The sequence below is a fragment of the Abramis brama genome (assembly GCF_963993115.1).
Source record: "Abramis brama genome assembly, chromosome: 22".
In the NCBI taxonomy this organism is placed as follows: Eukaryota; Metazoa; Chordata; class Actinopteri; order Cypriniformes; family Leuciscidae; genus Abramis; species Abramis brama.
This window is the reverse complement of record NC_139984.1, coordinates 17,750,098-18,227,685: the sequence shown is the minus strand read 5'-3', so window position 1 is coordinate 18,227,685 and position 477,588 is coordinate 17,750,098. Positions and strand designations below refer to the sequence as shown.

Below are 477,588 nucleotides of genomic sequence, written 5' to 3'. Positions count from 1 at the left end.
GGACATCTGGATACGTTTCTGTAAAAGAAGAACTTTGGTTTTTTTTACCACCGTCTGCACTGTTTTCTCGCCCTCCTTCTCCCACGGTTGTGTCACTTTGTCTATAGTACAGCAGTCATTTCATTCCTCGGACTTAATCATCTTAAAGGGAAAGTACTGCTAAATGTCACTGGCAAAACGTCTCATGTTTTTTCCTTTATTCAGCTAATTAAACTATTACTGTGCCAGCAAGTTCCCCTCTGTGATTTTATTTAAGTAGTTGGTATTTTACATTGTTAGAAATAATAATATAATTGAATTAAACATTATTATATTTCTTTTTTAACATTAAACAGGGTGAGTGTGAGTGGACTCACTGGAAACCACAGAATGAGTAGAGCTCACAATCAATCAATAAATTAATACAAATAAATAAATTTGCTATTACGGTCAGAAATTAATTTTTCCACTACAGGGAAATACTTTTATATTTTATGTTTATTAAGAGGTCATATTCTTCAAACCATATAAAATACACTCTATGTCATTATTTTATGTCTAATACTTAAATAAATAAAAAAATGGACACTGAATAAATTAGGCTGTTAGCTATACATTTAAATTCATATCAAACCCTTTTATTTATATTTTGTGATAATGTATCTTATCTATTAATATTCTATTAATATTCTATGTATCTATTAATATTCTTAATATGTAGAATATTAAGAAATATACCAGACATTAAAAAACAAACAAACATTAATAACAGGGACATTTTTGTCACATTTAATTGCATTTTTATTTTGCCCTGAGGCCTCATTACGTTCTGACCCTTGTAGTTATAGATAATATTTCAGAAGAACCAAACATTTTTAAGAACAACTGCTTTTTACTGTTCAGTACTGAAAATAAAAATATCTTAAAATAAAAGAAGATACACAAAAGGAAGGGAAACTGTCATAGGGGACTGACAGGTTTGTTTAACCAAAAAAAGCTAGAACCTCAAGTCTTTGCAAGGCTATATGGGGAGACAAAGTGCAAACATTGCATTCCTAAACAATATCAGTTTACTCAAGAGACTGTTGATCAATGCAAGCTCTATTTGTAGAGCTAGAATACATTAATAATTCACACAGCCCACCTTTCAGCCAGTAAAATACATTACTATCAGCACACTGATGCTTCTGGCAACAGCAGAGGTGCTTACGAGTTAACCGCTGGTTCAGGGGAGAAACCAACACTTTGGTAGCCACCAAATAAATGTACAGTTACATCATCATAAAACAGGACAGGAAAAACATCTCACCTTTTGTCTCAGGAGTCGTGTCATCAGAAGAATCAGCCGTGGTGAGGTCAGGGATCTTCCAGAGAGGGAACAGCCAGTGCAGAGACTGTAAAAATATCCCTTTATACGGTCAGTCAAGTTCATATATGTGTTTGTTCAGACAACACAAAAGACTGAGTCACAAAGGGATCCATTATTCTTCCATTGCTTCAGATTGATTTTCTCTATTTTTAAGGTCAGCGGTATTTGTTCATGAAGCACAAAAGGTGATGAGGGCACAGTCATTAAACAATTTTATCAATAATCTCTGTGAAAATCCACTTTCATTTAGACACATAGGCGGAAATAATATGACTCTTAAATAAATAAATTACTGGCAGAGTTTGCTAAGAGAGACACCAATGATTTTTATAGCCATTACATTTCAGTTTAAACGGCAGCTCATAAATCAAAATGAATCTATTTTGTAGCCAATTACACTGCATCTTTGTATTTTTATTTGAAATATTTTATTATATTTGTAATATTATATAATATTTATTTATTTGTATTTATTGATTGATTGATTGTGAGCTCTACTCATTCTGTGGTTTCCAGTGAGTCCACTCACACTCACCCTGTTTAATGTTAAATAATATATATATATACAAACACATACAGTACTATATATATATATATATATATATATATATATATATATATATTCTCTAAAAACAAGTCTTGTTATCTCACACAGTTGTGTTTCTTTAAGATGCTTAGATGGTTTTTAATGAAAAAAAAGATGCATTTACTGATTACGAAAATGTTATGCAGTGTACTGATGTACTTTTAAGTACACTGTAATTATAAAGCAAAAAAACATTTTGAATAAAAGCACTTCTATTCTTCCATAAGCTACAGCTGAGAAGTGACACTTACCTGGGTGTTGGATGTTTGTCAGTTCAGTCTGTCCCAATATCCATAGAGTCGATAGTATGCTGTTTTCGTCTTCACCGGTCAGTTGGATGAGAAACAGTTACTGGTGCTGACCACAAGCCTCAACTCCCTCCTGACATGCCAGTACAAGTCAAGGCATGTTCTTGTTGCTCTGCACAGCGCCCTCTGCTCTACCGCTTCAACTGGGAGAACTGGAGGAGGAGCAAAGAGAGTAGAGAAGACTTAGCATTAGAGGTGACAGGAAAAATCAGAGACATCTCTCTCTCAGAGGTCACTGTACTGTCTTTACAAGCATGTTCAGATAGTCACTGCGCAATACAACAACACATGAATAAGTGACTCAGGCAGGATGTGTGAGTAAAGTTACGTACAGAGACACATGCAAGAAAACGTCAGTTTAGTAACATGATGGGAATTATTCAAAGTGTTAAAACACCCCTACATTTCATTCACATTTACACTTGTTTGTCTGCACAGGCATTTTAACCGATTCACGTAGTCTAAGTGGGATTAAAGATAAAATTATAGTATAAGCGTATAACAGAATTGCCACAGTAGGATTTCCTTTACTATTTTATAGATTATTTTGTTAAATATTTCAACTGAAAATGTTTATTTTGAAAGATAAAATACGATTAAGAGAGGAGTGCATAGCATAAGCGCAGTACAATTAATAAATCTATTAAAACTTTCTAGGATTTAATTTAAAACAGCATTAGAACAGTGAAGGTCTTAAAAACTCAATAGAGTTAACTTTTAATCATGTACAATAGAGCAGATCTGTTTTGAAGCAGACGCAGTTTGTTCCCTGAGGGATTTCTTCATGGGACCCTGCACTGCTCCCCCTGGTGGTGAAGTTCTTACTGCACCAAAGTTCCAAATTGATGTATGTACTGTTCTGCTTTTAGGATACAAGCTCATTTTGAAAATACAAATACAAATATTTAACAATGATATCTGTGTCTAAAATATTTTATATGTAATAATATAATAAGAATTTAGATAAATATATATTTTTTTTAAATAAAATAATAACGTATAAAGTAATGTATGCAATTGAAACATTTGTATATAAAAATAATAATATTGATAATAACATAATTAATAATGCATTTTTCAACTTTTTTGCAAAAATAAAAAAAAGAGCATAGCATATGGTAAATACATGCGAAATGTGCAATTTTTAGGTTGATCTACTGAAAGAAACCAATAAGCATCGCTTAATTAAATGATTGAATCAGATTTTCACAGAGAATTTTTACACAAATATTCACACTTACCCAAATCCTCAGTGGAATACGCATCCACCAAATGATTTCTCGGATATAAGCCAGCACTGATTTATGTAGTAATGAAACACAAACCCTAATTAAAGTGAGGCACCAGAGCAGTAACGCAGAGCCCAGCGCTCTAGAGAAACTTCATCACCAGGCAGAGTTGCAGTGCAGCGGCACAGCTCAGCACCACAGTAGATGTAACTCTGTGGCCTCTCTCTCTCTCTCTCTCTCTCTCTCTGCAGTCTGGTCCACTGTATGTTACAGTACTAGGACTGCACTTCACTGGATTGCAGCAGTCCAAGACTGATGACCTTACCAATAAAAAGAGCAGAGTCACAAATGCCAGCGTTTCCACGCCGTCCTGTAGCTCACCTTCATCCTTCTCACTTACCCCTCTTCTAATTGTTTCGCCCCACTCTGAGGTGGCTGAAGTAACATTTTGTTCTGACATGTACATTTCCTATTGGTTTTACAAGACCACGTGGAGTGTCAGTAAGAGCTGACTGATGGCTTTTGGACACAGATGCTGCAGTGGACGTTAAGAGGGTGCCAAATATATCGCCGAGCGCGCTCACTGGCCTACTCTCTGCTGCATTGGAGCCTTGTACCATTTGAGTAATCAAAAAAAAAAAAAAAGTCTCTATACGAACCTGAAGTTTTGTATCATGACGCTTTAATTGGTCGGCAGATTATGAGAAGTAGCTTTGCGGATGGCTTTAAATTCAGAAGAGTTGAAATAAAGGAAATCCCTAAACATCTGCCTTGTGCAAATATGCTTGCAACACTATGAGAGGTTGGAGGGCAAGTGTGGAATCCTTACTCCAGCAAGATCAAAGCTTGCTGCATTGATTACATCATCTGAACTAAAGCACTAGTATGGGACAATGCACCATTGGGTTGGGGGGTAGGGGGGGTAGAAGATTCGGTGGGGGAGGTGGGGGAGTAAAAGGGCTAATCTAGCGGTTCTATCTTTTTTTTCTGTCAGGAGGGCATATCCACAATCTGGGCTGCCAAACTCCAGACAAGAGCAATAGACTTCCGTAACATCCTTCTATTAACTTGCTTTCTCTGTTTCTCTCTCTCTTGTCGTCCACGTGACCGCGTAGCTGCCTGTCTTTCTCGCTGCTGCCACATCTTGGCAGTACTGCAGGAACTGTGCTGCAGGACACTGCAGGGTATCCGCTCTCCCTCTCGTTCTTACTCTCAATCTGTAACTTTTCACGAGGAAACACTGAAAAAGTAGCCGTGTTGGAGGGGGGAATGGTAAGGTTTGTGCGTTCAAGTCAGTCTGTATCTCAAAGCAGATCTCTGGAGAGATGGGGGAGGAAGAGTAAGAGGAGATGGGAGGATGGGTGTTAAAGAACATCAGGTGAGTGCGGCAATACGCTTTTTGGCTGAGCAGCAGCAACCTCCTCCCCCCACCCCCCTTTGGTGAGCGCCATGAGAAACTGCAGTTTCTGCAAATGATGTCAGGCAGCGGATCTGACAGTGATATATCACTCCTCACATTGCTGCTGTACACAGATCTAATCCTCCCCTATAGCATGCATTATACACAACCGCGGCCGTTCTTCAACGTTCAGCTGGGATGGATGGGTTATGTGCGTAACCTGAGTTGAACTCATCACCGCAGAGTTTGTGTACTCGTAATGAGCGCTATGTTCAAACTGAAACCTACACAGCCCGCTAAAGTGTCATGACAAATCCCTTTACATTTCAAAGCGCTACATTGAATAAACATAAACGTCACGCTCATTAACAGTTCAATCTAGGTAGTCAAACTGCAACAAACAAAAATCGCAACAGTGTCACAAGATAACCCCATCAGATTTCATTACACTACACAGAATAAACTAAATATGATGCATTTCCCATGTTTAAGCATGCAAGTAGTATCTATAGTTGAGTAGAGAGTGAGCTGAAGCAGAAAAATACCTGCAGTGAAAGAGTTATGAGTCCCCCCACTCACTCTTGTTCTCGAATGGGACGGTTAGTAAGAGTGCAGCACCGTCCAACAGAGAGTGTGAAACACACACGTTAATAAACACCCTTGAAGCTGAGACTCTAATGTACCTGGCTAAACCGTTCTGTCAAAATCTTCTGTCCGCGTGCCCTAAGAGTCTATGGTGGTGACAGTTGCTAGCTGACACGCTCGCACACTGCGTTCTGTCCTCCCTAGGCCGTCCTAAAACGTTACTTCCATTTTCCCATCTGCTGCAAGTTCTTTAACTCTTTCCCTTCCTGACATTCTGGATGCAAGGCAAACTGCAGCATCAGTACTTCAAGCTACACAACACAACAAAGTGCAGAAAAGTATGGCACCCTGAAGCAGAATATCTCTGGCCTACATCTTTTATTTATGCCTGTAGGCGTCATTTCTATACCGGCACTGATCCTAAATCAAGCTGGTGCGTCTTTTCGTCCTGTGCTCTTGCTGGTATCCTGCATGCAACTGCGTGTGCAAAGATTATCAGTAAGACCGGCCGGCATCGGTTAGGGAGATGATACCGAAGTGCCATAGCCTGACTGCAGAAGATCACTCATCATGTAGGTCAATGCAAACGGGTCCTTTAAGACCTAAGAGCAGGTGTATAATTTTGCAATCAGACAGAAACATCCCACAAAGCTGAACCCCCCCGTGATTGGGTGAAAAGTTCAACATGCGTCCTCTAGCCCTGTACAGAAAGACAAACTTCCACATACTCACTCAGCCTCCGCTCCTCTCCGAGTCTTGCAGGGATGATGCACAAGCAGTCGTGTCTTCTCCTCCGGTGCTGTAAAGTTGACTGCAGCATTGCCTGCTGAATGGAATGACATTGTTCGCTCTCTCTCCCTGCTTCATTCTCCTGCTCTCTCTCTCTTTTTCTATCTCTTGCTCCCCCTCCTCCTCTCTGCGCGCTCACTGGCAGTACAAACTGCACAGCTCAGCAGTGTTCTCCCACTGCCGCAGCAGCTCCTGCATGAGCCTTGCGTATCCAAGTGTGCCGTGACTTTTAAAGGGGAATGCAACCTCCAGGGTCAGTGTGCGCCTCATCGCCACCCCCCTGCACTCCCACTATCACGACCCCCCCACCACCTCCCCCCACAGCAGCTGGTCAAGACATTCCTTAAAAAAAAAAAAAAAGGCGGGGGGGGGGGGGGGGGGGGGGAAATGCACCTCAATTCCTACCTCAATTCCTTCGGATTAAACGGGTGACCCTTTTTAAAACTAAAATATGCTATGCTCGTAGTGCGGACACCATACATCTTAGCGGCTGACACTGGCCCAAATCCGCCTAATGAGGCTATGTGGCCGATTTCGTCAGGTGGGTTTAAAAATGTTGGATGGTGAATGAACTGAACATGGCTGTGAGAAAATGTTTGTAGCGATGGTGACGAAAAAAAACCTGAAATACAAAACCAGGATCTTGAGAAACCAGATCTGGGGGTGTTTGAGGTGTATCGTTGCTTCCATTGCAACCAGGAGGTCAACTGTCTGGGAGTTAGAGAGATACATTACCAGCGGTGTGCAACATTATATTGGACGGACCACGAAGCGTTTTGACAATCAAGATGATTGAGGCTTCATGTTCCATTCGCCATACGTTCTAAATCCTGACTGGTGATCTGACATTACCATAACTTCTAACAGAGGGGGGTTTGAGAGGGCTGACCCGCTCTGTGTACAGTAAATCAATCGGAACTCTTTGCATCAGCAAAGCTGGAGCTGCAACTCTGCAGCGGATTTTTCCCCCATACCCGCTCTTATTCTGTAAAGCACAACGCTTTGAGTCCGAAAGCTTTTACTACAGTACTACTGCAGAAAGCTCACTGAGCTACAATTACTTCTGTTCAATGAAATCCCGGAAATACACGATCAGGAGTGCACTGGTCAGGGCCGAGCTCACAAGACCATGACCTCTGGATAATATATGAATGGCTGCAGCACGTTGGGAGCCGATGAGGGGGCTTTGTAGAAAAGGCAGATGTCATCATAACTGTATTGATTGGTGCCTTGCGAGTTTGCCCAGCGGAACAGAAAGCGATCGAGCACAAACTCTGTGCTGATCTTGCACATCTGCGTGGCTGTTAGCGCACATTTCAGTTTGTTCTCCAAATCGGTTAGGCCCTAAAAACTCAAAAATCATACTTTGGGGGGTAGCGGGAAGTATTAATGAAACATCCTAAACCTTTCACATCCTCACTGAGCCATTCAAATGATTTATGGTGTTTACTTTCCTCTGTCTCATCTGTGACATCAAAGAAAGATCCTCATCATGGACAGAAAACCAGGATGATTGCACCTACTGATGCCACTGTAGACAAGTGATATACAATCATATTTTATATTTACATTTTTTCTATTAGCAGATGCTATTATCCAAAGCGACTACCAATAAGGAATACAACACCAGCAATTCATCCTAAGGAGGCAGTAACATGAGAGGTGCGCAATACAAACAAGAATGTGTAGAGATGAAAGCGAGAAATATTTGAAGAGTAATTATTTATTTTTTATTTATTTTTATCAGCTGATATTTGCCCATTTTGACATTTGCAGTTTAAACATTTCTTGATAAAGTCTTAAATATTGTGTAAAATATATGTTTGAATTAATATTTTTTTAAAAGATGACATTAATCGTGTTAAATTATATTATAATGCAATACTACACTGTAAAAAATTATATGATCAATAAGTTATGACAACATATGGTTGCTTTACATTGCTGTAATTCATCAAAATGAGCAATTAAGTTAAGCAATTTAAAGTTATACAAGATTCAACTCATTTTTTAAGTCAGTTTAATTTAAGTTTAATTGACTTAAACATTCAAGTTGATTATACTTAAAAATTTAAGGCAGCAACTTTTTTAGGTGTATAGCAAATAATATGTAAATAATTGTTCTCCTTTTAATTCAATTTAATTTAATTCTTATGAGTCATTAACTAGCAAATATCAGCTGATATTTGTTCATTTTAACATTTATATTTAAAATATTTCTTGATAAATGTTGTGTAAATCAGTGTTTAAATAAATAAGGTTTACATATTAATTTGTTTAACTATTAGATTATTTTATATTTAATGTAATACCATTTGTTCATTTAAATGCTTGCATTTACTACATAATATTTGCTAAACATTTCACAAGAAATATTTGAAATATGTATATAATAGTATATCATCAGCCACCAATGCTCTCTAGAGATCAGCGTCGCCCATTATTAAAAAAAAAACACACAAAAAAACTCATATTGAGCAACCACTAGTTTGTCCACATGCACCTCAGCACTGCTGGTGCGCTGCGTCTCTCCGCTGAGCATCCTGTGCTGACTTTGACACATAGAAATGCCTTCACCAGCATCTCCTTCATGAGCAGTGCATTTTGGTAATGGCATCTCCATTGATAAATAAAACATGAGTGAAGGGCCCTTTTACATGGCTGATCACATTACCCCTCGCCTCACCTGACGCTCTGAGTCAGCTGTCAGAGTGTCCCCTTCCGCCTCCGCACGGCTCTGGGATTATAGCTGGCCGTGAATACCCACGGGAGCAGCTTCATCACCAGCCAGCATGCGAAAACACTGCATGCACTGATACTTCAGGATGATTTAAACAAAGACTGAAATACACACAGGTCACTTTGTTGTGACTCATTTGACTAATTAAGATTTTAGTCAAAATCTAAATTTAGTGTACTTTTCTTCCAAGGAGGAGACAGTGCCAGTAAGCTTATGCATGAGATGAAGATGTGTGAAGAAATCAATCATGTATTTCATTGTGCATTCATTTTCAATCAAGCTGTAATTAATAATTCAAAAAAGTATGAAAACATACATACACTACAGATCAAGGGAAATCTCTTATGTTCACCAAGGCTGCATTTATATGTCCAAAAAATATACTGTGAAATATTACTCTTTTCTATTTTAGTATATTTTGAAATGTAATTTATTCCTGTGATGGCAAAGCTACATTTTCAGCATCATTACTCAAAGTTGAAAACACTTGTGCTGCTAAATATTTTTGTTGAAACTGTGATTTTTTGAGGAATAGAAAGTACAAAAGAACTGCATTTATTTGAAAGAGAAATCTTTTGTAACAATGAATAAGTCATGTTTGATCAATTAACTGCATCCTTAATTGCTAAATAAAAGTATTAGGGCCAGATTTACTACCAGCGCAAACCCTCTTTTGGCGTTAAAAAACTACTGTCAGGATTTACTAAAGACACGCAGTGAAAAAATTAGCGCTGAAAAGGTGTGGGCACAGTTATTTTTGCGGCTGACCATATTACATATGCATCTGTAGCAGTTAAATAAATAAATCATGCAATGTGAATTACTAAGGTTTGCGCATGTCAATTTACTGGTTGTGCCATTATTTACCGCCCAAAAAAGCACCTCTTAAACCAGACGCTAACTGGTAGTTTTGCGAATCATGTCAAACACGCTGAAAATTACACTGTGATATGACTTTTCCAATAAATGAAAAAGAAATGTCAGAATTTTCAAGTGATGAATGTATGCACAGTTGCACACTGTTTGTTTGTAGAAAAGTATTGTGAAAAGCTTTTTTTTAATTTAATTTCCTGACTGTGTACAGAGACAGAAGTTTGTTGAAGAAACACACATATAATTAGTTTTCTTTAGTTCTTGGCTGTCATATGTCTGTATTACTACAATAAAGGCACATTTGGTCTGGATTACAGTAATACAAACAGACATAACAGGTCTATCTCTAACAGATAACAGAGGTGATTCTTCAGATCTCAAACTCAGATTGGAAGTTGTAACCGAAAAACCATCTGTCTACAATCGCAGCTCCCACTTTGGTCTGACAGAGCCAGCTGTCCTCCAGAAGAGTATAGCTGCAGCCCCTCTGCCTCTCTCATTCATCCCATCCCTACCTCTCACAACCAGCTGAATGGATTAACTAACTGACAGAGAGCAGGAATTCAACGAGCCTGTACCTCTCAGCTGACCTCATTTTTTGAAGCAGGCCAGATCTCTCTCTAGGCCTATAGGACTGCAACAGAACTAGGCTAACCTCTAACCTTAGACACACAGATGAGCAAGTTTGAGAAATACAGCAGGCAAATCAGAGCTACAAATATTTAAAAAATATGTAAAACTGAATGATCTTATGATATTAGAATTCTGACTGATACGATAAATATCTTCATGCTATGACTGATAACTGATACATTTGGTTGGTAACACTTTAAAAAGCTTAATTTGATAATATTAGTTTCTACATAACAAAATGAACTAACAATGAACAATACTTCTACACTGTAAATAATTATATGATCAATAAGTTATGTTTTACATTGCTTTAACTCATCAAAATAAGGTAAGCAATTTTCAACTTTTTTTATAAGTTATACAAGATTCAACTTATTTTTTAAAGTCAGTTTCATGTAATTTAAGTTGACATGACTTAAACATTTAAATTGATTATACTTAAAAATCAGCAAATGTTAAAATCAACATTTACTATACATTTTTAAGATCAAAAATTGTATCTGTTAACATTAGTAAATCAGTATAAACTAACATGAATATTAACATTATTATGTAGATGAAATACTCCAAGGCACTCACTCACGTGGTATATGAATATTAACATTTTTATGAACTAACATTAACAAAGGTTAATAAATGTTGTAAAAATATATTGCTCACTGTTAGGTAATGCAGTGATGTTAACAAATGAGACATTTGTTTTACAGCGATGCCATAGAAAAACCATTTTGGGTTCCCCAAAAAGCCTTCAGTGATCAGTTCTTTAAAAAAAAGTTTTTTTTTAGTGTGAGGAACATTTTACTAATCTAAAGAATATTTTTCCACAATAAACAACTGCAATAGAAAGGTTCCATGGATGTTAAAGGTTCTGCATTTAAATCAATTTTTAAATCAAAAAGTGCATTAACTCCATAAAGGCCAGCCAGGGATCGCCTGACGTTCTGCGACAAAGATGTCTGAAACACGTGCCCCATCTCAATGTCCAGAGAGACGCTGACCAAGAGAAAACATAACGGCAGCATGTTAATTTGCTGTGGTTGAGGAGTGGATTGTTGTGGTGTCAGAGTCATGTGTGCGGTGAAGAATGGCCGCCTGCAGTCGTCGGCACATTTGATTAACGGCCTAATGACGGATCGGCCTCCCCCGCACCGGCTGAAGTGAAGTATACGTCTGCTTTATACCACAAAATTACATTTGACCCCATGAGCTGTCAAAAGCTTGAGTCATTTACATCCCTGATTTACAAATCACGATTTTGGAATGTTCGGAGCAAATAACTTTCGAGGTGCTGGGTCAAGAGGGCTTTTAATTTTGACAGCAAAAAATTCTGCATTCCATTTGTTTCTTGTGTTTTATTGAGTATTAAACAGAACGGTCTCGATGAAACAAGCAGTCATGGGTCATTTAAAACCTCTCATAATATCTGGCAGTACATTGATTTCTAAAGTTGATATTACATGCCTGAATTAGCCTGACACATGAGCTATATTAAATACAGGGGAGTTAAATGAAGACAAACAGATTGCTGTATTCATGGAGTCTTGCAGAGAGTCATTAGCTAATTCAGCCTCAGCAGCATCTTTTCTCGGTTAATTGCATTTCAGCACTTTCTGTACAGTCAGTATATATAATACATATATGGGGAGGGAGTGTAACACACGTCTACAATGCAGCTTATTGATGTATGCATTGATGCAATATATATGCATGTATGCCAGTTATTCAGTGAAATGCATGAATGACTGATTATTAAATACTTGCTGAGCTAAGGAGAACAGCATCACAACCATCCTGTGCAATCACTCACATGATCAGAGTCATACAACATTATCACTCCCTCTACAGGACAGAAGTGGAGAAGCAGAGGGATTCATTCAATAGGCCAGATTACGTCAAGTACGATTATCAAACGGATACAGGCAAGAACAGTACTGACCTGCTGTTAGGTATGAAATAATTGAAAAAATAAACATAAAAAATATTAAATTAACATTACGTTAAAAAAGCCCTTCCTATGAAATTAGACTGGAAAAAAAAGAAAATAAATTAAAACATAAATTAAATTAAAAAGTTAAATTAAAAATCGAAAAATAAATTAAAAACAACCAAACTGAAGGATACGAATCTGTCCCCTAAAAATAAAACCCTTCTTCTTTTTTTCTTATAACAGAAATTTAACAAAATTGGAATTATCTCATCATATAGGCCTATTCTTTATTTGTCATTGCTTGAATGTATATTTTCTGTACTTATATTAATGTATGTGCCAACACAAAGTCAACCACACTTTTGGATTCACTAATATAGGGGAGCAAAATCATCTTGCAAGTAACATTCTTTTTGTGCGAGTAAAAAACAAACATCCTGAGTGATTGGCGTCATTAATCTCTGAGAGCTGCGTGAGAGAGCATTTGGAAGGGCCCTTTCAACCTTTATTAAAGGGGCCGATGCTCTAGGGGTCTGAGCTGATGCAGCATTGCACAGATGAACCTTGTCACAATCACAGAGCAGGTCATATGCAATCATAATGCCATTATAATAATGCATAATCCACATTAAAGGTGCTTATGTCATGAGTATAATATAATGTTCATAAAATGAGAGATTGAAAAGATTTCAAGGGCACGCAGCAAAGAATAGCTCCTTTAGATATTCCATCTTTCTCCAGCAAGGAAGCTCAGGACAGTTCTGCTGCTTTGCGGAACATATCAAGGGAGAGCATTTTGCAGTACAATGCTTAAAGGGACAGTACGGTATTGCCCGAAATGACCTGCAGAGAATGTATTTGCATAAATGTGCCACAGTAAGTAGGCTACATTTGAATTTCAAAATTAAATGTGCAAGTCACAATCCAAGGGGCATTTGAAGTATTCCCCAAAGTATTCTAGTACTGACAGTGTTAACATTAATTTAGATGTATATTTTGAAAAACACATTTTACTTTTAATGAAAACGATTATATTTACTAATTCTATCTTGTAATTTTTTTTTACATAATAATAATCAGATTAGGGCTGAGGAAAGTCATGCAAATCTTTCATTAATGAACATTTGATAGACTTTATTTGATATATATAGCGATATAATTATATTCATAATCACAGTTATGTGATTACGCCTTTCCAATTATTTGTACACACTACATCCATGCATTTGAATGGTTATCTGGAATCAACAAGCTAATCTGTATGCAAGAATGGTCGTGTACACTAAGTGGTCGATGGACCTGTACACACAAGGCATGTCAGTGACTTAAAGCTGCAGTTCTGTTACCAGTGTTACAATTTTGACTTTATATCTTCAAAGCTGGCTGAGAATATAACAAAGAAGCAATTTAATGCAATGATGGCAAATACTGATACAATGATTATCCTGAGAACAATTAAGAAGTTCATTAAAGGAGTACAGGGAACTGCTAATGCCAATATGAATATGAATATGAATAACAATGAGAACATTTGAAGAGTTCAGATGCAAAAGCCTCTAAGTGCCATCTGAAATTTCCTTCTAGAATGATCATTTTTATCAAGCTTGTATATTTAAGTTCAATAATTTCACTTAAATGGTAATGCAAATTACCTATTAATTGTCATTTAAGTGAAATTACTTAACTTAAATATACAAGCTTTATAAAAATGATAATTCTAGAAGAAAATTTCAGATGGCACTTTTTGCATCTGAACTCTTCATTTTAACTTTACTTTGATTATTATATCTTCACATCCACATTTTTTTTTTTTTTTGTGCCATCACAGACCTATTTAGTTTTTAATCTGAAATGTACTTTACTATTCAGGTTCATTGTTCATTTAATTGTGCACTTTGTTTTTTTAACCTTCTATCAAGGTAATATTTACCAGTATTATTTCAACAGTGAAGGTCCCAAATGTGTTATGTACTGTATATATATATACAGTACACATTTTAAAATTTTGAAAAAAATTATGTTATTAAGTAAACTTGCAAATACCTATGAAGTCAATTTTCCCAACAAAACATTGCTTTTTTTTAGATTTAAACAGAGGTAGAAAACCGAATTATTGCTCATCGTCATACGTTGCAGAGATTTCTTTTAACAGGACCGTGTATGTACTGCACACTTGGCACCTGCTCCAGCTGCTGTAGAGAGAAAACACCAAAGCTGAGCTGATCAGCACACTTGCACCTGGGACTGTCTCCACAGATCTGCTCTTAAACTAATCCTTACTGGCAGCCGCACTAAAGACACACTTAAAATGAGCCTTCTACTGACATGAGCACAAAGAGATGAAAAGAGATAAGAAAGGGACATTTAAAAAAAAAAAAAAAAATTCATCGTGTGAAAGAAAGAAGGGAAAAATAAAAGAAGGACTGGAATGAAGAAACAAAAAGAAAGAGAAAGAACAAGAGACATGTATAAGACGAGCAAGTCTACAGGAGGAATTATAGATGCAATTTAATACTTTGTACTCGGCAGTGACCTTCACACGACTGCCACCATTTCTGTGTCCACTGCACATTTTACAAGCAAGGAGACTGCTGAAAGCATGCTGCCCCGGGCCTTCCTGCTCCTCCACCCCCAACCATGGAGAAAAGCTGATTGCCTCTCTCTCTCAGCAGCAATGCAGCATTCAAGTCCTGCAGGCAATTTGACAAATGAGCTACGTCCTGAGCTGAGGGGGATGCCTCCACTGCAGCACACATCCCAGAGCGCACGTGCCCGCAACCAGGACCGCTATGATTTACACCCAACATACCATTAGCCCAATGCATGAACGCTCAAGCACGCGCACACTCTCTCTCAGCTGCAGTGCTGTCATGATGTTCTGGCTTTAGCCTAAAGCTGAGGTATATCTGCTCTGGGCGAGTCGTAATTACCTCCACAATGCAGCACTGAGCAGCGGCTCAGAATATCACAGAGGAACTTTGTCCTTGTTGAAAGATATACGCGTCTTTTAACAGATTTCAAGCGTAACATTTTTTTTTTTTCTTAATCAGTATTTTACATCTGGGTTTCCAAACATTAATTTAGGTAAAATTGTACAAGGTGATATCTTTAATTAAACGTAATTTTAAATTTGATAAAAAGAGAATGCTATATTCAGAATAAATTTTACTTTTTTTAAAATACTATTCAGGTTGTGCATAATGTGATTTGAACCCTTTGAAGTCATTTTTTACCAGTATTATTATTTCAACAGTGAAGGTCATATGTTTTATGAATATGCATTTTAAAATTTAGGAACCATTTCATGCCTTCAGGGGAAAACAAAAATGCTTTTGAATTGCAAATATATCTAATAAAGTCCATTTTCCCTAACACATCTTAAAAACATAGCTATTTTTAGATTTAAACAGAGGAAAAAACCTATTCATCTTCTACATTGTATAGTGTCCTTATAATATAAATGAGATAAATTAAACGTATAATCATCATCCTTGAAACAACTTACAATTTCTTTTAAATTGAGCAAAATTGTAGGTGATATCTTCAATTAAATTAAAATTTTAATTTATAAATCTAAAACTGAGCTAAAAATATACTTTTTTAATCCTAGATATTCTCAGAAAATTAATTATCAAGATTAATGTACTTTTATTTTAGATTAGGCAAATTTAGGCATTTAAATTGAGCAAAATTATATAAGGTGATTGTTTTCTGACAATACATCTTTAATTAAAATTCTAAATTATTAATCATATTACATTTAATTTTGTACTTTTGATTTGAACCTTTTAAGGTCATTTTTACCAGTAGTATTATTTCAAAAGTTTACATCAAAGGTTTAATTTTTTTAGTTTACTGTGGGCTGTCAAACCCACCGTCAGCCACACACGCTCCTCTATAGGGGGAGTGATTTGCAGGTTGCCTGGTGGGACTGTGTATTGACTACCTTGAAATTACAGCATTTAAAAGGTTGGCGAAAAAGAGAAGATGTAAGCTGCTCTCTCGCAGCAGTGTCTGCATGCTCACCGGCAGCAATCAGCATCTTCAGCATATTGTGCTAACACTGCACAGGAAAATGTGAATTTCACTGAGAGACAGCTGAGTGCTGGGTAATTTAATTCAGGACTCTCTCTCTCTCTCAGCCAGAAGTGTAAAATGAGCCGTATAACCTTCAAAACCACGCAACCTTTCATCGGATCATAAAGGATGACTGACAAATAAGAGCAGTTAGCATTTAAGGAAATTACATATGTCAAATGATGAAACTGTTCCTATGCAGACTACTAAAGCCTTGCGGAAATCTGATCAGCAAATGACTGCGTATAAAAAAGCGAGAGCAACAAAATCAGGTTCAAATGTTTACAAAAGTGATTTAAAATCTAATTCAAACTTGGAAATGAACATAAAGATTTATGACTTAGAACAATTTAAAACAAAGAAATGTTACGACATAAAATAAAATTATTTAACATTGTGCTTTATATCTAGGTCACTAATAACAAGAAGTTCTTAAAGCACAAGATGCGTTTTGGATCACTCTCAAATCAAGATCACCAAAGAAAATGTCTTTCTTTAAGAATTTAAAAAAATATATATTTCATAAATGATTTGTTAAACTAAAATTATATAAACTATAACTATAATTAAATTATTAAATGAAAATAAAATTATTTTCATGTTTTATGAATTTTAGCATGACAAATCTTTTACCTAAAAACACATTTATTCTTTGCGCTTTAGGTTTGTCCTTCATATTTTTTCAGGTTTCCTGCAGTTGTGCCATACAAATCTAAACACTAGGTGGCAGAAAAGGGCTGCCTTTCTATCGTAAGCCGTCACAGTGCATTATTGTTCTGTAGCTCAATGATTTTTGACTAATCCCAACTAAATTAAATACAACAACTTTTCTTTTTTTCCACATCACCTTTCAAAGCTGCTCTAAATGTCAAAACCTCTTGTAGTGACATTAAGCAAATAATCAGCCTGGAAAAATGAGGCCTAGAGTCCACTAGCTTATCAAGAGGATAAAAGGGAAACAATGAAGTCCATATATAAATGCAAAAATGTGCATATTTTGACTGCCAATTTTCAGTTTAAGCAAAGCTATCTCACATAAAAACATTCTTAAAGATAATAAATGCCAACATATGCAATAATCAAACAACTGTACATAAGCAAATACTTAGTCCAAACTAAGCAATCCAAGAAAACCCCCTCGAGTCTGGGAATAAAATAGCAGCCTCTGAAAACTTCCTGTTTTATAGTATATTTCTGCTGTGCCAACAAAGCAAAAATATCCGTTCAACAGTATGCCAGTCCTTCATTTCACAGCATGGCCTCGCTTATGGCTACCATATGAAATAAACCGCATCTGTGCTGGAGAAAGTTAATGCAGCCTGCTGGAAGAATGACTCAGAGAATGTGTCAGAGTGTTGTGTGATGGTGGGATTAGCTCACAGTAAATTTCCTTTTCCTTATGACACGCTACTCATGCTCACATTCCTGCAGCTCGATTCCAGTTCCTGAAAAGAATGAGGTGCTTGTGCAGAGATGTTTGGAGCTCTGCTGAGGAAACATAGCAGGTGAGTCACTCAGAATCAAACACTTGTTTGTTGCGTGCTGGTGGAAAAGGGAACCAGACCACAATGTCACAAATACTATATAGCTGGTGTTAAAACTTTAAAATTAGCTTTTCTGGATATAAGAGAAACTGCTATGAAACAATATGGCTTCAGTGTATGATGTCTAATCATATTAACTCTTGTTTGGCTCGTCTAAAAGGCACAATCTCCTAAACATCTGAAAGGAAACTGTAAATTCCCTTTAGTCAGTCTGAGTCTGAGCGGGAGGGAAAGAGAAAGCAGTGGCTCTTAGTGGTTGTCTGGCTAAATTAAAAACAGTCAGTGAAATTGTGCGACTTTTGTATGCTTGCCATTATTCAGCCTTATTGAAACACACTTAGTTTGGCATAAAGGACTGAGGCTAATCATGGAAATGTAAAACAACTACAAGCTGTCCTTCAGGGGTCCCTGAATGCACTATACAGAGTCCGTTTAAAGAAGATATATAAAATAAAAACACTTTAGACATACTGTACCTAACCCCTGGTTTCACAGTTTAAGTCTAGTCCTAGACTAAAATATATGTTTGAGCTGTTTTAACTGAAAGCAACTTGCACTGACATATATTAAAATTGTTTTGTCTCAAGATGGACATCAGTAATGTTTTTTTCTAGGCCAAGTTTAATGCCCTAATTGAACTAAGGCCTAATCCTGGCTTAATCTAATTCATTTAAATGAAACCAGCCCTATTTCTATTATCTAATGTAGTAATAGAGTGGTGCACGGATGATGTCTTTTTGCAGGCCAAACCGGAAGTTAGCATCACCCTGGTTCCTTTGACAAAAAAACATTTTTTCTATTGTTTTTTGTATTACTACAGTCTTCGACTAATGAAAGCTTATGATTCTTACACGTTTTGTTCATTGTGATAATCTCCACTTTTATGAAATATGAAGCGTAAATACAATTCAAAAGAAGTCAAAAGCTAAAGGTAGGCTATAAATGAACTACCATGGTTGTATGTCCTCAACGTCAGTACGTCACCATCACTAAGCTTCCAACAACTCTTTCAGTCATTGTTTAAAAATATTTTCCCTGAAAGTTCGAGTTATAATAGCTTGCAAGGGCGCGATTATAAACACAACGAGGCTATGAAAGTGAGCTAGCGTGTAGATGAGTTTAGATGACGTTTAATGTCCCCGACAGCCTCTGTGTATCCCATTTAGCCACTTATTAGCAACCGCCTTTTACAAGAAAAGTAAGAGACCCTGGTACTGAAAAGGTTGAAAACCTTTAACGTAACTATTGAGAAGAAAAGCCAACGTAATCCAGTCCCAGAATGGCCAATCAAACTATTAGAAAACAAAAGGTTTTGTAAGATCTGGGATCTGCCTTTGTGTTGTACGATTACTCTTGGCATATCAAAGAAGCTTTGGAGTTGTGAGTAACCAGGGTGAACACAAGGGGACAGTAAAAGTCTTTAACATTTCACATGTCCCTTAATGGTAGTACTATGGTTAAGCGAGAATGTGATTCTTAGCCGGATGCTAGATCAATATAACTTTCTGCTGGTTTCTACCATCACTGCTCACCTCTTCACTGAGGTCTACATCAGAGGGAAAACATCCACTCCACCCCAAAACAGAGCAGTTTTAGAGACACTAGCAACCACAGAGATGGGCTCAGGAGGAGTGATCCATTGTGTAAGGTCTATAGAGGAGTTATTAGTGTGTCTCCAGACAGTTTGGGTTGCCAAGATGCCTCGTTGTCTGTTGAGTCATATAGAGAGGAGCCACATGAATCAGTGTCTTCAAGCATGGAAATGCAGTCATCACACAAAAGGGTGCAACAATGCCGGAGTGCAGTCAGTCTGAAAGTGAATATGAAAGTGCAAATATTACTGTGATGGAAAACCATTACAAGTCTGTAACCAACCATTCAAGATTGGAAATAGAAAACCAATATTAATGGATCACTACTCTGAATTTTAGAGGATATGCCCCCTATCACAGTATATGAATAAATAAATGCCAGAAATATTAATGAAATAAACTCTCAGAAAATAACTATTTATTAAAAGGCAATATTTACCTATGGAAAAACAAAACAAAACTTTTTTTTAACCTTCATAAAGCACATTTTCTGTAACTACATAAAGAAAACAGTATCAATGGTGTTGTAATGATTCAGTTTAATTATTATTAATTATAGTTTAATTATAATATTACTTGTATTATTAAAATAGCTAAATATAAATCCCTAAAAAGAATATTATGAAATATATCAAATTTGACATGACAAATAAACAAAACAGAATATTTTCTCTTAACTATATAGAGCAACCAGAGTACCATCCATTTTTCAAATTGTTAAATTGAATTAATGTTTTACATATAAATAATAAATCAAACTGTTACCTTAAATATCTTTATTTATGCACAAGATATTAGTAGTTGGGGTGAAGGCCTACACTGAGCATGATAAGCGTCAGGTGATACTTTATATCAGAAAATAAAATTAAGAAAAAACTTACTAATAAAACCCTTAATTAAGAACATCACGAAATACATTAAATGTGAGAAAATAAACAAAACAGAGGAAGTTGCTACAATGCATCAACATTTTTAATATATGGGCATTTTTATAACTTTTAGTGGAAATTTTGGTAATTTTCCCTCAAATAAAGCTATTTGGTTTGCTTTTGCTAAAAAAGAAAGGGAGTACTAGCGCATAAATCTATATCTGGCATGCACACACAGAGTGATTATGCCATTATTATGTATTCCACAATTAGCAGGGTTTATCAGGGGAAATGAGCTAAATAACAACAGCTCAGCTCAATTGGGAGGGACGTTCGTTCAGCAACAGCTGAGAGCTATTTGACCACGTGACTGGAGAGATGTTTCTGTCGCTGTAGCAGCCATCATTTCACCCAATACAAGCCTATGCTAAAAAGACAGAGAGGAGGTATAGTCATGGATTTGCACGGGAATACCGACTGAAAGGAACATACTCGCTCCACTCCTTCGCCTATGGTTTATTTGCCGGCGTGTATCCGTTGCAGGTAGGGTCTGAAATTGTTACGATTTAACACATTTGCCTGTCTTTTGTCTTTGCTGTGTGTTCACATGCAAACACTCGCGTTTTCCAAGCTTTTCGAAATCAAACACCAGTCGATGTGCTCATTCAACAAGCCGAAGATATGTGAAATGCGATATAAACGTGCTAGCTTGTGGAACCTTTCCTAATGCGTCTGTGTAAATAATAAATGAGTAACGTTAACGTTAGCTGTGCACTAAACAACAACTGCTTCCTGCGTTTGTAATGGGTATAAAATTATGTTTTAAACCAACAAAGATGCCTCGTGGACCTACGCTTAATAGTTTCCTACCCAAGATAAGTTTGGCAGCATTAATAGATTTGTGTGTCTGATTATTTTGTTCAGTGGGGACACTTAACCTTTCTGCGAAAGGCCAGGTAGTCGCATTACTATTGAATAGTGTGAAGCTCATTTAATTAGTTTGTATTTACATGAAAATTCTGCTTAAACTGCAGCCATTTATAGTTTTACTCCACGACCTCAAAGATGTTTGGCCTAGACAATGCTGGAGATGCTTCACTTTCGGTTTATAAGGTCCTTAAAGACCTAGAGCATTGGTGTGGAGCCATTTGTGTTAAGCTATCTGTACATTACTTATTTAACGTTACTACTAAATGAAGAACAACGCTATCGTCTAGTTACAATTCTTATACTAACTATATTAACAATCAAGCCCGTTTTTCTAATTATTTGTTTGGTGTTCCAAGAGTGCTATTTGGTAATAGCTAGTTTGTGTAATATTCTATCGACTTTTTTTCCTGCCTGGGGGAAAGAGCGTTTTTGAAGTCATGTTGGTTTTTTTTTGTGTGTGTGTTTTTCTTTTAAGTCAGTGTGTTCTTTCGTGAATAGACGTGGAATCGCGTGTATTTACCTGCAGCAGGGAGTGTGGGCCTTTGAAAGTGAGCGTTGTTTTCACACTCGCGCCAACTCCGCCAAGATCTCGCCAAGGAGCGGGAGACTTAAAAACCCGGAGTGGAACTAGGGTGATTAGAGAGCGCTTTGAGGGGGAAGGGGAAATCTCTTGCGCTCCGCTCCAGTCATATTTATTCCAAACTGGTGAGAAGCAAAGCTTAAAGGTGATGTAAGTTTTTGACTGTACAAAAGCATGAAAATACCATTATGTTTGCAGATATTTAGGAAACATGCTGAATTCACATACTCGTTTCTTTGGAAAACTTTGCTACAGCCAGTTATTTTACTTTGAAATGTGCATTCCGTGTCGGAATGTCTATTTTTGCACTTTGCCTATTTACCCAATTATATTTCAACACCCCGGGTTGCCAGTCAGCGAACAAACTTGGTCAGAGATTCACAACCTAAAAAGCCTCTGTATCCATCTAAAAATCTCTGAGCGGTAGCATATTAAAACGCAATATCAACTCACCAACTAAGTATGTAGGCTAAGTCTCCTCACTGTCGAGGAGAAGGGAGCGTGGGAAACAAGTCTCTCCAATATTTTGAATTTGGAATGCAGTACCCATTTCAACCGCTAGCTGTCAATATTACATACTGCACCTTTAATGCTTTGGCTTCTTTTGAAACTATTTTCATTGACTGAAGAAATTAACTAACTGGTTATATATATGTAAACTGCTAAATTTAACTTATTGCTTTTTTAACATTACAGCAGTAAACAATCACACTCATGTTGTAGGCTATATTTAAAGATATAGCAGAACTAACAACGATGTACTAAAAACAGAAACGTTTATCCTTTCGAGTTTTTCGCATGCAGATGACAAACGTTGTCAAAACAATCCCCGTTCCCGCGGATCAGTGAAAATTACTAAAAATGCTAGATTATGCATGCCAGGCCAGTAGTTGGCGACGTCACTTTGTAAAGAAACACTTCCTACCTATAGTATGCATGATGTCACTGTTTTCACAAATTCGTGTTTTGTGGGGTGTTTACACGACAATGTCCTGAAAACAGAAATGTTGATCCTTTGAGTTTTTCCGCATACAGGTGAAGTCAAAACGAACCCTATTAACATGGATCTGCGAAAACTATTAATAACGCATTATGCATGTCAGGCCAGTAGGTGGTGATGACATTTTGTAATGGGCCTATCCACCTTATGTTTCAATGCACAAGTAAGGTGTTTTCTGTGAATGTGTGAGACTTTCGATTTATTAGCTGCTGAAGGGAAATGCAAGAAGAATATATCAAAGTGCAGTAAACTGTCAAACTTTTTGCATTGCACTTTTCACAATGAGATGTTTTGTACAGCTAAAAATAACGACGCAAATGAAAAGAAGCTAGACAGGTTAAAATTACAAATGGCCATACCTGCTCTTACCTGAAAAATAAGGTGGATAGACTGAAGGCATAATATGCATGTGCATGACATCACCATTTTCACAAATTCATGTTTTTTGTAGTTTACACAGAGACGATAATGGTATAATTTTTGGTATCAAAACTTGCACTTTGAACCCATTTTCAAAAGTTTGTGTTTTCAGGCCCCCAAAATGCATAAAATATTTTCAGTTTTTAGTTGAAAGTGGTGTCATGTAAACTGCCCCTAAATCTTATTTTCAGACAGTGTCTTTGTCGCTTTATATTTGACATCACTGTTATTAGAAATATGACGTTACCACAGTTTTATTGTTGTAACTTGAACTTTAGGTTAGTAACTATTTAGTCGGAAACTGTGGTTCAAAAGGGTTTCTCATCAATGAGTTCTGAGATGACGCGCAGAGACATCAGCTCAGTGTTTGATGTCCTATTTAATGTCAGATTACTGTGTGGTTGATGTATTAAAGACAGATTAATCTTTCCTTTGTGTTTGCAAGAACAGTAGGTAGGACTGATTTACTGTTAACTGTCTTTACTAAATGCCCCTGACTGAACACAGATGTTATGGGCCTGTGTGACGGGTATCTCCTGACCCTCTGGTGTAGAGGACGTCCTGCTGAACTGACCTGGATTACAGCAATGCGAACTTTGTAATGTTAAACTGTGATTTGCTCATGTTCACCTCCCCCTTCACTAATGGTGCTTGTCTGGTTTGGGCTAACATGGAATGGCCTAGATTTTTTATTTGTTAAAAGAAAGTTCTTCTGATTGCATTTTATAGGTTTCATGAAGAACCTTTCTAACTTGGGATAGTTAAGTTAGTTACTATTACCTTAACTTCTGTTAGGGTACCTTACAATATAAAAACGTTCTTATTTTAAAATATAATTAATTTCAGCATCATTACTCCAGTCTTCAGTGTCACATGATCCTTCAGAAATCATTCTGATATGCCGATTTGAAGGAACAAGAAACATTTGACTATCAAAGTTGAAAACAGTTTCCCCCATTTTTTTCAGGATTCTTTTAATTTAAATTTCAGAAGAACAACATTTATTGAAATAGAAATCTTGTAAACATAAATGTCTTATACTGCACTTTATCAATTTAAAGTGGTCTTTCTGAATGGAAGTATTAGGCTATATAGGCCTAATATAATAGAATCACACTTTGCAATAGTTCCACTTTTGTTTAATCTATTGCTTATAGCGCAGTCATTTTGCCCTGTGCTTTATATATTTAGCAATATAGCATGTCAGTCATGAAGTAACAGGAAATGATCACTTTCATTCAGGCATCAGTCAATGCTGTTGGTGCAGACATAGACACCGATGTAGGGTCTTAGACATTCTGTTTGACCTGATACCCTCAGAGGTGAATTGATTTGTGTCTGCTGAGATTAAACCTTAAGTTACACAAGTCTGTACGTGTCACTGCAACTGCCCTGATCTTTGTTGCATAAACTTCACTAATGAATGTCTCTTAGTAGCCCATGTTCCCTGTAAAATCTCTCTTGGCACTTTTCCATGCGGTGAGGATCACAGGTTTGGTTCAGCTGAATAAATTATTGTCTTGGTGTGGACTTACAAGTCCTTCAGTTTGTGATGTTTTGAGTTAGCATATTTATCTGTTTAACATGCTTCTGAATGAATGTTTTGTTCAGAATTTATTGTTGGCAGATTTATTTTCGCTTCATTCAAGGGTGACTGATGGCATTTGAAATAGCTTTTGCTATTTTGTTGTTGCAAACTAAAGCTCCCACTACTCTTTGTTGTTCTATTGGCTTTGATACACCGAGCATTTAATTTGCTAGCGTAACTGCACTCATTTGGTGAATAACTCATTATGCTAACAATATAGCATGTCTTGACATGTAGCCCTTACTGTAAACTAGGAAATGCTGAGCTGTTGTAAATCTATTTTTAGTTTCATGTCTCCATTCAGAATCAGATCTAGGTCAGTCAGTGGTGAGCATGCATGGGGAAGTCATATTTGGCAGATAATGTAAATCATGAATGATTTAACATTTAATTTTTAGTGTGATGGTGCTACCACAATTGGGATGCTCTTATCAATGTCGTATGTGGTGTCTCAGATTATTTTTCACTTCCTTGCTCAGTTTCATATACAGTATTTCCCTGTTTTTACAGTCAAGTTGCAGGACAGGTTGTTGTGAAGAGCATCACCTCTTACCTGTAATGCGAGTTTATCCAGTTGGATGGACACCTTTAATTTGTATCCAAACTTTGACTGGCGTTATTCTGTGGAATACAAAATGCTATATTTTATGGTTCAGCATTTCCTGTCCCTACAATGAAAGTCAGCAGGGTCCAAAAAAACATTGGATTATTTTAATTTTATGGACAACAAAAATGCAAAGAGACTTTTTTTTTTTTTTTTACTTCTAAAAATATTGGATCATATTTATGTAGTTGTTTCATATTCAGTCTTTAAGTTTCAGTTAATGTTACTCATCAAAAGACTTAGGTAGGGAACACAGGGTAGGGACCATTAAAAACAAGAGGCTTCCTCTACCACCATCATGGCAGAGACTGCACCACCCAAATTTGGTCTCCACATGGGGCCTACATGAGTGTTTTAGCAACGTTCAGAAGATTTCTATCAGATTGCAGTATATATTTGTGAAGGGTGTTGTCATTTTCTGAAACGGTTCACAGCAGCACCTGCTGTGGCTCTGCCTAGAGCTGTTGGGCTTGTCTAGTGGGTGAGCGCTGGTTAAGCGTGCTCCTGTTCTCTCATAACGGCTGTCAGCCCCAAAGAGCCCTGTTAAACAATTGAAAAATATGATTGCTTTAATCCAGGGTGAGTCTACGTTCATGAAGGGAGTGTCAATATAAAGACACCCTGATCTCTTTCAATACAAATTAGACCTTCATATTTCTCAAACTTATTCTCACTGTTGATCATGTTATGTCTTGCTGGTTTAATGACATTTTATGTCATTCAACTTTTTTTTAAAGTTAAGTACTTAATGTCAAAAGTGTCAGCAATTTAAAAACCCCAAATGCGTTTTTAGCAATTCATGTTTTAAGTTAAAACTAACTCCTTTAGCTTATATGCAATTTAGCACATAAGTTATAAAAGGTAACCAACAAGACAAAACATGATCAACAGTGAGAATAAGTTTGAGAAATATGAAGGTCTGATTTGTATTGAAAGAGATCAGGGTGTCTTTATATTGACACTCCCTTCATGAACGTAGACTCACCCTGGATTAAAGCAATCATATTTTTCAATTGTTTTACACAGCTGAGTTCAGGCTGCTTGCCTGTTGCCTCCAAATGGTGTAATATAAACGTGTTTAAATAATATAAAAAGTTTTTTAAAAACCAAATCAATGTTGGTTTGTTGGCTTTTATATTTATTTTTATGAATATATATTTTATTGTCTTTTTAAATAGGAAAGTGGAAGGAGAGAGAGGGTTACTGGGTTCGGGACATGACCCAAATCGCACCCTAACCCAGGTCCTGTGAGCACAACAGCTTCTTGTGTGTCGTGAACAATGTGCTACCCACTGTGTCTCTGCTCCAACATTGCTTGATATTTAAAAGCAATTCTGTAACATTATTTCTGCAGTTGTAACCAGTGTTTATGCTGCCTTCCTGGCATGGTATATGTACCACTTTGCAGTGCAATATCTGCGATATCTGGATGATTTTCATTTGAATGTCTTCTAGGATTAATTTTGTCTCTCAGTTTAGAAGTCTTCACACTTCTTTAATCAAGCAGTGTTAAAGTGCCATTTGTCTGCCATTTTTCACCCCGTCTGCCCACTGTCTGAATAGAGCATCTGTGTGACATTTGGGTTGACACCATGATTTGTCATCTACTTTCTCGTTCCTGCTTTGCCCCTCACTCACAGCTGCCTGCCAGATGCCTCAGTATCATGATTAAAACCTGTCGAAGATAATGTCCCCATTTCAGAGTAGCGTCCGTCATCTTGCAAATACATGCTGCAACTTTTGAGAAGAGAAATTACCCTGATGATCGTGAGCATGTCAACCAGTGGAGGTTTTGTATATAGAAGCAAAATCTCTACTGGTTGACTTGCTCACAATGCCATCATCAGGGTTACTGAGCAATGAACTGACAGAATAATACAGTTGCTGTGCTATTAAAACAACTGTTGTCTATTAGTTTGTAGAGCAGGGTAGATTTATTTTGTGTAAAGCGTAAGCTGAATCAAGAAAATCAAGGGGGTGTTTTCTCATTAAAATCTTACAAAATGTTCAAAATTGAATCAAAGGTGCATGTAGGGAAATTCAAGTTGGAGGTACATATTTGCATCCAAGTAGGTGCAAGGTTGGGAGGTAGAAGTCTAGGGAAGCCCAGTTTTGCATAAGTATTAAATGTGGACAAGACAAAAGCCACCACTGTTCCCCAGGCCCAACAAATCCACCAGAACCCCATCACGCATTTCAATCAGCTCTACACAGAAGGGGTCGGCAAACCACCTGCAAAGTCCCTGCTCATAAACCACCAAAAAATTTAAACCAATCAAAAACAGTCAGGTTGTCACCTGACATGCCAAGCAGTCTCTTTTAAAACACCATGCAAAGAGTGAAGACGATCCTGCAGGGTCACCAACATCACCTTGCCCCAGTGTATCATGCAATAATGCGATATCTCACTTAAAATGGTCACCGGGTTCTAACAGATCTGTAAAAGGCTGTTGTCTGTGTGTGTTGGTGCTTTGCCACAGAGCTTAATTGCTCCCTGCATAGAGAGTGTGCAAATTAACATGTTTCCTACTTTCTAAAGGTTGGACAGCCATTGAAGACTGTATTGTTTGGCATTCACAAACTTGCCACCCACTTCTTGGTGTTCCTCTGCCTTGGGTAGGCCAGTGGCGGAGAGGCGTGACCCATTTAAAAGGTTGTTTACTTGTATCAGAGAAAGGGCTAAGATGCACCTCAATGAACTCTTGTCTACAATTCAATTACCCTTGGGGCCCTTCAGCAGCTTATTATGAAATGCTGTTTTCAATAAGCAGTTTCGCTCATTTATGCACTGTACGGAAAGAACAAATGACTTGACTTTATGTTTTGGGAGATAACAGCCATAAAGCTTTTTTGCTGTTTTTTTTCTAGTAGACTGCCCTAATTGTTGAATATCAGATTTAACAATGATGTAATTTAGGAGGGCAGGAATTGCGTTAGAAACCAGGACATCGGGTGGGGATTTCACACACGGCACTGGTATGTCTAGTCTCTAAGCATGTCTAATGAAATTATTTTTTTTTTCTCCTCCTTGCCTCTTTTGCCACTGACCTTGTCTGGTGGAATATTTGCTGGCCTGAATTTGCGGTTTTCACTGAAAACATTTCGGCTCTGTATTTTTATATATATGTATATATATGTCAGACTTTTTATTGCTCTTCCTGTTATCTTCAGACTAGACAAGCTTAAGAGGAAACAGCCTGTCTTTTTCTCTCCTTTATATCCCTTATTTTTAAAGGGCATTGTGTGAATCAGTCAAGAGCGGGTTAGTTGTGGTAAAGCTAGAGATTTGTTTCTCCTATGAGCATGTCATGTGATATAATGGGACTCTGAAAAGTGCCTTGGACCAATAAACCATATTGTAACACACACAAGTGAGGCATTGAGCATGCAACTGACAGAATGATACAGTTACTGTGCTATTAACAGTCCACTCTTGTCCGAGTTTGTATAGGAGAGTAGATTTATTTTGCTTGTCAAACATGTGCCTAATCAAGGGTGTCTCATTAAAATCTTACTAGATATGTAACTTAAGTTCAATATTGTTTTGTTACAAAACCAAAGATCTGCTTGTATAACATACATGATGCATATACACATTTCATGATCCGTTTTGTGTAATAGTAGTAGTTTAATAAACCTAGTAATTCAATTCACATTTGTATAGCGCTTTTTACAATACACATCATTTTAAAGCAGCTTTACAGAAAATGCCTGTTTCTACATTACATTACAACTTAGAGTAATTTACAGTATCAGAAGTGACTGTCCATGTAATGCCCATATTTCCAGAAATGTGTAGTTCTAAGATAATACAAATTATGCTGTATAGCCAACATGTATTCATTTAGGCAGAAACTATTATCTCATTAAAGCATTTATTTCAAGTTGTGATCACAAAATATAAAAAAATTGGCAGTTGTGTATGTTGATTCAGAGTTGGCGTCACCTGAAGTCCTGGCTTGGATTGGCGTAAACTCTTTTCAAGTGTTGGGTCATCCAAAATCTTTGTAAGAGGATGGATCCAAACTGGAGCTGGCGTGATCTCTAGTAGAAACAGAAAAGAAAATGGAAAATAATTGTAGTTACTGTTCATAACATACAAGGCAAAAGACAAACATGTGCATTTAATATGATATAACTGCTGTACAAGTTACTGGAGTAAAAGGTTATGAGATGTATTATGTAAATGCATGACTAAAGAGATGTCTTATCTAGATTAAAACCGGGAGAGTGACTCTGTGCCCCGAAAATGATCAGGAAGGCGATTCCAAAGTCTAGGAGACAAATGTGAGAACCGAGTGCTCTCTCCCTCCTTTAGTGGACTTGGACATCCTAGATCCTACCAAAAGTCCAGAGTTTTATGACTTTAAAGAGCATGATGGATTGTAGGGCGATAGAAGATCGGTTAAATACACAGGAGCAGAACCATTTAGGGCCTTAAAGGTCAGTAGTAATACTTTGTAATCGATACAGAACTTAATAGGTAACCAGTGTAGAAATTATAAAATTGGGGTTACGTGTCCATGTTTTCTTGACCAGGTAAGAACTCTTCGGACAAGCTGTAGCTTGTTTAAGGATACAGGACAACCACCTAGTAATGCATTAATCCAGTATGGATTTCAGAGGTCATGAATGCATGAACTAGCTTTTCTGCATCAGAAACAGATAGCATGTTCTGTAGCTTATCGACGTTTCTAAGGTGGAAAGCTGTTTTGTAACCTATGAAAGACAAGTTGCTATAACTATTACTAATATAACTATGACTTCAACTATAGAGGATGAAGTAACTGTACAGCCTTCTAGATGCAAATTGTATTCTCAAAGAGATTCTGTGTACAGGTTTTTTGTTCCAATAACGAATGCCTCAGTCTTTAATAGAAGAAAATGACTTGTCATCCAATACTTTATATCTTTAACACACTCTGTCAGTTTGGATAATTGTACTTTTGTGTTATAGTAATATCTATTATTAGTTAATAAACAGTAATTTATAACTGTAATGGTAAAAATAACATGATGATTATACTGTTGTTATTGTTGGTGGTTGTAGTTCTATTGTGATATGGGAAAACAGGCAACCGTAAAAAAGTTGCTTTGTTTCAGTCATTTAACTGTGTGCCTTTTTTCTCCCTTTAATCTCCCCAGGTGAGCGTTACTAGCAGCTGCTTTGACCTGGTTTCCCAGCAACCACTGGCATAAAAACAGCGGCCTTGGCCTCCTTATTGGTGGAGGGGCATAGGTGAAGGAGTGGACCCTGACTGCCCTCTTTCTCTGTTATTTGCTTCATTTTGTGATAAGAGGGGGAGTAAAGTGCTACTAAGACTACCCAGAGCATGGGGCAGAAGGTTCCGGGAGGCATAAAGACTGTGGACATGCGGGACCCGGCGTTTCGGCCTCTCAAGCTAGAGCTGCAGGCCCTCGACTACACCAAGCCTTCCCGTCTGGATATGTTGTTAGACATGCCATCAGCCTTGCAGGATGTCCAAGTGCAGCACTCGTGGAACAATGATGACCGGTCGCTTAACATCTTTGTTAAAGAGGACAATAAACTGATATTTCACCGGCACCCTGTAGCGCAGAGTACAGATGCTATCCGGGGCCGCGTGGGATACACACGGGGACTGCATGTGTGGGAGATCAGCTGGGCTATGCGCCAGCGGGGAACCCACGCCGTTGTTGGTGTGGCGACGGGTGAAGCCCCGCTGCATTCTGTAGGATACACTGCACTTGTAGGAAACAATAGCGAGTCCTGGGGCTGGGACCTGGGACGTAACAAACTCTATCATGATGGCAAGAATCAGCCCAGTAGGACGTATCCAGCTTTTCTTGAGCCTGATGAGACCTTTATCGTTCCAGACTCGTTTTTGGTGGTCCTGGACATGGACGAGGGGACTTTAAGTTTTATTGTCGACGGACAATATTTAGGGGTTGCTTTCAGAGGACTCAAAGGAAGGAAGCTATACCCTGTAGTGAGTGCTGTGTGGGGACACTGTGAAATCAGAATCCGGTACATCAATGGACTTGATCGTAAGTATCACCCTTTCTGCTTGTTTGAATTTGCCTGTTTATCTATGTCTGTTTTTTCATGGCTCCTCCACTCGTCTCTTGAATAACAAGGTTGACTCTGTGGGTTGTTAAACATTGAAAGTGGCTGTAGCCAGTGTGTCTATGGAAGGGTTTGTTTCTCATTCATTAATTGTATGAAGCCAGCTCAATTTACCTGATAAAAGCTATGATTTTCCGAAATCACCCCTATACCCTTAAATAGGGCACTATTTGAGGGGACAGCCATTTTTAGTGGTCTCCGAAACTATTAGGGGTGTAACAATACATCGATATGGATCGATGCCACGTAAAATATCGATATGAGGTACCTTTATTTTGACACTCTCCACATCCTTGCGTAACGTCCAAGCATTTATGCCAAAGCGCACATTTTCATTTACTCACCATACTGTCTGCTGGTGTGTCTTTGTAACGTTAATCTCCTCATCTGAAATAGACGCCTGACAAGATTGACTGAACCCTAAACGCGTTTTGTCACAAAAGCCGGTATTGTCCACTGTCAAGGCATCGCGAGTTCATGTTTTACAGCAGAAACCGACAAGCACCATTGTTTGTGAACACAACCCGTAAGTCCGTTTTAGCGAATCTGCATGCAGTATTCAGGTCAGGTGACAAGGCTGCTAGTCACTTCGAAAAGACGCGCTAGCTGAGAGGACTTTCGTCAAAGCTGACTAAAAGTGATCGAGGATGGATCATTTCACTGAATTTGATGAACCCATGATATCATCTTCGGGGCGTAAAAGGAAAATAAAAGCTGAAACTTTTTCACGGAATCTTGCTAAAGCAGCACGTTACAGTGGTGAGGGAAAAGCTCCCTGTATTGCATGTAATCACACTCAGGCGTCTGTCAGCTGAGGAGATTAACATAGAAACCTAGATTAACCGAGTGTTTTATAATGTATTTATTTGGGTTTTGTTTAACTCTGAAACATGAAACGTGGAGTTATCTGCTTTTGCCAAAAAACGACTGTTGTAGTTATGTGCTTTTGCTAAAAACAAACTTTTAATATATAAAAAAAAAAATACTTTGAATGAACTTTTAATTTTGTAAGTAACCTGTATTGGTATTACTTAATCAAAACAACCCAGCTGCAGTTTGATTGATAGTTATGTTGTAAATGTCCCAAATGGGAGAGGGTGTGCAATTTTCAAGGAGTTTAATTAAATGTTCATGTCATATTTTGGTTGCATTTGTGAGTTAATAAAAATGTAACTGGTTGTGTAAACTTGGCACATAATATCTAAATATCGATAAATCAATTGATTAAGTCCTGAATCGAATCGTAATTGTATTGCAGAATTTTGAGGTTTCTGCAAATATCGCATCGCTGGCTGAGAGATTCGATATCATATCGTGATGAACTGTCCAATTTACACCCCTAGAAACTATAGTGGACGTTATCGAGTGCACTCAATCCCACAATCATCCATCCGTTGATCACCAATCAAATCTTTTTATTTGATTATTAAATTATTTAATTGTGGTTTATACATGCTTTCCATAGCAGAGTTCAAGATAAATCTTTTCATTACTACTGGAGATGCCAGTTTGCTAAGTTTCATTTGATTATTAAATGGCAAGCACAAACTATGCAAAAGTGGCAGCCCTTCAGGCGCACTCAGTTTCTGAATTCACTCACTTGTTTTCATTCACTCCTTCAAGTGGACTATATTAGTGGAGTAATGTAGGGAATAGTGAATGAGGGTAAAGGGGGCGATTTCGAACACAGCATATGACATCATTATCTCACACACTTCCTGGAAGGTAATCATTAAACTGGCCGCTTTGCTCTGCTCTTTCATTATTACGTACGTCTTGAGCAGATTCCACTGCTGCCTGATCAGGAATATTTAAACAGACATTCTCCATTATAGAGAATCAAAACTGAGCTTTTCCTTAATGAAAACTATTATTAGCCTGATTATGTGAGACACCTATACCTGTTTGATAGAAGTCTTCTCAGGCTCCTCAATGGCTAAAACAATGGCTCAGTGGTTATATTTTGTTTTTATAGTGCGAGTAAATGTTGTATATTGTTCTTTTAAATGTAGAAATTTCACATTTTTGACCATTAAAATGTTCTTCATATCAGCCAACATGTTCTCTAGATCAGGGTTTTTTTTATCTAATTTTATTTTGTCATCCATAGTTTTAACAATAAGAAATGATAAACTTATTGTAAAAATTTAAGAGTTGTTGTAGCTATTTATGGCAATATTGCTCTGAATCCGCTTTAGAGAGAATATTTGCGCAATGTGTATTTGATGCAAATAAATTCACATGGCCTTTGGGAACAAGTTGTCTGCACTTAATATTTTACTTGCAGAGTAGAATTAGTCTTTATACACGAACAGCTGAGTTTTAGGAACGGGTTCCCTTGCAATGGCAGTCAATCTTTGATTCTTTGAGCCATTTAATTTTTTTTTATTTTTATATTTCCTTTTTTTTTTTAGCTTGTTTTCTTCTAAGAGTGGAAAAGGTCAAGGGTTTTGAAAATTAGTCATTCATTCAAATGAGAGCTAGCTAACATGCAATGTCTTCCATCAAATTGTACATTCTTGATTACATAATTTTGTCTGTTTTTGCATGTAGTTTCTGTGAATCTGACTCATTTCCTCAACCCAGTATGCTGTAATGAGTCAGTTTTGGAGGGCATTCTTATAATGTTATCATTCTGTGGTCATATAATGAAAGGATGCAGGTGAGGGCCAGACTTACTCATGTCTGGGCTTCTCGGGAGTCGGGACAGCTGTAACCCGCCTTACTCTCAGTGGAAGCAGTCTCCGGACCACTAATTATGGCCTTTCCATAGGAATACCTTTTATCACCTTGATGTTTTGCATGCCATTAGATGATGAAATGACTCTTAAGCCTCTTTCCTGAGTGAGCCATGTGTAGCAACATTTAATGAAGGTCTGACTTTGGGAAGTATTGGTGCTGCCTTACTGCATCAGTTCAGGACACAGGTGTTCCCATTTTTGGAGAATTCTCCTCCCGTCTGCGTGTGAGAGAAGAGTAGCCAGAGTATTACTCAGCCTCTGACTCCAAGGCCTTGGCTTCCTTTTGTATCTGTCTTGTGTCAGTGCCTTTAATGCATTCTTCGTCATGCTTGTGGTCAACAGAGGTATAAATGTGCTGTTATTCATCCCTTACATCACTCTGTTTGGTTTCCCCAGTGTCTCGTTTGCAAAAGTGTGCGTTTTATGAAGTAATCTCAACATCCGCGCAGGTGGTGCTGTGTGGAAACCATTCAGAAATTCAAAGTACTTGCTGGTGTGTATATGGCTGGGCTAAATGGGACCTGTGGGGAAACTTGTTATACTTTAAGCCAGGTGCACACTGTATGAATTTTTTCTTTGTTGGCCACAGTTTCTTCTCTCTGTAATTGTAAAAGAGTTAAACCCAAGTCTTTATTATATCAGCATCAGCTGATGAATTGCTTTTGTCAGTTTTGTAAGCTAATGAATCCATACACTAATATTTCTTCAACTTTGGGCATTTTGGCCATGTAGACTTTTAGAAAACAAAATTGAACACATCCATTAGGTTTTTTTTTTTTTTTATGATTACTTTACATGCATGCATCTCTTCTTTTATATTGTTTTTAAAATTATTTTATTTTAGAAAGCCATGAAAATTCCCACTACAACTTAATTTCCACCACATCTCAAACTACGTGTTAAAGCACTTTCAAAAATATACAGTGAGGAAAATAAGTATTTGAACACCCTGCTATTTTGCAAGTTCTCCCACTTGGAAATCATGGAGGGGTCTGAAATTGTCATCGTAGGTGCATGTCCACTGTGAGAGACATAATCAAAAAAAAAAAAATCCAGAAATCACAATATATGATTTAACTATTTATTTATATGATACAGCTGCAAATAAGTATTTGAACACCTGTCTATCAGCTAGAATTCTGACCCTCAAAGACCTGTTAGTCTGCCTTTAAAATGTCCACCTCCACTCCATTTATTATCCTAAATTAGATGCACCTGTTTGAGGTCGTTAGCTGCATAAAGACACCTGTCCACCCCATACAATCAGTAAGAATCCAACTACTAACATGGCCAAGACCAAAGAGCTGTCCAAAGACACTAGAGACAAAATTGTACACCTCCACAAGGCTGGAAAGGGCTACGGGGAAATTGCCAAGCAGCTTGGTGAAAAAAGGTCCACTGTTGGAGCAATCATTAGAAAATGGAAGAAGCTAAACATGACTGTCAATCTCCCTCGGACTGGGGCTCCATGCAAGATCTCACCTCGTGGGGTCTCAATGATCCTAAGAAAGGTGAGAAATCAGCCCAGAACTACACGGGAGGAGCTGGTCAATGACCTGAAAAGAGCTGGGACCACCGTTTCCAAGGTTACTGTTGGTAATACACTAAGACGTCATGGTTTGAAATCATGCATGGCACGGAAGGTTCCCCTGCTTAAACCAGCACATGTCAAGGCCCGTCTTAAGTTTGCCAATGACCATTTGGATGATCCAGAGGAGTCATGGGAGAAAGTCATGTGGTCAGATGAGACCAAAATAGAACTTTTTGGTCATAATTCCACTAAAGGTGTTTGGAGGAAGAAGAATGATGAGTACCATCCCAAGAACACCATCCCTACTGTGAAGCATGGGGGTGGTAGCATCATGCTTTGGGGGTGTTTTTCTGCACATGAGGCTGGGTCTTCCAACATGACAATGACCCGAAGCACACAGCCAGGATAACCAAGGAGTGGCTCTGTAAGAAGCATATCAAGGTTCTGGCGTGGCCTAGCCAGTCTCCAGACCTAAACCCAATAGAGAATCTTTGGAGGGAGCTCAAACTCCGTGTTTCTCAGCGACAGCCCAGAAACCTGACTGATCTAGAGAAGATCTGTGTGGAGGAGTGGGCCAAAATCCCTCCTGCAGTGTGTGCAAACCTGGTGAAAAACTACAGGAAACGTTTGACCTCTGTAATTGCAAACAAAGGCTACTGTACCAAATATTAACATTGATTTTCTCAGGTGTTCAAATACTTATTTGCAGCTGTATCATACAAATAAATAGTTAAAAAATCATATATTGTGATTTCTGGATTTTTTTTTTTTTTTTTTAGATTACGTCTCTCACAGTGGACATGCACCTACGATGACAATTTCAGACCCCTCCATGATTTCTAATTGGGAGAACTTGCAAAATAGCAGGGTGTTCAAATACTTATTTTCCTCACTGTAAATGCTTAATGTTACTTTTAGTTAATAAAAATCAACCCCTGAGACAAAGTGCACAAGGTTGAAGAAACCCAAATATGCAACAAAGATCTTTGCGTTCTTCTTTATTTGTTATCATATTACCACACACTCTCTACGAAGAATAAGCTTGTTCGCTCCTCATACGCCCAGCCACGACAGACTCCCGGCACTCCTAACATTTACGCAAGGTTTTGGGCTTGTGCTGTACCATGTTTATGTGTGTAAATGAGGATATCTGAACATGAGTGATATAAAACACCCAGTCTGACACACAACCCCATCATAGTCTTACTGGGAAGGACAGCCTACGTCAGGATTTACAAGTTTACAAAGTATTTGAGTGATTGTTTCTAATGAATTTCTATCTGTCTCTCTCTCTGCCTGTAGCTGAACCTCTGCCATTAATGGACCTCTGTAGGCGCTCGGTACGGGTCGCGTTGGGGAGAGAACGACTGAGTGAAATCCATGGACTGCCCTTACCTGCCTCCCTTAAGAACTACTTGCTCTACCAATGATTATAATAGTGCCTTTACAACCATTCAAGGCATAGCATCCACCTCTGTTTCTCTCTGGGATTAATCTTCACTCTGGCAAGCCTGTTTCATTACATCTTTGTTTTGGTTTCGGTGCCGTTCTCGGTCACTGGGTATAATACCAACACATTTTTTATTTTATTTTTACAAATCAGAACAAGGGTGTCTCATGCTTGATGCTTTCAGGATCAAGTGTGGCAACGTCTCTTGCTTCGCTCATTTACTGGATATCCACCCGAATGCTTTCGCTGGAATCCTGTGGCAGATATGAAAACAAGAACCCTTCTTCTCTCTAATCATGGCTTAGTGAAACTTCAGCTGTTTGTCAAGGCCTTTTCCTTTTATAATTTTTTACTCAATCCTTCCTTTTTTTTTTTCTTTTTTAAATGAGATTTTGGCACCTTTCTTGTATCATGTCATTCATTTGAGGGTCCATATAGTGACTCTTTACAGGCAATGCAAAATACATTACCTTCTCAACACCTTTAGGCTTAACAACCAGCAATTTTTTATGTTGATATTGACATTTTTATATGTTTTTCAACTGTCCTTCCCCTTGCGGTCAGTATAATAATGTAGCTGAGTCAACTTCCGATCCGTGGCCACGGTTAACAGGTCAGCAAGTTGATGACACACTCAAGGGAAGGTGATGTCTTTCCCTGCTCACTCTTGGCAGGTTAAAAATAGCCTGGTTTTAGCTGTAAGTCTGACCGTCTGGCCTGGAAAAAGTCTTTGACGTCTATGAAGGGGGAGTTGAGAGGCTAACATTCATGGAAAACAAACACGGCTAGTGCGTTATGCTAGCTTTTTTAATCTCTCGACAAGTCCCTCACCTCTGTTAACACTGCAATATCTGAAGTGCCTGGCTCATGATACTGGTATATTAAGAGAAAGCCATGATTTAAAGTCATTTTTATATTAAATTAAAGATAGCATCACTGTGAAACTATGTAGCATACATTAATCAATAAGCGGTTGTATAGCTTGCTTTCTGTAATGGCCCCTAAAACCTGTGAACACCCTTCCCACAATTACTTTTTGCCGGTTTTATTCGAGTGTTTGTTTTTAACCTGTTGATGATTTGAGAAAAGCAGGGATTGAATAGTGACACTGCTGTGTGGTGCCTTGTCTATGACTTAATGTTAAAAGTGGCACGCAGGCAAATGTTGATGTTTCTTGCTCTGTTATTTTAAAGTCTTGATGCAGAGAAAGTAAGATTGCCAATTATTGTCTTTTTCTTTCCAGATGTTTTTTCCCCCCCATTCTAGTCTTTTAGATGTGTAAATGTAGTTCCTGTTTGGCAGCCATTTTGCTAAGCATTAGGGGGATAGTTTGGTTCCCTGTTTTTAAACCCTTTCTGCCTGCAGACCACCATTCTCTTTGTATTCAGTGATGTAGATAATATTGGTAACTATCTAATAAAGTTTATTATAATTGACATCTGTTCTCTTTGTGGTTTTTATGCTCTTAAACCCCATGAAAATGGTCTGTTCATTAGTTAATCTTTTTCATTTGCTTATTTACTTAATTGTTTTCTTGTTTACTTATTTTTTGTTTACTTATATCTGTAACTTTTTCTGTTTAATATTAATATAAATTCACATTTTGATTGTACAGCCATTAATCATGATTTGCTAGTTATGAATGGTGTTAGGACGGGACGCTCTCATTCTAGAGAGCATTTGATTGGATGGAAATCTGTGCAGTGCAGGATGACTCTTAAAACATTTAAATATACAGTCTGTCACTTCTGAAAATATTCAAGGATAAACCTTGATTTGTCTGTCTTGCTTTTAACGCAGCATAAAGTTTACAAATTGATAACATTTCACACAGAATCAGGTTTGTCTTGATTTAAGCTGCAGTCTGTTCAAAATTTACAAAGATGATATAATGAACAAGTACATCATGAATCAATTTTCCAAACTGTGTTTTTGTCTTATCCTGAATCACTATGGTACACTATGGTGTTTATAATCTGACTATTTTAGACTGGTTCGGGTCGTATCACTTCAGAGTAGCCCAGTACCTGTGTGACTTGTCATAGACATAAACAGAGAAGTAGCTCTGGCTACAATGTTCTTCCGCAAGACTCATGCAGTTCTGTTTATTAACCACTAGAGCGCCAAAAGTTACGGAATTTACTATTTACAAAAAAATGCTCATTCAAACACCAGAGTCTAGACTGAAATTGAATTTGATGATAGTCACAATACAAACAAGCTACGTCTTTTGTTCCCCTGCTTGAAAGAGTTTCTCTTCAGTAACTAAATTTTGTTGATGTCCGTAAGCGTTTTATTAATTTCTTCCTATATAAATACTGGAAACTTTATCTGTAGACATAACAACTCTGAAGCGAGACGAGAACAAGGCAAATCTGTTCCAAGCAAGCGGCATCTCCTCTGATAGTAGTTTTAGGTTAGAGATCTTCAGCTAGAGTCGAGCCCAACGTAAATGAGTTGCTGTGTGTAATGGAGTGGATTTTCATATCAATGTTCCCAGTGTCATCCCGACTTCTCGGTTGCCATGGCAATGTGTTTGCATACACAGAGCGCTGGCGCTTCAGTGTGAGGTCACTCATCTCAAGTATGCAGCTTGGCTGGAACAGTGTGTTGTTTGGGTGTCTGGAACAGCACATTCCTGCCTGTAATATTTTCAAAATGGTGAAGGCTGGGAGTTTCTGTATATACTTTTTACGAGAGAAATGGGTCCAATTTGGCTTATAACAGTAGAAATGTGTTATTGATGAAGGAACTGTTGCAGGTTCAGGAGGTTCAACAGACTTTGCTGTGATGGATTGAAGTCATGTTTCAAGGAACTTCAAGGCAAATCCATGTTTGTTTCTTCAGCATGTACTAGCAGAGTACATGATGTGTATCCGCTTTTTGTCTCTGTAAACATATGACTTTTTAAACCCAGACAGAATCTGTGGAAAATTTGAATGCTAATATTATGCCCATTTTTCTTTTTATTAGTAATATTGTTGGCGATGTTGACTGTTGGAAACCTCTGGAAGCGGTAGTGATGCCAGCAATGTTGTAGCAGTGTAGGTTGCAGCATGTCATATCAGATAGTTAAATCAGTGATCTTTTCATCCAGAAGGCGACCAGTGGGACACCAATGAGACCGAATGGCTCATTCCAACTGGGTGATGCTGTTGTTGGGTATGTCCTATGTGGGATGTCTTCATTGTAGACTGCTAAATAAATGTCTCGCATGGGGACAAATACAATAGTCTTTTGTAAACAGTCCCTTGTTTGGTGTGAAACTGTTATTGTGAAGACATTCAAATGCACAACTTCTACAAATCCCTGTTACAAATTTAAATGAATGCATTTGGAAGACGCTTTTATTCAAAGCGACTTATTGCATTGAAGTTATACTTTGTTTTATCAGTTTATGCATTCCCTGGGTATTGAACCTATATGTCCTTGGCATTGCTAGCGACGTGCTCTACTGTTTGAGCCATGCAAATTTTCTTTGACAAACCTTAGGAACATTTTCATGTTTTGCTTGGGCTTCATTGCCTTTGGGTGCAGATCACAGGAAGCATAGTTTAAAAGTGTAAGAGTTTTTCCTGTTTTAACTCATGATTCTCTAAATACAGGATCTCCTGTTACATAACTACCAAATAAGAGGATGCGGGAGACAGCAAAACTCACACTCTGTTCTTTCTGTTAAAGAGTAATGTCTAATTGCATATAATGGTGTCATTTCTGCTCTGAGTAGCTTCAGTGTCTGCATATTTGACACTGACTTCTTTGTTAGTTTAGTCTAAGAAGACGAAACAAAAACTGTTTAAAGGTCTCTTGTCTTAAATAGCAGTTGAACTAACTGTTACCCATTTGTACTGTATAACAAGAGCTTCATTAACATGTAAATGTTTCCACAAAGAGAGTGTTCTCAGTAGCAGGATCTCACATCTTCATGCTCTGTTTCTGTGTTTTAGACTGTATGCTGTTTACTTGTAGTTAATCTCATGAGATCACAAAAAGCATCTTAGAAAATGACTTATTGTAGACTAGACTACACTTTATTGTAGAAGTGTACTTCATACACTAATCTGATATGTCATGTGTGTAAATATTTGTTGTCCCCCTGCATGAGTGAAGTGGCATCAAACCCTTTCATCGCAGATTTTTCACTCCCAACAACACTCAATAAGAAAATTCACGTTACATTCTGTGTACAGGGAATTCCGGTCCTGCAGTTTCAAATAAAACAATGTAGACATATAAATGAGCAAAACCCATGCATAGTTCTCTGAGGATTGAATCAAAGGGAAAACTCTCAGTTTAGACTAGACTGTTCCAGATGGGCCGGAGAGGTACCAGATCAAACCAGACACTGAAAATCATTACCATGTGAAGGTTTTAAGAGGTAAAGTGAGAGACAGCAAAAAAAAAAAAAGAAAACAGCCATTAACCACTTGCAGTGCTGAGAATGAGCCATATCAGGGAGGGAGATTTCATCATGGGGGCTGGCAGTAGATCTTTTTTAGGTTGTTTCCAAACGATGATATATCCTGATGGAATTTTAAAAGAAATACTGAGGGGGAAAAGTGGCAGAGAGTGATAGAATACATGTGGAAAGGCTCTTGTGTGTCTCAAAGTCTGCATGAACAAGCCACTCCAGCTGCAGAAACAATGCCATAGCTGACCTGTAAATATCGGTGGGGAATTTCACTCATGAAGAATGGTAATAAGTTGCCTGGGAATCAGCTCTCTTGCTGGCCTGCTCGAAGGAGAACGTTGAGAGGCCATCCTCTTCCAGGGATTGAACAGTCCGACTCTATTAAATTCACATACTGAAATTTTTACTGAAATTGTCATTTAGGTAAGAAGTGAGATAAGTAAAAGGAATGCATCTAAAAATCATAATTCTGCTATGAAATGATATGAGATAACAAATATGATTTCTCAAAAAATGTGGTCCACTGGTATATATATGGGTGTTTCAATTATACAACAACAAAATTAACACAAACAATAAAATGATTTATCAAAAATGATAAAATGGCAAAAATGACTAATTTAATTAAATCACCTTCCCATGTTTTGTTGCTTCTTATTCACATTGTTTAAACCATCTAGGGACCAGTTTAAAATTCTGAATGTAGTAAAATAATTGTATAGTTACTGTATACAGAGATGGGCATAAATACATGAAAATGTATTTAAAATAAAAATACAAAAAAACCTGAATTGTATCAAAATAAAATTATTTGCAAATATATACAAAATACTGTCAGATTTTTTTTGTAGCTCTTCTCAATGATAAGCGATGGGTTAGCTGGTAGTCCTCTATTAAGACTCTTATGAGTTCAAAGAGATTACTCACTCGGCCAACGCATATTTTTTTCTTTTTGCCACCTTATTGATTCTTTTCAAAAAATGACTGATTCAGTGTCATATCAGTGTCACAGCCAGCCTACAGTTAAGTCAAGTCACCTAATAAAGCGCTTTATACAATACAGGTTGTTTCAAAGCAACTTTATAGTGATTACAGGAAAATGTCAGTTCAGTGTTAATTCACTTCCTTGGTAAAGATCATCAATTATTAAAGTAGTTCAATTCGGTTATAAAGCAGTTCTGCAAAAAATTATGTCATCGTCCAGCTCAGTTCAGTTCTCATACAACAGGGTCAGTACAGTCAGGTCAATAATACTGTTGAATATTAAGTGTCCCCAACTAAGCAAGCCAGAGGCGACAGTGGCTAGAAACCCAAACTCCATCAGGTGACAGAATGGAGAAAAAAACAGTCAGAATTGCCTTGTGTTTCAGATTGACAGTATGGACAGGACAGAGATTCACTCTGTTTGTCTGTGCCAAAGAATGTTTCTTTTCTCTCTCCTTTTCTCTCTCTCTTGTCTTTCAGGCACGCCATCCATGTCCCCAACAGCTGCCAAGTCCGTCATGGCTGCTGCCAGTGCCTGATGCTTCATAGTGGAATGAGTAGTCATGGAGGCTGGGAAGGGTTTTAGATTCAAGCTGCTTTCTTGGCACACTTGAATTCAGCTCCATGCCAATGCATCTCGCAGGGCCTTTGCCTCCTAAATAGGGATACCCCCCTAAGAGCCTGGGCCTCCAAAACAACTCCATCTACTCTCCCTGTGCCAGGCAAACGATTTATCCAACATCTTTATATGTTGCTCATATAAATGCAACCAGTCCCCAGCGTTGAACTAAGTGTTATTTCATAATATTATTCCTAAAGTAACCAATTCCGGATGATGTGAGATTTAAGATGTTATTTGCTCTGAAAGATTCAGTCCAAATGTAATTAAAGCTTTACATAGATACAGGATACTGTAGAAATGTACACTGTAAGGATTTATGATCAGCAGTGTGAAGTCAGACAAGAAGAGACATATACTAGTAAAGTTAAGAAACTATTTAATAATTCCTAACAGTTTTCTTGTGATTAAATGCAATATAAGAATTTGTATTTTTTTTTATAACAAAATATAAATGGGTTTTTACATATGAATATATATATTTTCCTCAATAGTGGTCTGTCACAAGGCAATCATCATATTTGGAATCCTTGAAAACCCTTGATATACTAAGAAGGATATGTTGTGCAACAAATTTCATTGCTTCTGAATTAGTCAAATCTTTTTTTTCTTCCTGCTTGCTTATAAGGGCTGAAAGCAATATTTTTGGATTGCCTCAAACGTACTTAATACCGCAATGATTTCTCATGAAATAGCTTCAGCACTCCCCATGACTCATTTCAAACTTGCATCTGATTCCTATCAGCCTTTTGATGTCAGCAGGAGGACACAAGACGCGGCATGTCCGATCCCAAAACTGCATTTCAAAAGATGAAACGTCTGATCGTTCTACTGTTCCGTTATGCTCTCTTCCATATGTGCACACACTGAGCCATCAAGAGAAGATTTAAAGCTTGAAAAGGCAATCATTTTTACATTTGTTGTTCTAGGATGGCGGAACTGTCAGTTCCACTGCCGAAAATGTCAAACATCAGTAACCAGCGTTTTCATTTAATCAGGGTCTATGTAGGTTAACCGTGGGAATGACGTGTATGGGAATAAAATGCTGTGACTTCAGATACGGGCCAAACTGTGTCCTGGTAGTCGGAATGGTGTCTGGAGCCAAACATGAAATGTGATTGAGCGTCTGTGTCACTGCAGCCTCACCATCTGCTACCGTTCTCTCTCTCTCTCTGCCAGGTATTAATGAACCTGGGATAAGTACAGTCTGACCCTTTTTAGTCTGGGTTGATTTGATGAGAAAAATGGGTCAGTAGCATAATTCTTTCTGTCCTGTATTGTGTTTTACCTCTATTGTCTTAGTATCTTGCATTGCACAACGTGTAGTTTCATACTGGATTAAGAGCTGTGTTACTTACTAAACCCTGCAGCAATAGTTGTCATTTCAGTAAAATGCAAAATATTATTAGCACACATCAGTGTTTCCCATCCTTTTCATCTTATTTACACCCACAGACACATCCGTAAGGGTCAAGGGTCAACCCCTTCATCGAAAAACCAAACCAGAAATGTTTCCTTTTACCTCATATTATAGTGGATTATTTAGCATTATAATTAATATTATTAATTATATATTATTAGTTTTTCAATGAAATGGTTTTATTCCTTCATATCTTGGATGTGAGCCTCAGCTATGTCATTTATATTAGTGTGTGCACTGTGCACAACAAAGCAGAATTCAAATTTTTTTTTTTATTAATATCCAAAACAAACATGCAGGAGTAATCACAGTGAAACACAACAACATTAACATAAATGAGACCAAACACTGAATGGAGCAAAAATTTACACAGTAAATTTACACAGTTATTGAACTAAAGTGAACCAACACTGAGCTGAATTGAGCTTAATGATGACCTTTTTTTTTTTTTTGATAATTTGAATTTGTCTCATATTTAAAGTTTGCATCATTACATATCAATTATTGCAATATTTGACTCTGGAGGCTCTAAGGCAGTACAGGTATCCTACTGGAAAAAAAGCTTTGGATATCCATATTCGAATATTGCAGTAGTTCAGCTTCACACAACACAGTTCACCTCAACTCAAATAATTCACTGATTGTAATTACTGTGTGGTTGAAATGCAAACAGTTTATTTTCCTCTTTTAGAGGTTTATGCATGACGAGAATGTGCTCTTTGCACAATTTAGCTCCTTAACGCTATGCTAAAATAGGAGGGATAATGTTGTCCATATGTACCGCCCAGCTCAAGGGCACTGCTAGAGCACAACCACCCAGAAGAGAAGGAGGCCGGGTGAACTCACGCCTGGTGCACCCCTCAGCGTTAAGTGGCAAATCCCAGTCATGGAAAAGAGTTTAATTACCTCAAATGGCTGCCAGAGCCCACTTGAAAGTGGAAAACCGTGAACATGACTGATTAATGAAGAGGCTGTTTGTTTATGTGTCCCGTTTAATCAGGCAGTCAATTTATCATAGTTAGCTGCAGTAATTACTCCCTCCTTCAGTATGGTGATGCTGTGACGGAGAAGGTCAGGCCTTTGAATGACAGCTGAAGTGTGTAGGGAGGTTGTGGTTCAGACAGCCACAGTTTCTCTACCATATTCCCCTGATTCATCAAGACTGACTTACTGCAGTTATATAATGTCTGACTGGGTCGAAACCAACTGTAAGTCATGCAAAAGTTTTGTGTTAATCATTCGGGCGTGTGCTAAGTGCTTGTGTGGTAAAATGGAAGATGATGCAGCATTTTGACAACACGCTTTTGACTGTAAGGTTTTGCAAGGGCATTTTTGGGAGTTGTTGGCTCTGTATAAGCCCTGAAGCTGCTGTGTTGAAGTTTCATTTCATACCAGAAAAAAAGAAACTGTATATGGGAAAAAAATTCCAGATGACGAGATAACGAGACTTTAATTAAACACATCTTGTCTATTAAACACATATTATGCATGTGTATCTTATACTCATCATGAACTACCAAGTTTCACAGCTAGTTGTGAACTGGGTCATTAGATTCATTCTCACATGAATTGGACTACTTGATTGTGCTGAATGTGTTTGATTCACTATATATATAAAAAAAACAGCATATAAGAGTTATTATTTGGGGAATCGGACTACATGGTTGCGTTGTTTGTATTTTGAGTTAAAAAGATATGTATCATAAGAGACGTTTTTTGAAGGAGTTGGACATGGAGTGTGCTTTATGTGTTTTATTCACTAAAAAGAGTCAAATCGTAAGAGTCATTCAGGAGTCGGACTACACTGGACATGCTGTTTTTTTCGTGCTGTAGATTCAGTAGTGTTGTTGTGTAGATTCACTGTGGTGTTCCGCTCACATTGGAACACAATATGGTTCCGGTATTTACTTGGTTCCCTAGTCATTCCAAACCCAGTTGCTGTTATTTTTTCATGTTGAACACAAAATGAGAGTTTTAAAATAAAATGTAAAAAAAAAAAAAAAAAAAAACAGTTCATAGGTTACGCGACCAATATTATATATATTTTTTAGAAGATTTTAGAAGTTGATAGCACACGTACATCTAGGAGACGTTTATTTATTGCACGCATTTCATCTGAAAGATGTATTTCTTTCCCTGTCAGAAGTAGACAGACATTTAGAAAATGTACTTAAGATGTTTATGATGTGGAGTGTATGTCATTGAATGGAAAATATTTCTGTGATTCTTATGCATTTATCTTTTTTTGTTTAACGGAAAAAATAACAGCATGCAGGTTTAATAATACATGAGTAAATAATGACATAATTTTCATTTTTGAGTGACCTGTCCCTTTAAGAGCATAAAGCAGCCACGCTACTGTGAAAAGTCCCTTTTCTGAATCATGCCTCTATAAAACATTTCAGTTTTTACAGCTTGAAGGAGTGTAGTCTGATGACTGTGCTACTGTGCAAAGTTCCACTTCTGAATCATACTGAAAAAAATATATCACTGTACATGGTCATAAAATTATAAAACTCTGACGTCATTATAAACAAATATTTCCAAGTGGAGCTCATATCAGCCCACCTTATCATTATTTACATTGTTAGGGTAAGGGGAAGTTTTTATAAATAAACCTTCAATACATAGACACAAGCAATGTCCATGCACCTCACATCTGCTTGTGATCCAACATTTGTTTCAATTCTCTTCTCTGAAATGGCTAGAAAATACCCCATTAGATTTTCATAGCAGGCCGATCTTAAAGGTCCCGTTCTTCGTGATCCCATGTTTCAAACTTTAGTTAGTGTGTAATGTTGCTGTTAGAGCATAAATAATATCTGTAAAATTATAAAGCTCAAAGTTCAATGCCAAGCGAGATATTTTATTTAACAGAAGTCGCCTACAGCGAACGGCCCGTTTGGACTACATCCCTCTACTTCCTTCTTTAATGACGTCACTAGAACCGTTTTTTTACTAACCTCCGCCCACAGGAATGCTCCCTCAACTCTACCGAAATACGTTTATGTACTTGCGCACTTCTTATAACTTACTGTGTTTACTCAGCTCTTACGGTGATTTTCTGAAGTAAAACTGACGCTTCATCTTTTGTGTGATGTACAATAAACTTTATTAAACTCATCAGTATATGTTTGATCATCATTCAGACAGCAGACTTGTCAGCTATTAATAAATAATGGATACATACAAGCAGATGACAAATACGTTATAATAACCGTAATTAAACTACTACTAACTATACCTTTTCCATCTCTATACAGCACTCTGACTCTGTAGGCACCCTGGGTCGTCCAGCAGCAGCTTATTTGCATTTAAAGGGCACACACTAAAACAGTGCGTTTTTCTGTGCCCCAAAAAATGACAATTTAAACATGCTGTAAAAAATGATCTGTTGGGTATTTTGAGCTGAAACTTCACATACACACTCTGGGGACATCAGAGACTTATTTTACATCTTGTGAAAAGGGGCATAATACGGGACCTTTAATTCTTTCTCTTCTCTTTGTTTTGCGAGTGCTGATTGAGAACCTGCTTGAGAGCGGGAGGTAGAGGAAAGAGTTGGGAGCTGATGTGAACAGGCCTGCTTCCTGTTACAGAATTATTTACAGCCTTCTGCGGTTCACAGCTCTTCCCATCGGCTAGACATCACAACGCCAAGCCAGACACCACAACATGCTGTTTTTCTGCTATTTTCACTGTGTTGACCACAAGCTGTAATTTAGCTGCATTAATCCATGCGAAAGAGTGTAGTGGAGGGGATGGCGTGGCCAGGACGTGCTGCGTGTCCCTCACCCTTGCTCGGCGGGAAGATGTCTGGTCTCCCCTGCTCGGTTTGGAGCTGCTGGATATGAGCAGGCTCTTGTGAAATGAACTACTGCATGCTGAGCCACTTAGCTCTCTCTGTATGCGTAGTTTACTGAGGTCTGAAGAATCATAAGATATTTTTTTTTGACAAAGTCTGATAACAGTCTGCACTCTCAAGACTGTTTTGATGTATCAAAACAGGCCCGAACTGAAAAGTGCATGGTTTTACTGATGAACTCAGTCCCATTAGTCCCCGCTGGAAGATGCTGTAACTGCACCATATAGCTGCAAAAAAAGTGTCTTTCTCCATTGAACGTCATTCAAAAGACATGCAGTGTTGGGTAAAGTTACTTATAAAAGTAAGGCAGTACAGTATTGTGTTATTCTCTAAAAAGCAACTATGTTACTTGGTTACTTTTTATGGAAAGTAATGTGTTACGTTACTTTTTCTCACCTGGGCTGGGCTTGCTTGTTTTTTTGCAAATGTACATGCCCTTGAAAAGGCAAATGTAAAGGCACCAAAAGTGAAATGAATAAGCTTCAGGCTGAAGGAAATGCACATTCATGCATGTACAGTAGAGGGCGCAGCTCAAACAAACCAGCTGTGCTGCCATTTTGGATCGCAGAATAGGACGCAGGAGAAGAAAGGCTGCAACCGAAATCGATCCCTACTAGGTGAAAAACAGTATGTGACTAAAGTATAAAATTCACAGTACTTATAAAGAAGTAGGCAAAAAGTACCCGAATTACCTACTTCTTCCGACAAGATTATTGCATATTATCATTACGATGGACACTTTACAATCCCATGAGGCCACGGAGAAGATTTATGAATGACAGTGAAGCAGCGTAACTGAAGCTGGTAGGTCACATGATAATGACAGCATGGCGGATGTAGTACGTCCAGATTACATTCATACTACATACTCGTTCTATATAGAACATACTTTTTCAGTGGTCGTGAAGTAATTACTTATTCAAAATACATACAACCGGCACATCCGGGAACTTAACTGTAAATTACGTAACCGCCCCTTTTTAGGGGAAAACAAACCAGACTTCCCATAGACTTCAATACAAAATAGCGGCACAAAACAACGTCCGTACACAGCTGGCAGACGTGTATAACTTAAGAAATCACTTAGATGAAATATGTAGAGTAATTATATGTCCACCCTGCCTTCCATAGAGCGTGAACGATACATTTATAAACTTAATTTGGGCAACTTAAAAACATGTCCCTACCAGCGTCAAATTGGTCTAACAACCCCACCCAGTGGCCAGAAGTGTCTTACCCGGACATTTACTCGTACCTCATCGAGTCACCAGGTAGCCAGTGAATGATTTTACTTCGGTTTTAAGAAGTAAACAGCTTTAAATGTATAATATTATGTCTTTATATTTAGAGTAGCTACTGAGTGCACTTTTCTGTCCAGCCATACAACTAGCTTGATTTAGCTTTCGATAGCATCATCCCCGTAATTCATGATATTTCCATAACAGCAAGATATTGATGATGATGGCAGGCAGAGATGGGCATAAATACATGGAAATGTATTTAAAATAAAATAAAAATACAAAATACTGTGTGGAAAAATTAAATTAAATACAAATACATAATAGAGGTAGCCTACTGTGTGAAAAAAAAAAATGTTTAAATACAAATTACATGTTTGTAAGGGTTAGTACACGTCCTCAATCCGATACTGTGTATGGCGCTCGCCGGTTTGTTTTCCCCTAAAAGTGGGCGTGAACCTTTTCAGAGACGTTCTATGACGCTACACCGGTTGTATGTACAAGAGAGTCTGCGATTTCAGACACAGCCACTCTAAAAGACAAATGTACCCAATTCACCTTTGGTTCCAACGTGATCTCATGAGAATACGTTTGCACACACTGCAGCAGGGATTTTGGCCCACTCCTCCATACATAGCTTCTCCAGATCCTTCAGGTTTCGGGGCTGTCGCTGGGCAATACGGACTTTCAGCTCCCTCCAAAGATTTTCTATTGTGTTCAGGTCTGGAGACTGGCTAGGCCACTCTAGGACCTTGAGATGCTTCTTACTGACCCACTCCTTAGTTGCCCTGGCTGTGTGTTTCAGGTCATTGTCATGCTGGAAGACCCAGCCACGACCCATCTTCAATGCTCTTACTGAGGGAAGGAGGTTGTTGGCCAAGATCTCGCGATACATGGCCATGTATCCCCTCAATACGGTGCAGTCGTCCTGTCCCCTTTGCAGAAAAGCATCCAAAGAATGATGTTTCCACCTCCATGCTTCACGGTTGGGATGGTGTTCTTGGGGTTGTACTCATCCTTCTTCTTCCTCCAAACACGGCGAGTGGAGTTTAGACCAAAAAGCTCTATATTTGTCTCAACAGACCACATTACCTTCTCCCATTCCTCCTCTGGATCATCCAGATGGTCATTGGCAAACTTCAGACGGGCCTGGACATGCGCTGGCTTGAGCAGGGGGACCTTGCGTGCGCTGCAGGATTTTAATCCATGACGGCGTAGTGTGTTACTAATGGTTTTCTTTGAGACTGTGGTCCCAGCTCTCTTCAGGTCACTGACCAGGTCCTGCCATGTAGTTCTGGGCTGATCCCTCACCTTCCTCATGATCATTGATGCCCCACGAGGTGAGATCTTGCATGGTGCCCCAGACCGAGGAAGATTGACCGTCATCTTGAACTTCTTCCATTTTCTAATAATTGCGCCAACAGTTGTTGCCTTCTCACCAGGCTGCTTGCCTATTGTCCTGTAGCCCATCCCAGCCTTGTGCAGGTCTACAATTTTATCCCAGATGTCCTTACACAGCTCTCTGGTCTTGGCCATTGTGGAGAGGTTAGAGTCTGTTTGATTGAGTGTGTGGACAGGTGTCTTTTATACAGGTAACGAGTTCAAACAGGTGCAGTTAATACAGGTAATAAATGGAGAACAGGAGGGCTTCTTAAAGACAAACTAACAGGTCTGTGAGAGCCGGAATTCTTACTGGTTGGTAGGTGATCAAATACTTATTATATTATATATATGTCATACAATAAAATGCAAATTAATTATTTAAAAATCATACAATGTGATTTTCTGGATTTTTTTCTGGAGTTGAAGTGTACCTATGATAAAAATTACAGACCTCTACATGCTTTGTAAGTAGGAAAACCTGCAAAATCGGCAGTGTATCAAATACTTGTTCTCCCCACTGTATAATGGTGCAATGCTCAATATTTATTAGTGTGTCATTTACACTACAACTTGGCTGCGTTTTAACGCACAGATGCTGCATAAATGGGAAGACTAAGGGCTAGCTTTCTTGATGTATTATAGTCCTCCTTTGCTCAGATCGGAAGCAAAGATGTAATTTATCAGAGTTCTGATCAATGCCTAGGGATTGTTCAGTTTAATCTTCTGTAATACAGACCTTCCTATGAAATGTAATCTGAGCGCAATTTTGCCTCAGTCTACTCACAAGCGCTTGATTTTCAAAAATCCTTATCTGGTGTACCTCACGTTTTACTGAAGGCCAATGATAGTAATCCTAGACAGAATGACTGTGTTTTTCAAAGGTGTGGACAGATATGGGTGTAACATGATATGTATGCAGGTGGGTGCCTGTAAAGCCTCTTAATGGGTTTGGCAGCAATAGTTAAAGCTTGGTCGTATATAAGATGGTTATGATTAGCTTTCCTAAACTGTGCTTTTAATTTTTAAGGTTCACTTGAACTAGTAACTCTCTAACTGCTGTCATTTTAAGGGCTTGTTTTGCAATTTTGTTATAAAACTGGAGAAAATGTACTAAATACTGCATAACAAAAGGCAAAATTATGACAAAAATAAAATATAAAATAAAATATATTAGATCTGTGAAGAAAAGTTCAGCTTGTTGTGGGATTTAGTGATTGTGTTGACATGATCAGTCTTAAACTCACCCCAGTCACGCCATGAAGTTCAGTCCTGAACCTTGACAGTAATTTCATCAATTAAAATGTAATATCTTAAGTCTGATGACAGACATATTCCTAGCATACATTAGGCTATAACTGATTTAGAGAAGGCACTTTTAGGTTTATCACATATCTGTCATTGTCATTATGAACTGCCAAGGTTTATTCATAACTTCTTTTGATTAATGGATATAATTATTTGGTTTCATTAAAAACAAACAGGTTTAATACAAGACTCTTATGTAAAATGGCAGATAAGTACATTTTACTATGGGGCAAAGATCAGTTTTCTCATAGCTTCGGTGTACTGCGTCATTCATTATGATGTGGACTGCGTCATTCATTATGAGTGGTCCAGACATTATCTAACAGTCATTACAGTTACAGTCATTTATCCTTCAGTCCATGGTAATTCAATCATATGACCAGGCTAAATCTAGACATCTTTGAAAATCACATGATTCTAATGAAACTCTCTAGAACTTGCAGAATAAATAGTCAGCATGAGGAAACAAATGTAGTCATAGTATTATGCAATATATATTGCATAAACCAAAAAGCATTTTTGTATGTGTCTTAAGTATGTACATATATCATGTTTAATGTTATGTATTATGTGTATGTATAGTGTTTTGTATTCACATTACCACACCAGGGATTTTGAGTTGTTAGAAAGGGAAAATTCAAACCTTATACTTAAAACATTTTGTCACCAATAGATTACAGGAACACAATGCACTTCTGGGTTTCTGAAGGGAACGCACTGAAATGATGTATACTAAAGGTATACAGATTATTATCCATAAACAACAGCTGAAGGTGGAACATTCCCACCTTAAATGTTTATGACTTTATTGTTTTTAATGTTATGTATAAAAACTTGTGTCTATGTCGTGTCTCTTATGTACAGTTAATTTTGATATGACTGCCTATAAAATTCAGTCACAATGTCAGCCTGTATTCATGGCTGTAAAACTCTTAAATGTAATATGACTCTGGCTGTTCAAGGTTTCTTTGGTTCATTGAACTCAATCCTTTGCCACAGTTATTTGATTGGGTGGATTAATTGCAAACACAGGATATGATATGACACAATACAATGCCTCAGAGTAGCATAGCCTCCAAAATATTTATACCTTTTACACATGTATAACACACAGTAAAATAAGGACCTATCAGGTATCAAAAGTGTGAAAAAATCTCTGCTTCCATAATGTGAAAGAGCTGGCATCAAAATGAAAAAAAAAGAGAAGTTTAAAGTCAACTCTTTTGACTGGCAAACATTGGTCATGTTTTATATTCTGATTCAGTCTTTTGCTGAAACTGTTGGAAAATAGTGTAAATGAACTTTGCTCAAATAACAAACAGTAAACAAAGTCTGAAAAAAAGAAGGTCTAATTTAATCAATGTAATATGCATTGCTGTGGCCTATAAGCTTGTGTAACAAAAACAAGGCAGGCTGTACAGGATTCTTGGAAACGGTAGCTTTTCCAGATAACAGCTGCGTCTGCAGGTTTATGTACTCTAAGGGGCAGTTTACACAACACCGTTTTCAACTAAAAACGCAAACTTTTGAAAATGAGTTTCAAAGTGCAAGTTTTTGAAACCGATACTGTTATCTTCTCCGTGTAAACTACAAAAACATCTCGGGTTACGACTGTAACCCTCGTTCCCTGAGAAGGGAACGAGACGCTGCGTCGAGAATCGACACATTGGGGAACACCTTCAGCGTGACGCGTCTGAAGCCTGTATGGAACTAGTCCAATCTTGATTGGTGTTGCGTGATGACGTCACTCGTGACGTCGCATGTGACGGTGAAGCGGAAGCTATAAAAAGGACACCGGAACATAACAGCGCTAGCTTTCAATTGGTCGAAGCAAGTCGTTCTCAGGAGCGCGAAAAGTGTGGCCGAGGGACGCAGCGTCTCGTTCCCTTCTCAGGGAACGAGGGTTACAGTCGTAACCCGAGACGTTCCCTTTCGAGGGAACTCGCGCTGCGTCGAGAATCGACACATTGGGGAACGAAATGCCCACTGCGCCACACTGAGAGAATACGCCCTGGTATGAAGCAATCTGGCATACTCAAAACGAGAGAACCCGTGAACCCGGTGTAGAGGGCAGATCCAAACTGTAGTGTTTTATAAAAGTGTGAGGGGAAGCCCAGCCTGCAGCATCACAGACCTCTTGGAGGGAAACTCCTGCTAGCAGAGCTTTAGAGGAAGCCACCCCTCTAGTGGAGTGGGCTTTTAATGCTAGAAGTGAAGGCAAACCACGCACCTCGTAGGCTGAAGAAATTGTTTCCACTTTCCATCTGCTAATAGTTTGTTTTGAAGCAGGTGACCCCTTCCTTGGGGACCCAAAGCACACAAGTAGTTGATCCGATTTCCTCCAGCCTGAAGTTCTTTGCACATAGATTTCCAGGGCCCGGATCGGGCATAGTAGATGCAATTTAGCTTGCTCATCCGACACATGCGGTGGAGGATGAAAGGCCTGGAGAATTATGGACCGTGCCACATTAGATGGCACCTTAGGCACATAGCCAGGTCTAGGGTGGAGAATAGCCTTTACTTTGCCGGGAGCGAACTCGAGGCAGGAAGGAGCGACAGATAGAGCCTGCAGGTCCCCTACTCTCTTTAGGGACGTGATGGCGAGCAGGAACGCTACTTTAGCAGACATAAATTTCTCAGTCACCTCATCCAAAGGTTCAAAGGGTGCCACAGATAACCCCTCAAGAACCACTGTCAGGTCCCACGTGGGGACCCTAGACTGGATGACAGGCCTCATCCTCCTAACTCCACGAAGGAAACATACTATAAGTGGGTGTCTCCCCAAAGTGCCCACCCCTAAAGGCGTGTGGAAGGCAGCTAAGGCCGCCACATAGACCTTAAGCGTGGACGGGGAGAGCCCGTCCGAGAAACGACTCTGAAGGAACTCCAGCACTGAAGCCACCGGGCAGTTAACTGGGTCCACTTGATGTTCTCTGAACCATAAAGTGAATATATTCCATTTTAACGCATACAGTTTCCTCGTGGAGGGGGCTCTAGAGTTTAAAATGGTCTCGACAACCTCGGTTGAGAGACCGACATTTAAGAGTTGGTCCCCCTCAGGGGCCAAACCCACAGCTTCCATAGTTCTGGTCGAGGGTGGAAAATTGTGCCCTCGGCCTGAGACAGAAGGTCTCTCCTGATCGGAATTTGCCACGGAGGACCTGCTAGGAGAACCATAATGTCCGAAAACCACACTCGGGCCGGCCAGTACGGGGCTACTAGGAGCAGGCTGATCCCGTACCGCCGGACCCTCTCTAGAACCCCTGGGAGCAGAGCAACCGGGGGAAATGCGTACAGACGAAGCCTCGGCCACGTCTGCACCATGGCATCCAGTCCGAGAGGAGCTGGAAGCGTGAGGGAGTACCAGAGCGGACAATGGGTGTTCTCTTGAGAGGCGAACAGGTCCACTTCCGCCTGACCAAATTCCCTCCATATCAACTCCACCACCTCGGGGTGGAGTCTCCATTCCCCGGGCCTCAGCCCCTGCCTCGACAGGATGTCTGCTCCCACATTGCTGTCCCCAGGGATAAACATTGCCCTGAGTGAAAGAAGTTTCCCCTGGGCCCATAGAAGAACCTGATGCGCCAGTCTGCACAGAGGGCGCGATCTCAGGCCCCCCTGTCGATTTATATATGACACCACCGACATATTGTCTGTTCGCACTAGAACATGATGGCCTCTGAGAACCGGAAGGAAATGTCTGAGGGCCAGACACACTGCCATCATCTCCAAGCAATTGATGTGCCAAGAAAGATGATGGTCCTTCCAAGTACCCCTGGTGTAGCGGCCTTCCATAACCGCACCCCAGCCTGTGAGGGAGGCATCCGTGGTTAGAATCTTTCTCTGACACGGTGCCCCCAACACCGGACCTAGGGACAGGAACCCTGGTTTCTTCCACATGACCAAAGAACGAAGGCATCTGCGCGTTACTTTGATCGTGCGAAAAGGGTTGCCCCTCGGGGAAAACCCTCTGGTCCTGAGCCACCACTGCAGGGCCCTCATGTACAGCAGGCCAAAAGGAATCACGTTGGATGCTGCTGCCATAAGGCCCAACACCCTCTGAAAGTGTTTGACAGTGATGGCCTGGCCTAGCTTGAGACTCGTTACTGTGTTCAAGATAGTATCTACCCGAGCAGGAGACAACTGTGCCCGCATCGTGATAGAATCCCATACTACCCCCAGGAAAGTGGTTCTCTGTAGAGGAATTAAGGAACTTTTCTTGGCATTGAGTCTTAAACCTAAGCACCTTAGATGGTTCAGAACAACATCTCGATGTTGAACCGCCATCTCTACCGACTGTGCCAAAATGAGCCAGTCGTCGATATAATTGAGGATGCGAATGCCTTGAAGTCTCAGAGGAGCAAGGGCCGCATCCATGCATTTCGTGAAGGTGCGAGGAGACAGTGCTAGGCCGAATGGAAGAACTCTGTACTGATACGCTTTTCCCCCGAAAGCGAATCTCAGGAACTTCCTGTGTTGGGGAAGGATGGAAATATGGAAGTAAGCATCTTTCAGATCTATCGTGACAAACCAGTCCTCGGACCTGATCTGACTCACGATAAGAGGTATAGTCAACATTTTGAACCTGTATCTCCTCAGAGACCGGTTCAATACCCTTAGATCTATTATAGGTCGTAACCCCCCATCCTTCTTGGGAACTATAAAATACCGACTGTAGAACCCGGCTTCCCTTTCCTGAAGAGGAACTTGCTCTATGGCCTCCTTCGCTAAGAGGGACTGAACCTCTTGCTCCATAACCTGACCCTGCTCTGGACTGACCAGTGTGTGAACCACCCCACTGAATCTTGGTGGACGATACTCGAACTGAATTCTGTACCCCTTTTCCACTGTGCGCAGGACCCACTGAGATATATTTCGAAGACCCTTCCAGGTGTCTAGATAATCTACTAGGGGGATCAGTCTCTCGGGACTGACCTCGGGTGTTGTAATTGAAATATCGGTGGCCTGAAGCATTCGTTTGGCAGGAACTAACCGACATAATTTTATTGCAGGCCTCGTGAGAGGGAACGCAATCGACAGAGCCGCATCGTTTTCGGGCGGACACTGCGATTTGCGTTCGCTGAAAACCGATGTGTCCCGAAGCGCACGTAGCGGCGGGGAGCACAAATCGATTTCCTGAGGGCTCCGTGAAGGAGCTTGATGTTGTTGCTCTATCACGGGGGGGACCACCCTCAGAGGCCTGCGCAACGCATCAGGACCTCTTCGCCGAAGCCTTCCTCGCCTGAATGACAGTCCTCAGATCTGTCCTAGGCCCAGAAGACTTCGGCTGAGAGTGTTGCCCTCGGACCCAGATCTTCCTCGGGGGGGCACGAGAAGCAACACTCTCCTTCTGCTGCTGCAGGTGTGAGGAGCTGGCGGCTGCCTCTTGGGACTGCCCCCTGGCAGCAGACCCATGAGACTTGGAACGACGGCGGGGAATGAGATGTTTTAGAGCGGCCGATTGTCGTTTCGTCTCCTGAAACCGATCGACGACAGTGTTGACTGCGTCGCCGAAAAGGCCAGAAGACGAAATCGGGGCATCGAGGAGGAAAGCCCTGTCCTTCTCCCCGATGCCCGATAGATTTAGCCATAGGTGTCTCTCCGTGGCTACCAGTGCTGCCATAGAGCAATGGCGCGGGCCGTCTCTTTGGTAGCACGGAGAGACAAATTGGCCGCTCGACGCATTTCTCGAATATCATCGAACGACACCTCCCCGCTCTCGTCCACCTCTTTTAGGAGGTCGGCCTGGTACGCTTGTAAAAGCCCCATAGTGTGCAGGCATGCACCAACCCGACCTGCTGCCATATATGCCTTCCCAACAAGCGCCGAAGTGGTACGGCAGGGCTTGGAGGGAAGCGCCGGAGCTCTCAGGGACGATGCAGCATCGGGCGAGAGATGAGATGCAAAATTCTCTTCAACCCGGGGCATCGTCCCATAGCCCTTCTCTTTCGACCCCACAATACTAGAATATATATGTACATTGGGGCTGGAGAGACGAGAAGAGAAGGGCTTATTCCACGATCTCGACACCTCGGTGTGGAGATCGGGAAAAAACGGGAGAGACCGGCGCGAAGGTTGTGGCCGGGCTTGCAGGAAGCGCTCATCAAGCATACTTTTTTTCGTCGCTTCCTGCTTATCTGGGGGCCATTCTATATTTAATTTACCCACAGCCCGGGTTACAACCTCCAGCAACTCCTCAAAGGCAGGAGAATGTGATGATGGAGCTTCACTTTCTCCTGCCTCGATGTTCAAACTATCTGACCCCTCAGAGCCAGATAATTCGAACATCGGGTCCTCCTCGCGGGCGGAAGAAGCCGCTGGGCGGGCTTCCACCTCGCGAGCAGGACCGTGGGAACTGGCCGATGAATGTTGGGAAAGGGCCGCGGCCGTCTCAACATTATCAGCCAGATCCTTTTGCGATCCCCATGAATGCAAGCGCCGCGCTGCCTCGACAGACGCGGGACCTGATCCATGGGGAGCGCGTGCCTGGCCTGATTCATCGAACAGACCGAGGCGGGAGCGGAGCGTTCTCAGGGGCATTAGATCACAGTTTGCACAGACAGCGCCCTCGAGCGCTGCCCGTGCATGCTCCACTCCGAGACAAACAACACAGAGCACGTGTGTGTCACCCTCGCTTAAATAACGCGGGCAAGGGGGCGCACACTGTCTGAAATGCTTCTCTTTCTCCATCAATACCTTTACCGAACAAACAACACCAAATAAGACACACAGTTTCACATATAACGCTTGCTGAAGAACAGAAAGCTAGCGCTGTTATGTTCCGGTGTCCTTTTTATAGCTTCCGCTTCACCGTCACATGCGACGTCACGAGTGACGTCATCACGCAACACCAATCAAGATTGGACTAGTTCCATACAGGCTTCAGACGCGTCACGCTGAAGGCGTTCCCCAATGTGTCGATTCTCGACGCAGCGCGAGTTCCCTCGAAAGGGAACATGAATTTGTGAAACGGTGACGTCATGCGCATGCGTATTGCGTGTTCAGTGTATAGGCGCCTAATGGTTCTTTACAAGTGACATCGCCAACTACTGGCATGCATAATAGCCTACAGTGTGCGTCTTTAGTTATTTTCGCGGATCCGTGTGAATGGGCATCGCTTTGACAATAATGTTGTCTGTATGCGAAAAAAGCAAAGGAACAACTTTTCAGTTTTTAGTAAATTGCTGTTGTGTAAATGTACCGTTAGTGGAACCCCTGCTACAAGTCAACAAGACTTCATGAATCAAGTCTCTTGACAGTGAGTCAAAAGGGCTTTATTGAAATTAGTTAATTTAGGATTTACGTTCAAACTTCCCCAATGCTCCTGGTCATGACTTCTGGACCTTTGAGCAATTCAGAGTTGACTAATATTCTAAAAATTAAGAATACCTGATGTAAAATTAAGAATACCTGATGTATTATATATATATATATATTTCTTAGTATTTAATTGTAGAATTTATTTTAAAATGAATAAAAAATATATCAAATACAATTCATGTTTTTATTTCCATGCAAAAGTAATGTTAACCTCAGTACCCACAAGCCCATATACTTAAAGTGCTGCATTTTAAGTTAGAACAGTGGTGTCTTTTGTTTGTTTTGAGTTTGGAGATACATGATACAAAAAAGGGATTGAGTGGAATTCTAGCTCATTGTTCCAGTGATAAGTTTAAAAATGACCTATGACCTTTTTGTATTCATAAACAAGTGACAGAACATCATATGGTCAGGGGAAATTTTTAGAGCTGATATGCTGTGCGGCAAGAGATGGTAAACAAATAATGACCTCAGGAAAACAAGGAACTGAGAAGAAGAAGTTCTTTATGTTGTGTTTAATAGGCATTAGAGTAAACAGCCTAATTTAATTTAATTTAATTTAATTTAATGAGCAATTATTGGCTAAGAAAAAAAAAACCCACATTTGTACACTCAGACAAACACGCAATTGAACTGCTGAAAATGGGGTCGGGGGTTCACAAACTTCAAGGACATTCTCTGTGAATGATTTTAAAAAGATGACTCCACATTCAGGAGACAGTTGTTTTCTTTTACGGGATGAAATGAATAGACCCGGCCTCACACAATAGTGTTTTTTTTTTTTGTTGGGAATGTGGCCACATGGAACCATGTACAGAGCCATGGGTTCACACACAAGTTGGACAAAAGCTATTTTATTCAAGTGGAGGGGAAAATAAAGATCAGCACATTATTTACAGGATGACAGTAAATGTTTGTGAATAGAGGCTATTGTGATGGTAATTCTTTCAAGGGTATATGTGGCCAAGGTGATATCATGTTTCTGAGAGAGAATAGAAGGCGTCACTGCAAATAAGATCAGGGTTCACTGAAGAGGGGAACACAGTCTACTTTGAATGTGCAGAATAAGGCTCAAACAACATTAAAGGACTAGTAAGAAATGAAAGCTCTGTCATCACATTAATGTTGGTCCAAACCTGTATGACTTTCTATTGTGGAACACAAAAGATGAATCTTTGAAGAACATCCTCACTAGACCTTCATAATGAAAGTCAATGAGGAATGGAGCCATTTAGTCCCAAAATAACAAAAAAGTACCATAAAACTATCGTTAAAGTAGTCCATATGACACGTGAGCTGCATTTCAAAGTCTTTTGTCAGGAGCAAACCAAAATATAAGTCAAAATTACCATCTTCAGGTGTTACGATACTTAAGCTGTTCATATGAACACTTTGGATTTATGGACAAAAACATAGTCAGGTTAATTCCCACCATTATGACCGCATTGCCTTGACACTGTCTTTAATGAAGCTTGCAGACAAGATTTAGTAAAATGATAGACTAATTCATTATGTTAACGAGTAGAATGTTATGGACATTTTTATGAGAAACAAGAGGTTTCTTTTAGGAGCATTGTTTCCCCGAAGGCCTGCTGTGGTTTGGCTGCTAGCTACGAATGAAATGGGCTTTCCCTTCTCTGAGCTCCCGCTGAACTGCACTCTGAAGAACCCTCCTGCTGGGACTATGTCAGTATGATCTTTTTGAGAACAGTTTATGCTGTTACTATAAAACTAATGCATTTTGAACTTTTTGGGATCATTTAGCGATAAAGATATAGAACCTTCACAATGCTAACTGGTGTTTTGAGAGCTACTTTAGTTACTAAACTGTAGCTTCCTAAGCTACTAGGTGCTTATGATTTAAAGGTGAACTAAGTAACTTTTTTACCTTAACCTAGGGTTCACCAATCTCAGTCCTGGAGGGCCGCTGTCCTGCAGAGTTTAGCTCCAACCCCAATTAAACACACCTGAACCAGCTAATCAAGGTCTCACTAGGCATACTAGAAACTTTCAAACAGGTGTGTTGGAGCTGGTTGGAGCTAAACTCTGCAGGACAGCGGCCCTCCAGGACCGAGATTGGTGACCCCTGCCTTAACCGAACAGCTTCGGAGTCATTGGAATAGTTATATGACTTTTTTCGGGTTGAATGGTGGTCGTCTCTCAACCCCCTATCGCCTGTGAGCGGAAAAACCACCCTTGCAACTTTGAGTTGGCGGGCCGCCGGCCGCAGCGTCAGGAAGTATTGCGTGATATCAGGTCGCGCGATGTAACGAATTGCGGCAAAAAAATCTGCTAAAATTCTGTCATTATTGCGCTCCCTCACTCTGTTCGAACCCGAATGAAGAAGACGTTTTAAAGAATGTCCCATCTGCTTTGATGTCGTTGATCTACTAGCCTCTGGCATCTGAGAGTCGCCAACGTGTTTTTCGACAGTGTTGTCAAATATCTATTCCTAAGCTGTAGGGGGGGGCTCTATAGAGAAACCTGCGAGCAAAAAGCGAGAATACAGCGAAGAAATTCCCGAAACTGCATAGCCCTGCTTTAAAGTAGTTAAATTACAGAACAGTCCCTTTAAGGCAGCCATTTTGGTTACAAGCCGCCCAGTGAGATGAGTTCACTAATTCATGAGTTAATAATATTTTAATTAAATAAAAATCTAATAACATGAAAACTATTCTAGACACATTCAACTTTTGTTTCACAGAAAAAAATTACACAGTCCAAAGGGGGCGTTCATATTTAGTAAAGAGGGCAGCATTTATATTTCAGTATAAAAAAGACAAGCAATACCATTATACTGCATACTGTATACACTATATTAAATACTGAAATATAGCTATTGTTTATGCTATTGTCCTTAAATTTAGTTAGTTAGTTACCCCTCAACACTGATGCTGACATAGTCATTCCTGTGACATTCACTGCACCAAAGCACAATGACCTACTGAAAAATTGTTCGCAGTACTTTGCTTACGCAGCAGCAAACTTATCATCCTATTTATTATGACAGCATCACATCATAACAGTCATCTGACAGTAAGTGTCAGCACAGGGTCAACGGTATTATCCCTGGCCCAACTGAATAAACAGGGCACTCGGTTCCATGCTGGTGCAGCTAGCTCTCATGCTAGAGCCGCTATTATCATGGCATGCTCCATTGCTAACTGGAAACATTATTCTGCTATAACAGCAAACTCCTGAGGCTTGTCAAACTGGTTGTTTAACAAGCAGGTGGTGAGGTCCTTCTCTCCTAAACCTCATTCTGTTTGAGTCTCAGCCCCACTTACGTCTCCCAGCAACCCAGAACCACAGCCACCAAACATGTCCTGCATACTTGAAAAAATAAATAAAAAGAAAGCAGCCTCAATTTATGTGGAGGGATTACGACGGTCGGAAAACTGTCTGCGACACTCCGTAAGTGGACTGAAGAGCTCATAGCGACATGTTCAGCAATTCCATGCCCATTTTTGCCCAGAAAATGACAGAGTGACATGCCGGTCCCACTAAAAAATATGTGATCATTAATGTTTTAAACTCCTCCTACTTCTGGGCTAATCTGAGGAGTCACAGGAAAGAGTGTCTGTGAGAATTTTTGATGATACACGACTTGCAGAGTTGGAAGCGATGTTGGAAGGCTTGTGTTGATTTGAAACTTTGTGGAAACACTGATCTGTTAGACAGACAATGTCATATAATATACCCGTTTTATATAGAGAGAAAGCAGAAAGCAAAGCTGCAGTAAATTATAGTGAATAATTTTGTTTTGGCTTCTTCCATGTTGTTTCCAACTTGAATGCATGATATCTCATAACAAATCTCTGAGGTAATCAGGAGGACTTAAAGACAGCATAATTTACTGGAGGTCACATGAGCGGATATCTGTCTGCACTCCCATTGGTAGTTGCTGTATTGCTGTTCATTAAAGCTTAAACCCACAATGCTTGCTGGTATCATGAACATGTGATGAGTGATTCCATTAGCTGAAGGTACTTTTATTGAGTACTCTATTCAGTGCCTGATATCACTTTGGCTGCATCCAAAATCACGTAAGTAATTACTTCACGACTGTGTGGATCCGGATGTACTACATCTTATCTATCACGTGACCTACCAGCATACCAGTTGCATCACTTCACTACCATTCACAACTCCTCTCCTGTGGCCTCATTTGATATTAAAGTGTCCATCAGATGTACACTTCAGTATCTCGACGGAAGTAGCTCTACATTTGGACATACTCTTTTCACATACTGTTTTTCGCCCTCTGCTATATAATAGGGAAACAAGTGAACCGAATAGTTCATGATTTTTCTTTATTAATGCAAGTTGCTTTTATTCCTTGTTGTTTTAAGACCACAGTAAATCCACAGTTTAGTGAATGTAATGTCAGTGTTCGAGTTTGAATGTTTTTAATATTCAGAGTCAGTATGATGTTGCTACTCACCTTGAAAAATCCCTACACAGAAAGGATAAAGGGTTTGAAATGGTTGTAGTTCATAATACGGCCCACGTGTTACTGCGGTGAACTAAGCCCTTGTGTTTTTTCATCACCGTTCTCACAGATCGTAAGTCCAATCATAACTTTTCCAATGTGCCAAAAAACACTGGCTTTCAGATGGGCTCCTGTCTGGTAGGAGAGGCAAAGAGAGTGTGAGTCTATATAGTGTACAATCTATCTATCATAGGGTCATGACCCTGGCTGAGAAGGCAATTGGAGGAAAAATGCAATACCTTTCTGTTTCTTTGGTTCTCTCTCTCTCACTCATTCCCTCTCTGTCTCAGTGTCAGGACTGTTGCAGGCTGCAGCTGTTCCCCTTGTTTTCTTTGGGTATAATGAGGCAGTGCCGGTGCTGCAGGTTCTCATGATCTAATAGTTGAAGCGTTCAGACAGAGTTCACTCACTCACTGCTGTTTTTTGAGGGGAGACCACAGACGTTTCCTTTGAATGTCTGTTCTCATATCCTCTGTTGCTTTCTCTATATGAACTCTGATGACTGTTGAGGGTCGTGAGAATTTAAACAAGCGTAAAAAAGTGTAAGAGACGAGCAATACTCTATACTAACTGAAGTATAAAGGTGATAAACAAAAAAAACTATTTTAAGTAACTATACAACAAGTTAAAAGTTTGGCCACACCTACTTATTCTTTGTAATTATATATGTATATATATATATATATATATATATATATATATATATATATATATATATATATATATATATATATTAATTATTGTTTTCACTATTGGATTAACATTTTGATAAATGAAAGTAGAGCCCGACCGATATGGATTTTTGGGCGCCGATGCCGATACCGATAAAAAAAAGCCAGATACCGATATATCGGCCGATATTATTTATGTGTATATTATAATACAGTAGCAATATTATTTATGTGTATTATAGTACAGTAAGTTTGGACACACTTTCCAATTGGTGTGTACAAACTTTTGATGGGTACTGTATATAGAATACACAGTATAAACAGAATAAATATATAAACGTTTTGCAATGATCACTCAAATGTGGTGATCAAACACTTGTGTGACAAAGATATGTAATGGAGGCAGGGTGAATGATAGAATGAGAATTTGAGCTGTAACCAAGCTAGTTTGCATTGCATTTTATATTATATTATATTCTAAATACTGTTGCATAATCTTCACTAAGGAATTTGTCTTTTAATTTAGTCACGTTATTTAAAACATAACTTGTATCAATAAATATATCAAAAGTGTCACTGACAAAACATTATCTTCTATTTTTAATCTTAATTTCTCTAATATCTACCAGTGGAGGAAGAACTCAGATCTTTTTAGTAAAGTAAAATTAATAACATCATAATGAAAACGTTTATAATTACATATGTACAGTAGTTTTATACTATTTTAAATAAGTAGTAAGCAAAATGTACTAAACGTGAAACTAGGCTATAGGGCTGGACCCGAATATTCGAATATTCGTTCGGTGGGTTGGTATTCGATTTGAAAATTTGACATTAGTTTTTTTTTTTTTCACATCTGGGATCCCCCGCGAAACGGTTCTCATTCGCGCTTGAATAAGGCCGGCGACACACTGACTGCGTGGCATGGCCGTTTTTATTTCGGCTCCCATGTTAACAGGTTGGAGTTTGCACACTGCCTGCGTGAGACGCGTCTCTCAGGCGCGGCTCGAGCCACGCGGAAAACGCATGCAAGCTAGAAATAGAACCGATGCGCAAGTGTTCCAGCAACGGGAGTGTTCTCTGGCTAGAGCGCAGAACAGCGGAGTTTGTATGGACGAAGTGCATGTCTGAGCTTGTGTTTTGGGTTAAGCTGTGTTGCTTTGACATTGTGGAAAATGGAATAATAGAAACAAAATGTATTAGCCTTTTTACCCGTTATTATCAATCTAAGTTAATCTCGTTTTTTAATTTAACTTAATTTCGTTTTTCTTTATTTAAATTTCGTTTTTCTTTATTTAAATTTCGTTTTTCTTTATTTAAATTTCGTTTAATTTCTTTATTTAAATTTCGTTTAATTTCTTTATTTAAATTTCGTTTTTCTTTATTTAAATTTCGTTTTTCTTTATTTAAATTTCGTTTTCTTTATTTAAATTTCGTTTTTCTTTATTTAAATCTACCCTTTACTGTGTCAGTAATTTTGTTAGTCAGAAAAATATTAGACTACCTTAAAAGTATTGCTTAATTTAACAGACCTGTGTGTGTGCGTTTTATATCACTAATGCAGTGTCCATTCTCGGACGCGTTCTCTGCCTGTGAGCTGCGCCGCTTCCCGCTCGCGCTGTTCTGTAGTTTACTAAAAGTGTATTAATTCTGAATGTGTGGCGTCTCGCGTGTCCATCTGGCTACTCTTAATGCAAAATGGCCCTATATAAAGTGTTATAATTACATAAATTATTGGAATATTGCTTGATGTTGTAACGTAGCAGCTTTAACACTGTCTCTACATGGACGCGGCTGTTATTTTTTTGCCACTTTTGCCTGTTCTTTGTGACAGCTTTTAGGTGCTTTATTGGCAGCGCCATCCTTACATAAATCACTGCACGCTGCATTTTTTTAAATATTAATTTATCGGCCATTATAAATGCCGATACCGATAGTTAGGAAAATGCCTAATATCGGCCGATAATATCGGCCCGCCGATATATCGGTCGGGCTCTAAATGAAAGTATAGAAATTATAGTGAACATAAGATGTAACATAAAGCAAAAGTACCTTGTTTTAAATATATTAAATATTATTAGCGTTTAAAAGTTAATAATAAAAATAATACATCCATCCCTCCATCCATTTACCAAACCGCTTGTCCTAAAAGTAATAATCCATCTGTACATCCATCCATCCATATATACGTCCATCCATCCTTCCATCTTTACATCCATACATCTGTGCATCCATCCATCCATCCATCCATCCTGTAAATACATGCTGCACATACTGTACACATACATACTGTGCATACATACTGTACATACATACATACATACATACTGTACATACATACATACTGTACATACGTAGAATTAAAATGAATTATGTATGGAACTGTTTTAGTCCTGTTTTAAATGTTAAATAGTATTAGCATTCAAAAGTTAAAATGAATGACCAAACAAACAAACAAACAAACAAATTTAGAAAGCCATATAGCTGGGCCTGAAATAAATCAAGTTAAAGCTGCTCTACTGGCAAAAGCAAATGAGATGAGTTAAGCAGAACTGCTGCAACTCATTGACAAAACGTATAGTATATGCAGTGAATCACCTCTGATCTGAACGCACAGCACTCTGATGGCAATATATTCCTCTCTTAACTCAGACAAATGGATTGGATGTTAGACCGAGACTCAGTGAGCTGTGTTCATTCATTCATTCAGTCTAATTCCAAAGTTACAAAGACACAATGCTTAGACAGCAAAAAGCTGTAATAAGCACATATTATTTTTTAAACATATGTTTAAAATATTATAAATAAGCAAGTCAGTGTTAAATGTATTGTACTATTGTTCATTAATTCATGCTCATTCAACAATAACGTTAATTTATTCTAGAAATATAAATTATGTACATATAGAAATGAATATTAAACTAGATTAATAATATATATTTTAAATATCGACTCCAAATCGCTCCAAATCGACAGTACCACATCATTGTTTGAGGTTTTATAACACATACTGTGTGGAGGTTTAGCAAGACGTGCGTTTAACCCCTCTTCCCTTCCTCTAATAGAGGGGTCATTTACTTCAAAGTGACCTCAGACGCTGTAAAAATATGATGTATTTTCCTGTCGGAGGTTGAGACTTTGGCAGTGAGTTTAGTCTGTAATGTTCAAGGGAATGGTTTTCAAATTTCACAGGGGCCAACATGATATTAATGCAGAGAGACACTTACAAGATGGGTGAAGATTCTGGGACAGAGGAAGTCTTGACCCACAAGAGGGGGGCAGGGAAGCAGTACTAAACCTCCAGACACTCCCTCTGCCTTTACTGGCACATAAACCACAACAGATCTTCCTGACGGCATCATGCACTCTCCCTCCCGTAAATAGCGAGCTTTTCCTGCCTGTCATGCAAACAGCATGGATGCAGTCTAGACGTTCTCTAGTTAGAGCTGGTGTTAAATAAGGAAGCCTGGGCCTGAGCTAATGTGAGGTAGACATTGCTGAATGCTGTCCAAATGGAAGAAATAAGGAGAAAATCTCAGCCAGATGTTATGAAAAGTGTTTTGTGAGAGAGGTGAGCATTAAGGTTAACAACACACCGATTTGAAGTCAAAGTCAGTGGGGGCCGCGTAATCTGCTCTGACAAGACAGTGTGTGTGGGCTCTTCATTACTTAAAGGGGTCTTTAGAGTCTTCATGTAAAGTTTGTAACATACTTTGGTTAAAATTCCTCAATGGTTGTGTAAAACAACACCCTTTTTACCTCCTCAAAAACAGCTCTGTTCACAGCGACCCGTTTTGGTGCATGTCTCTTTAAATGATAATGAGCAACTGCTCACCCCACCCCTCTCTTCCGTGGGGCATGTCGCCACAAGACACGTAAAGTGCTGCTTTGGCAGACAGTATACAAATGGCTGAGGGCAGAAATATGCTAATATGGGACAGTCCGTCAGTGGTCGTGGGCGGAGCATGAGCAATATGACATCATATTGCTCAGAAAATCCAAACGGCTTGATTATTGAGACTGTTTAGGCTTTTTGAGAGAAAAAAAAAAGGAGTGAGTGGATTTTTTCATTGTATGGTGGTTGCAATGCAAACACCATATAAAAGTGAATTTTGCATCCGATGACCTCTTTAAAGCTGTTCTATAATAGCTGCGGTCTATAATACCTGGGAAGATCAATATGTTAGCAACGGCAGGCATGCAGCACATACTCATTCCTGGGTACAATCACCTATAATAAAATATTTGTTTGCAAAATAGTTGCTTGCAATTTTGGAGTATGCATCAGAGTGTTACTTTTAAATGACCATCAATAGTGAAACATGCTTTTTCCCCTGCAAAAAAAGATAACAATAAATACATTTAAAAAATAATAATAATTAACAATAATTATAAAATAAAACAATTTAAATATATCAAACATTTTTGTAAATAATGGTACACAACTGTTCAAAATGTAAGATAAAAAAAATTATATTCAGCAAGGCTGCATTAAATTAGTCAAAAGTGAGTGACAGTATAGAGACATTTAGGTTACACTTTATATTCGATGGTCCACTTTAGACACTCTACTAACTATAAGTAACTTTGTAACTACATGTCAACTAACTTATAGTTAGTAGAATGTCTAAAGTGGACCGTTGAAATAAAGGGTTACTGACATTTATAACGTTGTTCCTTTGAGCTTAAAGGGGGGGTACAGTGGTGTTTCATGTATTCAGAGTTGTTTACAGTGTTAAAGAGATGGATTCTCATGCTAAACATGGCCAAAGTTTAAAAAAATATATATTTTGGACGAATAACGTAGAATTTCTGTGCCGAAAATCTTACTTCTGTTTTTGGCTGGGTTTTTTTCGATCGTGGATCTAATGACGTAGACGAGAGTGGAACTCCCATAGACATAATAAACCCAATCCGCATATTAGAATGATTTCTGAAGGATCATGTGACACCGAAGACTCGAGTAATGATGCTGAAAATTCAGCTTTGCATCACAGAAATTAATAACATTTTAAAATATATTAGAATTGAAAACAGTTATTTTAAATTGTAATATTATTTCACAATATTACTATTTTACTGTATTTTTGATCAAATAAATGCAGACTTGGTGAGCGTAAGAGACTTCTTTCAAAAACATTAAAATCTCAAACTTTTGAACAGAATGTTACAGCATCTACTAACAGGGTAATGCTAACCAGCCAAGCCTTGAGCACCTGGCACTTACAATGTTGTCCACTTACGTCATTTTCTCCGAAGACCATCCTATCCATCACACTGACTTTCAGGAAATGTCTGTGCGAAGACCTTGGCATTTCAAGCACGTCATTTTATCAGACTGGTCTATTTCTAACTGCAAACCATGCCCACATCATCAGATTCTGTCTCTCACAGTTGTCTCGAAGAGATATTTATGTATATTTTGACTGCTAGAATATACCCTTCCATCAGTGAGGCACTCTGCTGTGTAATGTTGCCTGCTATTTTGTCCATGTGGTTCAAGGAATGCCTTTCCATGTCCACTCGTTCAGTCCAGCTCAAGCTTTACTGCACAGGCCACATGGAAACATTCTTCTTCACGTAAGAAAATGTCAGGAATGACACAAGACTTCTCAAGTCTGACTTGATCACATGATCAATGCAGTACTGATGTCTCCCACTAGAGCAGAGTAATCTCTGCACCAATTCAAACATGAATTTTTCATCAAGTCACCATGAAATCAAAATGGAATGAATTTGGAATATTGCCTTATTATATTATAAATGATTTGTTTGTGCACATCATTATTTTTAAATTAATGTGCTCTCACAATGTTTAATCAAAATAACTTTCCCTCCCTCAGTGACTTCTCTACTCTGATGATGTGTTTACTGGCATGAGGGTGGGACAACCTGTCACTCACGACATCTCAGCAATAGCAAACCACAACGACCCAGTCAATTCCCAATAGACGAAATCAAGTCCCGCCCCTTTTTTTGTCTTGTTCCAGAAGCCGTTTCACTTGGATGTACGTCCTGAAGAAAAGACTTCCATTTATATGTATATATTGGAAAAATGCACAATAGAAGAATTTTAACTAGCAATCTCAGACTTGCAGCATATGAGCTTAGGTAAAGCTGTGAGAGGATTAGTTGGTATAAATAGATGACCTCTGTGTCAGCTTAAACACTTCAATGGTAAAGTGAGAAGCAAAAATGATATTGTGATGAAAACTAAACATCTTAAAAGATGTTAAAAGCCACCTAATTAGACTCTGCGAGGCATTGAGGAGTGTGTGAGCGAGGGCTTTGAGTGTGACGGGACAAACGAGCCACTAAATGGAGGCTGATGAAAGCAGTGTGAATTATTCATATTATGGGACTAAGTGTGAAATGATTCTCTCCATCCAGTAGAGTCCCTTCAGTTCACACTCACGCCCAGCTGCTTGCGCTTCACATCTACACGCCAAACACGCGGGCTCAAAAACCTTCAGATTTTGAGCTTCACATTTCTGATTCGGAATGAATTTTTTTTTGTGTGGTAATCAACATTATGCCACAAATGTTGTCAACTGAGCGCAACTCTTACTGAACCTGGAATATTCCTTGAAGTCTGGAGAAAAACCTGGAGAAAAACAGCCGTGGTTATTAGTTTCACATGTAGACTACCAGAAGACCGTAGCAGCTCATAAGAAGGTCAACAAGTTTGGAACGTGTAATGTAGATGGGCAGTCTGGCCTTTCTGTGACGGCAATGAGAATTATGTAATTGAGGAATGTACAGAACTCAAATGTGATATGTGATCATGTGATTTGCGCTAGCATGTGCTGATCACTGGTGCATGTATTATTAACAGAAAACCCCCCACTAAGTTTACCTTTACAGAGCTTAAATTATCAGCATAATGTATAGCCAATGCAAAAAGGGTAAATACTTGCACAATCCTGTTCATTTTATTCCGCTCTTCTCTTTCTCACCTGTCGTCGGCTCCAGTCATCAGAGCCGTGTTGACAGGCTCTGCTCGTAAGTCTATGTTTCGACCCTGGGAACTGTTTTCACAGTGGAGGTTGAAAGAACACTGGTTTACAAGAGCTGGAAGAGAACCTGGGACTCCTCCAAACTCTGATTCATGGCCACCCTCACACCTTACCAGCTGTGTCTGACATCAGTCCACATCAACATCCCACCTTTGACTCAGTGGACATGGGAACAAGTATTTAATCAATGTTTCACAAGTTCACACTTATAAATAAGATAGAGTAAAGAGTATGCGTATTTGGCGTGGGCTACTGTCCGAGTAGAGCGCTCCGAGCTTGGAATGTGGCCTGAACCCAGAGTACTCCTCCCTATAGGCCTCCTCTCATGCTGATTGGATAGACATGTTAATTGCTGATTGGAATGACGTGTTGATTGGATAGATTATTTGAACGTGTTCCTCCCGAACTTTAAATCAAATCAAATCAAATCAAATCAAGTATATTTGTATAGCGCTTTTCACAATACAGATTGTATCAAAGCAGCTTCACAGTATTAAATTAAAATAAAATAATACAACAAGGTTTGTTTCTAGTGGAATTTATTGATTGATATAATAAAATTAAATATCCCCAACTGAGCAAACCAACTTGAACTTTAACGACACATCATATCATTATAGTGAAAGTATCCTGTAGGCCTATGATGCAATTATTTTTGTATGACTTGTCTTCTGTTGTAGTATCATTATTTTGAACGATTCGCTTTTATTTTTATATTTTCAGTGTTCATTTTCAAGTTTTAGTCATTTTAGTACTTTAACATTTCAGTTTAGTTGTCAAGACAACATTTGTAAAAAAAATTCTTTGAAAGCTTTTTTAACATTTGTATTTTTGTATATTTCAGCTTTATATCAATTACCCAAAATTATTTTATTTTAAATTAGTTTTAGTTAACAGTAACAACAATGGCATAATGCTCAATAAAATATTGCTATCAGACTCAGTAACACTTTTATCCAATTTCAACCTTGGTTCACATTTTTTAGCAGATGAAAGGGTGCCTTTGATTTTGTTATTGTATCATGTTTAAACTTGATGCACAAATGAATTGGACATAGTGTTGTGATTTGTCTGTCATCAGAAGAATCGGGGACCCTTATGTGCAACAAACTTCCATATTCTGTAAAACAATTTATTTGCATTGTTTCCGGTTCAGGTCTTTTGTATGTGCTTTGTTAAATATAAAGCCGTTTTACTCAAGATAACTTCAAAGGAACGAGCAAAGATGAGCATAACCGATGTCCATCGCATTTGCAGATTGGTATCGACATTTTTTCTTCTTCTTTTCACTAACATTTTGATATGCAAACTGAATAAAACACCAACAAATAAAAGAAATAGATAGGTTAGCCGATTACCTTAAAAATCCATAGATATCGCCATCAGTTCGCACTGTCATTAACACTTTGTCTGACAAGCGGATGCAATGAGACCTGTTTTCCTGTTTGTTCATGTGACGTCCGGTGTGGTGAACAAATGAGTCCTATTGAAGAGATGAGTCCGAGCTTAGGACCCCATTAGTATGCCAGTAGTATGCCTGATCTAAATCTGTTCTCGCGACAACTTGTAGCTAACGTGAGCTGTTTTAGTGTTATTATCATAGACAGTAAAAGAAATGGACACAGTGACCCCATTGGATTCAACGGAGAAAAGTGAAGTCAATTAGAATCAGACTCAAACTGAGCTTGATGACGTAGATGTGACATGAGCAACCTGTCTGTCTTCTAGTAGCTGTGCCAAGAGAAATCTGAATCATTCCCTTCCGAGGCGGAGAGTGTGAGTAGGAGGTGTCCATGAGCTAGGAGCAGGAGCAACTTTTGCTAAGTATTCTGATTAATTATTTTGTCATTTTGCCTCCACGTCCCCCCGATTGCCCACAAGCTTCTCCTCATGTCCATACGGTAATTTCTCTACTGTGCGACAGAGAGTCGCGTGGTTATGATGCAATCGTTAGCCTATTTTTACAAAAACTGCTTCTACGGGGCCATAACGTAAGATACAAGGTAATGGAGCCTTTTATACATTTTTTGTTTATTTAGAAATAAATAATGGACAAATGGAGTCTTTAAACGCCTCAGATGTAAAGTTATTCGCTGTCAAAGTGACGCCAAAATGAATGTGAGTCAATGGAATGCTAACAGCAGGTGATGGTCTGCTAATCAATGGCGGCCCCTGGGGAAGCTTCAGTTTCCGGCTGATGGATTACCCCCTTGGTTATTATGTGGTAGCTTTATGTAGAATGCTACCCTGGTAATCCAGAGTTCTTTGAACCAATCGGACTGCTGGGGTCCTAAGCTCGGACTCATCTCTTCAGTAGGACTCATTTGTTCACCACACCGGCATAAAGCCTTTTCCATCATGGAATTTAGTTTTTATCTTTTAGAAATGACCACGTTTTGCATCATGTGAATGTTGCCCTCTGCTGGTGTGGAGAATGTATTTACATTTAACATTTTTTTTGTCATTTACAGACAGTGACTAGGTAATTTAACATATTTATAGCATTATAAATGTGTATTAAATAAAAAAAGAAAGAAAATATGGAACACTTTACTAGATTTGCGATGTTGAAAACTGTGGAAACGCGTCATCACAGTCTGTGAAAAGGGTCCATTGACAAAACACATCCATTACATTTCAAGCTTAGTAAGAATCACTTAAAGTACTTCACACATATGGTTACATGCATAAATTAATTCCTCATACTTGTGCTTTAATACTATAATCCATTTGGGTATGCTTTTAAAAGAAAACAGACAAGCATTGATGTATATCTCAAGTCATTCAGCTATGCCAAATTGAAAAGCGGAAATCAGACAAGCATGTTCAATGAAATATCACACTCAAGTTTATTTGATTCAGATTTTCTGGGCAGTATGTACAAAAAAAGCAGTATTTACAATGATGATTGCACAGGAAAAGGTCACAGAAGCAGCAGCTCAAAGGAAAGCATAACAATGTCTAAAAATTCATACCCTGTCATCAGCATGGATTTTGTGCTGCATCTTTTTTATTTCCCCAGACAAATTTGACTTCTGCACAGGAACAGCAAATTACAGTCATATACATGGACACTGCAAATAAATGGTAGAATCATGTCTCACCACAAGGGGGCACAGAAACCCTGCGCAGAGCAAACAAAAGCAGACTAAAACATATTTCAAAAATATTTGTTTTTTATTGATACACAACTGTTCCAAAAGGGGTTTTAGTTATAGTGTTAGCAATTCTTTGTAGTTGTTGTGATGATGTCCAGCCTTTTAGCCCAATATTGGCTGTGTCTGAAACCTCAGCTGCCTAGTCAGTCAAAGACTCGACAGGCATAATTAATCTGCTTTCAGATAGGCTTCCAAGGCACCTTAATGTCATTTAATGATATATATAGGTTTGTGGAGTATTGTTGGCAAAAAGTACACATCTGTACTGCCTTCAAAATCAACAAACTGATGCAGCTTAGACAAAATATTGCACAAATATTGGATTTGGATGTACCTTTTTGCCTTTCTTACCTTAGTATATTGCCTGCAACTCAGTTATCAGGTTTCAGACAGAGCCAATGTCTGAAGGTGATGATACACACGGCAACTTTTTGAGCAATGTTGCTGGGCAATCTTGCCTAGCGATTGTTGCTTGGGCACTTTCCCATTGAAAATGGGCAATAAATATATATCTGGATAATTTAGATGGGCCCTGTGTCTCATCTGGTTGCCCGTTGATGGCAACATTGCCCAGCAACATTGCCCAAAAAGTTGCCCTGTGTATCATCACCTTGAGTATGCCATCAGGACGGATCAATTATGGGAAATGTATAAAACAAACATGGATCAGTAATGACGACTACATTACATCTTAATGGTGTAGGACGAGGGGCGGTATAAAGGCAGTTCAATGGAAGCCAGTAAGGCCAATCATTTATCAGAAATAGATTACAAAATATTCTGCTAAGCTTTCCCCTTCATATATTTTGACACTTAGAGTAAGGCAACTCCAAACCACTCTGTCATATTTAGGCTCCATTCAATGCTTTTTGCCTTCAACAGAAAGAGCAAACATCACATTGACTGATTTTTGGCATTAATGATTGGTTTATAGATTAGCAACAGCACATTTGTTTAACTCACAAGCCTGTTTAGACTTTTTAAAAGAGGACTGGCACCTTGGCACACAGCTCAAACATTAAACCATCTGTATGTTCAAGCGCAAAGCAAAGAATAGCCAGTTTGAATCGAGTCAACATAAAGTAAAAATCTCCACTAGGGATTTTTATACAGTTCGGAAAAAATTGAGAGAAGAGTCACCGTAAGGAATGCCGCACTGAAGATGAAACTCAAGACATCGCAGCTTTTTATTTATCACAAGCTGCTTATGTGGCAAACAGATAAACAATCAACATGTCGAACTGGTGCATCAAAACTGAGCATAAACAATGACTGGTCAGCTGGTCAGAAAACTGAGCTGAATTAGTGTGTTAGCTCACTGTTGTTGTAACACTGACATGGCTGAATTTCTTATCTGTTTGAGGGTAAGGTAAGGCATCTGCAATGTATCATGTAATATATTCAGAGGGTGTCTCTCACACTTCACCAAACTGTCATGTTTTGATAATAATCAAATGTGAATATGACTCACACTCATTAAATGCCCCATTTCTCCATGCACAAGTGATAATGGCAGATAGACACATTATTTAAGAGTAACAGCACTTTTCAGTTTCTGACATATGAGAAAATCTCACCAATAATTATGTGCTATATAAATAAAAGAGCTATGGATGCAGATTACTGAGAATCAGTACCATATTAGTTTTTGGCTGATATTAGAATTTTTAAATATCAGTACTGGCCAATATTGGATGTATAATTGTTTTATTGGATGTATACTGTAATTTGTATAATTGCTTTTTTCCCTTTATTTGTACATTTAGATTACCTTTGTCATGTAATGCTCACTTAAAGTACCCCTATTATGGATTTTTTAAAATTACCTTTCATGTAGTGTGTAACATAGCTGAGTAAAATAAGTGAATGAAAACTCACATTCTTACTGTCTTACTGAAATACTTCTGCTAAGCAGCTGTGGGCCACTATTACCTAAAACTGTGTCTATTAATGCAGATTGTCTATCATTCTCACTACTTTGAGTAAAGATTAAGCATGAAGCAAGATTTGTCAGTCATTGACACTAGAGCTCGGCTAATGTATGCACTGTTATTGATACAGTTCCCACATGTTTACCGCAATAAATTAGAAAAATGCTCTGTAAATAAATAAGTTTAAGTAAAATAATTGGTTTGTTGATGGACATGCACTTGTTAATGCTGCTGGTGAGGAATTGCAGTTGCAACATCTCATAATGTACCTCAAACTGAGTAGTGTATCACTGAGAAACGTCCTGCTCGAGTCGTCCTTGCGTTGGAGGTTCGGGTTGAATTACTAGTTCTTCCAATGTTTCATCATCGGACTCGCGCTCGGATTGCTATGGTAAAACCGACGTCATTGTTCGTTACTGTCTTTAGTTTACGGTGTAGAATCGCTGGGCATTTTTGTTTTCGATACACGCGCTGTACGCGGTAAACCAATCACAACAGACTGAGCCATCTGGCCAGTCAGAGCAGAGTAGCTTGCGGAAAGGAGAGAAATTGATTCATCTGACAAGTCGCTTGAGAATCATTGAAAAATGTGGTGATGTGTAAATGACCTTTGATGCATGTAAACCTGTTGTAGGAGACTCCAAAACAACATTAGGAAACTTTAAAATAGCATAATAGGGGCACTTTAAAATTAATCTTTAAAATATCCAATTTTATACTGTCCATTATAATGCTGTGATACCTTACTTAGTATCATTTAAAAAGTTACATTTTATTTTTATTTGTTGTTTCTTTACAAATAAGTATAGAATTTTAATACCTGTCATAACATGAAAATAATTAGCAGCTAATCAGATATATTTCTGATATCGGTGCACCCCTACTCAAAATACTGTGCAATGACTGAACTGAAATTCACAACACAGCTTTTTTTATTAGTTCAAAAACTTTTTGAGTGGAGTTACTCTTAAATAATGTCAAAAGATGTATTGCACAGCTGTTATAAACATTAGATCAAGGGGTTTTACACCTGAAATCTGACTGAAAGAACATCAATAATATCAGAATATGAGAAATGACCCTGTCCCAAATAATGCATTTGATGTGTACTGTACTTGCAGATGTGCGATGACCGTAGCAAGTCCCATTTGTCATTTTAGGTTTCAGAGGAATGCTCTATGCGCCCTGTTGCACAGCCCATTTGGGACAGGGCTGAAAATGCTTTCATCGTGCAAGCAGGTGAAATGTCCTTGAGGAGGAAAAACTTCACAAAACTGAATTTTAGCACAGTGTTAGGACTTCAAACAACCTGCTAGTTTAGCCACTCATCAGCACAATGACATGTCATTAGACACTGCTACAGAGGAGGTTCTCATTAATTTACTGATGTACTCACAAGGGGGTTAAGGACAAGCCTGAAGGAGGGCTAGTGCACAGTTTCTGGCTGCCTATCCAACTCCTTCCTGTTTCTAGTCAAGTCTGCGAGGGTAGTGAGTGTCCTGATGGAGGCATGGTCACATGATCATGGTTCCGGGCCATGCATGTTGTCACTCATGCAGCCGACTGGTGTCATCGTCCTCTTCTTCATCAAGTAACCCGAGCTCTCCTTGTCTCTCTAAGGTCTTTCTAATGGAAATGCTGTTCAAACAATATGGTGTGAGACAATAATCAGGCCACTGACACCGCTTTTCCACCGCTGGGCCGAACTGTTCTAAGAACAGTAAGGAACGGTTCTAGTTATATTTCCACTTGAGCTTGGTTCGGCACGGCACGATTACAAACCATTCTCAACCTGGAATTCTCAGCCAACCATGCTGGTAGAATGCGTGTAGTGACGTCGCCACTCAAGATTGGTCACTTGTCTGTTACATGACTACCAATGTAGCTGGCTAAGTGCGCTATTTAAGCAACATAAACACAATTAATAATACAATTAAAATAAATATTTGATCATCCTCCACAACGGTCACTATTTACATCTCATTTCTATAAACTCTTGATTTATCAAGGCAAACAACGGGCACATTTGTATTACATCAGGCCGGGCTGGATCGGCACGGAATGGGATGGTCACGCGAAGAGAACACTTTAGCCCAATGGTGGAAAAGCGGCTTATGTTTTTTAAAGTAATCTCACCAAAATCTCACCTCAAGTAAAAAAAGGCTACATTTATTTGGTCAAAAATGCAGTAAAACAATAATATTGTGAAATATTATTATAATTTAAAATAACAAGTTTTCTATTTTAATATATTAAAAATCGAATGTATTCCTGTAATGGCCAAGCAGATTTTTAAAGCAGAAACTGTGATACATTTTTATTTGATGGATTTTAATTTGGATTTGATTTGATAGCATTTATTTAAAACAGAAATGCACTGTTTACTATAATTGTACTGTATACTATTAATTATAAATGCATTGCAATGAGATAAATGAGTTTCCTTCTTCTGCTGAACACAAAAGAAGATATTTTGAAGAATGTCTGTAATCAAACAGTTCCATGAGTCAATGGCTACCGTCAGCTGTCTGGTTACCAACATTCTTCAAAATATCTTCTTTTTAGTTCAACAGAAGAAAGAAACTCATACAGGTTTGGAACAACTTGAGGGTAAGTTTTCATTTCATGACAAAATTTTCATTTTTGGGTGAACTATCCCTTTAACCTAATCTCATTTAGTAAATTATTGATTACCTAATAATGAATCTCAGTCATAAATCCATATTAGTTAATAGTAGCAGATGAAGTGTTAATGTAGTACTACTCATTTATCATGCATAGTTACCAATTAATGATGGACGATTATCTAAAGTGTTACCAAAAAAAGTTATGTGGTCTATCTGTAAGTGTCCTGAAATTTGTTCTTTCATTTAGCCTTATAAAAAACATAATCCATATGTAAATGACCCAACATATGCATCAATATTCATATTATGCAATAGTCATAAACTTACATAACTTTAGTCTTAATAATATAATATAGGCAATACAATAGACCAGCCTGTGATATTCAGTTGATGAAACAAAATGATTCAGTCAAGATAACAGTTTATCTAACCTGTTGATGGATGTCCATGAGGCAGTCAAGCAGGAGAGGCTAGCAGTTCTGCACAGACAGTCACAGAGTTACAACAGACAGACAGAAATAAAGAATGGCAAAGTACATTCACTTGCCCAATACTTTACTAAAGAAGCTGTCATTCTTTATGTGCAAACTGCATGCATTCACACTTAAATCTGCATGCAGATACAACACTTAAATTCAGCATCTTTAGACTAGGCTAGCAAGACTCACCGATGTGGATTTGGGGTCATGCGGTCGCTCAAGTTTGATGCGAATGTCTGTACGGTTCTGCTCCTGGTTCTTTCCACCATCCTGCTGTTGAGTTTTGCCAGGGGCTGGAAAAATAATACATTTATTATATAGAAAGATACACAAACACTACACTGCTACACAAATATATTGTGTGAATGAAACTCTTTTGTACAGCTTGTTTCTCTCACCAGGAGAGCTCCCCCTACTGGTTGTACTGGTAGTGCTCATGTTGTCCTCAAGCCATGTGCTGTATGTCAATGAGTCTCGTTTATGAGGAGTATCTGCTGATGACAGACTCTCCTGAATGGAACAAATTCAACAAATTGCTCGAGACATACTTACAATACATATGAAGTTTGTTTAAGTGTTTCTAGAGATGTTTATTACTTGTAATGCATTAACGATTAATGTGCTGTTCTCACCATGCCGGTGTCATAGTCCTCTGTAGCCTCTGTTTCGTTCTCCTCTACCACACTAGCAAAGCTGCTGGCATTAGAGGAGGAGCGGGACAGGTCATGAGCCTCAGGAATGGACGGAGCCCGGCAGTAAATGCTTGAACTGCACACACACACATGCATACAAACAAATAAAAACATGCTCTTAATGCATTCCCTCATAACAAGCATGAAACTTCCATAGTTCTTGCTGTCAGATCACTTACATCCCCCAAAATGCACAACCTACCAAGCACCAAATGTGAGTAAAAGCTGACTTTGTTAAGTAAAGAAAACAAAGTTACTGGTAAATGCAATGGAAAGTGTAATAATATGTAATAATAGAGTGTAATAATAGAGTGTTCCTTCCACTGTGGGCCATTTTGGCCTTGTGGAAATTTTCACACTCTCACTAGTTTAGTTTGATGTCCAACAGTGGACAATTTTAACAGTGTTCATTAACATTTCCACAACATCTCAAATTACAGAAGTGATGAAGTTAGCTAGCATTTTGAATACCCAAATACACACAATTAAATACTATTTTTCACGTTTGCATAATTTGAAAAAAAAATTCAAGCTTGTTTGGACACAACATTTTTTTTTTTAAGTGTAAACATTATGCTTATTTACAAGTTCATAATTTTTATTTTTGGGGTCTATTTACATCAAAAACATTATTTTTTGCATACTGTACATTGCTGCAGAGCCTCTTCTCACCCTCTACCTGAAATGCTCTGTTTTAGTCCCTGCCTCTTTAAAGCTTGCTTTTCTGAAAAAAAGCCCAGTCTGCTCTTATTGGTCAGCAGGCCTAGTCTGTTGTGATTAGTCAACCACTTAAGGGGCGGTCAAACTGCACTTTTCGTTCAACTGACTTCCATTCAAACGCATGCAAATGCGTCAGACCGGAAATGCAAGCTAATGCAAAAATCGTCGCATTTCGCTGCGTTCCAAAGTTCAAGTTTGGTGAGCTCTGACCTGCGAATTCGCATCACGTGAAGACGTGTGACCAGTAGAAGATCGATACGTCACGTGGCTGAATAAAAAAAAAAATTTTTTTTCAGTAAAGTCAAATAAATATTTTTTACATTTTGAGTGTATTACTATTGGTTATATGTTGAATTCATGTTAATTAAAAAGACGCTGCAGAGTGTGACGTCATATGACGACCGTTGCAGTGTCCGAAGAAATTTTGCAGGCTCAAAATCTAGTGTGGCCACGGCTTTATAGCATGTGTCGGAAATGTAATGCCCCATTACCATAATCGAATTTCTGCTTCCGAGGCTTCATGAGCAGCTGTGAAGAGCATTATATCTATATTATCTATGACGTCTATATTCGAAGTCCTCGCAGCAAAAAAAAAAGAAAAAAAGAAAAAGTCACACTGTTCTTTGAAGGTGGGCTAAAGCAACCTGTAGCAAATTTAAACCAGTAGCATTATGCAAATATATAACGTAGCCGAGTCATGGAAATAATGGCAAGACTACAACAAAACATTTCAGGCAAGTATTTTTTTATCTCCCGTGGTCTGCTTTGCAACTTTACAGATCGTTAACATGCACAGACAGCTATATTTCACACTAATGGAAAGGTAAAAAAGGTAAAAGTTGTACTCTTCATATAACAAAAAGCTGAAATCAACCACTGAGACGTAAAAATATGATTTAAGGCAAATTCATAGTTAGATCCTCACTGATAAATGTGAGCAAATCATATAATCACTTTTCACTTTACCTGTTCTTAGTGATGAGGACCTCAGGAGAGCTCTGATTGGAGGAGTTTTCAGACTTGGGTTCCTGGGAGGCGTGGCCACTGTCAGGAGTCTTCTGTGTGCTGGGGGAGCTCTCCCTACTAACGCACACACACACACTGACCGTTAGAGGGCAGCATAAGCATTATGTTTGCAAATCTACAAGTCAACCATGAGGTGAAGGAGCCCAAGCTCAACTGCAGTCAACTAAAAATTAGGTTTGGTTAGATACAACAATACATGCTGTTTCACATCACTACACTGAAACACATGAGTTCAGAGCAACATCATTCAAGGGGCCTGTAAGTATTAAAGCACATTTGACAAAGGCCAGCTCATGCAAAATCCGTACAACAGACATTTGATTGGCTGAAAAATGAGCAGACCACCAATCAGCTAGCATAGATTTTGCATGTGCGACCAGTTGAACGTGCTTAAGGCCATAATTCATAGCATTTCAGATGCATTTCTATGGCCAGGTAAGGTAAGCAGCTAGTCTATGGTTAAAGAGGTGGTATTCTATGGTAGCATTTATACTTGGAGGGATCCACGATGAGCCTCCCATTCTTGAGAGTGACGCTGGGTAGAGAGAGACAGAGCACTGTCCTGTCCTCTGACAACAGAGCGGCAATTCTTCACCAAACACATAAACACACATAAAAGGAAGGAGTTCAGTGTAATATTATGCTTTATGTTCTGCCTCTATTTGTATCAAATGTCATTTTCTCAAAAAGAGGTAAATATAGATCTTAAAAGTATTGTTTATAATTTGCATGTACACGTGCATGATCAATAAATGATGAAGATTGTTGGAACATTTCGATTCTGTCAGTACTGACAATTTCATCAACCAGCTAAATAACTCTCTTTAACTGGCCCAAGCCATCAAGTCGTTCTTTTTGTTGAGTCCTGCTCTCGCCAAAACACACACAAACTCTCTCATTCAAAAGTTTGGGGTCGGTAAGATTTAAAAAAATATATATTTGAGTCTTAAGTCTTCATTTATTTGATTTTAAAAAATACAATAAAAACAGTAATATTGTAAATATAAATTGTAATGAAATGTAATTTATTCCTGTGATGGCAAAACTGAATTTTCAGCAGCCATTGCTGCAGTCTTCAGTCACATGATGCATCAGAAATCAATCTAATATGCTGTTTTGATGCTCAGGAAACATTTCTTATTATTATCAATGTTGAAACAGTTGTGCCTTAATACTGTATTTCTGTGGAAACCATAATACTTTTTTTCAGGATTCTTAACAGCATTTTTTATTTTATTTTTTTAACATTACAAATGTCTTTGCTGTCACTTTTGACCAATTTAATGCATCCTTGCTGAATAAAAGTATTAATTTCTTTGAAAACCAAACTTTCAAATGGTAGTGTGTGCACGAATTTCACAGAAGACCTTTCTTCTGCAAGCAGGTGTATGCACAAGGGTCACTAGGTCTTGAAACCAGTACTGTCTGAATCTGTGATACTGTAATGCTCCACAGTTGCAGCTCCAGAAGTTCAGAAGTGTTCTCATCCTCTTACCTTTTCTCCTGGACCTCCTGGATGTTCTCAATGCCGATAGCGCTGCTACGTCGAGAGTTGAAGGGTCCTGACTTTTTCCTAGTTGGGCTTTTTCCAGGAATGATCAAAGACTGTGGGAGGGAACAAGAAGTTCAGTGAGCCGAGGATTCAAACATAGATATCACCTTCACACTGATGGCCACCATGTGGTCTCAAAGGAAACTTTAAAGATATTACATTCTGTATAGGACAGGTCTATTTTATACCACTTGCAATTGTGGTCTGTAATTTCTTATATCTGTGGCGTGGTCCAGTCTTTATGAGAACAAAATACACTGTTTCGTAGTTTGACCGGCAGGGTGGATTGTGAAGTGTGTGCTTGAGGGTTTGGAGATGAAAGATGGGAGCAGGATCTCCTGAGCTTCACTGGACGGCTGTGTTCTCGCTGGGGACACTTTGTTCTCTTCAAGCCTGAGCGCTGGGATTTTACAGCTACTGCTTTATGACTTCAAATGAAAGGCCTTCAAAAAAGGCTTTTATCTAAAATGGCTTCAAAGGCTTCGGAAAGACTCTGTTGCCTTTTTCTTTTGTGTTTCTACACTATTAGCTCGCAAAGAGTGTACAATTATCAGAAGAGGGGATAGAAATACACCAAATAGTACACAACACCACATGACAAGAAGTGACATTGGACATTCGAACATAGCAGAGCAATGCATGACACACAGGAAGTGATGCTGAAAGGGGAGCTTGAAGAAACACTGAAATAATGCTGCTAAATGTAGATGAATCTAGATGTACATGGGTCATTATAAAGAACAGTGCTAATGGATATAAAAAAATTGTACAATGCTTACAGTAGGATATGATGTGTTTAGAAAGACTGGATTATGTGGCATGAAGATCTGCATGGAACAACTGTTAAAATGATGGATGCACGATATAGCAGATCCATATCAGTTATTGGCCGATATTAAAGATATTTTTATTTATTGTTATTGGCTGATATTGGGTATTTATTTGTGCATGCTCATTTTACAATTAGATGAACTTTTTCATCATGTAAAGCTCACCTAAACCTCTAAATAATAATTAATTTAACAATGTAAATGTAATACTTAGCAAATCTCAAAATTAATATACATTTTTCATAATTTTATGATGCTTCACTTGTAGCTTTTAAAATTATAGATTTTTTGCTATTTTTATTTATTCAGACAAAATAGTATAGAATTTTAATATTGACATTTATCGGTAATCTGCCATAAAAAAATTATTATATAGAATATTATCAGCTTATTGGTATCTGCCATAATTTATTGTTGCAACAAATTAAAAATGAAATAAAATGGAATAAATATGACAAAACATTGAAAATATGTATTTCTAGACAATTTCCAGTGGACAAACAAAAACACTTATAACAGTTAGTACTAAAAAATTTAAACAGTGCAAACAATTAATCTGAATGCGCATCTATCCCACAAATCCTCGTCTTTATTTGAGTAAAATTAAATATGGCATCAGCCCTGACTATGAAGTTCCATAATCCTATTTTTATATAGGATGAGTGCATTGAGAACAGAGAGTTAAAGGGGCTCTCGCTGACTGTATCAGCAGCTGTATGGTGTAAAAGTGATGTTTAGGTCATGCAGTGAGAACGAATGATGCAGATGAGAGAGGAGTGAGAGTTATACATGAACCTCTTCTATGGTTCCTATTCCTATGGCACTGCCACGCCGTCCATATTTACTGGGACTTTTGCCTGGGACAAGCAATGACTGCACAGAGCCCACAGAGAAAGAGAGAAAGAGAACGAGAGAAATTATGAGTCCATGCAGCAGGTTATGTGTTATACAAACAAAGTAGGCTACAGACATCTGTTAGAGGGAGCATGAACAGGAAGAAAAAAAGCTGTCATAAGCACAACAGAGGTAGCCACATGAGGAGAAAAGGACCGGAGGAACTTCAGCAGGTCCCGGGACCTGTGAAGTACAAGAAAGCAAAAGTAGTAGCACACAGCACACCATTGGAGACAACGGGACAGTTGACATTTCAACACGGTTTAACAGTTAGTCAGGTTAACATTATCGGAACAGGTTAAGTCAGACGAGAAAACTCATATACATCATGCTGTTAAATAAACATTAATGCAATGTTATTTGTAACTGAGCTCTATTTAATTTGACCTGTTGATATGCTAAAACACGCAATAATTCACAAAAAATGTTTCCTTCAAATTGTATCATAGATCATTGGTTCTCAACTGGTGGGTCATGATCCGAAATTGGATTGTTTAAATTAAGTAAAGTAAACAGAATTTACAAACTGTCGCTATACAGTTTGTTACATTGTTATTCATTTTGCATATTGTTGGATTAATGGACGCTGCAGCTCCATTGGGATTTTGAGGATGTTTCTATTTACACTAAAATAAATTTGTACGAAAAATACAAATACAATTTTAAAAATTTACAACACTGTCAATTTTACTATCCATAATTCTTTTTTATGTTATTAATTTTGCCTTAATTTTGATATTGGTGAATTTTTGCACTTTTCAGTATCGGTGTGATTGTAAGCATGTTTTTATTTACTTGATTATGATAGATCATTTTGGTATGTGTTAGGGTGTCACTTGATGTCCAATATACTTGGACATATACTTTAATATATTGTCCTGAAGCAAAACCAGTTGAGAACGGTCACAGGAACCTTAATGGGGTCCCCTCATCGACGGCTCTGGCTGTTATAATCACCATAGGGGGATGAATCACTTTACGCAATTTCTAATTTTCACCTCTAAGCTTTGGGATTGAAGTCCCAATAGTCAAAATATGGTCTATATTCTCCATTGCGTAACCTGCTGTGAAGGTCAAAAAAGTTCATTTGACTGACGTGGCATATGATAGTGCTATAAATAACAGAAACATTAACTGTGACAAAGGCATGGCTCAGTAACTCTGAAGTCTGTTCCAGCGTGAGTCCCTCTGGGGAAAGATTTCACTAGGCTCATATGAGTTTTGCTTACGAGGGGCACTGGCATGACTTAGCATGGCCTTCAGTGTGTGACAGTCCCCAGGGCAAGGAGCAGCACCATAAGAGCCACTGCACTTGATGGAGCAAAAGCTGGCTGGTCGAAGAACGCTGTCTCTGCACTTATCTTGTGCGATAACCATACTTACCGACAGCACACCTGCATATTAAAAAATTAGCACAGCAGAATCCATTCAACATACACACACACATATATAATTCTCTTTGCAGGTCCTTATGTGGTGCTGATGTGCGGCTGATCCTGTGGGGGATGTAATAGGTCAAAACATTCACAACTGTCTTTATACTAACACTGCTGGCAGGCCGCCTTATCCTACATCTAGATCAGATAATATTCATTCCTGAGAGACACTGGAAGGAAAATAGGAAAATAACAAAATAAAATCTCACATGACCCCTTGTAGACTATCTGACAGTATTTCATTCCCTCATGAGCAACATGCAACACATTCATAACTTTATATCATGCACCTCTCAAAGGACCCCATCTCCACCATAACACACACACACACACCTCCTGCAATGACAGAGCGGTTAAATGAGTTACAGTCTTCTCTGGGGAAAACTCAAATTCAGGTAACATGCTTTTGGGTCAATGACATATTTATACTTAAAAAAAAATAAAAATAGAAATCTATTTTAAAACATCTGTGCCAAGCTCTCAGAAATGTATTTATGATGGATTTGAAAAATGTGATCCAATCATTATTATTTTCAAGAAGGTTTTTAAATATTTTCAAGGTAATACTAATATTAAATTTTTTATGAATCTCACAAATTGTTTATTCATAAATATAATACATTTTTAATGGGAGTCACCATTTTTCACCATTGAATTTTGTCACATTATTACATCATCGTGCGACGAAACTCCACCTCTGCAGAAGATCAAAGGCTACTTCTACATCATTGCCTCTTTAGCCCCGCCCACCAATTCACACGATTGGCCTTCTTTGTGATCCTAAGCAAGGATGAACTTTATTTTGTAACACAGTAAAAGTTATCCTGTCAACTATAACTGTGGTAACTCCAAGAACTCACAGTAAACTTAATTTGCCACAACCAAGACCTATAAGCATATGTAATATGCATAAATGTTTCACAGTTGGCTTATGCTTCAACTATGTAGAGATAAACACCTTTCTGTAGTGTTTTCCTTTCGACACAAATATATAATGTAATAAAATATGATACTATCTCACAAATACATAAGGAATAAATATAAATAAAGGTGACTAATTACAAAGCTGTAGCAGACAAGTGTCCTTGGTATTTGAGGTGTAGGTCTATCTTTTAGTGTTTTGGTTAAAAACAGGATAGAAAATAGCTTATTAATTCTAAATTAGGATGGGTTTTTTTCATGTAAAAATCTGGATAAAAATTCTAACATTATAAGTGGACCTCAAGTTCATGCCCCCTTTAAGTTTTCTTTTCAAGAATTTTATTAAGGCTTTTTTTTTTCATCATGAAAAAATTATCAAGACATTGTATCACCCTGACATTTTTGACTAAAAATAGATTTTAATAGAGATTAAAAAACATGCTCATCATAAAATAGGTGTATTGAATATGAATGGCTTTTTAAATGTACTTTTGAATAAGTTAATGTCATTGACCCTTTTAACTCAGGAAATATTGACTGTTGCTAGAGCAGCGCACACGAGCAAGGCCAGTGAATTAAGTGATCCTTTCAAGAAACATTCCTGAGGTAAACTCAACGGTAATAAATGAAAGATTCCAGTGAAATACAGAGTGAGAATATCAGTGGCTGTAGAGATGACAAAAAAAAAAGAATGATGGGAATGAGGAAAAAAGGGACTCGTGCATGAGGGCAATTATTAAGTTGAGGTCGTTTGATTTATCATGAAATATTTCGCCTTTGTTGTGTTGTTTGTCTTTAGTTAGTTTAGCAACTCAAGCTTAAGTTTCAGTGTAGTCAGGAATTAGTGAAGTATGTGTAACCAGGACTGGGTTTTTACCTCATAGTGGAGGGTAGTGAGGGGACTAGCATAGTTTTGCCCATTGGGAAGCCTGTAGGGGGGGGTTACTTACTATCCCAGGGGGTTTGGGGGTCTCTGGTGAGAGGTGGTTGATGTTGTTGTGGGTGAAACTGCCGCTGTGACTATTGGAGACTGTGTACTTCCTGATATTGAGGCCCATGGTGTCCAGAGACTGGCTCCTGCTGCGGATCACCCGCTACAGCACAGGGAGAGATGAGGAGGAGACACGGTGAGCAGCGGCAGGTCAGGGTGGGCCAATGGAGTGGGTCTGAAGCCAATCAATCAAGTTGCTAAAACAACTCAAGTAACACCTGAGTGAACCACAGGTGAGGAGAGAGTGCAGTTTTGTCCGTAAAAGAAAAAGCATGTGGCCAGAGAGAAGAAGAATGATATGAAGCCCGAGCACAGGAAGTCATTGAAAGGATGGCTAAGAGCTCCCGAAGCTAGCTGTGTAAGAGTGTAAATGGATATTGATTAAACATCACCCGCTAAAGTGCTGCCCGATTTTTAAGGGAAAACTCCCAGAATGCCACAACCACAGAAGAGCTGGAGAACATCCTTTATGCTAATGTGTTTGTCTACAGACAGCTGCTGAAGAAAACTGTGTGAATGAGTGGTTGCGGAAGCAAATAAAATAGGTTAAAAGAGATAATGAAAATGATTTTTGAGAAATCTGATAGATTTTTATGTCTGGATGACCACAATCAATGCGTGAACACCACTGGACACATTCAATTATAAACCCGGCTGTCGAGCACATACAAACAGTCTGTCTATAATGAATTATAGGCCGTTTGAATTTTGGGCATAGAAAATTCTGTCTTCTTGAATAATAACCTCGGTAACACTTTAGTTTAGGGTCCAATTCTCACTTTTAATTAGCATGCACATTACTAGGATATTGGCTGTTTATTAGTACTTATAAAGCACATATTAATGCCTTATTTTGCATGACCATATTCTACATCCCTTTATGCTACCCAGTACCTAAACTTAACAACTACCTTACTAACTAATAATAAGCAGTAATTAGGAGTTTGTTGAGACAAAAGTAATATAGTTAGTTAATAGTGAGAATTGAACCCTAATCTAAAGTGTGACCATAACCTCTATATACCAGGGTTATTATAGTTAACTAAAACAATAAAAAACATTTCCGTTACTTGAAATAAAATAAATGTTAACTGAAATTAAATAAAATACAAAAAAACATTTTATTTCAGCTAGTTGCCAAAGCAACATTTCTCATTTTCACTTAGTTTAACTTGATGTACTAAAACTAAAATAAATAAAAAATTATACAAAACTATCCAGACATACGACACAATTTAAAAACTTTAACTAAAATTAAAATGACAACAGAAAATACAAAAATAAAATCTTATTTAAAATATATTTAAAAAATCTCAATGACACTAAAATAACACTACTATATACTCATCACGCATAATTCTACATATTACAGGAAAATATCTGTGTACGATATGATTAATCATGTACTACTGATTAATTTGCAAAGTATTTTAGGAAGCAAAATAGTGTAGAGCCCAAGTTAATTCTCATGAGTGTATCTATGTTCAACAATGTGCTAATTGGACTAATTAGTGTAAATTATGGTAATGAGTGATTTAATTTTGGTAGCATTGGATACATCACTTGGCAGCTGGAGTCATAAAGGCGGCACCATCTAAATCCCAAGAGAGAAAAGAAATGCTACCGTTCATTTAGAACAACAGCAGCAAGATCAAAAAAGACAATTTGAACGAACGACTCATCTCACGTCCTTTAAAGATTCATGAGTGCTAACATGACTGTAAAACAACCAGAATACACCACATCCACCATTCACACACAAGCCACAGTAATGCTTCACAAACATCCTCATCCTCCTCTATTCTGGATGTACAGTAAGTGCCCTCACAGAGACCCCCAGAGCCCGGTGTCCTCGTGGATTACCTTGAATGATTCAAAGAAGCCCCCTCCCCCTCCTCCTCCATTCTCCAGTTTATCCTCCTCTCCTCCCAACCCCATCATGGCCTGACTGTTGATGTGCAGCTCCTCATACAGCGTCTCCAGCAGGGCAGACCGGGTGCGCTCCTAGGAACAAAAAGAGTTATTGTATTTGAATATAAATAGTAAATGAATGTTAGATGATTTGTTTTATGCTGCATATATCATTTGTTGCATAAATCTTAAAATACATTCAAGGTATACACTTTATCAACATCACATTTTCCTGGGAATTTAACCCATTAGCTTGGTGTTGCATGTGTCTTGCTCTATGAGTGAATGTGAAGTAAAACGTTCCTGGATCAACATCCTTTTTGATCCTGGAACAACATTCCAATCAACCAATCAGATTTAAGGGATAGGTTTAAAGTTAACGTACCCCAATTATGGTTTTTCGAATATTCCCTTTCATGCAGTGTGTAATATAGCTGTTTGTGAATGTAAAAGTTCTGCAAAGTTGTAAAGTCGAAAGTGCACGATATACAAAGTTATTGTCTCCCAAAAGAAAGAATTGACTCTGAACCGCCTGTACGAGTCGTCTGTAATTTGAATCCCACTGCTTTACGATTATACGTCACTAGATAAGACATTTGCATAATGCCAGCCTATGTTTTATGTTGTCCGCCCACGAACAACTTGACCCGCCCTAAAACGGAACGCTTGCTCTTGAAAGATGAGTCAGTACTTCGTTTTTTTTTACCAGCTTGCTCCTCAGAATCACAAGTTCTGTAAGTATGAATAATTAATTATTGATGTATATAATTTCTACCGGGTGTTCAAAATACTCCGTTTTGTGTTTTATATTGTGTAACTCACGTTATTACTGTCTTACTGAAATACTTCTGCTAAGCAGCAGTGGGCCACTATTACCTAAAACTGTCTATTAATGCAGATTGTCTCTCGTTCTTACTACTTTGAGTAAAGATAGAGGATGGAGCAAGATTTGTTTTGCAAACTTTAATGTTACATCAATCATTCACGTTAGAGCTCGGCTAACGTGTGCACTGTTATTGATACTGTTAATAATACAGTTCCCGCTGGTTGAGCAGAGCTTTGGGTGTAGAGTAGTACATATGAAAGCGCTATATAAATGCCTCATTCATTCATTCAGTCATTCATGTGCACCGCAATAAATTTGAAATATACACATCAGTTTGTTGATGGATCACACTTGTTAATGCTGATGGTGAGGAATTGCAGTTGCAACATCTCATAATGTACCTCAAACTGAGTAGTGTATCACTGAGAAACGTCCTGCTCAAGTTGTACTTGCGTTGGAGTTTCGGGTTGAATAACTAGTTCTTCCAATGTTTCATCATCGGACTCGCGCTTGAATTTATATGGTAAAATTGACGCTATCGTTACTGTCTTAGGACTGTAGGACTTGAGGACTGAGGAAGCCTTCTGAGCTGAAATTGAGTTAATCTGCCGAGTTGAATGTGGTGATGTGCAAAGTATATTATGAGAAAATGGAAGTGTTTTTTGACCTTTGATGCATGTAAAACTGTTGTAGGAGACCTCCGAAACAAAATTAGGAGCCTTTAAAATTGCACAATAGGGGCACTTTAATGTCAAGTTTCTTTACCATTTTTCTTCACCAATCATTTCCCGCTGATTTTAGGACTATGTTTTTGGACAGGATTATTGTTCTAGGAACAACAAAAGATTTTGATCCAGGAACATGTCTTTCTTGTGATGACTATATGAGCACTGATTTCTGACATCTTACAGTCACTCACCTCTAATTTGGCAAATTTTTCAGCTTTGTAACAAGCGTATTCAGCATTGATCAGCTTGGAAAGCAAGAATTCATGAAACTCTGGACCCTGTAAGAGGCAGAATGATGTAGGAGGAGAACAAATGAGAGAAAGACAATTGGATGGAAATTAGTGGGGTTTTTTTTGTTTTCATTACATACTGTACAATACTGTTCAAAAGTTTGGGGTCAGTTTTGGGGTCAGTTATATATATATATATATATATATATATATATATATATATATATATATATATATATAATTATTTCAGTCATGACAACTCTCTGAGTGTTTGGCATGGTAATGGCTATGACAATGTTGATATGTTTGCTGCTGCTCTACATTATAGCATACATGAATTACCCGTAGCAGATCTATACAGGTGGAGCTGGGGAAGATGGAGGGTTTCTGAAAGCGCGCTGCAACTGCTACAGCAAATGCATCTAAAGTTTCATGACAGAACTTTGCATTTCAAACAAATTTTTTAAATCTTCTATTAATCAAAGAATCCTGAAAAAATATTAGTTTCAACTATTTTCAACATTGATAATAATAAGAAATGTTTCTTATTTGCAGCAAATCAGCATATTAGAATGATTTCTGAAGGATCATGTGACAGTGAAGACTGGAGTAATGATGCAAAAAAAAAATCAGCTTTGCCAACACAGGAATAAATTACATTTCAAAATATATTAAAACAGACAACAGTTACTTTAAATTATATTTCACAATATTATTGTTTTACAGTATTTTGACCAAATAAATGCAGCCTTGGAGAGCATAAGAGATTTATTTCAAAAACATTTAAAACAATCTAATAGACCCCAAACTTTTGAAAGGCAGTGTAGTATTTGGCAGATACTTTTTCCTTCCAAATGCCTCTTAAGCCTGGAACACACCAAGCCGACGGTCAGCCGTCGGGCAGTTTTTGTGTGTCGGCCGACTAAGTTTTCTCAGTGTGTTCCGCACCGTCAGCTGAAATTGGTCCTCGTCAGCTTTTTTTCGGCCGATTTGACATGTTGAATCGGCATTGGGCCGTCGGTGAGAGAGAGAACTCTGATTGGCTGTTCAGCTTAATGAACGAGTCAGTGCACGAGAATAATAGCAAAACAGCGAGCAAAGAAATCAAAACGGTACAGAAAGAAGGCTGTTCTAATGTTACGTCATCTTACCTGAGTGTTCCTTGGCGAATATTCCAATATTAACATGAGCGGAGTGGAATAAAGAAAGTGTTTTGCAAGATTGATATTCAAAACGATAAGCACGCACTGCTTTGTTTATGGTTTGTGTATCTGCAGCCTGCAGCGTCGGTTTCCCTTTTTGAATGACGAATATAGATGAATATATCTACAGAAATAGACAGTTGTCTCATTTACACGCAGGCACAGAACACACATTTTAGCTGACAGTCGGCTGTAGTTCTCTCGGTGTGTTCAAGTGCAGCTTTTTACCCCAACGCGAGGCGACAACACAGTCGGCTTTCATCAGCGCTAGTTCGTCGGCGTCGGCTTGGTGTGTTCCAGGCTTTAAAGAGCATTTTAAGTACTGTATATATTTAATCAATGCATTCCTTAAGAACTGAACCCATGACTTGATGTTGCTAGTGCAATGCATCTAAATTAGATTAATCAACTCACTTTCTTAAAAATGGCTGGGTTGGGGAGGGGTGGTCCGAAGAATGGGACGTCATCTCGCGCAGTTACCGAAACCTGGAGAATGACAAATATGTGTATCATTTAATGACTCACAGGGAAGTGTTATAGAAGCTCTAGATTGCAGTAATACTGTGATGATGTACAGTACTTTGTAGAGAACGTTGTCAGAACAGGCATTTTCCACTTGCACCACTACATAGGCATGCAGGAAGTTGGAAGCAATCATGTCTGGCACAAATGGAGTGCTCTCCTCTTGAAACACGATGGCCACGATGTCATTTCCTATATGCCTCTTCCTCTGCAGCTATAACAGGACACAAGAGAGTTTATTTTCATATTCATTTAAAATCTCCTCATGTAACTGCACTTTTAACATGTATGCAAACTCAAATACTAAACAGTTGTTAGAGTGGGAATTCATTTGGAAAATTTTTAATGGATTAGCAGCTTTCAAGTCAAAGAATAATTCAAAAAATGGGTCCTGGATGCTGATTGGTCAATACAGTGTTGCAGCTAAAATACACAATATAGTAATGTATGATGCATAACACCTATTCATCATAGTTTCATAAAGGCCAACAATTAACCTTTAACAAACCTACACTACAGTTAAAAAGTAGTATTGTGAAATATGACTACATTATTACATTTTAAAATAGCTGTTTTCTATTTGAATATATTTTAAAATGTTATTTATCCCTGTGAATTTTCAGTTGTCATTACTCCAATCTTCAGTGTCACATGATCCTTCAGAAATCAATATGCAAATTTTATGTAAAAAAAAACATTATAATCAACCTTGAAAACAGCTGTGCTGCTTAAGACAACTGTGATACATTTGTTCAAGGATTCTTTGGTCAATATAAATTTATTTGAAATAGAATATAAATGTCTTCAACTTTTGACCAATTTAATGTGTATTTGCTGAAAAAAAAGTATTAACATATTTGGAAAAAAGAAGTCATGCTGAGCCCCCAAATTTTTGAACAGTAGTGTTCTAAAGAACACAAATTTTAAAGAATAGTAGCACATAATAAATTAGCTTAAATACAGTTTTAATGAAAACATGTGTTTTTAATACTTTTATTATGCAAAATCTATTATCAATAAGGCACTCAAATACGTGCTACATTGTGCATAGCCTGTACCAGTGGTGTAGTCTAGTTTTTTGTAGTGAGTATACTGTAATATCCCCCCCCCCCCCCCCCCAACCCCCGCCGCCGCCTCCTCATACTCACCCATCCCAGACCGTCAGCCCATAAGCACCACCACACTCACTAATGCATAAAGTATGCATCGACATGTAATTGAGAGCATTATGAAATATTAGGTGTTATCAACATGTCAATTTATTATAAGCAACACAAGACTTTAACAGCCATTTACAGCTGGGGAGACTGGACTGATTTTCTACTGTTTAGTGTTAATCACCATCTAACTCAGCCAGTTAAGAGCTACATTTAGCCTTAGATGTTATATGAATATGGTCCCTGAAGCACAGGTTTTATCAGTTTACAATAAAATAATAAAAAAATGAAACATTATAAGCACAAATACAAATTTACTTTTAGAAATGGTGTTTTTGAAAAAAAAAATGGTGTTATTGTTTTGGCAAGTTTAGGCTACTCTTTAAATTAAAACATGTATGAAAACTTGTGTGATATTCCCTTAAAATAACGTTTTAATAGATTTTATTATTATTATTATTATTATTTTAAAATTCATTTTTACTTCTTTTTAATTTCTTTGAGTTAGACCGAACTTTTATTTTGGTGGGTTGTAGACATTTGAGTTTCTGTGTGTTTTAATAAACTATTATTATTATTATTATTAGGCCTACTTGAAGTAAACTCTACTGTGCAATAGTAATATATTTCTGTTATAATTTCTTCAAGTTATACCGAACTTTCATTTTGACAGGTTGTCGTAAAGACAATACAGTTTCTATGTGTTTGTATATGAAACGAATGAATGACTTTTATCAAATGAAATGGTGAAATTCTCGTGAAGTGACTCTCATAGCAGCTCTGCGATGAAGTGCACATGTAGTAGCTCATGTCTCAATACAGTGAAACGCTGAAAACACCACGAGCGTGATCACGCGTGCTTCAGTGTGTGTGTTTGTGTGTGTGTGTGTGGTGGAGCACACATTGAGCGCTCATTCATTCCCAGAGACGCGTAGAACAATTGCAGTCTCTTTTAACTTTAATATTCACAGACACTAGTCCATATCGAGATTTGATTCATTGTACAGCCCTACTTTTGATTTATTCATTCAAAAATAGCCAAATTCGGTGACGTTCTGCTTAGCAAGCTCCATTTGTGACTGGATTCCGCGATTCGGTGTCGCTTCGCAAACACAGACGGGGTGAATTTATGAATGAAAGTGAAAGTTCTGACACAAAACGAAGTTGTTACGCATCCTCACGATTTTTTAAGTGGGTATACGGAAATCCTTGGCCTTTTCTAGTGGGTATACGGCGTATACCTGCGTATCACGTAGACTACACCACTGGCCTGTACATATTTTATACATGAATATATTGACAATGTAGCTCAACATTTCATACTTTAATGCGTAGGAATGAAATGAGCCAGTCCAAACATAGGTATTTGATGTGGTAAACAAAACCACAGTTGCGATGAGTGCCGTTAAATGCTCTTCGGACTGACATCTCATGATAAATCCGATTCATTTTGAAGGTTGAATTTATGTGTCAATGATGCCATGTGCTGAAGTTGTTTTTCACAACATGTCACAACAGATGGCTGGCAAGGACAAACACAGAGGTTGTTGCCGCTCATTTAAACATGGACATCAGTTCACCAACTTGATCTGCTGTCAACCTCCAATCACTGCAGAGTGTGTGCACACATGACAGCAAGAGAGTGAGAGAGAGAGAGGAGCTCGGTTCATGTGTTCTAAATGCAGAAGATTCCCTGAGGAGTAAGCTCTAAAAACACTCTTCCTCTGAGGGAGCAGCACTGCCAGTGAAGGTGCAGAATAAAGGTCACTTTATGAGTCAACAATCATCTGCCAGCACATCAGCAGAGTGTGGCTGCAGGAAACAGCATATTGGAATGGATTTCAACCCTCCTGTCGATCCAGATGTCTTATACCTATGTGGCCTGTTTTTTTTTTTTTTTTTTTTTTAATATCAGAATAGTATCTACAGAGATGGATCATTACAGAGATGGATCATCATTATATTTTGTCATACTAACGCTTACAACATTTGTACTGATTGAAGGTTCTCAGAAAGGGATAATGTACATCCAGCCGGTTGTTAACTCTGAATAAACACCGACAGGGAGATCAGATCTTGAGATATTCTGAGATAACAACCCGCTTATTACACGGCTACTTGCCACATAAGTAAATAATTAGACACGAAATATTGATCTGAGTCTAAATAATTTATTAGGTCTTTAAACGCAACACTTCCACGGAGAGAGCAGTTGCTAGCACGGCAAGTTCAAACTAGACAGACATTTAAGGGATCCGGTACAGTCATACCACTTATTCCACGGCATTTTGCCACATAAATAATTATGGGGATAAGAGATATTGATTTGAGATGAAACTGTTTTAAAATCGTACCTGTTTGTATCTTATAATTCAACAGTGTACAAAACAATCATCACAAAATGGCAGCAGCTGCGTTTGTGTGAAACAAGAGAGAGCGAGTCCATGATACTGGATGACGTAATTAAATAATTGTACACAAAATATTGATTTGACTTAGTTTTAATATTTTATTAGCTCACAAAATGCTAAAACTCCCATGAAAAAAAAACTGTTCCTAGCAAGCGTATAGCGATGCTGACTTCAGTAACCCGGATGAGCCTGTGTTATCTGTTTTCAGCGGTTCGAGGAATAACATACTGCTGGATGGCGCGATTGACCAATCAGAATCAAGTATTCCACAGAGCCATGTAATAATAACAAGGAAAGCACATGTGATATGAGTTAACCCACAGCTTGGTGCGATGGTGAGTACCTGCTGTGTATCGCCCTCTGTGTAAGGCAGCTTAGTTGACACATGGAACATGATCTCCTTGTTGTGGAAATTGTGGTACACAGACTCAGAGCCTGTCTGTCCATGTGTCACGTCCAACCCTCCACGAAACCTAGAAGGAAACATATACAGAGGTTTTGCAGACAAGACATGAATTTTAGCATTAGCATTAGCATTAAAAATCACATCCAAGACTTTGTATCCTTTATAATAGGGATATACTGTATTCATAAAGGTTACAAAAAGAACACTCATGGACGAACTCACTAAATGGTATTTTATGGCAATATATGGAGGAGCCAAATAAAATTAAATTAAGGAATAAATTATTTGAAGGATAAACGAAAGAGAAAAGCGACTGGTTTTTGATATGTCTATTTATTTTGTCAATTTTGAAAGATTTATATTATTGTATTATTTGTTGTTAAATTTCAGTATATTTAAATTTTTTTAATTAAATCAGACAATTTTTACCATTTAAAAGTGATTAATTTGCATTTTAATTTTAATTAATAAATAAAAATATTCCTATATAAATATATTAATATTCCTTTATTATTATTGTAAATTAATTATTTTATTTAGTTCTTTAGTTTTAGTATTATTTATATACTATTGTATACTATTAGTATATACTATTATTTATTTTTTGAATTCGTTTTTATTTTCTGTTATGTGCTTTTGTCATTTTTATTAGTTTTTGTTTTTCTTTAAACATTTCTATTTAGCTTTAATTTATTATTCGTTTTCAGATCTTAAAGTTTTTTTAAGTTTAAGTTTTTCATTTAATATTTATACAGCATTTTATTTTAGCTTTATTTCAATTATTTGCAGCAATCCAGTTTAATCAGGCACTAAATATGCAGACATACTGTAGCACCATAAGAATTTAAAGTCACTTTCTTTTTCAGGTAAAATTGTAGGTAGATATTTTGTGTGATTTGGGGGTCAAGCAAGTGCAAATAAACAACTCTAAAAGCAAGTGTAATTTATTCTTTGTGAAATCTCTCCTCAGATGCGCACTTTTAACTCCAACATTCAAAGCTTCTATTTTAATTAATGCACGCAGTTATTTCATCTAGTGCATCTACATTTCGCTCGTGCCGTACTGAGAGAGAGTAAGAGCGTTCTGTTTATAAGTGTTACCCTTTGAAGTCATGGAGCTCGATTTTCTGTCCCAGAAACTCTAAAAACTCCACCAAAGCAGGACCCTCCTCGTTATTCCCAAACAACTCCTCCTCTGAGGTCTACACAGATAAAAACACATGATGCTGATAAGATTCAAGCAAACATTTGTACTTAAGTATCCTTGGCAGTAGACACCCACCAGGCACAATGGTTCTGTTGAGGCCTATGCAACAAAGAAGCTTCATGCATTATCATAACTTCAATTACAGAACAAAATAAAGTAATTCAGCCTTTCAGATATCCCAAATCACAATAGCAAGACCACATAATGTTACAGCACAAAGCCTGACATTCAACAAAACCCAAATGAAATGAACCCACAAACAAAAAAGCAAGAACATCTTGATGAGGACAAAAGGAAACTCTAAAATTAGCAAACCTAAATGGCTCATCATGGGTCAATTAGCTTGATGCAAATGCTAATTGTTCCTCTGAATAAACATAGTCTCCCATTTAATGTCAAATAAGGGCAAGCGGAAGATTTGAGGGCTGATCCATAAGGTGCATTTCGAACATGAGCACATCCCATCAAAGGCCTTGGTGTTCTTGCAGCACACACTGGAAAGGTTGAGTATGTAAACACATCGATCTGTGAGATGAAGAGGTTAGTCAGTCCTCCGTTCTGATGCTAATACGCTAAGGGTGTTGCTGGCAAACCTCCTCGAAGAACCTCTTAAGTACCTCTAGCTCTCTCTCGGCTCCTCTCTGCGGCCTTAAAGGTCAATGACTGTCCTAATGTAATCAAAGCTCTTCTCTGGGAACAATAGCCTTATGATTTTAATACAAGACAAATGAAGACAATGGTTTGATTGTTGTCTAAGCAGAGGAGCCATTGTGAGGTCGAGGGCAGGAAGGACTACTTTGTTAGATGTTTAATTCAAAACATCAATTTTCAAAGGTGGTGTTCTAAATAAAGATGAATTATGAAGGTGAGTTACAGCAACAATTCATCTCTGTGCATCTGCTAAATGACAGGAGCAAACGGAGATGAGGCTTCCCATGCGACTCACCTGTCCAAACTTCTGATAAATGACTCCAAACTTGAAGTTGTTGCTTATGACGTGTTCGTCGAATGTGACAATGAGTCTGGAGGCCTGCGGGAGGGGTAGATGATTTAAATAGCATGATAAGTGTCCTTTAGGTACCGCTCTGTCAACACTGCAAACCCTTGAGAGACGCAGAGCAACACTTCTGCTGAAACTAGTGTATTTCCCAGTGCCACACTTAAATTAACCAGGACAAATGATTCAGGATCATGCATTGGTGTATAAAGCTTATCACTATGCTGCACATGGGTCATACAAAGATGTAGAGTTGCGTACCTTTGGGTAAAGCACTGGGAAAAAGCGGTCCACGTTCACCTCTTCACAGACGAGCTGATAATAACGAAAAGACAAAGCACATATTGATTCTCATTCTCATTTGATCTTGCAAAAGTGAACACTATGGTCATCTGTCCAGGCAGGACAGAACAGACTCATGGGGGAGTGAGACAATCGGTCATGTCACTCAGAGAGAAGTGTGATGAATTGGAGGGCATGAAAACAATAGTGCTGACCCCTTCACCCCCTCCTCGCATGATTCACTCTCACCTTGGCCATCTGGACAATGTTAGGGAATTCGGTTAGACAAGATATTGGAATCACATCGTGATACGTTTTCATTTTTGTTCTGTAAAAAAAAGAAAGACAACATAAGATTCAAGTTAAACACTGCAATATACACACACATTTCATATATATACAGTTTTCAATTGTAGTCTTTAAAAAAGGCATCTGAAATAATAAAGTGCATTGTAGTGTTGTCAAAAATATCGATTTTTTGATACTGAAATAGCCTATCTAAAACGCTTCCAATACTCATTTTCCACAGAATAGATAACAGATACCAGCTGCGCTTTCTCGCTCTCTCATGAATCTCTCCGACAGCGAGTTGACACACAAACCCGCCTCCCCTCACTCAAATTTTTCATTTGCTCCGGATGAATATGAATTGCCGTGTGGTTGCGCATACTGTACATAATTTTACTCATTACCGCAAAGGGCGCGCACGTAAAGCAGCCTCTCAGTAGTAAATTGAGTTCTTTTTTGCTGCTTATTGCGCTTAAACAGTCAGATACACACAAAATAATGTCAAAATGCCGATCTTGGCAAGCATTCTCGTAAACACAGTCAGTTATGTTTTAAGTGAATGTAAACAGTTGAGAAAGAAAATGTGTGTGTAACATTATAATGGATCTGTCCGTCAGGTCTTAAAGTGACAGCAGCCTAATATACTTGCTGTCAAATTATGAGATAATATTAAAAATATCTATATGGCAGTTTTTCCCCATGGTATTAATGCCAAAATCTTACCACACTGACAACAAATAGTTTTATGGCATAAATAGCAAAACTTAAATGTAAAAAGACAAATTTATTTGAAAATCTAATTTAATTGGAGGATGAAAATCTAATGTTTTCATGTATAAATACTTCATTAATTAAATTAATTAAATATATATATTTTTTACCCCATTAACAAATTGTTTGTTCTTGTATTAGGCAAAAATAAAGCATCATTTTGTGAGGTTTACAAAGCAACAAAAAAACTATTTCTTGTTTTCCCTGGCAGTTCAAAAACATACACTGTAAAAAAGTAATTTTAATGGTAAAAGACTGTAAAAATGCTACAGTGAAAAACTGTTAATTGGTTAACAGAAAGTTTCCGTACTATATACGGTAAATAACTGTGATAGATCTAATGGTAATTTTACTGTAAAATACCGTTAAATTTACAGTTTTTGAAAGTGAAAAAGAACAACTCATTGTATAATTTACAGTGAAAAACCGTAAATTGACATTCCCACAATTCCCTGTGTGACACTTCACATTTGATGTATTTTTGTTGAAATAACTGTTTCTTCATAGTTTTCTTCGTTTTTTCTAATCAGTTATGTACATTAGGGTTTTATGTTACATTTAATGTTGTTAAATTAATGTTTATTGCATTTTTAAAATTTCATGTGTGTTGACGTGATGGTGTTTAATGTTTGTGTGAATGACACTGTGCAGCTTCTATAGTATTAACTTTCTTGTGGAAGAGCTGCTTGTGATGAGCTTTGATTGATCATGTGACTATCATCACTGCTGTGATTGGTGGTTATCAGTGTATTACAATGGTACAAAACAGATATTATACTTCATTAGGACGGTAAATTCACATTATATCAGATAATAAAATACGGTTTATTACTGTAAATTTTAAGTTAAGTCTGTAAAACCAATAAAGGGTTGCTACCATATTTTTGACGGTAAAGTTCTGGCAACCACAGCTGCCGTTTTTTTACCGTAAAAATCACGGTAAAATTTTTTACAGTGTAGCTTCTAATGATATTAAAGCACAACACAGCCCAGACCTACAACAGTAACACTTATTAACCGCTCCAAACTCAGTGTCATTGTGGCATCATTAAATGTGTCACATGGATTTGATAACAAGAACATCCTGCTGCCATCCCTCAACCCACACACATTGGCCTATATTGTCCATCTGGTGCCTAATGCGGAAATGAGGGTGGCGTGTACATTTGGCCTGTTTAATCTGCGAGAAAAGAGGTTTTATTGTGAGTCCCAGGAAACATTCACAGTTGTTGTCAAGGAATAGATATCAGTGTGTTCTTTTTAATGTCCACAGTAAAAGCCAAAGTTCAAAACAAAGTAGTGGAGCTGTGCCAGAAACTAAGCCCTTCATTAGCCCCCCTCATTCACACGATAAAGACATTTGGCAGGACATGAGGCCAGGAAAAAAAAAAGTGATTGATTTGGGGGAAGGGAGAAGCAATCTAGAATGGATGGAGAACAAAAAAGAGGAAAGGAAAAGGTCATACCTGAGCATGAGACGGAGATGCTCTTGGTCCCCGATAACATCATATTTCATGGAGAACACCAGGTGGCCCAGGGCACTGTCCACTGTATAATAATTAAAGTGTTCCTAATGAAGGAGCAGAAGGCGAAGCTGTGAGCGTTCATTCATCTTCACACTTGCAAACTCATCTCATTTTTTAGTCTCAACACTCCACCACAAACCTAAGGGCTAACCGACCACTTCTTTATGCACATTAGTCTAATTTATAATGGATATTAGATGTGAATACATTACGCCCATTGAAGCTAAACCTAATAAATCTTCATTATGTCTGGCTGCTGCAGTGTCACATTGCTGTAATTAGGTTACATTTGCTAACAATTATATCATTGAAACTTATTCAAATGATAGATGAGTGGTTCCATTCTGAATGTTTAGCTTTTTCTATGCATTTTCGACACTAATTTTGTGAGCTATATTGTGTGATAAAAAAAATGAAATATAAGTTGTTCTCTTGATTTATTTTGGCCTGGACCAAAAAAAAGAAAATGATAGTCCTGGTTCGCTTAGCATTCACACTCATTTTCAACACTGACCCTAAAAATATAAAACAAAAAACAGCTTTGATGACGTATATTTTGCAAAGGAACATCTAAACTTATGCTGTTTGCTGGGCTAAATGCAGTCGTTGTATGTGCGTACATATGATGGTATTTTTACCAGTTGAGAACTCATGAAGAACTTATAAAACTTGTAAATGTCTGTGGTCCATTTTGCATTCATATTACAGCCGAACCGCACCAAAGTTCGCTTGGAAGCAGACAAATACCCCCTGAAAAGGTGGGTCTCGTTCCGCTCGTTTGGTGCGCACCAGGGTTCGGATGGCAGTGTTCACATTTATTCAAATGAGCTGCACTAACAGAGCAATCACACTAGAGTTTCTTTTAATCACACTAAAACTAAAGTGTAAACACCCTCAAAAACATGCCGAGTAGAGCTAGGGCAGATTTGCAGTTAATAATGACTTATTAATAATTATTGCGCTGTTCCTCTCACAAAGCTATCAAATGTCTTTAGTGCAAACTTATAGTGCGTTAATATAGTGCCTGAAACATATAGTGCATATGGAAATATAATACATGAATGGACTATTTTATGACAGTTTTACGGTGATAGTTTTTGCATTTTTATTTTCATTAGAAAATTCACTTCTTGTGTTCCATGCAAGAAAGAAAGTCATACAGTTTTCTAATGACATGAAGGTTAGTAAATGATGACATGATTAACCACTTTTGGCTGAACTATTACTTTGTTTAAATAAATCCTTACTTTTCCCAGAAAATGTTTCCTGTAGATCTTAGCTGTGGTGTTGCTCTCCAGTTTGAAACGTGAGGTGGGAGACAGGAGCTGCTCCGGGTCAATTCCATTGCTCAGCTCGTGATTGGTCCCTTCGATCCAATAACCCCCAAACTGGGGCAGCAGAATCAAGGGAAATGGACTCTGTCTGCCGAGAACCTGACAGAGACAGCAAAGAAAAACAATTACACTGACAGTCAATCGTGCAAGCCCACAATAAATTCCACTGAGAATTCGACTGCAATAACAATTTCTGTCAGCTCTTTATTTTGATCTGGTTTACCTCATGGACGCTGGGGTAAGGAATGTAGTCTTCCTCAGTCTGTAACAAAATGATGTTCAAAACATTAATTATGCAGTGGATTCATTTAGTTGCAACAGACCGTTTTTAAACTCCAATGACCCAAGGAGCAAAAAATACACTGCTTGCTCGTCTGCTGGTTTATTTAAGAGAACTAACTGTACATGGTACAATCGGTTTGATTCTTTACAGGCACTGAGGCCTCAGGCCAGAGAATATTGCTCAGCACCAGCTAATCTTATTTGATTGCAGTTCCATTAGTGCAAGGGAAAGTGGGCTACGGATGTCTTTGAAAACTAGATGCACCAGCTTGACTGATAACCAGCTCTTCTATTTGAAGCCGTCTGCCCGCAGATAAAACAGCAGCCTGTGGCCTTCAGACAATACGTGTTTTGTATTATTGTGAGTGTGCGTGTGTACAGGGACAAAAGGGAGCCGGTGAGGTGAACGTACTTTGAGAGGAGGAGGAAGAGTGCTTCGTTGCTCGTCCATTCTGTTGCTCTGAAAGATAAAAAGAAAGAATCTGTCAGCCCTATAGCAGCCCTGACAGCCCACGTGTGAAAGAAAAAGTAACACCTTGGTTAGATCTACTCAGGAAGAGGAATCTGGTCATACTTTTATGCCTTTTAAAAAAGAAAAGGAAATATCAGTTTATAAATTACAAGAATATACATCTTAAGAAAGACACAATGGGATTATCATTCAGTTCACTTCTATGCATGGTATTTTGGCACGAAACATGGAGTATTTAAATTAATGTAATGGTTGCACTATTTTACAGTACGTGCACCAACGTGTACTTACAGGATATTCACCTAAAAAAGTACTTGTTAATAAAAGGTAACTACATGGGTTAAGGTTAGGTTTAGGGTAAGTACCTAGTTATTACAATTACTATAAGTACATTGTATGTACATGGGGAACAGGACTGTAAAATAAAGTGCTACCAATATAATAATTAATTGTCATTATTTGTCAATGTTTGCAAATGTGGCTTACTGTATATGAGCTGCAATTAGCGGAACAATGCAATCTTAGCAAATTCCCTTTTAGCAAAAATAAATATATTAATTAATGTTATTATTGTAATGTAATTTGTACTTAAAGAGGATATATTCTGAAAAAAATATATATATATTTTGAGAAATTATTTCACATTAAAAGTATGATTTACAAGAAAATATGATGTAATTAATAAAAAAGAGACTAAAACTATCCACGCAAGATTAAACATCAGTGCAAGGATAAAACAGGCAATCACCAGGGGAAAGAATGCATGAAAAAAGTTAAACGACATAATGGGACATTCATAAATAAAGATTATGAAAGACCATAAAATCTTTTTAAAAGAAAGCTCACATGCATTTAAACAATATTTTAAAAGAGCATATTTATATAGATCTATATTAGATCAGTCTTAGACAAAGAACTGTTTTTTATTCTCTTTAATCAGGTTTTATGAATATGGCAGACAGTGGAACACAAGATCAAAACAGGATTGTGAGCGTGCAGGGAGAAGACGTTCAAATATTTACATGGCTATCAGCCCGTTCTCATCCCAAGGCGTCATATACTGACGCTTTTGAATTTTCTTCAATATCCGACGCACAGGGCACCCTTAGGCGTCAATATGAGACGCAGATAAATATGAGTCTAGGAGGCGCCTCCTAGCGGTCTAACCCTAAACCTACCCCAGACCTAAACCTACCCATAACCGGTGTCTCATATTGACGCTAAAGGGTGCCCTTTGCGTCGGATATTGAAGAAATTTCAAAAGCGTCAGTATATGACGCCCTAGGATGAGAATGCGTTGTGGCTATTTACAGCCATTATACGAAATATAACATCCTGAAGTAGCAAATATCAAATCATTTGTTCACTTCTTTAACTAAAATGCTGAAGATCAAAAAAAGACACCCTCTCAGGGCTGAATATGATTCTACTGATAACTGCTGTAGATTTGAAATGCTGCATTGAGATGCAACAGAGATCGAATTTCTGATTTATTTGATGACGAATTCCAGCAGACCAACTGTGATATACATACCAACACATTTTGTCGTTTAAAACATCCTGCACATCTAGCTGAGCTTCTCTTTTACTTTTATAATGTCATCCAGAAGCAACCTAACAGTAAATCAGATCCATTTTCAATGTCATATTGTTCTCTGAAACATTAAGGTGCATATAGTGCACTTATTATCGTTAGACATCTGTCTGTCCTAAGTTAGAGATAACAAAAGTAATATCAAATGACTAAGATCAATATGTCTCTGTGTACTCAACAGCAGGATCTTGTATTTAAACACCGTAGATAGGGACTAATCATGTTCTCATTGTAGATTTGGCAACTGCAAGACTGTGATAATCAGGGCCCAACCATAAATATATTTTTTGTAATATGTATTTATAATAAATAAATAAATAAATATAACTTTAACTTGCCCCATAAAAGAATAAAAAATTACTTGTTTCAAAAAAGTGTTATATTTTTAATTTAACACAACAATCCAAATTGCAAATTAAAAACTACGTAAATTAGGTTTAGTTTGCAATAATTGCAATGCAATCAGATTTATAATTAAAAATCATATATTTTTTATATTAATATAAGCAAAGTTGTTTGCAACAACAAACGTTTTCACATGCACATGAACAACGAGCATAAGATACAGTATAGTGTCAATGCAGTGCTGGTTGGGTAAATGACTGGTTTTTATGGTTATTAACTGGTAATTATGGTTTTTAATGAATAAATGTCCTCATTATTTACTGGGATGACCTTCAACTACAGCAAAAGACATGCAAGTGCAACTATGTAGCCAGTGAAGACAGCTGATTCAGGGGTTAATGGAAAGTATCTACATCAAATATGAAAGGCAGAGGGGAGGAAAAAACAAGAAAAGTAAAAGAAACACATTACCTGCATTTTCTCAATCATTTCAAATAAATCAGTAGTCTGGAAGAAAGGAGAGGAGATGAGATGAAATGAGATGAAATGAGTTCAGAGTTGACCCCTAGATTACATTCTCAGGATGTGAGAGGGGTGTGGCTGGCTGACAACACACAGGACACACTGCAGTGCCGGATACACACACCTAATGAAAATATCTCATATATCTCTCATCATTTAAAGGAACACTCCAACTTTTTGGGACTTTAGCTTATTCACTGTATCCCCTAGAGTTAGATGAGTCCATACATACCCTTTTCATCTCCGTGCGTGCTGTAACTGACGCACCCACCGCTAGCCTAGCTTAGCACAAAGACTTGAGGTAAACGGCTCCAGCTAGCATACTGCTTCCAATAAGTGACAAAATAACGCCAACATTTTCCTATTTACATGTTGTGATTTGTATAGTCACAGTGTGTACAAATAACAAGGTCAAATGAGACACAGCCATCTTCTAACCGTAAACATACTGGGAACTATATTCTCAGAAGGCGAAGCACTGCTACTTCGGCGGAGTGATTTTGGAGTAAATCACTCCGCCGAAGTAGCAGTGCTTCACCTTCTGAGAATATAGTTCCCAGTATGTAAAGCTAGGCTAGGCTAGCGGTGGGTGCGTCAGACAGAGTTACGGCACGCACGGAGATGAGAAGGGTATGTATGGACTTATATAACTCTGTGGGACACGGTGAATAAGCTAAAGTCCCAAAAAGTCGGCGTGTTCCTTTAAAGTACTCAGACTGCAGCCATACTCCTACTTACAACAAACTGCATTTTATTAGCCATTTTATTTTAATGGGATGGAAAGTTTTTTCCACATAATACAGATTTTAAAGTGCCCCTATTATGCTTTTTCAGAAATTACATTTCATGTACTGTGTAATGTACAGTAGCTGTTTGTGAATATAAAAGGGCTGCAAACTTTTAAAATTCAAAGTGAACAATAAATGGAGTTATTGTCTCCCAAAGGAGAGAACTGATTCTGAACTGCCCGAAACGAGTCGTCAGTAATTCCTACATCATTTTCTAACAATTTGCATAATGCTAGCCTATGGTCTTTATTGCATGCCCACAAACTATGACCCGCTACTTTGACCCGCTCTCAAACACTGTAGTTGTAGCTGGGGCCTGGAAGAGTTTGGTTTGTGTTGTTTACATTTTGAGAAGACGCTGTTTTCTGCACTGTGAGAGCAAATCCACTTTGCATGCACTTCCAAAGGATGAGGACTCGGGCTCGAACTGATATGATCAAACCGACAACATTGTTACTGTTCGTATCTCTGTGCATACAAGTGCTGAGGAAGCTCCAGAGCTGAAATTCAGATATGGTAATGGTCATTTTGTTTCGGACATACACTGTAAGCTGTAGACCAGTCACAACAGACTGGGCCATCTGACCAATCAGAGCAGAGTAGGCTCTCAGAAAAGACGGATTTAGAGAGACCGAATCCTTGTTTGAACCATTACACTGCAAGAAAAGAGGTGATAATGCAATGTATAGTATGATAAATTAAAGTGTTTTTTTGATCTTGGATGCCTGTAGACATATTGTAGGAGACCTCCAAAACTAAATTAGGAACCTTTAAAATAGGGGCACTTTAACACTAACACAACCTTCTTTAGGAGTATGAAAGTGTTTTTGGATCCTTCCATGATTTATTACGGCCAAGTACATTCAATATTGGCTGGTGGCAATATTAGTTTTGGCCTAACTCATGCAGAATACAGTGGAACTGGCATTTCCTCTTTAGCCCAATGGCAGCATGATTTTTAGATGGAGAAAATGTATAGAGATATATAACTAATTCAACAGCTCTCATATTTGAAAAAAAAAGCTTATAGCTGATTGTCTTTGTAGCTATGAAGTTTATTATAATTGCATAAAAATATAATTGGTTATAATTGGCTGCTGTAGTAGTTTGTAATCATTTCCCATGTGCATATGCCAATTAGCAATATGACACAGAAGCAGAAATTATTGAAATTCATGGCACATGTGTAATATTTAACTTCTACATCTCAAATGCACTTGTTTTGTTTCCTAAAACTTCTAATTATTCATTTTGACTGATTCTCACAAGCATTACCATGTTCTTATCTACTGACAGCTGATGTGACTCTAGTGAGCTTATTCTAGCCTGGAGAACTTCCAAGACACAGACAGTAGAGTTCTGTCCAGCCTTTGGGACGGACCCAAAGACAACATGAACGTGAGTGGAAACAATTATCTTCGAGATTGTAGACTGGATGAATTTCTCACAGTCTTGAACAAATACTTTGTGTCCTGCAGCACATTGTTGAGTACATTGTGTGAGTCCTCCACCATCGGCAAACAAACCCTACAGCTGTCTTGAAAACAAACTTCAAGAAACTGAACCACGTCAGGTGAAATACCACTGACACGAGGTCAGAAGAGTCCTGCACCACAAACACATTACCAAAGGGCCTCTTTAGCCAAATGACTAACCAAACACCAGATAGTAAAGTCATTTTATAATACTACTAAACTCTGAATCATGTGCACTTTATGGTACACAGTAATTAGTATCCTCCCTAAACAAACATCCACAGATGAACAAACACCTACTGGATTACAGAAATATTATAAATATAATGAAATGATATAATACAATATAATATTGTTATATATATATATATATATTACATATATTAACCTGCACTGCAACATAGGGGGAAAAACATTTAATCTTTTGAATCATATAGCAGATGTATGGATGTGAGGACCGTTTTAAAAAGGCAAAATCCATTTGATCTTGAGATAAAAAGGTAACTGAATATGACGGACAGTGATTAGCCTTGAAAAAATAAATCTGCAGCAAAATTATAGTGCATGCCAGTTTGCACTGATAGCAGCTCTGTCAGTGATGGGAGAAAATCCATTTTCTCTTTTCTTGCTTGCATTAAAAATTGCTGCACAAGGAAAAGGAAAACCTTTGATATTTTTCTGTGAGAACATGCAAATGTGTCAGGTAAGCATGAAATATATCCTGAGATGCCAGAACTTGCACAAATCAAATATATCCTGCTCTCTTCACACTCATAATAAATTATTAAAAGTAAAATTATTTATTTTACAGTTGACTTGCTGTTGGTTTTAGCAATATTTTGCTGCACAGAATTAACTATTAAGAATAATTTTGTTCAAATTCTACTTTTCCCCCAGTGTGTGCTGAACTCAAACACTGTTGAAAAAACAGATCTTAACCTCCCAGCATATATCCAATGTAATATTTTTGTTTAGACTGCAGATTTCGCATACTTACTCCATCAGGTCTTTTCCAGTGAGTAACTGTCACTTGCAGTGGGCTGAGCTGTGCATTCTGACTTTTAGCCATTTTTAAAAAAGTAAAATCCAAAACCTCTATTTGAAATTTTCTACGTCAAAAAGCAAAATATGGTGTGGAGGCTGCAAAGCTACAAAGTCCTCTGTCCTCAGAAGTGACGAGAAACATTCAGCCCAGAGAGCTCCAGCAGGTTCCATGTCAATAAAGTGAGAAAACTCCAGCAGGGCAGCACTAGACTGCAGTGTGTACTCTGGGAGGTGCGTGCATGTCTGTAACCTGAAGTCTAATTGTGTATTTAAGCATTAAGATCCTTTAACTCCAGGTGCTCTGGAGTCTTTCCTCTCTCAGGGTTGAGTTGTGGAAGAGACGTTGCATACCTACAGAATTAGCTTTCTCTCCGTCTTGTACTTTTTCTTTCTGTCACTGGGAGGGGTTCAGGATAAAACTGAGCTGAGCTTGGATCTTTTCTCTTTCAGTCAGACAAGCCTGAGCAGAGTCGAACTGACTCGTCAACTCTGTTCCAAAACCTAGTGCAACATTGTAACCAGGGTTTGAAATGAATACCCGCCAACCTGCCAAATGTATGAAACAATCAGTCGTGGTGTGTAACACGTATTAACTTACTAGCCAATTTGGCGGGTTATGATTAGTAAATTATGTCCTCCAACCAGGAGCATCTTACATTAGCATAACAAAGCGTAAAGGGCGCACATTGGATGAGAAGCATCATGTCTTTAAAGGACACCTATTATGCCCCTTTTTACAAGATGTAAAATAAGTATCTGATGTCCCGAGAGTGTGTGAAGCTTTGGCTCAAAATACCCCACAGATATTTTTTTACAGCATGTTTGCACTTTTTGGGGGTGTACAAAAACGTGTCGTTTTTGTGTGTGTATCCCTTTAAATGCAAATGAGCTGCTGCTCCCGTGAGCTGCTGCTCCTAAAATCAAATGAGCTGCTGCTCCTAAAATCAAATGAGCTGCTGCTCCTAAAATCAGGGGGAAATAATGAAATGGTGAATAATACTTATGTAGGAGCACCTAATCCTGATTGTAAGCCTATATTTCACATAAACTGTAAACCTATCCCTCAAATCTGATGGTTGATTAGAATGTTGTTCCAGGATCAACAAAGATTCTGGAACATGTTGCACTCGGTGAAATCACGTTCACCTGTCAATACAGTTAATTCAGTACACAGACTTTTGTGAGGAAACAGTTGATCAATGTTGACATTTTCTCTTTGTGCACAGGTTTGTGCCACATTATCAAACTAAAAATTGTTCTTCTGATCTCAGAATAGTTTATAAAGGTCAAGACATGATATTGGCTAAAGTGAAGTAATGCCTAGGTGATCAAAATGCAGAGGCCACCCTTATAGCTAATTTGACTGCTGAGTCTTGGGACAAAATCTCAATTAAAGCACGCTGTCTAAGTGTGCAATCAGTATAGGCTTGCCAGAAAAGTATGATGAACGATGTCTCAGAGAGTGTAAAGGAGAGATGCGAGACTGACGGCTTATTATGTCAGCGGCATAATAATTCACTTATTTGAGTGAATTGTCCCGTTTAAACTCTGATCGACACTTTTAACACTTCAACTCTTTAACACTTCAACTCTGTTTGGAGATTTCAGCAGAGCCTGCCCAATGATCATTAATGACTTTCGCCTGAAAAGCAATTCACAACATTTCCAGGAACCACTGATACACTAAAATATTTGATCTATTTAAAATTTAACAACCTTGTTTGATCAGTAACTGATCCAAAGGCAGATGCCGTCTCTGCCGCTAGTACCATTTTTGACGTGGTACAAAAACTACAGTCGATATCACCGGAAGCGCCGAGTTTGTTATTGGGTGATTTTAACCATGTGTCACTGAAAAAAGCACTTCCACATTACTATCAATACGTCACTTGTCCAACCAGACGGAATAAAACACTTGATCTGTGTTATGGAACAGTAAAGGACGCCTTCAAATCACTTCCATTACCTCCTTTGGGCTCGGCTGATCACAACTGTGTGTTTTTACTGCCCACCTATAAGACTGTCTTAAGGAGAGAGAAGGTGCAAACTAAGGATGTAAAGGTGTGGACTGAGGACTCCGTGCTCTGTTTACAAGAGTGTTATGATTGCACGGACTGGAATATGTTTAAAGAAAGCTGTGGTGATGACTTGGATGAACTTACTGATGTGACCTGTTCCTATGTTTCTTTTTGTAGAGATATGATAATCCCTAGTAAGACAGTCAAAATCTACCCAAATAACAAACCATGGGTGACCAAATCTGTTAAATCCAGTATAGAATATAAGAGACGGGTCTTTAAATTAGATGAATTTACTGATTTACAAAAAGTAGAAATCTTAAAGGCAAAAAATAATTATAAAGTGCGATTAGAGAGTCAGATGGCTGATAATAAATTGGGTTTGGCCTGGTCCAGTATGAAAGCTATATTAGGTTATGGTAGTTCAAAGCACAATAATGATGTCATCTTGGATGGATACAATTCGAAATTTGAATTTGCAAATGCCTTGAATATGTTTTATAATCGTTTTGATACATCTGTTTTTAGTGAGGAACTCTAGGATTTGCGTCACAAACTTGAGGATAGCCAGCATTTTTGTATAGACCAAAAGGAGGTCGAAAGGGCCTTTTCTTCAGTTAGAGTAAATAAGAGTTATGGGCCTGATAATATCTGTGGCCGGGTACTCAAGTCTTGTGCAAAAGAGTTGAGTCCTGTATTTCAGTATATTTTTAATGAGTCCTTGAGAGTACAGCATGTTCCAAAGGTGTGGAAGGATGCAATGATTGTCCCAGTTCCGAAAGCTAGTTGTCCAAAGACATTAAATGATTTAAGACCAGTGGCTCTTACATCTATTTGAATGAAAATTTTTGAAAGATTTGTGAGATCTGAAATATTAAAGACGACTGAGTGTTTATTAGACCCAATGCAGTTCGCTTATAGATCAAAAAGAGGTGTAGAGGATGCAACGGTCACCTTGATACATCTGCTTTTGAAACATCTGGAGGGGAAGGGGTCTCATGCAAGGCTTCTATTTGTAGATTTTTCCTCTGCGTTTAATACAATTCAACCTCACATCCTAGTAAGTAGACTTTTAGAACAGTTCAAACTGAGTAATAATTTAGTCGGATGGATTTTAGATTTTTTAACTGAGAGAACACAAAGAGTGAAAATAAATAACACAATTTCTGCACAGGTTACTTCCTCCACTGGTTCACCACAAGGATGTGTACTTTCTCCATTACTGTTTATTCTTTACACAAATATGTGCCAAAGTCAATTGGAAAATCGTGTTGTTTTGAAGTACGCAGACGATACTGTAATTGTCAGTTTGCTTCAAAATAATGAGAATAGTCATGGACCTATTATTAATGACTTTGTTGAGTGGTGTGAGGAGTCTCACCTTCATTTAAATATACTGAAGACCAAGGATATGGTTATTGATTTCAGAAAGAATGTCTATATGCATGAAGTCACATGCATTAAGGGTGAAACAGTGGAGTGTGTGCAGTCTTACAAATATCTTGGGACAATCATTGATTCAAAGTTGAGTTTTGAAGCCAACTGTGAAACGGTGTGTAAAAATGGGCATCAACGTCTGTTCTTTTTAAGGAAACTGTGTAAATTTCAAATTGAGAAAACACTGTTGAGTATGTTTTATCGTGCTTTTATTGAAGCCGTACTTTCTTTTTCACTGGTATCTTGGTACGGGAACTTAACTTTAAAGAGCCGGAACTCTATCAACCAGATCGTGAAATGGTCCAGTAGGTTGATTGGCGAACCACTACTGAACCCAGCATCGCTGTATACCAGGCAGGTACAGCGCATGGGTATTTCAATTCTGAGTGACCAGCTGCATCCGCTGTATTATGAGTTCCAGTGTCTGCCGTCCAATCGACGGTTTAGAGTACTGCGGTGTACAACCAAACGATACAAAAACAGCTTTGTTCCAGTAGTGATTAATTTTATGAATAGTACTAAGATGGAGTGAATTGTTTTAGTGGCTTGTTCTGTTTGTATGGTGTTTATCGTTTATATGTTTGAGAAACTGCCTAAACTTGTTCTCTGGAACTTAATTTACCTACGGGTACAAATAAAGGAACTCTGACTCTGACTCTGACTCTGACTCTAACTGCCTTTTTATAATCAAAAGTAATACTGACTTTGCATTGGAACAACATGTTCTAAAAAGACTAAGATCATGAATATATTAATTAGTATACATTGTAAGCTAATCTTCTCGCATAGCTTGGACTCACTGAAGATGCTGAATAATCATATATTTTACAATAAATTGTCCAATCTTTAATTAATTGTACAAAAGTTATAAATAGCTCAAATATACCCAGAAATAAATCTTTGTTATTGTATGGCTATGCAAACAGATGAATCAGCACATTTGGGTTGAACTATAGTGACTTACTGTTGAGATTAAAGTGAGTAGAAGATTTTTCCAAAATGTTCTGAGGAAAAAAAAATTTTTCATAGTTATTTATGATTCATGCCAACCTGCCAGACAGAACTGGCAGTCTATTCTAATAAAGCTTAAAGTCAGTGAGTGGATTTGGAAAAGGAAATGCCTCCAGGGATCAGCAGAAATGAACAAATCTATTTAACTGGTCTTAAAGAGACATTGTGACTACATTTTAAAAGAAATGATAAAGAGCTGGTATGGTTATCTCTGTTTTAGCCTCAGCCAAATAACAACAAAAATATACCAATGGATTTTTTTTTTTTAATTAAAAGATAGACAAATAATCAGACCAACATTTTTCTTGCACAACAAATCAGCAAAAATTATAATGATTTCTGAAGGATCATGTGTCACACTTTAGATTATGGTCCAATTCTCACTATTAACAAACTATTAACTACAATGTTTGCCTCAATAAACTCCTAATTACTGCTTATTAATAGTTAGAAAGACAGTTGTTAAATTTAGTTATTGGGTATAGGATTAAGGGATATAGAATATGGTCATGCAGAATAAGGCATTAATATGTGTTTTATAAGTACTAGCAAACAGCCAATGTCCTAGTAATATGCATGTTAATAAGCAACTAGTTAATAGTGAGAATTGAACCCTAAACTAAAGTGTTACCGAATCATGTGACACAGAAGACTCGAGTAATGATGCAGAAAATTCAGCTTTGTCATCACAAATTACATTTTAAAATGTATTAAAATAGAAAACAATTACTTTAATATGTAGTAATATTTTGCAATTACTGTTTTTTTCTGTATTTTTGATTAAATAAATAAAACCTGGGTAAGCTCTAAACTTCTTTCCAAACTTTCGCCACTTTATACACAGAATGTCATTGCATTATATAACAAAATATCAAAGCAATGGCATTTCTTTTTTGAACATGATAGTGCAAATACACTTCAATCAAAATAAGCTTTTAGGTTACATTCCAAAAGATAATGATAAAATGTTCAAAATGATAATGAAGATAAAAATTTATCAGAAACTTTCTGGTTACAACTATTGATCACGTGATTTGCTTGTAAAAGCAAATATGGCTCTGAAAATTGAAGTTAGTCTGAATGTAGCTGAAGTGTCCAAATACATTTTGTGGCCACTGTTTCTTGAGGAGAAAGTTCTTTTTCTTTTTTTAAAAGTCATATCTGCACAAGGGGTGATCAAAGTGGACTTCACTGAAACTTTGTTTGACAAACATGAGGAGAAAAATCTCCTGTCTTTCAACAGAGCTCAGAGAGAGAAAGGCATACTGATGGGCTTACTGGACTGATGCACAAGGATGTCAGAGGCATTATCTCCACTGTGAAATCAGGCCAATCCTTAATTAATAATCCCCTTCATGTGATTCTCTAGTCAGTCTCTCTCTCTCTGTCCTGTCCATGACCATCCTCAGCTCAGCACAAATTAAACTAAATTAATCTAACTTTAGAAGATGCTGCTATTAGACTAGCAGAAAAGCAGTGCTTCTCTCCAGAGCAGCTCACTATCTTCTCAAGCGGTGTCACAGGCCTGTATGGATACATAGGATCTTGTTTTTTTTATATATATATTTTTGGGGCTTTTCAACGTTTTTATGAGATTAGATAGCAAAAGGAAATTATTGGGGAAATGTGAGACAGGCACCGTGAGCACTGTAGCTTTTCCACATCATGAGTTTGTGACGTTTATTTTCATTTAGATCTTCGCAGATGCTGCCAATCATCTCAGTTATAAGTTGCTAGTGTCCATTCTCTTTACAGCAGAGGGGTGTCATATGAAAGCAGGCAGCCCCATATGCTCCTTGTTTTACAGCTGGTCTAACACACGCTAACACTGCAGGCCTTTGTTGCTACTGCGTGTTATAATTTTTTGTGCTTTCGAAACAATTAAAAAAGAACGGTGAGACATTCCCATTAGTGTTCAAACAGCAGCGCCTCACAGAAGGGCGTCTCATGCCTGCAGCATGTACGTCAGAGGTGAAAAAAAGACTTGCATCTCACACTGGGTCAGAATTAGATGACACGTAAAACTAAAATCCTCTCTGACTTGGCAGTCTCTTATGTAAATGACATCAAACTGCTCAAAGCACAATCCAGTGGAAAACTGCCCTGGCTTTGCAACTATAAAGTTGCACAAACACGTCTCTTGGTGGATATTTGTAAAATTATTAAAGTCAAATATTATTTATGTGCAGGGTCCAAATTTTACTTTTTGATAAACCTGCCAAATGCAGATGAATTGGGAAAAATTAACCAAGAGAATAAGTACAAATAAGAGACAGATAATCACAAAGTAAACCCATAACCAACAGAATAAGCACAAATTAGATCTATTTATAATCTTGAATGTTCTCACAATGAGATGGAATGGAGAGCAAATTGAGACTTTTGTCTCCTGAGAAAAAGATCCCATAATTTTAGGTCAGGAGTGCCCTATTCAGAGCTTCAGAAGAGATCTCAACGATGCTGGATTTCCTGAAGATACAGTACACATGTCTGCAATCAAATGTCAGAGATTGTCAAATGTCATTCCAAACCTGTATGACTTTCTTTCTTCTGCTAAACACAAAATAAGATATTCTTAAAGGGACACTTTACCTCTGGAAAGATGAATGTGTATTTAAAATAGGTCATTTATGTAGAAGAAATGTGAAATTATTTTTGAATTTGGAGCTTTCTAGACTAAGAAAAGCCAGAAAATGTATTTTTGGCTTATGTGGATGAAAGACAACAACTCCCAGAATGCACTTGCTTCGCTGCCCTAGGAGGCCACTCCCAAGCCACGCCTACCGGTAAGAGAGGGCAGTTGACAACAACAAAGCTAAGCTACTAGCGAGTCTCCGTGATGAGTTTGCCCTGGATTTCGAGATCGCCCAAAATGTCCGGGATTCGGCTTTTGCGTTCTATAGTCGCCATTCATCATGTTTACTGTGGCGAGCAGGACGAGGCTGAGGGGCGCGGGAGAACGGCGCGAGGCCATTACTGAGACGCGCCGGTCTCGCATCTCTCACGGAGCAGCGGGAATTTTCTTAGCAATGTTAAAACGCACAACAACCGATCACTTGTTTAGAATGAATGAATTCAGTTAGATTGAAACAAAAGGTGTGCATGTAAACAATGAATGGCGACCGCAGAAAGCAAAAGCCGAATCCCGGACGTTTTGGACGATCTCGACGGCTGGACATGTCCGGGAAAAAGAGGATGGCATTGGAAATCAAACGCACTGGCACTGATCTGTGATAGGTCTGTTAGCGCATTAGGTCCAACCCCCTATGGGCGGGTTTGAAAGGGTGGGAACTAGTGCTTGTAGTCTCAACAGAAATCCCCCCCCTTACACTTCCTCCGACAATGACGCAAATGACGATTTTTGCGTCATTGTGGGAGGAAGTGTTAAGAGGTAAATACGGATTTCTCCCGTCTCAGGGGAAAATGAGAGAGTGTTGCACGACCATTCAATAGTATGACTGGGTTTCTAACAATGCAAAGCTTAATGCAAATGGGTGGAGTGTTCCTTTAAGAATGTTGGTAACCAAACAGGTTTAGTTATACTGTAAAATAATATTTTCATGATTTGTTATCACAACTTTTTATCTTTTGTCAAATCAACTTTCAGATAACACAATATTTTGAGTTTCTATTTATTAAACCAAATTCCACTGTATTAACTAAATTTTTTGATTTCGATGAACTGTTTCAAACGGGTCATAAGCCGTTTCGTTGTGACGTCAAGAAGAAACATTAGCATATTGTCCGCCCACTTATTGAGCGCGCAGACACCAGGGAAAACTTGAACCTCAAACACTACAGCTGATTCCTGTGGATACTGGATAGCATTATGTCGAGAAGACGCTGTGCTCTACAATGTGAAGGTAAAGCCAGTTTTTTTTCACTGCCCACGGACGGGCATGTGAAGAAACAGTGGTTAAAATTCATCTTTACCACGATACCACAGCAGTATAATCCTAAACTTTTGCTGTGTTCCCTTTATTTTACTGACAACTTCTTCTCAAATCTCGGAGTTCAATGCAGGATTCGCAAAACGCTTGCTCTTAAAAGATGGTGTTCAAAATACGTAGTTTTGAGTTTTATATTGTGTAGGTCTCTGTGTGGGTTTATGTTACATCAGTCATTCACGCTAGAGCTCGGCTAATGTATGCACTGTTCACCGCATGTCCACATGTTCACCGCAATAAATTAGAAAAATGCTTGGTAAATGAGTAAGTACAAGTAAAATAATCAGTTTGTTGATGGACATGCACTTGTTAATGCTGATGGTGAGGAATTACAGTTGCAACATCTCATAATGTACCTCAAACTGAGTAGTGTATCACTGAGAAACGTCCTGCTCGAGTCGTCCTTCAGGTTGAATGACTAGTTCTTCCAATGTTTCATCATCGGACTCGCGCTCGGATTGCTATGGTAAAACCGACGTCATTGTTCGTTCGTTTAGTTTACGGTGTAGGAATCCTCAGGACACACAGAGCTGACGTTGTTATGGCAATGGGTGTTTTTGTTTTCAACACGCGTGCTGTACGCGGTAGACCAATCACAACAGACTGAGCCGTCTGGCCAATCAGAGCAGAGTAGCTCACGGAAAGGAGGGATTTAGAGAGATTGATTCATCTGACGAGTCGTTTGAGAATAAATGAAAATGTGGTGATGTGCAAATGTATTTTATGAGAAAATTTAACTTTTTTTTTACCTTTGGTGCATGTAAACCTGTTGTAGGAGACTGCAAAACAACATTAGGAAACTTAAAATAGCATAATAGGGGCACTTTAAAGCAACCAGGTAGCTTACTTTTTTAAGTTACGATTTTTAAACCAACATTATTTTTTACAGTGTACCATGCATTGACTAAAAAAACCCCACAACAACACACTTTTATTTTTACAGAAAAAAGAAAGTCATACAGGTTTGGAATGATGGGGGTTAGTAATGACAGAATGTTAATTTTTGGCCAAAATTTTTTATATAAACACAACCAAGAAAATATAAACATATAACGAGCAGTAAAATTGCCTCGAAAATATGGAATGATGCTTCTTTTCCACATTCTTTTCCATTTACCATAGGGCAGACTCAAAAATTCATATGATTTTTGTTTTAAATTAATTGACTAACAAAAAAAAATTACTAGACATGATCTCCAAAGACTCTTTTCATTTTCCATTCATTTCTCCCATTTCATTCACGTGAGATTACCCTCTGTTGTGTTATAAGCTATGCTGCAGAATTGTGGATGCAGTTAAAGCACTCTGACATCACCTAAACTTTATCCTCTTAATCACAAGCTGAGCTCACCGAGTTTAAAAGCCCTAAAATCTCCTACACACACACCGAGATCACTCAAACTACTTACACACACTACACACACTACACAAAGGATCTTATTCTTTAGCCCTGCGCTTTGACAACCTGACCCTCATATATAACTTTGTCAGACACAATCGCCAACATCGACAAACAATTCCAAACTAAACATGGCTCAACAGTGAAACTAATAACATCTGACTTAAAGAAGGGTTTAAATGGCCTTTGTATTATTTCTCTCAGGACCCTGTTTCGAGTGATAGGTGATTTTTGGATCAGCAGATATAAAAAAGCAATACATTTGATTTGTGCAGTAGCTCAGTATGAAAATAAAAAAACTCTTTTCTTATTAAAAAATAGATTTTAGCTTTCCATCAGCTTAAGTTCATCCATGCAGTTGAAATTCATGCATGAGTCACAAGTTTGGCTGCGTAAGTCATTAGCACAAGCACTGAAGCTTCAACACTTGAAGGTATATTTTAGAAGCTGCTTACATGCTCTATCTGTGTATGAATTTTTTTTGGTGAACTGATTGTAGTGATGCACCTCAGAAAAGGCATTTGGATATACAAAGTGAAATGGTTAGTTCACTCAAAACTAAAAATTACATCATCATTTACTCGCCCTCATGACATCCAAACCTGAATGAATTTGTTTCTTTCATGGAACAAAGGTGATTTTTTTTACAAATATCCTGCCCATTTTCAGTATGATGAAAGTGAATGAGAAGAACTGTGGCTTTCAACCTCCAAAATGGCAGAAAAAGCATCATTAAAGCATCCCAAATTCATATGATAATTTCTTGCATCCATGTGTTCTGGAGTCATAAGAAAGCGTTGTGAGAGAAACAAAACCAAAGTCGTTTTTCATTGGAAACATAGGTCTCTTTGCTTCATGAAAGTTAATGAGAGAAGTAGTGATTTAAGGAATCAATCTTTTGAGTCAGATCTTTACAATGAATCAATTAATCTTGTTCACAAAACCAACCTGAATGATTCACAGATTTCACACTCACTTATTCGATCCGGTCACTTCGACTTCATTCAGTCAGTTTCACGCACAAAGCTAATGGATGGGTTCAAAATACTTGGAATATTGTTTTGTGTGTGTGTGTGTGTGTGTGTGTGTGTGTGTGAAAGTTTTGAAGCTGGAAAGTTCCCTGATCATTGTAACCACTTAGGAAAGTTAAATTAAATTTCTCCTTTAATGTTTAATACCATTCAGGTTTGGAACAACATGAGGCTGATTAAATGATGATAGAATTTTCATTTTGTTTGAACTATTACTTAAAGGGTCACGTGAGCAGTTTTAGTTCACAAAGCTGACTCCTTGGAGCTATAAGTCACTGACTAGCTGTCAACGGATAAATAACCTTTCCTAATCAATACTATTTTGACAGGCATAAGTTTGTCTCATGAAATAAGGGGTGTGACTGAGAAACTGGCCAGACATTTGTTAATTAATAGCATCTGACATTTAATTACATCACTCTCATTTAACTGCATGGCATGTCAATCAGAAAAGTCCTTAATCATCCCTCTAAACACTGGCCTCATGCAAATCAGTATTAGTTGTACACAGGCTCACAGTAATGTAGCAGATGGGTCAGAGGAGGTGAGACAGACTCAGCAAGCAGAAGTCAAGCATTGGCAGGATGGAAGGACTCTCAGCATGCAGGCTGGCAGGAGCTTTGTGATACCTTGAGGAACGCAGGGCCGGTGTGGGGCAGTGATGGCTGGAACAGTGAAGGATCTAGTGTGTTAGAGATGCAAGGCTCTCCTCCATCCTGTTTCCTGTAATGAGGGAGACAGTTCAATTCAGTTCTGTTCAGCAGTACACATGTGCACATATACACAAATTACACCACAAAATAAAACTACACCAGTGGTTCTCAACCTTCTGAAAGGGTCACAGCAGGGAAAACAATGTGAAATGCAAATAGTTTAGGCCTGTCAGTCAATGATTAATTGCCTTAATTTTCACCTTGTTATTTATTTTATAATTAAAACACATTAAATTACTGTTAACTTGACAGCCCTAAAAAAAGCTTATTGACTTTATAAAGGGAAGAAAATGGTTACCATATACCCAAATGCATCTGTCATTATAGATAATATAATATAATACATATAATTTATTGTTGCTGAAATGAAAGGCTGTCTTGTCCAATCAATCTTTATAGTTATTTAGCACAAATTAATCTGTCAGTAGCAAATCTAGCCAATACAATTTAATAATATAATCGTAACATGAGGATATCGATACACCCCTATATAATATAATATGTTTGTATTGTGATGAGTTACCACTTAATGTCCAGTGTGGCACCTGATGCAAAATCACTTGAGAATAACTGCTCTAAATGGCCAGAGGCCATGGGGTCACAGCAGAGGAAGCTTTAGCATTGTAATAGCCTGAATAATGACAGTTGTATCACAAACCCCCCTCCCCCCACCCCACATGGTCGTACGGTCAGCACCTCTATGCAAGCTTTTGCATTTAGATTAGCAGGTTTCTCTGTCAGTGCAAAGCTCCATGGAGTTGTAGAGGTGATGTGCAATATATGCGGGGGTTGGTATAATCACATTTTTTTCAGACTCCTATTGTTTTGACATGAGGCCATGATTAGATTTCCCATTATACTTTAGTTGAGGAGAAACAGATTGTATTACAATGCAGGCTAAATACGGTTCAGGACGATGTAAGTGAGCTAAAGAATGGCCCTGAATGCTCCATAATAAGACAGCTTGTGAATTTATTCTTTGCTAAATGTTTTCATAAAAAATTACCCTGACAGACAATCCACCAGAAAGTCCAACAAGATAACGCCCATTGCTGCAACACATATCCTCCATGGTAATTCAGGAAATGGAAAACTATAAAATCTTCAGTACAATTAAATGGAATTGTACGCTAACACATACCTGGTACAAGTATAAGGGAATTATGCAAATCATGTAACTGAGCAAATGTCCCCATACAATTAGTATGAATGCAATCTGCATTCAGAATAAAATGTGCCAAGCAAATAGTGCTGTTTTTGGCGAATAAGGTGGAATCTGTGAGTCTGATCTGAAAATGTAAATAATTTCTATTTAAATACATTGCAGCAGTGTTCCTGTGCATTTAACATCTGGTAAAAAGGTGGTGCAGCTCTTGACTGAAATTCATTCTCAGGACCTGTGTGGTGCTTGTACCATATTCAGGCAAAAAGACTTATCTGAAGATCCATATCTGGGAAAATCCTTCTTTTTGACATCAAGGAGGGGTTGTAATAGTGTTAATAAAGTTGAGAACTATTTCAAATGTGTACCTCTGATATCTCTCTAGTTTGTAAGAGAAAGTCAAAAGGAGAGTCTGAGCTCTACGGCAGCAGCCTCCCCATTGCTTGCATATTCTATCCGCCATCCATCAAAACCAGACAGCAACTTGATAGGTAAATTCGATTTTTAAAATATGGCCATTTACCGCAAACCATCATTTGAGGCTTGTTTTAAATTAACCTCCAGATTGCACCATAACTCACTTATGGGAGTTTAAGTGAACTTTTGCCTTTAACTCATCCATAGATGTCTAGGTGGCGTGGATTTTTGCAGTGGATAATGGATGTGATGTAATTTGCAGTGCTGGAACACAGACCTTAAATGAACCACAGGTCAGCGCCAAAACAAATGATAGAACAAAATCTCTCCAAGCAGCCAACATCCTCGCACAGCTCATGCTGTATTTTGTCCACTTGCTGATATGTTCTATTAGACCAATTTCCATTTACTGCCCATCCTTTAAATTAACTTCAATGAATGGATCTTGGAACTGCATATCCCACTTTAGCTTTAAAATTGATTATTAAAGGCTCAATATGTGGTGGTGAATTGATATAATGTAGCGGTAACTTACTGTACTGTTAAACTGACACATAGATCTGGTTGGTTTATTACAGTACAGAGTAATTCGAATTCAAGTGTACTAATTCTCTTCCTGCACAGGCAAGAAATTCCCACCGGACTGCTGAGGGAATGCTCTCGCTCTGCATTCTCAACCGGGATCATTATTTCACTCCCTACAGCTGAGCAGCCCAGAAACCAATACCATGCACCTACAGACAAAATCCTCGCTGAAGTCTGCCTGCATCACAGCCCTGTGAAACTACACTACTGGAGTACAGCCATTAAATTATACATAACATTATATCAATCGTTATTTAATGCTCAAATACAGCCCGTTTTGACATTAAAAACATGATACATCATGGAAAACAATTACTATTATATTAATTCAATTAAATTATTGTATTAATTAAATTATGATTTCTTGAGGCAGTTTAGTGTAATAAAGTTTACTTCATAAAAATACAGCCAGATTTTCCAGTAAAACATCTCAATCTTTTTGTCAAAACATATTAGTCATGATGTTTAAAGAATAGGGATGCACAATATGGGTATATCGGTTATCAGCTAATTGATCAGTATTCATAACTGATACATTTGAATATGATTTTGGATATTCAATTGTGTGAGTCATTTTCCATATTTTCTCATTTACATGACCTTTCCCACCATTAATGCTCACTTAAAGTTAATTTTTAAAAACACAAAAAATTTAACAGTTAAATATAATTTTTAAAATGTAATCGCAAATCTCAAAATGAATATAATTTTTCCTACTGTACATTAAAATGTTAATGCCTTGTACTTGTACCATTAAAAAAAATCACTTTAGAATTGAGTGTTTTTATTGTATTAAGACAAAACAGTATCACATTTTAATATAGACTTATCATGATAATTATTTTTTTGAATTATTTGTAATTAAAAATAATAATTTTATAAAATGATGGTTAATGGCATCATCCCAAATTTTAATAGTGGTGCATTACTATTACAGAAGTGCATCATGAAGTTAACATTAGCAGGCAGACAAACTGACAATACTCACCTCTTAATCTCTAATTTGTGATTAATTCACCAGCATCTATCTGAGCATACTAATTGTCCAATTGATGAAGACATGAAATATTTCTCCTCTCAGCTGCTAATATCTAAAAATTGAAACCAAACCTCTTTCTATCACCCCCACCCTCTCCCCCTGCCTTCCTCTCGGTTTACTGAGCGAAGTTCGATTGAGAGTAAATCAGATATTTAAAGTCTGCCAATAAGAGGAATGCAGTTACATGTGAAATTACATAAACCATTAACTCCTGAGGTTCTGCTACCACGCAGCAATGTTTCATTACCATCTCACCTCTGTCTTCTGCGAGTTTGTGTAACCACAGTAGATGCAGAATAAAACAAGGAGGAAGAACTATAATGAAATATGAACTATGGTCTCAGATGTGACACTGGAGAAAACAAAGCACTAAAAGCTCACAAGTCAATTCTTGGTTTCCACGAGCAGCACTGAAGCTTGGAACATGACAAAAGATGTTGGTAGGTCACCCGTAAACGAGTTAATTGTAAACGATGATCCGTGAACGAACGTCAGTTACTGCTCGCAAATGCACTCAATGCTGTCTCTCTACTGCATAGAAAATCTCCCAACATCTCTCTATATGAGTTAATGAAGGCTCTGGCAATCTGTTCGTCTCTAAAAGCATATTGTACATGACACAGTTTATGAGCTGCACACCTGCCAACTGCTCTGGCCGTCCCGCCAATCTCCTAACCAGCATGGCAAATGCCATAAATACCAAACCCCGTACAACTGTCATGCTTGATATTCCTGTACACAGATACAGTGCGATTACTCACTGCGTGGATGGATGTAGGATCTCCTCTCCCGTCTAGCGGTGAGCTTCTCAAGTCAGCCACACACCTGCTAGAAGCATTGATCCTCCCACTATCACTTCATTTGCTGTCTGTATCGCTCTCTTGCTCTAACTCTACTGCTCTTTTCCTCTCTCTTCTTTCTTTATGTGTCTCTCACCCTCCCCGTTCGCGCTCTTACGCACCCGTCCCCTCCCCCGCTCACTCACACACTGAGGGCTGTCCATCTGAGCTGTCTGATGGGGCTGCAATTTGCATTCATCGTGCTTTGCCTTAATTAAACACACACCTCCCCATCACATACTGTTGCTCAGGCAACGAATCCACTTCCAAATTATGTCCTATATCTCATTTAAAAAAACTGTAATCCTACCGTAACATGCTTTTTTAGACAAATTGCTCTTTGTTTGTTCCTGACATCCTCTCTTGAGCCTCCAGGGAGATTTTATGTATTCAAGAGCTTGTTTCTCTTAAGTTAAGGATCAATTCAAAGCTCTTAATGTCAAGGAAGTTGATTAGATGAATGAGTGGGAATATATGGAGACAATGTGGTCATTTCCTTACAAACACAATATGGGAATTTAATAAAGGAAGTATTATCTTGAAACAGCGTCCCGGCTTGTCACACTAGAGGGGTGACAGCAAACATCGTCCATAGATGGAACAATTAAAGATGAATCCTTTGTGTGCCATTTTAAACCTGTATGATTTTTTTAAGAAATAATAATAATGTACATTTGTGTAAGGTAATTTATGAATCTAAGGCTATACATATGGAATTATATATATAATTCCAGTTTTGAACAAGATGTTTATTATTTTTTGGAAAGAAGTCTCTTGTGCTCATAATAAAAAATACAGTAAAAACAATAATATTGTGACTATTGTAACTAAAGTGGTCTAAATGATTCCTGCACTGTATTTAAATTCTGAGCTAGATCAACCAATTCAATGAAAAGACCCACCTTGAAAGGATGATTTGTCTTTAATAAATCATATTTGACAAAAAAAAAGGATTTATTTAATATCGGACATGAATCCACAAAGATCGATTTGAATATACCATTCAAGATGCTTGAATCCACAGAAGAAAGAAAGTCATACAAATTTATAACAACTTACCAATTTGGAGGCAGAATACCCATTTTGGGTGAACCATTTCTTTCAGATGCTTCTAAAAACACAACCAGTCAAATAAGCCAAGGTAAACATACAGACAGCACCTTACTGCATCAGATGTCTGTAAAGACAACACATATGACAGCAAAATACTGCTGTCCACAGCATAACTCAAAGAGATAACGCAGGATTAGTGAGCATAATCTGCAGGACTTGGAAATCAGAAAAAACACATGGCTCATATGCAACTCATTCAGAGAATAAAGAAGATCATGTTACTGAAAGGGTTGCTATATAGAATTTGAAGATAGAAAATATGAAGATGGCATATTTATTATTAGAATGTTATTAGAATGTTGAAGATGGCAGATAAAAAGACAACACAGCTTATGTCAAAATCAAAGTCCATCAAAAAAAAAAGGAGGGAAAAAAAATATATATAAAATTGTCATCTCACACGGAGCCTTTCAGACTGCCCAGAAGCTGTCATGCAGCTCATATCTGATCTCTTACTCTCCCTGATAACTTAAACCACTTCTAATGGAGGCCGTTGAGCCTTGCAGGTGTTGCAGCATCTCCATCTGTCCTCTGAGAGGTGGAGAGCAGTACAAAAATGATGTTAAAACAGAGATCGGTTAGTGAGTTCAGACAACAGCCTCAGAGAAAAAGCTGTTTTTCTGTCATAAAATAGATTCGGTTCCTGACTCCGTATCTGTCTTTAGGGAGACAAAGACAAAACAACAAAAGCAGAATGACTCAGACTAAAAATATATTTGGCATATAAAAATTGTAAACTGAATCGCACAGACCACAAGATCTCAAACCAATACTTGGATTTGTGTAGGTGAGCTTTTATATGCTTTTGAATGAAGTGGCAATCTCTGACAGCAGCATTACTAATACATTGTGCCGTTCTGACTAAAGGCTTAGACTCTTCCTCCAGGAGTCCATGCCTGCATACTCCAAGAATATTAATCTATTCAAATGATAATCCAAAATGTCTTAGAATATATGAATAATAATGTGACAACCCAAACTTAAGCACAGGAGGGAAAAATCTCAAAGGAGTTCACTATATTCCACTCTTTCTTTCATTCGACATACAAAAACCAAGAGTGAGAAAAAGTCATTTGCGCTGCACTGTTACTTTGCCGTACATTTATTGATTATAGACATACAAAGTTCTGTCATGAAACTCTAGATGGTGCAGGCTGATAGGTCCTCACTCAATCTGTTTACAATCACGTCATTCTCTATAGGGCACAGCTGATTGGTTCCTGCTGTATCAGTAGCCAATGAGCTTGCTGCTCAATCTTCAAATACTTGGTCAGCATTTGCTGTTGCAGTTGCAGCGCGCTTTCAGAAACCCTCCACCTTCCCCAGCTTAACCTGTATAGATCTGCTATGGGTAATTCATGTATGCTATATTGTAGAGCAGCAGCAGGTCTGAGTATTGTGAGTAACAGGAGTGTTGTGTGTGTATTGACAGTAGCAAGTCCTGTACTTACTCTGCGGCATCAGCAATAACCAACAGCAGCAGCAAAGCAGATCTATTCCACCAAGACAAAACATATCAACATTGTATCCATTACCATGCCAAACACTCCGAGAGTTGTCATGTTTTTTATGCCTTGCAAACTTAAAGATTTGGGTTTGGGATTTGGGATTAAACACTGTTGTTGCAAATTTTGTTGTCACCAAGGTAAAATTACTTATCTTTCTGACATAGATTTTGTCACAGTTTTTTCGAAATTACAAGAACAAAACAAAACACAAAAAAGCCCAGAACACAAGCCTCAGCCACAAAACTCATCTGCATGTATTTTAAGAAAAATTCACGCTGCATAACCTCAGAAGAACCCCATTGCTCTCTCTCACTCCCTCCTCCCTCCCCAGTTCCCTTATGCATTTGTGAAGAAAACATTACTCAGATTAGCACTAGCTCCATCGGAGTAAAATTGAGTCATGTTCAAAACATTTACACAACAGGATCACAACTGCTGCCACTGACCTCATCTCATATGTGGGTGGTGTGCTTTAAAAAAACATCTCCACATCTCACCTCTATACAATTTGCATGATCCGGTTGTTGGATAAGTCCGATGATGGGCTTTTATTTTTAGCTGTAATATAATCATACTATCGCATCTCCCACTGTGGTCTAGTAATGTACGGTGATAGAGGGGCTGGATGACAAGTGCACCACATGACGCAGTGACATGTTTTCATCCTCTCAGGGGCAGAATGATGTAACTCGTGAAGGCCTGATGCTGTGTGATCAGGAAACGACCGCTATAAACACACAGGACTTGAAGGTCCCATTGACATGGAAACACCCTTTGGGAAGACGACACATGTTTATATGGACTCCCATCCTCCAAGCGAGCAGGTGCAGTCAGCGCATGCACTTCATTATCGGTAAACATTGATTTCCCTTAAAGCGACTAGTAAGCCTACATATCAACCTCCTGTTTGTTGTTAATCCCTCCCTAAAGCAACATGCATACATCAATCAAATCTATTAAACTCCAATCTACAAGGGAACATCCACAGAAAGACAATTTTGGGATTCACTGCATGACAAATAAATAAATAAAAAGACAGTCTGTCTTTCACCTTTTCCATTTGATCTCATCAATCTCCTGTACTGCTTTATGATAATTCACGCAAATGAGGCAAGATAGGATTTTTCTCAAGTGGTTTTGCTTCAGGTCCAAGAAATTATTTGGACATCAAGTGGAGAACGAAGTAGCAAAATTATATAGGCTATATTACATATAAAAAAAGTATAAAAGTTAATCTGTTCATGTGACAGATTAATTTGCTCCAAAATACCATAGAGTTAAGCATATCCTAACTGTGCATAATTATATTGCATTCTTTGTCTTCCATTATGCATTGTTTTCCCTGATGAACCACCATTTGAGAGGCACTGGGCTAAACCATTCACATAACGACTAAACAGTCCACTGTCACAACTGAACAAAGTTATTAATATCTTTGTTTTTTGCAAAAAGAGGATGTGAAGTCCAGAGCATGCACCATGACTCAGTGCTTCTCTCAGCTAGAGAGAGAGAGAGAGAGAGAGAGAGAGAGAGAGAGAGAGAGAGAGAGAGAGAGAGAGAGAGAGAGAGAGAATGAGATGTCTCATGAAGCATGTATCCAAACCACCATTTACAGCAATTAAAGTCTCTCGTTCTCTCTCTGGCTCAGCGGAAGAGAACCCAAATGACCCACTCCAGGAGGACACAGATGGGGAATGGATGTACATCACCTGCCTCCATCTGGCCCTGCAAAAACTCAAGCAGCAGCATCTGAAATTAACTCCTAATTCATTCACGTTGACAGACAGCAACTGTTTGAAATACATTATGCAACTCATTCAGAGATTTAAATTCTGAATTTAGAATTTTTTTTTTTTTTAATCCAAACTTTCTGGATTAAATCTGCTCTTATGTGGAACTATTGAAAAGAAAACCAGAAAAAGTATAAACCTATCAGGTTACTGCAGACGGTCCTGTAACAGCAGAAAATGTAAGAAAGGCCCCAGAGGATGGCAGTAAGAAAGGCATCTGAATCTTACACTGGTTGCTGTTCTGATATTAAGCCTATTACATTTGCATTCCTCAACCTGCTAAGGCTAGAAGCATCCTGGGGATCTGAGTAGTTTTTCATGCTTGTTCAGTGAACCATAAACAATTATTACACATGCACTTGTGAAACAGTCCTTAAGACACTTACAGTTCACAGGCAGCATAGACAATAAAAGCCATAGTGACAATAACTTTCGACACTAAAGTGACCTTTCTACTGAATCTGAAAAACAGCAGAAAGATCCTCAAGGGCCCTGATCACTTGTGTGAACATGCCATAGATATAATATAATAAAATGATTTTACATTTTATATGCAATTTGACATATTTATATTAATCATGACACCATCTGAATTTCACATTTATTTCTTCATCTTAGTGGTCTAAACATGACCACACAACTGCTGTTTCTGTGGGTACAGATAATTCCCTCCACTAGCTGCCTGCCTGCTGAGTCTGTAATGGGTCAGATGAGTGAACCTCCAGAAGTGAGCTTGGACTGAGCTTTGATGCGTGGCACATCAATCTGACATGCCTCTCATCTTCCCATTTCTCTGCCATCAGAATACCCCATGGTGACTCTGGCCCTGAAGGTATTTTGATGGAATTAACCCAAATGGGCATCTTCAGTTTGAGGAGGAGGAACTTGTACATCACAGCATGCTCGGGTCTGATATTTTTTTATGTGTGCTGGTATCTACACCAATAAACTAGCTGCTTTCCCCCAGGCCCAGGCCATCATCATTTCACATGACTTTATATATTTCTCTATAGAGATCTCAGTGTGAGCTGAAAAAGCAAAAAAGAGTGGATATTGGTTTATATATATCTTCATCTTCTCTAGAAATTAACTGCTTTGCAAATTCTTTTTACAATCTTAAGGGATAATAGGAAACCGTATCTAGTGGAAGTAGAGCAAAAAGCTTATTGGAGTTATTGCCTGTACAAATGTTGAGTTTGGAGAAATGCTGACTGTGGGTCTTCGCTAATGCTCCCCATAAATTGAAATGACATTCCTTTTTTTCCAATGAAATAACTGTGACCCAAAATTGTGAGTCAATGTATCTTCTCAAACTGTGACAATATAGCACATTTTGATGACACGTGTGAGCATTCATGTGTCCCCGTCTTTTACTGCGTAACTCTAAAGCTCCCTTGCTACTTACAAAATCGTCAACTACGCCACAAAAGGAAGAGTGATGACTTATCTTCTCTTTGTTTAAGAACCTCTCTAACATTCTGATAACAGTCATTATACACAGATTCTCATTATGCATAACAGAGATACGGATTAAACATGCAGATATGCATGTTTACAAGAACATTTTAATTGCCTAACCGGAATATGCGATTAATAAAAGATACTGTAGGACTTCAAGGTATTATCAAGGTGTATTCATCACCATAAAAGCTTTTTAATACACCTGAAGAGTGCATATTTCTGCATATCTTGACCTGCCATGGAAGCGTCAGGTTGTTTTTAATACGCATTTTGTGCACCGTGTGATTTCGATGGGTTTCCATTTATAAATATTGTCTCAGCGAATCAAGGACTGGCTTGTCACATTGCTGCTATATTTAGTCAGACAGTTGCATGTAAGAGACACACAGAGACAGTCTGGGCTGATTAAGTTTGACAGCTCTCTCCTCCCTTCTCCTTGAAACTCTAGCCAATAGATTCACATAAATACATACACAGATAATGGAGTGTAAGAGATCATGCAGACTCACCAGTACGCTGTTCTTCTGCATGCAAACTGTGAAAAACTAAACAAATATAGTCCTAAACTTCAACAAAGCCCACTTCTCTAGTCTAAAACATTGAATCGTGGCAGCTCACAGAGTCTGAGTGAGAAAAAGTGTCAAACATCTCAGAAGCATCACTAGGAAAAAAGTATTTAAGAACATTCTGCTTCTCCGAGACTTATTTACATTTACATTTATGCATTTGTCAGACGCTTTTATCCAAAGCGACTTACATTGCATTTCAAGGACTTAATGGATAAAGTGTCTGTATATGACACTTTATATGTGATACATGCTTTGACCAAAGTGATCTGAATGCACCTGACAACATACATAATTTCGACTTATCAACTTGTAAATACGAACTTCCCAGGAGGACTTGAACACACCAAAATTGCCAACACAGTGCTAAATAATTAATACAGACAAAAACATTCCGCACAACCTGTTTCCCAGAGGGCTGTCTGGGACAGGGGGACAATGTGTGCCCTGTATTATTGTACAATAGTCCTCATACATCTCTGTCTCATTTAATAATGCCAGACAGAACTCAGCTCTACATCGGTTAGACAAATGTGCTCAATTATATAACGTGAAATAGAAAAGACTGACTGCGACTTAAAAGCGGAAAGTCTGAGGAAACCATCTCTCTTCACTGTGACACCTACACTTTGTGATGAAAGAAGAGTAAAATGATATACTGACATGATATATTTCTGCACTTTATCAAAGCCATGGATGTATCTTTGATGTTAGGGAAGTAAAAAAAGGGCAACAGGAAAGACACTTGATTGCTTTCAAACATCCCCTCAGAATGTCAGCCGCCTTCTCATAGCCGCAGGTCATTCAGAGATTAATAAAAGAGTTAATTGGAAATATCTACAGCGCATGAATCATTTCCACTACTGGAAGAGAGGTGAGTCTCTGGACCTTGAATGGGTTTAGCTGACCTGAGATGGGGTTAGATATAGTGTGGGACCAGCAGCCTGAAATATGAGAGCCGTATTGTTCGCTAAGTGCTTCCGGATTTAGCGCTGGTCTGGTATTAGGCCGGGATGCTGTTGTGAAGGGGAAGACAATATGGTACAAAGTTGCAAAAAACATGCAGCTGGAGTATTCATTTACATGCGGGAGAAAGAGAAGGTTTGGAGTTTGATCCTAGCAAACCCAGCAGCAAACATAAAGGGATCATTCACCCTAAAATTCTGTCAATTCTGTCATCATTTACTCACCTCATTTCATTCCAAAAACTGTATGACATATAACATGAGTTATCTATCCCTTTATAATAATGTATATAATAATGTTTTAATGAAAATTTAGCCTAAAATTTTTTTACAGTGTTATTTAAGCATTATTTATATACTATTATACTATTTTATAGTATATTACTAGTTATACTAGTATAGTATATTTATATTTTCAGTTTCATCTTAATAACAAGTCATTTTGTTATGTATGGAAGCTTGTTTTCCCAACAGAATAAAACATTTTAAAAGATAATTGAAACTTTTTATATCAGAATCGCAAGTCTAAATCTCGCAATTCTGACTTTATAACGTGCAATTGCGAGTTTATATCTCGCAATTCTGATTTCTTTTCTTGGAATTGTGAGATATAACCTATTCTGGTTAAGACTGGAGATAACTTACTTTTTTTACTTATTTTTTTAAGAAAAAAAATACTTTTTCAGAAGATTTTTCAAAAAGATTTTTCTCAGAATTGTGAGTATACATCACGCAATTCTGACTTTATAGCTTGCAACTGCAACTTTATGTCACGCAATTCTGACTTGATAACTTGCAATTGCGACTTTATATCATGCAATTCAATATCACTCAGAATTGCGAGATGTAAACTCGAAAATGAGAGAAAAAAGTCTGATTTGTGAGATTAAAAAGTCACAATTACCTTATTTATTTTTTATTCTGTGGTGGAAACAAGCTTCCATATGTGCTATTTATATTCACTACTAAAGCTAATTCTAATTAGCTTTAATTTATTTTAATTTATTTCAGTTTTAATCATTTTAATACTACAACTTAAACTTATTTTAGTTAGTTGCAAAGACAATTTCAAATTTTCGTTCAAGTTTTTTAAATGTAATTTCATCTTTATATTTTATTTCATTTACTGAAAATGATTTGCAATAGTTCTAGTTCTAATTGACCAAAACAGTGATTTGTTAAGCGTCTTATAATGACACTTAACACATCACTGTTATTTTCATTCTTTTTCTTCTGGGAAAAACCCCCCCAAAATACTGATGACTCACCCTACACTACTCAGATTTTCATCCAATCAGATGCTCTCTACAACAGCTATGTTTACATGCACCCAAATAATCAGTTTAAAACAAGAATGATGCCTCAATATTTGCTAAAAAGTCTTTTCTGACATTTCCAGAGTAGGTCAGCTTTCTTTTTAGACAGGCCTACTGCCCTAATGTCCCTAATGCTACATACAACAGACTAGCAACTAGCAAGTATCAAAGTTCATGGCTGTGACAAACAAGGCAACTGGCTATTTTTTTAAGAGAGGATGCCTCCAATATGTCTTCAATAATATAAACTTAATTTCAATACAAAATGCATCGACACAGGAACGAAAACTATGCTACTCAGGCAATTTCATGCCGTCTTTAACCCAAGACCTAAAGCTAATGCTGTTATATGCACGTAATGACAGTGACCTAGATTGCTCATATGTTACAAAGAGAGAGAAATAGTCTGAATGTGAGAGTGCAAGTGAAAGAGACAGGGAGATAAAGATGCCTTATCAACAGATAAAAGTCTCTTGATTGACACACAGTAGGCAGCACCATTAGTCTAATGCAGCATCATCGCTGAATATTGAAGCATTCCTGCTGGATCTACGCACAGATTGCTTTGTGACGCAAAGCAAGGTGTCTTCATTAAGCAAACCAATCTAAATCCATTCATGCTAATGTATGCCACGTCCAAAAGCACAATCCACACGTAATGACCATTAAACAAACACTCGCTGCACCGCTGGTGAAAAATTTACATTCTTTTCATATTCAGATCGGCCATTGAAAGACCCTTCCAAATTCAAACTCACCAGAACTTCTTCGGCCTCCTGATTCGAAAGGGAGAGCAAGGCATTGTGGATCTGTCAGGCTAATTGAGATACTGTAGGTCTTCCTTACTGAAGGTCTCAGGCAGTCACTTGCAAAGGGCCTATAGATGGGATTATGACCTATTTCTGGATCACAGAACAGTCAGATCCTGTCTTGCTCTGACAAGCTAATGAGTCTTCTTCCTTTAAGTGTCTTCTTCCTCCCAGACTCATCCATAGACTCAAAATATGTATCATTTGCATATCTTTTTGATGAATTACTACCTATATTAACAGTTAGAATAAAAAAAGATATCACCTAATGATACATTTTCTATACTTGTGAGTTCTCTGCCTTACTTAAGTTCATAGATTAGCTGATGATAGAGAAAGTTTTGCATCCTGTTCGCACAAGCTCCAAAAAGTTAATAAACAAACCGCAGCTCCATCAACAGACTGACTGTCAAATCCCATCACAAAGCCACTGATGCGTGATGTTAAACGCTGTGATTGCCATCAAAGGTCAGTGTCATAAGTCTGAAGATCTATCCTCAAGTTGTCCTCAACTGCTCTGTGCCTTCAGGAGAAAAAGGATGGACGCGTTAGGTCTCTCGTCCTACAAGCTGTTAGATAGAGAGGCGTAGACTGATGCAGGCCGGTCCTGAGGTTACACGTGGAGGGACGGATGCCATCGGAGCCGGGAATCTGGTTTATCCGATGGGTTTGTTAGGACTGACCTTCAGGCTGCTGTCCATCTGCACCTGGCATCCTGAGCAGACCTTTACACACGGCCTGCCAGCACACACTCTCACTCACACAGACAGGGGCGTGAGAGTGCCGCATGTGTGCCTCAGCGACTCTGTCCTGCCAACACTGCAGAGCTGTCTGCTGTCGCTGTGGCAACAAGACTGCAGCATGTCCTCTGCGCTCCGGACCTTTCTCGTCCCAAAACCACTGCATGCATCAAAAACACTTCATCTGTCTGTCCTCCCTCTGTACAGCTTTGTGACATTCCCTGAGCAGAGTCGATCAACCCAACATGTCTTGACATTTAAGAAACCAACAGTACACAGGTTAGAGTTTTAGAACTGACTTTTATCTCATCAGTTGGAATTAGATTCTGTATCTATCTGTCTATCTATCTGTCTATACGTCTGTATCAATTTGTCTGTCTGTCTAGCAATCTATCATCTATCCTTCTTTCTGTCTATCTTATCTATCCTTCTATCCATCTCTCAATCAATCAATCTGTCCATCTATACGTCTGTCTGTCCATCCGTACATCTGTCCATCTGTCTATCCATCCATCAATCTATCCATCTGTTTATATATACATCTATCTGCCTATAGTATCCATCTATCTATCCATCCATCCATCCATCCATCCATCTCTCTGTCTATTTGTTTGTCTATCCATCTATTTATCATCTATCTGTCTGTCCATCCATCCATCCATCAATCTATCCATCTGTTTATGTATACATCTATCTGCCTAGTTAGTATCCATCTATCTATCCGTCCATCCATCCATCCATCTATCTATCTCTCTGTTTGTCTATCCGTCTATTTATCATCTATCTGTCTATCTGTCCGTCCGTCCGTCCGTCCATCCATCCATCCATCCATCCATCCATCCATCCATCCATCCATCCATCCATCCATCCATCCATCTATCCATCTGTTTATGTATACATCTATCTGCCTATATATCCATCTATCTATCTATCCATCCATCCATCCATTCATCCATCTATCTCTCTGTCTATCTGTTTGTCTATCCATCTATTTATCATCTGTCTGTCTGCCTGCCTGTCTGTCCGTCTGTCCGTCCATCCGTCCGTCCGTCCGTCCATCAGGTCTACAATTGTTCAAACTTTTTGAATTTCTTTGAAAAATGTTAAGAACTATAAGAATCCCTTTGAATGATAATTTGTAAAGCAATTCTGTATCATGTTTCACTAAATTAAATTAATTCAAACTCAGGAATTGAATTAAATTTTAAAATGCTTTTTCTAAATTCAATTCTGAATGGTGCACAACCCTGCAACAGTAACCAGAGGGGTTATTTAAACAGACAGCTTTAAATTGGCAATAAAATACATATGAAATCTAAATGGCATTATGAAGGAAGAAGCAGCTACAACAGTAAAGGGCTTTGGATGGTTTCCTTCCAAGTCACTTACAGCAGACAGAAATTGTCTGTCCTCTGTAACTGTTTCCAGGCTGATACCCCTGAGCAAAACAGCATAAAAGCTTGTGGTTTCTGGAACGGCTGAACAGGCTATGGCTATGTTAAATGAAAAAGACAGTAGCCTACTTACCACAAACTTCTGGCTCTGGAAAATGTCTTGTCAACTCTGAAAGGACAAAAGACAATTTTAGTTAAAAACTCAATTTCGTGCACCTGTGCTCTCAACATAGTACAGCTGGTGGTCTGAATACCAACTACTGTCCTGGCATAACAAATGTTTTTTGTTGGATTTAGTTGAAAAACAGGGTGGGAATATAACAGGGCGGGAACTGGTCATATGATTTCAATATGCCAGCCATCATAAGGGGGTGACCATTCCCATGTAGAATAAAACAGCATTCATTGTTGTTGTAGTTTTTTAATTAAATACATTTTTAGTGATTTGTTTCTAAAGTGGACCCATTTCACCACAGTCAACATCTGAAAGCAATCAAGTACCATCAAAAATTACATGAAAAACAGTCAGCAGTGACTAAAACAGATGTTAATATTTTAATAAATTACTTTTTTGCCTTTTACTACATGAAAAATCTGCCAATGCACATTGTGTGGGGAAAATGTTGACTCTCACATGATCCTGGCCACCAGCAGATGGTGTTGTGATGCAACACTCGCTTGACAACTGAATTGCACTGTAAATCTGCACTTCTTACCTGCATTACAGCAACACACATTACATTAAAACCGCTTAACTGTACGACACATGGAAAGCAAACTGAAAACAGCAATATACTAACTCTAGTGAAAAATAAATATACTAAAATATATTTTAAATATATTTATTTTATGCTAAGTATACTACAAATACATTTACATATTTATGTACTTAATATAAATACCCTGCAATTGTACTTTTGGTACACTAAATTGGTATACTTAAAGTCTGCTAAATTGGACTAAACTAAACTAATTTTGTACTTAATGCACTTTAGTTATCCTGAAATAGTGCTCAGGTCAACTAAAGATATACTTGTGTATATTTGACTGTGCTGAAGTGAAACAAATATACTTAAGGTACACTTAAATATCTTGCATTTAAAGACTGATATTATACAGTGATCCTACTATCCTTACTAATAGTGATATGAAAACACACTAGGCTTAACATTTAGAAATGTGCATTGTGCAATAAAGAAGCATTCCAAGTAAAGTTTAATTATAATATTTATATCAGTAAGTCTAAAGCGATATGTCAGTAAATATGTTAATGGATTTGTACTCAGTATGAAATAAACGTATTTTAAATACAATTTGGTGTAGGTTTTTTCACAAGGGTATATGTGTGTATTCACACACACACACACACACACACATATATATATATATATATATATATATATATTTGTTCTATATGTGTTTCCCCTGCTGATATTTAGATATTCTCATCTCCAGTGTGTTTTACTTTAAGTGTACATCCCCCCGTTCAGTCAGACAGGCGGTACAGCTTCCCAGCTTTATAGCAATCCATCTTTCCAAGAACCTCTCTGTCATGGATTAGGCTGCATACTATCAGGATTCATACTATACCAGCTAACATCTGAGGTATTCCTGACCCGGAGCCAGAAATAGATGCAGGGTTGTTGCTCTTAGACACAAAAGCACTAACATAATGTAAATGGACTGAAAGCATCACTGCTGTGTGTGTGTGTTTTGTTGACAGCAGTGGACTTTGAATTTGCTATCAAATTCAGGCAAGGGGACAATCGATGTCACAGATGTTGATTGTCCTCTGACAGCCTCTCTTTTCAAATAAGACAAGCTGATGTTAAATGCTGACCCCTTTAGCGGCACTCAGAGTCAAGTACATCAAACACATTTCCACAGAGGTACAGTGCTAAAATACAAAACTACATTTCCTGCTTATTTATAGTATATCCTCACCTCAAGTCCATACATGTTTGATGCTATTGACAAAGCGGAGGCAGTGTGTGGTTTCAAAAGGGGAGGTCATTGTTTCCGTTTTTATTTCACAGGCAATACACTCTCTCTGTTAATGTGTCTTTGAACACTGTAAATAATGCATTGACTAGCATTGAAAATACTAACATTTTGCCTTGATAATGCTAGAAATTATAATATGCCACAAATCTTTTTTTCTATTTATAATGAATATAATAGTCAGTCACAAGATCGTAGTTCTCATGATGCAAGGCGGCTTAAAAACAGCACAGCCTTTTGCTAAGAAGAAAGAGCCTCACACCAACAGTGTCACTACTTTATTTCATTTATAGCTTCACTCTGACTCATAGCTTATTTTTTTTGTTTCATATTTTTTGTGTACTACAAAGGGAGACAAAAGATGGCTTCCTTAATCCAAGTCATTTCAAAAGTCTGATAAAAGATCCATCACTCAGTTAAAGAGAGATTTTGTTTCACAGTTTTATTATTGGAACAAAAATGAACCCTGATAACAGTTCAGTAGGTTCATTAACCCTCAGCCAAACTGAAACACATCAGGCTGTCTAAATTTTTCCATTGAATGTAGGTGACCCAACAGTGAAGACCTTGGCTCAAGGCTCTGTTGCCTTCAGGCACCAAGCCTAAAGTATGCGCCTTTGGTTCACACTTCACTAAAGCTAGTTAAAAGATCATTACTCTCATGTCGTTCCAACCTTGTATGGGTCTAAATGGAAAATTTGCAAAATGGAGGATTTTCATGCTGCAATAGGCTATATATAAAAAACAATTGTTTTTTTAGGATTCTTTGATAAATATAAAGTTCAAAAGAACACCATTTATTGGAAATATAATTTTTTTACAACATTATAAATGTCTTTACTGCCAGTTGTGATCAATTTAATATGTCCTCACTGAATAAAAGTATTAATTTCGACCCCAAAGTTTTGGATGTTAGAGTAACTTTCAAATCAAATTTGGCAGCATGCATCAGGTTTGACATGAGTGATGATTGGTCATGAAACGGACCAAATACATCCAAATAGACGTAATTGTCAGGTTTCGTACAGGAAGTAGAGAAGGTAAGTTTTAAGTGCTTTATTGCAGAACGGAACGGATCCAGTGGAGAATGGTGAGTATGCAGATAACAGACAAACTATGGTAACTTAACTCAATGATAATAATGTCTCTATTGCAGGTGATGAAGGCAGATGGCAGATGACAGATGAACCAGGCTGAAGAAGATCAGGAAAGCAGGTAAGTATCCGGATGACAAGAGGTGAGTCTGTGTGTCAATGTAGAGACGTGTATTGACGAGACCAGACCAAGAGTGAGTGACTGAGTGCTGAATATAAAGGTGAGCTGGTGATGGGATCCAGGTGACGGTGATTACTACTTAGAGGAGAGTGAGTGCAGGTGTGCGCCAAGAAGGATTCTGGGGAGTGTAGTGCAGAGACAGATGAGGAAGACAGACGGTGGATGTGACATTACTCCCCCCTCCCGCAAGGCGCGACCCACGCCGAAGGCAGCAGAACACGGGAGGGGGGGGGGGGGGGGTGGGCATCCTGGAGTCCGTGATGGGGAGGTGGACCGGGTGTAGATGGACGGACTCCAGGATGGTCCAGATGGCCATGGCGGAGCAGACTGGTCAGGGGGCCATGGCGGAGTAGGAGACCACCCCTCGGGCGGCCATGGCGGAGACTTCCCTTCAGGCGGCCAAGGTGAAGCAGGCTGAGGAGGTGACCACGGCGGAGAGGACCCTTCGGGTGGCCATGGCGGAGAGGACTTATAGCCCCCCCCCCCCCCAAAATTTCCTTGGGGAAATTATCAGGCTTTGACACTGGGCTGGATGAGGCAGGGGGCGAAAGCGGCTCTGGGCTGGACGGGACCAGCGGCGAAGAGGGCTCTGAGCTGGACGGGACCAGCGGCGAAGAGGGCTCTGAGCTGGGCGGGACCAGCGGCGAAGAGGGCTCTGTGCTGGACGGGACCAGCGGTGAAGGCTCTGTGCTGGACGGGACCAGCGGTGAAGGCTCTGTGCTGGACGGGACCAGCGGTGAAGAGGGCTTTGTGGTGTCGCTGTGAGCAGTCTCAGCGGGGCAGTCGCTGTGAGCAGTCTCAGCTGGGCAGTCGCTGTGAGCAGTCTCGGCTGGGCAGTCGCTGTGAGCAGTATCGACTGGGCAGACCCTTGCTGGCTCTGGCTCGACTGGGCAGACGCTTGCAGGCTCTGGTTCGATTGGGCAGACGCTTGCAGGCTCTGGTTCAGCTGGACAGACACTTGAAGGCTCGATATGGTTCTGGATGAGGATGGGTGAGGAAGTGAAGATGACTGGTGGCTCTGGCGGGCAGGCAACTGGCTCTGGCTCGTCAGGACCGATGAGAGGAAGATCACTGAAGTCATCAACCTCGGACATAGGCTTGGCAGACGGCTGACTCTGGTTCGGCTTGGATGTGGAGATCTGGCTGGGCGATTCCCACGGAGAGGGAGGAACCGCACACTCATAGCGTGCGATCAACGAATTCCATGAATGTCCAGTGGGTATCGTCAAGCAGTAGTATCTGGGCGAGAGGATCCTCTAGTCCACTCCAAAAGTGCAATTTAAGAGCCTCCTCCTCCCAGCTCACATCCTGATAGAGATCCAACTCTGCATATTCCTCAAGAGATCGACCATTCTGGAAAAGGTTAGGAGTTTCCGTAGTGCTCTGCATTATGGTCTGGTCTTCTGTCAGGTTTCGTACAGGAAGCAGACAAGGAGGTAAGTTTTAAGTGCTTTATTGCAGAACGGAACGGATCCAGTGGAGAATGGTGAGTATGCAGATAACAGACAAACTATGGTAACTTAACTCAATGATAATAATGTCTCTATTGCAGGTGATGAAGGCAGATGGCAGATGGCAGATGACAGATGAACCAGGCTGAAGAAGATCGGGAAAGCAGGTAAGTATCCGGATGACAAGAGGGGAGTCTGTGTGTCAATGTAGAGACGCGAGTCTGTGTATCAATGTAGAGACGTGCATTGACAAGACCAGACCAAGAGTGAGTGACTGAGTGCTGAATATAAAGGTGAGCTGGTGATGGGATCCAGGTGACGGTGATTACTACTTAGATGAGAGTGAGTGCAGGTGTGCGCCAAGAAGGATTCTGGGGAGTGTAGTGCAGAGACAGATGAGGATGACAGACGGTGGATGTGACAGTAATGACTCTATACAAATGACCATATTTTATTCAAATTTGTATTGTATGTTTTCATTTTTGGGTATAATACTATAAGGTATAATAAGTTCTTTCAAGTGTACACAAATATTCTCGACCAGGTTTAGAGCAACACTTTTTTTTTTTTTTTTAGCCTGTTGTTTTTACTACAAAAATTAAATAAAAAATACAGTAAAAATGTAAACATATTTACAGAACAACCTGTACATTTTACAGTATAAAACTGTAATTTACAAATAGGAAAATTCCTATTTAAACCAGTAAATCCAAAAACACACACTGCTACTAAAATCAATTTTGTACCTTTAATCAGAGGCGGACAGAGTACACAGCTTCATTACTTGAGTAAAAGTACAGATACCCCTTGCTAAATTTTACTCAAGTACAAGTAAAAGTACTACAGTCAGATGTCTACTTAAGTAAAAGTACTAAAGTACATGTTTTTAAAAGTACTTGAGTATCAAGAGTACAAGAGTACATTTTCTAAATATTGCATTACTACTGCCACAGTGCTTACATTGGTAAACACAGCAAACACAGCAAAGCGAAAACTATCATTAACTTGTTCAGAAAATTGAAATAGTCTGGCCAGGTGGGGGCACGGGCACATTCCCGGGATGTGATATTTTTTTCCCCAGGATGGTAGGGGAAGACTCATGAATATTCATTAGGGAAGTCATCCCTGATTGGTCTGATGACCTACCCCTAACCCCGCCCCTAAACCTACCCGTCACTGGGGTTAAGACCAATCAGGGATGACTTCCCTAATGAATATTCATCAGTCTTCCCCTACCATCCTGGAAAAAAAAATATCGCTCCCGGGATGGACCTGCTGCGTCTTCATCCATTGTTTAGTCCATGGTTTCGTCTCTTATCTAAATCTGACCATGGAGTTGACTTTGGCGGAAAGCTGAAGGTGATTGCTGATAGGCTGTCCCAATCAGTGGCGCCTGCATAATCCAATCACATTTGAGAGGGAAACAACAAATTGAGGGTTTCCAAGATGTTTCTTTTTTCCTTTTTTTTTTTTTTTTTTTAGAAGAAGTAACGGGTACTCACGGTTATGGATAGAAATGTAGTGGAGTAAAGAGTACAATATTTGCCTCTCAAATGTACTTGAGTAAAGTCATGAGTACTCCCCAAAAATGATACTCGAGTAAAGTACAGATCCCTCAAAATTGTACTTAAGTACTGTATTCAAGTAAATGTACTCCGTTATTGTCCGGCTCTGCCTTTAATACTGACAACCACCATAATAATGCAGGTGATAAATGAAGAAGCCACATGAAGAATCATGAAGAAGTTCATCACAAGCTGAGTTATACTAACATACAGAATGCAGTCATTCACGCAAACACAAAACACTATCATAGTAACACACCTGACATTAAAATAATGCAATAACATTCATTAAACAACAGAAGATGTGATAAACTATTAAGAAACATAATTATTTTAAATGAAATACTTTTAAATGTGAAGTGTCACACACAGGATTCTGGGAATATCAGTTTACAGTTTTTCCACAGCAAATTTGATTTGCCTTTTTTTACTCGTACATTTAACAGTATTTTACTGTAAAAAATTACATGAAATGACCAGATAGATCTTTTACAGTTTTTCCTGTATTTAGTACAGGAATTTACTGTTAACCTATTAACCTAAAAACATAGCGTTTTTACAATATTTTAAAATTACACTCATTTTGTCATCTTACAGTGAACTAACAAACTCAACAGCTGTTTTTTTTTTGTTGTTGTGTTTTTTGTTGTTTTTTTCCTGGTAGGTTTTTATTTTATGCTTTTATCCATTTATAAGACCAGTCCACAAACATCAAACAAATCCACATAATCAGTCTGACAAAAGGAGACAGACTTCCTGTGTGTAGATTACAAAGCATAATTACTGTCAGTCTTGACGTTTGTGCTGCAGGGACGCTCACAGTCACTCCGGTTTAATTAGCTTCGCCTCATATCCGCAAATAAACAGTAAAAGCCCCAGTAGCTCAAACACATAAACGGCACATCACTCAATAGACCACGAGAGATTCAAACTATTGAAGCCCGCAGGGAACACTGGTGCCATCAACCTGTGTGTAAATTATGTGACAGATCTAGACATTTTATTGTTTGCTATATTCATGGGATTTACAATGTTTATGCACAAATCAGCAGTGGTGGAAAGAGTACTAAATAATTGTACTTAAGTAAAAGTATTGCTACTTAAGTAATAATTTACTTGAGTACAAGTAGAAGTACTGAAAAATAATATGACTCAAGTAAGAGTAAATAAGTAGTTTGCTTAAAAACTACTCAAGTAACTACGTTACAAAGTACTTTAGTATTATTTTTCTATTTTTACCCAAAATGGGGAGATGATAGCGATATGGAGCACTAAACACTCTCATGTCAATTCTGTTTCATTCATACTGGAAGCCCAGTACACACTGATTCATACCTCGCGCAGAAAGTCCACAAGTGAGATTCATAGAAGTGATTCACTTATGACGTTTCAGGAAATGCCAATATGGATATAATAACATGCAAATAGAGACATTTGACTGAAGAAACATGAAGACAAACACATGATAGCGATATCTTAGGTATTTTCATAAGAATGATGTATGTCTTTAAAGGGATAGTTCACCAAAAAAGGAAAATTGGCCCCTGATTTATTCACCCTCAAGCCATCCTAGGTGTATATGACATTCTTCTTTCAGATGAATACAATCAGAGTTATATTAAAAAATGTCCTGGGTCTTCCAAGCTTTATAATGGCAGTGAATGGCTAGAGAAAATTTGAAGCCCAAAAAAGTGCACCCATCCATGATAAAAGTGCTCCACTTTTACTCCAGGGGGTTAATAAAGGCCTTCTGAAGTGAAGTCATGTGTTTGTCTAAGGAAAATACCCATATTTATAACTTTATAATCTAAAATAACTAGCTTCAGCCAGACGACCGACCATACGCATCGATTTACGGTGGAAGACTAACCCCTGACTCGACGCACAACGTATATATATTATAGAAGAGGAGCTTCAGTTTGTTGCACAGCCCTATTTGTTTAAACCACGAGAGGCGTCTAAGCTTACGATACTCCTACATTCTACATCATACATGTGTCACAGGTTACTCTTGTGGCGCAAGTCAATTTGCTTAGTATGCGTACGATTGTCTGGCGGAAGCTAGTTATTTTAGATTATAAAGTTATAAATATGGGTATTTTTCAAAATCCCATGGCTTCGCTTCCGAAGGCCTTTATTAACCCACTGGAGCAATGTGGAGTATTTTTTTTTTTATCATGAATGGATGCACTGTTTTTTTTGGGGGGGGTTAATTTTTTTTCCAGCCATTCACTGCCATCATAAAACTTGGAGGAGCCAGGACATTTATATTAATTATGTGTGAGTAAATCATGGGCTAATTTTCATTTTTGGGTGAACTAACCCATTAATGCAATGCTAATCAACATAGCCTGTATTATAGGATTTAATAAAAATAATATATTCTCACACATGAAACCACAGAAGTAATTTCAAGTAATTTCGATTTTTGAAGCAAAACATGATATTAAACTCATAAATTGTAGTTTTTGACGGTATGCTAAGCAAACATACTAGCTTTCCCTGTTGTCAAGAGAAAATGTTTTATTACTAATCTTTAAAAGTAAGTCCAGGTAAGATCATTTGAATGTTTTTATTTGAATAATTTCATAATTGAAAGCAAAGAAGGTTAAGTGAAAGGTCCGATAAAAAAGAGAGATGTAGTATGAAAAAAAAAGTGCCAGTAAAAAATAAATAAATAAATAAATAAATAAAAAAAATTAAGTGGGGTATGGTTAACGTTAAATTAAATGCTCTTTTTTTTCGTTCTACCGAAAATGTGCTGGGAGCCTACTATTGCTTTTACATGCATCTGATTTACAGACAAATCATGCGATCTTATTTCACTGTTGTTGAGGGTTTTTCAGCTTTGTACAAAGTTTGCTTCGTACATTTAGTTTAACTGTATTGTTAAAGAGGGCGAGCTTTACCTTTCAGTTGAACTGTGTTAATGTTTTCAAGACACTTACATTGTTCTTGCTCCGTCCAAGCAATGACGGTGTCCATGTTATTAGCCGAGTTTTTTATTTACTTCGACTGCTCAATGCTCTGGTAATATCAATTGGATGACCCATTTCAGGAGTTGCCACAATTACATTTTAAAATCAGAATATGAGCATAGCTCACTTATATTCAATAAAATATTGAAACGTTAGCAATACGGATTCTAAACACGAGCGCCAGTGATTGAATGTCAAAGCGCGTTTTGAACGCCCCGCCCCCCACCTGAACTGGAAGTTTTGATTGGTTTTGCACCCGAGTCAGACCTGTGTTATTGGCTGAAGCGCTTCAGAACTGTCTGTTATTGGCTGAAGCGCAGGGCTGAGGGCTCAGCCTCCACCGACCACCGCACGCAGTCGTTTGAAAAGTGTTTGTGAAATGTAAGCTCGCTCTGTTGCTCCGTCGGCACCTTTGTCAAAGTACTCTGTACTTTTGGTGAAAAATAAATGTAGCGAAGTTGAATACTTTATTTTAATTCTACTCAAGTAAAAGTAAAAGTAGCCTACCACAATTTAATTATACTCAAGAAAGTAGAAAAAATCAAAAAATCTACTCAAGTAGCCTACTGTAACGAAAGTATTTGTAATTAGTTACTTTCCACCACTGCAAATCAGTGATGACAATAAAAAGATGAGGATATATCAGAACTCCCATCATGCAGCCCAGAGGAGAATCATAAAACTTGATATTTTTCATCCTTGGACTCATGTTAACCTCCCCTCCTGTTACAAAGAATCCCCATAAAGGGGAAATGTCTGGGTGTGGTAAAACTATGAAGCAAAGCCTTCGATTGAGCCAAAATAGCCGCAGAGGATTACAGTGTACGTGATAAATTTGAGTCATTAGCAGGCTAAAATTTACAGACGTATTAAGCCAAATAATTGCCTGATTATATGAATGATCTTTTGACACTGAAAATTCTTTCACAAATATTGTAAATTAAATATCTGCGACTATAAATTAATTGAAAATGTGACTCAACAGTTCACACTGAACTTAATCTTATCAACGTCAGGAAGTTTTCTTCCTCCTGAATGTTGCGCTTCGTGAATAAATGAATGTTGCAGGTTAATTGGATGGATTGCTTTTTTAATTGCAAGCACATCATGAACAACATAGATAATACATAATCATACTGGACTTATTAGAATGTGGAAGTCTCTGCGTTCCTTTCTACTGTGGAACAAGAGAAAAGATGTATAATTCATCACTGGGATTCGGAGCATAAACTTGAGGGTTTTCTGAACCTTATGGAGAGCCGGGGGCCTTTCTGTCAGAATAATCTTCTGAATTAATTTAATAATGTACTATTGCTGCCCTCAAACCTCTGAAGGCGCACACAATATGAAACGAGAAGGTTGTGTTAGTTTAAATTTATAACGCTGCAATAAAAGTTTCTGAGTGACTGAGGGGTGCAGTATGAGATACAAAGGAGACTGTCAATATTTGAGACCGTAAAGGATATTTTAGTGGAGCTACACAGGATAAAATGACTTACTGAATCTGATATTAAAGCTGACTTGGCTCTAACACAAGCTCGTTGACCATCACTTCTTATCGTATGATCCCTGTGGTACAGCAACATGGTGCAGGCGCATCATAAATCATGTCTCGAACACTTCAGGGCTACTGGAGTAGTGAGCACAACATGAACCTGCTGGATGTCATTTATAATTTAGAAATCACAATTCGCAAGCCTCATCCAATTATGGTTCGGGTCATCTCTAAAGGAATGAGAAAATAAAAACAAATGGAAACAAAATAAATTATTAAAACAAATAAAGTGTGCGTTAAAGTTTATGTAAAGTTTATGTACTTTATGATTGGATGGATGGAATGGATGGAAAATAAATTTCTGTCATGACAACTCTCGGAGTGTTTGGCATGGTAATGGATACAATGTTGATATGTTTTGTCTTGGTGGAATAGATCTGCTTTGCTGCTGCTGTTGGTTATTGCTGATGCCGCAGAGCAAGTACAGGACTTGCTACTGTCAATACATGCACAACACTCTGCTGTGAGCAAGTAAGACCTGCTGCTGCTAGCATACATGAATTACCCGTAGCAGATATATACAGGTGGAGCTGGGGAAGATGGAGGGTTTCTGAAAGCGCGCTGCAACTGCTACAGCAAATGCTGACCAAGTATTTGAAGATTGAGCAGCAAACTCATTGGCTACTGATACAGCAGGAACCAATCAGCTGTGCCCTATAGAGAATGACGTGATTGCAAACAGACTGAGTTAAGGACCGTTGCGCTTCGTGAATAAACGAATGTTAAGCAGGTTAATTGGATGGATTGCTTTTTAATTGTAAGCACATCATGAACAACATAGATAATACACAATCATACTGGACTTTTCAATATGTGGAAGTCTAAAAAATGTCATACTGACCCTAAACTTTTGAAGGGTAGAGTCAGAGGTTGCGTTAACCGAAAATTTTCCGTCATTTTACTGATTAAGCGATTACATGAGACATGATACGGATTTCAATAAGTTGTACTGTATCTTTCAAAATATCCCGAGATATTTATGCTTGTCTATTTTGTGCTGTAACGCAGTAAAGAGGAAGAGATGATCGGTTCATGTGGGCTTTGCACTGCCACACTTTGGCCACATTAAACGGTATTTATTGTTTGAATTTTGTAATTAAAATGATAGAATTTGAAAGCGGAGATTTCATATGAAAAGTAATAAAGCTTATTGCGATTTATTGCAGTTGCATGATGAAAACTGAAAAGTGACGCAGTCTCTGTTCATAAATAATTAAATGCATACGCTTGTCCTGTAAGTGCGTGAATGTGAACGAAAACATAAGCTATTAAATGTCTCATTTTCATATAATTGAAATATGAAAATTAAAAATGACGTGTAGGCCAATAATAGATTATGACCGAATTTTTTTTCAAAATGACGGACAATGCGAAAGTCTAACGCGAACTCTGGGTAGAGTATAATGCTCTCAATATAGTAAACATAAGACATTCTTGAGATATTACATCAGAAAAAAAAAGTTGTTTCTTCTTTTCAAACTCCACATTCTGGATTGTTTTAAGAAATGATGCAAGTGTCTTGTGGGGAAACAGTTTGTCAGTGTTGACATACACTATATAATGTCTCAGAATGTGAGCATTTAAGGAGGAAGGAGTTACACCTGCTGTCTGGGGAACAGGATCAAGTTGACTGAGAGAACGGCCCTCTAGTCAATGCCAATACACTGTGCACCATAACAAGAATGTTACATAAACGCCCATCAATTTTTCATAACTCTGGAACACAGAGGAAAGATACCCCAGCAAAAAAGACCAAGTGCTTTGAGTGTCAGTGCTCTTGTTAAATAATGAATCTTGTTCGAATGATATACGTAATATGAAAATCAAAGCAGGACTCGATATCCAGTGTAAGCTCAGATGTCGACATACAACATCTGAAAGTAGCCATTGAAAGACAGTAAAGAGTAACAGTACAGTGGATGCACTGTACTGAGACGCTGAAGACACACGCATCGGTACCAGCCGCGAGTCTACAATGTGACAGCCAGATTAATGCATACGGGTGCCTTAACACATGCAGACTGTCTCGCAGTTCTTCAGGTTTCAGCAAAGTGTGTCGCCTAGCTGTGATGTCCACATTTGTGTGTTACACAACAGCACAGGTGCAGAGACTCATCAAGACAGCAGCAGCACCTGTCATGTGACACAGAGGGTTGGAATGCATCAAACGTGTGACAGTCAGAGCCGGGACATTTGAAAATTTCACCTAGGGTCTTAGGGGTGAAATCACAAAATAAATGTAAATTACGCTCAGTACTGATTGAGGGTACGTTTCCTTTGCATTTTAGACAACAGACAACAACGTCAAAAAGATCCCTGTTCACATGGATCTGCGAAAACTACAAAAACTACAGTATTACGCATGCCAGGTCAGTAGTATCCGATGTCACTTTGTAAAGAAAAACTGGGCGCCTATAGACTGAACACGTAATACCCATGACGTCACGTTTTCACAAATTCCCATTGTTAAGTTTACATGGAGACAATAATGGCATTGGTTTAAAATACTTTGAAACTCGTTTTCAAAAGTTTTCAAAAGTTTGTGTAAATGAACGACCAAAACCCATAAAAAACGTATCTGTTTTTAGTTGAAAACCGTGTAAGAAAGCAGCATTATATTTATAATTATTTTATATATTTATATAAAATACAATTATTTTCACATTATGGCAGATAACCAATAAACTGCTGATATCTATACCTTTTTGTCAAACACTACCGTTCAAAAGTTTAGGGTTGGTAAGATTTTTTTACGTCTTTGAAAGAATTCTCTTATGCTCACCAAGGCTTGATTTATAAATATATATATATTAAAATATAAAATAACCGTTTTCTATTTATTTCTGTAATGCAAAGCGGAATTTTCTGCACACAATGGAAGTTTGTGTATATTGTTTATCGACCAATTCTAGTACTAATTCATCAAATGATGACAATATGATGGTAAATTCACTTTAGAAAATTGGGCACTAAAGCAAGACAGTGTATGGTCAAAAAAAAACAATGCTATTAACAGGTGCAATTCATTCTTAACAACTTCCCCTGCTGAAAATGAGTTATGTGTCATTACAGCCATCCATGTGATGTACAGGAAGCGTCTAACAGCTGCCCTTCAGTACTAATCAACAGTCTTTGTCTCCTCAAATAACACTAAAATTAATCCAGCCATCTTCAGTCACGTCTTCGATACAGCCGCTGAATGTGAACGTGACTGTAAATTCAGATGAAGATCAGACGAAGGACAGAGGGGTTAGTGTTGGTTTTAGAGGTGGATGAGTGGCCACAGACCATTGAGAGGTGCACACGTGGTCTTTGTAATGCAAAACAAAAACCTCATGAAAACGGTTCAGCTGCCTCTTCAAAATGCCATTAGAAAAACTAATGCTGATAAGCACCTTTAATCTTTGTCATTTAACTAAAATCTGCATTATATATGTGGTATGGAAAACAATGTACAACCCAACATGGCAGAATCAAAGGAAAATGGCATGAATAAAGGGCCATTTTTCTACTCAAGTCGTTCATCTTTCCTAGCCACTTCTTTTCGGTTCGCTTCCTGCCCCATTCTTTGCCCCACTGGAACACTGAAATTGGGCATAAAGAATCTCCAAGAACCAGCGATCGGCACCACTGGTTGCAAAACAAGTAGCTTTTCCAGATGGCTGTTTCTAAACAAGGTCCACTTCGAGTCTTTTTTCAGAGCTCTGGAGTCAAGTCCTATGACTCAACCCAGGTGCCAAAGTGAGGGAGAGAGAAAGACGAAAACAAAAAGCATTTCATGATCTGGGACAAAGGCTGAGTCTACTGTTTATTTCATTAGACTCCATTAAGAGTCAATGAGGCCAGAGAGATGCTAGCATAGCATCACCAGACTTAATTTAGAAAATGATTCCATCTCTCATTCTGAGGTCACCTAAAGGGACCCTCCACATGCAGATCCGCATCCTGAACCTGCATAATATATCCTCATTCTAACAAAGGCTAGTGGAATCAGTTCTGTAACTCTTTATGTCTTGTGAGGAAGCTACATCACATAACACATCACATCACATGAGTTATTCAGCGTTTGTCTAGGTTCTGTAAAGAGGTCCATGTTCACGAGGCCATGTAAACACCAATCACCTGCAAGCAAATCTGTTAACTTGTTATCTACACCAATTGCAATTTTCAATGATGTCTTTTAGATTTCGCAATCTTCAGAACCAAGAAAATGTCAAAACACAGCCAAAGACAATTTACTGAGCGAAATGAGAAAAATGATCAATACGGATAATTCCCGTCCATCAACAAAGTCAGAGAAGCAAACACTTAAAAGTACAAGCTGCCCTTTAAAGTGCTGTATACACCACCAGTTGAACTTTTGGTTACACTTTATTTTAAGGTGTCATTGTTACAGTGTAATTATATATTTAAGTAAAGAGTAATATTAAGCAGCTACTTACTTACTATAGGGTTAGGGTAGGATTAGGATTTGGTTGAGGGTTAGTTGCATGTAATTATGCATAATTATTATGGTAAGTACAAGTAACATATGTAACAAGGACACTGTAAAATAAAGTGTTACCGAACTTTTTTATTATTGTTTTAAAATGCATACAATAAAAAGTTAATATTATTTCGTTGCAATTAATTTATTTTAAATGTCTACAGTATTTAATTTTCAATGCGAAAAGAGATTAACTTATTATTTTACATTTGACATTGAATGATATTTTATAAATAAATTGTATTACTCTTACATGAATTAAAGTGTTATATATAAGTATATATAAAGATTTGTGTTTTGTAAAGAAATTCATGTGCAGGCACAAATTATAATGGTCTCCAAAACAATTTTCAAGCATTTAAGCATACACCTTTATAGATCAACTGACCATGACAAATAAATTCAGTCAAATGTGTCTAAACCTTTGAATGGAAATGCATGCATCTATTTAAGGACAGTCCTGGTGGGACAGGTCTGATCAGATCAGCTATGCAGGCACAGATAACACTTGTCCTTGACAACACAGAGCTGAAATATGGCAGCCTTGCACCTGTTGAGCAGACAGGATCCTTTAACAGGCAGAGGAATCTCACTGGAGTCTGTGGGTATTCAGTCGAACAGAAACTCAGGTTTGAATTCCTCCCTACTCAATCAACAGATCACTTAATGAGGGCTTAATCGAATTCTCAAGGCCGGATTGATAGGGCAAACAGCTTGTGATTACGTTAACCTCCCTGGTTGCTTCGCAGACACAAGGTTTCTGCATGGATGCATGTCTGCTTCAGTCAACCGCAGTGTCTAATTCAATACAAACTCAATTACACTCTCCGTTATAATGGCCTTTAATAACATGGTTTACTTGCAGGAGAGCAGTTCACCAGAGCCGACATAATGCATTGCACACTGAGAGAGCAGTCCTGTCATTCAAATATATACCAGTGATGAAATCAAGTCTGCTTGTTGCGATTACACTGTGCTACTGCTTTTACAATGTATTAGCATTCAAACATGCCGTTATCATATCTCCCTACTGAGACTGTGGCTGATATCCTGACAGATTCTTTATAATCACCCTTCACATCACAGAGTAAGAAGAGAAAAGTGAATGTGAAATGTTTTGGTAAACAGCTTTTGCTCTTACCCGCCGTACGCTCCAAAAGTGAAACTCCTCTTTCTCTGCGGCATCTTGGCTAATGGATACAGCTGAGTGCAAAACAGAGAGACAGAACTCTACAGAGACACCAGCACTGCCTCTGTCTCCCTGGACTGACTGAGTAGTCTGTGACTGTGTGTGTGTTTTCGTGTGTAACTGTACACATGCAGCACACTGTCCTTCCTTTCCACTCCCCTGGCTCCCTCTCTCTCACGCCTCCTTGGCAAATAAGGGACTGAGAGGCTGGCTCTGTCCACTTTCAGTCGCCCCGGTAACCGGTCCCCACTTCTCATTCATATCTTCCCTTAGTACTATTGTAAACAGGCAGAAATGGAGCAGCAACTAATGTCTTCATAATGTCATGATTGATAGATCATTATATTATATTTATTTAAAATATATGATGATGATGAGATCATATCTCTGTGTGGAGCAGGCCGGCTGATGTCAGACTCCTTGTGCATACAAAAATCTCACTGGATTATTGCAATTAATGGCAAAAGGAATGTTTGGAAATGTAAACTGATATTTCCTACTTACACACAGCAAAATATATAAATAACTGGCTTAGGCCATTTTTTTCTTTGTGGAAATACTAATGTGACTAAGACTTTTGCATAGTACTGTAAAGTAAGTCAATTAAAAATAAAATCCCTAAAAACTTATGATAAATAAAAAAATATGGTGCATATCATGTATCCCAAAAATCATTACTGGTGACGCTTGTGTGGAGAACAAAATACACACTTCAGGGATCGTGTGTCTCCTAAAAACAGCTGCTCAAACAAAAGTGTCAATGTTGACACAGAGTTGTGTTCTTTTTCAAAGTCACTTAACTATTTACCTAACTGCACATACTCCTTGAGCCTTGGACACAGTCAAAGGAGAAGTGTATTTGTAGGTCAGTCATTAAGTGACTTGCTTCGCACAGAAGGTCTTGTGGGACTTAAGTCTGAGTCTGGCAGTATGCCTCTCTGATTATTAAGCAGCACATAGTTGCCCTGTCCCATGGTTGAGTTTCAGGATTTATCTGCCTATAGCAGTTTAGAGTCTTCTTCAGCTTTTGCTGGTACATGTTTTTGTCCTTTATCAGGAGTGGATGGCACACAGGCTTCCAAAAGAACGCAAAAGCTGTGATCTCCTCAGAGATAGTCCTTATCGTCCCCGACGTGCTGTTCTCAAACCCAGACGGTCTGGAACATCTAGCCAGCGGCTGAAACCTCAATGACAAGAGAGTTAAACTGCTGATTCATCTGCAAAATCCAGGTTCATGACAGCATGCTCGACAAAATGGCTACTTGGCATTTTTCAATTGATTCAAAGGAACTAGCAAAACTGCACAAAACACATCCAGTAAACATTTTAACATGACTCTGTTATGAAGCAGGGCGAGATTGCTAATGAGAGACAGATATCAGCGCCACACGCAAGTCCCTTTTTTAGGAATATTAAGGAATGAGGACATTTCATTCTACCGAACTACCCACAAGTGCTGAACTAGTCTGTGTGTGAGACTACTACTCAAACAGTTTATTTGACGAATTTAACTTGTGAGGTAACGCAGCGCTGTTTAAATTAGTCTAACGTTACACTATCATACTAAACAGCATCTGAGTGAGTTGAAAGTTATAATGTTATTCTATGTTAGTTTGTTTGCTATATGAGACTAGCAGTAAGCTAGATCAACATTAGAATAACATACTGATCATACTCTAACATTTCATCATGTTGAGCTATAAGTTTGTCGCGGACACGGAGCTCTTGGCATCTCGAAAACGCCACACCGATATTGATCCTCATTTTATTTCTCATTTTATCCCCAAAGTCTGCTTGCCATGGTCCATAATGTTTGAACGAAACAACAGCATGCCGCTAGACATTACGCAGTTGTCCACGTCTGTCGCCATGGTTACTATGGCAGTACAAGTGTAAACCAGGGATAACGCGGATATTATGTCATTGACAGGCGACAAGTGATAAGGGACAGGCACTATTTAAAATTGTGAATTTCCCTGAATTTACAAATCCTTGGAAACATTTAGGATAATGGAAGTACACAATTGAAAGAAATATATAACATTTTGCAAGTGTTTTTTTGATATTTTGATACAAAATTCTTACATATTGTACCTTTAATATGTGCTTTATAAGTATTAATAATATCCTAGTAATATGCATGCTATTAGCAACTAGTTAATAGTGAGAATTGGACCCTAAACTAAAGTGTTACCATTTAGATTTTTTGGTTGCATGTTTTTGTTTTCTTTTTTGCATGTAGCATGTTAAAATTGGCAGTGTATAGGCTGTCTGTGTGTGTGTGTGTGTGTGTGTGTTTTGGTTTATATTACATTGTGGGAACCAAATGTCCCCACAAGGATAGTAAAACATGAGATCACCTCCATTGTGGGGACCAGCCAGCGGTCCCCACGAGGGAAATGGGTTAATAAACATACTAAATTATATTTTTTTGAAAATGTAAAAATGCAGAAAGTTTTCTGTGATGGGTAGGTTTAGGGGTAGGGTTAGTGTAAGGAGATAGAATATACAGTTTGTACAGTATAAAAACCATTAAGTCTATGGAGAGTCCCCACAAAGATGTGTGTACCTGTTTGTGTGTGTGTGTGTGTGTGTGTGTGTTTAACATACAACAGTTACTTCTGGTCCTTGAATCTGATTGGCTAAGAGGTCTTTCCAGCGATATTCTACCAGTATCACCAGTATGTTTCTTATGCTCAAATGGCATTAAAAAAAGCTAGACCAGCTAATTCGCATGTTCAGTCCAAAGCGTGGGTATCAGGTTTCTATGAGAACCAAAGTTTCTAATGGGAACTGCAGTGTGCAATAATACATGATATTGCGACACAGCGATTGGCTCTTTTAAGGCAAATTCACACCGCACAGACAAACACCAACAGCCAATATCCTAGTAATATGCATGCTATTAGCAACTAGTTAATAGTGAGAATTGGACCCTAAACTAAAGTGTTACCATTTTGATTTTTTGGTTGCATGTTTTTGTTTTCTTTTTTGCATGTAAGCATGTTAAAATTGGGAGTGTATAGGCTGTGTGTGTGTGTGTGTGTGTGTGTGTGTGTGTGTGTGTGCGTGTGTGTGTGTGTGTGTTTAACATACATACAACAGTTAATTCTTGTCCTTGAATCTGATTGGCTAAGAGGTCTTTCCAGCGATATTCTACCAGTATCACCAGTATGTTTCTTATGCTCAAATGGCATTAAAAAAAGCTAGACCAGCTAATTCACATGTGCAGTCCAAAGCGTGGGTATCAGGTTTCTATGAGAACCAAAGTTTCTAATGGGAACTGCAGTGACACAATGATATTGCGACACAGCGATTGGCTCTTTTAAGGCAAATTCACACCGCACAGACAAACACCAACAAACAAGTTGGCCATTGGACTTTTAATTTTTTGAAAAATATCAAATGTCATGTTCACACTGCCCCAACAGACACTGACAAACGCTGATTGAACATGTTCAGTAGGGTGAAATCAAACCCCAACCAACGGTAACAGACGCCGACAGGGGTAACACACTGATCTGACAAAACCCAACAAACATGTTTGTTGCCATTTGTCCGTGCAGTGTGAACTGTCCACCAAATTGCGTGTTGCAGTTTCTCCCATTCATAAATAATAGGAGTGCACCGTCTTTGTACATCTATAGGAGCTAACCCACTATTTTTTAGGCAAGAATGTAGTTGTTTAAACTTAAAATATGCGGTTTATAATTTGTGATACATATATATACATATTTGTAGCCGCAAATTCTGTAGACTCAATTCATTGAGATTTACGTATCTAAAGAAAGTCCAGCTACATGAAAGCCCTGACGTGCCCTATGATATGTTGTCAGTCCGCCCACAGAGTAGACAGGCTGTCCTCACTGACTCAGATGGCTGCTCTCAGCTCAAAGATATTTGCTCTAAGGGAATAAACTGCCAGGTAGACATTGATCAGACGCAAATACTGTTTACGCAGCTCTTATTTTTCTGCTTCGGGCCACCGCTGTTCATCATTTCAGACCCAGATGCTCCAAAGTGAATGCTTATTGTTTGAGGGGCAAACTGAAGCCATATCAGTCACATCTCATACAAATGAACGTGGCAACTCCCGTTCACAAGCCAATAAACTCTCATGTCCTTCACAGCCCCTGAGCAAATGGGATTTGTGAGTGTGAGACCAAGGGACTAATATGAACTGTGAACTTATAACATGTCGGTGAAGACAGAAATCAGAGTCTAGGCGAAAACTCACAGGCTGGAGTCTGAAAACTCCTGAAATAACAGAGAGACTTTAAAAAGCATGAATCTATCAAAGATCTGCTTTCAGCTAAAATGAATAAAGTGCAGACTGCAGACAGTGGTGTAGTTGTTTATGAGCTGTTGATCCTGTGGCGTGAAAAGGTTCAGCTTACTTCCCCTCAGGCGGGAGGGTTAATTACACCATAACATTTACTCTGTCTCATGATAAACACCTTGCTTATGGCCACAGCATATAAAAGAGGTTCAACCATGGCTAAGACTATATTTCAACTGGAGAAGAGATGTTTTCAAGGGAGAGGTATTTAGAGGGTAATTGTGCTGGAAATTATCTACAGCCTGTCTTTGCCTGCATTTCATTTCATATCAGACTTACACACCACATGCCAGCTACATTAAAACAAGATTACTTCCTCCAATACTTTACTCATAAATCTCTATTTTATGTGTCTAGATCTTGTTTCAGAAAGGGGAAAAAACAAACAGAACTACTTTTCACAGGCAGTCAGCTTGTGAAGTTTAAAGTGGCCATAGATGTGGCTGTTTGAATGGAGGATTTTTAGAAGCGTCCACATGACCCCATGTCCAAGCAAGGGAAGCAGCCATGGCCTCCTGCACACTGTGCCCTTTCACTAGAGCTCAGTACACTACTGCAGAAACACTGACAGAAAGAGACAGTTGTTCAAGCATACCATAGGCATACCTAGAAAAACTAAGGGGGGGGGGGGGGGGGGGTATATTAAACAGACAGACAGATGTAAGAATGCTAAGAAGAGGCTAAACATATTCATTAAAAGAAGACCATCAAATTTAGTTTCTCAGCAGACACTAGATCCCTCTCCGGAAACTCTGTGCTGGATCAATGATCTGACTAAGTGACTGTTTGGCATATTCCGTGCCCATCGATCTTAGTGCCATGTAGAGAAGATCTATTATAGTAATAATGGATGCTTGGTACAATGATACTCCTGTGCCAGTTGGACCAGACCTACAGACACACGGTGAAGTACAACCAGAGTTCATCTCTATCTCCTGAGGCTGAGAGCTCAATCTTTCTCTTTCTCGCAAATATATGCCTCATATATCAATGCATTTACGCTTGCAAATAAATCCTTAAGAGATGTCAGTTGCACAACCAGTTCAGAGCAACACTGGCACCTACTGGCAGATCATGCAACTGCAAGAAAAAGTTATATGTGTTTGTGTGTGTGTGAGAGAGAGAGAGAGAGAGAGAGAGAGAGAGAGAGAGAGAGAGAGAGAGAGAGAGAGAGAGAGAGAGAGAGAGAGAGACAGACTCTGAACCGCCCACAATCCATTCCCTGGGTCACCTTGATTTTGCCAAGTAAGACATGTCCTGGAACAACATTCCGCCCAAATGCATAGTCATAACCCTATCCCTACCCATAAACCTAAACCTACCCATAATTTTCCCTAAAAATCAGAGTGAAATAATATGTGAATAACACTGATGTAATAGATGCACCTGGTTGTAAGCCTAAACTTGACATAAACTGTAAACTTGTCCCTCAAATCTGACCATCTGATGTATTTTACACACAAAACTGGAAAGCAGTTTCTCACTCTGGCAAGCTGTGATCTGGCTGGATGGCTTCCAATAAGCACTTTTGAAGATACATATAAAGCACAGCCTCAAAATGTTTTTTTTTTTTTTTTAAACTCTAATTGTCCAACACATAATAAAAATACATTTCAGTCATATGCGTCAGAAGTGTCTCGACTTGCTTGTGCTTGAAAATGGATTCTTTCATTTTCTTTTAAAAAATGTGTCATGAGTCTCTCTAGCCTACACTATCACTAAGAAATCTACACAAACGTGAGAGAGAAAGAAGAGGACAAAATACAGAAATAAAGATGAGAGAAAAAATAGATAGATAGATAGATAGATAGATAGATAGATAGATAGATAGATAGATAGATAGATAGATAGATAGATAGATATATACTAAATTCAATAGACAATTGTTAAAAAACTTGAAAAAAAAATATTTTCTTACATGTAATGAATAAATCACTCACAAAAAAGGTTGTCTAACTTTCCTTGACATTATCATGCTACATACAGCAGGACGATATCAAGTATATCATCTTTCATGTCCAGTGAGGTTCAGAAAGTCATATGTGTAGTATCCCAGAAGGCGTCCAGCAGAGAGTGTGTTGCACTTACGCATCACAGCAGAGCTAAATGACTTTCTTATCTGCGTGATGCAGCAATACACCTGGTGCTTCTAGGTATGTCCTACATAACTCAGCATATTGGTGCACATTCATTCAGAGCACGTTGTACAGACTACCGCTGCCGTGACTGCCCAGCACTGTTTGTGCATGGATTCTCTGAGATACAAACGGAAGGTTTTCTTCGAAGTTCTATTACAGAAGAACACGCAATCAGTCAATAAAATAATATTAATACTGTACAATAGTAATACTGCAATGATGAATAACTGCAAAGATTCGAGCCATACTGTTCGATAGCTCTCCGTGAAGAACTGAACAAGATTTAAGTCACTCTCCATTACACTGTGGAGTCAAATGCTCCAAACAAACATATAATCCTCTGATGTGAAATAAAGCTGAAATGAATAATAAATATTAGGATAAAAAAAAGGAAGTTGAAGTACTAAAATTACAACAACAACAAAAAAAATAGAAATATCGGGTTTTGTGTAAGGGATGAGGCAATCACTCAAGGTGCAGAACAATTGGCTTTTTTTGTTATAAAAAATAAAACAAAAACAAATAAAAACTACCCCATGGGAAAAAACTCTGGATCCAAACACAGGGCAGGGTAGGACAGGTTAAGGTAGGGCAAGGTAGGGCAGGGCAGGGCAGGGCAGGACATAACAACGAACTCACACAGGACTGCAAACACAGTTGTGCTTGCAGTCCTGTGTGAGTTTGTTGTTATGTACAAAGCAGATAAAGCAGGTATTCCAACTCCCAACTTCAGTATTCTCTCAGCTCTACTTCGAAGGATCTGAAACTCCACATAACCTGAACAAAGAGAGACAGGCAATAAGTCTGTGGGGTGCAAGAGAGTCTAAGACAGGATTCAGACAAGGCTAGAGAGCCAGAGAAAGTGAATATGCAGGGAGGACACATCATGATGGACTGTCCATCACTAAAGCTTGCCAGTAGTTTTGGCTCTCATGTAAGTGTCATCTTAATGTATCGTTCAGTAAAAGTACTCTTCAGCTCAGCAAGAGAACAGGGCATTAAGTTGGAGCTATCTGTCAGTCCCGGACAGTGTATTTTCAGTCAAGCCATCACTCTCAAAGGCCATCCGGTTTACCCAGCTTTCTCCTCACCTACTGTGACTTTTCTGCCTGGGAAGCTTTCCAAAGTAAACTGACATTTCTCTCAAAAGACTTGGAGTGTCGTTCTTCTGTTGCATTCTGATAACTTCATGAAGATGAAAGCACACAAACTACCTGTTCATCTTATGAATTTCATACATTTGTCCCTGGTATACAGTCCTTCACTCAAATTATATCAATTATAAAGAAGGAAATGCTGGTAAATGCTAATTAATCTCAAATCTTAATCTTCAAAAAGTGCATAAATTATGTTATGAATATGGTGCATTTTCTTAAAATTGTAACTTTATAGCATATGTTTTGGGTCTTATTGTCAATGGTTCATTGGTGCACAATATTTCAAAGAACATCGAGTTCTTCTGATCCCCTTCAAACACCTGTTTCGGTAAATCAAATAGCTCAAGTAAAATATTGCAATACTATTTTGTGGTGGCTTTAAATATAATAGATGACAGTTAAGCAGTGAAACAAAGCATGCATATTCAATATAAAGCAATCACAACACAACAGAATAACAGATTGTCTCATTTTGCAAAAGAGTGAAGATGACATCAGTGCTGAATAAGTGGCTTCAAGGGTCACTTCAGCAAATAAACAAAATAAGCTTTTCCCACAATTCTTTGCATTGAGCATATGTCAACAGGCATTCTGCAGCCAACAAGTCCATTCAATTAATGAAACATTTGGCATTTTTTACCACACAAAAGCACATCCCAAACAACAAAGTGCTTTGCTGGTAATTATATGGGCAATTTAATTTCTTAGAATGCCAATGCTACATAAAGCAGCCTGTTTGTTTGCCAAGCTGCAGAGTAAATCTGGCAAACTAAATCTTCTACTTAAAGAAATGTGAGCATCTCTCAGGGTGAAGGAAGGGACGACATCTTCGCTCCTGTGGCTTTGCTTCAAACCTTAGCTCTTTATCAAAGACTTCTGGCTCATTTAATATCACAACAGCTAAGGCGAACACGGAGCAGTCAGATCTAAGCAGCTGGATAATATCTGACTTAAAACTGAAAGTAGATCACAAGTGATCTGCAAACAAAATATTGCTTTTAAAAATTAAATACCAATAATAATAGACGCCATTTCCATCTGCTTACTAATGCCGCAGACAGAGATGACATGAATGGCAACTTAATTTTTCTCTGCAAAAAATCGAAAGAAATGAAGTGCAAACGGCATAGCTTACTCTAATGACATTACGGTGTGGTTCCGCAGTGAGCCAAGCTGCTAACTGAGATTGGCAGAACATCACTGCTAGAATCCATGAATACAGATGAAGAAGCTTCATAATCAAGTAATAAACATGCTCTAATAGATTGTGTCGGTATGTAAATCAAAACAAAAAATGACTTAAGCAGATTTTTTAAGGGCTTCTCATCACAAGTTATAGAGCAGGGGTAGTTTTTAGAGTAAGATATAAAAAGGAAAATGTATTACATTTATCTGAGAGAAAAAGGCAACTCCTTACAATATTCACTTTTTATGGTGCTGAAAATACTTTTGCAAACTAGATGACTAAACTATAGAATGAAGTTTTCATATCACTTTTCATTCATATTACCTCAGCTACCATTCAAAAGATTGTGGTCGGTAAGATTTTTATTTTTTAATGTTTTTGAAAGAAGTCTCTAATGCTAACAAAGGCTAATTTTTTAACAAAAATACAGTAAAAACAGCAATATTCTGAAATATCACTACAATTGAAACAGCTGAATTTATATACTGTATATATATATATACACTACCGGTCAAATGTTTTAGATCGGTAAGATTTTTAATGTTTTTAAAAGAAGTCTCTTCTGCTCACCAAGGCTGTGTTTATTTGATTAACAAAAACAGTAATATTGTGAAATATTATTACAATTTAAAACAGCTGTTTTCTATGTGAATATATAGTAAAGTGTAATTTATTCCTGTGATCAAAGCTGAATTTTCAGCATCATTACTCCAGTCTTCAGTGTCACATGATCCTTCAGAAATCATTCTAAAATGATGATTTGATGCTCAAGAAACATTCGTTATTATTATCAGTGTTGAAAACAGTTTTTTACATTTTTATTTCATGATGCTATGATGAATAGAAAGTTCAAAAGAACAGCACTTATCTGAAATCTAAAGCTTTTGTAACATTAAACACTACCCTTCAAAAGTTTGGGGTCAGTAAGAATTTTATTTTTATTTTTGGGGGAAAGAAATAAAATAAATCAATACTTTTATTCATCAAGGATGAGTTAAACTGATCAAAAGTGACAGTAAAGACATTTATAATGTTAGAAAAGATTCTATTTTAAATAAATGCTGTTCTTTTGAACTTTCTATTCATCAAAGAATCCTGGAAAAAAATGTGTACACAACTGTTTTCAACATTGATAATAATAATGAATGTTTCTTGAGCATCAAATCCTCATATTAGAGTGATTTCTGAAGGATCATGTGACACTGAAGACTGAAGTAATGATGCTGAAAACTCAGCTTTGATCACAGGAATAAATTACACTTTAAAATATATTAAAATAGAAAACAGTCATTTTAAATTGTCATAATATTTCACAATAATACTTTTTTTTAATTATTTTTTTTATCAAATAAATGCAGCCTTGGTGAGCAGAAGAGACTTCTTTTAAAAACATAAAAAATCTTACCGATCTAAAACTTTTGACCGGTAGTGTATATATATATATATATATATATATATATATATATATATATTACTTAAGTTATAAACATCGATCAAAATGACAACATGCGTAAAGAAGCTAATGCTGCGGTATTTCATTCTGAGCTTGAGTGACCCAATGTGCTTTGAAAACATATATTACATACACTTCCAAAAAAATCAATTCTCCATCAAAAAAACAAATTAATCTTCCATTTGAGCAACTTCCTGTTCACTCTAGACGCTCACATCTGCTAAAATTAGTGTTTATAAATGAGAGGCATACTTCAAGTTTGATTTTTATATTCATTGTGTTATAACCATAATCAAAATGCTATAGTTCTTGAGATTAATGTAATGCGTTCTTTAGAAAATGTATGTCCTGCCATGACCCGACCTATCATGCCATATAACAATTATGCTAAAATATATAGATTCAATTATTATATTTTTTTTTTAGTATTCAAAAGTTTTTAAAACCATATTAAAACAATTAAGCTAAAATATATAGATTCAATTATTATATTTTTTTTTTAGTATTCAAAAGTTTTTAAAACCATAAATGTGATCAATGTTTTGTTTGTCATATAGTTCTGCTCATATTACCAATTCATGACAAATTACCATATAAGGGAGCTGCTTTTCCCTCAAAAATGGTAACACATTGAGAATAAAAAAATACAAACAAAAAGACTTGTCAATTATGCTTAAAATCAGATAAAAAGTTTAAGAAGTAACCATGGTGATGTTTAAATCTTTAAACATAAACATCTAAAATATTTCAACTAACAACAACTATAGCAGGTTTCTTATCAGAAACTGATTTACGGACCTTATTCCAGATGTTAAGCATCTAGCAGAACCTGGAAAGGTGCCATGAACACAGATACAACATTTATCAAAGGGAGAGGAAGTGTTCTCAGAAAGCACAATAAATCATTGTGATACAGAGAAACAGATATATGGCCTGAAAATAATGATAATCACATTAACCATTAGCCTGCCGGACACTAATGGTGTACATACAACATATAGTACGTCCATTTTTCAAAGTTTATGTGTTCATGGCTCTGATTTATTCACTACATAATCGCAAAATACATAATTTTGAATTAACCTTAGGACACCTTGAATAATAAATAAGAGTCAGGCTACATGTGTGCACTGTTCTCACACTCAAAAGCACTCCTTCCAGGTTCCAGCCTTACCACTTCAAGTCCCTCTGGAGAGATCCAGCAGCCAATTAGCTGAAGCCCTGAGGCAGCTTGACGCATCTCAGGCAGGATCCAGGGTGACAGATCTGTTCTTGCTTAAAGCTCAACTCTGAGGAAGAGCAAGCTACTGCAAACAAATACCTAATCTAAAGCAGCACTATTCATCCAACTGTCCCAACAGAGCCAACAAATCTGAGGAATGAGGTCTTGTCTCTTAGATGAGCATGCAAAACATGGCAGAGTGCTGAGTGCACTGTATGGCCCTTTATCTGACGACATGCTGAGCGGTCAAAAGGGATACTCTTCTCATGGAAATATGCCAACTTCTCGTGCACAGAGTGGACCCAAAAAATAAATAAATAAATAAATATATATATATTTATATATTATATATATATATATATATATATATATATATATATATATACAAAAAAATACAAAGCATTAATGATGAATAAGACAGCATATTTTTTTTTCAGGAAAATCACAATTCACGATTAAAAAAAATAAATAAATCATGTTTGTTTTACTATTTTGCAAGTGACTGAGCATTACAGGCAAACTTATGTCCCTATTTTAAAAACAAAGCCTTACAAGGCAACAAAATATAAATTAAAAAAAGAATGGCAGACATTTAGGCCAAAGTGGCGAAGATACAAATTATTTTCTTTGTTATTAAAAGATAAGAACAAAGATACACATACTGTAACATATACACAACATATAATATACAAATGAAATAAACTGATTTATTTTTTCAGCTACATTAGGTGATTCATGTACAGTCAGATGTTCTTTGTCTCTGTGTCAGTAAATCAAGTCCCTAAACGGTATGGATGTGACGGTGAGGATATTTTCCCACAGGTTAATCAAAGTGTGGCAACACCGGTTATACCGGGATCACCGGCGGGGGCTTTTAAATTGCTAATTTGAAAGCGAAACTAAAATGTGCACGCATAAGCATTCCCAATGCTGCGGAGCAGAGCGAGCGTTTTCAATTAATTCCTACCATAGGAATGAAATAAAAACAGTTGCTCTGTTCTTCTTGCTCCGTGCCCGTGGACACACACCGTTATGAATGGATGCTTGAATGGTGATCATTAGCCTATTATTCTTAATGAAAAAAACAACAACAAAACAGTACAATGACAAATTCGCTTATATAGGCGCTTTTAAATTTCGCTTTGACACCAAATATTCCGCAATCATCTGGTCAGTCAGCTCCTCACTCTTGTGATAAATGAAATCTGACTCCTGTTGCTGATCTGTGCTGCGACTATCGTTCGGCTCACAATTTATTAAGCAGGTACATTCAGTTTTTAATTGTAGTGTCTGTTCTCTTACTGAACTAATGATTTTATTAGGAAAAAAAATCTAAATTGAGTCACATCGATGTCACGTGTCTTTACGGGATTTTTACGGGTCGTGTGAACGCACTCTCTCATTCCGGAAAATCACTCGCAGTGTGAATGAACCAAAATCAAACGAACCCGGGTCAAATCCCGGCTCACTTTATCCGTGTATTTTCCGGAATCTCTGTGTGAAAGGGGCTTTAGTCTCCCCAGGTGTAGCTTGTTTCCTCATTACCTAGTTAGGTTGTTTGCCCCTGTGTATTTATAGCCCTTGTGTTTCACTTGTTACTTTGTCAGTTGTTGTACATGTAATGGTTGCTTCTGTCTCTGTGATCCTTGTGGTTTTGTTACTTGAGTTCTGTGTTATCTGTTTAATGTTTTACTTTATTAAAAACCCTGCGTTTAGATCCTCACCTTCTCCAGTTTTCTCCAGCACGTTACAGGACAACTGACCGCAATTGGATCTAGCAGCAGTAACAATCTGACCTAAGACGGCTTACGGCAGCATGGGCACCACTTTGTTTGATCATGCCAACCTTCTCCTCTCCAGGACACAAGATGGCTGCCTGATTGAGGATTATGTTGAAGAATTTTTAGAACTCTCCTACATGGTACCTTGGAATGAGGGCACCTTAAAAACTGTTTTGGAGCGGGTTGGACTATCATCTTGTCCAACAGGTTACAGCGGCTTCAACAACCACTTGTTCACTGCAGCAGTACCTCGGGGATGTCCTGAGGCTGAAGTGGATCGTCCTACACAGTAGGTGTGGTGGAAGGAGCCCTTTCCCCACCATCCAAACTGGCGCAGTCCTCTTCAGTCCTTCAGTCTCCAGCCTCTGTCCAGAGTCCAGTTAAGGCAGAGCCCTCTGCCAAGATGGAGAGTTCCTCTGCCGTCCCGTCATGGCCGCCCTTCCATTTAGATCCACACCTTCTCCAGTTTTCTCCAGCACATTAACAGTTAGTGTGCAGAAATCAAGTTTCAATGACGAGATCACTGCATTCATGCGCTGAACATGTCTCTGATCGGCTACAGTGCTCATCACTGCAACCTTTCATGCCATTATCTAAATATGATGTTACAGATCTAAATATAATGCTATAATCAGCACTTTTCACTATTAGTTAACCTTGCGAGCTGTAATAGTAAAAACGTGCTAAAAGTTTTTGAGAGAGTTGCACATATAATACTAAAAGCTATTACATTTGCAAAGATGTTAGCCAATCACAGCAGTCTCACACCAGACACGCCCCTTAAAACAGAGAGCTCAAACCAGAGGGCTAAAATCAGGGTAGGAAAAATGCCTTTTATTTCTAAATTATGACAATTTTTGATGTAAAAATCATACTAACATTATAAGTGCACCCCAACAAACATTGTAAAACAAAGCAATCCAGTTCATGATGACCACTTTAATATGGGACAGACAGATAAATATTTTATAGTCAGTCTTAGTGAATTGCTGACTTGTTAATGGTTACAACTATAGACCAGCTATTGATTTAGGTAATGGAAAAAAGGACTCTCTGTTGTCTGAGTTTGACATTATGAACAGATACAAGGACACCTTAAGCCTGTGCATGCATATTTCATGAACACAACTGAGAATCCAAGGACCCCATCTGAACTATGAATATGGACAATGTTCCTGCTTGTTCTGTTTTTACACATCATTCCCACACAATTAGGGAACATTTAAATTTGATCAACAGAATGCAAAACATCTCAATTCCTCAAAGGCAAACACAGCTCTTCACCTTAGAGTTCATGTTTTAACCTTGAAAGGTGATTTTTAAATTAGGCTTTCTGGGATCACAGCTCACTCATAAAAGCCCAACAGAGACATGTGTGCCAACAAGCTTTGGCCTTTCAATAAAAAGGTGTCAAAATCAAAATTTACTTCCTGTTCCCTGTTCAGCATGCGAGTCAAAGGCAGGTGATTTGTAGCAGAAACATTTTTTGTTTTGCTGGTTTAAAGTCTCTTCACATCCTAATAGCAATCACTAAATTAAGTGGTCTAAATGTATTGTGGATCTAGTGAATCTCATGCTTTCAAAGCTTGCTATAGCCTCTCCGAAAATTGCCTACCCCACCTTTTAGTTTTCACATATCAGAGAAAAAAGGACACTGTGTGTATCTTGATCCACAGTACATATTGCATTAACCCCAGCATGAATACAGCACAGTGTGAGGATGGAAGAGAGAAAAGACTACATAAAATTGTTTTCCCAAATTCAATTAAGTCCACCGCCAACATGTCTTTTAAGTACGTAATCCATATCAGAAACCCCACTGCTGGTGAAAAACATAGCACGAACACAATGATAATTACTTTGAGCAGGCTCTGTTGACTGTTGTCAGTCTCAGAAAGCACACTCAGTCTCTTTTCTGGCCATCTGATACGTACAGTGCTTCATCCAGAACAGCAAGTGCTAGCTAAAAATGCTGATTCAAACTGATTAGCTTGCTGCTAAATGGTTTCCACAAGAAATATTAATAACTGTTTTTAACATTGATAATAATAAGAAATGTTTTTTGAGCTTTAAATTGGCATATCAGAATGATTTCTGAAAGATCATGTGACACTGAAGAATAACGGCTGATGAAAATTCAGATTTGCCATCATAGGAATAAATTACATTTTATAATATTTTCAAACAGAATATAGATATTTTAAATTGTCAATATTTCACAATATTACTGTTTGTACAGAATTTTCATCAAATAAATACAGCCTTGGCGAGACTTCTCATTAAAAAACATTGTACCAACCCTAAACCTTTGAACGATAGTGTAGCCTATATTTTACTTTGTTTCCTGAGTAATTCTCCAAAAATTAGAAACAATTAAATATCCAATATTGGACAATAAATATCCAATGTCAAATACCAATAAATTATACAAATTGTGGATGAGAATACTGCATTATTATTTCCATGAGCTTATTTCAAGTCAGTTTGTTATTGTGCTGTGATGATTCAGACTTAATAAATAAAAAATGCCAAGCAAAAAAAAACAAAAAAAAAACTGTGATTGATTCGTCACTTACATGTAATGGTTTCTGCCTGTTTAAGTGGCCATTCTTGGCCAGCAGGGCTAGACTTACTGTTTGCTGCAACTCTGGATATTCTGGATACTCTGTTTCGTAACCAAAGAGAAAAAAGAGGCTGCAAACAGATCAAGCAAGAAATCATGACTAAAATATTATTCTTGTCTGAGTCACTGGAGAACACAAGTTCACATGAGGTAGAACATCAGACTATCTGCTGATGAGCCACACTGTTTAAGATGCTGTGCTGCTGTTGGGGCCGGATCAGAATCACAGCTGAACACTCAACAGGCGGAGAAGCAGATGTGCTACACCATGTGATATCCACTTTCACAGAAATAATACCTGAAGATGCAGCCTCCATTTTTAATCTTATGTACAAAGAGTGTGGACATCTCAGATATGTGCCTGACAGTTTATTCTTTTTAATCAATATCACGTTAAGTTACAGCTTATCCAGATTCAATCATCTTTACAACACAGGGTCTATAGACATTCTGCTGCCTATGAATATATGAGGGGCAAACATTATGCTGAATATGCCAGATATGAATTTGTAAAGGTTAAGCAAACATTTCTGTGCAATGAGAGTTTCTGAAGAGCAGAGGGATCTAATCTACACTGACCCTGAGAGAAATTGAATTCTGTCATTGTGGAACTCATGAATGCTTGGTGTTAAAAAGTGCTAATTAGAGAGCTTCCAAAAGTTCTCTAATTAAATATATGATTATTTCTGAACCATGAGACATATATAGGGAGAAAGGAAAAGAGTGTGGTGAAGTCATGCTTAGTAGATAATGAGCATTAGATAATTGCAGCATGGGCATTATCTTGGCAGTCTTGTTCTTTCAAAAGTCTCATAACATTCATATTTCAGTTGCTTGGCAGACATATTCCAGCACATGCCAAGTGGATTTTGAATGCAATCCTCCTACAAAAAAAACTAAATTATATAATATACTGTATCATATAATAATTATGATCAATAAAAAAATAAAAACATAAATTATATTATATAGAATGTTAATAATTGCATACAAATTTGATAAATATACTATATTCTATATATAACATTTTATATTTTATAAATAACATTTTATCTCTGATAATCAGGTTTTTTTTAAAAGTCTAAAATTATGTGGCAAAATCAGTCTAAATAAGATGTATCTTCTGCAGATCATTTGGTTTAAAAATACATTTCCATCATTATCTTTTTTATGTGGCTTTTGAAAAAACAGCAAACCTCATCAGAGCAATAGAGCAGGACATTGTCTTCAATTCAATAGCTTGGTGCGTGTATCTTTGTCTTGCATATACTGTAGATTCCTAACGTACTGTAGATCCAGAGCAACATCTCTCAAGGGTGTTTGTTTGCCAAAATTCCACATCTTGCAAGAATTAAGTCTTGCAAGTTTTATTTCATTCAAAGAGAAAGTTTCTGTCCTTGCTACACTGCTGCTGGTTTATTTATTTGATTGAATTAAATCCATACTTATATTTTAGGACATCTAACAACTAATTAGAAAAGGAACACTGTGCAACAACAACAAACGCAGAACTACTGACTTCTGATATAAGGGCAAATGGAAAGCAACCCACAGACCCTCTAATTTTCCTTTCATTATTTCAGCTAAGATGGTTTTGGGAATGGAAAAAGACACATATAAGAGGATGCAAGCCTTTTCCCCTTATGAAATACCGCTGACAGAGCAAGCAAGAGGAGCAGAGCAGAAGCTTGACTGAGATGAGAGGAATATTACAGCATCAAACAGAATGGCTCAGAAAGGACCAAACACTCACCAGGAACTCAATCTCTCTATGAATGCCTAGATTTAGGCTAGAAATCTTTAAAAAGGAGCTAACTTTAGTTTAACAGAATGAGTGTTTGTGACTGACTGCTATATAATCTCCTTAGCACTTACACTGTAACAATTGTAAAAAGATATTACGCTGCTTCCTGATCTGAGCTGAAAAATATGTTTACTCAAAAATAAAAAATAAAAAGTCTGTCACAATTTACTCACTCTCATGTCATTCCAAACCCTGGAGTTTTTTATCACTTTTTCTGAAGTCATATATAAGTTTTATGTATTTTATGTATACAATAGTTTTATGTTTTTTTTTTCATTATTCATTGAAATCTGACTGGTCAGGTTCTCAAGATCATCCAGCCACAGCAGTTCTAAAGTAAAAATCTCACTGGAGGTTAAGATTATCAGGTTTATATTTCAGCCTGTTCCTCACACAAAGTAATCTGATAGTCTCTAGGAGATGTGGGATATGAGTCATAAAAACTATGGTGCTTGTTTTGGAGCATGACAGTCCCAGACAGACCTCATTCAGTTTCATTAATATGAAAAAAGCGACCCGGAATATTTTTTTCAGAAAAGAAAAAACCTTTTGTATTACACATAAAAAGTTAGGAGTGTTCCGAAGGACGTGAGTCAGTAAATAAACTATTCTGTAAAGTTGGCATGTAACAGAAATTATATTCTCCTGTGATGTAGGCCTATATCCGAATGAAACTACTGCTCCTTGAACAAGAAAAAATGTAGGACAGGACTTTGTCGGATGGTTGTGGTTTTGTGACAATGGCAGGTTTTCCAGCATCCCTCTACCACCCCATCTACTCACTTCTAACTATTCCTATCCTGGGATGGGGGGAGTGCTCTGGGTTTAGGCCAAATTCCGAGATTGGAGCCCTCGGACAGCACACCAAATACGCATAACCTTTACATGGAACCTAATATGGAAGTGTGTACTAGTGAAACATTATCAGAGAAGAGATGTTGTTGCAAGAGGGATGGAAAGTTAATTTAAAAGATAACGAGGGCACATGAAAAAAATGATGTGCACATAACAATCATGTATAATAAATTGGCTACAGGCTACTGCAAATTCCCCCAAAAAACAAACAAAATCAGATTTTTTTTAAGGCTATATTAATTTTTATATATTTCATAGCTATAATAAAGACAGTCCTTTTGAATAAAGAGTTAATTTAGTCTAAATTAAGATGCCAGTTAATTCTATACCACAGAAAGCATATCGTAGGTTGTCAGAGAAACTAGTACACCACTGAATCAACAAACGGCAGAAGCATCTGAAACTCAGTGTTTGCGCCATGCGTTCAAAGTCAAAATAAGACAATAATCACATTAAACCATCTACTGTGTAGCCTTAGGTGTGTATATACCATCATCACTCAAATTCATATGCTATAGTCAGGCTTTCATCGGTAATAATCCAGTAACATTCTACGCAGTCGAATTTAGGCTGTCTCAAAATCAAGCGAGTTTTTATACGGCATGTTCGGGCGCATGCAGAATTCGCGGGCATCACATGCGCGTGCAGCATGTTTGGTTTCCAAATCAGTTAAAGAACCAATATTAAAAACATTAAAAGAAAATACTGTTAAGAACCAGCTTATTATATTTGTAAATAGGCTACAAAACGGAAGAATATGTTCCTCATGTAGCCTACAAGCTTGTTACAGATAAAGCGTAAAACGAAGAATTGTCTGTATTTCTCTGCATTTATTTTTCCATATATCACAGCAAAGTATAAAAAGTATGTTGGCTTACCTTCTTCTGTCTTCTTTGGTTTACTTCTCTTGTTTTCACCAATGTGAAGTCCAGTGATGCGGGCGCACTCGTTAGGCTACAGTAAACTATACTGTGCACTTAAAATAGACCATCTGTAGGCACACAAGCAACGGAAAGGTCCACTTATACGCTGCCTCACTATAACAGTGTAGCAGGAAGGTTCAGTGATGTAGGCTACTGAATAATACAGAGCTCTCCTTTTCCTCTCACACAACTGTAGGCTACTCCTCAGATCGACGCAGAGGACTCTGAGACATCTACACATGTGACAGCATGGTCCGACCCAGATTGTGCTGCTGTCAGAATATCCTTAAACAGAGCAACACTGGAGAATTAACATATATATATATATATATATATATATATATATATATATATATATATATATATATATATAGCCTATATATATATATATATATATAGGCTAATATATATATTTATTTATTTATTTATTTATATAGGCTCTATAAGCACCGTTTACTTGAATGGGCTAATATTGAGTAACAGAATTTTTTTTATGTTGCTACTTTTTTTAGGTTTTATTGAAACATAAGTATTCCCAGCACGCGCACATCGCAGAGACATCTATTTGATGTGCTTGTTTTCATCTGGAAGTGTACTTTTATTGTTTGCTTAACTGCAATGCGTCTATGAGACATTTCCTGTCACATGTTACCAAGACATTTAGAAAATGTCTTTAAGATGTTTATGATGAATGTATGTAAAACTGACTTTTTAAAGATATTCATCAGATGTTTGTACACAGCAGATGCTTTCCAGACTAAGCGATCTTTATAAGACATCTTGGAGAAGTAAATGTGCTATCTGGGTTTTTAACTGTTACAAGAACAGAAGTTTTACTACAGTGGCCGGGTCTTTGAGGTTTAAGATGTGAAAAACATCACAAAGAATAAAATTACTCCATATAAAAATGGGACACATATTTGCACTACAAAGTGCTTTTGGCTCTGAATTTTATATTTCTGAATCTGTTTTGATTCTTATTCTAGCCTGTCAAATGCAATCCATTTTTATCCATGAGTGTAAAACTGCATCCTCGATTGCTCTTTTCATTTTAAAATCCTAGGTATGTTATTATAAAATCTTCAGACCCATGCTCCAACCATGACATTACCATTCCCGCTGACATTTCAAATGTCAAAGGGTTGCATTTCTTGCGGTTTTGATGTGAGGTCTGACTTACCCACTAAACCCTTAAATAACTCTGACATTTTGTTAAAAGAACAAAGGTAACAACAAAAAAAAAGGTAAAAAGTAATTCTGGTGTAATTTTGCTTATTAAGATTTGAGACATTAACAATTCCTTATGCTTTACTTTTCCAAGAAAATGGCATCATTCTTCAAAACGCAGTAACTGTCTGTTATTCTTTGTCTGTGTAAAAGGAGCAGCTGAATCTGTTTAATTTATAAGTTTCAGGATTTTAAAGTTGAATTTTTTTTCATAAAGATAAAAGTCTATTGACAACCGATTGAGAAAAAGTTAAGTAGTATTTATTTCCAAAAGTTTTGTAATAGTAAAGATACTACATACCAGAGAAAAATCAATGTGTGGTCAAAAGTGGAAAACAGAACATATCATTGGCTCATTGCAGTCACTTCATATTTTTTCCAGAAAGATTTGTTTTCCTTTAAGGCCTCTTGACATAGACAAAAAAAAGTATTCATTCTTCCAAACAGCCATTCCCATTTATTTGATATTTGGCCATCAAAGTTGTGCATGGTTCAGTTTGTCACAGATAATCTTCTCTTGCCACACCAGAGTGTCACCTATAGTCCAAAGATGATGAAGAAGATTCAAATAGAAGTGTCTTTATTAACCCAAAGTAAACTCTTTTTAAACTAACTAATCCACAGTGCGAGACAGCGTGCAAGCACAAACACACGAACAATACCGGACAACGAACTGAATGCAAGGAGGAACTTAAATACACAGAGATAATGTACTGAATAAAGGTGTGCTTGTTAATGACTATGGTAACTAACCAACTAGTGGCGGGAAACAGACAACAAAGGAGACAGGAGTGAAGAGAAATAAACTAAAAGTCCATGAAAATGAAACTAAAGCTAGAATGAACATTATGGTGACACAGAGCTGAATCAGCAGCCATTGAATGATGACAGTTGATTTAAGGCTGTTAGTTGCTACATGTAAACATAATGACTTTAACAAAATTTGCTTAGCAAGAGTCTCTTCAAACTGTTGCTGCACCATGGCAGTATAGACCTGAAAAAGAAAGCTTTATGCTAGGTCCAAAATTGCATACTGTAGCTGTAGCCTACTGTATTTAGTTTGAAACTTACTTCACGACCATTAAAAAAGTAAATTTTATATAGCATGTATATTGGTAGAATTAATGAAATTCAGACATAATGAAATTCGGCCTACTACATCCGCCGCTCCACTGCCATTCACAACAACCTCTCCCGTGGCTTAATCGGAAAGTGTCCACTCCAGAATCTCGGCAGAAATACCAGGTCAGCCAGGCACTTTTTCACCTATACGGTTTTTTTTCGCGTGCATATGATACGCACTTTATGGCGTGTAATATGCACGCACTCCACACCCCTAATCCTACCCAAGGGGTTTACAGTGCGTATCATTTGCACGCAAAAACTATTTTTGGCGTATAAATGATACGATAAATATCATTTGTGCTATAGATACGCACTTTCATGAGATCTTGTTGGACAGACACATTTCGAAAATAAAATCAAGCTTGTTTATGTTTTGGCCCTAATGGTAAAAAAGGACAGTGTTTCTTCTTAGAATATACTGGATGGATGGATGCATGGATGGATGGATGGATGGATGGATGGATGGATATAAGAGCCACAAACAACAGCAACAATCCAATTATTAATGAATGAAAGCAGAAAGGCATCTAACAAAGCTTGAAATTTTCAGCTTTTAGGCAGCATAATTGTTCTTTCTGTATTACTTTATTATGTTTTCATGGTATATGCTTATTGACTCTAATGTCCTTCAGCTATTTTTTTAAGCTGCTCATTCTCATGCTGCCAGACAGATCACATGTACGATATACGACACATGCATTCTTTATCATATATTTTTTCTATTTTTCTTTTCTGTTATTTGAGCTGATAAACAATGCATTCTTTTCCCTGCGGCTCTCTCAACTGTCCATGCACATACGGCATACCACAAATGAAAATAATAGGATGGTTGTCTTTTTGAAATACATGACTTTATATAGACACAGGCTTCTGTCAGATATTGCACAGACTTTGCCCTGAGGCTTGAGATCACGCGGGTTACAGTGTGATGTTGGACCGACTGAGGTGAGTGTGGGAGCTTTTCAGTTTTGATGCTGTATTATGCTAAAATTATGGGTACAACTATGATCATAATGTTATTGGTCAAATTGACCCTAATTGGATTCAATACAATTAATCAAAAATCACACCATGGAAGAAAAAAAGTAAGCATGAGAACATATGATTATTAAAACTGTATTTATATTTTGATACATTTTTATTTTTAATAATAGAAAATATATATAATTTAACATTTAGATTTAAAGACTGAACTGTTGTGTGTGCGTGTAGGGCATGTAAGCAGTACCAAGATTGGTTTGATTTCCAGCAAAATTCATATGCATGAACTGATAAAAATGTAAAACTTAAAGCGCCTTCCAAATGCAAATATTCTCTTTTGTCATACAGGCTTTGAACGATATGAGTGTAAATAAATTAAGTATTTTAATAATTTTGTATAATCATAGGATGTATCACTGAAGTAAAATCCACTTGGCTCTGAAATAGAACCAATATAACAGTTGCACTCCACTCACAGCAGTAGCTGGGCTTTTACAGTGAAAGCCATTGATTCTTTCATGTGTTTATCTCAATGCGAATCCCTTCACATCAGCCCTGGCTGACTCTCTGACGTCCACAACTCACATCAAAGACAGCCCCTCAGGATGACTTTTCAGACCAGAGAACAACACACACTTCTAACACACCGGCCCTCCCCCGGTTCCTTCAGCACGGTCCTACAGCTCGATATTCGGAGAGAGAAAGTTAATCACACTTCTCATGCCCTGAACCGGTCTTATACATAGTCATTATCTTCGCCTTAATGAAATTCAGAGCTCCCTTCCTCGTTGAAGCTGCAGAGAAGCGGAGGAGTACCAGACAATAATGTCAAAGCTCTTTGTTGCATGGCAGGGACTGGAGGATGTGATACAAATTGCTCTCATAATTGTTGCCATCCAGAGAGTTAGAAAGTCACCTTGTTTTTCTTTTTTTAACAGTACCCTGCAATTATCAGGAAATAATAACAGGGCCGTCAGTGTCAAGACTTTCTTCCTGAACAAGTGCAATTGTGCGAGGACAACAAATCTGAATTAATTTGGCTCCTGATGTATGGATAAAGAACTGAGGGGGTTTTGTATTTATTGCAAGCTGTTCTGAACATTCCAACTTTAGATATCATTCATTCTCAACCCAGATCTCCCTGGGAGGAAGCAATCCGAGACAGGCTGACCTATTTTAATGTATATTTGATGGAAAAGGCACTTACACTATGAATTGTTGATGCTAGAAAAGAGAAGAACCGAGTTCATTTGCACCACAACTGTCACTATTAGCATCCATTTTGTGTCTTGTTGACTCCATTTGCCCTTTTTAATTATTTTCATCCATTTTTAAAATATGCCTAGCTATATAGAGCTGAAATATACATTAAGCAATCACAAACATAATCAAAATGAACTCAAGTGAAACTTAATTCAGTGTTTCTCCACTTTTTCTTTGTGTCATTTCAGTTATTTATGCACAGCGCAACATTTGTAATTTTCCCCACCGCAATATTTTTTGAATATGCTGTTTTGCAGAGACTTTGTTATGGGGTGAAACCATAGAGAATAAATTCACACAGTGAATGACATAAACAGTTGGAGAGACAATGATTACATAAACAAAAGCAAATTAGCATGAATTCCTTTAGCTGGAATTCAGAGCGGGAAGCACACACTGTTCTTCCTCTATTTCATAAATATTGAAAACACCATGAAAATTTTAAACATGCGCGCATACATGCACACACAAATATATCTCTGGAATCTGACATTGGTTTCCATATAAAGAACAACTGAAAAGGCATCCGATCAAGAGAATGTGCATCACCCATGTGCCCCACCAGCTCTCTGAAGATTCAACCAACTTCTCTTCATATGCAAATAAAGCTCTTAGAGTAAAATGAGCAAAGACATTTCCAGCAAAGATAGCTGATTATCTAAAAGTCATGGCTGCAGTGGTACTTTTATCCATCAGGCATCCTTTGTGCTCTATCAGAATAAATTACATTCATTTTCTTTCTCGATCTGTTTCAAGTGAGCCATTGTGCCCATAACAAAGCAGTTGTAATCACTGAGAATTTGATATTTGTATTTCAGTTTTGTATTCAAATTCTATCAAAACACTCTAATCTCCAGTCTAAAAACATTTAATATCCCTATTAAATCATTTTTAATGAGTTAAATTTTTACATTTTTAAATCAAGTAATGTATAACCAGTATAATGAAGATGGCATATATGATATCATTCTGGCATTAGATGAAGTGGGATCTTAAGTGGCTCTGGGAATTTCACAGCTGAAGGATGTTTGTAGAAAAGCACTTAAAAAACACCTTTAATGTTCAGACTTTTCTAGTTAGCAAATGTTATTAGTTAATTAGTTAAATTGGTTAATACTGAATTGCTTATTAATTTGTCTCACCTTGTTTTTCCACATTCTGACATGTATATATACAGTGGTATGAAAAAGTTTGGGCACCCCTGTAAATTTTCATGATTTTCTTTTATAAATCATTGGTTGTCTGGATAAGAAATTTCAATTAAATATATCATATAGGAGACAAACACAGTGATATTTGAGAAGTGAAATAAAGTTTATATGATTTATGGAAAGTGTGCAAGAATTATTTAAACTAAATTAGGCATGTGCATAAATTTAGGCACCACAAAATAATAATTAACTCAATATTTTGTGCATCCTCCTTTTGCATAAATAACAGCCTCTAAACGCTTTCTATAGCTTCCAATTAGAGTCTGGATTCTGGCGGAAGGTATTTTGGACCATTCTTCTTTACAAAACATCTCCAGTTCAGTCAGGTTTGATGGTTTACGAGCATGGACAGCCCGCTTTAAATCATACCACACATTTTCAATAATATTCAGGTCTGGGGACTGAGATGGCCATTCCAGAACGTTGTACTTGTTCCTCTGCATGAATGCCTTAGTAGATTTTGAGCAGTGTTTTGGGTCGTTGTCTTGTTGAAAGATCCAGCCCCGGCGCAACTTCAACTTTGTCACTGATTCCTGGACATTGTTCTCCAGAATCTGCTGATATTGAATGGAATCCATGCGACCCTCAACTTTAACCAGATTCCCAGTCCCTGCACTGGCCACACAGCCCCACAGCATGATGGAACCGCCACCAAATTTTACTGTAGGTAGCAAGTGTTTTTCTTGGAATGCTGTGTTCTTTTTCCGCCATGCATAACGCTCCTTGTTTTGCCCAAATAACTCTATTTTAGTTTCATCAGTCCACAGCACCTTATTCCAAAATGAAGCTGGCTTGTCCAAATGTTCTTGAGCATACCTCAAGCGACACCGTTTGTGGCATGTGCTGAGAAAAGGCTTTTTCCGCATTACTCGTCCATACAGCATCTCCTTGTGTAAAGTGCGCTGAATAGTTGAACGATGCACAGTGACACCATCTGCAGCAAGATGATGTTGTAGGTCTTTGGAGCTGGTCTGTGGGTTGACTGTGACTGTTCTCACCATCCTGCGCCTCTGCTTATCTGAGATCTTTCTTGGTCTGCCACTTCTGGCCTTAACTAGAACTGTGCCTCTGGTCTTCCAATTCCTCACAATGTTCCTCACAGTTGAAACTGAGAGCTTAAATCTCTGAGACAGCTTTCTGTAGCCTTCCCCTAAACCATGATGTTAAACAATCTTTGTTTTCAGGTCATTTGAGAGTTGTTTTGAGGCTCCCATGTTGCCACTCTTCAGAGAAGATGCAAAGAGAAGAAATACTTACAATTGGCCTCATTAAATACCCTTTCTCATGATTGGATTCACCTGTGTATGTAGGTCAAGGGTCACTGAGGTTACCAAACCAATTTTGAGTTCTAATAATTAGTGCTAAAGGTATTGAAATCAATAAAATGACAAGGGTGCCTAAATTTATGCACATGCCTAATTTAGTTTAAATAATTCTTGCACACTTTCCATAAATCATATAAACTTTATTTCACTTCTCAAATATCACTGTGTTTGTCTCCTATATGATATATTTAATTGAAATTTCTTATCCAGACAACCAATGATTTATAAAAGAAAATCATGAAAATTTACAGGGGTGCCCAAACTTTTTCATACCACTTTAATACATATAAGCATGGTACAGGACTGCCAATCTACATTAAGAAACTGGCAAAACAAGCAAACAAATAAACAAAATTGAAAGTTCTCCAAATATTTTCAGCTCTAAATAAAATGTCTAAAAATGTGAATGTGAATATTAAATTATAATATTAAAAGATAAGTATTTTAATGTGTACTGGATATTTATGTAAATATTTAGACATAATACACAGTATGTACAGTATCAAAGAACTATGAATAAATAATTCACAAAATCATAAAATAAATTCCATGAATAAATAATACACTAAACTATTAAACAAACCCTACTAAAGGGGACCTATTATGCAAAATTCATTTGAACATAAATGCTTGTTGGCAGTGTGTACACAACCACCCTATAATGGTAAAAATCCATCCACTCCTTTTTTAATCCCCATAAATGTGTCTCAGTGTCTCAGAATAAGCCATGTGCAGAATTCATATGCCATTTGCATAAAGTGCGTACTCTCACTTTCATTTCTGCCATTATCAGTAACGTTAGGCCTATCGCTCCGGAGACCGTAAGCTGGATCACGAACAGTACAGATCCATCCTCGAGTAACAACGAGACAAGAAGACAGAAATGAAGACTGCTATATTCATTCTTACATCCAACAACAAAACACCTCAATTGCTTAGGAGACATTCTTGTCTACAGCTGCTCCGGCGTCGAAACAATGTTGGACTGTGTACAGCTCACTCAGGGCGGGGTCTATGCTAAAACTGCAGTGTCCGCCAGCAGTCGTGGGCGGGAATCTACTGAATTTGAGAACGGCTTCTTCTGAGACAGTGCTTATGATTTATGGGGATTTTTAAAAAAGCAGTGGGTGGATTTTTATCATTATAGGGTGGTTGTGTACACACACTGCCAAAACACATTTATGTTCAAACACCATGTAAAAGTGAATTTTGCATAATAATACCCTTTAATACTCATGCAACGTGCTGTCTTACAGCCAGCTTTCTTTGTGCGTGCTTCGGGTGCTTGTGTTCAGAAAACTATATATCAAAGGTTAGACTGATATGGCTTTAAAAAGCATGCAGATAATAAACTTTCATGATGATGAAGAATGGCAATGTCAGGTGAGAGTGACCACGATCGAGATGATAATCAACACCAAACAGATGTTGTAGTTTTTGACAGAGTATCGAGGCACGCGCAGTAAAGTCTCCGCCCTCTTCTGGAAAACAGGGTGGGAAGCAGCAACTCATTTGCATTTAAAGATACATTTAAAGGCATTTAAGGCATTTAAAACATGGTATAATAAGTGATCTGTGGGGTATTTTGAGCTAAAACTTCACAGACACGTTCTGGGGACACTTATATTAGATCTTGTAAAAAGGGGCATAATAGGTCCCTTTTAAAGTAAGAAAATTGAGAAAATGTTGTAGTGTAAAGCACAATGTGTGCAATTCAGGCTCCATGTTGTCTCTTGGGTTGTATGGTCTGTGAGTCATATAGATCGGAGCATAAAGGGTGAAAAGATCAGGCTCTCATTAAAACTAGCATGGTGTATCTAGCTCTACATCCAACTAAGGAACAAATTTAATTAGCGGACTGTGAAGAGAAGTCATTCTGCAACTCTTTCACTATATTTATTATACACATCACCACGCGTTCTGTGGCCTACACTCTAAAAAAATAAATATGGTTCTTTACACAAAGTAACACTTCTATTTAGTACCGTATTATCCTGAAGAACCCTTTATATGCTGAAATGGTTCTTTGTGTTAGAGTTTAGGGTTCTTTATTCCCGCCTTTTTGTTTTTCAAATCTGTAACTGTCAAAGCCTCCTCATTACTGATTTTCTGGAGCTCAGCTGTACAACTACAGTTACTACACAGACTGTCAACATACTCTCAACAGGTACATACTCTCTTTCTTTCTTAAAATGTCTATAAATTATAACTTTAAAAATTGTACCATTCATTTCCTAAATTCCTAAAAATCATGTCTTTTTCTCTTTTAGTTTAACAGAACATGTTGTGTGAGCAGCTCTGTTCAGTTAAGGACACTCATCTTCTCTTCTCCACAAAGTAAGTAACAGAGATATGGAATTTATGATCCATATTGTTTGATTTTTTTTTTTTTTTTTATGACTTTATGCCTAAACATACCCAGTCACAAAAAAATAAAATAAAGCATACCATGACTTTATATCACTTTTTCCTTTAACATGGTAAAGGGCTCATTCTGTCCATTTTCAACCCATTTTTGCTAATTTTGGCCTTCATGAACATTTTTTACATAATCAAATGGAAGAGACACAATGTAACTCTAAACTCAATTGTGTATTTCAGATGCTGTCACGTATCATAACCTCATCATCTGCTGAGAGTAACTGCCACTGAGAATACATAATGAAGGACATAAAGACATCATAGAGGATTGTGAAGATATTTCACTGGAACTTGGTCTTCATTACATCTATATCGTGTTCAGTGTCACTTGTTATTTATTATTGTATATGTATTCAGCTAACAACTGTTATTAGAGCACTGTCATTTTTGCTACAATCTGCCATGTCAGTAAAAAATAAAAGTACATGAACAAGAACATGCTATTTAAAAAAAAAAAGTAAAACCCAAATAGAGACCAGCGGCCGGTTGCATAAAAATAGCCACAATGTTAAGACAGTGTCTTAAGTTCTAGTATGACCTACTAGCAGTTAGTCAGGGGCAGTCAGTCTTAGTTTTCGTTATCAAAGTAGGCTTATCTACGTTTTTATGTAACTGATTTAAAAAAGCTATGAACCATCTTAAAGAAAATAAATTGATGTCTAACTTGTAAGACTAGTCTTAGAGGTTTATGCAACCGGCCCCAGGCCGATAGATGGCTAAAAAAAACAATATTAATTAATAATTGATAAATTATATTAATAATATTGATATTATGAAGATAATACTAATAGTAATGAAAATAAATATTGTTGAAAAGGTTATTTATAACACCATTAAGGTTCTAGCACTTTCAAAGCATGGTTCTTTATGGAACCTTATAAAAAGGGTTCTATTAGCACCAAAAAGGGTTCTGCTATTGTTACAAGCTGAAGGACCCTAATTTGGTACTGTTTAGAACCATTTTTCTTAAGAGTGCAGTTTTGCCTCAAGGCATACGCTTTACTTAATGTAAATTAGAGGATTTTGTTTGTTTGACACTCTTTAATCTTAAAAAGGGTTGAGAAAATATTTTCCAGTGCTATGAAATTGTAATGTGGTGGGAGTTTGGCTATGACTCTGTGATTTGAAATCAGAGGGGAGCTGATGATGAGAACAGAAGCTGCAGAGAGAAAGCAATTAATAATCTCTTCAGCAGACTGTGTCTGCATGACTGCACATACAAATTAATGGATTTCTTCTTCCCCTTTTTTTAATTTTGAAAAATCAATTCAGGTTATGCCCACGCGGTCAGCATTCCAGCGTCTGCATTTTTATGCTTTGTTTAGTTTTTAACATGACATGGAATGGACTTTTGCTGTCTCTCATTGATTTCATCCCTAAGGAAATTCATTGTACATAGGTAACTGTTGAATTGTATAGTGTTGCTGTTGCCTAAATGTTAAAGCTGGTGTTGAGTTCTACAATATTTTTGTTGCCACTTAAATTGTTGATATCCCATCAACACATGAAAACCCATCATTTATTCTGGCAGGGTGCTGCAATCTGTTGCTTTATGACAAAATCACAAGACACCCGTGGTGCTGTCATAATAATAATCATTATGACCCTGGCTCTATCCATTACGTTAAGAGGATTTTGCAGGCAATCGACAAACTGGACCACTAAACTGTCACTCACTAGTCTAAATGCACATTTCTTTTCCATCACAGTGAACCAATTAAGATGGATGACCTCTATTGAAATGCTTTCCTGTATTACATAAATCCGTAAGACCTTACTTTCATGCTGTGGAAATACAAACCAGAAGACAGAACGAAACGAGCACAGTGGGCAGGGCTACATAAGGTCGTAGCAGCAAACACACTGTGATGATCATGCTAAATTTATGACACTGTCAGAAAATTATTGCAGGGTATCTTTGGTCGCAATACCGTGACAACGGCCGTCTTTGAACCTCTCTCACTGTACGATGTAGGACAACCACTTAGGAGTCGCTAATGGATAATATATATATATATATATGGTGAATGGCAGGTAGTATAGGGGATAGGGAACGATTCAGACTGTGTAAATATGCTTTCCTTTGGGGCGAGTGAAATACGGTTTCACACAAACCGCCGCAGCGCGCACATCTGCTTTGGACCAGACACGATACCACAGAGGGGATCATATGCTCGAGTTGGAGAACGTATCTAACCCATTTGAATTCTACACAAAATGTTAGATTTTAAAGCGAGATAGGATTAGGAGGAGAAAAGGTTAGCGAGACTCAGCAATAGAAACAGCACTGACAAGTAGACGAGATAACATACCAATGCCATGCACCAACATAAATTAGGCACACATACTTTTCTAACTACACAACCTTAGCATGATTATGATCACTATTTTGCTTTAGTAACAGTAACATTAAATCTAAAAGGGAAATCTGTGCCTATCATATGCTGTCAATTGCGGCTTTGCCAAGCACTAGCCAAGACGATCCATGACATTCCTCTTTTTTTCTTTTCTTTTTCTCTGTTGAACATAAAATAAGATATATTGACAAATCTCCTTTTTGTTTTTTTGGGTAACCAAAACTATTTGGACTTGTATACCGCCCAGATTGGATTGTACAATCGCAAAGAGAAATACTGCCATCTTTTGGTGTTGGGAATAATTGTGGATTTATTTATGAATTTTATTCATCTTAAACACCTTTGTGTAAACATTTATACTAAGCAATGATCTAAACAGAGACTAAAAAAAAAAAAACCCTAAAAAACAACAACACATTTTTTCTCTGTTGCAGTTTTGTTTATTTGATTTATTTCAAACTAAAAATTGATTTTTTAGAAAATGTAGTATACCCAGCAAGGACATGTCTTGGCACTTGTGTTGGATTTCTAATGCAATTTCTGTGACATACTGAACAAAACCATATCTCATCTTTTAGGAAGTTTAAAAAAAATTCAAAGTACTAAGCATATCTATTACAAAATGCTTTAGTAAACCTGAACTTATCCTCTGGATGAATGTAGCACATATAACTTTATACATAAAAATACATATTTTTTTACATAAGAAATATTAGAAGCCTGTTTCATTCATAATGCCTAGCATATGTGGAATAAATAAACAGGATGTGAACAATTATTGCACTTTTGCTAAATAAACAATATACTCAATTCTCATTATCACATAAGCATCATAAACATTATGCACAAATCTAAAAATATCATTTTTTATATCATAATCTAACAAATATATTAGTTGAGTTAATTTATTAGATGGTCTGATTTGGAAGGACATTAAACCTCAGAGTATTGGAGACCAAATCCACACTTCTGAAAAGCAGGACTGCAATACAAAATTAAATAATTGTTTTGCGTTTGTATTCCTTGTGTTAGTATCTTGACACTCCTTGGTAAAGCTACAGTTCAAGTATTAATAAACATCATAATCTGACATCATTATGTTGCAATATGCAGTTCTAACATAATTATGATTGATATAACATCAGCAGACATATCAGAACTCATCATGTGTTAACAATAGCAACGAATCGTTAAAACAGTTAAAAGTGCAAGTCTAAGAAAAAAAAATCTTTAAGTTAAATTGTGCGAATTGAATCATTCAAATAATCTAGTAGATCACAAATATGCAATAATCGTTTTCATATGCATGTGAACTTACAGAAATACTGATTATTATTTAGATTTAGATGCTATTCACCATTTCAGAATGAGAAAACAAATATTAAAGTAAAACAATCAGTGAAGGTTAAGATGTGAGAGAGAAAAAAGGACATGCTGCGGTTTAGCTACTGTATATGAAGTGGGAACGATGTGATGAAGTGTACTACTGTATATGAAGTGGAATACTAAAATACTGCATGCTACACCATACTTATACAGCATATTTTTTAAATATAGTATGTGAAAAATAATAGTACAGTATCTAAAAATATGGAAATGTATGGAAAAAATTGTATGCTACAATTTTAGTTTTTTAAACTGTAGAAAGGTACACAGTTGTTACATTGTTGGATGTTTTACATTAGAGAAAGGTGTCTGGTTACGATCTCAGAAATAAATATGGTTATTTTGCAATGTTTAATATAACTTTGTATACAAATATTCACCCTTTTGTCAGTCCAGTGAAATAATGAGTAAATATTTAGAAGTAGTGTGTACTGGTCAAATAATGCACAGTTTGGCAAATGTTTAGCAAGTCATTTGAGTACCCTGCTGAACAATTCAGCATAAACCAGCATGAATTCCAAGCTGGTCCAGGCTGGTTTATGCTGGTTAGAGCTGGTATAGTGCTGGTCATGCCGTTCTCAAGCTTGTCCACCAGCACTCCTGCTTTCCATTATGCTGGTGACCAGCAGTGCTTGATTTTTCAGCAGGGTATTCAATGCAATTGGAAAAATATGTAAAGTAAACACTTCATAACCTAGTAGGAGTAAAAGGGTAGTTTGCCATTGTGAACAGGACAGTCACTTGGTTAGTCTATGGCAGTACTGTATAAACAAGACGCAGAGCTCAGAGCTGTGAGTCTGCTCCCAGTGTATTCAGATCATCTCGGGTATACTTCTCTGCCCCTGAGCGAAAGCTTGCCGAGATCTCGTCAAATGTTCGGCCTTTGGTCTCAGGAACTTTGAAGTAGGTGAAGACGAAGAATATCAGCAGGAGGACAGTGAAGATGATGAAAACATACGGGCCAGTCAGTTCCTATAAAGGGAACAAACAGTGAGTATTTGAACATGTGAGAACGACGAGAAAATAAAGAATATTACTGTGTTCATGTTTACATACCGCAACATACTGGAAGGACATTCCCACCAAGAAGTTGGCAAACCAATTGGAGAAACCAGCAACAGCGATGGCAGAGGGCCTGGGGCCTTGACTGAAGAGTTCTGCCACAATGAACCATGGGATCGGGCCTGGCCCGATCTCGAAAAATGCCACAAAACTGAAGATGGCTACAATGCTGACGTACGACATCCATTTTACTTCTTCCTGAGAAGGATGATTAGTGAATAAACACCATTAAACATTAAAGTTTACACCCAAAACTGTAACAGAAGCTGTAATATCAGTGTAATCATATACATACTAGTAGCGCCATAGCTATGGTCATGAGAACAGAAGACCCAGCCATTCCCATCAGCCCAATGAGATGTAGTGATCTTCGGCCAGCTCGCTCCACAATGAACAGCTAAATCAGAAGGGGATACAAGCATTTTCAACTAAAACTCTGTCACGGGTCTAAACAAAGGACAAATTCACAATAAATATGATCTCACAAACTTACCGACACCACTGTGAATGCTGTGTTCACAACTCCAGCACCAATGGTGGCATAGACTGGCTCAGACACCCCTGCTTTCTCAAATATAGCAGTAGAGTAATAAAAAACCTGAAAAACACAATTACATTCACTGAACATGCAAATCACTGTTTATGAAATGGCAGCTACAGATAGTACTCAACCAGAATAAGTATTTTGCCACCGTATTTTAGATTTTTACACATTTCACACACCTGTTATTTATTATGTAATTGAATCCTATGTTTCTCTGTTCTTATGTCGTAAAACCTATACTATTCTTGCCTTAAAATAAAGAAAAGGTGGTTTACTTTGCACGGGAGCATTAAACCAATCAGTTCATATGGATTCATTTTAAGATGCCCTTTTTGACCTTTTTGAAAGTTGTGGATCACCTGGAATTTCAATGGAGGAACAGAAACCTCTCGGTTTCATTAAAAGCATCTTAATTTGGATCTCGAAGATTAACCGAAGTCTTTTGGGGTTGGAAACACATGGGGGTGAGTAAATGATGACAGAATTTTTTATTTTTTTATTTTTGGGTGAACTAACCCTTTAATAGTTCTAATGTATAATTATGAATAATAATCAGGGCTTGATATTAATGGTCCGTGTAACTTCAAATAATTTGTTTTCGTCTTTAAAAACGGAAAAAACAAAGAAACCGTTTATTTATCACTTATTCGACCCTTCTCATGAAAATAAAAAACTAATCTCATTAATTTTTTTTCACATTTTTATTTTCGTTTTTATCACACTTTTTTTCTAATTCACCAAATGGAAACACAATAAAACCAAAATGGATAAACAGCTTGAATATTAGATCTCTACATGGGCGGGAATTAAACGCCCCTTTCCACTGATTGGTCAACCAAACATCAAACCGTGCCATCATCAGTTGTTCCCCAGTTCTGCGCAACAGAATAATAGTCATCCGCTGCTACGGGTGTACAAATTGTGGCCAGTGAAAATGCTGAGTGGCTAGAAATTAAAAAGTTAATGTCAAGCCCTGATAACAATATTAATAAAAATAAATGTATGTTTTAAATGATGCTTTATTGTTTTATTTACCTCTAAATAATAATTATTTCTAAGATAAAAAGCAATTGACTTTGAAGAAAAGGTGGATGGATAGATGGATGGATTGACATATAAATACTAGATCAGGAAATAAACAGGAAAACGTACAGCATTGATGCCGGATAGCTGCTGGGAGAGCTGCAGCATGATGGCAATGAAGATGGGCTGGCGGTAGAGCGATGAGCGGAACAGCTCAGGGATGGTGACCTTCTTCTCCCTCATCATCTGCCTGCTCTCCTCCCTCATCTCCTGCATGTCTTCTTCCACATCATCAGTGCCACGCAGCTTCTTCAGCACTGTGGAGATGAGTTGGTTAGGCCGACTGCGAAAACCCTAGACAGCATCTTAAGCTGGGCCTAAACAAACTCACCACTCTTGGCTTTGGCCTCCTCTTTCTGGTTGATGAGGAGGAAGCGTGGGCTCTCGGGGCAGAAGGGCAGCACGGCACACTGGAGTAAGGCTGGGATGAAAGTGAAGCCAAGTAGGAAGGGCCACATTGTTGAGGTTCCCATGATTTCTTTAATACCAAAGATCTATAGAAAAAAAGAACAAAAAGATCTACAATCAGAAAGGCTTAATGATGGTGGTCTCAAAATAAAGAAAACACTCTAATTAACCTGTGCCATGAGGATGCCCGTAACAATGCCAAGCTGATGAAGTGTACCAAGCGCCCCACGTAATGAAGTTGGGGCGATTTCTCCTACGTACATTGGTACAAAGCCTGTGGACAGGCCAGAGTAAAGGCCGACAATGAAGCGTCCAATAATAAGCATTTCCCAGGATTCAGCCAGCTTGGAAAAGCCCATTAAAGCAGCAGATATGAAGGCCAAAACATTAACCATGAGCATTGAGTTCCTCCTGTTAAAAGATTAGAAAGAGAAAGTTTAAAAGACACACGAATCCAGAATACAAGTGGAGCGTTTGTAAAGTTCTGATTGGATAGTCAAGTTACCTGCCAAAGCGGTTTACAAAGAGGCCCACTGAGAAGGAGCCGAAAATGCCACCTACAGAGAAAATGGCCACTGATACAGACCAGAGCGTAGTTAAAGTGGTTGGCGGTATGTACTCTGAATATCTACGATGCCACGTCTCATTGTAGAAGGTTTCGATGATCTATGAGAGAGAGAAAAAAAAAAACATTACCCCTTGGGTATGAGAATCATTAGAAAGAGTGTTGATTTGACACCTCAATGCTAAATTTGCTTAAAAAAATGTTCACACAAATTATTTATTTGTATGACTTTGTGTTTGTATCACATTGCAGTCAGCAGAGGGAGCCGTGTTACTTCATACTGACGGCTGAGTCAGAAAGATTGCATAAGAAGCTGCTTCGTTAAGCTTGATCAAGTTAACCATCAAACATAAACAATTTACCTCTTAAATCTTAAGATCCCCGTCACAGTAATGATGAGGTCCTTACCATCTCCTTGACTTTTGACTTTCTCTCTTTATCCCGTTAAAAGACTAATGTAACCTATGGCACTAGTTTTCCCACTCTATATATAGAATTCTCTCAAGTATGTGGGATTTATCCAGAACCCTAAGCTAATGTGACCCATAAAGGGTTCAAGGTCACTTATTCATTCATTATTGATGGTGAAAAAGTGTCAGAATGTCGTTATAAGAATCTCAGCAGTGCTTGTCTATTATTAGAACGCTCTGCACGTGTGAATCGGCACATTTTAATAGGCTATTCTAGAAGGAGGGTTAATACATCATACAGTTTACAGCTAATCTAAAATTAGCTGCATTACATAATGACACTAACATGCAAACATCAACAATACTATAACAATGAATACAGAGAAAAAAACTCTATATCCATTTATCAAATTGCCATATGCAGATATATTAGTGCTTATATGACACTGTCATGTCTGCATAAGTGTTCACCTTCTGAGGGGCATTGATGACTCCTGTGTTGTAGCCAAACTGCAAGGAGCCAATCACAGCAGTCCCAACAGCCATCAACAGATTAAGTGTCAACTGCTGTAAGGGAAGAGGAACAACATTTGAGTTAAAAGCAATATTTTAATTTGGTTCGCAATTATTATAACTGAATCTTTCAACCTTTTATAGAACAATATTGAGAATACTTCTGTTTAAGGCATAATCTAAAAGTCCAATGTGACAATTAATTGCTGATAAATAAATTGAACTGACTTTGTGCAGCTTGATTAGACATTTTATGCAGGGTAGTTAAAACGGAATGTGTGTAGGCCTACTGATTGTGCAGATTCTGGAGTGTTTCACTCAAGTTTGAAGTTTTTTTAACCACCAAATAACAATGGTTCTCTTTATTCCACAGAACTGTGGACTCACTATGCAGTGACATGCTGAATGAGGGAAACCCTGTTGATTATCAAGTATGATCCTATTACAGATCCGGCAGCACCTGAACCAACGCACACACACATACCACGACTGCTCCAGCCTCTTATTCCAATCCACTCAAACAACTGCAGGCTCTTACATAACATGCTCAACAGGCCTTCCAAGACAACCACTTTATCTTGAGCACTAGCACGTAGAGTCAGATTAACTATACAAAAAAACACTGTAACTCCAACATGTGATTTTATACATGCTCCTAAGCATTCTATCATGAAATCCAAGCGTCTACCCATCAACAACCAGTTATTCTTAAGCTTAAGAAGGTTACATCAGTAGCCTTTTAATAGTGTTTTATTCTGGCCGCTGTGTTTTAGCAAACATTCCCTGCAATAGAAGGTATCTGTTGTGGCAGGATCACGGTGGACCAATTGCGCCCCCTGGCGGTCATGCTCTGCACTGCTCGGACTCAGAATGTTTGCATGTAACACTTAGGCTAAACCTAAATAAACTAAATATTATATATCCACAGGTTAATACATGCAATTAATTGCAGTTACCGTAAACAAAATGAATAAAAGCAAATGAACTGATGTGTATTTTGCATGTTCACTGGATAACGTAGGCCTCAAGTCCTTAGGAAAAGCTTAACATTCCAGATTAAATGAACATACAGAAACATAAAGCAATGCAATATCCACTGAGCCACTGAGGCAAAGAGGTTTAAACTTTAAAGGCTATTTTTTTCCTTAAGTCTTGCCCAATAATAAGAGCACTGCTCTCTTATTAACACGCAATTATAAAAATAAACCAAATTTCATGGTTATACGTCAGTTATAATGAACATGTGCACATACATTAATCAAGTGCAAAGCACTGGTTGATTCCGGAAAAAAATAAAAATAATTTGGAATATACACTGAGAAAAAAATAGGAACAAAAGCTGTCAGTCGTATATGGCTACGCCTTTGGACATAAAAAGTGCATATTAGTAGACTAAAGGTACATTTTGGTACCAAAAGTGAACATACCAGTAGCTGAACCTTTTTTAAAGGTATACCGTCCGAGTGACAGCTTTTGCACCATTTATTTCGGAGAGTGTAGAAATAGGGGAATCAATATGCTGTGTAATCAGTTAATGTTATAAATCAATTAATTTCGACATGCCAATCTTCCTAATGGACCTTCTAGATCTAAAAGCAGGTGTTTGATGCACAAGAAACTGACCATTGTCTCGAAATAGCAGATTTTCTCTTATTTTGTAAATTCTGTAAATAGTAGCCTACTTATGCAAAGCAGCATTGTGTCTATTTTTCCTTAGAGACCTAACTAACCCTGCAGCTGTTCTCTTGTTCAGAAGAGGCTGATCATCTTTTTGTTTAGCCTTCTTTCATCACTTTACTTCCCTGGCGAACAAGATATATCAGATTTATGTCAAAGTGAAACCAAGGGTTAAAGTAATTAATCTGCCTCACCCCTAAATATCTTAGCAATGCTGTGTGGTCTGGGAGGTCTTTAGAAGGTTTTTATCACATATTTCCATTACTTATGGATTTAAACCTGGTGACATGAGACCATTGTTGCAGGAGACAAAAATGGGTATTGGGAAAAAACTGAGTAGCCTATATGGCTCAGTGTAACCGTGCAAAATTCAATCAGCTTGGCGCACAGTTTTAATATTTGTCGAGGTACAGATATAAACCTCAATTCAAAAATATAGGTAGCCTAATAAACTAAGAGTTTTATCAGTTCGCTTATTCAAAATAAAGTGTGCTTTCATTTTTTTTCATCTCGAATCTCTCTAAAATTTTGTTTTAGATGAAATCTAATTTGGCTTACTTGGCAGTTCTTTTTAACTATTTACTGAAACAGTTACAATTCTCTCCCAGTTATATCAATCGGGCTTTACTGGCAAACTTTCGAAATGGTAGGCAAGATGACAAAATTAGGTAATGCATCACCTTTATAAATAAAAGTATGGCTATAGTTAAATTATCACTACACTAGAGTTATAAGGCAGGCAAATTTTACCTTACCTTTTTATTAGACTCCATGATGGCAGGTTAAAAAAAGTTTTTAAAAAAAAATTGTAGAATAATTATTTTCTTCTTTTCGTTGTGGTGGGAAAAAAATCCTAAAATCCACTTAAAAAAGCAAATTACATTCTGTGCAAAAATATCATAATTTAATATCCACAATGTATCAGCCCATTTGTCATTCTGAAAGAAGCCTATATTAGTTGATCTTATATTATTGTCATTTAGTCTGTCAGGTGTTTTCAGATAACTGCCATCAGTGGTGTAAAGCGCTTAATATAAATTCTCGAACACAGGTTCTGATTGGCTGTTGCTTGGTTACCCTGACCGTGTGGCTATGTGTACACAGGCATGAATGGAAATGTACGCCCCGATTGGCTGCACGTATTCAACGGAGTGACGTAAATGCTCCGACTTTTCGTTGTAATCTGGACAATCCTGAGAGCGTGTTTCTAGATTTGAACCAGAATGAACACACATGCCTTATCCAGATTTAATATGCACGGTTAAAAAAAACGAGGAACTTTTTTGTTGACAAAAAAGAAATATGCTTCTTTTCATATAGCCTAATACGTTTTTTAAATCTATAATTCTTTTTATAATTTATCATACATGACTATGCTGATCAACTATGCCATAACTAACAGATTAGTGCATCATAACTTAGTTTAAAATAGGCCAATGAAAATATCTGGCACGGCCAAAACATCTGACATTTTATCAGAGAGAAAGATTCAGCTTTCTATAATAAAATAATAATAATAATAATATAATTAAATTCATGGATAGGTTTTATAATCTGGTAGTGCTGGTAGCTTTTTAATTGTTATTTTATCCTGACACCATATCCTTGGCTTTTGTTCATCACAGTAGGAAAGAGTCTGGCACAATGCAAAAGGGACTCTTCTCTTTTATTGGCTTCATTTCATAAGAAAGGATTTTTCCTCAAAAAGAAAGGAATGTTTATGTTGACTTTGGTTCCGCAGGATTAAATAAATGCTCTTTGATAGGCATTAAAAACAATAACAGACAAACGATGGATCAAAGACAGGGTGGGTTTGGAGGGTGTCTGTATAGGTTGGTATTGTTCAGTAAATCAAAGATATGTCTATGCCATGGCTTATTTATTCCCTCAAATGTCATTTTCTTTTGTAAATTGTAAGCAGTTTGTCCAGATTGATTGTTTATAATTAGGGGGAAATATATCAGTAATTCTAAGATGCATTTAATACAGCAGAAAGTCCACACAAGACTGAGCAGATAAGAGTTTGAATCAGCTGTACTGCTTGCAGTCCACTACACACTTATCTCTGGTCTATTTCTGAATAGGAGACTTATCAATGAAAGCATTGTTGTTTGCATGGCTATAATTGCCAACACCTCTCACTTGACAGCAATCTGAGAAGTATAAAATGAAAAGGTCATCCATTCATATGTAGGCTACAAAGTGAATGTACCGCAAACAGTGAACTATTGCAGTTTGTCAAAAACAATTCAAAAGGTTCTAATTTTATAATGCTAAGCAATTAATTATAACTTTATTCATTACAGTTTTTCTCCATTGGTTTGGCTCATTTCTTAAAACAGAAATGACATTCTCAAAACAACATGGACAAACCTCCAAACCACTTGGCAATTGTTCACAACAGAATTGAATTTCTCATTCATTTCATTAAATTGCAAATGTCTAAGTACATGTCTCAATGTCTCAGTACATCTTTGCAAATGATTAAGTACAGGTAGCCTACATTTAGCACAATTTCCAAGTGAATAGATCTTGTTGATCTAAACTGATTGTTGATTCTCAGTCTAATGGTTGTTCGCTCCAAAACGTGTCAGCGTCATTTCATTGTATAAGTCATCACATGCACAATAGTCTGTTCAATTGTCAAAATTAGTCAAGAACATAATACCATGAATATATATATATATTATATATACCTTATAAATTATTGACACGGTGGATGTCCCAGGCCAGCGAGGGGGCAATATAACTATGTGTGCTGCCAAATCTGAGAATGGTGTGGCCACTCACATCCCCAGTCTTGGCCCATACAATACACAGAAGCTCCTCATCTTCTTGGACCGCCTTCATTTTGATGTGATCCCTGAAAATGAGAGATATTGTGTCACCTACCACAATATGCCATTGTATGGGACAATGTGAATTTCCACCGTGGCCCACTCATCAGGGCCTTGTTCACTACTCATCCAAGGATGGTCATGGTGTTTCTACCACCTTACTCTCCTTTCCTCAATCCTATTGAGGAGTATTTCTCTGCTTGGAGGTGGAGAGTGTATGAGCATCGGGCTCAAGATCAGAGGCCCATGCTCCATGTGCGGATATTACAGGAGCTCAGTGTAGGGGATGGTTGCGACATGCGCGCCGTTTCTTCCCTCGTTGCATCACAAGGGAGAATATACGCTGTGATGTGGACGAGAATCTGTGGCCAGACAGACAGCAGTGTGTGGATGGCCAGGAGGGTGAGGACGGTGGCCAGGAGAGGGAGGGTGAGGACAGCGACCAGTGAAGAACTGTTAGTTGTGAAACTCCAGCTTTATTTACAGCACTGTAGGCTCTATATAATTTTCATTGTTTTTTGTTTGTGTGTTTATATTACAGTAGCCTATATTATGCTGTATACATTTTCTTTTTACTCTGATGTATGGAAGTTACTTTATGTGTGTGAATGATTATGGTTACAATTTCCTTGGCAGTATGAGTGCAATGTGTGATGTCAAACCTTGGAGGCTACTCTTACCCTAAAATCCTATTTCTTTTTTTCAGTTTTATACACAATTGTATTCTGTTAGCTAGACAAAAAACAGTACAGTAACCATTGTCAATGAAGGACTGGGCTAAGACTGAAAGGTGGACATGAGGGATATTTCAATGGTCCTCTGCCATAGTGACAAAACATCTAAACATTTTGACTTGCAGTGCTTACACAATGCTAAAGGGACGAAGCATTTTGGGGGCACTGACTGTTTAGATGAGAAGGAAATTTAGTTTTGACACATGAGTGAACTGTTTTGGGAGAGGTATGAGCTTTTGCAGGTGAACCATGGTGTTGTGCCGAACCATCCACGTTATTTTGGCAAAAAGCACCAAGAGTGTTGAGAACGTCCGGTCTGTTTCAAGAAATGAGCCAAAGCAATTGAGAAGGATCTTTGCCATTTTCATGGCACTGACTCTTTATATGGGAAAGGAATTTAGTTTTGAAGCATGAGTGAACAGTTTTTGGGAGAGATATAAGCTTTTGCAAGTGAGCTATAGTGTTGTGCTGAACTGTAAGACTGTTTTGCTTAGAGTTTTGAGAATGTAATTTCTGTTTCAAGAAATGAGCCATGAGAAAAACTGTAATATGAATGTACTGAGTGAATTTCCAGTCAGGCAAAGTTGAGTCAGAGAGAGAAGTGCACCAGCCATGTTTCAGCTTCAAGAGGTCACATGACCGGAGGATTACAGTATCATGTCCTTAAACTCATCCTTCACAGGAAAATGTCATGGCAACTATTAACAGTACTGTAATTGTTATGTTAATTCTACCTGACCTGACCCTCTAAAAATGACTTTTGTTAGTGTGTAATGTAGTCAGGTTGATTATATTATAGCTATATAAATATATATTTAATATGTAAAATATATGAATATATTATTATATTGATGCCACTGTGTGGACTTAAAGCCATTTCATTTAGTTATTTAGCCTATATTTCATATAAAGTCATCAAAGGTAAGAACTGTAGTTGAACGAGTTCCTGGGTTCTGACCGGCCCACCAGGACAAGTGTTCCCTATCCGGCAGTCCATATGGTATGGACGTCACGGTTCGGTGCATGCAGTCGCATGACGAATACATTCAGTCACAGGCGATCCACACTCCAATCCAGAAGGGGGCAGTGCAACTCTGTTTGCTACCAGTAAAAAGCACAGAAGAAGAAGAAGAGATGATGATTTTTGATAGATTTGTTTACATCTCTCAACCAGGGTTTCAACTGCGGATGCAGAAAGATATCAATAAAACAGCTTGAGAATAATATCTCACGTAGCATTACATTTACCTCGGGCATTTAGTGTCAACAGCAGGTTAGTTCACCAGAGAAATTACAGTTTTTCTCCATTGGTTTGGACCATTTCTTGAAACAGAAATTACATTCTCAAAACTCTAAGATCATTTGACAAAACAGTCTTACAGTCTTACAGTTCAGCACAACACTATAGCTCACTTGCAAAAGCTCATATCTCTCCTAAAACTGTTCACTCATGCTTCAAAACTAAATTTGTTTCCCATATAAAGAGTCAGTGCCACGAAAATGGCAAAGATCCTTCTCAATTGCTTTGGCTCATTTCTTGAAACAGACCGGATGTTCTCAACACTCTTGGTGCTTTTGCCAAAATAACGTGGATGGTTCGGCACAACACCATGGTTCACCTGCAAAAGTTCATACCTCTCCCAAAACAGTTCACTCGTGTCAAAACTAAATTTCCTTTTCATTTAAACAGTCAGTGCCCCCAAAATGCTTCGTCCCTTTGGCATTGTGTAAGCACTTCAAGTCAAAATGTTTAGATGTTTTGTCACTATGGCAGAGGACCATTGAAATATCCCTCATGTACACCTTTCAGTCTTAGCCCAGTCCTTCATTGACAATGGTTACTGTACTGGTTTTTGTCTAGCTAACAGAATACAATTGTGTATAAAACTGAAAAAAAGAAATAGGATTTTAGGGTAAGAGTAGCCTCCAAGGTTTGACATCACACATTGCACTCATACTGCCAAGGAAATTGTAACCATTATCATTCACACACATAAAGTAACTTCCATACATCAGAGTAAAAAGAAAATGTATACAGCATAATATACTGTAATATAAACACAAACAAAAAACAATGAAAATGATATGCAGCCTACAGTGCTGTAAATAAAGCTGGAGTTTCACAACTAACAGTTCTTCACTGGTCGCTGTCCTCACCCTCCCTCTCCTGGCCACGGTCCTCACCCTCCTGGCCATCCACACGCTGCTGTCTGTCTGGCCACAGATTCTCGTCCACATCACAGCGTATATTCTCCCTTGCTATGCAACGAGGGAAGAAACGGCGTGCATGTCGCAACCATCCCCTACACTGATCTCCTGTAATATCCTCACACGCAGCGTCCATTGCATGGAGCAGGGACCTCTGATCTTGAGCCCGATGCTCATACACTCTCCACCTCCAAGCAGAGAAATACTCCTCAATAGGATTGAGGAAAGGAGAGTAAGGTGGTAGAAACACCATGACCATCCTTGGATGAGTAGTGAACAAGGCCCTGATGAGTGGGCCACGGTGGAAATTCACATTGTCCCATACAATGGCATATTGTGGTAGGTGACACAATATCTCTCATTTTCAGGGATCAAATCAAAATGAAGGCGGTCCAAGAAGATGAGGAGCTTCTGTGTATTGTATGGGCCAAGACTGGGGATGTGAGTGGCCACACCATTCTCAGATATGGCAGCACACATAGTTATATTGCCCCCTCGCTGGCCTGGGACATCCACCGTGGCCCGGTGGCCAATAATATTATATATTCTCTCTTGGACATGGATTATATACACTCTCTTGGAGGTGGAGAGTGTTTGAGCATAATATTCATGGTATTATGTTCTTGACTAATTTTGACAATTGAACAGACTATTGTGCATGTGATGACTTATACAATGAAATGACGCTGACACGTTTTGGAGCGAACAACCATTAGACTGAGAATCATCAATCAGTTTAGATCAACAAGATCTATTCACTTGGAATTTGTGCTAAATGTAGGCTACCTGTACTTAATCATTTGCAAAGATGTACTGAGACATTGAGACATGTACTTAGACATTTGCAATTTGATGAAATGAATGAGAAATTCAATTCTGTTGTGAACAATTGCCAAGTGGTTTGGAGGTTTGTCCATGTTGTTTTGAGAATGTCATTTCTGTTTCAAGAAATGAGCCAAACCAATGGAGAAAAACTGTAACTCTAGAGAGAAGCATTTTGTATATGCACTATATTAGCCTATTTATTATATTTACTTAACCTGTTAGTAATGTCTTTATTATTTAAGGACTGTTGGATAGGGAACACTTGTCCTGGTGGGCCGGTCAGAACCCAGGAACTCATTCAACTACAGTTCTTGCCTTTGATGACTTTACTGTAGCTTACAAGCATGGAATATGTGTGTGGTTTTTTAGGATGCATGCACAAATATTACTGTATACTTCAACTTCGATCGTCATGCATTTCTTCTTCACACAACGCTTTGCTGCATCATTTTAAAAGGGCAACTGTATCATCTTCTGGGATGCGGGGTAGGGCCACAAGTCGTGCCACCAGTCTAGTATAAACCTTCCCTTGAACTTGGATGTCCACTAATCTCGCTTGTGAGTCATGATTAGGGTGCATTTGGACTACTCTTCTAATAGGCCAATGTGCTCTGGCCTGTTGGGAATCCATTATCATGACTCCTACCTGTGGATATATTAGGGAATTTACGTGCCATTTCTGTCTGACCTCCAGGTTGGGTCACGCCAGATAAACCAATGGTCTATCCTCTGGAAGAAGGCAGACCTGGTGAAACATGCCTTGAATATCAGCACTGATGGTCACTGCATGCTCACGAAATCTGAGTAAGACCCCCAGGAGTGATAAACCCAAAGTGCGGCCAGCAAGGAGTGAATCGTTCACACTGAGGCCTTAAAACTGAAAGGAGCAATCAAACACCACACGATTCTTTTCTTTGTGGCACACCATGTGGTGTGGAATAAACCATGATTCACCATTTATTTCCCTTTCTTCTTGACTGAGCTTTCTGATAGCTCCTGACTTTGCAAATTTGTAGATTTCTGAGGAAGAAGCTTCAGTTTGTTGCGGGTCTGGTAAGTTTTCTCTCAGTACTTCTGAGATGTGGATTATCTTCTTCAATAGTGGCGTGAGGATAGGGCATGTCACACTTATGTAACAAGGGCGTTTCATTGCAGCATATTCCATCCACCTCTACGCAAACTGTCTTGGTTTCCAGTAGCTCAGTGGCCTTTCAGTCCTGCTTGGATCTTGTGCGTTCCTTTTCAGTTATTTGAAAGGGCAGAACATCCACTTACCACAGCCTTTTGACATTCTTGAACAGCTAAGGGGAATGGATATGTTTAGACACTGTTTTGGCTTGATTCTCTGCCCCAACAGGCTGGTCCAACCAAGTGTTTGAATTGCTTCTGCAGCTTGGGAATTTTGTAAGAGTGATCAACGAGATCAAGCTGTGCGGCAGTAAAGGCTCCAGATATGAGATATCACAACGTAGAATGAGATTGAAGCTCCATCGAGGGTTTGTAGAGTACATCATGATAGACTGTTCTCAAAGCTAAGCTTTCTTGAGTCCCTCACAAGCCAAGCTTCTGTGTTACCTCTGGCAGGAGCATAGTACGCTCAGAGCTGTCATCGAGGATTAAAAATCTGTCTGATGTAGGAGTACCCTGACAACCTTGAGTAAGACTTTATTACTGCTGACTGGTTTACCCCATGGAGAATTTGGAGATACTTTCTCTGACAAAGCGGACATGGTTTCTTTAGACAGCAGTGGGCAGCCTGTTGAGCAAGGCCATAACGCCAGCATCTCCTATTGGTGCATATCCATTCAGAGAGCTGGTCTTAAGTGAGGGTTGGAATTTTGGGGCATTGACTGTATGCATGCTACGAGTTCAGTAAGAGCAATATACAGTGGGCCCATTCTTAGCTTTATCATTAACATTGGTGGAAGAATATGTAGTGGTTATTACCTCAGCATTGTTCCCAGACCCAGATTTACAGTGGCAGTGGTTTGACATGACCGCTTGATCAAAACCCTTGCTGTCTGTTCATCGTAGCTTTGGCATCAAGATTCATATTTTAGCCAGTCTGATCTATCAATGAGTATGTCACCTCAGCTTGTTATAAAAGGAGAATCGAGAAAAGTAGCAATCTTTCTTAATGCTACCTGGTGGGGCTGACCAAACTGCTCACTGAGGGCCATCATGGTGTTTTTGTAAGTTGTAGGGGAGTGCAAGAAGGGGTCCACTATTATACAAGCATAGTCTAATTTCAGATGGTCAAACAGGACTTGACATTTGTTATATTTCAGTACTACCAGGTGGCAAGAGGTTGTCTAAGGCCATTTTTAATTGAGCAAACTAACTTGGATCTTTGTTGTAGAAAAAAGGTATAGTGGGACATGACCTTTGGTAATATTTCTCACTCAGATCCATAGATGCCATGGGAGGTGACATACTATAGGTTGCCATTCTGTGATGTCCAGGATAAGGAAGTGTGGATTAATCCCATGGGTGGTCATGTATAAACTGAGGAACTATCTGTCGGGCGGGGTACTGGCCATACCTCAGCTGATCATCACACTGACTTGCATCATACTGGCTAAAATCCATAGTCTTCTCCACTGAAGTGAGTCTAGACTTAAGTGTTGATGTGGCCTTAGTATTGCTGTACAGCCTTTGTGTGTCATTATGCTGATTCATAATTTCTGACAAATGCAATTGGTGGAGGAGGCTCTGGCTAGTCTTCATCACTCGCATGTGCTGTATGGTGGAATGTTAACTGATGGATGATTAGACTGGGTGTTAGGAGTAGATAAAATCTTTTGCAGACTACAAAGAAGGAAGGAAGGAAGGAAGGAAGGAAGGAAGGAAGGAAGGAAGGAAGGAAGGACGGAAGGAAGGACGGAAGGAAGGAAGGAAGGAAGGAAGGAAGGAAGGAAGGAAGGAAGGAAGGAAGGAAGGAAGGAAGGAACGAACGAACGAACGAACGAGGCATTTATATAGCGCTTTTCATATGTACTACTGTACACCCAAAGTGCTTTACAGTCATGTCGGGGTCTCTCCTCAACCACCACCAGTGTGCAGCATCCATGATGCGACGGCAGCCACAGTACAACGGCGCCACTGCGCTCACCACACACCAGCTACAGGTGGAGAGAGGAGAGAGAGTGATAGAGTGAAAGAGCCAATTCAGTGGATGGGGATTATTAGGAGGCCATGCAAGGGCCATTGGAGGGAATGTGGCCAGAGGACCGGGGTTACACCCCTACTCTTTACGAGAAGTGCCATGGGATTTTTAATGACCACAGAGAGTCAGGACCTCGGTTTTATGTCTCATCCGAAGGACAAGCTCTGTCTAAAAGCTGAATCAGCTCATCTTTTGACTGTCTCGATTAATTTAAGTTCAGCTTGAATGGCCAGCTGTGTTTTGTGGAGTCTTGAATTCTTCTCAGAGATCCTTTGCAACTTTAGAGAGCTATCATCTGATCGATCGCTCTGGTATCCATCACCTTTATCATCTATGGGAAAGAACTCTACATTGGGTTCAGACCATAGTTGTCGGTTTGTACATTGTGGCGATGACTGTTGGGAAGAGTTGGAACTGCACTGCTGTAGAGGATCTGGGAGTTCACAACACTCAACCCTGACAGTCAGCCTCAAAGGGGGAGAAAAAACAGGTAAACTTTTTTTGTTTTTGTTTTTGCAGCAGATGCTCCAATGTGTGATGAAGAGTAATCATCATCAGATGACTCCACTGCTTGTTCTCTAGTACTAACTGGTGACGCTGATTTACGAAGACTCAGGAAATCCACCTCATAAACATTCACCTCTAAACTCCCTGTTTTACCTGATGCCTCTGTTATGGCCACGGGTGCCATTTCTGATCTTTCTGTGTCCCCTGACGGCTCTACTATGACCCTGCAGGAGTTCCTGTCAGCCCTGACTCGACCATGGAGGTCGTCCCTGAACTTCCTGCCAGCCCTGACATGACCACAGAGGTCTCCCTAGTATTCTGTCTGTCTGGTTATGACCACTGCAGTCGCCCTTGAACTCCCTGCTTGTCCAGTTACGACCGCAGTGGTCACCCTAGAACTCTCTGTCTGCCTTGTTATGGCCACTGAAACTATTACAAAACCTGCTGCCTGTTTCATCTCAGCCAGAGAGGCCATTTTAAGTTCTCCAGTCTCGTCGGCTCCCCATAAGTGGTCGTCAGCTCCACCTGCTCTGCTGTGGTGGTCTTCTGCTCTGCCGTGGGGACCTTCTGTGGTGGTCATTTGCTCCACCGTGGGGTTCTCCAGTCCCATCTTTTCTGCTGTGGTGGACTTCAGCACCGCCACCCGGTCTCTGTCATATTTGCTCTCGGTTTTGGGACTTTTGTGTTTCTTCCTGTCTTGAGTGCGTTTCCATGTTAAGCCTGTTTGCCCCTGTGTATATATATATATATATTATATATATAGGCTATATCAGTCAAAGTTTGCTGCTCGTGTTGATGGTTCTATTCCCTGTGCTCTCAGTGTTCCTTTTGTTTTTGTCTTTTGTTTATATTTGTTTCTTCAATAAACCCATTGCACGCCTGCCATCTTTTCAGCTCCAGCGTCATTACACACGTGCTTTCCCAGCTAACAAAATTATGTTCCAAGAAGGTTTTGCTAACGTTTCCATTAAGCTATGAAAACATTATACGGCATAGAAAAATTAAGGGATTGTTCTATTTTATCATTTTGCAGACATTATGGGATTGGGGTTGGGGGGTTTCTAATCCAAGGTAATTGTGGAAAAATGTGAAATATAGAAAAGAAAACCTAAACTCAGCGTTAAACTTAAAAATAAACAAATCATTTTAAATGTGGTAAATTTTTAATTATGAGTATTTTTTATTGTAAGGTCTTGCAACTCAAGTTTTTATTTAAATACAGAGGATAATTTAGTTTTAAATAGCTCTTTGAAACATCTAAGAGTGCATCTAATATGGGTAGACACATGCACTGGTTTTGGGTCAGTCAGTTCACAAAGTTCAAACGAAGACGGTCATTGTCTAAGCGAGGCTTGACCAATCTGATCAAGCAAGCGTCCACACCACCATCTCTTTGTGTCCTCATCTCTGTCATTTTCATTATCTGCACTGACACTGTCATTGAGGCTCATGGCACTGAATGAAAGAGCACCTTATTGTGGATTAAATGGAAACTTTAGACTAACAATGATGGAACATTATGACTCAGGCTAATGGAGAGGCCCATTCCAACTATATTGGTGAGGAGCCTTGTGTTCCCTATGAGTAGTGATGTACCCTCTTTTTCAAGTGGTCCAATTAGAGACATGTCCTGTCTGCCCTCAGAAATCTGGAGAAAAAAAGCAGATAATGAGCCCTTTACAAAGCTTTCACTAGGAGCTTGTGGACAACAAAGCACCGAAAGCCCCTGTCCAATAGGCATAAATCCCACTTCTGCTACAACTTTGTATATCTGTCTTGGTGGCCTCGATCAGCTGCGAGGGCCCAATAGTCTAAAATAAAAGTACTTCTTGTATTGGACTTTAAACTGAAGGATTTGGATTAGGGTTAAAGTCATTAATCCTTTTGAATATAGGATTACAGTAAATATCATAGTCTTAAAAATGAACTGCATCATGCACCAAAAGTTGTAATATACAGTGTTGCAGTGTTAATAAAGTAATCTAATGAAGTTAGATGTATATATATAATGGATATATGGAAGATGTAAAATGTTTCTCCCAGCCTTGGGGAGGAGCTGTATTCTATGAGTGTTTCATTGTGCGAGTGAGCCCTTCTTTACTTAGGGTGGAGCTGTTGTTTTTTTGTTTGTTTTTTGGAGCTGTTGTTTAATTCAGTTCTATTTCCTTGTGGAAAGGTAAGGTGGTTATCAATCTATAATTCTATTTCATTTCTTAAATTATTTTGGCCATCCATGCTATTTGAAGAAATATACTGCTGTTAAAGATGTTTTTCGATGGATGGTTTTATATATTTTTGATATTAATTCATGTTGTGGGATATATTTTTCTGTAGCCTATATTGTATATAATACAAATCATCCCACAAAAGACATATTATGAGTTTGAATTTAAGGAGAATAATTGCCTATGATGACACAACTATGAGTTGTCGGTAGTTGAATATACTGTATTAAGACAATTATTTTACATCAGTCTTACACTTGTATAAAATTCAGTGTAGGCTATGCAATATTTCAGATTAAGGAGCAGGTCGCATATGCCTAAAATAAGCACTTAAAGATTACTTAAAGACATATGAGAAGAGGAAGTGCGTTTTCGTTGCATAATTAAAAGATGTTAAGTAAATGATCTTCCTTCTGTTTTTTCTTTCCCCTGGGTGGAACTGATTTGACGGGGAAGTACGCAACAAGGAACAAATTATGTCTCCCTATCTATTGTTACAGATGGAGTCTCTCCGGTCTAGCCACTGAGCTTCAGTCTCTTATTTATCAGGAATAATATTTTGTATAAGAAGAACCCTGCTGAGGGGAGGGAGAACAAAGCGACAAAAAAAAAAAAAAACTAGACTCTGAGATGCCAGGACTCCCCCCATGAGCTTGATAACAAGTGACAACAAGGCAATGTTGTTCTTCCTCTTGGTAAGCTCAAATGCAAATATAAACTCTGTCATTCACATTATAACAGACTAAGCAAGTATTTACGTGGCTAACTTAGTCGCAACAAGACTATTTTTTATTTTTTTTAACAAACTAAGTAATGATTCTTGTTTAGCAATGGAATGAGTGGTGTAATGCTGACCTCTAGTGAACTAGCCTGTGTAACTGCTAAGAAATATTTTCGAGTGAGTACTAGAGATTTGTTAAAGGTCCAAATTGTATTATTTTCACTGCAAAATAAAACTGCAGTCTTTAAATGAAGACTCAATTCTCAGGTTCTAAGTATGTATAGAAATCGGTAATCACATGAATGCTTTGGAATCCTAACTCCCTTATTGTGCAATAATGCAAAAGTAATTTTGTCTTCTGTTTTGTATCTCTGTATGTTTATACAACTGAATTTGTCATTGTTTCTTGTGTAACCAAAGACACTTGAAATTTAGTCACTGACCCAAAACAAAACTATGTGCTTTGTTCAAGAACACTCATTGAACATACCCCAAGCATGTGTATTGTTTACATATATTTTTGCAGATTACAGTGAGATACTGCACATGGCACAGACTTCTATTTAACCTAAGTTGTCTGCTATGCTAAATACAACGATTTTTGGAAAAATATTTTAATGATGGAACAGTATTCTAAAGTGTTACCAGTGTAAATAAGATCAAACAGTTGTTTGTACAAAGCAAATCACTGTAGAACTCAGAGTGGGACAGCAAATTAGGTATGTAATAAAATACAGCTAATTGGTAGTAAGAAAGGTGCAATTTGCAAGAGCTACTGTGTCAGAGTAGAATGAATATATCTACATATTCTTGACATATTTTCTTGAATATTATTACAGTTCTTGTTGGTGTCCTCCTTGATGGCTTTGCAAGCGGAATACTCTGGTGGGTTGCCTAATTTTCCTTTCCTTTCACTAATTGCATCTTATTTGTGAAAAGAGTGTATACAGTACAAGTTACATTTATTGTATCTTTTGATTATATATTAAGGAGTCAATATAGCAATCACAGTGGGAGATAATTATCACCAAAATCACTTGTGGCTCTCACAAAAGTTCATATTAATCCAAATTAGTGTACTCCCAGTCACATGAGCAATACATTTTTTTCTTCCCTATCTTTTTACACAGGGCATCACAGTTTGATCATATATGTGACATTTGCTCCCAGACATGGACATTTGCCGAAATACATGTCATATGGCATGCTTGATGATTACAGAGTATTTTATTATGACAGCACTTCTGATGTTTTTTCACATCCCTTTGGCCAACTGGAATCTCTTTCTACTGTCTGGAGAGATCTTAGGGATTGCACAAACTTCAAAACCGGCTATTTCAACCTGTTTTCTAGAAATGCAAATCTAACCATGGGGCTGAAAGGTATAGGCTTCGATATCTTATTTTGGTTCTACGACTCCACTAGAACTATAAAACAAAATATATGAAATCTTATTATACTAAATAATATTATTACAATATTATACACAGTTTGACTAATGTGATTTTGTGTTCTAAAATGTGTATTGTATGTGTATGTATAGGGAAAAATATGGCACATAAATGTAGACTGAAGAAGGATTTTCACACTACGATTGTACAAACAAAATCAAAATAACTAAACTCCATCACTTGTTTATACATGAATCAAAGAGAAAAAAGTTTTTTTAAGAGACAATATCCAAAATATTTAATAGTCATTAGCTTAAAAACTTTTTAGTTGGGTTTGTTTGCAGAAATTAAATGAAAAAAAAAGAAGTGTTTTCACAGTATATTGAAGAATTATGAAGCTAGAAGCCCAATGGTTTCCAATTTATTGAGTATTAGTAGATAATATATATCAGCTTCTGAACACAGAGCTGTAGATTTAATACTTGGAAATATTAATTAATCTTACCATGTAATGAGCTCTAGAGTCTAGAGAGTTACTGCTTTCAGTGTCACAAAAGCTTTTGTTTACTATTTTAATAGAGAACTGGTGTCAATATTCTACAATACTGGAGCTAGTCAGTTCTCCATGTTATACTGCAGTAGGCAGGAATGAAATCATTTTCTCAAAATGGTTCCAATGATGATTTTGTATTTCCAGGTCCACTCCTACAGTTAATGTATGGCTGTCAGCTGAGAGAAAATGGAACATCAAGTGGACTGTATCATTTTTCAGTCAATGGAGAGTATGGTCTCTCTATGGACATGGACAGCCCTCAATGGCTCTCATATTTGCCACAGGATTTGGACATTAAGAACATCCTAGACAGGTTTGATCTCTGGAATCACAATAATCTCATATACATTCATCGTGATTGTGTTCCTCGACTCAAGAAGTTCTACAAACACAGTAGAACAATACTTGACCAGCAAGGCAAGTGTGTTTGTGCATGTTTAAATGTATCCAGTTTATATGTACTGCATCCAACAAAGTTATATTCATGTTAATAAACAGGTTTTACATTTAACAAGAACATATTTGTATTTTTAGTTTATCTTAATTGAGTGTGTTTGTTTCTGCGCTAATAGTTCGCCCTGAAGCTGTGATCAGGCGCCAGCGTGCTGGTTCTCTCAACTGTGTGGTGACAGGGTTTTACCCTAAAGATATCACTGTGGAGTGGATGGTTGATGGACAGCCAGCTTTAGATGGAATATCAACAGGTCTCCTGCCAAATCATGACCAAACATACCAGATTCAGATGACAATTGTGTTATCTGACGCTACACACAACTACTCCTGTCAAATAAAGCACAGCAGTCTTCAAGAACCGATGGTCCTTACATGGGGTAAGAATAAATCACAAACATTCCTTTATAAAACACTATTTTAAAAAATTATCTTTATTTTACAGTATGTGTACTTGCAGTGTACTTACCTATAGTGGCCAAATACAAGGTAGTGTTTTGGGTTAGCGGTTTTAGTACCTAGTTATTACCCAGTTATTATAATTTCTAAGTATAGTTTATAGATGCGGAACAGGACTGTAAAATAAAGTGCTACTAAATAATCAAGCAGCTGATTATGACATGATTGACATCAATCTGACTTGATCTTTCTGTTGCTTTCCATCATAAACAGATGCTTCCTCAAGTATGACTGGTGAAAACAAACTGCACATTGGATTAATTGCAGGACTTGTTGCAGTGTTTGCACTACTAATAGTGCTGATGTGTCTTACACTGAAGCATGTCATTTGGGGAAAAAAAATCTTTGTAATATAATTGCACATTTTATTTAAATTTCCATATTATTATCTATTATTTTCTAAACTTTATAAGTCACTGTCATCCTTAAAGCAATTTTCTGCTTACTATTATAAATGTACTATAAAAACATTTAAATATGATAAACTTTATACTTTATTTTCTTATTTATTATAGGGTTTTGTTATATTAAATTGGTTGTCATTGTATGTTACATGAGAGTAATGTTGCCGGTCTTTACACTTCCTTTATATTTATTTCACTTTGATTTAAAAAAATAAATTAATAAAACATTATCTAGAACTGTTTTGAACTTTACATGTTAATCACTAATTTTTACATCATTTTCTGATTTGAGACAAATTATCTAATAAATTAAGATTAAGATAGTGTAAGATATAAGATTTATATTACATTTGTACACTGTATGTTTTATTAGAGTATCTTCTGTCCCAGACTTAATTACACAGCAAAGCATGTCAAATTAGTTTATCCCATTAACTGCAGTGTCACTCCTTTTACACATTAGAGAGCAAGGGTTTGGATCATGTGATTTGAGATCATCTGAGATAGAAAAGTGAACATCAACTGATGTGTGACGCTAAACACTGATCATGTTTCAACCAAAGACCACTCAGACTACATCCACAGAACTGAACCAGATTTCACGGAAACATTATGATAACAGACTGGGCTGGGAGTATCATCTGAAAGCAACAAAGCACATGCAGTCCCATCTAATAATCTGATTAAACCATTAAGCACCACTTCCGTCCAGACCACTTTCAGCTCTCTCAACACAGATGAAAAGGGAAACCCTGCCCGAATCAGCTTCTCTGCCGAGTTAAAAACACTACAACTGTCCAATAGTCAGTTTATAAAAATCCAAAAATCAGTTTATACCTTTATGCATCAGTTTTGGTCCAAAAAAAAAGTAGGCTATATGAAAAAAAAAAAAAAAATAAGAAAAATAAAAGTGTGTTAGGTGTAGTATTATTATTCTTTTTTTAAATATACATTCAGTGTTTGGACAATTTCTAGAAAGTGAACTTAGATATTTAACTTTCTAATGCAATCAGATTTTTTTTTGGCCACTGTATAATCCAATACATACAGTAAAACTATAGCCAGAAATCCATTCTGTGTAATCTGCAGAAAATAAATATAATATGTAAGTTTATGTAACTATTAGCACATACATGGTCGAAATATTTTGCGTGCACAGTTTTGAATCAAAACGTTGTATAATTGAATTAGCTTTTAGTGAAAATGTTCGGATGCTGAAAATGAGACTTACCTGTTTGCTGCTGCCGTCACTCGGGCTCACCAGGCTGGTGGTCTCGCTGGGTTTGGCCTTGTCTGAGGTGGTCATGCTGACGAGAGAAAGACAGAATCAGAAGCACAGAATGAAAGGCAGCTGTCTGCTCCTCCTCCACAAAGGAAAAACACAAGCCACTGCCCACATCTCATTCATCACATACATGAAAACACCACAATTACATGCTTCTCATTCAGCAACTGAGCAAATATCCATATCATCAGCCTTTGAACACTATTTTTAACACGTTGCAGTGGAAAGGCTCACTGATTGTTCAGACTCACATGACAGATTATTATACACACACAGTGCTGTCTAATGCAGTCAAGCCACCAGAGGGTTCTACTAGCGGCTTATTCTGGTCACAGGTTGCATGACAAAAATTGGTTCTCAAGAAACATTTCTTATCAATGTTAAAAACAGTTGTGCTGCATAATATTATTTTGTGGAAACCGTGATACAGTTTTTTCTAGGATTAAGCGTTTATTTTATTTAATGCATTCTTGTTTAAGTATTAATTTCTTTTAAAAAAATTAACAAAAAATCTTACTGACCTCAAACTTTTGAACGGTATAGTGTATACTCTCACAGTTCCATTGTGTTTGGACTTTGTTTTGTCTATGCTTTTCTGTTTTCACAGCCTCCCCACCTGAGTTAGTTCATTCATTTGTCACCTATAGTACTCATTTGATTATTCATCTAGGTCAGCTGTGGTCTAATTAGTTGTCCTTGTTTGTCAGTGTATAAGTTCCCTTATTTCAGCATATATAACGCATGTTCTGAGTTATGGTTATGGTTTGCTTTCATTGTAATGAAGTTTATTTTTTTATTCATTTTCATCGTCCGGTCGTCTGCCTACACCAATGCTTGGACTTCATGACAAATACATTCTGAGTTAAACAAAACTAAAAACTATTATTTATATTTCTTTATAGATATACTAAATCTATTAGTAATAATGTAAAAATGATAGTGTAAAATTTACCTAATTACAATAATACTGCAATCTGCTTTCTAAAATCAAAAGATTTAACTTTATTGACAGCCATAATTTTAAGGTTTATTATTTATCAGTGAAATGTGACATGTCAACATACATTTGTCAACTTAACCAAAACTTTTATAATATTTTATGTAAATGTTATATATTACAAATAATATACTTTGATATTTATATAATAGTTTATATATAGGTTAAAATGTAATTTTTTTGTCACAAGACAACCATTACAGTATTTGGGGGTCCGTTTTTTTAATTTTTTTTTTAAGAGCAAACAAACCCAATAAAAACAAAATATAATTGCAGGCCATCCCTACACTGAAATAAACTTGCAATAGCAGTTTAACAGGGGCATACAATATAATTTCTGAAAAAATTCAGGTACAAACTTTCATATAAGCCCCGCAGACATGCTTATGTGTGTACTAGGATGTGAATTTTCAGTGAATCGCCAGTAGATGGAAACAGCGAAACGGGTAAGGTTGAAATGTCTCTTCGTTGTATTTATCTCCGTTCCACATTTACAACAGCTTTCAACAGGTAAATTCTACTCACGACACTTATTACATTCTGCAGTCTACATATCCAGTGTATGCATTAATCCAGTGTTATTCTAAAGAAGTAGAGCAAATACCTCAGGGATATTCCTTTACTTATCATTAATATTTCAGAGACACAAAGTCTTGAATAATGGATCATGGTGACAGTAATTGCGCTTGATGTCATGTAAACATTGATTATGACCTCTGAACCTTTGCGGCAGTGTTGCCAGATGTACGATAATTATCGTATTTGTACGATAATTTTGACCTCTGTACGATGTACGATCAATAATGTAAAAAATCCTATAATGTAGGATCATTTCAGAACTGTGTGACACTTAAAATTATGGTCGTTGTAATCATAGGGCTTCTCATTGATCTAGCTGTGGATTCCACGTCTACCGGGGGAAGAACGTGTAAGTAAGAGAGAGGGAGCGAGAGACCTTGCGTGTGTGCCTCACGAAGCGCATAAGAACCCAACCAATCAATTGTAAGAACCTAAGTATAATTGTAAGAACCTTTAGTATAACATATAGTTAGTACTACACATCAGATATTATTTAAATCAATATATTAAAACAAGTGCATAGGCCTTTTACAAATGATTGTAAAATCAACACAAAAATACACACATTCTGTTTCTACCACTCAAGACATAGCCTATAGCATGACCTTATCATTCAAAATAAAGACTACTCTAGTAACCGGCTATTTTTTAGACATTTAGGCCTATTACTTAATAATATACTTGTAAAAACTTTAAAAACAAAAACAGCACTTACCTGAAACCAAATCTACGCCCTTGCCTGAAGCTAATTAGAGTTTGCTTAGGCAAAGGCTGTTGTTGTAAAGCGAGAACAGAGAGGGAAATAAATTAAATAACAGAAATAACTGCAATTAATAGTTGCCAATAACATGTTTAGTAATCCACCATTAGGAATTCAAGGACTGCCACTAACCTGCCGCATATGACTACAGCAGGTGCAAATCTGTTATCCATAAGTTAACATATTCCATGGTGTGCCATAGCCAAGCCACATATGATCCTCAGTTGTATACAGTCATTTGGGCCATATACCTCAATACAACTAGTGATCCAAAAAAAAATCCCTTCAATTCGAAAGCCATGGCAAACCATGTCATAATAACATAAAAAGTCAAAATTATGACTTTCTATGACATTTCTGTCACTTTTTAAGTCATAATTTCAACTTATTATGTCATAATTTTGACTTAAATATTCATTAATATGACTTACAGCGTGTTTTTTTGTTTCTTATGTGGCGGAAATAGGCTTCGGTGTGCTACATGTGTGTATGAACAGGCAGCAGTCTGCCCCCATTGAGAGGAGGCGAGTGATTTACAGCACAACACAAGGGACATGGATGGGAAAGGGGTGGGTATCTCGTATATGGGGGCAATTACAGTGACACTGGGGCGTTTACGGCTGATAAGAAACAGCGCAGTGGGGGTGAGCTCTTTTTCGCCCCTGACAACAGCTTTATAAAGAGTGATGGATCCTTGGTTGCTAATCCAGTGTCAGTCTTTCCTGTTCTGGAAATTGAAATGGGATGTGCCCATTAACTGGATACACAGAGGTGTAACTCAACCGTTTCTCGATTTTATGCTCCCTTCACGGTTTTGTTTTCCTTTACAACTAAAATAGAACATCATCTGAGGGAATCTTGCAACGTCGTGAAAGTTCACTGTCTTGGATGGTCTGGTGAATACCTATTAAAAATAACTAATCATCTATCAGTGCCTGCGCATGATATATTTGGTCAAAAAAAAAAAAAAGAAGGAATGTACCAGTGTGGTGGCAGCACTGACGTCAGCGCCTTTTGTGTAAGTATACAGTATATCAGCCATATAAAGTGGTTTTAATTCTTACTGGATTTATGTAGCCCCATTTCCTAAGATTGCATCAGTGACATCTAGAATAAAATGTTATGACAAGCTTAATGCTAATCAGTCACACATCAGGTGTTCATCCTGCGGCACTTTAATTTGCATTTTATGCAAGTACTCTGCAGTACTGTTATAAAGAGCTCTTTACATTACACGCTATCAGTATTTCACTTCACATTTGGGGTGTATAAATAGGCCTATCAACAACTGCACCAAACTGCATATATTTTTGCTCAGTTTGGGCTTCTGAATAAAATCAAGGTTTTTTTCTCATGTCAGGTTTTACAATATTACAATAAATAAAACTTACGTTTCAAATATAGAAATCTTTTCAAGATCATATTTCAATAATGTGTTTATTTATCTAAGTTTGAATAGATAAAGCAACACCAAATCATTTAAACTCAAATAACAAATTCAATTTTAACAACAATGACTGAATTTGCTTTTTGTAAACTTGATTTTCACAGTTAAAATGTAGAGATCATTAGTTTCACTAAAAACAGCCCATGATCAAAACAAAAGTTTTAAAACAGATTATTGCATAATATACAAGTAAGACATGCATACATAATACATACAACTGTGATCACACCTGACAGACTCCCATTGGTAATTCAGTTGCCTCGCCATGTTCAAATGATATTTAAATAAAACATTGATATTTAAATGTCAGAAAGCCTCAAATAATGTATTGCCATGTCTAACCACAAAAAAACACTGATTTACATGTAGAGTTAGAGCATATCTAGCTAAAAATAAATCCAGATTGAATTTCTCTTATTCCATGAACTCCAGAATTTCTTGCATTTCCATTTTTCCATTTAGATTCTTTGCAATGTTTTCCCAGCCATGTGGATGCTCATAATACCTGCGATAATTAGCTAGTTGCTAATACAATTCAAGGACTATGACTAGACCTCATATCAAGAATCACACAAGTGGACTAAATCAGGGGTTTTCAAACTGTGGTTCAGGGTAAAGATAAAAACGAAATATTTAAGTATATATGTTTCTATTTTAATTGCGACTGTCACCTTTATAGATTTATCTATTTTCTGTTCTTTTCTCTTATATTATAACTGCTTAATATGTTAGTAAAATTGTAAAAGCAAATAACTTTGAATTGAAAATATTATTCTTTAAAAAACAATTATTGGGTTGAATTTTTGAAATATTTATGTAAGATGATAGCATAAATAAACAAGAATATAAATTTAAAGAAAGCAAATATGTTCCAGATAATATTTCAATCATTTATTTGGGCAATAATGACAAATATGAACTAATAATTCTAATAATAATGCAAACAACATGTTGACTTCAGTTAAAACTACTGATATATTTCCCTGCTTTAATTCTAAAACATAAAACACTGTACAGGCTCATTACGGGATAATGATTTTCTCTTTCTCACACACACATGCAGACATAACAGAAGCATAAGGAACTTATTAGCAGAGCAGAAAACAGCACAATCACCCCCTTCATTCTCCTGGCTGTCCTCTGACCTGTTTAATTATGTCAACGCTGCTCATGCACCTGTGTGTCCCAGGCTATTACACCTCCCATCACTTAACGGCTATTAGTATCTCAGCATCCTGTTCTACATCCAGCCACTTTATTGCCTCACCCCACAGCCCAAAAAAACCCTAATGTTTGAGTCTCCCTCGAGCGAGACCGGCGCAATCGCGTACTTGAGGCGTTCAGCATTCAGCCATGATTGCTGTTTAACGCTCTTTGTTGAGGTGGGCTCGTAAAAACAGGGTCAAGCAACAGAGGTGTGCTGTAGGCTTCCACCCCCCACCGGCTGTAATGAGACGCAGAGACTTTAATAAGATGGAGGATAGTGCACACATGCAGAAAGGACATTAATACGCTGTTGTTAGACTACAATTCTCCCTCCCACCAATCACAGCGGAGGCTGATCTGCTTTCTCACAGCATCTATGATAGGACACATGCATTGCAGCTTGATGCATTTACACTCTCTTTGTGGCACCATTTTGCATTACAGTATTTACAACCCTTTTTATTATACTATCCTTCTATTTATTGTACATATTTACTTTGGATATGTAAACTGAGGGACTGATTTTTAATATCAGAAGTTTGATAGCAAAAATAGGTGCATCAACAGTCCACATGTATCACAACCCTGTCAAAGGGTTTCTGTGAGAGAGCGAAACAAGAGAGAAGGGGAAGGAGGAGCGAGAGGTGGATCATAGCGAATCCGTGGAGGCTTATTGGTGCATCGAAGTCACATGATTGCTTTAGGAATGCTAATTCATGCTGTATTTTTTCTCCTCTGTGCCTGGTGTAGTCTGTGCCTGTCGGATAGAGCAGACTTCAGACATGGTGTAGGATATCAGGAAAGGAACAAGCGATTGAAGTTGAGACAAGGCCTGTGCCGAGGGTAAGTACAGCTTGATTAAGATGTGCAGTTGTTTATTGCTTCATATGTGATTGTAAATGTCATTTCAGCAGGAAGCCTACTTATATTTCTATATGTCTCTTCAGACTAAGAGTCTTATATCAACAGTATGTGTGGTCTGTATGTTAAATAGAGTGCATAAATGTGTGTATGCCTGTGCATGTACGTCTCGTCACAGTGAAAGCAGTTTACTTTGGAGAATTCCACCACATGTCTCCACTGCTTTCTGTGCGGTTACTAACATCAGAGAGAGCGACAGAGATTGACAGATATTATGTGGGCTTGAGGAACTAAAGACCCTCTCTGGTAAAATTATGCTTCACCTAAAAATGAACATTCTTTCATCTTTTACTCATCCTCCTGTCATTACAAACCTTTCATAATTGTGTTGTTTTGTCCATTAAGGTGAAAGTCAATGGGGTCCAGGGTTGTTTTGGAACCCATTGACTTTCATTTAAAACATTCTTCAAAATATCTTGAGTGTGAGTAATTTTTGGGTGAATCATCCCTTTAATGAGTCAACCTGAATATATAATTCAGTATTATCAATGAGATAATAGTAGTTCAAGCCAAAGCTGAAGGTGAGTGATTTATGTGGACATGCGCCACATCATTTGCGATGTTTTAATGATTATCGATGAGTTTGCTCAGTGTACGTGTACACAAGAAGCTTTTAGACCTCTCGCAAGACCAATCAGAGACAATACATTCCCGGACAGGGGAGTGTTGCGCTATAGTGGACTGACTGACTGACAGCTAGCGCTGATACAATTCATTTAACCTATCGCCTCTCAAATAACAAGACCATCTGCACTCTTTCGGTACATGCTAGTTTGACCCAACGCTCTGTAAACAAATCCAAGGCGGCGACGCTTGTGTGTAATCTCGCCAGTGTCATCTTATGAATTTGACACTGAACATCTGGACTCTTTTGATCTGGGTTGCTTTAAATGTGATATGTTTTATAGCGTGTTGTTACATGATATGCCATGGTTTCTTATGCAGTTGTGTTGTAGAGTGAAAATGAACAATAGTTTTTCGTTAACCATTTAAGTTCACGTTGTGTGTCTTGTAGTACTAAGGTACTTACAGTTTGTTGCAAATGAATCATGCAAAGCTTGTCGGTCTAAAACCGCCAATGGGCAGGTCACTTCTGTGCGGTAATTGGGGTAAGACCCTCATGTTTTACACTTGCCTTTCCTGTGTCATGGGCCTCACAATGAGCTTGAGTAGTTCACCCTCACCCTCAGGTCACTCTTATAATCAATCAAACAGGAGGAACACAACTTCGGTTCCCCTTAAAGCTCCAGGAAATGAGGGGCACATTGAGTAGCGCATAAGAGATAGAACTTAGCACACTCATGCAAGGTTTTTCCTTTATCATTCTCTCTCAAGGCCTGAGAGGAAACAAAATGTTGCATTTATATCCTAACAATCTTTGTTTCTAAGTGATTAGATACTTGTTGAGCGCTCACAGGTGGCTTATAAAAACTGCCTTTGATTTCATCATCAAGAAATGAACTAAAAATAAGTGCAACAACACAAAATCACCAACAAATAAATGTAAGGACTATCTTTGACCATAAACTATTTTCAAAGTTGATTAAAGCAAAATAAGAACACATGTTTGAAGACAACACAAGGCCACTTATGGACAAAAAATGTTTGTGCAGAAAACTGGCAGAAGTGAATTAGTGATGCCATATTATATTATTATAAGTTATTTTGGACTTTTATTCCACCTAAAAAGACATCTATAAATATGTGACCCTGGATTACAAAACCAGTCTTATGTTGCACGGGTATATTTGTGGCAATAGCCAACAAAACATTGTATGGGTCAAAATTATAGATTTTTCTTTTATGCCAAAAATCATTAGGATATTAAGTAAAGATCATGTTCCATGAAGATATTTTGTAAATTTCCCACCTTAAATATATAAAACATTTATTTTTGTGAATGGATGCAGCACTATCGCCAATAGAAATGGACAACTTTAAAGGCGATTTTCTCAATATTTAGATTTTTCTGTACCTTCAGATTCCAGATTTTCAAATAGTTGTATCTCGGCCAAATATTGTCCTATCCTAACAACCCATACATCAATGGAAAGATTATGTATTCAGCTTTCAGATGATGTATAAATCTCAAAATTACCCATAATTACCTATTAAAATTACCCATAAGACTGGTTTTGTGGTCCAGGGTCACATATGGACAGTCGCAGCAGTTTGCATTGATTTTTGGAATTATTTACAGAATGCTCCAGAGGAAACATTTAAAGTTGGCATTAAATGAAAATCTAATTTGTTAATGCATGTTAAACAGTAGATGTTACTGTGAACAATTCATGTATATGTTTCTATATATTTTTTAAATGTTGACCTTTTTAATCAATATCTCGATCTTTCGGTAATAATGATGGACTTCTATTTGTTGTTTCACTTAAACCCAGTCTTTAAAATCGGCTGCAAGCTCACATTCATTTTTGAGTGTAATGCCGATGTGTCAAAATCCAATCAACAACTGAGGGATTGAAACCAATTCCCCGCCTGCTTTTTTTTTCTTCGATAATTGGATGTACATCACACAGTATGGAAGAAAATATCTGTTGCTACTTCCATTTCATTGTGACTTTAGTAGTTATTCAGATATTCTAGTGGAAAAGTCCAGTTGCAATGATTTTATAGTTGGCCAAATCCCTCATGCACAACCCATAGAGCACTAAACACAATTGCTTTCACTTTTATCAAGCAGGGGCCCATTTTAGGCCATATATCACGTGCTGGTGATGGTTCTTTTGAGCAAGGAGGTCTGTGTTTGAGCACATGCAGCGACCCCTTGATCTCTAATGAGCTATACAGGACTCAATATGCAATATGCGTTATGTGGCATCTAATGGTGAGATCCATCTCCAGCGATGAAAGCGGTGAGAACCAGTAACAGATGAGCCAAGATGTTTTCATACAGCGCTGTCCGAGCCCTCATGAAGATGAGACGCAGACCCAGCGAACGAACGCGTTCACCTCACTGCTCACCATGACATTCTTCTGTCATGCCTGATGATGCTCTCGTGTGACGCATCCATTAACACAAACTCAAAACAGACCGTATGTCAGGGCTCTCTCTTTCATTTCTGACAGTTTCTGATACTTATCTGAAGATTAGACATGTGCACAGCTTTTCTCTCTTGTCTTTCCTGAAGAATGACAAGTTTTGTCCTCAGAGAAATATTTGCAGAATGGGTTTATGCTTGCGATGCACAGGTTCAAGAGTCAAAAACCGGCGAAAGTGATTAATCAAACTGAGTGCTGTATCAGTCCTTGAGTTCAATAGGTCATTACTACTAAATTTGCAACAACAAGCAGTTGACGATGCCCTGATTTTGTTCATTAATGCCATAATATAACACAATATAAGTAATATAACACAAAGTACAGTGCAACTTATTAAATAATTTAAAAAATGAAAATATAGTTTTGATTTAAGATATTAATATTAATCTATTTTTGATCCACTAACTAAGGGGTTGTTTACACAACACCGTTTTCAACTAAAAACGCGTTTTGGCCATTCATTTACACGACAACGGCGTTTTGGGTGCCTTGCAAACGTGCAAAAAATGCAAACTTTTGAAAACGGGTTTCAAAGTGCACGTTTTTGAAAATGGTGTCTGTGTAAACAGCAAAAATGCGAATGTCTGAAGCGATGATGTCATGCACATGCGTATTACGTGTTCAGTCTATAGTGTTTCATCGCCATCTAATGGCCAGGCAGAAGAATACAACGTTTTTAGTCGTTTTCGCAGATCCGTGTGAATGGGGATTGTTTTGACTATGGTGTCGTCTGTACGCAGAAAACTCAAAGGAAAAACTTCTCAGTTTTAAGCATATCGTTTTTGTGTAAACGTACCCTAAAATAGTTCCAAATAAAGTAAAAGAAGGATCATTCTCTGCTTGTTATCGAGCAAAACACAGTAGCCATGTTTAATTTTTGAATGAATCAATGTGTTTGAAGGAATCGGTTGAGTGAATGATGCAATGACTCACTCATAACGACAGTCACTTGTTTAGATCCTGAATGAACAAGTCTGTTTGAACGAATCAGTTGAATGAATGATTCAATTTCTCATTCATAAAGAACACCTAACCGTAATTGCTGAAAAACGCCGCAGCCCAATCCAATTCAAGAACCGGAACTAACGGTTATATAACGAGTATACAATGTGCACAGATCACACTTTCCTGGCAGACAGATTTTTTTTTTTTCAGAGTAAAGCAGACCAGCGTCTGAATGAGAATGTGTGAAAGCTGCTGACAACCTGTAGTAACTGTTTGAGAGTGTATGAAGTGAGTACAGACAACTCTCTCTCTCTCTCTCTCTCTCTCTCTCTCTGTATCTCTGTCTCTCTCTCTCGGTCTCTCTCTCTGTCTCTCTCTCTCTCTCTGTCTCTGTCTGTCTCTGTCTCTGTCTCTGCCTGGGCAGATGAAAGTGGTTCTTGCCTGCCTCTGAGCTCCATGCCCAGGTGTTCTCCGTCCTCCTCTCCCTCTCACTCAGCAGCCGACAGCTACACAGCTGCTTGACATAAATCTCCTTTTTCTTTCCTTTTTTTTAATGCCCTAAAGCTTAGGGCATTAATGATTTGGTTCCTCACCATCAAGGGTCTGATATTTGGCACATATTCTAACCTGTTTAACTTCATTGGCTGATATTGGTAATGTTATATATGTTAAAGCATTCATATTTAAATATTTAGCTTCCGTGGATGCAAAGACCTTGGAATTTCCCTAAAATGCGGTCACATTTCCTGTTTTGCATATCTAAAGTAAGATATAACGTACAGTCATTAGGTCAGTATTGCAAAATAACATCTCAACACTGATCCCATCTAATCTACAGCTACTTACCAAATAAATACAAAAATGAACATAAAATAAATAAATTTAAAAACATTTTTGGGACAACAATCACATAGAATGTAGTCGTCATTATATATGAAGGTATTTTACAACATTATAATAAAAATGCAAGAAATTATAATAATGTAAATATACATATTATAATAAATCATATAACAGAAAATAATAATTTGCTAGAATAACATTTTCTGATCGGGTGCAAAAAATCAGAGGAATGTTTAAAGGGGTGTTCAATAAGGAATACCATATTATTAATTTTTCTATGAATGTTAAATCTTAGACACACAAAAGAGGAAAACTCTAAAGTGGCACATTTGTCAATCAAGTGTCTTTTAAATAAAACTGACATTGTCGGTTCTTATCAGATTTGGAGGTTTTAACACTCAAGGTCTTATGGATTTTTTGTTACATCACTTGACATTATTTGACAAATTATAGCGACAGATACATGAAAGCTTCATAGTTCTGAGGTTTTCAATATTTACAGACACTTTTCATTTCTTGTGTTACACTTTCCACCTTAGGACTGAAATAAATCAAAGATCACAGAGGCAGTTTAAATCTGAGGGCTTAAATTACATGCAGGATCTGTCATCTCTTCATCCCATTTCTTCATTTTGCTAAGTACTATCTGACAGCTTTTCACTTAAGGACAGTCACTATGACAGGTGGTTGTGTTTCACAAGAACAAGGTTTGCTCGGGTGTTTTAGTTATGTGTTCAACTGACAACTACCAGTCACCATTTGCTATGAAACAACATCTACTAAAACTATTTTGTCTTGAGTTGTGTTTCAAATATGGGAAAACTAATGTTACAAAACTGCAAATTTTTTATGCAAAATATATATTTAAAATGGCTGATTATTTATACATTTGATCAGCACAACAGCAGCATTGGCTCAGCCAATGGCATGAGTGTGTGGCGGGGCTATCTGTTTGTTTGGCCAATAGAGTGCAACAGTGACCCAATAAATCTTTTAGCAGCCTTTGTTCCGAAAGTATTTTTCTCATTAATGTTTCCCATAGGGATATTTTTAAAAGTGTTCAAGCCTTGTTTGTTAAAAAGTTATGAGCTTTGAACCAAACTGACCAGCTACGAGGTGAATCACCATATTACAACCTTTGATTTAAAGAAAGAAAATGAATAAATTGGACAAAAAGGAAAAACAAATTGAAAACAAAGGTACAAGACTGTGTACTTAATGGCTTTGATGAAGGAAAGAACTACAATCCCATAAAGCATTGTGAATGACATAATCAACTGGACAAACTACATAAATATAAAAAGATTTATTTAATGATATTGGCGGGCGCTAAATCTGATTGGTGGAGTTCTTTTGCAGATTCATGGGTAATGTAGTTTTTCACTGGGAATTCTGATGTTGATCATTTAAAAATAATGCAGGCTGATGGCTTCAACAAAAGCCTATGCTATCGATTAACAACCTTGTTGCTCACAGTAGGTCTTTCTTTAAAGGCTTATATGTTATAATTAAAATCAATTATCCTATGGAGAATACAAATGGGATTTTTACTTAAAGAACCAAATTGTTGCACAATATGGCAGATGGGAGGAATGTTCAGGAAACCTGTCTGTGTTTTTGGTTACGCTAGTAGCAGAAATTACACACTTCGGCTTTAAATTGTGTTTCTCTGGGGAAAGGTGCAAACTGATTTTCACCTGTGTTCTTCAGGTTCTGTCAGTAATAACTCATAGGCTGGAAGGCTTAGAGGTGCTTTGTAAACTGAGTGGACTCTGGGGCATCTGTGTATCTGATTCCTTCCCTGTGGTAATGTAGTTTTACAGCTTTCGGAGTTTGCATAGTGAGGGCCACGTGTGCTGCTGGCTGCAGTCTATTTATGCTGAGACAAAGGGGATGAATACAGCCCAAAAAGCTCTCACTCTTTTGGCAGGAAGAAGGTAATTTATAGTCCCAGTGTGAGAGCATCTTTGAGCTGGACTAGTGACCTATTTTAGACAAGCAAAAGGAATAGTTCATCCCCCCCAAAATAAAAATTCTGTCTCGTTTACTCACCCTCATGTCTTTAGAATTTTGTATGATTTTTTTTTTTATACACAAAAACAGATATTAATAGCAACACATTTTTTTTTCATACACTAAAAGTGAATGGTGACCATAGTTAATCATTTTAAGGCACGATTTTCAGTAAAATGTATTAAATTCCTCTCTCAAATCTATTAAAGGATACATAGCATACCAATTTTATGGACTAATTTTATGAAAGGCTTTTTGTTCTTTTTGGAGATTGACTCCCTATTGTGTTCTAGAAAAGAAAGGTAGGTTTGGAACAACATGAAGACTAAATAATGATTCTGGGTGAACTATCCCTTTCAAAGACAAAACTTTTGTTAATTTCGGTATCAGCAGCATTTTTATATTTTTACACTGATTAAACGGTCACCTCACAATCCTAGGAAAAGCCAGAATTTAATGGGCTTCAGTCAGCTATTAGACTCCTTATTTTCAGATTCCTAAGGAACAGCACATGCCTCCCAAGAGTGCTGTTTAAATGTTTTAAAGTGGTTTTGTGCAACTGAAGGTATTATAATTTTGATTGAGACAATAATGAGATGGTGCAAATGATTGTGTGCTTTGGAAATGCTTTACTGATGTTCAAATTTAGGTTATTTCACGCTTGGACTCCACCTGATAATCAGAAATGATACACATCCAGTTTGTGAGCAGTCGGCTGAATAAAGCAACAGCAAAATGGCCAAAACCATGCTACCGTTTCAATTTATCTGGTGCTGTAAACACCTAATTTATATGTTAATTGCACCATTTTAAATGATAGCTTTGAATGCACAGAATCCCAGTTCATTGTGAAATTACACATAGTTGGCATTCCCGTTTGGTCGCTAAAAACAAGGTAGCTCTATATTTAAACCGGACTATTTTAATATGCAAACACGCGGTCTGTATATTCATTTACACTTCCATTTACATAGAGCCACCCTGATTTTTTTGGCCGTCCTGGATATTTGCATGTGCAAAATTCTGTCTGGCTTCTATGTTCAAATCCCTTTCTGACATTGTCAACGCATATCATGCAAACTACAGAACCTCAAAAAACACTTGTGATAGCAGCCAGACAGAGAAGCCCCCCCTCTGTCGGGCTCTTCACACTGATACCAAGGCGACTGGGGGTCATATTTCATGCTTTCTCGGTTCATGTGGCCCTTGCAGACAAAGCCAGCAGTTTTATGGTGGATCTTAAGGAAATGAGGGCCACAAATCTCCTGTTGCCACAAAGAGGGAATGTGCTAATGTGTGGAGAATGATGGATACCAGAGAAGAGAGTTCTGGCAGGACAGAACAATGGCTTGTCAAGGTTAAGATACATTTCTCACTTTGAACTATTTTGCGGTTGGAAGAGAAGGAGAACTTCAGTTGAAGTACAGCTCTGTTGAATCATTGCATGTCTCTGAGTTAAATGAAGATGGTTACTGAACGTTTCTTGTTTCTGACTCGCACGAGCTGGAGGTGTGTTCTCTTTTCCAACGCTCCCGGTCTCTGATTTACGACAAGCATTGATATATGCTCAACAGGCACACTGTTAAGCAAACATGTCTTGTCATAGTCTTTCGCAGCAGTGAAATCTTTCTGAGTGATATACGCTGTTGTGCTGCAGAGCAAGTATTCATCATTGAATCTGACAGAATTAATCTCCGGAGTGTCGGATCTGGACACTACGTCTGACATATCCATTAACGGCAGGAGCTTCTAATTGCTTTACTGTTTACTCACATTTGGCCAAAGGTGTCAAAACTGACAGCAAGCATCCTGTGATGAAGCTAATATCCTCCTGAGAGACTGTTAGTTTAACTAGCAGTGTGGTGAGCATGACATGCTAATTTCAGGTCTAATTTTACAAAACATAGACAGTTTGGACCATATAATGTAAATAACCATTATAATAATAATAAATCTTACCACTTTGGTTTATCAATTCAAAATATTACAAACAATATAATAAAAATAATATTACACAAAAATGGTAACTCTACATTTCAATCTGTTAATATATTTAATGCATTAGGTATCATGAATGAACCCCAATTGCCAAAACCAATAACAGCTATATGCATACATACATATTTTTTAAATTTCATTTTATACTAACTAATATTACACTGGATAAATGAGTAGTTGTAAGATAGAAAAAAGTTTTTTAATCACCTTGTCTCTCAATTAGTTCATAAAAGCTGCATGCATAATGCATTGCAAAATGCAGTTTTAAATACAAGTATAGAACGTCTCACACTGCATGACATGAACACACAAATGTGCAGCATTCAGAACAGTGACCACCCATTAATCAGTTCTCTTCAGTCAAGCTGTCATTTTATGGCATGAGAAGACGCACAACTGGTTTTAGCTTATCTTTTGATGGCTGCGTTGCTGTGATCATAGCAGACTGGTTTAACCTGGCTGTGGCCTGTCCAGACAGGCACAGATTGAGTGTCTTATCCTGCAGTCATTTACCCTGAAGGTTAGCCGTGGTTGTTTGATGTGGCCTCTGCATTGTGCTGATATCTCATCTCTACCTGAACGCCTCGGACTAACTTTCGTTTTTACGGCTCCGGCTCGCCCGTACTAATCCTATTGTATTGCTCTGTGCAGATCTCATCCTGGTTGCTGCACCAAAAGCACTTTTGTCTTCACTGAGTGTAACTCAATTTGCTGTCTGGATGTGAAAGGGTTTTGTGGGCAGGTTACTCGGCTGATGATGGCACTGGACGTTCGGTTAGCTGCAGAGGTGTATGGTGAGGAGGGCTCTAATGCGGTCTAGAGAGCAAATTGAGTAGAATAATGTGTAGTTTGCTGTTAGCCAGTGAAATAATTAGAGGAGAGGAGATGGAGAGGGGGGGAGAATGACAAAGAGAGGACGAGTCTCTCTTTCAAGGTAATGGAGAATGGAGTGTATTAAGCTTTTATACGTCCTTGAAAGATTCCACATCTAATGGAAGGTTAAGTGGGATCAAACAAATTCCACAAATGTATTCTGATGACTTCTATATCATCAGTAGAGTCATAATAGAAAATATCGCTGTGGTACTTTTTTCTCTTAATGTACACCCAAACGAACGCGCAAAAAATCAAAATGTGAGATTTTAGGGCCTTCTGAACGTGTTAGACATATAACAGCAGGTGTATTGCTCTACAGAAGAGGATATCTCCCATTTGGTCGTAGTGTATCAGCAGCCTCGCTATTGGTCTAGCTGTTCCTCGGCTGAGTAAAGGAAGTGAGGCTGGGTTTATTTTGACCAACAAGTGTCCTCCCAGCCCCCAAAAAGAAAACCCCACCTCATTTCCCCTACAGCAGCCTTTGATGTGTGTTTGTTTAATGACATTATTGGGTCCCAGTCATCTGTGATGGGAGGAGTTCTGGTCCAGAGAAGAGTCAGAGGTTGGATTCTCCTCGCCGCTAGTTGTATCCTGTCACAAGTTATGGTGGAAGCTGTCAGACTATCTGAGTGAGTACAGTGCAACTGATTCGGTTTTGGCTTGTGAACTGTTTTTACTGTTTGTTTTTTTTAGTTCCCTCCTAACAGTTTTATTATCTAAATCCACGAGTTAATAAATCAGCTGCAGTTAAAATGTTCGTGGAATGTTCAGCAAACAATTCTATGTTGAAAGGGGGCGGTTCACACAAAACGTATTTTTGCATTGCACTATGCTGATTTCACATCGTTTGTCTATGTAAACATGCTCTAGGCGGACATCTTTGGTGGCTGCGCTCGTTTCGCGCATCTTTTGTTGTGACTCACGCATGACATGGCGTTACAAAAATTAAAGTAGTTCAACTTTAAAAAAAAAAGAGACCTTGGGACAGATTTTTTCTTTTCCTTGCGTTTTTAAATGCAAAATGCATTCTGTGTGAGTGTTTTCCTAAAATTCCCATTAAGTTATGACAACATTATTTACGAACGATCATTCATTTTTCCTCCTTAATGTTTTAGGTATGTTAAAGAATGTTTTTCAAAATGTTTAACATTCACAGAACTTTCTGAAATAATGTTTTCATAAGTTATTTAGAGCATTGAATAAATTAAAATAAGGTGAATATAAAGGGTGGATTGGGGGTCCATTTACTATGACTGAACAACTAAATTGAAAATGAAAGACTTTTAGTCTTTTGCTCCAGGTGATTCATTAACCATACACTAAAACACAATGTAAATATTGTTTAACCTGTTAACACCGAAAGAACTTACTGCAATAATGTTTTGTCTGTAACTTTGAGAGAACCTTTACAGAACATTGGCCATAGTTCTGAGAATGTAATCTTTCTGTCATTTCAAGTGCAGATTTGCTTTAGGCATATAACTGGCTTGTCACATGCTTGACTACACCTAAATTAGAAAATCACCATTTCAAGTGTGGCGTTATCAAATGCATTCCAAAGACACAAAAACAGTTTTACCTGAGTGGAAATCAAAGCATTAATTATACTTTCAGCAGAGATCAGCCTGTTGATACATCTGGGGATCTCATGGTCCATAAGATCCCCAAGATGGATCAAAGCTGCCGCTGGTGCCGATGACGTCATGACTGCGTTATGTTGTTCCAGCCATTCAGTCTTCACAGCTTCAGGAGCTGGAGTGGGCATGTGGATCATAAAAGAACTGAGGCCTGCAATTCTGAGAGGTGTTACAGTTAGGCAGCCAAGAACTGCAAAATCAAACCAACAAACTAAGCTGTCACTTTCAGTGAGAATTCAAAATATGAGTATTTAGTGGTGAAAAGGACCTGTCTGCACGGATTAAATCGTGATCCTGTCAGATGGGACTTACTGTGAGAGTAACATGGATATTTATTGCAGGATGTTTAACACAGCAATCCACTAAAGTTTATTAGAAACAGGTGAGAGTCTGTGATTGATTCAACGCTGATCTCCCCTCAGGGTAGCGGAGAGCTGAGTTATTTGCAGGTAGTCTGAGTGAAGCTGTTCGTAGCTTTGAAAGTAGCTTGTGAAACAAATGATCATGCTCATCATTTCCCATATTTTTTAATTTAGATGACCTGTGCCATCATCTGATACTTCACTTAATCTGTAAAATCATTAATTTATTAATACTGTTAAGTGTAATCTTTAGCAAATCTCAAAATGAATGCCCATTTCTCACACTGTACATTATAATGTGGTGGTGCCTGAATTCACTTGGTTGATTTAAGATTATAGCGTTTCATTTTTAATACATTTTGTCAAAATAGAATCAAACAGTTTTCAGATTGAAATGTTCTGTCCGTTTTGTGCTGCAAACCACTTCGGTATCAGAGCACATCGACAAGTCTGTCATAATAAAAGAGAAACACTTACCTCTTGTAGCCGTCACTGATTATGGCCCCCCTGGAAACATTTCCATTGTGTCTTTGCAGTTTGCAGTTTGTTTCCCTATTTGCTCGTGCTGTGAATATTTACAGCGTACGTGATGTGAAATCGACGAAGTTGTTTTCTGAATATGTAGTTGTTGTGGCGTTTGTTTGTGTTGTGACCCTTCTCGGCCACCGTAGTATTGTGGTCAAAATGCTGCACTCAAAAACAGTTCATTAAAATTTTATATATTTGCGGCTATCGCGAGAACTAACATTTAGCCTATCACAACAAGTGAGTGTCATTGTTTTGTTCGTATTCGTTGTCATTTTTTATTTGGCAGGCTGGGAATTTTACATTATAGTTCATTACTACTATGTTCTATCTTAACTGTGGTGTGTAGGAAAGCTAGGCTGTTATCTCTTACAGAACAGTAAGCTACTTAAAGTTATTGACACGTTGGACTGATAAAGAGGATAGGTAATGATGTTAAAAATTCTTTCTTTTTTTTTACAGAATGTTGCAGTTAAAAAATTATGTGCACATCAATATACAGTATTTTTTAATTCAGTGCACTTGAACGGTCAAATACACAATTATGTCAAAAATTCTCATCTGGGCTTATTGTGCCTTAAATGAAGGTAAACAGTTTGGAGAAAATCAATATAATATTGGATTAATGCATTAGGTCTTAAAGTGACAGCAGCCTAATAAACCTGCTGCTGTCTATGTCCTTAAAGGAGACATATCATGCTTTTAAATTGTTCCTTTTTACATATAAATCATACATTTGTAGTCTATATAAAGCGGAACTGCAATGCTTGGGTCTGAATTCCTCATTATTATAGCTCCACAGGCCCCTTTTCTACCCCTTTTCTGATGTGCGTCTGAGAGCAACTCGATTTGGTGCGGTCTCTTTAAATACAATTGAGACACTTCATACCCCGCCCACACTCGGTTCAACTCCACCCCGTTCGGCCATTTTTGTAGTTTGATAGCAGAGATACGATTATCTAGCGGCACAGAAACTTTTTATTCACACGTTATTAACAAAATGTCAACAACGGAAGACTTGTCCAGCCAGCCTTACATGTTCGAGCCAGAGTCGGAGCCGGAGCGAGATGAAAATGAAGACGACGAACCTGCAGAACAACGTCTTCATATGGATGTAACGTTATCGCAATGGTGTGTACTGTATTTACACATGAAACTTTGGTCTTCCGACCTTTTACCACCGTGTCGATTTATTTTGATTAATATGTGCGAGGGAGAGAGAGCAAGACAGCGTCTAGTTTGGAGACGGTGAAGTCTTGTTTACAATTTCGCCTGGCTCTGAAGAGAGAGAGTGAGCGCGCGCGCGACCGGGTCTCTCTCTCTGCTCGTTCTTTCAGTTAAACATGTGCCCTGTAACAAGCGCGGCAGTTCATCTACATTAAACGGTGTAATGAAGCGTGTGGGTTACTACATCCAACAACCGAACATTTTAACTTACCCTCTCGTAACTTCTGCATCCTTTAGCTTGGACTACAAAATTGCAGCGAGAAATAAAAATGGCGGATTGCTCGAAGTGGCGGGCCGGAAGTCAGTGTCCTTATTTGGCAGTTCCGCTGCAAATATTGTGACGTAATAGTTCAAAAAACGTCATAGATAACAGAAAAATCAGAACAGGTTGAAAAATATGACCAAAACAGAATATAAAGATATCAACGAAGCACCTGAAGAGAATAATTTCATATTTTCTGTACTTCTAAACACTCCAAATATACAACAAAATGCATTTAAGGGCTAAAAAAGTGCATTTGGCATGATATGTCCCCTTTAAAGGGTTAGTTCACCCCTAAAATGAAAATTTAGTCATCAATCATCATTTACCTGATGTTGTTCTATTGCCGTATGCCCTTTCTTTTTCGAGACAGAAAAGGAGAATTTTTTTAAAAATGTTCCATTCACACTCGTCCAAATAATAGCAGTGAATCAAATAGAGCAGCATTAAACCTTTTTAAAAAGAAGTAAAAGTATCACAGAATAGTCTGAAGTTACATGTGATGTATATTCCGTGATGTATATGGGTTTGGTAATATGGTGTATGTTTGGGTTTAAAAAAAAAATAAAAAAATTGATTTTATGTAGGCTATTATTAATAAAATCCTGACCTGACCAGTTAGTCTTCTGTGCACAGCTGTGTGACGTGCACGTTCAGTAAGATGCTAAGTTCACTCTGACTCATTGATTTCTCACAACTTATGTGCTTTTTCTGGGCGAGTCGGAGTGAACTGCGGCGTTAATCAGCCAAGCCAGTAAGCAGCCGTGCACAGAAGACCAACGGCCAAGGTCAGGATTTTCTCTAAATAATGGGCTACATTAAATTGCATCTTTTTTGTTCTATTTTCTTAACAAACTCTATTGTACACCCCCAGAAAACGTGGGATATACGACACGTGTTGCATGGGATCATTCTGTGATACTTGTGTTTTTTTAAAGCTCTGTCGCTATTCACTGCCATTATATGGATGAACGCAAGCGCAACCTTTTTTTATTTCTCCTTTTGTGGTCCAAAAAATGAGAGAATGGCATACTGCATTAGAACAACACCAGGGTGAGTAGGCTAAATCATGACTTCATTTTCATTTTAGGGTGAACTATACCTTTAATATGAATCAAACCACAAAAGAAAAGAGAAAACCTGTCACTGTTCCTGAGTGAATTCATACAGTGAAGATTATGCTTGATTTTACATTTGATTATTCAATTTCTGTAGTATTTTTATCCTGAATACTTGGCTACTGTTAGATAGACCACATTTCATTAAATGTTAATGTTTATTAGCCTAATTTTTAAATGGCTGGAAAATAGTAAAGCCCGTCTAGATATCTGTTACCATGGTGAGTTTTACCAGTGCTGTGCTTTTCCCTGATTTATGAATGTATCATTGTTTTGCTCTTGATGGTCATATCGACTGACAGCTGTGTCCACCCACTTTAAAAATGGCTGCTTCGCCCCTGTCTGTTATTATATATGGATGTCAATCCCAAACACTGACTGTATGAATATGTCATTGGCATATTGATCTGAGTCCACAGTTGGACTACATCCAGAAAGAGAGAGATCTGTGTACAGTATGGGTGTTTTACAAGAATGGCTTTCAGCATTGTTGCTGTTCTGTCTTTCTCAGCTGGAGGGGAGAGTGAAGGATCGACAGTAGCCGTGGATCGGACACAGGCAGGCGGAGGCTCCTTATGGAGAAGGAGCAGGGCAGCGTGGCCTCCAGTGCCAGTGTCACCATCCCCAGCACCACCTCAGCCTCCACCATATCAAACTCCTCCGGCAGACAGCAGGCTGTGCCTCAGATATCAGTCTATGGAGGAATCACGGACAGACAGACCGTTCAGGTACAAAGAAATCTCAATCACAGTCAGTCTATTGCAACTTCATATTCCCCATAAATTTGCATTATCCTCTAGCGCCATCTACAGGCTATGTGCAGCAACCACGTATATAATCAATCAATCTTGAGGGTCTCATTCATCATTAATGTGGTGCTCTTCTTTTGTCACATCTGTATTCAGTGATGTTTTTTTATTAACACAGTATTATTTTAACAGATATAACAATTTTAGTGCAATATAAAGACTTATTCTCCAGTATCATTGAATATGCTCAGTGATAATGCAAAACTCTATGCATTAGAGTGAGTCCACAGCTGACCAGCAGTGATTGGCTGCAGATAACAGGACCTCTGTCAGCTAAATTTGAATGGTAGTATGGGGGGGTACCACCTTTTACAGTCTATGGGTACCACTGATCACACTGAGCTGGATTTAAGAGAGCTCAACATGTGGTCCCTCATAGGGATAAATCAATTTTGTTTTGGCGGTACGTACATTGTTAAACATGTTGATATTTTATAAGAGACTGTGAGACATGTAAGCTTGCTTTTTTAATAAGAAAGTAAACTTTTTTCTTTTTTTGATTTGTTTTAAGAATATCTATCTCCAATCTGTTTTAAGGGATAAAACTGCATAGTGCTTATTTCTTGAGCAAGTTAAAATTAAGCTCCTCCCTTAACTACACTGCAGAAATTATTATAATATATACAGTGTTGAGCAATATATTTTACAGCATTTATTCATTTTTGTGAATGTTAGTTAATAGAAAAACAATTGTTCATGTTAGTTCAAAGTGCATTAACTAATTTTAACAGATACAACTTTTGATTTTAGACATTTTAGTAAATGTTAAAATTAAGATTAACTAAGATTATTAAGGTTAATAAAGTTAAACTAATGTAGTTCATCCCAAAATGAAAATGTTGTCATCATTTACTCACCCTCAAGTTGTTCCAAACCTGTATGAATTTCTTCTGCTGAACACAAAATAAGATGTTTTGAAGAATATGGGTAATCAAACAGTTGATGGGCCCCATTGACTTCCATAGTATGAAGAAAAATACTATGGAAGTCAATGGGGTCTATCAACTGTTTGGTTACTGACATTCTTCACAATAACTTATTTGTGTTCAACAGAAGAAAGAAATTCATACAGGTTTGGAACAACATAAGGGTGAGTACATTTTCATTTTTGGGTGAACTATTAACTACATTAATGAACATGAACTTACAGTGAACAATACTTCTGCAGCATTTATCAATCTTAGTTCATCTTAATTTTACCATGTTTCATTTATTTGTTTAGCAGCCGCTTTTATCCAGAGTTCATTCTCAGATTGATTGTCCTGAAGACAGTGTGTACAGATCATGTTAGGTGGAAAACTTTAGCTCTGAAGGGAATGTAGTCATGCTGTCAGGCTGCTGTGATGGATGGCGGTGACCCCACATGCCATGTCATGACTCAGGCATGCAGCCGTGCTGTGACCCTCTGTGATTACAAACGGGACGCTACAGTCGTTCTTTCTGCTGGTTGCACATGATACAATGAGAAGTGTTTTTCTTTACACCTCTGTGGTGTAAAATACATCATAAATAATATGCGCCCTCTAGAGGACTTAGAAGACTGGGAAAGAATATTATTCACATGTTGATTTAATCATACCATCCCATCTCATCTTACTCAGGTCATCCAGCAGGCCTTGAACAGGCAGCCCAGCTCAGCGGCAGCTCAGTATCTACAGCAGATGTATGCAGCTCAACAACAACACCTCATGCTTCAGACCGCAGCACTACAGCAACAGCACCTGAGTCTGGCTGCAGTGCAGCAGGTGGGCATATATGCCATAGACATACACAGTGGGCCCCAAAAGCCATTACAAAATATTTGCTTTCATAACAGCTGCACCCGAGCTGCATGAACTCCATCAGTTTGTCTAAAACCAAATGAGCATGTTTTCTTTTTTTTTATTGGAACAAAGAACACAAAGTTATCATGGATGCTACAATATCAGACAGTATCACAAAATAATTCCAACATCTTGATATACAATATCACACTTTCCTCAATGGTTTACATACATAATCCATTTTTCCCACAACTTGTTACATTTGTCAAATTTGAGCCTTAATATAAATGTAAGTCTCTCCATACTGTATATTTCGTTCACGATCCCTAGCCATTGGTCCTTAGTTGGGGGGTCAACCTGCAGCCATTTACGGGTTATTGCTTTCCTACTGCTTGCTAACAATATTTTTAATAAATATTTATCCTTGTCTAAAACATTTCCTGGTATTTTACCTAAATATATAGTAGTGAACGAAAAATCAACCTCTACTCCCAATATTTTCCCAATCTCTGCCACTACCTCCTTTCCAAAACAATTTTATTTTTATGATAGAAAATATGATAGTGATTAGCCATCGGGGTTTCACATTGCCTCCAGCAAAAGCCACGGCTCTGTGAGCCTGTATGAAGTGCTGTTAATTTGGGAGTTATAAAAAATCTTACTAAATTCTTCCATCCAAATTCCCTCCAGGATCTTGAGTTTGTGGTATTTGCCTGTATCACACATATGTCTGTCCAGTCTTCATCTGTTATTTGTGAGTCAGACTCTTTCTCCCATTTTTGTTTAATATATATTGATGAATGATTCTTGGAAGCTTGCATACTTCCATACAATCTAGAAACCAGCTTATTGTTATCTTTTAATGTGTATGCATTTGAGAATATTGTAATTAAATTATGATCTTCCAGCAATGTACTTTTAATTTTTTTGTTAAAATAATCTCTGACCTGCAGATATCTATAAAAATCCTGCTTTTCTAGTCCAAATGTATTTGAAAGTGTCTGATAACTCTGCAATTTCCCATTAGAGATGACTGAACAGTAAGATGTGATACCCCTCCAAACCCATTGTTTAAATCTCTCATCTACCCTAGCTGGCTCAAAACCTGGGTCAAATGCTATCCAACTTAAAACTCCAGTTTGATCCTCTAATTGCAATTTCTTCAATACTCTGAACCATACCCTCAGTGAAAATACCGTCCAAGTACTCAATCTATTATAGCTCCGTTCAGCTAGTTTTTTATTTCCAAGTATCGACTGTATAGGTGTATCTACCTGTGAAACTTCTAGGGTTTTCCATCTTGATTCATAGCTTGGTATACACCAACTTACTAAGGGTTTCAATTGAGCAGCATAATAATAGTCTTGAAGACATGGTAGAGCTCTCCCTCCCTTTTCTTTTGTCAACTGCAAAGTTTTAAACTTTATTCTAGGTTTTTTACCATTCCAGACAAACCTTGAAATCATACCATCCCATTCATTAAATTGTTTTTGCAATACTTCCAGAGGCAAAGATTGAAAAAGATAAAGTATCCGTGGTAACATGTTCATTTTAATTATTTCTATTCGATTACTCATATCTAATGGGAGCAGGGTCCACTTAGAAATATCAGATTTTACCTCCTTATTGATAGGACCATAATTACTTTCAAAGAGTTTCGATATATCTTTTGTTAGAGTTATCCCCAAATATTTTATTGACTTAGATTTCCAATTGAAATCATATTGTCTTCTTATATGCAGATTGGGGCTTTTTAAAATTGTTTTTAAAACTAAACATTTAGACTATTTTAGTACAAATTATGAGCTTTTTTTTTTTTTTTTTAGTTTTGGGTGCGCCGAAAACTAACGCCGTGCCTGGTCCCCACGGAAGATTTTTTTTTAAAATAACCCCTGAAATGATGACTTCTGGTGAATATTGTGAAAACTAATTGATACATTTATATAGGCTAAATATATTTCATACATTATAGCATATTATAATACAACTTATTAGGCCTATATATTTATAGAATAGCAAAGTAGGCCTAATCAATATACAAGACTGAACCACAGAGATGTGAAATATAAAGGCTATCATTTTTACATTTCCCGCTGTTGTCACTTGTCGTCATCGTTGCTACGATACGTGACTCACAATGACTGAAACGACCAATTAAAAGGGCATTCTCTGATGATGTTCCAAGATGTTAAAAACGCTACGCTGATCATAGACAAACAGGGGGACAAATTAGTATCTACCGCACCGTCGGGTTGTTTTTTTTTCTTGTCATAGCCTACAAATGTCTTCGTTCATAGTCTGTCTGACATAGGCTATATTAGAAGCTATAATGTGTCTGTCATGGATTTGCACTGAATTCTCAAAAATACGGAACAAAGTGCGTTCCGTATCAGTTCAATACGGAACAAGACTTTTATGTGTCAAATACGGGACGATTCCGTATTATACGGAACGGTTGGCAACCCTACTCCAAAGTGTATTTTTCTGTTGATTATCTAAATGTAGAGTAAGGTATACCCCTGAGTGATCTGATACATCCCTAGTACCAATATTACAATTTCTAATTTTATGTCTATCTGAGTTATACATAAATAGATAATCAATTCTTGAGTACATAGAATGGCTTGCAGAATAAAAAATGTCAATTGTTTCTCCCTTGGGTGTAATTCTCTCCATATATCCATCAAACCCAGTTCTTTAAGCATTCTTTGAACCATTTTAGTATTTGAGTTTTTCTTTTTGGAAGGATTAGTTGTATCCAGTCCAGGCTGAAGTTGCACATTTAAATCCCCACCAAATATAAGGGTTCCATAGGATTCTGTAGCTATTAAATCAAATATTTTCTTAAAAAGGGATTTAGTGTCTCCTGGTGTTGCATAAACATTACGTAACGTTACTTCTTTATTATCTAATTTACCTTTAACTAAAATATATCTTCCCTCTTTATCTTTAATTTCAGACTTAAATTCAAAATTCACTGCATTAGAAATCAAGATAGCCACTCCCCTCCTTCGTCCTGATTTATGGGATGAATAATAAGTATTTTGAAAACCCAGTTTCTTTAGTTTCTCATGTTCTGGTGGAGATAAATGGGTATCTTGCCAAAAAATTACCTGTATTCTTTCTCGTTTCATTTTTGCTATAATTCTACTCCTTTTAATCGGATTATGTAGCCCATTGACATTAAGCGTAATTATTTTATATTCCTGACCATGCATTTACTTGTTTCAATTCGCATAACTTTGTGTAACATTTCCCATGACAACCTAATAAACAGAGCGAACAATGTACGAACAATCATAACAAAGAGAACAGTAAAATAAAATGAAAATAAATAAAGACTTCCAAGTCCGAGGTTTAAAGTAGATCCTCAGTTTGAGAGGAAATCCTTGTGTCCGTCAAGGGCCTCTCTTCAGTGCAAAAGAAGATACTCTTAATATATTCGTTGCACCGGCAATTTCTAAGCTGACCCCACTTAACCGGTTTAAAGATTCAACTCAGGCAGGCTCACAAAAAAAAAGGGGGGGGGGGGGGGGTTACTGCACAATATCGCTGTCACAATGTGCTGTCTTAAAGGTTTATGGCTCCTGCTGCAGACATCCTAATCAGACAATCAATTCCCGTTGATTTTATGCGAATATCACGCATCAATATTATCATCAGTTGATCCCGGAGTGACACGGGCTCCTTCAGGCTCCTTGAAGTTATCAAAAGAGAATCCTTTCTTCTTCAAGTCTTTAACTGCCTCTGCTGCATTCTCGTAGGTTTGGGTACCATTTTCAAAGAACACTCTCAGCTTTGCTGGGTATGGCGTTTGGAATCGAATCCCCTTGTATTGGATTTTAGCTCCTTTAAAATCCCCACATATTCCTTCCTCTTTTTCAATACCTCTGGAGGGTAGTCCGAGTCGAAATATATCCTCTTTCCTTCGACTCGAACTTCTTTCTTTTTCCATGCTGTGTGCAGTACTTGTTCTTTCACTCTAAACTCTTGGAAGCAAAGAACCAGCGATCTGGGTGGTGCGTCGCAAGGAGGCTTTGGTGCGAGTGCTCTGTGGCAGCGTTGTATTCCAATCTCCGTTTCCGTGGACAACAGGCCAAGCTCCGACTTTAAAAGCCTCGTCACAAACTCTAATAGGTTGCTTCCCTCGGATCCCTCCGGGACTCCGTAAATGCGGAGGTTGTTCCGTCTAGAGCGAGCTTCTATGTCGGTTAACTTTGTTTGCAGAGCATCTTGTCTCTCCAACACTTCAAGGAGTGCGTCACTTGCCGATACATTCCATTCTTCTATGTCGGCGACGCGTTGTTCTGCTTCCCTCACCCTGTTGTTCGTGGTTTGCAGTTCGCCTGAGAAGTCTTTAAATTTCTGATTAATTTCTTCTCTAAGCTCGTTCAGCTCATTCCGCATATCATCCCGAAGTGAGAGTCGAAATGCACCCATATCATTTTTGAAGTCCGCTCTAAACGCTCGTATTTCGTCTGGAATAGTCGAAACTGTATCTGTATTCCAGAGCTTGCTACCATCTGTACAATTGATCAGTGTCACAAATGTGTCTTTTAGTTTTCAAAATCTTTCTGTTTATTTCCAGGTTCAAATTAGAATTCGAATCAGGCTTTTTGAGCCCACTGTACATCAACATATGCATCCTTTAAATGCTTGATCAAGCTTATTGACAATGCATAATTCATGCTGGTACATTATATTTACTTGAAATAATTCTCCCGTCTAACATACAAATTATTGTCTTAATGTTTGATCAAGTGTTTTTTTTTGTCTCTCTATAAGTACTTCTCAACATAAATGTGCATGCTTGTGTCAGATAGTGGTTTACTGTCTGTATCTGAAGATAGTCAGGTAGTGGTTAAAATACAATACTGAAGATAAAGAAATTGGATTAAAGCACATGAGGTCTAATGAAAATCACACATGTCTCTTTACGAATTGTGCAGGGTCATTCATCTCTTGTGACAAGTATTGATGTGGAATTTCTTGCAATGGCCAGAGGCATTTCTTGCAATGGAGGAGGATGTCATTACGAAACTATTATGCAATAAAGGAACATTGCAAAAAAATGGAAAGTGAAACTGAGAACACTAATTATAAAACTATAAAATAATTACCAATTTGAACAAGATTTACAAGAAAACATGTTTATATATATATATATATATATATATACATTTTTTTTTTTTTTTTACTGCTGAACACTGAAAGACCCTTGATGGGTACATGCTGAGAGTGCACTGAATAGATACCCTGCATCTGCACAAATAATTTATTTGGAAACAAATAATGACCTTTTTGTATTTTTAAAGATTAACCTAATTTGGATATCCACAGAATGGAAATTCCTTTGGGGAGTACAGTAGAGTTGAATGTATTGTGTGGTTGTAGTGTTGAGTGGCAGGCTGTGGGAACGAGGGATCTGTTTTCTGCCTCTCTCTCTCTCTCTCTTGCTCAGTGTTGTTGTTATTGATTAATGAGTGCTGGGTTTGACTCTTTTACCAGTCTTTCTCTCCGGCATTCACTCATTCCCCATAGGCTAGTATAGTGGCAGGAAGACAAAGCTGTAATCTGAATGGCACTACATCCCAGCAGACTGTGGCCTCCCAAACCACTGTAAGTATTATTAAAGCTGACATTGATACCTCACTCAACAAGTCTGCAGTGCTACAGAAAAAAAATGGCAGTGGGTATTACTTACATGTAACCACTTTTTTATGTGCATATTGGTGGCTTCCTTAACTTTTGGCTGAATGTGATCATTCATAAGGCTTTGGTTAAGAAAATGATTTATTATGCTGATTAAGATTTTTTCTTTGTTGAAGCAGATAAACCTGGCCACATCCCCAGCGGCAGCTCATTTGATCAGTCGAGCCCAGAATGGGAGCTCTGTTCCAGTCTGCATTTCCCAACAGGCCGTTCTGCTGGGAAACTCCTCCACACCCACACTCACCGCCAGCCAAGCACAGATGTATTTACGAGCTCAGATGGTAAATCCTCTTACACGCGCACAACCACAATTACAAATGTGCTTTCTAAATAAAGACTTGTTTTTACATAATGCTGATTATAATGAGCATAGATTAAACTTAACCCGTTTTATTTGATTAAACATAACCCATTGTTTTATTTTATTTTATTACATTTTTGCTCCAATATGACATACTTTCTTGGAGGATGATGGATATAACTATAACTATAACAATAATATTTTTTAATATAACTCTGATTGTGTTTGGCTGAAAGAAGAAAGTCGTATCACCTAGAATACGACTTGAGGGTGAGCAAATTATGGAATAATTTAAATTTTTGGGTGAACTAACCCTTTAATTAAGTAAGCATGATTTGTTTTTGTGTAGAATTGTGGAGTGGTCCCAATTCTAATTCTATACTGTATAAACGGATAATTTCAGTTCCCTAATGGCAGCTCTCACTGTGTTGGTTATAAGCACAGTCAAATGCACATCTAATGGATATTCTTCTCCAAGATTTCCTCATGAATAAATAGTATTTTTCTTGAAATGGAAAAAATAATTGCCATTTTGGTATTGCCTATGTGTGTGTGTGTGTGTGTGTGTGTGTGTGTGTGTGTTTGTCGGTGTGTCTGTGTGTTGTATTCATACTTACCATCTTACAACATCGTTTTCATTTGGCCTTGGATTTTAAATATGACACAGCTGCAGCTCTTTCAAAAAACCCAATAAGTGTCAGGATGGTGACCAAAATGTTATATTTTCACTGGCACATCGACTCTATTTTCTCGAAAACTCTATTTTCTCTTTTTGGCTGGGTACTGATTAGCAGTAAATGAGCTGTTTGAGATTTGCCAGAATTCGAAATGAAGTCCTTTCAGCACTAAAACAGCTGAAAATGGCTCAAGTGCTTTCTCTGATGTCAAATTTGAAAGCCTAGTATTCGTTATATAAATGTGACTCATACATTCAGATAAAGCAACCATTTTTGGTGTGATTTCCAGGCACAGCAAACTAATCTTGTGCAAGTAGCTAGGAGCCTAGGACGAGCTGTTCCTTTGTCCCCTCAGCTTATCTTCACCCCAACTGCCTCAGTCACAACAGTTCAGTCAATCAATACGCCGCCCGTCAGTGGACAGGTAATCCTAACATACATCAGCCTGACTTGAAGTACATCTATACCAATATCATGTTTTTTTTGCCACACCAAAAACGCTTTTATCCCTCTCCGCTTAGGTGCAGAACTTGGCTCTCCGTGGCCAGCAGGGGGTGCTCACTTCCTCCCTCTCTCAGTCTCAGTTACAGAGCCTAAATGTGAAACAGTCCCCCGGGGCGTCAGCGCAGATTACTTTGACTAGCCAGCAGGTGGCCCGACTGAAGAGTCCTGGAGCGGAGCCGAACCCTCAGGGAGCTGCTGCAAAGGGATGTCCTGCAGAAACGCCCTTAGAGACGGTGGGAAAAAACGACAAAACCAGTGACCTCACAACACGGGAGCTGAACTTGTGTCCCAATGTGACCTCAGTGGCGGGCCATCCTCTCATCAGCACAGGTAGGCCATCGCTGTCCGGATGCTGTGTGTCTCAACCAGGGTTATTATAGTTAACTAAAACTGGAGCCATTAAAAACATTTTTGTTACTTGAAATAAAGTGAATTTTAACTTAAATAAAATATATATATAAAAAAACGTATTTTATTTCTGCTAGGAAGACAACATTTCTTGACAACTTGGATCTACTAAGATAACTAAAGCTAAAATAAAGGACATTTACATTTTAAATGCAACATTTTTAAATTTTAATATAAATGACAAAAACACATAACAAAATTACTAAAAACTTTAAAATTAAACTGAAAACAGAAAATATAAAAACTGATTCAAAGTATTATTAAAAACTTTTATACGCACATAATATTGCATAAAAACACAAAAAACTCTAGATGGAAATGCCAAGATGTGCATAAATTCTAAAATGCCGTAAAAATGTATGCGTATTTGTATGTATCCAATAAGACATGCTCATAAACTACGATGGAAACACATTTATCCAACAAATCCCTCGATGCACAACAAAAACCTCACGTGACTTTGCCAGTGTTTGTGATTGGACTAACCTACAGACCAATTTCATCTCAAATGTTGGATTGATCATCTGAAATGCCTGAGCCAAAGTCTGTCTTCAAAATGATTTGGTTTAATTCCCTCCCAGATGCGTCTCACATGATTCCATTCCCAAAAACCAGGCATCCGAACGCAAGACAACATGACAGATCTATTATTGCGTTCTGTCTACACGCTCTGAGACGCAAGTAATTTATGATGGAGGAAAAAATAGCCACAGTTTCTTCCCCGATTGCAGCAATTTCCATTTTTATTGTTGATATTTTGTGCCAATTACCGAGGAAGTGACAATGTTGTGTTATACATGGGATGGAAACGCTGCTTTATTCACAATTGTTTTATGTAATTTTCCAATTTTATGCATAAGTTAAATTCGCAACTTTGGATGGAAATAAGCTAGTGATACTAAAATAACACTGGTCTTAACGTGCAAGCAGTGAGGGGAGGATCCAGTGAAAGTGTGTACCGTCTAGATTGTCTCAATAATGGAGGAGTGAAAGCAAAGCAACAAGAAAAGCTAAAGTGAGAGGGACATCTGGCCTTGAGCATTAAACAGGGTGTCGGGTTGCTGTGGCAGCAGTCTTGAGCAGTGTTTCACTATAGCACACCGGCTTTGTGTGCATATGTGGCTGGTGGGATTCTCTATTTGTTTGCACCCTCCAAAGCCAGGCTTCTCTGAAAGGATATCCTTATCACTGAGACAGATGTTCAGCTTTTTTGGTTCAATGACACAATTTACCCCACATGCTAGTAAAGTGATATGCTGGTAATGTGATCCCTGAATATCTGCCATTCATTTAGTAATATAGGCTACATTAACAATTTATTAACATTACTGAATTGCATTCTCAGTAGGCTACTGTATGGTATATGTTAATGGTAAGCAATTATTAAGTCATTATACCTATGGATGCACACTATATTGGTGCTTTGTCAGTTACGTATTAGAGATTTCTTTTAAAATTAAATTAATCAGCATTGTTCAACAGTGGATACTTATTTGAACATGCTTATTTTTTCCTAGTTTTACATTAAGATTACCTTAGCCGTCATCTAACACTCACTTAAGTTAAAGGCACAATATGTAACTTTTTTGCTTTAAAAATAGCAAAAATCACTATATTTATGTTATATATTTTTTAGTTGTGTACTTACATTATCCCGACTGTTTCCAACAACTTTCAAACCAGGAGAAATTTTAATTGAATTCGAAGACACGGCACGTTTCTTTATTTCCGTTTTGTCGCCGCCAATGGCGTCATATCCGCGTTGTCCCTGGTTTCCGCTCGTACTGCCATGGTAACCAGAGCCCTCTGATAGTAACCAAGGCGACAGACGTGGACAACTGTAGTTCGCAATGTCTATCTGCACGCTGTTGTTGTTTCGTTCAAACATTATGGACCATGGCAAGCAGACTTTGGATAAAAAAGGAGAACTAAAACGAGAATCAATATCAGCGCGGTGTTTTCGAGATGCCGAGAGCTCCCATAGACAGTATATAAACGAGAGCTCCACGTCCGAGACTTCGACCGCTCCTACATGTACTTTATTAAACAGGTGAGCACATTTACATAAAACTAATCAATGTTATATAGTTCAACAATGATAAAATGTTAGAATATGATCTATGTTATTCTAATGTTGATCTAGCTTACTGATAGTCTCATACAGACAAACTAACACATACATTTCAACACATTCAAATGCAGTTTAGTGTGCTAATGTAATGTTAGACCAAGTGAAACAGCGCTGCTTTACCTCACAAGTTTAATTTGTCTAATAAACTGACCTGTGAGTTGTAATCCTGCACTTGCGTGTAGTTCGGTAGAATGAAATGTCCATATTCCTTTTATATCCGCGGGACTCGCGTCGCGTGTGGAGCTGATAGCTGTCTCTTAGCAATCCCGAACTGCTTCATATCACAGTCATGATAAAAGCATCGATGTATTCAGTCATCCATAAACATTATTAGATTGGTCGGCTTGACGTTGACGACAAGATCCATAATTCTTAGCAAATGTTGCGTCATCAAACTACGCCTTTGTTATTGTAAATAGGTTAGCGACCCCTAGTGGAGAAAAAATCCCATACTGTACGTTTAATCTTTAAAAACACTAAATTAAAAAAAACACTGAGATCAATCAGTTACACCTGTAAAAACACATCTTAAAAAAAAACACTGCTCTGCTTCATTCTCTTTTCGAACACAAGAATATGTCCTGTGTAAGCCTTCAGCAGACCACTTCAATCTGATACAAATGGAAACCACGAGTGGGCTAATGTGTTATTTGTGGGTGTGGGTTTCTATGTATTTGGTAAGGTCCTGACCATTTCCTGTCATGAAAGCTTGACAGAGAGGGTTCAAGCATCAATATACACACATAACAGCTAGAGACAACGCCAAAGAAACCACTGGAGCAGTGAGAAGGGTCAGTACTTACTGGCAACACCATCCATCAGTATGTTTTTCTTTACACATTCATTGCTTAACAGAGTTTCATGAACCTACAAATAGCAGTTTAAACATCACCCAGTTCCAGTAGCTCCTAAATGAAGACCTGTTATTATGGTAAATCTTGGTGGATATCCTAAATTTAGAGAGGAAAAATCTATAAAGAGACCAATTGGTAAATGTAAATGGTGTGTTGAATGGCTCACTCTTGCATTGGCCATGTTTTCTTCATAAGGAATTCATTAGACAAGAAAAGCACATAGCCAGGAGCATGAAACTCAAAGTATTTGGAACACAACTGGAGAGAATCCTAAGAAAGACCAGACCTTTTTTGGAGTGACCACTGCAAAATTGAAGTGTTGGGCCTCCATGAAGTGTTTTGATCAAGGTTGAGATTGTGGACCCACATATTCATTGATCAGCTGTAATGAACAATGGTTAGGAGAGTTTTTCCTTCAGAGACCAATAACGTCTGTACATGAGCAGAGACCACCCCCTTCACTTTGGGACTGTAATCAATTGTCAGTCAGAGGAAAAAAGCTTCTGCGCTTTTTTAAAACTGTTTACCGGTAGGTGGGAATGTCCTAGACCAGAATTCCTCAAATCTTGCCATAGAGGGCCAATGCACAGCTGAGTTAGGGTATGTTTACACGACAATGATATGCTTAAAACGGAGAAGTTTTTCCTTCGAGTTTTTCCGTGTACAGACGACGCCATTGTCAAAACGATCCCCATTCACATGGATCTGCGAAAACGACTAAAAACGCTGTATTCTGCTCCCTGGCCATAGATGGCGATGAAACACATAAAACGCATGTGCATGACGCCATCATTTTCAGAGATTCGCGTCTTTTGTTTGTTTACATGGAGACATTAACAATTTATTAACATTACTGAATTGCATTCTCAGTAGGCTACTGTACGTTACTGTACTGTACTGTACTAAGCAATAATTGAGTCATTATAAATATGGATGCACAATATATTGGTGCCATGTCAGTTACGTATTAGAGATGTTTTTTTAATTTAATTAATCAGCATAGTTCAACAGTGGATACTTATTTGAACATGTATTCTGTATTCTGCTGCCTGGCCATTAGATGGCGATGAAACATGAAATACGCATGTGCATGACGTCATCGTTTTCAGAGATTCGCTTTTTTTTTTTTTTTTACACAGAGACCATTTTCAAAAACGTGCACTTTGAAACCCGTTTTCAAAAGTTTGCGTTTTCAGGCACCCAAAATGCCGTTGTCATATAAAAGAATGGCCAAAGTGCATACAAAGTTTTACGTTTTTAGTTGAAAACTTTGTCATGTAAACAGCCTGTGCCGAGCAGGGCGAGGCCGAGGGGCGTTAGAAAACGGCGGCGACGCCGGTGGCGTGATTAATGATGACCATTATATAAACCATAATTGAACAATTTAATAATCAATTAAAAAGGAATTTATACCTGTATGATATTACGCTGCAGCCACATTGGACCAGTGTTTTGGAAAATGGATGGATGGATGATTTAGCTGTGTGCGCCATCTTCTGTTCAGACACGGGAATTCACTCGGCGCGACTGTCACGGTGCATTATGGGTATTCTCTTGCCGTTGAGCGTACATCTGTTGTACAATCGTTATTGCGGTGCATTGTGGGATTGAATGAGTGCCCTCGATAGTGTCCATTATGGTTTCAGACACCAATACAAATGTCTGTCCCCTCAAATAGTGCCCTATTTAAGGGTAAAGGGGTGGATTTGGACACTTCAGAGTTACTAGAAAATTACAGGCAGGTGAGTTTGATCAGTGTTTGGATTCTTGGAACCCTGCCCTAGACTGACGTTTTTTATGGTTGTGGTGTCGCGTCATTTGACTTTGGCAGTGATTTTAAGAGGCTATGTCAAGTTCACACAGAACGTCTTCTTGTGTTTAAAAATACAGCGTGCAGTAAAATGCGTCTTGATAATTTTACTTTAGTTTCAATTATTTTCACTATTCAGTGTCTTAAAAAGAAACGCATCAGAGACACCGAAAACAATAAAGATGCTAGTCTAGCGTATATTTACATAAAAACTATTAAAAAGTAGAGCTGTGGAAAAGTTCTGTGTGAAAACGACTGTGGCCAGCTGGGTGGGGCCAAGAGCCATGGGAAAGGAGCAATTCTCATGGAGGAGCTCCTGAAGGATGAAAGGAGGAGTGATGACAGTGAAGGTTGAGAGAGGATCAGGCCTGGACTTTATGTTGTGTTTGTTTTTGTATATGCGGCAGTCGTCCGTGAGGGGGTGCCGGTTTGCTTTTGCTTTGTTGTTGTGTTTATTTTGTGATTAAAGTTGCGTTCAAAGTTTTCCGGTTCCCACCTCGTTCTTTCTCTTGTTAACGAACTTTGATACAATGATGCTGTGCGTTTTCACACAGAGTGCAAGACATGGGGCATTGGAATGAAAAACGCTTTCTGTGTGAACTGATCCCCAAAACTTCAAGGTTCTTTGATACTCCTCTGCAGCTTGTGGGGGGGGGGGTTATCACAAAAGCGTGTTCTGTGTCCCTACATACCTCATATTTCTGTATACATTAGTGAAGTTAAGGAAAATACTATTTGAGTTTGGTCATCATTTTGATCATCATTTCGATACTGTATGTCAGGAAAAACGTAAATGGAATTATTTTTGTTTTTACTAGTGTTTGAAGTAGCACTCAGTATTGAAGCTGGGTAAATGTTATCTTGCAGCACTTATCCCTCAAAGGCCAGGAAGTTTTGCAGACGTTTTCTTTTTCTTTTCTTTTTTTGTCATATTGAACTGTGCTGAGAAAGGGCAGCAGTTAATTATTTATCAACACAGGTGGAACTTGAACCAGAATGTGGTCTTCAATGCACAAAGAAAGCCCTGCATCTGTTGTTGCTATTCTATAAATGCTTTGAACTTAGCAGGCTATTGGGGAGGGTGTGTAAATATGGCACACTATCTAATATTGTGTTCATTTTGAACACGGAACACCACATAAATTATAAAAAACACACTCCCACAACCTCTGAACAGACTCTCTGTTTGCTTGGAGGGATTTGATATCAAGACCATGGCGTCTGATCGCTTGTCTTATCACAAGTTGTTTCTTTTCTGAGACATGGCAATCTCAACAGTACTCCATAACACGTTATCATGTAATATAGAGTGTGAATAGCTTAAGTTCAAGTAAAACTGCTCCTTCATTGTTCAGCATGTTAGAACAGAAAGTATGAACATTTTAAAATGACTCACAGCGCATTTAAAGGTCCTGCACAAATTAGGCTGGCATTCCTTAGAGTTACATAGCAGAGGCTGTCACGAGTATGTCTAACTGAAGGTTACTTAGAGCCAGAGGTGGACGAAGTACACAACTTCCTTACTTGAGTGAAAGTACAGATACTACTGGTCAAATATTACTCCGTTACAAGTAAAAGTTGTAAAGACCTATTTTTACTTAAGTAAAAGTACAGAAGTACTCGGTTTTAAAAGTACTTAAGTATCAAAAGTAAAAAGTAAATGTCAATGCATTGTTTTATTATTGTTGCATTGTTGTGTGTAATACTTACAGTACCTTATGCCTCTGAATCTATGCCTGCACTTATATCAATATCACATTTATTTCTAGAACACAGTTCAGTAGTGGGATGGAATGTGAGATTGAATAAGTCACTCAATAACGTCCACAATGGTTTTGGACACCCAAATGGCTGTTCCCTCAAATATTGCCCTATTTAAAGTTTTTTGGCTTTTAGTATGAATATGTTAGCCTTACTGTTATCTATAAGCTAGTGTGCTCCAAAAAAGTGACAAAATTCGCATTTAGAAAACCAAACCCAACATTGAAAATGAAAATCAGGTTTATGTCAGAATCCAATGTCAGATTGACGTTGATCTCCAACATTGGACAGACGTTGTATTGTGGTTGAAAATGAAAATCGGGTTGACGTCAGAAACCAACATCAGTCGGATTCTGACGTCAACCCTACTTTTATTTTCAATCAATATCCACGTCAATCAGATGCAGGGTTCTGACGTCAACCCGACTTTCATTTTCAACCAAAATGCAACCCCTGCAACCAAAATCATCCACTGACTGATGTTACTTTCTACTCAATGACCTTGACAAAATTGTAGTGGAGTAAAAAGTACGATATTTGTTTTTCAAATGTAGTGAAGTTAAAGTAAAAAGTTTCCAGAAAAAATAATACTCAAGTAAAGTACAGATACTGAAAGGGTGTACTTAAGTACAGTACTCAAGTAAATGTACTTTGTTACTGTCCACCTCTGCTTAGAGCCATCTGATTAATCAAGGTCATATGGCGCTTCACAAGTGGATGAGTAGAGCTATGCTTTATACACCTTACAGTTGACATTCCAGATAAGAAAGCTGAACTCAGCCAAATTAACCCATTAACCTCAAGTCAGAAAGACAAACCTGCTCCCTCTGGGAATCTCACGGGCATCAGATTCAGTATGTAGTGCTATAGTCGACAATGAAGACATTATTTTACATAATTTTCACATGGCGTAATTGTATTATGTATGTGCTCTTGGCTACTGAAGTATATGGTAATATGGTTTTATAAATATAAATAATCTAATATATATATGTGTGTGTGTGTGTGTATGTATATGTATATATATATATATATATATATATATATATACTGTATGTGTGTGTGTGTTTTCTTAGAGGAATTTTCTTATGTACAACAACCAACAGTTACTGTTAAAAGCTTGATTAAAAGTACCAATTATGTGGACAGTTTGATGCTGATATATGTTGTTTTTTACATACTTATCTATCATGCACCATATCTATGCTCTATAGTGTAGCTAATTTATCATACTGTGAAATGAGTGTCACATCAACCATTAAATATAGTTGTCTTTTGTTATATTTATTCCAGCATATACCCAAATTCAGACCCATCAGCTGCTCCAGCAGCACAAGCATCAGTTTGTGATACAGCAGCAGCCTCAGATACTGCAGAGAAGTCAAGCTCAGCTCTTAGAAACTGCCACCATTCATCCTCACACAGTGCAAGCTGTGGCCATTCAGCCTGCCCTGCCAGCTCAGCCTCAGCAGTGCCCTATCCCTTTGCTGCCCAAAGTGCCTGTTACCTGCCAACAAGCCACCATCTTCCATTCCACTACTGTGAGTCAGCAGGAACTTGCCCAGAATGGACAGCCGCCCATGATGAGCCACAGCAAAGCAGCACCACTACAGCTTACTGCAGTTAATGTCCAGATCCAGCCAGTTCAAACTCAAGTAAGTGAATTGAACATCATGTATTTAGTTGTGTCTTTGTTTCAATGTATCCTAATTGTATTAGTTTCACTTATTCCCTTCTATTCTGACCTTGTCCTGTTCTGACTTTAATTCCAGCTGGAAGTAGCCACACAGGATGTGTTAGATAAGGACGACCCTGATCCTCTCGAACCGCAGCTGCTATCCATAACAACACAAGTGCCAACCCGGACAGAACAACCCCAATCAGTCAAACAGTCTCATCAAAGTCAAGTGACAGAAAACACAGAAGGTACTGATTCATTTATTATTTGTTTCATTTCCATGACTTTCATTTTTTTATTTTGTTGGTTCAAAAAGGGTAAAGGTTGCAAAATGTTTTTTTTTTTCCTTTCAATTTAGCAATATCTCCATGCATTGTTTGTGTTTTGATTTACACATATATGTCTCCCTCTGCTTTTATCCTAATAGTCTGAACATAATCAGTAACTTGGATATACAGTACTGTGCAAAAGTCTTAGGCATGAGACCCCCCCCCCCCCCAAACATATTTCCAAACATTCTTTTTGCCATTAATTGTAATAATCCAGTGAGATTTTTGTATGCACAAGGAGTCTGACAACAGCCAGGATGATCTGATCTCACCATCATTGTTAACATGCCTAAGACTTTTGCACAGTTACTGTATGTATGTATGTATATATATATATATATATATATATATATATATATATAGGAAATAAGACAAATATAAGACGAGTGAAAATTCAAAAACGTTGTTGTTAAAAGCATGATTAAAAAAAAAAACATATAGATGCAGATATTATGTAGTTATTTATTATGCACTAAAGTGTATACTAGTGTCGCTGATTTATCATACTGTGTGTTTCTCTGAAACTGAAACGAGAATGTCTCATGTCTCATCAACCATTAAATAGTGTCACGTTACACACTTTATTTATTATAGATTTCCATATCACAAATATATCACACTGTCAAACACAATATGATTAAACAAAAATATTGAAAAAAAAACATGGAATATTAAACTATTTTGGTCACATCTAGCTATACTGGCTGCAAAAGCAAGAGGAAAGACTCCTGTAGCAATCTTGGTCTAGCCAGACGCAGAGTGGCTGCTACGTCACCACCATCTGTAGGTTTGCCAGTCACAAAAACACAAAGGCCATCTACGCGAGCTCTCCCCTCAAGCGGAAGAGTAGATCTGTCACACCCCTAGTGTCTATTGTCCAGTCGAAGCACTTGCGAGAGTGTGACAGGCAGCTTCTGCTATAATTAGGGGCGATGGTCAGAGCTCCGTTGTTCTTGGTGGGACGTGGGAATAAAGGTGGACACACTCTGGCTGTCTGGCAGGTGTGCTGGAGGCCTAACATCACAGACATTAAATTATGAATGATGATAAACTGCTCTTTTATGAGCGTAAATGGCTTGAGGCATCAGAGCACTTGAATCATAAATCATGTCATATTTGATTGTATCATGCCGATAATTTTGCGTGATATGATCATGGTGCATTCACACATGGTGCAATTTTTATGAGTGAGATTAAAAAGCATACACTTTAATTGGCCATTTTCATGTTAACAGATACAGTGAGGAAAATAAGTATTTGAACACCCTGCTATTTTGCAAGTTCTCCCACTTGGAAATCATGGAGGGGTCTGAAATTGTCATCGTAGGTGCATGTCCACTGTGAGAGACATAATCTAAAAAAAAAAATCCAGAAATCACAATATATGATTTTTTAACTATTTATTTGTATGATACAGCTGCAAATAAGTATTTGAACACCTGAGAAAATCAATGTTAATATTTGGTACAGTAGCCTTTGTTTGCAATTACAGAGGTCAAACGTTTCCTGTAGTTTTTCACCAGGTTTGCACACACTGCAGGAGGGATTTTGGCCCACTCCTCCACACAGATCTTCTCTAGATCAGTCAGGTTTCTGGGCTGTCGCTGAGAAACACAGAGTTTGAGCTCCCTCCAAAAATTCTCTATTGGGTTTAGGTCTGGAGACTGGCTAGGCCACGCCAGAACCTTGATATGCTTCTTACAGAGCCACTCCACTCATCATTCTTCTTCCTCCAAACACGTTTAGTGGAATTATGACCAAAAAGTTCTATTTTGTTCTCATCTGACCACATGACTTTCTCCCATGACTCCTCTGGATCATCCAAATGGTCATTGGCAAACTTAAGACGGGCCTTGACATGTGCTGGTTTAAGCAGGGGAACCTTCCGTGCCATGCATGATTTCAAACCATGAAGTCTTAGTGTATTACCAACAGTAACCTTGGAAACGGTGGTCCCAGCTCTTTTCAGGTCATTGACCAGCTCCTCCCGTGTAGTTCTGGGCTGATTTCTCACCTTTCTTAGGATCACTGAGAACCCACGAGGTGAGATCTTGCATGGAGCCCCAGTCCGAGGGAGATTGACAGTCATGTTTAGCTTCTTCCATTTTCTAATGATTGCTCCAACAGTGGACCTTTTTTCACCAAGCTGCTTGGCAATTTCCCCGTAGCCCTTTCCAGCCTTGTGGAGGTGTACAATTTTGTCTCTAGTGTCTTTGGACAGCTCTTTGGTCTTGGCCATGTTAGTAGTTGGATTCTTACTCAATTCTCACAGAATTGAGTAAGTTCAGATCAAGTAACTCATCTTTTTAAAGCAAACAACAAAATCACTGTGGTTATGCCTGATTAATTATTACGTTTCAATAGCTTGCAATAGATGTAATTGCTTCAGACGTTGACACTGCAGTGCGAGACAAGCTTGGATTTAGCTTACGATACTTATACTCCATTGTGTTTCGACTCCCAGCTGCTGAGTGTGGGACATGAGTGGTGTTGTATATCTTACGAGCGATAGAGTCACTATACATGCCCCCTGTGTTACCCTGAGTCTCCCTTTGTCCCTGAGGAACCCAAGACCCTCTTATCGAAACGTTTGTGTCTGCTCTCAATACGACATACTCTTGCAGTTAATGCAGGGTCGAGCTTTAAAAAAGAGCTAAAAATTGTATTGGAGTAATTCATGTTTTCTTTTTGCATTCATAATTTGGTCGAAACTTCCAGTTCAGATGGACTTTAAAGAGAATTACACTTTTAAGTCCACATGAACTAAAAGTTTTGACCGACTTTACTTCAGTATTGTGTCCGGTATTAAATCTGAAAGAAATAGAGGATGAGGCTTGATTTTAGTGTACCTCTTCACAATCTCTAGCTTGCAGCAGAATGAAGTCATCAGAGAAGAAATGCTATTTCAGAGTGGAAGCAGACTTTGACTAAACATTAGGAAGACAAACACATTTTTTTCCCCCTGTGGATTGGCTTGCATGGATTAACTGTTCACCACAAGACCAGTAATGTTCGCTAACAAAGTAAATAAAGTCCATTTTAATTCATGCAGACTTAGTCCTATAAATACATCGCATTCTTTTTGGTCAATGTTATTAATGTAAAATTATTTTGAGGGTACAAAGAATTGGTATAAGTTTGGGACCCTGTCTGATTAAACAAATTTTGAATGCAAAATTTGATCTAGACCTGGCTAAATCATTGGGGTACTAGTAGCACTTCAATTTGTCTTATATTTGATGAAGCATTGATTGTTACTTTCCTGTTTATTACTGTGAAGCTGGTTGAAACAATTGTATTGTATAAAGCGCTATAGAATAAAGTTGGCTTGTCTTCACTGTATATAGCCTATGTATATTGTCTACTATAAGAAACAGTAGTATGGTACACTTTGTCGAATTACAAATGTGGTTGTTTTTCCATTTTCAGTCTTATTTTATGTAAAAATGTAAAAACTTTTGACAAGGAAAGAGATTTTAATTAAAAATAATTCTAGATATTGCTTCTTGTTCATTCATCACATTAGAAATGAGACCGTAAAGTCCAGCGTACTGCAATGTGGCATTCCATGCTACAAAAATAGTAGTATGCAATTCCAAAGATAGCCATGGTGTAGTAGATGCTCTTTCTCTGCCTACGTGCGCCTGTCATGTAGCCGCTCACGAGTTTTAACCAATCACGGAAGGCCTCTGTGCTAAATATGACCTGCTATTGGACATAATTCCAAGAGTGTGGGACCAATCAGAGCGGCGCAATGTTTCCTATTCAGTTCCTCCATACAAAGGGGATTAGAGAGTACGGCCCCGCTGCTCACATTGAGGGAATCGGTTAGAACAAACAAATTCACGCACACAAAAAAAAGTTTGGATCGTTTAATTTGTCGTACTGCTTTGTGTATAACGCCAGTGGATTATGGAAGTGTACTCGGAAGCGTTGGAATGCTAAGTTCACTTTAGTGTTTTCCTCTTTTGGCGCTTGAAAGTGTAAGTAAAGAGTGCGTGAGCGGAACAAAGGCGTGTGCTGTTGACAATCACCAGGACGCCTGTGCGTGAGCGTTTGTCTGCAGTGTGAAACCCTGCCAAATGTTCGGGATATAAAGTTACAAAGTTGCTCACTACTTGTTCTGGGACGGTGGGGTGCGACCTATTGGTTTTTTTAGGTGTCGGAGTGTTGTTTGCATGCGAGTGTTTTGAACCGTTTCGAAGAAGCATGGGAGTAATGCTGCTACAGTATGCGTAAATTTGGCAGTTTTTCAAAACGGGTAGTAATAAAAAAAACTTCTGACTTTTACCTGAACATTTTTCATATCTTAGTAATAGACGCATATCTTTTCATAAATCTGTTTTGTCGTTTGCTTTAAACCAGACATTACTGGTCAGTTAGAAATAAGCAAGTGGTTGCAGGTGGAGTGACTGTTTTATTCACATGCATATAGTCCAGTATAACACAACTACATGTGAACAAATAATGCGAGAGTAGTCTATACATTTAACATGTATAATGATACAGTGCCTGATGTCTAATTTTTCATGCGTTTTATGAAAACACTAGGAGACCTATTAGAGTGTTATGGAATAGCATGAATGAATCGTGATTTTTTTTTTTTTTTTGGTCTGGTCTTTGCCATGAATCGTCAGAGCACCGGTTCATAAAACCGTTCTAAATGATTCTCCCAAAATCAATAACGAATATTAGAAATGCTACAAATAAAGGATACTGTAAATTACATTTCATTAAAACGTGCAGAAACTTATTCATCCAAGAAATGAAAATTAATTTGACCATAGTTTAATAAACGACCTGTTTGTATGAAATTACTATAAACAATGTTATTAAAACGCGAAGAACATAGTAAACTAAACGGCAGTGTGTCTGGCTTTTAAAACGGTTAGAATGTCACTGTGCAGTGTGCACGCGATGACGTAAAAAGATCACTGAATCGGATCTTTGGAATAAGCCGTTATAAAGAACCGATTCGCGAAACATCTAGGATTTGTTATCAGTATGATAGTGTTCCTGATGGATACTGGTGTGCTCATGTTCAGCAGGCAGAGTGAATGTGAAGGCAGGTGTGGGTTCACCTCTAGCCATGACCTCGGGCAGCGGGAACAATGCGCCCACGGTGACCGGCAGCGCTCCGCAAAATGGCGAGAGTAAACCGCCGCCACAGGCTGTAGTAAAGCCCCAGATCCTCACGCATGTCATCGAGGGATTCGTGATTCAGGAGGGAGCTGAGCCTTTTCCCGTGAGTGCTGCTTATTTCCGTCCATCTCGTCTGCTTGTTTACGTTTGCTGTAACTTACTTGTTTCGGTTTCTCTCATAATAATGTATCTTAGTTTGTACTTGGTAAACAATAGTGTTTTAACTATATATAAAACGAGAAGATTGTTTGTATTATGTTTAGACAGATGCCAGTTGTAAAATTAACTTGTTAGAAACTATAACTAAAGCTGCTGAAGTAGCAAAAGCCTGAATATTGTCGTTACTGCAGTTAGTGTTACAATAGTAACCGCTTATTTACTCACACTCATGCCAATTAAACCAGTATGCATACAAAAAAAAAAAAAAATCAAAAATACATAATATATAGAAACAAGTCTTTAAAATATGAAATAAATTTGAAGTCATTGCTATTATTGTTTATTAAGAGGCACACTTCCCTCTAGTGGACAATGTAGACCACATTTCTAACTTGTATCCACATACTCTGGTAGAAGTTTTAATAGTGAGCAAGCACATATCCCATATAGGAATACATTTGAGCATGCAGCATATGGCCTTGTGTAGTAAATGTTTTATTTTTATTTTTTATGCAACACCATGTGGATCTATCCAGGTTGAACGTCCGTCCTTGCTGATCGAGAATTTAAAGAAGCAGAAGCAGTCTCAGACCTTTCACAATGCAGACTCTGAGATGGAGGACCTTTCACAGCAAGGTAAAGAGTTACTTTAATGCACACTACACGACTTTTGCCTGATTAACAGTCTAGACAAGTCAACGTTAGTTGCCGAAAGTCAGAGCCTGTCTTCAGATTTGAGTTAACAGATTTCACAGACTCTGATTTTTAATCGACTATGATTCCTTCCATTCGGAGGATATCAAAACATGTTTGATATTTGGAGTCGATTTTAGAACGCATTGTTTACATTTGTCATGCATCTCCTAGCAACGAGGTACGTTTCTGTGTGAGTTTGTTGCGTTTGGATCGACTTGAAAGTCTGGTAGTGTGTGATCCTCGGCAAGTTGAATGATGCCTAGTGTTTGAAAAGTCGTGTTGTGTATTCCAGCCTGATGGATCACACACCTGATGGATCACTGATGCTCAGACTGTTGTCCAATCAGCCATAATGTAAACTTTTTTTATAGAGCTGCTGAATAATCAGATCGCCGAGCCAGTGCTGGCATGTGAATTCTGTGGGAATCTAGACTTCGCATTTAACTTCAAAAGATCCAAGCGGTTTTGTTCTACGGTGTGTGCAAAGAGGTATGTGGATTCTTCTGAAGCCCACAAATAATTTTAGCTTTTATATTGTTGCACATGTAAACACTTGATTGAGTGGTTGGTTTACTGGTTTTCTTCTCTTTCAGGTACAATGTTGGATGCACAAAACGAATGGGACTTTTCCCAAGAAAATCAACCTCGGAGAGCCCAAAGAAACCGAAAGCCTCCAACGCCAGTCATCAAAACAGCAGCACGGATATCAGGAAACGGGTAATTCTCCTTTCTTTCTTTCTTTCTCTCTCTCATTGCAGTGTCCCATTAGGTTTGTCTTTGCAGAAATGTGCTCAATTGTTTCGCTTGTGTTTTCTCATAGACTCCAAGGGCTCGAAGAGACATGGGAGCGTCTCTGTTGTCCCCACGCTCCTCTCATCCATGCCATGGTGATTCCAGCCAGTGCTCCGACATGTCCAGCTACGAAGAGCCTATTTCACCACTGTCCAACTCGAGCTATGGAACCCAAAGGCTTCCGAACAAGGAAAGATTCGATCACAGTAGAGATCTCCCTCTCCTCACGCAGCACTTCCTGGCCAGCGACCCCGCCAAGTGGAACGTCGAGGACGTTTACGAATTCATCTGCTCTCTGCCAGGTAGCTATCGTCATATTCTGTTGCTTTTTGGGTCGCAAATCAGTCAATCAAAAATCTTCTCTTTTGCGCCAGGCTGCCGAGAGATCGCAGAAGAGTTTCGCTCTCAGGAGATCGATGGCCAGGCCTTAATGCTCCTCAAAGAGGATCATCTCATGAGCACCATGAACATCAAACTTGGTCCCGCACTGAAAATCTTTGCCCACATCAGTATGCTCAAGGACTCGTAGCCTTTCCCACAGCCTCATCTGGTTTGGAAAGGACACCCTAACACCTCTGCACTGGTTTCCTCATCCCATTGTGGCTTTGGGTCCTGGGGATTGCTGCTCCTCAAAACCACAAACTTGTGTACAGTTCTCATCAGTTGAACGATTTCATCCCTAAAGCATGATGGCGTGACTCGATTACAAATGTCTTGTGTATTCAGCTGCGCCAGTCCTGGGAGGGGGGGCGACAATCCATCATGTCAAGAAGACAAGCACAAGTACTTTGCCATTTGTGCAAACAAATGTTCATCGTATGGTAGCATGCGAACAGGTTTACAGTATATTTTCTGTTTCGTACTGGACTTGTGATTTGTCTGTCATAAAGTGATAGTTCTGGTTCTCACTGTCACAGCAACATGTGATGTTTGGTTAGCCAAGGAAAGTTTTGTACCTTTAGCCTTGCAGTGTGCCATCACTTGTAGATAGTAGACTGTTCAGGTTTCTTCATCTCACAGGATATTCCTCAGTTCACATATTTCATCAGATTTTTGTACTCAAATGTGGCATTTTTGACACTAATTCACAGGTATAATGGAAATGAAAAGTTTTGACACTCCAAGATGTGCCTAATATTTTCTAAATATCCCAAAGATTAAACACACATCACGCAGTGAAAACCGTATTTTTAAAACTAATTTCCAAGCATTCAGGTTTAAGGACTGCTGTCAATACCACTTTACAGTTAAGTTCTGAACCCATCTTTGGTATGATCTGATGAACTGCGATCATTTTTCATAAATCGCTTTATCCCAGCCGTCAATGAGTGCACTCGTGTTTGGAAAGCTAGTGCAGCTTGTCTGTATTTTTACATTCATCATTTGATCAAATTTCTGTATTTATTGAAAGCAAGTCTCCGATTCTGTTTTATATTTGAAAATAAAACTGAGAAAACATTGAATTTGTCATGATTGTTTTTCCAAAGAATCAAAACCTTACAGACCCTCATATCACAGAGCAAGTGGACGAACGTTTGTTTATTTCAACTCAGAAATGTCAAGTGGATAAAACTTACTTTTGGATGTTTTCCTTGTGCATCAAGTCGTTTTTTTTAAAGCTTCCGTTCGCAGTATGGCACAAATAATCAAATAAAATTGACAAATGATGGGAAATTGGAAGGTAATTAGTATAAACTTAATTAAACTGAAAAAATACAATAAGTACAGATTGATAGAACTACAGACAGAAGGATAGACAGAACTATAGATGGACAGGCCCTGGATCACCAAGGTCAAAAGGTCGGTCTGAAAAAGAGTTCATAAGAATAACACAGACATGGGGACAAAGACTCCCTGTGCTATACTACTGATCACACGAGGCAAGTCCCTTGCATGTAGGTTGTGGGCGTGCTTAGTAAATTATCCTTGTTGTGAAAATGGCAGGTTTCTGGACAATTTAAGAGAAAGATATTCAGCACACTGGACAAAGTTTTGAGCGCGCACGCGTAAAACCTGAGCGAGAAAGCGCGCGTCAGTAAGTTGTGTGCTAGGGACTGAAGGAAATCCACCTGCGAGCGACATCAAGTTAACGCCATAGAAACGGCCTCAAATGAACTATAAAAACGAGAAGAAAGTCGTGTCTGAAAGCTGCAATTTTTTTTTTTATTATTGGTTAAAATGAATGGAGATTATCTCGTGATCGGCGCAATTATGATTGGTTACAGCAGGATTCATTTTTTCCCCCGTCAGACTTGACTCTCTCCGACTCGAAGTTCGTTGGCGTTTGTATGAATTGTGCTCAAGTTTGTCGTTGTCTGTTGGGGCAGTGTGAACATGACAGTTATTTTTTCATAAATGTCTAAATCCAACAGCCAACTTGTTTGTTGGTGTAAATTGGCCTTTATTGTAAAGCATTAGCATTTGGAAGACCCCTTGTTACATTTTAAAATGTATTGATATAGAAAAGTTATTTTAATAATTGTAACAATATTTCACAATTTTACCGTTTTACTGTATTTTTGATCAAATAAATGCATCTTTGGTGGCATAAGAAACAAAAGAATTTCAAAACCATTAAAAAAAATCTTACAGACCCCAAACTTTTGAATGGTACTGTACCTGTTGACTAAATAAAGAGCCATGGGACCATTGTCACACGAAACCAGCGAAGTACTCACCGGCAACACTGTAGAAAATGCACACCATCACCCCAGTTTTGTACTTTTATGAATCTTTTTTGTCTTTAATTTATTTACAAGCTTTAAATTTGCTCTAAGTATGAAGAATAACAAGCACTTTAGGTTCAGCGACATCTCCTTAGTGTTTTGTACACGTCACCATCTGCTCATTGACGTCCATTTTGAGCTCTCGTTGTGTGATCCCAGCAGTCCCCCTGAATGCATAGTTCCTGCCGGATTAAACGTTTCACAAAGAGCAAGCTAAAGCAGAGGAACATTTGGAATGGTTATTGAGATAACCTTAAACATGTACTAAACACTTAACTGATGTACTAAACTCAGACCAGGTCTTGTCTTGTCTGTGCTCAACTGGAAAATCAGGGAAGTAGTTTAATAATTGTTATTGTCATTATATTAATAATAAAACTATTATTAACATTATTTCTCTATCCACCAATAACTGCTCGCTGTGACTATCTGCAAATTTTAAATACCCTTTTGTGTATGCTGTTCTTAAAAAAAATAAATTATGAGTCTGAACTTGCGTTTCGTTTCATTGTTGCATGTTTGTATTATTAATATCCTCTTTAAAAGTAACAAAAGAAAAAAATTAAATGCAACATTTCTATAAATAATACATGTTTTTAGTGCTCCAGCAAATGTAAGTCGTCATAGGGTCGCTGCATGTCAGTGAACCGTACCATTCGAAATCTTGCTACACTCCATCCATCCTGATGCATAATATTTTGCTTGTTATGTTACATTTTAATTTGATGCAGTTATTGTTTCAGTGACTACTGTCTCTTCAGCACTAGTTGGCAAATGTGTCCGTTTGTCCCCTCGTCAATTGTCCTCCGACTCCTCCTCTGCCTCGCGCAGCCACGTGAAGAAGGCTGTGACTGACTTCAGGGCAACACCCTTGCCTTGCTGTTCTGCAGGGTCTTTACTGACCTCCCACTTATTGAAAGCGTCTTCAGATATCACATCCTCATCGTACAAACAGTCAAAGAACATCCGGAGCAAATCTGTAAAAAAATAAAAATAAAAACATTTTATTACAAGTTAGTTTAATAATCACTCAAAAAAAAAAAAAAAACATTAAATAAATTAAATGGGGAAAAAAAATTTATTTATCAGTTAGTTTTTATACTGGAAGCTCATAGATAAAAATATGTATAAATAAACAAATCATCCATTATATAACAAGTATTGCATTTGGTGTGAGTTTAAAGGGGACATATCATGCTAAATCCACTTTTTTAGCCCTTAAATGCATTTTGTTGTATATTTGGAGTGTTTTGAAGTACAGAAAAGTTGAAATTATTCTCTTCAGGTGCTTCGTTGATATCTTTATATTCTGTTTTGGTCATATTTTTCAACCTGTTCCGATTTTTCTGTTCTCTATGACGTTTTTTGAACTATTACGTCACAGTATTTGCAGCGGAACTGCCAAATAAGGACACTGACTTCCGGCCCGCCACTTCGAGCAATCCGCCATTTTTATTTCTCGCTGCAATTTTGTAGTCCAAGCTAAAGGATGCAGAAGTTACGAGAGGGTAAGTTAAAATATTCGGTTGTTGGATGTAGTAACCCACACGCTTCATTACACCGTTTAATGTAGATGAACTGCTGCACTTGTGACAGGGCGCATGTTTAACTGAAAGAACAAGCAGAGAGAGAGAACCGGTTGCGTGCACGCTCACTCTCTCTCTCTTCGGAGCCAGGCGAAAGTGTAAACAAGACTTCACCGTCTCCAAACTAGACGCTGTCTTGCTCTCTCTCCCTCGCACATATTAATCAAAATAAATCGACACGGTGGTAAAAGGTCGGAAGACTAAAGTTTCATGTGTAAATACAGTAACACACCATTGCGATACATCCATATGAAGACGTTGTTCTACAGGTTCGTCGTCTTCATTTTCATCTCGCTCCGGCTCCGACTCGAACATGTAAGGCTGGCTGGACAAGTCTTCCGTTGTTGATATTTTGTTAATAACGTGTGGATAAAAAGTTTCTGTGCCGCTAGATAATCGTATCTCTGCTATCAAACTACAAAAATGGCCGAACGGGGTGGAGTTGAACCGAGTGTGGGCGGGGTATGAAGTGTCTCAATTGCATTTAAAGAGACCGCACCAAAACGAGTTGCTCTCAGACGCACATCAGAAAAGGGGTAGAAAAGAGGCCTGTGGAGCTATAATAATGAGGAATTCAGACCCAAGCATTGCAGTTCCGCTTTATATAGACTACAAATGTATGATTTATATGTAAAAAGGAACGATTTAAAAGCATGATATGTCTCCTTTAAGTGGGAATGTGAAAGGCTTTACTCACTAGCAGGCTGGTCCAGTTTTACTATCAAAGCTTGAAGTGCGTAAAGTGCTTGCAACTGTCTCTCTGTGTCTGAGTTAAGGTACTTGTGTAATACAGGCAACCTCCTCTGGATTATGGTCAAGTCCACTTTGCTTGAGGAGCCATCGGCTGCAGGCAGAAGAGAGGATTTGAGCGTTCGACGTGATGACATTAGAAACTGTACCACATAAAAGGCAAACAAAAAATGCTGCCCACTAATATCAGCATTCCTGTGCAACGCCAAAGTGCTAAAATCCTTATAACTATCTACAATATTAAATAGTTACAACAATTAGCATTGAGTGAAATATCTCATGAAATATATTACATTTTTTATGTATAATATGCAGTGCACACACACATTTTTATATATATAATATGCACATACATAATGCATTTAGGCATGTGGTCATGGTAAAGACATTCAGGTGAGCATCAGAAAAGGGAAGAAAGGTGATTTAAGTGATTTTGAACATGACATGGTTGTTTGTGCCAGACGGGCTGAGCCGAGTATTTTAGAAACGGATGGAATCTACTGGGATTTTCACGTACAACCATCTCTAGGGTTTACAGAAAATGGTCCAAAAAATCAAAAATATCCATCAGCGGCAGTTCTGTGAGCGAAAATGGTTGATGCCAGAGGTATTTTCTTGGCACACTTTGGGCCCCTTAGTGCCAATTGAGCATTGTTTAAATGCCACCGCCTACCTGAGTATTGTTGCTGACCATATCCATCCCTTTATGACCACAGTGTATCCATGGCTACTTCCAGCAGGATAACACAGCTTGTCATTAAGCTCAAATCTTCTCAAACTGGTTTCTTGAACATGTGAACATGAGTTCACAATACTCAAATGGCCTCCACAGTCACCAGATCTCAATCCAATAGAGCGCCTCTGGGATGTGGTGGAATGGGATATTTGCATCATGGATGTGCAGCTGACAAATCTGCAGCAACTGTGGGATGCTATCATGTCAATATAGACCAAAATCTCTGAGGAATGTTTCCAGCACATTTTTAAATCTGTGCCACGAAGAATTAAGGCAGTTCTGAAGGGGGTCCAACCCGGTCCTAGCAAGGTGTACCTAATAAAGTGGCCAGTTAAACTGATTTATTTACATTACATTTTAATTTCACTTAATGTGGGAAAGTGAGATTTTTTGATTTTTCAGAAAAATTAGTTGGACATCAAGCAATTACTGGCTGTTGAAAACCCAAAACCCTGATGTATTTTGGGGGGTCTAAATGATCCTTGATATAATAAAATTTTGGGATTAATTCCAGCTCGGTTTTATGAGTTTCACTACCCAGAACTGTTCTCTGTTGTTATTGTGTAAAAGAAATACTGAGCCACTTACTTTTTACTGCTGCCTTGCACACAGAAGTCATTAAAGCTCTGAGGAAAGGAGGTGAACTCATTTCTGATTCATCTAGATTGGCCTGTAATAAATGATCACGCGTCAATGAGAAGATCATTCACAGAGTTTCACATCCTTCAATGAAGTGAGCCTGAAGAGCCAGCTGTAAATCTACCTCAACCCAGTCGAAGATTTGTTCATCGCCAGCCAGGTCCTCAAGTAGTAGTTTTTCAAGTTGCTTGTTCAGTTCCTCAGGCGAGAGTGTTCTCTTAGAGACAGCTTCGGTCAGGTTTGAGCCGTCAGAAAGAGTGAAGTCTAGTTTCTGTCGAAGGTCAAATTAGAGATGTAACTCGTTCAGTATGGAACAGCTGCTTAATAAGTGAATGTTTTGATAATTAGCGCATATTAGACTAAATGAAGTCTCACATGTTCTGTGATGAAGCTGTGCACATCCTCTGTTTCAGGTATAAAATCTGCCCAGCTCAACTCAGAGTCCCTCCATAATGATCCCACTTTCCTATGGCTCTGAATCATACACAATCCATTTATTTCCACCATCTTCACAGTTAGAAAAAAATTTGGCAACACGAACAAATAAAATGTTTTTAGCTTACCATTTGTTTGCATAGAAGGTGCAATATTTCAGAAAATAATATCCCAGCTCTTCCCACAGGGAGTAATGGTTTGCTAAATTCACTGCGGAAACAAAATAAGCAAATGAAACAAAACTTGTGTACAGGCAATTACTAAAGCCGATGGGTTTAGTAGCACTGCGGTAAAAACTCACCTAAATAATTCTCTCATAGAGATTCCCCCCTCTCGAAGCACAGGGGTCACCAGCTCCGCAAGGTACAGCCATATATGCGGAATATCAATGGCCATATCATCTGCTAATTCAAGAGTTTCAGAAAACCTGTGGGGACAAAACAAATGCATTAAAATCCCAGAATAGAATTGATTTTTTTTTTTTTCAGAGTTGTTTTTGAAGGTTTCTTTCAGTGTTCAATGTTTTGATAGAAAACAGCCCTATTCAATCAAAAAATACAGAAATGCATGCAATATCTGACATAAATTGAAAGTATACTTCAATTTTGATGAAAACACTTTAGTTTATGCAAACAGCGGACTGCATAGCCTTTCAAATATATAGTGTGCACGAATACAGGCGCCTGAAACATGCACACTAGAAAATGTCATCATTGTCCATTGTTTGCACTATTCCAGAAGTTCCGACCAACAAAACTGTCATTGTACACTAACTAGTTTGTAGGCATCTCTCAACCACCTCACAAACGCTCGTCAATGCGACCGTCTATTGTTGCTGTCTGTCCAAACTCTGTACAAATATTTTTCTCATCGAGCTACAACTTATTAATTATCAGTCATTAGTTCTGACCAACAGGAAGTCAGCTATTTTTTTACCACTAGATGGCAGCATAGGCCTATTTTAAACAGGGATGAGGAAAGCCTTGTTGCTGAGAACAGTGTTTTCAGACATAATTAATTACTTTTATTAGCCATTGCATTTGGATATATATTTAGACGATCAAAGACTACTTTCTGTCACAATTTAAAATGTTGAATTTTATGGCTCAACTAACTGGTAAACAGTCTCCAACTTATCCTTTGTTTATCCTCATTTTATACTTTTGATGGTTTAGAGCAGGGGTCGGCAAGTAAGTTTGGTATCGGGCCAAAAAAAAATTTGCCACTAGATGGTGGCCCAGAACATAGGCCAGACAAAGGATAATTTAAGAAATGAATTGATAAAAAAAATGCAACTACAATTGCCTGTGACAGTGTCTTTTGTAACTGGTAGTGAGCTGGTACTCCTGTGTTAAATCCTGCAGTAGGACAGTCATTAACAAAATGCCACATTTGTGTGGCGGTGTCCAGGTTTTACACTGGATAAATGAATACAGCAGTAGTGACACGTAACCTGGCAAGTATCTTCATTCACCAACTTGCAACACAGACCGCCTTGCTAAAACACAACTATGTGGGAGATGCAGAATGGATAAAAATAACTATAAAAATAAATTAAAAAGAACTTTAATAAGCCCATTAATGGCATCTTTTAGTCATGCTCTTAACGAACTATGTTTTATTTCCTCTTTCCATATTGTGAATAATAAATGTGTATCATTTTAATTCGCATGTTACACAATGGAGCCTAACTTATTGTAATAATTATTTGACGTAGCCTACTTTTACACTCAAAACTATTCCGTTGCATTTTTCTTTATTGTTTGCGTGTGATCTGTTTCTATCAGTTTTAATGACAAAATAAAGGCATATAACCAGTTTATTTGTAGAGCACTGACATAGTTTTATATAATAAGTTTAATTTAAAAAAAATTTTTTTTACTTAAGATAAATACTTATGGACTTACAAAATTTTGAGCTGCAAATGATAACTTCAAACTCAATTGAAAGTGACCTATAACATCCTAGGACATAGAATTCATGGTTTCATGGATGTAGCTGTTGTGGTTCATGGTCATAGTGGCACCAGCTGGCTGCAGTAAACGTGGAATATTCAAATGATTTTGACGTAGTTCTTTTACAATTACCCACTTTAAATGCACATCGCCCGCCTAGCACACTTGACCTAAAGCCACCGGGCATGGCGGTGGTGCCGGGGCTTGGGCCCGTCATCATTGCTTGCAGCTATATTAGTTTGGTGTTGTTTCTTTTTTGACTGTGAAACAACAGGTCGGGCCAGTGTCCCCACTTTCTGGACCAACTAATTAGCGCAAAAGAATCTGACTGCATGTGAACAGTACACATTTTATGTTGATGATGAAATTTAAGATACATGCTGTGTATGCATAACCTAGTGTACACACAAAAACCGAAGTATACTTTGGGCTTTAAAGTAATGTCACGCATCACCGTTTCTGGGTCCAATCACTCCATCAAATCCCAAAAGCAAACAACAAACGATGCTAATATACACTCACAGTGTGCTGTGGTACAACTGAAAAATCATGATCTAAACTTTATCTACTTATCAAAATCTCAGTTGCCGATAGACTTTAGTGTACACGCAAGTTTTTAAAAGCTAAGCTTAAAGGTGTGCTATAAATGAATAGTGCTCATAAATGGCTGGAAACAGTTTTTTATACGTCATTTTATGTCACTTAACTCTTTCCCCGCCTTTGACGGAATTTTCCGTTATTTATTAGACAGCGCTTCCCCGCCATTGACGGAATTTTCCGGCTTTCCGTGTTTTCACTGTAACACGGAAGGGTGCGCTATTACGCATCTTCTGAAAGAGTAGAGAATCTCCAGATCAAAACACAGGCAAAAAAGCATTGCTTATGCACGTTGTATTCTTTGATAAAAAAAACAAAACATTTTCTCAGCTTTTTGTTCAAAATGTTGCTTTTTTATGAAACTTACCCACATTCAAGTGTTGATAAAAACAGAATGCATGAAGCTAGAATAAAACTTTTTTTGTTTAAAAGCAGAGGCTCTGTTCTTGATATATTGCATGTTCAGAAATTCATACAACAAAATATTCTAGGGGCCATGAATTTTTTTTTTTAAGTGATCAAAAACACTGGCGGCGGCTGGCAACAAAAAAAATGTTGACGGGGAAAGAGTTAGACATATATACATTAGCTTAGCAACATGCTAATGGCAAAAAAATTCTTGTTTTGAAGCAGAAAGTAAATAAAATTAACAAAATTTAAATTTTATATATTTTAGTGATTTTTTTCATTATCGATTATAATAATTTTAAATAATTAGTCATTACATTAGTTACTTCATGGGACCTTAGTAGACAGTAGATAGTGAGGCTGCTTACTATGTTTTGGAACAGAACTCAAAAAGTTAAAAGTGCTGCAATCTCACCCTTTAAAAAACTGAAGTTTGAGGAGGATTCCAGCCTGCAGGAGCTGATAGAGCAGCTGACCCATATGGTCTCGCGTGATCTGACTCCTCTCCAGTGTGGACTCCACACCCACCCGCACAAACACATAGAGCATGGCAGGTTGCTCTAGTTCCTCCACACACTGCACTGCCTCCTGCATCACAAGTATGCAATGATTAGAAAAACCTCAATTGCCATTCTGGACTGGGAGATAGAGTTTAATAAGTCAAATATAAAATGTCATTTTAGGTGATAAAAAAAAAAAAAAAATGGTACAAACCTTATAATCATTAATGTGCAAAAACTCATCAATAATGGACTTGGACCGCCTCTCCATGTCCTCTTCTGTTAATGCAGGCTTATCTGGAGAGGGTCCTGACAGTACTTCAAGTTTAACAGCTGCAATACGAGACAGTATTTAGTTTTCTTCCCATGTATTTCATGTTACTGTAACCAACAACACATTTTGTACATCATCATAATGTGTGTGAGGGTCTTCGTGCGGCTCACCAGACTCCCTGGATTGGCTATGCTCCAGTCTGCTCTTGTCTGCAGTGCTGGCGGGCAGCTTGGGTGTGTCTGAGGCATTAGAGTCTCTGCGGAACACTTCCTGGACCGACTCCTCGGGAACATCCTTATTGCTGCTACCCAACGAGATGGGCCCTGTCCGGGTGGGACCCACACTTAATGGCTTGTCATTGCGCTCCCGGCCTGAGTTTCCACGACTGAGAAATTCACAAACATACCAAAAACATACATTCATGAATCTCCAAATGTATTGTGTAAGTGTTTTCCTTCAATTCCATTACAAATGAAACAATATTTTAATTTAAATACTTGCTAAAATAAAATGCTAATTATAAAATAATAAGTTGATTAATTGTTTAATTTAATTTATCATCATTTTATCGTATATATTTCAATGTATTATACAATTAAATAATTATTTGAATATTATTTAATGTTATAAATGTAAAGTATAATTACTTATAATTTGCTAATAATGTTATGCTTATAATAAATAAACAAATAAGGCAGCACAGAATGAGTTAGGCATCAATCAATATATAAATACATCCTACAAGTACATCCAACAAATATTTACATATATCAAATATTGATAAACACCACAGACGAAATGTAAGACTGAAAAGGAAGCTTCCACTTCACAATTACTATATTTTACATGAGTACAGTACCTGCTGAGAACTCTCCTGGCATCAAAATCTGGGGATGTAGAGGGTAAAGAGGAGGTTGGGGTTGGTTGCAGGGGTGAGTAACGGTTCAAACTGGCACTGGGGCGAGAGACATCTAAAAGAAAAAGGTTGCAAAACAGGAAGAAAACAGATATTTTAGTATAGAGCCAGAAAGTCCTGCTAAACTATAAAACAGCTGGAATTGACCGAGCCAACAGCCCTACACCACTCTTTCTTTACCTGACTCACTGGCCTTGGCTCCAGCCCCTCCACTGCTGCCCTTCATCCAGTTCAGCTGAGCTCTTGGTCCCAGCTGAATCTTTTCATCTATTGTTGGCTGAAGAAGGCAAACACATGGTTTCAGTAAGATCATATTACAGTTTCTCATGTAATCATATAGATCAGTGGTTCTTAATGGCCCCGTCCCATATGGCACACTTGATATGCAGTTACGGTCTAGTGGACGTGACTGTGAAGTCCACGAGACCGTAGGATGTCCCACTCAGCATTTTAGGTTTCAGAAGGGTTCTCGTGAGTGTTCCCTTTGTAGTCAATATGCGCCCTCGATGCACACTTTTGCAGAGCCCGTACTGAAGCAAGCTCTGCAGCAGACTTCTTCCCGACAGTCAAAGTGGTGTTACGTTGGAGTGTTTAGGGTGCAATTTGGGACAAGGCCAATCATCACTACACACTTTGTGTGTCTCCCTTATTTAACGCACTTAATTCAAATCAGCAGCTCATTAGAAGAAAGCTTCATGAACTAAACTTGGTGTGTAAGAAAAGGTATAAAATGTGTGCACTGTGGATCCCCAGAATCACAATTAAGAATCAGTGAGATACTAAGATGCTACTACAAGCAAACAGAACAACCATCAGGTGGGGCTGCTGAGTCAAATAGGCAATTCGCTTATTTACAAACACTGCAAAAAATCATTTTCTCAATCAATATCTTTGTCTTATTTTCTACTAAAAATTATTTTATCACCATTAAGCCTCACGAAATGTATGCTTATAACAACAGATTTGCTAATAGGGTTGGAAAGGTCATCAAGATCTTTTGTTGTTGTTGTTAGTTTTGATATTTTGGGGTGGTGCTTTAACTGTTCTTATGCTGTGCCTTAGCTGACAGTTTGCATGGTAAAAGCCTTTTTATACAGGGCTTCCAGTTATGACCAGTTAGTTTAATAGTCCTCCACAAAATATGAAAATGTTGTTTGGCACATTCAGAGTGAAAAGAAAAAATGTAAATTAATTTTACATTTTATTTTACTGGAAAATATAGACAATAGACAATATATATATATATATATATATATATATATATATATATATATATTATTTTTTTTTTTTATTATATATTTTTAGAGTGAAATGGCTTTAAGTTAAAGTGCTGCAAAAAAGCACAATCAATGACGTTGCATGGTGTAGTTCACACAACCTCCATAAGTATGATTCAGATGATGAGATCAATTGTTTACCTAAAAATGCAGCTTCCTCCCTTTCAAGAAGATCATCGGGGAATGTGAAAACACAGCTATGCTAGCAATCAATAGATGTGACCAAAAAGAAAAAGTGTCTTTGTTTGAACTCTACCTTGGAGATCTTGGGAATCTTAGTGGGATCTATTGTTCTGCTGTTCTTGGTCGTAGGCACAGTGCTCCAGGTCTCCTCTCTCGGCACCGCTGCAACATGAAGCGAAAGAACGGTAGGAACAGAGTACAGTTGCTTCATCAGCGAGTGAAAACAGAAAGGAGGCCCACAGGACTGAGTAAGCTGTAAAGAGGATTAGCCTATAGCAGAAGTCTCTTTCTGACCTGGTCTCCTCTTGTTGTCCTTGGACAGCAGTTGCTGGTGGACCTTTCTCTGTTCCTCCTGTTCCTCCAACTTTGCCTCTTTATGGATCTGCTCGATGGTCTTGGGGCCCATGTCAACTCTCCGAGACACCCAATTGTGCTGAGATGAGTAAAGAACACAAATAATGACCTGAAAATACCAGAATGACTGCCAAACAATACAAGAAAGTTCCTCACACTATAAAGCTCAACAATAGGATTCAGAAAGTAAAAAAAGTTAAAATAAATATCTTTAATATTTACTTTTATTTAATATTTACACCTTTAAATAAAAATATTATTTACATGAACAGAAATTGGAAGAAAAAAAGTGTACAGGCCGATTAATAAAAGGGTTACACGTCACTTTTAAAAATATACCAACACCTTTATCAATAGATAATCACTTTTTGCTTTCAATCCCTTTGTGAATTGAGTAAATATTGAATTGTATTATGTACACTACTGTCCAAAAGTTTGGGGTCAGTAAGTAAAACCAATTATTTTTTAAAGAAATTCATTTTATTCAGCAAGGACACATTAAAGGGATTATGCGGCAGGAAGCTTGTGCTCCAGACTGTCGTCAATGCGCTCAGGACTGTTTGCCGAGGCTGTGGATTACAGGTAATAATGTTGTAAATAATGTTCAGTTTCTTGCACAGACCGACCGTTTCACTTCATAAGACCACAATGCATCGTCAGGAGCCATGGGTATTAACTTTGTTTTGTTTTGTGTTTTCTTGACTCTCAGAGTGACGGTAACCATTGACTCGCATTATATGAATCACAAAGGACTAGTTTCATCTTAATATCTTCTTTACTGTTGTACTGAAGAAAAAAAAAGGATGTAAATTAATAGCAAATTTTAATTTTTGGGTGAACTATTCCTTTAAACTGATCAAAAGTGACAGTAAAAGACAATTAAAAAATATTTTTATTTCAAGTAAATGTTCTTTTGAACTTTCTATTCATCAAAGAATACTGAAAAAAAGGCATGAAGGTTTCCACAAAAATATTAAGCATCTCAACTGTTTTCAACATTAAGAAATGTTTTTCCTGAGCATCAAATCAGCATATTAGAATGATTTCTGAAGGATCATGTTACTCTGAAGACTGGAGTAATGATGCTGAAAATTCAGTTTTGCCAACACAGGAAAAAATCCGAAAACTTTTATTTTTAATTGTAATAATATTTCACAATATTACTGTTTTTACTGTATTCTAATCAAATAAATGCTGCCTTGGTGAGCACATAGCATGAGTTTTTCAAGTTTCCATTTAAAAAAATGTAATACACATTTATAACACCATATATTGTGTTATATTTCCTTATCAGTAAATGACAAAAAAACTAAAAAATTATGCTGCTGCAAGGGCTGAGAGAGTGGCGGCAAATGTGACATCTTTTTCTCTTCTGACCAACGTAATCAATCTCTCTATATGTTTTCCCTCTTTTGGAAAGTTGTGGAAAGTATCACAGATTTTTTTTTTTTTGCTATTGGAGCAAATAGAAATACAGAAATTATATTTACTGTCGTCTCTCGTTCACTGCAATAGAAGTTTACCCAACTACGACAATTCTGCTTCTGAGAGCCCGGCAAATGTGAAAAGGGTCCAAAGGAAAATACATTAAACAAACACAAAACGCCCGAATGATGGGATTACATCATCCGAATGCTTTATGAAACGAGTAGTTAATTCATTCACTCATACAGAATGTTAAGAAAACAATCTTGTACCCTTGTCTTTTCCTTTTCAGTTTACTTCTGGAACCCAGGTTGCTAAAAAATACTCTCTTGATCACCACTTGAAAACAAACGAGAAAAAAAACAAAAAACAGAACTCACCAATCGCAGGTCAATAACGTCCTGCAGCATGAACCGAATGCGTGATGAAGTCTTTCTCTCTTTTACTATCTTCTCCATCTGGTTAAAGTACTGATCCATTCGTGGCTAAAAGGAACAAGAACCATTTGTAAGATGCACAAGCTTCAAAAAAGAAAGAACATAAACAGACCCCCATTTATTTTAATATAATGGACTGTAAAGGGCTGCTGACAAAGCCCAAGAATTGATGTTTGCCTTTATTTAAAGTAAAAAAAACAATTGAGGGTGAGTTAATAATGAGAGAATAAAAATTTGTGGGTAAACCATCCATTAAGAGTGCATTAGACACCACCTCACAGTCATGTCGAAACCGGAGCACATTAAAATGACTCATTTGGGACTAACATTTTCAAGCTAACATGTAGGTTCTGAATTGTAGCAATATGTTCTGGAGAGCTGTACGGACCAGCAGGGGTTTATTCAAATTGTACACAACGCAAAACACTTTGGACAAAAGACGCCAAAGAATATTAGTTTATGAGTGCAGAGAGTGGCCAACACAGATTTCTTTGCATAATTACATTGAAATAAGCAACAGTCTCTGTGCATTTCCATGGGTTGCAGAAGATTTAGGAGGATGGTTATTTTTTAATGCCCATTATAGAGATCTACATCCTCCCTATTAGGATCAACCTGGCTGACCTTAGCTTTCTCGAAGTCCAGGTCCTTGCCAATAGTGGTGAGAAGCCTGCACAGGCACTCCAGTGACTCTGCATCATGGTTTTTCAGCAATTTCACCACACAGTCGTGCATGATGGCCTCTGTCAGCATTCGCAGCTTAAAGAGCTCGCCGATGAACTTGATGTTGCCAATGGAGCGTCTGCGGGCTTTATCTTTCGCCTCTTCCAGCTCTTCCTGCAGTCTCTCCCGCTCGCTAGCCTGAGAGTGAGAATAAGAGTGAGAGGAAGACATGTCAGAAAGGATCATTGTGGGCCCGCTGCACCAAAAGCAATTAGCAAACCGATTTGCCTAGACTACAACTGGAGATCATTTTCAGAGGCCTTTATTGTAACTTTTAACCAGGGCTCTGGGGTCTCATTTATAAAACTGTGCGTAGGAACCTTACTAAAAGTGTACGTGCGCCCGAAAGCCAAAAATGGCGTACGCAAAAAAATATTCAGATTTATAAAACCGCTCGTACGCCAGAACCTGCGCAGAATTCACTTTATAAATCCCAGTCAGTGGAAGATTGTGCGCACATGCGTCTCCACCCCGAAATAACCATATATGGAGCTTACAACGCCTAGTTTTACTATGCAGATCCTCATCTGCATATCATTTGCATATGATTATTCATCCACGTGATAACGTTTAACGGTACAAGACACATTAGGCTACATTAATAAAAATCAAGTAGTTGCCTATCCTTGCCTTGTTTTTGAATACATAAATCAAATAGTGTAAAATACATTTCAGAGAAAGTTTTTCTCAATCTTTTCCACTGGCCGAATTTTATTTTTAATTGATTTATATTTTTAATGGAAACAGATAGGCCTTGGGCATTATTTGCACAAAACTATTTTCTCAGACAATCTGGTAGTATCATGATAAGCAATTATCTCTGTGGTTAAAACATTAAAACACAGCATGCCAGAGGAAAAGTGTTCAAAAACATCGCATCCACAACAAATATTTCTATTGACTGAATTTGAATATTCAGTAATGATTTCATGTTTAAGTTCTTAACTCCATTAATTTGAATGGCATATATAATCTAAATGTTTATATCAGAAGTAAAACATAGTTTAAATCATTATTTTATTTATTTAAACTGTTATTTGCGTCAGTTTCACTAAACGGCCCAACGCGCTCGCTGGTGCGGACATTTAAGAAGGGATGGATATTTGCTTCAAGTGACAGGCTTGGTGAGTGAAATTATATTTGTATTATCTTTCTGTATTATCTTTAGATTTTCTGTCTAAAAGTGACCAAAAAGACACTTAACTCCAGCTCACCATCGGTGTCGCCAATTCCCTTTGTCTCCAGAATGTGCGTACGCACGGCTCAAAGTTTGCTTAAAGGTGCGCACATTCTCCCGTCAAGTTTGTTTTTTATAGATCACAACCTTTGCGTGGGAACTGGCGTACGTACGTTTCCAGCCCCGTTTTGTGCGTACGCACGCTTTATAAATGAGACCCCTGAACCGGTTCAAGGAATGAAAACAAAAACCGGAAAATTTCTTTTTAAAAACTTTATTTTTCCAATAATTAAACACCATGTGGTCAAGGTTAGTATTTTGGCTTTATTTATGGTCAGACACATGCATGTGTCATTATATTATTATAATTTTACAAAAATCAATTTTAAATGGAGTTACAAGGTTTAGTCACAACAAGCTCTTAGTATAAAGTTATATTCAAGCTCTACTAAGCTCTAGTATAAATAAAAATTATTTAAAAACTTTTGGTGGAAAGTATCTTTTTTCTTTGCTGTTTCAGTTGAATATTTTCAGTTGCCCAAATTTCACTGGGAGATCAAGTTATGACATTTTAATAAAAATAATGAGGTAAAAAAAACTAAATGCATGGATGAATCGTTCATAATGAAATCCATAACATTCATTTAGAAAATAGATATTATGCGACTTTTATACTAGGATATACAGTACTTTCACTGAATCACAACTTCATACAAAGCAATCAGATTGGTTTTATTTGACTTCAGATAATCATATTGATTATGGTATATGGACTACTTTTTTCTTTCACTGTTTACATTACTTATATTTTATGGGAAAGAGCATGAATAACACTAAATGTCTCCTTTTGTGTCAGCAGTTCAGTCTTCATATTAATATGAGGGTAAGTAGATGACAGTAATGTGTAACTGGCTAACTATTCATATGCATATAATTATAAAAAATAATGTATTAATAAATCATTTTACTCCTAACTTTAGTTAAGGCTCATGTACCATTCATTTTTGTATCTGTTCTTATGCACAATATTGGATCTGGATTCAAGTAATTATAAGTGACTTTTCTTTTTTAAAGATTTACTGTATCAGTAGTACGAAAATTAATAAAAATGTATGCTTATGACTTCTTAACCCTAAAACAGGCAACGTGACTCACGAGTCACATAGTTTTTATTGTCTTTTTTGGGGCATAAGAATGATTTCTTCATGAAATCCTTTTATCATTTATCACAGCGTGGTCTGTCTTGAGTATGCTGGTCACATGATTTGCTTCAATTTTTGTGTGATAAATTAGTCAGCCTGACCTAAATCCAACATGGCTACTGGTGGTGGAGGACATTCAGATTTTGAGGAAAGTAAATATATATTAAACTTACTTATCTTCTGGAAAAATAATAATAATACTGCTAATATTAATTGTGAACATTGTCTTAAGGTGCTGAAGAAGAAAATGTATTAATATGTTGGTCATGTTGTTATTTAGCACGTTTTGAAATATATGTGACTCCTGAGTCACGTTGCCTGTTTAGGGTATAAAAAAGGGATTAACCCTAATTTTGACCATCTTTGTATTTTTAATTTTTAATTCACTATATTACAATTAAATCCTAATCTAATAATGACAAACTATATATCGTTGGAAAGGTCTAAGACTCCTAAATAGATATTATAGCACTGTTTTTTGTTACAAATTATGTAGGAACAGTAATAGATGAATTTATGACAAGAGTGCACCTCAAAAAATTTACATCATAACAGGAGTTCTGGCGTTTGTCACAAAAAGTCGATGCACACACTTTTAATAATTGAAACTTTGGTTTTCATGCTAAAAGTTCATAATAAAACATATAAACTAGTATGTCAATAAAAAATGCTAAAATAATATTATCCTCTAAAAAGTATAATATATATATATATATATATATATTATCCTCTAAAATATAATATTATCTTTTTTATCGCCTTTTTATTACATCACATATTTTAGTAGTTATCATAAATTAGGTATCATTTGAAAGTTTACAAACTCAGAATTCATCCTGTGAAAACCGTTTTGAAATTGGACGTTATGTTACCATAGAAACGGTACTCTAAATTCTTTTATCTGACTCCACCTCTTTTGGGCGTAATCATGTTTCATAATTTATGATCAAAACCTTTTCTAATATTGACAAAATATTGTCAGAAAGGTCTGAGTCTCAAGGTTCGATATTTTGTGACAGAAGTGATATTTGGACAGAAATGTATTAATTTGTTACGGCAGAATGCATACAATTAAATTCAATGCAATGTATGTCATCCGGTGGCTATTTCTGGTATTACGCCTAAACAAAATCTCATGGGAACTTAAAGTTTTGTGATATCAACTTCAAATTTGGAACACAACTTGGTTAGATATATGGCTTTGATTTTATATCAATTTTAGAGTAAACAATATTTTGTAAAATAGATATTTTATATAAAAGAATATTAAGTACAGTATATTTGATTTACTGTAAATTTAAACTTCCATAACTTTTTCATATTTTAATTTTTTTAAGTGCTTTCACTTCAGCAATAATCTGCTGAGTATCTTCTTTTAAACAAGACCAAACCCAAAAGCATTCTCGAATTACAACCATTTAAGTTTGAATAGTGCATTTTAATGTCCATTCTCAAAAAGGGAGTGACAGTTAAGGGGTTAAAGTACCATTTTTTATATCCGATTTCAAAACAGTTTTCACAGGCTGAATCTTGAGTTTGTAAGCTTTTGAATGATATATAATTTGTCAACATTAGATCAGAAGAAGTATAGGATATAATTGTTTTAAAAATGCAGTGGCAAGTGGGCCAGTAACAGTTAACAGATTAATGACTTGGTCCTTTTTTTATACCCTAATCAGGCAACGTGACCTGGGAGTCACAACTCATAAAATCCTAAATATATCAAATATTTCCAAAATTCCTTTGGATATGTTTTACTTAAGTCCAGATGATATCAAAAATTACATGAAATGATTTTTTGCTTATCATTTTCTACTCTTGCCTGTTTAAGGGTTAAAAATGTTTGCATGCCATTTAAATCCACACAAATAATTCTAAGAAACCTGAATCATCTCATGGCATGCGTTATTTACATCATACACAACATCTAGGAAATTTGAATGACCTGTGAACCATTTAAGAACAGTTTTAGAGATCCGTTCGGAGTACCACTTACCGAGGTAGCCGCCTCCAGCTCCCTGTGTTTCTTCTCGAAGGCATCGTCATCTACCTTGTCCTTCTCAAACTCTTTCTGACAGCGGTTCAGAAGCAGCTTCCGAAAATTCACAGTGTTACTGGGCTTATCCGTCATAGGCACTCTTAACTACAAACACAGCACATGTACGTGACTTAACTACATGTTAAACATTCCAAGCTAAACATTTAGTTTGAATCTCTATTTGCTTCCAAAATCACAAATAAACATGTAATTTATTAATCAGTGATCTACGTAACTTATCTGCTACTGTTAAATTTGAACTGGCCCCAGTTTTAATGGAAAGTCTGACTCACCGTGGCCAGACAGCTGCACATATTGCCATAGGCCACAGAGAAGCTGGGTTCATCGATGGCTTTCTCAAAGACCAGGTCTATGACACCCTTGAGCCGCTCCTCCGTGTCAATGGTGAGGTCAGTCACCTGCTTCATCAGCTGGCTGAACATCTGTGGCGTCAGTTTGTTGAGAATACTACGTACTTTTCGGAAAAGCTCCTGCAAAAAACATTAATGAACATATTACTGAATGTCTTCCAAGGCAACAATCAATCCCAAGCTAAATCCCAAATCCCAAGTAATGAGGTAATAAACTATTCAATCATAGCTGAACATCTGGATACCGCAACATACTTTTTCGTACTGCAAAATAAGCTACATAAGGCCATCTGAAATGTGTATTTGGTTAAGGACGGAGTGAAAGTGCAGGGGGACCTGAGTTTTCTGGGCATCTGGATCTTCAATGGCACTCTCCCGCTTCAGACCAGGCTTCCAAGCATTCTCTGTTGTCTTAAGCTGCACCTCATCGTTCACAGACACGTTTGTGATGATCTTGCGTCCAGATGGTCGCCGCAGGCCAACATTCAGCAGCTGAAGTAACAGACATAATCATATAAAACAGACAGGGATAAGTGTTTCAATGAGTGTATCTAAGATAAAGTCAATTGAAAATGCTTTTATTCATGGGTTAAGTATAAAATATTCAATTATATTAAAGACAAAGGGTCTAGAGAGCATAATAATTGACTTATTGTAGTTATTAAGACAAAGCTCCATATTATTTTCAGTATGACTGTGAGAATATGTAATGGAACGGGTAATGGGACAAACCGGTTCTCCCCTGCCTCCCTGAAGCTGTCGGCCGAAATCCGCAAATGCTGGCGTGAAGTCTGGGCCTCTGGAAATCACACGTGGGTCTACCGGCCGCATGGGCAGCTTATTTTGGTTAATCTGTTCAGTGAGGCAGAAACACATTAGGCTTCTCTTAAAGAACCACTTACTACTCTGTACAAGAGCAGTAATGAGTTTTACAGGGATTTAAAAGAGGGCCATAATCAGGTTACAATATCCCTTTATTCCCATAGTACTCCATTTAATGGTGTGGTGCACATTAATTCTGGTCCAACACAATGTTTGTGTTAATAATTTTTAATTATTAACTTTAATCTACCCTTCTACTGTATATGTTCAAAATAGGGCTGTAAATTTAACATGTTCATTTACATTTACATTTATTCATTTAGCAGACGACTTACAAATGAGAACAATGGAAGCAGTTAAACTAACAAAAGGACAACAATATGCAAGTGCTATGACCCTTCCCAGTTTAATCCAACGCAGTACATGTAGAAAGAGATTTTGTGCCTCTTTGAGATGGCACCACAAGACGACGTTCACTTGCAGAGAGCAAGTTTCTGGATGGCACATAAGTCTGAAGTAATGAGTTTAGGTAAAAGGGAACAGAGACAGTGGTTGTTCTGTAGGCAAACGTCAGCGACTTGAATTTGATGCGAGCGGCAACTGGCAACCAGTGCAATTTTGTGAGGAGAGGATTGACGTGTGCCCTCTTCGGCTCGTTAAAGCCGAAGAGTTGGACCAGAACTCAATACTATACATTTAGTACAAGTATAACGCTATTGAATTAACATTTTTTAATTAAACAGTCTGACCTTATCTAGAACAACATCAGAAATGGGAGGAAGCCCCTCTGGTTTCTGCACACATGCAGGCATGAACTGGAAGCCCAAAAGGAAATCTCTGTCGTACTGCTTCTTTCCATTCTTCTCTGCAGGCTCTGCAGAAGAGCAGTGGTAAAACCTGGCAGATACACATGTGGGAAACTAGAGAACATTGAAGAGAGATGGCCTTACGTTGCACTGCTTTGATCAGCGGCTCTTTGTCTGCAGGCGAGTGGATGCTGTCACTGCTTTCGTTTTCAGAGGCGTGTTCAGCTCCGTTTCTCTGAGGATCTACTTCCTGTTCTCCATTCTCCTCGAGCACAACTCCTACTGATGGACTTCTCTCCACCTCCACAGGAGGAGGACTGGGGCTCTCTGCTGCAGACTCCATAGAGGACTGATCCATGTCCTCCTACCAAACACACACAGCCACTTAAAGCCTACCTTACTCATTTGAATATAAGCAACAGGGTTTGCCAAATCATTCAAATTCCTGAAACACTACAAAGTGGCACATATGAGTGTAATAATAAAAATTATTACAGTAAACATAATAATGCATTTCATGAGGTATTATGCCCAACACAATAATAACAAAAATGTATTATTACTTATTTATTAAATAAAATCCATCTATCTATCTATCTATCTATCTATCTATCTATCTATCTATCATTTACATACATAAAATTATAATAATAAGCCTGATGTATCAAATATATGTATAGGCAATTATAATCCAAGGGCATAATTTATTTATACTGTAACTTGGTTTCATCCCTTGTTGGCAATGAAACTCTCGGCTACCACAAAACACGACTAAAAGTTTACTTTATGAACAAAAATATAATTAAGACAATAGAAATGCTACACAAATGTTAAATTCAATGAAAAATACCTGTTTGTTGAGATTTGAATAAAAGCCAGATGCATCAATTGATGCATAAAAAACATGCACAATTATTTTACCTCTTTGTCGGGACACTGATCTTGCCCTACAGGCATGTTCTTTTTTGGGTTCTTCCAGGTCTTTGGTGCACTAGATGTAGCTGTACAGAGAAAAGGCTTGTGTTATTTAAATGACCCTCACAACATTCATCTCAGCTGTATCTTCCGAGTGCTTACCTTGACTTGAGCTTTTTATGGACTGCAAGAAAGGCTCGCCTCTCTTGTCTGACAAGGCCTCGGTCTCCTTCCCTGTTTCTTTGAGCTCTGCTCCTGTAGATGGTCTCCTGGCTGACCCTGCAAAAACCTGACTTGGGTGCACAAGTCCTGGAGGAGGAGCCGTTGTGTTGGAGATAGCAGCAGTAGTGGAGATGAAGAGGAATGGGGCGTCAGGAAAACCAGCACTGTCCTCAGCAGGAGGTGAGGGACTATCCGTTTTTACCACCGCAGACTCAGCGTCCAGTGCCGGTGTGATGGGCCTGGGCTCCGGGCTGGGGGACTGGGGCACACTGGAAGTAGGCAGCAACGGAGAGACTTCCCTCGGTTGGGATTCCAAGTCTTCACTCAAGGGAGCAGCATCGGTGTCCGTCAGCCCATTAATGGCCTTTTTGGGCTGGGCCTGGGATGCAGACAGGCTCTGAGGTGAGGGTTGCTCTGAGGAGGAGGACTTCTCTGGCTCAGAGCTCTCAGGTTCTGGTGTGACAGCTTTAGTGGGGCTGGGCTCAGCTGATGGGCTCTGGGCATCAGCTGACTCCACTGTTGAGGCAGGTATGGAAGGAGTGGGGGCTGTAGCTACACTTGAGGCTGTTTCTGGACCAGAGGGGGGAAGCTCAGTTTTCTGTAAGGGAGAGTGCTCTTGGACTGGGCTGCTAGGATCACTTCTCTCCAACGGAGCCTCTGGCTGCCGCAGTCCAGGAGATGCAGATCTTTGTGAGGCAAACTCTAGTTTTGGCTTGTCATCTAGAGCCATAAATTAAACAAGGAAATGCATCAGAGGTATAGTATATAAACTGACAGATTAGGGTAAAAAAAATAAAAAATAATGTGATATATTAAAGGGGTCACAAACTGAGAAATCAAATTTTCCTTGATCTTTTGACATATAAGAGGTCATCATACTATAAGAATATCCTCTAAGTGTCAAAAATGAAAACTTCCTTGTTAGTCCAAAAACAGCTTTTATTGTAATCAAACGACTTCTTGTGGAATGTGTGCCTATCTAAGACCGCCTCTGCAGAAGAAAATCAACGCCTACTTCATCATTGCAACTTTGGCCCTGCCCACTGGCAATAACATTACCTTCCAAAGGATCCTAATGCTAGGAATGTGGTTATTTATTTTCAACCATGTGAATGTCTCAGATGAGCATTATTTGCTTGTATTCAGTACATTTCACTGTGGATTCTTTGGTAAATCAGTCGCAATTTTGGCGGAGGATTTTCAAACAAATTTTTACGATATGGACTCGACAGTATTGCCACAACATGTAAGTAATTGTGTTGATCTGTGACCAGTGATTTCTTATATGTAATGATTCATGTACAGTCAGATGTTCTTTGTCTCTGTGTCAGTAAATCAAGCCAGTGACTAAACGGTCAACTTCACATTGTTTCTCTTAGTAGGATGAAAATGTTCTGTTTTTATTTAAACTGATTAAATTATATGTAGAAAGCGATCAAAGAACAGCGCAAGTTTATCAGTGACTGAGTTCTGGACTTTCGCCAAAACTCCTGTTTTAACAAAGTCCCTTTTATCTATAGTCTTTGGTTATAATCAACAAATCTATTTTTTACATTGTGTTTGCACTGTTAGTTATGATGAAAGCATTTCTTAGTGTGCAGACATCTAGTTTCAATGACGAGATCACTGCATTCATGTGCTCAACATGTCTGTGATCGGCTACAATGCTCATCAATGCAATCTTTCATGCCACAATCGACATATAATGCTATAGATCTAAATATAATACCATAGATCTAAATATAATGGAATAATCAACACTTTTCATGATTAGTTAACCTTGAGAGCTGTAATGGTAAAAACATGCTAAAAGTTTTCGAGAGAGTTCCACATGTAATACTAGCTATTTGATATGCAAAGCTGTTAGCCAATCACAGCAGTGGGCGTTTACAGTTTACACTGAAGTCTCACAGCAGACATGCCCCTTCAAACAGAGCGTTCAAATCAGAGGGCTATAATCAGGGTAGGAAAAATGCATTTTATTTCTAAATTATGACAATTCTTTATGTATTTGCTGTATGCACGCCAGGAAACATTATAAAACAATAAAACAATGCAGTTCATGACCCCTTTAAACATTTGCAGTGATTTTTTTTGGCAAAAAAATTAAGCAACATCATGAAAGTGGTGATCTTTAGCTTTTTTTATGTTTTAGTTAAATAATTAAAAATGAATAGTAGAATACATAACACACATACATAACATACAATGTAATTGCAGTGATTTTGTTGGCAATGTAAAATTAAGATCATAAGATAAAAAAACAGAGCAGTGGTTCTCAACTGGTTTTGTTTCAGGGCCCACATTTTACATTGGACCTCAAATACAAAAACTATAGCTTGCATTGTTTTGTTCATGGCTTTGAAAACAAGAGGCCATGACAGATGGAAAACCTGTCCAGGCTGGCATCAGCCTAATTTGGTGAACTTCTAGTGATGGGTGAAAAAATACAATATAGATACAATACAGCCTTTGACATCAACAATAAAAGATATGTGATGTATTGCCTCTTCATCATAAAAGCTGATAATCTTATTTATTTTGCTTATTTTGTCTCAATAAGGCAAGATTATATGTGGGTAGGTGCATTTTGTTATTTACATTTAGGATTTTTCCCTGATGTCAATGTCTCTTAGACCTGTGACCCATTGTTGGGTCAAGACCCACCAGTAAAGGACCACTGCTCTGAACCTGCGGGGAGAAGGTGGCAATTTCTGACCTGCTTTCAAGTTGATGGGTGCAGGAAGGATCTGGGGGCTGTCCGCATTATACATTACGTGCCCGTGATCTGCTACCTGGGTGTTCAGCTGCTGGGATTTGAGGTAGAAAATGTGAGGATAATGAGGGTACAGACATAAAAACTAGCAACAGAGAGACACAAGGCACACGCACATATGCAGCACACAGACAGAGCGGGGAAAACAGAAACACAGCGAATGGAGAGGAGAGAGAGGGGCAGAAATGGACGAAACATGGGGAAAAGGGGAAAGAGAGCAGAGGAGAGACGAACACTATTAACGTTCAGGGAGAGAAGACAGAGGAAGAGTCAAAACATAGTGAGTGCTCCATCTACATTGTGCCTTAGAACAGGGATTTTTAAACCATTTTATACCATTTTACACCCCCACCGCCAAAATATGATCCACATCCTATAATATTTAGAATCAGACAAAAGGTTTTTGTCTCGGTGACTATAAAAGGATATAGATTTTCTTGTATTCAGACTCATTTATACCACGTGTGAAGTGTGTAATATTATAAAGACAACAATATGTTAACAATTAAATGCAACTATTTTATTTTTTATATTTTACTTTTACTACAGCCAAAAGAAATGACTGGTTATTATTCATAAACTATTTACTTATGTATTAAATTAACACCATATCTTTCTTTTCTTATCCTCACTGTTAGACTTAAAGAGAGACATCTACAAATTAAATGTATTTGTATAGGGTTTTGCGTAATAAATATAACAATGGAAATAATGAGCAAGCTAAAGGTGACAATTATAAGAAAAAACTCCCTATAAATAAATTATTCTTGAACATACACTACTGTAAAAAAGTCAGGAGTCAGTAGAATTGTTTAATTTTTTGATCTTATGCCACCAATTATTATTACAATATATTAATAATATCTGTTTTCTATTTTAAAATGTAAATAACTCCATATACATGCAGTCTGTGGATCCCAGTTTGAAAAGCCCTGTTTTAGATTATGCACACTGAGGATTGGGGATATTCTACTAGAGTGAGTAGATGAGAAGTCACTGTAAAGGGAACACACAGGGATCAGGATGGCACAAACAATCATGAGGCAGAACTACAACACGTGACAATATGCAAGATTGAAACATTTTTTAAACTTCTAAATAACATTTATAGACTTGCACAATTACTTCTACAGGAAAAACAATTTCCATTTTTCCATTGTCGGGCCAAACCATTCTCATAGCTTAACTGTTCCATTCCGTGCCGATCCATTCATTCCTTATCGTTCTTAGAACCGTTCGGCCCAATGGTGGAAAAGCGGCTAATGTTTCAAGGCTGCATTCAGAGTTCTTCATTAAAAGTGCGTAAAATTGGTGGCTTGTGGGTAAAAGATCAAATTAAGTAATAAACCCCTCAGCAAAGGAGCTGACCTAAGGACATAAGCTGTGGCTTTAGATAAGAAGATAAACTCCTGATTATGAAGGAATGGAAACTCTGGCAGTGTGGCTACAAAGTCAATATGTGGGGTTGCTATGGTGTTCTGACTTGATTTTTGCATGTTTCTATGCAGTTACTAGGGTTTTCTGGGTGTTTGCTTACTGGCTCAAGTTAAAAGAGCCCACCCCTAAGGTGCAGAGATTAGAAAGGGGACAATATCAGGCTTAATTTGTATGTGTACATAGGGATTTTGGTGTTTGATTTGATGTGATTGGCTGTCTTACCTGTGGAGGTGTAGGAGCGGAGGAGGGTCGTCCCACAGGTGGGGTTGGGTTCCGACTCCCGCCCACCCCTGATAATATTTCGTCTGTGACATCCTTGCCACCCTGGTTGGGGTCTCGGATGCGGATCTTGGAGGAAAATTTTTACACAAAATGAACTGAAAGAATCAGAAGCATCATGTACAATCTAATTCCTGTTCGCAATTACTCAAGCCTGATTAATTATCTATGAATTAAACTTGAACCTATTAAGTTTTTCAATACAAATGTCCTCAAAGCATTATGGGGACATTCCAGTTTACATACTGCTATAAAGATGACGCAGAACAAACAGCTCATGTGCACTCACTGTTTTCTTTTCCCTCTTAGTCGGTGGAGGTTGTTGTGGTGTAGGCACTATGATGGATGGAGATGGTGTGTACATGGTCTGCCCAGTATAGTAGGGAGGTCCTGCTGCTCACAAATCGTACAAGACAATAAGTTCCATATTAAAGAATAGTTCAGACCAGATTTGATGCAACTAAACTATGTCTGCAAACTAAATGATTCTGTTGATTACTTCTTTAATCGATTAATCGAATACTTCTTAAATCGATTAATGGCATAAAAAAAGACACATTTTATTTTCTGAATTTACTGAAAAAAATATTTTAAATATAAAAACGTAACTTTTTATACCAATTATATAACTTTATATAAAAATGTATAAAACAAACAAAAAAACAGATAATGAAATCCTGCCCAATTTTCTCCTCCAAACAATATGCCAATTGGAGGCTATGAATCCAATATGTATGAGTGTAGACAATGTTACGCATTTTGCGCAAAAAATATATAAAAATATAATTAATATAAAAACTACTATATAATAATATTCATAAAATCTTAATTATAACAATTATATAACTTTTTATAAAAATTTCTAAAATCCAAAAATGTTTGAAATGGACTCTTTTGTCACTATCAATTAGTTTTTGCAGCCCTAGAGTAAACAAGAAGTGTACAATATTCACAAGCAATTTTTCGTATTAAAACTGCTAACAAGCAAATGTCAATTAATAAATTGTTTCGCGACTGAACTAATTAACCAAAACTAAATGAATGACAAACCATCCCATAATGATGATTCATCTTAAAAATGTGTTTTTATTCTAAAAATTCACACTTAAAAGATTAAAACAGTAAACAGCAAATCAATGCAAGTCAGCAGACTGCATGAGAAAGTCAGCAGCGATCCACAGGTATTTGTGCGCTGGCAGACAGGGAGGGAAACTCACCATAAGGTGCAGGGAAGTCCCCTGGGCTGGGTCCAGTATAGAAGGTACTGGGTCCAGTGGGCTGGACTGAGTACTGTTGAGGAGGCCCTACATACTGAGGAGCACTGTGACGGTACTGTAGAATCACACGACAAACAAATTAGTGAAAATTCAACACGTATCATTGCAAACAAGACATCAACTAGGGATGCTCCGATGGATCGGGCCGATAATCACATTCCATGACTCAATCGGTAGTCACTAAATTTGGCCGATCTTATGAACCAATCAAAATTTGATGAAGTAAAACAGTAAAAAGTTGCCACCGACGTGCATGTATACAGACGTTCTGCTTTTTAACTTCGCAAAACATTAGTATACCGTAGTAAATCAGGCATCTTTATTTATAGCAGGTTGTCTCGATTCAAACGAGTCCACACACAACATAACATGAAGCAATGATCTTGAGAAAATCCTCATGGAGTCACATGACATGCTGCTTGGCTACAGTAGTTTAATGTAGTAAGCTAAATTTTGCATTTCCTCACTCTTGTTGTTTTCGCGCATCACGCAAGCATTTGAATGTCCGTGTTTACTACAGTATGCGCGTCGGTCGTAAATCTGTTTATCATATAAAGCCATCGTGTCTCTTCAGAAGACTTGGATTTAGATTAGACCACTCGATTATTTTTTACAATGCCTTATTTTTTTGGATCTTTTAAGTTTTAGAGGAATGGACTTTAAATGGAGGGACAGAAATCTCTCAGGTTTCATAAAAAATATATTCAGGTGTGTTTGGAAGTTGAACAAAAATGTACAGGTTTGAAAAGACATGAGGGTGAGTACATGATGGCAGAATTTACATTTTTGGGTGAATTATACATAGTAAGCTGAGCCAATATAGTAAGCTGAGCCTTGGAATCATATCGTTTACATCAACGATACATAGTCGCATTTTTCTATCGCGATATCTTGATATACATCCCTAATATCAACCTAAGACAAACTGATCATCTGTAATCTAATTTTTAAATAAACAACACAACAAATACAGTCCAACACATTAAAATAACCTGATGTAAACACATGGTCCAGATATAGTAAGTGTAATGTGATTCCTGTCTGCATTCTCTTGTGTCTGACCTGAGGGATGTAGTACTGCGCTGTCTGTGGGGAATGGAAGGACATGGGAGCCATGGTCATCATGATGTGCTGATTGGGGGGATAGACCGCTGCCGTGGGGTTCTGAGACGTGGGCCGAATGGAAGGGTTATTGCTTGGAATGGTGGGCCGGGCCGTTTGCATCTGCGTCCTCTGGAAAAACTGTGAGGAGAGATAGACAGGAGAGATCAGTTATGTGGCTCACCTTTGGCAAACTGATACGTGTAACGTTAGTACATCTAAGATGGCATTTGATGAAGTCCGCTGAATAAGTAAACACATTTTTGTACAACTATTTATGTAAACGCATGCAAGAAACAAAGACAAAACACATCATCCTAAGTAGCATGCAATATGGAGGTATATATATATATATATATATATATATATATATATACACACACACACACACACTGTGTATACTATCTGATGATATAGTTGGTACTGTGGCTTCATAATAGATCATGTATGTATGAATCACAGTAGAGTTTTTATGCTTTTTCTTTTCAACTCCAAACACAACTTTCTATTAATAAGTTCCTCAAATAGACCTGTTGACCCGAGAATCTCACACTTGTGACTATGTATATACAAATGCCAAACATCAACAGTGAATCATCAATTTTCGTCCAAACTGACAACAAGTTTCCCAGTTCCTCAGTGTACTAAATGTTGCATAAATGTGTCACAAGGTCATAAGGGCCACGTACACACTGCGGCTAAATACGGGTGTCACTCCACACTTAATATTCAACAGTATTATTGATCTGACTGTACTGACGCTGTTGTATAAGAACTGAACTGAGCTGGATGATGACATCATTTTTTGCAGAACTGCTTTATAGATGAAAGGAACTAATTTAATAATTGATGATCTTTACAACGGAACTGACCTCAGCTGAACAACAGCCGAAATGTATCATTATCCTGTAATCACTTTAAAGCTGCTTTGAAACAATCTGTTTTGTATAAAGCGCTATATAAATAAAAGGTGGCTTGACTCCTATTCTGTGTGCTTAGTTATGCAAATGCAATTTGGTTGCACTTTGTACAATAAGTGTAAGTTTAACCTGTTTTAGATATTTCTGATTAAAAAAAAACACCTTTCAAAAGTCTGGGGTCAGTAAGATTTTAAGAAATTAATACTTTTATTCAGCAAGGACACATTTAATTGATCAAATGTGACAGTAAAGATTTCTTTTGTGAATACATGCTGTTCTTTTGAACTTTCTATTCATCAAAGAATTCATATTTCAAAAACGATCAATCAGCACAACTGTTTTCAACATTGATAATATTAAGAAATATTACTTGAGCACCAAATCAGAATATTAGAACGATTTCTGAAGGATCGTGTGAACCTGAAGACTGGAGTAATGATGCTGAAAAACCTGCTTTGCCATCACAGAAATAAATTACATTTTAAAATATATTAAAATCATAAAAGTCTTTTTTTAAATTGTAATAATATCATAATATTTTACTGTATACATGCAGCTTTGATGAAAATAGAGACTTCATCAAACAAAAAAACAAACAAATTCGTAACAAAATCTGGTTTAATAACAACCATCAGACCATAATATATTTGCAGTTGTGAGCCAAATTGTTGCCATATGATTATCATGCTATATAATATATTGGCATATAAGATAACAGCATTTGCAAATGACTAAATGTAAATAAACATAATTCATATGAAGTCAATTCACTTGGGATTGACGTAATGAAAGAAGATACCAAACATTTACAATGTTTGAATCAGCCTACCCTAAAGTACAGTTAATTACAATGATGAGCAAGTAAGTCACAGGAAAACAGTTTGAGCTCTCTGATGCTGACAGTAAACCAAAAGCACACAGCAATTTGACACTGTGGGTGTGGCCAATACAGCAGAGTTTCCTTAAGGACAGTCAGCAATGTTGCTATTTGAACACAGTAGCTGTACTATCTGCAGATTTATTATTACTCTAACTGGCACCGATGATTAGGAACCAGCAGCTCTGTCCCAAAACCAGAGGCAGCATTTTAAGGCATCATTGATGAACACTTCCAGTGCAAATGCAGTTGCAAACAGGTAGGCATCATGATTATGCCTTTTAGGATACCTTCTTTTGGCCAAATATCACATGCTTTAAAGAGAAAGCAATTCCATAACGCACATTGACAAGCTCAATGAGATATTTCCATCCAAGATGACAGATAAACCCAGAGAAATGTAAAATATATATATCAATTCAAAGAAAAAATTTGAATCTCTGAAATTATTTTTAACATAGTAATTCTGCAGTCCAGGGCATTGTGGTCTTTCAATTTTATTCAACAGAATGAGTTCCTGACAGTCTCGATGCCACATCACATTATTAAGTTAACATTACAAGCCTAGAGATTATTTTAATATCACTCTGCTAAGCGGCTTATTTTTTTAAACATAAATTGTAAGGATAAGTGGAGCAGATCTTCTTCACCCAGTCTGACTGTTCTATCATTTACAGATACAATGATGCTTTTAATGATAAGACTGAAAGCTGTTTTAATCAAATGATATGATCCAGTTTTATACAACAACAACAATGCATTAATGTTATACTCTTTCACGACATCACTGAATTACTTTATAATTTATTCCTTTATTGCTAGAATATGGTTCATGAAACTTTGGTTATTTGGTCATGAGTGTAACAACAGTTTATGGTTCACAAATAATACCTACTAACACTAAAGCGTCAACTTCAGGATCTACAGAGCCATAAGTCAAAAGTAGAACTACTGTAACGTTTCACATGTACTGGAGAACATGAAGACAGTGAGCGTACTCTCTTTCCCATTGACAAAATAAGTACTCATAGTTTTTAACATTGATTTGTGGAGATACTTGGCCATGTGAAAGGATTAATTGCTTCTTCCGCACTGGTGATCTGAAAGCAGGTGCTTTTTTCTCAATATTTTTAGTGCCATTTTATTTTGTTTTTGAAAAATTATAAAAATTGCATTCACTTTATGACAATGTGCAAAATGACCAAAAAGCAACTGACCAAACTAAACCAAAATTGTCAAATTTTAAACATATCAAACAATTAAAAGAAAAAAGAAAATCAACATAAAATGCATCGACTTAAATATGACAGTGGTTCTTAGTCCTGGTCCAGGAGTAACCCCAAAACATTCCAGGACCCTCTCTTATCTAACACACTTATTTGAGGTCTTGGAGTCTCTACTAATGAGTTTATGAGTGTGTTATCAGGTGTGCTTGATTAGCGAGACATTTAGGATGCGGCTGCATCCGAAAACTTAAAAATGCTGCCTTCAGAGGACGCATTCCAAGGTAGGAAGGCATCAAGGCATTAGCTTCTATTCCCGTCTCCCGAGATACCTTCATCTGATTGATTTTGAAGGCAGCATAGATGCATATCCTTTCACTGCCTTTGATAACCACAATTCTGTGCATTCCATTCAGTGAAAGTTGAGCTAGAAAAAAAAGGTGGCGTCTAAAAGTTGCAGTTGCTGGTTGATTTTGATCAACAATTTACACTACAGATGTCATTTCTAGACAGAAATTACTATTGTAGTAATTAAATATTCATCAATCGCCACTTCACGTGTGGTCTAAAACCCAAATACCCTCATGTTTTGCCACAGCACAGCAATTCCGAACAAATTTTTGTAGGATTGTAATATGAAGATTAAACAAAGTAACATATTTAGCAAACTGTGACAGCACATGGGAGGCACATGCTGGTATTAACATATATCTACCTGAACAATTTGCCACATTGTTTAAACATACATCATAGTTTTCAAACACCTCAGTTTTCACAGTCCACACTATAACACAAAAACTGTGTTTTCAAATGTATTTACTTGGGAGAGCATCTTCAAAAAGCTCTGTTTTCGCAGGACAAAAATGCCTTCTCAGTGTGGACAGAAGGCCAAAACGTAGAGAAACGGATGCGTTTTCAAATGTTTCGGATTAGTGTAGACATAGCGATATACTGCGCAGTTCTGGATGTTTTCCAGTACCAGGATTTGGAACCACTGCATTATGAAAACTTGAGTTACACATTTGCCGTTTTAATGTATACTACCATTTAAAAGTTTGTGGTCAGTAATAAAAGATATTAATATTGTTGTTTTGAACTTTCTATTCATCAAAGAATCCAATTATCATGCTTTACACAAATTTAACCAGTACAACTGTTTTCAGCATCGATAATAATGAGAAATGTTTCTTCAGCACCAAATCAGCATATTAGAATAATTTCTGAAGGGTCATGTGACATTGAGGACTGAAGTAATGATGCTGAAAATTCAGCTTTGCCATCAAAGCAATAAATTACATTTTTAAATATATTAAAACCAAATGTCGGCATCTGATAGAACGGGTGAAGGTCTTTGCGTGTTACTGTCTATCCGCGTGGCAAAGTAATTTAATTCCATTTAAGCTTTTATCTGACTCCATTTTATATCTGACTCCATTTTATCACGACCTCGAATTTAGGTTAGGTTGCCAATTGGTTATTGGTCAATTATGTAATAGTTTAGCAATACATTTATCCTCACACCTTGTTTAACGTGGGTCTCACGATCACAAGCTCGCCAGCTTCGGTCACCAAACAGAGGTAATTGCTATATACCTGAGATCAGTCGCATTCACGCTTATACAAATCAAAGATACTTTGGTATAGCCCCCATGGAATTGCATACACTTGAATTTAACGTAACGTTTACTTCAGTAGAGGTATGGCCACTACTACAGATATAAGTCAACCAACTTTAGATAAGTGTAATGTGATAAGTTAGACATTGATTTCTAACAGCTTTAGTGACATGCTTATTGGATTTTTTTATTGCACCAATGGTCATGAACACTAGTCAAAAAAGATGTTATTAAATTGTTTTAATTAAAAAATGGTTGCACTCAAACAATAAAAACATTTAGAACAATTTGAATCAGCTTGTTGAGGATTGATCTGCTTGTACTGGAAGATCTGAACACTGGTGAACTGAATTATTTGCTTTGATAGCAGGTTAATTTGCAACATATACACAATTTAAAAAAAGGAAGTCTCTTATGCACACAATGGCTGCATTTATTTGATCAAACAGCAAAATACAGTTACAGTTGTAAGACTGGAAAAACTAGAAGAGAGGGTAACTCTGAGAAAGTGTAATGGCATGGCCAATCCACAGCTCTTATAAGAGAAGTAATTTACTTCTCTTATAATAGCTGTGGATTGGCCATGCCGTGGTTTCCCACGTACACTTATCTAAAGTAACATTAAATTAAAACAGAGGTAAGACACACCCAGATTTAGGTTGGTCAAGCAGCACGTTTGTTGCCCTAAACAGAAATTCACTTCTTGTCTTTGCAAAACCAAGTACACTTGAATTAGTGCCAAATATTAGTCGTCACTAATCTGACGCAAAACTTGCGATAACATACGAATCCGTTTAATCTACTTGGGAAAACAATTTCAGTCGGAATAAAATCAAATGTAACAATTTATTATGTCAGATAAACATATAATGCCAATTTCAAAATCAGTTCAAAGATAATAAATACAAAACATCAAATGCTCTGGAATAAAGAGAGAAGATGCGAACCTGACATTTTAAAATACATGATGCTAAGTGTTTTGCATACACTCCGCATCATGGGCTAATTTGAGTTAAAAAGCGCCCTGAGGCTCTTGTTGCATTTCTTTATATAGACAGAAACTTCTTTCACATGAAAACATTTGCTAACAATGGAAATTTGCATTTAGAGTTTACACCTTTTGGAAGCTGGATGCCATTTGCCTGGAAGACACACCCTCCTCTGTGTGCAAGTTATCTTTTGGTTTTCTTCTTTGGTAATGAGACATTTGTACCAGTCGCACTGAGACATTTCAAATGATACCAAACATGTATAATACTGTATGATAATTATTCACATTAAACCATATAGATGTTTGGGTGAATTTTGGTGATCTCAGCATGAGAGAGAAGGAGTGGGGGAAGAGGGAAAGAGATGTATTCAGAGGTGAAACTTGCATCTCAAATGGTGATGCTAACCGCACGAGAGAATTCAAATGTTAATTTCCTTTGTTTTCTCAGAGTTACCCTCTCTTCTAGTTTTTCCAGTCTTACAACCGTAACTGTATTTTGCTGTTTGATCAAATAAATGCAGCCATTGTGTGCATAAGAGACTTCCTTTTTTTAAATTGTGTATATGTTGCAAATTAACCTGCTATCAAAGCAAATAATTCAGTTCACCAGTGTTCAGATCTTCCAGTACAAGCAGATCAATCCTCAACAAGCTGATTCAAATTGTTCTAAATGTTTTTATTGTTTGAGTGCAACCATTTTTTAATTAAAACAATTTAATAACATCTTTTTTGACTTGTGTTCATGACCATTGGTGCAATAAAAAAATCCAATAAGCATGTCACTAAAGCTGTTAGAAATCAATGTCTAACAGCTGAAAAACAGCATGAAAATCCTCAAATAACAGACACACAGAACTCAATGTCTGCATTTTAGCAGTAATGTTTCCTGAAGCATTACAACATTGCAGAAAAGAGAATCCACCCGTCGACAAGCAGCTCCAACAGGGAGCAATCAATGCATATAGAAAGAAACCGTTCTACATGCAAACCTAACAAAACAAAAATACAGCAAGCACTTTCAAAAAGTCAATCAGACCAACATGTACATATACAGAGGAGAGGTAAACTGAAATGGAGGATTCTGCTGTCTTTGGGGTGGGTAGCTGCAGTGCAGTTGGCTGGGCAGGGAAGCAGGAAGGTGAGGTTGAGAGAGAAACAGAGAAGTTTATGCCATGCATTTTCCTGAAGACTGCAAATTACCTGAATGGGTCTGAATCCTCCCTTGAATATTGAAGCAGGAAAGAGAGAGAAGAAGCTCATGGGATAATGCACTAATTGGTATGGAGGGATAGAGAGAGACTAACACACACACTTAATGAGAGATCTGCAGTACAGAGCATGCAAAGAGCTTTTCCTTCAGGGAAAGCCATTTTCACAAAACAAGAGGGCACTATGCTCTGCTTTTTAGGTAGCCAAGTGACATCATCTTTATGTGGCAACACACAAGAAACAGGACCTGAAATCCGCTAACCCTCACAGATGCTCACAACGAACTGAAAAATAGAGATGGACCAGAAAGTCTTGTACAGAAACGAGTTCCTTTGACTATAAGAGACATTCAAAGCTCACTGTAGGTGAGATGAATCACAGGATAATAATTCAAAGAAGGAAACACACACCAGATGAAGACACACAGTGCTGATGTTAAATGCAAATGATGATGATTGTGTTCAAAATATAAATGCAGAATTAAATAAAAATGTATATTTCTAAAAAAAAGAGGTTACACTTTATTTTAGGGTTAGGACAAGGGATTGGTTTAGCGTTAACTGCATGTAATTATGCATAATTTATAATTATTACTATGGTGACCACATGTAACCTGTAACAAGGAAGGACACTGTGAAATAAAGTGTTACCAAAATAAATATATACTAGTAAAAACAGCAATAGATATTTTTCACAAGTAGTTGCGTAACTCATATTTAGGTTAGCATTACTTAAACGGGAAAAATTCCACACAAAAAGATAATTCTTTCATCTATTAAACATAAAAGGAGATATTTAAAGCAGACATCAAGTTAGCACATGACTTGGATTACAGTGAAAAAAGCTCAAATGATGCCTTAATGTTCCTTATTAGTTTTTTTCTTTTTTTGGAGCTTTTTGTCGCCATCTAATTTGTATGGAAGAAAGCAGCGCGAACATACTCCAAAACTTCTCCTTAATTGTTTCATGGAAGAAAGCATACAGGATAGGAATGACATGAATTTTAATTTTTGGATGAACTATTATTTTAAAAAAGACAGGGGGTCCATGTATTACACAGTGAACGTTGACTTGTTCAGCCTTAAATTCTGACCGTAACTATATATTTACAAGGCCTTAAAGTTCAGATGTCAATTAAAAGGTCCTTACTGTGTCAACTTTTGATCATTTTTAAACGGTCAGAATTATACATCTAATATTTCCCAGTGATCTTCAAAGATCTGAACTGCACATGTTGCTGAACAGCGTGTTCCCAGACGTTTATTTTTGAATGTGTGTTTCTGTCAGTGTGTGTCGGAACTGCTCCAAGAGCCAGAGAGGGTGAACCCTGAATGTAGTAGATCATGCATCTAGTCAAGCTTACAATGGACTAATACAGACTAGATATACTCTCTACACCTGGCTATTACTTCTGAACAAAAGGATTCACTCGTTTGATCTACAGCCTAAGCTCAGAGTAGTAAAGACGACCTCTAATACACTAAGCACACTACAAGACCGAAGTTTGTTGCCATTTGATGGTATAAAGGTAGTTCACCATCATTTATTCATTCTCATGTTGTTTCAAACCTGTATGACTTTCTTCTACGATAGATTGCCACATCTGTCTTGCTGCTTTATCTGCCTCAAACAAATTGCTGTCTGACTAACTGGATTGCAAGATACTGCCAAAAATCACTTGGCACAATCAATGACAAAGTTTTAAATTCTGCAAAGTCACAATGCATGACCATGATGGATCATTAAAAAGTTACATTTTGTCATTATTTAATCAACTTCATGTCGTTTTAAATTCCTTCCTATTACAAAACACAATTTTGAAGAGCTTTGGACCCCACTGGAAAAAATGAGGGTGAGTAAACAATGACAATTTTTCTTTTTGGGTGAATATCACTTTAAATGAGCGCAGATTAAATTCCGTTTTGTAGTGTTTGTTTGCTGTTAAACTTACAGGCCTCAGGGAGCTTCTAAAGGGGCTCCATAAATGTCTACAAATTATTTAAATGTAGTTATATAAACAATCTTAATTAAAATGCACTAAAAATAAAGATGTACAACACTTTTATTACCAGGGGTATCAGCTTATAGAAGTCTTGAAATCAACAATGTTGGAACCAGTGACCAATGCCATAGCGGACATTACCAAGGCCCCATTGTCAAAGGGCCTGTGACAAATTTCCAGTTTTCAGTCCTGAATGTACTGGAGCTGTAAACAATCTCTCTGAATAATCGCAACGAATCGGATCAATGTGTTACTTTAGTCTAAGAAACACAATAAAGCTTATGAGATGTGTGAAAGATGGCCATGCATATGCGTACATTACCTGGTGATGGGTAGGACGAGGCCCAGTGGCAAACTGATTGAAGGCAAAGAGTGGCATGGCAGAGGGAGAGAATCAGAGAGAAAAAAAGAAGCGAGAGGTAAGAATGATCACCCACAGACAAACACATAAACCACAAGCTGTGCATGACATATGCTGCGTACTTCCAGAGAGGAAGTAATGATGCAAGGCATGCTATATGTACCATATACACACAGCACCACCTGATCATCAAACATCACACTATAAACAAAACATAGCACTTAGCAGAGAGGAAGCATTTCTAACAGAAGTCTAATTTGAAAAGATTACGTGTTATCATGATGAAGTCACGGACACTCACCAGGCGGCTCTGAGGCTGTGCATTCATTGGTTGGTTTGGCGTAGAGTAGACCAGAGGGGTCGTGCCGGCATTCTGCCCCAGTGTGTATGGAGACTGCAGAGTCACGGGGTCCCAGACAGGCCGAGGTGGAACGACCACCGGCGGAGGAGGAGAAACAGCAGTTAGGATGGATGTGAATGTTACCTTCTCTGATAAAATCCCTACAGCTGAGTGAGCGCGTGCTGCGTAAGTGTGGGTGACAGAGTGAATGTGTCCACTCCCTGCCGCTGCAAACACTGCGGTCTGCTGACACTGACAAATCTGCCATCTCCTCAATGCTGCCTTCAAGGCAGAGAAAGAGAGAGAGAGAAATAGAGGCGTAGTCCTGAGCAGACATGAGTGGGTGCAAACAGAGCGTTTGTGTGTCACTGGGTTCAGACTATATTGAACTATACAGGATGGCAGAACAGAGCTTTAGAGGCTTTCATTCAAATCAACTTAAGGAACATTTATTTTGCTGTCAGTCTACCTTGCTTGACACATCACGTGAGTTATCCAGAGTGAGGTTTCAACCTAAAACTTTTCGGTTTTCCTGAAAGGATCCAAAGATGATTGGCTGGCTGACAGCTATATATATATATATATATAAAGTTTTGTTATTTCAGGTATCTAATATTTTATTTCAGGTATCTATTTTAAACAGTGGTCAACTGTTTGTTTTTGTTTTTTAATGGCTGATGCAGATACATATATTTATTTAGCAAACGTAAGTCCAGCAAATAAGATTTATGCAAAAGTAAATTAAGTAAACAAACACTTATTTTACACCGATATTTTTTTCAAAATTTGAAATCAGAAAGAACAGTTATTAGACAATGATGATGATCAATCTGTAACAATACATCTATAAATATTTTTACTATAAGGAAACTAGAACTTTAATCTAGAATTCAACATGTTCCAAGTAACCAGAACAATTTTTATTGTATTCAATGGTTCATTGATTGTAATGTATCATGAAAATATTTAATGCTTAGCGTCTCTCTGTCGATGTTATTAGCTTCAATTATAAGTGTCAGACTCTGTTCTGCCACGTCACAACAAACCTCCACAGGGAGTAGAGATGTGATTGCTATTATTCTACTTTTTGAGAACAGCACTCTTGCACTCTAGAAACAGTGCCACCCACATGGTAGAAAAACCATGTTCGATACCCACTAGTCACAAAATCTACTGGTAAACAATAAATCCTCGGCTCGAACTCCTAGATAGCAGCCAAAATCCTCTGTTCACCTCTGACATCCACAAACCACACCGATTCTTCCTCTGCATTCACATGCACGTTTTGATCGAGGAAAGAGTAGATGGGTGATTAAGGTTTAGCCTTTGGAGCACTCTTAGCCTATTAATAGGCAGTCGTGCAGGCAGTGCGGTGCAGGAGTGGAGTGGGAATGTGAGCGCTGGTCTTAGACAGATAAGCTTGAGAACAGCTGAGTCACCCTGACAGACTTTCTATTCCTGTGGCAGAGTCCACCGGGCACAGCGTGAATGTTGGCTGTGTGTGTTTGCGTGACAGGGCGCGAGTTTGGTGGACCTCTACACACCGGTAATGTGCATACTTACACCATGACAAACAAGTAATAACTTCCCCGCAGGCTAATTATGATAGAGAACATGCAGCATACCCAGATAAGCTGGGTCTCAATCAAGTATCAACAATACAGACAAACATCACAGCAGAGAGAGGAGTCTGTCAAGCATCTTATTAGTTCGCCAGCTTTATTTAATCATCGCAGTAAGACGCACTGCTTTCTGTTTGACAGCCAGCACGGCAGGTTCCCAAAGATTATGTAAACTTACAATCCTATCTGCAGTCAGGTCTCAAACAGATTTTCGCTGAGTGCAGAAAAGCATCCGCCTTTACCCCAAGGAAACATGCTAGGCTTTAAGTCCTGTCTAAGAAATCAGTGTTTTTATAGATCAGGAATGATTAACCACGGTAATCAGTGATATATCACGTTTCGTTGGAAATCTTCGACATCTGCGTCCAATTATCTGAAATATCTTCCTACTGACCTCTAAAGATTTTTTATCTATGTGTTATGTGTCTGTAAGAAAAAGACAACCAAACAGTGATTGTTGAATAATGGTGGCAGGCATTAGGGCTGGACAAAACCGCTAAAATTGAAATTTTCTCAGTATTTAGAGCCTTTTGACAGCATTCGTTATCACAATATTTATGTATTTGCTTCAAACTGGCTTAAATAGTGGTTTCATCAATTTGAATGGCAAATGGCACCTGTAATAATTCAAAGTAGATTCAAAATGTTTTGCAAACACTTGCAGGACACAAGTAGCACCCACTAATTTTTAAACTTAGAGGGTTAGTTAACCAAAAATTCTGTCATCGATTTTAATATATGATGAACAGATTTTATTTAGGCTTTCATTTATGTATAAACACTGATCAACACAAATACATAGAGCACATCAAATATGATAAACAGAAGCTCAACCGTACATGCTCAAATCATTGTCTCTTTAGAATACTTGGATTAAAGAGCTCAAGTCATATGATTTTTTTATTTTTTAAATTATGTTTGATGTGTAAAAGTTTTGGTGGAATGGACTTTTAATACAGTTTCACTTCTGTTTCGAAGATGAATCAAAGTCAACATGAGGGTGAAATAAATCCATTTTTGAGTGAACTCTCCCTTAAAAGTCAAATTAAAACTGCAATAAAGTCTTTGCAGTATTCAGAATGTTGCTTACTTTTATTTATATTTTATTAACATCACAAATAATTCAATATTTTGCCCAGCCCTACCAAGCATACAACACTCAGGTGGGTGCACTCACCCCTCCTCCTGCCTCCCATCCTTTAGGGTGACCATACAGATGCGGAGTGGATACTGTTGAAACTGATACCTGAGAGAGTCCAGGGGAGGAGGCGTGACCCGGCGGTGTGGCCTCTAGGTTAGGGCGTCCCTTGTTGATTTCATGTGCTGTATATGGGGGTCTCTGTACCTGAGAAAAAAAATAAAACAATTGTCAACACTGAAGAGTCAGTCAAAACAAGCATCACTGTTTTTGAAGTCAACATGAAATGACATTCGTAAACTCATTTCACTTCAGTAACATGACAGGTTGAGAACCTAGTTTAGAGGATTAGTTCTCTCCTGAAACTCCATATTTGAGGAGGCTTTGTGACCAGGAAGTCTGAAGGTCAAAGTTCACCCTTAACAGCATTGCAACGCAAAGTCCTTTAAGACAAGTAATTTCACTCGGCGGCCATCTTTGAAACTCCTCTCAGGAAGCTATTTCAGTTATGCAAGTGTAGTTCCTATCTCTTTGAATGGGTAAACATCAAATTCTCCACAGCTGTTCATAAAGGTTACGATTAAATTTCATACTTGAAATCACCAATGAAATCTGACAACAGTTTTCTCATAAATGTGGTTTCTTGTTAAAATAGCGTTAAAATAGTTTATTTATCAGAATTTTTGAATTTTACTTTGTAACGTGTTAAATATGAATATTTTTCCTATACAAACTCATCGCTTTGCTTCAGAAGGCCTTTATTAACCCCCCCGGAGCCGTGTGGAGTTCTTTTATGATGGATGGATGCCCTTTTTTGAGCTTCAAACTGATTTTGCTTTCCTTATGGTCACTGATTAATTAACTATGAACAAAACCCATATTCCTGTGTACTGTAGACTAGATCTTGTAGTCACCACATGAAATTCTCCTGTGAACACTCATTACAGCAGCAGCTCCATCATAGGCATTGGAGAGAGTGAGTGTCATTGTCAGTCCTCCCTGGATTTTCAAAGTTGCTGCTGTAATTATAAATTGTAAATGTGGGCCAGAAACTGATTATCTTGCTGGTTGCAGTGAGGGGTTGCAGCAAGAGCAACTCCATAACTCATTAAAGAAAACGGGAAACGTGCAGTCCTGTCGTCTTCCTTGGAGATCAAAGGCTTCAAACAGAGAGTGCACAGTTTTTACCCACACTGAGGGCTAAAATACGGCCATCTGCGAGCCAGACGTGTTCCTCTGGAAGGAGATTGCGGTAAAACAAACATCTCCATCTTGGTCGTACACCACATATCCAATGACAATCAGTCAGTTCTGAACTAAACACCTGGAACTTCACACGACTGGCTTTCCTGCTTTCCCAGGCAACATCAGCAGGTGGAGAATGACCCAGTTATTTGCAGGGATTACACAGCTTACCCAGCAGCTGGGCTTTTCCAGGGTGGGGTGCTGCTGTACTAAGGAGGGGTGGGTGAAATCACACACACAGCCCTGTGGCTCCCAGAATGAGGGGCTTTCTGGCCCAACACAGGAAGCAGGAACAGGAGAAAGACCAGCTCAGCAGAAAAAAGCACCCCACCCATTCACTTCCCTCAGTGCTGTTCAAACATCATCAGTCCTGCTCTCTCAACCTCACGTCACTCCAGCCAACTGTCAGAAATCCATTTTCCTATTAAAGGGCAATATTTGCGCTCTGGAATTGATTTTGCAGCCACTTTTACTTTATATGAGAGTTTTTTTCCTAAGATATAAAAAAATCTGCATGCCCTCCATTTATGTCAAATACTTTAAAACCATACTACATAAGCCTAGAATAAAATATAATAAAAATATATTAAACGTTTTGTAACTATTAAACTATTGTAACTATGGATAATTTTTGACTTTGTGAATTTTTTTCAACAAATCTGCGACCTTAATTTTATATACACACTGTATATTAGTGCTCTCAAATTTCATTAAAATATCTAAATGTGATCAATGTAATATTTATTTTCCCACTTCCCCTGGATGTATACACTACTGTTAAAAAGTTTGAGGTCAGTAAGATTTTTTTCTTAAAGAAAAGTTATATTTTTATTCAACAAAGATGCATTACACTGTTTAAAAGTGACAGTAAATACATTTATAATGTTACCAAAGATTTCTATTTCAAATAAATGCTGTTCTATAAGCATAAGAGACTTTTGAACAGTAGTTTCAGTGTGTGTGTGTGTGTGTGTGTGTGTGTGTGTGTGTACACAAAGACCACATAGAGACAGCATCTGTATTATGGTTCATTGGACTCTTAACTAGTAAGAAAGCAATTTCAGCCAAATTTGTGAGTTAAGCAAATTTCTGGAAGTTGAAAAAACTAAAAAAAATTGTCAATTGTCAATCAATTTTCAAAATGAGTGGAAACATTAAAAGAGAGAAAGTAATAAGACTTTCCATTTTTGGAGCCCTCCCATATCATTACCTACTTAGCTATAGCTATGGTAAAAAGCTTCCACCAGTACACATGGTGGTCCACATGTTGATGACTCAAATGTACTGTGGTAGTGCAGTTAGGAGTCAAATAATACATTGTTACAGGACATCTGCAGAGGCAGGGTAACTTGATCTGAACCCAAGTTAAGGCCATGACACACCAAGTCGACGTCAAAGAACTAGTGGCGACGAGAGCCGACTGTGTTGTTGCCTTGCATCAGGGCCAAAGAGCTCCACTTGAACACACCAAAAGGACTATAGCCAACTTTCAACTAATAAGTACGTTCTGCGCCTGTATGTAAGGAATAACTGTCAATATCAGCAGGTATCAATAGTCTATATTCGTCATTCAAAAAGGGAAACCGAAACTTAGACTGCATATATACAAACCGCAAACAAAGCAGTGCTTCAAAGCAGCACACAATATCATGCTGATCACTTTCTTCATTCCAGGAGGCTCATGTTGTAATGAAAATATTTACATACTGGAGTCTTCTGTGTGTGCCGTCTTGACTTCTTTTCTCGCTTTCATCCTCGTTCGCTAAACTGAACCGCCAATCAGAGCGATCTCTCTCACTGATGGCCCAGACGCCGATTCAGCATGTGGACAGACACCGACGTGAACCAGACTAGAACCGACATGTGGACTAGCCTGACAGACATTCATCGAAGACCCGACGGCTTGGTGTGTCACGGCCCTTGGAGTCCAAGCAATCAAATAATGTGCGGACATGGCTTCATTTCTATAAAGCATACTTTAAAGAACCTGTCATATCTTTAGAAATGACTGCAGCAATTAGGGGCTGGCTTCACATCATCTAAGGTAAATAAGGTAAAAAAGGGGAATGGATCGTTCAACTCACACTGTAGACAGCAGTGACAGGCGTGGGGAAGATTCGCTCGTCCAGGGGAGGCGGCACTCTTGGAAACCTAGGGGGGATATTAAGGAAAACTCTGGGGAAGAAAGTACTTAAGGCCAAACACAGCAACAAGGTGGGAGAACACACATGATGCATGAAGGAAACTGTTCAAGCGCAGTAACATCAGAAAGAAAAGAGGTGACAGAGTCAAGCCCATCACATTTATCCACATGCAAATGAGCTAATTAGCTTGTTTTTCCAAAGTTATATAACCTAGAACTGTTCTGCATGACAGATCCGTATTATTCATATTTTTTTCTTCTGCTTGCCCTGCCAATAATTTCACCGGCCCCATTAAAAATGTATATTTTTTAGCAGCACGCACTACAGTTCAAATGCTTGGGGACTTTTTTTTAAAGATTTTTTTAACGTTCTTTCAAAGAAGTCTCTTATGTACACCAAGGCTGCATTTATTTGATAAAAAAAAAACTGTAAAAACAGAATATTGTGAAATATTACAACATAAAATGTTCTATTTTAAAATATATATAGATGTAATTCATAGAATATAATTTTTGGGTAATAATGTAAACGTTTTTACTGCCAGGCTTGGTCAATTTTATGCAGCCTTGCTGAATAAAAGTATTAAGTATTATTTTTTCCAAACTTCTGAACGGTAGTGTACAGAAAGAAATATATAATTATATCTTTAAATATACATGATCCATATCAATTTATTTATAAAACATTAACAGCTAGAAATAGCTATAATATGCAGAAACTCCACCATAACTATAAACTCTCATAAAAACTGTCATAAATTACTGTATTACTTTCAAACATTCTAAATGATAAATGATCACAAATCATTTATCCAGAACTTGGAATGTTTATGCTGATTTATTTATTAAAACAGGCTAATTCACATTAATAAACAACGATTTTTGATTAAATGATTTTTAACTCTGATTTAATCTGAGTTATTATTTAAAAGTGACACATTGAATTGACATTTCTGTAGCTCAAACAGCAGACCATGGTGCTAGCAACACCAATGTCATCGGTTATTATACCAACAAAATATGTAGCCTACCTTTTAAATATGTTAAAAACTATATTCAATACATCACAGAAATGTAAATGTTTAGATTTGCAAGGCTTGAAAAACATGAAAACAATCGACAAACATGACGACAACACAGTTCTGGGCCCAATATGCATCAAATGACCTGAAACTCTCTCACATTTGCACTGTTAAACGGTTAGTGTCAATCCCTGCTCTCTTTTCCACATGAGTCTTAAAAAAACAAGGTAACGTTTTAAAGGAAACATGTATTTTTTCTTCTCCAACTCATTTTTCAGTGTTTCCTTGTTCCTCTATGAGCTCACAACCTCCAGCCACGCCAGAAAACGATGCAAAATTCACATAAATAGTACTTGAAACTCTACCATATAATCTCCACATTACTGAATAAACAGTGTATTTTGAGTCATTCCGTGCGATTCCTCTTAAGAAATGAGGTTCTCACACAAATGAACATCATCATCCGTGCTGCAAAAAGGTGCAGCAAAACTGTCCAACACAAGAAGCTGATTGTGTATTAACATGCTGCTGTAGTGCAGAGGACGGAGATGCGTCTTCCATCTCCAGCCCAGCAGCAGATCCGTGCTGCCTCAGTTCTGTCTGTACAACCAGGCTATTGTTAACTTATGAGGGAGGGGAAGCCCTTCCTCCTCCACTGCACCACAGGCACATACACACCGAGAGAGTTCAAACAGAGATAATGTACAGTTTACTGAAACAACAGCTGTTAGTTACTCATTTTAACTTTCCCTTGGCACGCTGCCAAGACACTTTCACAGAATTCCCATCATGCTCAACAACCACGTCACCCTTTTACAGCCACAGTTTCAACTGGTTTGTAGGTTACAGATTATTTTTAGTGCAGTATGATTTACCCAGATATGCATTTGCAATGACACAGCAACAATGTCTCGTTTTCTCTGTTTCACTTCAAAATCATCCCCAATTGCTTTAGATACTCCACAGGTTTCCTCTGCCATACTGACATCGTCTAAATAAACTCCTGCTTAAATCAGAGTGCTATAATAATAATACAATAATAAACAATAAATCCAAATATTGACTGACATTAGTTATATAAGAGATCAACTACTGATTTGCTTGATCTCATGTTAAAGAGTTTATAGCAGATAATTCTCAAAATGCAAATGTTTGCAAGTAGATTTCCTGACAGCTAACTCGTAAATGAAACCAGTGCATTGAGGATGAATTTTTTATAGTAAAAAAAAGAAACAGAAAGTATTAACTGTAAATGCGTTTGGGGAATCTCCCACGATTATAAAAAAATAAATAAAAATAAAACCCAAGAGAAACCCATAATCAAAAAGCAACTTGACTGTCCAGTAAATAAGATGCTGACAGAAGGACATGGACAGTTAAGAAGGGAGTTGACTGTTAGAGCCATAAAGAAATATAAACAAGACGTTGAGGGCAAGTAAAACAGTTTATCTCTATGGGGAAACATGTCACACTGCTTAGTTCACCCTACCTTACTGTAAGGAACAGATATCTGTGGTATATGTGGACAGCCAGATCAATCTTTTTAGAAGACACTACAAGCAAAACAATTGGTTTTTGACGCATTGGTCAATTTTTAGATATTGGGCTATTTCGCTTCCATAGGCCTAGTTGTTTCTTTTATTACACTTTATATATTTGCATCTATAGATTTAAATTACAATTCATATCTTTAAAGACAAGTTTTTTCTGACTGTTGACAGTATTTTCTGATTTATGAAGTGAAAAGAGATATCGAAAACCCCATCTGTAAATATTTTTACTGTAATATGTCAACATAATGAAACAAGAATTTTGAACCTGGCTTTATACAATGTTCAGATTTCTGTTCTGTACGCAAAATGATTGAGTGGATATTGTTATAAATATGTTTGCAAACTTGTAAAACAAAATGTGTACAATCCTTTAATAAACGGGAAGTATGGTGATATCTATTAGTTTTTTTGTTTGTTTTTACCCCATTCACCTTTGGTGTCTTGCCTTAAAGGGAGAGTTCGCGCAAAATAAATGAATAATTTACTCGCTCTCATGACTCATATCAGAATCACAACCTTAGTCACCATTCATTGTATGGGAAAACATGAAATGAAAGTGAATGGTGACAACTTTTCTTATGTATTTCGCAAAAGTCAGCCCTACTCAGTCATAAGGGTTTGTAACAACATAAAAAGTTAGTAAATCACGACATAATGATCTAAATATAATTTAAGTGCGGTGTCTTATTTTTAAAATGACATGGAAAAATAAGTGTTGACAGCTCGGCTTGACAGTCACATAAACACTGTTACTACTGCACTGGTACCTCCATGTACAAGAAACAAAACCGGACTTAAATCACAACAAAACCAAACATTTAGTCTTGCAGCAAGCTGTGCAAATACTAGCGGGCACACAGTACAACACACTCTAGCGCTGTCAAAACCTAGTGAGTGACCCACCTGCCTAGACAGCAGTTTCTGGCATTATATGCGACTCAAATCGAATCCCTAAGATGTTTAGAAATGCTGTCCAGGCAGGCAGCTGAGCTCACTAGGTTTTGGAAGGGAGAAAACACATATTTGTGATGGAGCCAGATGCTTTCAGAGAAGGATACTGTGGCTGCGGCACTGGCGGAGGCTGTTGAGCCACCGGTGTCCCCGGCGGTAGCGGTACTGTGGTCAGGGTGGCCCGCAGCTGGCTCGAGGGTGACGGCCCGGTTCCGGTTCCAGGTCCAGTTCCAGCGGCGACAGCAGCGGCTGGTTTCGACACCGCTTTCGGCGGCAAACTCATCGCAAATAAAACAAATTAAAAAACGCACGGCTTTACAGATATTTACAAATAAATTAGCTAGCGGCTAAACAGTGCACGTAAAAAAAATATTGCTGGAGAGTTACGTCAACACCTGGCCTTGCAAGAGCAGTTTGCCGGTGTCTGAGCCGATAGAAAAGCTTGAGCTAACAGGCTAGCTAGCTTATTGAGAGAATAGCAGGCTGAAGTTAGCCAGCTAACGTTAGCGCTTATTGTGGTTTATCTTCATTGCTGAAGGTTGGGGGCTGTTCCCCCTCCCCGGCCGGGGTTTCCGAGGATCTAGTTTGCCTCTTCTTGCCAGGGCGATCTTGATAGGTGTGCCCCTTTTGGGAAATAAATAACACCTTGTTTACAACTGCTCTTTGACGAGAGTATCTCCACGGAGTGTGATGATTCCGTTCAACATGGCGCTGCGGCCGCCTCCAGTAGTCCTACAGGACCGACCGTTCGTTCACTTCGGGTGTTTTCGTGAAACTTCGGAGAGTGGAATTAGCAACGAGTGTATACGGAAGTCATAACCCTACTTGGATGTGAGCCAATGAGATCATTATAAACGATGTAACTGCCAAAAAGAATGACTTTAGATAAAACTTGCATTTTGAATGCCATCTCTGTATACCTAACTTATATAAAATATGCAATCCTTTCCATGTTTATGGAGCGGTTTGGCCCGATTTGTGATGTTACAGTGACATCTTGCGTCCAAAGCTGAACACGCATTTCAGCCTACGAAATCTGCGAAATTTTCGGAGATTTTTTATATATAATAATAATCATTATAAAGGCTAGTAATAAAAAAAGCTCTCTTATAATTAAGTACACACATGTTATCTTTCTATAAAAGGAACATCATAGAGAATGTGAGCTCCATCGCAATCAATAGTAGCCTATTTATTTATTAGTAGGCAGAGGTGGACAAAGTAGACAACTTCCTTATTTGAGTACAGATAGGCCTGCTCCTGGTCAAATATTACTCCGTTACAAGTTAAAGTTGTAAAGACCGATTTTTACTTAAGTAAAAGTACAGAATTAATTACTTGTTTTTAAAAGTACTTAAGTATCAAAAGTAAATGTCAATGCATTGTTTTATTATTGTTGGACTGTATGTAATACTTAGTACCTTATGCCTCTGAATCTATGCCTGCCTACCTACCCTCATATCAATATCACATTTATTTCTAATAGAACACAGTTCCGGTGGGATTGATTGTGAGATTGAATAAGTGCACTCAATAACGTCCACAATGGTTTCTGATGTCAAACTGACGTCGAGTTCCGACGTTAAACCGTCAAACTTTTATTTCCAACCAAATGCAACCCCTGCAACCAAAATCATCCCCTGACTGGAGATTTTCTTCTCAAGGACCTTCACATAATTGTAGTGGTCGAGTAAAAAGTATGATATTTGAAATCGTACAAATTTCAAATGAAACAAATGGATGAATGGGGAAACAAATGGGGACAAAATATTTTATTTATTTGTATGAATTAAAACCAATGTGGGGACACACTTTTTTATAATTTTTATTTTATTTTATTTGTTTAGTAGCCTGCATATACAGTGTATAGATTTTTTTTCTTAAAAAAAATTACATTTACATTATCAATAAAGGGGATTAAATGAGGCCCGTTCACACTAAGAACAATAATATAAATATAACCATAGCAATAACCTTTTTAGCGTCCAAACTAACGCACAAGAACATTCTGTTTATTATAAGCGTGCACTGCGGTGGGATTCTGATTGGCTGTCAAAGTTTTTTATCATTCATCAGCTGGAAAACATAATTCTAATAATATCGTTCCTCTGTGTCAGTATCATCATTCTCATAGAGTTAGAAGAACGCTTATAGTTATCGTCCTTGGTGTGGCCCATTTACACTGCATTTAAAGACAAGTAAATTCTAAACTAATTTAAAAACTTAACATCGGGTACTTTGGAAACTGGTGCACAGGTGCAAATGTTTAGGAAAGGTGCAAATGTTTAGGAAAGGCACACACTTTACTTTTAATTAAGACATGCAGTTCAAGCTTCTCAGAAACACACAAATGAATGGATGGTTGTTGATTGTTCACTAATATTCCTCTAAGAAAAGGGACAAACGATCATACGGTAAGAGACACTACATAAAAATGTACATTTTCAAAATTGTCACAATAAAAATAAGAAACAAAGTATTCTATACTTTCAGCTCTTATCTTGAGGCAAATATTTATTAAAATGAACACAAGCAAAGGTTGAAGTTCCTCTGAGTTTGACACTTTCATCAAAAGGAGCACCTTACTTAACAATTCATGATCAAATGATTTCAGATGATCAAAAGCATGATTAAATGATTTCTTCAACTGTTGAAAATGGGTTTGCGGGTTATCCGTGCGACTTTATAAGTGTTTAACCCCGGGACATCAAAACCTGGTGAGTGCCCCTTTTTGTTGAAGGTGTAAAAATTAAAGAGCTGCCCGTCCTGAGATTCAAGAGACACAGAGGCAGCGTTAACTTTCAGCTGACATGGGTACTCCTCCTCAAACACCACCTTGAACACCCTATCCTGCAGATAACTCAGTTTCAAACTTCTGTACTTCATAGGAACCATGGTGTCTACTTGAGGTCCAAACTGCTCCAGAGACAGCACTCCATCTGTGTCTGCTTTGATCTCATAGAACGTTATGTTGCTATAAGTAAAGTAGCCTATGTAGGGAGCAGGGTCCGGTGGAGGGATGAGAACACGAGGTGCATTTCTGAAGGCACTTTCCATGGCAGGGATGAGATAACTGTAGGCCTTGGCCACGAGATCCTCATCTTCAGGTTTGGTTCCAGCCATTAAAATGACCAACCCGAGCTTCAAGCGAGGAACCAGGGAGATCGAGGCTGAATAACCATCTAGATCTCCATCTTTGCGTATGACGGGATAGCCCAACTGTTCATTCACCTCCCAAGGTGTGCCTGTTTGTTCTGCAAAGTAACTGTTTTCACAGCGAAACAGAGGAGTCAACATGGTTTTGAGGGTTTCGGGCTGGAGAACCTGATGGTAGTATGCGCCCAGCAGCATCATCACCAGTTTGGCCATGTCAGCAGGTGTGGAGTACATTTGCCCTGATGGTCTATACCAGCCGAGGTCATACAGGGGTGCAGGCCGCCCACTTGAGTAAACGCCTATTGCCATCTGGTCCTCAATCTGTGGGGTGATTTCAAATCCGGTGTCCTCCATTCCCAGTGGTTGCAAGATATTTTCAGACACCCATCGCTGATAATCCGTCCCTGCTACCTTCTCCGCCATCACGTGGGCCAGCAGGGAGAAGGCCAAGTTGCTGTAGTGGCATCTGAGGACAGCAGAGGACTAGAATTACTTAGAGAATCCACAAGTGCATGACTGCATCTACTAACGTCAATTATTTACACCTCCTCTCATTCTTACTTTGTTCCAGGGTCAGCCACGAGAACATCATCTTGTAATAAATCCACAGCAGCCTGAGTGTTGCCTTTCCAGAGTAAAGTAGTCGCCCTGAGCCGCCTTGGTAAACCTGTAGTTAGTAACGAATCCAAAACATCCAGTATTTCATATTTTCATTCATTTGATATGGTGTTTACCTTATCAGCCATTTAAAAAATTCGTTATCAAAGATATTTTAACATTCTGTTTGCGATTTGAAAGTAAAATTATTGGGGATGCACACTGTCAGAAATAGGGGTACAGTAGGAGTTCATTTCTGTCCCCCAAGGTACAATCTACACTAACGTACCCCATAGGGATTATTATTGGACCTCAAGGTACATATATGTACCTTTTTGAGGGTCAAAAAGCATTTCTTTTAAAGGTTAAGGTACAATATTGTACCCTTGAGGGTACAGCCCCAGTGACAAGCCATTGTACCCCTAAAGGTACAATTATGTATTTTATTTTCTGAGAGTGCAGATGCAAACACCATAAACTGAAATCAATCGCAACTTTATAATGTGGATTATGAAAAATGGATTCATTTTGAGATTTTTAAGTTCTTAATGTTTTTAAAGATTAACCTTAATTGAAGGTTAAATGACAGCATAAGTAATGTAAATGAAAAATAGAAAATGAGCATTGACAATAAAATATAAAACACCGGTCTAATACTGAATAATAAAAACAAATAAAAAGACCTCTAATACCAGATGATAACTGATTTGATGCTGCTGTATTGTGCAATTTGTGCATCCTAAAAATGATGGTAAAAAATAATAAATAAAACAATTGTAAGATACATTTTAAAATAAACTCACAATTATGGGGAATACAGGCACAGTTTTATTTGTATTGTTTTACTCTAAGGCAGAAATGGTCTTTCATTATAAACAGTTTTATTAGTAGATTTCTTGTCAAAAAACTTAACGGTTATTTCTGAATGCAATTAAGTGTACCAAAATAATCATCACCAGTATTTCTGACACATTATATAAACATCAGCTTGGGGACAGTACGTGTTAGAGCCATTCCTTCCAGTCTAATCCTAGAGAACCTGTGGCAAACCCACTTAACCACGTCAGGTAACAGAGCTGATTAGGATAGCCATGAAAACTCCTAGTCTAAAAACAGTTGATCTTTTTCACCTTCTTTATTTTTACAGCACATGGAACAGTGGATGTGCTATTTTTATATATGCTAATCATCTATCGGTGAGGTCAGTGACAGATACTGTGGTCCTCACCTGAAAGCTGACTGGCCATCCTTCTCAAGGTAACTGAAGAGATGTGAGCTTGAGCCTCTTTACTGCTCATGCCTTCAGAGATGGGCTTGAGGTCATGACCCCATCTTTTCCCCAGAGGGTTTTTCATGGTGAAGTTCTTAACATACTTTCCCAGAGGGTCATCCAGCGAATCCACTTTTCCATCCTCCCAAAGTTTATACAGCATCAAGGTGGGGAAGATTTTTGAGAGGCTTGCAATTCTTTTGTAGTGTAACCATAACCATAAACAACAAAGAAACAAATTACAAAAAAGAGCACACAGCTATGTATGTACAATAAATATTTTTAATGTATTATCAAAATTTGAGTTTTAAAAGGGCGGGCATCAACTTTTCCAGGTCAATGGAATTCATTGTCAATGAACGTCCATTTTACACAACTCCCGCTATTCTGAAATATTATTTTAAAACAATTGTTTTTGCTGCTTCACATTTTTATGGAAAAAATGATGCCATTCAAACATTTGTGATAAGATTAAAAAAAGAGAGAAATTGATATTGCATTAAAATAATTTAATAATTTATTAAATTGATCAAAAGTGACAGTGAAGATGTTTAAATTTTATTGTTGGGCGGCCACCGTTACATGATGTTACAAAAGATTTCTATTTTATAAATGCTTTAATAAATAAATACATTAAATGCATCCAAATAAATATTGAACTTTCTATTCATCAAAGATGAATAAATATATTCATCAAAGATGAATAAATATATTCAAATAGAAAACAGTTATTTTAATTTGTAATAATATTTCACAATATTACTGTTTTTACTGTCTTTTAGATTAAATAAATGCAGCAAACTTTTGAAAGGTATATATATATATATGTAAGATACGTATACATATACACACACAAAAAGAATAGACAGTTAAATTTCCCACCTGTAAACTGTGTACTCATTTATTGGGGGAGACTTCGGGTCACTTCCATTCTTTCTGCCAAAATTACCATTCCACAATACAGAATCATTAAATATTACAATGGCAGAAACGGCCGGTAGTTTTGTGGAATCAAGGCTGGTTCTCAAAAGCACATCCACCTGTAGCACAAAATATTGTAATAGTTATCAAACTGTTTATCAATATTTATAAACAGAAAATATCTAATATTCCAATCAGATTGGTCTAGGAATTTACACAGAAAGTGCTTTTATTTTTACTCATCATTTGACTTCAGCATTCTGACCTTGTCCAAAGCTAACATGAGGACAGGTATCGGGTGCTTTAACGGGACAGGCTCAGGGAAACCTGGGCACATCTTCTCCTCTTTCACTTCTTTTGCAGCTCTTATATCCACTGTAAAGTAAAAAGATCATATGTCGGCTGTCAAATATATACAACATATAGATAAATATAGAACTTTTAGTGTGACCCACATATGTATAACACAACAAATATGATATATGAAATAACATAATGCCGTCACTCATATCTTATCATTATATAATATACATTTAACATGTAATGGAGGATGGGGGTGGGTGTTTGGTCCATAATCATGTATTTTACACAAAGTTCTTTTTCCCTTCCCCCAAGTGATAATCAGGCTTTACAGCACACAGTAAGCCACTATGTCGAGCTCTGGGTAATCCATTGCCATCTCCTGCAAACTTTTAATTAAGCAAAAGGAGATCGAAAAGCCAAATGTAAGGATGTTCCCCAATTATGTAAATGCTTTCTGGGCACTTCTACCCATTATAAGTAAAAAAAAAATAAAAAAAATCTTGATTTTCTATTTGTGGGAGCAAAATGCATAATTTCTTCTATATAAGCGTTCACCATCCATTCATTGATGTTTGATGATCACTTGCTGGATCTCTCTATCCTTTTTTAAATTTGGGCCATATTTACCTGGTGTTGCTTTAGGAAGCCTGTACTGCCAAAGAAAACAGCCTGTCATTACAAAAGAGAGAAGCAGAAAGAAGACCATGCCCAACTTCGTCCATTTTACTTTCATCTTTGCAGTCTGGTGGTCTCCTTCTCTGGCAGGCTTAAATAGAAAGGACAGTTTCACAGATGCAATCTTCTGAACTTCACATATAAGATAGTCACATCAATATATACTGTATCTACAATTTATGTATTGAATCTTAAACAGATCACACTGATAATTGTAACATTTTCTATGAGCATGATGAAACAATAAAACAGCATAGTGTGTACTACTCAAAACATTGATTTTAATATATTTTCTACTGTAAGATATAATATTCTCATGTAGCATAAATGATAAAATGTCTTACCACAAGGTTTATTCCTTTACCACAGAGTTTACTCCTCCTTCCACATTGTATATCTCCCAAATGATACGTCTATTCACACAAAGACTTGTTTTTCTTAAACAAACAAACAGACAAAAAGACAAAAAAACATTTAAAGTGGAATTCCATTAAAGCTGAAAACAGACACAGCTAGAGCTTACCAGCCACTCACCAGCCATGCTTTAATCTTTACAAGAACCCGTAACTTCTCAGCATCCTCTCGGCCAACTGCAGGCCAGCACGTCATAATCTGAAGATCTCCTCCTTTAAAGCCACACTCCTGTCTTTACACATCCATTCTGTTCATCAGTTTATATATTTTACAAATTTATTTTTACCTTTAACTTTTCTTTTTTGTTTGATGCATTGTTTTTAAAAAAAACATTTGTGTTATTTATTTATATATTTAGTTATATTACTTTCTATATAATGGGCCTATAATGTATTTTTTATTAGATTTTTTTTTAAACCGAGGTCCTGACTTACTATGGTCGTTAATTGCCACTTTAATTATTAATTTGACCTCATTAATTAAGGAAAATTAGCAAATAGCAAATTCTGGTAAGGTTGGTTTCACTACAGTGGTTGTAGGATTATTACTAAAGAAACGTAATTAGCAAGATGGTGTACAAGTGTACATTTCTTATTACCACCCTTTGCTGCTTAGACCAATGGAGGAAATATGCGCAGTTAGAGTAGCAGAATATTTGGGAAAGCATTGCTATAGTGTGACTATACTGTATTGCAATACAGTACATTTTGAGCCACTCAGGATGCGCTGCCGCTCCATTGGACCCGTTTTATTAAGGCAGCGTGAAGCAGTGCAGCTGTAGCGTCCCATGCTCAAAGCCTGGTTCACTATCGAAGCTAAGTGGGCTCTAGCCAGGCTGTGACATGGAAGCGAGACCTTAGTAGAAAAACTCAGATTTTATTGGAAGTTGCTTTAGTCAGGCCAGCAGAGGGTGCTCACTCCCAGGCCTGTATGGCTCCTCAAGTCATGATCACACCGGTGTGATCTAGGCTGGTCCTGGAGCGTAGTATTTACTGTCTATGGCAGGGTTCACCAATCTCGGTCCTGGAGGGCCGCTGTCCTGCAGAGTTTAGCTCCAACCCCAATTAAACACACCTGAACCAGCTAATCAAGGTCTCACTAGGCATACTAGAAACTTTCAAACAGGTGTGTTGGAGCTGGTTGGAGCTAAACTCTGCAGGGACAGCGGCCCTCCAGGACCGAGATTGGTGAACCCTGGTCTATGGTAGTATCAGGTAGTATCAAACCAGTGTGTGTGTGTGTGTGTGTGTGTGTGATTAGAACGGTCAGTGCATCACGTGATCAACTGTGCTTTCGCTCGTTGGCTGGCGCTGAGCCCTTGTCGTAACGTTAATGTTTATTTTAGGTTTCAGACATTTAAATTCTCATAAGTACTAAAAGTGCAGTGCATTTAGAGTTTGTAAAATACACACATGTCTATGGAAGCGGCAATGATAATCCTTTCCATTATAAGTTAAAGGAGCATTGCGTAGGTTCTGAAATTTCTAACAGTTACTGACACCAGTGGCCGTTAGAGGAACTGCAGCCAGTCTCATGCTCGTTCTCGGTGCGCACACGCTCGTACAAGCACGACCACATCAACCAGGGTTGCCGCAGCAACCACTGACGGCTCATCGAGATTCACCAGCATAATGTTTGAGGTAAGAAAACACCATTTGAAAACACTACCGATTGCCGCTGCTTACTAATAATGGCTGCCGTGCCGTACGGATGTAAGCCCAAGTAGACGAGAACGCGCATGACGTCACATTTTGTGAATTTTCGCGCCGATTCGGGCCCGACTCCTCCACACACTGATAGAGGCAACCGTGGTGGACCGTCAAGGTGTCATTCTTTTTATTACATCATGGTTGGCTCATACATGTACAAATGAAAACTCTATCTTAAAGATTTTTTTAAGTAAAAACCTACACATAGCCCCTAAGACGACACGTTTTATTCATATCAGATAACTTACACATTGTGTAACTTAAGTAACGTTAACTTTAAAGTTTACTCTATTCTTATCCCAGTCCACCGGCCACTTACTATCATGTAAGTCGGGAGAAGTGGATTAATTCACGTGTTGTAAATCCAACAGATCCGATTCTCTGAACTGTGGCACAAAACTAACATGGCGGCGCCCGTCGCTCAACTAACGCTATCGTTATAAAGGTGTTTAAACAACAAAACACATCCACTTGCACATATTTGACAATCGGAATATCAGATATGTCATGCTATAGCTAACAAATTTGTGAATATTTTGAATAAAAAAGGAAAGTAGGTCATCATCAGTCATTCAGCGCGGTGTGTCATGTGACAAGCAATGACGCGTCACCATGGAAACAATAAAGTGAAACGTTCTAAATAATGGTCGCCTTGAAAAAAAAAAATAGTGAATAAGATTATTATTATTTTTGTCAAGTTTGTTTGTTCTTTTTTGCATGCAGTTTGCAAAGTGACAAAATGAAGCAAAGCACAACTAGTCAAATTTTTCTCCGTTTCTGAATTTGATGTATCGAGGCAAAATGCAAATACAATTGCATGCATTATTATTACTTTTTGACTTTTGGACAAAGTCTTATTTCATGCAAAGTGATAATATAATTACACTTTCATTTTCTCTATTTGAAAGTTTTTAATGCTGTTATTTGATTTTATGTTTTTAAAATGTGATGTTAATAAAATACCTGTCAATTTTAACAGTTAAAATGAAAGCGTAGTTTATTACCATTTTGTTGGAGCGATTGGGGACAGGTGTGGCTCGGGACCCTTCCCTACCTCCAAAGTAAATTGAGAAACACTGGGTTTGTATGAAAGATTGTTATTTATTATATTTTGAGGAAGTAGTTTTATATAGGCCTATATTTCACATATTATTTTTTTTACATGCAAAAGGGACCATGATATCCAGTGTGATTTTAATGGCTGAACATTATTTTGTATAACAGTTGTCACAAGAGGGCAGCAAGTATACTGTATTATCTGTTTTTGTTGCCCCCCCCCCCCCCCCCCAATCCAATTTAATTTTCGATTCAATTCACATTTATTTGTCTAGCGTTTATCACATTACCTATCATTTCTAAGCAGCTTTACAGAAAATGCATGTTTCTACATTACATCAGAGATCAGAGGGCAACTCTCAGCAGTTAATATTTGCACAAAAAGGGGGGGGGGGGAAGCATAGGCCTCTATAAAAGTAATTTAATCAGCTTGTTGACACAATATTAGATTAATTGCATTGTTTTTGTGCCTGGAAGCCAGTTCAATAATGAATCATGCATGAAGTGGATATCAGTGCCATAAAAAGAGAATTATTGACTGGTGGCTGTTTGTTTGACTCAACTACTTATCCTATTTGATCTTTTCCTGCTGATTTTGAAGCAAGCCAGAGAGCCCTTTCCCTCGGGCTCCATGTCTAAACCGATAGTGAGATCAATACCATCAGCCTGTCTGCACAAGCTGTGACTGCTCCATGCTGGTTTATTGGACCCACACAATCCCATATCTAATAACATAAACATATCAAGCTGTTAATTATACCTGACAAAATCAATTGTGTGACACCTAACTGTAGTAGTGTGGGATGGGGGAACAGTTTATGTTAGGTACCCAGACCATTATATTACATTTACTTATTCTGTTTCTTTCTTTGAGGCCACGCCTTCATGACTTTCCCCAATCTTGAAGACTTGGGGTGCTGTCAGCTGATACCATCCTACTATTTTCAGAGCCTAATTCACAGAGGATATTAAATTACTCATGAAATATTTGTTCGTCCTCGAGGCCTCGTTCATCTGAACAGAAAACTCTGCTAAGTCCTGGAAATGTCAAAGAGAGCAAATTTGAGTCACCTCTGTGAGCAAGGTCAATTTTTCCAATTTAGAGCAGCAGGATTAGAAAGGCAGACCCGTATCAGTGTGTGTTACTATCAGAAGCCATCAAAATGGCACAGTGGGGTGTCATGTTTGTTCCTACTCTCACTTTCTATTTTGTGGTCTGTGCTCTCGCCGTAGAGTTCAGCAAGACACACTCTTTGAGGGTCGCTGAACTTCTTTGAGCTTGTTTAGTTTCAGACTTCAGTGCCGAGTTTCTGATGAAAACAGTGATCTGAATGTATTCATCATGCAGAACTTTATATACATTTGTATTATTATTATCATACATACAATTAAATAATGTCTATATATAAATTGAACCATGAAACAGTTTTTTACTCTGGCTCATATCACTGATTGTGTGTGTTTGTATATATATATATATATATATATATATATATATATATATATATATAGTCATGGGAGAAAGTCATGTGGTCAGATGAGACCAAAATAGAACTTTTTGGTCATAATTCCACTAAACGTGTTTGGAGGAAGAAGAATGATGAGTACCATCCCTAGAACACCATCCCTACTGTGAAGCATGGGGGTGGTAGCATCATGCTTTGGGGGTGTTTTTCTGCACATGGGACAGGGCGACTGCACAGTATTAAGGAGAGGATGACCGGGGCCATGTATTGCGAGATTTTGGGGAACAACCTCCTTCCCTCAGTTAGAGCATTGAAGATGGGTCGAGGCTGGGTCTTCCAACATGACAATGACCCGAAGCACACAGCCAGGATAACCAAGGAGTGGCTCTGTAAGAAGCATATCAAGGTTCTGGCGTGGCCTAGCCAGTCTCCAGACCTAAACCCAATAGAGAGTCTTTGGAGGGAGCTCAAACTCCGTGTTTCTCAGCGACAGCCCAGAAACCTGACTGATCTAGAGTGTGGAGTGTGGAGTGTGGAGTGTGGACTGATCTGTGTGGAGGAGTGGGCCAAAATCCCTCCTGCAGTGTGTGCAAACCTGGTGAAAAACTACAGGAAACGTTTGACCTCTGTAATTGCAAACAAAGGCTACTGTACCAAATATTAACATTGATTTTCTCAGGTGTTCAAATACTTTTTTGCAGCTGTATCATACAAATAAATAGTTAAAAAATCATACATTGTGATTTCTGGAATTTTTTTTTTTAGATTATGTCTCTCACAGTGGACATGCACCTACGATGACAATTTCAGACTCCTCCATGATTTCTAAGTGGGAGAACTTGAAAAATAGCAGGGTGTTCAAATACTTATTTTCCTCACTGTATAAATAAAATTATATACACACACACACGCACAATTAGTGATATGAGCCAGAGTAAAAACCAGTTTCATGGTTCAATTCATGACCTAGAAGTCAAGACAGATTAGACCTGATTGGTTTGTTGGTGCCATATGTGACCTACAATCTTCGCTCTGCTAGCATTAGTAGACAGGAGGGTCGCCAATCTCCCTGGGCAAAGGTTTCCATGGAAACGACCCCTGGATTTTCTAGTCTGCCGTTTTGCAGTCCTCACTCATCTTGAGGCTGAATTATCCTAGAATCATTTATGTCAGTTCCATATTCTTCTGCTCTATTTCCTCCCTCTCTCTCACCCTCTCTCTCTTTCCCTAACTCCCCGTCTCTCCCTTTCCGGTGGTCTATCCCTCTCTCGCTCTTGCTCTGTTGTATGGCAGTTGGAATTTTTTGTGTTTTGTCTTTTACAGAAATTTGTATAATCATGCTCTATTTTTAATGAGTCATTATGTATTTCCTCTTCAGTTGTATGTTTTTAGATACAAGCAAATGTCCATGTAAAATACTGTCGTATAGGCTATTTAATAAAAATGACTGTATTTATTTTACTTATGTTTTTACTTGTTTTTTTTTGTTTTTTTTTAATGTATAAATATTTTAAAATGTTGTAAATAAACAAACATTTTTACTTTTTTTTAATTTTTTTTAACTGTCCCTGTGCGCTAATAGCTCCACTATTCAGGATCTTAAATTTTATTTTTAAAGTCACTGGGAATATATCTAAGTGAATAAATGAATCCATGTATGAGGGCTGAAGTTGGGTTCTTCTCACATGGGAGTCAAAGATCACGAGCAGTGGTGTTGAGAAACGAGGCCGTTTGACTTCTTCACACCAGTCCCTTGTGTGATCTGTCAGTTTTGTAATCTTCAAAACGATAAAATTGCAAGTGACTCGAAGGATTAGATAGAGGATTTGATAGATGATGATCACATGCATCAGCCTATTTTACCTCCCTCCCCCCAGCATACCACCGCATCCGCACCTAAACAGAACAAACTCCAGGGGGCGCTGTTGGTAGGACATAAATTGTCATTGGTCAAACAAGTGAATGCCGGGCAAATTACTTGGCTTGTGTATCCAAAAGAAGAATGCTATTTATTTATATAATTTAAGTGCTTCCACAGAGCCTTTTTCGTGACTTCCGAAACCAGTTTTAAATGGCTGACATTATGGATATAGCCTATTACCCAGTTAGAATAGTTGCTAACAGATATGGGAAAAGATAACAACAAATATGCCTACATAAAACTAAAATAAAATTTTAAAATCACGGTCTAGATTTGAAAGCGCTTAAATTAATTTGTTTCAGAGATTTTAGAATTGTGTTTGATAAACACAATTTATAGTAGCCTATAATTAATTAATTTATTAGGCCAATATTAATAACTTAAAATAAAAGTAAACTAGCTTTCAAAGCAACGATGATGATAATAATCAATTATTGTTGTTATTATTATCTTGCAGTCAGACAGTAAAGATTATCACGTTTTCTGAGCATCACTCGTGTCATCCACACATTCCCGCCCCTCGTCTGCGTTTCATTGGTTTCGTCCAAACTTGCTTTAGTTCTTCCAGACCGATGGGGTTTATTCGAGAGCTTGTATTCATAGTGTGTTCACAGATGGCCTGCCGGACAAGTTTTCAATGAATATTCTGGGTCTTTACAGTAAAATGCCCAAATTTACGGCAATTATGGATATAATTCGTTTGTTATGGATAATACGGATTGTGTGGGCTGTTGAAGGTAAGAGCATGTGTCTGTGTCAAGCGTGTGTGCTTTGAAATGTCTGTTACTTTTTACGCTACATCACACTGACGATATTGATCGAATTAAGATAATTATTTAAAGAAAGGCGCTGATGTTAGTGTTTTACAGTCATGTCATATTATCTCAATTTAAAGTCTTCCGTTTTCAGTAAAGTGCACCGAAAACAGGTGCACTGCAACTGTCTGTCTGATGGCTTTCCCTTGGTCAACTGTTATACTCCGTTTACAATCAATACAAACTGTTCAATCAGAGAAAAAGTTTAAGCGATTTTTCACCCAAAAATGAAAATTCTGTCTTAATTTACTCTCCCTCATGTTATTCCAAACCTGCATGACTTTCTTCCTTTCTGTGTAACACAAAAGATGATGTTAGGCAGTCTGTTCCATTCACTTTCATTGCACCTTTTCCAATGAGAGTGAATGGTGACTGAGGCTCATTCTGCATTACATCTTCTCTTGTGTTCCACAGAAAAAAGAAAGTGTAACAACACAAGGGTGTAAATTATGTCTCTTTAAGCTGCATTATCGAGTCTCTGTGTATGTCTCAGAGAATGATACATCTTCAATAACATTTGAAAATGTGTAGGCTCAAACCTAGAGAGCTTTTTCATTTATTACAAGTACAAATGGAAGTAGGTGCCCCTAAATGCTGTCTATGGGTTTTGAGAAGAATGGAGTAGGGTTGAAACTGAAAATATCTTAAAAAATACCTTTAGTATGTTACCAAGCAATATAGTACATTTTTGTCTGTCATGCTCCAGTCTGTCTGTGAGTACACGTGGGCCATTGTCTCAAATCTGCATCAGCACCTCATCACCACCCGAAACCTTCAGGAGAGCTGCAAGGATCTCTTTTTAAACTCCAAGATAGTGAAGTCTGTCTTTAATATATTTAGAAAAAAGGACAAAATTATGTCTGCATATGTCCTCTTAGAAATTTAGATTCTCATTAGAAATTGTGTTAAATAGAGTGAATCAATGTGCTGCTTAAAGTTCTTCCTGCCCATTATATCCTGGAGTTGGTCCTCTTTGGTATGATGGACCTGTTGCAACAGGACATGGGAGGAGAAACATTACAGTAGTTATGCATTTCGTTTGAGCATGATTTTATTGATGATATCATCATCTTATTCTTGATTAGTCTTATTATATTGCTACTATTATATTAAAACGGAAGGTTCCAAAACAGAGTTTTCACAGCAGTGCCATAGAAGATCCATTTTTTGTTTCTAAAAAGAACCAATTTCTTTAGCCTAAAGAATATTTTAATAATCTAAATAACCTTCATTATAAGGTAAATAACCAACATATGATAGGCTACATGAACTTACCATAGTAATAACAGTAAATTATGCATAACTACATGCAACTAACCCACAACCAAACCCTAATGCTAACCTAACCCTATACAGTAAGTACATGTTGTTAAGTCATCCATGGGGGTTGTTAAAGGTTGCCAAAGATGGCAATAAAGAATCTTAATTTTTAAGAGTGTAGTTATTCATTCTTATTTATTACCTACTGGGATGGAAATTTCTCTGTGGAACATCAGATGAGAGTTTTGCTTTGTCTAGTATGTTGTTCTGATGATAAACCATCTGTTTATAGTGATAAGCTATAAACAATGCATACATGAAGCTTAGCCATAGCCTGAAATCACACCGTCCATTTCTGTTGGTTTGGTCTGGTCTGTGATGTATGTGAGGAGTAAAAGCTCATTCATTACACCTCAGAGCAGATACAGATCTGTATAATAATTGTTTACAGCACTGAGACACGCATGACTTAGGTTGCGAATAAGGACACGGAAATTTCCTCAAGTAAGTGAGGATGTCTGTAAATTAGACCCCGCTTTGACTAATCTAATGAATCAGTCCTGTTTCAATTTTAATTGTTGGGTTCTTCATTTGCCCAGCGGCAGCGAGTAAATGATTTTCTGTAATGTGAAGAAAATACATGGCTGGACTGCCACTTAAGCTCCTGTTCTGTTTTGTTCTTTCAATCATGTTGCAAGCTTTAATGACAGAACTGTGCTGGGAAAGCCGACCCCCTAAGCTTTTGTAGAGAAAGTAGTGTGCATAAATTAAAGTAGCAATGCATCAGTGGCTGTTTGTTTTGTCAGAAATACACTGTTTGTAATTTTCACAGAATGTACGAGTGAATCTGATTCTGACCCATACTGGGAGTGTCACTACAAGTTTTTTTTTTTGATATCGGTTTTTGTTTAACTCATCTTCAAGGTTCGTTCAGGTTGCAAAATGTCATTTGATGTTACTCAACATTAATGTTAATCAACTTTATTATTATATTAATATTTTTTTTATGTTTTTAAACTAAAAACATAAAAAAAAATCAGTAACTGGAAATAAAATAAACGCTAACTAAAATGAAGTACATACATTTTTGTTATATCTGCATTAAAAAAAACAACGTATTTTATTGTTTGATGCTGAGGAAACATTTCACATTTTAATTTAGTTTAACTTGATGAATTTAAATCACTAAAACTGAAATAAAAAATAAAAACTGTATTGACATTTAAAAAATTAAGAAACACACAACAAAAGTACTAAAACTTGATATAGTCTCTCAGTGATACTAAAATAACACTGCACACAATTGTTACCTGGAAACAAATGTAATAAATAAATAACTATTGTAAAAAACAATGATTAAGAAGTACTTTCACACAAAGTGTAGGGCAGGGATGTGATAATTCAAGGGGAAATTATGCAAATTGAATTATGCAAATTCAAATGGAAACTTCATTGACAGTTGGCCAGCAAATGTAAATATCTCAGTTGCATTGCCTCTAAGATCCTATATTTGACAGAACATTCTTAACCCACCCTCAGAGAACAGTTCAAAATTGCTTACTCAGAAAAATAGTTCCAAATGTTATTACCAAAATCCACACATTATCATGAATGAAAATAACATTATTTTTCAACAATAGCTAAATATAAGAACAAAACAATTCAGTGCATTATTTCCATATAGAGCACCCCCCCAAACACATGCATTTACCATTCAGTTCAGACAACATTCCCACAATCAAAAAGGCTTTTCTCAGGGGCTTTTTACACAACACAGTTTTCAACTAAAAATGGATTTTTTGTTTGTCATTCAAAACACAAACTTTTGTGAAAATGAGTTTCAAAGTGCAAGTTTTTGAAAACCATACCTTTATTGTCGTAGTGTAAACAACAAAAACGCTAAATTCTGAAAACTGTGACGTCATGCACACGTGTATTACGTGTTCAGTCTATAAGCGCGTAGATTTTCTTTACAAAGTGTCATCGCCACCTACTGGCCTGGCATGCATAATACACAGCATTTTTAGTCATTTTCGTGGATCCGTGTGAACAGGGATCGTTTTGACTATGTTGTCGTCTGTATGCGAAAAATGCGAAGGAAAAACGTTTCAGTTTTTTAATTAGCCTACATCGTGACTGGAAAACAGATTTTATTGTCAATTTTTCTTTTCTTTTTGCTAATTTTGGTGAACGTGCACATTAGCGCGCATATCCTACGCATATCCTACTACAACCTCTCCTGGTTTGGGTTAACATCCTAATCTGTAAGCAAATGTGTTAAAATTGAGCAGAATATAATAGGTTTAGCGGGCCGTTATATATCTCTAGAGAAGGTGAAATGTTATTTACTTTTTATATGATGTTACGTCACATGTTTTGCATACATTTTTATACACTTTTCTTTGCAAGTAATATAAAAGGTTTTAAAAGCCATATGAAATATTAACACACAAATTCATTTTGTTTTTGTTTTTTTTACAAAATAAATTTTGTAAGATTTTTTTCCCACTTATATGTCATTGGCCCTTTTAGATGTGAGAGATTTTTTTACTTTCCATCCTTAATCAGAGAAATGCAACCACCAACTTTTTTGTTTCCATACTAAAACAGCAGCCGTGTATCCTAGAATCCTGTTTTCAATCGTTCGATCACGTGACATGTATGCGCGCAGGGTCCATGTGACGTTTGTCATGCAGACCTCTGTACTTGCTGCACTCCCCGGTCCTTTTATTAGGAGCAAGACCTGCCTCTGGCATCTGCGACATCTTTCCGAGCCTTTACATAAGCACGGCAAACCTGACCAATTTCAGTCGTGCCAGACACAGTCGACTCTGTGGCCCGTCAGCTTTGCAGAACGACAGACAACTGTCTCTGAATCAATGAATAAATGAGTGATGTGAAACTGGGAGTTGTTTCCATATGGCCTCTCATGAAATGACAAGATTTTGTCCACGGGCTTTTGAGAGGGTCAAAATGGTGAAATTATCAGGTATCCAAGAGGGACTTGCCATCTGCTTGACAATTTCATTTTCCATCTGTCTCTCTGTCTTGTTGAGTGATCATTTTGAATAAAATGAGGTGAAATGGTTTGTCCTCTTAATGTTAATTATTGGCCAGTTTGATGCGCTGTCATATTGATTTAAATCCATGCTATTTTTGAGTGCAGAAATGAGGGTACAAAACAAATTTGTATGAGTAAACACTCAGGATCTCATCTAACAAAATGTCAACGTGTCAGCTGTTATCGAGGAGCAATAGCTCTCTAACTACCACATATGCGTGGGCAGACATGGTTCATTTTTTAAATGGAGAGCACAAGCAGTGTACAGTGGTCAGTGCATGGGAGAAAGCAGAAAAGAGTTTAAAGTAGCAACCCTTCCACTTTATGAAAGTTTTTGATGTTTAGGATGAGGAAATAAGTAGCACAAGGACAGTATCATATTCCTCATAGTTGTGTGCACACAGTTGGATCAAAAACATGACTTACTTTATTTATTTTTGCCAAGATCTATTAACTTATCCAAAAAATACATCAAAATGTGATTTATACATACAATGACCTAAATAAGTCTGTTCTATGATGAGCATGTTATTCATTTCATTGACTTATAATTGTAATATTTTTTGTGGCCATAAAGTAAAAATGTCAGTGCGATCCAAATGTCCTGATATAATAAAGAAAAGCCTCATTAACCGAATGAAAACCGTAAGTATTTTAGCAAAAAATTTGAAAATACTAACTTATATTTTAAGATATTTCCTCTACTTGTATTATGGACTTTTGTATTTTTCATTAGCCCAAGTACAGCTAACACTGATAAATTGAGTCCAGTCATTTCTTTTGTGCTTACCTGATGTAGGTTTATTTGAGCACATGGCTTTATTCTGCATTGTATTGTTGCTTATTTGATGAAGATATATTATGGACCATTTTGTTTGTGCTTGTTTTTATGAAGATATATAGGATCATATGGTGCATTAAGCATTTCACACCAGTCTGGTCTGTATGCCACCCAAGAGTAAATGTTTTTATGCCAGTACAGTGCTGTAAGTGCAATATAATTCAGCCCCTGAACTTAATAGGTTTAAAACCTGGCTCAGTCACTGCTCACAGGTGTCTAATGGACTGTGCTGCTGCTAAACTGATATTTTCTTTTTCGAAAAAGAATCTCAATATAAATTGTATTGACCCAGAAGCTATGCATTCCGAGGTGAACTTAATGAAAAGAGAAGAGCGATCCCGGAGCTAAAGAATCTCTATTCAAAGTGATTAAAAATCAGATGAAAAGTTAATTTGCTCTCATAGCCTGAAGCTGCTAATTTACTTGATATCCACCGAGGATTTGATTTGCAAATGGATTGTTGAGTGATCATCAGTCTTAAGTCAAAACCTTCTCAACTGGAACCATGTGGAATCATTTTCAACTTTGTTCTGTTTTTGTTACTTGATTTTCTAAATGGAGAGAATTTGCATCAGGACAGTGTTCAATGTATAATTTTGATTTGTGTAAACTTAATTGTTGTCTCCCTTAATTTCCATGCATTGAATGTCCCAAAGCAAGCAATAAATGATTAAGAAAGGACATCCCAGATAATGAGCTGGTATTGCATAATCATAATATCCTCAATAGTAACAGAAGTCAGCTGCAGCTAATATGCAGTGGTTTTGTCGTCAGAGCAGAAGTGCCCTTATTCCACAGAGAGCTGACATAAAATATTGAACTTCAAAAAGCTCATATAAAAAAATTGGGTTTGCCCTGTATATTGAACTTGGCAGTTAGCCTGTAACTTTATTGAACACTGCAAAATTACATGTGCAGGATTGTAAGAATGATAATCTAATCCTCGCTAATCGACCGTCTAAAACTAAATCTATCATGACTTCTGATCTCTTTATTCAGTGACAATCATGTTCATCTAGAAAAATTTAGTTATACAGAAATCTTTCTGATCAAATATGTGTAATGTACAACGCATTAATATGCATCCAAAAACGAAATGCAGATCAAGATCACAGAGAAATGTAAACGGACTCTTCTCGGGTAACACAGAGAATCTGCTGTTTGTTACAAATAATCTCATCATTGCAGGGATAAAAATCTATTTTTCTAAGTAATACTGCAAAATGTATACCTCCATGGCATGTAAATTGTCTCGTCATTGGCATGTGTGGTTAATTTTGGCCTCCAAATGCGAGTGTTCAGACTCAGAGTGGTCTGCTTCAGGGTGCTTTTTCGGCTCTTGGCCCACATCGCCATGGAGATGAGAGTTGTAAATTGGGAAAGCAGGGGATTAGTGTTGGGTCTGTAAACTGTGAGCAGGCTGCTCCACTGACCCACTGCTCATTCAGCGCCATCACATTTGGCTCCTGTCTGCAAATGTTAGACAGTCACACAGCTGAGATATGTGGAGGGGTTTATGGGCAAAACGTTCCCCTGATGTCTGCTCGAAATCCTGACATAACAGAGTGAGACAAATCTCTTGTTGGACCACAGCGCATGCTTTACTGCCACTGCCACATACATCTTTCATCAATAGCTTTTGTAGGTCAGCAAATCCCAATTGTGTATCCAACAATGGATTTAGGAGGAACATGCTTGCTTGATTTCTTAAAGTAACCATGAGATAAAAATGTACTATCCTTATTTTTTTTATGGAATATTGCAGTATTTATTAATTATTTATCCGTGCATGACATTATTATTTTTTATTTAATGTGCCCTCATAATCTTTAATCAAAACATAACATCCTTCTCTTCTTTAATAATGTGTTTACTGGAACAAGGGCAGGACAATCTGTCACTCACATGAGATCAAATGACAACTCATTGGTTCTCACTGAAGCTCAAACATGCAGCGTAACACGAGAATGAACCTCATTGGTTCTCGCTGAAGCTCAAACGTGCTGCGTAACACGAGAATGAACCTCATTGGTTCTTGCAGAAGCTCAAACGTGCTGCGTAACATGAGAATGAACCTCATTGGTTCTTGCAGAAGCTCAAACGTGCTGCGTAACACGAGAATGAACCTCATTGGTTCTTGCAGAAGCTCAAACGTGCTGCGTAACACGAGAATGAACCTCATTGGTTCTCGCTGAAGCTCAAACGTGCTGCGTAACACGAGAATGAACCTCATTGGTTCTTGCAGAAGCTCAAACGTGCTGCGTAACACGAGAATGAACCTCATTGGTTCTTGCAGAAGCTCAAACGTGCTGCGTAACACGAGAATGAACCTCATTGGTTCTCGCAGAAGCTCAAACGTGCTGCGTAACACAGGTTGTCATTCATGGGAATTAACCTCATTGGTTCTCGCATGTCAAGCGAACATGCTTGAGCTTCCGTTTACCATAACTGATATATGCGTTGATGAATGTTTATATGTGAATAAAAGCCTAAATTAAATCTGCTCATCATATAAAATGACCGTGTCTCTTCAGAAAATTTGGACTAAACCACTCAATTCATATGAATTAGTTTTACGATCTCTTTATGAACTTTTGAATCATCAAAGTAATAGTTACATAGCTGTCAATGGAGAGACAGAAATAAAATTTTAATTCATTAAAAATATCTTAATATGTTCTGAAGATGAATGAAAGTCTTATGGCTTTGGAACGACTTGAGGGGGAGTAATTAAAGGCAGGGTAGGTGATTTGATCCAGAAGCATTTTTTTGTTATGCTGGTTGAAAGTCTCTTCACATTCGTTCCGAATGCAATGATACAATGTTCTACCTGCCTGTCAACGTATGTTGCGTTTAATGCTATGCAGAGTTAGACAGATATCAGTCACCTGAGCGGGGCAAACAGCAGACACCTTTTACAGTTCCTCCTGAACCAAAACAACAAGCTTATGCTGCGTATACGGCATAACTTACTACTGTAATTTGGAAGAGATGGAAACCCATGACAATTTATGCGTTTCAATGGCAACACTATCAACGCCGAAATGAATCTGCAGCAGTCATGTAGTACAGATCAGTGCTCTTTGTTGTTTATGTTCATTATTATTGTAATGGTATGTGCATGAGGTAGTTTAAAGGTGCAGTATGTTATTTCTCAAAGTCATTGCTGAACATTGTTGATATTTGAAATCAACCCAAACAAAGAGAATGAGCAAGAGGATCTTCATTGCTTTGATCTTCATTCCCCCTCTCTTCATTGCTCTGGGTCGCTCTCGAACCTCAGCGTCTGTTTTCATGCCAACCCGCGTAGCTCTCTCCAGCACAGAAAAGCTTTTCTAATATTAATGTGGGTCCTAAAGCTCTTTCCTGATCATAACCCTTAATTTTACAGTGATATTCTTATGAGCTTTTCTCTTTTGTAATGTCTCTCAGCCATCTCTCTTTCTACAGTCCTCAAATCTCCCTCTTGCTCATTCTCTTTCCTCCACCGTTATACGCCCCCTAATGCTGATTGGCTACACGTTTGTTGTTGTGTCGGTCTGACCAACTTTCAAAAAGTGATTACAAATATCAATTACTCCACCTTTAACACGTCTCTCGTCACGTGACACTTTGCTAACTCTGCTGTGCATTCATGAATGTGTTTTGAAGAAGGAGTGGCTTTGGAGACACTCTGATGGGAAGGTGGAATCTCATGCTTTCAAAACTAGCTCGCTATTGCTAGCTGCTCTGAAAATATGATTTTTACCCTACCTTTAATTACATAATTTTCATTTTAGGGTGAACTAACCCTTTAAAGGCATAGTAGTTCACCCCCTGAAAATTTTATTTAAATATAATATATATTTATAATGAAAATATAAAGAATAAGAAAATTTCAACACAATATTTGTTTTTGGGTGAACTATCCCTTTAAGTATACTGTGAAATTACAAAACCATTTCCTTCCTTTTATATGTCAGACTTGTCATTTTGGTGCAGACTGGTGCTATTGTTCTTTTGAAGATGAATTGTGAATTTACACAGTCAGACACACTGCGGCGGTCCCCGTGGTCTAGTGAATGTTTTAGCATCCCACCCACAGGTTGACTGACAGATCTGGAGCACAGAGGATCAATGCACTCCGTCGTCTTTCTGGATGCTGAATTTTGAGCGTGTCCTCACACTAGTTCACACATTCACATTCTGTCATAGCAGCTCATTCCAGGACATGGAAGCTCAAGCTATTGATCAGTTAGAATATCTATTACATTCGACACTGTTTGAATCCATCATGTACTGGTGTGTACAGTACATGCTTTTTCAGTTGCATAATCATGTTTACATTTTTTTTTTTTTTTTTAATTACAGCAGCAGCTACAAGTTTGTGTAGACCCTCATGATCCAAAGAGCAGCTTTTGCTTTAATGGAAGAACATCTGACCATCTGTACAAAAGAGTCTCATGATCAATGTAACATTTATTTGATTAGTGACGATCAAGCTAGAAGCTTCTATATTTCTTATTAATTTTAAGTCAGAACATCCTTCAATCCCCCCTAATTTATTTTCAGGTTAAAATCAGATTTTGACTCACACCTTTTTAAAGTGGTCTCAGACTTATGGATCCCATTGTCAGTAACATAACAAGCAGTATATATATATAATGTCAGTATTGCAAGCGTTCATGTGTGCGTGTGTTGGCGATATTTGATATAATGGAATGTAATACTTTAAGGATCTGCATAGTTTTTGAGGGGTTGTTTTTGCATATCGTGTATGATCAAAGCTTGATTTTAATGAACTCTACATGAATTTTTCAGTATGTTTCAAGGGCAATCTTTGTGCTTCCATCTGGATAAAACAGACAAAACTAACATTGGAGATCAGGACAATAAAATCATCATGAAATGAGAATGTAGGCCTATATCATGATTCTGGACAAAATAAATAAATAAATAAGATTAAGAAAATAATAACAAAATAAGTTTTGTAGAATATTTCAGCCATATTCTGGGGAAAAGAAATGAAATAAATTGTGTGTTGATTTATGTTTGTCTCTAAAATAAGTACATTTCAGTTGGTTCATCCTTGCAATTGGACCTCGTATTGCAAACAATAGCCTATAATATTTTTGTAAATGTATATTTTTGAAATATCAAGATTCACAGAGATACATTTAAATTCGCAAATGTAATGTGTATGTTATAAATCTAAATGTATCTTTTAGTTACACTTTTGTAAAAAGACAGACAGAAGACATTGACAGTCTACATCACATTAACGGTTCCCAGTTCATTTTGAATCGGCGTAATCAAAAAATGGTTCTTGATTCAGTAAGAGAACAGTTCGATTCACTGCCTTTGTGAGTCTGATTTAAACTGCTAAATGTGTTGTCACATTTACCATTGTTCTGCGTATTTTCACAGGCAAAAATACAGTCATTTCAATGGGAATCTGTGCAATTTGGAATTTCCTATGAGGGTGAAAGATATACCCATGCAGACTCTGCATCAGGTTTAAGTTGGTCATGCGAATTTGCCACACTGACCAACAGAAAGTTGCTTGGTTTTGTGACTTTATGGCCAGTGCTTCATGCATCCCGAATATAGACACAAACAAAGCCTTCTTATAGTTTTTAAATTATTGTCACAATTATTGTCTGTTTTAGTCACAATCTGGAGTCCTAGCCTATATTTCAGTGAGTTCCAGAAGTGGGTCTTTTATGCAGTCTCATACGTCCCATAGTATGGAAATGCAAAGGAACATTATAGTCATAAAAAACATTAAGTCTAGCTCATAGTTTCTCAAGAGCCCCTTCACAAGAGCAAATAATATTTCAAGTATTCATCTTCTCAGCCTCTGAGCAGGCTCAGTAAACATCACTTCATCTAACAGTGTTACCGTACCAGTTTATCCACTTAAAATTTCACTGTTGATATTGTGGCTCGCTCGTAGTAACGTCAAGAGGGAGGATAATATGTTTATCATGTTGGTGCGTTTAATCAACATTACTTAATCCTCCCTACTTGCTATGATGTTGTGCCATTTATTTATTTTTTTTTTTAATCTTTAGCATGGATAGCATAAGGTCACAAAGAGAGTGATTTTGTGTGAGACTGATGAGCTTTTGTGGATGTGGGATGCGTGCTTCTGTTCACCGCATTGGCATGGCTCAGCATGTGCAAACTGGGTGATGAAATGAATAAATAAAAAATGTGGGACTGAAAGTTGTGCCTTGGCACGCTGACCTAAAATCCAGTGAAGACTCGCCATGTTTCCCGTGGGATTAATCCAGTGTGGCATACAGAGTGTAGCGCAGCCTGTAAGGATTATATGTACTGGACTTGGGCTCCCGCTGCCCTACTTTTCATTAAAATATTTAGAGAGAGAGAGGGAGAGAGATTGCATGAATGCCTGGACAGATGGAGTGGGGGTTTGATTAAACTGTGCACCAAGTACTGGGAAATGCTACAACTTTTTCTTTCAATGCACAGACAGTTGTAACTTACTGGTTTTCATGATTTTGTTGCAGGGATATTTTACTGGAATGCATGACGCTGTATTAGTAATCATGTTTTGTGTTTTTTTTTTCTTTCTTTTTTGTTTGACCCATGAGCTTATAAAGTCTAAGAGGATTGTTTGTTTCCTCTTGTATTTTCCTCCCAGCCTCATCATATTCTCACGTTCACTGACCTAAACACACAGCGATGGTGCTGTTCCTGGGAGAAATATCTTTGGTTGCCCCTGAGCTGCAGAAGCTGCTGAAATATAAATGAGACACTTAATGGCTGAGGCTGTATCGAGCTAGTGTTTAACAGGGATCCCAGGATTGTGTGTCACGGGGCTTCTGGCTTCGATCTCAGGAAGTCCTCTTGCCACTTGCCAAATCCCGATTCATAAATGCCACCGGGAGTCCGTGTGTCACACTGGATGTGTTAATGATGCTGTGACTTGGGCCCATATTACCTGGCGGGACCCCCATATGTGATCCTCCCTCAAGACATGAAAAGTGCTCAATCACATTTCTTTTATACATAAGAAATAAACAGCTATACATACTACAGCCTTGGACAGATGGTTGTAATCTATTTTTTCTAGATATTTTTTTGGGAAAAAACATTCCTGTCTCCATTCTGAATATTTCAGACAATTGGCTTGTGGGATGTTCACATGAAGTGTGGTTTTTGCGACTTAGTTCTTATTTGTTAGCTTTGAGGCTGTCTGTATGCAAGTGTGCTCCTTAATGCTGAAAAATATATATTTTTGGCTGACATACAGACTTATCGATGACTCATCCTGCATAGATTTTTGTCCAGTAAAAAGCCCTCAGAAATGAGTGTCCAGCCCCTCAATACCACCTTCCTCCAGCTCCAACTAACAAGTAGCAAATCATGACTCTGATGTAACTTTAACTAAAGCCTCCATTTCGCCATGCATGTAAAAGAGAAGGAACAACACTAGTGATGTCCAGCCCTAAATTCCTGTTTCGATTGGAAACCGGAGTGTTTTTTTCCCCATACTTGGATTTATCCCTTATATATGCAGGGAGGGGTGGGTAACTTTACTTGTCAAGAAGTGGTAGTTTTTTATTATTATTTTTCAGTTGATATAAATATGTTTGCTTTAAAAAATTAATTTTTAAATTTAGATGAAGTCATTGTTAGGCAAAATGTTGAATTTCAAAATGAATATCAATTTTTCAAACTGTACATAATAATGTTGAGATACCTGTACCTAAATTCACTTTTATTTTTTATTTAAAAAATTAATTTATTTTGACATGCTATTTTAGTATTGATCTTATTTTAGCCTCTGCTTAGTGGTTGCAGACTTTTAATATCAGTGCATTTGTTAATTTGTACATTTGCATTTTGCCTTCTTAGGCCGGTGACACACTGGCTGCGTGGCGTGAGCGTGGCGTTTCTGTTGCGTGTCAGCTGCGTGGCGTTTGCGAGGCGTTTTCCATGTCTTTGCACACCAGAAGCGTGTCTGACGCGGCGCTGCTGCTGCTAGGTGACATATGATAAGCCTCATTGGTGATATATTCGACATATGGGGAGAGAGTTGTGGAAGGCCTATACTTCATGTTAAACATAAATATATAGCAGCAAAGACAATGTCGGCAGTGTTGACGTCAAAATAGTCTATAGAATATTTCGTTCTGTATTGACAGACAGTATTTGAAAATCGATAATATTTTTTTAAATTACATTTATATTTGCATTTATGTCAAACCCTAGACACTTTCAAACATCATAATGACATGTATTTATATGTATTCGTGTCAAAATGACATAGAAACATCTTTTCCTATTCAATTTTGCATGGAAACGCTTCCAATACGCTTGCGTGTCGCGTGAAAAATAGGCGTCGGTTCTATTTCTAGCATGCACGCGTTTTCCGCGCGGCTCAAGCCGCGCCTGAGCCGCGCGTCACGCAGGCAGTGTGCAAACTCTAACCTGTTAACATGGGAGCCGAAATAAAAACGGACACGCCACGCAGCTGAGACGCTTACGCCACGCATCCAGTGTGTCACCGGCCTTAGGTCAACTCCAAAGCAGTACAACAAATCTTTTGCACAAAAAAACCCTAGGGTTTCATTTGACTGATTCTGGCAATATGCAGAAACCACTTGTTCCCAGCTACATAATTGAAAATGTCAGATCAGAGTCATATTTCTAAACTATTTTGTCCTACTTGCCATATTGAATAGAAAGGCACTCTCTGTCATCTAGGGCAATTACGAACTAGATATGAAGGGAAGCAGATGTTAGAACATGATGTGATCTATCATCTGTGATGGATGACACCTTCCAATCTAGTAATAGCCATTTGTAACATTTGATTAACAATAAGAGTCAGAAATAGCGAGCTATTACTGCTGTGAAATGGGCAACTGTTATTCTGCATCTCACAGTGTGAGTCATCCTTCATTTAGCATTCAGAAAAGCTATCCATTATGCATCATAATTACTGTTAAGAGACTTGAAGAACAATGACCTTACAAATGCTTGAACGTGCGGTAATGGGCTCTTAGCGGTAGCATTTTAAACTTACAGGTTTTTGGTATGCATTTCTTTTCAGATGTCTTGATGGACTCCACGACGGCAACGGCAGAGCTGGGCTGGATGATATATCCATCATTGGGGGTGAGTCTCATTGAAATAATTTAGATGATCAGACCTAGCATAACTGAATAATTCAGTGCACAAATTCAGCATGTCTCATGTGGTACCGAAATAGAAGTTGAAAGAATTCCAAATTAGATTATTTTTAATGCAATCCATGCAGTTTGTCTCACTTCTGCACATTTTTACCTTAGATGTCATAATGTTTCTGTAATGGTGTGAAACCAGAATCGAATGTTTCATACATATGCAAGTAGCTCGAAAAAAACATCCTTTTACTATTAGCCGCACACATTGCTTATTCAAACATTATCTGTTCTTTGGTTCCAGTGGGAAGAGGTGAGTGGCTACGACGAGAACATGAACACCATCCGCACCTACCAAGTGTGCAATGTCTTCGACGCCAGCCAGAACAACTGGGTGCGCACCAAATTCATCCGGCGGCAGGGTGCCCAGCGGATCCACGTGGAGATGAAGTTCTCCGTGCGAGACTGCAGCAGCATCCCGAAAGTCCCTGGCTCTTGCAAGGAGACTTTTAATCTGTATTACTTCGAATCAGACTCTGATGTAGCCACCAAGGTGTATCCCGCCTGGATGGAGAACCCTTGGGTCAAGGTGGACACCATTGCGGCCGATGAGAGTTTCTCCCAGGTGGACCTGGGCGTCGGTATGATGAAGATTAACACGGAAGTACGCAGCTTTGGGCCGGTGTCCCGTAATGGCTTCTACTTGGCCTTTCAGGATTACGGAGCCTGCATGTCACTCATCGCTGTAAAGGTCTTCTATCGCAAATGCCCCCGAATTATTCGGAATGGGGCCATCTTTCAGGAGACCTTGTCAGGGGCGGAGAGCACCTCTCTGGTGTCCGCCCGAGGCACTTGTGTACCTAATGGAGAGGAAGTGGATGTACCCATTAAACTGTACTGCAATGGAGATGGGGAGTGGCTGGTACCTATCGGGCGTTGCGTGTGCAAGGCCGGGTACGAGTCTGTGGACAACGAGACTGTGTGTAAAGGTGAGTTTTGTTGCTTATTCAGTATTGCTTATTAGGTATTTAACAAAATTAGAAAATTACAGAAAAATTATTGTTTGGTGGTTCTTGCTGAAGATTCGCAGGTGAAAAACGCATCAAAGGCTACATCTTTTTTGCTGCCGGCAGACTACAGTAAAAATCATACATACACTATTGCATACACACTATTGGCTTGACGGGAGGATAGCACTTGGCATCACTTTTTTTTTTTAACATTCTTTTCAAGAATTAAAATTCTTAAGTGTTGTCTCCAGAACAAACACTGAAAAAAAGGAGAGAAAATAAAAGGAAAAAAGATAAGAAGATTCTTTAGAGATGATCATTTTTTGTTATATTTTTAGAAAAAATATTCTTCGGTTTATTCTTAAGTTAAAAAATTAGAAGAAAATAGCAGTTAAGAAGATATTTTTTCTTTATGCTTTGTGAATCCAGACCCAGAAGATATTGAGTCGTACTACAGATTACTACATATTATGTACTTTTTTGGGCTTGACTCTACATAAAATATAAGAAAATGTATATATTTTACAAAACCTTTTGTCTAGCATAGATATAATTAAAATTTGAGAGTTTCGAAACCACATTAGGCTGAGTAATTAATAATTTAAGGCTGCCATTCTCATCTTTGTCGGGTTTTAATGACTCACTAAAAAGTAAAACTGTTGTTACTTAAATGAGCAATTTCTAGCAGATTTGACCCTTAAAAATAACTTTCGTCTGTGTGACGGGATGTTGTCGCGTTGATTTAGATGTTACCACATGACACACTACATTTTTAGGTAGCCTGACAAAACATTTTTTACAGTGCCGGATGCCAGCAATGCTAAATAAATAATGAATAGCCTCAGCTTCAGCCTCAGATTTCTGCACCCACATAAAGCACCATGAAATACAGATACATTGCCAAATTATGAAAAAGCTTGCATAATCTTTGTATTAGTCTTTTTTGATTATTATTTTATCCAATGACGGAAAAGGAGGACCTAATGTCCTTCCTGAATGCACACACACACACACACACACACACACACGTCACTGAGTCTTACTATTGAGAGCTGCCCTGCAGGTACAAAACATTCACTGACCTGATCCTTATGAAAGCTAGTTGAAAGACATTGTGTCCTCCTGCCTGTTTCTATCCATGTGCAGAGGATTTCTTTGGTTACAAGCATTGTTATTTCAAGCTAAATCCACACACGCTCATGCACACACAAGCACTGACCCTTAAAACTGTTTTTATAACATGAGATTTTGTTTTTCTAGCATTACTCTACAAGGAAGTAGCTCTCTGTCTGTGAGAACAAGGGAGCCGTAATGAATAGAAATCCTCCAGTCAGTTGTAATGCTGCCTTGATAGGATGGAATGAATAGAGGGATTTGGGTAGAAAAAAGGTGTGTTTTTTTCACCCTCTCTCAGCACTCGGCAGATATGATTACATTCAAGGAGAGCAGGGAATGATTTTGGCAGGGTTCTCCTGGGTACCGTTGACAGAATCTAAATTACTAATATCCCCCCATCTGGAGCAGCTGATGGATGGAAATCGGCAATATCCTGGGCGAGCACAAGCCAGACCATCTCTTTTATTTCCCCTGGTGTTAATCCTCCTCGCTGCCACCACTTTAATGACACTCCTAATTGACTAATTTGGAGTGTGCAGGGGGAGCTGTGTGGACGCTTAGACGCTGCTCTCCCTGGCGAGTCCATTCAGAAATCAAGCACAACTAATGAATCCCCCTGTGGTTGTTAACCAAGGGCTGCATGTAGACAAATGGATTTATGAGTTCCATTTTCTGTCTCTAAAGGAAATATTCAGTAGCTATGCTCATTAAAGCCAAGTAGAGACATAATGGTCTAATTGATAGCAGGCTTGACATGTAATTCTCTTATACTGTAATGTTATACTGGTACAATGGCACAGCACTGCATGCTTCCGGTCAATGCAACTTCAAAAGCACTTTGTGAGTGATTTCATCTCAGTGGCGGTGTGTTTTTTAAAGCCGCACAGTGCTTAACAATAAGGATTTTTGTCTGCTGGATAGTTGGACTTAGGCCATAGTTTTACTTTTCTTGGCCCCACCACATTAATCAAATAATGTTTTGTTAAATATTTTTTTAATGTAATTGGTTTTAAATAAACTAAATACAATTTTTAATGAAATAAATAACAAAAAAATAAATAAATGCATCTTTACTGAATTTGCTCAACAGTAAGGATTTGTGTCTGCTAACTTAAGCCAGTAGAGAAAATCACACTCACTGCTCTTGACTGAATAACTTTTGTAGCTTTAATAAGGATTCATCTATATTTAATTTATAATTTATGCAGTGAAGACTGTGAAGTGTTTGATAACTTTATTAAATTTCTGTATATATCCTATCTGTTAGACCTACCTAAAATCTTAAAGCACTGTTTACGTTAAATGGGTCAAAAAAAAAGTTTTGCATTTTGACAGGGCGGGTAAAAATCTGAACTGGTCTGACTGGGCCAATAGAAAAAATTGAGCTATGATATATTGAAGGGCACGGGTGACATTTATTACAAGGGGTTTATGTGAAGATTGTTTGAAGTTTACTTAAATTAAAAGTTATGTATTTTTTTAAAGCCTAATAAATGTTAAAATGTATAGCTTTTATCAATGAAAGCTGAACTTTAAGTTCATTTTTAACATTTCAAACTTAACATTTTTAAGTTCATTAAAAATGAACTTTTTAATCAGTTGACAGCACTAATAAATTCGTTTTTTTTTTGTTACCAAAAAAAAAAACACCAATTAAAAATGTGTTAGGTCTTTGGGGCAAGAATAACTATAAATTAAACTGACCAAAAACTCTCTCACACAAGCCCTGGGCCATCGGGTCATTCTTATTGTTGAGTCCTGTTTTATAGGCCTATTTACCATATTGAAACATGACTAACCATCCTTATGAAAGAAAGTACAGGAACAGCTTGTGAAATAGAATTTACATATGTATTGTGCCAGGAACGCCTCTCCTCTCCACAGCCAAGTACTGAGACTCACCCACACCTCAAGTAATTTTAGTGGTAGCACTAATTCAGTTAATCCAACTGACCTTCTGACCCTCTCTGTGCTTCTCTCGAGATGTTCTTCAGCCCTCTCGCTGTCATTCAGATGTGGTTTGTGATGGATATTATTGACTGGCCTTCTAGATTGCATTTCATAAGTAATTACATAGACCTCATGTACAGTCTCTGCTTGTTTTAACATTTAATGATTATAAATTATAAATAAATGTTGGCAGCAGATGAATTACCTCTACTGTATGGAGCTGGACTGTGGCCAATCCCTCAAGCCAAACCCGCCTGTGTCTTGAAACAAGATGAATGTCGGCTGTTTTTGCTTATATTGTGCTATGGCCAATCAATACATTCCTCCACGGACAGCCACAATGTGCGTTTGTTGACCTTTCAATTAGAAGTAATGTTTTTGTTATCTTGTTATCTTTGAATATGATATTTTATTATCTAGGGAGTACCTTAGGCCCTAAACCTCAATTTTTGATTTATTGGAGTAACCTCAAAGCTAAAAGCTTACAGTTAATCAAGGCTGTATATTCTTTATTATGTAAATGTCATGTATCTGAAGAGTTAGATCCACTAAGTCCTGCAATGAGTGTCCACAGGAATGTTGTATCTATCTTTTAATCTTTCACAGTCACGGTTGAAGGCTGCTTGGTGACCTTTGTGCAATGCTGCCGCTATTTAAAAGCTCTTGTTTCATGTGTTTACTAGCTGGATAATGTGTTCAGATGGTCACTATCATAATTTACCAACACACTGGGGTTTTTTTTGCACATGGGGGTCACAGTGTCTGTCTCTTCCTCGGTTTCCTCAACCTTTATGACTCTAGTTATTTTCTAACATATACAGAGAGCTATGAATGGGAATTATTTTATTTTTTGGGTAATTATAAGTTTCATTTGTTGGATAACTGGCTTTTCTGGTGTATTTTGATTAAAACAAATAACTCTTATTAGTTTTTAGTGAATCAAGAGCATACAGTACAACCAGCAAAACAACAGATTCTCAAACAAATGACTCTGAGGCGGTTTTTTTGTGAATCAGATGCATACAGTGTGACCAGTCTAGGATGATTCACGAACAAATGACTTTTCAAATGACTCTTATGAGGCGGTTCTTTGTAGTGATCAGAAGCATAGAGTGTGACCAGTCTGTGATGATTCACGAACAAATGACTCTTCAAATGACTCTTATGAGGCGGTTCTTTGTAGTGAGTCAGGAGCATACAGTGTGACCAATATGTAGTAGAGACATGCACTCCCGTGGGACTATGGGTGTGAATCTTCACAGGTCTCACGATTTAATTCGATTACGATTATCATGTCTTTTTTTTTACGTCTCACTTTTCATGTCTGAAATTTTACTTTAGCTATGGTTAAATGGAGTATTTTTTTCTCTATATAATATAGTGATGTAATTGCAGCTTGTAAATATACATTAAGTTTTGTCATGCTAGCATGTGTGGAAACTTTTAAACCAAGTGTGTAGCTGTTACAACTTTAGCTCATCCCTTGTTCAAAAAAAGTCACCGGTCTGAAACTCTGCCTTGTATAATTGTGCATTGGCACATTTTGCTGAGAGAATATATCTTATGTAAAGCAAAATGGACATTTTAACTGAAATATAACCAAGTCAATTGAATAAGTTTTAAATCGAGCCTGTGTTATTTTAGTATTATTTATATGATGTAATTTTAGCTTACGTTTTAGTAATTTTATGTATTTTTATTTAGCTTTTATTTAAGTTTCAGCTATTTTACTTCAACTCAAAGAAAGATGCTAGTTAGGTGCCAAGGCAACATTTCACATTTAAGTTAAAGTTTAAGGTCTAAAAAAGACTAATGCAAAGTCTAATTTTTATATTTGTATTTTATTTTAGCCTTTATTTTAAAATTATGATAAAAAAAAAAAAGTTTTAGTTAACAATAACAAAACTGAATCGAAAAGAGAAATCTATATCAACACCCAGCCCTATAGCGAGAACAGTACAATAGATCACTTATGCTGCTTCAATGTCCTCACATTAGAAATGGTTCTAGAATATCAGGCATATGACACATTCACTGTGACAAAGGGTATTGTATGTGTCTGGATGTAATTATATATGGCAGTGAGACTTCACCGTGGATGTGGGGTCTGGAAAGTCCCAAGATGAACCGTGTTATTCGGCATGGCAGTAAAGAAGGGTGCTGGAGCCTGTCTCCTGGACTGACTTTATCAGGTACAGCTCTCTAATCCAATCTCAGCAGCACATTGCTGCAGGGAGGTCGTCTGCAACCTTATTTGTTCCTGTGACACTGGATGTATTTCAATTTGTTTCACCGCAGCATTGAATGTAAAGAGACTGCAGTCAGGCTATACAGAAATCAAATCAGTTTGCTATTTGTCTGTGCAGAAGAAAAGCACAGTATACATCGCAAACCCCACATATGCACACAATATCTGCATATTTTAGTTGCACAATGACAAATTGCCCTTAGGCTTCTAAAGAAGGTTAAGTGGTCATGCAAGGCCGGGCCATTAATCCGCAGCTTTTTGCTTTCTGTCATACAATGGATTATTGAGGATTTGTTTGGATTGCCTCCTCATTCCACATCTCACAAAACATTGATATTAACATGTTGACCGGTGGAGACCATCTGATCTCTTCACTGCCTTTTTTGATTAGCTGAGAATGCAACCGATAATAATAAGATGGTTACGTTTTTATTGTGTGGTGAGATTTCATGTTTTCGTGTCATTTTGGTTTTTCTATGATAGACACTGCAGCTTCTGAGATGCAGAATCACAAGTTTCAAGTCAGAAGAGCAACTGACTTGCAACAAGAGCTGGATCAGTAGTTATGCTTCTGATGATGATTGTTATTGATTGTCCTACCAGGCCAGACTTGCATCAGCTCTTTGATCTTTCTCCTTGCTGTGAAAAACCGATCCGCTCTGATATTCCATTTATTTTAAATATAAACCCTGAATTTCAAGTCTTGACACATGCATTCTGACTTTTCCTAAGTAATACTTATACTGTTATGTTCAACGTGAAAGTGCTGCAATTATACGCTACTTGCAGGTATTATTGAAGTGTGATTTCCATGACTTCACACCCTGTGTGAAGGCCTCCTATAGATATGGCACTTTCCATGAATATAGTACCAAACAGGGCCTGACACTCTGAAAATAAATATATATTTTTTTTAGGGCTGTACTCAACCAAAGAAAATCTTGGTCGACTGAAGTCCTGAAATTTTCGACTAAAAATCGACTAAAATCGACTAAAAATGACGTTAGAAAAAAAACGTTAAATTAATTAGATGCGCACTGTGCGCAGTACTTGGTAGCCTTGTTGTCCGCCTAAATGAATTATAAATAAACATAAACAACTAGTAGGCTATTTGCAGTATATTAAATCGTTTTTGACCTAATTATTTTGCACTGAAATGAGTCTGACATTCGAGTCTGTCAGCTCTGACAGCGCTGCATCACGTGCACCTGCGCAATATCATAGCTTATGATTTCCGAAAATAGTACTATGTTGTCAACTAGTGATATCATCACAAGAACTGTTGAGGAATATGCAACATAATTTAGACAATATTTTTTGTCATATGTTATAATAATAAGTTATAACTGTCAGACACTATCATTTCACCGTGCATGTCCTCGCACCGAGCGAGGCTGAACATGAGCTCAGCTTCGCAGCTGAGACACGAATAGACTATTAACTTAAAGCTTTTACTCTTAATAAATACAAAAGGCACGTCCACTTTAATAAAAAAAAATATATATTTATTAAACAAACCAGATCAAGAGCAGAAACGAAATAAAGTGCATAACTGAAAAATAAAGCATCCTAGGCTCAAAACTAACGCAACAGCACAGCGCAATTGCGCATTAGGCTCCAAATAAAAAATAAAAAAGTTAGGTTATCACACTAAAACATTGAAATATGCAAATTCTGATATGTTCATAGCCTACTCAAAACAGACAGGGCAAGCTAACGCAGACAAATGAGCTTACCACTTTTAGATGATATGTCATGTTTGTCGTCAAGCTGTGGAAAACTGTTGCTTGCAAACTTTGCATTCGACCTTTTTCCTGTTATCAATTTTAACAAAATGCTGCCACACTGTCGATTTCTTTGTTGTTGACATGTTAGAAGAGGACTGACTATTAAACGCTCTCACAATTAAATAAATAATATTCAGCATCAAACCTTCTATGCTTGACGCTCTCTCTTGGGTTGAACTAATCCAAAAAAAGGTGAAAACAAGGGGGGTGTTTTGAAGACAGACTGTTACAGTGAAACAAGGGTACTCTGAAAACACCCCCATTAGCAGTTAGTGCTTTCCACCTGATGAAATGAGCGCGCCTCAGCGCGGCAAAACTGATGAAATAAACGCGGCAGAAAATCGACCAATCAGAATTTTGGTCGAACCAGAATGTATCGACCAACTAATCGACTAATCGACTAGGACAGTACAGCCCTAATTTTTTTAACATTATAGTAACGTTAATATTAATAGGTTTAGACTAGTCGTTGCAAAGTTTCTGTAAACGTTAATGAAATTAGTTGTTGCGCACATCCCAAATAATTATTAGGTTGATTTTAGGTTATATAATAGTTTTTCATAGTTCAAATGCAACCATGCCATATCTGAGCTTATTTAGTTAAAATATTGTAAGATTTTTATGATGCAACTGAATGAAAGTGCCTTGTGTCTTGCTAATTTTTTTGGTATGTCACTTTCTCGTTTTTCATTAGCTTATGTCAGCATTCAACATGGTTTGTTTAAAGGCTTTCGAGACAGAAATGCTTTGCGTGTATTGGACTGTGCATTGAAGCGGACTGTTTTTGAGCTGACCTTTGTGTCTAAAGACGTTATGATAGGACTTATGATAAGGGCAAATCTGAAGTTTAGTGTGTTCCTTGTTGCATCAAAGTCAAAACATTGCCATAAATTTAATTTTTTGACAAGTGCTTTTGTGGGGTATACCAATCGGTACGAATACTAAATGTGTTGTTATAAGCGAGTACAAATTGTCCACAATCACTTTTCTTTCCTTCTGAGAGAAAGGAAACATGTATGGAGATAAAAGATGAGGCTTCATTGGAGCATGGGGTTAATCAATGCTGAGAGCTGGATGTCCACACCGGAGCTGCCTGGCCCTCATCTCTTTGATGGGAAGCAGGTGTCCTGTTGTCATCGATAAGGGGCTCATTGATCAAAGGCCCTTCAGGAGTCCAGTGCTCATCCATCAGACTCCAGCGGCCAGGCAATGTCACGGAAACGAGGACTGTCAGTGCCTCTCCTCCTCACACATCACCATGAAAGAAAGCGCTTCACTGGCCAGGCAAAAAAAGTCAACTAGGAGGGTGTTTTTGTTCCCTTTTTATGTAGGCCCATACTAGGGGTGTGGGCGATCGGACAAAAATCGTATTTCACAATATGAGAATTTCACGATACATACACTCACCTAAAGGATTATTAGGAACACCTGTTCAATTTCTCATTAATGCAATTATCTAATCAACCAATCACATGGCAGTTGCTTCAATGCATTTAGGGGTGTGGTCCTGGTCAAGACAATCTCCTGAACTCCAAACTGAATGTCAGAATGGGAAAGAAAGGTGATTTAAGAAATTTTGAGCGTGGCATGGTTGTTGGTGCCAGACGGGCCGGTCTGAGTATTTCACAATCTGCTCAGTTACTGGGATTTTCACGCACAACCATTTCTAGGGTTTACAAAGAATGGTGTGAAAAGGGAAAAACATCCAGTATGCGGCAGTCCTGTGGGCGAAAATGCCTTGTTGATGCTAGAGGTCAGAGGAGAATGGGCCGACTGATTCAAGCTGATAGAAGAGCAACTTTGACTGAAATAACCACTCGTTACAACCGAGGTATGCAGAAAAGCATTTGTGAAGCCACAACACGCACAACCTTGAGGCGGATGGGCTACAACAGCAGAAGACCCCACCAGGTACCACTCATCTCCACTACAAATAGGAAAAAGAGGCTACAATTTGCACAAGCTCACCAAAATTGGACAGTTGAAGACTGGAAAAATGTTGCCTGGTCTGATGAGTCTCGATTTCTGTTGAGACATTCAGATGGTAGAGTCAGAATTTGGCGTAAAGAGAATGAGAACATGGATCCATCATGCCTTGTTACCACTGTGCAGGCTGGTGGTGGTGGTGGTGTAATGGTGTGGGGGATGTTTTCTTGGCACACTTTAGGCCCCTTAGTGCCAATTGGGCATTGTTTAAATGCCATGGCCTACCTGAGCATTGTTTCTGACCATGTCCATCCCTTTATGACCACCATGTACCCATCCTCTGATGGCTACTTCCAGCAGGATAATGCACCATGTCACAAAGCTCGAATCATTTCAAATTGGTTTCTTGAACATGACAATGAGTTCACTGTACTAAAATGGCCCCCACAGTCACCAGATCTCAACCCAATAGAGCATCTTTGGGATGTGGTGGAACGGGAGCTTCGTGCCCTGGATGTGCATCCCACAAATCTCCATCAACTGCAAGATGCTATCCTATCAATATGGGCCAACATTTCTAAATGCTTTCAGCACCTTGTTGAATCAATGCCACGTAGAATTAAGGCAGTTCTGAAGGCGAAAGGGGGTCAAACACAGTATTAGTATGGTGTTCCTAATAATCCTTTAGGTGAGTGTGTGTATATACAGTGAGGAAAATAAGTATTTGAACACCCTGCTATTTTGCAAGTTCTCCCACTTGGAAATCATGGAGGGGTCTGAAATTGTCATCATAGGTGCATGTCCACTGTGAGAGACATAATCTAAAAAAAAAAATCCAGAAATCACAATATATGATTTTTTAACTATTTATTTGTATGATACAGCTGCAAATAAGTATTTGAACACCTGTCTATCAGCTAGAATTCTGACCCTCAAAGACCTGTTAGTCTGCCTTTAAAATGTCCACCTCCACTCCATTTATTATCCTAAATTAGATGCACCTGTTTGAGGTCGTTAGCTGCATAAAGACACCTGTCCACCCCATACAATCAGTAAGAATCCAACTACTAACATGGCCAAGACCAAAGAGCTGTCCAAAGACACTAGAGACAAAATTGTACACCTCCACAAGGTTGGAAAGGGCTACGGGGAAATTGCCAAGCAGCTTGGTGAAAAAAGGTCCACTGTTGGAGCAATCATTAGAAAATGGAAGAAGCTAAACATGACTGTCAATCTCCCTCGGACTGGGGCTCCATGCAAGATCTCACCTCGTGGGGTCTCAATGATCCTAAGAAAGGTGAGAAATCAGCCCAGAACTACACGGGAGGAGCTGGTCAATGACCTGAAAAGAGCTGGGACCACAGTTTCCAAGGTTACTGTTGGTAATACACTAAGACGTCATGGTTTGAAATCATGCATGGCACGGAAGGTTCCCCTGCTTAAACCAGCACATGTCAAGGCCCGTCTTAAGTTTGCCAATGACCATTTGGATGATCCAGAGGAGTCATGGGAGAAAGTCATGTGGTCAGATGAGACCAAAATAGAACTTTTTGGTCATAATTCCACTAAACGTGTTTGGAGGAAGAAGAATGATGAGTACCATCCCAAGAACACCATCCCTACTGTGAAGCATGGGGGTGGTAGCATCATGCTTTGGGGGTGTTTTTCTGCACATGGGACAGGACGACTGCACTGTATTAAGGAGAGGATGACCGGGGCCATGTATTGCGAGATTTTGGGGAACAACCTCCTTCCCTCAGTTAGAGCATTGAAGATGGGTCGAGGCTGGGTCTTCCAACATGACAATGACCCGAAGCACACAGCCAGGATAACCAAGGAGTGGCTCTGTAAGAAGCATATCAAGGTTCTGGCGTGGCCTAGCCAGTCTCCAGACCTAAACCCAATAGAGAATCTTTGGAGGGAGCTCAAAGTCCGTGTTTCTCAGCGACAGCCCAGAAACCTGACTGATCTAGAGAAGATCTGTGTGGAGGAGTGGGCCAAAATCCCTCCTGCAGTGTGTGCAAACCTGGTGAAAAACTACAGGAAACGTTTGACCTCTGTAATTGCAAACAAAGGCTACTGTACCAAATATTAACATTGATTTTCTCAGGTGTTCAAATACTTATTTGCAGCTGTATCATACAAATAAATAGTTAAAAAATCATACATTGTGATTTCTGGATTTTGTCTCTCACAGTGGACATGCACCTACGATGACAATTTCAGACCCCTCCATGATTTCTAAGTGGGAGAACTTGCAAAATAGCAGGGTGTTCAAATACTTATTTTCCTCACTGTATATATATATATATATATATATATATATATATATATATATATATATATATATATATATATATATATATATATATATATATATGCATTTTGCCCATGTATTTTGGGATATTGCTTAAAAAGACTCTGTATGCGATTGCATTCCTAAACAGGCATCCAAACGCTCTGAGATGCAAGTCATTTATTATTTAGGAAAAAAACTAATTTCCAAGGAAGTGGCGATTTTGTTCTCTTGAACCCATGGGATGGAAACGGTGCTTTTTTTCTTGCACATTTTTTTAAGCGATATTCCAATTTTGTGCACAACTTCATTTCACAACTTTGGATGGAAATATAGATAATGACATAGACAGCAGCTTGGTTTCTTATGTCTCTTAAAGACCGAATGCACCAATCCAATATACTGACATCTGGTTTCTCCTAACTGTTTATGTTCACTTGAGACAAAACCAACTGAGTTAACGTCATTGTTCGTGTTTTTGACCATATAAGCTCAATAAGCCATGAAAGAGAACTGAATTCGGGATTGCATGCTATCTGAGAGGCGGCTTTCTGTGCTTGCGATTCAGGTGTGTATCCGTCAGCATGAGTACATATTGATTTTTTTTTTTTTTTTTTTACACTAATTGCACTTAACTCTTTTTAACGTCATGCACATCACTCTCTTTATTTTCTCATTCATGCATGTTTCTTTATCACTCTAAAGTGTAAATAACTCTTAGTGGTACTATTGTGCTATCCGGATATATGGGAAATTCAGGTTAATTGGGACACTTTTTCCAAGTCATCTCAATGACTTGAATTCACCCTATTTACATTTATAAATTTATTGACAAGATATAAACGAATGATTCGTTTATTTCTTGTCAATAAATGTAAATAGGGTGAATTCAAGTCATTGAGATGACTTCGTACAAATCTATAATAAGAGACTCTTTATATTGTTGACACAGTATATATCGCCATACCGCCCAGCCCTAGCTGTCACAGATTAATTTGGAAGAGTCAAAGGGTGCTTCTCAATTCTTATTTGTGCATCCTCGTTTCCTTTCCTTGCTTCCTTTCCTCGTGTCTCAGCTCCACCCCCTGTAGGATGCGAGGGAAGGCTGCAAGGAAAAGACGCGAGGACGGAGGAATTGAAGGAAAGCTAATTTATACATTAGAATACTTGATCACTCGAGCGTCACTCCACAGCGTCATCAGCTGCACTCAAAGGATCTGCCCTTATGTTGTTAAAGTTTGGTTATTTAAGAAATTCATAATAAATAATAATAAAGCAAGATGCCCTGTTGAAATATGTGAGATGTGTGGTTTTACACTGCAAAGGTAAAGTATAAAATTAAAATGACTGGGGGAGGAGAATTTATACGTGTGTCACGTTTAGTCGATAAAACTCTTCCGCAAAGGATACACCTGTATATCCTCGCTTATGACTCCTCAGGAAGCCTCCTCGCGGTGCAATTAGATAATTGAGATTGCCTTCAAGATGGCTGAGCTCCTATGAGCCCTGTTTCCAGGTCATAGGATGGAGGACGGAGGAGAGAGGAGACAAGGAGAGATATTGATAAGCACCCACAGGCCTCCAGTGTGTCAAATCGCAGCTAAATGACCTACATGGGGATGTAAATGGTGCTCAAAACATGGCTGCCCATCGTCGTCACATTGGTACACCTGCTTAAATGAGTGACAAAAGTCCCTTGTGGAGGGCACAGAGAAATGGGGCATGCACGGTCTCTGTTGTGCAGCTGTGAAATGGGGCTGGATCCCAAACTCAGCCAGTGGCTGTTGAAATGGATCCATTTTTCCTCTTACTTCCCCTTATCTTCTCAACCAGCAACATAAAAATGACCAAAAAAAGGATTTATTGTAAAATCAAACTTCAGCTTACTGAACCTATTGAGTAAAGTCATTAGCATAAGTTCCAGCCTTATGTAGTTCACATTGTGTGTGGGTGGTTGACATTTAGTGATGATTATTTAGGGAGAAAACGTAGTGAACAAGACAAGAAAATTATATAGTTTGCTCTTACCCGTGGCTACTTAGAAAAGTGTATGATAATTGGACTTTCATTTTTTTTTCTTTTAAACTAACTTAGCTTGTTTTTGCCACAGTTGGATATTAGTAACAACAGACTTTTTGAAGGACATTGAGGGGGAAAACAACACTAAACATGTAAGAATTCAATGTAATATAGTTTTAGGGAAATGTTGTAGGGTCTAAGTTTCATAGTGGAATACAAACTTTAAGAAACAGGCACTGAAAAGCCCATATTAATTGGCCCTCAATCTATGGTCTGATTGACATGCATCATAAAACATGCTACAGCATATGTTTCATACAGTTGTTTCGTGAATACACCTAGCATACTTGCAATATAAACAATGCCACATAGCAACAGCGCTGCATGTTAGTGTGCGAAAAAACTGACCATAGATCTGTAGCTCTAAAAATAGGCCATGAAAATGTTACAAGGCAAACGTCTCCTTCCAACGTCCTTCAGAGATGTTTGCTGTACTTCTTGGCTGAGCAAGGACTGCTTCTCCACTTAAAAAACACAAATATTTGTCACTTCAGTTTGCATGCTGACCCAAGGGGAAGCACATTGCTTTGATTAATGTACATTTAACAACTTGCTGTCTTTTAGTGTAGGCAAAGGACAAGATTTCCATTATTGACTTGTTGCAAACAATTAAGAGGTTTAGTGTCCAACCACCCTGAATTGATTTATCACTCCAAAACCTTGTTTAGATAAAGCCGTTTACTTGTGTGAAGCATATTTACCTTTGTCATTTGGACAAGTTATTTATCAAGCCTCTGAATCATCATCTGAACGCTTACAATCCATACTGAAGATCCGAGATTGAAATGCCCTATCTGAAACCCTCGCTGCTGTCGGATCATCTTCATTGTTCGCTACTGCTGTGCGTCTTCTGCTAGTTCTGTCCCCAGCAGTGCCACTGAATGACACATTCAGATACAGTTGACACCCTCACAAAAGGAACACAGAGCATCTTTAAATGCATGAAGTTGACACCACACAATAAGATCTGGTCTGGGTGTCATAACGTCACATAAAAGAGCTTGTTCTATGAACATGGGGGTCTTTGTCTCAGGTAGAGGTTAGCAGATGGAGCTGACACCATTAATATTTACAACTGCAAATGAAATGAATACATTTGGACTGTCAGTCACGGCACAATGGAGGCAGTCAGCAGATAAAAGCTCCCTGGAGAGCAGAGGCTTAGGCGTCTGTGAGCACTGAAATATTAACACCAAATACTATGAATGAATAAAACAAAATCACTCTCTGAGGGGAATAGCTTTGCAGGTAAATTGGGTGTGTTAAGGGTTTTCTTTTTTCCTCTTTCAGTAGTACTGGGCTGTGAAAGTGTAAATACGTTTTAGCGTTTGTAGTAGGGATGTGCCCGGAGTCGAAATCTGAATTCGGAAAGGCACAGAAAATGAAAAACCCATTCTATGGAGCCCATAAAAGGACATGGTTAGGCTTGCTGCGGTAGTCGGTTACATTACAGTACATCAGATTTCACGTATTACGTGAAGATGGTAAGGAAAGATGACTGACAGGACGATGTCGGAGGATTTGGTGCACAACGGATCCTGAGCGGCATTGACAAATATCTTGTAAAATGTGTGGTCAGTACCGCCGTTCCCTGCGGAGTACGCGTGATTGAGAATTGGAAAGTAAAAACCGAGCGAGCATTCAAAAGCAATTTCAATACCCCGCAATTGATAGAGACTCCCCGATGCCCGCAAATTATATACAATGATTACCCAACTACATAATTACGAGAGACAGCAAAAGCATTGAAATATATTTTTTTCCCTTCCATTTCATATTTTTTCCCCATCAACATGTCCCTTTAGGGGCTCCCTAGGATGTGTTGTTTCCTTTCCGAACGTAGTATTCGGCTTCAGGCACATCCCTAATTTGTAGTATAGTAGAGCTCTGTACAGGAATAGTGCGACTAAAATCAATATTCAGGGAGGTAAGAAACCTTGGAGCCAGCCTGAAAGCTTTTTGGTCTCACTAGTTGCTACATTTATCAGTGACACATGCAAAGAGCTGATGTGCACACAATTGCGTAAATTGGATGAAAAAATAAAGCTCACAAAGAAAAATCAATCCACAATGACACTTCTGAGCGCTCCTGCAGTCACAATGACGCAACTGAGGTCTGTTTTTGTCTGTGGATATCAGGTGCTAGTTGGGAGAGTCCTCTCATGATGCTTATTAAAGCACAGACAGAATATGCTTTATATCATAGAATATGGTTGTTTTCTCTTTATTTCCAGCCTGATTGCATTGGTATTCACGTATTTTATGCATTATACATTATATGCATGTTGTGAAATTATACACTTTCCATGTTTTAATTGTACCATTTGTCATAATGCAATGAAACATACTGCCGTCATTTTAGGCCTAGTGGTCATACAAAGCTTACACACATTATTCCCAGCCTATAATTCAATAAATCACTATGTGGCAGGTATTAGCTATATTATTGTATGTTATTTTGTGGGTTATAGTGGAAATGGCCAAATGGAAGGGGATGTCCTCTGCAACCAAGGAGGATTGTTAAAATGTCTAAATCTGGTCAATGGGATTTGGATATTGCTCATGTGCACTATGTGAATGGTCTTAATATCCACAGAAATATTTCAAGACCACTACAATGCAGAATATAAAGTGCAGTGGCTGATCATGGAAGACTAGAGCATTTTGACAAAACTTTGAAAATCATCTGAATGTGGGACCACCTTAAAACAGCTTCTAAAGACTTGGATGATACCTCCAATTTCATCTTAAACTGTAAACCAACAGCTAAAAGAGGCTGGATTGAAAGGTTGTTTCCCAGTAAAGAAACCTATCTACTGCAAAAAAAGAGAAAATATAGTAAGGACTGGAGTGTGGAAGATTGGAGCCATGTTCTGCAGTCCGACAAGTCTAAATTTAACAACCTAGCATTGGGTATGTCCATAGGAGACGACTGAGTGTTTTAATACCAAATGCATGCATGACATTAAGCAGGGAGCATAATGGTGTAAGGGACGCTTGTCTGCAGCAGGTGTTGGAAGGATCTACAAAGTCGCTGGCACTTGGACCAATACATCCTGCTGAACACAGTGTAGCCAACTATGGAGAATCTGTTTGGAGATCAAATGTGTATTTTCCAACATGATAACAATCCCAAACACACAGTGAATGCTTTATTTCCTGTGAGCTTTTAGTTTTTCTATGCATTTCTTGCATAAAAAAAAACATATTTAATTATATGCTGGAGTTTGTCTATTCTTGCCAAATAATTTTGCTGTTCTTTTGACCTTTCGATCACAAATGTTTTCAAAAAATGTTTCTTTAGCAATAAATCAGCATATTAAAATGATTTCTGAAGACTGTAGTAATGGCTCCTGAAAATTCAGAGGAATACATTACATTTTGAAATATTTGAAAAAGAAAGCAGTTATTTAAAATAACAACCTAGCATTGGGTATGTCCATAGGAGACGACTGAGTGTTTTAATACCAAATGCATGCATGACAGCCTTGGTGAGCATAAGAGACTTTCAAAATATATAAAAAATAATAATTAAAAAAACCTTACTGGCCACAAACTTTTGAATGGTAGTGTATGTCTGTGTATGTTTATTTATATATATATATATATATATATGAGATTACCTTGACATTTGTCACTCATAAAAATGAGTAAGTAGTAAGCTAGTGAGTGTTTAATGTTGTGGCCAGAACATATTTTTCATAGACACAACAAAAAAAAAATTAGTTTTTGTTATTTAAATGAGCCTGTCAGTATTTTAAAGGGTTGTTTTCTTCTTTCTGTACTGTACACCCTAAATGTCCTTCAACTCAGTCTGGCCGTGGCCCATAATTATTCAGATTCCAGACATTAGTGATGATAAAGGCATGAAAGAATCTGTTAATGACTATACTCTATAGAGCTTCCTCTGCTTTATTCTTGTGGTTTATGTTCAGATCTCTAGCATTTGTTCTTGGCCAGCCGCCCCTCAGATTACACTTCTAGCTTGTTCTGCTCAGCCATGTTGGGCATAGGGGGGCAGGATTCCTGTGCCTCCCAGGCTCCGTCCTGTCCTGCTGGGTAATCCTGGCCATTTCGTAAGAATTCAAGATTAATCTGAATCTTCTGTTGTGCTCAGCCATGGTGATGAAAGTCTGGGAGAGTTCCCTCACACATCGGTGGGAATTAATGACCTTGTCTGAGGATGAAAACAAGATGTTAGCTTGAACTAGTACATGGTACAGCTGTCGTCATTTTTCTGTAACAATACAAGACTTCAGTGACTTCAGTATTTTAAGGAGTCCTAAGTGCATTAGTGTGCTTAGTTTTTAAGAACTTGCTCAAGCTGTTACTTCTTGACATTTTATGAAGACATATGCTGTTGGGCATATGTTAGACATATGCACTTGTACATTTCTAGACCAAACATAGAATATCAGATATTAACTTCTCACGCTATACTGTAAAAGTTGACTTAACTTAAAATAAGTGAGGAAACCCGTTGCCTTAAAATTAAGTAAATAAACCAAGCGTAATTGAAAAAATTAAGTTATGTGAACTTGACAATTCCTCAACAACTTTATTACGCATGAAGTTCATTTGCTTAATAATTTTAAGGCAATGGGTTTCCTCACTTTTTTTTTTTTAAGTCAACTGATCGCTTTTTACAGTGTACAAATACATTTTATTTTTCAGTAAAATATCTAAACATCTTGAAAAAAATCTTCAAGAATCTTTTTTTTTACTTAAGATATAAAACAGATCTTATCTTATGCAGTTTTGCTTCTCAAGTAAATGTGTCTTGTTTTGGCTTTGCTTTTTTTTTTTTTTTTTTGAAATAAGAAAAGAAATAAGAAAATTAGAAAATAAGGCAAAAAATGCAAGGTAACTCAACATTAAAGGACAAATCCAGTGAAAAATGAACCTAGGGGTAATTAACACATGGTTACCGAGTCGATCGTTCCCTGCGATGCGTTTTCATGAAAATCGAATGTATAGAGTTTTATCTTTAAAAACAGATTAGCTCATAACACTAGTATATGGGGCACAGAGTAAGTAAAAGTAAATCGCTAGTTAATACCACTAACAAGGCTCAAAATAGCCTCACACTAACACGGTAGCATAATGAGGGTCCCTACATACAAACCGAAGCATTGAGAACTTTGTAAGTGTACAGACAGTTTAATAAGAAGATACTATATAAAGACAGTACATTACGCGTTTACAGACAGGCGTCATCTTGGAAAACAGTCTCGACTAGTCAAGTCACGAACGCCGTGCTACGTTAGATTTCACTATGCGTAATTCCTATCGACCAGCTCACTTAGCACGGCGTTCGTGACTCGATTAGTCGAGACTGTTTTCCAAGATGACGCCTGTCTGTAAACGCGTAATGTACTGTCTTTATAAAGTATCTTCTTATTAAACTGTCTGTACAGTTACAAAGTTCTCAATGCTTCGGTTTGCATGTAGGGACCCTCATTATGCTACCGTGTTAGTGTGAGGCTATTTTGAGCCTTGTTAGTGGTATTAACTAGCGATTAGGGTTGGGAATCGTAAGACATTTTCCGGTTCCGGTTCCGATTCCGGTTCCGCCAAACGATTCCGGTTCCGGTTCCGGTTCCCATTCAATAAAAAATATTAAAACAACTAATAAAAAATAGTAGTAAGGGAAAAATCCACAATCCTTTTTGTGTTTATTTCTTATACTTGTCAAATGAGTTTAACAGACTGGTAATGTCAACAAATTCAACATATTATTTAAGCAATTTTTGCAAAAAAAATATTTTTTCTGAAGGAAAATAAAAATGTCTGCATTCTCTAGAATAATTTGGGACCTCTCCTAGCTTATTGTATCTCCAGCAGTGGAGAATACTCTCAGAAGGGGTAGAATATGCTTGAACATCCATGTAAGATGTGTGTACAACAGATTATTTTTAAAATCGTTTGGAATGATTGATTCATAAAGACTTTACTTGTTTCATTAGTGGATAAATCAGCGCTCTAGCAGTTAATAAACAGAACTGCATGCGTCTTGCGGAAGAACATTGTAGCCGGAGCTACTTCTCTCTATTTATGTCTATGGCGAGTCACGCAGGCACTGGGCTACTCCGCAGCGGCTGCGATCCGCCAGTCTAAAGTATAGTCCGAGTATAGGCTAAACGCTTATTGCAGGCTTAACGTAGTAATTCAGGATAAGACAAAAACACGGTTTGAAAAAAAAAGGCATTCATGATGCACTCGCTCATTGTATACATTTTGTAAATTCTGAACACAAAGAAGTTACGGACTGCGTCTTTATGAATGTTTTGAAGCATCAGATGTAATCGATACACTCGTTATCTGAAGGCAGCGACTTTCAAAAGGTGATTTACAATATTTTGGTTGCTACCGTAGACATCAGTGTTTATACTCGAATTATAAACTTTTATCTCAGTACTTCTGTGATCATTTGAATATTTGTAACAGAAATATCTGTGTGATTGTAAAGCTGTTTCATATTGACAACTGCTCTCTCTCGGTAAACGAAAGCGCAAACAGATTAGAATGTTCAGGGGTGAGATTTTTGTAATTTAGGAATAAGATCGCGTGGGTGTTTGAATCGAGATCTTTTAAAGATTAATCGTGCAGTTCTACTGTCTTTAATTCTCTCTCTCTCTCTATGCGTTGATATCTGACGCAAAACGTATTTGAGTAGCGCGAGGGCTTTTCAGTGCATTCATTACTATTTTAATATGAGGTGAGACGTCGCTATTAAAGGATAAGCTTCCAGCACTTCGCCCAACAGAACCGAAACGTAGGAATTTCACACGGTTCCGGTATTTTTTCAAAAACAGTACCGGTTCTGGATAAGAACCGGTTCTCGGTTCCCAACCCTACTAGCGATTTACTTTTACTTACTCTGTGCCCCATATACTAGTGTTATGAATTAATCTGTTTTTAAAGATAAAACTCTATACATTCGATTTTCATGAAAACGCATCGCAGGGAACGATCGACTCGGTAACCATGTGTTAATTACCCCTAGGTTCATTTTTCACTGGATTTGTCCTTTAAGGTGTTAATTCACTTAAAGTTACAATATGTAAGAATTTTGTATCAAAATATCCAAAAACCACTTGCAGTGTTATACTGTATATTTTTTTCAATTGTGTACTTCCATTAACCTAAATGTTTCCAAGAATTTGTAAATTCAGACAATTTTAAATTTGTAAATTTCCAATTTTAAAAAGTGGCCTGTCAATGACGTAATATCCGCGCTATCCCTGGTTTCCGCTTGTACTGCCATAGTAACCATGGCGACAGACGTGGACAACTGCGTAGTCCGTAACGTCTAGCGGCACGCTCACGCTGTTGATGTTTCGTTCAAACATTACAGACCACAGCAAGCAGACTTTGGGACAAAAGGAGAACTAAAATGAGGATCAATATCAGCGTGGCGTTTTCGAGATGCCGAGAGCTCCACGTCCGCGACTAACTTGGACTTGACAGAGCTTCACGACTTGACACGACTACACACTCTTGCATGTACTTTATTAGACAGGTGAGCAAATGTACATAAAACAAATCAATGTAATATAGTTCAACATGATGAAATGTTAGAATATGATCAGTATGTTATTCTAATGTTGATCTAGCTTACTGCTAGTCTCATATAGCAAACAAACTAACACATAGAATAACATTATAACTTTCAACACACTCAAATGCTGTTTAGTATGATAGTGTGTTACGTTCCTCCAGATGGTAAGTCCAGGGGGAGGAGGAGCAACAATATTTAAAAATAAACCAGGGCAAAAGAGGACAGGAAGTCAGATTAATGTGCAAAATAAGAAGTGTATTTATTACAATATTGACAAAAGAAAACCAATACAAAACTACTCTCAGAAGACAGCGAGCAAACAATGTAAGGCCACAATAGACACAGGCTAAATAATTGAAGGAGCAAAGTTCAACACTAGAAGAGAAACAATGAACAGTCCTCTCTCCACTGTGGAGGTTCAAAGCCAGACACTGTTCTGGACTCACCAAAAGATCTAAGTCAGTTTTCAACCCACTGGTGGACTGGACTGGACTGGACTGTCTCTGTTCTGCAGGGCTGACTGGTTGGCAGTGGTCTGCTCACAGAGGTTCTGATACTGCAGTGTGAAAATCAAGCCTTCTTATCCTCCAGGCACTAAGTGTTGACTAGGCACACCTGCTGCCACTCACTCAATCAGTTGATCAGGCACACCTGCGGCCACTCACTCATGCAACTGAGACACGGGCTACTACCTGAGAGAGAAAAAGAACAAAAACACACCCCAAACCAAACACATGTCCCTTAGGGTCGTAACATAGTGTAACGTTAGACCAAATGAAACAGCGCTGCGTTACCTCACAAGTTTAATTTGTTAAATAAACTGACCTGTGTGAATATAGTAATACAGCACTTGAGGTTAAATGTCCTCATTCCTTTATATCCGCGGGACTCGCGTGTGGAGCTGATATCTTTCTCTTATTAGCAATCGCGCCCTGCTTCATACCACAGTCATGTTAAAAAACATGAATGTTTTCACTCATCCATAAACATTATTAGATCCATCGGCATGACAGCAAGTCCCATCATTCCGCTTATCACTGCATCATCAACCTACGCCTTTGTTATTGTAAGAGCTTAGCGAATTCTTTTTTACATATTGTAGCTTTAACAATAGCTGTATTCACAAAAGTCAGCAGCACAAAGATAATTTGCCTGGTTAAATTAATGCTTTGCTATTGCACTAGGGATGCTCATATTGACCGTTTAACCGTTAACCGAAAGTAAAAATTTTGACCGATTAATACTATCAGTTAAACGGTTTAAAATGTTTTTTTTTTTTAAGCTTCTTCTTTTTTTTTTTCTTTTTTTTTTTTGCTGCATGGTTTAAAAATAAAATACTATCCCCCGGTTTCACAGACAAGGCTTAAGCCTAGTCCCTGACTTCAATGTATGTTAGAGCTGTTTTAACCGAAAGCAACTTGAAATAATCTTAAAATATGTCAGTGCCATTGTTTTGTCTCAAGATGCACACCAGTAATGTTTATTTTCTAAAGCACATTTAAAAAAGCTACTTAAATTTCCTAATTGAACTAAGGCTTAATCCCGGCTTAATGTAAACCCTGTTTGTGAAACCAGGCCTATATAGCTTATATTTATTAACTCACGGAGCACCGTTTTCTTTTTGTCATCTTAATTTGTTAATTATTTAAGTTTAAAAAATATATTTAGTGTAGGCCTATTTTGTTTTTTATTTGTATTTTATTCTGTTTTTCTCTCACTGTCAGAAATGCTGCAGGTGCGTGAAAATTTAAACTGAATCCAGGTTCTGTTGTTGAACTGTTCTGTATGCTGCTGTTTGCACTTGCACGTTAAAATAAACCCATTGGTAATTTTTTAAAGGGTCACAGATACACGTCAATTTTATTTGTATTTAATGCCAATTCAATATTATAATCTTATCAGTTAACGGTTAATAATCGATTAACGAGCGGCGGTTGTCGGTCGGGAAAATTAATCGAAATGAGCATCCCTATATTGCACCCACAGAACTTTGTTTAAAATAAATGTTTGTGTGCAGTTTCTATTGATCGGGACAGCAGTAATTCATCAAATGATGATCATTAATGTAGAAGAGCATCACAACTGGGCATATATCCAGGCATGAAGTGTAGACCTTGCACATTTAGATTTTTTTTGGAAGAGCCAATTGAGATGCTTCTGCAAATAAGTGCCTAGAACTGTCCTTCAACTGTGAACTGTGGTGTTTTGATATAAAAAATGTTTTAATCAAGTTTTTGGGCACGTTTGCACTGTTACTTTTTCATAATTAATTTACTGTATTGGTGCAACAACTGAAACGGCATGTGCAAATTAATGATGATATTAGTGGGTGAATTCATTTTTGGTACATTCCTTCCTACAAAGTGTTAACACACTTTTACTGGCATCAGTGGAGGCTCTCTGTGGAGATTGTTTATACATTCTTGAGATGAGCTCTTCATTGTTGTGTTTACTGACAGTTCTGCTCTGGGTAGTCGCTCCGCTCCGGTTCATCACATGCTGTCTGTTTCTGACTGTGTTTTCACTGTGGTCATATTTCAGGTTCCTGTACAGTGACAGTGTGACAGTAAAGATGGTTCTGGGGGGCCATGGAAAATATTTAAATGTATTTTTAGGACTGTCAACATGAACAAATACAATGTGACAGTATGTTTTAATATGTGTACCATTTTTTCCATTCTATCTAAAGAATAAATAATAATTATCGAAAAATGTGTCTAATGAAAATACACTACTGTTCAAAAGTTTTGGGTCAGTAAGATTAAAAAAAAAATGAATACTTTTATTTAGCAAGGATGCATTAAATTGATCAAAAGTGACAGTAAATATTAAAAATACATGTTACAAACAAATGTCGTTCTCTTGAACTTTCTATTCATCAAAGGGAATGATGAATTTTTTTTTTCATTTTTTTTCCAGTTTTCACTAAAATATTAAGCAGCACAACTGTTTTCAACATTGAAAATAAGAAATGTTTCTTGAGCAGCAAATCAGTATATCAGAATGATTTCTGAAGGATCATGTGACACTGAAAACTGGAGTGCTAAAAATTCAGCTTTGCCATCACAGGAATAAATTACACTTTAAAATGTATTAAAATAAAAACAAATCACAATATTTAGCATTATTAGTGTTTTTTTCACTTAATTTATCATCAAATAATTGCAGCCTTAAGCGATTCAAAAAATATTTAAAAAACCTTACCGACCCTGAACTTTCGAACACTAAACGTACATATATATTTTTATTATTATTACTATTTTTAAAAAAATATTTGGGCGTTCTTGGCAAGTTTGAAATCCCACACAAATTGAAGTAGAGGAGTGAGTCATCTGTTGTATATTATAGCAAAATTTGTGCTTCACTGGTAGGTAAAATCCTCAAAAACAAATTATGCTACTTCCTTTGAAGGCTTTGTGACACATGCTCAAAGAAGAGGCTCATTACCATAGTAACTCCTTAAATTTTTCATTCACCTTGATATGGAGATGACAGGCAGTATAGCACAGATGAGTTCAGTCCTTCACCCCCATTAAACAAGTGAACTCCCCTGTGTGAATCCTGAGATGAGTTCAGCAGGTTGACACGGCACCTCTAATGGATATTAATGCCTCTCCAACCTCCTGCTTTGCCAAGGAGGGTTACAGACACATCTGTGGCCTCAAGTTGGCCAAGAAAATTGTTGGAGAGGGCTTACAAAAGACTGCAACCATATCTTCCCGCATGAAATTATGTCTGTCAATGAAAAAGGCCCGTGATGTCAGTCTCTGCATTGTCTGAGGAAGAATTGACCTTTTTCTCTTCTGCGGATTTAATTTCCTCACTCTCAACCGCTGTGGTTTTTTAGCTGAGCAGCTTGTTTATGAAGCGACAAAGTACGTGCAGATGGAGTCATATAGTGTAAGCTTGATTCATCCTACTGATTTATGGAGATGCAAAAAGCCTGTACCATAAAACCTTCAAAATACATTTTACATGCAATTCAGTGGCATTTAGCTGTGTCTTTAGTTGTCAAGTTTTGAAGACATTTGTTGTCAATTGAGTTACAGAATTAGCAATGTTTCTGTGTTTTTGAATGAATCTTTTTAAGTAAATGAATCGTTCTCATTCAGTCGTCATGCACTGACTCATAAGTAACTCCCTTTTGAAGTATGTTGCTACTTTGCTGTTTTTTCCTGCCCTCAGAGACTGACTATTGCACAAGCCAGTAGCATTCGAGTCCGGACTGTAAAGGACCATTCCATTGGTTGGACCTACTGAACGAATACACTAAATGAGTCTGTGATTTGAGTCTCTAAGTGGAAACACTGAACAAACTAGAACATCTCATTAGTAAATGAAATTAGGATGTGTTGTTCATGAATGAGTTGGCGTTTCAAGTCTAAACAAGACTCAAACTGGGACGTGACATTTGTGAATGAGAAGCTGCTGACCAATAGTGTTTGAATGAAAGAGGGCATGTTGTTCATTCAGTACAAAAAATGAGTCAATCTTGGGTGGAAGAATTAAAAAGAATAACTGCTGGTACACAGTTAAAATGTTGCAAGGATGTTTCTGAAACCCATGATAAATTTATTTAGGCTTTTTTTGTAGCTTGATAAAACCATATAACCATCTTTTTTTAATACGAAGTAAGACAGTCAGTCATTATGCAAATGACTGTGTTTTTGAACAATTCTGTTGAGTGAATCATTTATTTAATGACTCAATAAGACTCAAAAAGTCATCACATACAGGTTGTAACCTAGAGTGAAGGTGTGGTCACATTAGTGCAATTTTAGTGAGATATCTGCAAAAAAAAAGTGATGTTTGAACTGTCATTCACATAGAAGTCTCTTTCAAAACAAGCATTCTGTTGGTAATTGTAGCGAATTCCCATGAAAAACTTGAACCCGACGCAAAATCAGTGTGGGGAAATAATTTACATGACATTCCCGATTGTGCGGACACCTATTGAAATGACTGGATTTTACCCACAACATTTCACAGAGCAACGGTAAATATAACTCCACCTTAAGGCTCACATAACAAATCAATGAAATTAATCTTTTGATTCAGTTCACTCACATGAATCTTTAATGTTATGAAGTCCACTATAGGCAAGTTAAGATGAGAACCCAAATGCAGCTTTATTTCCAAAATGTGATCAAACATAAAACAAAGGCATGGTGTGGCATGAAACTCAAAGCATGAGCATGAACATGAGCATGAGCATGAACATGAACATGAACATGAACATGAACATGAAGCTTACCAATAATGGTTACAGTGAAATAATACTTCACAAAGACATATGGCAAACATGAGGGCTTAAATACACAAGACTAATGACTAGGCAAGGGACACCTATGAACAATGAACCAATGACAACATGACAACACCGAACACTTGGCAGGATCACATGACTAACAGGGAATCACATGACAAAGACATGAAACATGACTGACATAAAACAAAACGTGACAGAATCAGTTGAAAAAGTTCACTAAATCAGTCACCACCACCCTAAAGCAACCAGTAATGGCATCGCCAAATGTAATTGTTTAAAAAAATTAAAATTGTTATTGCGAACACTAACCTCATCTTCCATTGGTCTGCTAAACGGATAGTCCCACTCCAAACTCACGCCATTGGTTGAGCTAGATTGGGCTGGTTTGGATTCTCAAACAAGTCTGGATTCCCAGCATAAACCGATTGTCTCTGTATTTAAGAAGACATGGTAGAAAGTATTTTAACATTGAGAAAATTACACACCTCTAAATAAGTACGTTTGTGTTTAAAAGGCACGGAAATGTATTTCACCAAAGGATAAACTGTTATACCAAGGCTATGAAGTATTTACAGTGATTTCCCTGTTGTAAAATCTGCCTCATAATAAAAGAGCACAACAATTCACAGGAATGAAGATAAACAGATCTGTAAGATTATAAAAAATGTGCGCTGCCACAAAGGTCTTTAATAAATTTCTCCCAGAATTCCATTAGCGCCTACTTAAGTACTCTAGTCATGTACAGTACACTCGGCACACACATCTAATATGTCGTAGGATATTGTTCTTCTGTCATTCTCCCTCTCGCACAGCACAATCTCTATTGTGGAGCCCTGTGGTACCACAGATTTAATTCCACTCCTGTACACTGTCACTCACACCCACTCTGCCTCATTCAACTGTAACCAACACCTCATTCACCACGTCCACCGCTCTAACTCACTGTGATGTGTGAGCGTGTAAGCCTTATATTCCTTCTGGCAGAAAGAGAATGTTCTGTCATCAATCATAGGCTGAGAGCGCCAGCCAAGAGTAATGTTTTACTGTCAAAGCCATTTGGGGTATTAGGCTAATAGAATGAGTTTCATTGTACTTCCTAGAACACACTTTGCTCTTGGTAAGTGTTGATTGCTTTGCACCTGCAGATGATATGTGACTCATATTACATCTACCCTCAATCTTTGATTTATTTCAAAACCAGAGTCAGTGGGCTATTTCTGTGTGTATTACTGTGAGCGTGGAGGTTATTTTGGCCGAGGGGCAGATGAGGCAGCTGTTGACTAATTTGCTGTGAGCAAATAAAGGATGCTGTCTGTCTTGCTGTCTGTGGGAAAATGTGCGAGTTTTGATTTAGTCAAAACACTGCATGACTTTAACATATCATTCTCTGCAGTCACATGGCAGGATGGTGTAGGTTTTGTTTTTAAAGTCCCCCTGTGGTGAAAATCAAGCTTTTGATGTTTATATGTCTATGTGGTGTTTTTGATATGCTTAGACAAACCATGTTCAAATTCATAAGTCGACACCATTGCTGAGTATTTTCTCCTTAAAACTGCAGTGGACCAAAGACAGTCTCAAACCCGGTTTGAAATCACTGGTGTTTCTGACATCATAAACTACCTCGTAACCAATCACTTCAACGCGTGATCATCAACGAGTGGATCTCTGAGCTGGTGTGAGTGAGTGGAGGCGGGGATAATTTGCATTTTCATAGAACCACGTATACTAAATGAGGCAAGGGTGTACGGTTATATTCAAGCTATTTTAAGGCATGAAGATTTTTTATTTATTTTTTCAAGAAAAAAAACACACTAAATATGTCATTTTGGTGATCAAAGATGAGTTTTAAGGGATACAGTTATTGACTACAGGGGGACTTTAAGTATATTCTAAATTATGAATGTGTTAACGCTCTGATTCACCCAAGAGTCCCAGTTTCATGAGCCTATGTATAGGCCTATGTATGTCACAGTTTCAAGCTCCTATAGACCTTATGCGCCAGAGAAACGAGGGCGCCGCCATCTTTAGAATATTGTCTTTGAACTTCCGTTTTTGCGGTCACTCTGTATATTTCTATGGCATTGCTGTCCAGGAGTAATTAGCTTTTGAAGTGGATTTACTTAATGTAAAGTTAACGAAAGTTATCATGAGGATTGTTATGTTTAAAGCAGATGACTTAACAAATGTCAGTAGACCGGGAAGATTTTAAAACGAGCCGTTCATTCATAAATAGGCAAGATCGCTGTGAAAATACAGACCGGAAGTCAAAAGACAACGAGCGCAGCGCTGAAAAGGGGCGGGGCTACATAAGGTCTATAGGAATAATGACTTATAAAGGGATAGTTCACCCAGAAATGTAAAATCTGTAATTTACCGTTACATTTTATGCTGATGAACTTTCTATTCATCAAAGAATCTTTTTTTTTTATTTATTTTTTTACAGGTATCATAGTTTCCACAAAAGTATTAAGCAGCACAGGTGTTTTCAACACTGGTATTAATAAGCTGTTTCTTGAACAGCAAATAATACTTTCAGTATGTATGGTTGTCATAACAAAAACTTCACACACTATCTGCTGCTCCTCGTCATACTCTCAATGCAGGCAGCTTGTCACATTAGCTAACCAGCTGGAGTTATGCCCATAAAACACATGTGTAATTACATTTTATGGTTATTGATTTCAGTGTGGTGAATAATAATTTGTTTACCAAAATATTTCATTAAATAATTTAACTTGTTACTGTAAATTCACATGTAAATAGTAAAATCAGAAGGAAAGTATTATAAAACGTTATTTGCTTTTGATTCTGTTCAGAAATTGGGGAAACTGAATACATAATAAAAGTTGATTATAGACTGAGATAATTTATATATATATATATATTAGACTGAGATGCCCTTGAAGATAAATGAAAGGTTTAAAATAAATACAACATGACATCAATATAATACACTACAAATATTATATGATATGATCTTTTGAAACTGCTGTTATTCCTCTACTGCTGTTATTTTTTATTTCAATGGTGGGATTTTAAAGTTTAAGAGTTGGTCTGTTTATGAATTGTACAGTATATGCATTATCATGTAAACATCTCTTTTCGGCAGCACAGGTTCTTGCTGAAGCAGTTGAAGAATAACCATTGCCTAAATATCCAGCTCAGACCTTATTAAAAGAAAGCTTTCAAAAAACGTAATTAAATTCTTCATTTAAAAAATAATTAGTTCTGAATAGCACAAGCGCATTTGCATTTTGTTTACAGTGAAGACTAGTCAGCAGGGAAAAGCTGTGCTGTGATTTAACAAGGTCTTTGTTAGTTTGTTCCACAGATATATCCGAGTGCCATTCGGCTCTTTGTATGCCAAACAAAAGATTATCAGTGCGAGTGCGAGATAAAGCTTCAAAACTGCACTGGAGGCCCATCAGACGGCATTATGAGGGCTTTCACTTCCTTCCTATTTTTCTCTTCGATTCCAAACAGAAATATAAAGATGGCTGTTTTATAAGAAAATGTGCTCATGGGGAGACATTAATGTGAGCTCCAGATATAATTTATGTATGTGTGATAGATCTTCAAAGGGAACAAAAATGAACTTCAATCCCTAAATTATTTACTTTATTTAATTATTCTGATTTGCTATTCATTATAGTAAACTTTCTCTACCTTTCTTAATGCAGCCTGTCCATCTGGGTCCTTTAAAGCCTCTCAAGGGGACCAGAAATGTCTCCAGTGTCCCATCAACAGTCGCACCACCAACGAGGGTGCCACCAATTGTGTCTGCCGCAGTGGATACTACCGTACCGACTCTGACCCTCTACAGATGCCATGCACCAGTATGTCATTCTCTTATGCTATTTTATGTCATTTACAGTGATTGTGGCTCTCTTTTTGGAAAATCAGACAGGCTTTGATCTACAAAGCACTCAGAAATAGGATTTTCACAGTACAGATGGTAATAAATAAGGATGCCTGATATATCAGTATACCATATTGGTTACTTGCCAATATTACAGATTTTTTATATTTTTTTATATATCATTATCATTTAATATTTAAATGTGCTGCTCGTTTCCTTTTGTTGTTTTTTTACGAAGTTAATAATTTAAAAATAGTCATTTAATAACAATAATATAATAAAACAAAATAAATATACATTTTTCATACTGTATGTTGTGATTCAATTGTAGCATTTAAATGGATTGATTTGAGTTTTTAGTGTTTTATTTTATATATATTAATTTTAATAGCTGTCATTTATTGATTATCCATAAGATGAAAATAATAGTTGACTTGTCTGGCAGAATTTAATTATTGGTGCATATCAAGTAATAAAGATCATTATTGTTGTTGTTGTTTATTAATATTGTGTTATAGTGTTATTTATAATAATTATTATATATAATGTGTATATAATAATGTAATTACATATAATAATAATAATAATAATAATAACAATTATTATTATTATATATTATTATTGCCATTTGATATATGTTAATGATATAATAGACAGTGGCAGGTTTATTAAGCTACAGTTTACATTGCATTTGCAAGACATATATTTAAAAGCAGTTTTATACTGTAAAAAGACTGCTATTGCAAAATACTACTTTATTTTAGTATCAACTTCATTCACACAGTACCGGTCATTTTGACATCTCTGCTCAGAAAAATAACTTCAGCACAGGAGACTTGCTTGAGTCTTTTGTCTTTTCATTTTTGTATGTGGTTGCCCTATTTAAAGCTTCAGTTAAGTGCAGCAAATGAAAATGTGTGCGTAACTCACTGAACATTCATTCGTTGCTGTAACTCACCGAGCAGCGAGATTGACCCGTCGAGATTTGCATAATGCTCTGTTCTTTTGGGAAGGGTGAGCCTGTGTGAATAGTGGAGTAGTGCTCTACGCTGTCAGTAGTCTGAACTGCTGCACTGTGTCCAGAATAGAGGGAGGAGAACATTCTTCTCTTTAACTCTTGTTTTACATTACAATGAACCACTTCTCTTTTCATCTCTTGTCATTATGAAATTGTTACTTTAATGTGGCTTGTTAGAAAGCGGAGATTACTTTGATCCAGTTTCTTTTTTAAAGGAGCGATGATAATAGGCTTGTGAATAAGGGAAAATCAGATCATAAAGACACAAGACGAAGCAGTTAGAATGTGCTTAAGTCAGCAACCCAGCAGACTATGAGGGGAAAAAAGCATGGGACAGGACATGTAAAGTTACTTTACATCACATAGGCCTAATGTAGGGGGACTTGATGATCAGATCAAATTTCAAAGACAAATTCAAAGGGTTCACATACTTTTTCCTGCACATTACACCACATAATCCAAGAATTCCTAGGCTTGTGTTTAATTAAACTCATGTCCCGATAAGACCCGGACCTGCTGATGAGTCAGTGTGTTTCTCTTTCCACAGCGGTTCCGTCTGCGCCCCATAGAGTGATTTCTAGCGTGAACGAGACCTCCCTGCGGCTGGAGTGGGATCCGCCGAAGGAGAGCGGAGGTCGGCAGGATGTGGTCTACAACATCATCTGCAAGAGCTGCGGTTCGGGTCGAGGGTCATGCACTCGGTGCGGTGACAACGTGCAGTTCGTGCCTCGCCAACTTGGCCTGACCGATCCACGGGTCCATATCAGTGACCTGCTGGCCCACACGCAGTACACTTTTGAGATCCAGGCTGTGAATGGAGTGTCTGACCAGAGTCCCTCCTCGCCTCAGTTCACCGCTGTCAACATCACCACAAACCAGGCTGGTAAGACAGCAGTAAACTCCGGTTACAGTTTGAGACATCGCAGATGATGTTCATAGTCTAAATGCTTTCAACTTGCTGTGGGCTGAATTTGACCTTGAATTTCAGGAGCTTTTATTTTGCTTTTTTTCCTACTATTTTGCTTTTTTGGAAATTAGTTTATGGATAAAATACACTGAGCAGCGGCAGGAAGCAGCTTTAGTACATTTAGATTTACGCATTTGGCAGACGCTTTTATCCAAAGCGACTTGCATTGCATTTCAAGGTACACATTTACATTCTTATCAGTTCTTGCTTTCCCTGGGAATCGAACCCATGACCTTGGCGTTGCAAGCGCGACACTGTTTGAGCTACAGGAAAGCAATAGTAGACAGACTATGTAGCAGGAATGGGTCAGACTAGACTTAACTGAAGCTGAATAGTAAGGTTGACTGGTTCAGGGGTTTTCAAATGTTTTGATGCCATCGACCTCCAAAAAATTATTGTAAAATAACAGTAATAATAGTAGTAGTAAAAGTAAATATTAAAGTAGCTAAATATTTAAATGTGCAAAGACATATTTATATTTTATATTATTAATAACTATTATAAATGTTTAAAACAATATATTTAATAAATCATAATATAATTATTGCTATTTTATTACACTATATATTATATATATTTGTAAAATATGTTATTAAAATTAATTTAAAAATATGCATATATCAGATGTGTATATAATTTACATATATTTTAATATATTGAATATATATATATATATATATATATATATATATAGATAGATAGATAGATAGATAGATAGATATATAGATATAGATATATATATATAGATATATATATAGATATAATATATTATATTATATATAATGCATACTATATATAAATGTGTACTATATATTTGTATAAATATGCGCAAAATATTATCTGGAAAATATATATATTATATTATTATATTCCATATAATATATTTGATATATTTACTATCAAATTTTGGTAAATGTTTATTTTTTTTATTTATATATGCATTTTTTTTTTTTTTTTTTACATTTTTATATCCTGTCCTCAGATACAAATTTGAAAATCCCTGAACTATTGATCCAAAATTATCTTTTGATCTACATTTGTCTAGTGTCAACTCTAGATCCCTGCTGATTTTGTAAATATGTTGTATTGCACATCACCAGACTGTAGTCACACACTAGTATCTCTGCGAGTCTCACTATTCATGTTGCCCAGTTTTTTGTTTTTCCCTGCTGCTTTGAGTATTAGAGGACTTCATCGTGAAACTGATGTGTTTGCATCTTTTTGTCTTCACCTGATCAGGTTTCTCATGTTCCTTCAATTTTATCAGAGGACTGAAAGCTAGTCCACAACACTCATCATATTGCTCTGTACAGGGATTTTAATTGTCAGTCAAAAAGAGCCAGTTCAAAAGGAACATAATAGTGTTTAATAGAGCATTTTAATGAGAGCCGTGCCCCCGGCTGTGCTGCAGTGAACTCGCTGGCCCTATCACTGGAGGCTGGGGCTCCACCGGTGTGCCTGTCAGTCCACATTACTGCTTCACTGCTGCCATTAAAAGACAAAAATCCACCTCACACCACCCGCGTCCCCAAAACACAGAGAGAGGGGACAATGCCAAGACCGGCTGCTCAACCAGAGCCTAAGCGTGAGCTCAACAGCCACGGGTTTACACAGCACTCAGGAACTATAAACGTCCTCCCACGCTCAGGGATTTATTAATAATGTTTCTCAGACAAACTTACAGTACAAGCTAATGGTTTTTATAAAATGCATGAAATGTGAATCAAGTTAGGAAGGGTCCTAAAAATAAATAAAACAGTAAAAGGAAATTGTTATTATTATTATTTCTATTTCTTTTTCTTTTTGATTTGTTTTGATTTTAGATATTTAACCCTAAGGGAAGGAATTTCAAGAATATATATATATATATTCTTGAAATACCTTGTTTAATTGTATTTTACAGAGGTGTTTACAAGTTCTAGTTTTATGATTGTTGTAGTGTATTGTTGTAATGTTTAAACCTTTTTTCTAGTTTAGAGCCTAATAACATCTGGCAAAGGGACTACCAATGAAAACTAGCCTTCGGGCTAATTTGGGTACATTTACATTTATGAATGTTAATTAATGTACGCTGTCCCTTTTCTAAATAAATAAAAAAATAAAAAATAAAAATATATAGGCTTGTAGGTATTCCCATTAATGTGTTCAAGTCTACATTGTTTTAAGCTGCGATCAACAAGTAAATGACTTTGTCAGTTGCCACAGTGGAAATTCTTGTGGAAAATATAATGATTCTGAGATCCATTTCAGATGGAAATGCTCGTAATCGGTTCCTCTTATTCTCCTCCAGAATACCGCAAGGACATATGAATTTATGTTTTTCACTGAGAGAGCACTACTTGTATTTCTCATAAATTGCAGTCAAAGAGAGCAGCGGAATGATGAAGTACCACTTACTGCAGACTCTTTGGAAAACCGATCACCTCATCAAAACGAGAGAACTTATTTTAAATATATTATGACTTGCTCTATTTTATTGCCACATACCTGTGGGGGATTCTCTCCAGACGCTCTGGGTTTCTTCAACTTTAGAAACTGCATTTCCTTTGAAATATTGTAGCGTGTTAAATAAACCATGGGTGCTTAGAATAAACGAGATTTAAAGGATAATAGCATTTTTGTTGTTGTTGTTGTCATTGTGGGGTTTTATATTTATCACTGTTCTAAAGGTTAGGGTCAGTAAAGAAAATGTTTTAAAGAAATTAATACTTTTATTCAGCAAGGATGCATTAAATTGATCAAAAGTGAGGAAAGACTTTTACATTGTTACAAATGATTGTATTTCAAGTGAATTCTGTTATTTTTAACTTTCTATTAGTCAAAGAATCCTAAAAAAAATTCAAGTTTACAAATAAAAATATTAAGCAGCATGACTGTTTTCAACATTCATGATAAGACATGTTTGGTAACTTTTTACAATGTTAGTTAATAAAAATAAAAATCATTCATTGTTTGTTGTTCATGTTAGTGTCCATTAACAACTTTTGAACTAATGAAATCTTATTGTGAAGTGTTACCAAATGTTTTTTGAGGAGCAAATAAGCATATTAGAATGATTTCTGAAGGATCATGTGGTCACCATTCACTTTCTTTGTATGAAAATGAGCAGCTTGAACAATCCACTCAATTTTTTTATTTTTTTATTTTTATTTTTTTTGTATTTCACTGAAGAAAGTCATGCTGGTTTCAAAATATGTGAGGGTGAGTAAATGATGACCATTTGACTGGCTTGTCTTTAATAATGACCCAAATTGCAGTCCTGTCATCAGCTTATTTACGAATTGTGGGGGTGAAAAAGTTACATGCGTCTGAGGAATTGAATTTTGTGATTGTTTGAAATGGTTCGTCTTCCTATTTAGAGTGCTAGTCTAATCACATCTTTCTTTCCTAGTGTTGTTTAGATGAATCTCTCCAAAATACACAACGGCACCCTCAACTTCTCAACAATCCCATCCTCCTCACACACCATCCCACCATTCAGCGCAGTAAATCAAGACACAGAGCCTGTTCTGCCCATCGAAACCAGCGCATGGAAAAACACTTAATCAAAGCTCGGGATCGAAGTTTACAGAGAAACCAAATAGCACAAGACATATTTTTTACACAACATTGTGAGCTTAATATTCCTGAGCTCTGATCGGCAACAGAGAACGCATAACAACCTGAGGCCTCGAACTCTCAGAGTAATCAACCATCAACTTTATGCCAACTATAAATACAATGTATAAAACATCTTTCTTTGGGCTCAGCAGCTATCATTATACAGAGATGGCACATGTGAAAGAGTATCAGTGTGATTTATTTGACCAATTTATTTTGGAAATGATTAAAATCAATGGTCTTAAAACGCTGAGATATTGTCTTACCTATTATATTTTATCACGCAAGTCTGGGGAATAAGTATTTGGCATATAAACAAAATAATTTTCCTCCCTACACACCCAAGCAAGCATGCCAGGAGCAAACTTCATGTACAAGGCATCGCTTGGCTTTAAGGCACTGCGATTTGTTTGATCTTTAAACCATGAGTGCCGTTTTATCAACAGCCATAGTGTTTGCCAGCTTTCACGCTTGTCTTTTTGCTTCTTAAGGCTTGTAAATGATAATGAAGTGTTACATGGGCTTCCAGAGTCTTTCTTTCCAGTTAGTAGTCAGTCTGAAGCTGCAGTTGATATAATGGCTCCTCTATATCCAAAACGGCACGGGTGCCAGGGAACTGTGAGTGCTACGCAGAGGCCAGTTAGCATGTGAGCTCTAGCTCCAGAACTATAGACAGTATAGCTGATCTTTGTTGGAAATGGTGTTGTGCTTAGGGAGAAATGCTGTTGCAGCGCATTCCAGATGTCAAAAATAGTGAACTCCAGGGGTTCTGTTGAGAAGATATACACAACCATTCAAAGATGTAGGGTGGAATTGATCTTTTAATTTTTTTTTTTTAAAGGAGTCTCACCAAGGCTGCATTTATTTGTTTAAAAAATACAGTAAAAACAGTACAATTGTGAAATATTATTACAATTTAAAATATTTTACATTTTGAAGTACAATTTAACTTTTCTATTTTAATGTACAGAATTTTTAAATGTAATTTATTCCTGTGTTGGCAAAGCTGAATTTTCAGCATCATTACAGTCTTCAGTGTCACATGATCCTTCAGAAATCATTCTAATATGCTGATTTGCTGCTCAAGGAACATTTCTTATTATTATCAATGTTGAAAACAGCTGCTTAATGTATCTGAGGAAAGCGTTTTTTAAGCGTTTTGAATAGAAAGTTAAAAATAACAGCATTTATTTAAAGTTGAAATTTTTTGTAACATTAGAAAAATATTTATTGTCACTTTTGATCGTTTGAATGCGTCCTTGCTATAGTATTTATTTGGTATTTATTTTAGAAAAAATCTTGCTGACCCCAATCATTGTATAAAACATATCGAACATAATCGTTCATTAAAATTAATCATGAAAATCTAAGAAACTTTCTTAATGATCTATTCAAAATCATAGAGTGTATCAATTTTAATGTTCTTAATGAAAATCATTAAAGTTAGTGAGTGTCCTTGGTTTGGCTGCGATCTTGTGTGGTGATCGAAACACTGTCAGGATTGAGAACCACTCTTTATTATGAGCTCATTTTTCATGAAAAGATTTTCAGATGAACTCCTACACTTTATGTATCCAGCTATATATATTTCTCATTTGTTTCCTTTGTTTCATCATCCTCTCTACAGCTCCATCTGCTGTGTCAATTATGCATCAGGTCAGCCGAGCTGTGGACAGCATCACATTGTCCTGGTCCCAGCCAGACCAGCCCAATGGGGTCATTCTGGACTATGAGCTGCAATATTACGAGAAGGTAATAAGTACTGAACATGATTCTCTTCTCTCAAAAAATAAAACATTCAATGAACTTAAACTGAGGTGAACTTTAAAGCAATAAACAATTACTTGGGGATTTGTTCTGTTCTTGTACAGGCTTAAATTAATTTAGTTCATTTATTTTGTTAGATCTATTGACTTTCTTCAAAAATATGCACCATTTTATAATTCTAAATGTTAATGTAGGTTTCTGTAGGATTTATTTTATGATGATCTCTGATCTTTGGTCTATATCTAGTATACGGCTGAGTCGAACTCCTCTCTGCTGCGGAGTCAGACTAATACAGCAGTTATCCGTGGCCTGAAGCAGGGGACCATCTACGTGTTCCAGGTACGGGCCCGAACAGTGGCGGGCTTTGGACGTTTCAGTGGGAAGATGTTCTTCCAAACAATGACTGAAGGTATTGGACTTTAACAGGCTTTTAAACATTTTGCTGTTTTACTTTCCTAAATAGTAGTCTAATTATTTATGTTCAAGTCAATGAAATTGTCAATAGTTAATAAGGCGCCACAGTCTGGCAAATACTGCTTTCCTGTCTCTGAAATTACATTAACCGTAGGCAGTTGGAGGACAATTTTTGATCCATGTCTCAATGGCAAAGCCAGAATCATGAGCCAGTGGCCAAGCCGTCGCAACATGCTGTTTATTTCCAATACTAATCTGACGAAAATGGAAACATTTGACAGCAGGGAGCACTTTTCTACTTGGGAACACGTTTATTTGTTTCGTGGGCATTAGAAGACTCTGTGGCATTCCAGAGCCGGCGCCAGGACGATCGTTGAAGATGATTTAACAGCTTAAAGGTGCAGTAAGCTATTTTTCAAAAATGCTGTTGTAAAGTTGTCGGACCTTGTAGCAAAATCAGCATTATGGAGCGTATGAGGAGAGAGAGTGAGCAAGAGGGAGATTTGAAGAAAGACTGTTGAAAGAGAGATGAGAGACCATACAAAAGAGAAAATCTCAGTGGAATATCACTGGAAAATGAAGGGTTACGATGCGGGCTGTAAAGTGTTCGTGAATTTTGGAGGCGGAGCAATGAAGAGAGGGGCTGGGATTGTTTGGGTTGATTTCAGATATCAACAGTGTTCAACAACAATTCTGGGAGATTGCATGCTGCACCTTTAAGAATGCTTGTCAGCCAATCAGAATCAAGAATTCAACAACTCTGTGATATAAAACGTGGCAGCAAAAATATACACTACCATTGCAAGGTTGGGCTCAGTAAGAGTTTTTTTCATTATTTTTTTATTTTAGTCAGCAAGGATGCATTAAACTGATCAAATTTTGCATGACATTTACATTGTTCCAAAAAAAAATTTTTTTCAAATAATCAAAGAATCCAGGAAAAAACTGGAAAAACCTCAACTATATTAAGCAGCACATCTGTTTTCAACATTAATAATAAGAAAAGTTTCATGAGCAGCAAATCAGCATGTTAGTTTTAGCATATTAGCATATTATGTTTTCTGTAGGACCATGTGACACTGAAGACTGGAGTAATGGCTGCAGAAAATAAAAAATTTTCTATTTTGTTATATTATTTCAAAATATCACAGTTTTTGCTGAATTTTTTATCAAATAAATGCAGCCTTGGTGAGCATAATAGACTTGTTTTAATTCTTTTTTTTTTTTTTTTATCTTACAGAGCCCAAATATTTTGTATGTGCATCTTGATTCTTTGCCAACATTTAGATTAATACTCCTACATTTCAAATGTTAATGTTCATATTTAAAATGTGGGAAAACCACATTTGTACTTGGTTAAAGAATGAGAAATGTTTCCTGCAGGTCTGTTTTATTTAAAAAAAAAAAAAAATGTTATAGGCTTTTGTGATTGAAAACTCTGCCTAACTGATCTGATTTTGTGTCTGCCGTGTGTACATCTGAAGACGAGTATAACTCCAGCCTGCGGGAGAAACTGCCCCTCATTATCGGCTCTGCTGCTGCGGGTGTTGTTTTTCTTATCGCTGTGGTTGTGCTCATTATCGTCTGTAATCGGTGAGTCTCTTGGTAATCATGATCTGGATATAATACAAGTAGAATGCTCTATTGTGAAGTTATTTCACTTAAGGACTTATTTAGTAAGATTATGCCTGAAAAGGTTTTGGATTTTTTTATCATATGTTAATTAAAATAAAAAAATATATAATATGACGACTTGTGTTTGTTTGCTTGGTTTTATTGTATTTATATGATATTTGTATTTTTGTAATTTAATTTTTGCTGTGAAAATAGCCTTAGATGCTGACATGGCATTAAATAAAACTATCTATATCATGATCTGGAATCAATTAAAACTGAACAGATGTTTTATTTCCTCTTTCTCTTATAAACTGAGAAAGAGCTTCAAAGTGCTTCAAAGTTTTTCTTCTGACTTCTTCTTCCTGTTTGGGTCTCATCAGGAGAGGCAGTGACAGGACAGAGTCTGAATTCACTGACAAGATTCAGCATTACACCAGTGGCCACAGTGAGTAAACCATTCAGGCATATATGGAATATTTCATTTGTGCTCATAATATTTACTTGATTTTTTTTTTTTTAAACAAGACTCGGATCATTAAATGAAAACAGCAGACTGTCTGCACAGCACACATAAACATTGAAAACACAGCACAACTTTACTTACAATTTGAAGATCTTTACCACACAATGCCACTTTATGAACTGCAGTGTATTGGAATGGGTCCATATGGTGATGGTAAAATGTGCACTTAAGCTAGTTGACTCAGCATATACATGCAGAAACCATAATTCATTTGTGCTTTATGTCTTCTCCTAGAAGTGCTTGCATGCTCCCACTTTATTGTTTAGCTTGTTCGCCATGTGAGCCAGTGTCATGTTGCATTGATGTTTATTATAATATTATCACATTTAAATTAATTATTAAAATAATTTAACTATACATCAATGATTCTTGAGATATGGAACAAAACAGGTTACAGCAGTGGAAAAAAAGTATTTTATTTTAAAATAAATATTCTAAAATGTATGTTTACAATTTTGTGACAGTGTGAAAACATGCACATAATATAATATAATATAATAATAATATAATATTTACAGTGAGGAAAATAAGTATTTGAACACCCTGCTATTTTGCAAGTTCTCCCACTTAGAAATCATGGAGGGGTCTGAAATTGTCATCGTAGGTGCATGTCCACATAATCTGGAAAAAAAAATCCAGAAATCACAATATATGATTTTTTAACTATTTATTTGTATGATACAGCTGCAAATAAGTATTTGAACACCTGAGAAAATCAATGTTAATATTTGGTAGAGTAGCCTTTGTTTGCAATTACAGAGGTCAAACGTTTCCTGTAGTTTTTCACCAGGTTTGCACACACTGCAGGAGGGATTTTGGCCCACTCCTCCACACAGATCTTCTCTAGATCAGTCAGGTTTCTGGGCTGTCGCTGAGAAACACGGAGTTTGAGCTCCCTCCAAAGATTCTCTATTGGGTTTAGGTCTGGAGACTGGCTAGGCCACGCCAGAACCTTGATATGCTTCTTACAGAGCCTCTCCTTGGTTATCCTGGCTGTGTACTTCGGGTCATTGTCATGAAGACCCATCCTCGACCCATCTTCAATGCTCTAACTGAGGGAAGGAGGTTGTTCTTCAAAATCTCGCAATACACGGCCCCGGTCATCCTCTCCTTAATACAGTGCAGTCGCCCTGTCCCATGTGCAGAAAAACAACCCCAAAGCATGATGCTACCACCCCCGTGCTTCACAGTAGGGTTGGTGTTCTTGGGATGGTACTCATCATTCTTCTTCCTCCAAACACGTTTAGTGGAATTATGACCAAAAAGTTCTATTTTGGTCTCATCTGACCACATGACTTTCTCCCATGACTCCTCTGGATCATCCAAATGGTCATTGGCAAACTTAAGACGGGCCTTGACATGTGCTGGTTTAAGCAGGGGAACCTTCCGTGCCATGCATGATTTCAAACCATGACGTCTTAGTGTATTACCAACAGTAACCTTGGAAACGGTGGTCCCAGCTCTTTTCAGGTCATTGACCAGCTCCTCCCGTGTAGTTCTGGGCTGATTTCTCACCTTTCTTAGGATCATTGAGACCCCACGAGGTGAGATCTTGCATGGAGCCCCAGTCCGAGTGAGATTGACAGTCATGTTTAGCTTCTTCCATTTTCTAATGATTGCTCCAACAGTGGACCTTTTTTCACCAAGCTGCTTGGCAATTTCCCCGTAGCCCTTTCCAGCCTTGTGGAGGTGTACAATTTTGTGTCTAGTGTCTTTGGACAGCTCTTTGGTCTTGGCCATGTTAGTAGTTGGATTCTTACTGATTGTATGGCGTGGACAGGTGTCTTTATGCAGCTAACAACCTCAAACAGGTGCATCTAATTTAGGATAATAAATGGAGTGGAGGTGGACATTTTAAAGGCAGACTAACAGGTCTTTGAGGGTCAGAATTCTAGCTGATAGACAGGTGTTCAAATACTTATTTGCAGCTGTATCATACAAATAAATAGTTAAAAAATCATACATTGTGATTTCTGGATTTTTTTTTTTAGATTATGTCTCTCACAGTGGACATGCACCTACGATGACAATTTCAGACCCCTCCATGATTTCCAAGTGGGAGAACTTGCAAAATAGCAGGGTGTTCAAATACTTATTTTCCTCACTGTAAATAGTATATATATAAGATACAAATAAATTGTACATTTCTGTTGAAATTTTGGTGATCTGATTTTAAAGTAGAAATGTTAAGCCAAATTATGTTTGTCCCACCCCATCTATCAAGAATCACTGAAATATAATTATTACAATATAGGCCATATATTTCTGTTGCATCTGCATCTGCTGCTGCAGCTCCTGTTTCTCTTTCTAAGTGTCTCCAGGAATGAAGATCTACATTGATCCTTTCACATACGAGGATCCCAATGAGGCAGTGCGTGAGTTTGCCAAAGAAATAGACGTGACCTGTGTGAAAATCGAGCAAGTCATTGGTGCAGGTGAATGCCACTGTTCACATCAATTAGGAATATTTTAATATGCCTGAATTGCATAGAGTGCTGATTTGCAGTCTAACCAACATCTTTGCATCTCATCTAGTTAGTCGAATGCATATAAGCAAATCAACCATTAATTAGAAAGCAGCTACAATCTGGCAAAAAGCCTGGAGCTCTTGATGTGTTCGCACCTTTAATTATTGTTAAAGGAGCAACAAAGTTTTAGTAAACCAGGCTGCTAATTTAATTATATTCATCTAATTGAATTTTATGTTAAATTTCCTGAGGTGTAATCAACTGGTCTATATATGGGTTAACTGTCTAGGTGAGTTTGGAGAGGTGTGTAGCGGTAATCTCAGGCTTCCTGGGAAGAGGGAGATTTTGGTGGCCATCAAGACTCTGAAATCAGGCTACACTGAGAAGCAGCGGCGGGACTTCCTGAGCGAAGCCAGCATCATGGGGCAGTTTGACCATCCCAACATCATCCACCTGGAGGGAGTGGTGACCAAGAGCACTCCAGTAATGATCATCACTGAATTCATGGAGAACGGATCACTGGACTCCTTCCTTCGGGTAAGTTTTCACGACACTGTTTCACAACAACGGCGTTTTGGATGCCTGAAAACGCAAACTTTTGAAAACGGGTTTCAAAGTGCACGTTTTTGAAAACGGGCGAATCTCTGAAGATGATGACGTCATGCACACGCGTATTACATGTTCAGTCTATAGTGTTTCATCACCATCTAACGGCCTGGCAGCAGAATACAGCATTTTTTGTCGGAAAACTCAAAAGAAAAACTTCTCCGTTGTCGTGTAAACGTACCCTAAAAGTGCACTTAAATTTTGTATGTAAAATTTTGACACCTAGTGGTGTGGAGGCAGTATCACGAAAAAAAAAATGTTTTTGCCAATTTGCTCTGATTGGCCAGACAGACCAGTCTGCTGTGATTGGTCTACCACTTACAGTGCTTGTCGGAAGCTAAATGGCCATATTACTCCCTATAGCGATTGTACACACTGTAAAGACAGTAACAATGTTGTCGATTTTACCGTATCAATCCGAGCTCGAGTCCGATGATGAAACATTGGAAGAACTAGTTATTCAACCCGAACCTCCATCGCAAGCACAACTTGAGCAGGACGTTTCTCAATGATACACTAGAAGAACACCCAGTAGAAAATATATACATCAATAAATAATCATACTTACTGATAAAGTGGGTACTGTCCCATCTTTAATGGACATGGAGCGTTTTGTAAACCTCATTTAGACTTCATGGAGATTTGAGAAGCATTCGTCAAAAAAAAACTGCTGTTGTATCGCTGTGGTAAGTTTAACCAGACTCTTCACATCGTCATCCTTTAGAAGTGTTTACAAAGAGAATTTGCTTTTGCAGAGCAGAAAATAGCGTCTTCTCAACATGAACAACACAAACCAGCTACAGTGTTTGAGGGTGGGTCAAGTTGTTCGCGGGTGAACAACGTAGAACATACAGTAGGTGGGCATTAGGCCAAATGTGTTACCCAGTGACGTGAAGCCATCACGGAAGTGGGATTCAAATTCCTGATGACTCGTTTAGGCTGTTCAGTGTCGATTCTTTCTTTTGAGAAACAATAACTTTATTTATCGCGTGCTCTTTCGTCTTCAGAACTTTGCAGATAGCTGCATTACACATTGCATGAAAGGGAATATTCGAAAAAGTATAATAGGGGCACTTTGAATATGCTCTGAAAATCTATAGAGAGGTTTGGAAATTTGAGTCTGGAAAAGTATGGAATTTTGAAATGGAAAATGTGTAGGAACCCTGTAATATGCTGATTTGGTGCTCAAGTGCAATTTGTAATAGAAATCTTTTGTAACATTATAAATGGCTTCACTGTCACTTTTGATCAATTTGATGTTTTTCAGCTAAACATATTATTAAAAAGTGAAAAACCTTACTGACCCCAAACTTTTCAACAGTGTTGTATTTGTTTTCTTTTCTTTCTTTTTTCTATGAAAAAAACAACAACAAAAAAACGTGAGTGCACCTTTTGGGCAGCATGTGCCATGTAATAATAATAATAAAAAAAATTACCTGCAATAATCACACAACATTTTTTTCCCTCTTATCTTAATTATTTACAAGCCACATTTGTTTTTTAATTCTGTACATTTAGATTTATGGAATCCAAAAAAAAAATTATACTCATATTTTTGGCTACATTTTCCAAAAATCTATTCAGCTCAGCTCTTTTTATCTCACAGTGTGTGACGGCGTTTGTCCTTTTGCTGATTTTAGCTGACCCAGGATCCCATTGGGCAGGACCCAGATGTGTTTGCATAGAGGCACAGCTGGACTAAGTTCTAGATGTTTTTCCACAAGATTGTGACACAAGCTCACAGAGCAAAGATGTTTTGCTAGAAAGACTGATTTTATAATGCTAGAAATGCCTTCCTTTCTGTACAGAAGAAATATATATGTGTATCCTTATACACTTCCATTTAATAGTATTTTAATATATTTTATATACTTTTGTATTCTCTGTATGTCCTCTTAGCAAAATGATGGCCAGTTCACTGTCATTCAGTTGGTCGGCATGTTGCGTGGCATTGCAGCTGGCATGAAATACCTCTGTGACATGAACTACGTACATCGCGATCTGGCTGCCCGCAACATACTGGTTAACAGCAATCTAGTCTGCAAAGTATCTGACTTTGGGCTTTCTCGCTTTCTGGAAGATGACACGTCAGATCCTACATACACAAGTGCCCTGGTGAGTGTGTGTTCAGTGGGTCATATGGCCTGATATGACTTAATATTTCATGCTAATGCATTATGTGTTCAGTACCTAACTAAATTCAGTGTCCACACAGGGAGGGAAAATTCCAATACGATGGACTGCTCCCGAGGCCATTCAATACAGGAAGTTCACATCCTCAAGTGATGTGTGGAGCTATGGGATCGTAATGTGGGAGGTCATGTCCTATGGAGAGCGACCGTACTGGGACATGAGCAATCAAGATGTATGGAATCAATTCTTATATGATTACATGGTCATATTGATGATTGTTCATCAAGCTACTGTACATTCATAAAGAGCTGGATAAGGATGTCACCTAGTGGACAAATGATGTCATGAAACAATATCTGCAAGTGCATTCAAGAACATGTTTAGTATGATTTTATGAGGTTTCTGATGTGTTCTTTAATCAGTCATTTCTTCTCCCATCCCCCCAGGTAATAAATGCAATCGAGCAGGATTATAGGTTACCTCCTCCGATGGACTGTCCAAATGCACTGCACCAACTAATGTTGGACTGCTGGCAAAAGGAAAGAAACAACCGCCCAAAATTCAGTCAGATCGTAAACACTCTGGATAAGATGATTCGTAATCCTGGCAGCCTGAAGGCTACCACCCCTCTCTCTTCAGGGTATGAGATTTTATTTTGGGTCAACCCAGGCTTGAAGGGGTCAGCAAGCACTGAGCATTGAATTCAATTCATTAGTCTGTGTAAAAAAAAAAAGAGAAAACAATGATTACAGTTCAGTATTCTTAGCACTGGCATTAGTCTGAACTTTATAATTAGAATTCAGAAGAATCGCCATCTAGTTTTAGATTCCTGGATTTTGAAGTGAATTTTGCCTAATTTGCATCTTAAAGAGATGCTTTTTTTTATATTTTATATATAAGTTTATAAACTTATATTTACATAAGTTTATTTTCTATTTATTAAATTAATTTTAAGTTAAGTTTAGACTAGGGCTGTCAATAGATTCAAATGTTTAATTTGTAATCAAAAGGGTATCATGTTTAACGTGTTTATTTTGTCATCATTTGCTATATCCAGCAAAGTATTGAAGGATGATTGAAGGATTGAAGAATGATTCTCACAAAACTGTATTTTCTGCAAGCTTTTTTTAAGGTAAATGTAGGTGTCTTTAAAAAAAAAAGACACTTGGAGACTCCAAAAGGACACCTAATAACCCAATGATATAAGGGGTCCATATGATTAACAAATGTATAAAAAAAAAAACATTACAGAGCAAGACTTTTCAGAATTCAGTGTATAGTATGTGTACAGTTCAACAGCAAAGAGCTTGTTTAGAGCTTTTTATAGCTTGTGTACGTTTTAGACATGTCAAGTTGCGATACTGAAAAAACTGACTGCATATATTTACTACAATACACGAATCCACAAAAAATATTAAGCAGCACAACTGTTTTTAACATAATAATAAATGTTTCTTGAGCACCGGATAAGCATATTAGAATGATTTCTGAAGGATCATGTGACACTGAAGACTGGAGTAATGATGCTGAAAATTCAGCTTTGCCATCACAGGAATAAATTACATTTGAAAATATATTAAGATAGAAAACAGTTATTTTAAATTAAAATAATATTTCACAATAATTCTGTTTTTTTTAATCAAATAAATACAGCCTTGGTGAACAGAGGAGATTTCTTTCAAAAACATTACAAAATCTTACAGACTTCTTACAACGTTTTTTTAACGGTAGTACATGTTATTATGAATTCAGGTCAAATGGTCTGAGATATTTTATTTCTAATTTATCAGAATACACTTTTTTTAAATACACGTTATACATGTTCCTATCCTAGTGATGTTGAATCTGTTTGTGTTTTACAGCGTACATCTACCTCTGCTGGACCGCAGCACACCAGACTTCTCCAGCTTCAGCACAGTAGATGAATGGCTGGACGCCATTAAAATGGGCCAGTACAAGGAGAACTTTGCAAATGAAGACCTCACTACCTTTGAAGCGGTGTCTCAAATGACTATGGAGTATGTTTTACTATCTTCCATAAAGCTTACTGGATTCATATCGACCATTTTCTTTACTAAGTTACAGGACCAGATGTTGTAGCCACCGGAAACCTACAGTATTACTGAAAATTTGATTGATAGCCTTATCTGCTTATGATGACATTATGCAGTTTATGTCTCTTACGCCCTCTTTCTGTCTTCACAGAGATATTCTGAAGGTCGGAGTCATACTAGCCGGCCACCAGAAGAAGATTCTCAACAGTGTGCAGATGATGCGCGCCCAAATGAACCAGATACAGTCAGTGGAGGTTTGATTCTTAGGAGTGGAGGACGGGACCAGCCTGTGCACACCAGACCCCTGTGGACCTCCTCGCAGAAAGACGCCCCACTTCAGCAAGCCCTGTGTCCAGAGCCCAGCAGTAGTCACTTTCTCTGGGGATGATCAAGAACAAATCACCACAAGACCTCTATGGTCTCAATACAGCACCAGCACACCGAAGGCAAGCTGAAGTCTTTCCAATGGCCAAAATTATCCATAAATGTAATTCTGGCTGCATTTACTTGCAAGTTTATGTTCCTGTGTTATCTGTGACTTTGCAGTATTTCAAATAAGCCACATAAAAGCCTCATGTCTTTTCAAATGTTAGTATATCTGTTATTTCATAGGTGTTTAAAGTCAGCATGAAATGGAAGTTGCGTTAGTCTTTTCTTCCCTGTTGTGACGTATATCCAAAAAACAAAAAAAACAATAGCCTACTTGTGTATGTAAAGTTCTGGTATAGTCACCTTAACCTAAGCAGCTCGGCTTTTATATATTTTATAAAGTGCACCCATTATACTATTAAAATTCAAATAGAATTAGAAGAATAGACAGAATCTCATGCAGTCATCTTTATCATGATACTGTCATATTGGGTATAACTTTAATCAGAATGTTTCCATATGCAGAATAAAAGGGAAGAAAAGGTTGTTTATGCATGTAAATGTAGCCACTATCACATCTTGTTTTATGAAGTTTATTTTGGCTGTTAGTTCTGTGGGTAAATCTGCAATCTAATTAGATGAGATAAAATTAGATTTTGATCATATATACAGTATATTACCCTTTACTCTTTGATATGGTTTGGCGCTCATCCATATTCACCAGCCATGATATGTTGTCTGGTTGTCAATCTAAATAGACTATGGACTAATAGCAAGAAAAAGGAGAAATAATTATACATGTGTGATACTCATGTATGATGAGGAATTATCCATGAGATGGATCTTGAGCTGGCAGCACTTGCCAATATGAGGACTATTATAGAAATTCAACTATGTGAATAGTAGACAAAGCAACCAATACTGGTTCAGTGTGATATTGTTATTTTTAAAGTCATGTGATGATTATTTTTTTTATTCTCTTCATGAGTTTTATTTATTTGTTTTATACTTTATAACACCATTACTTTCCACTTAACCATATAATCATGCGCCAGTGTTTGTTGTACTGCAGATGTTTTTGTAACATATCGGAGGCACTTCAATTGCTGATTTCCTCACAGAGCCTGCCAACAGAATTGAATAGAAGTGCAGGCTGAATTTAAATGTTTATTTTCTGTCCCAATTATATCTGTCACTTGGTGGGGGTTTTTTCTTTCAGATTTCATGTTATGAAAAAAGTTTTTTTACCGCTACATTTTCCTGTTGATATTTAGATTATTTCTTATATTTATGTATATGCATACAGTACATACACACATAATTATTTGTGTATAAATAGCATATCTATTCAGTCGAGGTCAGAATTATTGGCACCCTTGATAAATATGTTGAAAACTAATTTACATTGTTAATCCTTTTGACCTTTTATTTAAAAAAAATCGAATCTTTCATCGAAGGAAAACTTTTTAAAATGGGGGAAATTCTCATTATGAAATAAATGTTTTTCTCTAATACACACTGGCCACAATTAATGGCACCTTTTTATTCAATACTTTTTTTGCCAATATAACAGCTCTGAGTTTTCACCTATAATACCTGATGAGTTTGGAGAACACCTGACAAGAGATCAGAGACTATTCCTCCAGGCCCAGTCCAGGTCCTGGAGAGCCAGGTCAGGATAGGCAACGTCAATCCTGGAGTGCCGCTGTCCTGCAGAGTTTAGCTCCAACCCTGATATAAACTCGCCTGCCTTTAGCCTTAGTAATCCTGAAGACATTGATTAGCTTGCTCAGGTGTGTTTGATTAGGGTTGGAGCTAAACTCTGCAGGACAGCGACACTCCAGGACAAAATGTTGCCCATCTCTGCTCCAGATCCTTCAAATTCCCAAGTCTATTTTGATACATTACACTATTCTCTTCAGTTTATTGTAGGATTCAGGTCAGGGGACTGCGATGGCCATGGCAGAACCTTAATTTTGTGCTCATTGACCCATTTTTGAGTTGATTTTGATGTTTGTTTTGAATTATTGTCCTGATGGAAGTTCCAACCACGGCCCATTATAAGATTTCTAGCAGAGGCCGTCAGGTTTTAATTTTTTTATCTGTTGGTCCAGTATTTGATAGAATCCATGATACCATGTATCTGAACAAGATGTCCAGGACCTCCAGCAAAAAAAAATAGGCCCACAACATTAAAGCTCCAGCTGTATATTTAACCTCGGGCATGGGTTTTTTTTTATCCCTGTTTGCACCAAACCCATCTTGTGGGTCTGCTGCCAAAAAGCTCTTCTTTTTTTTTCTTTTTTTTTCACCTGAACATAGAACCCAGTTCTGTTTGAAGTTCCAGTCGTGTCTGATAACTGAGTGTGATGGAGCTTGCATTTGGATGAGAGCAGAGGATTTTTCTTGAAACCCTCCCAAACAACATGGTGATTTTAGGTGCTGTTTGACCTCAACACTCAAGTATTATTCTCCAGCTGTGATCCTTGATATATATGGTATAGATACTGATTGGAACTTCTTAATTATTGACCTGATGGTGGAAATGAGAATTTTCAATGCTTTAGCCATTTTCTGAAGCTCAACAATATTTTGCTGCACATCAGAACTATATTCTTATTGTGATGGATGATTAACGGAATTTGGCCTTTAAGTTTCCTCATATTTATACTAAATATAATATACAATATATTATAATAAATATAATAATTTATGTTCCTAGTCATCCTACAAATTGTAAATATGAAGGAGAATATACTTCAGATATATTATACTCATAAGATTTTCTAGGTATACTAATAATTGTGGCCATTTATTCTACTGGCACCACCCCCACCATTCAGTTTTATGTCAATGAAAGGTTAGATTTTGTTTTGATTTTAATGACAGATCAAAAGGATAAACAATGCAGATTTATTTTCACAGCCTTCTTTAATCATATTTACCATGGGTGGCAATAATTCTGACCACGACTCTATACATACTGACACTTCACAAATAGGGTACAGTTTGGTGTCCAGTTACTTTAAAGCATTTGAAGCTCTAATTCTTTTTTGTTGTAAGAACTGTTGTTCTTACAACAATGTTTGATGTTTGAAAAACTATTATCTAACATAAAATTTGCATGAACGACAGTCAGTAGCTGGTTTCCAACACTTTAAATGTCCCTGTCTCCTCTTAAAATTGTGATTTGTCCTGTCCCGTTCATTTCCAGGCCTTGTTTTGTACCCTATTCGTAGAAGTTTTGCTGTCCACATGAAACAGTATTAAGTTCTTCTCATACAGTCAAAAAATGTTTGTGTCAAAGGTCATTTTGACAGTTTGAGCTTGGCGTAAGTGAAAATGCTTGGACAGATTTATTTTTCATCTGACATGCTTTACACATTAAACATCACAACATAATCATCATTATTGTAAAATATGTGGCAAAATACATGCTTGCTTGTTTGTTGTTTTCAGTATATACAGTGTTGGTTAATAAGCAGTTACATTTCTAATCTGTTGCTCTTCACGGAGCTCGGCACATTTGTAACCCAAAATAGTTGTTGAGTTGACACTTTGACACCCTCTCTTTTAAATTGAATGTGCTTCCTATCAACTTGTTCACTGGTCTTCCACGTCTAAACACTTTTCACATATATAGAGATACTCTTGTTCATTATCTGAATCTCATGTTTTTTTTTTGGGCAACCTTCTATATGTAAAATCTAAAACTGAAGGTGCAATGTTTTGTAAAGTGCATTAATTCTTATTGCGAAACCATTTATTATTCTCCTTTTGGGTGTATGAATGAATTTTATCCATTCATTGAAGCTCTAGGCATCAACTTCATAAAGGGAATTAAAAAAATAATTATTATTTCAGGCTCAGTGGACTGTCATTGTGTTTTTTCTTTTCTTTAAATATACCATAACTTGAGAAGAGAATTGGAAAGGTTGTATGAAAAGAATGTACATATGTTAATATATTAGAAAATACCTTCATGTATATCTTTTCTTTTTTTCATCCTGTATTCGATAAAAGTTCCATTTCTTTGTGAATATATGTGGATTATGCCATGTACACGCATACAATACAATAGTATGCACACACTTTCATTGGTATTAATCTGTCATACACGTGCTCACACACACACACACACTCACACACACATTGTACTGTCCACCATGACCACTGTGAGTGAAGCAGGAGGCTCTGGATTTTGTATAAATTGTACATGTGAATGATGTTACAGTTGAAAAATTTGTAGTATTGCTATTGGTTTATTTTCTATGAAAGAACATTTGTGACCCGTTATGTTTTTCTTCAATAAAATGGAGCAAGGGTCAGTGTCATGAGTCATGTGGTAATTGTGCTCTTAAAAAAAAAATGTGTCTAAATGATTTATTCGTGATTGTGTTGTGGATTTTGTTCTTCTCCTGCCCACCAGAGGGAGCTATAGGCTGCAAAATAAGATCAAGGTATATTGACGTGCTTTTGAGAAGTATTTTGTAGGCATATTTAGCAGTACAAATACTGGAGATCACAAAATGTTTAATATTCCATCAGATCATATCATCTGAATGTTTGATGTCATGCTGTCCAGGATTAATGTTTTTGTATTTATTTCATAACTTTGTTAGATGGCTTTTTGTCCAAAGTACCATCTGCATATTTATCTTGGATTAATGTGCTTCTGATATAGCATGTTGCTCAGATATCTTATTATATCTCGAAATGCAACTAACTTGTCATGTTTTTTCCCCTATATCTTTTAATTTCCGTGCAGTTCATTTGGAAAGTGTTTTCTGCTGGCATTTAAACTCATCCCTCAAAAGCCAATGGCATTTGACCTGCTCTGCCAGTGAAACTGAAGACTTGTGCTTCCCAATCTTGTTTTAATGACCAGATGCTGAACAAATGTTTGAGCTATCAATGCTTTCTCTCTCTCTCTCTCTCTCTCTCTCTCTCTATGAGTGAAAGAGAGATAGGGACTAAGCTTCTTCTGAATTCAGACCATAGTTGGCCATTTTTAGTAATTGTTCATTCTTTTTTGCAGGTGATTTGTGAATAGTATCCAACCGATGGTAGACATTGGGAGTGTTCTGGAAACCTTTATTTTTCAACTCCATTTGGTGATGCTGAATGTTTTAAGTGGCTTACTGGACACTTGCACTCGCAGTCATGACAAATAGGGGTCAAGTAAAGACGCATCAATGGCCAATCTTTGAAACATGATCAAACTGTGCCAGGCCCATCTGATAAGTGTAGTATCACCTTGTTGGCTGCACAGTGTTTATTTAATCCCATGGAATTAGCCACCGCAACAAATCACACCAAAAGTACAATGTACAAATATTACAAAGTAATATAGTACAAATATTAAACCAGTAATCCTGTAATCTGTACTAAATACGTGGTCATGTTATTTTACATAAACCACGGTGCACTTATATCAACATAAATTGAATTTGTCAGTGCTGTTGTGATTGAAAGTGCTTTAATGATATGGCCCAGATTCGTTGATCCCTTGTAGTTAGGACGTCAATGATGTGCATTCAAGTGGGTGTCCTATTTTCCGAGACATTCATATTTTGTGACTATTGGTGCTTTTTTCTGACTCAGACTATTATTTATTTTGTGGCCAGTTGTCTCAACATTGCACGGTGATAGTATCTTGCTCTTGGGCATGTTGGTAAGGATCATGTGGAGTGAGAGCCCAGAATGCACCTGGAAGAAAAGTGTGTCGCCATGTCCTCAGCCAAGGCTGACAGGTGCTCTTTTTGGGGCCGCTGGCATGCAGTCTTCTTTGCGTGTGTGAATGTGTATATTGGATTATCTCATCTTTCTCTTTAAAGACCCTGGTGAGAGAATCCAAGCTGGATGATCTTCTCCACTAATCCCCCGGTCATGCACCCTCCTTGACCATTGATAGTTTGGTTCTGTAAAATGAGACTGAATCAGCTCTGCCAAAGCAAGGCAAACAGATTTATCGTCATTTTATTGTCTTGCATGCGAGTACATTTTTTAGATCAAAGTAGCATTGTGTCCTTTCCTGTTGTGTCCCATCCAAAAGCCAACTGTGTCACACAGTATGTTGCTCATGATATTTATAATTTATTCATATGCTAGACGTTAATTGTGAAAGGAATATCTGCACGGCTTTTCTGACACTTCCAAATGCCCTACTGAGAAGATATCCTGAACCTACTGTACCTTCCTTTTCACTAATGAACCTGACATTTGTTTCTTTTACAGGGACACCGGAGGAAGTAACATTTCAGACTAGTTGATATTTTTCAAAGATGTGCCACATAAAAAAGGTCAAAGGCAAGTCCTTTTTTTCAGTTGATGCCTGCCAGAAAGGTTAAGGTTACAATATGACCTATGGGAGTATTGTGTAATTCCATTGGGCTGTGCCATGCCATTCTCCAGTGCATGTGATGTAAGAGGAAAGCTGTCTGTGGTCACAGCATGTGTTCTGTTTGCCTGGAGATTTACAGCAGCACAGGAGTAAACATGAATTAAGAACACTGAGCGACAAAAATAAACAACAGCAGCTGGAAAAGCGATGAGTAATGACCGCTTTCATGAACGCACTGGAGAAGAGGTACTGTCCAAATCTTTTTGTATTCACCTTGATTCATGTAAAATGTGGATGTTTTGAAAGCTTTGAGATTTTCCGGACAGCCATTACATTCCGGATATAAACAAATGTGATTGAAGTCTGCAGCTGTGACGAAGTCAGAAGGTTTGCATGCAATTTCTGATTTGTAGCATGCAATAGAAGGCAATGATGTTCTCCATTGAGGTTCACACAGTTATTCACACCATCTCTCACTTTCAGGGCAGTAATCTGTATGCGCACAGCCCCATGTTAATCGTCACATGCATCACCATGGCAATGGAGACAGAATATGAAATAAGACACTACGCAGACTGATTCAAAGGACAATAACAAAAAGAAACCGAACGTGATTAAACTGTTGCCAACAAGTCATTAGCTGTTTATCCAGGATGGAAGAAGACTTGCAACCACAGCCTTGGGTCAAATGTGTTATGGGCACCACAGTTCAAATGTCTCTCAATCAAGAGCAGAAGCAAATGGACCAAGATACAGATCAGCACATAGTGTACATTTGAATTAAAGAACCAGAATTCCCTTCTGACTGTGGGTAAACCGAGTGGTCTACACCTCCCCTTCTGTCGTCACATTCCCCTCCCCTCTCCATGCCCCCAGCGCTTCGCAGTCTCTAGTTCACTCGTCTCTATTTACCTCTTTGCTAATCCCTCACATCGCGCTCTCTCTCTCTCTTCCACACATTCTCTCGATCGCTGTCTCTCCTCCCCTTTCAAGCTCAGAGCCAGCGGGCTGCCACACGACCCACACTGCCTGCTACATGATCTCCTGGAAAACAGAGCTCCGTGTCTTTGTAGCCACTTGCTGCTGCTCAAGCCTTGGTAGATTGCAATCTAGGAGACAAGGAAAGATGCCTTCGCGACAACCCTGACTCCTGTCATCTTCAGATGCGCCCCTGTCCCCTTTCCTAGTATTTTGCCCCCTGACCCTTTACCCCATCCCCTCTCCTCTACCCCTCTCCAGACCTCCCTCATTTAATCCCCCCCGATCTCCCCCTCACCTCGCACCCTCTTGACAATGTTCTCATGTGTTCATTGGCTTCAGCCTTTCCTTGCCTTGCTATCCTCTACCTTGTTAACTTGGGGGTATAACTGCCCATCTAGCTGCTTGTGTCCGGACCATCACACCGTGGACTGCACAGGTCAAGGACTCACCCGTCTTCCAGACTCTATCCCTTTGGACATACGGAGACTCCTTCTGTCTGACAACTGGATTTCCTGGATCCCTTCTGATTTCCTGGTTCTCTACAGTGATTTGGTCTACCTGGATCTGAGAAATAACTCCCTAACGAGCCTGGAGCCTGGGACTCTGAGTACATCCTCCAGACTGGTCTATCTAGACCTGGGGAGCAACAACTTGACTGAGATACCCTCTGGAACTTTTGGGGAGTCCCGTAGTCTGATCAAGCTACGGCTGGGGAACAATCCGTATTTGAAAATGATCAGCAAGGACGCCTTCTTCGGCCTCACCTCCTTACGAGAGCTCGAGCTGGAGAGGAATGCCCTCTCTGGCCTGGACGTCGGGGTGTTGAGCCAGTTGCCTTCCTTGCGGATGATACGCCTGGAAGGGAACCCCTGGGTATGCAATTGCAACTTTGCCAAACTCTTCCTGTGGCTGTTAGAAAATCGTCACAAGCTTCCAACTGGTAAGCTTCTTAAATCTTGCTTTCGTGATCTGCATCCATCTGCGTGAAATAATGTTATGCTATTTTTTTTCCAATAAACACTAGAAACCTTCTCAATCACTTGAACCCTTCACAGCAGTGGCGTAGGTTTGATTTTGAAATTGGTGGGGACGGGGACATCAATATAAATATATTTTAAGTTTTGATCGAAATTATTGCTAAGGATATATCAGTGTCACTGGATATTGGTAGGGACACGTCCCTAGCGTCCCTACTAAATTCTACGCCCCTGCTTCACAGTGTGTGGTGGTTCACCTGTGGAAGATTCAAATGGTCAATAACACTAAGGGTGAGAAGTGAGAATATCTATTTTCTGACTAGGTCATACATGTGGATGAACTGATTTTGTTTGGGATAGAGACACACTTTAGGTGATCACTAGAATATGCAAAATATTCTTGTGCATAATTCATGAAACATATGCCACACAACATGTTCCCTAATTTTGATCTCATGTCTTGTTCTCTTGGTTGACGTTAATTTGAGTAACTAAAGGAAAAAATTGAGGGAACTGTACCCTCTTGTATACACTATCCATTGGTCATTAGGTCACTTACCACTAGTCTAAGTTTAAGGTCAAGACAGCTACATCAAATATGAATGCATGGTCCTCACTGTCCCTTAGAAGCACAGGTCACTTTTCTCCCCCTGTGTCTGTTTAAGAGACCAATGTAACATTAAGTTGCATGTTACAAACATGTAAATATAAAAAAAAATTGTTTGGGTTTTGGTCACACATACATTATATATTGTATACTGCTGGAAACTTAACCAAATATTATAAACATTTGAGAAATGTTACTTTCTTAAATCAGTGTTATCCTCATAGATGTGAATCTTCCTGATAGGATTAAACTCCGTATTTAGGGAAAGATTTGCTTAATATTCAGACTATTTATTTGAATAATTCTGTAACTTATGATTTGAAGCAAGAGTCTTAGATCATATATGACTATATTGATTTACATTTTTATGGTTGTAACTAATAAAGCAGTTCGGTTTCAAAGTAATGATTAACTCAGTTCTATTTGTAAACAATAACCTTTCACCCATTCACACATTTTTGCAGTCTATTGACCTTCCACAATCTTTTATGAACAACACATTTGCAGATTCTTAACAAGTCATTAACAATGTTAACTGACTTTGGTATTAACTTTGAGTTTACTATTACTTTAAATCCTTATGCATGCTACTTTAAAAAATATATATTTTATTTTGGTTTTAAAAAACCAAAATATTTAATGAGTATTTCTTGAGGGTTGTAGAATGTACAGTCTACACAATATCCTTAAGTAATCTTGTCTTACCATTTATGTTCATTTAAATTGTGTAATTACATTTTGTATTGATGAACAAGTGCAGAGAAGAACCAGAGGAGTCTATATTGATTAAAATGTGCCGAGCTGTTTTAAACAGTCCAGATATTATATATTTATATGCATACATTTGGCAGACACTTTTACTGAAATTGGCATTGCATTCAAAGTATACATTTTATCATTTCTTGACAATTAAACCCATAACCGTGGTGTTATGTAGCTACATAATGCTATAAATGCTGGGGGGTTCAACTGCAGGAAAAAATACTATCTTTTTTTATTGGAATTCTAACAAAAATGACAGTCCTTTAAATACATCAGAATCCACCATAATGTAGTCTTTAATTTAGATAGTCAAGTTTAAACTCCCTTACAGAGTTGTAATTCTTGCACTTGGGTATGGATGAACACGTCACATCCATTATTCAACCCAACATTGAATCTGATACTGATGATAGCACACCTTGGGCACACTTTCAGTTGCCTGCTAATTTGATATTCAGGTGGATAATCAAGAGCAAGAACTAAGATTTCCACCAAAATGTAAGCAAAAGTGTGTGTAGTGACATCCACATATGTGACAGGCGCACACACAACTCTTTAAACAACCCTCAAAGGTCAGCAGACAGAGCCTGAGAGGTTACCACGTCATATAATATCACAATGAAGTGAACAAGTTATGCATTTACCACAAGATAACACATGCAGAGTTATAGCAAAAAAGGATGGAATTTGTCAGGCTCATGTAGCCTAGGATTCTGAGCACACTAATCAAATGTATTGAATGAATTCAGTGTAATCTGAATGGAGAGAACTAATGATAATGAGATTCATATATTCAGCTTTATTACACACCAGAGGTGAAGCTTTGATTCATTTCATTGTTCCGAACACAAGAACATGGCTCGCGTTACACATATGTGGTGACAGCAGGCAATACGACACTAGTCGGCTGACTGAGCTTGTGGCCGTTGTGAGGATTTTCTAAATGGGTAAAAGCATGTGCGTGTTAGTCATTTGTGATTTTCGCTTTGGGGATCTCCAGTGTAAAACACTGAAGCTCTAGCATGATGAAACGTCAGATGAGCTCTTAGAGATGGGCAAACAGCCACGTGACAGACTCAACAAAGGAGGCTGAGGTCACTGAATCCTCTGCATGTGGAAAACCCCTTCTGGATGGAGTGACTCATCCACACTTACTGCCTCACACGTTTGATGATGATGTCAACTGACTTTGGCCAATGACATGCACAAACATGGTGGCATTGTATTATGACATGGACGGTTATATATTACTGAGAATGCCGTTTCTTTTATTTTAATTAAAAAATTCATTTTCTCTCTCTCTCTCTCTCTCTCTCTCTCCTAAATAATAATATGCTCCTAAAGAGCTACACAGAATCACAAGGGGCTTTGAGCATGAACGCAATTAAAGGAGAGATGGAGCGGTGGAGCTCTGCCGCTCTGTTGTGTCTGTCTGTCAGCGTGGCTGTATTACGTAGGCGATGTTCCGCTTTAAATCTGTCATCTGGTGTCCGCTGATCACACGGCTGAAAGGAGATTAAAACTCCCTCTGTGAAAATCCAAATACAAACCAACAAGGAAAATTTCACAAATGTTTCCCATAAAGAGAGGGGAGGGGAAGGGGGGATTGGAAAGCATCCCATCTCACTTCTTATCATGCCGTTATGTAATGGGAGTTTTCTGAGTCATATTTGCAACCGTGTTTTTGCTAGATACAAACATTTCCAAATAATAATACCACCATGCTACAGTATAGGGAATATACTGATTATATCATAATATGTTTATTTCTGTAACATTATATTTCTGTAGTCTTATTTCCTATAGATCATGTGTAGCCTATACTATTTTTGAGTGGGAACAAGGATGGCATTAGTAATGATATTAAGATTTTGATATTTCGAGTTTCTGTTGTGGCTAGGTTTTCAATAAAGATATATTTTTTTACTTGATCTCAAACAGATTTGAGCACTTTGTGTTCCAGTGCAAACCAAGCGTGAATTTGGAAAACAACCTCATTTGTGTAGCTTACCCATCATAAAAGCACTTAAATGAAATACTGTTATGTGTTATTACACGTTCAGCTGGATATATAACCTTGAGTTTGTGTATGTGTGTGTGCGCGCGTGTGTTAATGAAGTCCACTTGCTCATTTATTATCCTTTGAAGCATACACTGTCTGAATATGTGACCATCAAATGGCACTAAAGAGCTGAACAAAGAGAAATGAAATGGGGTTTTAAATGGGAAATATAAACTGAAACGGGCAGTAAAATGAAAGAATAAGTTTAAAAACAGCTGAACTTTCTTTTAATTATAGATGCACAACGTTCAAAAGTTCATTAAATATTTTTTAAAGAATATATGCTCACTAAGACTGCATTTATTTGGTCAAAATACTGTAAAACAGTTATATTTTGAAATATTATATTAATATTTTATAATATATATATATTAATATTTAATATTAAAATCTCAATTTAATATATTTTTAACTATAATTTATTCCTGTGATGCAAAGCTGAATTTTCACAGTGTACCTGAAATGTTTGTACATTTTTGTGCAAATTGGCTTTCATTCGATCATAATATGATGTAATGGATGGTTGAGATTTTTAAAAATGACAAAACATGGTGCTTTGTTCAAACTTCCATAATGTTTGTGCATGATATTGTGCAGCTGAGGATGCTTGTGACATTCGTGACCTGACATGTGAGCTGGTTCGGAAACTCACACAAGTCCGGAAACTGAACACTTGTCATGCGAGACCAAACTAAATGTTCCATGGACTCTTCACCTAAAGATTCAATGTACCTTTTTTTTCCAAGGCATTTCTTTTGAAGCTGTCATATAATGAGAAATGACATTCATTTTAAGTAATGTGTACTATGAAAATATACTGTATATTTTATAATTCTAAACTTCCTCCCTAGTCCAATAACACAAAAATAACACTAACAAAAAAACAAAAAACTAAGCTTACGTGTGTGGGGGGCCTGGTAAACCCTACATTATGGGGACAAAATGTCCCCACAAACATGGCAATATCCATAATCCTTGCACATTTTTTTTTTGTCCCCATGAGGAAAACAGCTTATAAATCATACAAAGTGATGTTTTTTTGAAAATGTAAAAATGCAGAAAGTTGTGTGTGATGGGTAGGTTTAAGGGTAGGGTTAGTGTAAGGGGATATAATTTACAGTTTGTACCGTTTAAAATCATTACATCTATGGAAGGACATGCGTGTGTGTGTGTGCGTGTGTGTGTGTATTAGGGCTGTCAAGCAATTAAAAATTTAAATCTAATTAATCGCACATCAATTTTGGATGTGAAATTAAGTCATTCATGTTAGATGAGAAAAGCATTGAAAGACAAGTAACTTAAGAAATAAGTATTTTGGTTCAACGTAGAATTTATTACACAAACTTTTAAGGCTACAATGTGGCCATAATTATTATTTTTATCTGGAGTGTGTTTTTTTTTTTAAGCAGCATCTGAAGTCAGTTGTTGTTGTCCTGCATCATGTTCGTTACCTAAAGGGATACTCCACTTTTTTGATGCGTTGAACACACTGTTCTGATGACGCAAGAGTTGCAACTATGGCAGCTGAGAAGGCCATTCTTTGTGAAGAATTTTCGGAGCCTGATGAAGTCGGTATAAATATGTGTTTAATACTACAAAATATGCCCGATGTTACAGTTACTGCATTTGCCGCCCAGAACAAAAGAGAACATCCCAATAGAGTGAAGGGATTGCTGAAACTGAAATGGAAGCACACATCTTACCTAATTCAGACTAAAACACATCTATTTAGCCTCACATACTGACTTTATTTGTAGTTCATTCTGTTTTAATACCCTGTATTTTCTTTCTCATTTTTAGGAAAAGCACTTAATTACCATTGTTTATTTCTATACCAAATGTCATACACTTGCAATGAAGCTAAAAATATAAACAACTACATCATTATGTTGATATCCTATATTTTTACAATAAAACTTACGACAAACATGTCTTCTAATATCCTCAGTTGTTGCGTATACCGAGCTGCATTGAACACATTTGTAAATTACTTTCCTTGAACCCATTGTGCGAGTTCACTTTAATACCGCGTGCTTTAGGCTATATACATGTTGCTGCTGATTGGACTGCAGTTCTGACACACACCCACCAAACAAGAGAAAACGTATCTCAAACCCCGTTGCACGCCGTTTCCAGGAAACATGACGTTCAACCCGGAAACCGTAGCAAAACGTTGCGCACCGTTTTGAACTTGAACGTGCCCCAGGTCTGGGCTGGGGCGTAGAGCATTAAAAGCATTAATCATGTTCTGTGTATGTATCTATTTATCTAAAGTGAAGTGGAATAAAAATATCACTTTTTTTCCAGAAACTGTATGTATTTTCCACAATAATTGTTTTCCCTCTCCGTCTGTCTCTTTTACAGGGTTAGAGGGTATGGAGTGCTCTCTTCCAGTGGAAGGGCGGCAGGTGTCACTCATTGAGCTTTCTGAGGACAGTTTCCGGGAGTGTCGGGGATTGCTGACTCTCACTGATTATCTTATAGTGATTTTTTCTGGAATTTGTATTTCAGTGGTAGCCATTATTGCCAGTTTCTTTTTGGCTTCCACTATCCACTGTTTCCAGCGACTCAAATCCAAAAGGACAGATGAAGAGGAGACAGAGGAATGAGGGGACTTACTGGACAGAATGGAAGTTACAAATTACCCATAATTCAACACAGGGGAAGCCAAGGGATTGGATAAAGGGGTGACTCACCTTATTTCCATGACAAAAGAACCCTGAATTAGGCCCAGTGCAACTAAGGTGAGGCTGCTGTCTCGCATCTCGTGATTCACAACCTTCATCCGTGTTGCTTGCAAGAAGCATCATATTTTTATACTTGAACACCAATGATTGAATTGAGCCTTAAGACTAAAACTGTTCCTGAACATGCAGTTTGTGAAAACCACTGTCTCATGCCCCTGTATTCAAAAGTAATCAGCATTATATTTTGACATTAGACAGCAACAATGGTCTTTTTATGAGATGTGCGAGTTAGTATTTTCTACATGAGTTATTTTTGGTATTATGTACATGTATCTTGCTCTGTTGTACTGTAGTAAGGTTTAGCTACTTGCACTTTAAAGTACAGAAGGCATTGCACACAATCCCAGTGAGCCATACTGTAAGCCCTTTTTCATAAACCATAATGGCACTTATCACCAAAGAATTAACATAAAATGAGCATACATTGTAAAGTAAATGTTTTTCAAGAGAAGGGTTCAAAACAACATTATAAATATTGTAAGACATGTTTGGCTGTTGTCTGTAACCTACAACAACTTCATAAATGTCATGCATACTCTTAATATAGTAGTTACAGATGGGTCAAAATTATATATCAAGTAATCAAGATATTTTAAAGGCTAAATTAAAAGGGAACTTTTTGTCTTTCATTTTATGTCAATTCTGTCTAGTCAATTCTTTCCTTTTTTACTCTATGTTATGACTAAATAAACATTGACGCCAAAGTGTTTGAAATGATTAATATCATGTCTTAATCTTTTCTTTTTTTTTTCTTTTTTTTTTTTTGCATATATACCTGATCCCAATTCTGATAACTTAATTGTAATGGTATGAAGAAATTATGTATCTGGTGAGTAAATCTTGAGGTAAATTATTTTCATATATAGTCACACGCTTGACACAGTAGGATGATTAACTTACATTTAATAAACACCAGGAACCATACAGAGCACAAAGCACAAAACTTCAACACAAGACCATGAACAGAAGATAACTAGGGTTTAAATACACAGATGATGAGAGAGGAATCAATGAAACAATGAATCACTATGACAACCAAGCAAACAAACTAAACAGGAAAAGGGAAACTAGGCAAAACAGAACAGAAAGAACTTCAAACTAAGAGTCCCAACACACAGACCAAAACAGAGACTATAATATTACATTTCATTATACACTTTTTTTTTAGAGCTCAAATAATTATTTTCTATAAAATCTCCTCTTCATATTGTCTTAAGCCAAAGCAGTCCTGCATTCTGTCACCAAAATAACAGCAAGTTCCTGCAGGTGCAACCAATGACATGATATATCATTCCTCCTTTTCCTTTGACCCAGAAAGCCCTGGAAGCTTTCAAAGTGCAAAGCAAACAATGGAGCAAATGCAGTTCCTTTATGTAATCTCATTTGGCTTCTACTGCACATAGAATTTCGTTTTTTAGGTTGCTGGGGGATGTTTTTTTTCTCTTGATGAAAGCTTCTAAAATCAAGCTTAATATATTTGCTGTTGATGTCAGCTATCCATGACTGAGCAACAGTGACGTTTAAGTTTTACTGCAGCGTCATAAATGAAACCGACGACAGAGAGACTCCACGATCACCCCTCGAGATGGAGATGAGAGAGGATGGAAAACATAGGCTACTATGCTTATTTGTGCTCATTTCTCCCAATTCATTTTCTAGGCGAAAAGTTGAATGAGACAGAGGGAAGAATTTGTCAAAATGAGGCTATGATTCTCCAACATCCAGATCTTCTTGTTGCTATGGTTACGTGTCTGTGGGCCAGTTGAGTTGAATTCAGAGTCAGACACCGCTACTGAGGATGGGTTTTGAATATTTGACTAATCATGTCTCCTCCTGTCCCTTGCCATTTCTCAGTTCCCATCCTCAAAATTGCCTTGATTTATAGCATGTCCATCTTCCATGGTTGTACTAATGTTATGAAATAACATTCCTGTGTTAATCCCTACTGTTTACTCCTTTCCTTAGTATGATTTGGATGGCCATTCTTTAGAAGAGAAATAACAAAAAATAAATATTCATAATTATTATTATTAAAAATAAATATTAATGCGCAGCATTATAGTTCAACCAAAAATCAATCAATTTGTTCCAAACCTATATGAATTTCTTTCTTCGGTTGAACACAAAAGAAGATATTTTGAAGAATGTTGGTAACCAGACAGTTGACGGCACCCATTGACTTCCATTTTTTTTTTCTACCAAAGATTTTATTTACAAAATAATTTTTACTATAAAATTACTATAAAATCAAGTTGTGTTCCAAATTGGAAGTTGATATCACAAAATCTTAAGTTCCTATGATATTTTGATATTTCACCGGGTGTCACCCACATTCCATTGATTTTTTTTATGCATTCTCCTGTAACAAATTATTAAATTTCTGTCCAAATTTCACTTCTTTCACAAAACAGTCACCAAATATGGAGCCTAGAGACTCAGACCTTTCCAACGATATGTGTTTTGTCAAAGTTTTGACTATAAAGTAGTTAATAAGTAAATAAATGTTGTAATATGAAACCTGACACCGCCCACCAGGGGAGGAGCCCGCTAAAAGAATTTAGAGTACCATTTTCAACGCAACGTCCAATTTCAAAACGATTTTCACAAGATGAATTTTGAGTTCGTATAGCCTGGAAATCCAGACCTAAATCTGAAAGATTAATGGTCTGGCATCGACTAATGAAAAGCGGCCAGCTCGAGGGGCGGCACCAAGCATGCATTTGAAAATCTCACTGCACGCAATAGGATAACACTACGACCAATCACAACAAGTTATCACTAGCTACCAGCGAGCTAACTGGTAGATTAGACTCTTACTGTATCCGGTCGGCAAAACAGCAAAAACGCCCTTCTTGCAAAGGAAGGATTCGAGCGCCATCTTCTGTTCCTCTTTTAGATAAAAAGCCAAGTCTAACTCATTCATTGTAGCGGCCAAAGCTGTTTCAAACAACTGGTGTTCATCCATAGCCATCTTGCAATGTTTACTAATGACTTCAACGTCACAGCGCTGTCGTCATCTGTTTAGCTCGCCTCTGGCCCGCCTATATCAGATAACCCGATGTGATTGGTGCAGCTCAGATACAAGGGCATATTTAATGAGCATCATTACTCGACACCAGAGTAACTCGCTGAGCAAATTCAACTTGTGCTTTCGCGAGAACTCTGGATTTCCAGGGTAGAGTTTGTAAGCTTTTGAATGATACCTAATTTATGATGACTACTAAAATATGTGATGTGAAAAAAGGTGATTAAAAAAAAGAGCGCCAAGTGTCCCGCTAGGGACGGTGACAGTTAAGGGGTTAACCCTTTAAGACTATACCAAAATGCATGTTTGAGCTGTTTAACTGAATGCAACTTGCACTGATATATCTTAAAATATATCAGTGCCATTAGTTTGTCTCAAGATGCACACCAGTAATGTTTTTTTTTTCCTAGGCACATTTATAAAAGCTACTTAAATGTCCTAATTTAACTATAGCCCTGGCTTAATCTAAGCCCTGTCTGTGAAACTATAGGCCTAAAACTCATAAATTATTTCCTATCAAAGGTTAGAACAGCATGTCTAATGAACATGAGCATGTGCAATGTATGAAGGTATGTGTCAAGGCCTGTTTTCTTGAACAGGGGCCAAGATTGTTTTACATTCAGGGCAAATGAAACTGATCCTCCAACTATCCACTCAACCAATGGTGGACTATGACCTAACGAAGTCCTTTACAGATCCATGAAAACAAGAGCAACATGACCCTGCATCCTGAGCCTCTTTACTATTGCTGACACCGATGCTGGTTAGTTTACAATGATGAGTGTGATTACAGCAAAGCAAAAAAAAAAAAAAAAAAAAAAGGTCTGTCAATACTGGGTAAAAGGGGGAAAATACATCATTTTTTTAGGTTTCTAAATCCATTGCCAAGTGTAAAATATATATTTGCTACATTATGATGGTTTGGAGCAGTGGTTTTCAACTGGCTTTTCTGATCATGAAAAAAAGACAATGCAAAATGCAGATTGTACAACAAGATACAACTAATGATATAATTGTGCACTTAGTTTATAATTTTTATATACTAATTTACATAGGGAATGAGAAAACTCTTCATATCTCTTCATAAACTGCATATCTTTATCATAATCCAATGTTCAATGTATGACACTCTGACTAATTAATGTATTTTGGTACATATTGTCACAATAGCCCAGTTAACCAGCTAACCAGCACAGGTTGCATCCCGAATCCCAACTGTTGCATGTATGCAGTTAATAGTATGTCTGCATCTCATAAAGTAGATATATTTTTAGATATATATTTTTAAGATATTCCCAAAAAATTGCTAAATAGATTTTATATAAATATAAGATATTTATATAAATATATTTTTGATACAGGTACTCATGTATTAACCTCAGCATGTATTAAAGTATTTAGTTCATCATCTATGTTTAGCCAATTTTATTCTATTCCAGTTTATCCACTTTTAATTCACATGCATTTCTAATATTATGTTATTCAGATACTCAAATATGTATATACTTTAAGAAATAGATCTTTGTTACTTATGCTTTCTGTTAGATATTGGATGCATTCCAATGACTGAATGATGTAGAACTGACAGTTCAATGTACGAGAGGTACTTTTCCAGGTATTTGGTATTTGAATGGTATTTGAAAAATGCTTGCTTTGCTGTCTTTGTTCTGAAGGTGTCAAAACCACAACAGGTATATCTATTTTGTCTATTTTTGCAGCTGTAACATTTGAACGGGTCAACACTGACCAAGCTGCTACACCAACATCTGACATAATGGATAGACCACTTGACCTTTTCTTATCTGATTTAGACACAGGAATAGGATGATGTAAGTTCTCTTGTAGGCCTATTGTTCACTTAGCTTGTTTTCTTCTCTTTTTTGGCAAAGATGATCATACTCAGATCATACTCAAATCCTTTTTTTCAAGTATCCTCAAGTATTTTTTCCTACTATGGAAGTAAATGGGGTCCATCAACTGTCTGGTTACCAACATTCTTCAAAATATCTTCCTTTGTGTTCAGCAGAAGAAAGAAACTCATACAGGTTTGGAACAACTTGAGGGTGAGTAAATGATGACAGAATTTTCATTTTGAAGTGAACTATTCCTTTAAGGCCTTTTCACACCAAGTACGATAACTATAAACGATAATGATAAAGTAGTTCTAAACATTGTTAATCGTTCTAAATATAAAAGATGGTGTGGACGCTAATATAGTTATTGTTATAGTTATCTTTAGTTATTGGTGTAAACGAGCCTTTAGACTGAGTTTTTTAACTTAAGTTTTCTCTCATTTATTTCATTCAACATTGTACTTAATTATTAAAAGTTTTATTATCATCTACAACAATTCACTCTTTATTTGTAATTAATTTATTCATGTTTGAAAATAAAAATTAATTTCATCCTCAATTGTTCATCTGACTGGATCTCTCTGCATCATAAATATTAGTATTGGGGGAAACAAAATTTTGCATTTACTCAAAATGTATTATAAAATTAGAAATGTACTTTCTTGCCTCTTAATTAAAGTAATTGAAAGTTTAAAGAAAATATATTTTCAGTCTAACAAACATATTCCTTAATCCATGCAGTTTACAACATATATTTAGCATATTTTTTAAATATACGTTGGACAAATAAAAAAAGTCATATTTGTTTTGCATAAATACCATTTGATGTCCAATGCAAAATCTTGATTCTGAAACAAAGCCATTGAGAACAACTGGTTTAGATTTTGATAAACGTTAAAGTCAGATTAGGTTATACAGTCTATTCTGTAGAACATTACCTTCAAAAGAGACATTTATATTTTAGACACACTCAGAAAAAAAGGTACAAAAGCTGTCACTTATGGGCGGTACCATTTCAAAAGGTACACTTTTGTACCTTTTGTACTTAAGGTATAGGCTACATATTAGTACCTTGGAAGGGGAGGAGGGAGAGCACTGCCCTCACTCCACTGTCCAGATGTGGAGTTTTAAAGGGCTATGAGCTGAACAGATGGCCTTCTATTCTATTGTAGGCAGGCTGGGATTATGTGGTTGCACACGACCAGCCAGAGGGATGCAGAGCTACTCATGTGCTGGGATTATTGTTATTTTATGTGCTCGGCAGAAGAATAGTGTATTTCATGATCTTCATCTCAAGATATATGGCAAACAGTCCTTATGTCTACTTGCCGCTGAAATGTATGGGGGGAGGTGGGACTACAACCTCTGGAAGGCCTGGTGCGGCCGGAGATTACACTGGATATAGGGTCTGCACGGATTACACCGCTTAGTGCATTTTGTCAGATCTAATGAATTCATGGGATAGCTGTACTGAAGTTCAGTAATTAGAGATGCATGAGCACGTTGCTTATCAGCAGAGATAAATGAGGCAGATTAAAAAAAAAAAAAAAAAAATTTTGGGCCAATAAAATGATGATGCTTGATTAAATATAATAACCATGTAAGGTACCTTTTAAAAATAAACAAGTATAAATACAAATAATATACTACATTGTAAAATTCGCCGAAAAACATCTTCACGTGCAACTCTGCCGCCCTCATATGTGGAAAACAGGAACTGCACCGATAGAAACTCATGTTACTACACACATATTATTCGATTCGAATAACGTTATCTGATATCGCCTGGCGATTTACTATTATATAAAAATTCTCAAGAGCCCATATTTGTGCCTTTGCAGATAAATAGCCCAGCGGTAATAATGTATTATAATTTCGACTTCCAAACGCTAGATGTCACATGACGGTAATTTATTCTCAATGACGTAAAAATCGCTTTGTTTTGGCACATGACCGGAAGTGTCGCAGGTTTCAGGAAGCGTTTCATGAATTCAGTTTGACATGTTGGAAGTTGAGAGATGAGCGCAGAGGACCCACAACAAATGGTGATTACAGATCAGGGTGAATTCCGCAAGATACTCGGACTAATGCAGAACTAAACTACGGGCTGTGACCGTTCACTCTGACCAGTTGTTGGACATGTTTTAAAGTTGTCGAGCAGTGCTAAAGGACGAGCGCTCATGCTAACGCTGCCCGTGTCACTGACGTTGAGTCACAGAGAGCTGTGCTGTTTTGTTCGTCACATGCTGTAGTTTGTTTGTGTTTGTGGTTGTCAGCTGCGGCTTATCATGTAAGGATCTTTAAAAAAATAAAGGAGATAATTTACTTTCTCTTTAGCCAGCAAGGGAAGGACTCTGCTTGACTTGTATAGTGGAGGTCTTCAATTTATTTGGACTGAAATGATCATAGACAGCGGTTGACCGAGGAACAGGATGTTTCATAACAATGGTAAGTTATTGGTTCACCTAAAAAATGTAATTCTGTAATGGTTTACTCTCTCTCATGATTTGTTAAGCAAAATGACAGCCTCACTTTCACTTTCATTGAATGGAAAATGATGCAGTGAACGTAACAATTATAACTGCGGCTATATCAGCCCCTATGGTTCTTATCCACATCTCCTGTACAAACTGTAGAAATTGTCTAGCTTAAAGTCTGAAAAATCACTCGTATTGGTTTCTGTCTGTTTATGTTGGTGTGGCAGATATGTGTTCAGGACAGTGGTTCTCAACCAGGGGCCCAGGGCCCACTAGGGGGCCTCAGCAAACTTACAAGATGATTTCAAATCAGACAAAACAAGCATTAAACCTTTAGGGGTCATAATTGTGATTCTCGGCGGGTCAAAAGTGACTGAACAAAATAAGCATTGCTTTTTTTTTGTAATGAAATAAAACACTATTTTTTGTTTTCAATGCAAATTTAATTTTATATTTTAATACCTTTACTTTTCCATGATTCTAGACAATATTCACCTGTAAATTATGCTGCTTTTATGTCTGCATAAAATAATACAAATATTAGATAACATATTTTATATATTTTTATTTATTTATTTATTTATATAAAATAGAAAAGGTAGTTAAATGCACGCAAGGCAGATTGGTGCCAACGGGTTGGAGAAATAAAGAAAATTTATGTAACATCATAGTGTAACCACTAGATGCCTATATAGACCTAAATAAACTAAATAATCTGATATTAGGGATGTCTTTCAAGATAAAGTCCTAAATAGTAGTATTCTGCTGGTCATGTAATCTCAGCATAGCGGCTGCTGTGAGATGGACTAACGGAAATGTTGTGTTATTGTCATTTATAGTATAGTTGTCAAAAGTAATGTTTCAGTGTAATACTTGCACCTAAATGAATTCATTGGCTGTCTGCACAAACATCAAGCCTAATATCATTTATTCCCATGAAATTGCTCTTTTCATATTTTTCATATTTCCTATTATGACTATTTTTAAAATCCATTTAGCCTTTTCTAATCATGTCCACTGTTTTGTGTGTGTGTGTGTGTGTGTGTGTGTGTTTTCATATAGCAAATGCCACAAGAATGGGGCCTTAGAGTATTGTTGTGTAAAAATGTGTGGCCTTTGATTCAAAAAGGGTTTAGGAAAAACTGCTACACATTGTGAGATCAGATGTCAAGTTTGTGTTTCTTTGACTCCTCAGACTTCAGATGACTGGAGTGAATGCTAACTGTGAAGTTCATTGCCTGCTAGGATTTACTTTAACTGACTAATCCCAGGGCACTCTTCCCTTCCTATAATGTTGGAGGGACTTGTTGCCTGGGTGCTCAACACATATCTGGGCAAATATGTGACCAACCTTAACACTGACCAGCTCTCCATTGCTCTTCTCAAAGGTATTTGAATTTGTTTTGATTTTTAATCAGGGCTGACTGTCTGTGTTGTGTATCATTTTGTGAAGTATGCATTTTGTGATGATCCAGGGGCAGTGGAGCTGGAGAACCTCCCACTACGAAAAGATGCTCTCCGAGAATTCGATCTGCCCTTTGAGGTCAAAGCAGGTTAGTGTTATTCCAGCATTTGGACTTTAATGTAAACAGTTAAAGGTTCAATAACTAATTTGTTGGTTTTGCTGGCTGATATGATGACAGCCCTGGACTTTATACTACACCCCTTGGTGTGCTCTTATGGGAATACCCTTTTGATTAATTTATCAATCAACAAAATAATAGGGACAAAAATAATCAGTTATTCAAAAATAAATAAAATAATCTGATATTAGGGATGTCTTTCAAGATAAAGTCTTAAATAGTAGTATTCTGCTGGTCATGTAATCTCAGCATAGCGGCTGCTGTGAGATGGACTAACGGAAATGTTGTGTTATTGTCATTTATAGTATAGTTGTCAAAAGTAATGTTTCAGTGTAATACTTGCACCTAAATGAAACTCATTGGCTGTCTGCACAAACATCAAGCCTAATGTCATTTATTCCATCTGAAGGTTAGCTATTTGCGTCTTGTGATCTTAATGTGGGAGTTAAGAAAACCCTTTTACAGCAGTCTCTGTCAAAACTGGATTATCTGGATATTCTTGTGCAGTGACATGATGGCACTTTTTTGCAAGATTTTAATATATTTATTCAGCAAGGATGCATTATATTGCTTAAAAGTGACAGCAGAGACATTTTTTATGTCACAAATGATTTCTATTTTAAATAAATGCTGTTTTCATCAAAGAATCCTAAAAAAAACTATCATGGTTTCTAAAAAAAAAATATTAAGCAGCACAGCCGTTTTGCAACATTGGCAGTAAATGTACAGTAAATGGCAAATTTTCTCAACATATCTCTCAGCTAATGCTGTACACTATAGCCTACAGGGAGTCAGTTGTTACTACATTACTTTAAAATTAACTGATTTGTATACAATCACTTAAATTACACTTAAATAAGTTTTTATAATAATGAAGTTATAATACTAACTTCATAATTACATAATTATTTTTCTATTCCAATTCTTTTTCTTTTTATATAAACATTTTAATTGGGGCTGTCATAAAAACTTGACGGATTTATTCAAACATACATTAAATGTTGAAGAACAGTAAGAAAATGTATAGTGCATATGATTGATTTAGCGATTGCATGAGATATGATACGGATTTCGGTAAGTTCTACTATGTTTTAACAAACCTTCTGATGTTCAATCATGTTTATTCTTGCTGTAACTAGTAAAGCAGATAAGATGATCAGTTCACGTGTGCTTTGCTTCGCTTGATCTGAGGCGGCAACAGCAATCTGTCACGCCACATTAAATAGCAACAAAATGGTATTTTTTGTTTGAGTTTCATAATAAAATGGGCAGAATTTGATATATGAGTGGCATCTTTTTAATGATTGTAAAGGTAGCGCTCTTTGCATGCTATCAAAGATATATATAATCCATTGAATAAAAGCTTTTTTTATGCTGCTAAGAGGACCGTTGGCCAATTACATGGTGTAAAATTTCAACATATAAATGCAGGATTCACTCTCGAATTTGCAATTGACAGTGATAACAAGCATAGGACAAAAATATGGCATGTCAAATATGCACAATGTTAAATGCAGACTAATAGATCAATAGAAAAATATTCGTATCAATATATTTTTGATATTCCAAGTATTTGTAAAAGTAATGACTTGTAAATAATCTTAATGGTCTCACTGTACACTGCTATTCATGTTATGGTTGAGCTGTTGCTTACACATTACAGCTGCACTAGATTTTAGATGCTCAGTGATTTTATTCTTAATTGTCCATCTGACAGTAAAATTAAAATGTGAATTTTTAGTAAACTAGTACAGGTAAAAGTACAGGTAAATGTTTAATTGTCCACCTGACTAATACAATTCAAATGTATGACTCTGAAAAACGTTGAAGAACCCTGGACTAAAAGATTGATTCTTGGGACTTAAGAATCGATATCTGTTCATAGAAATGAGAATTGATTTTTTTTACCCAGCCTTAATTTTAAAGTAAATACAAATAGAAAATGGTTATAATAAATTGTAATGATATTTCACAATATTACTGTTTTTAGCCTTGGTGAGCATCAGAGACTTCTTTCAAAAACATCAAAAAACCTTACCAATCCCAAACTTTTGAATGGTGGTGTATATGTAAAATTTTATGTCATTTATAAATATTATGTTTTTCAGGCGTCATTGGGAAGATCACTCTCCAGATCCCCTTTTATCGACCACACAGTGACCCATGGGTCATCTCCATGTCCCAGCTGAACCTGATTGTCGGCCCTGCCCCCCCACAGGAATATGATGAGGTGCGAGAAAGGGAAGCTGAGAAAGAACAGAAGAAACAGCTGCTCAAAGCGCTAGAGGACAAGTGGAAGGTACAGGCTGTTCGAAAATATCAGCAGAATCACCTGTGGCTTTATTTATTTATAAATCTACTTCTATAAAATCACTTTTATGCATTTATGCTCCAAAAATGTTGAACCTTTTACTAATAGAAATGACAGGCTCCAAGCATTCCCATGTGTAAAAAGATTTAAAAGATATACGTTTAATTTAGCATGTGTCTCTTTTCCTTCTATTAATTAGTTTTATGCTATTATTGTCATTATTGTCTTTTTTTAATTAGTTATTATTTTTTTTAAATAATTAAATATTTTTTTTAATAATTTACATGTTTCACCAGAGTGAATGTGAGCAGAGGGGAGAATCTTATTGGTACTCTGCCACAGCATCTGTTGTGACTCGAATCGTTGAGAATATTGAGGTAATTTTCACTATTATTTTTGGTTACTTCTTTACTTGCACTCTGTTGCTGTTATAATTTAATGTCAGAAATTCAATTTTATTGTGCTTTATTTTCTGCATGTTATTAGTTGAAAATTCAAGGTGTCCACTTACGTTTCGAAGATGATTTCTCCAACCCTGAGAAACCATATGCCTTTGGTGTTTGTATCAAGAATGTATCCGCACAAAACTGCTCCAAAGAACCAGTGAGTTGTCCACATTATTTGATATTTTCATGAAGTGGCTTTATCTTTACATATTGGAACATGAAAGGTAAACTCTTCACATACAGGCACAGAAGCTTATTCGGCAGAAGAAGCTGGAAATCAGTGAATTCAGTGTGTACTGGGACACAGAGTGCACCATTCTTGGAGATCTTCCCTCAACAGAAGTACAGGTAGATTTGTGATAATGTCAGGATGTTCAATAGCAGAATGGCTAGTGCTTCTTGTAAACTCTTTTTTTTTAACAATTGTCTGTTACAGGAGCTGATGAGTAAATGTATGCAGAACCATGAGCATCAGTATATATTTGAGCCAGTATGTGCCTCTGTGCTGTTGAGGAGAAATGCCTCTAAAGAACCACTACGATCTCGTAATACACCTCGCATTGAGGGCCAAGTGCAGTTGGAACCCCTCTCACTTCGTCTGTCACAGGTAACATTTTTCAAGATTTTTAAATCTTCCAAATCTCTTGGACCTTTCCTCTAGGGTGTTTTTTCTCAGTTTATTTGAGCACTCTAAGCAATCCTGGGCGGTATAATGTGTATACTTGAAAACTTTTTGTGGTTTGATTTATTAGTGCAATGTCCACTTAAAGTTTGAACACCAAAAGCGCTTGCCCTTTCTGAATGACTTTAACTGAACTGGGTTTTGTGAATTTAAAATGTACCATATGTGAAACCGCCCTTTGTTGACTTTTACAGTTTAGTTTTTTTTTTTTTTTTTTCATGTAAACTAACAATATGATTGACATTTGATTACAGGTTCAGTATCAGCAGATCATGGCATTCCTCAAAGAACTGGAGCGGCGAGAAAGGGAGGTTCTTTTTCGAAAGTGGAGACCTAAACTTCACATTTCTGGAAAGTAATCAGATTTCTTTTTTCTATGCCTATAAAAAAACAAGTAAAAATATGGTTTGATATAAGACTTGAATCCTCTAAATAGGTCATGTTGATTAAAATGTGATAAATCTTTTGTTTAACAATGGTATTATTTTTTCTAGAATAATAACTATTCTTTATTGTTGAAGCTGTCGGCAGTGGTGGATGTTTGCCATTAATGCCAACCTGAATGAGATCAGAGAGCAGCGCAGGCAGGGAAGCTGGAACTTTGCTCTGCACAGGGCGCGTGATGCCAAACTCTACACTAGCTTGTATGTCCAGAGGCTTAAGGGAGAAACTTTGAGTCCACAGGAGGAGGTAAGATTATGGACTTAGAGGATTGCAGGGCATTCACTACAAAGTTAAGATTGTCTCAATGTCTCAAAGCTCACTACCTTTGTATGTGTGCTCTTGAGTTTAAAAAAAACAAAAAACATATTCTTTTATAATCTGTGTCTCTCATATCAATAGAGTGAGTTGGAAAGGATTGAAGATGAACAGACATTGGAGGAGCTGCAGATTCTCCGGGAAACTGTTTATGTCTCCTTCCGCAAACATGAGGAAATTGCAGAGGCAAGCTGAGATGACTGACTTTAGTGCCCTACTTGTGGGCAAAATTAACATGTTAAAGTGAAAAGTCAAGGGTGATACTGTGTTGCCTAATACTGAAAAAACTATATAAAAATAGTAATCACGGTCTAAACATTTGTTAAATCTAATCCCACTCTAAGTCATCTTGTTTTTTAATCATCCCTCATATCCATTTAGAGTCTACGTGAGCCCATAATAAACGAGACCCCAGCCACCTCTCCCTCAGACTCCATACCTAAAAGTGGGAGTTCAGGCATGATCCAGTATCTGCAGTCTTGGTTCCCAGGCTGGGGTGGCTGGTATGGGGGTTCTGAAAGAGGGCCAGAAGACCTTTTACCAGGCACTGCCCAGTGGGAAATTCTTGGTGAGTTTTCCAGTTATGCTCACCGGAAAAAGAGGTTTATTATAATAATTTAATATAATTTTACATTTTATAATATAGAACATTTCTATACTGTTATGCACCGTGTATCAAGTCCTCTCTTCCAAACAGCTGAGACAGATGATCTCTTTGATCCTTTGGAGGATTCACAAACACTGAATACCTTTACAAGAAGGGATCATCTCTTTGCACGACTGGACTTTATCCTCGAGAAAGCAGCTGTCACCCTGTACCATCAAGATAAAATGAAACCTCTTTTGAGTGAGAACGGGGTCATTCAACTGGAGTTTTCAGGTTTTTTATAAATACATTCACTTTTTATTGAAATAAAGTCTCAATGGCTTGGATCAATTTTGAATGTGAATATGTTTTTTATTTTGCTTTACAGGTGTGAAGATCGGGGTTGAGTCTCTTCCTCGCTCTGAGTCCTCTTTACTCACAGTGAAACTTGGTGGGCTGTTTCTCCGGGATCTCACAACCCAGGGCACCATCTTTCCTTTCCTTGTTTCACCAAAACCGGTATGATTTTGCCCACAAGTTACTTGGTGCCCTAGAACTGTTATCTGCATGTACTATAAATATCTATGACAAAATATAAATGTAATTATAGATTTCATATAACTTTTTTTTCATTCAAGGATAAGGTTGTTGTTGCTATCAGTCAACCTTTTGGCCAGACTAACATCACAAAAATAGGCAATCTAGGTGAGTAATCTACATTTACTGTATGAAAACAACTATGTACAAATAAATGTCAATGAAGGCTGAATATTATTATTATATATTATATGTTATTATTCTTATTTTACCTTTTTTTTTCAGGCTCTGTTGTAGAATCATCAGCACCTCCTGTCTTTGAGATGATTTATGAACGTAATCCAATAAGGAGCAAATTTGAGAGGAGACTGGAGGTCAATACCAGTCCTCTCAATATCATTTATAACCCTCAGGCTATCAAGAAAGTGGCTGAGTTTTTCTACAAAGGAAGGGTCCACACCTCGGGTGTGTATTGAGGATAAGCATCCCTCTTAAATTGGTTTAAATTGCTTTTGTGAAATAACAGTTTATTCTGGTTTACATGACTTTTTCCAGGGTTTGGATATCAGTCTGAGTTAGAGCTGAGAGTGGCTGAAACAGCCAGGAGGCAATACAACAAGCTGAAGATGCAAACCAAGGCAGAAATCAGACAAACCATTGATCAGCTGCTAGTCGGAGAGTTCATTGTAAGAGAGGACTTTATTTAATAACATTCAGTTACAGTTTCAGTTAGATATTTAGTTTTAATTATGTTGTGGGTTTTCATTCACAGGAAAACAGTAAGCACTGGACTATGAAATTGGATATATCTGCCCCTCAAGTCATCTTCCCGGATGATTTTCAGTCTGAAGACCCCATGCTAGTTGTTGTAGACCTTGGCCGTATTCTTCTTACTAATTCCCAAGGTAACTGGTACTGGTCAAATCAAATTTTCTTCTGTAGCCTTTTCACGCATTCTGAATTTATTGCAGTTGATGGCCTCTTGTGACAGTTTTATTTCTGCTCCCACAAAAGATCATAAAACAAACCATAAGAATTCTCAGACAGATGGAGAGAGTGATGAAGAATTTCAGACACCATTAGCAACACCTCCTGGGACTCCACCTCCAGAGCAAGAGGTGGACTTCAAAGGTCAGGAGAGGTCCCATGATATCACCAGCCTTAAGTCTCCAGAAGGTGCCCAAATTGTCAGCAGGAACCTGTATGAGAAGTACTCCTTGTCTTTCAATGACCTACAGATAATGGTTGGCCACTATAAAGACAACTGGAAGCATCTACAGGAGAGTGAAGTGGGCCCCACTCATGTGGTGGAGAAATTCAATGTCCTACTGCAGCTAGAGCAAAGACTGCGATACACATCAGACCCTCAGTTCCCAGGGGCTGTTCTCTCAGGAACACTACCAGACCTGAAAGTGCACATCAACCTGGAGAAGATGACTGCCTTGAAAAGCTGCTTGGCTAGACTGGGTAATTCAGGGGCAGATGGAGGTGACAAGAAGGGGGAGAATCTCAGATCCCCTGACCCTCTTACACTTCGTCATGAGAAGATCTTCCAAAGGGAAGATAGTGATTGGAAGCTTCAAGGTTCTGATAAAAGTCTTACCAAAAGTGTGATGACACTTGAGCAACATACTCGAGAGATGCTTGTTGAATCTAAACTTCTTCTTGTAGAGTTTAATATCAATTACATGCAACTTGGCATTGAAAGTGGGGGCCGGTATATTTCTGTCCTGAAAGTGTTTGGAACAAATGCACATTTCGTAAAGCGGCCTTATGATGCAATGGTTTCCCTCACAGTTCATGGGCTCTACCTTGTGGACACATTGCAGACGTATGGCTCAGACTTTGATCTTCTTGTTGCATCTCATAAACACCTAAGTTTTGATGTACCTACTGGAAGTCTTCGTGAAAGCCAGCCCACGTCACCTGTCTCACCAGACAGTAAATCACCAGAACTGCCAGATCTTGCTTTTGACAGGGGATGTCCATGGGGCTCTCCTCTGAGAGACCAGGAGGCTCTTATTAAATTGGAATACCAGTTTGTCAGCTCAGACTGCCCCTCCATGAACTTGGACAGCTCTCTGCAGGTAACCTCCATGCAGGTCAACAACCTGGATATCATCCTTAACCCTGAAACCATAGTAGAGCTTCTGAAATTCCTTCAACAGTCTTTCCCCAAAGAAGAAAACTCCCCAACACAACAGCTAGCACCACTGCCTAATGGAGAAGACAACGAGGAGACCTATCAGTCCACTTATGTCCAGAATAAGGAGTTAACTGTTGAAATCCACAGGTTAAACTTGCTGCTTTTGCGAACTGTTACCACCGGGACTGTTCTGGGAGGTGAAAAGAAAGGCATGAAAATTGCAACAGCCAGCATAAATGGGACAAAAGTCAATGTTTCAATGGGAAGTCGATTGGATGTCAATGGCTCTCTAGGATGCATTCAGCTTGTAGACTTGACTCAGGAAGGTGGCAAAAGTCAGTTTGTGGTCAGTATTGGAAGTGTAGAAGACAGCTCCTCCACAGATGGTGTGGCATTCTTTCCCATTGCTGGCATGGTTCCCTCTGAAGCTTTGAGTTTCCACTTTATGGAAAAGTCTCAGGGAGAATGTTCCCTTCAACTTCAGATGGCATCTTTACACTATAACCACTCAGCAAAGTTCCTGAAAGAGCTCAGTTTATCAGCAAATGAAGTGGAGGACAACTTCCGGTCTATGCTGAAGACTGCAGCTACAAAGGTCTCCACTGTGTTGGCAACGAAAACAGCAGAGTACAGTGGTATGGTATCTCTCTTTGAGAACCCATACAGAAGATCTAGGAGACAGAGTCAGTGTAACTGGGCACTTGACACTTTTGAGGAAGATGATTTCTGTGTCCCTGAAAAGGACCCAAGCTTGGATTCTTTTCTGGTCAAGCTGACTCTAGATGTCAGTATAGAATCCCCAGTTGTGTCTATTCCTAGAAAGCCTGGTCACCCTGAGCTGCTTGTTGGACATTTAGGGAGCATACGAATTCAAAATTTTATTACAGGTCAAGACTCAGAAGGGGAGAAACTGCAGGTTGAAGTGAAGAATATAAGACTCTATTCTGTCAACACAAACTTGGTTTTAAGGAAAGGAGCACGACTTAACAGCAGCTCCACTTCTGGACCTTCACCCTCTCATGGCGACAACATTAATCTGAATGAGCCTCAATTTACGCGGCATGACTTCTTTGAGCATCTGAGCCGAGGAAAAGGTCAGTTTTTAAGTTCTCAAAATGTAGGGAATTTTTTAAGCTTTTTTTAATATTTATATTTGGTTAAGTTATTTCATGGCACATTTCAACATCTTTATGTCTATTCCTCCTTTTAGCATTTCATATTTTAAAAGATGCCACCATCAAGCTCACTGTCGAGAAAGTCCCTGTTGATGAAAATTCACACTTTACCTTTTTGTCATGTGAAGAACCTTACCAGAGCACTGGGCTAATGAGAGTGGAAGGCAGATTTGTTAATGCTGTCCAGGTAAAGCACTATTATAATGCATAGCATAATTTTATTCATTTATCTTGATTTATCATATATAAATTCCAGAATTTTAAGTTGTCATATTTTTTCTCAGGTGTGTCTCTGCAAGTCTGTGTATGAGCAGGTCCTTCAAACTCTCGATAATCTGTCCTTCATTGAAGATCAGCGAGTAACACCAAGTCAGCCCCCTACACCACCACCTCCTACACCCTCTTCCACTAAACCGCATCGCTTCCCTGATCTGCAAGGTGGGCTCTTTGCCCGTGACCCTCCTCATGTTGGCTTTCCTTACTCCTCATTGTCACCATCCTTTTCAGCAACACTTCCGCTGCAAAACGAGAGCCCCCCTCTCCAGCCTCCTTCTTTTACCGAAGTGAAGGCCATCTTTCGGGTCTCTGAGCTGGAAGTGCAGTTGAGCGGAGACCTTAGCCAAGGATCTCAAGGGTTGGTTAGTCTCCGCTTTCAAGACCTGGAGGGAGACTTCACCAAAGATCATCCCCATTCAGTCTCCATCCAACTAGCCCTTCACTCATTGTTAATGGAAGACCTACTAGAGCCAAACCCTGAATCAAAGTACAAACACCTCATGGTATCCAGAGGGGCTCCAAAGCCCTCCACCTTCAGTCCAAAGGAATACCTGTCACAGTCGTGCCCAATAACGTCCAATGTTCCGTACCCAGAAATGTCACGCTCTCTTCCAGCACAATTTGAAGAGGCACAGAATGTTTTCCAGTTCTATCAGAGGCACCCCAGTACACCATCTGCATCCAGTCGAAAGAGCAAAAAGGCTGCAGAGTGCCCCAGCACCCCTCCTCCATCCCCATCCCGCCAAACTCCGTCTCCACACCCACGGTCAGACTTTGATGACTCTTTGGTACATATAAACGTGCTAATGGTTGATAGGCGGCACCCTGAGTTTAAAACGCGGTATGGCAGCATTGGCCGTAGTGTGGACGTGGACTTCAACTGCCTTGATATTCTCATCACGCTGCAAACCTGGGTCATGATTCTAGACTTCTTTGGCATTGGCTCTACTGCTAATAACCATGCGCTGAAAGTGCCTACCACCACACCTCAGCCTATACCTGAACTCTCAGTGGAAAATAGTGACCTCAGCGATCTTGTAGAGTTGTATCCAGAGATTGAGGAAAGGGTCAATACAAAGCTAGATTTAAAGGTACAGTAGAATAATGCAAGACATAATAATAATTATATAAATTAATAAATGTTTTAGAAAGTACATTTATAAAACAAAATATATTTTCCTACATTAAAAAAATGATGGGCAGTATAGAGTGAATTAGTGCCCGCCCAGTTTTTCAGTGATGTTGGTCCCGGAAGTATTTTTTCCATTCACAACCGTGGAACGCATAGTAGGTCTGCCTTTAAAGATGTATATGTTTTTGTTAAAAAGTTTCCTTATGGAAAAAATGAATGTAGTTTTTACTTGCGGAACTATTGCACTACTGTATAATCTTTAAAAATGACTTCCTTCACAGGTTCACTCGTTATCACTGGTCCTGAGGAAGAAGACCAATGAGCTTGCTAAAGCTAGTGTCTCTAAACTGTTTACACATATGGAAATGATTGGTGTGTATAAGTATGATGAAATTTGTTAAAATCGTAAAAAAGGATTTTTCAGAAAATTTACATTTGCTAAATTTATATGGCACTTTCAGATGGAGATCTAGCATTGCAAGGAAGTCTGGGAACTTTGTCACTGAGTGATTTGACACCCCACGGGGACCTATACAGAGAGCGTTTCACAACGCGTGGTGGAGAGGCCCTTGTCTACAACATACACAAGTATTTTCTCACGTTTATTTAATTTAATTAATGCATATTGAACCAGGGTTACACAAGTAACCTAATGTTACACATTTTCACATTTTATGTGTCTGATTTAGTTTTGACATTGCCTCTATCTCCAGGTATGGAGAACCTGACCCCTGCTTGCAGCGAGAATATGATATGAAGGTATCTCTTCAGATGGCCTCAGTACAGTATGTCCATACTCAGCGCTTCCAGGCCGAGGTGGTGGCCTTTATCCAACACTTCACACAGCTACAGGATGTCCTGGGCAGGCAGAGAGCTGCCGTTGAGGGTCAGGCAGTAAGTGGACTACTTTAATTCTGTTTGTTTAGTGGTAACCTTTAGACAGAATAAGTTGAAATGTTGAGATAGCACCCTTAATTATTTACTTTTCCCCTCCTCATGTGTGCTTCTGTACAACCTAGTGTAAATGATGCATACATGCCAGGGAAAACAGACCAGCCAGTTTTGCTCACATAACCGCTTGCCATTTGAGTGATCAGCTGGCTGTGGCTGCCCTCAATCCTTCCCTGCAGAGACGAGATAGAGTTAAACAAGGAGTTGTCAACACTCATTTCTTTCAAACTGGAGACACTGGTGATGAGGCTCGTCACTGAGCTGTCTGTCCTTTCTTAATCCCTTCTTACATACCACTGGCTCGAGATCAGCAGTTACCCATTAGGACACTATGCTGTCATGCTCGCATTCTTTTTTCTTTTACACTTTGCATTAAGAAAGGCACCAATATTTGCATCTATATATAACATGTTGTAATACCCAGATCTCTAGGTTCAATGAGGTTTCACAGGTTTTGGTGCAGATCTGGGTTTATTAGATAACATAGCATGCTATCATGTAATCTTGTTCAAGCTGAACAAAATCTGGATTTTTATTTTATTTTTTATTATTATTATTATTATTATTATATATATCATTTTTTTTAACCAGTTAGTGCTGTGCTAAGATAGTTGGCTAAGATGTTAGCTTGCAAATTAAAAACATGTTTCATTTGACCATTTTAGCTTTTACAGTAAAATGTTATTATGCAGTTTAAAATAACATAGCTGTCACCTTGATAAGCATTATTAGTGTGTTGGTAATATAAAGTTATATTTCATTTCAAAGACATTAATTATCATATTTAGTAATTAACTACACTTGATTCTGTCTTGTGGCTAAAGTGAATCTAGAAGTGAACTGCTATTTGTTATATAAAACCAAAGTGAAATGAACTTGATGAACACAAAAGTCATGCTATGTACTTTCATATAATGGCAGTCATGACATTGTAGTGACCTTTAAAGGGGATTGTTTAAAATTCACTTTCTACCCTACAGGTGCGTGATCGCCCACAGCGAGCTGCTCGTGTGCTGCTGGACATTGAGGCAGGTGCTCCTGTCCTCTTGATCCCAGAGAGCTCCCACTCTAAACGCCTCATAGTGGCCAACCTAGGCCAACTCCGAGTTCGTAACAGTTTCCTGCCTGCTGGCTCTCATGGCACCTTCTCTCTTAGAGATAAGGTAGAGAAACTTACAATGGCACATACCTTTTTCCCCTCTCTGGTGAGTCCTACCATCCCCATATAGTGTACACTACATCACCACTCTGCAGCTGTGGGATGCATTTAAGGAGCATTTTACTGTTTGCTGCAGTCTGATAATGATTTCATTAAGGGAAAAGCAGGGGGGTGGGGGGGATAGCAAATTGTATCTTTCAAAAACGAATTGAGGAAAGTGCTTCATGGATGTAGTCCCATTCTTTATTGTGCATGGTTAAGGTCACAGTTTTCCAGTAAAATTTAATTTATTTAGGTTTAATTTAACCCCTGTGTGGTTGTGTACAGTTTGTGGGAATATCAGACCTAAATTAACAGTTTATGAACATTAACAATCATCTCATCTCATCTCATCCTTTTTTTTTTTTCTCAATCAAGAATTTGATTTTGCATGCTAATTCATACAAGGATCCCTCACATTATAAGGTATCATCAGGGCATGCTAATCTGATGTGTGTTTCTTATTGGGTAATAAGATGGTGTTCCTTCTCTCTTTACTTGTTTTCTTGACCGATAAGAACAGTTTCACATTGAGTAAATTCCATTTTAGCATAGTCTGTAGGAAATGCAATGAAATTTTAATACAGTTGTCACCCAAAAATTACGTAATTATTTATTCATTCTTATGAAATTCTAAACCTATATACTGATATTTTTGTGATTGAATGGCAAAGATCCATGTGAACATAAACTCATTTTATTATTTTGGAATGACAAGAAAAAGTAAATAATAAATAATTTTTCTTGTGAATGAATTTGAATCATTTCTGGGTGAACTCAGTATTTTGGCTGCAGTGCACACTGAACTAGGCTCAAAGTTTTGCTATTATCTTTTCAATTTCTATATTTTAAGACCATAATGTTGTTTTTCCTCTGTTTTCTTTCCAATTAAAATTTCTATTAGAGCTGCACGATATTGAAGAAAAATGCGATATGCGATAACTCATTAAATAATGCGATATTCGATATGCGATACGATAATGCTTAAAGTGTGTAAAATAAACTTAAATATATTTATCTTTAAAATATATTTAAAATTATATAACCTACATACGTGTTTCACATTCTTTTTGTGACAAGAAAACATCCCTACAACTTCTGAAAGTGAACAGCAGTGTTTTACTGTAGCAGAAGTGTTATTTTAACATCAGTGTAAACCACAGGGTTTAGGGTTTCAGGTAGGCCTACATTAGGTTTATTTAACAGCAGAAACTGAATAATCAAATGTAAAAATAAACACTGCTTAGTTTTCACTGTATGAATTAAATATATAGGCTACTGATTCTTATTAAAGCTACAGAAGTTATTCAGCCAAGAGCAGTGAGTGATTTTCTCTTTGTCTTTTGTTCATGACCCCAGTTATTGCAAGCTGTTGCGATATGCATATTGCGATATATGCTTTGCGATATTTTGATAATTTCGATATATTGTGCAGTTCTAATTTCTATACTGATTTTTTAAAGAACAATTAATGTTTTGGATGCATTTTTTGGAAATAATATATATACGTTTTTTATATGTATGTTATACTGTATATATGTTTTTTAACACTGTAATCGTTTCTGAAGGATCGAGTGAAAGATGCCCAGTCTGCGTCTGATACTGGGAAGGCTAGGGAAAAAAAGTCTTCAAGTTCCAGCACAGCTTCTGGATTTATCCTAGGCAAACCCCAGCCCAGCCTTGGATGCATCCCAGAAGCAGATGTGCCTTCAAGTCTAGGTCAGCACCCAGAATCTGGAATGCACTTATTGTGGGAAACAAATTTTTCAATATGTATAAATAGGGTGAACCTGATCTCAAAGCAGATTGGTGGCACTCAAGTGTTGTAATTCTGAAGTTATCCCTAACTTAAATGCTAAAAACATTTTTATCAGTGGACTCATTTTTCTGGACTCGGGTGTTTATATTTACCCAAACTTGTGTGATAATTGACTTGTCCTTTTATTACAGATCATGTGTGTCTGCTGGACTGTATAGCTCTGGACCTTCAGGAGATGGACATATTTGCAGCAGAGCGGATGCCCTGTGAGCCATGGGACAGTGTTGGGAAGCATCTGGAAACAGACTTGGTCTTCCCATCCTACTCAGTATGTAGAAGTGGAGAGAGCCTGCTAAAGGAGCGCTGCCGTCTAAAGCTGAAAGTTGAGCGCAACCTTGACAAGTCAGTCAATTGTCCTTATGAAGCCTAAGCTTTCCTGCCTTAATCGAAAATACTCCCAGTTTAGGTTTCCTTTGTCTTTGTTAATAACATGTATTTCATTTTCTCATTGTCTCAGGGAACTAAGTCATGCTGTCCCAGACATGTCCATCCATGGTAGTCTGTCTTCTGTACACTGCTCCCTGGACCTGGAGAGATATCAGCTGATCCGCGGACTCTTGGATCACAATCTGGGAGAGCCTGTGGAGGAGTTCCTCAGACCTTACAATCTCCAAGATCCCAGCACCTATGTAAGCTTATTACAGCAGCTTTCCTGTTTAGTTTTTTTTGTTTAAATTATGAACAGTTTTTATGGTTCAAATTTATAACATGCAATTGTTTGTCATGTGACTTTTTGGCTTTTAGAACAATGCGTGATATAAATACAAAATTACCACTAAGGGTTTCAAAACAGTGGAACAGTGATTAACAAGAAAAAATTGAAAAGGCCCATACTGTCACAAATATTGCTGATCCCTGTTATAAATTGCAATTTGAAGAATGGCTAATTTGTTTATAAATCAAATTGTCAATAGACTGTCCCGTCTTCTATAATAAAGGCAAAAGCCCCAAAATGCAATAATTAAAATAAAGATAAGAATTAGGGAAAAAAGGAATTAATTTGCAGGCTTTGTAGGCCTGGACAGTGTATTAATGGAAGTGTATTCATGCAGACCGTGTTAAGTGGTGATGTGTACACATCCCTGTCTCTTCTGGTGGACATGAAGGACGTCAGTCTGGAGTTACTAGACAACCCTAAATCCACAGGTCATAACCGCTCCTTGGCCAGGTACATCATTTGTTCAAAATGTTTTATTTCTTTGCACTTTTTTTTTATAGATAAAAAGTATAATTACTCTTTCTCTCCCACTAGGTTTGACTTTATGAAATCTAAGCTCCTGTTTGAGAGTTTCTCTAATAGCTCCAAATCTGTGAACCTAGTGTCCCATTCACTCCTGGCCCATGACACTCGATTCACTGGGTGCAGTGGACCAACAGAAGGAAAACACAATGTGTTTGACTGCGTTCTGCAGCCATCCAGGACAGGCACCAACCGAGCCTCTCTGCAGCTGGAGCTACATTACAGGTCTGGGCCCACTACTAAAATTATATTTAAATGCATTCCATTGGTCAGCATTCCATTGGTCAGCAGCTATCACCGTGTAGCCCAAGACTGGTTGCCCACTATAGCTAAGCAGGGTTGAGCCTTATCAGTGCCTGGATGGGAGACATCCTGGGAAAACTAGGTTGCTGCTGGAAGAGGCGTTAGTGAAGGTGTTTGTCTGTGTGGGTCCTGCAGTAACGCCCCAGTATAGTGATGGGGACACTGTACCGTCAAAAAGCACGGCCCTTAGAATGAGACGTTAAACCAAGGTCCTGACTTGTCCTTCAAAGAAAAAAAATCCTGGCCAAATTTGCCCATTGGCCTCTGTCCATCATCATGGCCTCCTAATCATCCCCATATATATATATATGTGTATATATATATATATGTATATATATATATATGTATATATATATGTATATATATATGTGTATATATGTATATATATATATATATATATATATATATGTGTATATATATATGTATATATATATATATGTATATAATATGTAATATATATATATATACAGTGAGGAAAATAAGTATTTGAACACCCTGCTATTTTGCAAGTTCTCCCACTTGGAAATCATGGAGGGGTCTGAAATTGTCATCGTAGGTGCATGTCCACTGTGAGAGACATAATCAAAAAAAAAAAAATCCAGAAATCACAATATATGATTTTTTAACTATTTATTTGTATGATACAGCTGCAAATAAGTATTTGAACACCTGTCTATCAGCTAGAATTCTGACCCTCAAAGACCTGTTAGTCTGCCTTTAAAATGTCCACCTCCACTCCATTTATTATCCTAAATTAGATGCACCTGTTTGAGGTCGTTAGCTGCATAAAGACACCTGTCCACCCCATACAATCAGTAAGAATCCAACTACTAACATGGCCAAGACCAAAGAGCTGTCCAAAGACACTAGAGACAAAATTGTACACCTCCAAAGGCTGGAAAGGGCTACGGGGAAATTGCCAAGCAGCTTGGTGAAAAAAGGTCCACTGTTGGAGCAATCATTAGAAAATGGAAGAAGCTAAACATGACTGTCAATCTCCCTCGGACTGGGGCTCCATGCAAGATCTCACCTCGTGGGGTCTCAATAGCCGCGTTTCCACTGTCGGGCCAGTGCGAGCCAGGGCTTTAAACGGGCCATGCCGGGCTAATAGCCTCGGGCTAATAGCACCGGGCCTGCGTTTCCACTGTCGGGCCAGAAGTTCCACAGCGCTTCACTAAAACACGCCCGTAACACGCCTCTCTGGAACAACGTCACACTAACCCATCATTTCACCAACAAATAGAAGTTTTATCAGAAAACTAATCAGAAATCACTGGAAACAGCGTTGAAAACAAACATGATAAAAGCGGCCGTTTGCTGGCATTTTTGTTGTTTACTTGAATATTTAAAACCCAAGCATCGATGTTTTACCACAGGTTTACAATAAAAAGTGATACACTGATCATAATTAATTAATTTATGTCAAAATTGCACATTAGTCACTCAGAAATAAATGACCGTTAGGTCTATTTCACAAAAGAAAGAGGAGGTAGAGGACAGACTTACTTCTTCAGTCGTGTCTGTTTCTGTTTATCTGGTAGTTACAGGACATATTTACATCACATTTAGAAAGAATGATAATTTCTACAAATATATGCCACCAAAAATACGACCTGAGGAGCTTTAGCACTCTCTCGACTCCCATACAGATATTTTCAGTCAGAGAAACAGGAAGCTCCCGAAAAAAAAGTTGCTTTATTTTATGATAGTCCGGTATAAAGAGACGAGACGTAGGCTACTGACAGATAAAATAAAAACATGACTGTGATAGCCTTTATGATTGGTCTGATTTCTTCAAGCGTTCACTATGTTTTTTTACTATGCTTATCTTCAAGCGTTTACTATGGCAATGGTTAGCGCGCATAGTCTTTTGCATCACAAACAGAAGGCATTCAAACATGAACGCGAGTTAAATTATTTTAAAAGTCTTTAATGCTTACAGAATCATCTGGCGCTGCCGTCTCCCGACTCAGGTGAACTCCGCCTCTGTTCGTAACCACTCCTCTAGCCCGAGCTGGCCCGCTTTGGCCCAAGGTATTCGACGGGCCAGAAATCCTGGCCGTTGGCCCTGAGTAAGCCCCGATCAAGCCCCGGAAGTGACAGTGGAAACGCGACTGGCCCTGGCACGCACTAGCACGGCCTGGCCCTGGCCCGATAGTGGAAACGTGGCTAATGATCCTAAGAAAGGTGAGAAATCAGCCCAGAACTACACGGGAGGAGCTGGTCAATGACCTGAAAAGAGCTGGGACCACCGTTTCCAAGGTTACTGTTGGTAATACACTAAGACGTCATGGTTTGAAATCATGCATGGCACGGAAGGTTCCCCTGCTTAAACCAGCACATGTCAAGGCCCGTCTTAAGTTTGCCAATGACCATTTGGATGATCCAGAGGAGTCATGGGAGAAAGTCATGTGGTCAGATGAGACCAAAATAGAACTTTTTGGTCATAATTCCACTAAACGTGTTTGGAGGAAGAAGAATGATGAGTACCATCCCAAGAACACCATCCCTACTGTGAAGCATGGGGGTGGTAGCATCATGCTTTGGGGGTGTTTTTCTGCACATGGGACAGGGCGACTGCACTGTATTAAGGAGAGGATGACCGGGGCCATGTATTGCGAGATTTTGGGGAACAACCTCCTTCCCTCAGTTAGAGCATTGAAGATGGGTCGAGGCTGGGTCTTCCAACATGACAATGACCCAAAGCACACAGCCAGGATAACCAAGGAGTGGCTCTGTAAGAAGCATATCAAGGTTCTGGCGTGGCCTAGCCAGTCTCCAGACCTAAACCCAATAGAGAATCTTTGGAGGGAGCTCAAACTCCGTGTTTCTCAGCGACAGCCCAGAAACCTGACTGATCTAGAGAAGGTCTGTGTGGAGGAGTGGGCCAAAATCCCTCCTGCAGTGTGTGCAAACCTGGTGAAAAACTACAGGAAACGTTTGACCTCTGTAATTGCAAACAAAGGCTACTGTACCAAATATTAACATTGATTTTCTCAGGTGTTCAAATACTTATTTGCAGCTGTATCATACAAATAAATAGTAAAAAAATCATACATTGTGATTTCTGGATTTTTTTTTTTAGATTATGTCTCTCACAGTGGACATGCACCTACGATAACAATTTCAGACCCCTCCATGATTTCTAAGTGGGAGAACTTACAAAATAGCAGGGTGTTCAAATACTTATTTTCCTCACTCTGTATATATATATATATATATATATATATATATATATATATATATATATATATATATGTATGTATGTATGTATATATGTGTATATATATATATATATATATATATATATATATATATATATATGTATGTATGATTGGCTTCATCACTCTGTCGCATCATCCAGGTGGATGCTGCACATTGGTAGTGGTTGAGGAGATTCCTCCCTTCCATTATGTAAAGCGCTTTGAGTATCCAGAAGACTGATATATAAATTTAACAAATTATTATTATTATCATCTGAAGATTGCTTTTTCTACTCCATATTCTCTCTGTCTCACAGATCTACGCGGGACTCCTCATGCTTCACTGTGGTTTTAAACAATCTGCGAGTTTTCCTCATTTTTGATTGGCTGCAGATGGTGAGGGATTTTTTGCAGATGCCTGTGGAAAAAGAAGCAGCGCCTACCCACCAGCGCTGGCCAAGTGGCAGCAGTGACCAAGGCAGCACAGCAGCTGTCATGCCCAAAACTGTTAAGAGTGGCGTGGTCACTAAGCGATCCACTGTGCCGGTCATTCAAGATAAATACCTGGAGGTCAAACTCAATGTGACAGGTAACATCTTAACAATATTGTGTTACTTTCTAAAGGCAGATTTAGGAATTACATTGGGACATTTCAGACTTTTTGATGGGAAGGAAAAATTTGAATCCTCCAGATTTGCTTGTGAAGGACCTCCTTCCTAAAACATAAAAGCAGCTATATGTTATCATTTATAAAAACACAAATTATTTCAATAAAAAAAAAAGTATAATAAAGTATATACATTACTGTTTAAAAGTTTGGGTTTGGTAAGATTATTTTAATGTTTTTTAAATAAGTCTCTTATGCTCCGCTTAATTTATTTGCCTTTAAAAGTATATTATGATAATATAATATTATATTATTACAATATTAAAATAATCCTGTGATTCAATAATTACATTTAATAAATAATAAATTCAATAATCCTGAATTTTCAGCATCATTACTCCAGTCTTCTGTGTCAAATGATCCTGCAGAAATCATTCTAATATGCCTATTTTCTGCTAAAAAAACAAACAAACATTTGAATTATTATCAATGTTGAAAACGGTTGTGCTGCTTAATATTTTGTAGAAACCTTGATAATATATATATTTTTTTTTGGAATCCTGCTGAATAAAAGTATTAAACTACATTAAACAGTTTGTAGACAAACTTTGATGTTGGCTTGAGAAAGCCTAGCCAGAAAATTTGAAGTACTTTTAACAGCTTTAAGTTTGAAGGTTTTAAGTTTATAGGTTAAGTTTTAGTTTAGTAGTTTTGATGGATGGATGGATGGATGGATGGATGGATGGATGGATGGATGGATAGATGGATAGATGGATAGATAGATAGATAGATAGATAGATAGATAGATAGATAGATAGATAGATAGATAGATAGATTAGAAATATTACATAGAATGGAAGCTTAAATAAGTATTTTTTTCCCCTCCAGGGACAGAGTTTGTGGTTGTTGAAGATTCTTCATGTTTGGACACCAACGCTATCATTTTGAAAGGCACTACTGTGCTGACATACAAGCCTCGACTTCTGGACAGGCCTTTCTCTGGCAGCTTAGCAGGCATTGAGGTAATTGCCCTGGACATCTGTGATTTTACAATATCCATGACATAAAAGAAAGCGTTGTTTTGATTGTTTGATCTTTAATTTCTTTATACCTGTTTAGGTATTCTCATGTCGGCTGGGCAGTGAGCAGGAAACAGCTTTGTCCATCATTGATCCTGTCAATGTGCAACTGGAGCTCTGTGGAAGCCCAACGTACCAGAGCAGTTCAGGGCTCCTAGATGCCTTCAACATAGCGGACTTTCCACCTCTCTTGGAGGTCAGTACTGAGTTGAATTAAACCACAGGTCAGGATTGAGCCATAAGTGCAAAATTCAAGATTTTGTTTCCCCCACAGATCCAGTTTCCTGCTCTAGACATCCGTCTTTCCTACAATGATGTGCAGCTTTTCCTTGCAATAGCTAAGTCCATTCCCACCACAGGATCCACCAGCCCGTCAGACACTGCCACAGAAGCTGAGAGTTCAGTATCCACTGCCAGTACAGACGCAAAGCACAGCTTCAGGCTCAAGACTGAGGCTTTACTGGGTTTGTTCACTAATTAAAAAAAATATATATTGTTTTTATTTCAATACTTTAAAATATTAAAATATTGTCATTAACTCACGTTCATGTCATTCCAAACCATTCCTTTTTTTTCTAGTTACCTTTTCCATTCAATTGCAGTGATTGTGAGTCTTTTAAGATTAAAAATGGAAACAACAGTTCTATACAAGTATTCATAAAAGTGGTTCATTTGCTATATTCCAAGTCTTCTGAAGGCATATGATAGCCTTGTTGTGATCATGCACTGAGAACACTGACATCCACATTTTCCGAGTCATGAACAAATTGTTCAGACTGGTTTGGTCATGTCATTGGTTTAAAAGACGCCACATGAAAGATCACATTATAGTGTTCTGGTGAGCTCAATAATCTTTATGTGGAAGCAACAGTGTGCTGACTTTTTGTATCATTAAAAAAACCCAACTATTTGGTTAGGCACCTGTATTCCATATTAGATTGTGCATGATTTCCATTGGTTTGAAATGACATAAAGGGATGGTTCACCTAAAAATTAACACACCTTCAAGTAAATATGTGACGTTTTTAGAAAAGAGCTTTGCTGAATTTTTTACTAATATTTCATTGTAGAAGGTCAGCTTAAGCGGTTACAGGACCTTGGGTTCAGGAAGGAAGACTGCAGACGTGCACTCATTCACTGTAGAGGTACAGCAGTGCACTAGTCTACCAACATTGCAAAAGACACATGTGAATCCAAGAATGGTGTGTTGCATTGTCTATATTGGTGTACGTTGAATTATAGGTCAGTTGGACCAAGCTGCCACATGGCTGTGGGAGAATGCAGAGATCATGTCGAGCCGAAGCCGAGCTGACTCCGACTCCAGCAGCCACTCGGCTCATCCCTTATCTGGAGTAGAAGTGAAGGCCGAGAGCGTGTGCATCTGCTTCATCGATGACTGTCTGGACTGTGACGTCCCTCTGGCAGAGCTCACCTTCTCACGTGAGGATGACCGCATTCTGTGATACTCCATATGTCACATATACTGTAGGCAGGCAATTCTGTAGCGGCTTTTCTCTTCCATCGCAGGTCTTTATGTTCTCCAGAGGATTGGGTCTATGCAGGAAGGCAAGGCTAGTTTCACTCTGTCTGGAGATTATTACAACAGAGAACTCTCAGGTGAGATCTCGGCATGCGTGTCTATATATGTAAAAAATAAATTAAAGTAGCAATCGTTTAATACAACAAAACCTTATAATAAACAGCAATTCCAATAGGGTCCTCACACCATCGGTGCTAAAATCGGTGTTCGGCCCTAAAAATGACAAAAGCACATAACAAAATTACTAAAACTTAAACTAAAATTAAAATTGAAAATATAAAAATAATAAATACTATAATAGTATATAAACAGTACTAAAATAACACTGGCCGAATAAATATATTAAATATTAATATTAAACTGTTTTTTGATGTTGACCATTTTACGTTTGTTGTGCCAAATGACTGATTTTCAAGGAAAAAACATATAGGTAATTTTCAGGCATTGAGTTGTGAAGTAATTGTGAATGGAGTGTAAACCCTACACTATGTATTTCTGTGTACATTCATAAGCACACACACTTGTCTCTGCTGGTCTACAGGCTGGGAGCCATTCATCGAGCCTTGGCCGTGTTTCCTGGATTGGCAGCGACAGGCGGCAGGCCGGCTCCATCCTCCTCGCCTGAAGATCGGAGTACGAGCCAAGCAGAGGCTGGATGTCAACATCACCTCTGTCTTACTGGGTACATAGTCTGGGTCAAACACACTCATAGGCCTCCATGCTTTTTTCTAACTGTTTGCTTCCATATTTATAAGTGGTATGTTAATATTGACACCCTTCTGCGGGCCTGTCGTCCTGACTCACAGAGCAGTACAGCACCACCAAGACTTCGTGGTTGGCAGATTACTGCAAGGAAGACGAGCAGTCGCCACAGCCCTCCACCACTCTGTCTTGGATGGGGTCATCAGTGGACCCCCCCTCCTTTGCCCAGAGTGAGTATTAGCCGTCTGCTTAACCTGCACTGGAGTGACATACCTGTCTAAAAAATCTAATACTTCATTTTTTAAAGCTGAAGTGTGTAACTTAGGCACCACTAGTGTCACCAAATATAGATTACTGTTCAAAAGTGTCTTTGTCTCTTATACTCGCCACAAATGCATTTATTTGATAACTAATACAGTAAAAACAGTAATAATGTGAAATATTATTACAATTTAAAATAACTGTTTTCTATTTTAATATATTTTAAAGTGTAATATTTTTTAACGTTTTATTTATTCCTTTCTTATCAACCCGTAATACTCTGATGTAACCCGTAATACTCAGATTACGAACAGCATTTATTTGTAATAGAAATCTTTTACTGTCATTAATTACTGTCACTTCTGATTAATTTAATGTATCCTTGTAGAAAAAAAGGTTTAATTTCTTTAAAAAAAAATCCTACTGACCTCAAACTTTCGAAGGCTAAATTGCAAAAATACAGATTTTTTTTAATCAGGGTTTCCAAACACTCTCCATGTCTGTCACTGGTCTGACAAACGGGAGAAATCAACCTACAAATAATTTGCTTATAGTTGTTTCATTTTAAGCTAGGACAGAACAAAGCTAGGATGGCAGGATAGTCTTTTAACATCTTTACAATCACACACTTCAGCTTTAGACAAGTGAATGTTGAATGGTTTGAAAATTAATCCTTCAAATAAATGTATTGTAAAATACACAATTCACAGAGTTTAAACCCAGAAAATCAACAACAAATTTAAATGTGAATCTTAATATCATGCTGAATTAGTGACTAACAATTAGTTCTATCTGTATTTTTAGAGAAGATCGCAACATATACTACCATGATGTGTGCAACTCATTCTACCCTTCTCTTTGACCGTATGCGTCTCCGCTCCTCTTCCTACAGCCTCCTAGCATGTCTCTCTCTTCTCCTTTTCTCTCTGCTGTCAGGTCTTCCTCTTGCCTACCTTAGAACTAGAAGCTCTACCAGCTTGACTTGTCTTGAGCAGCAGATTCATGCCCGAGGTACAGTTCATAGACGCGTAGCCAACTTTAGAGAAGTCAGAAGGCCGTTGTGTTTGGTATCGTAGAGCTTAGGATACCATCGTTCTCTGGGCTTTTTTTTCTAACCTTAACCCATGATTTACCCCTGATTTACCCCATGACCCTAACCCATTACCATGTATGCATATTAAATATGTTTTGTGTGAAATGGTTTGATACCATATTTTTCTTTAAATCATGCTGTCTTGGTACAGAGTTTATGAATGTGTTGTGAAACTGTTACTGAATTTTCATTTATAGTCTGTGGCATCTCCATTAATGCATAATTTGGGCCATACCTTAGGGAGGAACATTTCTAGCTCATTTTCCACCAAAATATGTTTTTGGTGCACAATATCTGATATTGCTGGCATTATTCACAATCTTGAGTGAGACCTGTGGCTGATTTTATATTCATGCCATGTTTCAGCGGATATGAAGCTCTCCAAGAGGAGGCAGCCATTCGTGCCCTATGCCTTACGCAACCATACTGGCTGCACTATGTGGTTTGCTACTCTTACTACCACACCAACCAGGTCAGAAGAGCTCACACTACAGTATTTAACTACATTTTATATTTTGGGAAAATACATGGTGGTTCTGCTGTGTCCACAGAGTGGCACTATCTCACAGCAGTAGTGCCGACTCCATATCTGAAGTGAATGGGCCTGGAACAGATGATACGCACAACATCAGCCAGTGGAGAGAGGTGCTGCCAGGGGAGGAGCTCCCTTTTGAGTTTGAGGCCCGGGAGAAACTGAGACACAGGTAGCGGAGGGTGTCTCTTTTGTAAATGCAAATCCAATAGGCTTTGAATGTGCTAATGTTGGACAGGATAGTCTATGTTGAAATGTTTTTGACTTAGAGGCTTACTTGTTTTTGCTGTACTGTTTGCTTCTCATTACCTCATTGATTTTACTTTTCATCTCTTTGCTGATAATGTGCTCTGACCTCAGACACACCCATGAGCTGAAACTCCACCAACTGCTGGTGCGTGTTGTGGGCTGGGAGCAGGTGAAGCCAGTGTCAGTGGACAAGGTTGGAGTGTTCTTCCGCTACGCCGCCCCTGATCGAAACAACCCCTCGAGCACTGTGAGTTAATGGGTCAAACATTTTATAATTGTGCAAATTTAGTAGTTTGTTATGTGGAGAAGGAAGTTTTGACCTTCATTCGAACTATAAAATCATTTGTGATTCATAAATGCATTATATTAGCGATTCTCTACATGCATTTTGAAGTCTTGGATTTCTCTCATGGGTCTTTGTTATGAATATTTCTTTCGTTATTTGATCATTTTGAGATATAAAATCTTTTAGTAGTTCATGAAAAATGGAAATGATGCTTCATAAAAATGTAATGACCTGGCTTTTCTAGGTTGGCAGCCCAATTAGCAGAACCAACATCATACACCCTCATGTATATGTAAGTGTTTGTACCTCATACCATTACACCAAATTATCCTAGAGTTTGTACACAGTCTATAATCTGTGTTCAGTTCTCAGCCTTGCCGCCTGTTCGAGTGGTATTCTCTATCACTATGGAGGGCAGTGCACGTAAGGTCATTACGGTGCAGTCAGCGCTCACAGTTAAGAATCGTCTTGAGGTTCCCATGGAAGTGCGACTAGACAGCCCTTCGGCTCCGGACAGTAAGTGTCTACAAACCCACACACACGCTGTTTGCTATGGTTTACCTGTGTTTATTTATTATGGATCTTATTTTAACCGTTTACCTTCTATAGAACCTGTTGTCCTGCCACCCATCCTGCCTGGAGAGGCCTTGGCCATCCCTCTCCATCTGACCTCTTGGAGGCTTCAGGCAAGACCTAAAGGCTTAGGGTTGTTCTTCTGTAAGGTGCCCATCCATTGGACTACTGTGGAGCGGCCTGGTGACGTCAGCAGCAGCAAGAGAGAGTGCCAGTCAGCAGACTTTGATGAACAACTCAAACGCAACTTCAGGTAAAAACAGGCTGGGAGGAGAAAGAAAATATCAAAGATGAATGAAACTTGAGTTGTAAACCGTTTTGTTCTTTTTCTTTTTTCTTTTTTTTAAAGGTTTTGTGTCGTCATTAAGAAAGAGAACTACCCTGAACAGCAGCCTGCCAAAACTGTGGCGGGAGGTACAAAGCAGATCTACCGCCAACCAGGTCACACCATCTATCTGCTGCCCACCCTAGTGCTGGCCAACCTCCTTCCCTGTGACCTCAACTACTACATCAAAGGGACCTCAATCAAGGGAACCATGAAACCGGGCAAAGAGGCAGTGCTGCATGCTGTAGACACATCACAAAATATAGAATTAGGTGAACTGGAGTACATGCTACATTTCTTTTACATATTTAACATGAAAATGTACCTATTTGCTTTTTTAATCCACATAAAGCATTCACAAGTATGCTGTTTGTTCTTAGGTGTGCTCCTAGAGAACTTTCCTGTTTGTAAGGAGCTGCTCATCCCTCCCGGTACACAAAATTATGTGGTGCGTATGCGGCTATACGATGTCAACAAACGGCTGCTCTGTCTCACCATTCGGATTATTCTCAGAGCCCAAGGAGCATTAAAAATCCTCATCTCTGCTTCTTACTGGCTTGTCAACAAGACTGGTATGCTTTCATATCTAAGCATTGACTACAGATTGATGATCTGAATTCAAGACTTAAATTGTACTTACATGTCCGTAATATTTTCATTGGTTATTGTGTACGCAGGGCTGCCTCTGATCTTCCGCCAGGACAATGGGAAAATGGATGCCGCTGGGCAGTTTGAGGAGCATGAGTTAGCCAGGAGTTTGAGCCCACTGCTCTTTTGCTACACTGACAAAGAGCAACCCAATATGTGAGTGCAAGAGAAGGGGAAAAACCAAAGAACATTGTGTGTTCACACCATGCCCACCCATCAAATGCTTTGAATAAATTATCTAATTTAATTAACCTGCAATAATTCCACAGCCAAAGTTATTTATTTATTATCCAACATAGCAGAAATGTAATTTAACTGCATAACTACCCCTTATTAAAGCTCTCTAAAGTCTTGTCCTCTTTGAACAGGTGCACCATGCGGATCGGTAAAGGGATCCACCCAGATGGTGTTCCAGGATGGTGCCAGGGTTTCTCTCTGGATGGAGGCAGTGGAGTGAGAGCACTCAAAGTCATCCAGCATAGCAACAGACCCGGACTCATCTATAATATAGGTAATAAGGAATTCTTATACTATTTTAAGAAATGTTTCTCTTGTATTATGGTATCTGCTCAGGGATGTCTAATACTGCTCCTAGAGGGCCAACATCCTGAAGAGTTTAGCTTCAACTTCCCGCAACGCTCCTGACTGGAAGTTTCTATTAATCCTAAAGACATTGATTAGCAGGTTCAGGTGTGTTTGATTAGAATTAAACTCAGCAGGACAGTGGCCCTCCAGAAGCAGGATTGGACACCCCTGTGCTAAGGTGATTTAATAATGGAATATAATGTCTTATTATAGGAATAAATGTGAGGAAGGGGAAAGGGCGTTATCGTGACACACACATTGTGACCTTTGCTCCACGATACCTACTTGACAATCGATCATCTCACAAGTTAGCCTTCTCGCAGAGGGAATTTGTCAGAGGAAAGGTGGGAGTCCATGTTTTCATTGGGTTTGTCTTTGTGCTATGTTTTTAGATATTTTAATGTATCATAAAAGACAGGAAAATACATGATAATGTTTTGTAGGGTACAGCAAATCCAGATGGATATATCTCCACCCTGCCAGGATCCAGTGTGGTGTTCCACTGGCCTAGAAATGACTATGATCAGCTTCTCTGTGTCCGTCTCATGGATGTACCCAACTGCACCTGGTCTGGAGGTTTTGAGGTCAACAAACCTAAATCTTTCCACATCAACATGAGGTACCTCATGCCACCAAATACACTCTCTAGAGATGGCTGAACAGAACAGAAAATGACTGAGGGAAAAGTTTTTGATTTCATAGACATGTATACCTCTCATTATATGTTCCATAGGGACACTTTAGGGAACTGCTTCTTCCTGCGTGCTGAGATTGCTTTGAAAGGGGCAACGCATCAAATCTCATTCAGTGACACTGATCAGCTGCCCCCACCCTTCCGTATAGATAACATCTCTGAGGTAAGTCCTCAGAGGGTACACATTATCAAGTATTGTAAGGCAGTAGAATGGTTCAGAAGATTTGAGACTAAAGAGTAGCACTAGGATGGTTGGGAATATGCCCTGGCCATTACATGAACCCGGGTCACCCATGAGAATTTGTCGGAGCACATGAATAAGAATGCCGTACTAACCGCAATCCCAAACCTAAATTGTTTAAGAAATTTTGGTGCTACTCTTGCATTTCTGAAATGTCATAGAACATTTGGTTCTGTTTTCTGTTTGCTGTTTCTGACTTCCTAAAATAATGACATTTATCAAGACAATATTATTTCCTTTCAGTGTTCAATTCTGGACACAATAACATTCATGAAAGAGGCATAGCAAGATAAAGCACATTTTACTTAAAAAATTGACCTGTTATTAATATCATCCTGTATTCCTGTTATCTTGGGTTCAATCGGGATTTGCAGGTGTGCACGTTTTCCGTCACCTTCCTCCAACCCCAAAGCCAGTTTTCCTGTCATATGATCTGTTGGTGGTTTTAAATTTACTGAGCGAGACACCATTCTAGCCATTACAATAGGTGGATATAAAGCTTTTGTCACATGAAATAGCTCTTTTACTCCCCCTGGCTTGACTTAAGCAATCGATTCATCCGTCAAGCATTGAATTCACACCTGGCAGCTCTGCGTCCGATGGCTTCTCTGTCTCAGTGCTGCCCCTACATCAAAACAGATTTTTTTTTTTTTGATCTGCTAATAATTTTTTTGGGCAGACATTTTGCTTCTCTTTTTGTGTGGTTCTTGATATTAAACAATAAAAAGTCTGTTGGTGCTGTGATTAGACACATTCTCAATGATTTATCTTGGCGTTTCATCATCAAACGTTCTTGTCCAGGATAGAAGTATCCTAGATCTTCCTGCTTGCACTTTGCTCTACTGTCACTGGCAATATGTCCCTCTCGACTCACAGGCCTACTCAAAAAGCTTTCCCTAAGGTGCTATGAGCTCCTGCTTTTATTCAACCTTCTTCTTTTTTATCTCTGACACCAAAACTTAAGGTCTGATCTTGCCAACATAAGGGAAGAGGGAAATTAGATGTTTTCCCAGGTCCATTGTCAGCTGCCAATTCTGTGCCATGTTATTTAGTTTTATTCAAGCTGATGGGTAGCTTTGATTTTTACTTCTGGGATCTTATGATGGCAGTGTAAATGGCCTCTAAAATGGTCTTAAAGCTTATTGCAGAACCACAATCTCCACAAACTCTTTGGTTACACATGTCCTCAGGTGCCTATCCAGTTCTGGCAACACGGAGTGGCTGATATCCGGCTACACACAGAGGTAAAAGCCGGGGCAGTTCTGGACTACGCTTGCGATGAACCTATTCTTCAACACTACCTCACCCTCACTGTGAAAGGAGCCGGATCTTCAGAGGTTACCGCTGACATGAACTTCTTTAGAGAATACAACAAGCTCTACTACGAGAACTTCATCTACATTGCTGCATCCTTTACATTCTCAGAGTGAGTTCTCCACCTTTAATTTTCCAAATAGTTTACTCATCCTTGGAATTGGTAATTTGACCAATTTCAAGCAGAAAACTTTCCAGTGGCTGACTCACTCAAATATGACCTCTTCAAACTGGTGTTTGTAAATAAAAGTAAATATTCACTTGAGGTTGACATTTTGATTTGATAACAGAGATGGAGGAAAAAGGCCAGTGGGGAAGAAGCGGGCGGTCAGCTGTGCTGAACTTGTGCTGGATGTGGAGACAAAAACACAGAGAGTCATCCTAAAGAAAAAGGTCTGCTTATATTCTTTCTCAGCCTTATATCTGCCAGTTTCCCCATTTCTAGTTTATTCTCAAAGGTTCTCACATTTCTTTGTCTGTTTAGGAGCCTGGAAAGCGCTCCCAACTTTGGCGGATGACAGGAACAGGAATGCTCTGTCATGAGGGCTCATCACCTCCACAGAGCAAACCTTCTCAGCCTCGACCCCTCACTTCATCTTTAGTGCTTGACATTGCTGGACTGGCTGCAGTGACAGACAACAGGTTACTTAATCTCTTCACAGCACAACAAAGGACAACTTGTGCTGTCTATCTTAAGCTTGTTCTTGTCCCTGTGGAGAGTAAACATTATCATGGTGTGTGGGTGTCATTTCTCACGTATCTTGCATTTTCTTTTTTAGCTATGAGCCTCTGATGTTGAGACGGCCAGACAACCGCCGCAGCACCACCCAGACATGGCACTTCAGCTCTGGCATGTTGACCTGTGGTTTGCCCAGACTAGTCGTCCAGGTCTGTCCTTCTTCTTTCATCCAATTTTTTTTGCTTCTTAATCACTTTTTCCAATATGACAGAATCTGTGGCTCTTAAAAATATTGTATGTGCTGTTTTAGGTAAGAGGAGGATTATCTGGCCTGTATGATGGTGCCGAGGTGGTACTGGGACCAGACTCTGGTGTTTTGGAACCGACACCAGAGCAACAGTTTATCAACCAGAAAATGAGACCTGGCTCAGGTGTACTGTCCGTACAGGTCCTGCCTGATGGGCCCACGCGAGTACTACAGGCAAGACACCCCTCCTGTCTCATTGTTATTGAATTGCATGGTTGGGATAGCATGCCATCTGAAACCATATGAAATGGAATCAGTTCTTATCTTTCTTTCACACTTTCTAATATAATGAGAAGCTGCATACCTCATTTCAGATCAGTGACTTCAACCAACGGCGCGTGAATAGACCCTCTCCCAGCACTGAGGAAGACCAGAATAAAGAGAGTGCTCAGATGAAAGTTCCTGAGGAGGAGCTTGAGGTAAAAAAACATGTTTTTGTTTGTCCAGCAGATTGATTGATTGTGGAATTTTACCATCATTGTGTTTCCAGTAAAAACCAAATTAGCATAGTGTTATCAAATATTGAACTTGGAAGTTCAAACCTCCCTATTCATACACTTGTGTGTAGGTGTTGGTGAATCTAGACGAAGGAGTGGGCCTATCACTGGTGAATAAGCTCCCTGAAGAGCTAGTGTTTGCCACCCTGTCTGGCATTGATGTGCACTTCACCCGCACCGCTGCCAGCCAGGTACTGGAACTTACAGTGAGAGACATTCAGGTAAGCATCCACAGACCTAAATGCATTCATCCAATGTTTGGGAATTACTCACTTTGGTTTAGGAATGGCACAATATGGTTGACGATTAATGAGACTAATTAGTTTATCTAGATTTTTTCTGATCATTCACCATGTTTACGATCATCAGCTTTTTATACAAAAACACATGAACATAGATACCAAGAAAATGCAATCATCAGTGGATTTGATCCATACCAGGTCCCAGAAAACACTTTACGGATCTCAATTAGCACAGACCCTACCAAATCTAACATTAGTGGACATTGTGGACCTTTCAAAAAAAAAAAACTTTAGCCAAGTTTAATCCAGTAGACAGGCATGACAGTTACCAAAGAAGCTCTATCCTTTTCCACAAATTTTACATTCTAAAGCAAACATTTCTGATAGATATGTCTTTACTCTCTCATCTATTACAGGTGGACAATCAGCTCCTGGGCTCCACTCACCCTGTTTTGCTGTCTGTGACTCCAGGCTCCATTGAAAGTACTACAGTGGACTCAGGTCCTGCTCTGCAGGTCAACGCTGTTAAAGTGCCCAGCAGTCTTATGCTCACAGACCTTTTTAAGGTGAAAGCAGTGAACTTATGGATTCACTTTCTCACCAAAATGCTTCAGGCTTATCTGTACATCTTCCTTTGACTACAGGAGTTTGATTATAGATTTTACTCTCTGCCTTGCAGCATTTGATGGTCACAGCACGCCGCTATACTGTCATCATTGAGGAAAAGCTCTTGATGAAACTGCTCATATTCTTTGGCTACGGTCAGACAGAGGGAGGTGCGTAGTGGGTATCCCTCTGGTGTGTTGTACGGGGAATTCATTATGCTCTTCTAAGTACATGGTTTTGTGTTTCAGAGGTAGAGAAGCTGGATGAGAACCTCTATGAGAAAGCCAGCGAAGATGCAGGAACTCCAAAGCGCTATTATTTTGAAAACTTGAAGATCAGTGTCCCTCAGGTCAAGCTGAGCGTCTTCACCTCTCACAAGTTGCCCCCTGACCTCAAGGTACAAGAGCCACAGTAGAATCAACTGTAGTACTATAAGTGCCTCACTGGTTGCAGTTTTGTTGTTGGAAGTTTGCGTTATGCTGTGATGTGGTTGTCTGCATTATAATCAAGAGTTGTTCTGCACAGGCCTTGAAGGGAACCCTTGGGTTCCCACTCATTCGGTTTGAAGATGCAATCATTAACATGTACCCCTACACTCGAGTCCATCCCTATGAGACGCAGGAGATGATCATCAGTGACATCCTCAAGCACTTCAAAGAGGTCATAAATATTCTTCATTCTGAATTATGTTTACATTATATTATCATACTGTACATTGTGGTATAAGCGTTTGCATCAGCTCTTGGACTTGTATCTTCTTTCTGTCTTTTTGTAGGAGCTTATCAGTCAGGCGGCTCAGATCCTGGGCTCAGTGGACTTCCTGGGCAACCCCATGGGCTTACTTAACGACGTCACTGAGGGTATGAATGAACTCATCAAGTATGGCAACGTTGGAGGGCTCATCCGCAGTGTTACACATGGTGTTTCCAACTCAGCTGCCAAGGTAAGAAAATTTCACATACTTACTGTCGACTTCACCAGTCCATCTCACACTGCATGATACCTGATCACTTAAGGATTTCACAGGGTTATTTGAACAATTCCCAAATATATGATATATGATAAAGTCCATCTGTTTAGCTGCAAAGTACCAGAGCTGTAACTGCAAGACATGAATTCACTGAGTGCAAGGCCAAGTCATAACGAAAAATAAAGCAAGAGAATGAATTTTCCTCAGTGATCTGGTCTGTTCAAATGTAAATTAGAAGCTGAAGTTGTTTATTTCACAGACTTCTTATTGAATGTTTTTGAAGAAGCATCCAAGCAGTTTGCCTGAGCAGAACACTAGAACTAGCCACATGTTGTAATTTGATGATTTCCAGGAGAAGAATGGGAACAGCATTCATGATTCAGAAGGTCAAATGCACATGATGTTCACCAGCAGAGCAATCTGACCTGATTTTCCTCCAAATATGCAATAAAGTAGTGAAGGTTCACTGAGGTTTATTAGTTTTGGTCTCCCTGTGTAAACAGGCAGGATTCTGCATGTTTACAGAATCATTGGAACACCGGCATTTAATAGTTTTGTCAGCATAAAAGTTGAATATCAGCCCTGTAACTTTCTCATGAACATTATAAGAAGTTTGTTTGAGCAGATGGAATTGACTCATGGCACCAGTGTGGGAATGTGTGTACTCGTATGTGGTTGCAGTTGTGTGTGGTCAGACCTGAGCCTCCACTTCATGTCCTGCAGCCAGCTCTCAGCATGTCTGTCTAACAGGCCATCGCACCACGTCCTTCATTGGCAGCCAGCTCACTGTCAGACAGCGCTTTGTATGCTTTTCCCTCTGTCCGCTCCCTCTGTGCTCTCATTTACTTTCCTTCCAGCCGCACTCGCCAAGCTAATGTCTTAAGTACTCATAGCATGGGACAACACTATGTCTAAATCAGCACTTTCACATTCGCACTTCGCTGCTTTTTAGCCAAGGCGAGTTTGTTTAAATATGCTCATCATACTGAATAATTATAGTTGATATTTGAAGTCCATTTCTTTGACTTCAGCTCTACTTTTGGCTGTAGTAACTCTAGTAGGTCTTTGCTCATTACCCACCGAACTGCTGAACAAATGCTTAGGTTTGCTTGAGGAAATAAAAACTCTCTTTTGGCTGCTTTTTTGTCACTAATTCAATTTCATGAGTATAAACAAATTATTACTCCCCCTGGAGAACTTCCAGCAGCATGAATAAAAATGTTTTGCCAAAATCATCCACCAACTGTATAAGGCTCCATGTCATACCGCTTGGGGTGGAAAAACTTTAATGAAAGATATAAAAGGCATTTGAGAGCTTTGGTTTGATCAAGTGCCTAGAAAGCTTGAGGTTTATTGTATTTGCAAAGATTACTATTAGTTTTTGTAACTTATGTCAGTGGCCACCCAGAATTTATTTTGGAACATGTGCAGAGATCAGGAATTCTCCGTTGTTAGTTTTACCTTTATGGGGGCCTGGGCCTTTTTTAATAGGTATTTCAGCTAATGCACCCTCCATTGACTGCAGTGTGCCTGTGCCTCCAACCTTCTCCACAGATTTTCTTTCAATAGCACCTATACTTTAAACACACATTTGAATTCATATTGAGCAATGCATTAGACATATTTTCAGCAAAGTTACCCCCTGCTGCATAAAGCTGTTTTTTCCATCACTGTTTCCATGTCTCGAACAGCCTTAAACTCGCTTGCTGTGGATCAGGATTTACCTTCATCAGCTTGTATAGTTTTTCATATCTCTGTCAGACTCAACCACTTCTTGGCAATCACATCATGGTTTTCATTCCTCTACATCTTCTTTCTCACACACACTGGAACACATTCCCGCACACCTCTAGGGGCCCTGCTTTGAGATTGGATGGTCTAATGGCTCAAGAAGGGGTGGTGTGGGGGGGCCATAAACTTGAAAGTTTTCTGATCCTTCTCTCCCTCCCGCAAACTCATATCTGGTAAATGTATTGGTATAATTTAACAGCCAAGCCTAAAAAAAGGGAAGAGAGTGAGAGAGAGGGAGGTGGAAGAGGAGGAGGAGGAGGAGGAGCAGAGAATCTGAGCTGGCCTTCAGATGAACTCACCAGGGACTTTGCTTGGAGGGGTCATCCCAAGTTCATGCCTGGCTCTTGCTTGAATTCTGCAGAATGCGCCTGTGTTTATGAAGTGCTCTGGCTGCAGTAGGGAGCTCACTGGGCCTGTAACACAAACTCTCTTCCAGGAGGCACCTGCAGGGGACCTGAGGGGGGCCACTCTGGGCAAAGTCAGGTCAACTGTGCCAAGAGGGGGGAGCGCCACCCCATTAGACAAATTACAGCCTGATATATCTGACAGCTGGATGAGATGGTGTGTAAAATCAGTTATCTGTAAAATCGTGTATCCTCAGTTCAGCAGTGGAAGGGTTTGAGAACCATGGTGGTTGCCCAGAATGTGGCTCCCTTGCAAATAAAGCTTGAGTGACTGTGACTGTAAGACATTAGAAATAAATTTGTCTCATGAACTCATAGGAAAATAGAATAGTTGATTTGCATGATTTTGTTTGAGTGCAGTCCACAGTATAAACAGCTGAAGAGCTACATGAACTTTTGCTGAAAATGAGACCGGAACCACAATAAGTCATTGATGTGTCCTAAAGTAGACAGTCCACTCCTTAAGGTCAATGCAGGCAGTCCACTCCTTAGGGTCACTGTGGGGGGTTTTCACTAACTGAAAAGACCAGTGGCAGCAACTGTTCCAATTCCTGATGTATTGACAAATGTTTGAATAACAAATTCAAAGATTCTGTATAAATGTATTTCATGCCACATGTGGTTTGGTTTGTTTTCTTATTGGTACAATTAACTTATTAATACTGCATAATTATAGAAATGTCTTCATTTTATTGTTAAATATTTTCTTTATTCATTTAAGTGGCAATGCTTCTTTCTGGTGTGAGAATTGTTCATTTGTAGTACATATAATCTACTATTCTTTTCTTTTGTTGTTGTTAAATGTTTATCTGCCTTTGCAGTTTGCAGGTACCTTATCAGATGGATTGGGCAAGACAATGGACAATCGGCATCAGACTGAACGAGAGTGCATTCGCTATCATGGAGCCACCAGTGGAGAGCATCTTGTGGCAGGGATTCATGGTCTTGCTCATGGTACATCAAAACATTTGGCATTTCATATGCTCAATATTAAGGCACTTATTGTACCATTGTGCAGTATTATAAGACTGTTATTGTACTGTACCATGATTTGTCCACTGAACCTAACTTGCTGATTCATTGCTGTGTAGGCATCATTGGCGGTCTGACCAGTGTGATCACATCAACGGTGGAGGGAGTGAAGACTGAGGGGGGTGTCAGTGGATTTTTCTCTGGTCTGGGGAAGGGATTGGTTGGCACAGTGACAAAACCTGTGGCAGGAGCTTTGGATTTTGCCTCCGAAACAGCACAAACTGTCAGAGAAATGGCCAGCCTAAGCAACAGGTATTTTCCACTCAATTATGTATTCAGGTTATTTTTTCTATTATGGAAAAGGATGACAGACATTTTTAGAAGAATGGCATATCCACGGCCTTGTTCGTGGCCCTTTTCCAGTGCAGGGTGCCAGAGCTGGTGTCCAAGGTGGAAAACAAAACAGAAACAAATCAGTCTGAAGAGGTTATTAAAAAAACTTTAGAAACAATGCAGTGAATATCACATTGCTCAGCGCCTCCAGTCACCTAATTTTTAACGTCTGTCTAAAATAAAAAATATTTTAGATATATTATTACTATCAATTTACTATAAATTTTATGTTACATCTACTAAACATTGCATCAGATTACTTTTAAATTCTTAAAACTACTGACATTAATAGTCATAAAGACCATAATGCATAATGCATATTGTTTGTAGTCACGCAGTCAGTTACATCATTGTTCAGCTGGAAGTCGGTGGAATATTATCCCCTTGTTGAGCACTGGCTTCGGCACGGGAACCATCACCATTTCAGTAGAAAAGGGGTATCTGTGGTTCAATGTTTATAGCTCTTACAACTTTGCAAAGCCTTCGTGACCTCTCTGTTGATGTGCCCATAAATCCCACCTGCCTTTTGATGAGTTTAGCTTGTGGCTAGCCAAACTCTACACTAATGAACACCTGCTAATGATCCAAAGCACAATCCAGAACTGGTCGAAGAACTTGCCTACTGTTTTAAGAGCAGCCTTCAGGGTCTCACCTTCACTTCATCCTCTAAAGCCAGCAGCTCTACCTGAGGTTTTATGAGGGGGCCCAAAACCAGGTCATATTACACAGGCTGTCTGGTATGTAAAGCCATTTGTTCTTCATTTGCCTATGTATATGTGCAATGGGGAATGTTTGTGGTTTTACTGCTTCAACTAAAGGAGGAATGAGTTTCAGGCCCTCTCACCATTCCCCTTGAATGGAGAGAGGCTGTGTGTGTGTGTGTGCACACGTAGAATAGACCTGCTGGTGAACTGTGCAGTGTAGAGCTGGGGGAGTTTAAGGGAGAGGCATTCGGAGCGTGCCTGCCACAGTGCGGCCAAGAGTTCAGCCAGAGTTCACACCGAAAATGTGCAGGATTCATGGGTCACAGCGGATGCAGTCTGACCCAACTATTACATGTTCTCAATAACACATTTTGCAGGTAGTAATTCAGCAGCAAATCTTCACATCCTCTCTATCTTGAGGAATCAATCTCTATCCATCTACAACTGGATGTGGTGATTCCCAGTTGAGCTTTCTTCCCTTTCAGTCTGAAATGTTCATGATGTTACCCCCATTTTGCACATTCTCTTGCAAACCATGTCAGTAATGTCACTAAATTTATCAGGTTATGTTTGCTTCTTGCTGGTCAGGAGTATGTGTCATATGTATTCTCTCAGACCGCAAACAGGAAATAAACAAGTAAATGAGGAACAGACTGTTGCGAGGTCAGGAATAGCGGAGGTGTCCACACAATCAGTTTTGCTCTCCTGCCCTGCTAGTGAACTCAGCCTCCCACATCAGTTCCCCGGACCCCAGACCCCCCCCCACACACACACATAACATACACCATTCCCAACTGCACTATGCAATCCAGGCAGGCTTCCAGAGGCAGCTCAATTACAATCTCAAAACAAAGGCAAATAAGTGCTGGGGGTTGGTGGGGGCAGCAGTAGGGGCTCAGACTTTGATTGAATAAGCATCCTGTTCCCCACCTTTAGCTGTCAGTTCAGTTTGGGAAAAGTATGCATTTCCTTTTACCTCAAGCTTTATTAAAAGAAAGTCCCTCATCTAGTTGGCCTTTTGACAGTCTGCCTTCACTAAGTTTTGGTAAACCTCAAATTCCTTCATAGTAAAAGATGACAGTTACTTGTTCTATGGCATTTATCAGCATGAATCAGCATACTAAATACAAATACATTACACAGTTGACCCACAATTGACCCAGTAAACCAAAGATAAAGATCATAAAGATAAACAAATATTAGTCAGCCAAGGATTAAACATCCCAGATGAGCAAACTTTATGTCTCACCACAAGTCAAATGTGTTTATATTAGGAATGTGAGAGACTAGTCGACTAAACGATACTGCTGCTACTAGTGGACGCTGGAAATACTATTTGTTTTCCTTTTTGTAGCACATTTTTACAAAGGCTGCGTTTAAATTACTGTCATGTTAATGTTACATTTTTAAAATAATAGATTACTTTAAAAAAGTCCCCTCGGAAGACGAGCAAGGTGAAGTAGTATTTTGACTTAGAAGAAACTGAAAAGTTTTGTGCAGGCTATGTCAGTCTGGCAATAGAATAATTAAGCCTGTTTATAGTCTTGTTATAGTCTTGTATATATATATATATATATATAGGATGAAATTTTATACTGGTTTAAAGTGGGAACATTATGAATTAAACATACTTAACAACAGATTTTATATCAATATCCTAACAAATAGAATAACCCTAGATAATATATAGTTGCCTGTACACGTCAAGCTTTTCATGTGATTTTTACCTCCTTTCATGTGTACAGATACTTTTCATCCATGACACAAATTTCACAATTCACAATTAAATTCGATTTCAATTCACAAGCTTTCGATTTGATTCGATATTCAACTAATACTGTAAATTGAAGAGGGAACCCCAGTTGATACATCACTATAATATTATAGGTTAAAATGAACTGATTTGTAGGCTACTTGCATTTAAATTACACATAAGGAAGTATTTATAAAAATAATGTTATAATAATAAATTTTTAATGACATAATTATGTTTCTACTTGTTTTTTAATATAAACATTTAAATGGTGGATCTCATAAAAACATGACAGATTTATTCAAACATTAAATATTGAAGAACAGGTAAAGTAAAAATACAACGAATATGCAGTATGGTGCACATATTTAGCAAAATTCTCCTCTAGAGTTCATTTTTCAAGCTGCCTAATGAGTTTTGAGTGGCTTTTCTGAGGTAAATATACTCAAAAACCTGCTGCAACTCGATTATAACTGCACATGTGACAAATATTTCATTGGGACAACAGAGATGGTGCCCTAATTTTCTTATACTCCAGCAGGCATGCTTTTTGCAGCATATGCTTCACTATGTCAGTGAAGAACCAAGTTAAACACCTACGTACAGCAGCCCGCCCTCAACCCATTTTGCTCATGATCTTTTCTCGGAAAGGAGCAAGAAGTAAGAGCTGTTTGTTTGCACCCATTGATGGCTGACTGGCCAGGCTCCAAGCCCTGTGCCTGACCTAGAGTTGAACCCTATTGTTCCAATCCCACAATCGGGTGCGGGGCATTGTGCTTGATCGCCTCCAGAGCAGTGGGAGAGGCTGCAGAGAGAGAGAGAAAGAGAGGTTAAGAGTCTCCCTGGGTCTGTTACAGTCTTGTCATGCACAGGGCCAGATCTCATGACTTACGGTTATGATTATGAACCGTGGCTTGCTGTCAAAACGAGAGCGAAGTCCATGTGGAAGTTCTGGCTTTTCTAAGGAAAAAACAACACCGCAGTCTCCTTAATATTTCATAATGAAGTTACCAGTCGCTTCAGAATATTTGATTTAGTTGCTAATGCTAAAATTTGACAGGGTGCTGCTGTTTTCTTTCCATGACATCAGTAGAGTTGATAGCAAGTTCATTGAGTCACTTAGTTTTTGTTTTCAATATTATATGCTTGATGTGAAATGCAAAACGGGTTGCAAATACGACCCACTTTAAGATTTCAGGTTTGTCCATCCTTGGTTATCCTTTCTTCCCCAGTGTCTTGCATTCTGAGCTCTTGATGAACAGAGGCAGCTGCATTCATCCGGGCTTCACTTTAAACAGAACAGAGAAATGCTGCAGTACACTGCCGTCTTTGTGAATCAACTGGAAACCATCAGCTCTAATCAAATGCCTGCTGGCCCAGATTCAAGCCAGATGTAGGAATTCCACTTGGCCCACCAGTGGCAGCCAAAGAGAAGAGAGGGGTTGTTTGCAGGAGAAGCGAGACCCAAGCTTTGCATTGGCACTGCAGGCTGCTGGCTAGTCCCATCAGCTTTGGCCAGGACCACCAGAACTCTGGAGCTATCATTCCCCCTGACCATCGATTGAACTGCACACCTAAAACCAACATGGTGTGTTTGAATGTGAAACAGAATTGAATATTACATGGCCGGAGTCTGAGTATGCGAGTTTTTTGGATTGTGCCACAACAGGTGTTATTTCAAGAGACTCAGTTGTTCTCTTTAACGGGAAATGGGGGGGGGGGGGCAAAAGGTCCAGTCTTTCCAGTAAAAAGGTGCTTCATTCCAACTTGGATTCCCCAATGTTAACCCTCTTAAGGCTGTTGGTTTTGTAAGTAATGATCCTTGTGTGTTTTGTGTGCGTTTCAGGCTGAGCGTTCAGCGAGTAAGGAAGCCGCGCTGCTGTAAGGGCCCCCAGGGGCTGCTGCCTCGATTCTCCTCCCTACAAGCAGATGGACAAGAACAGCTCTTTCACTTAACGGATAATATCCACTCTGAATCGTGAGTATCCTTTCAGACGGTAAAGTCAGGTTAGGTTGCTTTGTGAAATTCTTCTTTTCTTTGTTATTCAATGTAGGATTAAAAACAAACAAAGCTCATTTTCCAAATGGTTCTTCTAGGTCAAGAATCACATTGAAGGTTTTCTTTGGGAAAGGGACGTAGGGACATCGTTTTTTAGATCGTCTTTGGTTGGAAGCATCAGGGCTTGTTTCTCTGTTCAAAAAGTGAGACAGAAAAGACATTTATCACCAAAGAGGCTAATCCATCCAGATCAGCAGACCCCTGTTGGCCCACCTGACCTTTCTCCTCAGAGGTGCCACACAGGCCATTAGTCTCCTCAGTGCAGCCCTGTCCTGCACGATCTGTCCTGCGCTCTCTTACACACTGGAACTGTCTTAATGTTGTCTGTTTAATTTGATGTGCTAATCTTTTCTTCTCTGGTGCATTAAACAGCAAGCTTGACTTAATCCTTTTTCAGAAGAAAATTTATTGCAGAGTACAAATTTGCATCAGAATCCTTGGGCGAATTTGGTCCGAATTGAATCATAATACATCTGCTGTACCATTATGCAAAATAAATTGAATTAACCCAGATATCCTCAGGACATAATACTGTCTGCCCTTTGTAAATCAATGGTGTACTGATCGTATGCCTATTTTCTTCTGTAGTTTCATTGCCGTGGAGCCCATAGACACATACTGTGTGCTGATCTCCTCCAAAGTGGTGTATTTCCTCAAGCCTGGAGAATTTGCGGATCGTGAAGCAATCTTTTTAGAGGTCAAATATGATGATCTCTATCATTGTCTGGTGTCCAAGGACCATGGGAAAGTATATGTACAGCTTACTAAGAAAGCAGAAAGCACTAGTAGTGGAGTGGCCATTCCAGGTCCATCACACCAGAAACCTATGGTAAGTGACCTATCCCTCCGTGTTCACATGCACAATTCACATGAGACTAAGGGCGGTGTATTTAGTCACTAGATATTTTTAGAATAGCAAAATATAGATATTACTACATGGTGGAGTATGAAACGTTTGATGGTGAATTTTCAGCAAATAATGCCTACAGTATATGATGAGATTTACCAATACTGGATAATGAATATAGGTAATGCATGATTTTGGTCATTACGACCACCAGTAAATATCTCATTAACATTTCGAGGTACGTTTTTCTAATTCCATTCCAAATGTCATTTGTCGTTTCTCATAGGTCCATGTGAAAAGCGAGAACCTTGCCATCAAGATTTCGCAAGAAATCAATTATGCCAAGAGCCTTTACTATGAACAGCAGCTCATGCTGCCTCCCAGTGAGAATGAGGATAGCTTATTATTAGACTCTTAACTACACTGACCCGCAGGTGTTTCTCGCTCGTTTTTCAACAGCTACTTCCTTTTTTTTTTTTTTTCTGTGAAAGGACAGTAATAAATCAGCCGAGCGTAATCATCCACTTAGGCCAGTGTACGGGACATGCTCACAGCATGTGGTTTGTTCAGTGATTCAAACTAGTCTAGAGGGGCTGTTGTAAGCTCTGGCAAGCACAGATTTCACTTGAATATGCAAGTATTTTAGGTTCCTTGCAATCCTTCGAAGTAGAATTAATTTAGTTTGTTTTACGATTGGTAAAATAACTGGTGTTTGTCGCTAGATGTGCAAAGCTAGTCTGACACTGTACATTATATGTTTGTGTATAGATCCTCTATGTACATATATAGGCACACCAATAGGACTATCTGCCATGTATATAAAATGTTGAAATTAATTATATGGTATGACATTAATCTTGGATTGCTGTACAAAACTGCCTTTAAAGGAAAGTTATATTTGCTCTGAATATGTGTGGTTGGAAGTTATGATTGAACTGCACTGATACAAATGTAGGGAAGTTAAGCTGCTCTCACCATTCACCGGTGACTCAACATTAACACACACACACACACTCTCACACACACTCACAGAGAGAGTGCAAGTGTTGGAATTACTGACATTGCATTTTTCCACCTCTCCATATGCAGTTCACCCTCAAAAACATCTAGTTTCTCCTTTATTCTGTTTCTAAGATCTTTTAAAAGTTCAAGCTTAACATTTGAAACACATTTAACATATTTCAACAAATAAAATTATGGTACTCTTGTAGTGCATTCTATTGTGATTCTCTTGCCTTTAGTGCTCTTTATGTGTCATACAATCAACATAAAGATTTTTTCATCTAATGTTTTTACATCATTTAGAGACAATAATCTCTTCTATTTAATTTTTCCCAATCTCAAACATTTCTTATTTTACTCACCGTTTTAAATTGAACATTATCATGGAATTAATTGTTTCACTGAATGAAACGATTCATTTTAATTTGTTACAAGTTGTTACCAAAGATCAGACACTACAAATGTTTTCTCTTTAAAGAGTCACCTTCCTCGCTTATCTTAACTAGTAAATAGTATACTGGTCGGTCAGAACAAAACTTAGATTTTTAACTTCTGTGACTGTGCCTCAGAGAACACTGGTCAGTGTAATTTAGGATAATATGAACAATACACCTATAATGTGTTTTCTAAGTTGTCTATTATTTAAATACTGACATGTTGTATACAACCCTACAAAGCTGGTTTCCTCTATAACTGCACAATATGCAAAGTAAATATAGTGTGTACATTTATTTTGTTGTAATATGCAAATGTATAAAGGCATAATAATAAAAGTTATGGTTTAACACAGTATTTATATTTATTGTGTTTTACGATTGTGATTAATCTGTTATTTTTTGGTAAAAAAACAAACAAAAACTTTCCAGAGTGTCGTCTTTGTGTATCAGAAAATATTTCAACATTTCATATTAATAAGAGCAACGTTTTTCTACTGAGCTTCTGTTAGTAAGATGGATGTTTGTGGGCTACATCAAAACCGGGGGTAATGGAGAATAGTATAATTTTAAATCATTTTTAGCATTTTTGCGATGTTTGCTCATCCCTTGTTCAGTTCTCCGTTTGTGTGAGACTGACGTTCATGACGTATGCTGCTGTCAACTGATTAACTGTTAATTCGCGCCAAATATAACAGCCGGGAACTTGACGCACCGTGTTTATTATCCGACCATAGACTGTAAAAAAAAGTATCCAACATGCAAGACGATTATGTGCTTGTAATGGGAAATTATATTTTGTCAACGAAACCGATTTAAAAGGTGAATGTAATATGAGAATCTCTGGCATTAAAATCTGTGGCTTACAATTGGATTAACCATGGTTTTGCTACAAATAAAACCAAAAAACACAATTAATATAGTTTAACCAGAAATTAACCATGGTTTTGCTGCACTACCATAGTTTAACCATGGTATTTGAAGTAAAATTGTGGTTTTTACAAATGGTATTCAATCCACTAAAAAACATGGTTATTTCATTTTTCCTATAATAAAGCCATGGTTATGGGCTACATTTCTAAACACATAGGATATGTTCAGACTTCAGGAAAATCTGATTTTCTTCACAAATTAGATATTTTTAGGAAGACTGTCCAAACTAATGGCAAGTGATCAAATAAGATTTGTGTATCCAGACATTACCAATCTATCTGCATGGGTTGCTTTGGTAACAACGTAGGCGTACCCACATAGCTATGAAGAAAAAATGGCGGTGCATCATCTCGCTCTCCAAATAAGCGGTGCAGAAGTCCTCCATTGCACTGTAAAATGCCAAAATCTTTGGGACATGCCGGCTGCGTCCGAAAGCTTAGGCTGCTGACTTGTTGCCTCGCTGCCCTATCAGGCAATGACTTTGCAGGCAGCGTCTGCGCACGAAGGAACCTCACGAAACTGATTTCGGACAGACTTCTGAGGCAGCGTGACGGTTTTAATGATCTACAGCAAAATAGAGCGAGCTTTGGTGAAAACTAAATTAAATGACTACAATAGTAATTTCCCTGGAGAAATGACATCATAGGTGGAAAAACATTGATCAGAAATGTACATTTACACACAAACTGACGACCAGCCGCAACTTTCAGACGCCATCTTTATTTTTCTAGCTCAACTGTCAAAGAATGGAAAGCACAGGATTGTGGGATATCAAAGGCAGCGAAGGATACATCTATGCTGCCTTCAAAAACCGATCAGATGAAGGTATCTCAGGAGACAGGAAGTCTGCCTTAATGCCTTCCGACCTTGGAATGCGTCCTCCGAAGGCAGCATTTATCAGTTTTCGGACGCAGCCACCATTTGAACATACTTCCAAGTGAACATACTTCTGGCATTTCCATCACCAAGTTTTGACGTTACCGCTGTGTTGTGTTGCGTTGCTTTAAGAGTGACACATTAAAATACAGTTTGAAATGACTGTTTGACTGAGACGCATCTGTAAAAATCTGATTGGAATCGCATTTCAAACCACCTTATGTGTTTTTTTGCTCTCCAGACTTTCAAAAACCCATCTGGATAAAATCGGATTTTTGCTGGCAGTCTGAACATGGCCTTAGTATAGCCTACATTCTTCTTCTTGACTGACAGTGTGATGTCAGATCAAAGGTCTTTCCCTTAAGGGCGACACACTCATTAGTTAAAGATGGATGTGCACTGCCGTGGCCACACAACCCATAACTCTGTATTGCTAAAACTATAGGAACAACAATGCTAGTGCTAACATTGAGCATGAGTTACCATGTGCCCTATCAATACTCTTAGCACCCATTTCTACTTTTCCACCTGTGCTTAGTCACATTAAGCTGCTCTTTTCCCTGGGTAAAGGGTTCATCACAGGGTGAGCTGTCTGTCCAACAGCCTACTCAGATTTATCTACTATTTGGCTAACCTTGCTCTGAACTCACCCCCTGAGATTTGAGCTGACTTCTCCAACACACATGCACTCCATGACACAGTTTCATGTCCTGATCCCATTCTCAACAGTGTCCATCATTGCGGTTAGACATGCCAAAACTCATTCTTCAGTTTTTGTCGTTTGGGCTATACAACTTTTTTGGTGATTATTCCCCCCAGCCCCGTATATTATTTATTTTATATGCTGTAGTTTATCAGAAAGCAACATTTTCTTTCAGTCACATAATAACAGTTGAATGTGTAGAATGAAGAATGTGATGTGAATTGGCAATCGCATAATTGCAATAGCTGCTTTGTGCCTGTTGTATTTCAGTTTCAGTCCCCAGTGGGCTTTGATAGCACTCTATTGTCTTCTAATACCGCAGCAGGGATGCACCGCATGGAAAGAATTTGAAGGAGAGACGGCGAAAGAAAAAACATCTGCCTGTAGATTTGATTTTATGAGGTTACACGGTCTTAGATCTCGCATCCAAATTGGCAAATCGAGGCGTAGGAGAAAATTGTCAACAGGCGCTGAATTACCCACCAATCTGTTTGGTGCGATACAGCTGCGTCAAAAGCGAACATCAGTTATTCAGCTATGGTGTGAGTGACAAATCTGAACCAAATGACAAGTTCTATATTGATCTATTAGCCTTCCAGTGGCTGACCCCTCTCCAGTGTGCTTTCCTGTTAAGTGGAGTTAGTGTTATGACAACCCAGCCTAGCGCACAATGAGCTCACGATTGGCTGGCCTGCAGCGGTGGAATGCTGACCATGAAATGCCTGTGAGTTTTGGCAGAGACAGAACAAGCACACTGCCAGGGACCGACACTTCCCTGTTTTCAAACCCACATGAACACCCACAAAATAACACTCACCAGGGTTTTTTTAAGATCAAATACTGTTTATTTGACGTTGATGTTAATATGAAGGTAGACATGCTGGAATTACTTTGAACATGTCCCATACGGCAAAGAAACAAAAACATTTTTCTGTTCAAAATATATTTCAAATATATGCTAAATATATGAGGTAAACGGCACCGCTTGAGGAAAAATATTTTTCAAATTCAAAATACAATTTTGTTTAAACCAAAATCATTTCCAAAATGTATTTCAATGTGCAAGAAAAAACATTTACAATTTGAAAATAAATTTTGGGTAAATGTAAAAATGTATTTTTAAAAAAAATGTTTTGGACAATATTAATACACAGTATTTAGATTGAAAAATAAGAAGCGGCCAATAACTAAAACGTACTGAAATAATTTTTTTAACATCTATATTAGCAATTTATTTTGAAATATATTTAAGAATATGTATTTGCCGTATATGTGTTGTTACAATTTTTTTTTCTTAAAATCAGTGAAAATCTATAAAACTCCCAAGGGCAACATTACAAGATCAAAAAACCCTGATGAAAACCTCAGAGCATTCTAAGAACCATTTCTTTCTTAACTCTATCAGTCTGTGCTCTTTGTTATCACAATATCCAAGGAACACTTTCGCCTACATGCCTGTGTGCAGTCCAGTATAGGGCAACCAAATCCAAATTCATCTACGTTAGACTCGCAGACATAGTTCTTGGGAAAACGAGCCATCTTGATACGCTGTTCCCAGTGACCCTTTCACAGTCTTTTTTTTTTCGCGTCCACAAAGCAACAGATTGATGTTCCTGGACGTAGTGCTTGCTTTGCATGAAAAAATGGTTTTGATGATTTTTCACAGTCAAGCTGTTCCTGAGTTTAAGTCCGTCCTTTGAATGTGTTCATGCAGGTGTAGCTTCCTGAAAACTTGTGGATCTCTTCCAAGGCAGACTGTGGCAAAAGGCTGAGAAGAAAGAAGAAGAAAAAAAGTTATTTGCTAAATATTAAATTGTAGACTTATGCAATGAAGTGGTCTCAAAAAGTAAGACCGCATTAATATAGCAGAGATATACATAGATATATTTCTGAGATATAGATTGAATGTACTTTTCAGCGCTGCGCTCATTGTGTTCTGTCTTCCAGTTTGTATTTCCACAGCATGAAGGTAAGATCTTACGGATTTATGAATGAACTCGTTTTTAAATCTTCCCAGTCTGCTGACATTTATGACATCCGCTTCAAACATTACAACGCTCATGATAACTTTCGATAACTTAAGTAAATTCACTTCACCAGCTAATTACTGTTCGACAGCGATGCCATAGAAATATAGAGATTCCGCAAAAACAGAAGTTCGAAGACAAAATTCTAAAGATGGCATGTTTCTTTGGCGCATAAGATCCATTTTTGCCTTTATTCAGATAGTACAGTTGGACAGAGGACAGGAAGCAAAGTGTGTGAGAGAGAATTGCGGGGCGGGTTTGGGATTCGAACTCGGGTCGCCCGAAGCACAACTGCGCTACATGCCGCCCATCCCCAGGAGGCTATCAGCTCCGACATAATATAATAAAATAGTATAATAAAAGTCATTATATAATAATAAATTTGAATTAATTTATGAATAATAATAATATGTATATGACAGTGTAATTCTTCTCTGATTCCTACAACAGTGACAGTCTCACCTCTTAAGGATGACAAGAAAGTGCATGGTCCATGGCAGGACAACGAAGGCAGTGTTGGTCCTAACTGCATCCACAGTGCGCTCGGCCACCATCTCAGGATTCAGAGGAGGAAACAGCTTAGGGAACCTAAGAGGTGATTTCATGAATTATAGAGCGCTTGAATTCCACCTAGGTCTTGTTTATCAACAGCAGCAGCTCATTACCTCACTCTCATGCCCTGGAACATCTCTGTGTCCGTGTGGAAGGGAAGCACTGTGCTACAGCCCACTCCAGGGCAGTCCAGCAGGCCTAGCGTCAGGCTTTCCATGAAGGCATAAGAAGAGGCCTTGGACGTGCAGTAGTCGATGGCTCCAGGGATGGAGGACAGGGAGAGAATGGAGTTAATGCACACCACGTGTCCGTTGCACAGCTCCAGCATGCGAGGCAGAAACGCTTTCGTGGTCTGTGGGGGAGACAGACACAATTACGCATTGTTCTGTTCCCTCAACCATCTTCTGGAATATCCAACAACAACAATGAAAGCTTCAGAACTTCGGGGTCAAGAATGTGTTAATTGTCTAGGATTCTCTAGGCTACCTTTGGTGAAAGTCAACAAGCATATTTTGACCGGCTCAGCAGAAATATGAGCCCACGTTCAGTGTTTGATCTGATGGCTTCTATGCAAAACTCTATTTAAAACTGGCATTCTGCAAACGCCATGTGTTTGAAATTAGAGCAACAATATATTACAGCAGTCCTCAGTGTGAGCTACTACTGCAGCTGAAGCTTTAGATGATCAGCTCTTGTTCTCATTGAATATGAATGTGTCCTAAAATGCACGACTGTGTAGCCTAGATCTTCCAAACAGTGCATTTCCTTTGAAATATTTAACTTTCACTTTTCCCCTAGTTCTTTCAGAATCATTCCTTTGCTTTTGTTTGTGAATGTCTCTTGTAGTTTTGTCTCTGACTGTTCTATGTGAGGAATGTTGTTACTTTTTCTCTCTTGGCAAAAACACACTTAAATGATGAGGAACGCTTCCAAGAATTACAGCATGCCAAGTGACTTAACGTTAAGTAACTGAAAAATGTTCTGGAAAACACAAAGGAGTATCTAGAGTTCATGTTAGATTCAAAGCGTGGTTACTGTAGTATGGCTGTGCTATAATAAATTGACATTCATGAGAGCAGCGAGTAAGTCAAGAAATTGATTAGTCTCTTACCCAGAACTGTCCAAGTGTGTTTATGTGCTGGGTCTTCAGGAGTGCGTCATCGTCACTGTCCATTAGACTTTTCCCATGAACAACAGCTGCGTTATTGACTAGAATGGTGACATCCCCAACCTGTGTGAGACCACATTGCATTCATTTAGAGCAAACTTGGACGAGTAAAATTATCATTTTATTTCTGTTACAAGGAAAAGGAAAGAGAATGCAGAGAAAAATATAATAAAATAAATAAAAAATTAAATATAATAATAATAAGGTAAATAATAGTAAATAATATAATATAAAATAATATAAGTCAAGAAATTGTTTACTGAAATCTAAGAAACAACATGGTACCACAATAGATACAAAAGCAGAAACAAATATAATAAAATATAATAAAATAAAATAAAAAGATAATAACAACAACAATAATAATAAACAAAAAGAGTATAATATAATAATAATAAATAATATAAATAGGGCATTTATTTTTAATTTTAGGAAACAACATGGTAATACCAAAGCAGAGAAAAATATAATAAAATATATATTTTTAAATCAAACAAAATAATAATAAACATTATATAATATAAAATAAAATAAGGCAATTGCTTAATTTAGGAAAAAGCATGATACCACAATAGACACCAAAGCATAATAATAATAATATAAATATGAATAATATAATATACTCATCAAATTATTTAATTTAGGAAACAACATAAACAGGGGTTCCTTGTAAGGAGATCATTATATATGGGGGTCTTTGGCATCAACAGATTTGAAAATACCTAGCCTAGCCCCTAGCGGCCACAAAGGGGGCACTAGTGACAGTGTTGCCAGACGTACGATAATTATCGTATTTGTACGATAATTTTGACCTCTGTACGATGTACAATCAATAATGAAAAAAAAAATCCCATAATGTACGATAATTTCAGAATTGTGTCACACTTCAAATGATGGTCGTTGTAATCATAGGGCTTCTATACTCATTGATCTAGCTGTGGATTCTACGTCTACAGGGAGAAGAACGTGAACGTGGTGTTACGCATGTCTTCCATCTCATCTCACGTTATGTCTTCTCGGCCAATCATCGTGGAGAATAACTCTCTCATGAGCACAAGTTAATGTTCTTTTTGTATATTGTACACAAAGTTGTATATCACTAACATGTCATCTCTGTATGTTTTGCAAGAAGAAGAAAAAAAGAAAAGAAAAAAAAGTGAACGTTCCTTCCACGGCGCTTAGGTCAGTTTTTTCCAAGCTGAGGTTGATATTTTAGCAACAAAGTCTTTTTCATGTTGTGTCAAAAAGTTGTTGGTCAATAAATAGCTGTATTCTGTACGTTTGACTCATGTACGATCATTTTCTTCCAGATATGATCATTTTGAGCTTCTGGTACGATACTTGGACATTTCCAATCTGGCAACACTGACTAGTGAGCACCTTTCTGAAACCTAAAATGACAAATGAGACACTACGGTCTTGTGGATCGACGTACCTGAGCAAAAGCCACAAGACTAGCAGTTTGAGACAGGGTTATTCCCTATAAAGTCCTTTTAAGAGCTCTTGAAAGAAGACATGCAGAGTGTGAGTATACCTTTTCCCTGAGCACTTTGGCCTGCTGGTACACCTCCTCTCTGTTGCCCACGTCGCACACAAAGTAATGACACTCTGTTCCAGTCATGGAGATCTCCTCACAGGTCTCTTTTAAACATTTTTCTGTGCGGCCCCACAAAATCACCTGAGGGAAGAAAGACATAATTGGTTTAAAGCAAATGCAGAACATCATGTACACTTTCCAAGACAGGAAGAGGAATTTTTACATTGTGAGCTGATGGACAACACTCTCCAACTCTATGATGCATTATGCATGATTACTACACATTGATGTATGTATAGGCTGAGTTCTCTAAGGAGTTACTGAATAAAGTATTTCCTTATCGTATTATTGTACACAAGGTTTAGGGAGAGCGAGTGAGAGTGATAGAGGACAGGGTCAGTTCACTCTCTGGCTATTAGATCCATCACTCAGCAAGGTCAGCAAGAGGTAATGAACACAAGCATGAGCCCGTCCCCTCCCCATCCTGTCAATCTCAATCTGCCTCATAAACAAACATACACACATAAAACGGTCACATGTTCTGACCTTCTGAGGAACCCTTTAGTATTCAAGGCTTTAGTGTGGGGAAAATCTCACAAAACCTGTCAAGAACATGTCCGGGCCACACCAGAAGAAGAAAAAAGTTCTTAACGAAATGATTTACCATTGGTTTTTTTTGCATTGTCACAGTACATTCCACACATATTATCACTATTGTTATGTGAAATTCTCATAAAAATTGTATAATATGTTATGTTTTGCATTACAGGAAAATACTTCTGCACATTTTAATTGTATTGCAGTAATAAAATAAAATAAAATAAAATAAAATAAAATAAAATAAAATAAAATAAAATAAAATAAAATAAAATAAAATAAAATAAATAAAATAAAATAAAATAAAATAAAATAAAATAAAATAAAATAAAATAAAATAAAATAAAATAAAATAAAATAAAATAAAATAAAATAAAATAATAAAATAAAATAAAATAAAATAAAATAAAATAAAATAAAATAAAAATCCATCCAGAGTGTTTCCCAACCTATGGCCAGAGAGACATCCCTGCCATAGGACATTGGACAAGTGGTTTAGAGAATAGATAAAATGGAAAAAATAAATAAAAAATAAATAAAAAAAATCCATCCAGAGGGTTTCCCTGTCTATGGCCTGAGATGCTGGGATAGATTCCATCCTCCCCACAACCCAACATAGGACAAGCAGATTGGAGAATGGATTGGATTGGATGAAATGAAAAATAAATAAATAAATACAAAAAAAGAAAAAAAAGAAAAATATTGTCACAAAGAAATTAAAAATGGCTTAATTTCTTTATACAAAATATTACTGTGAAAGAGAGAGAGAGAGAGAGAGAGAGAGAGAGAGAGAGAGAGAGAGTAAAATAGGGCAAGCAAGCAACAGATGTGCTGAGTGACATACTGCCTGACTCATGTCCCACCAATGTCACAAACAGCACATGGTAAGTGTCCCATAATCAGTAAAAGTTCAAGCAACAGAGCCACCGGGAGACATAAGGAGGGGCAGCCTAACGCCCCCCTCATTAGTGCTGGCCCAGTGGGGTCAGGCATAGGCCAAAGCCCAGCTGGGAGTATGAAAAGTACCAGCCTCGCTCTATTCACCTTTACCTTCCCACCTTTATCATTTAGCCTACATAAACTTTGTAGAATTGACGAACTTCACTCAGTTAGTGAATCAACACTGAACTGACTTCAGCTGAATAATGACACTATTGTCTTTTTAGAGCTGCTTTACAGCAGAATTGAATTCTGTTTACATCACTGATCATTGTTTTCCTGATTATCATTGTAAAGCTGCTTTGAAACAATCTGTATTGTATAAAGCGCTACATAAATAAATGTGACTGACTAGAACTTCATAACTAATGTATGTTTCTCCGTGTTTTTATGCTGTGTCAACTCATAGACTAATGCAGTAGATTACAAGGAAAAGATTTTCATCCTATTTTAATCCCCTCACCAGGGAACTAAAAGTTAAATACTTCATAAGTAATCAATATATCAATATATAATTGAGGGGCCCTGACTTGTGTCTGCTTGACTTGACTTTCATACACAGCATCGGCTCTTTTGGCTTTCCATTTGATTCTTTTCCACTGGGATTCAGCCGTAAGAAGCCCACACAATAACACAAATGACATCATCAGCCCTGCTCTGCAAAAAGCTGGCTGACCTGCCAATGAACTTGGTTGTGGTAACCAATCTGCAAGGTGCTTCTCTGCCTACTACACCCCCTTGCAAACGATCCATTCACACACCTACACATGTTGGGCGCACATTCACACACATGAATGCAGCACATATACACATTCACTCCCTCACACGCACACTAGAGCAGCTATTCCTGACACTTGATGCTCATGCTTTAGTGTTATTGAGGTTTTCCTTTATTCTTGGAAGGATATATATAATGAGTTTTTATATTCATTGCCAATAATCATAATAAATCACATAATATTTCAGTTTTTTTCCCCCCTCACACTCGGGACAGGGAAGTATGAACTTCCCTGGAAGGTTAAAGAGTCACACATGATTTGAGTTCAACAAAACAGCCTTGCCTGTCAGCAGCCCATTGTTGGGCATTTGTAAAGACATAAAGGCTTAGGAAACACCTGTGTTTGTGCGCAGGAGGAATATGAAACAGAACTTAAGGCTTCACATGAGGGCAGCTACAGGTCACTGTACCTTCTGTTGACTACACTGACTTAAAAACACACACACTGTCTGTGCCCCATCAGAACAAACTCCACCATTTCAAAGTCTAGGCCTGTTTGCATAGCCAAAAAGGTGAGTAAATCAGGTTAACACAACCCTTAATGATCCTGTTTGATTGTCAGTAGCCTAATGCTGAACTAATAAACAAACCAACCAATCATGTTATAGTTAAATGTCCTACTCACATTTTGGCACTTTACAGCTTATTCCTTTTCCATTTTTTCTTTCCTCCTTTATAAATTGTTTGTACTTTATTTTAGGAGTGCTGTCCATTTTAATTGATTATTTAACCTGTCCAAAACTGAGCACAAACCAGCGCATATTCTCACCTGTTGCCGCCAAAATAAACGCTAACAAACAGAAGTAGCGTTCGCGGTCGCCAGAGGAGGTTGCCATAACAACAGTGCGCTGCTCAGGCGCTTTCATTACGATCAGTGTCGGAGTTACACATAAAGTATGACAAGTAGCCTCATAATGTATCATTTTATTAAAGATCTGCAGATATATCACACCGCTTTAGAGTTTTACTTAAGAAAAAATAAATAAAATAAATAATAATATATATATATATATATATATATATATATATTTATTTTTATAGATAATTACAGTATTAGAATTTGCGTTGCGCGAGACGAACCTCAGATTGCTCATTGGATATTATCCAATCATTTTAATTAATTAATTAATTAATTAATAATAATAATAATAAAAAGCAAATTCCTGAAATTCCTTTCAAGTAGGCTATAGGCGATCCTTGGAAGTCATTGTATAATTTGCACACAGATCAAGACCGAAATAGACAGCACTCAAAAATATTTTTACATTACTAAAGCAAAATGAGTTAACATAATAAAGAATTGCATTACATTGAATAAAAACGCTAACGCCGCAGGCAGAAGCTTTACCTTTCTTGCTCCTTGCTTGGCAAACTCTTTAGCCAGGTGACGGCCGATTCCTCTTCCACCTCCAGTGATGAGGACCACATCGGTGCCCAGATCTCTGCGCTTCTGGCGCGCGAAGAAGCGCACGATCGCCCTCAATAAGCACAAGAAGATCTGGAAAGGAAAAAGCAACGCGCATCCCAGCACCTTCATCTCCATCACGACTTTCAGACAGTCCACGCTTTTTTACCGAGTTCTATCGAGTAAAGCAAGCTCGTGCGTCGGGAGTGTGTTTGTAACTTGTCAGCTGTCAAAAGGCACGCTGCAGTTCTCTGAGAAACTGGAAATGCGTCCTGCTCTCCTGATCTGAAAGAAGCTGTCCCTTAGAGTGCGAGCAGGTCTAATAGAGGACGTTCATCAGCGTGCCAGTGTCTTACCTATCTAGAAATGAAGAACTGTCACATGTGAGACGACTCTCTCTCTCTCTCTCTCTCTCTCTCTCTCTCTCTCTCTCTCTCTCTCTCTCTCTCTCTCTCACTCACTCACAACGCAAGAGTCTCCGTGCGCTTTATCTCAAGAGGCGGGACGGGACTCTTGCAAGTGTAGTGCGAAGATTGAGAGATCATTTGTGAAACATTTATTTATAATTTATGCGGTAGGCTACTCTTATCTTCTCATTAGAGAAGTCATGCTGATCACTGTTAATGACTTAAAGGGGCTCATCGTGAGCACTGCTGGGATACTTATTAGTAATGCGCATCTATTTTGTCATCCAAATTCTTCTAACACGCTAGACGTTTTGAGGAAAGACAACGCAGAATTTATTAAAAAAAACTCTAAAACGAAAGAACTGTGATTCAGAAGGTTATTTAAGCAATATCCCACGAGCAAGAATTTTGATGCGGCCTTCAACGACCACATGACTGACAAAACCGAGTTGTGATGTTGTGTCGACGTGAAATATGGCGGCAAACAACTTGGTTGTGAATAGTAATTAGCTATGCAAAACTTATAAACAACAAATTTAAAGTTTGTTCAAATTTAAAGAAAGCCTTTCATGGTTGCCTTAAACAATGTTTTTGTTAGATATCATGCCTAAAACAGATATAAATCCAAATAGGCCTAGCCTGCTATAAAATAAATGTAAAATATAATAAAATGGCTATGTAGCCTATTTCCGAAATTAATGCATGACTTTTCCATTTCCTCACTCACTAGTGGCAAACACGCTCCAATGTATCGTGGGTATTTAGTGCGCAAAACACTCTTGGAACGCCGCTTGGCCAATCGAACTCGAGCTCAGATAGTTCCAACGTTTAATTCTAAATTGGATGTTCGAAGCCGATGGAAAATGACTAGACATATGCTAAGCTTCTTGATAACCAGAAGCGTTCAGATAGGTTAGAATAATGAACGTATTAACTATTTTGTAAGAATTAATTGGACTGTTGACTTAAAATGGGAGAACACATAAAATTTTAAGCCATATGATTTGCCGTTTGTATGGATTTCAGCAGAAAAAAAAGCAAGGGGATTTCAAATTTTGACTTTATTCTTTATCAAGTTTTGCAATAGCAAACAAGCAAACACACATTGTTCGTTGGGTATTCTGTGTAGAAACAATGACATTTCGCTAGAATGCATTACATAACTGTTTGAGGAACATCTCAGTGAACACCAGTCTAGGGTTTAATGACTTTTTTTATGTAGTATAAAGGTGCTCGGTCTTTAGATCTACACTGTCATCTAGAGGTCATATGCAGTAGGTGATCTGATCCTCAACTTTCAATAGCTTCAGCTCTGAAAGCAATTGAGTGATTTTATTTTGCACTCAACAGCTCGCTCGGGTATATTAAGGAACAACATTAATGAAATGACATTACAATAAGCTGTTTAGAATGATGAAAGCTGTAATGTATGTCCAGGATTATCTGTATGTGGGCCGACCCATTCCACTTCACTCTAATCCTTTTCTGCAAAGCAGCTGTGCACAAATACAATGTAGAAAATGAAGTCAAAGCATGAATATGTCACTGTATTGTGACAAAACAGGTGCGGAACACACTGAGCTGAACTGTAGTCACATGGATGGGGTGGTCCGGGTGGGTTGAGCTCATCGTTCTGATTCTGAGCACATATTTCTCTGCTGCAATCTCAGTCCTGGATTATAGTGTAGCTGCAGCGAAAGAGATGGCAGAGGAGCTGACATAGTATCATAGAGGGTACTAATGAAAAACACATCCCATGGTGCTCATGTTAACTCAAGAGTCAATGACAACAGCAACATCATCAGTGAGGGTCCAAGAATGTCTCCGGAAGAATTGGGAACTGAAAATTATTCAACAATCATTGTGAGAAATTAGAGTCTAGAAAATTGTAGGATATTTTATGTGTAGGATGTTTTTGTTCCTTACGGTTCAGATGTTTAGTCTTCTTCTTGATCCTGGGATTTTCTGTTAACACAATTTTTTTAGCTTTAGTTAAAACATAAAATGTATCAAAAACATAGAAATATGTAACCTTAGTATTTTTGTTATGTTGAACTTGCTGATATTATGGTCATCATGGACCTATACTGACACCTAGTGGTGTGGATGCACCATCACACATAAGTAAGTTATCAGTTACTGTTGCCTATGTAGACTTGGGCTGCGTCCGAAATAGCATATTCTCTTGAGTAGGTACTTATTTTGAATAAGTAATTACTTCACGACCGCTAAAAAAGTATGTTCTATGTAGTATGAATGTATGCAGTATGAATGTAATCTGGACATACTACATTCGGCATGTTGCCCTTATCCTACCAGCGTCAGTTACGTCGCTTCACTGTCTTTCATAAATCCTCTCCCGTGGCCTCATGGGATAGTAAATTGTATGCACACCTCAGAATCTCGCCGGAAGAAGTAGGTCATCCAGGTACTTTTTGCCTACTCTTTTATGAGTAATGTGAATTCAGACACATTCTGTTTTTCGCCTACTATATAGTAGGAAAGTATGCGATTTCAGATGCACCCATGCTCTACTTGCATTCAGCCATGAATAACCAGTTAGGATATCACAATTTGTGTAGTATTTGCTGGTCATGTGATCTCAACAAGGCAGCTGGCTACTGGCTACCCGCTTCATGTAAAATAAAACAGCTTTTGTTAAAGTCGACATAAAAAACGAAAGTTGCCTTCCCTATTGTGACGTATATTCGAGTGAAATGGCTTTTCATATGAGAAAAGAGTTGATTATATTAATTGGGATTTGATTGGATTGTTGTCGTTTGCTATTTCTGCAGTCTCATGTGAGTGACATGTTGTCCCGCCCTCGCGCAAGTAAACGCCATCAGAGAAGAGATTAAAGATTACGATGGCGCATAAATAAATAAAATAATAATAATGCACGGATAAATCATTTATGATATACCAATAAAAAATAGGAATGGTCAATTTTGATTTCATGGTAAGCTACTGATGTGACTGGACACTTCCTTTTCAGTGAGTGTACATGATTTTAAACATATTTTTAAAAATACCATAATTTTCTTTATGTATAAAACTTTTAATGAGGAAAAACATTACTGATTACAACTTTAAATCAGTAAGTGGTTGCATTCTTCATTTCAGTCTTAAAGATTTAATGTTATGAAAAATTGACCGTAGTATTAACAATTTACCACAGACTTTGACCATAGACTATGAGTCTACTGATCAAACACTGTGATGTCTTTTGGAAATAAACAGCTTACAGCGATTGAATCTCTCTGAACAGTATGGTGCATTTAATTATTGAGAACAAACAAAACACTGTGAGAAATAGGATGTTTGGGAATGGTTTGGACACTAAGGCACGCGAGTGCTGGATACAGACAAAACACTCTGATGTGTGTCAGATGTGAATCCAGCATTGTGAAGCATACACATCTTAGGTAAAAACTGAACAGTATGAGGCATCTGAGTGTTGGCTGCAGACCACTTGAATTGCTTGTGATGCGTCTGGTACTGACCAAATACTATGAGGCGGGTGTGCGTGTTGGTAGATCCCAAAGGGTTTTGGACCGTGCAGCGGTACATCGAGCCGTTGAGCTCAGCTGGGACTCTATCCAGAACAAGTACTTTACCAAATCTCTCTTCACTTCCATCCAGCAGAGGTCCTCCCACACGTGTCCATGTGAACAGAGGCTCTGGAAACACTTCATTCTGCAGCACAAAGAGAAAGTCAGAATATTCATTGAACACTGAGAGTATATAGCATACTAAAGTCCGAAAAATTACAAACAAAGCTAAAATATTTATTAGAGTATCTTGGGAGACCTCTTTTTTTAATAATTTATATATATTTACTAAACACCATTGGCAGTTTTCATTTGCTCATATATTTTATACTTGAAGAGAATATTAAACAATTTTCAAAAGAAGCTCTCAAAGACATTTACGGTCTACTGTAAAACATCAAAAGCAACTTAATTAATTAGTTTGACATGTCCAAAAGTCATTGGTAGGCATTATAATTGTTAAACATTAGCTGTAGCCAAATATAAAACAACATTCCATGCATTCAAAATAGAGTAGTCATATTTCGCTCATACAAAAACACAAATCACTGCTACTGTTAAGTTGCATTATTTGCAAGTAATGTATTTGCACCACTTCATATTCTAGAAACATTTCTCCTTTAATGATTGTACCGCTTTGGGCCCCATTTGGAATCCCTCTACTTTGATGCGGACCGTGTCTCCCACTTCCGCTCTGCTTGGAGCCATCGAGAGTTTCGGACCTTTTGGAGCAGCTTGTAAACAATGAGAAATGAAAGCGCTGTCATTATTTCATAGGAGGGAGTGAGTCAAGGTGTATTCTACACAAATAGTACAGAAGTTTAATGTCAACCATAACATGAAAATAATTATTTATAGGCGATATATTATTTTCACGTTATGGCTAGCATAAAACTTCTATACTATTTTGTCTCAAATAAATTACAAATAAAAGACTAAAATCAACCTTTTTGAAACAGTTTTAAAGTCAATGTAGTCATCACAACATTATAGTGTACAGTATAAAAATGGATATTCATTTTTAAATTTGCTAAAGATTACATCTAAGAGTTACATTTGAAGATTAAAGGGTTAGTTCACCTAAAAATGAAAATGATCCCATAAATTACTCACCCTCAACATCCGAACACAATCAGTTATATAAAAAAATATCCTTGTTCCGCCAAGCTTTATAATGGGAGTGAATAGTACGATTTTGAAGCCCAAAAAAGCGCATCCATCCATCATAAAAGTAATCCATACGGCTCCATGGGTTAATAAAAGCTCATTATTAAGCTTGAAAGAACAAGGATATTTTTTTTTATATAACTCCGATTGTGTTTGACTGAAAGAAGAAAGACATATTCACCTAGGATGGCCTGAGGATGTAAATTCTGGGATCATTTTCATTTTTGGATGAACTAACCCTTTAATCTTCAAATTCAACTGCTAGATGTAATCTTTTGCAAATTTAAAAAGGAATATCTACCTCTTGAATAACTAACCCTTTAAGTGAGTGTTAAATGACTGCAAAGGTTATCTAAATGTAAAAATGGGAAAAATGAAAAACTCCATTGTCAGGTATTAATGGACGACGGCGAGGCGTGGGTTGCCTCCGCCGAAGTCCATTAATACCTGACAATGGACACCTCGAAGGGCATTAACCCGCTTATACCATGGTCACTTGCCAAATAACACATTTTTAATGTTTCCCTGGTTACGCCTGACGGTTTATTTAGCAACCGGAGATATTTAAAGTCCGCTCAGCTCGTAGAACCCTTCAGTTTACTGCCTGTTACTCACAGCTGATGTAGCCAGCGCATTTATTTATTAATTTCGAACAGTAAACAGTCAGTTTCACCAGAACTCCTTTACTAGGTGTCCTCTATCACTTTTTAATGGACACCCTGCAGCCAATCAGAATCGAGTATTCACCCAGACCATGGTTTAATAGCTGATAACCAATATGGCACCGATATATTGTGCACCCCTCAGCAACTGTATCTGGTAATGTACATAAGCTGACACTCACAGAGCGTAACCTCTGCCTTCATGGGCATGGATAGAGCCGGGTGCTTGACTTCACAGCTGAACAGAGCCTCATTGTCCAGTTGTGGGTTCAGGTGCCAGGTTAGCGTAGCTTGGACCTCCATAGTACCATCATGAAGCTCAGACTGCGTATGGTTGAAAAAGTACAGTGGACTTGAGCTCAGCACCCAGCGGGGAAACTCTCGGCTGATCACAGTCTCTGGGATGACTTCTGTGGTGGGACTGGGTTCCTCCTGGCTAGGGGCTCCAGACGTGTAGCTGCGCTGGGGCCGGTCTTTATCCAGACGCACCGGTTCGCTGTAAGGACCCAGGAAAGAAAGAGACTTCTGCACTTTTGTATCGTCCAGTTCTCGGCTGATAAGCGGTTGGTTATCCTTGGCACCAAGCAAGCCTCTATTTTCCACTTTCTCAGAGGATGTGAAAGGATGGACTTCAATAAGTTCTCCATCCCTCTTGAAGTACACCTGAATTTGGGGAAGAAATCATTGAAAAGCATTTAAAAGGCAATGAAACACATTTCCATTTGAATAACTTTTTAAGTTTTAATTTAGAGCTGTTTTTTTATTCTTCTACTAACCACAGGGGCAGGTTTTCCTCCAGTTACAATGCAAACAAGTGTGAAGTTTTGAGCCTCGTAGCGATTGAATCGAGCTGGCTGATTTGCTGCCTCAACAGATATTGATTTTGGTGGAGCTGAGAAAAACAATTGAAAACTCATTATAAATCGATAGCACACTACAGCAACTCAAAGAGATAAGGAGAGATGACAGCGCAGCATTCAAAGTAATTATTAGTATCTTTCCCTCAAGGGCTCTTTTGTGCTTCAGACCGCAAGCTAGGAGATCCTCATTTAATGAGCTTTCAGTTTATAAGCAAAGTGCATTAGTAGGCAAGATTTATATCACAATAACCCAATCTCTTGATTTAAGCCATGTGAAATCTTTATGATCATTTCTTCTTAGCTATTAAATGAACTCTACTTCGTGTCTCACTTACATCACAGCAAATTACTGTTGAAATTTATTAATTTACAAGTGCACGCAGAGGGAAACTGCATTAATACCCTGCTGAATTCCCAGATTTTCATGGGCATGAAGGCACATGCACAGGCAAATAAAGAGATGTGCGACTGAGAATTTGAAATCTTGGTTATGGTACCACATTTGGGCCACATTATAATTAAGCTAAAAAAACCCTGCTCAATCAAATTAAGCCTAGTTAATCATGAATATCCTATTATCATTATCACATTTGATTATCTTTAAAAGTACTCACTGGACTTCTGTTTCAATGATTAAGGTTAAAGGGATAGTTCACAGTGTTTTACTAACCCTCATGTAGTTTCAAACCTTTCTTTCTTCACTGTAATCCCGAATAAGTTAGCAGAACTCAAAAAATTTAAGGCAATCGATTGTTTTGAAATTCAAAGTTTAAGTAAGCAGAACTGGCAGATTTTAAGTTTGTACTTAAACATTTCAAGTTAAGAACAATTAAAATCAGAGTACACTATTTCATGCATTTAACTTAAAACCTTCATGTAATCTCAATGTGAACACTTTCATTAGTATTAACTTATAGTTTTAACAAGCTAGTTTGCTAACATACTATTATGTTATCATGCTAACAATAGTATGTTATACAGCACTTGCTATATGAGTGCAACAATATAAAGATTTTATTTGCTCTCAAATCAAGCCGCATGCACCACTTGTCACCATGATGGTAACTATCCTAAAACCAACATTAACAGAAATTCTTCTAAATTAGCATACAAAACATTAATCAATACTCAATATCCCACTTAACATTAATCTTGCACAAAAAAACACATTATATTACACTTAATTTTAGCATTTACTCTCCCATTCAAGTGCCATCGGCAAAGCATGCTGGGAAATAGACATCCCAGCCGTTTCAGTTAAACTTAAGTTTGTTTAAATTAAAATAAATCATTTCATAAAACTCAAAACAATGAAACAGTTCAGTTTACTTAAAATATATCAGTTCTGTGAACTTGAAAGAAAAAGAAAGTGCTAAATACTCATAAAAGTTAATTTGACTGAACTAATTAGTTTAATTTAAGTTTGTCCTACTCAAATCAATTAATTATTTTGAGCGTTAGGGTTTGGAACACTAAAGAAGATATTTTTGTTCATACAATGAATGTTCTTCAAAATAATTAGTGTTCTGCAGAAGAAAGAGTCATACAGGTTTATAACAACGAGAGTGAGTAAACGATTATTCGAATGTTCATTTTTGGGTGAACTATTGCTTTTAATGTATTATGCAAAAGCAGTCAATATCAGTTATAATGGGATTTATGTTAATGCAACCACATATTGAAGCACATCTCTGCTTTTTTCTAAATATATAATCAACAATCCATCAAAGTCCTGAATTGACCTGTGAACAACGTTTATAACTTGAACTTACACATGACATGTAGAGTGATACTCCCAGATGCCAAGACCACCTTCTCTCTAGACGCCCTGTCATAGATCCCCACATGGCATTCATATGGTCCATCATCTTCCATCTGAACTTCAGGGAGCCTGGGAACATTGAGGAACAATCTGTCTAAACACATAACAGCAGTCACAAAAATAGCTCGGTACATGCTGAGAGGAAAGCCAAGTGTTATCCACTATAAACTGAGCTCTGCTGGGTATAACTATAACCTGACAGTTGACTGGTAAACAAGGTCCTCTCTTCTGCGGAAGTCCTCTATGTGAGAAAAATTGGTGTTGTACATGGCGTCGTAGGTGAAAATTTTCTGTTTTGAGGTTCCACCTTCAGTGACCTGTGAAAACAATGACAGTATATTCTATCATGAATTGATCAAGGTAAAAGTTTAGAGAAATCATTTTGCATTTACACATTTTCCCTGTGTATAGAGAATGCTTGATTATTTGGAAAGAAATTGTTTAAAATGTCACATTTGGACTAAAATAATGCTTATAAATCTGTGGTGCCAGTTCTTGTCTCAGGACTAACTTTCTGAACCATTTTCTCAATTACTGTAAACCAACTGCAGTCAAAATGATTTTTATCAGATAATAAAACTATGTTTAGTTTTATCATTAACCATGGACATAATCTATTAACAATTTACAACCCCATTTACATTCAAATTGACGTCCATTGATGTTGATTACAGTAGCATTTTTATCAGTTCATGCATTCCCTGGAAATCGAATGGCTTTTGTCTTAATTTTGAAAGATATAAAAGAAAAAAAATGCTGCTGTTTTGTCATCCAATGCAAAGACATTTATACATTTTTAATTGTGGCTAAAGTATCCAAACAGTTTTTGGGGTCACTATTAGATTGTGAACCTTTGTCTCATTTTCAGAGGAGGAAAGAAGCAGCAAAGCTGATAATTAAATAAACGATGTGGCAAGAGTTTTATTTAAAATGTCAAGGACATGTGTTGGCATACTGACATTTTGATTGAATGTTTTATCGATATAGCTCATCAATCCCACCACACTTATGGCTCTGTGTGACGACAAAATGAAAACAGCTTGTCCTAAAATCACTGAGGCATTCAATCTTAATCCTGAATATATTTTCAGATTTTTGACAGCTTCTGTTCTCACAACGTCAATTTGCCAACAGAACAACAACCAAAAAGAGTTTGAAAAAGCACAAAAACTAGCACACCGAAAAACACACACACACACACACACACACACACATATATATATTCAGGATGCTGAAAAGAAAAGGCTTATCATGCAAATATGAAGCTCGGACCCCACTTACCCGAAACCACACAATCTCTCGTAAGTTGCCATCCGTCCTGAAATTGCACTTCAAAGTCACTGTGTCCCCCATAACCACAGGAGGGAGAGGCTCAATGGTGACTGTTAAATAACCTGGAAAAAGATAGCATGTGTCAATTCCTGAATGCTTTATTACATTCTCAAATTGCACAGCCCTCCTTTAAAATCCCATTCAAATTACCAGCAGTGAGCCCCAGCCCCATTTTAGTGCTCTCCTCATTTCTGAAACCATTAAGTCATAAGTTAGCAAAACCGAGTGCTTTTGAAGAACCCAATATAAACCTCCCCCTAGAGAGGTCATGTTGCAATGACAGTGAAATTATAGCATATAATGAGCTCTTGATCCAAGTTGTGAATATTTCAGATCAAAAGGCATGATTTCAAAAACCAATATAATGTTGTGAGAAGTTCATGTAGTCTCAGTGCTGTTTCATTAATGTTTAATCTCCTCACTTCAAGAAATAACAAAACTTTCATCAGAGCATACCTGACAGGTATCCATATTGATCTATTATTTAACAAACTCTGCTAGTATTGCAGACCATGTTAGTATCAAACGATTAATCATTATTCATTGTAATGACATTGATCCAGAATTTATCTAAACACAATATCTATATTTCAGACAGTGTAAATATGATAAAACAACTCACAAAACAAATACATTAACAAAACTAAAGACAACAAAAAACAAAGCAAAGCAAAATAACAAAATGTAAAGAATTAAAACTAAGTAAAAGAAGCAAAGTGAAACCAAATTAAACAAAAACTAAACAAAAAACTGAGCAATGCAAAATACAGTACAAATGCTACACTACAAAACAAAATGCAAAGTAACAAATCAAAGGAAAACTTAAAGAAGCAAAGTGAGACAAAACACACACACACACACACACACACACACAAAGAAAGCAAAACCAAATACACTATAAATCAAACACCCATCTGTTTTCATGTCTAGATTGGATTTGAAAAGATTTTGCACACACACATTGTTCAGCGCATTACAGTATTACATAATGGCTGTCACAAGGATGGATTCTTTATGTGGTTTGATGCTTCAAGAGCTAGAGCTACATTTCATCTCTTCAACGTCTTCCATCCATCACTGCTGCCAGAGCAGTGTCCCTGTCTTCATAAAGAGAAGGAGCTTAGTATACAATTGTTACTAAAATTTAAAAACATCAGACAGAAAGCATGAAATACCATCCTGAACAACCATGGAAAGCAGCCGAGTCTTGCTGAGTGCTGCAGTTCCATTGAAAGAGTGCAGCAGGCATCAGAGTGGGAGGCAATCGGCCTATAATCTGTCACAAATTCACTGGCCTACAAAATCCCACTGCTCCACCGTATTGGCTTTTTTAACTGTGACGTCAGTGAATGGATTATTTTTTTTCTTCTTTCCCTAATCCATGGTATTTTTCTCCTTCAACCAAGTAATTCTGTAGGACGCCCCACATGCGGCACAGGACACTGTCTGGGATGTCCTCCTGTGATCCTCAGACAGTTTCTTCATCATGCCTTCATTTATTGAGCAAACGTAACAGAGTGTCCTTTAGGAGGCTTAGTGAGTGGAGACCATGTAAATTTTTAGGGTTTATGTCATTACCACTCCACATAAGCACATTTTACAGACTGAAATAATCTTGGAAATCTGAGAAAATCAATCTCTGGTCAAATGTCAAAGTTGGCTGGGAATGTTAATGGTGATGTGCAGGGATTAGTTGGGTCACTGAGATGATTTCAGTAATCTATTTGATTATATAAACATGCATTAAAGCGTGTAAAAGGTATTAAAGATTTCAGGTTTACCATTTGTTTTATCTATATGAAGATGATAAATGAATTATGCAATCTAAACCTTTCAGTGATGACAAATTGATCAAAAATCATCAACAATATCCGCTAAACACCGATTGCTAACCATACACAATGAGGGAGACATGTATGCCCCCTCACACACATATTCACATTATGTTCAATTAATATGGGTTTTTAATTAAATATTCTTAAACCTTTACATTTGGTTTTCCCCCAATCTTTCACATTTAGTTACATATTTGCTGTAAACTCATGCTCTTTACCAAACTGGTACAAGAATCAACATAATTTAAATTTAGGTTTAACTTCCAATTCTGTCAACTTTTCACTGCAACCCTTATTAAACAATAGTAAAGTCTGGGTATCATCATATGCACCATATGGTACAAAGCCTTTGATAGAAATCAGATCTAAAGGTAAACACTTATAAGGCTTAAAGTTAAACTGCTTTCATATCATTATAAATAAAAAAACACTGCTAATGATGCACTTCCCAGAGCCTCTGTACCTCTAATATGATCTGACCGGTGACATTAAGTGCCCGACTCAAGGGAATGAGACATGACATGATGCTAGCCAGCATTATTGAGTTACAGTAAGGAGTTGCAATTACTAATTCATGTCCAGATTAAGCACTCTTTCTCTCTTATGCATGCATAGGCATGAAATAAAAACTAAAAAACTCTAATCACCCACAAACGCAAAACTATTCATTAAATAATATTATGCTTGCTTACTCTAACCTTAGATATTCCTGCATTATTGTTCTGCAATCAATGACCTTTCATTATTTCAGAGTGCAGATAACCCCTCATAAAATGGGTCAGGACAAAAGATTAAGCTTTATCCTCAAAATAACCACCCATCAAAATTATTAGACAAATGCACCTGAGAGGAAAGACACCTCGATCAATATAGCATTCATATCGAGTGGAACAAGGAGGTAAATATAGTCCAAATGTGCTTTAGCTGGTTTGGAATTTATAACCAACTAAAATCTTTGAAACTGTAGCCTATACAGTATAAAGTTATGGACATAAATGCGTTGAGTCCAAAGTGTGATTTTGAGTTGTAGAAAAACAAAACCATATCAATATGGCTTGACTTCTCAAAACAGCTGACTGCTCATTTCATACATAATTCAAGTAAAACTTACCTCTAACGAAATCCAGTAGGTCAGCACACAGGAGCAAAGATAAAGTAATTATACTCATCTCTTTTGTCATATTTTAATATCACTCAATGGCGCAAGTGTGTCAATAGCTATTCCATCTTAATATTGTGTTAATGTCATCCTCCGTACAAAGCTGAAATATTGAGTAACTCGTCGCGATTCTCCCAGTGATTTGTCATGGTGTCCTTCTAAAGGAGCAGGAGCAGGAGCAGGAACAGCATCTCTCTGGGCTCCGACGGGTGGAGATTCACCAAAGCAACAGATTTGAATGAATTCATTCTCTCGTGCGCGCGCCCCTGCCCCTGAGCGCGCGCAGTCATTAACTCTCATACTCACATTCGCTCTTACACATTCGCGCTCAATAACCTCGAGCAATCGCTGGTGAAATAACTGCCAGGAACAAACACTTATGCAATCTTATTTACGTATTAAGGTTAGTATTAAAAGGCTCTTTAAAATTATATTGAATGTGTTTTATTAATGTGCACTTTTTTTTTTTTTATGTGAAAATATTGTGGTTTACTAATGTAGGCTACCAAGATTATTAAATGCACAATACTGCTATAGCAAGCCAAATTAATGGATTGTCAGTTTTAGGCACTCACAACTTAAAAGGGTAAATGACATTTAGATAGTTACCCCTCAGTGTATTGTGATTATAGAGGATCAGGTCAGACTTCTTCAATAGAAACTGGGTTATTTTTTTCCATCTCTCTCAGCATGGACATATCTTCTTATATGTGAAGAATGAAGATGAAATACAACCCACACTGTAAAAATATTTAGTGTAAAAAAAATAAAATAAAAATGCTACAGGAAAACCTGTTAATTGCGTACATATAGGCTACAAAAAATATAGTATTTATTCTAGTAGGCTAATAATAATAATAATAGGAAGAACAAAGGATGAATTACCATAAGTCTTTAATTTTGTTAGTCAAAAAAATAAAAAAAGTTCCTGTGTGACACACAGATTCTAATTTTGTTTTATTTAAATATTATTTTCTCTTATGTGTATTGCTGTTTAGTTTAGATTTATATATCAACATTATATAAAAAACGAATGGTGATGAATTGTAAGGTAGAAAAATAGCCCAAGACACTGTATACTTATTTTTCTTTACCATACATTTTTATGTATTTAAGAGCATCTAAAATGTTATATTATGAGTAAATACACTTATTGGCACATCCTCCATAATCACAGAGATGCGAACATCGTGCTTCTATTTAAGTTTTACAAAGGAGGGGCATTATCTTGATCAAGTCCTTCAATTAGCAATAATGAGTGTCTTGATTTCCCACCAGACACAAAGCAATCAAACATCTCTA

The 477,588-nt window shown here is 37.8% G+C and overlaps 12 protein-coding genes across 43 annotated transcripts; 6 read left to right on the top strand and 6 right to left on the bottom strand.

Moving 5' to 3' along the window:
• Positions 1-17,872: 17,872 nt before the first annotated feature.
• On the top strand, positions 17,873-38,885 carry spsb1 (splA/ryanodine receptor domain and SOCS box containing 1). Of its 2 annotated transcripts, none has more exons than XM_084099173.1 (3): positions 17,873-17,999; positions 30,767-31,648; positions 37,302-38,885. In XM_084099173.1, exons 2-3 carry the CDS (start codon positions 30,955-30,957, stop codon positions 37,427-37,429), a joined length of 822 nt encoding a protein of 273 aa, XP_083955299.1. In that variant the 5' UTR covers positions 17,873-17,999; positions 30,767-30,954; the 3' UTR covers positions 37,430-38,885. The 2 variants fall into 2 exon arrangements, with proteins under 2 accessions (XP_083955299.1, XP_083955298.1); XM_084099172.1 differs by lacking the exon at positions 17,873-17,999 and adding an exon at positions 20,877-21,042.
• A 38,202-nt stretch (positions 38,886-77,087) lies between these two features.
• On the bottom strand, positions 77,088-155,593 carry rap1gapa (RAP1 GTPase activating protein a). Of its 9 annotated transcripts, XM_084099150.1 has the most exons (26): positions 155,463-155,593; positions 139,144-139,179; positions 123,223-123,316; positions 108,393-108,428; positions 105,923-105,970; positions 105,452-105,490; positions 105,142-105,327; positions 103,835-103,938; positions 101,559-101,637; positions 101,289-101,342; positions 100,977-101,060; positions 99,925-100,025; positions 98,761-98,890; positions 94,908-95,063; positions 94,742-94,813; positions 93,087-93,173; positions 91,294-91,434; positions 89,390-89,533; positions 84,302-84,411; positions 83,300-83,395; positions 82,747-82,863; positions 81,001-81,136; positions 80,767-80,878; positions 80,558-80,661; positions 80,321-80,368; positions 77,088-78,900 (listed from the first exon to the last, which is right to left on the bottom strand). In XM_084099150.1, the coding sequence occupies exons 1-25, from the start codon at positions 155,504-155,506 to the stop codon at positions 80,360-80,362; spliced, it is 2,319 nt and encodes a 772-aa protein (XP_083955276.1). In that variant the 5' UTR covers positions 155,507-155,593; the 3' UTR covers positions 77,088-78,900; positions 80,321-80,359. The 9 variants fall into 9 exon arrangements, with proteins under 9 accessions (XP_083955276.1, XP_083955277.1, XP_083955280.1 ...); XM_084099151.1 differs by lacking the exons at positions 89,390-89,533; positions 139,144-139,179; positions 155,463-155,593 and adding exons at positions 85,984-86,061; positions 127,271-127,408; XM_084099154.1 differs by lacking the exons at positions 89,390-89,533; positions 139,144-139,179; positions 155,463-155,593 and adding an exon at positions 127,271-127,509 and having other exon boundaries at positions 123,111-123,316.
• Positions 155,594-187,318: 31,725 nt separating this feature from the next.
• Positions 187,319-212,464, bottom strand: slc2a1a (solute carrier family 2 member 1a). 2 transcript variants are annotated; one of them, XM_084099160.1, is made up of 10 exons: positions 212,261-212,464; positions 192,831-192,926; positions 191,890-192,050; positions 191,555-191,795; positions 191,308-191,470; positions 191,046-191,233; positions 189,843-189,947; positions 189,645-189,746; positions 189,344-189,547; positions 187,319-189,259 (listed from the first exon to the last, which is right to left on the bottom strand). In XM_084099160.1, exons 1-10 carry the CDS (start codon positions 212,333-212,335, stop codon positions 189,071-189,073), a joined length of 1,524 nt encoding a protein of 507 aa, XP_083955286.1. In that variant the 5' UTR covers positions 212,336-212,464; the 3' UTR covers positions 187,319-189,070. The 2 variants fall into 2 exon arrangements, with proteins under 2 accessions (XP_083955286.1, XP_083955287.1); XM_084099161.1 differs by lacking the exon at positions 212,261-212,464 and adding an exon at positions 195,305-195,628.
• On the top strand, positions 206,938-211,270 carry LOC311073413 (hereditary hemochromatosis protein-like). 4 transcript variants are annotated; one of them, XM_084099168.1, is made up of 7 exons: positions 206,946-207,002; positions 207,552-207,746; positions 208,612-208,657; positions 208,903-209,154; positions 209,861-210,133; positions 210,289-210,546; positions 210,839-211,270. In XM_084099168.1, exons 2-7 carry the CDS (start codon positions 207,699-207,701, stop codon positions 210,979-210,981), a joined length of 1,020 nt encoding a protein of 339 aa, XP_083955294.1. In that variant the 5' UTR covers positions 206,946-207,002; positions 207,552-207,698; the 3' UTR covers positions 210,982-211,270. The 4 variants fall into 4 exon arrangements, with proteins under 4 accessions (XP_083955296.1, XP_083955294.1, XP_083955293.1 ...); XM_084099167.1 differs by having other exon boundaries at positions 206,956-207,002; positions 207,508-207,746; XM_084099170.1 differs by lacking the exon at positions 208,903-209,154 and having other exon boundaries at positions 206,938-207,002.
• A 5,582-nt stretch (positions 212,465-218,046) lies between the features above and the next one.
• phc2a (polyhomeotic homolog 2a) lies at positions 218,047-260,076 on the top strand. Of its 5 annotated transcripts, none has more exons than XM_084099920.1 (15): positions 218,047-218,146; positions 233,599-233,815; positions 235,498-235,641; positions 241,201-241,278; positions 241,491-241,652; positions 242,705-242,773; positions 242,871-243,183; positions 251,111-251,472; positions 251,590-251,743; positions 256,870-257,069; positions 257,662-257,761; positions 258,193-258,310; positions 258,415-258,538; positions 258,642-258,915; positions 258,988-260,076. In XM_084099920.1, exons 2-15 carry the CDS (start codon positions 233,663-233,665, stop codon positions 259,140-259,142), a joined length of 2,406 nt encoding a protein of 801 aa, XP_083956046.1. In that variant the 5' UTR covers positions 218,047-218,146; positions 233,599-233,662; the 3' UTR covers positions 259,143-260,076. The 5 variants fall into 5 exon arrangements, with proteins under 5 accessions (XP_083956046.1, XP_083956045.1, XP_083956049.1 ...); XM_084099919.1 differs by having other exon boundaries at positions 242,639-242,773; XM_084099923.1 differs by lacking the exons at positions 218,047-218,146; positions 233,599-233,815; positions 235,498-235,641; ... (4 more) ...; positions 251,111-251,472; positions 251,590-251,743 and adding an exon at positions 255,616-255,651.
• Positions 260,077-261,837: 1,761 nt separating this feature from the next.
• eif4g3b (eukaryotic translation initiation factor 4 gamma, 3b) lies at positions 261,838-308,904 on the bottom strand. 9 transcript variants are annotated; one of them, XR_014604220.1, is made up of 36 exons: positions 308,278-308,898; positions 304,586-304,676; positions 301,296-301,463; positions 298,458-298,550; positions 298,118-298,150; positions 295,785-295,805; positions 288,919-289,098; positions 287,797-287,911; positions 286,869-286,972; positions 286,523-286,648; positions 284,807-284,897; positions 282,028-282,807; positions 281,872-281,951; positions 281,095-281,314; positions 280,894-281,018; positions 280,055-280,174; positions 279,659-279,814; positions 279,245-279,442; positions 278,910-279,056; positions 274,436-274,672; positions 273,755-273,859; positions 271,890-272,028; positions 271,669-271,757; positions 270,316-270,412; positions 270,079-270,190; positions 269,390-269,604; positions 269,160-269,278; positions 268,861-269,033; positions 268,148-268,270; positions 265,787-265,912; positions 265,614-265,695; positions 265,426-265,524; positions 265,175-265,321; positions 265,000-265,081; positions 263,623-263,769; positions 261,838-262,316 (listed from the first exon to the last, which is right to left on the bottom strand). XR_014604220.1 is itself a non-coding variant. In XM_084099912.1 (35 exons), the coding sequence occupies exons 1-35, from the start codon at positions 308,451-308,453 to the stop codon at positions 262,135-262,137; spliced, it is 5,175 nt and encodes a 1,724-aa protein (XP_083956038.1). In that variant the 5' UTR covers positions 308,454-308,898; the 3' UTR covers positions 261,838-262,134. The 9 variants fall into 9 exon arrangements, 7 of the variants coding, with proteins under 7 accessions (XP_083956038.1, XP_083956044.1, XP_083956042.1 ...); XR_014604221.1 differs by lacking the exon at positions 295,785-295,805 and having other exon boundaries at positions 301,365-301,463; positions 304,586-304,652; XM_084099912.1 differs by lacking the exon at positions 268,148-268,270.
• A 1,111-nt stretch (positions 308,905-310,015) lies between these two features.
• On the bottom strand, positions 310,016-315,657 carry lactbl1a (lactamase, beta-like 1a). 3 transcript variants are annotated; one of them, XM_084098834.1, is made up of 8 exons: positions 315,627-315,657; positions 315,437-315,529; positions 315,045-315,183; positions 314,380-314,489; positions 314,076-314,233; positions 313,152-313,390; positions 311,888-311,993; positions 310,016-311,792 (listed from the first exon to the last, which is right to left on the bottom strand). In XM_084098834.1, exons 3-8 carry the CDS (start codon positions 315,148-315,150, stop codon positions 310,814-310,816), a joined length of 1,698 nt encoding a protein of 565 aa, XP_083954960.1. In that variant the 5' UTR covers positions 315,151-315,183; positions 315,437-315,529; positions 315,627-315,657; the 3' UTR covers positions 310,016-310,813. The 3 variants fall into 3 exon arrangements, with proteins under 3 accessions (XP_083954960.1, XP_083954959.1, XP_083954961.1); XM_084098833.1 differs by having other exon boundaries at positions 315,437-315,505; positions 315,616-315,655; XM_084098835.1 differs by having other exon boundaries at positions 315,616-315,647.
• Positions 315,658-322,260: 6,603 nt separating this feature from the next.
• Positions 322,261-385,714, top strand: ephb2a (eph receptor B2a). Its single transcript, XM_084098046.1, has 16 exons — positions 322,261-322,395; positions 336,700-336,764; positions 337,074-337,758; positions 367,692-367,847; positions 369,436-369,771; positions 375,083-375,207; positions 375,469-375,631; positions 377,121-377,229; positions 377,634-377,698; positions 380,089-380,211; positions 380,534-380,781; positions 382,750-382,965; positions 383,066-383,215; positions 383,430-383,623; positions 384,846-385,001; positions 385,189-385,714. Exons 1-16 carry the CDS (start codon positions 322,296-322,298, stop codon positions 385,295-385,297), a joined length of 3,000 nt encoding a protein of 999 aa, XP_083954172.1. The 5' UTR covers positions 322,261-322,295; the 3' UTR covers positions 385,298-385,714.
• A 6,113-nt stretch (positions 385,715-391,827) lies between these two features.
• Positions 391,828-400,602, top strand: lrrc38a (leucine rich repeat containing 38a). Its single transcript, XM_084100005.1, has 3 exons — positions 391,828-391,995; positions 392,233-393,670; positions 399,503-400,602. Exons 2-3 carry the CDS (start codon positions 393,043-393,045, stop codon positions 399,745-399,747), a joined length of 873 nt encoding a protein of 290 aa, XP_083956131.1. The 5' UTR covers positions 391,828-391,995; positions 392,233-393,042; the 3' UTR covers positions 399,748-400,602.
• Positions 400,603-406,714: 6,112 nt separating this feature from the next.
• Positions 406,715-452,331, top strand: vps13d (vacuolar protein sorting 13 homolog D). Of its 2 annotated transcripts, none has more exons than XM_084099911.1 (69): positions 406,715-407,211; positions 408,436-408,628; positions 408,716-408,793; positions 410,932-411,122; positions 411,431-411,511; positions 411,621-411,737; positions 411,824-411,928; positions 412,017-412,187; positions 412,517-412,617; positions 412,784-412,952; positions 413,106-413,207; positions 413,403-413,589; positions 413,719-413,901; positions 413,996-414,126; positions 414,246-414,312; positions 414,430-414,609; positions 414,700-414,830; positions 414,917-415,049; positions 415,159-417,384; positions 417,501-417,652; positions 417,750-418,832; positions 419,155-419,245; positions 419,335-419,461; positions 419,587-419,767; positions 420,805-420,987; positions 422,591-422,741; positions 422,973-423,183; positions 423,299-423,470; positions 423,894-424,009; positions 424,094-424,306; positions 427,905-428,176; positions 429,083-429,216; positions 429,314-429,469; positions 429,548-429,737; positions 430,344-430,418; positions 430,516-430,713; positions 430,801-430,890; positions 431,355-431,495; positions 431,620-431,745; positions 433,236-433,341; positions 433,421-433,573; positions 433,762-433,897; positions 434,181-434,228; positions 434,302-434,452; positions 434,546-434,762; positions 434,859-435,106; positions 435,215-435,406; positions 435,512-435,638; positions 435,851-435,993; positions 436,281-436,411; positions 436,511-436,686; positions 436,801-436,924; positions 438,193-438,428; positions 438,607-438,709; positions 438,801-438,958; positions 439,096-439,204; positions 439,306-439,476; positions 439,617-439,721; positions 439,871-440,020; positions 440,458-440,607; positions 440,721-440,817; positions 440,896-441,044; positions 441,173-441,307; positions 441,423-441,590; positions 444,634-444,766; positions 444,904-445,096; positions 449,481-449,612; positions 450,282-450,522; positions 450,827-452,331. In XM_084099911.1, exons 2-69 carry the CDS (start codon positions 408,532-408,534, stop codon positions 450,956-450,958), a joined length of 13,026 nt encoding a protein of 4,341 aa, XP_083956037.1. In that variant the 5' UTR covers positions 406,715-407,211; positions 408,436-408,531; the 3' UTR covers positions 450,959-452,331. The 2 variants fall into 2 exon arrangements, with proteins under 2 accessions (XP_083956037.1, XP_083956036.1); XM_084099910.1 differs by having other exon boundaries at positions 420,805-421,029.
• A 1,279-nt stretch (positions 452,332-453,610) lies between these two features.
• On the bottom strand, positions 453,611-463,946 carry dhrs3a (dehydrogenase/reductase (SDR family) member 3a). The gene is made up of 6 exons (XM_084098832.1): positions 463,435-463,946; positions 459,770-459,913; positions 458,179-458,298; positions 457,181-457,419; positions 456,978-457,103; positions 453,611-456,256 (listed from the first exon to the last, which is right to left on the bottom strand). Exons 1-6 carry the CDS (start codon positions 463,627-463,629, stop codon positions 456,172-456,174), a joined length of 909 nt encoding a protein of 302 aa, XP_083954958.1. The 5' UTR covers positions 463,630-463,946; the 3' UTR covers positions 453,611-456,171.
• A 998-nt stretch (positions 463,947-464,944) lies between these two features.
• On the bottom strand, positions 464,945-476,546 carry igsf21b (immunoglobin superfamily, member 21b). Of its 4 annotated transcripts, none has more exons than XM_084098489.1 (10): positions 476,239-476,546; positions 473,242-473,354; positions 472,156-472,277; positions 471,911-472,029; positions 470,055-470,170; positions 469,461-469,941; positions 468,083-468,183; positions 467,402-467,594; positions 465,825-465,863; positions 464,945-465,738 (listed from the first exon to the last, which is right to left on the bottom strand). In XM_084098489.1, the coding sequence occupies exons 1-10, from the start codon at positions 476,306-476,308 to the stop codon at positions 465,662-465,664; spliced, it is 1,431 nt and encodes a 476-aa protein (XP_083954615.1). In that variant the 5' UTR covers positions 476,309-476,546; the 3' UTR covers positions 464,945-465,661. The 4 variants fall into 4 exon arrangements, with proteins under 4 accessions (XP_083954615.1, XP_083954614.1, XP_083954616.1 ...); XM_084098488.1 differs by having other exon boundaries at positions 471,911-472,050; positions 476,239-476,439; XM_084098490.1 differs by lacking the exon at positions 476,239-476,546 and adding an exon at positions 473,443-473,637.
• Between the last annotated feature and the right edge of the window lie 1,042 nt (positions 476,547-477,588).

Excerpts from the sequence above, each read along its gene's own strand:
- spsb1 (XM_084099173.1), top strand. The coding sequence starts at position 30,955 with ATGGGGCAGAAGGTTCCGGGAGGCATAAAGACTGTGGACATGCGGGAC. Across the intron at positions 31,649-37,301 it reads GTACATCAATGGACTTGATC|CTGAACCTCTGCCATTAATG; the intron begins GTAAGTATCACC and ends CTCTGCCTGTAG.
- rap1gapa (XM_084099150.1), bottom strand. The coding sequence starts at position 155,506 with ATGCCGCAGAGAAAGAGGAGTTTCACTTTTGGAGCGTACGGCGG. Across the intron at positions 103,939-105,141 it reads GGAAACATTTTCTGGGAAAA|GAACACTTTAATTATTATAC; the intron begins GTAAGGATTTAT and ends CTCCTTCATTAG. Across the intron at positions 100,026-100,976 it reads TTTATCAGAAGTTTGGACAG|ACCTCAGAGGAGGAGTTGTT; the intron begins GTGAGTCGCATG and ends TTATCTGTGTAG.
- LOC311073413 (XM_084099168.1), top strand. The coding sequence starts at position 207,699 with ATGAGCTTGATAACAAGTGACAACAAGGCAATGTTGTTCTTCCTCTTG. Across the intron at positions 207,747-208,611 it reads CAATGTTGTTCTTCCTCTTG|TTCTTGTTGGTGTCCTCCTT; the intron begins GTAAGCTCAAAT and ends ATATTATTACAG. Across the intron at positions 210,134-210,288 it reads AACAATACTTGACCAGCAAG|TTCGCCCTGAAGCTGTGATC; the intron begins GCAAGTGTGTTT and ends CTGCGCTAATAG.
- slc2a1a (XM_084099160.1), bottom strand. The coding sequence starts at position 212,335 with ATGACCACCTCAGACAAGGCCAAACCCAGCGAGACCACCAGCCTGGTG. Across the intron at positions 191,796-191,889 it reads TTTGTAAACCGCTTTGGCAG|GAGGAACTCAATGCTCATGG; the intron begins GTAACTTGACTA and ends ATCTTTTAACAG. Across the intron at positions 191,234-191,307 it reads GGAGGCCAAAGCCAAGAGTG|TGCTGAAGAAGCTGCGTGGC; the intron begins GTGAGTTTGTTT and ends TCATCTCCACAG.
- phc2a (XM_084099919.1), top strand. The coding sequence starts at position 233,663 with ATGGAGAAGGAGCAGGGCAGCGTGGCCTCCAGTGCCAGTGTCACCATC. Across the intron at positions 251,744-256,869 it reads AGTGACAGAAAACACAGAAG|CAGGCAGAGTGAATGTGAAG; the intron begins GTACTGATTCAT and ends GCTCATGTTCAG. Across the intron at positions 258,311-258,414 it reads TCTACGGTGTGTGCAAAGAG|GTACAATGTTGGATGCACAA; the intron begins GTATGTGGATTC and ends CTTCTCTTTCAG.
- eif4g3b (XM_084099912.1), bottom strand. The coding sequence starts at position 308,453 with ATGAGTTTGCCGCCGAAAGCGGTGTCGAAACCAGCCGCTGCTGTCGCC. Across the intron at positions 304,677-308,277 it reads CCGCCAGTGCCGCAGCCACA|AGTTTTCCTTAATATCCCCC; the intron begins GTATCCTTCTCT and ends TTTCTTCCCCAG. Across the intron at positions 265,696-265,786 it reads TCTATGAGAGAATTATTTAG|TGAATTTAGCAAACCATTAC; the intron begins GTGAGTTTTTAC and ends TTGTTTCCGCAG.
- lactbl1a (XM_084098833.1), bottom strand. Across the intron at positions 314,490-315,044 it reads GCTTCCTAAAGCAACACCAG|TGGATATAAGAGCTGCAAAA; the intron begins GTAAATATGGCC and ends TTTACTTTACAG. Across the intron at positions 311,994-313,151 it reads GATGGCCAGTCAGCTTTCAG|GTTTACCAAGGCGGCTCAGG; the intron begins GTGAGGACCACA and ends TACTAACTACAG.
- ephb2a (XM_084098046.1), top strand. The coding sequence starts at position 322,296 with ATGAATATTCTGGGTCTTTACAGTAAAATGCCCAAATTTACGGCAATT. Across the intron at positions 336,765-337,073 it reads TGATATATCCATCATTGGGG|TGGGAAGAGGTGAGTGGCTA; the intron begins GTGAGTCTCATT and ends CTTTGGTTCCAG. Across the intron at positions 377,699-380,088 it reads GCATTACACCAGTGGCCACA|TGTCTCCAGGAATGAAGATC; the intron begins GTGAGTAAACCA and ends TCTCTTTCTAAG.
- lrrc38a (XM_084100005.1), top strand. The coding sequence starts at position 393,043 with ATGTTCTCATGTGTTCATTGGCTTCAGCCTTTCCTTGCCTTGCTATCC. Across the intron at positions 393,671-399,502 it reads TCGTCACAAGCTTCCAACTG|GGTTAGAGGGTATGGAGTGC; the intron begins GTAAGCTTCTTA and ends TCTCTTTTACAG.
- vps13d (XM_084099910.1), top strand. The coding sequence starts at position 408,532 with ATGTTGGAGGGACTTGTTGCCTGGGTGCTCAACACATATCTGGGCAAA. Across the intron at positions 415,050-415,158 it reads TCTTCTTACTAATTCCCAAG|ATCATAAAACAAACCATAAG; the intron begins GTAACTGGTACT and ends CTCCCACAAAAG. Across the intron at positions 429,738-430,343 it reads CAAGACTGAGGCTTTACTGG|AAGGTCAGCTTAAGCGGTTA; the intron begins GTTTGTTCACTA and ends ATTTCATTGTAG.
- dhrs3a (XM_084098832.1), bottom strand. The coding sequence starts at position 463,629 with ATGGAGATGAAGGTGCTGGGATGCGCGTTGCTTTTTCCTTTCCAGATC. Across the intron at positions 459,914-463,434 it reads CCAAGCAAGGAGCAAGAAAG|GTGATTTTGTGGGGCCGCAC; the intron begins GTAAAGCTTCTG and ends TTCTTCCCTCAG. Across the intron at positions 456,257-456,977 it reads TTTCTTGTCATCCTTAAGAG|CCTTTTGCCACAGTCTGCCT; the intron begins GTGAGACTGTCA and ends CTTTCTTCTCAG.
- igsf21b (XM_084098488.1), bottom strand. The coding sequence starts at position 476,308 with ATGACAAAAGAGATGAGTATAATTACTTTATCTTTGCTCCTGTGTGCT. Across the intron at positions 467,595-468,082 it reads TCCAAATGGGGCCCAAAGCG|AATGAAGTGTTTCCAGAGCC; the intron begins GTACAATCATTA and ends TTTGTGCTGCAG. Across the intron at positions 465,739-465,824 it reads GAAGACTAAACATCTGAACC|TTCCCAATTCTTCCGGAGAC; the intron begins GTAAGGAACAAA and ends AATAATTTTCAG.